This window comes from Lissotriton helveticus, chromosome 8 (assembly GCF_964261635.1).
Source record: "Lissotriton helveticus chromosome 8, aLisHel1.1, whole genome shotgun sequence".
Taxonomy (NCBI): Eukaryota; Metazoa; Chordata; class Amphibia; order Caudata; family Salamandridae; genus Lissotriton; species Lissotriton helveticus.
The window spans coordinates 4,369,938-4,946,653 of NC_136069.1; the positions used below are offsets into that span (position 1 = coordinate 4,369,938).

The window sequence follows — 576,716 nt, forward strand, 5'->3', positions numbered from 1 at the left end:
GGGCACCGGTGCCAGGGGGGTCCGTGCCAGGCACCCCCGGGCGAGGGGCACCGACCCCTGCACCCAGAGCCGCCCCGCACCCGCGGACGGGAGCATTGGCACCGCCTGGCACAGCAGCACTGAACCCTGCATCAACCCCTGCACCCCTGGCACAGGAGCATCGTCTGCAGCATCACCTGCTCCAGGCCGGGCATCAGTGCCAGGGGAGCCCATTGTTGGCACCCCCGGGTGAGGGGGCACCTGATCTCTGCATCCCTTGCATCCAAGCATCGTCACCCCCCCCCCCTCCCTGCATCCATTGCACAGGAGCTTCAGCAGGCCGACGGAAGAGCACAAGGACCCCCCCAGCATCCCCTGGCTCTGGGCCTTCATCCACTCCCAGGAGCATCCTTCCCCTCATCGGGAAGAAGGCCAAGAGCATCCTGCAGCATCCCTGATACATCAGACCCTTCTGCACCTGCTGCCCAGGAGCATTCTGCTCCATCCTCCTCCATCCCTAGCTCAGGTGTGTTCCTGCACCACTCCCTCCATCCTTGCAACACCTCTGATACATCAGACCCTTCTGCACCTGCTGCAGCCCCCTCCATCCCTAGCTCAGGTGTTCCTGCATCGTCCCTGGCAACATCAGCACCTTCTGCACTTGCTGCTCCCCCAGTCCCTGGCACAACAGCATCCCCTCCATCCCTAGCCCAGGTGTGTTCCTGCAGCATCCCTGATACATCAGACCCTTCTGCACCTGCTGCTCAGAAGCATCCCCTCCATCCTTGCAGCAGCCCCAGTGTGCCAGGAGCAGGCCACGGATCCATGCCCCGGGATGTACCACCATTCACTGCACAGCAGCCTCATGTGACATCCACAACCCTGCACAGAAGCACCCCCAACATCCAGTCCAAGCACCGGCTGCTCAGCTCCTATCCTAGACGTTCAGAGGTGTCCTTTGCCCTGGGCACCTCCCGATACCCCGTCCTTCTGCAGCTCCAGCTGCCTGGGCATGGGCTGCCAGGGCTAGTTTCATTCATTGTCCTATGAGGACGTCTGATGGCAGCATCCAAGGAACACCTCTGTCCCCCTGCATCCCCACCATCGTCTACAGATCTCCACCCTCATCCCCTGCTGACTGCCACCATCAGCACCACTCAGCAGCTGCAGCATCGTCTGTAGACCTCAGGCCTCATCCTTTACTGCCAGCATCAGCACCACCCAGCCAAGTTCAGTGCCAGGAGTGGACCTCTAGTGTCACTACCCAGCAGCATCTCATCACTCCAGCTTGAGAGGTGCCCCCCGGCCTCGGGATCTACTATCAGAAGCAACAGATCACCACGGGATCTGCTCCTTCCTCACCCCTGGACCCTGTGCGCACCACTACGAGACCCGCAAGAGAAACCCAAAGAGAGAAGGCCGCTCCTAGGAGGCCAACAGTAGCGCCCACACTCCTGGGTGTAAGGAGGCACTGGCATCAGGTGCCAGCTGCCTGCCTGGGTGAAAAGTTCAGGGGCAAGCGCCTGTGCCACAGTAGGCACTCCTGTGGTGTGAGGAGGCGCATCTTCAGGTGCCAGCTGCCTGCCTGGGTGAAGGGTTCAGGGGCCTGTGCCCCCTGTGCCACTCCCTGGGCTCAGCCCCTAGAGGGCACCTGTGCCTGGATCCATCGTGGTTCCAGCCCCTCTGCTGGGAGAAGCCTCATTTGACCAGGCCTCGTTCCTGGAGCCATCTATAGGGCCGTGGACCCCGCTTCTTGGCGCAGAGAAAGGGACAGTCCGACCTTTCCCGGAAGGATTCGCGATGCCGCGTTCGTGCACCTGTGGATCAGGGATCGAGTTTCTCTCCGCATTGTAATCTGCCCAGACTAGACCGGACCCCTGAGCCTCTTGCATGTTCTTCTTGTGACCAGGAAGGGGTTCTTAAGCCAGCATTGTTTGCATCCACCCTCGCGCCCCGGACGGATCAATAAGGAAGAAGCTTTTGAAGTGACCGTGGTCACTCCTCATCCCTGGGTTTCGAAACATCCTTCTGTCTTTCCTGGGGACTTGGACAAGTGCTGCTGCTCATCACATGGAGTAAGGAAGCAATATTCGCAAGTGATCTCTGAGCCCCCGCTGGCCCCGCGTGGTTTTCTACTGGTGAAGCAGCTCAGATTGAGGAGCTTTTGAAGATGCTGCACCATTTCTTGCTCTTTGAGACCACTTTTACATTTTTAATCTTGGCACAGCAGGTGTCCCTCTGCAGGGGGGTCCTCTCCTCGATTTAACTCATTTTTTTAATCACTCAATGGTGTTGGTGGAGCCCAGTGACACTTGCCACGTCTTCAGGCTCCGCTGCCGGGGGCATGGCCACCCCCGCCTTGTTGCCCCTGTCTGGGCGCAGAATCCCCACCCTGAGCCTCGGGGCCGCCTCCTTCCCGCACCACAGGGCCACCCTGCGGCTCTCGGAGAAGTTCATCCTGCTCCTCATCCTCAGTGCCTTCATCACCCTCTGCTTCGGGGCCTTCTTCTTTCTGCCCGACTCCTCCAAACACAAACGCTTCGACCTGGGGCTGGAGGACGTGTTAATCCCGCACATCGATGCCAACAAGGGGGACAAGAGCTCTGGGGGCTTCCTGATCCATGGGCAAGGCCACGATGAGCACCGGCACAGGTACGTGTCAGCCGCGCCACGCGTGTGCCACAGGTACAGGGCAGAGCCTGTTTCATGAGTGTATGATCCATCTGTCAGCTGGCGACACACGTGTGCCACAGGTACAGGGCAGAGCCTGTTTCATGAGTGTATGATCCATCTGTGTCAGCTGGTAACACTTGTGTGCCACAGGTACAGGGCAGAGCCTGTTTCACTTGTGTATGATCCATCTGTCAGCTGGCGACACACGTGTGCCACAGGTACAGGGCAGAGCCTGTTTCATGAGTGTATGATCCATCTGTGTCAGCTGGTAACACTTGTGTGCCACAGGTACAGGGCAGAGCCTGTTTCACTTATGCATGATCTATCTGTGTCAGCTGGCGCCATGCGTGTGCCACAGGTACAGGGTAGAGCCTGTTTCACTTGTGTATGATCCATCTGTCAGCTGGCGACATATGTGTGCCACAGGTACAGGGCAGAGCCTGTTTCACTTATGTATGATCCATCAGTGTCAGCTGGCGCCACTTGCGTGCCACAGGTGTAGGGCAGAGCCTGTTTTACTTATGCATGATCCATCTGTGTCAATTGGTGACAGGCATGTGCCACAGGTACAGGGCAGAGCCTGTTTCACTTGTGTATGATCCATCTGTGTAAGCAGCACCATGCGTGTGCCACATGTACAGGGCAGAGCCTGTGTCACAATTGTATGAGTGCATCTGTTACAGCCGGCACCATGTGTGTGCCACAGGGACAGGTACTGGTGTAGAGCCTGTGTCACTTGTGTATGATCCATCTGTGTCAGCTGGTGCTACACGTGTTCCACAGGTACAGGACAGGGCCTGTTTCACGAGTGTATGATCCATCTGTGTCCGCTGGTAAACATGTGTGCCACAGGTACAGGGCCGAGCCTGTTTCACGAGTGTAAGATCCATCTGTGTCAGCTGGTAACATATGTGTGCCGCAGGTACAGGGCAAAGCCCGTTTCACAAGTGTATGATCCATCTATGTCAGCAGCGCCACACGTGCGCTACAGGTATAGGGCCGAGCCTGTTTCACGAGTGTATGATCCATCTGTGTCAGCTGGTAGCACTTGTGTGCCACAGGTACAGGGCAGAACCTGTTTCACTTATGCATGATCTATCTGTGTCAGCTGGCGCCATGCGTGTGCCACAGGTACAGGGTAGAGCCTGTTTCACTTGTGTATGATCGATCTGTCAGCTGGCGACATATGTGTGCCACAGGTATAGGGCAGAGCCTGTTTTACTTATGCATGATCCATCTGTGTCAATTGGTGACAGGCATGTGCCACAGGTACAGGGCAGAGCCTGTTTCACTTGTGTAAGATCCATCTGTGTCAGCAGCGCCACATGTGCGCTACAGGTACAGGACAGAGCCTGTTTCACAAGTGTATGATCCATCTGTGTCAGCTGGTGCTACACGTGCGCTACAGGTACAGGGCAGAGCCTGTGTCACGAATGTATGATCCATCTGTGTCAGCTGGTAACACTGGTGTGCCACAGGTGCGGGGCAGAGCCTGTTTAACGTGTGTATGATCCATCTGTGTCAGCTGGTGCCACACGTGCGCTACAGGTACAGGGCAGAGCCTGTTTCGTGAGTGTATGATCCATCTATGTCTGCTGGTAACATATGTGTGGCACAGGGCAGAGCCTGTTTTACGAGTGTATGATCCATATTTATTGTATTTATTTACATATGTGTCAGCTGGTAACATATGTGTGCCACAGGTACAGGGCCGAGCCTGTTTCACGAGTGTATGATCCATCTGTGTCAGCTGGTAACACGGGTGTGCCACAGGTGCGGGGCAGAGCCTGTTTAACTTGTGTATGATCCATCTGTGTCAGCAGCGCCACACGTGCGCTACAGGTGCGGGGCAGAGCCTGTTTCACGAGTGTATGATCCATCTGTGTCAGCAGCGCCACACGTGCGCTATAGGTACAGGGCAGAGCCTGTTTCACGAGTGTATGATCCATCTGTGTCAGCAGCGCCACACGTGCGCTATAGGTACAGGGCAGAGCCTGTTTCACAAGTGTATGATCCATCTGTGTCAGTAGCGCCACACGTGCGCTACAGGTACAGGGCAGAGCCTGTTTCACGAGTGTATGAGTGCATCTGTGACAGCCGGCACCATGTGTGTGCCACAGGGACAGGGCAGAGCCTGTTTCACAAGTGTATGATCCATCTGTGTCAACTGGTAACACGGGTGTGCCACAGGTGCGGGGCAAGCCTGTTTCACAAGTGTATGATCCATCTGTGTCAGCTGGTGCCACACGTGCGCTACAGGTGCGGGGCAGAGCCTGTTTTACGAGTGTATGATCCATCTGTGTCAGCAGCGCCACACGTGCGCTACAGGTACAAGGCAGAGCCTGTTTCACAAGTGTATGATCCATCTCTTGTCAACTGTTAACACGGGTGTGCCACAGGTGCGGGGCAGAGCCTGTTTCACAAGTGTATGATCCATCTGTGTCAGCTGGTGCCACACGTGCGCTACAGGTGCGGGGCAGAGCCTGTTTCACGAGTGTATGATCCATCTGTGTCAGCAGCGCCACACGTGCGCTATAGGTACAGGGCAGAGCCTGTTTAACTTGTGTATGATCCATCTGTGTCAGCAGCGCCACACGTGCGCTACAGGTGCGGGGCAGAGCCTGTTTCACGAGTGTATGATCCATCTGTGTCAGCAGCGCCACACGTGCGCTATAGGTACAGGGCAGAGCCTGTTTCACGAGTGTATGATCCATCTGTGTCAGCAGCGCCACACGTGCGCTATAGGTACAGGGCAGAGCCTGTTTCACAAGTGTATGATCCATCTGTGTCAGTAGCGCCACACGTGCGCTACAGGTACAGGGCAGAGCCTGTTTCACGAGTGTATGAGTGCATCTGTGACAGCCGGCACCATGTGTGTGCCACAGGGACAGGGCAGAGCCTGTTTCACGAGTGTATGAGTGCATCTGTGACAGCCGGCACCATGTGTGTGCCACAGGGACAGGGCAGAGCCTGTTTCACAAGTGTATGATCCATCTGTGTCAACTGGTAACACGGGTGTGCCACAGGTGCGGGGCAAGCCTGTTTCACAAGTGTATGATCCATCTGTGTCAGCTGGTGCCACACGTGCGCTACAGGTGCGGGGCAGAGCCTGTTTTACGAGTGTATGATCCATCTGTGTCAGCAGCGCCACACGTGCGCTACAGGTACAAGGCAGAGCCTGTTTCACAAGTGTATGATCCATCTCTTGTCAACTGTTAACACGGGTGTGCCACAGGTGCGGGGCAGAGCCTGTTTCACAAGTGTATGATCCATCTGTGTCAGCTGGTGCCACACGTGCGCTACAGGTGCGGGCAGAGCCTGTTTTACGAGTGTATGATCCATCTGTGTCAGCAGCGCCACATGTGTGCTACAGGTGCGGGGCAGAGCCTGTTTCACGAGTGTATGATCCATCTGTGTCAGCAGCGCCACACGTGCGCTATAGGTACAGGGCAGAGCCTGTTTCACGAGTGTATGATCCATCTGTGTCAGCAGCGCCACACGTGCGCTATAGGTACAGGGCAGAGCCTGTTTCACAAGTGTATGATCCATCTGTGTCAGTAGCGCCACACGTGCGCTACAGGTACAGGGCAGAGCCTGTTTCACGAGTGTATGAGTGCATCTGTGACAGCCGGCACCATGTGTGTGCCACAGGGACAGGGCAGAGCCTGTTTCACGAGTGTATGAGTGCATCTGTGACAGCCGGCACCATGTGTGTGCCACAGGGACAGGGCAGAGCCTGTTTCACAAGTGTATGATCCATCTGTGTCAACTGGTAACACGGGTGTGCCACAGGTGCGGGGCAAGCCTGTTTCACAAGTGTATGATCCATCTGTGTCAGCTGGTGCCACACGTGCGCTACAGGTGCGGGGCAGAGCCTGTTTTACGAGTGTATGATCCATCTGTGTCAGCAGCGCCACACGTGCGCTACAGGTACAAGGCAGAGCCTGTTTCACAAGTGTATGATCCATCTCTTGTCAACTGTTAACACGGGTGTGCCACAGGTGCGGGGCAGAGCCTGTTTCACAAGTGTATGATCCATCTGTGTCAGCTGGTGCCACACGTGCGCTACAGGTGCGGGCAGAGCCTGTTTTACGAGTGTATGATCCATCTGTGTCAGCAGCGCCACATGTGTGCTACAGGTGCGGGGCAGAGCCTGTTTCACGAGTGTATGATCCATCTGTGTCAGCAGCGCCACACGTGCGCTATAGGTACAGGGCAGAGCCTGTTTCACGAGTGTATGATCCATCTGTGTCAGCAGCGCCACACGTGCGCTATAGGTACAGGGCAGAGCCTGTTTCACAAGTGTATGATCCATCTGTGTCAGTAGCGCCACACGTGCGCTACAGGTACAGGGCAGAGCCTGTTTCACGAGTGTATGAGTGCATCTGTGACAGCCGGCACCATGTGTGTGCCACAGGGACAGGGCAGAGCCTGTTTCACGAGTGTATGAGTGCATCTGTGACAGCCGGCACCATGTGTGTGCCACAGGGACAGGGCAGAGCCTGTTTCACAAGTGTATGATCCATCTGTGTCAACTGGTAACACGGGTGTGCCACAGGTGCGGGGCAAGCCTGTTTCACAAGTGTATGATCCATCTGTGTCAGCTGGTGCCACACGTGCGCTACAGGTGCGGGGCAGAGCCTGTTTTACGAGTGTATGATCCATCTGTGTCAGCAGCGCCACACGTGCGCTACAGGTACAAGGCAGAGCCTGTTTCACAAGTGTATGATCCATCTCTTGTCAACTGTTAACACGGGTGGGCCACAGGTGCGGGGCAGAGCCTGTTTCACAAGTGTATGATCCATCTGTGTCAGCTGGTGCCACACGTGCGCTACAGGTGCGGGCAGAGCCTGTTTTACGAGTGTATGATCCATCTGTGTCAGCAGCGCCACATGTGTGCTACAGGTTAAGGGCAGAGCCTGTTTCACAAGTGTATGATCCATCTGTGTCAGCAGCGCCACATGTGTGCTACAGGTTAAGGGCAGAGCCTGTTTCACAAGTGTATGATCCATCTCTTGTCAACTGTTAACACGGGTGTGCCACAGGTGCGGGGCAGAGCCTGTTTCACAAGTGTATGATCCATCTGTGTCAGCAGCGCCACACGTGCGCTATAGGTACAGGGCAGAGCCTGTTTCACGCTTGTATGAATGCATCTGTGACAGCCGACACCATGTCTCTACCACAGGCACAGGGCAGAGCCTGTTTCACAACTGTATGTTATATTATGTTAAAACCACATGTAGAGTTCAAAAATACTAGCAGGTGTCTCGGCGGTGACAGTTCCTAGGAGGAACAATAGCCTACTTGTTAGAAAGCCAGGTTTTTAATTGTTTCCTGAAAACCAGTAAGGTAGGAAGGTCTGTAACCTGAGGAAGAAGATAGTCCATATCTCAGCAGGGCAAACACAAAGCTTCTGTCCCCCCAGGTGCTTCTATGTGTTCTGGGGACGGTGGACAGGTTTGCACCAAAAGAGCGCCGGGGACTTCTGCGTTCATAGATCAGAAACTCCTGCGCTGCGCTGCGGATCGCCTTGTAGGCAACGCACAAGGCCTTGAACTGTATTCTGCTTCTTATCGGCTGCCAATGCAGTTGTGCAATAATCTTAGAAACAGAATCACATGTAGGTGTGCCAGGCAGCATCCTGGCAGCTGCGTTCTGTACCAACTGGAGCTTATTTAAAACCGATTCCTGGACATTGGTCAATAAACCGTTACAATAATCCACTATGAACCTATGCATCTGTGCCCGCTGGCACCATGCTTGTGCCACATATTCGGGGCAGTGTGATGCAACACAATTGTATGCATGTATCTGTGTCAGCTGGCACCATGCGTGTGCCACAAGGACAGGTACGGGTACAGAGTCTGTTTCACCTGTGCATGATCCATAGGTATCTCCCTGCACTACATGTGTGCTATGCCACAGGACACCGGTTGGTAACAGTGCGCTTTACAAATGATATAAATAAATAAATATAAAATAAATAAATAAACATGTGCAGAGTGTGTGTAGGTATGATCCGTCTGTGTCGGCCAGCACCACATGTCTGCTTCAGGTACACGTGCAGAATCCATTGCACCTCATTTTGAATCCTAATGTATGAGTGGGCCCCTCGTTTCTACCACATACACAACTGTGGCAGACGCTACCTCTTGGACCAATTCTTGAACCTGTGTGAACTGACACCCTGGTGCTTGCTATGGGTACCGAGGTCCATCATTCAGCCCCGAGACCCTCAACCGGTGTCCCAGACATGGGACCCTTTTCACCAGACTGTGCACCCGATGTATGTGTGCCACATCGAGTATGTATGCAGCGTGACAAAGCACCACGTGCCAGGGCCCGTGTGTACGAGGCGTGTGTTTGTTAAGCTTGTTATATTTCATTGTAAACCGTGGGATCCGGGCGGTGCCTCTGTCCCAGGAGCCCAGATAACTTCAACTTCTACTTGGATACATGTAGAGGTGCCCACAGGTGTGGGAGGGGGTGCTCTCCCCTCCACCTCGCGCCCACCTCTCCGCCTCGTGCCCACCCACCCCTCCACCTCATGCCCACCCCTCCACCTTGTGCCCACCCCTCCAGCTCGTGCACTGCCCTCTGCCTCGTGCCCACTCCTTCGCCTCGTGCCCATTTCTTCGACTTGTTCCCACTCCTCCGCATCGTGCCCACTCCTCTGCATCGTGCCCACTCCTCTGCATCGTGCCCACTCCTCTGCATCGTGCCCACTCCTCTGCATCGTGCACTGCCCTCTGCCTCGTGCACTGCCCTCTGCCTCGTGCACTGCCCTCTGCCTCGTGCACTGCCCTCTGCCTCGTGCACTGCCCTCTGCCTCGTGCACTGCCCTCTGCCTCGTGCACTGCCCTCTGCCTCATGCCCACCCCTCTGCATCCAGCACACCCCTCCGCCTCGTGCCCACCCCTCCGCCTCGTGCCCACCCGTCCACCTCGTGCACTGCCCTCCGCCTCGTGCCCACCCCTCCGCCTCGTGCTCTCCTCTCCACCTCGTGCACACCCCTCCAACCAACCTGGATCCTCCGCTCCGAAGTCGCCTGCTCTGGTTGTTAGGCCACATCCTCTCCATGTGTCTATGCAGGCTGAACTCAGCTGCCATAAAACGCTCTCTTGCACCAGGATGGAGAAACCACTGCAGTTCAGGCTTTAAACAAGTGATTTTGGCAAGAACTGGGGCTGTGGGCATGAGAGGGCCACCCTGGCACTGCCCACCCTTGAAGAATAGAGTGAGTAAGGGCCCCCTCGCCCCTTGTGACGGCACCTGGTGATGGAGGGCAGAGGTCAGGGCTGCAGAGCGCCTCCTGCTGGGACAAGTTACAAACTAATGCAGCCCAGACGTTAATCGCGCTTCACAGTATCAAAGTGGCTTATTGTCATGCTATTGTGTGTTGTCGCCCTACATGCCACGTGTGTCCTGCGCATGCGCACCGCTGCCCTCTCCTGCAGCCTCACACACGTCTAATGCACACATACAAGACAAGACACACATTTGTCGGTGCTCTGAACGGTACTGAACGGGGTTGTGCTGTTTTATATAATGTCATAAATGTCATGGTAGGTTATTTATTTATTTTGATTTCAAAATATTTGTATAACATTTTACAGGCCAGTACATTCGCTTTACTGTTACGGGGTACCAGCCAAGCTTGGTTGGTGTTGCCATGGTTACAGGTAGTTGTTGTACATGTTTGGCTGCATCCCTTTACAATGTCTTGCTAGAAGATCAGGACCGATGAAGGAAAGAGAGAGAGTAGAGGAGAAAGGGAGGAGATAGGTTACAAGAAGAGTAGTATAGCGCTGAGCCTATTCTGGGTTTATAGCGTTTTGTTTTGTGGGCAGCCGTCCCCCTCAAGTGAAATCATGGGGGTTCCTAGGTGTCCAGGTACACGTCAAGCGATTTCCATATCCCCCCTAGTAGCTTGTCTCCAGGGTGAGTTTTGCAGTGCCCGGCTGTCTGTGCCCCTGAGGTACGTTACCCAATTGATCCAACCTTTATATGACGTCTTAGCTGTATCCATCCAGTTGGACAGTACCCTTTTCACCGCCGCAGTCAGTGGGAGGTCCAGCAGACCCCTTTCATGTTGTGTTGCAAGTCCTGTGGTCATGAATGCGGTGGTGAGGGCAGAGAATCCTGGGTTTAGTGTGCATCCCTGCGCTTTTTTATGAAATCAAAGACTTTCCCCTAAAACGTTTTGATATTTGGGCAGTAGAAGATGAGGTGTGTGCTAGGTCACCCTTTTCGTTGCCGCAGGTCCAGCATAGGTCGTTCTCTCTGAGGCCTAGTGCGGCTAGGCGAGCCGGGGTCGAGTAAGTCTTGTGGGGAAGCCAAAATTTGGTTTGGGATAGAACCGGGTAGATATTGTTACGTGAGGGGGAGGTCCAAAGAAGAGCCAGCTCTTTATCACTTCGTGAGGTCTTGACTTGTTTTACCCAGTTTTTAGATGTCTTATCGTTAAGTTTGGTGGCGTTTAGTCTAAGAAGTTTGTAAAGGTGCAATACCTGTCGGCCTATTCTGTTGAGTTTCGCCATATACCTTATAATTGATGGATTGTGTTGTGATAGTTTGGCCTTTGTTAGTGCTGTTTTGATTTTTAGGAAATTGTAGAACTCGATGTCTGGTAGCCTGCGTCTCTCTTTTAGTGTGGTAAGAGTGATGGGATGTCCCTCCTCCTCCAGTCGGTCTGGGTAGGAGATGCCGTTCGCTTTCCAAGTGTCAATGGACAGGCAGTTCCCCTTGTATTTGATGTTGCTTTGGCCCAAAGAGACTCCATTTTCGAGTTCCTTACATTGTTCTCCATTTTCTTGTCTATTTTGAGTAGGGCAATTTTGGTGTTTTTGAATATAGCGCTGGGGGAGTGTGTGTGCTTATTAGCTGTTAGTAGTACCAGTGGACTGAGGTTATTTAGAATGGCTCACTCGATTAACAGCCATACCGGCGTGTACCCTTGAGGGGGTGACATCCAGTGGGCTCCCTGTTTTGCTAGGAAAGCAATTTGGAAGGTTCTATAGTCTGCTAGGTTTAGTCCTCCCAGTTTTTTGTCTAGGCGTATTTTTTAAATACTTATATGTCCTTTTTTGCCTCGCCATAGGAATTTGCTAATCAGGTTATCCACCTTGCGATGGAAGTCGCCAGTGAGGAGTAGTGGTGGCATGCTCAGCAGGTAATTAATCATCGGTGTGATCATCATCTTGATCTTTTCTATTCTGCCCCACCAGGTTATACATTTGGGAGACCAGGACTCCAAGAGCAATAGTGCCCCAAGGTTGGGAGGGGTGAGTGAGGGGAAGGTGAATATAAGGAAGGGATGTGAAGCATAGATCATTGATAAACAGAATAAGCAATTAATGCATCATAAAATATATACAACAAGTCGATCAGGCTTAAAGAATTAGCCAGTAGTACAGTCGAAAGCACTCAATGCTCAATGTAATGTCACAAACACCATGCCAGCGACATAGATATTACTCAATTTGCTGATGGGAGCACAAGCTGGTACGGGTGGGTATCGTCGACGTTTCGACCCCTAGTTTAGGGTTAGGTACACGTAAGACCTTAAAGGCGGGGTCTTCATCAGGACGTAGTGGGTGATACGGGGCAAGTGATTCTGTTAAAAAAGGGAATTAGGTCAGTAAATAAGAAATACCAAAAGTAAAAAATGCACACAGGGGTGCAAGGAACGACATGAATCTAAAGCCATGGACATGGGGAGAAAAATAGGTGAATCAAATGCACCACAACTGATTTATCAACTTATCAGTAGAGAGAGTAATTGAAAAGCATTCCATGCATCTTTGTGATGAATTTATTGCATTGAAAAGCACATTGTGATTAAAAAACAGTGTGACAACTCAGTTGTATATACACTTTTTATATTGGTAATAAGTTTCATTACGTACAGGGACCCCTTCTCTATGTACCTATGAGCACCCAGGTCCCTGTTACTTATCTGGGTAAACCCCCCTCTGTATAGATAGGACTCCAAGAGCGTCCTAATTTTCCCTAACAATATCTTCTCGTTTTGGTCTAGTGTGGTCCTAAGGTCGTTGCCGAAGTGTATCCCAAGGTATTTGATGAACCCTGTCTGCCAGGTCAGGCCCGACCCCCCTAGAGTGTCCCCAGTAGTGTGAATGTTGAGGGGTTACATTCTGACTTGTCCCTGTTGAGTTTATATCCTGAATGCTTTGAGTCTATTCCTGTAGTTTCTATCAGGGCCTCAATAGAGGTTCTAGGTTGTTCTGTCCCAATGAGGATGTCGTCCGCGTAGGCGGCGAGTTTGATTTCTACGTCATTGATATTGATCCCCTTTATCTCCTTGTTGTTCTTGATATCCCTGATAAGTGGTTCCAAGGCCAGTAGGAAGAGTGAGGGGGACACGGGGCATCCCTGTCCAGTTCCGTGTTGTAGTGTGAGAGGATCAGAGAGTGACCCATTAACGGCAATGCATGCTTTTGGGTCTCCGTCCAGTGCTAGCACCTTCCGTATCGATGCTTCCCCAAGGTTGAATGTGTGCACGCATTGCTCTAGGAAGCCCCATGAAAGCCTTCTCGGCATCTAGGGTGATAGCCACCGCTAGTTCTGCCATTTTGGTGGTGTGTTCTAGTATGTGGCATAGGAGTCTGGTGTTGTCGTTTGACATACGGGTCTTTAGAAAGCCTACCTGTGAGTTACTTATTGGTCTGGGCAGGACGGGGTTTAGTCTTGTAGCCAGGATTTTCGCGTATACTTTGCAGTCCACATTAATTAAGGATATTGGCCTGTAGTTCTTGGGTAACAGTGCGTCCTTGCCTTCCTTTGGGATTACGATTATGTTGGCCTCGGACATGGATTGTGTTACCAGCCCATTCTCCGCACAGTGATTGAACACCTTTCTCATGGTGGGTTTTTAGGTGACAGAGGAAGGTTTTGTAAAAAAATGGCTCTGTACCCGTCAGGACCTGGAGCTTTGTTGTCCTTCAAGGACTTGACCGCCATTTTAATCTTGGCCGTACTGATTTCTTGCACTAATCTCTGTGCTTCTTCATTCACTAGTTTGGGAAGGCCGAGTCTGTCAAGGTATTTTGCACACGCCTCCAGGTTTAAGGTCTGCTCTTTTTTTATACAGTTCCTGGTAAAACTCTAGGAAGGTTCGTAGGATTTCTTTGTGTCTTGTGTGGGTGTTGTTGTGTGAGTCAGTGATGGGTGAGATGGTACATTGGTTTTGTTTGTGCTTTAGGTAGGATGCTAGGAGTTTCCCCGCTCTGTTGGCCTCACGGAGATTGATGGCCTTGTATTTGTTGACCCACAGTCCGGCCCTCTTGCTCAGGATTTTGTTGCACTCATACTTTTTCTTGGTGAGGATTGCTAGGGTACTAGTGTTGTGTATGGCTGTGGCGTGGGCAGTTTCTAGTCTTTTGATATTTTGCTTGCGCTGGGCCAGTTGTTGGTTTGTGTTTTTGTTAATTTTAGACTTGATTCTAATTATTGTGCCCCTGACTGTCGATTTGAGTGCATCCTCTCGTGTGTCATTGTGTCTGAGATAGTCTTTTATGGCATCCTCTATCTTTGTTTTGTTTACTGGGTCAGTCAGGACTTCGGCATTAAAACGCCATCTACGAGGGATATCTTCGTTCTGGCACCCGCTCAGCTTTAGGCTGATGCATGAGTGGTCTGAGACTCGTCTGGGCGCTATGTCAGTATGTTCTATTAGATGTGTGTGTGGGCCTGTGATCAGTATGTAATCTGTCCTGCTGTACGAGTTGTGCGTGTGGAGTAGAGGAGGAGTGTGGAGTAGAGGAGGAGTGTGGAGTAGAGGTGGAGTGTGGAGTAGAAAGCGCTGGAATCCCAGAGTTTCTTGGCACTACAGAGGGCAGCAACATATTCAAACATTTTAAACAGCAGTGGACTTTAGTCCATAAAAAATGACTTTTATGAATGGAACCCCCGTTGCTAAACATTAGAAGGAGCTTTTTCAGCTCTGGGGAAAGGGTGCGGGAGAAGGTTCTCGTACAGCGCTTTGCTTTCCCCCCAGCATCTCCGGACCTCACCCTCTCTTCAGGAATTCAGAAAGGGGTTAAGGCCTGGCTCTTCAACTGATGCCACTGGGGCAGCCTGGCTCTCAGCGCCTGGGTGCCCTCGCGGGTGATTGGCTGCGCTTATTAATCCTATCTGATTGATCCAGTGCTGCCTTTGGGCTAGGTTGGCGCTATAGAAATCTCACATACATGCATGCGTACGTGCGAGCTCCAGGGGATACTGGTTCCATTCTTTGGCAGCTGCCACTGAAAAGTCCTGTTACAAAGTTCAAAACTTTTGTAGTGTTATTCCCGCTTTTTTAGCGATGTATTAGATAAGAAAAATCTTTTTTGCTTATAGAGTATTTCATGATATACTATGGGACTGGAAATCTGTGTATATTATTTTAACATATTGTGGATCTTGGATGCCGTCTATATCAATCAAGAAATTTCATTTAATTCCTGTCTCCATGCTGGGTGCGCCCTGTCGCCACCCACGGATGTGCGCAGTCGGTGTTCTGACACTGCGCGGACTCACCATCAATTTGAGTCGCAGAGAGAGCGTGTGTGGTCCCAACACCAACGAAAACCGAAAACTGGTCTTGCTGATGTCACTTCCTATGCTTTCCTCACAATAAAAAGTCAATATATATAATGTCTTGAGAGGTCAGAGGTCACCTGATGCCACTTTGTTGATGTCATTGACCAGGCACTATATTAACCACCTAACGAATGCCCAATGAGTCGGCCGGCCAATCGTCCCACGTTTGGCAGGTTTGCCCCACAGTCGCGTCTCATGTCCTGCTGCCCAGACAGACGCACAGCAGAATGCCAGTTCCACCACCCCCGGCACCATCACGGGACCAGCAGGGGTGGCCGGTTGGGCACCTGGCCCGGCCTGGCCGGGTGCCCAGCTCTTACAGCCCTTCATGAACTGTAAAAGGGGAGCCTGTCAGTGGCTGGGGGGCAGGCTGCAGCACAAGGGGGTGTTGCAGCATGGGGTGGTCCTGCACCAGCTTCGGGGGCAGAGATGCCATCACACCCGCCTGTTGTTTACAGGCTTGAACGAGTGACCATGCGCCAAGAAGTCCTGGGTTGTCACGTGCTCTATTAAAGAGGTCTAAGATCTGATGCCAGGGTGGGTCTGTGCCGGGGCTTGGGCCGGTTTGTAATCTCCCTCCATGTGTTCCTATATGTGGAGGATGGCGCGGGGAGAGTGGGCCCTTTCTTTGCGTACTGTGGCCGTCGATGGTCAGTGGGCAGCATCCATGAAGGAGCTCACCTAGTGTCTCCGGCCATCAGACTATTTAATTCCGTTTGGATTACAGAATTGTTCTTCTAAACTTGTCTTTCCGTGAACAGTCCCTCGCACCAGGAAGACTATATCGGGAGGCCGCTCCTTCTCTTTCCTCGCGGCCAGAGCCTGGAACTCCCTCCCACTCCACCTCAAAAAGACATCATCACTCCCCAACTTTACGAGGGACCTCAAAACATGTCTCTTCGATAGACCTCTTTGACGGACTGGACCTTGCGCCTCCCTCCCCCGTTCCTTGAGACACTTACGGGTGAGTAGTAGCTCTTAACAAACCCATGATTGAAGACTTACTCCTGGAGGTGGTAAAGGGGTTGAAGCTCAAATCCATCTTGACTAGCAATCAGACTCAAAGGGCTTGATATTAGCGAGTTATATCCTTTAAGATGGCCTGGATCAAAGGAGGGAATTATGGAATGAAACCCCTGAAAGGTACTCTGCATCTGTTCCGCAGCTCCCTTGCAAATGCTGTCCGATGTCTCTACATTCGCAGTGTTCCCTGTACAGTGATAATGGGCAGTTGACCACGGTGAATAGACGTCTGCTACTACAAACGCCATTTGTTCTCGAATACTGTTATTAGAAACATTCATAGTAATAAATGCTAGTAAATGTTTTACTTCACCTCCTCGCCTTCATACAGCCCAGAAAATATCACGAGTGTGAGCTGTCAACAAAGCCAAAGTACCAACAAGCATTTGCAATGCAATAGGTCTCGCATTTGAAAGAGTTTAAGCTGTTGGCATTGCAAATGACAATGCCTTTGATTTATCTGTTTGCTAATTAACACATAGATAAAAGGCATTGTCACGTACAATGCCAATAGTTCAAACTCTTGTAAATGCGAGACCTTATGTTTTAAGTGTTATGGTCAGAAACCCTTAACAAAAGGGCGTTCCCGAGTCCATTGCTCCACAGCTGGAATTTGTTGACCAGCACAAAAAGGAACGGTGATCTTGATCATGGTAGCCTACAGTGACCCTTGACCCCATTGGGCGGTACCACAAGGCCCGAACACCTGGAGTTAAAATATTCTGTGACCCATAAGGGATTTGATAATTGGGCGTATACTTAACTTTTATGTCAGTGTACCTAAATGTGTAGATATATATTTAGATATTTTAAATAACAACAAAAATAAGGTTAACGCCACGCACCACGTAATGGCTGGTGCATGTTTCCCAGACCTATGATGTCTGTGACGCAAATCTATGAAATTCCCCGGTCACCTAAATAGTCACGTAGTGAAACAACTATAGTGCCTTGGACAGCCCTGAAGTTATCCATGGAGCTGCTATCTCATAGTATAAGATAGCCCCAGTGTGCCATTTGTCATGCACCAATGAATGTTTATTTTGTTATTTGTTAAATCTCTTCCATTTGCTTAATGCAACTCATAATTGCTAATAAACAAAGGACGATAAAACATGCAAGCAATATTCCTGCTACATATTTATATTTAAGTAAAAGGAAGAATTGCTAGCCCTCCAGTGGGAGGGCTAGCAATTCTTCCTTTTACTGGTATATTTTGGTCCAGCTGCCCCCCGTCCCAGGGCCAGACTCCGTTTTTTCACTACATATTTATATTTAGACTTGTGAAATTTGCACTTGAAGGAATACAAATACAAACAAAATTAACATATGCAGACAGGCAGCTGAATATTCTCTGGAATGGCGTTTCTACACAGGGAGCCGATATCTATACACAAAATGTCATTCCTTTAGATCACACACAGCCCAGCAGGGACAGCTCCTCCGATCCACTGTGAGACACTTTGAGGCACCCTTGGGCAGATCTTGTCGCCTCTCAGCATCCGTAGGGAGGAGCAGATGCTTCTTCTCAAGCACAGTTTTCAGATTTCTGTCACAAGTCTGTCCTCTCCCTTCTGTGAATGTGCAGCATTGAGGGACAGGGAAGGAAGACAGCAGCACAAAGAACCAGGGCGCAGGCAGAAAGATCTAACAGATTGGGCTGTGGCTGTCAACTTTGGAGCCGGAGAACCAGGTTCGATTCTCGGCGTCGGCTCAACATCCTGTGATTTTGGGTACAATTTATTCTGTATGCACTTCTTGTCAAAGTTAAAAAATCCTGACAGTGTTCCTCAGGGGGGTAGGAATCCGCCAGTCACATATATGTTCCTTACTGTGAATAAGTGTCCACCAGCCACACTCACTGTCTCGGTGATACAACTACGGCCAAATAAGCTCTCCCTCATTCCTTCTTTTAACATCAGCTTTATACCAAATCTTTGTGTTCTATAACAGAAGTGGACAAACATCACCCAGCACCCGATTGCTGTGGAACTCTCGGGGAGAGCACGGCAAGTACCAAAATTGTGTTCTTTAATCGAGCAGTAATAATTGTACCATACTAGAATTTCCAAAGGAACTCCTTGCGGCTACCAGAAAGTATCTCAGGCGAAGTCTCTAACTGTGCCACACATTGTGTTCAGCTTTGACCAGCTTTGATCAGCCTTGACACATAATGAAGGGTGGAGAGAATGTATGGGGAGATAAACAGAGAGCGAACGAAGGGTGAACAGAAGTTTGTATGCTAACCATACGCGTGCACATCTCCTGTCCTCCGCACGCGTACGCGTGCACATACCCTGTCCTCCCGAAAAGAAATCGACGACAATAGATCTCGCCAAGGCGAGCAGCGTATGCACTGCGTCGCTAGGCGAGCCCTAAAAAAGGAATACCCTTATGTATTATGGATTTGTAAATGCTTGTTATCTTCCCTGATCTGGTTGTATTGTTACATCATAGGGGCTACTCCCATTTCTCTTACATTTGTAAAGGCTTGTTACCTTCCCTGACCTGGCTGGGAATGCTGGATGTGTGGCTGTGCTGTTGGTTCTTAGCAGGTGCTACCAGCTTCGCTTCGCTGAGCTTTGACAGAGTTGAGTATCTCGGCGAAATCCGTCAGAGGCATGGCTTTGAAAGGTGACCATGGTGGGAATCTACGAGGAGTGGCCATAAGAGGAGAATCGGGCGTGGTGTCGATGTCATGTCGGATCGTCCTGTATTTTTCAACCGAAGAAGAGTTTGATTGCACTGCACTTTTCTGTGGAGTGAGGAAGAGGAGGGTCCGGCAGGGGGTGGAAGCCGCGCTCAATTGTCATGAAGAGCGTTCTGCATCTATTGGGCGCGTCATTGATGGTGTTGGATACAACTTTGCTTTGGCTGATGTGATGAACTGCGTGTTACGTGGTGAGACTTCAGTTTCATGACTTCATCAGGAGTTCTGCTTTTCTTCCATTTTCTTCCCCGTCTGCGGATGGAGTGTTTATTGTCGATGATGTGTTTAGAGTATCGGGGGCTGAAAGTTTTGGCTTGTGCCTGCCTGTTTTCAGTGGAGCCAAAAAAAGCATTGAAGACACCTAAGAGGGTGTTGGCATTAGACGTGTAGCTGGCAGGGGGGGAGATGAGTTCATGCATAGGTTGCCAAAGGAAAAGTCTTTGATGCATCTGCAGGTTTAGTTTTTCTCTTCTGGGTTGACTTTGTTTTGTTGATAGATGCTGAGAAGGGGGATAGAGATGGGCTGTCTGGTCCTGATAATGTGTGGTTTGCATTAGATTGCTGGTGCTGTTGAGAAGACGATGTCATAGTTGTGGTGTTTGAAGCGTGTTGGTTGAGCGATGTGTTGTATCATGTTGACTGTGTCGGTGGTGTAGGTGAGGGTGTCTCTTGTGTTTTTGAGCTTTGGTTTTCTGGGAAGGTGAAGTTACCCAAGAGGGTGGTGTGGCTGTGTCTGACCACCTGAGAAATCATCAATTCTGTTCTTGTACGCCCAAGGAGCCTTTGGCGTGGAGTATTACTTGCATAAGGTGCAGGACCAGGGTGATCTACGGATGATAGTGAAGCCTCCTCCCTTCTTTTGTGCACAGTCCACAGGATGGCTGCTGTAGCCTTGTGTGGAGATGGTTCCTAGGATGTGTGACGGTGGTGGGTGTGGGCCATGTTTTTGTGATGAAGGGAGTATCAAGCTTGTCTTGGTGATGTGGTCTGCGACGTCTGGTGCATGGAGCGTGCTGAGTGAGCGTTATTGAGCATGAGCTGGAATGTGTGTTCTGTAGTTAAAGAGGTGTGTGCAGTAGTTAGTGGGGCGGGTACAAGGTTGTGTCTGTGTGTAGCGCCAATGCTATGCGAGTGTCTGGCTTGTCTGTATCTCGGTGTGGGGGTTGATGGTATGCGGAGCTGGGTGACACAGGGGTTTCTGGCACAAATAGTCAGTGCTTTTGTCTGAGTCCGCGCTTTGCTGGGGTGCCCTGGGAAGTTGACTGAAGTAAGGAGAAGGCAGGAAGTTATGTCACTTCCTGTCCAGATGGATGATGGGAAGTGCAGTGATCTCCTCTTGTTGGCTTCTCCTTTTCAAGTTGGTTTTTGTGGGATGCCAGTGATGTCCCATATTAGAACCTCTCCCTCCTATATGGAGTTCCGTAAAGCCCTTAAGACCCTCTTATTCCAATAGGCTTTTGGCCAATAAGGTCTCCTCCTTTCTTCCGCCCAGGTAGCTCCTCTAGCGCCATGAAACTGCATTGTATACGAGCGCTCTATAAATTCTTAAAAATTCAAATTCAATTCAAGTTGCTTGCTGAGGAGATTATTGATGGGTCATTTATTTTGTGGTGCCTCTGTGCAAAATAAACCTCTCTTTACAGTTTATAATCGGTACTGTCAATTGTAGGCAGGTGGAGAGCTACTCACCCCTATAAGCTTCGTAGCTGAGGCTTTTGGGCATCAAATACTGTTTTTAGGTCGAGCCTGGGCAGCACATTGCCTGCTCTGCGAGGCGTGCTATATTCAGGTATGGACTTGAAGCTCCGCCCACTCTCTGCCCATATTTTTCATTGGCTTGTGTCATTGTCCACTCTAAACTGTGTTTTTAAATGGTCAATAGGCTTTGTAGTCCCTCTCTTAGTACCGCTTTGTCTTATTTTGTAACCTCCCCCGAGGACCCCACCTGTTACGCGTGTTGTTACTCGGTAGGCTTTAATTACAGCCTCCTACTATTTCCTCAAATAGCTTTGTCCTGCTTGCTGTTGCAGGCAGGACACTCTCTCTCATAACTTTTTCAAATAAATCTTTATAGCACGGGCACCAAACGCATTTGCAATGCAATAGGTCTCACATTTGCGAGAGTTTAAAGTGATTGGCCTTGTAAATGACAATGTCTTTTATTTATCTGTTTTAAAAACAACACATAAATAAAAGGCATTGTCATTTACAATGCCAATAGCTCAAATGCCAGTAAATGCGAGACCTTTGCATTGCAGATGCTTGTTCTATATGTGTGGTGGAGAGAGGTCTTCACTCCTTCTCGCTTGCATGTGTGCATTGCTTTCTAGCTAGGTCTGCAGCCTATAAATAGCTCTCCAAACACGCATACATACATGTCATTGGTCTAAGGGGCATGTGGACTTCTGCGTCTTTGTGGTTTTGGTGACTGTGTCGCCTCCTCCGCCTCGCAGTGTATTTGGGAGTGAGATGCCCCTGGACGCCGCTCCTTGCCTCACCGGGTCCAGATGAAGAGGTCCTAGGGTGACGGGGAAGGCAGCTGCCGTCACCTTCGCTTCTCTCCAAGATCCTCAGACGAGGGCCCGCCCCCATCAGTGGTCACTCGCACTGCTGCCACTCACTTCAAAGCCCCGCCCCTGGTCCGTGATAGGCTCACCCCTCTCTCGGGCTCCACAGCTGGGGACCATCACTCGGCCTTCATTGACCAACCCAATTCCCACGGTTTCCCTGGTTCCATGAAGGTTCCTTCTTTGCTGAGGAGCCCTCCTGCCCCTTCGTTCATCTGCCCCTCTGCGGAGGAGGCTCCCACCTTGGGCCAGACCTGGCCAGAGGACGGTCTGAAGCTGCCCTGTGCTCTGAGCAGTGGTACCCACCTCTTGTCTTCACCACCGCGTGCCAAGATCCAACCCCTACCTAGAAGTGGACCTTTGCGTATTCTTTTCCTCTGTTCTTGGCCTTCCACCTTCAGTGCACCAGCCCTGCCATCCGTTTGTGTGTTTTGTGGATGCTGACTATATTTACTTTGGAGAGTTCATGGTGCTGTTGGGCGGTAGCAGAAGGTGTTACCTCTTGAGGACATGCCTGCCTCCACTACCCCTCACGCCCCTTTAATGTTTTCTAGATAGCGATGCTTCAAACCTGGCTTTTGGCAGCGAGATCTCCAAGTAAATACTAAAGAACCACAGAAACACCCACAAGTGTGCCCTTGGCATTCATTGTGACCGCCAGTAATACAACCCACATTCCTACAGCTGCTGTAGGTGTGGTTTTGGGAGTTCCCTCAACGGCACCAGATGTGCCCGGATAGGGACTGCTCCTGGGGTTGAGCTCTGACCCACGTGTGCCAGGGGCGCTTTACATACGTTTGGAAGTCTAGAACAGAGGGGTTCTCCTGAGCAGGTTCCGTGTCCTTCACCAGCCACAGCGCATGTGGTCTACCCGTCTAGCAGGGGCAATGGATGGGACCCTCCGAGGGGGCTTTGGGTATGACCCGCCTTGTCCTGCCCTGTAGGTAAACCTCGCTTCAAGTGGCTGTTGAGGTTCTGGTCTTCTTGCCAGCTGGAGGACTGATCTCGGGATTACTCCTTTCCTTTGATTCAAATGTGCAGAGCTTTGTTCTCCTTGTGGCTGAATCTGCCCAGCCCAAGCACCATCAGTGGACCACATGATGAACCATCAGAAGGGTCTCCCGAGTCACCTGCCTGCTGGATCCCGGTCACCAGAGCCCTGAGGCTTCGGGATCTGATGAAGCCTCAGAAGGGTCTCCCGAGTCACCTGCCTGCTGGATCCCGGTCACCTGCCTGCTGGATCCCGGTCACCAGAGCCCTGAGGCTTCGGGATCTGATGAGGCATCAGAAGGGTCTCCCGGCTGCTGGATCCTGGTCACCAGAGCCCTGAGGCTTCGGGATCTGATGAGGCATCAGAAGGGTCTCCCGGCTGCTGGATCCTGGTCATCAGAGCCCTGAGGCTTCGGGATCTGATGAGGCATCAGAAGGGTCTCCCGAGTCACCTGCCTGCTGGATCCCGGTCACCAGAGCCCTGAGGCTTCGGGATCTGATGAAGCCTCAGAAGGGTCCCCCGAGTCACCTGCCTGCTGGATCCCGGTCACCAGAGCCCTGAGGCTTCGGGATCTGATGAGGCATCAGAAGGGTCTCCCGGATGCTGGATCCTGGTCATCAGAGCCCTGTATCTTCGGGATCAGATGAGGCATCAGGTCTCCCGGGTCACCTCCCTGCTGGATCCTGGTCACCAGAACCCTGTAGCTGTAAATCCATCGTTTTTTTGCTCACCATGCCATTCCAGTTTTGACCCAGCCAAAGGCAAATCAGCCCTGACCCTGTGCCTCATGGGAACAGTCCAGCCCGAACTGCCAGGCCAGGTCCTCCCTGGACCGGAAACGAGCATCCTAGGACCGGTTTCGGACTTTCAGCTGTCTTCAGCCAGGATAGCTTGACTCCAGTGGCATGGAGAGCATGTGACCCACGTCTGGGCATACCCTTCCCACCTGGGGTGACAAATGCAAAAAGAACAAGCATTGGAAATGCAATAGGTCTCGCATTAGAAAAGTTGGAGTTATTGGTCTTGTAAATGACATTTTATTTATTTGTTGGTTTTTAAAATTGCTAAATTGATGGCTTTGTCATTTACAATGCCAATAGTTATAACTTTCGCGAATGTGACACCTATAGCATTTGGAATGCAACATGTTTTGTATTTACGTGACTTCGATGGCAGCTCTGGTCGTTAGGCCACATCTCTAGAGAGCAGGAGAGTGCAGCAGGGGAGAGAAGCACAGCAATGCAATAGGTCTCGCATTAGGAAAGTTTGAGCTATTGGTATTGTAAAGGACACATTTTTTATTCATGTGCTTGTTTTGAAAATAGCGAATTAATAGCTTTGTTATTTACAATGCCAATAGTTTTATCTTTCGCAAATGTGACACCTATTGTAACACAATATGTGTTGTGAGGGTGAGTGAGGGGTTGAGGGTGAGGGGTTGAGGGTGAGTGAGGGTGAGGGGTTGAGGGTGAGGGAGTGAGGGTGAGGGAGTGAGGGTGAGGGTGAGTGAGGGTGAGGGTGAGTGAGGGTGAGGGTGAGGGGTTGAGAGTGAGTGAGGGTGAGGGTGAGTGAGGGTGAGGGTGAGTGAGGGTGAGGGTGAGTGAGGGTGAGGGGTTGAGGGTGAGGGGTTGAGGGTGAGGGTGAGTGAGGGTGAGTGAGGGTGAGGGTGAGGGGTTGAGGGTGAGTGAGGGTGAGTGAGGGTGAGGGGTTGAGGGTGAGTGAGGGTGAGGGTGAGTGAGGGTGAGGGTGAGTGAGGGTGAGGGTGAGTGAGGGTGAGGGGTTGAGGGTGAGTGAGGGTGAGTGAGAGTGAGGGTGAGTGAGGGGTTGTGGGTGAGGGGTTGAGGGTGAGTGAGGGTGAGGGGTTGAGGGTGAGTGAGGGTGAGGGGTTGAGGGTGAGTGAGGGTGAGGGTGAGTGAGGGTGAGTGAGGGTGAGGGTGAGTGAGGATGAGTGAGGGTGAGGGGTTGAGGGTGAGTGAGGGTGAGGGGTTGAGGGTGAGTGAGGGTGAGGGGTTGAGGGTGAGTGAGGGTGAGGGGTTGAGGGTGAGTGAGGGTGAGGGGTTGAGGGTGAGTGAGGGTGAGGGTGAGTGAGGGTGAGGGTGAGTGAGGGTGAGGGGTTGAGGGTGAGTGAGGGTGAGGGGTTGAGGGTGAGTGAGGGTGAGGGGTTGAGGGTGAGTGAGGGTGAGTGAGAGTGAGGGTGAGTGAGGGGTTGAGGGTGAGGGGTAGCGGGTGAGTGAGGGTGAGGGGTAGAGGGTGAGTGAGGGTGAGGGGTTGAGGGTGAGGTGAGGGGTTGAGGGTGAGTGAGGGTGAGGGGTTGAGGGTGAGTGAGGGTGAGGGGTTGAGGGTGAGTGAGGGTGAGTGAGGGTGAGGGGTTGAGGGTGAGTGAGGGTGAGGGTGAGTGAGGGTGAGTGAGGGTGAGGGTGAGTGAGGGTGAGTGAGGGTGAGTGAGGGTGATGGTGAGGGTGAGTGAGGGTGAAGGTGTGTGAGGGTGAGGGGTTGAGGGTGAGTGAGGGTGAGGGGTTGAGGGTGAGTGAGGGTGAGTGAGGGTGTGTGAGGGTGAGGGGTTGAGGGTGAGTGAGAGTGATGAGGGTGAGGGGTTGAGGGTGAGTGAGGGTGAGGGGTGTGAGGGGTTGAGGGTGAGTGAGGGTGAGGGGTGTGAGGGGTTGAGGGTGAGTGAGGCTGAGGGGTTGAGGGTGAGTGAGTGAGGGTGAGGGGTTGAGGGTGAGTGAGTGAGGGTGAGGGTGAGTGAGGGTGAGGGGTTGAGGGTGAGTGAGGGTGAGGGTGAGTGAGGGTGAGGGGTTGAGGGTGAGTGAGGGTGAGTGAGGGGTTGAGGGTGAGGGGTTGAGGGTGAGTGAGGGTGAGGGGTTGAGGGTGAGTGAGGGTGAGGGGTTGAGGGTGAGTGAGGGTGAGGGTGAGTGAGGGTGAGGGTGAGTGAGGGTGAGGGTGAGTGAGGGTGAGTGAGGGTGAGTGAGGGTGAGGGTGAGCGAGGGTGAGTGAGGTTGAGGGTGAGTGAGGGTGAGGGTGAGTGAGGGTGAGGGGTTGAGGGTGAGTGAGGGTGAGGCGTTGAGGGTGAGTGAGGGTGAGTGAGGGTGAGGGTGAGTGAGGGTGAGGGGTTGAGGGTGAGTGAGGGGTTGAGGGTGAGTGAGGGTGAGGGTGAGTGAGGGTGAGGGGTTGAGGGTGAGTGAGGGTGAGGGGTTGAGGGTGAGTGAGGGTGAGGGGTTGAGGGTGAGGGGTTGAGGGTGGGTGAGGGTGAGGGGTTGAGGGTGAGTGAGGGTGAGGCGTTGAGGGTGAGGGTGAGGTGAGGGGTTGAGGGTGAGTGAGGGTGAGGGGTTGAGGGTGAGTGAGGGTGAGGGGTTGAGGGTGAGTGAGGGTGAGTGAGGGTGAGGGGTTGAGGGTGAGTGAGGGTGAGGGTGAGTGAGGGTGAGGGTGAGTGAGGGTGAGTGAGGGTGAGGGTGAGTGAGGGTGAGTGAGGGTGAGTGAGGGTGATGGTGAGGGTGAGTGAGGGTGAAGGTGTGTGAGGGTGAGGGGTTGAGGGTGAGTGAGGGTGAGGGGTTGAGGGTGAGTGAGGGTGAGTGAGGGTGTGTGAGGGTGAGGGGTTGAGGGTGAGTGAGAGTGAGGGTGAGGGTGAGGGGTTGAGGGTGAGTGAGGGTGAGGGGTTGAGGGTGAGTGAGGGTGAGTGAGGGGTTGAGGGTGAGGGGTTGAGGGTGAGTGAGGGTGAGGGGTTGAGGGTGAGTGAGGGTGAGGGGTTGAGGGTGAGTGAGGGTGAGGGGTGTGAGGGGTTGAGGGTGAGTGAGGGTGAGGGGTGTGAGGGGTTGAGGGTGAGTGAGGCTGAGGGGTTGAGGGTGAGTGAGTGAGGGTGAGGGGTTGAGGGTGAGTGAGTGAGGGTGAGTGAGGGTGAGGGTGAGTGAGGGTGAGGGGTTGAGGGTGAGTGAGGGTGAGGGTGAGTGAGGGTGAGGGGTTGAGGGTGAGTGAGGGTGAGTGAGGGGTTGAGGGTGAGGGGTTGAGGGTGAGTGAGGGTGAGGGGTTGAGGGTGAGTGAGGGTGAGGGGTTGAGGGTGAGTGAGGGTGAGGGTGAGGGTGAGTGAGGGTGAGGGTGAGTGAGGGTGAGTGAGGGTGAGTGAGGGTGAGGGTGAGCGAGGGTGAGTGAGGTTGAGGGTGAGTGAGGGTGAGGGTGAGTGAGGGTGAGGGGTTGAGGGTGAGTGAGGGTGAGGCGTTGAGGGTGAGTGAGGGTGAGTGAGGGTGAGGGTGAGTGAGGGTGAGGGGTTGAGGGTGAGTGAGGGTGAGGGGTTGAGGGTGAGTGAGGGTGAGGGTGAGTGAGGGTGAGGGGTTGAGGGTGAGTGAGGGTGAGGGGTTGAGGGTGAGTGAGGGTGAGGGGTTGAGGGTGAGGGGTTGAGGGTGGGTGAGGGTGAGGGGTTGAGGGTGAGTGAGGGTGAGGCGTTGAGGGTGAGGGTGAGTGAGGGTGAGGGTGAGTGAGGGTGAGGGGTTGAGGGTGAGTGAGGCTGAGGCGTTGAGGGTGAGTGAGGGTGAGGGTGAGTGAGGGTGAGGGTGAGGGGTTGAGGGTGAGTGAGGGTGAGGGGTTGAGGGTGAGTGAGGGTGAGGGGTTGGGGGTGAGTGAGGGTGAGTGAGGGTGAGGGTGAGTGAGGGTGAGGGTGAGTGAGGGTGAGGGTGAGTGAGGGTGAGGGTGAGTGAGGGTGAGTGAGGGTGAGGGGTTGAGGGTGAGTGAGGGTGAGTGAGGGTGAGGGGTTGAGGGTGAGGGGTTGAGGGTGAGTGAGGGTGAGGCGTTGAGGGTGAGTGAGGGTGAGGGTGAGGGTGAGTGATGGTGAGGGTGAGGGGTTGAGTGTGGGTGAGGCATTGAGGGTGAGTGAGGGTGAGGGAGGGTGAGGGGTTGAGGGTGAGTGAGGGTGGGTGAGTGAGAGTGAGGGGTTGAGGGTGAGTGAGGGTGAGGGTGAGTGAGGGTGAGGGGTTGAGGGTGAGTGAGGGTGAGGGGTTGAGGGTGAGTGAGGGTGAGGGGTTGAGGGTGAGTGAGGGTGAGGGGTTGAGGGTGAGTGAGGGTGAGTGAGGGTGAGTGAGGGTGAGGGTGAGGGGTTGAGGGTGAGGGGTTGAGTGAGGGTGAGTGAGGGTGAGTGAGGGTGAGGGTGAGGGGTTGAGGGTGAGGGGTTGAGGGTGAGTGAGGGTGAGGGTGAGTGAGGGTGAGGGGTTGAGGGTGAGTGAGGGTGAGTGAGGGTGAGGGGTTGAGGGTGAGTGAGGGTGAGGGTGAGTGAGGGTGAGGGGTTGAGGGTGAGTGAGGGTGAGGGGGTGAGTGAGGGTGAGGGGTTGAGGGTGAGTGAGGGTGAGGGGTTGAGGGTGAGGGGTTGAGGGTGAGTGAGGGTGAGGGTGAGTGAGGGTGAGGGGTTGAGGGTGAGTGAGGGTGAGGGGTTGAGGGTGAGTGAGGGTGAGTGAGGGTGAGGGTGAGGGGTTGAGGGTGAGGGGTTGAGGGTGAGTGAGGGTGAGGGTGAGTGAGGGTGAGGGTGAGGGGGTGAGGGTGAGGGTGAGTGAGGGTGAGGGGTTGAGGGTGAGTGAGGGTGAGTGAGGGTGAGGGGTTGAGGGTGAGTGAGGGTGAGTGAGGGTGAGGGGTTGAGGGTGAGTGAGGGTGAGGGGTTGAGGGTGAGTGAGGGTGAGGGGTTGAGGGTGAGTGAGGGGTTGAGGGTGAGGGGTTGAGGGTGAGTGAGGGTGAGGGTGAGTGAGGGTGAGGGGTTGAGGGTGAGTGAGGGTGAGGGGTTGAGGGTGAGTGAGGGTGAGTGAGGGTGAGGGGTTGAGGGTGAGGGGTTGAGGGTGAGTGAGGGTGAGGGGTTGAGGGTGAGTGAGGGTGAGTGAGGGTGAGGGTGAGGGTGAGGGGTTGAGGGTGAGGGGTTGAGGGTGAGTGAGGGTGAGTGAGGGTGAGTGAGGGTGAGTGAGGGTGAGTGAGGGTGAGTGAGGGTGAGTGAGGGTGAGGGGTTGAGGGTGAGGGGTTGAGGGTGAGTGAGGGTGAGGGTGAGGGGTTGAGGGTGAGTGAGGGTGAGTGAGGGTGAGTGAGGGTGAGGGTGAGGGTGAGGGGTTGAGGGTGAGGGGTTGAGGGTGAGTGAGGGTGAGTGAGGGTGAGTGAGGGTGAGGGTGAGGGGTTGAGGGTGAGGGGTTGAGGGTGAGTGAGGGTGAGGGTGAGGGGTTGAGGGTGAGTGAGGGTGAGGGTGAGTGAGGGTGAGTGAGGGTGAGGGTGAGGGGTTGAGGGTGAGGGGTTGAGGGTGAGGGGGTGAGGGTGAGTGAGGGTGAGGGTGAGGGGTTGAGGGTGAGGGTGAGGGGTTGAGGGTGAGTGAGGGTGAGGGGTTGAGGGTGAGTGAGGGTGAGGGGTTGAGGGTGAGGGGTTGAGGGTGAGTGAGGGTGAGGGTGAGTGAGGGTGAGGGGTTGAGGGTGAGTGAGGGTGAGGGGTTGAGGGTGAGTGAGGGTGAGGGGTTGAGGGTGAGTGAGGGTGAGTGAGGGTGAGGGTGAGTGAGGGTGAGGGTGAGGGTGAGGGGTTGAGGGTGAGGGGTTGAGGGTGAGTGAGGGTGAGGGTGAGTGAGGGTGAGTGAGGGTGAGGGTGAGGGTGAGGGGTTGAGGGTGAGGGGTTGAGGGTGAGGGGGTGAGGGTGAGTGAGGGTGAGGGGTTGAGGGTGAGTGAGGGTGAGGGGTTGAGGGTGAGTGAGGGTGAGGGGTTGAGGGTGAGTGAGGGTGAGGGTACATGCTTTTCACTTTCTTCAAAGGTTGTCCGTGCATCAAGGGTAGTTGACTGAACTTTAAGTATAATAATTGTGCGTACTCTTCGGTGGCATTGAGCTCACACCCTCGAATGGTCTTCGGTAGTATTGTTTCCTGTAGAATTCTATTTCCTGCTTATAAAGCGCATGTCTCGGTCAGTATCAGCAAAGTGGTATGTGCATGTGAAAGTCGGAGAGTTGGAGGCGGTTAAGGAAATGCAGAACATTCTGCAAAAGTAATGGGAAACCATTTTTATCTTGAAACTGTTTTTAACCGACAGTCTTTTATTCCTAATCATAGATGCGTGGGAGTAATACAGGGACTGGAGCAGCAGCGCCTCAGTTTGGATTGGTGTGGCAGGCAGGAGAAAGTCAGGAGAGGGAGGAGAGGGAGGAGAGGGAACTGCTTGCGAAATGAAATTAAAAGCGGCCGGCGGGGAATGCTCTCGGTAGCATTCGTTTGAAGTGTGAAGCAGGGGGCGGGAGCAGCCTTTGATGTGCGGATAATTAGGGGAGGAGCAGCCAGGAGATCCAAGCTGGGGAACAGATGGCTGGCGATTTGGTGCTGTGCACGCGCATTTTAGGTCAATGCGCTTGCGCATTGACCTAAAAGCCACGGGCACAGCACCAAATTGCCACAGTTAGGTAAACTTTGTTTAAAGCCCTATAGTCTCGCTTCTCTCAATGCGCATGGATAGGTCACGAGACCTAATAAATGATGGACAGAATGCAGAACAATGTCATACATTCACCCCAGTTCAGAGATCTGGTCCTAAATCCATTGTTGTTTTGTGTGTCTTTCGTCCCCACCACCACGACAGGTCCTACAAATACTGCTTCTACACCATCACAACAGGTGCTAAAAATACTGCTGTCATACACTTTAATGTCGGCTGTGCACCTTTCTTTAGACGTGGTTTGTGTAAAGAAAGGGGCGCGGCCTCTATGAATGTGAAAGCGCCACATGGGTGCTAGTAAACAAATAAATAAGCGTGGACGCTAAATGCGGTCCGCCCTGCTAAAACAAATAAATAAAAAAACGCGGCCACAATAGTTAGAGGGGACTGCAATTAGTGAAAATGTAAATAAAAGTGGGTGGCGTACTGCATGGTAGTGGGTGGAATAGGGTAAGAGCATTAAATAAAATAGTACTCACCGACTTATAAAGCAGACCATGTAACAACACAAGTAAAAGGCCCAGTTGTTATCGGAGGTAACAAATATAGACAAGGCGGTACCACGGAGGGACTAACAAGCCTAATAACTCGGAAGCCAGAGTTTACCAGCGACAATGACAAAAGCCAATTAATAATATGGGCAGCAAGTGGGCGGGGCTTCAAAGCCATACTCCACTACTGCACGCCTCGCAGCAGCGCCTGCACCGCCCAGGCTCGACCTAAAATCAACAGCTGTCTCCCGAAGCCTGCACCTGTTCCGTAAGGGGTATCTCAAGGCTCAATCCTCTCTGTAGCCCTATTTAATCTCTTCATCGAACCCCTCGTCACTAATCGGAACCAATCAGGGGGTCAGATATCACCTATATGCTGACGACACACAACTCGGCTACAAAATAACATCACCCAGAGACATCCAGCATCTGAATAACACACTATAAGATTCAAACCTGGCTAAACACCGATCACCTAAAGCTAAAACCCCACAAGACTGAACTACTAATCTACTTAATAAACCTTTACCAATCCAGGAATGGCTCAATATGTGGATGCACTGAACTCTTCCCTCTCCCTTTCTGACTCCGTTAAGTCTTTGGGATCACTCTGGACAAAAACGTGTCCATGAAGGAGCACATCAACAACTCAGCCAAAGGGCATCGCAAGAAAATCAAACCATTTATTCCCCATAATCAAACCTGGAGATCACCGCCCTGCAGGACAGTCCTCTGAGCAGACGGTGGGATTAGCCAGAGGATTTTCCTTGGTCACTTGAGGACTGCAAAGCAGGCAGAGGTGACTCCTGACACTTGGGCTACAAGAGAAAGCTTGCTGTCGATGGTAAAATCCAAGTTCTTAACCTTAGGGACTGGAGCCGGTAACCTGTAGTTCGAGTAAATGTATTCAGTTAACTTATAAATCGCTCTGATACCGTCAGAGTGCAAAATTAAATGATGGATCTTGCGAGAGCGGTGATGGAACCCCGTTGGAACTGCTATCTTGGCTGCTTCCAGAACGGTTTCTCGGTATCATATCCGAAGCATTTGTTATTTGGGGCTCTCTAGAAGTAGGATGAATCCTGTAGGAAGGGAGATAGAATCCATAAGGGGTACAGGTCCCCATAATGGGACCCCACGCAGGGGTGGATCGCTGGGTCCCCATGCCGAGGGAGGGAATGGCGGGTCACCACACGTGCGGCAAGGGTGAGGGAATTGGTGGGTCACTACGTGCATTGGGGAGGGATATGGTGGGTCTCCGTGCACGTGGGGGAGGGAAATGGGGGGTCACTATGCGTGTGGGGAGAGAAATGGGGGTCACTACACACATGGGAGAGGGAAATGGGGGGTCACTACGCTTGTGGGGGAGATCACTATGCTTGTGAGGGAGGGAAATGGGGTTCACTACGCTCGTAGGGTGGGGCCATTACATACGTGGGGAGTGAAATGAGGGGTCACTATGCGCGCGGCTCAGGAAATAGCGAGCCACCACATGCGCGTGTCAATAGTGGCCACCACGCGCATGTTGCAGGGGAATGGCGGGCCACCATGCGCAGGAGGGGCCAGGGGCATAGGAAAGTGGGGAGAATGGACGGTCCCCGCGAGAAGCATGTTGGTTTTTGCTAGAATGATGGTGGACCCTGCAGGAAGGATGGTTGATCCAGCTAAAGGGATGGTGCATCCTGCTAAAAGCATGGCGGATCCTGCTCGAAGGACAATGGATCTGGCCAGAAAGATGGCCTGTAGGATGTGAGGAGGGAAAGTTCTGCCCGGTGGCTGAGATCACATTCATTAGAGCACGCGGACACCTCGCTGATGAAACCAATGGGCATGTGATTTAGTTACCGCCTGACCTTTGCGTTCCAGCTCTTAATGATGATTGGGCCATTTACCCACCGAGCGAGCAAGGGCTGCGCGCTGCCACTTCAGCCCCCGTCAGAGGTAGGCCACCTTTGATGTCTGCTAATGAAGCTCCTGGCGCTGTGGCTGCTGACTCGATTTCATAAGATTTTCGAAGATACATGAGGCTGGGGTGGTGGTGGGGCGCGGGCTCAGTGCCAGAGGCCTGCTGGTGGCTGGGTGAGGGTACAGTGCCAGAGGCCTGTTAGTGGTTGGGAGAGAGCACGGTGGCAGAGGCTTGTTTGTGGTAGGAGTGAGGGTGCGGTGCCAGAGGCCTGTTGAGCTGCTTCGAGAGGTGGGTGTAAACACTGCACGCTCAGTGCATACTCAAGTATGCTTCAGGTGTGGCCTCCAGAACTGGGCACAGAGCTCCAGGTGAGGCCTCCAGAACTGGGCACAGAGCTCCAGGTGAGGCCTCCAGAACTGGGCACAGAGCTCCAGATGAGCCCTCCAGAACCGGGAACAGAGCTCCAGATGAGCCCTCCAGAACCGGGCAGAGAGCTCCAGATGAGCCCTCCAGAACCAGGCACAGAAGTCCAGGTGAGGCCTCCAGAACCGGGCAGAGAGCTCCAGATGAGGCCTCCAGAACCAGGCACAGAAGTCCAGATGAGGCCTCCAGAACCAGGCACAGAAGTCCAGGTGAGGCCTCCAGAACCGGGCAGAGAGCTCCAGATGAGGCCTCCAGAATCGGGCAGAGCGCTCCAGATGAGCCCTACAGAACCGGGCACAGAAGTCCAGGTGAGCCCTCCAGAACCAGGCACAGAAGTCCAGGTGAGGCCTCCAGAACCGGGCAGAGAGCTCCAGATGAGGCCTCCAGAATCGGGCAGAGCGCTCCAGATGAGCCCTACAGAACCGGGCAGAGAGCTCCAGATGAGCCCTACAGAACCGGGCACAGAGCTCCAGAAGAAGCCTCCATAACCGGGCACAGAAGTTCAGATGAGGCCTCCAGAACCGTCCACAGTGCTCCAGATGAGGGCTACAGAATCGGGCACAGAGCCCCAGATGAGCCCTCCAGAACCAGGCACAGAGCTCCAGATGAGGCCTCCAGAACATTGTGGATTCCTAGTTGACACTAGGAGGATCTTGCTTTACTGTTACCATTTGAACTCATCTCTCTGGCTTCATAGTGGCCAAACACTTCCTGAAACACTGATGCAAGAAGAAGGTTCTGCTGGTGAGCCATGGTCTGCATCGCTGCTGAGTCATGGTCTGCATCGCTGCTGAGTCATGGTCTGCATCGCTGCTGAGTCATGGTCTGCATCGCTGCCGAGTCATGGTCTGCATCGCTGCCGAGTCATGGTCTGCATCGCTGCTGAGTCATGGTCTGCATCGCTGCCGAGTCATGGTCTGCATCGCTGCCGAGTCATGGTGTGCATCGCAGCCGAGTCATGGTGTGCATCGCTGCCGAGTCATGGTCTGTATCGCTATTGGCTCCTTGGACGTCCCAAGTGTTGGAAGATGGCTGGGGAGAGTCGCAAGCCTGTAAGCGGCCTCTTTACTCCTACATTTATGGAACTAGGTCACTGGACTACTGTCTGGCCATCGACCTGGTGCAGGATGGCGTGTCGATTGGCTGTTGGAGGCTGAATGCATGTCTGTCTGGAGCCTGCCTTGATTTGATCCTGGGGCCACTTTGTATGCTGTGAGACAGGGGCCCCTATGTACTCCTGTGGACCCTGTATCATACAGTAAAGGTTTGTACGTTCTCTGGGTTCTTTGGGTCCAAGTCTAGATAATGCCTCCTCTTTCCTTCTTTTTGACAGTATGAAATGTACAACTCATGACACTCTGGGTTAGGAACACGGTACTGCTTGGAAGCGAGAGTCGAGGACTTGAAGCACCTTGGTTAGTGCAGCTGTTTCACTTACCTCACCCAGAAGAATACCTCAAAGGGAAACCACACCTACCACTCTGACCCTCCCAAACTTCTTCTAGACTTCAAATAGGGGAAGAAGACTTGTCTGTTTTCAAAAGCTTGGATAGCAGAGTAGCTTATTACTGTCAATTTTCGTTATTCAGGAGAGCTTCCTTTAATGCACTTGGAGTTACTGTCCCGTGATCGTACTTGATGATACCGAAGCCAGACAACCCGGCAAGTGGTTGTTCCTTTTCTTACTTCGTGTACCAGGCACGCGGCGAGAGTTCCCACTTCCCGCCAACCTTCCTTCCTGTGGGGGCCAGGCACGTGGCGAGAGTTCCTGGACTTCTGCTACGTGGCAGAATGTCGTGATACGCCAGCCAGACGTCATGACGCCTCAGCTGGGCGCTACGTTTTGTGGGTGCGCCTTCTGCTCAAAGGCCGCGTGCCGTGTTGCCCATGGCAGGACTTCCTGTTTAACGGCGGTACTTCCTGTTCTCCATCACTGCAGGACTATATCCGGGGTCCAGTCCACGACAGAAGGCCGCAGTACATTATCACCTGACTGATGCGTCGTCATTAAAAGTCTAGCATTGTAAAAGGAAGTCCCGCCTTCCTTACCAGGACCTTGTAAGATGTCATACTGTGGGCACTTCCGTACGGATTTCTGCAAGTATCCAAACTGGCGAGGGAGGCACCAGATATACCTGTGCCAACCTGGCGCCTGAGGGGAGATGGTACTGCAGGAATGGTGGCTGTGTGCCTTCACATGCCCTGTTGTGTTCATCTGAGGAGGAGGATGTAATGTGCCTGTACAGGTGTTGTACTAGTCTCTGGGAACATAATTGAGAATCTGCCCTCGGCCCATCTGTCCCGGCGGCAGGCCTGACTGGTGCCACCTGCTGTCGGTGGCATTTGGCCATCTGGACAAATGCCACCCTTGGCTCGAACACAAGGATGTTGTAATTGGAGGGCCCTTGACTGGAGCCCTCTCAGCACCTGCTACTGGCAGCACTGCTCTGCGCCTGGTACTTACGGTGTATTTAGTACTTAATGTGGTATCCCTGCTCTGTTCTGCGCGCCCTATTAATGATGCATTTGGTGTTCACAGGAGTTGGAGTAGTCGGAGTGTGTTGCTATGTCATGCGTACTCCTGTGACGCACTTTACCTTGGCGGAATCCGCTAGTGGTACCTACAGTCCCACAGTTCTATCACACATTGACTTTCTTCATTTCTACAGTGCTTTCCTTCCTTTTTAGGTCTCGCCCTGGGCAGCGCTTGCACTGTCTCTTCGAGACATGCTGTATTCAGCTATGGACTGCAAGCTCCGCCCACTCTCTGCCCATCTTTTTAATTGACTACTGTCACTATCCTTTGGAAAGGTTGGTTTTTGATTTGTTAATAAGCTTATTAGTCCCTCTTATTAACTCCTTGTATTCTGTTGTTACCTCCCATCAGGACACACCATGTTACATGTGTTGTTACTTGCCAGCTTTTGATTACAGCCTCCAAGCACTCTTTTGTTAATGTCCTTTATCCTTCCTGGTTTTGTTTTTTTCTTAATTTAGCAAGCATGGCCAGCACTAATAATTGTGGTTGCATGCCTTTTTAAAAATGATTTCTTAATTTTTTTTTTTACTGTGCTTCACCCGCATTTTAACGTTAAACAGCTTAAGCTATAACACGGGTGCCGCGATTACTTCAAAAGCAAAGAAATTGAATTCTATTTGTTTACGTTTCAAGCAATCTCAGTACTCGCGCTTTAGCGATAGATGTTCAAAGCCTAAGCGCGGGTGCCGTCATTGTAACAAAGGTAAACAAAAAGAAAACAAGCATTAGAAATGCAATAGGTCTCGCAGCATTAGAGTTAGTGCTTTTAGAATTGTTAATGGGTTTAGCATGAGGGTGAGGGTGAGTGAGGGTGAGGGTGAGTGAGTGTGAGTGTGGGTGAGTGGGGGTGAGTGTGAGTGGGGGTGAGTGTGGGTGAGTGTGGGTGAGGGTGAGGGATTGAGGGTGAGGGGTTGAGGGTGAGTGAGGGTGAGGGGTTGAGGGTGAGTGAGGGTGAGGGGTTGAGGGTGAATGAGGGTGAGGGAGGGTGAGGGGTTGAGGGTGAGTGGGGGTGAGTGAGGGTGAGGGGTTGAAGGTGAGTGAGGGTGAAGGTGAGTGTGGGTGAGTGTGGGTGAGTGTGGGTGAGTGTGGGTGAGTGTGGGTGAGGGATTGAGGGTGAGGGGTTGAGGGTGAGGGGTTGAGGGTGGGTGAGGGGTTGAGGGTGAGTGAGGGTGAGGGTGAGTGAGGGTGAGGGGTTGAGGGTGAGGGGTTGAGGGTGAGTGAGGGTGAGGGGTTGAGGGTGAGTGAGGGTGAAGGTGAGTGTGGGTGAGTGTGGGTGAGTGTGGGTGAGTGTGGGTGAGGGATTGAGGGTGAGGGGTTGAGGGTGAGGGGTTGAGGGTGGGTGAGGGGTTGAGGGTGAGTGAGGGTGAGGGTGAGTGAGGGTGAGGGGTTGAGGGTGAGGGGTTGAGGGTGAGTGGGGGTGAGTGAGGGTGAGGGGTTGAGGGTGAGTGAGGGTGAGGGGTTGAGGGTGAGTGAGGATGAGGGGTTGAGGGTGAGTGAGGATGAGGGGTTGAGGGTGGGTGAGGGTGAGTGTGAGTGAGGGTGAGTGAGGGTGAGTGAGGGTGAGTGAGGGTGAGTGAAGGTGGGTGAGGGTGAGGGGTTGAGGGTCTTGAATATTAATATAGATATACCTGTTTGTGTGTATATTTTGCACTACTGCTGTACTTGAAATGAATCGTTTTATGTATTGATCAATTGACAAATGTATTACAAAATCTGCAGAATGTAAGGGGTTGAGGCAACACACTGGGTTATAAGGGGTGACTATTATTTACACTTCGCTGTGTTGAAAGTATATAAATAAGATACTAGGACAAACATTTTATTTTTATGTGTTTATATTTGGTATAATTCAGATTTTTTAAATTCATTCTGGGTAAACTCAAGGCATATTCGAGTATTTGCGTGTTATAAACTTGGATATATTACTTTACTTAGAGCACTGCCATGATGAGTGAGTTTAGAGGTATTCGCGGCGCTAGTCCTTTTTTAGTTTCCGCTCTAAAGTTGGGATTGTGTGCCCCGGTTTAAGTCTAGTTGGTCCGCCCTCTATTTCTAAGCCCTGATATGGCGCGAGAGACAAACGCAAAGTTTAATATTAATGCAATCACCAGTCACCCATCAATAAGACCTGTGGGCCTTTGCCGCAAATAATGAACGTTTACTCATGATGGTGCTCTCTCGCCCTAACAATGCTCAGGGACCAAGGGGCAGATTTACAAGCCCCTTGCGCCACTTTTCCCCATGTTAAAAATGACGCAAGGGGCTTGTAAATAAGCCCCAAGTCTTTGGCTACACTTTGTTAGTGACCAATCGCTGCAGTTCGTCATGCCGATGCTTCCAGGTCAGATGGGCAGCTGCTCGTGCCACCAACACATCTTGCTTGCTATGGGACTGGACAGTAGTGTCGTTCAGTCCTAGTTGCGTAAAGGCAATGGCGAAACAAACCCTATCGCCCTCAGCAACGTAAGACCCTGTGCCAGTAACAGTACTAGATCAGGCTCACGGCCAGCCAGGCTCTAAAAAGACCGTTTATCTTCTTGGGGCAGGAACAAACAAATAGAGGCAGGTTATTCACATATATTTCAGTGTGCGCTGCAAACGACTTTAACAGAACCAAGGAATCCTAACTGTCCGACGCAGGTAGTGAGCGACCATACCAGGGTTTTCGGACACTCCAAAAAGACAAACACTCACCTGGTCGCAGATGAAGTGTTTGTCAATTCACACAATCGCGCAGACGATGAGAAAGCGACCCTGGATACGACCAACTGCCCGCTGCGAACCTCTTCGTGAAAGGTGGCACCAATGCCCGGTCTGAGATTTCACGGGACGGGAGAGGGCAGGAGTTCCATACTCGCAGCACTTCGCTTAGTACGTGCTTGTTAACATACAACTGCGCATGCGTCCCGGCGAGCTTCGATTCCCGCAAGTGAACTGTTGAACGTTCCGGGATGTGACGTCACTGGGCAGGCTGCTGTTGAGTGTCTCCAATGGAAAATCCCGAGCCTCACTGATCAATTGTTCCAAGAGTGTCAATCAGAGGGGCCGGAAGTAAGCACCAGCGGCGATTCTGGGAATCTCCTGTGTTTCTCATCACCTAGAACAATAAGAGGGCGGAGTATTGTGAAAGTTGCTAAAATCGTAGCTCTGACCCAAACACGTGGTGGATCTTACAGAAGATCGAGGAGGCGGAGAGTTGAGGCAGGCAGGCAGGCATGGGAGGAGAGGATGAGGGGGGAGGAGAGTAGGGGAGGCACGGCCTAGCGGCCGTGCAATCAAGTAGTGAGGGGGCGGAGTTGTGGGAAGGCTGAGAGAGAGAGTAGGCGGCTGGGGGCATGTGCACGCGCATTTAAGCTCAATGCGCATGCGCATTGAGCTTAAATTTATCGTGCACTGCAAGGAATCGCCACGATTCCTTGCAGTGTGGATAAAGAGCGGATAAGTGCCAATACTCTCGCCTTGCTCGATGCGCATGCGCATCGACAGGCGAGACCTAAAAAAGGGTACGGTCGCCATTTTTTTCTATTTGCTTACTTTAGTTACAATGGCTGCACCCTCACTTTAGCTGTAAACATCGTAATCAAAAGAGCGGGTGCCGCCATTGCTTAAAAAGTAAAGAAATAGAAAAAAATCATCTATTTCTTTACTTTTTAAGCACTTGCGGCACCCACACTTTGGCTTACGATGTTTACAGCTAAAGCGCAAGTGGCACAATGGTCTCGCACTTGCGGGAGTTTGCATGCAAATGTCTGTGATTTATGGTTCTGGAGGAGAACAGCTGTCTGACCAGTTGTGCATTCAATTAATTGTGTTGTCTAGATTTTAAACGCCATTTTGTCTACCTTCCATCTTGGAAGAGTGAGTCCCACACCAACTGTTAAACTATTATAACGAGCTGGGAACTCTTCCCCTTCAATTAATCATTCAATCAGGGAATTGTAAGCGCGCTACTCACCCAACAGGGTCTCAAGGCGCTGAGGGCGGGGGTCCGCTCATCTGTTAGCCGAAGAGCCAGGTCTTGAGAGTCTTCTTGAAGGTGTTCAGGGAGGGGGCGCGTCTGATGTCTGCTGGTAGCTCGTTCCAGGTTTTAGCTGCAATGTGAGAGAACGATCTACTGCCTGCTCTGGCTCTGTGGATGCGCGTGGTTTTGGCCAGTGCGAGGTTGGCAGATCGGAGGTTTCTTTTGGGTACTTGGCGTTAATGGGCCGGACGCAGTGGCGAGCGGGCCTGATATCCCTTATAAATGGGGTGACATCGTTTCTGTGCGGTCCTTGCCTGGAACATGCAGACTCATGAATTTCTTATCCTTAGAAATGTTCTGTCCCTCTCTGAGCTCCGCCCACACTGCACTAGCGGCCGATGCTCGGGTTGGTGAGGTCGGTCAGTGCGCCGGGGTGAACGGGTTCAAGGTGCGCGCCCCCATAGAGAGCTCTTGGTGAAACTAAACTTGGGGCGCACTCCTGAACCTAAGAAGAACCGCTCACTCAGGGGAGCGCTAGAAGCCCGGGGGAGTCTGTGGAAAGAGCTTTCTCCTGGTGACTAAAGTTGGAAGGAAGTTTCCTTTTCCCGGAATATTGAGTTGATGCTAAAACATTATTTACCTGGCCGGTTGAAGTTCTCCTCTTTCTACGGTTCTTTCCCCCCAGATTGGCGTTCATAGCTGCATGGGCCGGGGTCTGATTACTGATGACATAGCCCCCCATGTACCCCAGCGCCTCTGTGGAAGCCCCGTGGGGAGGCTCCCCCCCCACAACCCCGCCCCCGGCTTGGGGTTCAGGGTGTCCCTGAGGCAGATGTGTCTCCTCAGCACCTCGTCCCTAGTGCAGGAGAGGGCTTGACTCCGTCGGTCTGTGTAATGAAGATCCGCCCAGGATCACGGGGGCATCAGCGGCCCACCCTGAACCTGATGAGGGTCACTTAAGACTCTGACTGATTGAAACACCTTAAAGGCGCCGCCCTGAGGTAACACAAGCTGGCCTAGAAGTGGACAAAAAGCCAGTTTGAATTTGATCACTCTGGCTGGAGTCACTGCGGTCTGTCCCCTGGGGATCTGTCCGGTGCTTGGGGGGGTCACTGCCGTCTGTCCCCTACGGGTCTGTCCGGTGCTTGGGGGTCACTGCGGTCTGTCCCCTGGGGATCTGTCCGGTGCTTGGGGTGGCATCTTCTGGGTCCTCACTAATTCCCAGTTGCAGGTATTTGACGTCTTGGGGTGCAGCGCTTGGCTTCATGGAGGATGTTGGGATGCTTCATGGAGTTGTAATTGTGGGGGCGAAGTGTTTACCATCCCCCACCCCCTGCAAATATGTTAGTCACTTGAATGATCGAACGCTGTGGCTGCAGCGAGGGTTTTTTGATGCGCATTTATTGGGAGCTTTATTTGAAACGAATTTGTGATTTGCTGTTCAGCATCAGTGGGAATTACTCTTCAGGGCTGGAGACAGCGGACGGTGGCCTTACTGCTCTGACGTCACGTTAGAGCGGCTGCTGCTGCTGTGACGTGTTAAACATGAAACTCAACCTGCTGGGAAGCCCAGAGCCAGACTGGAATTGAATGCACTGGAGCAATGCAGGCCATGAAAGACCATTGTCATTTCAGCCACCAGAGCTCTTGCTAGGAAAGAGTCAGCTGCAGCATAATGCTAAAACATCAAAATCGGGATTAGTTTGCAAGTGTTTTCTCTCAATTCAATTCTATGGAACATATGCAAATCACCACAGCGCCCGCTTTATTGCCCGCCACGCATATAACTTGCATATAGACGCCACGCTTTGTTTCAGCACTGCGCCCGCTTTCATATTTAAAACATGAAATGGGAGGCACATATTGCCTAGAGCACATTAAAATTAGCCCAATCAACTGGTTGCATAATAAAGGTCTATAGCAAATCAAGTAAGAAAGCTGTTAGCCCAGCCGTAAAAATGTATAATGCCCAAGATCGCGGGGGAGTACTCTATGGTGCTGAATTATGGGGACATTGTAAACTAGATTGCTTTTTACAGGTAGAAAACCAACTTCTCAGACAGTTGTATAGACTTCTTGTGAGTACCCCGCTGATTTTGCTACGATTAGACTCAGGTCTAATGGCGATAACAGACACTTCAAGCCTTAGACCCATATTATATTGGCGGCGCCTCTGGTTCACCCCCGAATTAGCGTCATACAGGGAGGAGTTAGCAGAGGTTATGTCAGCTCGGGGTGCATCTAACCTCCCTTGGCTTTTACATATAAAATCTGTATTGACAAACTTGGGCTTGGGCGATTGTTGGACGGACCCTGAACGTGCCTGCACTCAAACTACAAGAAAACATATCAAATCCCGGTATGAAGAACACAGAAGGGCCCAATTATTTTCTTGCCCCAGGACTGGTAAACTATCCATGGCTTTTTTGGAAGTCAAGGATGTTGCCCGTTTCGAGCCAATACTAGACATGATTACACCGGTGGAGGCAAGAAAGATTTTTCTACAATTTAGGTTCGGGATCCTTCCACTCCGCTGTTATACGGCAAAGTGGAGCAAGGACCATGAGGTTCAGTGCCCTGCCTGTAGTTTCTCAGGCAAATCAGTGCAGCATGTGTTCTTCGCCTGTCCTGGCTATCGCAAGGCCTGGAAACGACGGCTGGTACAGATTTGCAGAAACATTGGATCCAGGAACCATCGGGGAGCTTTTCGGATATTGAAATCTGATCTCAGTATACCGATTGTGTTCTCAGTTTCTAGATTTTTGTTTTCCATGTGGTGCGCTAGAAGGGCCCTGTTGAAATTATCTAATGTGGTCTAGATTACTTGGCAATGATTTTACTTGGACCTGTTTTTAATTGTCCTTTCTAAATGATGTCCTAGTTTTATACTGTGCTATTATTCTTAACTTCCCCCTAGACTAGCTTGTTTTTTAAAATTATTTATTCATCTATTGTCATGCATCCCCTGATTTGTATAGTATAGCTTGTCTATCCGTAGCATAGCTTCTGTATTGTACATGGTACTCGAAACTAAGATACTGGTGCTGCTTCCCCCTCCCCAATCCCCTATTTTGATACCTGAGATTAATCATGTCGCTGTATGTGTTTTTAGTGCTGCACTTTTAAAGGTCGTAATGACCGAAATAAAGTTTTTCTGAACTGATATTTACAACCCGAGCACCCCGCTTTGTTTCAGTACGGCGCCTGGTTTTGTGTTTGCGAACCCGGGCACCCCCTTTGTTTCAGCACGGCGCACGTTTTTATATTTACAATCCCAGTAGCTCCAACTCTTGCACATGCAAGACGTATTGCATTGCAAATGCTTATTTGAGCTTGTAGAGCGCGTTGCAGACCCCTGGTCCTGAGGTGCACCTATGGGAGGAGAGTGTTGGTGTCATACGTGATGCCCAGCACATGCGCGCTTCAAGATTACAACCGCGCATGCGCTTCTTTTACCACGTGGTGAAAAGGGAACAAGTGTGAAGATAGATGGGTTGAATCATGTACAGACCCGACCTCACGGTGGGCTGCAGCGACCGGGGGGAGGGGCGGGGTCACCTGATGACCTTTTGAGCTGTCGGTTATTGACGGTTATTGTCGGTTCTTGGTGATGGCTCCGGTGTTTCCTTTGGGCCCTAGGCAAATTCAGTGGCATCAAATACAATGTTGGTTATGAGAATGCTTAGGAAAATATTGCGGTTCTTGCCCCCGGGGAGCAGGCAAACAGTGGTCACAGCTCTTGTAATGGTGAGACTGGACTACGGTAACAGTCTTTACCTAAACGTTCAACAAAGATTCTCGAACAAAGTACAGGTGTTGCAGAACGTTGCAGCTAGACTGCTCACTGGTACATCGAGATTCCCTTCGATTTCTAATGAAATCAAAAAAATGCATTTGCTCCCGGTAAGGAGCCGAGTACGTTTCAAAGCTGTGTGCATGGTTTTTAAAGCACTCGAAGGCACAGGACCAGACTATCTAAAACGGCGATTCCAATGGTGTATCCCGGAAAGAACACTGTGATCAATGGGGGCCAAGCTGGTCTTAGTACCACACACAAACAAGCATTGAAAATGCAATAGGTCTCGCAATAGAAAAGTTTAAGATTTTGGTGTGGTAAATGTAAATATTTTTTAATTTTTGTTTATGTTTTACAAATTATAAAAGTATTAATTTTGTTATTTGAAATGCCAATAGCTATACATTTAGCAAATGTTACATCTATGGCATTAGTAAAGGTACATGTTTAGTTTTCCCCTGTCTTACATGTATTGATCTGACAAATCACAATCTTTTAAAAATGTTATAAATAATACGTTTGCAATGCAATAGGGCTCGCATTAGTAAAGTTAGGGGTATTAGTATTGTAAATGACAAATTTTTTATTTATGTTTTTGTTTTGAAAATAACGAAATTAATAACTTTGTCATTTACAATGCCAATAGTGTTAACTTTTGCAAACGTGACACCTATAGCATTTGTAATGCAATATGTGTTGTATTTACATGACTTAGATGTATTAATATTAAAAATAACAATGGGTTGTATTTTTTCCAATATTTAATACTTAAATAAAAGTTATTGTCATTTCTAATTGCAATAGCTTAAACTTTTGCAAATAACTTTTTGGAAGATTATGTTTAGTGTATTTTATTGTGATGAAAATACAAGAACAGAAGTGAAATATTAAAATTTTTTTGTGACATTTGTAATAAAGTTTGAAACATTGAGAGAACATATTTGAATCAGTTGTTGTTGAATGGTTGCACAGATTGATGCTGTGGTGGCTCTGAATGATGTTGTGGCGGCGACGAGTGATGCTGTGGCGTTCAGTGATGCTGTGGTAGCGCATAGTGGGTGAGGGATGGAGTGTGGGCGAGGGATGCAGTGTGGGGCGGGGGAGGGAAGGAGTGTGGGGCAGGGGAGGGATGGAGTGTGGGGCGGGGGAGGGATGGAGTGTGGGGCGGGGGAGGGATGGAGTGTGGGGCGGGGGAGGGATGGAGTGTGGGGCGGAGGAGGGATGGAGTGTGGGGCGGAGGAGGGATGGGGTGTGGGGCGGGGGAGGGATGGAGTGTGGGGCGGGGGAGGGATGGAGTGTGGGGCGGGGAGGGATGGATGGAGTCGGGGGATGGATGGATGGAGTGGGGGGATGGATGGATGGAGTGGGGGTATGGATGGATGGAGTGGGGGGATGGATGGATGGATGGATGGAGTGGGGGGATGGATGGATGGATGGAGTGAGATGGATGGATGGAGTGGGGGGGATGGATGGATGGAGTGGGATGGATGGATGGATGGAGCGGGGGGATGGATGGATGGAGTGAGATGGATGGATGGAGTGGGGGGATGGATGGATGGAGTGGGGGGATGGATGGATGGATGGATGGAGTGGGGGGATGGATGGATGGATGGATTGGGGGGATGGATGGATGGAGTGAGATGGATGGATGGAGTGGGGGGATGGATGGATGGAGTGGGGGGATGGATGGATGGATGGATGGAGTGGGGGGATGGATGGATGGATGGATTGGGGGGATGGATGGATGGATGGAGTGGGGTGGATAGATGGATGGATAGAGTGGGATGGATGGATGGGTGGAGTGGGATGGATGGATGGAGTGGGATGGATGGATGGATGGATGGATGGAGTGGGATGGATGATGGATGGTTGGAGTGGGGGGATGGATGGAGTGGGGGGGTGGATGGATGGATGGAGTGGGGGGGGTGGATGGATGGATGGAGTGGGGGATGGATGGATGGAGTGGGATGGATAGATGGAGTGGGGGGATGGATGGATGGAGTGGGGGGATGGATGGATGGATGGATGGATAGAGTGGGGGGATGGATGGATAGAGTGGGGGGATGGATGGATGGAGTGGGGGGATGGATGGATGATGGATGGAGTGGGGGGATGGATGGATAGAGTGGGGGGATGGATGGATAGAGTGGGGGGATGGATGGATGATGGATGGAGTGGGGGGATGGATGGATAGAGTGGGGGGATGGATGGATAGAGTGGGGGGATGGATGGATGGAGTGGGGGGATGGATGGATGATGGATGGAGTGGGGGGATGGATGGATAGAGTGGGGGGATGGATGGATGGAGTGGGGGGATGGATGGATGATGGATGGAGTGGGGGGTGGATGGATGGAGTGGGATGGATGGGTGGAGTGGGATGGATGGAGTGGGGGGGATGGATGGATGGATGGATGGAGTGGGGGAGCCGAAGGCAAGAAAAAAACGAGTGCAATCAGGGGAGCAGAAGGCACAAAAAATAGAAGAAATGGAGAAGCATGGGGAGCGGGCAGGAAAGAGATGGGGGTGAGAGGATAAAGAGTTGGATAGAAGGACCAGGAGAAAAGGATAGAAGGTGGAGTGCAGAGGGTGGATGAGATAGGGGCGAGGATGTAGGTGGAAGAGAGAGACTCAAAAGGGATGGGAGTGGAAAGAGACTAGAGGAAAAGGAGGCTGGAGAGGAGAGGAGCAAGAAAGAGATCAGGGGGGAGGGGGCAGGGAGGCCAGAGGAGCTGTGAAGCATCCAGACTGTCCTGAAGAAAGTAAGGTGCGAGGTCGGGGTGAGGCCAGAAAGAGATGAGAAGGGCGGATGGAGAGGGGAGAGAGGAGGTGAACATATGGCGGTGGGAACGGAAACATGCTAGAAATGACGAGCAGGGAGAGAATAAAACAGATGTGGGGAAGAGAAGGGGTTTACGCAGGAAGAGGGGAAGTAGGACGCTGCAAGGCGAGGAAAGAACATCGGAAGATGAGAAAGAGGGGTGGGGAGAACAGAAGGAGATGAGGACGGATAAGCATAGGGAGAGAAAATAAAGAAAATGAGGCGAGAGTGGAGAAGATAACAAGATACAGAAGAGACGATGGCGGAGGGGACGAAAACAATGAGATAAGGATGAGAGGATGGGAAGGAGGCTGGAGAAGTGAAGGGCATGGAGGGCGGGAGAAGGGTGAGGGAGCGAGCATAGGAAGGAGGAGGGAAAAAGCTTCTGAGGGAATAGTGGAGGGGAGAAGAGAAAGGAGAAGCAGAGGGAAGAGAGACAAGAATGAAATGTGGATGCGTAAGAAGGGTAGGAAAGAAAGAGTGACGGGTGAGGACTCTAGGGTGGAATATTGTAAGAAATGGGAGGCAAAGAGAAGTGATGTGAAGAAAATGGATGAGAGAACATTATAAAAGAGAGTGCTGCTCTAGAGGGTACACGAGGAGAGTGAGGACAGGGCATGCAAAGAATGCACCTGAAGATGCTTACAGATGGTGAGAGGGAGCAAAGGGAGGGCTGGGGAAATAATGATGTGGAAGAAGTGAGGCGTAGCCAGAGATTGGGGGCGGGGGGGGGGGGTAGAGGAGTAGGTGCAATGGAATGGTGAGGGGAAGTGGCATAGCGGAAGGAGTGAAGGAGCACGAGAGACTGCGCAGAGAGGTCAAGAGAGTGACGTGTGTGGTGGTGTGCATCAGGAGGCACTGGGACAAAGGCAGTCAGAGAACAAGTGAAAAGAGACAGGCCACGTGGAGTAAGAGACAGCAAAGTGGAGAGGGTGGTCACAGGATTAGAAGCAGCCCAGGTAGAAATGTGGGGAAAGAAGTGAGCCGCGGAAGGACTGCATGGTGCACGCGGGAAGGAGGGGAGGAACAAGGGAGGGGAAGGACACCTTCGGGTAATGTTTGCGCTATATAAAAGCGCATTAAATAAATAAGTAAATGAAGTCCGCTTTAGGAATTGTAAAATTCCTGGAGTCCAGTTTGTTTTGCTCTCTGCCGTCAAGTATTTTCAGTAGAGCAAGGAGTACGATTACAAACATGAACATTACGAACCTCCTGGAAAGTAAAGATACTTGCTTTGGCTGCAATAAATGTGCTGGTTTGTAGAGAGGATTCCTGTAAACAACAAGCTCTTGGCATTGCTGTGATTAGGGGGGGGCGGAGAAATGCGGCTCGGGAGCAAATGGGGGGAGGGGGCAGGGAGGCCAGAGGAGCTGTGAAGCATCCAGACTGTCCTGAAGAAAATAAGGTGCGAGGTGAGGCCAGAAAGAGATGAGAAGGGCGGATGGAGAGGGGGGAGAGGAGGTGAACATATGGCGGTGGGGACGGAAACATGCTAGAAATGACGAGCAGGGAGAGAATACAAGCCTTTCACCGTAACACGGCTGGCAGGGGAGGGGGCGGAGAGGGGAGAGGTGCGACACGGCAGTAGGAGGAGGAGGGGGGAGGAGAGTAGGGGAGGCACGGCCTAGCGGCAGGCAGGCAGGGGAGGAGAGGAGGAGGGGGGAGGAGAGTAGGGGAGGCACGGCCTAGCGGCCGTGCAATCAAGTAGTGAGGGGGCGGAGCTGGGGGAGGCTGTGAGAGAGAGTAGGCAAGGCAGGCGGCTGGGGGCATGTGCACGCGCTTTTAAGCTCAATGCACATGCGCATTGAGCTTAAAAGTCACGGGCACTGCAAGGAATCGCCACGATTCCTTGCAAGTTAGATAAAGTCTGGATGAGCCCCTATAGTCTCGCTTGCTCGATGCGCATGCGCATCGACAGGCGAGACCTAAAAAACCAATGGGGTGGCAGAAGCTTTGTTCATTGCGCGGCAAAAGCTTGGAATGATTTGCCGTTCCATTTGAAAAATGCCACAGAACGTCTATCCTTCAGGAAGGGCTGAAAAACTTGACTCTTTTCCCAATAATTTGGTCTCAATAAATCTCTTTCCCGTTCTCGGCCGTTAGATCTGGCTAGCGCCAGGACACCTCCGGGTAATCAACACACTTTAAACATGTCATTGACATTAACATACGTTGCGTGTCTCGTCTCTCCTGAGACGCAGCACCTCCGTCCTAGTTTGGGGCAAGCAGGACCTGGCCTAGAGGGGCCACAGAGCCGCGGTGCCCTACAGTGGGGGGATACACCCGAAAACGTCATAGCTTGGTCTAGTCATCGACTTATCAGGCTGGGGAAGGTTCAAAGGTGAAGATAATCCCAGCAGGGGGCAAGCAAGAGAGGCCAGTGTAGGTGTCCGAAGAAGGAACCCATGGGTGGATGGGGAATGAAGAAACCTAAGAACCCAGGTAAGGACATGGGAGGAGGGCTGGAAGATAACATCTGACCATGAGCTCGGCTCCCGGCTCCTCAGGGCCAGGCGGAGATATAAGAAACTAATAATCAATAGGAAAAGGGTTTATAAGGAGAGATGCTGGGCTAACGAGCGGGTAGCAACAGAAGCGAACTATACCAGGCAGCTCAGGTGTGTGTAGATGAATAAGCATTGGTAAAACACCTAAAAGATGTGCTTGGTTTGTGGAGGAAAGTCTCAAAGTTGGGCAGAGCAGCATCAAGGGCCCATAGACCAGGGGGCGTTCCAGGAGGGCCTCGCACTGAAGTCCGACAGGGGACCCCTCTTTCTGCTGCTTCCTCGGTTTCCGCGCAGCTCCATTGGGTAGATCGTCACTTCCTGTGGGAAACACTCCTGAATCTAGGCATCGCTAGGAGCAGGCTAGCTCCTTTACAAGAGCCTCATCATCAGAACGGGGCGAGGGCAATAACAGACACTGAGGGGAGTGTCCCCGAAAAATACCAACCGAGCATGGCCCGCCCCGGGCTCACCCCTCTGCTCTACTCTCTGTTTATAGCAGATTTACCAGCAGTACAGGCTGCACGACGGGGGTTGAGCCCCCATATGAATGGCAGACGTTGGCATGTTTACTGTATGCGGATGATCTGGTCATTATCGACAGGACTGACAGAGGCCTGCAGAAGGAATCGGATATTTTATGGAATATTGTAGCGAGAAAAAACTACTGTTCAACTTGGATTAAACGACAGTGATGGGGTTTGCGTAACAAATGGTCAAATACGAATGGCTCTACGAGCCAGCTAGAGATGGTCGATTAATGCAAATGCCTAGGAGAGTGGTTTGAAAATAACCAGCTGTGGAAAGAGCACATCGAAGCTTTAAAGACGAGAGCAGTGGCCTCCGTCTGTGGCCTCCGTCTGTGGCCTCCGTCTGTGGCCTCCGTCTGTGGCCTCCGTCTGTGGCCTCCGTCAGTGGCCTCCGTCAGTGGCCTCTGTCTGTGGCCTCTGTCTGTGGCCTCCGTCAGTGGCCTCCGTCAGTGGCCTCCGTCTGTGGCCTCCGTCTGTGGCCTCCGTCTGTGGCCTCCGTCTGTGGCCTCCGTCTGTGGCCTCCGTCTGTGGCCTCCGTCTGTGGCCTCTGTCTGTGGCCTCTGTCTGTGGCCTCTGTCTGTGGCCTCTGTCTGTGGCCTCTGTCTGTGGCCTCCGTCAGTGGCCTCCGTCAGTGGCCTCCGTCAGTGGCCTCCGTCTGTGGCCTCCGTCTGTGGCCTCCGTCTGTGGCCTCCGTCTGTGGCCTCCGTCTGTGGCCTCCGTCTGTGGCCTCCGTCAGTGGCCTCCGTCTGTGGAACGAGCGAGGGGTGGCGGAGAGGACTGAATAGTTTTGAGCAGGCCCATTTGGCATTAGTAGTTCATTTTGCCTCCCCAAAACTTGCAATTCTAAAAGGGCAAACCGGTTTACAGAAGAACGCATCTAAAATGAGCAAGGCCTGCAAATTTAAAGGACGCAAAGTTGTCAACAGGTTCGAGTTCTGAGACCTCATATTGTGAGAAAAGAATCACCCCACGTGTGAAGTCGCCCACAGCTCCCCTGAAAGAAAGCCTCTCTCCAGCACCCTGCAACAAATGGAAGAGAGACCGACCACCTTCCACCAGGAGCCAGAGTTGTGACACATGACCAGTCCGCATCACGGATTCGCGAGCCGTTACCTGCTCCGTTCTTACTGCTCAACCCAGAAAGGGTTCAAACCTGTCAACCACCCACGACGTTGCCCCTCAGCCGCGCACCTGCTGTGGCCCCCCTCGCAATGCGCAACACGCACCTGGACAGGTAAAATGCTCAAAATTACCCCACAGCAGCACTTCCACCTCCCATACCCACAACATTTAAAAAGCAGTAATAACAAGCATTGGCATAGCTAATAGGTCAATAGGTCTCGCCTTTGGGACCTTATAATAAGTATTTAGCCATGAAGCAGGTTATCCTGGGTGCTACAACATCTACTGTTCTTAAATTGTTTGATACATTTCATTTTCAGACGGATACCTGAAACACTAACTGCCTGTGAGGAGGAAAAGAAAACACATTTTGTAAGAGGCTGTGAAGTGTACTTCTTGCTCGGTGCAGGACGGCGCAACAATGGGTGCGTTAGACAATGAAGTGAAAACGATACACATGGAATGGGGGAGAATGGGAGGAGACAGAAAATGGCAAAGGAAAGACAAATCAGGGACTGGGAGGATTGTGAGAAATGAGTGGGAGTAGAAGAGGTGAGCCAAAAGAGGAATGAATTGTAAGACAGATCAGGATAGATTCTACACTTCAAAAAGATCCTCATTCTTTTGTGAGACACAACTGCATTGGTATAGATGGCAGCTTTGTAAGGTTGTGACAAAGAGGCCTAAACACTACCGTGCGTTTGGAGTGGTTGCAACACCTGGGAATATCAAAGGCTGTGCTGGCACGCGAATGCCCCTACATTCTGCCAAAAAGAGTATTATTGTAATCTGGTGCTCTTGTAAAGCGATCTAGCACCCATGGGTGATACATAGAGCTGTGCAGCCCATTTGTTGTGCGCTCTATACTATTGGCAGCTTTCTCTCTCTGGGTATTTTAATACACACGGCGCCCCCTGAGCTGGTAAAGCGGGCCAATGCAGAGTTGTTGCTCTTAGTTCTCTCTGCGTGAATTCTGTGGATAAGGCGTCGTGCAAGGTGCTTCACAAAACACGTTGTTACTATTGCTACATGTCACGCCTCTGAAATGACAACTGTATGCAGCTCCTTGAAGCAACTGTATTCCTTTCTCTGCTACACTGCAAAGCGCCTTCAGACTTCAACAAGAGGTAGGAACGCACTATAGAAATGCTGCAGTGCCCTCCCACATGCCACAGCCTCAAGGCCAGAATCCCCGGCTTCGCCTGAGCCAACGCCCGCCCCCATGCGCTCTTTCCCACGCACACATCTTCCGCCCTCCCACCTATCTTTTACCCCAGCGTCAGCCATGAACCTAAATACAAACCTTACAGCTGCTTCCTGGTTCGACCCGGGGCGAGGGGCGGCAGCCAGTGGCTGTCATATGCCAGAGGCTGTCTCTCCATCGGGATGGAGACACTCACACATCAATGGTGGGACTGTCTCACTACGAGGAAGGACTGTCACCGTGCAAGGATCAGGGCTGTCACACTGCAGCATTGGATCTGTCACTCTACCTGAAGGGGATGTCACACTCTGCGGATGCCCTGTCACACTACAAGGATGCACAGTGTCACACTACCACAGGGGCTTTCACTCAAGAGTGAGGGTCTCTCACTTCTTCATTGGCATCATGCCGATATCGCGCAGTTCGTGCTGGTTTTTCCACCAGCCTAAATGGCAGTTGGTAAAGAGAAATACGGAAACTGAGCCACCTCGCTTTACGCTCTTTCCCATTAGGAGTGCAGTGTAAACATCGACGAGAAAACATAATAAAACAAGCCCACGAGTGGTGTGTGCGCGCGCCCTGGAAAGAATGTAAGGAATGCTGCAGGCCGCTGCTTGCTCCGCTCCCTCCAGGGACCCATAGGCCATGGGAGTGAACGTTCACAGAAAAGGCAGGACATACCCCCGCCTTTGGCCATTTGTGTGCTTTCATTTTTGAAAGCCACACCCAAAGGCCAGTGGAATGTGTGGGAGGAGTCTGACCCACACGGAGAAGTCTCTTGGAAGTCTGGAGTGATTCCAAGAGGCCCTCTCCTAGGGTAGCGCATGTGCGCTGCGCCTGGCGAGACCTAAAAAGCACTGATCGGAGGCAGCTTTCATTTAGACTGCTGATGACAGAAACGCAAACTCTGGCATGAACAGAAATTCTTACCCTTCGGGCAGGGCCAGGGCAGTTGTCGGGATTGTGGAAATGTGCTGACAGGGGACGTGTTCTCATTATATACAAGTCCTGGCCCTGCCCAAGTATTTCTAGTTGCGCCTCTCATTTTCCCGTAAACAGTGCTTCATTCTCAAAGTGAAAGCAACTTCAGCCACCGCCTTCTCATACCACTACAGAATGGGATAACATGTTGCAGGTTCATAAACTTCAGTACTGGATGGAGCATTTACAGTCTCTAAATTATCCCTACTTCACAGCATGGACATTGACCACAATTAATAATTTAACTTTATCATCCTGAAAACAGTTTATTTCATCACAGTCCGGTAACACGTTTATCAAACACGTTTATCAAACTTGAACTAAAAAATAAACGCTGCTGAGGGTGCCCGGGGCGTGTGCTGCCTCACTCGATGCACACGGAATGGTTAGGGGGAGGGAAACGCTGTTTGTGCGCGCAGAGGGTGGGGGGAATGCTCCTAATGCAAATAAACAAGGAGGCACCGCAGCTGCCGCCCTTAAGCCGCTGCTTGCTCCTGAGGCAAACCGCTATGGGAGTGAAAATTTCAAAAGAGGTGGGACATGCACCCACCTTTAGCCATTTGCATGCTTTCATTATAGAAAGACACACAGAAATGCCAATTAAATGTGTGGGAGGAGTCAGACCCACATGGAGTAGCTACAAGAAGCCTCACAGAGCATGCGCGGTGCTAGGCTCGACCTAAAAAACTGGAACACCTCACCTCTCTCGCCTGTGCTACCTCCCCCACTTGGGCTTCAGGGATTAGCTATCGGCTCGTATCACACGCCTCCTTTATGAGAGGTAGACACCCCCTGATGCTGACTCTCATGGGCTGGTGGTACTGGCAACCCGGCTCCCTTCACACGCCTCCTTCATGGGGGTTAGACACCCTTCTGATCCTGGTCCACCGGGGCAGATGGGAGATAGTTCCGCGTTCGTAAACCAGACTTTTTTTAGGTCGAGCCTAGCGCCGCAATGACCAGATTCGGGGTTTGACTTCTCTTTATTGAGGATAGCTTGACTCCAGTGTCATGGAGAGCACGGGACCCACGTCTGGGCATACCCATCCTGCTCGGGGTGACAAATGCAAAAAGAACAATTGATGGACAAAATGCAGAACAATGCCATACATTGTGTGTCTTTTGCTTCCTCGCCCTAAGTGCGCCGGGTATGCCCAGATGTGGGTCCCGGGCTCACTGTGCCACTGGTTTCAAGCTATCCTGGCTGATGAGGGGTGAAACCCCAAAACCGGTCGTAGGATGCTAGTTTCCGGTCCTTGGAGGACCTGGTTTGGCAGTTCGGGCTGGACTATTCCCATGAAGCACAGGGTCAGACTGATTTGCATATAGCCATGTCTAAACTGGGGTGGCAGAGTGAGCAAAAGAATGATGTATTTAACCCAGATCTCTTGACTGGGAGTTAATGTTTTGATTTGTTCCACATTCCGTCCATCAATTGTGCATCTTTTATATCACAGACACAGGCGCAAAGGCAAAGAAGCTCTCAGGAGGCACACTGACAGTAGGCCACCTAAAAGATGCTGCACTGCCAGTGCACCCCCGGAGAGCAGCCCTCTGGAGTGGGCATGGGGGTTCCATGCACCCCCGGACATCCCCTTGCAGACCGGTGCAGTCACTCGCTGATCTCTAATCCCCTCTCTGTGTTGCCGCCTACACTGTGAAATCGCTGAGCGTCTGTAAAGCAGCCGCTCTGTTTTTCACCTTAATGTGCCGCCTTCAGGGCGCGCGTGTGCGCAGCTGCCCCCAGGGCAGGGCATTTATCATAGTATGGCGCATTTCCCTTCATTGCGCCGGGCTTACGTTTTAAAATGTGCGCCCAGCGCAATGTAGGAGATTGCGGCCCCAGGAGTCCTACAGAGAGCGGCTTTGTCTCCACCCACTGGTTGGTAGCTAGGAGTACCTGTTCTGATTGGGCAGAAGTTGGGTGCTTCCCCTCCACACATCTGTGATTATTTTATGTTTCCAGCCTCCTGAGCCACCAGCAGTTTGGCTGCCAGAGCTTGAACTTTCAGGGACACGCCCATGACATTGTAATGCCGTTAGTGTCTTAGATACTTTAGGTTTTTTTTCTCTGGCAGCGGCCCTGATAGGAGGAGAAGAGTCCATGGGTCACAAACTCAGTTCATCGTTTGACATGAGCACATCTTAGCCACCAGCAGACAGGATCAAAGGTCAAACCAGGAACATGTGTAAAACCTAAGGTCGGGGACAATCGATATTTGCCCGGCGGTATTGCCTCTGTAACCCACGAATTATTAATCAATGAAGAGGCAGGCGCTGGAGACTGGAAAGCAGGAAACAAGGTTTATTCTCTCCGGAGGAGAACACAACAAAACAGACAGCAGGTATCGTCATGAGGTGCTCTAACTCATTTCTGAGGCCTGGCCCCTTATATACAGGTTTTTGTGGTTTTATTACAGTTTACATACTCATGGCAATGCTTTGATGTACGGAAAGACATTCCCGGAATCCCCCCTTCGGGCCCGTTCCCACACACATTTACAGTAGAAGTCCCCACCCTGGTCACAACAGGTGATGATTATCGCGCAGCTGGATATTCCGCCGATTCATGGAATGCGGGGTTCGATCGGATCTCATGGGGTGGGGGCTTCGATCAACTCGGGGGTCCTTTGATGAGGGAAGCTTTCTATTGTACGGGGAGGGGCAAGGAATAGTATCGGCAGAGCTGGGTGTCGGCCTGGGAACGAGGAAGACAAACGGGCACACGGGGAAAAAGGGGTTTGCATCAAAGGGCCGGGGACCATGAAAGGAAAGAAGGGAGGTGTTGCGCTGGGAACAGGATGAGGTTCTGAGGCAGAGCCGCGCTGAAGAGGGGTTTATGATTCAAGGCAGGTGCGAGCAGGGGGGGTTGGTCAGCGTGCAGGCTTGGTGAGGGCGAAGGGCTATGTCGGGGGCCAGTGGCATGCAAAAAGGGCTGTTCTGATCAAGGCATTTTAAAATGGCGGGCGCGCACGAAAAAGTGTGGCATCAGGGGGGAAGGCAAGATGGCGCAGATAATGTTCACCAAACCGTACTAATTTTCCACAGTCCTCCCTTTAACATATTCAAGACATCTTGCTGGTTCATTTTCTATTCAGGTCTATTATGGTGGGCATAAGGAAAAGCAGTAGGAACCCAGGTGAAGGAGTCGTAAACATTACATTTAAGATCTCAAGTTTTAGGAGGCGGGTCTATTGATAAACTTTGATAAACTTGTTAGCAGGAAAGTCATAGTAATGTAATACAAAAACGATTCTGTAGTGGGAGCAGTGAGTACATTGCATAATGTGAACTGACAGGTTATTATATACAGGCTCCGTATATATTTGGTTGGAGCATAGTCAATACATTGGTGGCTGGGAGAGAAATGAGACATAGTAGAAACGATAATTAAGGAATGTTCGAAGTTAGCGAGTTCTCAGCATTTTGGTTTTCGTCTTCCGTTGGCACTGTGGAGCACCGGCGGTGGAGCTTATGGGTCCAGCTCTATTCTAGATTCCGCGTTGCAGGGCATGACCTTTTTCTTGCTTTCCCGGTCAAAAAGGTCCTTTTCGCCCTGTGTCCTTTGGAGTCGATAGTCAAAAAGTTCAGATGGAAGAAGAGTGTGTAAGTAGTCCATAGGGTAGGTCGGAGAAAAAGGGGGATGGAGCAGGGCCAGATCGGGAACAGACCAGGGGGCGGAGAATTCCAGGTAGGCGGGCTCATGACTGAGTTCAGAGAGCGGGGACTTTTCGGCACACATTTGAACATTGAGCAGGGGCATCAGGTTAGCCCTTTCCTCTCACTTTGTCGGAAATAGTGCCTCGTCCTGCAGCTCCTTTCTGTCGCGGTCTCGCCTCGGCCAACGTCGCAGGTGTTCCAAGATCTGTAGTCAGGCCACGTGCTCCCACATCCGGTTCTTCTTTCCTCCGACAGTCGTACCCTTAAATGAGTTCGAAAAGACAGTCTTTAGAGAATTGGTAGAGGAAGGTAAACACATAAGTCTATTTCTCTCCCAGCTCCAGGCACGAAATGAAGACGTCCGTTATATTAAGGTTCACAAGTAACATATAAATGGCCGGTGATGGGCCTATTGGATTTACTATGACTTTCCTTTACAACTATTTATTACAGTTTCGACAGTTCATCTGATGGAGACCCACCTTCGTAATACAAGCCTGACAAAGCTATACCGTTCTCTAGGGGTTTATATTTAAAAAGGGTGTTGTGAGCTATCAACATGGTACTAATAGGTATCTCGCTGAGGGACGAACATAGGCTAAACATCTTTCATTTTATCAATGCATCCTGCCTTTCAACTAAACATTTTCGCTTTCCACAAGATTCATTGCAATGATTTTCTTCGTTTCGGTCTAATCTTTAACTTTGTAAAACATCATTCTGGTTCCTATGCAGCCTCTCACGGCCTGATTACTAAATTAGAAAAGACAGGGGTCTCATGGGAAGAACAACTAGGGACGTAGAAAACGGTGGTGGGGGGGGCATCGTCTTACTTTGGGTTATAATGGCATTATCGGCAAAAGGCCACAGTTCAGTTGGTGAGCGTTCAGTGACATTTCTCGAATTCCAAACTCTGAAATTTGCCTATCAAAAATCATTTCTAGGAACCACAGCTGGCCTGCGTTAGTCGCAAGTCGACCCATCTCTTACGATCGGGGGGTGAAGGATAGTTAAAAAACTCTTATCGGGGGCAACTGGACGCAATACTGGGTGCGTCCTGGGAAGATGGGGAGGTTTCGATTACCTTTACGGTTTGGGTGTTGCGACAATTCGGAACGGGGAAGGTCGCGTCATCTGAGGCATTTTATCTCATCATAGGGGCCGCTGACATGTAGTTCCCTTATTACGGGTCAGATTAGGGAACCTCAGTCGTCTTACCTGTCCTTTCCTTTATGGCCAAATCTCGGTTTCATCGAAATATTTTTCGGAAAGGAGAGGTGGTGACACAGCGTTAGGGTGATTGCATTAAAGACAAGTTTTGAGCAAATACTGGCGGTATTTGAAGCCAATTGGGTGGTGTGCTAGGGGTGGCGGTTTGCCAATTTAGGTGCTAGTCGTTCGGAAGAGTGAGAGTGTGGAGGAGAGAGAGAGAGAGAGAGAGAGAGAGAGAGAGAGAGAGAGAGAGAGAGAGAGATGTGTAACAATAGGCTAGATAGTACACGTGCAACATAGGGAGCGGCCGTGTATTTAAGATAGATTATTCAGCGCATTACTCGATACAAGACATCGCAGGTCTGTGTTAGTATTTTGTAAGCATGTGGTTCAGGACGGGCGAGCATTAGGTCGGGTACGGGGGACATGCGTTGAGAAAAAGGAAAAGGGGGCACCATCGTGTCGCCCTCCTTGCATTCTTGGTCCTTTGACCAGTTGAGTCAGCGCTTCAGTCACACACAAACGTTCTCTCATAGTTTCATTCACACGCGACATGTGTCCATTCACGCATCATGGATTAAGGGTGATCATTTTTCATCGAGTCATACTATTTGTTGGTTTGTCTGTTACATTAGTAGTTCGTGGGTGTGCTTAGGTGCCACCTTGCGGCGCTAGTCTGCTTCGTGTATCAGACGTGGCAAGGCTTCAGATCTTCGCCAGACCTCGGCTGTGATCTCTGATGTAACCTGCAGAGGGAGGGAAAAGAGGGGAAGGGAGGGGGACAACATTCGTGCATATCGAATACATGGATTCAAGGGTCCTTTACTTACCTCGTACTCGTCTTATCCCCTCGGGATAAAATCCCTGGGGTTTTTGGTTTCTGGGGCCAAGGGGAGATGGGGGCAGTGCGATCCATAGGCTGTGAGTAGGGAAACGTTAAAGAATCAGAAGTACTTAGTGCGAGGTTTCCAGTTGGTAGGTGTATTTAGCTATTGGGGTCCTTAAACCTCTTTTAACGTTGTGATGGCCTAAGGTTTATCAGCTCTTCGGTCAACTCTGTTCCCTAGTATCTTTGAGTGTTGTATCTTTATAATATTTTATCATTTTACATCGTTTCATTTTACCCATCCTTTACATTACGCCATTTCGCTTTTACCCATCCCTAGGAGTCGGGGTCCTTCTCCATGCGCGAATCCCTGAGTCAGTCGCATTTTTGACGGCGGAGTGTCGTGTCTCAGATTCGATCCTCCATCCGGGGCTGGGCAACCATCTTCTTTTAACCTTAAAGAGAGAGCAGAGTAGGGTGCACAGAAAAGAACTCTCCCGCCGATCCCACATTTTTAAATAAAGCATGCAGTACCCGTTCATAATTTCGAAAACCTTTATTTTGCAAAATCATTTCAGTACGTGGATTTATGAGGGTGCAATCGTATTTGGCCGTACACGGCAATGGCTAAAGTGCGTACAGTGGGGGTGTTGCTTTGCAGCGATAAAAACATTAGAAAGTTGTATCAATTCATTTGTAGCAAACTAAAACGTCTATCAATTGGCTGGGGGTTTCGGGGGCATTTATTTCATAATTTAGAAGCATAGTCAGGCTAGTTGCAATCGGATTTCCTATATGCATACCGTGTGCGTGCGTCATAAGCGAGGTTATACATCAGCTATATATATAAAAAAATATAATACATTGTACATTTGTAATCATCATTTTTAACGGGATCCTTTTACATGTTCGTCGAGTGAGCTCTCCTTTCTTCTTGTCAAGTGTACAAAGGATCATATATGTCTCAGAACATCAAGTTTTGTATTAGTAAAAAGGAACACCACGAGGCGTTCGTAAGTTCCTATCGATACCGGCGCCATTTTGGGCGGGGCCGGGTTAGTCCGGAAGTAGCATCAGGGAAAATGTTTCCTACAACCGGCGGTTGGACCAGAGTCCTTTTCGGCAGTTCAAGAATTCATGCTAACCGAAGGGGTGGCAATGTCATGTTTATTTCGCTGGCGATCAAGGCAGTTGTCCCTTACCGGAAGCCTGCAGGAGCCGAGGGCTCCGCCGGGGACCTTTGTAGACTCTTCAAGGCTGCGGAGATGTTGTCGGAGGTGGGGGGGGCTCGTGCCCCGGTGGGCAAGCGCCCGAGTTACATTGCTGGTCAAAGTTACTCTAGCGGCCGAGGCCCGCCTTCCAGCGGACCCAGACGCCATTTTGAGGCCCTGCAGCGGTCCCCTCTCGTCGAGTCTGCAAGAGTGGAAGAGACCTTTCTGAGGACAAATAGGGGATGGAACTCTGTGTTGTGGAAGCGGGACGTTCGGCTGGGGTGCGGCTGTGATGCCCCCACCTGGGGGGCGAGGGAGACTCGTTCGCGCCGTCTCCTTCTCCCGGTGCACTCCATGCTGCTCTTTTTCATCGGCCTGCACGAAGGTCTCTCCACATCCGGTGCTCCCCAAGTCTCGTGCTCAGTGACGTGGGAGTATGGCCACCTGCGGCGCACATTCGGTGCTGCACAAGTATCGGTGCAGCCATTGCATATTCGGTGCTCCGAAAATATGGGCGCCATTGCACGTTCGGTGCTGCGCAAGTACTGGGGCGCCACCATGGTGTGTTCGGTGCTACGCAGGTATTGGCACCGCCGTCTGGCTGGGGGAGTTCGGCGTTGGGCCGGGGGCTGGGAGACCTCCTATCTATGGAGGTGGGAGAGGCTCGTCCGCGTCGCCTCTCCCTCCCAGCCCAACTTGGACTAAATTCCATGGAGGTACGAACAGGACATCCCGCCGTCCAGAGCTGCTGCGGCTGTCACGGAGGGGAAAAGAAAGAGGTGTCTCGTTCTTCTCTGGACCGGGCTTCCTTAGGTTATCGGCTGCAGCCGGACTCAGTTGGCCCCGGTCTCTGGCCATTGGTGGCCGGACCGGGAGAACATGTGGCGGGACTGCCTGCAACTATCCAGGGCCGATGCGGCTGGGCCGGGGAGGCAGGTGGCGGGACTACCTGCAGCTACCCAGGGCCGCTGTGGCCGGACTCCGCTGGCCCCTGCCTCTCCTCCGGCTCCCCCATACGTTAAGATTTCCTGACCAAGTGTTGGCAGCAGGGCCCGCCTTATATGGGTTGCCGCCGGTTGGGCGTAGCCGTAACCCTGCCCTACTTTGGAAGGTTCCAGAATGGGGGGGGGGCGAATGTTCTGTTGACTTTCATTTTCTACAGTTTACCGTTCTTGTTTCTAGCGTTATTGTTTCTTGCTTGTTGTGTTAAAATAAAAGTTCGTGTTCATCAGTGGCTTACTGATTTCGTTTCCCATTCCTTTCTTTCCAGGTTGTTTCAAGCTAAATTTCTGTTAACAGAGTTTATGTAACACGAAAGCACGTGTAGAGGGATGACGCAGATTCATACATTACGTACACACAAACTCAGACGGGGAGACAGTAAAAGTATGACATACAAGATCCAAAGACAAGCATAAAAACAGTTATTGGCCATAATTATCCTTTTCCGTCTGTTAATTTAGGGCTAGGCTGGGTTCCCGTCTTTACATTGTCCGACCTAGGAAAACTCGTACATGTCGCTGAAATTGTTCTGGCGAAATCTGTGCCATCGGGCATAATCGAACGTGGTGGTTCTATCTGGTCTGTCCATGTGAGTCTGATTCTTCTTTGTCTTGCGCCTTTTCCCTTTCTGTCGGCCTGTTACTCCTGTCGGCCCTCTGCCCCTACTCACGCTCAGTAGAGTCGGGCATTGGGCTTTCCAGTGTCCGACATATCTACAAAAAGCACATTGGTCTGGCCCTAAGTCTGGTCGTCCTGTGCGTAGTGTCGGGGGATAACCTTCGGGTCGTGGTGTCCAGGGGTTGTCCTGTTGATATGTTCCTCTACCTGCTCTGTCCTCGTCTTTTTTCTGTCGTTGCATTGCCTCTTTTCGCCACATACCGAGACTGTCGAGCATAATAGGCGTTGTCTTATTATTACGAAGGGCTATTTCTAACGTTTCTATTTTATCAAGGTCGAAGGATCCTACCAGTGGCCACTGTTTGTCTTGACTTTCTTTGGTATACCTGTGCCACAATTTATTATAGGCTATGGTGACTAATCCATAGTTTATGAACATGTCCTTATTAGGGGTACCTTCCAGCGGAGCTAGATGATCCACCTCTAATAAACGGTCCGGGCTGAACCAATTATCAATCAGTGGGGAGAAGACAGACATGACGGCTCGCAACGAGGGACAAAAAGTCAGCACTGCCTATCTTATCACTGTGTGCAAAGACTAGACAGAATATTTCTATTCTACGTTGTTTGCAGGCAGTGAATACCTCATGAACCAATAACAAAGAATAACCAATAACAAAGAACAACCAATAATAAAGAACAACCAATAATAAAGAACAACCAATAATAAAGAACAACCAATAATAAAGAATAACCAATAATAAAGAATAACCAATAATAAATAACTAGAATAAAATCAATGGGGAGAGTAAGCAGGGGCGCAAAAGTCTGCGTCCTCTACCCTTTCACTATCCGTAAAGAGGAATCTGTTATTTCCTGTTTGCAGACAGAGAATCTCCAGAAGACAATCCGTGAACAGTAGTTCGGGGTCAAAGAACCCAGTTAATCAGTGTGGGAGAGGGAATCTCCTGAAAACCGTTAATAAATAATAGAATCAGTGGGGGAGAAAAATAGGCACGACGGCTGCGTTACCTATCCTTCACTGTTTGCAAAAGGGAAAGAGCCTACTGTTTCTCCGCGTGCAGACAGTGAATCTCCAAATAAGTTAACAAAGAGAAATATTAGTATTTTCCGAACGATCAATCAATTATTTTGCAGTTTGTCGTGCTTACACGACCTTACCCCGGACCGTATGGACAGTTTCTTGTCTTCCGAATCCAGCGCCCGTTCGTCCTCTTCTTCTCGTATTTCTCACGGCACTCCTAATGGTTCCCAGTCAGGACCGTAGATCACTCGAGAGAGGTCTGTTCGGAACTAGTGAAGTTCGGATGATCGGCTGCCAGACGAGGGTCTATTGGGCAAGAGCTCTCCCGATCGTTGCAGTCGCTCACTCTGTCGTCGGGACCTCTCCCACTGGATCCACGAGTCGCTGATGGGCCCCACGCTTGGGACGCCAATTGTAAAACCTAAGGTCGGGGACAATCGATATTTGCCCGGCGGTATTACCTCTGTAACCCACGAATTATTAATCAATGAAGAGGCAGGCGCTGGAGACTGGAAAGCAGGAAACAAGGTTTATTCTCTCCGGAGGAGAACACAACAAAACAGACAGCAGGTATCGTCATGAGGTGCTCTAACTCATTTCTGAGGCCTGGCCCCTTATATACAGGTTTTTGTGGTTTTATTACAGTTTACATACTCATGGCAATGCTTTGATGTACGGAAAGACATTCCCGGAATCCCCCCTTCGGGCCCGTTCCCACACACATTTACAGTAGAAGTCCCCACCCTGGTCACAACAGGTGATGATTATCGCGCAGCTGGATATTCCGCCGATTCATGGAATGCGGGGTTCGATCGGATCTCATGGGGTGGGGGCTTCGATCAACTCGGGGGTCCTTTGATGAGGGAAGCTTTCTATTGTACGGGGAGGGGCAAGGAATAGTATCGGCAGAGCTGGGTGTCGGCCTGGGAACGAGGAAGACAAACGGGCACACGGGGAAAAAGGGGTTTGCATCAAAGGGCCGGGGACCATGAAAGGAAAGAAGGGAGGTGTTGCGCTGGGAACAGGATGAGGTTCTGAGGCAGAGCCGCGCTGAAGAGGGGTTTATGATTCAAGGCAGGTGCGAGCAGGGGGGGTTGGTCAGCGTGCAGGCTTGGTGAGGGCGAAGGGCTATGTCGGGGGCCAGTGGCATGCAAAAAGGGCTGTTCTGATCAAGGCATTTTAAAATGGCGGGCGCGCACGAAAAAGTGTGGCATCAGGGGGGAAGGCAAGATGGCGCAGATAATGTTCACCAAACCGTACTAATTTTCCACACATGGTTTCCGCCATCTTTCATAGGCAGGGGTAAGAAGGAAGCCAGCTGTTTCTGCGACCTGAGGAGAACGTGTCCTGCGCAGCCTCTGTGGGACCTGCCCAAAGTCTTCTCAGGACCATGTTTGTGGCCATGCCTTGAGGACACGCTGCACGTGAAGAGTTAGGACTGGACCTGTCTCAGGTGGGCAGGCCTCCACTACCCAGAGTAGATTTGGATATCATGGGTGGTGAGATGAGTATTGTACCGCCTAGAGTCACTTCATGTGTCTTAAGTGAGGATTCTTCGGTGAGGCTTGTAGGTCCTAGAATCACTTCAGGGGTCATCGGTGAGGGTTGTAGCTCCTGGAGTCGCTTCAGCTGTCATTGGTGAGGGTTGTAGCTCCTGAAGTAGCTTCAGCTGTCATTGGTGAGGGTTGTAGCTCCTGGAGTCACTTCAGGTGTCACCTGTGGGGGTTGTAGCGCCTAGTGTCGCTTCAGCCTCCTTTCTTGCTCTGTAGGGCACCATCACCTGGAGCCATGAGTCCCACACCATGCTTCTTACAGGGTCCTGAGTGGGTCATTAGGGCTGGATGTATCTGGGGTCCCTCTTCTGGCCTATTAAGGAGAGGTGTCTGTGTTCTGTGATGATTAAAAGAGGGACTCGCTCATTGGAAGCACTGAGATGCAAGCAGCTCATGCTTGTGGGCTCGGCAGAGGAAGGATGAAACCTGAGAGGGTCCAACCCCAGGCTTCGAAGCAGCGTCTTGCTGCCTGTCACGAGGCACCTTCTTTGCCTTGCTCCTTAGTGGCTGCCTCCTCTCCTGCTCTCTTGTCCCTTCTATCAATTATTCACAGTGTTTGAACCTGCAACGCAACACAACACCACTGAACCCCTTTAAAAATGGATGCTGTGTGGTCAGGCTGGCGAGGTGGAATGCTTAAGTCGATGCTCCCAGAGGACCATGTGTGCTGTCGTCTGAGTGTGCCTCCGACGTGGGTGGTGCTGCACCCTCGGCTGCAGGGGGGAGCACCCTTCCTTCTTGCACCATCACCGTCCCCATTGGTGAAGTGGATTTGGAGTTTAAAGACCAAGCAGGCCCTGCAGTGCAGGAGCTGTCCTCGCACTGTAGAAGTGGCCAACCCATTCACACTGCTGTGTTTTATGTTATGTTATAGTGGCATTTGTAATGCGCACGGCTACTCTTGCGAGTGTACTGGCTGGGGTGCACCCAAATCTGAGCCAAGGTAACGGCATTAGCACTGTGCGCCTGTGTAACCACATTAGCACACTATAGCTCTGCACCCAAATATGCAGATCATGTATAGGTCATATAGGAACTACACGACATGGCGCCACCAACATTGGTTGGGTACCTATTTAACAGTAGAATCTGAGTAGTTCAGTCGTACTATTTGTCAGAGACCCCTACTCACAAACACCTGAGACGTCTGGAGTGGGTGGGCACAAACTCCGCCACAGCTGAGTAGGCGAAAAAAATCCTATTTATTGGCTGTTGGTTAATCAAGCTTAAAGGAGACAAAGTTCCTAAAATTGTGCAACCACTTATCTTAAACTTCCTGGAATAGCTCTTTATCTCTAAAACAATGACTGAAGGCGCGGCTAATGAGGGGGGAGTTGTGCAAAATTTGCACCTCTCAGATGAAGAAGAAAATGCAGATGCAATTCCGATTGCAGAAAATGTTACAAAGGCAGTCACCCTGAAACTGCTTGCACATGGTGTAACAGCCAGGGGTGGCATAGTAGCTTTCCTGATTGAGGCCCACAAATCATATAGAACAGATGTATTTTATTTGTGGGTTACATTCCCAGCAGCAAATGCAAGAAGAAAAACATTTCACTCCTACACAGAAGGAGATGCGCCAGCGGAATATTGCCTATTTCAGGACATAGAGGTTCAGCTCACGTACCAGGAACATTTAGACTGGATTAAAGGCGCCCTACCCGATATAAGAAGAAGAGTAAGACTCGTCCTGCTCGAAAGAGAAGGGGCAACATGGCCAATGTTAGCGGCCTACACACCACATTCGGACATTGAAACAATGCCACCAGGAGACTTACACACACAACACAAAGAATTAATAAAAATGTGCTGAAACTTGACGCAATTCGTCATGAGGACACTTACAGTCTAACCAGAAATGGTTGCAATAAATGGAACTCAAACTCAGGGTACAGCAACTAAAATCACACCACAAACATTGCACGCGGTGATGGGTAAAAGACCCACAAAATGTAAGCAAATGCCATTCTCTGTAGAAGCAGTATTTGTAGCCCCTGTCGTGATGGGGGGACAGCAGTATTTATAGCACCTGTCATGATGGTGGATACAGCAGTATTTGTAGCACCTGTCGTGATGGTGGGGACAGCAGTATTTATAGCACCTGTCGTGATGGTGGACAGAGCAGTATTTGTAGCACCTGTTCTAATGGTGGAGACAGCAGTATTTGTAGCGCTTGTTATGATGGTGGAGACAGCAGTATTTGTAGCACCTGTTGTGATGTTGGCGACGGCAGTATTTGTAGCACCTGTCATGATGGTGGAGACAGCAGTATTTGTAGCACGTGCGGTGATTGTGGAGACAAAAGACACACACCTTTGGTTTTGCTCTGTTCGCCCTAAGTTGGCAGGGTATGCCCAGACGGGGGTCCCTTGCTAACTTTGCCACAGGATTTAAGATAGCCTGGCTGATGAGGGGTGTTACCCAGAACCGGTCCCAGGATGTGTGTTCCTTGTCCAGGGAAGACATGGCTTGGCAGTTTTGGCTGGTCTGTTCCCATGAGGCACAGAGTCAAGACTGATTTGCATATGGCCATGTCCGAACTGGGGTGGCGGAGTGAGCTAAAGAATGATGATAGATTAAACCCAGATCAGGTGACTGGGGGTGAGTGCTTGCAATGTTCAACACCCAGTCCATCATCTCTTTTGGTTTTGTGTTGGTGGAGACAACAGTATTTGTAGCACCTGTCATGATGGTGGGCTCAGCAGTATTTATAGCACCTGTTGTGATGGTGTAGAGAGCAGTATTTGTAGCACCTGTTGTGATGGTGGGGACGGCAGTATTTATAGCACCTGTCGTGATGGTGGAGACAGCAGTATTTGTAGCACCTGTCGTGATGGTGGAGACAGCAGTATTTGTAGCACCTGTCATGATGGTGGGGACAGCAGTATTTATAGCACCTGTTGTGATGGTGGAGACATTATTTGTAGCACCTATTGTGATGCTGGAGACAGCAGTATTTGTAGCACTTGCTGTGATTGTGGAGATAGCAGTGTTTGTAGCACATGTCGTGATGGTGGAGACAGCAGTATTTGTAGCACCTGTTGTGATGGTGGAGACAGCAGTATTAGTAGCACCTTCCGTGATTGCGGATACAGTATTTATAGCACCTGTCGTGAAGGTGGTGACAGCAGTATTTGTAGCACCTGTCATGATGGTGGGGACAGCAGTATTTATAGCACCTGTTGTGATGGCGGAGACAGCCGTATTTGTAGCACCTTTCGTGATGGTGAGGACAGCAGTATTTATAGCACCTGTCGTGATGGTGGAAAGAGCAGTATTTGTAGCACCTGTTGTGGTGCTGGAGATAGCAGTATTTGTAGCACCTGTTGTGATGGTGGGGACAGTAGTATTTATAGTACCTGTCGTGATGGTGTAGAAAGTAGTATTTGTAGCAACTGTTGTGATGTTGGAGACAGCAGTATTTGTAGCACCTTTCGTAATGGTGGGGACAGCAGTATTTATAGCACCTGTCGTGATGGCGGAAAGAGCAGTATTTGTAGCACCTGTTGTGATGCTGGAGGTAGCAGTATTTGTAGCACCTGTTGTGATGGTGGGGACAGCAGTATTTATAGCACCTGTTGTGATGGTGTAGAAAGCAGTATTTGTAGCAACTGTCGTGATGGTGGAGACAGTAGTATTTGTAGCACCTTCCGTGATGATGGAGACAAAATACACACACCTTTGGTTTTGCTTTGTTCGCCCTAAGTTGGCAGGGTATGCCCAGACGGTTGTCCCTTGCTAACTTTGCCACTGGATTCAAGATAGCCTCGCTGATGAGGGGTGTTACCCCAAAACCGGTCCCAGGATGCTTGTTTCTGGTCCAGGGAGGACATGGCATGGTAGTTTGGGCAGGACTGTTCCCATGAGGCACAGGGTCAGACTGATTTGCATATGGCCATGTCTGAACTGGGGTGGCGAGTGAAATAAAGAATGATGATGGATTAAACCCAGATCAAGTGACTGGGGGTGACTGCTTGCAATGTTCAACACCCAGTCCATCATCACTTTTGGTTTTGTGATGGTGGAGACAGCAGTATTTGTAGCACCTGTCATGATGGTGGGCTCAACAGTATTTATAGCACCTGTTGTGATGGTGTAGAGAGCAGTATTTGTAGCTCCTGTCGTGATGGTGGAGACAGCAGTATTTATAGCACCTGTCGTGATGGTGGGGACAGCAGTATTTGTAGCACCTGTCATGATGGCGGGGACAGCAGTATTTATAGCACCTGTTGTGATGGTGGAGACAGTATTTGTAGCACCTGTCGTGAAGGTTGTGACAGCAGTATTTATAGCACCTGTTGTGATGGCGGAGACAGCCGTATTTGTAGCACCTTTCGTGATGGTGGGGACAGCAGTATTTATAGCACCTGTCGTGATGGTGGAAAGAGCAGTATTTGTAGCACCTGTTGTGGTGCTGGAGATAGCAGTATTTGTAGCACCTGTTGTGATGGTGGGGACAGTAGTATTTATAGTACCTGTCGTGATGGTGTAGAAAGTAGTATTTGTAGCAACTGTTGTGATGTTGGAGACAGCAGTATTTGTAGCACCTTTCGTGATGGTGGGGACAGCAGTATTTATAGCACCTGTCGTGATGGTGAAAAGAGCAGTATTTGTAGCACCTGTTGTGATGGTGGGGATAGCAGTATTTATAGCATCTGTTGTGATGGTGTAGAAAGCAGTATTTGTAGCAACTGTTGTGATGTTGGAAACAGCAGTATTTGTAGCACCTGTCATGATGGTGGAGACAGTAGTATTTGTAGCACCTGTCATGATGGTGGAGACAGTAGTATTTGTAGCACCTTCCGTGATGGTGGAGACAAAATATACACACACCTTTGGTTTTGCTTTGTTCGCCCTAAGTTGGCAGGGTATGCCCAGACGGGTGTCCCTTGCTAACTTTGCCACTGGATTCAAGATAGCCTCGCTGATGAGGGGTGTTACCCCAAAACTGGTCCCAGGATGCTTGTTTCTGGTCCAGGGAGGACATGGCATGGCAGTTTGGGCAGGACTGTTCCCATGAGGCACAGGGTCAGACTGATTTGCATATGGCCATGTCTGAACTGGGGTGGCGAGTGAAATAAAGAATGATGATGGATTAAACCCAGATCAGGTGACTGGGGGTGAGTGCTTGCAATGTTCAACACCCAGTCCATCATCACTTTTGGTTTTGTGATGGTGGAGACAGCAGTATTTGTAGCACCTGTCATGATGGTGGGCTCAGCAGTATTTATAGCACCTGTTGTGATGGTGTAGAGAGCAGTATTTATAGCACCTGTCATGATGGTGGGGACAGCACAGCAGTATTTGTAGCACCTGTCGTGATGGTGGAGACAGCAGTATTTGTAGCACCTGTCGTGATGGTGGGGACAGCAGTATTTGTAGCACCTGTCGTGATGGTGGAGACAGCAGTATTTGTAGCACCTGTCATGATGGCGGGGACAGCAGTATTTATAGCACCTGTTGTGATGGTGGAGACAGTATTTGTAGCACCTATTATGATGCTGGAGACAGCAGTATTTGTAGCACTTGCTGTGATTGTGGAGACAGCAGTGTTTGTAGCACCTGTTGTGATGGTGGAGACAGCAGTATTTGAGGCACCTGTTGTGATGGTGGAGACAGCAGTATTATTACACCATCCCTGATTGTGAATACAGTATTTATAGCACCTGTCGTGAAGGTGGTGACAGCAGTATTTGTAGCACCTGTCATGATGGTGGGGACAGCAGTATTTATAGCACCTGTTGTGATGGCGGAGACAGCAGTATTTGTAGCACCTTTCGTGATGGTGGGGACAGCAGTATTTATAGCACCTGTTGTGATGGTGGAAAGAGCAGTATTTGTAGCACCTGTTGTGATGGTGAGGACAGCAGTATTTATAGCACCTGTCATGATGGTGTAGAAAGTAGTATTTGTAGCAACTGTTGTGATGTTGGAGACAGCAGTATTTGTAGCACCTTTCATGATGGTGGGGACAGCAGTATTTATAGCACCTGTCGTGATGGTGGAAAGAGCAGTATTTGTAGCACCTGTTGTGATGCTGGAGGTAGCAGTATTTGTAGCACCTGTTGTGATGGTGGGGACAGCAGTATTTATAGCACCTGTCATGATGGTGTAGAAAGCAGTATTTGTAGCAACTGTCGTGATGTTGGAGACAGCAGTATTTGTAGCACCTGTCATGATGGTGGAGACAGCAGTATTTGTAGCACCTGTTGTGATGGTGTAGAGAGCAGTATTTGTAGCTCCTGTCGTGATGGTGGAGACAGCAGTATTTATAGCACCTGTCGTGATGGTGGGGACAGCAGTATTTATAGACCTGTCGTGATGGTGGAGACAGCACAGCAGTATTTGTAGCACCTGTCGTGATGGTGGAGACAGCAGTATTTGTAGCACCTGTCGTGATGGTGGGGACAGCAGTATTTGTAGCACCTGTCGTGATGGTGGAGACAGCAGTATTTGTAGCACCTGTCATGATGGCGGGGACAGCAGTATTTATAGCACCTGTTGTGATGGTGGAGACAGTATTTGTAGCACCTATTATGATGCTGGAGACAGCAGTATTTGTAGCACTTGCTGTGATTGTGGAGACAGCAGTGTTTGTAGCACCTGTCGTGATGGTGGAGACAGCAGTATTTGTAGCACCTGTTGTGATGGTGGAGACAGCAGTATTAGTAGCACCTTCCGTGATTGCGGATACAGTATTTATAGCACCTGTCGTGATGGTGGAAAGAGCAGTATTTGTAGCACCTGTTGTGATGCTGGAGGTAGCAGTATTTGTAGCACCTGTTGTGATGGTGGGGACAGTAGTATTTATAGTACCTGTCGTGATGGTGTAGAAAGTAGTATTTGTAGCAACTGTTGTGATGTTGGAGACAGCAGTATTTGTAGCACCTTTCGTGATGGTGGGGACAGCAGTATTTATAGCACCTGTCGTGATGGTGGAAAGAGCAGTATTTGTAGCACCTGTTGTGATGGTGGGGACAGCAGTATTTATAGCATCTGTTGTGATGGTGTAGAAAGCAGTATTTGTAGCAACTGTCGTGATGTTGGAGACAGCAGTATTTGTAGCACCTGTCATGATGGTGGAGACAGTAGTATTTGTAGCACCTGTCATGATGGTGGAGACAGTAGTATTTGTAGCACCTTCCGTGATGGTGGAGACAAAATACACACACCTTTGGTTTTGCTTTGTTCGCCCTAAGTTGGCAGGGTATGCCCAGACGGGTGTCCCTTGCTAACTTTGCCACTGGATTCAAGATGGCCTCGCTGATGAGGGGTGTTACCCCAAAACCGGTCCCAAGATGCTTGTTTCTGGTCCAGGGAGGACATGGCATGGCAGTTTGGGCAGGACTGTTCCCATGAGGCACAGGGTCAGACTGATTTGCATATGGCCATGTCTGAACTGGGGTGGCAAGTGAAATAAAGAATGATGATGGATTAAACCCAGATCAGGTGACTGGGGGTGAGTGCTTGCAATGTTCAACACCCAGTCCATCATCACTTTTGGTTTTGTGATGGTGGAGACAGCAGTATTTGTAGCACCTGTCATGATGGTGGGCTCAGCAGTATTTATAGCACCTGTTTTGATGGTGTAGAGAGCAGTATTTGTAGCTCCTGTCGTGATGGTGGAGACAGCAGTATTTATAGCACCTGTCGTGATGGTGGGGACAGCAGTATTTATAGCACCTGTCGTGATGGTGGAGACAGCACAGCAGTATTTGTAGCACCTGTCGTGATGGTGGAGACAGCAGTATTTGTAGCACCTGTCGTGATGGTGGGGACAGCAGTATTTGTAGCACCTGTCGTGATGGTGGAGACAGCAGTATTTGTAGCACCTGTCATGATGGCGGGGACAGCAGTATTTATAGCACCTGTTGTGATGGTGGAGACAGTATTTGTAGCACCTATTATGATGCTGGAGACAGCAGTATTTGTAGCACTTGCTGTGATTGTGGAGACAGCAGTGTTTGTAGCACCTGTCGTGATGGTGGAGACAGCAGTATTTGTAGCACCTGTTGTGATGGTGGAGACAGCAGTATTAGTAGCACCTTCCGTGATTGCGGATACAGTATTTATAGCACCTGTCGTGAAGGTGGTGACAGCAGTATTTGTAGCACCTGTCATGATGGTGGGGACAGCAGTATTTATAGCACCTGTTGTGATGGCGGAGACAGCAGTATTTGTAGCACCTTTCGTGATGGTGGGGACAGCAGTATTTATAGCACCTGTTGTGATGGTGGAAAGAGCAGTATTTGTAGCACCTGTTGTGGTGCTGGAGATAGCAGTATTTGTAGCACCTGTTGTGATGGTGGGGACAGCAGTATTTATAGCACCTGTCATGATGGTGTAGAAAGTAGTATTTGTAGCAACAGTTATGATGTTGGAGACAGCAGTATTTGTAGCACCTTTCATGATGGTGGGGACAGCAGTGTTTATAGCACCTGTCGTGATGGTGGAAAGAGCAGTATTTGTAGCACCTGTTGTGATGTTGGAGGTAGCAGTATTTGTAGCACCTGTTGTGATGGTGGGGACAGCAGTATTTATAGCACTTGTCGTGATGGTGTAGAAAGCAGTATTTGTAGCACCTGTCATGATGGTGGAGACAGCAGTATTTGTAGCACCTTCCGTGATGGTGGAGTCAAAATACACACACCTTTGGTTTTGCTTTGTTCGCCCTAAGTTGGCAAGGTATGCCCAGACGGGGGTCCCTTGCTAACTTTGCCACTGGATTCAAGATAGCCTCGCTGATGAGGGGTGTTACCCCAAAACCGGTCCCAGGATGCTTGTTTCTGGTCCAGGGAGGACATGGCATGGCAGTTTGGGCAGGACTGTTTCCATGAGGCACAGGGTCAGACTGATTTGCATATGGCCATGTCTGAACTGGGGTGGCGAGTGAAATAAAGAATGATGATGGATTAAACCCAGATCTGGTGACTGGGGGTGAGTGCTTGCAATGTTCAACACCCCCATCCATCATCTCTTTTGCTTTTGTGATGGTGGAGACAGCAGTATTTGTAGCACCTACCGTGATTGTGGAGACCGCAGTATTTGTAGCACCTGTCGTGATGGTGGAGACAGCAGTATTTGTAGCACCTGGTGTGATTGTGGGGACAGCAGTATTTATAGCACCTGTCGTGATGGTGGAGAGAGCAGTATTTGTAGCACCTGTTGTGATGCTGGAGACAGCAGTATTTGTAGCACCTTCCGTGATTGCAGAGACAGCAGTATTTATAGCACCTGTCGTGATGGTGGAGACAGCAGTATTTGTAGCATCTGTCGTGATGTTGGGGACAGCAGTATTTATAGCACCTGTTTTGATGCTGGAGACAGTATTCGTAGCACCTGTTGTGATGCTGGAGATAGCAGTATTTGTAGCACCTGCTGTGATTGTGGGTACAGCAGTATTTATAGCACCTGTCGTGATGATGCAGAGAGCAGTATTTGTAGCACCTTCCGTGATTGCGGAGACAGTATTTATAGCACCTGTCGTGATGGTGGAGACAGCAGTATTTGTAGCATCTGTCGTGATGGTGGGGACAGCAGTATTTATAGCACCTGTTGTGATGGTGGAGACAGTATTTGTAGCACCTGTTGTGATGCTGGAGACAGCAGTATTTGTAGCACCTGGTGTGATTGTGGAGGGAGCAGTATTTGTAGCACCTGTCGCGATGGTGGAGACAGCAGTATTTGTAGCACCTGTCGTGAAGGTGGAGACAGCAGTATTTGTAGCACCTGTCATGATGGGGACAGCAGTATTTATAGCACCTGTTGTGATGGTGGGGACAGCAGTACTTATAGCACCTGTTGTGATGGTGTAGAGAGCAGTATTTGTAGCACCTGTCGCGATGGTGGGGACAGCAGTATTTATAGCACCTGTCGTAATGGTGGAGAGAGCAGTATTTGTAGCACCTATTGTGATGCTGGAGATAGCAGTATTTGTAGCACCTGTTGTGATGGTGGGGACAGCAGTATTTATAGCACCTGTCGTGATGGTGTAGAGAGCAGTATTTGTAGCACCTGTTGCGATGGTGGCAACAACAGTATTTGTAGCACCTGTTGTGATGGTGTAGACAGCAGTATTTGTAGCACCTGCCGTGATTGCGTAGACAGCAGTATTTATAGCACCGGTTGTGATGGTGGAGACAGCAGTATTTGTAGCACATGTTGTGATGGTAGAGACAGCAGCAGTATTTATAGCACCTGTCATGGTCGTGGAGACAGCAGTATTTACAGCACCTGTCCTAATGGTGGAGACAGCAGTATTTGTAGCACCTGTCGTGATGGTGGAGACAGCAGTATTAGTAGCACCTTCCGTGATTGTGGATACAGTATTTATAGCACCTGTCATGATGGTGGAGACAGCAGTGTTTGTAGCACCTGTCGTGATGGTGGAGACAGCAGTATTTGGAGCATCTGTTGTGATGGTGGAGACAGCAGTGTTTGTAGTACCTGTTGTGATGGTGGAGACAGCAGTGTTTGTAGTACCTGGTGTGATGGTGGAGACAGCAGTATTTGTAGCTCCTGTCGTGAAGTGGAGACAGCAGTATTTGTAGCACCTGTTGTGATGGTGTAGACAGCAGTATTTGTAGCACCTGCCGTGATTGCGTAGACAGCAGTATTTATAGCACCGGTCGTGATGGTGGAGACAGCAGTATTTGTAGCACCTGTCGTGATGGTGGAGACAGCAGTATTAGTAGCACCTGTCGTGATGGTGGAGACAGCAGTATTAGTAGCACCTTCCGTGATTGTGGATACAGTATTTATACCACCTGTTGTGATGGTGGAGACAGCAGTGTTTGTAGCACCTGTCGTGATGGTGGAGACAGCAGTATTTCTAGCATCTGTTGTGATGGTGGAGACAGCAGTGTTTGTAGTACCTGTTGTGATGGTGGAGACAGCAGTGTTTGTAGTACCTGTTGTGATGGTGGAGACAGCAGTATTTGTAGCTCCTGTCGTGAAGTGGAGACAGCAGTATTTGTAGCACCTGTTGTGATGGTGTAGACAGCAGTATTTGTAGCACCTGCCGTGATTGCGTAGACAGCAGTATTTATAGCACCGGTCGGGATGGTGGAGACAGCAGTATTTGTAGCACATGTTGTGATGGTAGAGACAGCAGCAGTATTTACAGCACCTGTCATGGTGGTGGAGACAGCAGAATTTTCAGCACCTGTCCTAATGGTGGAGACAGCAGTATTTGTAGCACTTGTCGTGATGGTGGAGACAGCAGTGTTTGTAGCACCTGTCGTGATGGTGGAGACAGCAGTATTTGTAGCACCTGTTGTGATGGTGGAGACAGCAGTGTTTGTAGTACCTGTTGTGATGGTGGAGACAGCAGTGTTTGTAGTACCTGTTGTGATGGTGTAGACAGCAGTTTTTGTAGAAGCTGTTGTGATGGTGGAGACAGCAGTACTGTTGTGTAGTTCCTATAGTACCCATTCAGGACCTGCGCGTTTGGATAACATAAACTGTGGGATTGGTGGCAGACTGGTTCCGTAAACTCCCAGCGAGAAATGTTCGTCTGTTTGCATTTAACTAGCTCACAGTGCCACTAGTGTCTCCTCTTATCGGGGAGAGATTAGTTTCTGGCAACCTTTAGAACAGGACAACCCTGATCCCTCAGGATCGTGGAAAGAATGTACTACTTTTCGCTCAGTCACTCGTGCTCACTTAGTTTATCGCAGAGATAAACAGAATAAACAGTCTGGGCGTTTCAATAAGGGTTTTTTGAACAGTTGTTATTCTTGTGTAAAATGTATGAGCTGCAACAACCATTGGACTGTAGCAGAGATATATGATTAGCAGTACAGTATATATAAAAGGAAAGTACAGTTCCACGATCTTGCAATAAGCATAAATAAATTCATGAATATAAAATGCAGGATAAAAGTGTGTGTACTCCTACGATGCCTATCTAGATGTACCCGAATGTAACTAGCATGTGAGTAGGTGTGAAGCCAAGAATCCCTGTAGGATTTAGTGGAACCCCATTACCTGAAGTGTGAGAATGTAGAAGCCCTTCTTGGTCTCGAGTTGGACACCCCGTGAGGGATGTTCAGACCACTGTCAGCTGGAGCGTCTGCATGCAGGAGCCTCAGCGTCTCGGGTCAGTGTGTCGGCCTGGAAGTCTCGGTTCCCTCTAACTAACTCTAGCAAGAGGTGCTGTATTTATACAGAAAGTATATAGGGCTCTTTTGTCCCTTGTTGCTTTTATTAGCCATTGTTGGATTTGAGGATGATGTGTGGGATGAACCGTGTAATTAGATATGGGGAGGCAGGTGTTGTAGCCCCAGTCTGGTTTCTAAGAACCCTTATGAATATTCATTCATAGTGTGTGAGCCTATTGATGGAGTTATAGAACTCTATTGTTTGGGGGAAACCCTCCTTCTGCACCCAGGACTAGAACTAGGTAAAGGTTCATTCCTAAAAGGCGTGTTACAGTGTAGTGTAGGGGAGGTAATTTAGGTGAAGGGGTATGATGCTACCCGGGCCTATATTAGGGTACCTATATGGAACATAACACCCACTCCACTTCCAAACAGTCAACAATGATAAAAATGCTAGTGAACTATTCTCTTTAATAGATAGTAGTGCATAAAACATTAATCAATGAGCTTTGTAAAATCAATTTAAAAACAGTTTAAAAGGGGGAGAAAAAGAAGAAAAAAATATTTTAAATCGGTTGTTAGGAATTGTCTCTGAAGCCACAGTCCTAATTAAGTTTGTTTATATAAGTTGAATTCCTGCAAGCGTAAAAAACCCATGCTTTTCAGCGAGAAAGTGAACATTTTTAGGAAATGTTCCAAATTTGGTTAAGTTTAGACAAAAGGACAATCAAAATTCTTTCCCAGCACACAATGAGCCAATTATAGATTAAACGTCCTGGCTGGGAGATGCAACATCATCGTTGCATGCTGCTGCAGGGGATGGTCCTTATAACACGTTGCAGAGTACGTCAATGGAGCATAGATGATATTCAGTGCTGCCAATAGCTGGTGTAGAGGCAGCCGGTGCTGTAAATCGATACCTGGGTACTAGTGGTGCTAATGGTGGAGCTGAAGCTACGGGTTCTCGAGGAATGCATACATCAGTATAGGAGTACGCTGTGGACAATGCCGAGCATGAGACCTCAAGGGTTCCTGCCTGCTATTCAGGTCCGCAGGTGTGTTCGTTGCAAGTGTCAGAGAGAGGTCCAACACACATTTGTCATTGCAAAACAGGCATTGAAGAACAGGTAAGATGCAGTCCATCCAGACTGGTCTAAACAATAGGAACCGAGAGGCGCTCAGTTCCCGTAGGTGAGGTGTACCCAGATGTTGTACCATGCGTTCACGGGATCTCCGCCCTATTGCCCTCTCGTTGGCGATTGGGCCGTCTATTGCTTAGCAGATAAATGACAATCAGGATTCCCGCTATTGACAGCAGGATCAGAGGTAGATCTCCAAAAATGCTTCCAAATATAGAATGTATGAAGTTTGGAATAACTCAGAGGATTGTCTGAAAGGTGCTAAGAAATCCTGACCCTGTGGTCTTAAATAGGTGTACAATACCACTCGTATCAGACATATTAAAGATACGACCCACCATTTCTGTTAAATGAATGGGGCAGTTTGTACATATCAGTGCCTGTATCTCAGTCGAGGTCCTTGCGATTTGAAGATCAAGTGGAGGTTAAGGGAACGGTTTGCTGTAAAAGCATGGCTTCCTGTCTGCTCAAAGTATCAAATTGTATAATAGTAACATTCCATGAAGGCCAATACGGTGCCTCCCTGACTGTACTTGTTGGGGGAAACACTATTTGCATAAAGCAAGTAACCCTAGAGTTCACAGTGACCAGACAGGCAATGCCCGGAGGCATACCACAGCAACCTTGATCGCTCAGCATCAAGTAACTCCCATTCAAGAGCAGCTCGAATACCGGTGTAATCACGGCAGCTGGAGTCCCTTTCATGTGGCAAGACAAATTTGCTACAGAACCATTACATGCTCCGTGCAATGAAATGTCCTGGCACATGAGAGAACGGCTCAAAGCGTTCCTGCAATTTGTACCACTTAGAAACACTTCTCAATCCCTAATCTGGCATGGAAATCTATATAGTAAATCCCAAGATTCCTTAATGTATTCCTTACCCATCTTTATATATTTGCCCGCCTGCCTTTGCTCACGGCAATATTGAACTGAAAATGAGTGACCGGTAGAGATATGTGGCCATGGATTAGCCACTCAGTATACGGAGCTTCCGCTACTGGAAATGGTAGTCTGTCCAGTTTTTCAATACGCTGCATTGTATATTTAGCTCCCATTTGTGCCATTTCAACCTGTTTATCTGTTTAATTATATGCAGAAAACAGAGAGGTACTGTTTATAAAACGCCAAGGAACATAGCCTGCACGCAAAGCTTGCAGTGTCCAGCTTAATAACATGATAGAACGCAATTGAGATTGCCCTTGTTGTAATATGGCCAAATCTTGTTCTAATATGTCTATCGCAGAAGATACAATGTTGCCTAAGGACTATATCCTGGAGTACAAAGTTGTTAACCCATTGTCTTCCACTGTTAACAATCTTTCTAAGTTAATACGGTCTAATTCCTGTATTGTCTCTGCGGCCTCTTGTTGGGATATTTTCCAGAGTTCATTGTAGGCAGCGTAAATGACAGCATATATGAAACGTTTCTGACGTGTCTTTCTGGGACCTAGTAAACCAGTATTGGCATAGCCAAAAGTTCTCGCTTTTGAGACCTTATAAGTATTTAGTTATTCACCACAATATCCTTGGTGCAACAACATCAACCGTTGCCTGGCTAAACACTTATAAGGTCCCAAAGGAGAGACCTATTGGCTATGCCAATGCTTGTTTTTATGTTATTGATTGCAGCCCTGATGAAGTTCCAGGAGTGTATGGAACGAAACGAGTTGGCTGGATTTTAACTTTTATATTGATCTATGCTAATAAAGAAGATGATTTGATATTTTGTAACGGCAGCGGTAGGAATGGGCAGGAGACGAGTTTTGGTCAAAGGTTGTAGATTTATTTTAGACAGCAAAAAGTCAGTGCAAGTGGGACGGGAGAAGACTCTGCGTGGGGAACGGCTCCTATCCGTACGTCGTCTCCTCCTCCTCGAAGCGTCCTCTTTCTGGGTCGGTCTGGTGGGGCTTCGTCGGGACCTCGCCTCCGTGGGCTCCGTGGTTCCAGCACACTCTCGGAGGAAGAGAACGGAAACAAGTGTCAGTTCAGAGGTAATTTAGGGAGTCTTTGGGGAAGGGGAGTGAGGGATACACCAACTATGTTGCTGACGGCGTCTTGAGTGAAGGGGAAAAGTGCAGGGACGGGGACACCGGAGAAACACCAAGGGCAGCGGTCACGGCTCAGACCCTCCCTTCTGACCCACCCAACCCGCAACATGAGCACGTACCTCGTGAAGCCACACGCTTCCTCCTAGCATGCGGCTGGGCGGAGCGAGTTGTCGTTGGCCTCTTGGCTTTTTCTGTGGCTCTCCCTCTGTTCGGCTCTCGTCTCCTTCTTCGGTCGTTCTCCTTCTGGCTACGCCTCCCGTCTGTAGAATTCCGCTCTCCTCCTTGCCTCCGTACACGCCACTGGTGAACAAGCACACCCCTTCCTGCTGCGGCGCTCCATTTGATGGGACGTCCGTCTCCGCCCCCTCTCCGGCGCTAGACCAGTTAAAGGAGCCGCACTCCTCGTCCTCCTCGGTGTGAAAGTCAGGTCGCCACCATTCACGCATTGGGTCAGGAGCCTGTGAAGACAAGAGGGAGGAGGGGTCATAGGACACATCCCGACCTCGGGTACCGGGATGCCCAGAACGAGGGGACTGAGGGCGCTCCTCGTTACACACCATCCCCCCTGGACGCTTCCGTTCGGGAAGCGGATGCCTGGAAAGAAAGTCAGCCCCCGTGTTGTCAACGCCCTTCTGGTGAAACACAGTGAAAGCAAAGGGCTGCAGGGCCAGGAACCACCTCATGACACGTACATTATTGGACTTGTTACGGGACATCCAGAGTAAAGGGGCGTGATCGGTGTAAAGGGAAAAGGGACGGCCTTCCAGGTAGTATGTCAACTTTTCTACGGCCCACTTAATCGCCAGACATTCCTTCTCAATGGTGGGGTATTTGAGTTCCCTGGGGAAGAGCTTCCTGCTAATGTACAGGATGGGATGACTCAACCCGTCATCCTCGGTTTGGGACAACACAGCGCCAATCCCATAATCCGAGGCATCGGTGTGCAGTGTGAATTGTCTGGATTAGTCAGGGGACGAAAGAATAGGGGTAGAGGTGATGGATCGTTTGAGCCTATGGAAGGAGTCCAACATCTCCGTGGTGGGGTTTTCTAGCACAGATTGTTTCACGTGTAGTTTGAGTGTGTCCGTGAGGGGGGCTGCTACCTGTGCGAACTGGGGTATGAAACGGCGGTAGTAGCCGATAAGACCCAAGAAAGCCCTCATTTCCCGTTTGGAGGAAGGAAACGGTGTATCTGCAATGGCCCTTACTTTCTCGACCTGGGGCTCTGTGAGTCCATGGCCCAGGACGTATCCCAAGCACTTCACCTTCTGATAGGCTATCCTGGACTTCTTGGCATTGATTTTCAACCCTGCCTCCTCGAGTGTCATAAAGACTCTGTGTAGGTGTTGTAGGTGGGTTTCCCAGTCCGGGCTGTAGATGACGATATCGTCGAGATACGCTGATGTGAAACCGGTCATGTCTTTTAGGATGGTGTTCATTAGTCGCTGAAATGTGGCGGGTGCCCCATGGAGTCCAAAGGGGAGGACTGTGAACTCATAATGGCCCTCTTCGGTGGAAAAGGCAGTCTTATGGCGATCTTCCTCTCGTAAGGGCACCTGCCAATAACCCTTGGTCAGGTCCAGTGTAGTTATGTACTTTGCGTCACCCAGCTTTTCAATCAATTCATCTATCCTAGGGATTGGGTAAGCATCGAACCTTGAGATGTCATTAAGGGCTCGGAAGTCCATACAGAACCGGCGCAAACCGTCCGGTTTAGGTATCATAACTATGGGGCTGGACCAGTTACTTGGAGAGGGTCTGATGACCCCGATTTTTAGCATCTCCTGGACCTCCTTTCGGATATCCTGTCTTCTGGCTTCTGGTATCCGATATGGTTTGATTCGTATGGTCTTTCCGGGGGGGTCTCTATTCTATGTTCTGCAAGAGTTGTTCTTCCAGGCTGGTCTGAAAAGAGTCTATCGTGCTCTCGGAGAGTTTTTAGTAGCCCCTCTCTTTCCTTACCCCTCAGATCCTCATTGACTACCAGACTGTCTATAGTGGACAACTGACCGTCTAGTGGAGGGGAGGGGGAAACCAGGTGTACCCCGGTAGGCGGGGGTCCCAACCATTTTTTCAACATATTGATATGATATGTTTGTTTCTTCCTTGGCCCTACTTGGAGTCTATAACTGGTGTTCCCTATAGTGGCAGTAACTCTATAGGGGCCTACCCATTCGGCTTTGAATTTCTGGGTTGAAGAAGGCAACCGTATCAGGGCTAGATCTCCTACCGCCAACCGTCTCCACTTCTTTCCTTTATCGTATACAGCCTTTTGCTTCTTCTGGTTTCTTTCCAGATTGGTGAACGCTATCTCACGGAGTTTTTTTCTTTCCAGATTGGTGAACGCTATCTCACGGAGTTTTCCTAATTTGGACTTCAGACTCTGTGCATATTCGAGGGTCATCCTAGTTTCTTCTGGTTCCTCCCGTTCCCATGCCTCCCTAGTCATGTCAAGCAAGGAACGGGAATGCCTCCCATAAAGTAGTTCGAACGACGAGCATCCAAGACTACTCTGTTTCTGGCCTCGTATGACATAAAGCGCCAGAGGCCACAGCTGGTCCCATTCGGCTCCACTGACCTCCAACATTTTCCTCAGCGTGGCCTTCAAAGTCCTGTTATAACACTCTACCAACCCATCTGTCTGAGGGTGGTAGACCGAGGTACGGATCTGGTGAATGTCCAGGGATGCACACACTTCCTTCATTAACCGGGAAACGAAAGGGGTGCCTTGGTCTGTCAGGATCTCCTTCGGGAATCCCACCCTGGAAAAGAGTTCTAACATCTTCTCGGCTATCTGCTTGGTAGTGGTAGCTGTTAACAGGAAGGCCTCAGGGAACCTGGTTGCGTAGTCCACCACTACCAACACGTGCTGAAACCCCTTTCTTGTTTTGAGTAAGAGACCTATTAGGTCCATGCCGACTCTTTTGAACGGAGTTCCTATGATGGGAAGCGGCTGTAAGGGAACCGCTGGGGGTCTGGTCATGTTCTTTTTCTGACATAAGTCACATTCCTGGCAGTATGTCATCGTATCCTTATATATACCTGGCCAGTAAAAATGGCGTAGTATGGTTTGGGTCGTCTTTTCAGCGCCCGTGTGCCCTGCAACTAAATGAGCATGAGAAAAGAAAAGGACTTGAGGACGGAATGATACACGGACCAATAGCTGTTCAGGGTCACCTTGTTGTCCTTGTCTATACAACAGCTCATTTCGTATAAAGAACCTGGGATAACGGGGATTTTGAACACCGGTGTTTTGGTGGGCGCTTTCCCAGGCATTGAACAGCGTGGGATCGTTGCTCTGGGCAAAACGGAAACTGCGGTCTAACACCCATGGGTCTGGGGTCAACAAGGCCGACACGGGTTTTCTAGGGGGACCTTTCGACTGGAAGGGACCCAGGCTTTGTATGAACATGTGCAGGAAAGCCGGGTTGTCTGTTCCTATGATCAACTCTTCTGGGAGCGTGGCAAGCACGCCTACCCTAACATCCTGCGTTTTCTCTTTTAGGGGTTCTATCGGTAGCTGGGCCACGGGATATTGCCTCACATCCCCATGCACACAGCGGATGTACACCCTCTCGTTCGGTACGTATTGGCTCTGCAGGACATGTTTGGACTGTACCACTGACTGACGACATCCCGAATCCAACAAAGCTTTGATTAGGGATCCATTCACTTTAACACTCACTCTGAAGCAGTTTCCCATTTCTGCGGAGTAGAGCATCATTCTCGGGAGGTATCCCACCTCCATGGGTTCTTCCGTGGTCTTCCTGCGGGGACACATTCTAGCGATATGCCCCCAGGTTCCGCACTCAAAGCACTGGGGACCGGCAGGTCCTTGGGTTTCCGGTCTCCAGGGACGGGGTCGCGGAGGTTAAAGTGGTCGAGGCGCTGGTCTCTTCTCCGGTTTCTGGGACAACCTTGGTGGTTTTTCAGTTTCCCAGGACGGGTTGCGGGGTTGGGCCCGGGAGAAGGTGTTAGCCATTTCCACTGCCTGCTGAGTAGTAAGGTCGTGATGTTGACGCAGCCATTTCTGCGTAGGATAAGGCAAGGCCTCAAGGAATTGTTCTAGATAAACTCGGTCCATTATTTCCTCCTTAGTACTAGTGGAAGGGGCCAGCCATTTGTCGGCGGCCATTTTTAGTCTCACAAATAAAGTTTTCGGGTTTTCACCTGGGGCACCTCTTTCTTTTATACTGCATATGGACCTTTTCCTGGTACACCTTCCTATAGTCAAAAAGTTACAAAAGCAGGGCTGAGGGGCCATGTTGAAATAGTTGGGTATCTTCGTGGCTGCAGGAAGAAAATCAAAATAAATGATAGTAAAACTATGGATTTTTGCACAAATTCCTTAATACTTAAAACACAATAGGATTTACATGCTGTTACGGATACGATTGGATTCACATACAGGCCCTCCAATGGACAGAAACTACGAGTATGCTGAAGAGGTGAATATTAATCTAAAAAGCAGAAGAGTAATATGTTGGAATGAGGGCCGCATTCCTGAGCTTAGTTTCAATTTCCTCTGGATATATTCTATTTTGCAAAGGAGTTTTGGACTTCAAGGGAGATAAAAAGAAATGGGAGACAGAGTTAGAGTCTCCTAAACCTCTGGTATTTCTCAAACCTCCATAGTACCACTATGGCTCAATTTAGAGATTCATTCTGCCAGTAGTCTGTAGTCTCAGAAAATCCATAGAGGCAAAGGAAGTGCGTTAAAGAAGGGCTGTGTACACTGGCTGAGCAGTGTGATTGTCAGTAATGGGATAAGCTTAATACTGTAAGGCAGAAACGAGGAGTGCTATCAGAGTCGATCATTGACACAGAAAAAGAAGGGTCATCTACCAAGCAAGAGGGTATCCATTGCGCAGATTTTTGTAGATGAAGACACTTTAAAGTACAGGAAAAACGGTGTAGGTTGAATAGCAGTAGAGTAGGAGTCCTGCAGGCAGCGCTTTAAGTGAAATGAAAAAAAACGGGGAGGTGTCTCCAAACCGGCATCGCCAAGTAAAGTAATTAAGAATACTACGTATGGAGCACCCCAAATGTGACCTAGAATCCTGGACTTAAAGCATGCTCCTTGGCGACTATGTACCACCTCTCTCTGTGTTTTCCGTTAGTACTTCCAAATACATCACCCAGCAACAAACATCTAAAAAAACCAGACTTTTCAGATTTACCAATGCCTATTAGCACTTACTTATTTTCATTCAATATCAGATAAATGAATAGCAACTCACATTCTTCACATCACTCTCTCTTAGTCGCTTGGACCCTCTTTCTTGGCACAGCTCTTTCTGAAATGTCTACACCTGCATGTATCACACTTCATCTCTTTCCTTTACATTGCTGTCTTTTTACCCTCTACTTTGCATGTACCTCCTTTTATCTCCTGCACTGCAAAATCAACTTTCTTAAACATATACACTGCACTTACTTTTCCTTTCGTGCTATCCCTATTTCCATGACGGCATAGCTCCTCCATACACTTTCCCATAAAGATGCAATTACGATGACCATCTAGGCGACCACTGCTCTGTGTACTCAGTAGAGAAGCAAATGGTTGGATAAGCTTTTAGTCACAGCACCTTTATGACCGGCTTCTTGAAGCTGAACGGAGCTAAAACCGAGGTCATGATGCTGGGACATAATGCACCCACCTCTGTAGAGGAATGGTAGCCGGATATTCTGGGCCAGCCTTCGCTCCCAAAAGATCAAATTAAGAGTCTGGGAGTTTGGCTGGACCCAGCTCTCAATTTTCTGGTACAGGCTCGGAAGGTAGCAGGGACCTGCTATGCCCTGATCAGATCACTTAGGAAAATCATGGGGCTACTTCCGTTTGAGGCTAGGAGGATACTAGTACAGGCGTTGATTTTATCACGCCTGGACTATTCCAACGCAGTCTACCTAGGAGCCCCAAAGGGGACACTTAAGATCTTACAGACTGTCCAGAATTGTGCAGCCCGGATGTTATTGGACATCCCACGAAGAGCCTCAGCCAAACCAGCGCTTCGGCAACTCCACTGGCTGCCTGTACAACAAAGGATTGAATTCAAGGCCATGACTATTGTTCATAAAGCCCTGACTAATTCAGGACCAGACCTCTCTTACCTCTGTTCCGCCCCTATCAAACCTGCAGGACCCTAAGATCCAGTAATAAGAATCTACTGGTAATCCCAAGGATTAGGAGAATCCGTATGGGCGGTAGGCGCTTTGCTTTACAGGCTGCAAAACTCTGGAACAACCTCCTTGATGCTATTTGACTGGAGGAGAACCACCTCAGGTTTGGGAAAATGTTGAAAACATTTCTGTTCCTCTAATACATCAGAGATGAATGGACCACTTAAGCGCTGGGATGCCTCCGGGTAACCATGCGCGATACAAATGTGTAGTCAGTCATTCTATGTTAGGAACTGGAACTGCCCTTAGTATAAACTCCAGAGCTCTCAGTTGTGCCCCATCATGAACACTCACCACATTCTGACCTCACCTAGACACCTAGAGGTGACTCAGTCCCTAATATGCACTTTCCCAAAAAATCAAGATATGTTGCAAGAAAACCAAAACTACAGGAACACATCTGATGTTATCCTACTTAGCCCAACTAAGGTTGGACTACAACGCATGTTAAATAGGATAACTACCTATTCAAAAGAAAATAGAATGGTGATAAATGAATCAAAAGCAAAAATTATGGAGATAAACAAATACTCAAGGTCCAAGCATAAGTATATATGGTTTCTGAATAACTCACAACTAGAGCAAGTGAATACATATAGATATTTAGGAGTACTATTTGATGAACGAGGATCATATCAACCACATAAGATTGATATACAAAGGAGATCTAAAACATTGTTAGTGGCATTCAGAATTATACAGAAATCCTTCAGAGGGCAGAGTTATGGACCATTATTGAAAGTACTGTCAGCAAAGCTTCTACCAACTTTATCATATGGAAGTGAAGCATTGTGTGGAAATGACTCATTCCTAATTAACAATGCAGTCACGAAAATGTATAAAGCCGTCCCCTTAATCCCACATAATGCATCACCTGTGCAGATACGAATGGAATTTGGGATAACCAATCAGGTAATTGCGCGAAAAGGACACTTTATTAAAGTGTGGAAAAGGATAAAAATAGCATTGGAGGAATATTCAGTAAACTCACTCTGGGAAATGCCAATACCTTGAATTCTTTAAAAAAAGTCATTAATAGTACAACAACGCATTTATCACTACTCCTGGACAAAGATACCTTCTCAAAAAGAAAACATGCATGGCCTCTCTTGAATGGCTATACCAAAGTAAAAGTTCAACCGTATCTCGAAATTCCTTGGTCTGTGAAATTCAAACACATTTTTATAAAAGCTCGCTTTGGAACATTTCTGGGCACATGTCACCTAATGCCATGGCTGAGACCAGAGGGACCAATGACTTTTAACCTATGTAAACTTGGCGAAGAGAATATTATGCACCTCCTGTGTGTTTGTCCAGAACTGAAAGTTGAAAGAATATCTATACTAAAGAGACATTTTAATGTTCGTGGAATAAGGAGTTGCAGACAAGCACTTATAAGATGCCTCCATACGGACGATATACGTTTAAGCTCGGATTCTGTAAGGTTTCTAACGCAATTGAGAATTAAGTTAGAACATCAAAAATTGAAAGAATGTAATCTAGGAAGTGCATAACATGTAAATAGTGTAACAAACTTGAAGTTTATAATTTTTTATAGAACTGATTTTATAACTGATTTTATAATCAAGAATTATTGCATCTATATTGTAAGGTTTTAATTAATCAAACAATAAAGACTTTTTCAAGGAACACATCTGGGAAAAGGAAATCATTAGTCGACAGAGACACATGCAACATTATGTAAATCGTGGGAAACAAACCATTAATAACATCAGCATCATTTACTTGTACACAGGGCCGGACAGGCCGTAGCGGGCAGTGGGCATTTCCCCAGTGGGCCTTCAGGTTTGGGGGCTGGTTTTGAGCTCCTGGGGCCGATTTTGTTACAGGGCTATTTTTTGCAGCATAGATGCAATATCAGCCGCTGTAACGAAACTGGCCCTGGCAAACAGCTCGGCGGCAGCCCCAACCCCACGGGGGGCTGGCCGAGCACTTTGCCAGGGCTGGTTTGGTTCCCAGTCCGGCCCTGCTTGTACACACTGTCATGAAAATAACTATTATTTTTACTTGTAATGTCCAGGACATGAATGTAGGGGACGCTTCAATGTATGTCTTAATTACTGAAGCCCTGCCAACAGGGCATTAATGAGGTGCACTTGCAAGGCCATGGGTGCGAAACCTCCTTCTACAAGGAACGTTAGGGTAAGCAGGGGAAGTGTGGGCGGTCTGCAGACCTGTGCAGTAGTACACAATTCTGCAGATCGCCATAGAGGTGCTTCGATAGAGCTAAATGTGAGTTTCCAAATTAAAACGAGCATGGGGAGAGGATGTGGCGTTATGGCCTGAGGTGTCGATTTTGGATCTGGGGAGCGAAGTCCGATTCAAGGAGTCGGCTCCAGACATCCTGTGTTCCTGGGCAAATTACTTAATCCCCGAATTAGCGCTATATAAAACTGCCCCCACAAATTCATGCTTGGATCACAATACTGAAAGGCCTGCGTGAAATGACTCACAACTTTGTACTGAACCGTTCCCATTACTTGGAAAAATACTTATTGACTCTAAAAAGAACACATTTCCAACCGATTAAATATTATTTTATTTGTTCCACTGTCAGGCACTGAAGAATTATCAGTGCAGGGCGCCGTGTATCACTCAGCATCGGCTCTTTCACACGGGAACCTGGAGAGTAGGCATAGAATTAACTGGAAATCCCTGCAAACTACAGGTTGCCAGCTAATTGTTTTGAAGCTTGTGGCTGGAGGTCAGGTCCCAGTCAGCGAAGGCTCTGGCAGGATGTTTCATTTCAATTTCCTGCCTGCGAGCCAGGAGTTGCTGCTGCCGCCGACGCCTGAGAGAATAATTACAGAACAAGAGATTGTGTTTGACCTCCTAGCCTACAAGTGCAGCTGCCCACCCCGTGTCGTGATCGCCACGGGGGGTTAAGCCCCAAGTTGTGAGAGCAGGTGCTTTGTGCTAAGTGTCTTTAAAAGACACAGGCAGGAGCCAAGCACTGCATATGTTTTTTGGTCTCACCCCTATATGGTACTTTGAATCATGAGAATTTCTAGCACCTGTCTTCAGCCAAGGAGCGTGACAGACACTTTAACGACCCAGGTGTTATGTTTGGAGGGTTTGTACCACTATACTTAAGCATAAGAGGTGTGCCCCGTCGGCACCCTTTAACCACCTCTTGGGTACAACTCATGGGGGTAAGAGGGGCTACCGGAAGAGGAAAAAGAAATTAAGGGGATCAAGACTGGACATCTGGGGTCAGATCCATCCCAAGTAAGATCAGTGTCCCTGTGTTGCTATACACTAGCTACTTGTGGCCCACATGTCTGTCTACCAGTGCTGGTGCACTACACCACTATAAATTGGTTGAACGGGATAACTACCGATGAGGGTGGTTCTGTTTCGGTGACCCACATTCACTCTCACCTGCAACGGCTGTCGTCGACTGCTGCCCGCGCTCCTCTAGATACCGCCCGCCGAAGACATGAAGCGGTGTCGGGTGTGGAGCGCCTCCTGCTGTGTGCCTGCAACGGTGAGCTTGCTTGCTAGCCCGCTTGTTTGCTGCTCACTGTGTCTGCCGATCCTGCGGCCCCAGCCACTCAGCTGATCTCCATGTGTTGCACGCGCGCACTCTCCTGCAGCCGCAGCAGCCCTGTTTTTCTCTGCTTTAATTCGTGAGGCTGTAGGGCTTAATTACTCAGGTCCTCGTCTCCTGCTGCCCACGCGCTTAGGCCCAGTCAACCAGCAATCGTCACCAATGAACAGGAAACTATTTGGCAGAACAAGAGAAGGAGGCAGGCCATGGCGCTGAGCAGGCTTATCTGCTTCGGGGGGGTGCCAGCGAAGGTGTTTGTGTGACATACCTTCACACATGTGCGCAACCTTCAGCTCCGATGTTCACCCTTCCCCCAATAGTCAGGCAATGGAATCACTGGACAGTCACTATAAGCGAAACGAGCATTTGCAATGTAATTGGTCCAATTGCATTGCAAATGCTTAAGTTTAAAACTGAGTGCGGAGCAGCTTCACGGACACCGCGCTCGGTTTCTTTATATATTTCTTAACTTCAACACTGAGCGCGGTGTCCTTGAAGCGGGCGCAGCGCTCAGTGCTAAAGTTAAGAAATATATAAATAAACAAAGCGCGGTGTCATTGAAGCGGCGCCGCGCTCAGTTTCATAGTTTAACGAATGAGCGAGACTCGCAGAGCGTTTCCCTTGCGAGAGCGAGCCAAGGGCACCATCTGTTTGCAAGTTAATTACAAACAGATGGTTTCAAGCTCGCTCCCGCAAGGGTATTGCCAAACGTGCAGGCGTTGCCATTGAAAGCAATTCAACGCATGCACATTTTTGGCCAAAAAAGAGAGTCGATTACATGAGGTCCCTTCCTAAGCAGCGCATGCGCACTACGTAGGCGAGACCTAAAAAACGCTAATATCCATATCTTGTGTGAGTAAGGTTAAGTGTTGTTTCACTTCTGTGAGTGTTGAGGTTTCTAGCCAATCAAGGCACAACTTCACAACACTGTAGGATGTCACTACCCCTGGGTGTTCTCTACATAGCGTGGGTCTGGCTTGTGCATATTGTATCCTTCGGTGATACCCAAGAATTTATTATGACATATGTTTGTGTCTAAGGGCCAAACAATCCATTCTTTCCAATTTAGGTCTGTTCTACTGTACTGTAAAATGTCATCTACTGTAGGCCCTTCCTCTGCAGTTGAATTTTGCCACCCATGTGACGGTGTAAGAAACTGAGGTGTGTTAAGGTCCTTTATCTTGGCTAATCCATGACAGGATGTCTGTTGCACAGTTTTGTTTAGAAATATCATCTGCTGATGAATGAGGCATGCTCTAAATAGCGCTTCTGTTCCCTGGACTTGCCAGTCCCTAGATCCCCAGACTGATTTTAAGTCAATTGTGTCCTTCCATAGGTCAAAACCCTGTACAGACAATTGGGAAATAAAGGAAGCAGAGTAAATCTGTTTGGTGTTAGTCAGCATAATTTTCAGTACCAATGTCGGTTTAACCTTATAATAATATACGGTCGGGTCAGTGGTGTTAAACCCTGAAAAATGTGAATTTTTGGGCAAATATTTGCGAGCTACTTTTTGGTGGTGTACGGCAATGTTCCCATTGATGGTACTCAAAAACATTTCTAGGTGAAATAGATTTGTGCAAGAAGTGATGACAATAATGTTGGTAACAGTACAAAGTGTCAGTCTGAATTATCTTATAACATTTCAGTATTCGGAAATGCAGCAGTTTTTTTTGTAAATCAGACAACATTTAATTAACAGTTTCAGTGTCCCAATCATCAGAAAAGTCCTGGAGGTAATGATATCACTTAATAACATTTTAAATACATGAGATATTTGAATGAATGAATGAATGATTACACATTTCTATAGCGCATGGTTACCCTAAGGCATCCCAGCGCTTATGTGGTCAAGTCATCTCCATAAACTTTAGCAGAATAGGAAGGTTTTCAGCATTTTTCTAAACCTGAGGTGGTTCTCCTCCAATCGGATAGCATCTGGAAGATTGTTCCAGAGCTTTGCAACCTGTAGAGCGAAACGTCTGCCCCCGGTGCGCGATCTCCTGATCCTGGGGATTGCCAGTAGATTCTTATTGCTGGATCTCAGGGTTCTGCATGTTTGATAAGGCATAAACAAGGGTGCAAGAATGTCTGGTCCCGAGTTATGCAGGGCTTTGTGAGCAATAGTCATCGCTTTAAATTGAATTCGTTGTTGCACAGGCAACCAATGCAATTGCCTCAATGCTGGTTTGACAGAGGTTCTGCGTGGGATGTTTAGTAGCAATCGGGCAGCACAGTTTTGGATGGTCTGAAGGATCTTGATTGTCCCTTTAGGGGCCCCTAGATAGACTGCGTTGGCATAGTCTAATCGAGATAGTATAAGGGATTGGACTAGGATCCTTCTAGCCTCAAAGGGAAGTAGTCCTAAAATTTTTCTGAGTGCTCTCATGAGGGCGTAACCAGTCCCCGCTACCTTCCGGGCTTGGACCTGAAAATTAAGGGCTGGGTCGAGCCACACTCCCAAGCTCTTAATTTGCTCCTTAGGGGTTGGAGGCTGCCCCAAAGAGTCCGGCCACCACATATCCACAGAGGTAGGTGGTTTATGTCCTAACATCATGACCTCTGTTTTAGCTCCATTAAGCTTCAAAAAAGAGTCGTTCATCCAATCCTGAACTTTACTAAGACAGGAGGATAGGTTGTTATAAGTCGTCTCCTGCCCCGACAGGGAGATTTGTAAAAAGTTCGGTCGGGCCGAATATATCGAAATCAGCCTAGTCCCAAACTATACCGTCTGGTATAGGAACTGCTGTAATATTCACTGATGACAAGTCTCTTTGTTCACGATGTGATGACTGATGTTGCTTCAAAATCAGGTTAACCTTTGCTTTGCTTAAGGTATCTTCCATTAATAAGCATGCTAAAAGTTATAATAACTAAGCCTAGCCAGAAAAGAAAAAACAGTATCCCAGTAATTACCCAGAGTTTTACCAAAGGCGATACCAGGTATGTATTTTGAAGAAAGTGAAGAAAGTTGTTTATCCATTGCTTGTGTGATTGTTGGGCTGGCGTCTTTTCCGGTTCACTTGGATCCAAGGAAAGCGTATCAAAGTTCACAAACTAGCCAAAAGCAGTTTGATCAATTGTTGGAATTGCATAGGCATTTGTTGAAATTGCATTTTGCTCTCTTCGAGGCATGTTGATATAGACATCTGTATTAGGTCTAGTTGTAACCTGGTTATTATTTTAATTTTTATTTTGAAGTTCGGGTTCAAGAGGAACGAGTTCCATAGCATTGTTGCATAGTCCTTCATTCCATACAGGAGGCTCTTCCAACTTGATGAGTCTTTCTGTTTGAACTTCTTGGATTGTAGCTAGAGGAGGGCGTCTGCTACCGTGGAGTACACGAAGCCTACTGTTCAGTATTGGCCACATAGTGTGGTTTGATTAAGTCAATTGAGACAAATCTTTTCTTCTTTTTTTCCTGCAAGAGGCGGGAGCAGCACAGTTCTTGTTACTTGTACAGCTAGGACCGGTACAGGATTTTTATGGGATGGCCCGAATTCTTTCTTGGCCGCTATTTTTTCTCTGACCAGATCCCTGACTTTTAGGATCCAGACAGGTCTTGCCGTTACTGCCTTGACTTCCCCAGTGGTGGTCTGTTTTGTACGGACGTAACTTTGTCTTGTCCTAGAATCATTTAGCTCCTGTAAAACAGCCAAACAAGCATGGATATCAAATGGTTTCCCATCCTCTACTGCGCCTTCACAATCAAGATCAGGTACCCACATTCTCATCCCAAATAGGACCTCATATGGAGTGACACCCCCTAGAGAACTTCTTAGCTGGTTATTGAGGGCTCTCTGCACCCCATATAAGTGATTGACCCAACTACCGCCCTTGCCTAATACCCTCGCTGTTAAAGATTGCTTTAAGTCACGTTTTTTTCTTTCCACAACCAAATTTCCTCATGATGGTACACAGAGGAGTACCGCAGTGCTACGCCCATGCTTTCCATGGCCTCTTTGTAAGCCCGAGACCCAAACGCCGGGCCTCGGTCAGACTCGCAAATCTTTTATAAAAGTTCGAGCATCACCCGAGCGCTGAGGACAAACCCATAGGAATCTGGAGCATGAATCCACTGCCACAAAGATATACTTGGAAGCCCCATCAGACTGTAAGAGACCGCAGTGGACCAAATATACATAAGCAAGAGGTTTGTCTGATTTTAATAATGGTGTCTGTGCCGGGCGTGCTATGGTTGAGCCTTTCATCTGTTGGCAGATTTCACATTTCAAGATGTAGTCTTTAGTTTGTTTGGTCAGACCTGGCCACCAATAGCCATGTTTCAATAAAGAAATATTTGCTGCAACGCCTGTGTGCGTAGAGCCAAAACTCGTGTGCTGCTAGTATTAACCCTTGCCAGCAATCCGTATTTGAATTACTCTATTCCCCACTCCAGGAATTTGAGCATATGGAATGTTGTGTGCATCTAACTTGTAGGCGTACTTGAGTGGGAATTCTTTAGGTACTGCTGAGCTGCCTTTACGAGAAGCAATGACAGCCACCATTATATCACCGTCTATTCTCATTTTAGAGCGAGGGATTGCAGCTACGGGAGCCGTACGCACAGCCCCCTTTGCGGCTTCATCAGCCTATGAATTCCTTTCAACGTGAACGCCATCACGCTAATCACTCAGTGTGTGTATCACGTGAGTCCTTGGTAGTTCCTTTTTTAACTCTACTGCCTCTTCCCATTGCATTTTATGCTTAATTGTGCCACCTTTCGCATCTTTAAACCCGTTTAGTTTCCAATGATGTAAGTACTCATTGTACGACTGTACACAGTAAAAAGAATCACACACAATTAGTGTGGGGAATTCGTGATCCGAATTTACAAGTGCCAGTATTAGTGCTTTTAGTTCTGCCAACTGAGCTGTGCAGTCTCCTAGAGATTGTGTTTTAGTGCAACTTGGATGGAACTTCCTATCCTGCATGCGACCTTTTACAAAAGCACATGCCGCGTAGTATTGTTGATTACTCCCTATGGCCGGTTGAGCAGATCTGTAAGAGTAAATATTATATTCATATTGATCTAGAGGCAAGAGTTCATTTGGTAGGGGATATTCTTGTTCGTATTGCAGAAATGCTTGTGTTTTTAGACTTGAGTAAAACCTATATTCAACGTCTGTTGCAGTAAGAGAATTAGACCATTGTATCCATCTTTTATGTAAAGCTTTTGCATTTGAAATGCTAGCCTTTGTAACAGCCTCTAAGGCTGGTACCGGGGTGACGACGATTATGCACTTCCCCTGAGCCAGTGCTCTTTCTCTTGCTACAGCGGTCAGAACTGCTGTCAGAATTTTTTCTGTTGAAGGGAAACGTATTTCTGCGTTTGTGTACAGGTGTGATTTTTATGCGATTGGTACTGGTTTGCCTTCATTGAAGGTTAAGTAAGTGTACCCGCATTGACACACTATTACATGGATCACCAAGTTGCGTGTGTTTACGCGTGTCTGTAAGTGTTTAGAAGCAATCTTGTCTTCGTGTAGTGAACGTAGGATATTGGAATTTTCCTGTGTCCCATGTCTAACTGAAAAGTCAGGATTTATTAAGTCGTAGAAAGGTTCTACTCTTTCTGCATAATCCAAAATGTGAGTTCTGCCGAAGTTTAGGAATCCCAGTATTGATTGTAAGTTTATTCATGTTTTTGGAGGTTGGAGCAACGCACACTTTTCTAAAAAGTTAGCTGCCAGGCTTTTTCCTTCACTTGAAAGCTCATCTCTTAAGAACAGGACGCTGAGGTGGGCAATTTTTGATCTTTTAAAGTAAAATTTGTAGCCCTCAGATGAGAATCCCATATTAATGGTGCTCACCCTGGTCAAGTGCCTCTTTAAGTCATCATCCGTTATATAGATATCACCCACATAGGACATTGCTTCCTCCTAAAAATGTTGAAGTAACTCAGTTACTCTTGCTGAGAATACCCCCTGGCTGTTCTTATAACCCTGGGGGAGATGACAGAATTGTTTCTGTGACCCTAACACTGAGAATGCAGTCAAATACCTGCTTTCAGGCGCTATATTTTGGCAGAAAATCAATTTGAGATATCAAGTGTTGTTTTGTATTTTTTCCGCACAATATATTACATCAATGCAGCACTGTGTGCGTTTTGGACAGCAAATGTCTTTGTGCAAGCGTTTAAATGTCTGTAATCTAAAACTAGACGATATGAGTTGTCCGGTTTTGATACGGGAAACAAAGGATTGGTCATTGGTGAGGTGCAATTTTCAATCACCCCCTGATATTCAAGTTGATCTAAGATCTCCCTGACCTGTTTTTTAGCTTCTTGCTTTATTGGATATTGCCTCTAAGAATTCTTTTAACCGGATTATATGGTGGGTTGCCTCCTCATCCCACCCTGCTTGTTTTTTTTACAATGCTGGAGGTAGGGCTACTGCCCACTCCCGTGCATATGCATATTTAAGATGTATGGGAACAAGGTCAGAGAATGCTGGAAAAATTACGTTTTTCCCCCTAGTGCACTCCATAACGAATGCCAGTGGCCAGTCTTGTTCTGCTATTAGGATGTCATACCCAGATGACAGATTTTCCCAAAAGAGACCGTTAACTTTCCTGGGCTTGTCCCCCTCCATTTGGAGTGTTATTTCATGTAACCTGTGAGGGATGCTCTCCCTTGCGGCTGGTGTTTCCACCGTGATGTGATCATATAAGACCGCTGTCACCAGAAATTCTTTCAGGTTCTGGCGAGCTATTGTTACTTCTGCTGCACTGTCTAGCATCATCTGAGCCCATTCCCTGCTCAGAGGCTGCGTCCTCAGTATTCTGGGCACGTCTGATCTTCAGAACTGCAACTTTCTTTTTCTTAAATTGAGGTTTTGATTTTAGCTTGTCTTCTTTTTTGGAAGTATAGTCTTGAGCGTGCTGCTTGTCTCTGTACGCTCTTCTTTGTGTTTTGACTGTCCTTTTCTCTCTGAGGTTTTCGTCGAGCCCTGAAAGGAACAAAAGGAACGTGTATCAGTGTCCTGATACCTGTCAGGTTTCCTAAAATTATCCCTATTCCTGAGATTATACCTTTTTTCAGAGGGCTCTTGTGGAGGAGATCTACCTCAGGATTGAGATCTTTTTTCTGTATCGTTTTGTTGTTTTTTATAATCCCACTTCTTTTTAGAAGAAGCAGGTGTCTGCTTAGATGTGTCCTTTTCAGGACTGCCCATCAGTTGTGGTTTTAAAGCTTTCCCACCCAAACTGTCTCTGCCTAATTCTGCATATGCAGTTTCGGTTATTTTGGGTAGTTCATGTTGTTGATACAGCAGACCGAACTCCCTTATGTGTTGGCGGATTGCCACTGACACTGCTTCCCCTTTAATATTAGCTAGTATTATGGCTGATACCTGGTCGAAGTTATTTAATAACTTCATCCCTAAGTTCAGAGCAGGCTCTGCTCCGTACTCGTTTTGTATTTGTCTTAATACATTGGGTCCTCATGACAAATTGCGTCAGATTTCTGTAGATTCTAATTAAATCTTTGTGTTGTATGAGTAAGTCTGGTTGTGGCATTGTATCAATGTCAGGATGTGGTGTGTAGACCGCTAATATTGGCCATGTAGCCCCGTCTCCTCTGAGCGGGCATAATCTTACTCTGTGTCTTAAGTGGGGTAGGGCGCCTTTAAACCAGTAAAAATGTTCCTGCTACGTGAGTGGAACTTCTATGTCCTCGCAAGGACCATATTCCGCTGGTGTATCTCCCTCTGTGTAAGAGTGAAATATGTGTGTTCATTCATCTGCTTCTGGAAATGTAACCCAAGAATAGAATACCTCTGTTTTGTTTGATTTGTGTCCCTCAATTACAAAAGGTACTACGCCACCCCCTGCTGATAAACCATGTTCTAGTAGTTTCAGGGTGAGAGTACTTCTGAATTTAGGTGGAATGAGAATTCCATCCGCCTGGATGCACAGAGGAGGAGGCCATGGTCTCTGGATGCTGCCGTACAGAGGTGGAGGCCAAGGTCTCTGGACGCTTCCGTACAGAGGTGGAGGCCATGGTCTCTGGACACTGACGTACAGAGGTGGAGGCCACGGTCTCTGATGCTGCCGTTCAGAGGTGGAGGCCACTGTCTCTGGACACTGACGTACAGAGGAGGAGGCCACGGTCTCTGGACGCTTCCGTACAGAGGTGGAGGCCATGGTCTCTGGACACTGACGTACAGAGGTGGAGGCCAAGGTCTCTGGACGCTTCCGTACAGAGGTGGAGGCCAAGGTCTCTGGACGCTTCCGTACAGAGGTGGAGGCCATGGTCTCTGGACACTGACGTACAGAGGAGGAGGCCACGGTCTCTGGACGCACAGAGGAGGAGGCCACGGTCTCTGGACGCTGACGCACTGAGGTGGTAGCCACGGTCTCTGGACGCTGATGTACTGAGGTGGAGGCCTCGGTCTGTGGATGCTGACGTACAGAGAAGGAGGCCACCATCTCTGGACGCTGACCTACAGAGGTGGAGGCCACGGTCTCTGCATATCGATGTACAGAGAAGGAGGCCACGATCTCTGGACGCTGACTCACTCAGGTGGTAGCCACGGTCTCTGGACGCTGACGTACTGAGGTGGAGGCCTCGGACTGTGGATGCTGACGTACAGAGAAGGAGGCCACCATCTCTGGACGCTGACCTACAGAGGTGGAGACCACGGTCTCTGAATGCGGATATACAGAGGTGGAAGCCACGGTCTCTGGACGTACATAGGTGGAGGCCACGGTCTCTGGACGCTAACGTACAGAGGTGGGGGCCACTGTCTCTAGACGCTGACGTCCATAAGTGGAGGCCACGGTCTCTGGACGCTGAGGTGATCTGTGTTTCCTTCCAATGAGTCTTTAATCCTTCATACTGTGTAGAGTTTGCGTAGCATAAGGGTTCTTTGTTTGATGAAAGGTGACTGACCATGTTTCATTTTCCTTTTTTAGGGAGGAAGAGGAGCGCCTGCGGAACAAGATCCGGGCCGATCACGAGAAGGTTCTCGAGGAGGCCAAGGAGAAGCTGAAGAAGTCTCGGGAGGAGATCCGTGTGGAGATCCAGACGGAGAAGAACAAAGTCATACGGGATCTGAAGAACAAGGAGAGCAAAGTCCTGCTGCCTCCCGCCCCCAACCTGGTGGGGATCAAGACCGGGGACCCTGGAGACCCAGAGACCCGGGAGAAGCGGGACAAGATCAAAGAGGTATGAAGAGGGCGCCGCCAGCACCTGAAATGTGCTGTCTTTGGCGAACACTTTCTAATGGGTGAATGATTCATATAAGGTTGTGCGGTGACACGCTTAATTGTGAGGAATTTTGCTAACTTTCATTAAACGTAAAGTTTGATCTGGATCTAGCTAGTGCTAGGCCAGGTCTACAGGAACCTCTCGATGTAAACTTCATGGTCTCATCCCAGAAACAGAGGGTCACAATAACAAGGAACCTCCTCGGCTCCCCCCGGGGACCCAAAAAGAACAAAGATTTCTCATCACATCAAAGCGTGGAGCAGGCAAGGCTCTCGTGTTATCGGTTATTCAGCGGTGAGAATAGACAGGGTCCTATTTCATGGACTCGTTATATCATCGAACGACAACAAGAGTGGGTTGCCGAATGAAATAAAAGTGAGTAAACCTGGGATCAGGTGCGGATGCTACCTACTACCGGTCACGTGCGGCCCTTGAAACCGGGGAAACCATCCTTAGTGGAAGGCATCCTCACGCACACTATATTGTGTCATGCTTCATCATCGGCATCCCCTCGCCACCCTGTTAAGATGGTACTCCAGGGCAGACTCTATCCCCACGAAGACTTGGCGGTAGGGCGGAGTTCTTCCATGAAGCTTACGGGGCAAAACGCGTGATCCAGGTAAATTAAAAATACCTCCAGGTTCCTCGGTTATTAATGAGGACCCGAGGCGCACTAAAAAACGATCAAGAGATGGAGTCCGTAGAGTATAATGACTGTAATCCATCCCTAAATTGACAACATGTTTCTGCCCACAATCAATAATTAGCCCAGTAAGTTTGGGGCATTCATCAGGGCTGGTGGATTCCTATCAGAAGGAAGCAGGAGTCCAGACTATTCTAGATACAACTGTGAGAAAGAAACACCTTCCCATGCCCAATGCTAAGATGCCATCACACCACTTGTTGCAAGACTCAACGTGTTTGTGTGGTCGAGTTTAAACATTTAAAAGGAAGCACCAGATGCTATGTCATATTTATATTGCTACATTTCTAAACCTACTCCTTACCCTGTGTTTTAGGGGATCCCAGAGGACCGGTCAAGGGAGGGGGGCGTCCTTCGTAGTCGCACACTGTGGGGAAAGACACTCAAAAGAAAGGAGGAAAACAGGATTAATTAGGATAATCTAAATGGGAGATGGCCCCCCTGAGAGCTGAGCTAGGGCCTCTCCAAGCTCTAGGGTGGACGGGAGGTTTCTTGTTCAGGCTTTTCACAGTCACAGTACAGCAACGTCAAAGGCCCCCCAAGAACAGGACCAGCAAACAGAGAGCTTAAAGGACACCCCAGAACCCGGGCCCAGCAGACAGCGTCAAAGGCACCCCAAGACCCAGGGCTGCTGAGTCAGCAGAAACCATGGGACCCTTCCTTATTATTCACTGGCTGCCTCTTCCATCTTGAGTGTCTCTCTCTCCCTCCCTCTCTCTCTCCCTCCCTCCCTGTCTCTCTCTCTCTCTCTCCCTCCCTCCCTCCCTCTCTCTCCCTCCCTCCCTCTCTCTCTCTCTCCCTCCCTCCCTGTCTCTCTCTCTCTCTCTCCCTCCCTCCCTCTCTCTCTCTCTCTCTCTCCCTCCCTCCCTCCCTCTCTCTCCCTCCCTCCCTCCCTCTCTCTCCCTCCCTCCCTGTCTCTCTCTCTCTCTCTCTCTCTCCCTGTCTCTCTCTCTCTCTCTCTCTCTCCCTCCCTCCCTCCCTCTCTCTCCCTCCCTCCCTCTCTCTCTCCCTCCCTCCCTGTCTCTCTCTCTCTCTCTCTCTCTCCCTGTCTCTCTCCCCCCTCTTTCTCTCTCCCCCTCTCTCTCTCTCTCTCTCTCTCTCTCTCTCTCCCTGTCTCTCTCCCCCCTCTTTCTCTCTCTCGCTTCTCTCCTCCCTCTTTCTCTCTCCCCCTCTCTCTCTCTCTCTCTCTCTCTCTCTCTCTCTCTCTCTCTCCCTGTCTCTCTCCCCCCTCTTTCTCTCTCTCGCTTCTCTCCTCCCTCTTTCTCCCTCTCTCGCTTCTCTCCTCCCTCTTTCTCTCTCGCTTCTCTCTTCTCTCGTTCTCTCTCTTTCTCTCCCTCACTTCTCTCATCTCTTTGTCTCTCTCCCTTCTCTTCACCCTCTCTTTCTCTCTCTCGCTTCTCTCCTCCCTCTCGCTTCTCTCCTCTCTTTCTTTCTCTCACTTCTCTCCTCTTTCTCTCATGCTTCACTCATCCCTCCTTCTCTCTCTTGCTTCCCTCCTCCCTCTCTTTCTCTCTCTCACTTCTCTCCTCCCTCTTTCTCTCTCTCACTGCTCTCCTCTCTTGCTCTCTCTCGCTTCTCTCCACCCTCTCTTTCTTTCTCTCGCTTCTCTCTCTCTCGCTTCTCTCCTCTTTCTCTCGCTTTTCTCCTCTCTCTCTTTTCTCCTCTCTCTTGCTTCACTCCTCCCTCTTTCTCTCGCTTCTCTCCTCCCTCTTTCTCTCTCTCGCTTCTCTCCTCCATCTTTCTCTCTCTCGCTTCTCTGCTCGTTCTTTCTCTCTCTCGCTTCTCTCCACCCTCTCTTTCTTTCTCTCGCTTCTCTCTCACGCTTCTCTCCTCTTTCTCTCGCTTTTCTCCTCTCTTTTCTCCTCTCTCTCTTGCTTCTCTGCTCGCTCTTTCTCTCCCGCTTCTCTCCTCTCTCTCTTTCTCTCTCTCGCTTCTCTCCTGTTAGAAATGGGAATTCCGATTGACTGAGGCTTGCGCCAAAGCCAGTCAGAAACCACCACTCTAGTCAGGGCAAGGGAGTTACACGCCAAAGATAACCCCTGCTCACCCTCTAGGCAAAGTGGCGCGAGCAGTAAGGCTGATCCCGGAGGCGATGTAAGTTAAGTGTTTGCGCACGCACCCCAGCAACAACACCCAAAGGCCCACCACAAAGGAAACTCCACACAAGGTTATGTATAAAAATAGCCTTTGTATTACACCAAAACACATTAGATAAAAACACACACTTTACAATGTGCCAACAGGCACGGGCAGAATTTACAGGGGATGTATGTATAGGACAGGGCCACCTGGACCACTGTCAGGAATATGCACTTTTAGACTTAGAATACTTGTTTAGAAATAGCACTTTGTAGAACATAGAATGATAATCTCTGTAGCACAAAAATAGAAAATAGCGCACACAACCAGTAATCACTGGTAAGAGGTAAGTACCACCTACGCAACCCTAACCACCTTAGGAGGATGCCACGCAGGGAAACAGGACCTCACTAGCAACACCTGTACTAGAAAGAACAACCACCTAAGTATCACTATACATTTAGGGGTATAGGCATGAAAACATTATACATGATGCATCACAACATTCAGAGGTGTAGGGAAAAACACATGATACATAAACATACATTCAGCGGTGTAGGGAAAAGCACATGACGCATAAGAACACATTCAGAGGTGCAGCACAGAACTATTGCGCAGAAATCCCATAGGCATAAACTCATAAACTGTCCCCAGGCCAACTGACCTCTGGGGCTAGGACGCCATGTGTCCGCAATTTCAGGGGGCCTAAACGGAGCAGCTGCCCACTAAGTGCTGGGCAGCTGTAGAGATAATGGGATCAACACGGTGGAGCCTCGCAGGCTCTGGCCACCAAAACACTTGTGGCCCCGTGAGCCTCGCTGGGCTTGAGAACCAACTGTGGGGCAAGGTGGGAGCGGCCCGCTGCCTTCCAGGGCCGCTCTACCACTAAGGAAAATGCCCCCTTAGACGTTGGAGTCCCTCTCGGGGGACTCGAAGGAGAAATAGGCCACCACAAGCCTCTCAGGACTCTTCACAATGGGGCCTCGCAATCGGTGGAGTCCCGATCGGGGGACTCAAAAACACTCGCAATGCCCGTGAGCCTGGTGGGCTCTAAATAAACAAAATGCCGCCTTGAGCCTCTCGTGGGCTCTACACCATGGCCCTCACAATGAAGGGGGGGGCGGGCACCGGCAATGTGCCCCGAAGCCCTCCTCTTTGGGAACGAACCCCCGGCCCCACTCACCGGCTGCTTTGGGGCGACTTCTGGTCTCGGCGGCGGCGGTAGGAGAGCTCCCGCTCCTCGGGGCTCTCTCAGTCCAGATCCTTTCTCGCTCTCCCTCGCTCCTGGGAGCCCGGGGGGAAGAGGCCGGATTTCCTTCTTCCGGCGCAGGAGCACGGGGTAGGCTCCCGTCTGCTTCCTGCTGTCCCGCGGTCCCGCCCCTGGCATGCCTGACTTCCTGTTTGCGAGCCGGGCGGCGGCGGGGATTTTCTTGGGCACTATCCGGAGAAGGCTTCCGGTGAATTAAATAAATAAAACCAATACTCGGGCACCAAAGTCCCTGGCGGGGTGGGCACCTGCCAGGGGCAATAGAAGGCAGGAACACGGCAATATACGGCGTGGGCAACTGCCAAAGTGAAAATAAAGCGCTCTGAGCGCTAGGGGCGAATCCAGCGCTCCCAGGCGCTGTAGGGCTCAAGAAAGTAAAAGTAAAGCGCTTCTCATGCGCTAATGCCCCCAAAGTCTAGCACCAAGTCCTTCAGGGGGTGGGGGGCAAGGCTGGGCCCAGGGGCCAGCTCACAGGGTCCTCCTAGGCAGGGAGGCAATCCCCAGTGGCGGTCCTCCTGGTGCCCAGCAGCAGCAGCAGGCCCCCCCTCAGCTTGGATCAAGAAGAACATTTTGTAAGAGGTCACAGCCTCTTTTTATACACTAAATCCCTTTGTCTTTGTGTGCAGGGTGGGGGGAAACCCAGTCGCAGCTGGTTTTGGAGCACTCTGATGTTCTCAGCCCCTCTCACTATTCATTAGGCAGGCTAGGGTCATCAGTCGCACCACAGGGGGCGGAGCCAGCATTGTGTGGGGAAAGCCCAGCCCTATTCAGGTCCCAGGTGCACTCCTCCCTCCCATCAACATGCAGATCTCCCATTCACCACCGGGGCAGACCCATCCTGACTCCTGGAGCCTGGCACACCAGCCAGTCACAGCCAATCACAAGCCAGCACATTCACTGCACAGGTACACCAACTTCTAGAAGTGGCACTTCCACACTAGACACATTCACGCCGCACACATCATCGCGCAGCATTCAGTCGCACGAGTCCGCACATACCAAACACGCACCTGCACTCCCCACGCATCAGGAACTACCAGGGACACATACATTCTCCATGCATTCCTATGGGAGGGCAGGCCAACCTCACCACACGCACGCACTTTACCCTGGGACACAGTGGTAAAGTGCGCAGACACCAAAAATCTCTATCACCAGGTCACATACCAAAAGCAAAAAGTTCAGGGGTGAACCTGCCAGAAGGGCCAAGTCCAACATCTCCTCCCTCTCTTTCACTCTCTCGCTTCCCTCCTCTTTCTCTCTCGCTTCTCTTCACTCGTTCTCTCTCGCTTCTCTCCTACCTCTCTTTCTCTGTCTCGCTTCTCTCCTCCCTCTCTTTATCTCTCTCGCTTCTCTCCTCCCTCTCTTTCTCTCTCTCGCTTCTCTCCTCTCTCTCTTTCGCTTCTCTGCTCTTTCTCTTTCTCTCTCGTTTCCCTCCTCCCTCTCTTTCTCTCTCTCGCTTCCCTCCTCCCTCTCTTTCTCTCTCTCGCTTCTCTCCTCTCTCTTTCTCTCTCTCGCTTCTCTCCTCCCTCTCTTTCTCTCTCGCTTCATCCCCACTTTCTCTGTTTGTCTCAACACTCTGATGCTTTGTGGACATCCTGACCCACTTGTTTACAATTCCTGCTAAACCTGTTGTGGCTTCAGAGTTGTGGCAACCGTATAACAAAGGTGTGTGTGTCTCTGGTGACGTCACGAGCTGACAGGTGCTTCCAGGACCCCCCGCAGTCTGTGGCCCGTGTGCTGGTCCGTAAGACTGGTGAAGTCACAGATCCTGCGGGGGTGAAGCCTCCTATAACATTTCCGGGTCTCTTGTGTCTTGTGAGGAAGGAAACCGGTTACCTGTTTTCCACAATACAGTGGTGATAGATCAGGCCATGCTGTGATCTGTCTCAGGTCACAGTGGTGACAGATCAGGCCGTGCTGTGATCCGCCTCAGGTCACAGTGGTGGCAGATCAGGCTGCGCTGTGATCTGCCTCAGGTCACAGTGGTGACAGATTAGGCCGCGCTGTGATCCACCTCAAGTCACAGTGGTGACAGATTAGGCCGTGCTGTGATCCACCTCAGGTCACAGTGGTGACAGATCAGGCTGAGCTGTGATCCACCTCAGGTCACAGTGGTGACAGATTAGGCCGTGCTGTGATCCACCTCAGGTCACAGTGGTGACAGATCAGGCCATGCTGTGATCTGTCTCCGGTCACAGTGGTGACAGATCAGGCCGTGCCGTGATCCACCTCAGGTCACAGTGGTGACAGATCAGGTCGTGCTGTGATCTGCCTCAGGTCACAGTGGTGACAGATTAGGCCACGATGTGATCTGCCTTAGGTCACAGTGGTGGCAGATCAGGCCGCGCTGTGATCTGTCTCAGGTCACAGTGGTGGCAGATCAGGTCGTGCTGTGATCTGTCTCAGGTCACAGTGGTGACAGATCAGGCCGCGCTGTGATCTGTCTCAGGTCACAGTGGTGGCAGATCAGGTCGTGCTGTGATCTGCCTCAGGTCACAGTGGTGATCTATATCAGCCTGCCCCCCCGCACTGGGGGTTCTTCTTATAACCCCCTCTTCATGGGGTGCTGGACCCACCTTCACCCACAAGCGCTTGCATCTCAGTGCCTAGAAGCCGCTGGGATCACCTCGCCTGCGTCTGTGATGGGGGTTTAGAGGTGACCCTCGCGTCTCGAGCGAGTGACCCTCCAGTCTCGAGCGAGTGACCCTCCAGTCGCGAGCGAGTGACCCTCCCGTCTTGGGCGAGGGACCCTCCCGTCTCGAGCGAGGGACCCTCCCGTCTCGAGCGAGGGACCCTCCCGTCTCGAGCGAGTGACCCTCCCGTCTCGAGCGAGTGACTCTCCTGTCTCGAGCGAGGGACACCTCCCATCTGGAGTGAGCCACCCTCCTGTCTCAAACGAGTGACCTTTCACTCTCAAGCGTGTAACCCTTTCATCTTGGGTGAGGGTCCCTCCCATCTCAAATGAGTGACCCTTCCATCTTGAACGAGTGAACCTCCCATCTCAAACGAGTGTTCCTCCTGTCTAGCGCAAGTGACCCTCCCATCTCGAGCGAGTGACCCTCCCGTCCCGAGCAATTGACCCTCGCATCTCGAGCAAGCCACCCTCCCGTTCCGAGCGAGTTACCCTCCCGTCTTGAGCGAGTGACTCTCCCGTCTCAAGCAAGTGACCCTCACGTCTCGAGCGAGTGACCCTCGCGTCTCGAGCGAGTGACCCTCGCGTCTCGAGCGAGTGACCCTCGCGTCTCGAGCGAGTGACCCTCGCGTCTCGAGCGAGTGACCCTCGCGTCTCGAGCGAGTGACCCTCCCGTCCTGAGTGAGTGACCATCATGTCTCAAGAGAGCCACACTCCCGTTTCGAACAAGTGACCCTCCCATCCCGAGCAAGTGGCCCTCCCATCTTGAGCGAGTGACCCTCCCATCTTGAGCGAGTGACCATTCCATCTTGAGCGAGTGACTCTCCCATCTCGAGCGAGTGACCCTCCTGTCTCGAGCGAGTGACCCTCGCGTCCTGAGCGAGTGACCATCATGTCTCGAGTGAGTGACCCTCCCGTTTGAACGTTCCGTCCTGAGCGAGTGACCATCGTGTCTCGAGCGAGTGACCCTTCCGTTTGACTCTCCCATCTCGAGCGAGTGATGGACACTGGTGCTGATGGTGTCCGCACGTTGCTGTTATAAACTCTGGGGACTTACCATAAGTTTTTGCTCTGTGGAAGTACCATGAATGCACCAAGTCTCGCTCCTACTCTCCCTAAAGATGCTCCAGACCCAGACAAATTTACTGTGGATCGAGAGTCCGAAGGGGAAAGGGGGGTGGGATAAGAGAGAAAAGACATCTAATGCGAGGCTTTCTTCACTTCAGACATATTTAGGTAACAGCAACTTCCGCACTTTGGTCTTCAAAAGAAAATGTAACTTATCAGTTTTCTATCGACTACTATTACAAGCTAGATTCTAATATTATTTTTTTTTAAGTAAACTAATACCTGGTTTACAAACACTTCTTTCTTAGCTACTGTCCTTAGTTATCTTAAAACATGTAAGTGTGGCTGTAAATAAAAAATATGGTTACTTTTTGTTCTGACATCCTCTATAGAGAAAATAATAAACAAATGTGCATTCTCGAACTCACCCTTCTAAAACCCTCTGGAAAAACACACAAATGCCAGAGTATCACAGGAGGTGAGGTCCCAGCACCCACAACCTGTTAACCCTACCAAAGTTCGCAGGTAGTTCAGCAATGTTCACCCCTTAAGGCGAAGAGAGTCGCAAGCAAATCCTTGCAAGAGATTATTAAAGTTCAGGAAAAGACAGTCGTGGGTGAAATTACACACTCCTCCCGGGCTTCCAAGACCAGGAGTGGCATCAAGAGAAGGAGACATTCACGGTAACATGAAAAGCAACGTCTGGACCCAAAACTCCAGGGTTTCCAAGAAACCGGCATTAAGTTTGGGATTTGATTCACTTCGCTTTCTGCTTTGGATGGCCGCTACGACAAAATCTGACAAGACGACATTTCCAAGCCACTTGATCTTTAATTTGAGTTTCACTTTCACTTTGTAGCTTCCATATCCATGGCAGCGGACATCTTGGGTGAGGCATCAGTGCATGCCGACCCCTGCAATGGAAGTTGTAGGGAAATGCTTCTTTTCACATGATCACCCCCACATTTGTGGACTGATGCTGCTGGTTTTTCGACTCTGAGCGTGCACTGAGGCCTGCTAACCAGACCACAGTGCCAATGTTCTGACCCCTTACAATATATAGGATGAGTTGGCACCCCTTACTGGCATATGCCGACTTATACGCCCCTAGTTTATGGTACCAAGTGTACCCAGGGCATATAAGACAGGGTGTTCCCCCGCGGCTGGAGCCCTGGCTGTGCCACCTTGTGTGTGACAAAGTACAAAGTGTCTCCCAGCGGCCACTTCAGCCAGCATGAGCAGTTTTAAAACCTCTACTTCAACTCTGCCATTTAAAACCAATGGCAAGGCCCCCTCTTAATTTGACAATATATATGTAAGTTTTATTTATTTATTTTTATTTATTTAGAGAGTTTTATAGAGCGCGAACAAGATCCTCACGGATATCAGAGCGCTTTACACACATATGGGGTAAAAAGACACAAAGAGAAATTTTGTGCGAAGATGAGCAAAAGGATACTCATATAGTAAGGCAAGGCAACAAGGTGCAAAGGTGGTCTGGAAGGTCATTGACATAAAAGGGAAAAATATTGAGTCTCGAGATTTCCTTAGACTATAGTCATGTGAATTTAGCCAAGAGGATCGATTTTACTTCTTTTTTGAAGTATGCTGTGGATGATATAAGTCTGGTTTCTGGAGGGAGGGCATTCCAGATCCTGGGCGCCATCCCTGAGAAGGAGCGTTTATACGTTTTTTTCTTGTGGAGTCTTTGTGGCTTCAAAAGAAGATTTTCTGCGCTTCTTGTGGCTCTAGAGCCACCCGAGATTGTCAGTTTCTGGGCGATGTAACTGGGCGAGTTGTGGTGTATAGCCTTAAGCGTCATGCACTCGATTTTAAGGTGTATTCTAGCTTCGAAAGGCAGCCAGTTCAAGGATTTTAAGTCAGGAGATATGTGTGAGCGTTTTTTTGAGCCAGTGATGAGTCTCGCTGCAGCATTGATAGAGGCTCTTAGGGGTGCGGTAGACGATAAGGGGAGGCCACAGAGGGCGACACTTCCATAATCAACTCGAGGGATAACTAGGGATTGGACTGCAATCCTGAAGTCATTGGCTGGGAGGAAGGGTTTCAGCTTCCTCAGTGTGTTGATTTGGAAATTGGCTCCCTTCGTTGCATTGCTGATATGATACTGCATATTGAGATTGCAGTCCAGGGTAATGCCTAATGATTTAGCTGAGTCCACGATGGTGGGTTGAACGTTTCCCCCAGGGAGGGCCTTTGGAGTTCTGAGGCTGGGAGCAGTATATTGTTAAGTGGGGCCTGCACTTTAATACATCCTAACAGTAAAACTTCCAAATTGTTGTTTTCACTGTGGAAAGGATAGTAGCCCCTTTGGCTAAAACAGAGTTCCAGGCTCACTTCTCAGTCTGCTAACTACTGAACGGGACTACTAAAATGGGTACTTCAAGGTATCAAATTAATCGTGCAACTCTGTTTTATTTACATGTTTTATAAACCTTCTGTCCGCAGACATGTTTGCCTGTTCTGTGGTTTGCAAACTAAGCTCCCAGCAGGAGGCGACGCCTCTCGGAGAGCGATGCGCGCTGACAGACGGGCTGGGACCGGCCCCTTGCCAGGGATGCCCAGGTGTGCGGGCTGGGACCGGCCCCTTGCCAGGGACGCCCAGGTGTGCAGTGAATTCCATTAGGTCTCTGTCCATCCATCGCTGGTGCCTCTGTTTGCAGGAAAGGGGAGGTGTGAGCTTGGTGTGTTCTTGTGCACACTCATGCGGCACATACCAGCCCCTCAGGCTGTTTAGGGGACGGCGTATAGTTGGCAATTCCGAGAGTCAAATAAACATGGCCTGTAAATTGTATTTAATAAACCAGCGATTGCAAGTTAGATAAACAGACGTGGCCTTTCGAGCTGTTATTAATCATGTTGGAAAACACACAAGATGATGGACGGAATGTTGCACAATGGCAAAACACTCACCCCCAGTCACAGTTCCGGGTTTAATCCATCGTTATTTTGCTCACCAAGCCACCCCAGTTCAGACATGGCCATATGCAAATCAGTCTTGACCCTGTGCCTCATGAGAACAGTCCAGCCCGAACTGCCAAGCCATGTCTTCCCTAGACTGAAATTAAGCATCCTAGGACCGGTTTCTGGCTATCAGCCGTCTTCAGCCAGGATAGCTTGACTCCAGTGGCGTAGTGAGCAAGGGACCCACGTCTGGGCATACCCTTCCCTCATAGGGTGAACAGCAAAACACACAAGATGATGGACGGAATGTTGCACAATGGCAAAACATTCACACCCCAGTCACCGATCTGGTTTTAATCCATCGTTATTTTGCTCACCAAGCCACCCCAGTTCAGACATGGCCATATGCAAATCAGTCTGACCCTGTGCCTCATGGGAACAGTCCTGGCGTGCAGTAAACTCCCTTGGGTCTCTGTCCATTCATCGCTGGTGCCTCTGTTTGCAGGAAAGGGGAGGTGTGTGCCTGGTGTGTTCTTGTGCACACTCATGCGGCACATACCGGCCCCTCAGGCTGTTTAGGGGACGACGTTTAATTGGCAATTCCGAGAGTCACATAAACATGGCCTGTAAATTGTATTTAATAAACCAGCTATTGCAAGTTAGATAAACAGACGTGGCCTTTCGAGCTGTTATTAATCATGTTTGGAGCCGCGTGTCGCAGTTTGTGTTATTAATAAACAGCTGTTGATTAATTACAAGCTGGGAAGATGGTTCCTTGTGCACCCACTAGATTCCTGGGGCGCAGTACTCCTGCACCCCAAACTGGATAACCGAGTACTCCTCTCCAGCCCCGACTCTGGGGGTGGCGAGACAGAGAGTCCACGGCTTACTCAAGGAGGTGAGGTGAGTTAGACATTCAGAATACAGTTTACATGTCATACCAGCCAATACGATCAGCAGCTAGTCTGTGCTTTACTTTATAAGAGAAATGTACCTTAATACACCCAAGAAAAGTATACTGCACATAAAACTAAAACACCCAGTGAAAACCAGAAGTCTCTACCACCCTCTGGGCCAGAGTTCTGACCCCAAACGGTTCTATAGCGCCTAGACGCCAAGCACTATAAAAACACAGTTAACATGGCATTGTGCAGATCACGTTGCACAGGGTTACTCTTGAAAGCTACAGCAGTGATACCAATGCTTCAAATGTTCCTGGTCCACCCACTGTCCCACCATCCAAAGCACCAGAACTGCCCACCTTGACTCGGAGAGGACACTGCTCTGGCAGTGCCAGGGGTCTGGATAGCGGTGCCTGGTGTCTTGGCACGCCTACTGGAGTTCCACTAGTCAAGAAGCTACTGGGCTAGCTGTAGGAGGGTGATGCCTGCCCCTGATACCCTCAGAAGACACAAAAGAGGTGGGGGCCTTTACCACAGTCCCCTATGGTCTCGGTCTGGATATTCTAATAACAGGACACCCCTCGGGGTCAGTGCTACTTGCTACCAGAGCAGGGCAAGCAAGGACATAGCTGGAGGCTGCACAAGTCCCAGGGCAGGGACCAAGGATGCCAATGGCAAGTTCTTCAACAGGGCACTTGTGCACCAGCTACAGATGGTAACTGGAGCACCCTGAGGCCTGCACAGCACAGGGATGGCATGCTTCATTGGGGTGGACCTGCACCCAACACCCGTCCATCACTGTGTGTGATTGGAGACGGGGGTCTGTTCCTTTGGGGAGGGGCTGCAGCCGACACCTGTCCGTCACTGTGTGTGATTGGAGGCGGGGTCTGTTCCTTTGGGGAGAGGCTGCACCCGACACCTGTCCATCACCGTGTGTGATTGGAGGCGGGGTCCGTTCCTTTTGGGAGGGGCTGCATTGACACCTGTCCATCATCATGTGTGATTGAAGGCGGGGTCTGTTCCTTTGGGAAGGAACAGCACCTACACCTGTCCATCATGTGTGATTGGAGGCGGGGTCTGTTCCATTGGGGAATGGCTGCAGCCGGCACCTGTCAATCACCGTGTGTGATTGGAGGTGGGGGTCTGTTCCTTTGGGGAGAGGCTGCAGCCGGCACCTGTCAATCACCGTGTGTGATTGGAGACGGGGGTCTGTTCCTTTGGGAAGGGGCTGCACCCGAAACCTGTCCATCACCACGTGTGATTGGAGGCGGGGTCTGTTCCTTTGAGGAGGGGCTGCACTGACACCTGTCCATCATCGTGTGTGATTGGAGGCGGGGTCTGTTCCTTTGGGGAGGGGCTGCACCGACACCTGTCCATCATCGTGTGTGATTGGAGGCGAGGTCTGTTCCTTTGGGGAGAGGCTGCAGCCGGCACCTGTCAATCACAGTGTGTGATTGGAGGCGGTGTCTGTTCCTTTGGGGAGAGGCTGCAGCCGGCACCTGTCAATCACAGTGTGTGATTGGAGGCAGAGTCTGTTCCTTTGGGGAGAGGCTCTAGCCGACACCTGTCCGTCACCGCGTGTGATTGGAGGCGGGGTCTGTTTCTTTGGGGAGAGGCTGCAGCAGACACCTGTCTATCACCGTGTGTGATTGGAGGCAGGGTCTGTTCCTTTGAGGAGGGACTGCACCGACACCTGTCCATCACCGTGTGTGATTGGAGGCGGAGTCTGTTCCTTTGGGGAGAGGCTGCAGCAGACACCTGTCTATCATCATGTGTGATTGGAGGCGGGGACTGTTCCTTTGGGGAGAGGCTGCACCCGACACCTGTCCATCACCGCGTGTGATTGGAAACGGGCTCTGTTCCTTTGGGGAGAGGCTGCACCCGACACCTGTCAATCACCGTGTGTGATTGGAAACGGGCTCTGTTCCTTTGGGGAGAGGCTGCACCCGACACCTGTCCGTCACCACGTGTGATTGGAGGCGGGGTCTGTTCCTTTGGGGAGAGGCTGCACCCGACACCTGTCCATCACCGTGTGTGATTGGAGGCGGGGTCCGTTCCTTTTGGGAGGGGCTGCATTGACACCTGTCCATCATCATGTGTGATTGAAGGCGGGGTCTGTTCCATTGGGGAATGGCTGCAGCCGGCACCTGTCAATCACCGTGTGTGATTGGAGGTGGGGGTCTGTTCCTTTGGGGAGAGGCTGCAGCCGGCACCTGTCAATCACCGTGTGTGATTGGAGACGGGGGTCTGTTCCTTTGGGAAGGGGCTGCACCCGAAACCTGTCCGTCACCACGTTTGATTGGAGGCGGGATCTGTTCCTTTGGGTAGGGACTGCACCTGACACCTGTCCATCACCGTGTGTGATTGGAGGCGGAGTCTGTTTCTTTGGGGAGAGGCTGCAGCCGGCACCTGTCCATCACTGCGTGTGATTGGAGGCGGAGTCTGTTTCTTTGGGGAGGGGCTGCACCGACACCTGTCCATCACCGTGTGTGATTGGAGGCGGGGTCTGTTCCTTTGGGGAGAGGCTGCACCAGACACCTGTCCATCACCGTGTGTGATTGGTGGCGGGGTCGGTTCCTTTAGGGATAGGCTCTAGCCGACACCTGTCCGTCACCGCGTGTGATGGGAGGTGGGCCTGTTCCTTTGGGGAGTGGCAGCAGCCGGCACCTGTCCGTCACCGCGTGTGATTGGAGGCGGGGTCTGTTTCTTTGGGGAGAGGCTGCAGCAGACACCTGTCTATCACCGTGTGTTATTGGAGGCAGGGTCTGTTCCTTTGGGGAGGGACTGCACCGACACCTGTCCATCACCGTGTGTGATTGGAGGCGGAGTCTGTGCCTTTGGGGAGAGGCTGCAGCAGACACCTGTCCATCATCATGTGTGATTGGAGGCGGGGACTGTTCCTTTGGGGAGAGGCTGCACCCGACACCTGTCCATCACCGCGTGTGATTGGAAACGGGCTCTTTTCCTTTGGGGAGAGGCTGCACCCGACACCTGTCAATCACCGTGTGTGATTGGAAACGGGCTCTGTTCCTTTGGGGAGAGGCTGCACCCGACACCTGTCAATGACCGTGTGTGATTGGAGGCGGGATCTGTTCCTTTGGGGAGGGGCTGCATCGACACCTGTCCGTCACCACGTTTGATTGGAGGCGGGATCTGTTCCTTTGGGTAGGGACTGCACCTGACACCTGTCCGTCACCACGTGTGATTGGAGGCGGTGTCTGTTCCTTTGGGGAGGGGCTGCACCGACACCTGTCCATCACCGTGTGTGATTGGAGGCGGGGTCTGTTCCTTTGGGGAGAGGCTGCACCCGACACCTGTCCATCACCGTGTGTGATTGGTGGCGGGGTTGGTTCCTTTGGGGAGAGGCTCTAGCCGACACCTGTCCGTCACCGCGTGTGATGGGAGGTGGGTCTGTTCCTTTGGGGAGTGGCAGCAGCCGGCACCTGTCCATCACAGTGTGTGATTGGAGGCGGAGTCTGTTTCTTTGGGGAGAGGCTGCAGCAGACACCTGACTATCACCGCGTGTGATTGGAGGCGGAGTCTGTTTCTTTGGGGAGAGGCTGCAGCCGACACCTGTCCGTCACCGCGTGTGATGGGAGGTGGGTCTGTTCCTTTGGGGAGTGGCAGCAGCCGGCACCTGTCCATCACAGTGTGTGATTGGAGGCGGAGTCTGTTTCTTTGGGGAGAGGCTGCAGCAGACACCTGACTATCACCGCGTGTGATTGGAGGCGGGGTCTGTTTCTTTGGGGAGAGGCTGCAGTAGACACCTGACTATCACCGCGTGTGATTGGAGGCGGAGTCTGTTCCTTTGGGGAGGGACTGCACCGACACCTGTCCATCATCGTGTGTGATTGGTGGCGGGGTCGGTTCCTTTGGGGAGAGGCTCTAGCCGACACCTGTCCGTCACCGCGTGTGATGGGAGGTGGGTCTGTTCCTTTGGGGAATGGCTGCAGCCAACACCTGTCCAGCATCGTGTGTGATTGGAGGCGGGCTCTGTTCCTTTGGGGATGGGCGGCACCAACACCTGTCCATCACCGTGTGTGATTGGAGGCGGAGTCTGTTTCTTTGGGGAGAGGCTGCAGCCGGCACCTGTCCATCACTGCGTGTGATTGGAGGCGGAGTCTGTTTCTTTGGGGAGGGGCTGCACCGACACCTGTCCATCACCGTGTGTGATTGGAGGTGGGGTCTGTTCCTTTGGGGAGAGGCTGCAGCCGACACCTGTCCATCACCGTGTGTGATTGGAAGCGAGGTCTGTTCCTTTCGGGAGGGGCTGCACCGACACCTGTCCATCACTGCGTGTGATTGGAGGCGGGGTCTGTTCCTTTCGGGATGGGCAGCACCGACACCTGTCCATCACTGTGTGTGATTGGAGGCGGGGTCTGTTCCTTTGGGGAGGGGCTGCACCGACACCTGTCCATCACCGCGTGTGATTGGAGGCGGGGTCTGTTCCTTTCGGGAGGGGCTGCACCGACACCTGTCCATCACTGCGTATGATTGGAGGCGGGGTCTGTTCCTTTCGGGAGGGGCAGCACCGACACCTGTCCATCACTGTGTGTGATTGGAGGCGGGGTCTGTTCCTTTCGGGAGGGGCAACACCGACACCTGTCCATCACTGTGTGTGATTGGAGGCGGGGTCTGTTCCTTTGGGGAGGGGCTGCACCGACACCTGTCCATCACCGCGTGTGATTGGAGGCGGGGTCTGTTCCTTTCGGGAGGGGCTGCACCGACACCTGTCCATCACCGCGTGTGATTGGAGGCGGGGTCTGTTCCTTTCGGGAGGGGCAGCACCGACACCTGTCCATCACTGTGTGTGATTGGAGGCGGGGTCTGTTCCTTTGGGGAGGGGCTGCACCGACACCTGTCCATCACCGCGTGTGATTGGAGGCGGGGTCTGTTCCTTTCGGGAGGGGCTGCACCGACACCTGTCCATCACTGCGTATGATTGGAGGCGGGGTCTGTTCCTTTCGGGAGGGGCAGCACCGACACTTGTCCATCACTGTGTGTGATTGGAGGCGGGGTCTGTTCCTTTCGGGAGGGGCTGCACCGACACCTGTCCATCACTGCGTATGATTGGAGGCGGGGTCTGTTCCTTTCGGGAGGGGCAGCACCGACACCTGTCCATCACTGTGTGTGATTGGAGGCGGGGTCTGTTCCTTTCGGGAGGGGCAGCACCGACACCTGTCCATCACTGTGTGTGATTGGAGGCGGGGTCTGTTCCTTTGGGGAGGGGCTGCACCGACACCTGTCCATCACCGCGTGTGATTGGAGGCGGGGTCTGTTCCTTTCGGGAGGGGCTGCACCGACACCTGTCCATCACCGCGTGTGATTGGAGGCGGGGTCTGTTCCTTTCGGGAGGGGCAGCACCGACACCTGTCCATCACTGTGTGTGATTGGAGGCGGGGTCTGTTCCTTTGGGGAGGGGCTGCACCGACACCTGTCCATCACCGCGTGTGATTGGAGGCGGGGTCTGTTCCTTTCGGGAGGGGCTGCACCGACACCTGTCCATCACTGCGTATGATTGGAGGCGGGGTCTGTTCCTTTCAGGAGGGGCAGCACCGACACCTGTCCATCACTGTGTGTGATTGAAGGCGGGGTCTGTTCCTTTCGGGAGGGGTTGCACCGACACCTGTCCATCACTGCGTATGATTGGAGGCGGGGTCTGTTCCTTTCGGGAGGGGCAGCACCGACACTTGTCCATCACTGTGTGTGATTGGAGGCGGGGTCTGTTCCTTTCGGGAGGGGCAGCACCGACACCTGTCCATCACTGTGAATGATTTGATTGGAGGTGGGGCACTCTACTAGGTGACGCATAAATGGACTTCTTGGCCCCACCGTGGCTTGCGTGGGCCCCGCCAGGGAGCTGCGTGTCTGATGTCCAGCCTGGTCTTCAGGTGATGCTGTTCCTGAAGTTCCTGTTGATTGCCACATGTCGATGCTTCACGTCCCTGACATCTGTCGTTTTCAGGACCAGCAAGAACCTGCTGTAGCTGCCTGCCAGAGTTCAACCATCACCAACACAGCTTTAAGCACCAAAGCCTCCTCTTACAGCTGTTTGATACGTCATCAGTCGTGTTATTCTGCTTCTTAGATAGTTCATCGCAGTGCATGGACAGTGAAGCCTGCCATCTAATTACACTGGGCTTGTACTTCTGTTATATCTAGTTTTCTCAAATTTTCTTCAAACAAACCATCTGTATTTTTTGTTGTTATAAATCGTTTTATTGAAATCAAGGCATGATCAGTGATGCTCTCACGGTGCACATACAATGGCAATCCTGTTATATTACAAATGCTATTGAAGACATAGTGGGGACATACAACTCTGTCAGTCCCCATTTAGACATATTCAGGTCCCATTTATAACATCATCCTTCAATCTTGGAGGTTCACATATGTCCCCTCTATGGGTGTTCCATTGCCCCATATCTGCGTCCATTTATTCGGGCACCCCCTGGCTTCATATATGAACTTTTCCGTTACCATACACCAGTCTATATCTCTACCTTTGGGGATACCGGAGGAGGAAGCCGGGAGCCCGTGTAGCTAGAATTTTAAACCTAGTAACTTGTGTTTTTGAAAACTGTATTTTGCACTTAACTTACCTGCACTGAAATTCTCTGCACGGTTAATTTGCACTATTTGAGGCTCTCCTGCGCACGCCTCCTCACCCGATCCTCCCGATTATCCATACGGCCGAATTGGGGCTATTTGGACACAGGGAAGGACCGGGCAACGACGGAGCCGCCATCTTGGGTGGTTGCAGGGTCGGCGGGCTAGCTGTCGGGACACCACCTGACCTAACCACCCCCTATGAAATGAGCTTACCTGCTCGGACACGCAGCGGACGCGCGCAGCGGGCGTGCCAGCGGCACGCCAAAGGCAAGCCCGTCTGCGCCCGTCTGCGCCCGTCCGCGCCAGAACGCGACGGGAGGCGGGAGATGCAATGAGGGAACCAACTCCTAATCTCTATACTTATTCTGGAGCAGCTTTGCAGGAAATAGGACTCAACACATCCATCAGGTCTAATATAGGAGGTCAGTATAATCACTCTTTCCCGGCCATACTTGAGGGTCCCATATCATGCATTTCATGCCGCTTAAAAAGCCTCCAGGGGGAGCTCCCCATAAACGACTCATTAATGAAGCCCACTCGAGACCTTTTGAGACTTAGTCATATTCTATGTAATGTGCGCTCTCTGGTAAAACATTCCATTGAGATTTGGGCCATGATTTCCACCCTCTCCGCAGACATATGCTTTTTAACTGAAACTTGGCTTAACCTTACTAATATACCAGCCATCAACATCGCTATACCCACGGAGTATAAATTCATTCAACTTGACCGAAAGGGAAAGTCGGGAGGGGGGTATAGGAATTGCCTTTAAAACCCATCTTAACGTGCAATGGACTTCCTCCATTAGCAATGATATAATGGAACTAGGTATTTTTAAGGTGTCCGTATCCCCAACAACCTCCTGGGATGGAGCCCAGCTTTATCGACCACCCGGACCTAAATCCAAATCCAATTTTTCCACGGCCCTCACAGAATGTATTGCCATGCAGGCTGTGGCCTCCAGTAATTTTATTCTTCTGGGAGATTTCAACTTTCATGGAGAGGAAGTGGAAAACTCTGACGTAATGAGGCTTTTTTCAAATCTTAGCGACATTGGGCTCAAACAGATGGTGTATGGACCAACGCACACGGCTGGCCATACCCTTGATCTTATCTTTACCAACTCAGAACAACTGGAAGTAATGCAACCACTTCCCCTTATCTGGTCCGATCATTATATGATCCAATTTTCCCTCCAGGTACAATTAGGACCTGTGTATAGGCAAAATCCCACGTATAAAAACGGTAAAAACAAAAGACCATGGCATAACCTTACTTTAGACCGTTTTAATGAAACATTTGACCAGTTTTCCTTCAATATTGAGCTAAACGACCAAGATCCCACAGCCATGCTATCTAGCTTCAATTCAGCCCTAACAGAAACTTTTGACATTGTGATTCCACTAAAAAGTGGTATTCCTCCACGGAGGCGACCCTCAGCTCCCTGGTATTCGGGTGAATTAAAAACGCTAAAATCTACGTGCAAAGTACATGAAAGGAAATGGAGAAAGGAAAAATCTCCGGAAGATAGGAAAGCCTATAGGGCTTCCCTATTTCACCATCACCAATGTATAAAAACTGCCCGATGCTCATATCTCCACACAAAAAATCGAACATTCCAGGAACTCCACTAAAGCCTTATTTGACATTGTGAAAGACTTCTCCTCTCCCTTAGCTTGTAAACAATCTCCGCCTGAATCCCAATTTTTATTTGACTCCATAGCACATTTCTTTTACGATAAAATTACTAAAATCTATGCTAACTTTCCCATTAATAACACCAATATATCCTGTCCAAATTTGAATTTGGAAACCCCCCCCCCCCACTGCCACCGAAGTTACTCTCAATCAATTCAAGCCCATTTCACTTATGGAAATAAACAACCTACTGCTAACAGCAAAATCAGGCTCACCAAGGGACATATGTCCACCCAGTATAATGGCTCTTCTATCTCCAACTTGTGCCCCTAGCATCCAAAACATCTTTATTGCTTCTATCTCTACCGGCCTTATTCGAAGTGCCTGGAAAGAAGCCTCCGTTCGGCCCATTTTAAAAAAACATCTGCAGACCCCCAGGAGCTGAATAATTACAGGCCAATATCCCCGCTACTCCTATTGGGGAAATTGCTAGAATCCATAGTAAACATCCAGCTTAGTCGGTATTTAGAATCCAATGACATACTAGATCCCTCCCAGTCGGGTTTTCCGTGCTGGTTCTTAGCACAGAAACGGCCATTCTGGCCGTCACTGACTCATTAAGGCGCACCCTCGATGCCGGAGGATCCTCGATCCTGGTCCTCTTAGATCTCTCCACAGCTTTTAATACGATATCTCATCAACGGCTAGCGGAGAGACTGATTGAGTGCAGCATCGGGGGAAAAGCCTTACAATGGCTGAAGAATTTTCTAATGGACAGATGGCAAACCACCACACTTGGGCCATTTGTATCAAAAAATAAATTTCTGTTGGACAAAGGGGTGCTTCAGGGCTCTTGCCTGAGCCCCACCCTTTTTAATTTTCATGTGGCCCCCATGGCCAAGATAGTCCAATCCTTCGACTTCGAGGTAGTCTCGTACGCCGATGATACGCAGCTACTATTCCCTATAGGAAAAAACATCATGGACGAGAAATTACGCTTCTCGGGTGGTATGCTAGCGATTGCAAATTGGATGAATGAGCGGGTGCCTACAGCTTAACCCTGGAAAAACAGAGCTTATGATCTTAGGGAAGGATGCCCATCTTTGGGCGCCGGAATGGTGGCCCCCCCAATTGGGAGAAGCGCCTACGCCATCCCCCTCAGTGAAAAGCCTGGGAATCCAGCTGGATGTCATGATTAACATGAAAGACAACGTCAAAAACATCGCTGGGACTTGCTACTATAAGCTGCGTCTACTACGTAGAATTATTCCCTATCTTCCATTAGAACACTGTTAAACTGTGGTACAGGCCATGGTAGTGAGCAGGCTTGACTACGGCAATGCCTTGCTGGCTGAAATAGGTGTAACCACACTGGCAAAACTGCAGGTAATCCAGAATACCGCCGCCAGAATGGTTCTGAATGCGCCTTCCGGATCCCCTTCCCTCCCTCTACTTAGACAATTACACTGGCTTCCAGTTCAAAAAAGATCTATCTTCAAGGTCTGCTGCCTCTCCTTTAAAGCGCTCAGAGGCAAGGGGCCAGCATATCTTTATAATAAACTTTTCAAACAATCACATGAATGCAATTTAAGATCCAATGCCTTAGCTCTTCTGAAGATCCCGCTTATACGGCTAACCCGTACAGGTGGCAGAGCTTTTTCATACATAGCCCCCAGATACTGAAATTCACTACCGGTGGCCCTGCAAAAATCCAGCACCTACCTGCATTTCAGGAAACAACAAAAAACATTCTTATTTTAAGCTGGCCTTGTCATTACTCTCTTCCCTGTCTTGTGGTTCTGGATTCCGATAGGTAAAGCGCTGATATGCCCCTGGGTGAGTCATGCGCTATATAAGAATCCATAACATAACACATAACATAACATACCCCAGTCTTCAATACACGGTGGGCTCTGAGCCCTCCACTCTTGCAATATTCCATTTTGCCACCATCAGCCCCAAGGTGACCCAAGTCTGCTCCCTGGAGTTTAGGTCCGTAGGGATCCAAATGTTAAGAAGGGCCAGTTTAATGCTGCAGTCTATCTGCTGCCCCAACACTTCCTCCTTGAGGTTACCTACTGCCTCCCAATACTTCTAGATGGTTGTGCATTCCCAAAGTGTGTGAACAAAGGTTCCCTCCTGCCGACGCCACCTTATACAATAGCCATCTAACCCATATCCCATAAGGACCAACAGTGACCCAGACAGATAGATCCTATAAAGAATTTTCAGCTACACCAGGCGCAGCCTGGAAGATATAGCCCCCTCCCGGGGAGATGCCACCGCCGCCAACCATTCGCCATCATCTAATCCCACAACAATCAGCGCCAAGACGCCCTCGGGTATAAGCCGCGCTTTATAAATGCCAAACATAAACATAAACATAAACATTGTGCTCCCATCTAGCCCTCAGATGGGATCTGCCATGTGGTTGACCAGTTTTTTGTAAATGAGTGATATGGCCGTCTGTGAGCAGGGACTGGTCGTCAGGGTGTGTATGCCGGTGAGCAGGGACTGGTCGTCAGGGTGTGTATGTCGGTGAGCAGGGACTGGTCGTCAGGGTGTGTATGTCGGTGAGCAGGGACTGGTTGTCGGGGTGTGTATGTCGGTGAGCAGGGATTGGTCATCGGGGGGTGTATGTCGGTGAGCAGGGACTGGTTGTCGGGGTGTGTATGTCGGTGAGCAGGGATTGGTCATCGGGGTGTGTATGTCAGTGAGCAGGGACTGGTCGTCGGGGTGTGTATGTCAGTGAGCAGGGACTGGTCGTCAGGGTGTGTATGTCGGTGAGCAGGGACTGGTTGTCGGGGTGTGTATGTCGGTGAGCAGGGATTGGTCATCGGGGTGTGTATGTCAGTGAGCAGGGACTGGTTGTCGAGGTGTGTATGTCGTGAGCAGGGACTGGTCGTCGAGGTGTGTACGTTGTGAGCAGGGACTGGTCGTCGAGGTGTGTATGTCAGTGAGCAGGGACTGGTCGTCGAGGTGAGTATGTCGGTGAGCAGGGACTGGTCGTCGAGGTGTGTACGCCGGTGAGCAGGGACTGGTCGTCGGGGTGTGTATGTCAGTGAGTAGGGACTGGTCGTCGAGGTGTGTACGTCGTGAGCAGGGACTGGTCGTCGAGGTGTGTACGCCGGTGAGCAGGGACTGGTCGTCGGGGTGTGTATGTCAGTGAGCAGGGACTGGTCGTCGAGGTGTGTACGCCGGTGAGCAGGGACTGGTCGTCGAGGTGTGTATGTCAGTGAGCAGGGACTGGTCGTCGAGGTGTGTATGTCAGTGACTGGTCGTCAGGGTGTGTATGTCAGTGAGCAGGGACTGGTCGTCGAGGTGTGTATGTCGGTGAGCAGGGACTGGTCGTCGAGGTGTGTATGTCTGTGAGCAGGGACTGGTTGTCGAGGTGTGTGTGCCGGTGAGCAGGGACTGGTTGTCGAGGTGTGTATGTCAGTGAGCAGGGACTGGTTGTCGAGGTGTGTGTGCCGGTGAGCAGGGACTGGTCGTCGGGGTGTGTATGCCGGTGAGCAGGGACTGGTCGTCGGGGTGTGTACGTCGTGAGCAGGGACTGGTCGTTGGGGAGTGTACGCTGGTGAGCAGGGACTGGTCATCGAGGTGTGTACGTCGTGAGCAGAGACTGGTCGTCGAGGTGTGTATGTCGTGAGCAGTGACTGGTCGTCGGGTTGTGTATGTCAGTGAGGAGGGACTGGTCGTCGGGGTGTGTATGTCGGTGAGCAGGGACTGGTCGTCGAGGTGTGTATGTCTGTGAGCGGGGACTGGTTGTCGAGGTGTGTATGTCGGTGAGCAGGGACTGGTTGTCGAGGTGTGTATGCCGGTGAGCAGGGACTGGTCGTCGGGGTGTGTATGCCGGTGAGCAGGGACTGGTCGTCGGGGTGCGTATGTCGTGAGCAGGGACTGGTTGTCGAGGTGTGTATGCCGGTGAGCAGGGACTGGTCGTCCGGGTGTGTATGCCGGTGAGCAGGGACTGGTCGTCGGGGTGCGTATGTCGTGAGCAGGGACTGGTTGTCGAGGTGTGTATGCCGGTGAGCAGGGACTGGTCGTCGAGGTGTGTATGCCGGTGAGCAGGGACTGGTCGTCGAGGTGTGTATGTCTGTGAGCAGGGACTGGTTGTCGAGGTGCGTATGTCGTGAGCAGGGACTGGTCGTCGAGGTGTGTACGTCGTGAGCAGGGACTGGTCGTCGAGGTGTGTACGTCGTGAGCAGGGACTGGTCGTCGAGGTGTGTATGTCAGTGAGCAGGGACTGGTCGTCGGGGTGTGTATGTCAGTGAGCAGGGACTGGTTGTCGAGGTGTGTATGCCGGTGAGCAGGGACTGGTCGTCGGGGTGTGTATGCCGGTGAGCAGGGACTGGTCGTCGGGGTGTGTATGCCGGTGAGCAGGGATTGGTCGGCGGGGTGTGTATGTCAGTGAGCAGGGACTGGTCGTCGAGGTGCGTATGTCGTGAGCAGGGACTGGTTGTCGAGGTGTGTATGCCGGTGAGCAGGGACTGGTCGTCGAGGTGTGTATGCCGGTGAGCAGGGACTGGTCGTCGGGGTGTGTATGTTAGTGAGCAGGGACTGGTCGTCGAGGTGTGTATGCCGGTGAGCAGGGACTGGTCGTCGGGGTGTGTATGTCAATGAGCAGGGACTGGTTGTCGAGGTGCGTATGTCGTGAGCAGGGACTGGTCGTCGAGGTGTGTACGTCGTGAGCAGGGACTGGTCGTCGAGGTGTGTACGTCGTGAGCAGGGACTGGTCGTCAGGGTGTGTATGTCAGTGAGCAGGGACTGGTCGTCGAGGTGTGTATGTCAGTGAGCAGGGACTAGTCGTCGAGGTGTGTATGTCGTAAGCAGGGACTGGTCGTCGGGGTGTGTATGCCGGTGAGCAGGGACTGGTCGTCGAGGTGTATACGCCGGTGAGCAGGGATTGGTCGTTGGGGTGTGTATGTCAGTGAGCAGGGACTGGTCGTCGAGGTGCGTATGTCGTGAGCAGGGACTGGTCGTCGAGGTGTGTACGTTGTGAGCAGGGACTGGTCGTCGAGGTGTGTACGCCGGTGAGCAGGGACTGGTCGTCGAGGTGTGTATGTCAGTGAGCAGGGACTGGTCATCGAGGTGTGTATGTCGGTGAGCAGGGACTGGTCGTCGAGGTGTGTACGCCGGTGAGCAGGGACTGGTCGTCGAGGTGTGTACGTCGTGAGCAGGGACTGGTCGTCGAGGTGTGTACGTCGGTGAGCAGGGACTGGTCGTCAGGGTGTGTATGTCAGTGAGCAGGGACTGATCATCGAGGTGTGTACGTCGTGAGCAGGGACAGGTCGCCCAGGTGTGTACGTCGTGAGTAGGGACAGATCGTTGAGGTGTGTATGTCAGTGAGCAGGGACAGGTCGCCGAGGTGTGTACGTCGTGAGTAGGGACAGATCGTTGAGGTGTGTATGTCAGTGAGCAGGGACTGGTCGTCGAGGTGTGTACGCCGGTGAGCAGGGACTGGTCGTCGGGGTGTGTATGTCAGTGAGCAGGGACTGGTCGTCGAGGTGTGTACGTCGTGAGCAGGGACTGGTCGTCCGGGTGTGTATGCCGGTGAGCAGGGACTGGTCGTCGGGGTGCGTATGTCGTGAGCAGGGACTGGTTGTCGAGGTGTGTATGCCGGTGAGCAGGGACTGGTCGTCGAGGTGTGTATGCCGGTGAGCAGGGACTGGTCGTCGAGGTGTGTATGTCTGTGAGCAGGGACTGGTTGTCGAGGTGCGTATGTCGTGAGCAGGGACTGGTCGTCGAGGTGTGTACGTCGTGAGCAGGGACTGGTCGTCGAGGTGTGTACGTCGTGAGCAGGGACTGGTCGTCGAGGTGTGTATGTCAGTGAGCAGGGACTGGTCGTCGGGGTGTGTATGTCAGTGAGCAGGGACTGGTTGTCGAGGTGTGTATGCCGGTGAGCAGGGACTGGTCGTCGGGGTGTGTATGCCGGTGAGCAGGGACTGGTCGTCGGGGTGTGTATGCCGGTGAGCAGGGATTGGTCGGCGGGGTGTGTATGTCAGTGAGCAGGGACTGGTCGTCGAGGTGCGTATGTCGTGAGCAGGGACTGGTTGTCGAGGTGTGTATGCCGGTGAGCAGGGACTGGTCGTCGAGGTGTGTATGCCGGTGAGCAGGGACTGGTCGTCGGGGTGTGTATGTTAGTGAGCAGGGACTGGTCGTCGAGGTGTGTATGCCGGTGAGCAGGGACTGGTCGTCGGGGTGTGTATGTCAATGAGCAGGGACTGGTTGTCGAGGTGCGTATGTCGTGAGCAGGGACTGGTCGTCGAGGTGTGTACGTCGTGAGCAGGGACTGGTCGTCGAGGTGTGTACGTCGTGAGCAGGGACTGGTCGTCAGGGTGTGTATGTCAGTGAGCAGGGACTGGTCGTCGAGGTGTGTATGTCAGTGAGCAGGGACTGGTCGTCGAGGTGTGTATGTCGTAAGCAGGGACTGGTCGTCGGGGTGTGTATGCCGGTGAGCAGGGACTGGTCGTCGAGGTGTATACGCCGGTGAGCAGGGATTGGTCGTTGGGGTGTGTATGTCAGTGAGCAGGGACTGGTCGTCGAGGTGCGTATGTCGTGAGCAGGGACTGGTCGTCGAGGTGTGTACGTTGTGAGCAGGGACTGGTCGTCGAGGTGTGTACGCCGGTGAGCAGGGACTGGTCGTCGAGGTGTGTATGTCAGTGAGCAGGGACTGGTCATCGAGGTGTGTATGTCGGTGAGCAGGGACTGGTCGTCGAGGTGTGTACGCCGGTGAGCAGGGACTGGTCGTCGAGGTGTGTACGTCGTGAGCAGGGACTGGTCGTCGAGGTGTGTACGTCGGTGAGCAGGGACTGGTCGTCAGGGTGTGTATGTCAGTGAGCAGGGACTGATCATCGAGGTGTGTACGTCGTGAGCAGGGACAGGTCGCCCAGGTGTGTACGTCGTGAGTAGGGACAGATCGTTGAGGTGTGTATGTCAGTGAGCAGGGACAGGTCGCCGAGGTGTGTACGTCGTGAGTAGGGACAGATCGTTGAGGTGTGTATGTCAGTGAGCAGGGACTGGTCGTCGAGGTGTGTACGCCGGTGAGCAGGGACTGGTCGTCGGGGTGTGTATGTCAGTGAGCAGGGACTGGTCGTCGAGGTGTGTACGTCGTGAGCAGGGACTGGTTGTCGAGGTGTGTATGTCGGTGAGCAGGGACTGGTTGTCGAGGTGTGTATGTCGGTGAGCAGGGACTGGTCGTCGAGGTGTGTACGCCGGTAAGCAGGGACTGGTCGTCGAGGTGTGTACGTCGTGAGCACGGACTGGTCGTCGAGGTGTGTATGTCAATGAGCAGGGATTGGTGGTCAAGGTCAGTGAGCAGGAGTTGCTTGGCCAAGCACAAGGGAGGGCCAAGTGGAGGGAACTCATGGTCTTGTGAACCTCTGACCATCGGGGCAGCTGGTGTTTCAGAGCCCTCACCATAATGTTCTGAGGAGTCCTCTGAAACCTTCACCGTGAGGGCCGTATGGGTCTTGTTTATCTTCAACCTTGAGGGCACCTTTGTGAGGGCCCTGTGGGTCTTCTGAAGCCCTCACTGTAATGACCTAAGAGGTCTTTTCAAGCCCATCCCATGAGGTCCCTCTGCCCCCTCTGTTGGTCCCTCTGCCCCCTCTGTTGATCCCTCTGTTGGTCCCTCTGCCCCCTCTGTTGGTCTCTCTGCCCCCTCCGTTGGTCCCTCTGCCCCCTCCGTTGGTCCCTCTGCCCCCTCCGTTGGTCCCTCTGTCCCCTCCGTTGGTCCCTCTGTCCCCCCCGTTGGTCCCTCTGTCCCCCCCGTTGGTCCCTCTGTCCCCCCCGTTGGTCCCTCTGTCCCCCCCGTTGGTCCCTCTGTCCCCCCCGTTGGTCCCTCTGTCCCCCCCGTTGGTCCCTCTGTCCCCCCGTTGGTCCCTCTGCCCCCCCGTTGGTCCCTCTGCCCCCTCTGTTGCCCCCTCTGTTGGTCCCTCTGCCCCCTCAGTATCCCTTGTGTCCCCTCTGTTGGTCCCTCTACCCCCTTCATTGGTCCATCTGCCCCCTCATTGGTCCTTCTGTCCCCTCTGTTGGTTCATCTATCCCCTGAGTGGCCCTTCTGTCCCCTTCTTTGGTGCTCTCCGCTGTTCTGGCCCTTCTGTTCTCTCCTTTAGTCCTGTCGGAAGTCCTATGCCCCTCCGGCCCCTCCATAGCACCCCCCCACTCTATAGGTCTCCCTGCGCCCTCCATTGATGCTGTCCGCAAGCCCTTGTCTGTTGTAGCTCCTCGTTGGAGACTGGCGCCAGGCCACTAGGTCCTGTGGGGATGGTGGTCAGCCTGTTGCAACACTCCCCTCTGTGGGCCACTTCAACGAGCACTACCTTAGCTCCTCGTTGCAGGGTGCTGTTCAACCTCCTGCAGCACTTGGGGGCCTTAACTGATCACAACATAATCGTGCTTCCTAGGGCAGCACTAGTGTTTGTTGTGGATTGTGCTGGCCTGCTGCAGCCCTAGGCGCTGTGTGTCACTTCAGTGAGCACTACCGTAGCTCCTCGTTGCAGGGTGGTGCTCAGCATGTCGCAGCACTTGAATCATCTGGGTCCCTTAAGGGAACCGTATTGTAGGCTAGCGCCTCGTTACAGTTCGATGCTCGGCCTTCTGCAGCACTAGCCCCTGTGTGTCAGCCCCTCTGCCTCCCCACACTCATTGATGAGGAATGAAGGCCTTGGATGTAAAGTGAACCCCTCCCCGGTGTCTGTGGTGACTGATGAACACACTTCTCTTGTCTCCTTCCCTGCAGATGATGAAGCACGCCTGGGACAACTACAGGCAGTACGGCTGGGGCCACAACGAGCTGAAGCCCATCGCCAGGAAGGGCCATTCCACCAACATTTTCGGTAGGTGTTCACTCTCCCATGATGACCGTGTCCTCAGGGGTCAGCCGTGGACCTCACTCACTCACTCATTCACGCTACTGATTACTGCTGTACTCTCCTGACATGACTGTGTTAGGAATGACTCTTGTCTACTGACCCTGGTCATCGGATTAGTCTACCACAGAATGTATATGTTCGGGGCATGTGTGCGGCAGATACACATGCTTTGCATACTCCTGCCATCTAGTGTTTGGCCTGGATGTGTGTAAGTTGTTTTTCTTCGACAAAGTCTTTCCTAGTCATGAGGTAAGGTGACTCCTGTTTTTGGTGATAGTGGGCATGGTCATCGACTCCATTGTTAGATTGTTTATTCCGCCATTGGGTTCGGACGTGTATTGCTGCGCTCTGGTTTGAAACCGTTCTTCTGTTCCCCTCGACGTGCAATCCTTTATACCCTCGACGGTATTGATTTTTGTACCCTTTTCCCACCTCTCTGCGTATCGTTTCGGTCAACGAAATCTATTTTTCTATCGGAAAGCTTTGTAGACAGCCTTGGGGCCTAACCGCGATGTGTCAGCTCTCCGTCAATGGAATAGACAACGTTCAAATTCTGCCCTCAGTGCCACCCGAAATATCAGCGCACTGACTCACACAAAGTGTATAACTTGTGCTTCTCTACAGATCACAAAAAAGAAAACTGTAACGCGTTTCGATCGAATAAAGCTCTTCGCGATCGTCAGGAGATACAGCGTCACAGCATCGAAGACATGCCGGACATGTTAGGTGAAGAATCCGGTCAAGAAGATGTTGGTGCATCTGCGGCAGAGGAGGAAGAAGCCTTCTCAGTGCAGGACTCCGACTCGGAGCTCGAGATAGCCCTTGACACTGAAGAACTGCTGCAGGGACAAGGTGACGTGAGTACGGTAGGCCACTTGCCCCACCAACTCACCCACAAAAAACATAAGGATTCGGCACCACCTCTGCCTTCTGGCCAAGGTCAGCACCGAGATGCCGTTTCCGACACCTCGCCTCCAGGCTCAGCTCCGAAACACCCAGTCAAGCCTTCCTGCTCGGTACCGAATCGGCAAAAATCCACGTCGGAACCAAAGCCTTCCGGTTCCAAACACAAATCCGGCTCGGAGCCAAAGCTCTTACCGAAAATAAAATAGCCTTTGGAGACGAAATCTTCCGTACCGAAAGGCCAGCCCATGCCGGTGTCAAAACTAAAGGATGCCCCTTCGGATCTGGATCTAGACATTGTTCCACTGATAAAAGATTCTAAACAAAAAAGACTGTATATCAACCCTGAAACAGGCCGTAGTCATACTAAAATTCCTCAAACACAAGCTTCCTGATGAGGACATTTATTATAAGATTCCTTTAAAAAGGAAGTCTGTTGCAACCAGTCCTCTTCGTCCACCACAAGGGCATGATGAGACACGCTGAGGACATTTTTAAGGACCCTGTGCGTGCACGCATCTTGACTCCTAGAGTTGACAAAAAGTATAAAGCCTCCCCGACAGATCCAGTATTTATCATAGGCCAGCTGCCACTAGATTCTCTCGTAGTGTCTAATGCTCGTAAGCGAGCTAACTCCCAAACATCAGGGGACGCTCCTCCACCAGATAAAGAGTCCAAGTTAACAGACGTTTCTTGCAAGCCCGTAGCTGCTCAAGCTGCCAATCACTGGTGCATTGAAAATACCCAGGGACTTTTAATCGGGTACGACAGAGCACACTGGGATGAACATGGAGCAATTGCTTCAATATCTCCCAGATGAGCATGAAACAGAGCACAAGATTTGGTAAATGAGGGAAAACTAATTTCCATCTCTTCCATAAGGTGCGCCCTAGAAGCTGCTGACACTTCCGCTGGAGAGGTCAACACTAGCATTTTCCTTAGGAAACACATGTGGTTAAGGTTCTCTGGGTTTATGCCGGAGGTCCAACAATTCATTCTAAACACGCCATTTGATAAGAAACATCTTTTTTGCCCTGAGGTCGATCCGGCACTAGAAAAAATGACAAGCATTTACAATGCAATGGTCTCGGCATTATTAAAGGTAGAGCTATTGGCATTGCTCATGACATTTTTTTTTTTTAAACATAAATAAATGGTATTGTAGTAGAGGGTATTCGAGGACACAGAGCCACACACACACACACACCCAGACAGAGCCGTGCACACACACCCAGACAGAGCCGTGCACTCACACACAGACAGAGCCGCGCACACACACACAGACAGAGCCACGCACACACAGAGACAAAGCCACGCACACACACACACACACACAGAGACAAAGCCACGCACACACACACACAGAGACAAAGCCACGCACACACACACACAGAGACAAAGCCACGCACACACACACACAGAGACAAAGCCACGCACACACATAGACAGAGACAAAGCCACGCACACACATAGACAAAGCCACGCGCACACAGAGCCAAGCACACACACAGACAGAGCCACGCGCGCATACACACACACACAGAGCCACGCGCACACACACACAGAGCCACGCGCACACACACACAGAGCCACGCACACACACAGACAGAGCCACGCGCGCACACTCACAGACAGAGCCACGCGCGCACACTCAGACAGAGCCGCGCGCGCACACTCACAGACAGAGCCGCGCGCGCACACTCACAGACAGAGCCGCGCGCGCACACACACAGACAGAGCCGCGCGCGCACACACACAGACAGAGCCGCGCACACACACACAGACAGAGCCGCGCGCACACACACAGACAGAGCCGCGCGCACACACACACAGACAGAGCCACGCGCGCACACACACAGACAGAGCCGCGCGCGCACACACACAGACAGAGCCACGCACACACAGAGACAAAGCCACACACACACACACACAGAGACAAAGCCACGCACACACACACACAGAGACAAAGCCACGCACACACACACACAGAGACAAAGCCACGCACACACATAGACAGAGACAAAGCCACGCACACACATAGACAAAGCCACGCGCACACAGAGCCAAGCACACACACAGACAGAGCCACGCGCGCATACACACACACACAGAGCCACGCGCACACACACACAGAGCCACGCACACACACAGACAGAGCCACGCGCGCACACTCACAGACAGAGCCACGCGCGCACACTCACAGACAGAGCCGCGCGCGCACACTCACAGACAGAGCCGCGCGCGCACACTCACAGACAGAGCCGCGCGCGCACACTCACAGACAGAGCCGCGCGCACACACACACAGACAGAGCCGCGCGCACACACACACAGACAGAGCCGCGCGCACACACACAGACAGAGCCGCGCGCACACACACAGACAGAGCCGCGCGCGCACACACACAGACAGAGCCGCGCGCGCACACACACAGACAGAGCCGCGCGCGCACACACACAGACAGAGCCGCGCACACACACACAGACAGAGCCACGCGCGCACACACACAGACAGAGCCCCGCGCACACACAGACAGAGCCACGCGCGCACAGAGCCACGCGCACACACACACACAGACAGAGCCACGCGCGCGCACACACAGAGCCACGCGCGCGCACACACAGACAGAGCCACGCGCGCGCGCACACACAGACACGCGCGCGCGCGCACACAGACAGAGCCACGCGCGCGCACACAGACAGAGCCACGCGCGCGCACACAGACAGAGCCACGCGCGCGCACACAGACAGAGCCACGCGCGCGCACACAGACAGAGCCACGCGCGCGCACACAGACAGAGCCACGCGCGCACACTCACAGACAGAGCCACGCGCGCACACTCACAGACAGAGCCACGCGCGCACACTCACAGACAGAGCCGCGCGCGCACACTCACAGACAGAGCCGCGCGCGCACACTCACAGACAGAGCCGCGCGCACACACACAGACAGAGCCGCGCGCACACACACAGACAGAGCCGCGCGCGCGCACACACAGACAGAGCCGCGCGCGCGCGCACACACAGACAGAGCCACGCGCGCGCGCACAGACAGAGCCACGCGCGCGCGCACAGACAGAGCCACGCGCGCGCGCACAGACAGAGCCACGCGCGCGCGCACACAGACAGAGCCACGCGCGCGCGCACACAGACAGAGCCACGCGCGCGCGCGCACACAGACAGAGCCACGCGCGCGCGCACACAGACAGAGCCACGCGCGCGCGCACACAGACAGAGCCACGCGCGCGCGCACGCAGACAGAGCCGCGCGCGCGCGCGCAGACAGAGCCACGCGCGCGCGCGCGCAGACAGAGCCACGCGCGCGCGCGCGCAGACAGAGCCACGCGCGCGCGCGCGCAGACAGAGCCACGCGCGCGCGCGCGCAGACAGAGCCACGCGCGCGCGCGCGCAGACAGAGCCACGCGCGCACAGACAGAGCCACGCGCGCGCACAGACAGAGCCACGCGCGCGCACAGACAGAGCCACGCGCGCGCACAGACAGAGCCACGCGCGCGCACAGACACAGCCACGCGCGCACAGAGCCGCGCGCGCGCGCACACAGACAGAGCCGCGCGCGCAGACAGAGCCGCGCGCGCACACAGACAGAGCCGCGCGCGCGCACACAGACAGAGCCGCGCGCGCGCGCGCGCACACAGACAGAGCCGCGCGCACACAGAGCCGCGCGCACACAGAGCCGCGCGCACACAGAGCCGCGCGCACACAGACAGAGCCGCGCGCACACAGACAGAGCCACGCGCGCGCGCGCGCAGACAGAGCCACGCGCGCGCGCGCGCAGACAGAGCCACGCGCGCGCGCGCGCAGACAGAGCCACGCGCGCGCGCAGACAGAGCCACGCGCGCGCGCAGACAGAGCCACGCGCGCGCGCAGACAGAGCCACGCGCGCGCGCAGACAGAGCCACGCGCGCGCGCAGACAGAGCCACGCGCGCGCGCAGACAGAGCCACGCGCGCGCGCAGACAGAGCCACGCGCGCGCGCGCGCAGACAGAGCCACGCGCGCGCGCGCAGACAGAGCCACGCGCGCGCGCAGACAGAGCCACGCGCGCGCGCAGACAGAGCCACGCGCGCGCGCAGACAGAGCCACGCGCGCGCGCAGACAGAGCCACGCGCGCGCGCGCAGACAGAGCCACGCGCGCGCGCAGACAGAGCCACGCGCGCGCGCAGACAGAGCCACGCGCGCGCACAGACACAGCCACGCGCGCACAGAGCCGCGCGCGCGCGCACACAGACAGAGCCGCGCGCGCAGACAGAGCCGCGCGCGCGCACACAGACAGAGCCGCGCGCGCGCACACAGACAGAGCCGCGCGCGCGCGCACACAGACAGAGCCGCGCGCACACAGAGCCGCGCGCACACAGACAGAGCCGCGCGCACACAGACAGAGCCACGCGCGCGCGCACAGACAGAGCCACGCGCGCGCGCACAGACAGAGCCACGCGCGCGCGCACAGACAGAGCCACGCGCGCGCACAGACAGAGCCACGCGCGCGCGCACAGACAGAGCCACGCGCGCGCGCACAGACAGAGCCACGCGCGCGCGCACAGACAGAGCCGCGCGCACAGACAGAGCCACGCGCGCGCGCGCACAGACAGAGCCACGCGCGCGCGCACAGACAGAGCCACGCGCGCGCGCACACAGACAGAGCCGCGCGCGCGCGCACAGACAGAGCCACGCGCGCGCGCACAGACAGAGCCACGCGCGCGCGCACAGACAGAGCCACGCGCGCGCACAGACAGAGCCACGCGCGCGCACAGACACAGCCACGCGCGCACAGAGCCGCGCGCGCGCGCACACAGACAGAGCCGCGCGCGCAGACAGAGCCGCGCGCGCGCACACAGACAGAGCCGCGCGCGCGCACACAGACAGAGCCGCGCGCGCGCGCGCACACAGACAGAGCCGCGCGCACACAGAGCCGCGCGCACACAGACAGAGCCGCGCGCACACAGACAGAGCCACGCGCGCGCGCACAGACAGAGCCACGCGCGCGCGCACAGACAGAGCCACGCGCGCGCGCACAGACAGAGCCACGCGCGCGCACAGACAGAGCCACGCGCGCGCGCACAGACAGAGCCACGCGCGCGCGCACAGACAGAGCCACGCGCGCGCGCACAGACAGAGCCGCGCGCACAGACAGAGCCACGCGCGCGCGCACAGACAGAGCCACGCGCGCGCGCACAGACAGAGCCACGCGCGCGCGCACACAGACAGAGCCACGCGCGCGCGCACACAGACAGAGCCGCGCGCGCGCACACAGACAGAGCCGCGTGCGCGCGCACACAGACAGAGCCGCGTGCGCGCGCACACAGACAGAGCCGCGTGCGCGCGCACACAGACAGAGCCGCGCGCACACAGACAGAGCCGCGCGCACACAGACAGAGCCGCGCGCACACAGACAGAGCCGCGCGCGCACAGACAGAGCCGCGCGCGCACAGACAGAGCCGCGCGCGCACAGACAGAGCCGCGCGCGCACAGACAGAGCCGCGCGCGCACAGACAGAGCCACGCGCGCACAGACAGAGCCACGCGCGCGCGCACAGACAGAGCCACGCGCGCGCGCACAGACAGAGCCGCGCGCGCACAGACAGAGCCGCGCGCGCACAGACAGAGCCGCGCGCGCACAGACAGAGCCGCGCGCACAGACAGAGCCGCGCGCACAGACAGAGCCGCGCGCACAGACAGAGCCGCGCGCACAGACAGAGCCGCGCGCACAGACAGAGCCGCGCGCACACAGACAGAGCCGCGCGCGCACAGACAGAGCCGCGCGCGCACAGACAGAGCCGCGCGCGCACAGACAGAGCCGCGCGCGCACAGACAGAGCCGCGCGCGCACAGACAGAGCCGCGCGCGCACAGACAGAGCCGCGCGCGCACAGACAGAGCCGCGCGCGCACAGACAGAGCCGCGCGCGCACAGACAGAGCCGCGCGCGCACAGACAGAGCCGCGCGCGCACAGACAGAGCCGCGCGCGCACAGACAGAGCCGCGCGCGCACAGACAGAGCCGCGCGCGCACAGACAGAGCCGCGCGCGCACAGACAGAGCCGCGCGCGCACAGACAGAGCCGCGCGCGCACAGACAGAGCCGCGCGCGCACAGACAGAGCCGCGCGCGCACAGACAGAGCCGCGCGCGCACAGACAGAGCCGCGCGCGCACAGACAGAGCCGCGCGCGCACAGACAGAGCCGCGCGCACAGACAGAGCCGCGCGCGCACAGACAGAGCCGCGCGCACAGACAGAGCCGCGCGCACAGACAGAGCCGCGCGCACAGACAGAGCCGCGCGCACAGACAGAGCCGCGCGCACAGACAGAGCCGCGCGCACAGACAGAGCCGCGCGCACAGACAGAGCCGCGCGCACAGACAGAGCCGCGCGCACAGACAGAGCCGCGCGCACAGACAGAGCCGCGCGCACAGACAGAGCCGCGCGCGCGCACAGACAGAGCCGCGCGCACACGCACGCGCACACAGAGCCATAAATGAGCACCAAGAGCTGAGATCATATCAAATGTATCTGCAAGAAGAACTGAGGACCGGAACTCCCTGGAGCCTGTTTGTTTGTAATACAAATGTCGCCTGCTCTTCAAACCACAATCACAATAATTTACTAACCTCAACACACACGAACAGAGCAGCAAAGCAAAGGAGCTCCACCTGCAGCCCGGAGCCCGCCATCTTCAGTTAAACTGGGCAGAGTGGGACACTCACTCACGGCTGGCACACAGGGTGGGCTGTAGCACCCACAACCATGGGCGGCTTTAGAGCATGGATTCCACCCCCGTGGAAGGCGCAGAGCACACTGCAGAAGAGCCGCTCCCCCCTACCGGTTAAAAGTCCCTGGCCGGCACTGGGCCTAATGCGAAATACCACACATGTACAAGGTGCGTGCTCGGAGCACCGTGCCTGGCTGGCTTTCACGGGCCCCACACTGCCGAGTCCTGGAAGGGGGAGGTGGTTGCAGTCTACGGTGCGGCGAGCAGGGTCCAGCAATGCCATCTGCACTCAATGGTCACCGGCCCCAAAGTAAACTCTCGGCTGCAAGCAGTGTGCGTGCTCAGTTGCAGGAAGCACTTCCTCCATCCCCGCCCGTCCCGCCCGAAACTACTTGCACCCTGAGAGCTCAGCCAGCTTATCGCCGAGGCCATCATATGGCTAAGCCAGGAGCTGCAGCAGAACACCGTCACCGTTAACGAAGAAGAGCGGGGGTGCCCCCGAAGTGATGGAGCCTCGTGGGGCTCAAAATGCAACAATGCCCTCTGAGCCTCGCTGGGCTCGAAATGACCAAATGCCCCCAACACTGGAGAACCGCAGCAGCACTCGCCGGGACTCCTGGGGCGAATGCTTCTCCTCGCGCTGCTCCTCTGCTGTGTCTCCCGGTACACAGGAGAGCTCCCGCTCCTCGGGGCTCTCCCTCCACACTTCGCTTGGTGCCGCGGGCGGGGTTGGAGAGCTCCTGCTCCTCGGGTCTCTCCTGTCACTCTCCGGGGCTCTCCCACGCTCTTGGGAGCCCCGGGGGTGTGCGGTGGCAGTAATCTCTGGCAATGCAGGAGCGCGGAGTAGGCTCCCGCCGCTTCCTGCTTTGTCTCTTCCTTGGGCAACCAATCACGGCGCAGGTCGCCCGGCGAGCCACCCGCAGCCTCAACTAATGGTAGCGCGGCTCCCGGGTGACGTCAGCGGCTGCTCCCTCGGCTTCTCCTCGGTCCTGGTGCTGCGGCGGTGATCTCGGGGCTACCACGAGGGGTAGGCTCCCTCTATAAATTACTTAATAAATGCCGCCAGGGTCAAATTAAAAAGCACTAAACACGGCAACATGCGGCAAGTCATCAACAAGAAAAACACAAAATGGCGGCCGCAACTCTGCAAATTTTCGGATTCGGGGGCGTGTTTTGGCGTTCTGAGTGACGTCACAGGGCGAAAGAACCCCAAAAACACGCCCCCGAATCCGAAAGAGACGGGGCTTCATTGGAGTGACTCCCCTCTCCTCCAATGGCTGGCCTCCGTTTAGGAAGCCAGCCAATGGAAAAGAGGTGGAGGAGCGAGGCGGGTTCCAAGCCCCGTCTAAAAATCATTAAATCTCCGACCAAAGACTGCGCAAGCGCAGCCTTTAGGACCTCGACCTAAAAAAGGACACTGAAGTGGCCAAATCCATGGGAGCCATCCAGTCTCCTTGGAACAGAGGCTCCTTTTGTTGCTCCTAAACCACACCCTTGTGGGCCTCTGTCTGCTCTGTCCCCTCTAAGTTACTCGTGGGCCTCTGTCAGCTCTGTCCCCCCTCAGTTACTCGTGGGCCTCTGGCTGCTCTGTCCCCCCTCAGTTTCTCACGGGCCCTGCTCTGTCCCCCCCTCAGTTACATGTGGGCCTCTCTCAGCTCAGTCCCCCATCATTACTCGTGGGCCTCTGTCAGCTCTGTCCCCCTCCTTACTCGTGGGCCTCTGGCAGCTCTGTCACCCTCAGTTACTCTTGGGCCTTTGTTTGCTCTGTCCCCCCTCAGTTACTCTTGGGCCTTTGTCTGCTCTGTCCCCCCTCAGTTACTTTTGGGCCTTTGTCTGCTCTGTCCCCCTCATCTACTCGTGGGCCTCTCGCTGCTATGTCCCCCCTCAGTTACTCGTGGGCCTCTGTCTGCTCAGTCCCCCCTCAGTTACTCAGGGGCCTCTCTCTGCTCTGTCCCCCCTCAGTTACTCTTGGACCTCTTTCCCCCCTCAGTTTCTCGTGGGCTGTGCTCTGTCCCCCTTCATTTACATGTGGGCCTCTGGCTGCTTTGTCCCCCCCCAGTTACTCGTGGGCCCTGCTCTGTCCCCCCTCAGTTACTGGTGGACCTCTGTCAGCTCTGTCCCCTCTCAGTTACTTGTGGGCCTCTGGCAGCTCTGTCCCCCCTCAGACACTCGTCGGCCTCTGGCAGCTCAGTCCCCCCTCATATACTCGTGGGCCGCTGTCCCCCCTAAGTTACTCTTGGGCCTCTGTCTGCTCTGTCCCCCTCAGTTACTCGTGGGCCTCCGGCAACTCTGTCCCCCCTCAGGTACTCTTGGGCCTCTCTGCTCTGTCCCCCCTCAGTTACTCGTGGGCCTCTGGCTGCTCTGTCCCCCTCAGTCACTCTTGGGCCTCTGGCTGCTCTGTCCCCCATCAGGTACTCTTGGGCCTCTCTCTGCTCTGTCCCCCTCAGTTACTCGTGTGTCTCTGGCATCTCTGTCCCCCTCATTACTCGTGGGCCTCTGGCTGCTCTGACTCCCCTCAGGTACTCCTGGGCCTCTGCCTGCTCTGTCCCCCCTCAGTTACTCGTGGGCCGCTGGCTGCTCTGTCCCCCCTCAGACACTCGTCGGCCTCTGGCAGCTCTGCCCCCTCAGGTACTCATGGGCCTCTGGCTGCTCTGCCCCCCTCAGGTACTCGTGTGTCTCTGGCATCTCTGTCCCCCCTCAGTTACTCGTGGGCCTCTGGCTGCTCTGACTCCCCTCAGGTACTCCTGGGCCTCTGCCTGCTCTGTCCCCCCTCAGATACTCGTGGGCCTCTGTCCCCGCTCAGTTACTCTTGGGCCTCTCTCTGCTCTGTCCCCGCCTCAGTCACTCTTGGGCCTCTCGCTGCTCTGTTCCCCCTTAGGTACTCATGGGCCTCTGGCTGCTCTGCCCCCCTCAGGTACTCGTGTGTCTCTGGCATCTCTGTCCCCCCTCAGTTACTCGTGGGCCTCTGGCTGCTCTGACTCCCCTCAGGTACTCCTGGGCCTCTGCCTGCTCTGTCCCCCCTCAGATACTCGTGGGCCTCTGTCCCCGCTCAGTTACTCTTGGGCCTCTCTCTGCTCTGTCCCCGCCTCAGTCACTCTTGGGCCTCTCGCTGCTCTGTTCCCCCTTAGGTACTCATGGGCCTCTCGCTGCTCTGTTCCCCCTCAGTTACTCGTGTGTCTCTGGCTCTGTCCCCCCTCAGTTACTCCTGGGCCTCTGGCTGCTCTGTCTCCCCTCAGTTACTCCTGGGCCTCTGTCTGCTCTGTCCCCCCTCAGTTACTCTTGGGCCTTTGTCTGCTCTGTCCCCCCCAGCCCCCAGTTACTGGTGGGCCTCTGGCTCCCTCTGATTGGCTGGTCTTCACCTTTGCACCAGTAGTTTGTGTCTCTTCATCTGGACCTCCATTGCCTCTGGTCTAACACGTGAATTGAAGAGCACACTTTATTCTTTGTCTCTTTCAGTCTTTCAGCGGCTTCATAGATTGTGCAGCACCTTCACCAAGTGATCACATTCACATGATGCCACATGTCCCTGTTACATTAAACATGTGTATAGCGCCATTGGTGTGGCATCACAGCACTTTAGCTGGGCGGAGCGGTTGATTCAGGGGGTGGTGTGGTAGTACTCCATCTTATGTGGCCACCGTTGGGTGCGAAGCAGGAAGTGACATGTAGTCTGGTAACCTCACAGTTAACACATTGGGGCTCTTATGCTGCCCCTTAGTAGGGAAAAGACGCACAATTGATGGACGGAATGCAGAGCAAATCAAAACATTCACCCCCAGTCCAGAGATCTGGGTTAAATCCATTGTTCGTTTGCCCACTACGCCACCCCAGTTCGGACATGGCCATATGCAAATCAGTCTGACCCTGTGCCTCATGGGAACAGTCCAGCCCGAACTGCCAAGCCATGTCTTCCCTGGACCGGAAACAAGCATCCTGGGACCGGTTTCGGATTCATAATCCTCATCAGCCAGGCTATCTTGAATCCAGTGGCCAAGTGAGCAAGGGACTCACGTCTGAGCATAGCCTACCACACTTATGGCGGCCAAAAGCGGTACAAAAGGGGGTGGTGATGGACGGAGCATCTGAACCAATCAAACACTCACACCCAGTCAACAGATCTGGATTTAATCCATCACCGTTTTTTAGCCCACTCTGCCACCCCAGTTCAGACATGGCTATATGCAAATCAGTCTGACCCTGTGCCTCATGGGAACAGTCCAGTCCGAACTGCCAAGCCATGCCTTCCCTGGACCGGAAACAAGCTTCCGAGGACCGGTTTTGGGCCCCTCGTCAGGCAGGATAGCTTGAATCCAGTGTCACATTGAGCCTGGCCCAAATCTTGGATTTTTGGGGTATTTTGCACTGTGATGTTGAACAAGAAGGCAAGGGTGAGTACAGTAGGGAAGAGAGATTGGTTTGCTGGTATGACCAACCATGGTATGTCGCCGGAGTCCGTTGAGTCAATGATGAGCGGAGAGACTTACAGACCTCTGTTTTCTGAGGTTCAGTTTGTTGGGTCACTCATGAGCTGAGTGAGTTTCAGCCTCCAACTTGTGAGGTTCAGTTGGTTTGGGTCAGTGATGAGTGACTCGGTGTCCTGAGGTCAGGGCTCTTGTTGTGTCAGTGAGGAGTGAGTTGCAGCCTCCGTCACTCCCTGTTCCTGTACGGCCTTGCTGTGTCGTTGGTGAGTGACTCTTCTGAGTCTGCTGCACTCAGCCGGCTGATAGAGTAACGTTCTGCTCCTTGACTGAGCACCACAGAAAATGCAGGATGTCAGTTTACCGTCATGTTTCTTGGTGGTCCCGGGGTTGCAGCTAACGGCACCTCTTTTCTCTTCCCGCAGGGAGCACACAGATGGGCGCCACCATAGTGGACGCGCTGGACACCCTGTACATCATGGGGCTGCTGGAGGAGTTCCGAGAGGGCCAGGACTGGGTGCAGAATAACCTGGACTTCAGTGTGGTGAGTGGGCGTGGCGAGTGGGCGCGGCGCAAACCTCTCAGCTGGTGTAGGAAGCTGGCTCTGTATATCCAGTGTAACCCCAAAGGTGGCAGAGGTAAAGTTAGATAGCTCCTCACTCTCTATTTGTGGTAGTGTGGTCGAGCAGTAAGGCAGTATCAGAGGACAGTGTTAACCATTTGTGTGTACACACTTAGGGCCATATGTATCAAGCCGTTTTTGAATCGAAAAGGCCGAAATTCGCAGAATTTCGGCCTTTGCGACTCGCAAACGGCCGTTTTGCATGTTTTGTGATGTATGAAACATTCCCAAAATAAGGAATTGCAAACTTGTGCGATTCCTTATTTTTGTATAGCATTTAGGGAATCGCAAATTTGCGATTCCTTAAATGCTATGTATGTAGCAATTTTGGCTAGCGAATTTTGTTTAGGAATTCGCAAACTACCACCAACTTTTAGTTGATGGTAACTTGCGAATTCTTCCAGAAATGCACAATTTGGCATTTTTAAAGGTGGCATGTGACGCACACACATGCCCATAGGGCATGCATGTGCGCCATATGCACACACATGTTCTTTTCAGGGGTGCAGCAGGGTGTCTTTGAGACACCCCTGCACCCTTGCAATAATTTTCAAATTGCGATTAGCAAATTGCGAATTCGCAATTTGAGAATTATTTTGCATTCATTCCTATGGGCCTCCGGGCCCATAGGAATGCATTGGAAATTATTCCTTAATTGCGAATTCGCAAATTGCGAATTCGCAAATAAGGAAGCTTAAGGAATCGCAAATAAAAAGCGATTTTTTTCATACATACCATTTTGCAATTCCTAAATAGCGATTCCTTAAAATTCGCTATTTAGGAAATGCAAAATAGTTTGATGATACATATGGCCCTTAGTCAGCAAATGATTTCACACACTCAAAGACCCAACTTCAGACCAATTGTTTTTGTATAAATTATTCGTTTAATTATTTTATTTCCTAGAACCAAGCACGCCTGGCACAGGTAAGTGATCGGTACTTTGCAATCATAATACGGTTTGTAAACAGTTTGTATTGCAGTTGTATATATACTTTTGATTTGATTACAGTAGAACTCCAAGCAATGCAATGCTTTGAAAGATTGCACATATACTTTGTAATGGCTTTTTAGTAGAATGTCAACAGATTACTTTTCTTACACAGTGCAGTACACCTGGATACTGCACTGGGACATTTCCTGTAAACAGGTAAGTAAAAGCGTTTTTGTTATTTTGTGACAGTTTTAGAAGCTTTTATAGATTTTCCAGCTCCACACTTGGGAACTTTTCACAGAAAAACAATCAATGTTAGCCTATGGAGAAAATAGGGCTATCGGTTCACAGGTAAGTACTTTGTTGTAGGAGTTGGTGTTCTGGGGTTAGACTCAGGGGCCCCCCAGGGTCAAGGATGCACTCTTGTTACACCCTCAGCTGCACTAGGGCGGCCGAGTGTAGAGTGTTGAGGCCCAATGTTATCCAATGGGGAAATGGGGTCAGGTTGGGGGCTGCTGACGAGCTCATAGGGCGGGGCTTCACACACAAGATGCAGAGGAGGAGGGCGGGGCTTCACACACTTCGAGCCTGCCTCCTTGAGAGATGCCCTGAGCCTGACTCTGTGACATGCCCTGAGCCTTCCTCCCTGAGAGACGCCCCGAGCCTTCCTCCCTGAGAGACGCCCCGAGCCTGACTCTGTGAGACATGCCCTGAGCCTTCCTCCCTGGGAGACGCCCCGAGCCTTCCTCCCTGGGAGACGCCCCGAGCCTTCCTCCCTGGGAGACGCCCCGAGCCTGCCTCCCTGAGAGACGCCCCGAGCCTGCCTCCTTGAGAGATGCTCTTAGCCCCGCCCCCAATGAAGCGCACATGTTCTGATTCTCAAGCACCTGGTCTTGGCCTGGACTCGCTCATTGATTATGCATGAATGGAAATGTTTATGCATGAGCCCTGATTATGCATGAGAGCTGCTGAGTGATGCAGTGTCCAGGCGGTGTACAGCTTTCAGGATGGGATGTGGGGTTTCAGGGATCAGATTGTAGGGAGTGGGGGCAAGCGCCTAGAGAGGGCCTCTGGGAGCTCCTGCGAGCCCCTGTGGTGGCCCTGGGGTGTGGGTGCAAGCATTAGATCTGTGCGGGGAGCGAGCACCCCCGCGGTGACTGGATCCACAGAGCGAAACAGACTGCCCATGACTCGTGACGTCAGTAGTGCACGGAGCGAGCACCCCGCTGCGAAGGGACTTCACCAGTGTGTGCCTGGAGTCACTGAGGGACATGCCCTGTCCCTCAACTAGCGCTCTGCGGTAGAAAGAAGTGAAAGAAAGTGCTGCGGAGTTAGAGTTCACCAGTGCCTGCTCGGAGTCACTGGTGGCGGGCTCTCTGCCGGTAGAAAGACCTCCTGTGCCGTGTGTGTGTCTATGTGTGTGTCTATGTGTGTGTCTGTGTGTGTCTGTGTGTGTCTGTGTGTGTGTGTGTCTGTGTCTGTCTGTGTGTGTGTGTCTGTGTCTGTGTCTGTCTGTGTCTGTCTGTGTCTGTCTGTGTCTGTCTGTGTCTGTCTGTGTCTGTCTGTGTCTGTCTGTGTCTGTCTGTGTGTGTCTGTGTCTTCTCACCCAGCAGGAGGGGGGCTGCCGATGTTCAGCCTGTATTGGGTTCTGGGCCTGGGACCAGGCCCGGTTCTAGCGGGTGGGCCAGGCCCACCCAAACAGTAGCAGTGAGGGCATGAAGGCAGGCGTGCAACGCACAGGTCGTGTGTGTCAACCCGGGCCGAGACAACTTCCCGGGGGCACACAGACAGTTTTTGAGATGATCGCAGCCGCACCCAAGTACTTCACAGGTCTTTAAAAGACCATTTACATGTTAATGAGGCTTTGTTTATTTTTTCACCCCTTCATCTCCACTGACGTAAGGCGACAACTGTCACCTTTGCCTTCTGTTCTGCTGTGTAGTTATTCTTTTTCTATGCAGTGCAGGAGAAAAGAAGTTTGTTTATTCCTAGTCACCTTCTCTGACCCCTGCCGTGGCTTATCACATCAGGCTGTGACACATAGTTTGACTAATGGAGTAGGTAAGAGAATGTGTTACTATTTGTTTTTCTTTTTTAAATCTACACAGGCCCAGCAGGACACATACTTCGTGTGTGCTTCACTTAAACAGTTTTTAGGTCGAGCTGGCGTAAGCAGCGCAAAGCGCTGCTGTCTCCAGCGAGCTCTATTGTTAGGGACTTGCTTTGGAAGTGGGACAGGAGATGGGCACGCGCAGAGCCCTCGGCGATTTCAGCAAGTGTACGCGCATGTGCAGCCACGCGCCGTGCACAGCTCCTGTCCTGCTTCTGAGGCAAGTCAGCCTCCTGCAATCTCTCAGCCTCCTGCAAACTTTCTCTCACACACACGCACACACACACACACACACACACACACACACACACACCCTCCCCCCCTCACCTCACCGGGCTCCTGTTGCTGCGCTGGTGTCATCTCCTCTGCATCACCTGGCACACGCGGGGCTTCCTTCACTCGTGGGAGCTCTGCTCTTGCATCGGCGGCCCTCCTTACATCTGCAGCCACCGCGGGGCTCTCTTTCAGGCATGGGAGCCCTGCGTCACCACTGCTTCTCTGGGCCATGGGCGCGGGCTTCCCGCAGAAGGTGGAAGTCCCGCCCCACAACATGCGTGACGCTGCCGAACTTCCGCTTTTCGGGCCGGCTCTTGTTTCAACTGGTGCTTAGAGAGGCTGGGGTGAGGGGGCCATGGAGCAACTGGCATGTTTAGAGCGGTGGGAGGAATATTCCCACCCTCAATCTTCCCGCAGTTCCTCGGTGTTTAGCCGGTGCATGAGCACCAACCACGCTCTTTTTTCCCCCCATGCTGTCGTGTTAACTGGGTGCTAGAGTGCTCAGGTTAATGGCACACGGGTTGGCCGTTTGATGTCAAAGCGAGCCTCTCCCCCACCCCGCCCACACCTCCACTGTGAGCGGCCAACGGGGTTTCATCAAACCGGCGGCAGCAGGAACAATGGTTAGCAGAGGGGTACAGCACACTTTTACCCGGGCTGCAAATACTCTGTAATTGCATACTTTCCTTGCACCAGCGTTCCTGGGCCGGAAGTCGGAGCCCTGTGCTGGGCCATCTCCGGTGAGTGGTGCGTGGGCTCAGCTGCTGCGCCTGGGTGCGGAGTCCCTTCAAGGCGCACGTTTCACACCTATGGGGCCTGGGGCTGAGGACAGCTGGCTTAGTGCAGCGTGTTGTGATTGTTGGGAAGGGGCCGGCGCTCAGCTCAGCAGGCAGATGGTGGGCCCCTGCATCCCCCCCCCCCCTCGTGTGGTTTGTCGTGTTGTGCTTTGGCTTCGTTTGCTTGGGGGGCACTTTGGGCTCCAACGCCTGGCCTATGCGATGGGCAGTGTGCTGGAATCTTGCCTTAGCAGCGTGCGCATGGGGGGGGCAAATCCTGCTCAGCTTAGTTGTCTGGCAGGAGAGCACTGCTACCTCGCATGGCTCAGGCCCCCGCCCCCCATGCCCGGAGGCCCTTGCATAGGAGACGCTGCCCCTCCTCAACACCTCGCTGCAGGCAAGGCGGCCCCCACACTTTCGTTGCTCACCTCATGGGGTAACATTATCTACAGGAGTTGAGTCACTCCCTTGTATAAACCTCTGTCAGACACCCAAGGACATCTCGGTGCTGTAGAAAGAATCTGCAATGTGCATGAAACATCTGATGCTATTAACCGCTGCAAGGACAGCGCCATGGCACGTGCGCCATTTGTCCGCCCTCGTTATCACTTTCGAGGCCGCTTTGATGTTCTCAGTGAGCCGCGCGGCCACGAAAGTGATAACAAACAAGAAAAACAAGCATTGGTGTCTCAACACATCCTGTTTCCAGTCCTTTACTCACATTTCAGAGTTCCTGGGAACATTAGTCCGAGGAGGTTGCTTCCATTAGCACTGTTGGTGTTACGGACACACAACAAGAGCATTCCTACATCCATGTGCCACCGAGTACATTTCATTTATTTAAATTCGATATATTGTAACTTGTTTTGTCGTTCTAAAGCTGCACTTTCAAAAAGAGAACAAAACTGCTTAAAACAAACATGCAAATCACTCACAGGGTTTTACGCCACACCTACCAGGTTCCCACGTTCATGCTTTACACGACCAATGATCAAAATTCAACACTATTTACCCAGCTATTAATTGCACTATAAAAAAATTAAACCTGCAAGGAGTGCTCCAAAGGAAAATGATATTTTCATTTAACAGCTTTAATTCTATACAACACTATCTTTTTAGTCTAGTTACTTTAATCAATGTCTTTATAATAATGGCAGTTCCCTAAACATATTTCCTTCTCCATCACACCATTAAAAAATAATACCATTTTATGCAATATATCTATATTCCAATGACAAACCGTGCACAATAATTTACTGCGCAATAAACAATACAGAGTTGCGCTTTTTAAAATATCAACCATTTATGCCTTGCACGCTCGTTTCCTCGCTTCATCTACCAACCCCATAACCACTGAACACATGTACGGCACACAGTGTAAAAACCCATAAGTAAGGGCCTTCACAGGGACAATCCCGATGCTGCTGCTGTATTTAATACTCTATTCACACTGCTGTCCTGCTAACTATTATGCCACTAAAGACTCTATTGTCACTGCTCTGTTGATGTCACTGCTCTACATACTTCTGCTGCTATCACAATTCTCCTAATAATACTCTTTCACTCCTCACCCACTAGGTACACTGTCAGGAGGCAGGCTCGGGCATCTCTCAGGGACCGGGAACAAGCTTCCTAGGACTGGTTTCTGGCATTCTTTGTATATGGCCATGTCTGCACTGGGGTGGCAGAGTGGGCTAAAGAACGGTGATGGATCAAACCCAGATCATTTGACTGGGTGTGAGCGTTTGATTGGTTCAGATGCTCCGTCCATCACCACCCCCTTTTGTACCGCTTTGTTCTATGATATAGCCATACCATCTACTCTTAAGTGCATTATAATCCTCGCGGTTAATGCTAACTTTGGTTTGGCTTTATCAAAACATGTCGTGTAAGGTGTCAAACACTTTGGAATACTACCCCCCTCCCCCCTGCCAATTCTGGCGACGGGGGTAGCATTCAGCCCTTCTAGAGGGAGAAGACATGTAGTTACTGCTTTACCCGGTTAAAGTTAAACAGAGCCTCAGCATCACAAAATGGATGCTGCTGCCACAGACACGAGTCTGACCTCCTGTTGCTGGGGGAAACTCCAGCAAGGGAGGCCTGGACAATAGGTTTCCTGTCGAGGGTGGTGTGGCCTGTAGTGTATTGGGGCAGGGTGGGTTGAATGGAAAGATGATTTTCCAGACACTGCCTGGGGCACACAAGGTGCTCCATGCATAGCCCGGTTCAAACCAGTTGCTGGGGCACTCAGCCCCAGCTCTGGTGCGAAACTGGTGAAAGGGAAAGGGGTGTAACCACCCCCTTCCCAGGTCCACCCATAGGAGGGACCTAGCAGGTAATCCAGCCCCTAAAATCAGTATAAAGATAGGAGCTGTGTCTAGAGACATTAGATTATCCTGCACTGAAACTCTGAAACGAAACTCTTGGACCTTCGACGTTCTATACTGACTAGAAGACTGAAGACATCTCCCTTGTGGTCAAGGAGTGACCACCCTGTGCAAACACGCACCACCAGTAACTTGCCGGTCTGCTTTGCCGACGCTCCCGACGGATCCCGAAGACTCAGCGACACAGGAACTGGACTCTGAGACTTCTCTGACTCCGACCCACACCCACAGCAAAGCTGAGTTGCGTGGCTGACCCGAGAGACGTGGGACCGGACATCCTGGACATCCTGCATCTTGCTAACCGGGCAACGACCGAGGCACCCTCGACGTTGTGCATTGGGGTACGAGAAGTCCCAGACCCGAGCGCCATTTACACCAAAGCTGAGCCCTCCACACTCCCCGAGTGCCACGTGGGGCCCGCTCTTGCATTTCAGCGCAACGCGTCTTCCCGGTTGCTAGCCCGTTGCCTAGTGAGTCCCCTGAAGACTCACCTTTGAATTTACACCACTGGTCTAATAGCTCCGGGTGTCCGTCCAGCGCCTTGAAGCAGACTCACCCAGCCTGGGTGTGTTCAAGGGTGTCCCTCCAGCGCCCTGAAGCAGACTCACCCAGCCTGGGGGTGCTCAAGGGTGTCATATTTTTCTACAACTACTTAAAAACATATTTTCCAATAGTCTCACTGTTTATGCCGCTTAGTATTTTGATGAAAACAACTTTTTAAAACTGCACGCGCATTACAACTCTGCTGATAGTCATGAGGCCTTTGCCTCACTGCAGAAATGTAATCCTTTGCATTCTGGTTTTGGTTAAATACGTTATTTTCAAACACATGCCTATGACGCAGCTCCTTGTCATACTGCACATGCGCAGAAGCACAGAAAGGTGAGTCCCTCCGAGGCTCCGCCTCCTGTGAGCCGCAGCCCCTCCCCTCACTCAGCCATGGTAATTACCCCAAAGGTTCCTTTCTGGTCACTTTACAAAGGGAGATAACTGGGTGATACTCACAGGCACTAGGATTGCCTCTCACTCCACCGGGGTTAACGCCTTACACTCCGGTCATTTACATATCTTTGTTTCCATTTACATATCTTTGTTTCTAACTATGGCGTATGATAATGCTGCGCGGCCTAGATCTGCGGGGTGTAATATGTTACTTATCTATCGTCTCGGATTTGTAGATCACGACTCATCAGCTGTGGGGGTTTCCAGTCGCAGTTCTGCTGCTCTCGTGTCGTGACCCCTCCCAGTTTTCAATAGTGGTACTAAACAGTAGTAACGCTCTGCGTCTGCCTATGGAAATGTAGGATTTTATTAACATTGCTATTTTTGCATGATGGGCAGGCGATCAGAATTGTCTGAACTTCACTGCTGTTACGCACACTGGAGCTGGAATAGTAAATTATACTATTCCTAAGTTACTGGAGTAAGGCGACTGGTTGGTAATGTTCTGCAGGGTCGCCTGGCTTGTGTTATGTGGACCGTCGCCGGGCCCTGATGCCAAGTGTGCACAAGAGAGGCCGCCATCTTGTTCGATTGCTTAACTGACCCTCCTGCCTCTCTTTACTTTGCAGAACTCGGAGGTGTCTGTGTTTGAAGTGAACATCCGGTTCATTGGAGGCCTGCTGGCCGCATTCTATCTCTCCGGACAGGAGGTAAGCGCCCAGCACTGACCAACACCCCATGTAATATGTTCAAAACGTAACGTTCAAAAGTGTATCTCCGCGTTGTGTGACCTTCGACACTTCACATTCACACCTTTGACTCTGCCCCATCAGGTGATCACCGCTGCACGCTCTGACCTTCACCCCTCCACGCTCTGACCTTCACCCTTCCATGCTCTGACCTTCACCCCTCCATCCTCTGACCTTCACCCTCCATGCTCTGACCTTCACCCTCCATGCTCTGACCTTCACCCTCCATGCTCTGACCTTCACCCCTCCATACTCTGACCTTCACCCTCCATTCTCTGACCTTCAACCCTCCATGCTCTGACCCTCAACCCTCCATGCTCTGACCCTCATCATCCCCTGACCTTCACCCCTCCATCCTCTGACCTTCACCCCTCCATCCTCTGACCTTCACCCCTCCACGCTCTGACCGTCACCCCTCCATGCTCTGACCGTCACCCCTCCATGCTCTGACCGTCACCCCTCCATGCTCTGACCGTCACCCCTCCATGCTCTGACCTTCACCCCTCCATGCTCTGACCTTCACCCCACCGTGCTCTGACCTTCACCCCTCCGTGCTCTGACCTTCACCCCTCCATGCTCTGACCTTCACCCCTCCATGCTCTGACCTTCACCCCTCCATGCTCTGACCTTCACCCCTCCATCCTCTGACCGTCACCTCTCCATGCTCTGACCTTAACCCCTTCATGCTCTGACCTTCACCCTCCATTCTCTGACCTTCAACCCTCTGTTGGACACGGCCTCGTGGCGTGGTCCGACCCCTTCCGCATGGAGGGCCCAGGACGACATCGGCCCTCCATTTACCTACTATCTACCCCCCTGACACGCACATTCACGAACCATCGGCGACAGCAGCCTCCCCGGCCACCTACAACTCTCCCCCACCCTGGTACCCCGGCGGAACCTGCTCGCCAACGCTGCCAGCCTGGCAACCTGACCAGGCCACCCTTTTCGGCCCGACTCCATCTTGGGGCCATCACGACCCGAACACGTGGCCGCAGCCATCCCGGGCCCCGGCCCCAGCGAAGCCCAGACATTGCGGCACCAGGATCCTCCTAGGTGGTAAAGTGGCCACTCGACAAGATCCCGGAGGAGGAGAGTTTCGATGGGCCTCCAGCCGCCCCCGGACGCCTGGTATCGATCGCTCTCCAGACTCCCTGGGCGCTGGCTCCGCCCCCCTGCTGGGTGTCTGGACACCTTCATCCCAGCCCCTCTGACCCCCAGGCGCGAGGGTCCGGACATCAAAGCCCTCCAGTCCTATATCTGGGCCAGCCCTGGATTAGGACGGCAGTTGTATCTGGAGTCGAAGCCCTGCTGACCTCGTCGCGGCTGATCCTGATCCGAACTCTTGCACCTGGAACCTTCGAGGCCCTGCTGACGCTGTCGCGGCCTGACCAAGCTGAACTATCTTCGAGGCCCTGCTGACGCTGTCGCGGCCTGACCAATCTGAACCCCCTTCGAGGCCCTGCTGACGCTGTCGCGGCCTGACCAAGCTGAACCACCTTCGAGGCCCTGCTGACGCTGTCGCGTCCTGACCAAGCTGAACTATCTTCGAGGCCCTGCTGACGCTGTCGCGGCCTGACCAAGCTGAACTATCTTCGAGGCCCTGCTGACGCTGTCGCGGCCTGACCAAGCTGAACTATCTTCGAGGCCCTGCTGACGTTGTCGCGGCCTGACCAAGCTGAACCACCTTCGAGGCCCTGCTGACGCAGTCGCGGCCTGACCCCTTGAACTATCCACGCACCAGTGGGTGCCAAGACTGTCCTGCTACCCCCTTTCCCCGAGACCACGACTTTACGGATCCCTCGATCCTTGCCCGCTATCCTGCCAAAAACTTGCTTTTGATTACTTATATAAAGATTCTTGTGAATATCCTTCCTGTGTGGTGTCTATCTGTAAGTAGTGTGATTGCTCCGTTGTTACGATTGTAGGAGAGAAGCCTCGCCAAGGAGGCCTCCCTACGGCGCTCGGCCTATTCCAAAAAGAGAGGTGGGTCTCGGGGCGGACAGTCAGACACCTTCTGTCTCCCCTGGGGTCGCCTTTCCAACATTGGTGGCAAGCGACGGGATCCGAGCCCGCGCAAATCGTACAGCGAGTAACACGTCACTACTGACAGAGACCCACAGCCACGATGACTACTAAGGAAACCGGAACGACTGCAGAATTCCAGAAAGACCTGTTAGAGGAGTATACCCATAAAGAACTTGAACAATTTTGCAAAGACTTGGGTATCGCTACCACCGGACTAAGCACAAAGGACGATTTCAAAGAAGCGCTGCAAACCTGGGTGGAGACCAGAGAGACCCCACCCCAAACGAACGATGACATTGTACGAGAAGTACCCGTGAGTACCGTCATAGCCCCCATAGAGGAAAGAACCGCCAACAGGGACCCGGGCCTCTCCCACGAAGACGTCCGGGAGCGAGAGAGGAGTCGGCTCCATGAACTAGAGCTCGCCCGACTCCGGCTGGACGGAGAACTCCAATTAGCAGAAAAGAAAATGGCCCTTGAACAACTGCGATTAGAGGGAGATCTGGAAGAAAGGCGGAGGCAAAGAGAATTGGAAGAAAAAAAACTCGCATACGAACACGAGCGTGGCCTCAAAGAACTAGAGATCAAAGCCAAAATGGAAGAGGCTGGCGCCGCGGTAGCCCGGAACCCTCCACCTCCTGCCGACCCAAAGGTCCACATCCCGAAGGATATCGTCAAGGAGTACTACAAGAATGACGATATCCAGCAATGGTTCAAGGCGTACGAAGTTGCCATGACCGCGCACCGCATTCCGCGAAAAGACTGGGGTGCCGGCTTATGGGGGAGATTCGTCAGCGAAGGAAGAGACACCCTGCTGGAGCTGGCCGACGACGTAATGTCCTCCTATGACCACATGAAGGACGCCCTGCTCGTCCGGTATGGCCTCACCCCCGAGATGTACCGGCAGAGATTCAGAGACTGCAAGAAAATCCCCGGTACCACGTGGGTCGAGTACGTGAACTTTTATAGCAGGGCCCTGGAAGGATGGATAAAGGGCAGCAAAGTGTCCACCTACGAGCAGCTGTTCGACCTCATCGTTTGGGAGCACCTCTCCAACAACTGCTTTGTCGAGCTCAGACAGCATCTACTCGACAGCAAGCTAACCGAGCCCCGAAAACTCGCCGTCGAGGCGGATCGATGGGTGAGCACCCGGGTCCCCCGAACACCGATAGGAGAAACAGGACAGGGCGGCCGGGGGCACCCCCGCCAGCGTGGAGGCGGAGGAGGACAGAACCAGAGCCGAAGCTTCCCGCCGGCCCCGGACCGGGGCCCCCCTCAGGGGTCCCCCCCTGTGAGAAGTTGGCCTGATGTGCAGTGCTCACTATTCTAGTGATCACTATATATCAGTCCAAACAACCCTTATTGATGATTGGTTGTAAGTCAACCTTATAGACCAGCTATCCTAGTAGCATGGATACGAGCAGTCTAAGGCTAAGACTCTAGAGGGCGTGTTAAGCCAGCTGTTTTACCACCACATTACCCCTTGAACACCCAGTGAAAGGACACCACACAAGTGTTATGAAAATAAACAATGTATTTATTAGAATCACAACAACCCTGTACTCTTTATGAGGACAGGGTACTAAGCACACAACAAAACTCTTACGAAAATACTTTTAAGTTAGCACGTTACACAAATGCCCGAGGGGCACGAAAAACCATATACTTTCAAAGTGGAATGCGAATTACTAGCAGGTAAGTAACGATTCTCAGAGGCTTTGGGATCGCTAGGACTGGACTACTGAACCTTTAGATTACTAGCAGGAGGCCTAGGGAACTCGGGTGCAGAGTGTGCACTCTCACGCGGGATGCGGGACAAAGTCTATGGAAGCTAGAACTCACAAAGTTAGTGTTCACGGGCGAACCCGACCTGGTAGGGAGAAAACGACAGTGGATCCTGACCCTTGGATAGTGAGGCTATGCTGGGACACCGGAGTGCCGAAGTTACCTAGCCCAGGGGCTGCAGCTGCATAGGTCTGAAAAGACGTCGGGGATCTCGTTGCCGGACCAGGAGCCTGGAAGGAAGAAGTTGCTGGCAGGCGACCAGTGAAGGAAAGTTCGATGGATCCAAGCCTGGATCAAGGAAGAAGAAACCTGAAAGCAGAGGGGACCAAGTTCTTGAATCACTAGCCAGTGATTAAGTGGGCACCAGGATGGCACCGGGCGAAGTCACCACAGTCAGGTGAGTGGGCGCCGCTGGGCTCTGCAGTCTCTCGGACCAGGAGGCGTTGTCGGCGACCAGGATGGAGGTGCGAGCTGTCCCACGGAGGATGAAGTCGTTGGCGTCGAAGTTACCCAGGATTGGGCAACAAGCCTTGGCTAATTCAAGCCCACGCGGTGGACTCAAAATGGCGTCTTGAGTGGACCAGGAGGGTCCGGGGTGCTCCTCTTCTGGGAGGGAGCAAGGGCCAGTCTGGAGCAACCAGACCAGCAGCAGAACTGTCGTCGGGCGTCGTCAGGGAGGCCACAAGCCAACGGGCTAGTAGCCAAACAACGCGGTGAGCAGCGGAAAGCAGAAGGGCCCCACGCAGATCGTGGAGATGCTGGGGGGCTGCTCTTCGGTGCTGGAGCTGCTCAGGGTGGGGGCTTCTCGGACCCCAAAGCACTCACCAGGAATTCACTCGGCGGGCTTGCTGGAAAGAAGTCGTGCAGTCTTGCAGATGGCCGGTCCCTTGAGGTCTCGTCGCACCCACGGTTCTCAGCTGGGCTGTAGAGGTGGGTAGAGGTCAGAGGTGCCAGGGAAGCCGGTTCTCGTCGAGCTGGGCAGTCGGATTCCGGAGGAAGGACTTGCAGCAGACCGCAGTGTTCTTAGATGGTGCCTGCGGATGCAGGGTGACTACTCCTTAGTCACAAGGGAGAAATCTTAGGAAGAAGTCTTGAGTTCCTTTCGCAGAAAGTAGTTTCAGGATTCAAAGATGATCTGATTTGGAAGGGGGCCAGTCTCTACCTTTATCCTGTAAAAAGGGGCTGGCACGCGACTAAGTCCTGCCCTATGGGTGGGACTAGGAGGGGGGTGGTTACACCCACTTCCTTGGCGGGCTTTTCCCCAGCACAGGGTCTGGAGTGACCCTGGAACTGGTTCAAGCCGGCCTATGCACAGTGAGCACCGGGGTGCCACGTGCAGTCACCTTCCTCTAAAGCCCTGCCTACCTACAATACACAAAACCCTGTCTGGGACGGTGCTGGCACCGCCCCTGGCAGGAAACCCTTTGTCCTTATCTCCTGCTCTGGGAGGACTCCCAGCAGCAGGAGGGCAGACTTGTGTCTCGGTGGCAGCATCCATTTTGTGGATGCTAAGGCTCTGTCTGACTTTTAACCGGGTTATAGGTTACAGGCATGTCGTGTCCCTCTAGAAGGGTGGAATGCTAACCCCGTCGCCAGAATTGGCGAGGGGTTAGTATTCCAATTCGTATGACACCTTACTCGACATGTTTTGATAAAGCGATACCAGAGTTGGCACATAACCGCGAGGATTATAATGCACTTAAGAGTATATGGTATGCGATATCATGGAAACGGCTAAGGGATGGATCCCGAAAGCCGCAGACAGGCTCAGCTCATGCTAGAGCACCATCTCACACGATTCCAAGCACTCTGCCTTCAGGATTGTTAAGGCCTGCTATAGGAGTGACTGATAGGAGATCTGTGTGTCCATTTTTAGGGTTAGATATAGGTATACTATATCTAAAGCAAAGGGTGAGTACACCACCTTGCCCCAGCTGTCGTGCAGCCAGTTGTGTCAGTTTTAGTTAGTCAATCCAGGGGTGGCATAATACATGCTTCAGCCCCTGGGAGACTTCTGGGTGCACCTCAGCCCTGGGTACAGGGACTTGGAGAGGGCCCAGTGCCAATTCAGTACCTAAGTACAATTTGGGTAGAGAGAACAGCTAGGCTGTGGGTCTGATTAGCAGGCCCACAGCCAGGGAAAGTCGTAAACCAGTGCAGCAAAAAGCAAAAATCTGGGTGATCATAGGATTGCAGACCCTACTCTCCTACATGACCCCCCCCCCAAACTTTGGGACAATAAGCTAACCTTGACCAGGTGAGTCTTCTTGCTCTAAGTGGAAATACCTGGAGAGCCCATCAGCATTGCTGTGATCAGTCCCAGGTCTATGCTCCACTGTAAAATCCATCCCCTGTAGGGAAATGGACCACCTAAGCAGTTTGGGGTTTTCACCCTTCATCTGATTTAGCCACAAGAGGGGCTTATGGTCTGTCTGAATGGTGAAGTGAGTGCCAAACAAGTAGGCCCTCAGCTTCTTCAGGGCCCAGACCACAGCAAAGGCCTCCCTCTCAATAGCTGACCAATTTTTCTCTCTGGGTGTCAACCTCCTACTAATGAAAGCAATAGGCTGATCATTACCATCAAAATTCAGTTGAGACAGAACAGCTCCCACACCCAACTCAGAAGCATCTGTTTGGACAATGAATGGCTTGGAGTAATCTGGACTCTTGAGGATAGGTGCTGTGCACATGGCCTGCTTTAGGTCATTGAATGCTTTCTGACAGCTTGCTGTCCACTGAACTTTCTTTGGCATCTTCTTGCTTGTCAGGTCATTAAGGGGGTCACTATGGACCCATAATTTCTGACAAACTTCCTATAGTACCCAGTCAGGCCCAAGAAAGCTCGAACCTGAGTCTGGGTGATTGGAGGAGTCCAGTCCTTGATGGCCTGTATCTTACTCTCCAGTGGCTGAACCTGGCCTCCACCTACAAGGTGGCCCAGGTATACAACCTGTGACTGCCCTATCTGGCACTTTGTGGCCTTGATAGTGAGGCCTGCCTTTTGCAGGGCCTCTAACACTTTCCTCAGGTGGACCAGGTGATCCTCCCAGGTGGAGCTAAAGACAGCAATATCGTCAAGATAAGCTGCACAGAAGTCATCCAGCCCAGTGAGGACTTGATTCACCAACCTTTGGAAGGTGGCAGGTGCATTTTTCAGTCCAAAGGGCATTACCACAAATTGATAATGCCCTCCAGGGGTAGAAAATGCTGTCTTAGGTTTGGCTTCCTCAGCTAACCTGATTTGCCAATACCCAGCTGTCAAATCAAATGTGCTTAAGAAGTTGGCAGAAGCCAATCTATCTATAAGCTCATCTGCTCTTGGTATTGGGTGGGCATCAGTCTTAGTGACTGCATTGAGGCCTCTGTAGTCTACGCAAAACCTCATCTCTCTCTTACCACCCTGGGTGTGAGGCTTTGGCACTAGAACTACTGGGCTAGCCCAAGGGCTATCTGAGGGCTCAATGACTCCCAGTTCCAACATTTTCTGCACTTCAGTTTTGATGCAGTCTCTAACATGATCAGGCTGTCTGTAGATTTTACTCTTGACAGGCAGACTGTCTCCAGTGTCAACATCATGGGTACACCAATCAGTTTGGCTGGGTGTCAGAGAGAACATATGTCGAAAGGATTGCAGAACTTGCCTGCAATCCTGTTGCTGATGTTCAGTGAGGCTGCCACAAAAGACAACACCATCAACTGACCCATCATCAGGATTCTGAGTGAGCAGGTCTGGGAGAGGGTCACTCTCTTCCTCCTGTCCCTCATCTGTGGCCATGAGCAAGCTCATGTCCTTCCTGTCAACATATGCCTTGAGCCTGTTAACATGGAGCACTCTGAGAGGGCTCCTGGGAGTTCCAAGGTCCACCAAGTAGGTAACCTCTCCCTTTTGCTCAATGATGGTGTGGGGCCCAGACCATTTGTCTTTTAGAGCTGCTGGGGCCACTGGCTCCAGCACCCACACCTTCTGTCCTGGCTGGTACACAGTCAGTACAGCCTTTTGGTCATGCCAAGCTTTTTGAAGTTCCTGGCTGGCCTCAAGGTTTTTAGATGCCTTTTCCATATACTCAGCCATCCTGGAGCGGAGACCAAGTACATAGTCCACTATGTTGGTTGCAGGCTTTTTGAGAGGTCTCTCCCATCCTTCCTTCACCAAACACAGGGGTCCCCTTACAGGATGCCCATACAGAAGCTCAAAAGGGCTGTAGCCAACCCCCTTCTGTGGGACCTCTCTGTAAGCAAACAAGAGGCAGGGGATCAGGACATCCCATCTTCTCCTAAGAGGTTCAGGTAGTCCATGAATCATCCCTTTCAGGGTCCTGTTGAATCTCTCAACAAGCCCATTGCATTGTGGATGATAGGGTGTGGTGAACTTGTAGTTCACACCACACTCTTTCCACATGGCAGTCAGATATCCTGACATGAAGTTTGTACCTCTGTCAGAAACGACCTCCTTAGGGAAACCCACTCTGGAGAACACTCCAACTAGGGCTCTTGCCACTACAGGGGCTGTAGTGGTCCTAAGGGGAATAGCCTCAGGATACCTGGTGGCATGGTCCACCACCACCAGTATAAACTTGTGTCCTGATGCTGTCTGGGGTTCCATTGGACCAACAATGTCAATCCCCACTCTTTCAAAGGGGACCCCCACCACTGGTAGTGGTATGAGGGGGGCCTTTGTTGTGCCCCCTGACTTACCACTGGCTTGGCAAGTGACACATGAGCGACAAAACTCCTTGGTATTCTCATTCATATGGGGCCAGTGAAAGTGTGAGACAAGCCTGTCCCAAGTCTTTGTCTGACCTAAATGACCTGCAAGGGGAATCTCATGGGCCAAGGTGAGAAGGAAACCTCTCAGAGACAAGGGGATGACCAGCCTCCTGGTTGCACCAGGCTTGGGGTCTCTTGACTCAGAGTACAGGAGTCCATCTTCCCAGTATACCCTGTGGGCACCTGTGGCATTCCCTGCAGCCTCAGCAGCAGCCTGCTGTCTGAGGGGTTCAAGGGAAGGGCAGCTCAACTGTTCCTTCCCCAGGTCCGCTCTGGAGGGTCCCCCTGAGCCCAGAAACTCAACTTGATCAAGTTCAAGCTCTTTAGGCTCAGTTTCCCTCAGCTCTTCTAGATCAGCCTCCTCAGAGACTTGATCCTCAACCTGGGGCAAGGGGGAAGGCAAAGCCTTACCCTTACTGCTCTTCTTCTTGGAAGATGTCTGGTCCATTATTTCAGGATCCAGCACCTGTTCAGTGGGGCATTTTCTGGCCTGTGACCTAGTCACAGCAAGCACATGTGCTGGCAAGCCTAACATCTCCATGTGAGTCCTCTGCTCCACTTCTGACCATTGTGATGACTCCAAATCATTGCCCAACAAACAATCAACTGGGAGGTCTGAACTGACTACAACTTTCTTTTGTCCCTTCACTCCACCCCAGGAGAAAGCTACAACTGCCACACTATGACTAGTAGTGACATTGCTGGCATTGGTCACCAGGAAATCAGTACCTGGCATGATCTGTCCAGGGTCCACGAAGTTAGGTGTCACCATGGTGACACTGGCACAAGTGTCCCTATAGGCCTGAGCCGTTTTGCCATTAATCAAAGGTGTCTGCCTGTATTTGGCCAAAGTATTGGGACTTATTTCAGGGGACATATCCATATCCCCTGTACAGACAAGGACAGCCTGAGTGAGTGTGCCAACTAAGTTGTCAGACCCCTCAGTACCCAAGGTTAACCCAACTAATGCCTTGGGAGTGACACTACCACTACTGACTGTACTAGGGGGTGCAGTTGCTTTAGGAGCTGTAGTGGCAGGAGTTTGTCCTCCTCCTCTTTTGGTGCACTCACTAAACCAGTGAGATTTACTTTTGCAGTACTGGCACCATCTTTTTGACTGGCCTTCTTGAGTCTTCTTCTTCTGGGAAGCCTGACCCCCACCCTCTTTGGTTTGTTGGGGACCTGGTGAAGACTTCTGGTCATTTTGCTCATTCTTAACATTACCCTTCTGGTCTGCTTTCTTCTGACCACCCTGGTTCTGGTTCTGGTTCTGCTTGATCCTTGTCCTGACCCATTTGTCTGCCTTCTTTCCCAATTCTTGGGGAGAGGTCAGATCTGAATCGACAAGGTGCTGGTGCAGCAACTGGTTCTGACAATTGTTCAAAATTTGTTCTCTCATCATTAGATTATACAATCCTGTGTAATCTGCAACCTTGCTACCCAGCAACCAGCCCTCCAAAGCCTTAGTGGCACAATCCACAAAATCAGACCAGTCCTGAGACTGAGTTTTCTGGGTGTCTCTGAACAGCAACCTGTACTGCTCAGTGGTTAAACCAAACCCATCAACCAGTGTATTCTTCAGGACCTGGTAATTGTTAGCATCCTCCACCCTTGTAGTGAGGAGCTTATCTCTACCTTTACCATCAAAGGAGAGCCACAGTATAGCTGCCCACTGACTCTGGGGAATGTTCTGCACAGTGCAGGCCCTCTCCAGAGCAGCCATCCATTTCTGGATGTCATCCCCTTGCTTAAAGGGGGGCACTATTTTAGTCAGGTGTTTAGTATCTAAACCCTTCTCTCTATCTCTTGGGAGATTGCTGCCACCAGTGGGAGCTAGCCCACTCATCTGCTGCTCTCTTGCCAGGGCAAGCTTCTGTAGGAAGGTGGCTACCTGACTATGGTTACCCCAGATTTTTTGCCTGTGTTTAGCTGGTTTTTTGACTTAGTTGACCTGGTTCCCTGCTAATCAGGGCCCCAGGCCATCTGCTCTCTCTGTAAAATGGATTCCATGTACCCTAGGTACATACCAATTGGAAATGGACTCCTTGTCAGCCCCTGTAGAATGCACTATAGGTGCACAGGGCACAGGAGCCACTAAGGCCTACCAGGGGCTGCAGCATATCTTTTGCCACCCCTGGCTGGTTCTTAAATTGACACAACTGGCTGATCACTCAGCTGGGGTAAGGTGGTGTACACACCCCTTGCTTAGATATAGTATACCTATGTCTAAACCTATATCTGGACACATGTAAACCTGTGAGCCACTCCTATAGACAGGCCTCACCAATCCTGGAGGCTGGGTGCATGGTTTTTATGTGAGATGGAGCTCTAGCATGAGCTGAGCCTGTCTGCAGCCGTCGGGAACAAATCCCTAAGCTGTTTCAGGATAATGCCATACCATATACTATTAAGTGCCTTATAATCCTCGCGGTTATTTAGCAACTCTGGTTTGGCTTTATCAAAACATGTCGTGTAAGGTGTCATACGCTTTGGAATACCATCCCCTCGCCAGTTCTGGCGACGGGGATGGCATTCCACCCCTCTAGAGGGGTAAGACATGTTACTTCACTTTAATGCGGTTGATTTCTCCAAAGGCCTTAAGATCCACAAAATGGATGCCTCTGCCACAGACAAATGTCTGGACCCCTGGAGCTGACCGAAACCCAGTCAAGGGAGTCCTGGACAAAGGGTTTCCTGTCACAGGAGGGTGTCACCGCCCTCCAGACAGGAGATAGTGTATTGTAGCAGGGAGGTTTGAAAGAAACCAGACACTGCCTGGGGCGCACAAGGCTGCCCCTTGCATAATCCGGCCAAACCGGTTCTGGGGCACTCCAGCCCTCGTGCCAGGGCGGCCTGGATCAAAGGAAGGGGGTGTATCCACCCACTTCCTGGGTCCCACCCATAGGAGGGGACCTAGCAGGTAATCACGCCCACCAGATTCGAATAAGAGTGGGAGCAGTGCCAATGCACATCAGATTTCCTGGAAGAAACATTTGAAACGATATTCTGGACCCTTCGCCCTCCATCTCAACGTGGAAGCCCGAAGAATCTCCCTTGTGGTCAAGGAGTGACCACCCTGCAGCAGCAGGCACCATCCAGCCCTCGACGTCTACTTGGTTGCAGTTCCCGCCGGAACTCGAGCGACTGAGATCGACGAGATCAAGCCTGCCCAGCTTCTAACAGCCCGATCCACAGTCCCTGCAAAGCTGAGACCCGTGGAGGCGACCGGAAGCGTGGGGCACGCCATCTTGAAGTGACCACGAGACGCTGACCGTGCAGCCCACGAGTGACCCTCGAAGCTGTACACCGGGGTTTGAGAAGCCCCCACCCTGAGCTACTCCTGAGCCGAAGTTCAGCCCTCCACACTCGACGAGTGCTGCGTGGGGCCCTTTGGCACGATTTGGCTCAACGCGTTGGCCCGGTCACTTGCCAGCTGGCTTGTGGTCCCTGTGCCGACGAACTACAAAAGAAGACTCGTGATTCTGGTTGCTCCAGATCCACACCAGCTCCCCTGAAAGGGAGCCCCGACTCTGACCTTCCTGGTCCGAGTGAGACGCCATCTTCCAATCCCGCGTGGATTGCTCTTACCAAGGCTTGTTTGCTCCAAACCGGAAGCCGACTGCACCGACGGTGAGAGCCTGCGTGGGACAGATCGTGACCTGCTCCTGGACGTCGCAGATGCCCCAGAGCCCACGTGACAGCGAAGAGAAGCGCCTCGACGACCACCTGATTGCGCCCGACATTGCCTGGTTCCGTCCTGGTTCCACCCTGGTCACTGCTGAGTGACCCAGACTCTGTCCCCTCTGCTTTCAGGTACTCTACAACTTGAGTCCACCCTTGGACTCCACCGGACACTTCGTCTTCACCCTGCCTGCAGCCCTTCCAGCTTCAAGCACCAAGAGCCTGCGTGTCAAAACCCGACGCCACTTCGACCCTGTGCACCCACTTCCTGTGGGTGAGGTAACTTTGCTCCGCCGGTGTTCCCACACTGGTGCACACCTCTAGGGTCTGTGTGTTAAGTTTTGTTCCTCTAGGTTCAGCGGAAGTGTCCTTAAACTTTAACTATTTGACTTTTACGCACCATTGGTTAACATTGGTGCATGCGTGCGCTTTCCGCACATCTCCCGAATCCCGAGGGCCATTCCCGACTTCAGCATTGCTTGTCCTGACTGCTCCCAGCGATTCCCTAGGCCCTAGGCCTAACCACTGTTCGAGTGGCCTCTCTTATACCACTTGTTTAGTATATGGTTTGAGTGGCCCCCCGCCCTCATCCATAATTGTGCAACTTGTATGTTTAAACAGTGCTTTTGATTTAACGCTTGTGCCCCTTTATTCATAAAGAATACTGGGGATTGTTTTTAGTAATAAACACATATATTTTTATAATATATACTTGTGTGGTGTCCTTTCATTTGGTATTACAGGATTGTATGTGGTAAAACAGCTCGCTTAACACGACCTCTTAAGTTAAGCCTTTAGGCTGCTTAGTCCATGCTACCCCTAGGATAGCTTGTCTAATAAGGTTGACTTACAACCAGACACCATAAGGGGATTGTTTGGTCAGGTAGTAGGTGGTTCCAGAATTGGAAACATCCCCTACCAGGCCAACTTCTCACAGCTTCTCTTTGGCCAGGGCAATTTCTTCCCTTTCAATCCTCAGTTCAGCTTGTCTCATCCTAGCCTCATGCTCCCTTCTCTGAGGGGAAGTAAATCTCCTCTGTGGAGGATTCCTTCTCCCCTGAGAAGAGGCATTAGAGTGCAGAGATCTATTGGAGTCCCTAGAAAGAGATCTATCTCTCCTAACTCCAAGGTTAGGCCCACTTCGGGTTAGTACTGGGGGGCCCCCAGATCCTAGCCCAAGTAAGTCTAAGTTGGTCCTAGTTAGCCTTCTGACTACCTCAAGACCCTTGTCTACCTCATCCCCAGAGAGTACCTCCTGATCCTCCTCCTCAACTGCTGAATCAGTGTTGGGGAGGTCTGGATCCCCAGAGGTTCCCTCTAAGGCTGGCATGCTCTCATGTAACTGAGAGAGCTTTCTGGCATCATATGTCTCTAAGAGACCTATCAGAAAGGGAATGGTGGGGTTAGACCCCTGCTTCAGTTTCCTGGAGACACAGAGTTGCCTCATCTCCTGAAAATTGAGAGCTGCATATCTTGAAGTGACCTGTGGAGGGTCAACACTGACCAGGGGAGTCTCAGTAGAGTCCCCCTGAGTCGACATGCTTTTCTAGTGAGGTGTAAGTGGTGCACTTACCTACACTATATGTTTGCCTACTGATCCCTTGCTAGAGTTGTAGTTTAGGGTGTGCTAGGCCCTAGGAGCTACAACAGCTGGTTCAGTAGAACTCAGAGTATTCTAAGCTAAGTTATATGTACCTTTAGTACTTATGTGATCTTTCACAAGATATTCTTAGGGCATGTGTGGTAAAACAACAGCAAGCTCAAATCCCACCGCTGCCACCAATGTGAGAAGTTGGCCTGATGTGCAGTGCTCACTATTCTAGTGATCACTATATATCAGTCCAAACAACCCTTATTGATGATTGGTTGTAAGTCAACCTTATAGACCAGCTATCCTAGTAGCATGGATACGAGCAGTCTAAGGCTAAGACTCTAGAGGGCGTGTTAAGCCAGCTGTTTTACCACCACATTACCCCTTGAACACCCAGTGAAAGGACACCACACAAGTGTTATGAAAATAAACAATGTATTTATTAGAATCACAACAACCCTGTACTCTTTATGAGGACAGGGTACTAAGCACACAACAAAACTCTTACGAAAATACTTTTAAGTTAGCACGTTACACAAATGCCCGAGGGGCACGAAAAACCATATACTTTCAAAGTGGAATGCGAATTACTAGCAGGTAAGTAACGATTCTCAGAGGCTTTGGGATCGCTAGGACTGGACTACTGAACCTTTAGATTACTAGCAGGAGGCCTAGGGAACTCGGGTGCAGAGTGTGCACTCTCACGCGGGATGCGGGACAAAGTCTATGGAAGCTAGAACTCACAAAGTTAGTGTTCACGGGCGAACCCGACCTGGTAGGGAGAAAACGACAGTGGATCCTGACCCTTGGATAGTGAGGCTATGCTGGGACACCGGAGTGCCGAAGTTACCTAGCCCAGGGGCTGCAGCTGCATAGGTCTGAAAAGACGTCGGGGATCTCGTTGCCGGACCAGGAGCCTGGAAGGAAGAAGTTGCTGGCAGGCGACCAGTGAAGGAAAGTTCGATGGATCCAAGCCTGGATCAAGGAAGAAGAAACCTGAAAGCAGAGGGGACCAAGTTCTTGAATCACTAGCCAGTGATTAAGTGGGCACCAGGATGGCACCGGGCGAAGTCACCACAGTCAGGTGAGTGGGCGCTGCTGGGCTCTGCAGTCTCTCGGACCAGGAGGCGTTGTCGGCGACCAGGATGGAGGTGCGAGCTGTCCCACGGAGGATGAAGTCGTTGGCGTCGAAGTTACCCAGGATTGGGCAACAAGCCTTGGCTAATTCAAGCCCACGCGGTGGACTCAAAAAAACGTCTTGAGTGGACCAGGAGGGTCCGGGGTGCTCCTCTTCTGGAAGGGAGCAAGGGCCAGTCTGGAGCAACCAGACCAGCAGCAGAACTGTCGTCGGGCGTCGTCAGGGAGGCCACAAGCCAACGGGCTAGTAGCCAAACAACGCGGTGAGCAGCGGAAAGCAGAAGGGCCCCACGCAGATCGTGGAGATGCTGGGGGGCTGCTCTTCGGTGCTGGAGCTGCTCAGGGTGGGGGCTTCTCGGACCCCAAAGCACTCACCAGGAATTCACTCGGCGGGCTTGCTGGAAAGAAGTCGTGCAGTCTTGCAGATGGCCGGTCCCTTGAGGTCTCGTCGCACCCACGGTTCTCAGCTGGGCTGTAGAGGTGGGTAGAGGTCAGAGGTGCCAGGGAAGCCGGTTCTCGTCGAGCTGGGCAGTCGGATTCCGGAGGAAGGACTTGCAGCAGACCGCAGTGTTCTTAGATGGTGCCTGCGGATGCAGGGTGACTACTCCTTAGTCACAAGGGAGAAATCTTAGGAAGAAGTCTTGAGTTCCTTTCGCAGAAAGTAGTTTCAGGATTCAAAGATGATCTGATTTGGAAGGGGGCCAGTCTCTACCTTTATCCTGTAAAAAGGGGCTGGCACGCGACTAAGTCCTGCCCTATGGGTGGGACTAGGAGGGGGGTGGTTACACCCACTTCCTTGGCGGGCTTTTCCCCAGCACAGGGTCTGGAGTGACCCTGGAACTGGTTCAAGCCGGCCTATGCACAGTGAGCACCGGGGTGCCACGTGCAGTCACCTTCCTCTAAAGCCCTGCCTACCTACAATACACAAAACCCTGTCTGGGACGGTGCTGGCACCGCCCCTGGCAGGAAACCCTTTGTCCTTATCTCCTGCTCTGGGAGGACTCCCAGCAGCAGGAGGGCAGACTTGTGTCTCGGTGGCAGCATCCATTTTGTGGATGCTAAGGCTCTGTCTGACTTTTAACCGGGTTATAGGTTACAGGCATGTCGTGTCCCTCTAGAAGGGTGGAATGCTAACCCCGTCGCCAGAATTGGCGAGGGGTTAGTATTCCAATTCGTATGACACCTTACTCGACATGTTTTGATAAAGCGATACCAGAGTTGGCACATAACCGCGAGGATTATAATGCACTTAAGAGTATATGGTATGCGATATCATGGAAACGGCTAAGGGATGGATCCCGAAAGCCGCAGACAGGCTCAGCTCATGCTAGAGCACCATCTCACACGATTCCAAGCACTCTGCCTTCAGGATTGTTAAGGCCTGCTATAGGAGTGACTGATAGGAGATCTGTGTGTCCATTTTTAGGGTTAGATATAGGTATACTATATCTAAAGCAAAGGGTGAGTACACCACCTTGCCCCAGCTGTCGTGCAGCCAGTTGTGTCAGTTTTAGTTAGTCAATCCAGGGGTGGCATAATACATGCTTCAGCCCCTGGGAGACTTCTGGGTGCACCTCAGCCCTGGGTACAGGGACTTGGAGAGGGCCCAGTGCCAATTCAGTACCTAAGTACAATTTGGGTAGAGAGAACAGCTAGGCTGTGGGTCTGATTAGCAGGCCCACAGCCAGGGAAAGTCGTAAACCAGTGCAGCAAAAAGCAAAAATCTGGGTGATCATAGGATTGCAGACCCTACTCTCCTACACCCCCGAATAACACTTCGCCGTCCCTGATCAGAGGAGGGACCCCCCCAGCACGGCCGGGGCCCCACCCGAACATTACTTGCCACAGATGCCAGCGGACCGGTCACTATGCCAGTGACCCCCTCTGCCCCATGAACCAGCGTCCCGGCACCACTGGGCCTCCGACCCGCCAGTTCGCTGCTGCAGCCCTGGGAGAGGAGGGAGAAGAAGACGTAGAGGTCTACGAGGAAGATCAAACCGAGTATGAACCGGCCGCCATGGCCCTAGCCTGCCTGGGCAATAGAGACCTGGTCCCCCAGGCCCCGCTACCGAGCAACACTCGAAAATACCGTCAGTGGGTACACATCAATGGACGACGGACCGAAGCCCTCCGAGACACGGGAGCCAGTGTGACGGCCGTCCGCTGCCACTTGGTGACCCCCGAACAGATCATCCCGAACGTACGATGCCCCATGAGGGCCGCCGACAACTCCGAAACTCTATGCCAGATGGCCCGAATTCCCTTCGAATGGGGGGGGAGTGTCGGGCACCCTCAAGGTGACCGTCCGGGACGACGCCCCCGTGGACTGCCTCCTTGGGAACGACCTCGAGAGCTCTCCCTGGGCCCAAGTCGAGCGGAGAGAGCACCTAGGAATGATGGGACTACCAGAGTGGGTCTGTGCGACGACCCGATCTATGGCGGCCCGAGCCCCGGCAGCGACCGAGGCCGCCCCGACCGAAGAGCCGGAGTGGCCCGAGCCACCACCCCCTGCCATCCATGAAGAATGCGACTCCGAGACCAGGCCATCGGAGCCCGGAAACCACCACGAGCTCAGCGACATCCCCGAACTCGCCCAATGGCGCCAAGAGGGTGGTCCCACCCGAGAACAGTTTCGGCAGGAACAGAAGACCTACCCTTCCCTCGAGGGGACCCGCCAACAAGCCGCTGCCCAAGCTACCGGGGACACCTCAGGGTCCCACTGGGTCTACTGGGACCACGACCTCCTATACAGTGAACAGAAAATTGCCGAGCTGGGGGCCAGCCGAGTGCTAGTGGTTCCCCTGCGATTCAGAGACTTCCTTTTGAACCTGGCGCACGATGTGCCCCTCGCCGGGCACCTGGGGCAGGACAAAACTTACAGCCGCCTGGTGACCCATTTTTACTGGCCCAAAATGCGCAACGATGTACATAACCACTGCCGCACCTGCCCGACATGCCAAGCCAGCGGAAAGAGCGGGGGGAAGGTGAAGGCCCCGCTCCAACCTTTTCCAGTAGTGACCACCCCTTCGAGCGAGTGGGAATAGACATTGTGGGGCCCCTGGACCCTCAAACCTCGCAAGGTCATCGCTTCATACTTGTCCTGGTGGACCACGCCACCCGCTATCCTGAGGCCATCCCCCTCAGAACCATCACCGCTCCCGTGGTGGGGCGAGCTCTGATGGGGATCTTCTCCCGAGTAGGATTCCCCCGAGAGGTCGTGAGCGATCGGGGCACAAACTTTATATCGAAGTATATGCGGTCCCTGTGGCAACAGTGCGGGGTCACACATAAGTTCACCACCCCGTATCATCCCCAAGGGAATGGACTTGTGGAGCGGTTCAACCGGACACTCAAGGGGATGATCCAGGGCCTGGAAGAGCCACTACGACGCAAATGGGATGTCCTGCTGCCCTGCCTCCTGTTTGCCTATCGGGAGGTACCACAGAAATCCCTGGGGTCCAGCCCCTTTGAACTCTTGTACGGACACCCTGTCCGAGGTCCGCTCAGCCTGGTCAAAGAAGGCTGGGAAACTACAGTCCAAGACGCACCACCGGATGTCTACCGGTACCTCCTGACCCTCCGAAACCAGACTCGGAAGTTCCGGGCCCTTGCGGAGGCCAACCTGGAGGCCAGTCAGGAGGACATGAAACGCGGGTATGACCAGAATTCCTCCTCCATCGAGTTCGAGCCGGGCCGGGCCAGCGGGTCTGGGTCATGTCCCCGGTCGAACCATGTGCCCTCCAGGACAAATGGTCGGGGCCCTTCAAGGTGATCGCGCGCAAGAGCCCCGTCACTTACCTCGTGGACATGGAGTCTCCTCGGAACCCCCTCCGGGTTCTGCACGCCAACCGGCTCAAACCTCATTTTGCCCGCACAGAACTGAGCCTGCTGCTAGCTACCGACGATGGGACCGAAGACGACTCCGAGCCCTTGCCCGACCTCCTAAAGTGCACTGAGAAGGACGGCTCCGTCGAAGGGATCTCTCTCTCCCCCGACCTGACCCCCGCACAGCGCCGAGACTGCCAAGAACTGTTGGGACAATTCACAGATCTGTTCTCCCTCACCCCCGGGGTTACCCAATGGTGTGTCCACGATGTCGACACCGGGGACAGTCAGCCAGTACGACACCGGGCCTACCGGGTCCCCGACCGAGTTCGGGCCTGCATCCAGACGGAAGTTACCAAGATGCTGGCCCTGGGGGTGGTCGAACCCTCCGACAGTCCCTGGGCCAGCCCAGTTGTCCTGGTCCCCAAGGCCGCCGCACCTGGCACCCCGCCAGAACTCCGGTTTTGCGTCGACTACCGGGGACTGAATGTTGTTACAAGAACCGACGCACATCCCATCCCCCGGGCCGATGAACTGATCGAACGCCTGGGGGTCGCCAAGTACCTCAGTACCTTTGACCTCACCGCCGGGTATTGGCAGATCGGCCTCACCCCTGGCGCCCAGGAGCGATCAGCCTTCTCCACACCCGACGGCCACTTCCAGTTCAAAGTGATGCCCTTCGGCATGAAAAACGCCCCGGCCACCTTCCAGAGACTAGTAAACAAAGTACTGGCGGGGCTAGAAGAATTCAGTGCCGCCTACCTAGACGACATTGCGGTCTACAGCCTCCACTGGGCCGAGCACCTGAAACACCTCTGGGCAGTCCTGACAGCCCTCCGCCGGGCCGGGCTAACTGTGAAGGCCAGCAAATGCCAGATAGGCCAAGGATCCGTGACCTATCTGGGACACCAAGTGGGGAGCGGCCAAGTGGCTCCCCTCCAACCCAAGATCGCCGCCATCGTAGCCTGGGAGCCCCCGGTCAACCAGACCGCCGTCCGAGCCTTCCTGGGGCTCACTGGGTACTATCGGCGTTTTATCACGAACTATGGGAGCATTGTGGGGCCCCTCACGGAACTGACCTCGAAGAACCGGCCACAGAAAGTGCAGTGTACACCCGCGTGTCAGGTGGCCTTCGAGACCTTGAAAGCAGCCATGTGTACCGCCCGTGTGCTCCAGGCCCCCGACTACAGCCGAGAGTTTGTGGTCCAAACCGACGCCTCGGAACACGGCATCGGGGCGGTCCTGTCGCAAATTGACTCCGAGGGAACTGACCATCCTGTGGCCTTCATCAGCCGGCGGCTGCTGGTCCGAGAACAGCGATGGAGCACCATCGAGAGAGAGGCCTTCGCTGTCGTGTGGGCCCTCAAGAAACTCAGGCCCTACCTCTTCGGCACCCACTTCCGGGTGCAGACTGACCACCGGCCCCTAAGGTGGCTGATGCACATGCGTGGCGAAAATCCGAAACTGTTGCGATGGTCCATCTCCCTCCAAGGCATGGATTTCACTGTGGAGCATCGCCCTGGCAGCGACCACGCCAACGCTGATGGCCTGTCCCGGTTTTTCCGCCTCGACGAAGAGAGCCCCCAGGAAGATGGGTGACTCTCCCCGCCTTCAGCTGGAGGGGACGTGTGTTGGACACGGCCTCGTGGCGTGGTCCGACCCCTTCCGCATGGAGGGCCCAGGACGACATCGGCCCTCCATTTACCTACTATCGACCCCCCTGACACGCACATTCACGAACCATCGGCGAGAGCAGCCTCCCCGGCCACCTACAACTCTTCCCCCTCCCTGGTACCCCGGCGGAACCTGCTCGCCAACGCTGCCAGCCTGGCAACCTGACCAGGCCACCCTTTCCGGCCCGACTCCATCTTGGGGCCATCACGACCCGAACACGTGGCCGCAGCCATCCCCGGCCCCGGCCCCAGCGAAGCCCCGACATTGAGGCACCAAGATCCTCCTAGGTGGTAAAGTGGCCACTCGACAAGATCCCGGAGGAGGAGAGTTTCGATGGGCCTCCAGCCGCCCCCGGACGCCTGGTATCGATCGCTCTCCAGACTCCCTGGGCGCTGGCTCCGCCCCCCTGCTGGGTGTCTGGACACCTTCATCCCGGCCCCTCTGACCCCCAGGCGCGAGGGTCCGGACATCAAAGCCCTCCAGTCCTATATCTGGGCCAGCCCTGGATTAGGACGGCAGTTGTATCTGGAGTCGAAGCCCTGCTGACCTCGTCGCGGCTGATCCTGATCCGAACTCTTGCACCTGGAACCTTCGAGGCCCTGCTGACGCTGTCGCGGCCTGACCAAGCTGAACTATCTTCGAGGCCCTGCTGACGCTGTCGCGGCCTGACCAAGCTGAACCCCCTTCGAGGCCCTGCTGACGCTGTCGCGGCCTGACCAAGCTGAACCACCTTCGAGGCCCTGCTGACGCTGTCGCGGCCTGACCAAGCTGAACTATCTTCGAGGCCCTGCTGACGCTGTCGCGGCCTGACCAAGCTGAACTATCTTCGAGGCCCTGCTGACGCTGTCGCGGCCTGACCAAGCTGAACTATCTTCGAGGCCCTGCTGACGCTGTCGCGGCCTGACCAAGCTGAACCACCTTCGAGGCCCTGCTGACGCTGTCGCGGCCTGACCCCTTGAACTATCCACGCACCAGTGGGTGCCAAGACTGTCCCGCTACCCCCTTTCCCCGAGACCACGACTTTACGGATCCCTCGATCCTTGCCCGCTATCCTGCCAAGAACTTGCTTTTGATTACTTATATAAAGATTCTTGTGAATATCCTTCCTGTGTGGTGTCTATCTGTAAGTAGTGTGATTGCTCCGTTGTTACGATTGTAGGAGAGAAGCCTCGCCAAGGAGGCCTCCCTACGGCGCTCGGCCTATTCCAAAAAGAGAGGTGGGTCTCGGGGCGGACAGTCAGACACCTTCTGTCTCCCCTGGGGTCGCCTTTCCAACACCCTCCATGCTCTGACCCTCATCATCCCCTGACCTTCACCCCTCCATGCTCTGACCTTCACCCCTCCATGCTCTGACCTTCACCCCTCCATCCTCTGACCTTCACCCCTCCATGGTCTGACGTTCACCCCTCCATGCTCTGACCTTCACCTCTCCATGCTCTGACCTTCACCCCTCCATGCTCTGACCTTCACCCCTCCACTCTCTGACCTTCACCCCTCCATCCTCTGACCTTCACCCCTCCATGCTCTGACCTTCACCCCTCCACGCTCTGACCTTCACCCCTCCATGCTCTGACCTTCACCCCTCCACGCTCTGACCTTCACCCCTCCACGCTCTGACCTTCACCCCTCCACGCTCTGACCTTCACCCCTCCACGCTCTGACCTTCACCCCTCCACGCTCTGACCTTCACCCCTCCACGTTCTGACCTTCACGCCTCCATGTTCTGACCTTCACCCCTCCATGCTCTGACCTTCATCTCTCCATGCTCTGACCTTCACCTCTCCATGCTCTGACCTTCACCTCTCCATGCTCTGACCTTCACCCCTCCATGCTCTGACCTTCACCCCTCCATGCTCTGACCTTCATCTCTCCATGCTCTGACCTTCACCTCTCCATGCTCTGACCTTCACCCCTCCATGCTCTGACCTTCACCCCTCCATGCTCTGACCTTCACCCCTCCATGCTCTGACCTTCACCCCTCCATGCTCTGACCTTCACCTCTCCATGCTCTGACCTTCACCCCTCCATGCTCTGACCTTCACCCCTCCATGCTCTGACCTTCACCCCTCCATGCTCTGACCTTCACCTCTTCCCCTTCAGATGTTTACCACTTCATGTTCAAATTTGTAAATTCAGACATATACCTCTGTGTGATACAGCATTTACCACTTCACATCAAGGCACTGCTACTGCACTCTAAGATGTTTACCACTGTAAGGAAAGGCATCTATCTCTTCTTGTAAATGTGTGGACAGCTGTGCATAGGTAACGTAAAGCGTATAATGCAGCTATGCTGCACTCCCATCCTTCCAGTAATGTCCTGGTTTCTGTGACCCGCTCTGACACGTGTTTCGTCACAAGGTGACTTTTTCAAGGCTGCAAGTTAGAAACAACACGCGGTTACACACTGTCTATTCTTGTTTTATTTACATTCAGTCCTTCTTTTCTATTCGTTTCTCTATTGGTTGTTCCTAGATAATGTGGATACGAGCTCACACGCATCTGGGTTTCTCTTTCCTTTTCTAGTGACACACTGTAGTCGGATACGAACACAAAGTTTCTAAACTTCAGTTTCATCTTGTTTGTAACTATTGCAGTCTTGAAAACGGTGCTTTGTGATGAAACACGTGTTAGCCGCCAGTTGTTGTCTACAAGTTCACAATCAAGGACCGTGTGAATCTTTCAATTGTTATGGAATAAACACAACTGCAACTTTGGAACTAAAACTCCTACGACCTCCTATATTTTGGGCTGCATGAACTGTGTGCTTCGGTATCACTTGTTCTCTGTGTGGAAATGTTGTCCGAGAGTTGGCGTCACCGATGGGATATGGGCTGGGGGGGGGTGTGTCTCAGTCGGATGCGGTACATCCTGGGAGGGACATCATGAAAGAGTGGTTGTCTGCCCCGAATGAGTGCCCCTAAGATCAGTGACTTTAGTGTAATAGACTTTCAGATGGGGGGGGGGATAGATTCGAAGGGGTCCCTGCCACCATGTCTCTCTCTCCAGATTACTTCTTGTTCAGGTCACCGCAGGTGCACAGACCTGATCACTGCAAGCGTGGGCGGCCTCCACCCTGAGCACCCACCTGTGCCAGCCATCCCTCTCACGCTCCTGACGCCCCCGGCATCTCACGCTCCTGACGCCCCGGCATCTCACGCTCCTGTCGCCCCAGCATCTCACACTCCTGACGCCCCGGCATCTCACGGTCCTGACGCCCCGGCATCTCACGGTCCTGACACCCCCGGCATCTCACGCTCCTGACACCGCTGGCATCTCACGGTCCTGACACCCCGGCATCTCACGCTCCTCACCCCCGGCATCTCACGCTCCTGACACCCCAGGCATCTCACGCTCACCCCCGGCATCTCACGCTCCTCACCCCCGGCATCTCACCCTCCTGACACCCCGGCATCTCACGCTCCTGACACCGCTGGCATCTCACGGTCCTGACACCCCGGCATCTCACGCTCCTCACCCCCGGCATCTCACGCTCCTCACCCCGGCATCTCACGGTCCTGACACCCCCGGCATCTCACGCTCCTGACACCCCCGGTCATCTCACGCTCCTGACACCCCCGGCATCTCACGCTCCTGACACCCCCGGCATCTCACGCTCCTGAAACCCCCCGGCATCTCACGCTCCTGACACCCCCGGCATCTCACGCTCCTGACGCCCCGGCATCTCACGGTCCTGACACCCCCGGCATCTCACGCCCCTGACACCCCCGGCATCTCACGCCCCTGACACCCCCGGCATCTCACGCTCCTGACACCCCCGGCATCTCACGCTCCTGACACCCCCGGCATCTCACGCTCCTGACACCCCCGGCATCTCACGCTCCTGACACCCCCGGCATCTCACGCTCCTGACACCCCCGGCATCTCACGCTCCTGACACCCCAGGCATCTCACGCTCCTGACGCCCCGGCATCTCACGCTCCTGACACCCCCGGCATCTCACGCTCCTGACACCCCCGGCATCTCACGCTCCTGACACCCCCGGCATCTCACGCTCCTGACACCCCCGGCATCTCACGCTCCTGACACCCCCGGCATCTCACGCTCCTGACACCCCCGGCATCTCACGCTCCTGACACCCCCGGCATCTCACGCTCCTGACACCCCCGGCATCTCACGCTCCTGACACCCCAGGCATCTCACGCTCCTGACGCCCCGGCATCTCACGCTCCTGACACCCCCGGCATCTCACGCTCCTGACACCCCCGGCATCTCACGCTCCTGAAACCCCCCGGCATCTCACGCTCCTGAAACCCCCCGGCATCTCACGCTCCTGACACCCCCGGCATCTCACGCTCCTCACCCCCGGCATCTCACGCCCCTGACACCCCCGGCATCTCACGCTCCTGACACCCCCGGCATCTCACGCTCCTGACACCCCCGGCATCTCACGCTCCTGACACCCCCGGCATCTCACGCTTCTGACACCCCCGGCACCTCACGCTCCTGACGCCCCGGCATCTCACGCTCCTGACGCCCCGGCATCTCACGGTCCTGACACCCCGGCATCTCACGCTCCTCACCCCCGGCATCTCACGCTCCTCACCCCCGGCATCTCACGGTCCTGACACCCCCGGCATCTCACGCTCCTGACACCCCCTGTCATCTCACGCTCCTGACACCCCCTGTCATCTCACGCTCCTGACACCCCCTGTCATCTCACGCTCCTGACACCCCCGGCATCTCACGCTCCTGAAACCCCCCGGCATCTCACGCTCCTGAAACCCCCCGGCATCTCACGCTCCTGACACCCCCGGCATCTCACGCTCCTGACACCCCCGGCATCTCACGCTCCTGACCCCCCCGGCATCTCACGCTCCTGGCACCCCACGCTCCTGACACCCCAGCATCTCACGCTCCTGACACCCCTGGCATCTCACACTCCTGGCACCCCGGCACCTCACACTCCTCACACCCCCCGGCATCTCACGCTCCTGACACCCCCGGCATCTCACGCTCCTGACACCCCCGGCATCTCACGCTCCTGACACCACTGGCATCTCACGCTCCTGACACCCCCGACATCTCACGCTCCTGACACCCCCGGCATCTCACGCTCCTGACACCCCCGGCATCTCACGCTCCTGACACCCCCGGCATCTCACGCTCCTGACACCCCCGGCATCTCACGCTCCTAACACCCCCGGCATCTCACGCTTCTGACACCCCCGGCACCTCACACTCCTCACACCCCCCGGCATCTCACGCTCCTGACACCCCCGGCATCTCACGCTCCTGACACCCCCCGCATCTCACGCTCCTGACACCCCCAGCATCTCACGCTCCTGACACCCCGGCATCTCACGCTCCTGACACCCCCGGCATCTCACGCTCCTGACACCCCCGGCATCTCACGCTCCTGACACCCCCGGCATCTCACGCTCCTGACACCCCCGGCATCTCACGCTCCTGACACCCCGGCATCTCACGCTCCTGACACCCCCGGCATCTCACGCCCCTGACACCCCCGGCATCTCACGCCCCTGACACCCCCGGCATCTCACGCCCCTGACACCCCCGGCATCTCACGCCCCTGACACCCCCGGCATCTCACGCTACTGACACCCCCGGCATCTCACGCTACTGACACCCCCGGCATCTCACGCTACTGACACCCCCGGCATCACACGCTCCTGACACCCCCGGCATCTCACGCTCCTGACACCCCCGGCATCTCACGCTCACCCCCGGCATCTCACGCTACTGACACCCCCGGCATCTCACGCTACTGACACCCCCGGCATCTCATGCTCCTGACACCCCCGGCATCTCACGCTCACCCCCGGCATCTCACGCTCCTGACACCCCCGGCATCTCACGCTCCTGACGCCCCCGGCATCTCACGCTCCTGACACCCCCGGCATCTCACGCTCCTGACACCCCCCGGCATCTCACGCTCCTGACACCCCCGGCATCTCACGCTCCTGACACCCCCGGCATCTCACGCTCCTGACACCCCCGGCATCTCACGCTCCTGACACCCCCGGCATCTCACGCTCCGGACACCCCAGGCATCTCACGCTCCTGACGCCCCGGCATCTCACGCTCCTGACACCCCAGGCATCTCACGCTCCTGACGCCCCCGGCACCTCACGCTCCTGACACCCCAGGCATCTCACGCTCCTGACGCCCCCGGCATCTCACGCTCCTGACACCCCCGGCATCTCACGCTCCTGACACCCCCGGCATCTCACGCTCCTGACACCCCCGGCATCTCACGCTCCTGACACCCCCGGCATCTCACGCTCCTGACACCCCCGGCATCTCACGCTCCTGACACCCCCGGCATCTCACGCTCCTGACACCCCCGGCATCTCACGCTCCTGACACCCCCGGCATCTCACGCTCCTGACACCCCCGGCATCTCACGCTCCTGACACCCCCGGCATCTCACGCTCCTGACACCCCCGGCATCTCACGCTCCTGACGCCCCGGCATCTCACGCTCCTGACACCCCCGGCATCTCACGCTCCTGACACCCCCGGCATCTCACGCTCCTGAAACCCCCGGCATCTCACGCTCCTGGCACCCCCGGCATCTCACGCTCCTGGCACCCCCGGCATCTCACGCTCCTGACACCCCCGGCATCTCACGCTCCTGGCACCCCCGGCATCTGACGCTCCTGACACCCCCGGCATCTCACGCTCCTGGCACCCCCGGCATCTGACGCTCCTGACACCCCCGGCATCTCACGCTCCTCACCCCCGGCATCTCACGCCCCTGACACCCCCGGCATCTCACGCTCCTGACACCCCCGGCATCTCACGCTCCTGACACCCCCGGCATCTCACGCTCCTGACACGCCCGGCATCTCACGCTTCTGACACCCCCGGCACCTCACACTCCTCACACCCCCGGCATCTCACGCTCCTGACACCCCCGGCATCTCATGCTCCTGACACCCCCGGCATCTCACGCTCCTGGCACCCCGGCATCTCACGCTCCTGACACCCCCGGCATCTCACGCTCACCCCCGGCATCTCACGCTCCTGACACCCCCGGCATCTCACGCTCCTGACACCCCCGGCATCTCATGCTCCTGACACCCCCAGCATCTCACGCTCCTGACACCCCTGGCATCTCACGCTACTGACACCCCCGGCATCTCACGCTCCTGACACCCCCGGCATCTCACGCTCACCCCCGGCATCTCACGCTCCTGACACCCCCGGCATCTCGCGCTCCTGACACCCCCGGCATCTCACGCTCCTGACACCCCCGGCATCTCACGCTCCTGACACCCCCGGCATCTCACGCTCCTGACACCCCCGGCATCTCACGCTCCTGACACCCCCGGCATCTCACGCTCCTGACACCCCCGGCATCTCACGCTCCTGACACCCCCGGCATCTCACGCTCCTGACACCCCCGGCATCTCACGCTCCTGACACCCCCGGCATCTCACGCTCCTGACACCCCCGGCATCTCACGCTCCTAACACCCCCGGCATCTCACGCTCCTGACGCCCCGGCATCTCACGGTCCTGACACCCCGGCATCTCACGCTCCTCACCCCCGGCATCTCACGCTCCTGACACCCCCGGCATCTCACGCTCACCCCTGGCATCTCACGGTCCTGACACCCCCGGCATCTCACGCTCCTGACACCCCCTGTCATCTCACGCTCCTGACACCCCCTGTCATCTCACGCTCCTGACACCCCCTGTCATCTCACGCTCCTGACACCCCCTGTCATCTCACGCTCCTGACACCCCCCGGCATCTCACGCTCCTGGCACCCCCGGCATCTCACGCTCCTGGCACCCCCGGCATCTCACGCTCCTGACACCCCCGGCATCTCACGCTCCTGACACCCCAGGCATCTCACGCTCCTGACACCCCAGGCATCTCACGCTCCTGACACCCCAGGCATCTCACGCTCCTGACGCCCCGGCATCTCACGCTCCTGACGCCCCGGCATCTCACGCTCCTGACGCCCCGGCATCTCACGGTCCTGACACCCCGGCATCTCACGCTCCTCACCCCCGGCATCTCACGCTCCTGACACCCCCGGCATCTCACGCTCACCCCCGGCATCTCACGGTCCTGACACCCCCGGCATCTCACGCTCCTGACACCCCCTGTCATCTCACGCTCCTGACACCCCCTGTCATCTCACGCTCCTGACACCCCCTGTCATCTCACGCTCCTGACACCCCCGGCATCTCACGCTCCTGAAACCCCCCGGCATCTCACGCTCCTGGCACCCCCGGCATCTCACGCTCCTGGCACCCCCGGCATCTCACGCTCCTGACACCCCCGGCATCTCACGCTCCTGACACCCCAGGCATCTCACGCTCCTGACGCCCCGGCATCTCACGCTCCTGACACCCCAGGCATCTCACGCTCCTGACGCCCCGGCATCTCACGCTCCTGACACCCCCGGCATCTCACGCTCCTGACACCCCCGGCATCTCACGCTCCTGACACCCCCGGCATCTCACGCTCCTGACACCCCCGGCATCTCACGCTCCTGACACCCCCGGCATCTCACGCTCCTGACACCCCCGGCATCTCACGCTCCTGACACCCCCGGCATCTCACGCTCCTGACACCCCCGGCATCTCACGCTCCTGACACCCCAGGCATCTCACGCTCCTGACGCCCCGGCATCTCACGCTCCTGACACCCCCGGCATCTCACGCTCCTGACACCCCCCGGCATCTCACGCTCCTGGCACCCCCGGCATCTGACGCTCCTGACACCCCCGGCATCTCACGCTCCTCACCCCCGGCATCTCACGCCCCTGACACCCCCGGCATCTCACGCTCCTGACACCCCCGGCATCTCACGCTCCTGACACCCCCGGCATCTCACGCTCCTGACACCCCCGGCATCTCACGCTTCTGACACCCCCGGCACCTCACACTCCTCACACCCCCGGCATCTCACGCTCCTGACACCCCCGGCATCTCACGCTCCTGACACCCCCGGCATCTCACGCTCCTGGCACCCCGGCATCTCACGCTCCTGACACCTCCCAGCATCTCACGCTCCTGACACCCCCGGCATCTCACGCTCCTGACACCCCCGGCATCTCACGCTCCTGACACCCCCGGCATCTCACGCTCCTAACACCCCCGGCATCTCACGCTCCTGACGCCCCGGCATCTCACGCTCCTGACGCCCCGGCATCTCACGGTCCTGACACCCCGGCATCTCACGCTCCTCACCCCCGGCATCTCACGCTCCTCACCCCCGGCATCTCACGGTCCTGACACCCCCGGCATCTCACGCTCCTGACACCCCCTGTCATCTCACGCTCCTGACACCCCCGGCATCTCACGCTCCTGAAACCCCCCGGCATCTCACGCTCCTGGCACCCCCGGCATCTCACGCTCCTGACACCCCCGGCATCTCACGCTCCTGACACCCCCGGCATCTCACGCTCCTGACCCCCCCGGCATCTCACGCTCCTGGCACCCCACGCTCCTGACACCCCAGCATCTCACGCTCCTGACACCCCTGGCATCTCACACTCCTGGCACCCCGGCACCTCACACTCCTCACACCCCCCGGCATCTCACGCTCCTGACACCCCCGGCATCTCACGCTCCTGACACCCCCGGCATCTCACGCTCCTGACACCACTGGCATCTCACGCTCCTGACACCCCCGACATCTCACGCTCCTGACACCCCCGGCATCTCACGCTCCTGACACCCCCGGCATCTCACGCTCCTGACACCCCCGGCATCTCACGCTCCTGACACCCCCGGCATCTCACGCTCCTGACACCCCCAGCATCTCACGCTCCTGACACCCCCAGCATCTCACGCTCCTGACACCCCGGCATCTCACGCTCCTGACACCCCCGGCATCTCACGCTCCTGACACCCCCGGCATCTCACGCTCCTGACACCCCCGGCATCTCACGCTCCTGACACCCCGGCATCTCACGCTCCTGACACCCCCGGCATCTCACGCCCCTGACACCCCCGGCATCTCACGCCCCTGACACCCCCGGCATCTCACGCCCCTGACACCCCCGGCATCTCACGCCCCTGACATCCCCGGCATCTCACGCCCCTGACACCCCCGGCATCTCACGCCCCTGACACCCCCGGCATCTCACGCTACTGACACCCCCGGCACCTCACGCTCCTGACACCCCCGGCATCTCACGCTACTGACACCCCCGGCACCTCACGCTCCTGACACCCCCGGCATCTCACGCTCCTGACACCCCCGGCATCTCACACTCCTGACACCCCCGGCATCTCACGCTACTGACACCCCCGGCATCACACGCTCCTGACACCCCCGGCATCTCACGCTCACCCCCGGCATCTCACACTCCTGACACCCCCGGCATCTCACGCTCCTGACACCCCCGGCATCTCACGCTACTGACACCCCCGGCATCTCACGCTCCTGACACCCCCGGCATCTCACGCTCACCCCCGGCATCTCACGCTCCTGACACCCCCGGCATCTCACGCTCCTGACACCCCCGGCATCTCACGCTCCTGACACCCCCGGCATCTCACGCTCCTGACACCCCCGGCATCTCACGCTCCTGACACCCCCGGCATCTCACGCTCCTGACACCCCCGGCATCTCACGCTCACCCCCGGCATCTCACGCTCACCCCCGGCATCTCACGCTCACCCCCGGCATCTCACGCTCCTGACACCCCCGGCATCTCACGCTCCTGACACCCCAGGCATCTCACGCTCCTGACACCCCAGGCATCTCACGCTCCTGACACCCCGGCATCTCACGCTCCTGACACCCCCGGCATCTCACGCTCCTGGCACCCCCGGCATCTCACGCTCACCCCCGGCATCTCACGCTCCTGACACCCCCGGCATCTCACGCTCCTGACACCCCCGGCATCTCACGCTCACCCCCGGCATCTCACGCTCACCCCCGGCATCTCACGCTCACCCCCGGCATCTCACGCTCACCCCCGGCATCTCACGCTCACCCCCGGCATCTCACGCTCCTGACACCCCCGGCATCTCACGCTCCTGACACCCCAGGCATCTCACGCTCCTGACACCCCAGGCATCTCACGCTCCTGACACCCCCAGCATCTCACGCTCCTGACACCCCTGGCATCTCACGCTCCTGACACCCCCGGCATCTCACGCTCACCCCCGGCATCTCACGCTCCTGACACCCCGGCATCTCACGCTCCTGGCACCCCCGCATCTCACGCTCCTGACACCCCCGGCATCTCACGCTCCTGGCACCCCCTGCATCTCACGCTCCTGGCACCCCCTGCATCTCACACTCCTGACACCCCCGGCATCTCACGCTCCTGACACCCCCAGCATCTCACGCTCCTGACACCCCCGGCATCTCACGCTCCTGGCACCCCCTGCATCTCACACTCCTGACACCCCCGGCATCTCACGCTCCTGACACCCCCAGCATCTCACGCTCCTGACACCGCTGGCATCTCACGCTCCTGACACCGCTGGCATCTCACGCTCCTGACACCCCCGGCATCTCACGCTCCTGACACCCCCGGCATCTCACGCTCCTGACACCCCCGGCATCTCACGCTCCTGAAACCCCCCGGCATCTCACGCTCCTGGCACCCCCGGCATCTGACGCTCCTGACACCCCCGGCATCTCACGCTCCTCACCCCCGGCATCTCACGCCCCTGACACCCCCGGCATCTCACGCTCCTGACACCCCCGGCATCTCACGCTCCTGACACCCCCGGCATCTCACGCTCCTGGCACCCCGGCATCTCACGCTCCTGACACCTCCCAGCATCTCACGCTCCTGGCACCCCCGGCATCTGACGCTCCTGACACCCCCGGCATCTCACGCTCCTCACCCCCGGCATCTCACGCCCCTGACACCCCCGGCATCTCACGCCCCTGACACCCCCGGCATCTCACGCTCCTGACACCCCCGGCATCTCACGCTCCTGGCACCCCCGGCATCTCACGCTCCTGGCACCCCCGGCATCTGACGCTCCTGACACCCCCGGCATCTCACGCTCCTCACCCCCGGCATCTCACGCCCCTGACACCCCCGGCATCTCACGCTCCTGACACCCCCGGCATCTCACGCTCCTGACACCCCCGGCATCTCACGCTCCTGACACCCCCGGCATCTCACGCTCCTGGCACCCTGGCATCTCACGCTCCTGACACCCCCGGCATCTCTCGCTCCTGACACCCCCGGCATCTCACGCTCCTGACACCCCCGGCATCTCACGCTCCTGAAACCCCCCCGGAACTCACGCTCCTGGCACCCCCGGCATCTGACGCTCCTGACACCCCCGGCATCTCACGCTCCTCACCCCCGGCATCTCACGCCCCTGACACCCCCGGCATCTCACGCTCCTGACACCCCCGGCATCACACGCTCCTGACACACCCGGCATCTCACGCTCCTGACACCCCCGGCATCTCACGCTCCTGACACCCCCGGCATCTCACGCTCCTGACACCCCCGGCATCTCACGCTCCTGACACCCCCGGCATCTCACGCTCCTGACACCCCCGGCATCTCACGCTCCTGACACCCCCGGCATCTCACGCTCCTGACACCCCCGGCATCTCACGCTCCTGACACCCCCGGCATCTCACGCTCCTGACACCCCCGGCATCTCACGCTCCTGACACCACTGGCATCTCACGCTCCTGACACCACTGGCATCTCACGCTCCTGACACCCCCGGCATCTCACGCTCCTCACACCCCCCGGCATCTCACGCTCCTGACACCCCCGGCATCTCACGCTCCTGACACCCCCGGCATCTCACGCTCCTGACACCACTGGCATCTCACGCTCCTGACACCCCCGGCATCTCACGCTCCTGACACCCCCGGCATCTCACGCTCACCCCCGGCATCTCACGCTCACCCCCGGCATCTCACGCTCACCCCCGGCATCTCACGCTCACCCCCGGCATCTCACGCTCCTGACACCCCCGGCATCTCACGCTCCTGACACCGCTGGCATCTCACGCTCCTGACACCCCCAGCATCTCACGCTCCTGACACCCCGGCATCTCACGCTCACCCCCGGCATCTCACGCTCCTGGCACCCCCGGCATCTCACGCTCCTGACACCGCTGGCATCTCACGCTCCTGACACCCCGGCATCTCGAGCTCCTGACACCGCTGGCATCTCACGCTCCTGACACCCCGGCATCTCGAGCTCCTGACACCGCTGGCATCTCACGCCCCTGACACCCCCGGCATCTCGAGCTCCTGACACCGCTGGCATCTCACGCTCCTGGCACCCCCGGCATCTCACGCTCCTGGCACCCCCGGCATCTCACGCTCCTGACACCCCCGGCATCTCACGCTCCTGACACCCCCGGCATCTCACGCTCCTGACACCCCCGGCATCTCACGCTCCTGACACCCCCGGCATCTCACGCTCCTGAAACCCCCCGGCATCTCACGCTCCTGACACCCCCGGCATCTCACGCTCCTGACACCCCCGGCATCTCACGCTCCTGACACCCCCGGCATCTCACGCTCCTGAAACCCCCGGCATCTCACGCTCCTGACACCCCCGGCATCTCACGCTCCTGACACCCCCGGCATCTCACGCTCCTCACACCCCCGGCATCTCACGCTCCTGGCACCCCCGGCATCTGACGCTCCTGACACCCCCGGCATCTCACGCTCCTCACCCCCGGCATCTCACGCCCCTGACACCCCCGGCATCTCACGCTCCTGACACCCCCGGCATCTCACGCCCCTGACACCCCCGGCATCTCACGCTCCTGACACCCCTGGCATCTCACGCTCCTGACACCCCCGGCATCTCACGCTCCTGACACCCCCGGCATCTCACGCTTCTGACACCCCCGGCACCTCACACTCCTCACACCCCCGGCATCTCACGCTCCTGACACCCCCGGCATCTCACGCTCCTCACACCCCCGGCATCTCACGCTCCTGACACCCCCGGCATCTCACGCTCCTCACACCCCCGGCATCTCACGCTCCTCACACCCCCGGCATCTCACGCTCCTGACACCCCCGGCATCTCACGCTCCTGACACCCCCGGCATCTCACGCTCCTGGCACCCCGGCATCTCACGCTCCTGACACCTCCCAGCATCTCACGCTCCTGAAACCCCCGGCATCTCACGCTCCTGACACCCCCGGCATCTCACGCTCCTGACCCCCCCGGCATCTCACGGTCCTGACACCCCGGCATCTCACGCTCCTGACCCCCCCGGCATCTCACGCTCCTGACACCCCCCGGCATCTCACGCTCCTGACACCCCCCGGCATCTCAGGCTCCTGACACCCCCGGCATCTCAGGCTCCTGACACCCCCGGCATCTCATGCTCCTGACACCCCCGGCATCTCATGCTCCTGACACCCCCGGCATCTCACGCTCCTGACACCTCCCAGCATCTCACGCTCCTGACACCCCCGGCATCTCACGCTCCTAACACCCCCGGCATCTCACGCTCCTGACGCCCCGGCATCTCACGCTCCTGACGCCCCGGCATCTCACGGTCCTGACACCCCGGCATCTCACGCTCCTCACCCCCGGCATCTCACGCTCCTCACCCCTGGCATCTCACGGTCCTGACACCCCCGGCATCTCACGCTCCTGACACCCCCTGTCATCTCACGCTCCTGACACCCCCAGCATCTCACGCTCCTGACACCCCCGGCATCTCACGCTCCTGAAACCCCCCGGCATCTCACGCTCCTGGCACCCCCGGCATCTCACGCTCCTGACACCCCCGGCATCTCACGCTCCTGACACCCCCGGCATCTCACGCTCCTGACCCCCCCGGCATCTCACGCTCCTGGCACCCCACGCTCCTGACACCCCAGCATCTCACGCTCCTGACACCCCCGGCATCTCACACTCCTGGCACCCCGGCACCTCACACTCCTCACACCCCCCGGCATCTCACGCTCCTGACACCCCCGGCATCTCACGCTCCTGACACCCCCGGCATCTCACGCTCCTGACACCCCCGACATCTCACGCTCCTGACACCCCCGGCATCTCACGCTCCTGACACCCCCGGCATCTCACGCTCCTGACACCCCCGGCATCTCACGCTCCTGACACCCCCGGCATCTCACGCTCCTGACACCCCCGGCATCTCACGCTCCTGACACCCCCGGCATCTCACGCTCCTGACACCCCCGGCATCTCACGCTCCTGACACCCCCGGCATCTCACGCTCCTGACACCCCCGGCATCTCACGCTCCTGACACCCCCGGCATCTCACGCTCCTGACACCCCCGGCACCTCACACTCCTCACACCCCCGGCATCTCACGCTCCTGAAACCCCCCGGCATCTCACGCTCCTGACACCCCCGGCATCTCACGCTCCTGACACCCCCGGCATCTCACGCTCCTGACACCCCCGGCATCTCACGCTCCTGACACCCCCAGCATCTCACGCTCCTGACACCCCGGCATCTCACGCCCCTGACACCCCCGGCATCTCACGCCCCTGACACCCCCGGCATCTCACGCTACTGACACCCCCGGCATCTCACGCTACTGACACCCCCGGCATCTCACGCTCCTGACACCCCCGGCATCTCACGCTCCTGACACCCCCGGCATCTCACGCTCCTGACACCCCCGGCATCTCACGCTCCTGACACCCCCGGCATCTCACGCTCCTGACGCCCCCGGCATCTCACGCTCCTGACTCCCCCGGCATCTCACACTCCTGACACCCCCGGCATCTCACGCTCCTGACACCCCCGGCATCTCACGCTCACCCCCGGCATCTCACGCTCCTGACACCCCCGGCATCTCACGCTCCTGACACCCCCGGCATCTCACGCTCCTGACACCCCCGGCATCTCACGCTCACCCCCGGCATCTCACACTCCTCACCCCCGGCATCTCACGGTCCTGACACCCCCTGTCATCTCACGCTCCTGACACCCCCTGTCATCTCACGCTCCTGACACCCCCGGCATCTCACGCTCCTGACACCCCCGGCATCTCACGCCCCTGACACCCCCGGCATCTCACGCTCCTGAAACCCCCCGGCATCTCACGCTCCTGAAACCCCCCGGCATCTCACGCTCCTGGCACCCCCGGCATCTCACGCTCCTGACCCCCCCGGCATCTCACGCTCCTGACCCCCCCGGCATCTCACGCTCCTGGCACCCCACGCTCCTGACACCCCAGCATCTCACGCTCCTGACACCCCCGGCATCTCACACTCCTGGCACCCCGGCACCTCACACTCCTCACACCCCCGGCATCTCACGCTCCTGACACCCCCGGCATCTCACGCTCCTGACACCCCCGGCATCTCACGCTCCTGACACCCCCGGCATCTCACGCTCCTGACACCACTGGCATCTCACGCTCCTGACACCACTGGCATCTCACGCTCCTGACACCCCCGGCATCTCACGCTCCTGACACCCCCGGCATCTCACGCTCCTGACACCCCCGGCATCTCACGCTCCTGACACCCCCGGCATCTCACGCTCCTGACACCCCCGGCATCTCACGCTCACCCCCGGCATCTCACACTCCTCACCCCCGGCATCTCACGGTCCTGACACCCCCTGTCATCTCACGCTCCTGACACCCCCTGTCATCTCACGCTCCTGACACCCCCTGTCATCTCACGCTCCTGACACCCCCGGCATCTCACGCTCCTGACACCCCGGCATCTCACGCTCCTGAAACCCCCCGGCATCTCACGCTCCTGGCACCCCCGGCATCTCACGCTCCTGACACCCCCGGCATCTCACGCTCCTGACCCCCCCGGCATCTCACGCTCCTGGCACCCCACGCTCCTGACACCCCAGCATCTCACGCTCCTGACACCCCCGGCATCTCACACTCCTGGCACCCCGGCACCTCACACTCCTCACACCCCCCGGCATCTCACGCTCCTGACACCCCCTGTCATCTCACGCTCCTGACACCCCCTGTCATCTCACGCTCCTGACACCCCCGGCATCTCACGCTCCTGACACCCCGGCATCTCACGCTCCTGAAACCCCCCAGGATCTCACGCTCCTGAAACCCCCCGGCATCTCACGCTCCTGGCACCCCCGGCATCTCACGCTCCTGACACCCCCGGCATCTCACGCTCCTGACCCCCCCGGCATCTCACGCTCCTGGCACCCCACGCTCCTGACACCCCAGCATCTCACGCTCCTGACACCCCCGGCATCTCACACTCCTGGCACCCCGGCACCTCACACTCCTCACACCCCCCGGCATCTCACGCTCCTGACACCCCCGGCATCTCACGCTACTGACACCCCCGGCATCTCACGCTCCTGACACCTCCCAGCATCTCACGCTCCTGACACCCCCGGCATCTCACGCTCCTGACACCCCCGGCATCTCACGCTCCTGACACCCCCGGCATCTCACGCTCCTGACACCCCCGGCATCTCACGCTACTGACACCCCCGGCATCTCACGCTCACCCCCGGCATCTCACGCTCCTGACACCCCCGGCATCTCACGCTCCTCACACCCCCGGCATCTCACGCTCCTGACACCCCCGGCATCTCACGCTCACCCCCGGCATCTCACGCTCCTGACACCCCCGGCATCTCACGCTCCTGACACCCCCGGCATCTCACGCTCCTGACGCCCCCGGCATCTCACGCTCCTGACACCCCCCCGGCATCTCACGCTCCTGACACCCCCGGCATCTCACGCTCCTGACACCCCCGGCATCTCACGCTCCTGACACCCCCGGCATCTCACGCTCCTGGCACCCCGGCATCTCACGCTCCTGACACCTCCGGCATCTCACGCTCCTGACACCCCCGGCATCTCACGCTCCTGACACCCCCGGCATCTCACGCTCCTGACACCCCCAGCATCTCACGCTCCTGACACCCCCGGCATCTCACGCTCCTGACACCCCCGGCATCTCACGCTCCTGACACCCCCGGCATCTCACGCTCCTCACACCCCCGGCATCTCACGCTCCTCACACCCCCGGCATCTCACGCTCCTCACACCCCCGGCATCTCACGCTCCTGACACCCCCGGCATCTCACGCTCACCCCCAGCATCTCACGCTCACCCCCGGCATCTCACGCTCACCCCCGGCATCTCACGCTCACCCCCGGCATCTCACGCTCCTCACACCCCGGCATCACACGCTCCTGACACCCCCGGCACCTCACGCTCCTGACACCCCCGGCATCTCACGCTCCTGACACCCCCGGCATCTCACGCTCCTGACACCCCCGGCATCTCACGCTCCTGACACCCCCGGCATCTCACGCTCCTGACACCCCCGGCATCTCACGCTCCTGACACCCCCGGCACCTCACGCTCCTGACACCCCGGGCATCTCACGCTCCTCGCACCCCCCGGCATCTCACGCTCCTCGCACCCCCCGGCATCTCACGCTCCCGACACCCCCCCGGCATCTCACGCTCCCGACACCCCCGGCATCTCACGCTCCCGACACCCCCGGCATCTCACGCTCCTGACACCCCCGGCATCTCACGCTCCTGACACCCCCGGCATCTCACGCTCCTGACACCCCCGGCATCTCACGCTCCTGACACCCCCGGCATCTCACGCTCCTGACACCCCCGGCATCTCACGCTCCTGGCACCCCGGCATCTCACGCTCCTGACACCTCCCAGCATCTCACGCTCCTGGCACCCCGGCATCTCACGCTCCTGACACCTCCCAGCATCTCACGCTCCTGGCACCCCGGCATCTCACGCTCCTGACACCTCCCAGCATCTCACGCTCCTGGCACCCCGGCATCTCACGCTCCTGACACCTCCCAGCATCTCACGCTCCTGGCACCCCGGCATCTCACGCTCCTGACACCCCGGCATCTCACGCTCCTGACACCCCGGCATCTCACGCTCCTGACACCCCGGCATCTCACGCTCCTGACACCCCGGCATCTCACGCTCCTGACACCCCCGGCATCTCACGCTCCTCACACCCCCGGCATCTCACGCTCCTGACACCTCCCAGCATCTCACGCTCCTGGCACCCCCGGCATCTCACGCTCCTGGCACCCCCGGCATCTCACGCTCCTGGCACCCCCGGCATCTCACGTTCCTGACACCCCGGCATCTCACGCTCCTGGCACCCCCGGCATCTCACGCTCCTGGCACCCCCGGCATCTCACGCTCCTGACACCCCCGGCATCTCACGCTCCTGACACCCCCGGCATCTCACGCTCCTCACACCCCCGGCATCTCACGCTCCTGACACCTCCCAGCATCTCACGCTCCTGGCACCCCCGGCATCTCACGCTCCTGGCACCCCGGCATCTCACGCTCCTGACACCTCCCAGCATCTCACGCTCCTGGCACCCCGGCATCTCACGCTCCTGACACCTCCCAGCATCTCACGCTCCTGGCACCCCGGCATCTCACGCTCCTGACACCTCCCAGCATCTCACGCTCCTGGCACCCCGGCATCTCACGCTCCTGACACCTCCCAGCATCTCACGCTCCTGGCACCCCCGGCATCTCACGCTCACCCCCGGCATCTCACGCTCACCCCCGGCATCTCACGCTCCTGACACCCCGGCATCTCACGCTCCTGACACCCCCGGCATCTCACGCTCCTGACACCCCCGGCATCTCACGCTCCTGACACCCCCGGCATCTCACGCTCCTGGCACCCCAGGCATCTCACGCTCCTGACACCCCCGGCATCTCACGCTCACCCCCGGCATCTCACGCTCACCCCCGGCATCTCACGCTCCTGACACCCCGGCATCTCACGCTCCTGACACCTCCCAGCATCTCACGCTCCTGACACCCCCGGCATCTCACGCTCCTGACACCCCCAGCATCTCACGCTCCTGACACCCCCGGCATCTCACGCTCCTGACACCGCTGGCATCTCACGCTCCTGACACCCCCGGCATCTCACGCTCCTGACACCCCCGGCATCTCACGCTCCTGACACCCCCGGCATCTCACGCTCCTGACACCCCCCGGCATCTCACGCTCCTGGCACCCCCGGCATCTCACGCTCCTGACACCCCCGGCATCTCACGCTCCTGACACCCCCGGCATCTCACGCCCCTGACACCCCCGGCATCTCACGCTCCTGACACCGCTGGCATCTCACGCTCCTGGCACCCCCGGCATCTCGAGCTCCTGACACCGCTGGCATCTCACGCTCCTGACACCCCCAGCATCTCACGCTCCTGACACCCCGGCATCTCACACTCCTGACACCCCCGGCATCTCACGCTCCTGACACCCCGGCATCTCACGCCCCTGACACCCCCGGCATCTCACGCCCCTGACACCCCCGGCATCTCACGCCCCTGACACCCCCGGCATCTCACGCTACTGACACCCCGGCATCTCACGCTCCTGACACCCCCGGCATCTCACGCTCCTGACACCCCCGGCATCTCACGCTACTGACACCCCCGGCATCTCACGCTCACCCCCGGCATCTCACGCTACTGACACCCCCGGCATCTCGCGCTACTGACACCCCCGGCATCTCACGCCCCTGACACCCCCGGCATCTCACGCCCCTGACACCCCCGGCATCTCACGCTCCTCACACCCCCGGCATCTCACGCTCCTGGCACCCCCGGCATCACACGCCCCTGACACCCCCGGCATCTCACGCTCCTCACACCCCCGGCATCTCACGCTCCTGACACCTCCCAGCATCTCACGCTCCTGACACCCCCGGCATCTCACGCTCACCCCCGGCATCTCACACTCCTCACCCCCGGCATCTCACACTCCTCACACCCCCGGCATCTCACGCCCCTGACACCCCCGGCATCTCACGCTCCTCACACCCCCGGCATCTCACGCCCCTGACACCCCCGGCATCTCACGCTCCTCACACCCCCGGCATCTCACGCTCCTGGCACCCCCGGCATCACACGCCCCTGACACCCCCGGCATCTCACGCTCCTAACACCCCCGGCATCTCACGCTCCTGACACCTCCCAGCATCTCACGCTCCTGACACCTCCCAGCATCTCACGCTCCTGACACCCCCGGCATCTCACGCTCCTGACACCCCGGCATCTCACTCTCCTGACACCCCCGGCATCTCACGCTCCTGGCACCCCCCAGCATCTCACGCTCCTGACACCCCCGGCATCTCACGCTCCTGGCACCCCCGGCATCTCACGCCCCTGACACCCCCGGCATCTCACGCTCCTGACACCCCGGCATCTCACGCTACTGACACCCCCGGCATCTCACGCTCCTGACACCCCCCCGGCATCTCAGGCTCCTGACACCCCCGGCATCTCACACTCCTGACACCCCCGGCATCTCACGCTCCTGACACCCCCCGGCATCTCACGCTCCTGGCACCCCCGGCATCTCACGCTCCTGACACCCCGGCATCTCACGCTCCTGACACCCCCGGCATCTCACGCTCCTGACACCCCCGGCATCTCACGCTCCTGACACCCCCGGCATCTCACGCTCCTGACACCCCCGGCATCTCACGCTCCTGACACCCCCGGCATCTCACGCTCCTGACACCCCCGGCATCTCACGCTACTGACACCCCCGGCATCTCACGCTCCTGACACCCCCGGCATCTCACGCCCCTGACACCCCCGGCATCTCACGCCCCTGACACCCCCGGCATCTCACGCCCCTGACACCCCCGGCATCTCACGCCCCTGACACCCCCGGCATCTCACGCCCCTGACACCCCCGGCATCTCACGCCCCTGACACCCCCGGCATCTCACGCCCCTGACACCCCCGGCATCTCACGCTCCTGACACCCCCGGCATCTCACGCTCCTGACACCCCCGGCATCTCACGCTCCTGACACCCCCGGCATCTCAGGCTCCTGACACCCCCGGCATCTCACGCTCCTGGCACCCCCGGCATCTCACGCCCCTGACACCCCCGGCATCTCACGCTCCTGACACCCCGGCATCTCACGCTACTGACACCCCCGGCATCTCACGCTCCTGACACCCCCCCGGCATCTCAGGCTCCTGACACCCCCGGCATCTCACACTCCTGACACCCCCCGGCATCTCACGCTCCTGACACCCCGGCATCTCACGCTCCTGACACCCCCGGCATCTCACGCTCCTGACACCCCCGGCATCTCACGCTCCTGACACCCCCGGCATCTCACGCTCCTGACACCCCCGGCATCTCACGCTACTGACACCCCCGGCATCTCACGCTCCTGACACCCCCGGCATCTCACGCCCCTGACACCCCCGGCATCTCACGCCCCTGACACCCCCGGCATCTCACGCCCCTGACACCCCCGGCATCTCACGCTCCTGACACCCCCGGCATCTCACACTCCTGACACCCCCGGCATCTCACGCTCCTGACACCCCCGGCATCTCACGCTCCTGACACCCCCGGCATCTCAGGCTCCTGACACCCCCGGCATCTCACGCTCCTGACACCCCCGGCATCTCACGCTCCTGACACCCCCGGCATCTCACGCCCCTGACACCCCCGGCATCTCACGCTCACCCCCGGCATCTCACGCTCCTGACACCCCCGGCATCTCACGCTCCTGACACCCCTGGCATCTCACGCTCCTGACACCCCCGGCATCTCACGCTCCTGACACCCCTGGCATCTCACGCTCCTGACACCCCGGCATCTCACGCTCCTGACACCCCCGGCATCTCACGCTCCTGACAACCCGGCATCTCACGCTCCTGACACCCCCGGCATCTCACGCTCCTGACACCCCCGGCATCTCACGCTCCTGACACCCCCCGGCATCTCACGCTCCTGACACCCCCCGGCATCTCACGCTCCTGACACCCCGGCATCTCACGCTCCTGACACCCCCGGCATCTCACGCTCCTGGCACCCCCCAGCATCTCACGCTCCTGACACCCCCGGCATCTCACGCTCCTGGCACCCCCGGCATCTCACGCCCCTGACACCCCCCGGCATCTCACGCTCCTGACACCCCGGCATCTCACGCTACTGACACCCCCGGCATCTCACGCTCCTGACACCCCCGGCATCTCACGCTCCTGACACCCCCGGCATCTCACGCTCCTGACACCCCGGCATCTCACGCTACTGACACCCCCGGCATCTCACGCTCCTGACACCCCCGGCATCTCACGCTCCTGACACCCCCGGCATCTCACGCTCACCCCCGGCATCTCACGCTCCTGACACCCCCGGCATCTCACGCTCCTGACGCCCCCGGCATCTCACGCTCCTGACACCCCCGGCATCTCACGCTCCTGACACCCCCGGCATCTCACGCTCCTGACACCCCCGGCATCTCACGCTCCTGACACCCCCGGCATCTCACGCTCCTGACACCCCCGGCATCTCACGCTCCTGACACCCCCGGCATCTCACGCTCCTGACACCCCCGGCATCTCACGCTCGTGACACCCCCCAGCATCTCACGCTCGTGACACCCCCCAGCATCTCACGCTCCTGACACCCCCGGCATCTCACGCTCCTGACACCCCCGGCATCTCACGCTCCTGACACCCCCGGCATCTCAGGCTCCTGACACCCCCGGCATCTCACGCTCCTGACACCCCCGGCATCTCACGCTCCTGACACCCCCGGCATCTCACGCTCCTGACACCCCCGGCATCTCACGCTCCTGACACCCCCGGCATCTCAGGCTCCTGACACCCCCGGCATCTCACGCTCCTGACACCCCCGGCATCTCACGCTCCTGACACCCCCCAGCATCTCACGCTCCTGACACCCCCGGCATCTCACGCTCCTGACACCCCCGGCATCTCACGCTCCTGACACCCCCGGCATCTCACGCTCCTGACACCCCCGGCATCTCACGCTCACCCCCGGCATCTCACGCTCACCCCCGGCATCTCACGCTCCTGACACCCCCAGCATCTCACGCTCACCCCCGGCATCTCACGCTCCTGACACCCCCGGCATCTCACGCTCCTGACACCCCCGGCATCTCACGCTCCTCACACCCCCGGCATCTCACGCTCCTGACACCCCCGGCATCTCACGCTCCTGACACCCCCGGCAGCTCACGCTCCTGGCACACCCCCGGCATCTCACGCTCCTGACACCCCCAGCATCTCACGCTCCTGACACCCCCAGCAGCTCACGCTCCTGGCACACCCCCGGCATCTCACGCTCCTGACACCCCCCCGGCATCTCACGCTCCTGACACCCCCCCGGCATCTCACGCTCCTGACACCCCCCCGGCATCTCACGCTCCTGACACCCCCGGCATCTCACGCTCCTGACACCCCCGGCATCTCACGCTCCTGACACCCCCGGCATCTCACGTTCCTGACACCCCCGGCAATTCAGGCTCCTGACACCCCCGGCATCTCACGCCCCTGACACCCCCGGCATCTCACGCTCCTGACACCCCGGCATCTCACGCTCCTGACACCCCGGCATCTCACGCTCCTGACACCCCCGGCATCTCACGCTCCTGACACCCCCGGCATCTCACGCTCCTGACACCCCCGGCATCTCACGCTCCTGACACCCCCGGCATCTCACGCTCCTGACACCCCCGGCATCTCACGCCCCTGACACCCCCGGCATCTCACGCCCCTGACACCCCCGGCATCTCACGCCCCTGACACCCCCGGCATCTCACGCCCCTGACACCCCCGGCATCTCACGCTCCTGACACCCCCGGCATCTCACACTCCTGACACCCCTGGCATCTCACGCTCCTGACACCCCGGCATCTCACGCTCCTGACACCCCCGGCATCTCACGCTCCTGACAACCCGGCATCTCACGCTCCTGACACCCCCGGCATCTCACGCTCCTGACACCCCCGGCATCTCACGCTCCTGACACCCCCCGGCATCTCACGCTCCTGACACCCCCCGGCATCTCACGCTCCTGACACCCCGGCATCTCACGCTCCTGACACCCCCGGCATCTCACGCTCCTGGCACCCCCCAGCATCTCACGCTCCTGACACCCCCGGCATCTCACGCTCCTGGCACCCCCGGCATCTCACGCCCCTGACACCCCCCGGCATCTCACGCTCCTGACACCCCGGCATCTCACGCTACTGACACCCCCGGCATCTCACGCTCCTGACACCCCCGGCATCTCACGCTCCTGACACCCCCGGCATCTCACGCCCCTGACACCCCGGCATCTCACGCTACTGACACCCCCGGCATCTCACGCTCCTGACACCCCCGGCATCTCACGCTCCTGACACCCCCGGCATCTCACGCTCACCCCCGGCATCTCACGCTCCTGACACCCCCGGCATCTCACGCTCCTGACGCCCCCGGCATCTCACGCTCCTGACACCCCCGGCATCTCACGCTCCTGACACCCCCGGCATCTCACGCTCCTGACACCCCCGGCATCTCACGCTCCTGACACCCCCGGCATCTCACGCTCCTGACACCCCCGGCATCTCACGCTCCTGACACCCCCGGCATCTCACGCTCCTGACACCCCCGGCATCTCACGCTCCTGACACCCCCGGCATCTCACGCTCGTGACACCCCCCAGCATCTCACGCTCGTGACACCCCCCAGCATCTCACGCTCGTGACACCCCCCAGCATCTCACGCTCCTGACACCCCCGGCATCTCACGCTCCTGACACCCCCGGCATCTCACGCTCCTGACACCCCCGGCATCTCAGGCTCCTGACACCCCCGGCATCTCACGCTCCTGACACCCCCGGCATCTCACGCTCCTGACACCCCCGGCATCTCACGCTCCTGACACCCCCGGCATCTCACGCTCCTGACACCCCCGGCATCTCACGCTCCTGACACCCCCCAGCATCTCACGCTCCTGACACCCCCGGCATCTCACGCTCCTGACACCCCCGGCATCTCACGCTCCTGACACCCCCGGCATCTCACGCTCCTGACACCCCCGGCATCTCACGCTCACCCCCGGCATCTCACGCTCACCCCCGGCATCTCACGCTCCTGACACCCCCAGCATCTCACGCTCACCCCCGGCATCTCACGCTCCTGACACCCCCGGCATCTCACGCTCCTGACACCCCCGGCATCTCACGCTCCTCACACCCCCGGCATCTCACGCTCCTGACACCCCCGGCATCTCACGCTCCTGACACCCCCGGCAGCTCACGCTCCTGGCACACCCCCGGCATCTCACGCTCCTGACACCCCCAGCATCTCACGCTCCTGACACCCCCAGCAGCTCACGCTCCTGGCACACCCCCGGCATCTCACGCTCCTGACACCCCCCCGGCATCTCACGCTCCTGACACCCCCCCGGCATCTCACGCTCCTGACACCCCCGGCATCTCACGCTCCTGACACCCCCGGCATCTCACGCTCCTGACACCCCCGGCATCTCACGTTCCTGACACCCCCGGCAATTCAGGCTCCTGACACCCCCGGCATCTCACGCCCCTGACACCCCCGGCATCTCACGCTCCTGACACCCCGGCATCTCACGCTCCTGACACCCCGGCATCTCACGCTCCTGACACCCCCGGCATCTCACGCTCCTGACACCCCCGGCATCTCACGCTCCTGACACCCCCGGCATCTCACGCTCCTGACACCCCCGGCATCTCACGCTCCTGACACCCCCGGCATCTCACGCCCCTGACACCCCCGGCATCTCACGCCCCTGACACCCCCGGCATCTCACGCCCCTGACACCCCCGGCATCTCACGCCCCTGACACCCCCGGCATCTCACGCTCCTGACACCCCCGGCATCTCACACTCCTGACACCCCCGGCATCTCACGCTCCTGACACCCCCGGCATCTCACGCTCCTGACACCCCCGGCATCTCACGCTCCTGACACCCCGGCATCTCACGCTCCTGACACCCCCGCCATCTCACGCTCCTGACACCCCCGGCATCTCACGCTCCTGGCACCCCCGGCATCTCACGCTCCTGGCACCCCCGGCATCTCATGCTCCTGGCACCCCCGGCATCTCACGCTCCTGGCACCCCCGGCATCTCACGCTCCTGGCACCCCCGGCATCTCACGCTCCTGACACCCCAGGCATCTCACGCTCCTGACACCCCCGGCAATTCAGGCTCCTGACACCCCCGGCATCTCACGCCCCTGACACCCCCGGCATCTCAGGCTCCTGACACCCCCCGGCATCTCAGGCTCCTGACACCCCCCGGCATCTCAGGCTCCTGACACCCCCCGGCATCTCAGGCTCCTGACACCCCCCGGCATCTCAGGCTCCTGACACCCCCCGGCATCTCAGGCTCCTGACACCCCCCGGCATCTCAGGCTCCTGACACCCCCCGGCATCTCAGGCTCCTGACACCCCCCGGCATCTCAGGCTCCTGACACCCCCCGGCATCTCAGGCTCCTGACACCCCCGGCATCTCAGGCTCCTGACACCCCCCGGCATCTCACGCTCCTGACACCCCCGGCATCTCACGCTCCTGGCACCCCCGGCATCTCACGCTCCTGGCACCCCCGGCATCTCATGCTCCTCACACCCCCGGCATCTCACGCTCCCGACACCCCCGGCATCTCACGCTCCCGACACCCCCGGCATCTCACGCTCCCGACACCCCCTGCATCTCACGCTCCCGGCACCCCCTGCATCTCACGCTCCTGACACCCCCGGCATCTCACGCTCCTGACACCCCCGGCATCTCACGCTCCTGGCACCCCCGGCATCTCATGCTCCTCACACCCCCGGCATCTCATGCTCCTGGCACCCCCGGCATCTCACGCTCCTGACACCCCGGGCATCTCACGCTCCTGGCACCCCCGGCATCTCACGCTCCTGGCACCCCCGGCATCTCACGCTCCTGACACCCCCGGCATCTCAGGCTCCTGGCACCCCCGGCATCTCACGCTCCTGACACCCCGGGCATCTCACGCTCCTGGCACCCCCGGCATCTCACGCTCCTGGCACCCCCGGCATCTCACGCTCCTGGCACCCCCGGCATCTCACGCTCCTGGCACCCCCGGCATCTCACGCTCACCCCCGGCATCTCACGCTCCCGACACCCCCGGCATCTCACGCTCCCGACACCCCCGGCATCTCACGCTCCCGACACCCCCTGCATCTCACGCTCCTGGCACCCCCTGCATCTCACGCTCCTGACACCCCCGGCATCTCACGCTCCTGACACCCCCGGCATCTCACGCTCCTGACACCCCCGGCATCTCACGCTCCTGACACCCCCGGCATCTCACGCTCCCCACAGAGACGTGTCCTGAACGCAGCTGTTGGTTGAGTGTTTGCTGAGCTGAGTGCGCGAGCCCGGCTGCTCCCAGATATCCTTTTTATATTAAATATTCACAGCATTAGATCCCAAGTGATTGATGGTGTTTACCCAGGCTGGCCTCAGATATAAAACATTGTTTTCTCCAGATTGTCTCATCTCATCTTTATAACTCACATCAAAGTGCCAGCCCTTCCTGGGCAGCAGAATAACCGCATTATTCATGGGGATAAATTCTCTCTGAACGGTGTCAGATGAAGCCGAGCACTGAGATAGCGCTACAGGAGCCCGGTGTCTGGCTAGCGCTTGATAGCTCTACAGGAGCCCGAGGTCTGGCTAGCGCCTGATAGCTCCTCTGGAGCCCGATATCTGGCCAGCGCCTGGTAGCGCTTCGGGAGCCCAGTGTCTGGCTAGCGCCTGATAGCGCTTCAAGATCCCGATGTCCGGCTAGCGCTTGATAGCGCCTCAGGAGCCTGATGTCTGGCTAGCGCCTGATAGCGCTTCAGGAGCGCGATGTCCGGCTAGCGCCTGATAGCGCCTCAGGAGCCTGATGTCTGGCTAGCGCCTGGTAGCGCTACAGGAGCCCGTTCTCTGGCTAGCGCCTGATAGCTCTTCGGGAGCCCGATGTCCGGCTAGCGCTTGATAGCTCCTCTGGAGCCCGATATCTGGCTAGCGCCTGGTAGCGCTTCGGGAGCCCGTTCTCTGGCTAGCGCTTGATAGCGCTACAGGAGCCCGGTGTCTGGCTAGCGCCTGATAGCGCTTTCGGAGACTGATGTCTCGGTGGTGCTTGACAGCGCTTCAGGAGCCTTCCCTGAGGTCACCGTGGGTGCCATCACTTTCCCCGAGAGCACCATGGGTGGCATTGTCTTCCCTGAGGGCATTGCGGGTGGCATTGTCTTCCCTGAGGGCACCGCGGGTGGCATTGTCTTCCCTGTTTGCACCACAGCGGACATCGCCTTTCCTAAGGGCACTGCGGGTGGCAACGTCTTCCCTGAGGGCACCGTGGCTGGCATTGTCTTCCCTGAGGGCACCGCGGGTGGCACTGTCTTCTCTGTGAGCACTGTGGGTGGCATCTTCCCTGAGGGCACAGCGGGTGGCACCCCCTTCCTTGAGGGCACCGTGGGTGGCACTGCCTTCCCTGAGAGCACCGTGGCTGGGATTGTCTTCCCTGAGGGCACCGTGGGTGGCACCGCCTTCCCTGAGGGCACCGTGGGTGGCATGGTGGCATTGCCTTCCCTGAGGGCACCGCAGGTGGCACCACCTTCCCAGAGGGCACCACGGGTGGCATCGTCTTCCCTGAGGGCACCACGGGTGGCATTGTCTTCCCTGTTTGCACCACAGCGGACATCGCCTTTCCTGAGGGCACTGCGGGTGGCATCGCCTTCCCTGAGGGCACCGTGGCTGGGATTGTCTTCCTTGAGGGCACCGCGAGTGGCACTGCCTTCTCTGTGAGCACTGTGGGTGGCATCATCTTCCCTGAGGGCACACCGGGTGGCACCCCCTTCCTTGAGGGCACCGTGGGTGGCAGTGCCTTCCCTGAGAGCACAGTGGCTGGGATTGTCTTCCCTGTGGGCACAGCTGGTGGCATGCCTTCCTTGAGGGCACCGGGGGTGGCATTGCCTTCCCTGAGGGCACCGTGGGTTGCATGGTGGCATCGCCTTCCCTGAGGGCACCGCAGGTGGCACCACCTTCCCAGAGGGCGCCACGGGTGGCAGCAGTGGCTACATTTATCCTCCAACAACAAAAGGCAATAACTGACCGAAGCCGCTGCGGCATTGATGCTGCGTCATCCTCTGGGGAGCCTGTGATCTGTGATCTACATGTTATCTTCAATCATGAGGCAAACATGCAAGCTGTGTGCATGCCAGACCCACCTGGGCCAGGGCGAAGCTCCAGCAGCACACCCCCAACTGATGGCCGAGCCCAAAGGTGAGCGCCAAGAAGCCACTGTGGCCCAGATCACAGAAAATACCTGGACATCTTATTTAGAATTTGACTTCCACCAACAGGTATCGGGACTATCCGCTCTGAAGGATAAACCAGCCAGCCAGCCCTTTAACCCAAACCGTGATGACTGGCGAGGTCAAGGCAAACGAAATCAAAACCGCCAAGGTCAGGGAACAAATCTCCAAAGTGAGGAAAGAAGGAGCACCCGGGCCAAGCGGGATTCCACCAGCTCTCTTTAAACACGATCCAGAATACTGGTCAGACAGTCTGACTCCTCTCTTCAACTCTGTCAGACAGTCTGGGTGCCTGCCCGCATCATGAAGGGCTCCATCATTTCACCAATTTATAAAGCTGGAGATAAAACACAACCAAAAAACTACCGCCTGATTCCATTGTTTGACATCGAGGCAAAATATTTTGTGAGAATTCTGCTAACAGAGCTGCATGAATGGGCATCAGAGCGCAACATAATCCCCCCTTGTCAGACAGGGTTTTCCAGAGAGACCGGGACAACAACAAACCTATTAGCAATGTCATTACTTATTGACAAGACGAACTTAACCACACAAACTCTAGATTTCTGCTTTGTGGACTTTAAGGCGGCTTTCGACAACGTCAACCGAGCCAACCTGTGGAGGAAACTGGTTCTCCGGGGGATTCCTCCATCTCTTCCGAACTTTTTGATACAATCACATTCCAACACATGGATACAGGTTAGCTCCTTCGATTTCATGAGCCACGGTGCTCGTGTGCTCATGACCGTTAGAACGCTCGCATGCTGGGCTAATTCCCCTGCTGTGCGAGCGTTCTATGAAAATGGGTGTGGCTGTGACGAACTCAGCTCGTCATGAGCACACGAGCATTGTGCTGCATGACGAGCTGAGCTCGTCATGAGCACCGGGGCGCTGTGCGCACCCCCTCTCCCCACAGCACAGTGGGGGAATGTGCCCAGCAGCGAAGGTGTTAAGCTAGGCAATGGCTCCCACCTTTCGAGGCGCATATTAACAACTAAAGGCCTTAAATAGGGTTGTGCGCTCGCACCAACTCTTTTTAACTTTTACACAGCAGATATGACATCAGCCCTAAGTGCCTGCCACGCGCAAGCCCCTCGACTAGGGGGAGAAGCCATTTCCAGTATGTCATATGCGGACAACATTGTTTTAGCAAGCCACACTCAAGTTGTACTGCAACGGCTACTTAACGCATTGCTTGAATATGCAACCGCAAATTGCCTGGAAGTTAACATCAACAAAACTAAAACCCTGACAATCATTGGGAAAAAACAATCTCATACATGGTCCCTTGGAAAAACTCAAATTGTGAATACCACAGAGTAAAAATATTTAGGTGTCAAAATTGGCAAGGGTGGCCAATTTGTGAAACAGCTTGAGACATAAAAAGGAAAGGGATGATGATTGCGACAACGCTAATGCAAATTAAAACAAAACTGACACGGCTACGTGTTGCGCTAGCAAAAATTCCGCCGTAAATCACCTATGGCAGCGAAGTACTTAGAGGCAGAGACGCCTTACTGCTGGATACCACCCTGGCAAAGGCATACAGAGTTATGCTAAACCTCGCGTCGTATACCTCTCAGCCACAGATCCGACTCAAGTTTAGACTAACAAAGCAACTCCTCGCAAGACAAGGCTCGTACATCAAGTGCTGGCATAAAATCAAGAATTCGCACTGAAATACACTGAATCACCGGCTCTGGAACTGAGTAATACATCCATCTCACCGGCCAAAGCCTACTTGGAAGAATCACTGGCCACTACAGGGCTAGCCGACTTATGGGAAATTCCAACAACGCACTGGCACTTTAAGGCTATTGTAAATAAGGTTATCAAGAGGCTTTCCTTCATAGAATACAAAGCCACCTTATCACACTGGAGCCACGCACGGATGACTCTGAGCAGCTATGAAATATTCGGGCCACAGGCATACTTCGAATTGGGTTATTCCAGGAAGTCAAAAGAATCCCTTTTAAAATACAGGTTAGGAATCCTTCCAGCCATACCACATCTTCCACCGTGGCTGAGAGAGAATTGCAGGAAATAATGCAGGCAAATGCGAAGTTGGAAACGAAGATATTGAACATTTAATATGCTCCTCCATTAAGCTAAAAGAGGAAAGGGCAGACCTCCTAAAAAGACGCTTCAATGAACGAGGCATACATACCCGGATGTAGGAGAGTAGGATCTGCTCCCTATGGTTACCCCCACTTTTTGCTGATGTTTCACTGTTTTTCGACTTTAATCTGGCTGGGGCCCTGCAATCCAGGATCCCAGCCGAGCTGCGTCCTCTCTAAATTGATTCCCAGTACCTTAGGTACACTCCAGATTGGATTCTGGGGTACCCTTATAAGTCCTTAGTATATGGTATACTATGCAGCCAGGGCATAGGTACCCCAGAGGCCTCCAAGGGGCTGAAGCATGTATTATGCCACCACTGGGAAGCCTTCCAAAATGACACCACAGGACTGCCACTGCAGCCTGGGTAAGGTACTGCATGCACCTTAAATCGCTACACATATAAACCTATCAGTCACCCCTATGGCAGGCCTTATCAATCCTGAAGACAGGGTGCTGGGTTTTGTGTGAAAGGGTGGCCATGCACCCCCTTGGTAACGTAGCACGAGCAGCAAGGCTAAACTCGGAGGCGATGTAAGTTAAGTGTTTGCGCACGCACCCCCAGCAACAACACCCAAGGCCCACCACAAAGGAAACTCCACACAAGGTTATGTATAAAAATAGCCTTTGTATTACACCAAAACACATTAGATAAAACACACACTTTACTATGTGCCAACAGGCACGGGCAGAATTTACAGGGGATATGTACAAGACAGGGCCACCTGGACCACTGTCAGGAATATGCACTTTTAGAACTTAGCACTAGGTAGAATTAGCACTTAGAACATAGAACATAGAATGTAAAATACTTTAGCACACAACCAGTAACTACTGGTTCCAGGTAAGTACCACCTACGCAACCCTAACTACCTTAGGAGAATATTACGCAGGGAACCAGGACCTCACTAGCACCACCTGTACTAGCAAGAACAACCACCTTAGTATCACCATACATTTAGGGGTATAAGCATAGGAACATTACACATGATGCATAAACATTCAGAGGTGTAGGGAAGGAAAACACATGATGCATCAACAACACATTAAGAGGTGTAAGAACAAGGCACATGATGCATAAAAACACATTTAGAGGTGCAGGAAAACACAATTGTGCAAAACTCACATGAGCAACCACCTGTGACTGTCCCTAGGCCAACTGGCCTTGTTGGGGCTAGGATGCCCTTTGTCCCAAAGTCAGGGGCCTAAACGGAGCAGCTGCCCATGAAGTGCTGGGCAGCTGGGGAGACAATGGTGGGCCAACGCTGGAGCCTCATGGGCTCAAGAATAACCATGGGGCCAAACACAGCATGTCCCCCAAGAGCCTCGTGGCTCCAACAACAGAATGGCACCCTGGACCTCTTCTCAGGGCTCTAGAACAAATATGGGCTGGAGCCTCTCGGGGCTCGACAATCAAAATGCGGGCGTGGAGCCTCGTGGACTCTAAAGCAACATATGCCCCACTCGTTGGAGCCTCGACAGGCTCTGACTATCAAAATGCCCCCCTGAGCCCTTGTAGCTCGAAATATGACTGGCGCCGTCGTTGGAGTCTTTCGTGGACTCAAAACAGTAACCAAATGCCCCCGCGTTGGAGCCTCGACAGGCTCTGAATATCAAAATGCCCCCTGAGCCTCACTGGGGGGATAGTTGGAGCGGCCTGCTGACCATATGGGGTCGCTCGACACACCCGGCGCACTCTGCACCTCTTTCTAGCACGAGGGCTAGGCCCGGAGCTCTCCCCCAGCCCAACACTCACCGGGCTCCGCTGGCGGCTCTCTTTGTTCCCGGACACGGGGCTCTCCGGCTCAAACGGGAGCCCTGCAACCTCACTCCTTCTGGATGCGGGGCTTAGGGCAGCTTCTCCTCGGCCGGGGCTTCCGGGTGGTCACCTGGGGAATCCCTCCGGGGAGAGCCAATCACGGAGCTCCTGACCAATGGCGCGGGGGAGTCTCTGCCGGCTGGGCCAATCCCAGCGCGGCCTTTTAGTGACGTCGGCAGCTGCTTCCTCTCGGCCCGGTGCTGCGGCGGTGATCTCGGGGGCCAAGTCGAGGGGTGGGCTCCCTCGTTCAATTTAAATATAAAGCGAGGTGGGCACTCGTTGGGGGGCCACAAATAAATAGCGGCAAGGTCCCTGGCAGGGTGGGCACCTGCCAGGGGACTTTAAAATCTTCAATAAGCGGCAATTAAGCGGGGTGAGCTCCCGCGCCGCAAATTGGCAAAAGGGGGATCCCCACGCCGGGGAATCCCTCGAGGGTGGCAATTAAGCGGGCAAATGCCGGGTGGGCACCGGCAGAGAAGATACAGCGCTCCCAAGCGCTATAATAGCAAATAAAGCGCTTCCAGGTGCTTAGAGGCCCACAAGTACAGCAAAAGTCCTTTAAGAATTACAGCAGGCAGGGGGGGGGGCAAGGCTGGGCCCAGAGCTAGCTCACTGGTCCTCCAGGCAGGAAGGTAGTCACCAGTGGCGGTCCTCCTGGCGCCCAACAGCAGCCCCCCTCAGCAAAAGGATCCTGGAAGAGAACCACTTGTAAGGGGACCCAGCCCCTTCTTATACTGTAAATTCCTTTGTCTGAGGTGCAGGGTGGGAGAGAAACCAGTCGCAGCTGGTTTTGGAGCACCCTTGATGTGCTCAGCCCCTCACTCTATTCACTAGGGAGGCTAGGGTCATTAGACGCACCACAGGGGGCGGAGCCAGCATTGTGTGGGGAAAGCCGAGCCCTATTCAGGACCCAGGTGCAGCCCCTCCCTCACATCAGCATGCTAATCTCTCCATTCACCACCGGGGCAGACCCATCCAGACTCCTGGAGCCTGGCACCCCAGCCAGCTTCAGCCAATCACACGCCAGCACTTTTACAGCACATGCACAGTCATGTCTAGAAGTGGCACTTCCACACTAGACACATACACGCCGCATACATCATTTCGCAGCATTCAATCACACAAGTCCACACATACCAGACTCGAGCCTGTACACCCCACGCATCAGGAACTACCAGGGACACAGACATTCCCCATGCATTCCTATGGGAGGGCAGGCCTACCTTACTCCACGCACTCAGAGTGCGCACGCACTTTCCACTGGGACACAGTGAAAGTACGCAGAACCCAAAAATCACCATCACCAGGTCACCATTAAAAGCAAAAAGTTTAGGGGTGAACCTACCAGAAGGGCCAAGTCCAACATCCACCTAGAGAGAGAGAGACCTGTGCACACCGGTACACCCGGTACCAGTTTAAAAGAGCCCTGGCATCACAAAATGGATGCTACAGCCACAGACACGAGTCTGGCCTTCTGCTGCTGGACGAAACTCCGGCAGGGGAGGCCTGGAGTATAGGTTTCCTGTCACAGGGAGGTGTAACCACCTCCCAGACAGGCCTTAGTGGATTAGGGATGGGTGGGTGCACTCCAAGCGTGCTTTGAAGTCTGCACTGGGGGCACAATTTGTGTCCCTGTGCATAGCCCGGTTCAAACAGATTACAGGTGCTACCAGACCCTGCTTTGGCGCGAAACTGGACAAAGGAAATGGGTGTAGCCACCCCTCTTTCCAAACCCTCCCATAGGTTGGTCCTCAGAGTATGTCCAACCCCTTCCTTGGGTATAAGAAAGGAACCCCTGGCAACAGGACTTTAGATTACACCTGGACGAAACTCTGCTACAGATATCCTGGAACTTCAACGATCTACACGACTAGATGACAGAAGAATCTCACTTGGAGTAAAGGAGTTACTCCCCTGCTTGGCAGGCACCACAGACGCATCTGACCGGTTTGCATCTCCAAAGCTCCCATCAGACTCCAAAGTATTTGCAGCCCAGGAGGTGGATTTCCAGACTTCCCAGAGGCCGACCTGAGTCCCCAGCAAAGCTGAGACCCGTAGCCCTCGTGGGTACCGTGGAGCCGGAACCCCTGGACACCGTGCACATTTGCATTAGCTTCTCGACGCTCCTTGAGGCTGTGCATTGGGTGATTTGTAGCCCAGACCCCAACCACCTTTTCCACTGAAGGTTGCTGACCTATGCTCCACGAATGTTCCAGTGAGCCGGCCCTTTGTGTTTTCCCTCGAGGTACCTTCGTGATCCCTGGTCCATTGACTGGTAGGTACCTGAGAAAGCAACTTTGACTTTCTTTGGGTTTCTCTGGTTGCTCCAGACATGCCCTGACTCTCCACCACTTGGTGAGTCCCCCGGACCTTGCTGGTCCGCACCGAAGCATCTTTTCTCTTCCTGCGTGGGTTGCTGTTGCAAAGGCTTGTTGGGTCCAATCCACCGACACCGCAGCACTCAACATCCTTCGTGGGACATCTCGAATCCAGCCCCTGGTCGTCGTCGACGCCTCCTGGTCCTCGTGGCTGCAGAGTCCAGCTTCACCTCATCACACCTGAAACACCCGACATCGGTGGGCATTCGACTATCGTGCCCCTGGTCACTGGCAAGTGACCCAGACTATGTCCCCTCTGCTTTCAGGTTCCTCTCATCTTCGATCCAGGCTTGGATCACACCGGACACTTCTCTTCTCGATGGCAGCAGCACGTTGCTGCAGATCGCCATTGAAATCAACGACGATTCCCGACACCAAAGGACACCGATGCACCCGGCTTCCCTAGGCGAGGTTACATGAGTACTCCGGCGCTCCCGTGGGTGTTGGCCCTAGAACCCCTTAAGTCTTAATGGGTTTGTTCAAAGTCCTCTCCTAAGTGTCCTTAATCTTAAAATTTCCAACCGGGTCTTTCCCCATAGAAGCTAACGGCGATTCGCAGCTGTGTTCTCACACTGCACACGTCCCTCGTGGGTCCCCTGTGTCACTACCTTGGGTGGTTCCTGGCGGCCCCAGCGGTTCTACAGGCTCTAGGCCTTGTGTCTAGTCAAGTCGTGGTTCTTATACCACTTTCTTAATATATGGTTTGGTTCGCCCCTAGGGCCCAACATATATTGTGCTAATTTACAGTGATATATTAAGTGCAACATATGTGCTTTGACTTCTAGCCTCATAAAGAGACTAGTAGGGTGTGTTTAGAATAAATACATATATTTTATATATACCTTGTGTGGTTCTCCTTTCAATTAGGCATTCAAGAGGTTATAATCTGGTAAACCAAGCTGCTTTACATTCCTTCAAGACTTAGCCTGAATGCTGCTCTCCACAGCTAGCACTAGGATAGCTTTCAAATAAGGTTGTCTTCAATCTGTCACCTCTAAAGGGCTGTTTGGACTGGTGCAAGGTGACCACTATCACTAGTGGACATCATATGCCAGCAGGCCAACTTCTCACACCGGAGACAAGCAGTGCTTGCCTGCTTTAACCCAAGTGACCCTTATTTGAATGGGAAGCTAGTCAAGTTCTTGGAACTAGTAGCATCCAAGCAAAACCTGGTGGCATCCTGTGGGAGTGCAAAAACAACAAAAAACGTAAACGTTTCCGAATAGTAATCTGTGCTCAGACTCCGGAGGCTCAGAGAAAAAGTGTCACTCTGGGAACTCTGCTCTACTCGAACATTCCTGCAGTTTTATAATATATAAGAATTTCAAAAGAGCCCTGACTGACAAGGCTAACTAACCAAAAATGTTTTATTGGAGTGTATTTTTGTAATGGTTTTAATTAATCGAAAACAATAAATGGATTACTCACAAATTGATCACTGTGGCCCAGACGGAGCTTGAATCATTGACCCGCCCTCAGACTCCACGTCAAACCGGGTCTGGTGCCTTACTGGACTAAAGCATCCACTGTAGGGGTCTGTGTTCGACCTCATGACCACAGGTTCAAATCCTGGCGCGACCACTCAGCCTCTCATCCTTCCGAGGTCGATAAAATGAGGACCATTGAGTTAATATTCAGCACCAAGAGACCCTTATGTAATGTAGAGTCACTGTTCTTAAAGAGCCGATCAGTGGATCGATCGATCGATCCTTTTCTAAAGCACACAGCTACTCCAAGGGGTGCCCCAAGAGAAGGGAATCCCCTCCAGTCCCTTCCTTCATTGACGTTTGCCTCGAGGAACGTGCCAGGGGGCACCTCGTGTGAACCCTCGGGGTGCCACGGGTCTGGCTGGCACCCCAGCAGTAGGGGGTGCAGTTATGGTTACGAGAGGCAGGTGGAACCACCGGGCCTCGGGCCTACCTTGGCAGACTTTAAATCAGAGAAGGGGGCACTTCTAATGACATTAGGCTAAGAGGGTACACAAAGCACTTCACATGGCTCCTGACACATTTTATTACAATCTACCACTCAGGGGGCAAACGGCCTTAAAGGTTCGGGTTCTCTGGAAAAAAGTAGAGGCCTCTCCCTGGGGTTGTTACTGCTCGCCCCTTGGGAACCCCCCCAGACCCCTTCAGACCCCTTGGGACCCCTTTAGACCCCTTGGGACCCCTTCAGACCCCTTGGGACCCCATTCAGACCCCTGGGACCCCTTCAGACCCCTTGGGACCTTTTCAGACCCCTTGGGACCCCTTCAGACCTCTTCAGACCCCTTGGGACTCCTTCAGACCCCTTGGGACTCCTTCAGACCCCTTGGGACTCCTTCAGACCCCTTAGGACCCCTTCAGACTCCTTGGGACCCCTTCAGACCCCTTGGGACTCCTTCAGACCCCTTGGGACCCCAGTCAGACCCCTGGGACCCCTTCAGACCCCTTGGGACCCCTTCAGACCCCTTGGGACCCCTTCAGACCCCTTGGGACCCCTTCAGACCCCTTGGGACCCCTTGGGACCCCTTTAGACCCCTTGGGACCCCTTCAGACCCCTTGGGACCCCTTCAGACCCCTTGGGACCCCTTCAGACCCCTTGGGACCCCTTCAGACCCCTTGGGACCTTTTCAGACCCCTTGGGACCCCTTCAGACCTCTTCAGACCCCTTCGGGACTCCTTCAGACCCCTTGGGACTCCTTCAGACCCCTTGGGACTCCTTCAGACCCCTTAGGACCCCTTCAGACCCCTTGGGACCCGTTCAGACCCCTTGGGACTCCTTCAGACCCCTTGGGACCCCAGTCAGACCCCTGGGACCCCTTCAGACCCCTTGGGACCCCATTCAGACCCCTGGGACCCCTTCAGACCCCTGGGACCCCTTCAGACCCCTGGGACCCCTTCGGACCCCTTCGGACCCCATGGGACCCCTTGGGACCCCTTCAGACCCATTGGGACCCCTTCAGACCCATTGGGACCCCTTCAGACCCCTTGGGACCCCTTCAGACCACTTGGGACCCCTTCAGACCCCTTGGGACCCCTTCAGACCCCTTCAGACCCATTGGGACTTCTTCAGACCCATTGGGACTTCTTCAGACCCATTGGGACTCCTTCAGACCCCTCGGGACCCCTTCAGACCCCTTCAGACCCCTCCAGACCCTCCAGATCCCTTCAGACCCCTGGGGACCCCTTGAGACCCCTTGGGACCCCATCAGACCCCTTGGGACCCCATCAGACCACTTGGGACCCCTTCAGACCGCTTGGGACCCCTTCAGACCCTTTGGCACCCCTTCAGACCCCTTGGGACCCCTTCAGACCCCTTGGGACCCCTTCAGGCCCCCTTCAGGCCCCTTGGGACCCCTTCAGGCCCCTTAGGACTCCTTCAGACCCCTTGGGACCCCTTCAGACCCCTTGGGACCCCTTCAGACCCCTTGGGACCCCTTCAGACCCCTTGGGACCCCTTCAGACCCCTTGGGACCCCTTCAGACCCCTTGGGACCCCTTCAGACCCCTTGGGACCCCTTCAGACCCCTTGGGACTCCTTCAGACCCATCCAGACCCCTCCAGACCCCTTCAGACCCCTGGGACCCCTTGGGACCCCATCAGACCCCTTGGGACCCCATAAGACCACTTGGGACCCCTTCAGACCGCTTGGGACCCCTTCAGACCCCTTGGCACCCCTTCAGACCCCTTGGCACCCCTTCAGACCCCTTGGCACCCCTTCAGACCCCTTGGCACCCCTTCAGACCCCTTGGCACCCCTTCAGACACCTTGGGACCCCTTCAGGCCCCTTGGGACCCCTTCAGACCCCTTGGGACCCCTTCAGGCCCCTTGGGACCCCTTCAGACCCCTTGGGACTTCTTCAGACCCATTGGGACTTCTTCAGACCCATTGGGACTTCTTCAGACCCATTGGGACTTCTCCAGACCCCTTGGGACCCCTTCAGACCCCTTGGGACCCCTCCAGACCCCTCCAGACCCTTGGGACCCCATCAGACCACTTGGGACCCCTTCAGACCCCTTGGCACCCCTTCAGTCCCCTTCAGACCCCTTCAGACTCCTTGGGGCTCCTTCAGACCCCTTGGGGCTCCTTCAGACCCCTTGGGACCCCTTCAGACCCCTTGGGACCCCTTCAGACCCCTTGGGACCCCTTCAGACCCCTTGGGACCCCTTCAGACCCCTTGGGACCCCTTCAGACCCCTTGGGACTCCTTCAGACCCATCCAGACCCCTCCAGACCCCTTCAGACCCCTGGGACCCCTTGGCACCCCTTCAGACACCTTGGGACCCCTTCAGGCCCCTTGGGACCCCTTCAGACCCCTTGGGACCCCTTCAGGCCCCTTGGGACCCCTTCAGACCCCTTGGGACCCCTTCAGACCCCTTGGGACTTCTTCAGACCCATTGGGACTTCTTCAGACCCATTGGGACTTCTTCAGACCCATTGGGACTTCTCCAGACCCCTTGGGACCCCTTCAGACCCCTTGGGACCCCTCCAGACCCCTCCAGACCCTTGGGACCCCTTGGGACCCCATCAGACCACTTGGGACCCCTTCAGACCCCTTGGCACCCCTTCAGACCCCTTCAGACTCCTTGGGGCTCCTTCAGACCCCTTGGGACTCTTTCAGACCCATTGGGACTTCTTCAGACCCATTGGGACTTCTTCAGACCCATTGGGACTTCTCCAGACCCCTTGGGACCCCTTCAGACCCCTTGGGACCCCTCCAGACCCCTCCAGACCCTTGGGACCCCTTGGGACCCCATCAGACCACTTGGGACCCCTTCAGACCCCTTGGCACCCCTTCAGTCCCCTTCAGACCCCTTCAGACTCCTTGGGGCTCCTTCAGACCCCTTGGGACCCCTTCAGACCCATTGGGACCCCTTCAGACCCCTTGGGACCCCTTCAGACCCCTTGGGACCCCTTCAGACCCCTTGGGACCCCTTCAGACCCCTTGGGACTCCTTCAGACCCATCCAGACCCCTCCAGACCCCTTCAGACCCCTGGGACCCCTTGGGACCCCATCAGACCCCTTGGGACCCCATAAGACCACTTGGGACCCCTTCAGACCGCTTGGGACCCCTTCAGACCCCTTGGCACCCCTTCAGACCCCTTGGCACCCCTTCAGACACCTTGGGACCCCTTCAGGCCCCTTGGGACCCCTTCAGACCCCTTGGGACCCCTTCAGGCCCCTTGGGACCCCTTCAGACCCCTTGGGACCCCTTCAGACCCCTTGGGACTTCTTCAGACCCATTGGGACTTCTTCAGACCCATTGGGACTTCTTCAGACCCATTGGGACTTCTCCAGACCCCTTGGGACCCCTTCAGACCCCTTGGGACCCCTCCAGACCCCTCCAGACCCTTGGGACCCCTTGGGACCCCATCAGACCACTTGGGACCCCTTCAGACCCCTTGGCACCCCTTCAGACCCCTTCAGACTCCTTGGGACTTCTTCAGACCCATTGGGACTTCTTCAGACCCATTGGGACTTCTTCAGACCCATTGGGACTTCTCCAGACCCCTTGGGACCCCTTCAGACCCCTTGGGACCCCTCCAGACCCTTGGGACCCCTTGGGACCCCATCAGACCACTTGGGACCCCTTCAGACCCCTTGGCACCCCTTCAGACCCCTTCAGACTCCTTGGGGCTCCTTCAGACCCCTTGGGACTCTTTCAGACCCATTGGGAATCCTTCAGACCCCTTGGGACCCCTTGGGACCCCTTCAGACCCCTTGGGACCCCTTCAGACCCCTTGGGACCCCTTCAGACCCCTTGGGACCCCTTCAGACCCCTTGGGACCCCTTCAGACCCCTTGGGACCCCTTCAGACCCCTTGGGACCCCTTCAGACCCCTTGGGACCCCTTCAGACCCCTTGGGACCCCTTCAGACCCCTTGGGACCCCTTCAGACCCCTTGGGACCCCTTCAGACCCCTTGGGACCCCTTCAGACCCCTTAGGACCCCTTCAGACCCCTTAGGACCCCTTCAGACCCCTTCAGACCCCTTGGGACCCCTTCAGACCTCTTCAGACCTCTTCAGACCCCTTTGGACTCCTTGGGACCCCTTCAGACCCCTTGGGACCCCTTCAGACCTCTTCAGACCCCTTCAGACCCCTTAGGACCCCTTCAGACTCCTTGGGACCCCTTCAGACCTCTTCAGACCCATTGGGACTCCTTGAGACCCCTTCAGACCCCTGGGACCCCTTCAGACCCCTGGGACCCCTTCAGACCCCTTGGGACCCCTTCAGACCTCTTCAGACCCCTTCAGACTACTTGGGACCCCTTTAGACCCCTTAGGACCCCTTGGGACCCCTTCAGACCCCTTCAAACCCCTTCAGACCCCTTCAAACCCCTTCAGACCCCTTCAAACCCCTTCAGACCCCTTGGGACCCCTTCAGACCCCTTGGGACCCCTTCAGACCCCTTAGGACCCCTTCAGACCCCTTAGGACCCATTGGGACCCCTTCAAACCTCTTCAGACCCTTGGGACCCCTTCAGTTCCCTTGGGACCCCTTCAGACCTCTTCAGACCCCTTTAGACCCCTTTAGACCCCTTAGGACCCCTTGGGACCCCTTCAGACCCCTTCAGACCCCTTCAGACCCCTTCAGACCCCTTGGGACCCATTCAGACCCCTTAGGACCCCTTGGGACCCCTTCAGACCCCTTAGGACCCATTGGGACCCCTTCAAACCTCTTCAGACCCTTTGGGACCCCTTCAGACCCCTTCAGACCCCTTGGGACCCCTTCAGACCCCTTCAGACCCTTTGGGACCCCTTCAGACCCCTTCAGACCCCTTGGGACCCCTTCAGACCCCTTGGGACCCCTTCAGACCCCTTCAGACCCTTTCAGACCCCTGAGACGCCGGATTGAGTAGATGCCCCCCTCAGGGGTCCTTCCTCCCCAGTAGCCCCCAGGATTCCGTCAGCTCGTGACATCATCATCACGTCACGGGGTTTTCTTTCATGTTTTCAGGCCTTCTTCTGATGTTTGCTTCTCAGTCCCTCACATACAGCCATGCACTTCATTGTGGTTGTGTTTTTGGTTCACACATTGGTTGGGGCGCAGTCCCACCTTCGCATCAGCCGGCTCAGTTTGAGAAGCACCACGACTCTGCCGCCATGGCTCGTGACATCCCCTGTCAAGCTCTGTCTTTAATGCCAAAGTAGGATTATGAGATGGAAATGAATCTCCCTCACCGGGAACACTGCAAGGACGTTCGGTGTGCCAGAAAAAGAATATTTTTCTGCTGGAGCACTCCCTGTCTTCCTTCCTTCTGAACAACATTTTTCTGCTGTTCTACTAAGTTAGTGCCACTTTGTGCCACCAGAATTTACCAACCTTGGACATGTGCGGGTCCTGCACACAGGGCAGGAAGGAGCCCTTAAACCCCAACACTCTCCCTCAGAGAGGTTCAGTGACCCCCCTGGATGTTAGTCACCGCCAAAGCCTGTCCCCTTAGCATCTGCGGCCCTTGGCGGTCTGCCAGATCCACCCAGCTGCCTCTTCCACACCCCTGGCGCTTGGGCTCCCAGTCTAACACTTCCAGGAGCCTCTGGACATGTCTCAGTGGCAGTCTGAACCCCTTTGTCTGCCATCACACATACCAACCACAACCCCCCCCCCCCAGCCACCCCAGATGTTCAGGACCACCTAAAGCCCTCTAGGCTCAGACGCTTCCAAGCCCCCACATTAGCGGTGTTTTCCGCACTCTGTTTCCCCCGCGTTAGCAGAGTTTTCCGCACTCCGCGGAGCATGCAGAATTCCGGGTGGGGGGTTTTACTCACTTGCGCTCGTCAATGCCAAGTTGGCTAGCGAGGAAAATCCACCTCCTGGCGAGATTTTTTCTCGCCCGCGCTCACCAAGGTCAAGTTGGTGAGTGAGGAAAATCAAACTCCCGGGGAGATTTCAATAATGCGGGCAGATTTCTCACTGCGAGTGGTCATGGCAGGTCGCAACCGCTCGCATTGAGAAACCTTCCGTTCACGTTGAGAAACCTTCTGTCCGCGTTGAGAAACCTTCCGCTCGCGTTGAGAAACCTTCCGCTCGCGTATAGAAACCTTCTATTCGCGTTGAGAAACCTTCTGTCCGCGTTGAGAAACCTGTTTGCTTTGAGAAACCTTCCGTTTGCGTTGAGAAAGCTACTGTTCGAGTAGAAAATCTATTCGAGCAGCAGAAAGAAAGCTGCGCTCCCTTGCTCTGCACATGGTGCCGTTAGCGAAGAATTTACACTGCAGGACAAACACCCAGCGCTCAAAATCACTGCAAGCGCCATGACCCTAACGCACTCCACCGCTCCTGGAACTTCACGTAGCGCGGCTGAGTTTCTTTAACACTTCGCCGAGTTCCGCATAGCTGACCTCCGCCCATGCGTAGGTTTGAACATGATACAGCCGCCAGGCTTCAGGCTAGATTCAGACTCCCAGAGCTGGTGACCTGACCCTACGAGATTGTCATAGACTCTAAGCGTCCCTTCACACGCGGCTAGCGGGCCGCCAGGGGCCCTCAGCCTGCACTCTGACTCGCGCATCAGCTTAACACCGTCCATGCCCTACATTTATTGAGATGATCCTTCAATAGCAGCAGAGACCTCCGTTCCCCTCAGACAGCCCGACTGGTCCAGAGACTCCACAAATATTGTTGTTCTGTCTTTACATACTCCCGGCTGTCCCCTGGGGAGACTCCTCAAGACCCTCAGGTTAACCATCCGGAGTCAACCCTCCAAGACCCTCAACACAATGACTCACCCCCACCGTTCCCTCTGCCTTCACAGACTCACGGGTGCCCAGCAACCACCAGCACACACTGAGAATCTCAGCCCACTCTCAGTCACCCTAGCTGGCCCTTACACTCCCTTAGCTGGCCCTTACACTCCCTTAGCTGGCCCTTACACTCCCTTAGCTGTTCGTTACACCCCCTTAGCTGTTCCTTACACCCCCCTTAGCTGGCCCTTACACCCCCTTAGCTGCTCCTTACATTCCCTTAGCTGGCCCTTAAACCCCCTTAGCTGCTCCTTACATTCCCTTAGGTGGCACTTATACTCCCTTAACTGCTCCTTACACTCCCTTAACTGCTCCTTACACTCCCTTATCTGGCCCTTACACTCCCTTAGCTGGTCTTGCACTCCCTTAGCTGGTCCTTACACTCCCTTAGCTGGCCATTACACTCCCTTAACTGCTCCTTACACTCTCTTATCTGGCCCTTACACTCCCTTAGCTGGTCTTGCACTCCCTTAGCTGTTCCCTACACTCCCTTAGCTGTTCCCTACACTCCCTTAGCTGTTCCCTACACTCCCTTAGCTGTTCCCTACACTCCCTTAGCTGGCCCTTACACTCCCTTAGCTGTCCTTACACTCCCTTAGCTGGTCTTGCACTCCCTTAGCTGTTCCCTACACTCCCTTAGCTGTTCCCTACACTCCCTTAGCTGATCTTACACTCCCTTAGCTGTTCCCTACACTCCCTTAGCTGGCCCTTATGCTCCCTTAGCTGCTCCTTATGCTCCCTTAGCTGCTCCTTACGCTCCCTTAGCTGTTCCTTACGCTCCCTTAGCTGTTCCTTACACCCCCTTAGCTGTTCCTTACACCCCCTTAGCTGGCACTTGCACTCCCTTACCTGGTTCTTACACCCCCTTAGCTGGCACTTACACTCCCTTACCTGCTCCGTACACCCCCTTAGCTGGCACTTACACCCCCTTAGCTGGTCTTACACTCCCTTAGCTGTTTCCTTCACTCCCTTAGCTGTTCCCTACACTCCCTTAGCTGTTCCCTACACTCCCTTAGCTGTTCCCTACACTCCCTTAGCTGTTCCCTACACTCCCTTAGCTGTTCCCTACACTCCCTTAGCTGGCCCTTACACTCCCTTAGCTGTCCTTACACTCCCTTAGCTGGTCCTTACACCCTCTTAGCTGTTCCTTACACCCCCTTAGCTGGTCTTGCACTCCCTTAGTTGTTCCCTACACTCCCTTAGCTGATCTTACACTCCCTTAGCTGTTCCCTACACTCCCTTAGCTGTTCCCTACACTCCCTTAGCTGGCCCTTATGCTCCCTTAGCTGCTCCTTATGCTCCCTTAGCTGTTCCTTACACCCCCTTAGCTGTTCCTTACACCCCCTTAGCTGGCACTTACACTCCCTTACCTGGTTCTTACACCCCCTTAGCTGGTCTTACACTCCCTTAGCTGTTTCCTTCACTCCCTTAGCTGGCCCTTACAATCCCTTAGCTGATCCTTATACTTCCATTGCTGTTCCTTACACTTCCTTAGCTGTTCCTTACACCCCTTTAGCTGGCCCTTACACTCCCTTAGCTGGCCCTTACACTCCCTTAGCTGGCCCTTACACTCCCTTAGCTGGCCCTTACACTCCCTTAGCTGGCCCTTACACTCCCTTAGCTGGCTCTTACACTCCCTTACCTGGCCCTTACACTCCCTTAGCTGGTCCTTACACTCCCTTACCTGGTCCTTACACTCCCTTACCTGGTCCTTACACTCCCTTAGCTGTTCCTTACACCCCCTTAGCTGTTCCTTACACCCCCTTAGCTGTTCCTTACACCCCCTTAGCTGTTCCTTACACCCCCTTAGCTGTTCCTTACACCCCCTTAGCTGTTCCTTACACCCCTTTAGCTGGCCCTTACACTCCCTTAAATGGCCCTTACACTCCCTTAAATGGCCCTTACACTCCCTTAGCTGGTCCTTACACTCCCTTAGCTGGTCCTTACACTCCCTTAGCTGGTCCTTACACTCCCTTAGCTGGTCCTTACACTCCCTTAGCTGGTCCTTAGACTCCCTTAGCTGGCCCTTACCCTCCCTTAGCTGGCCCTTACCCTCCCTTAGCTGCTTCTTACACTCCTTTAGCTGCTTCTTACACCCCTTTAGCTGGCCCTTACGCTTCCTTAGCTGGTCCTTACACCCATTTAGCTGGCACTTACACTCCCTTAGCTGGCTCTTACACTCCCTTAGCTGGCTCTTACACTCCCTTAGCTGGCTCTTACACTCCCTTAGCTGGTCTTTACACCCCTTAGCTGTTCCTTACACCCCCTTAGCTGTTCCTTACACCCCCTTAGCTGTTCCTTACACCCCCTTAGCTGGCCCTTACGCCCCCTTAGCTGGCCCTTACACCCCTTAGCTGGCCCTTACGCTCCCTTAAATGGCCCTTACACCCCCTTAGCTGGTCCTTACACTCCCTTAAATGGCCCTTACACTCCCTTAGCTGGCTCTTACACTCCCTTACCTGGTCCTTACACCCCCGTAGCTGTTTCTTACACCCCCTTAGCTGTTTCTTACACCCCCCTTTGCTGTTTCTTACACCCCCTTAGCTGTTTCTTACACCCCCTTAGCTGTTTCTTACACCACCTTAGCTGTTCCTTACACCCCCTTAGCTGGCCCTTACACCCCCTTAGCTGGCCCTTACACCCCCTTAACTGGCCCTTACACTCCCTTAACTGGCCCTTACACTCCCTTAGCTGGTCTTACACTCCCTTAGCTGGTCTTGGACTCCCTTAGCTGGTCTTACACTCCCTTAGCTGTTCCCTTCACTCCCTTAGCTGGCCCTTGCACTTCCTTAGCTGGCCCTTGCACTCCCTTAGCTGCTCCTTACACTCCCTTAAATGGCCCTTACACTCCTCTAGCTGTTCCTTACACTCCACTAGCTGGCCTTTACAATCCCTTAGCTGGTCTTGCACTCCCTTAGCTGGCCCTTACACTCCCTTAGCTGGTCTTGGACTCCCTTAGCTGGTCTTACACTCCCTTAGCTGTTCCCTTCACTTCCTTAGCTGTTCCTTACACCCCCTTAGCTGTTCCCTTCACTTCCTTAGCTGGCCCTTGCACTCCCTTAGCTGGTCGTACACTCCCTTAGCTGTTCCCTTCACTCCCTTACGCCCCCTTAGCTGGCCCTTACACTCCCTTAGCTGGCCCTTACACTCCCTTAGCTGGCCCTTACACTCCCTTAGCTGGCCCTTACACTCCCTTAGCTGGCCCTTACACTCCCTTAGCTGGCCCTTACACTCCCTTAGCTGGCCCTTACACCCCCTTAGCTGGCACTTACACTCCCTTAGTTGCTCCTTACACTCCCTTAGCTAGTCCTTAGAAATCCTCTGGTGTCAGTAGGCCCTTGTAGTAGGCTCTCAAACCCCTGAGAATGTCTGAGACCCTCAGTGGAGCACACCTACTACCCTGATCCTCAGGTCACCTTCAGACCTCCAGGAATGGGCTAGAGACACTCTCAGCCAGCCCTGTCATTGCATCCCTCTGAGACTCAAGCAGTCATAGGGCATGCCGGCATAAAATGAAAGATATATCCACAATGTCAGCGTTCCTAATGCCGCAGAAGGTCCAGGGATCCTGATCCTGGATGGAATTGCCCAAATGTAAGTTTAGATGGGTGGAGGAGATTCACTCGGGGCACTGCACCTTTCCAGCCTCACTTGTTAGCTGTGCGTAAAACAATTGAGCATTTATTCCTCCTTGATTGGCACGTGCTATGGTAGTCAACAAAGAGTCCAGTTCAGTTTGTATTATGTCTGGAAGAGATTTTAATATTATTTTCGTATTTTCATCTCAAACAAACTTGTCGGTTACATCCTCATTTTTCCAGTGTGTTATTTGGATTACATTGTAGAGACTGCAGCAGCCGGCACGTGTTTCGCCCTGTGTGATCAGTAGGACCAGGGCTTTCTCAAGGCTGCAAGAGGTTGTTGATTGACAGGATAAGTCAATGTAATTTAGGGACCTGAATATAAGACACCACTGATGGGCTAGAGGCACTCGCAGCCCACCCTGTCATTGCATCCCTCTGAGACCCAAGCAGTCACTGGGCATTCAGGCATAACATTAAAAATATATTCACAATTTCAGTTGGCAAAACAATACGCAACCACACCCAAGATGCCGAAGAAGGGTTATTAGTGTACGCATCTTAAACTTCATGGTTTGTCAGAAGGGGGGCAGCCAGCACCAGAGCCCTCTCCTACTGCAGCAATCTTTGAGATTCCATGTAACAAAAGACCCCTCTACAGCTGTGGCATACTGTACCAACCCCCCCCCCTTAAATGCCTCTCGCCTTCTGTACACACTTTTCACAATAAATACCTGGGACCTACAGCCTTTGTCATAACTTTTAATAATAAACAGATGGGACCAATCGCACATGACATGGTCAGACCTGTAGCCCTGATCATTGGCCGATCGCGCCTGACATAATCAGACCTGTAGCCCTGATCATTGGCCGATCGCGCCTGACATAATCAGACCTGTAGCCCTGATCATTGGCCGATCGCGCCTGACATAATCAGACCTGTAGCCCTGATCATTGGCTTGTCATCAAACCCAGCTCCGCCCTGCTGCATTCAGCATAACCCATGGCACAAGGCAAAAAGTGCCGTGGAGGCGGAAGCACAGGACTTCTAACCAATCACAATCTGTACTCCAGGCGGCAGCATATGGGCCGAGCCAAAGCCCCTCTCTCAGTACTGCTTCTTAAAGCTTCAATGTCCAACATGTGGTGAGAGAGTGGGAAGAGGGCGGGGTCAAAGCCGGGCACCAGAGCGGCCCTTCCCCCACAAGGGAAAGCGTGGGTCATAGCACTGCCCCCGCAGTGTCAGAAATTATGTCTGTGTGTGGTCAGCCTTTCTCTACGGAAAAGGCACAGGGGATGTCTGTCTGTCTGTCCTCAATGATTTAGGTATACTGTCCTTTGCTTAATTTGCATAAACATATTTGGGGCCTGTAGCTCCGCCTCCCTAGTAATGTTGATCCTTCTTTGTTTGGTTTAGGTGTTCAAGGATAAGGCGGTGCAGCTTGCAGCAAAACTCCTCCCAGCGTTCAACACACCGACCGGCATCCCCTGGGCGATGGTGAACCTGAAGAGGTAAGTGTGTGCACAGACCTGCGCGGGTCACTGTTCGACCCCTCCACCCCCCTCCATCCCTTAAAAGGTAGAAACAGACTGGCACCGCCCAACGAGCAGTAATGCTGGAAGGCCACCGCCCAACGAGCAGTAATGCTGGAAGGCCACCGCCCAAGGCACAGTGAGTGCTGGAAGGCACCGCCCGATACACAGTGAGTGCTGGAAGGCCACCGCCCAAGGCACAGTGAGTGTTGGAAGGCACCGCCCAAGGCACAGTGAGTGCTGGAAGTGACTGTGCAGTACACAGTGAGTGCTGGAAGTGACTGCGCAGTACACAGTGAGTGCTGGAAGGCACAGCCCAGCTTGCAGTGAGTGCTGGAAGGCACTGCCCAGTGCACAGTGAGTGCTGGAAGGCACCGCCCAGTACACAGTGAGTGTAGGAATGCACCTCTCACTGCGCAGGAAGTGTTGGAAGGCACCGCTATTGTGCAGTAAGTGCTGGAAGGCGCAGCCAGTGCGCAGTAAGTGTTGGAAGGCGCAGCCAGTGCGCAGTAAGTGTTGGAAGGCACTGCTATTGCGCATTAAGTGTTGGATGGCACACCCAGTGCACAGGAAGTGTTGGAAGGCACCATCAAGTGCGTAGGAAGTGTCGGAAGGCAATGTCCAGTGCGCAGTAAGTGTCAGAAGGCAATGTCCAGTGCTTAGTAAGTGTTGGAAGGCACAGTCTAGCGTGTAGTAAGTGTCGGAAGGCAATGTCCAGAGCGTAGTAAGTGTCGGAAGGCAATGTCCAGAGCGTAGTAAGTGTCGGAAGGCAATGTCAAGTGCGCAGTAAGTGTCGGAAGGCAATGTCCAGTGCGCAGTAAGTGTCGGAAGGCAATGTCCAGCACGTAGTAAGTGTCAGAAAGGCAATGTCCAGCGCGTAGTAAGTGTCGGAAGGCAGTTTCCAGCGCGCAGTAAGTGTCGGGAGGCAATGTCCAGCGCGTAGTAAGTGTCGGAAGGCAATGTCCAGTGCGCTGTAAGTGTTGGAAGACACAGTCTAGCGTGTAGTAAGTGTCGGAAGGTAATTTCCAGCACGTAGTAAATATTCGGAAGGCAATGTCCAGTGCGCAGTAAGTGTCGGAAGGCAATGTCCAGTGCGCAGTAAGTGTTGGAAGGCAATGTCCAGCGCATAGTAAGTGTTGGAAGGCACAGTCTAGTGTGTAGTAAGTGTCGGAAGGCAATGTATAGTGCGCAGTAAGTGTTGGAAGGCACAGTCTAGCGTGTAGTAAGTGTCTGAAGGCAATGTTCAGTGCGCAACAAGTGTCGGAAGGCAATGTCCAGCGCATAGTAAGTGTCGGAAAGCAATGTCCAGCGCATAGTAAGTGTCGGAAGGCAATGTGAAGCGCATAGTAAGTGTCGGAAGGTAATGTCCAGCGCGTAGTAAGTGTCGGAAGGCAATGTCCAGTGCGCAGTAAGTGTTGAAAGGCACAGTCTAGCGTCTAGTAAGTGTCGGAAGGCCCCGTCCAGTGCTCAGTAAGTGTCGGAAGGCAATGTCCAGAGCGTAGTAAGGGTCAGAAGGCAATGTCCAGCGCTCAGTAAGTGTTGGAAGGCACAGTCTAGTGTGTAGTAAGTGTCGGAAGGCAATGTATAGTGCACAGTAAGTGTTGGAAGGCACAGTCTAGCGTGTAGTAAGTGTCGGAAGGCACAGTCTAGTGTGTAGTAAGTGTCGGAACGCAATGTCCAGCATGTAGTAAGTGTCAGAAGGCAGTGTCCAGTGCGCAGAAAGTGTCGGAAGGCAATATCCAGCGCATAGTAAGTATCCGAAGGCAATGTCCAGCGCGTAGTAAGTGTCGGAAGGCACAGTCTAGTGTGTAGTAAGTGTCGGAAGGCAATGTCCAGTGTGCAGTAAGTGTTGTAAGGCACAATCTAGCGTGTAGGAAGTGTCGGAAGGCACAGTCTCCTGTTTAGTAAGTGTCAGAAGGCAATGTCCGGTTTGCAGTAAGTGTTGGAAGGCACCGTCCAGTCCGCTGTAAGTGTTGGAAGGCACAGTCTAGCGTGTAGTAAGTGTCGGAAGGTCATTTCCAGCATGTTTTAAGTGTCGGAAGGCAATGTCCAGCACGTAGTAAGTATTCGGAAGGCAATGTCCAGTGCGCAGTAAGTGTCAGAAGGCAATGTCCAGTGCGCAGTAAGTGTTGGAAGGCAATGTCCAGTGCGCAGTAAGTGTCAGAAGGCAATGTCCAGTGCGCAGTAAGTGTTGGAAGGCAATGTTCAGTGCGCAACAAGTGTCGGAAGGCAATGTCTAGCGCATAGTAAGTGTCGGAAAGCAATGTGCAGCGCATAGTAAGTGTCGGAAGGTAATGTCCAGCGCGTAGTAAGTGTCGGAAGGCAATGTCCAGAGCGCAGTAAGTGTCGGAGGGCAATGTCCAGTGCGCAGTAAGTTTCGGAAAGCAATATCCAGCGTATAGTAAGTATCAGAAGGCAATGTCCAGCGCGTAGTAAATGTCGGAAGTGTTGTAAGGCACAATCTAGCGTGTAGGAAGTGTCAGAAGGCACAGTCTCCCGTTTAGTAAGTGTCAGAAGGCAATGTCCGGTTTGCAGTAAGTGTTGGAAGGCACCGTCCAGTGCGCTGTAAGTGTTGGAAGGCACAGTCTAGCGTGTAGTAAGTGTCGGAAGGTCATTTCCAGCATGTTTTAAGTGTCGGAAGGCAATGTCCAGTGCGCAGTAAGTGTTGGAAGGCAATGTCCAGTGCGCAGTAAGTGTCAGAAGGCAATGTTCAGTGCCAACAAGTATCGGAAGGCAATGTCCAGCGCATAGTAAGTGTCGGAAAGCAATGTGCAGCGCATAGTAAGTGTCGGAAGGCAATGTGCAGAGCATAGTAAGTGTCGGAAGGTAATGTCCAGCGCGTAATAAGTGTCGGAAGGCAATGTCCAGAGCGCAGTAAGTGTCGGGAGGCAATGTCCAGTGCGCAGTAAGTTTCGGAAGGCAATGTCCAGTGCGCAGTAAGTGTTGAAAGGCACAGGCTAGTGTCTAATAAGTGTCGGAAGGCACCGTCCAGTGCTCAGTAAGTGTCGGAAGGCAATGTCCAGAGCGTAGTAAGTGTCAGAAGGCAATGTCCAGCGCATATTAAGTGTTGGAAGGCAATGTCCAGTGCGCAGTAAGTGTTGGAAGGCAATGTCCAGTGCGCAGTAAGTGTTGAAAGGCACAGTCTAGCAAGTGTCGGAAGGCAATGTCCAGTGCGCAGTAAGTGTTGGAAGGCAATGTCCAGTGCGCAGTAAGTGTTGGAAGGCAATGTCCAGCGCATAGTAAGTGTTGGAAGGCACAGTCTAGTGTGTAGTAAGTGTCGGAAGGCAATGTATAGTGCGCAGTAAGTGTTGGAAGGCACAGTCCAGCGTGTAGTAAGTGTCGGAAGGCACAGTCTAGCGTGTAGTAAGTGTCGGAACGCAATGTCCAGCATGCAGTAAGTGTCAGAAGGCAGTGTCCAGTGCGCAGAAAGTGTCGGAAGGCAATATCCAGCGCATAGTAAGTATCGTAAGGCAATGTCCAGCGCTTAGTAAGTGTCGGAAGGCACAGTCTAGTGTGTAGTAAGTGTCGGAAGGCAATGTCCAGTGTGCAGTAAGTGTTGTAAGGCACAATCTAGCATGTAGGAAGTGTCGGAAGGCACAGTCTCCCGTTTAGTAAGTGTCAGAAGGCAATGTCCGGTTTGCAGTAAGTGTTGGAAGGCACCGTCCAGTGCGCTGTAAGTGTTGAAAGGCACAGTCTAGCGTGTAGTAAGTGTCGGAAGGTCATGTTCGAGGCATATGGGCTGCAGATGGTACATTTATGAATAGATCGCCATCTGGTGTTGGGCTCGGATGATTGCACTTTGTTTTTCTTCTGGAGAAGTCTTTGTCGTCATAGGTGACTCCTCCTCTCGGTGTTAGTGCGCATGGGCATCGGCTCCATCCTTAGATTGTTTTTTTCCGCCATCGGGTTCGGATGAGGATCGAAGCGCTCCGGACCGACTTCAACAAAGAAGGTTATAACCGGCGCGTATTCCTTTCCAAATCGACGGTATCGTTATCGAACGCGACTTCACTCCATACCGACGCGATTCGAAGGACGACGACTACGAGAAACTCGACGTAGTCCAGCCCGGGGTCCATGGAAAGGACTCCATTCAAAAAATGTCCAACGTGTGGTGCTAAGTTCCCACACAAGGACCTACACGAAGTGTGCAACCTCTGCTTGTCCCCTGAACACGAATCCAGGGACTGTGAGGCCTGTGCAGCGTTCTCGTCAAAGTCGACGATTAGAAACCGTCGAGCCCGAAGACACGAGGTATCGAGAATGCAGTCACAAGCAATCCCGGAGCTGTTCGAGGACCAGCAACCAGAAGAGGAGGAAGAAGAGGCGGACGAGGCGGGGTCAGAAGCGGACGAGTCCGACGTCGAGGAGATCGACGTCCAACAAACCGTGAGTGACGACGTCCCTTTACCGAGAAACAGACCCCGCACGGTGTCGACCCCGCCCTCGAGCCCGGTCAGACAACCGAAAAAAGTTTCCAACGCCCCGCCTTCGAGCCCGGCAACGAAACAGAAACCGAAACACTCGGTCCCCCATCATAGTGGTTCCGGTTCCGATAAACCAACCACATCGACACCGAAGCACCAGGTCAAGGAAAGCTCGAAGTCGAAGCAGTCCATGTCGACACCGAAGCACGCTTCGGCGCCGAAAACACCCTCGACACCGGGGACATCTTCGATACCGAAGAAATCGGATCCGAACAAAACTTCGGCACCGAAAACACAAATGGACATTTCAAAGAAAAGACACCTTTCGGAACCGAAAACTGCGGTACCGACACAGGAACACGGAACGGATCCTAAACAAAAGACTTTGTTTATTGACCCAAAGACTGGCAAGGTAGTCACAGAGCTACCTAAAAAGAGGAAACATGAACATTTGGACGACAAGGCTCATCCAAAGAAGAGAACAATGGGGACGAATACAACTCCTCCCCCTTCTCCCAAACCTCACACACCATCTTCGCCTATTCCTCACAATAGGCCAGATATTCCTCCCACACGTCCATCTACACCTACAACAGATGGAGAAAGTGACACAGGGGAGGGGGGACACCCTGGGGATGATGAGGACACAATCCCAGAGGAGGCAGACCCATGGGAGGAGTATAATGTGGGATCAGGTAATGATACCGACCTTGAGTCATATCCCTCAAAACCTTCACCTCCTGATGACAATACTGGGTTTGCACAACTCATTACTAGAGCAGCAACATTTCATAAGGTAGACCTACATACAGAACCTCTAGTACAGGACTTCTTATTAGAGACACTACCTACTGCACAAAGAACATCAGGAACACTACCAATGCTAAAAGGCCTTCTCAGTCATACATCAGAGATATTCAAAGACCCAGTGAGGGCTAGGGTATTGAACCCAAGAATTGATAAAAAATATAGGGCAGTAAGTGTTGGAAGGCACCGTCCAGTCCGCTGTAAGTGTTGGAAGGCACAGTCTAGCGTGTAGTAAGTGTCGGAAGGTCATTTCCAGCATGTTTTAAGTGTCGGAAGGCAATGTCCAGCACGTAGTAAGTATTCGGAAGGCAATGTCCAGTGCGCAGTAAGTGTCAGAAGGCAATGTCCAGTGCGCAGTAAGTGTTGGAAGGCAATGTCCAGTGCGCAGTAAGTGTCAGAAGGCAATGTCCAGTGCGCAGTAAGTGTTGGAAGGCAATGTTCAGTGCGCAACAAGTGTCGGAAGGCAATGTCTAGCGCATAGTAAGTGTCGGAAAGCAATGTGCAGCGCATAGTAAGTGTCGGAAGGTAATGTCCAGCGCGTAGTAAGTGTCGGAAGGCAATGTCCAGAGCGCAGTAAGTGTCGGAGGGCAATGTCCAGTGCGCAGTAAGTTTCGGAAAGCAATATCCAGCGTATAGTAAGTATCAGAAGGCAATGTCCAGCGCGTAGTAAATGTCGGAAGTGTTGTAAGGCACAATCTAGCGTGTAGGAAGTGTCAGAAGGCACAGTCTCCCGTTTAGTAAGTGTCAGAAGGCAATGTCCGGTTTGCAGTAAGTGTTGGAAGGCACCGTCCAGTGCGCTGTAAGTGTTGGAAGGCACAGTCTAGCGTGTAGTAAGTGTCGGAAGGTCATTTCCAGCATGTTTTAAGTGTCGGAAGGCAATGTCCAGTGCGCAGTAAGTGTTGGAAGGCAATGTCCAGTGCGCAGTAAGTGTCAGAAGGCAATGTTCAGTGCCAACAAGTATCGGAAGGCAATGTCCAGCGCATAGTAAGTGTCGGAAAGCAATGTGCAGCGCATAGTAAGTGTCGGAAGGCAATGTGCAGAGCATAGTAAGTGTCGGAAGGTAATGTCCAGCGCGTAATAAGTGTCGGAAGGCAATGTCCAGAGCGCAGTAAGTGTCGGGAGGCAATGTCCAGTGCGCAGTAAGTTTCGGAAGGCAATGTCCAGTGCGCAGTAAGTGTTGAAAGGCACAGGCTAGTGTCTAATAAGTGTCGGAAGGCACCGTCCAGTGCTCAGTAAGTGTCGGAAGGCAATGTCCAGAGCGTAGTAAGTGTCAGAAGGCAATGTCCAGCGCATATTAAGTGTTGGAAGGCAATGTCCAGTGCGCAGTAAGTGTTGGAAGGCAATGTCCAGTGCGCAGTAAGTGTTGAAAGGCACAGTCTAGCGTCTAGTAAGTGTCGGAAGGCAATGTCCAGTGCGCAGTAAGTGTTGGAAGGCAATGTCCAGTGCGCAGTAAGTGTTGGAAGGCAATGTCCAGCGCATAGTAAGTGTTGGAAGGCACAGTCTAGTGTGTAGTAAGTGTCGGAAGGCAATGTATAGTGCGCAGTAAGTGTTGGAAGGCACAGTCCAGCGTGTAGTAAGTGTCGGAAGGCACAGTCTAGCGTGTAGTAAGTGTCGGAACGCAATGTCCAGCATGCAGTAAGTGTCAGAAGGCAGTGTCCAGTGCGCAGAAAGTGTCGGAAGGCAATATCCAGCGCATAGTAAGTATCGTAAGGCAATGTCCAGCGCTTAGTAAGTGTCGGAAGGCACAGTCTAGTGTGTAGTAAGTGTCGGAAGGCAATGTCCAGTGTGCAGTAAGTGTTGTAAGGCACAATCTAGCATGTAGGAAGTGTCGGAAGGCACAGTCTCCCGTTTAGTAAGTGTCAGAAGGCAATGTCCGGTTTGCAGTAAGTGTTGGAAGGCACCGTCCAGTGCGCTGTAAGTGTTGAAAGGCACAGTCTAGCGTGTAGTAAGTGTCGGAAGGTCATGTTCGAGGCATATGGGCTGCAGATGGTACATTTATGAATAGATCGCCATCTGGTGTTGGGCTCGGATGATTGCACTTTGTTTTTCTTCTGGAGAAGTCTTTGTCGTCATAGGTGACTCCTCCTCTCGGTGTTAGTGCGCATGGGCATCGGCTCCATCCTTAGATTGTTTTTTTCCGCCATCGGGTTCGGATGAGGATCGAAGCGCTCCGGACCGACTTCAACAAAGAAGGTTATAACCGGCGCGTATTCCTTTCCAAATCGACGGTATCGTTATCGAACGCGACTTCACTCCATACCGACGCGATTCGAAGGACGACGACTACGAGAAACTCGACGTAGTCCAGCCCGGGGTCCATGGAAAGGACTCCATTCAAAAAATGTCCAACGTGTGGTGCTAAGTTCCCACACAAGGACCTACACGAAGTGTGCAACCTCTGCTTGTCCCCTGAACACGAATCCAGGGACTGTGAGGCCTGTGCAGCGTTCTCGTCAAAGTCGACGATTAGAAACCGTCGAGCCCGAAGACACGAGGTATCGAGAATGCAGTCACAAGCAATCCCGGAGCTGTTCGAGGACCAGCAACCAGAAGAGGAGGAAGAAGAGGCGGACGAGGCGGGGTCAGAAGCGGACGAGTCCGACGTCGAGGAGATCGACGTCCAACAAACCGTGAGTGACGACGTCCCTTTACCGAGAAACAGACCCCGCACGGTGTCGACCCCGCCCTCGAGCCCGGTCAGACAACCGAAAAAAGTTTCCAACGCCCCGCCTTCGAGCCCGGCAACGAAACAGAAACCGAAACACTCGGTCCCCCATCATAGTGGTTCCGGTTCCGATAAACCAACCACATCGACACCGAAGCACCAGGTCAAGGAAAGCTCGAAGTCGAAGCAGTCCATGTCGACACCGAAGCACGCTTCGGCGCCGAAAACACCCTCGACACCGGGGACATCTTCGATACCGAAGAAATCGGATCCGAACAAAACTTCGGCACCGAAAACACAAATGGACATTTCAAAGAAAAGACACCTTTCGGAACCGAAAACTGCGGTACCGACACAGGAACACGGAACGGATCCTAAACAAAAGACTTTGTTTATTGACCCAAAGACTGGCAAGGTAGTCACAGAGCTACCTAAAAAGAGGAAACATGAACATTTGGACGACAAGGCTCATCCAAAGAAGAGAACAATGGGGACGAATACAACTCCTCCCCCTTCTCCCAAACCTCACACACCATCTTCGCCTATTCCTCACAATAGGCCAGATATTCCTCCCACACGTCCATCTACACCTACAACAGATGGAGAAAGTGACACAGGGGAGGGGGGACACCCTGGGGATGATGAGGACACAATCCCAGAGGAGGCAGACCCATGGGAGGAGTATAATGTGGGATCAGGTAATGATACCGACCTTGAGTCATATCCCTCAAAACCTTCACCTCCTGATGACAATACTGGGTTTGCACAACTCATTACTAGAGCAGCAACATTTCATAAGGTAGACCTACATACAGAACCTCTAGTACAGGACTTCTTATTAGAGACACTACCTACTGCACAAAGAACATCAGGAACACTACCAATGCTAAAAGGCCTTCTCAGTCATACATCAGAGATATTCAAAGACCCAGTGAGGGCTAGGGTATTGAACCCAAGAATTGATAAAAAATATAGGGCAGCTCCAAAAGACCCAATATACATTAAGGGACAAATTCCTCTAGACTCACTAGTGGTCACAAACGCTCGCAAGAGAGCAAACTCTTTATCTACGGGAGAAGCGCCACCTCCTGACAAAGAGTCTAAACTAATAGATGCCTCTGGCAAGAGAGTAGCATCTCAAGCGGCAAACAGTTGGCGCATAGCTAATACGCAAGCACTGCTTGCAAGGTATGACAGAGCGCATTATGATGAATTAGAAACACTCATCAAACATCTCCCTAAAGAACATCAAAAGAGAGCTGATCAACTTATACAAGAAGGGAAGTTAATTACTAACACTTCAATAAAGTGCGCCCTAGACGCGGCAGAAACTGCGGCAAGGTCGACAAATACAAGCATCATGCTAAGGAGACATGCATGGCTCAGAGTGTCAGGATTCAAACAAGAGGTACAAACCTCGTTACTTAATCAACCTTTTGATGGGAAAACACTTTTTGGCACAGGGACAGATGAGGCCCTAGAAAAAATGAAAAAGGATACAGAAACGGCTAAATCAATGGGAGCATTGCAGCAGCCGACACAAAGAGGTTCCTTTCGTAGATCCACCTATAGAGGAGGATCCAAAAGTACAGGTACAAACCAACAGCAAACCTCTTTTACACCTACATCACCCAGAGGTAATTCTAGAGGTGGATACAGAGGTAACAACAACAAGGGTAGAGGTCGCGGAAACAACAACAACCGCAACTCTCCAACCCCAAAACAGTGACTTCATAGAGCTTCCCCCAGACCATATAACACCGGTAGGGGGACGCCTATCACAGTTCCTACCTGTCTGGGAAAACATCACATCAGACAAGTGGGTAAGACAAATTATCCAACATGGTTATTGCCTAGAACTCACAGCTACCCCACCAAACATCCCCCCCAAACAGCGTCCAATGAAACAAGATCACCTGACACTGTTAAAACAGGAAGTAATATCACTGCTAGAAAAGCATGCCATAGAGAAGGTTCCACAGCACCAACAGGGAACAGGAGTATACTCCCTATACTTCCTAATCCCCAAAAAGGACGGGTCTCTAAGGCCAATACTGGACCTAAGACCTCTCAACGCATACATAAATTCGGAACATTTCCACATGGTCACGCTCCAACAAGTACTTCCTTTACTGAAGAAAGGGGACTTTCTTTCTACACTGGATCTAAAAGACGCTTACTTTCATATCCCTATTCACAAAGCCCACAGGAAATACCTCAGGTTTGTGGTAGAAGGACAACATTATCAGTTCAAAGTCCTCCCATTTGGTGTCACGACGGCACCAAGGGTGTTCACAAAATGCCTGGCAGTGGTAGCAGCTCACCTAAGAAGACAACAAATTCATGTCTTCCCATACTTGGACGACTGGCTAATAAAAGCCAGGTCGCAAGAGGAGTGTCTGCAACACACACAAAAGACAATTCAGCTACTACACCAGCTAGGGTTCACGGTGAACTACACAAAGTCACACCTACAACCAAACAAAGTTCAACAATATCTGGGGGCTACCATAGACACAGAAAAAGCCAAAGTGTACCCCAACCCAATAAGAGTCCAAGCAATGCTTACAATCATTCAGAGATTTCAGCCACAACACTCACTAACAGCAAGAGTGTTCATGCAGCTACTAGGTATGATGTCATCCTGCATACTGCTAATACCATATGCAAAACTACAAATGCGTCCGCTACAAGAATGCTTAGCGACACAGTGGAATCAGGCTCAAGGACAGATTACGGATCTGGTGTTGGTAGACGACCGCACACACCGCTCTCTGAAGTGGTGGAACAGAACAAACATTACCAAGGGGCGGTCGTTCCTAGAGCCAATTCCACAGGTGACAATAACAGCAGACGCATCGCTCACCGGATGGGGAGCACATATGGACAAATACACAGTACAAGGAAGGTGGGGTGTGCAGGAAAAAACACTGCACATCAACTATCTAGAACTACTGGCAGTGTTTCTAGCATTGAAAGCCTTTCAGATACATGTTATCCACAAAGCAGTCCTGATCAGAACAGACAACATGACAGCAATGTATTATATTCAAAAACAGGGGGGGACGCACTCTCTCCAATTATCCAGACTAGCACAGGAGATTTGGAGATGGGCCATTCCTCAAAACATCTATCTGTTAGCCGAACACCTACCAGGAGTTCAAAACCAGATAGCAGACATCTTAAGCAGACAGTCGGAACAAATACACGAATGGGAACTGCACCAACAAATACTGCAGCCATTCTTCCAAAGATGGGGACAACCAGAGATAGACCTATTTGCCACTCATCAGAACGCAAAATGCCAAAGCTTCGCGTCCAGGTACCCACATCACCTGTCGCAGGGCAATGCGTTATGGATAAATTGGTCCAACAAATTTGCATACGCTTTTCCCCCTCTCCCACTAATCCCATTAGTGGTCAGGAAACTGCAACAACATTCAATGACCATGATACTAGTAGCACCCACGTGGGCAAGACAGCCGTGGTTCACCACGCTCCTGCAACTCTCACAAGTGCCACATCAAAAGCTAAGAATTCTACCCATGCACCTTACACAGAACCATGGAGAGATAATGCACCCAGATCCAACTCAATTGAACTTAGCGATCTGGCTCCTGAAATCCTAGAATTTGGGTACTTAGATCTCCCCCCAAATTGCATGGAAATAATCAAACAAGCGAGACGTCCAACCACCAGAGCATGCTATGCAGCTAAGTGGAAGAGGTTTGCTATACACTGCACTAATAACAATATCAACCCTCTAGACGTATCAACAAGGGAGATTATTTGCTACTTGTTACACTTACAGCAATGTAATCTAGCGTACACATCTATCAGAGTACATCTAGCAGCTATAGCAGCATACCTACAAAATAGGCAGCGCATATCACTGTTCAGAGTACCAGCGATAAAAGCATTCATGGAAGGTCTTAAAAGAGTCATTCCACCAAGATTACCACCTTCCCCAGTCTGGAACCTCAACGTAGTACTCACCAGACTAATGGGGCCACCCTTCGAACCTATGCATAGGTGCGAAATACAATTCCTTACATGGAAGGTGGCATTCCTTATAGCCATTACCTCACTCAGAAGAGTAAGCGAGTTACAGGCATTAACAATACAAGAACCATTCCTACAGATACACCAGAATAAAGTGGTTCTTAGAACAAACCCAAAGTTCTTGCCTAAAGTAATTTCAGCATTCCACATCAATCAGCCAGTGGAATTACCAGTCTTCTTTCCAAAGCCACAGACGGTGGCAGAAAGGGCTCTACATACACTAGATGTTAAAAGAGCCATTTCATACTACATAGAAAGAACACAAGACTTCAGGAAAACTAAACAACTATTTGTAGCATTTTCCCCAACACATAAGGGCAATCCTATCTCTAAAGCAGGCATCGCAAGATGGATTGTAAGATGTATACAAATATGTTACATTAAAGCAAAGAGAACATTAACTGTTCCTCCTAGAGCTCATTCCACAAGAAAACTAGGAGCATCTATGGCATTCTTAGGGAACATTCCCCTAGATGACATATGTAGAGCAGCAACTTGGTCTACACCACATACATTCACAAAGCACTACTGTGTTGATGTACAGGCTGCACAACAAGCCAGAGTGGGCCAAGCTGTATTAAAAACTCTATTTCAGACAGTTGCGACAGACACTGGTGACCACCGCTAGGGAGGTAACTGCTGTACAATCTATTCATAAATGTACCATCTGCAGCCCATATGCCTCGAACGGAATATGCTACTTACCAGTATGCATCTGTTCTTGGCATAGAGGGCTGCAGAGTGGTACATGCCCTCCCGGCCTCCCCGGAAACCTGTGTCTGTCCCAACATTATCTTATTTAGATACATTTACATGGGCATATCTTTATGTACTACACTACACTACTCCATCTAACCCTACTATGGCAAAACAATCTAAGGATGGAGCCGATGCCCATGCGCACTAACACCGAGAGGAGGAGTCACCTATGACGACAAAGACTTCTCCAGAAGAAAAACAAAGTGCAATCATCCGAGCCCAACACCAGATGGCGATCTATTCATAAATGTACCACTCTGCAGCCCTCTATGCCAAGAACAGATGCATACTGGTAAGTAGCATATTCCTTCCAGCATGTAGTAAGTGTCGGAAGGCAATGTCCAGCACGTAGTAAGTATTCGGAAGGCAATGTCCAGTGCGCAGTAAGTGTCAGAAGGCAATATCCAGTGCGCAGTAAGTGTCGGAAGGCAATGTCCAGTGCGCAGTAAGTGTTGGAAGGCAATGTCCAGTGCGCAGTAAGTGTCAGAAGGCAATGTTCAGTGCGCAACAAGTGTCGGAAGGCAATGTCCAGCGCATAGTAAGTGTCGGAAAGCAATGTACAGCGCATAGTAAGTGTCGGAAGGTAATGTCCAGCGCGTAGTAAGTGTCGGAAGGCAATGTCCAGAGCGCAGTAAGTGTCGGAAGGCAATGTCCAGTGCGCAGTAAGTGTCGGAAGGCAATGTCCAGTGCGCGGTAAGTTTTTAAAGGCACAGTCTAGCGTCTAGTAAGTGTCGGAAGGCACCGTCCAGTGCTCAGTAAGTGTCGGAAGGCAATGTCCAGAGCGTAGTAAGTGTCAGAAGGCAATGTCCAGCGCATAGTAAGTGTCAGAAGGCAATGTCCAGTGCGCAGTAAGTGTTGGAAGGCAATGTCCAATGGAACAATAACAGGGGTTATGCCCACATTACCCTCCCATACCTGGACAAGGAGCATCAAGAGATGAACAAATAGAACAAACTGGTATTGAGGGATAAATGCAATTTATAATTTTAGAACATGAAAAATAAATTATCCTGTTCTATATAACTAAATATATAACAATTTACTTACAAAAATTCAGAGGGCGTATAAACAAGTACAAGAAAAAGGATGGCGCAAAACTAACTAATAAGTTCAAAGAAACAACTTCACTATATACACACATTATAATGCATTATATACAAATCACAAATACAATCTATACATTACATATATATACAAAATTTACAAAAAATTACAAAAAATGTACCCAAAGATAGGAATATATAACCTATCACACGATATATACACTCCTAATTTCGAGTGATATAACTCTATACTGGAGATCCCTAATGCGCCTGAGATATAATTTCTCTCAAAGCTCTCTTATGCATAAGGCGCCTGAATATACAAACAAAGATAAACTAAACAGGGACTCCTAATCACAAGGGTGTCGAGGTTCCGACATATTAAGTACATGCAACCCAGTGCATATTAAGTGTCGGAAGGCATGTCCAGTGCGCAGTAAGTGTTGGAAGGCAATGTCCAGTGCGCAGTAAGTGTTGGAAGGCAATGTCCAGCACGTAGTAAGTGTGGGAAGGCAATGTCCAGTGCGCAGTAAGTGTTGGAAGGCAATGTCCAGCACGTAGGAAGTGTTGGATGGCAATGTCCAGTGCATAGTAAGTGTTGGAAGGCACAGTCTAGTGTGTAGTAAGTATCGGAAGGCAATGTATAGTGCGCAGTAAGTGTTGGAAGGCACAGTCTAGCGTGTAGTACGTGTCGGAAGGCACAGTCTAGCGTGTAGTAAGTGTCGGAACGCAATGTCCAGCATGTAGTAAGTGTCAGAAGGCAGTGTCCAGTGCGCAGAAAGTATCGGAAGGCAATATCCAGCGCATAGTAAGTGTCAGAAGGCAATGTCCAGCATGTAGTAAGTGTCGGAAGGCAATGTCCAGTGCGCAGTAAGTGTCGGAAGGCAATGTCCAGTGTGCAGTAATCAATCAATCAATCATAACATTTGTATAGCGCGCTACTCACCCGGAGGGTCTCAAGGCGCTTGGGGTAAGGGGGGGGGTCCGCTACTGCTCGAACAGCCAGGTCTTGAGTTGCTTCCTGAAGGAGAGGTGGTCTGGGGTCAGGCGGAGGTGGATGGGGAGGGAGTTCCAAGTCTTGGCTGCCAGGTAGGAGAAGGATCTTCCTCCCGTGGTCGCTCTTCGTATGCGTGGAACGGAGGCGAGGGCGAGGCTGGTCGATCGTAGCTGGCGAGTGGGAGTGTAGAAGGTCAGGCGGTTGTTGAGGTACCTGGGTCCCAGGTTGTGGAGGGCTTTGTGTGCGTGGGTGAGGAGTTGGAACGTGATTCTTTTGCTGACGGGGAGCAAGTGCAGGTCTCTCAGGTGTCCGGAGATGTGGCTGTGTCGGGGGATGTCCAGGATGAGTCGTGCTGAGGCTTTCTGGATGCGTTGGAGTCAGTTCTGCAATTTGGCTGTGGCTCCGACGTAGAGGGTGTTTCCGTAGTCCAGTCGGCTGGTGACGAGTGCCTTGGTGACCGTCTTCCTGGTTTCGGTAGGGATCCATCGGAAGATCTTTTGGCGCATGCGTAGGATGTTGCAGCATGACGAAGAGACGGCGTTGACTTGTCTGGTCATCGAGAGGGAGGAGTCCAGGATGAAGCCCAGGTTGCGCACGTGGTCCGTTGGTTTAGGTGCGCTGCCCAGGGCAGGGGGCCACCAGGAGCCGTCCCAGGCGGAGGGTGATGATCCCAGGATGATGACTTCCGTCTTGTCTGAAATCAGTTTCAGGCGGCTGTTCTTCATCCACTCGACTACGTCTTTCATTCCTTCGTCTAGGTTGGTTCTGGCGGGGTCGTTGGTGAGGGAGAGGATCAGCTGGGTGTCGTCGGCGTAGGAGATGATGTTGAGGTTGTGTTGGCGTGCGATGGCCGCGAGGGGGCTCATGTAGATGTTGAAGAGGGTGGGACTGAGAGATAATCCTTGTGGTACGCCGCAGATGATTTCGGTGGCCACGGATCTAAACGGGGGAGGCGGACTCTCTGGGTTCTTCCGGCGAGGAACGAGATGATCCACTCCAGTGCCTTCTCTTGGATTCCGATGTTGTTGAGGGTGTGGTGGCTGACAGTGTCGAACACTGCGGAGAGGTCCAGGAGGATGAGGGCCGCTGCTTCCCCGTTGTCGAGTAGGGCTTGGATGTCGTCAGTGGCTGCGATGAGTGCGGTCTCGGTGCTGTGGTTGGCTCGGAAACCGGATTGCGAGTGGTCGAGGGATCCATTTGTCTCGAGGAAGGCGGCCAGCTGTCTGTTGACGGTCTTCTCGATGACTTTGGCAGGAAAAGGGAGGAGCGAGATGGGGCGGTAGTTTTTTAGGTCGGTGGGGTCCGCTGATGGTTTCTTCAGTAGGGCGCTGAGTTCGGCATGCTTCCAGCTCTCCGGGAAGGTGGCGGTGTTGAAGGAGCAGTTGATGATGTCCCGGAGATGTGGTGAGATGACGAAGTCGGCCTTGTTGAAGACGTGGTGGGGGCAAGGGTCGGTTGGTGATCCGGAGTGGATGGTGTTCATCGTGCGGATGGTGTCTTTGGTGCTTACCGGGGTCCAGGCGCGGAGGGTAGTGGTGGTGGGCGTTGGTTCGGTGGTAGGGTGCGTGGGCTGTTTGCTGAAGCTGTTGTGTATATCTGCGATCTTGCTGTGGAAGAACGAGGCGCAGTAAGTGTCAGAAGGCAATGTCCAGTGCGCAGTAAGTGTCAGAAGGCAATGTTCAGTGCCAACAAGTATCGGAAGGCAATGTCCAGCGCATAGTAAGTGTCGGAAAGCAATGTGCAGCGCATAGTAAGTGTCGGAAGGTAATGTCCAGCGCGTAATAAGTGTCGGAAGGCAATGTCCAGAGCGCAGTAAGTGTCGGGAGGCAATGTCCAGTGCGCAGTAAGTTTCGGAAGGCAATGTCCAGTGCGCAGTAAGTGTTGAAAGGCACAGTCTAGTGTCTAATAAGTGTCGGAAGGCACCGTCCAGTGCTCAGTAAGTGTCGGAAGGCAATGTCCAGAGCGTAGTAAGTGTCAGAAGGCAATGTCCAGCGCATATTAAGTGTCGGAAGGCATGTCCAGTGCGCAGTAAGTGTTGGAAGGCAATGTCCAGTGCGCAGTAAGTGTTGGAAGGCAATGTCCAGTGCGCAGTAAGTGTTGAAAGGCACAGTCTAGCGTCTAGTAAGTGTCGGAAGGCAATGTCCAGTGCGCAGTAAGTGTTGGAAGGCAATGTCCAGCGCATAGTAAGTGTTGGAAGGCACAGTCTAGTGTGTAGTAAGTGTCGGAAGGCAATGTATAGTGCGCAGTAAGTGTTGGAAGGCACAGTCCAGCGTGTAGTAAGTGTCGGAAGGCACAGTCTAGCGTGTAGTAAGTGTCGGAACGCAATGTCCAGCATGCAGTAAGTGTCAGAAGGCAGTGTCCAGTGCGCAGAAAGTGTCGGAAGGCAATATCCAGCGCATAGTAAGTATCGGAAGGCAATGTCCAGCGCTTAGTAAGTGTCGGAAGGCACAGTCTAGTGTGTAGTAAGTGTCGGAAGGCAATGTCCAGTGTGCAGTAAGTGTTGTAAGGCACAATCTAGCATGTAGGAAGTGTCGGAAGGCACAGTCTCCCGTTTAGTAAGTGTCAGAAGGCAATGTCCGGTTTGCAGTAAGTGTTGGAAGGCACCGTCCAGTGCGCTGTAAGTGTTGAAAGGCACAGTCTAGCGTGTAGTAAGTGTCGGAAGGTCATTTCCAGCATGTAGTAAGTGTCGGAAGGCAATGTCCAGCACGTAGTAAGTATTCGGAAGGCAATGTGTCCAGTGCGCAGTAAGTGTCAGAAGGCAATATCCAGTGCGCAGTAAGTGTCGGAAGGCAATGTCCAGTGCGCAGTAAGTGTCGGAAGGCAATGTCCAGTGCGCAGTAAGTGTTGGAAGGCAATGTCCAGTGCGCAGTAAGTGTCAGAAGGCAATGTTCAGTGCGCAACAAGTGTCGGAAGGCAATGTCCAGCGCATAGTAAGTGTCGGAAAGCAATGTACAGCGCATAGTAAGTGTCGGAAGGTAATGTCCAGCGCGCAGTAAGTGTCGGAAGGCAATGTCCAGAGCGCAGTAAGTGTCGGAAGGCAATGTCCAGTGCGCAGTAAGTGTCGGAAGGCAATGTCCAGTGCGCGGTAAGTTTTTAAAGGCACAGTCTAGCGTCTAGTAAGTGTCGGAAGGCACCGTCCAGTGCTCAGTAAGTGTCGGAAGGCAATGTCCAGAGCGTAGTAAGTGTCAGAAGGCAATGTCCAGCGCATAGTAAGTGTCAGAAGGCAATGTCCAGTGCGCAGTAAGTGTTGGAAGGCAATGTCCAGTGCGCAGTAAGTGTTGGAAGGCAATGTCCAATGGAACAATAACAGGGGTTATGCCCACATTACCCTCCCATACCTGGACAAGGAGCATCAAGAGATGAACAAATAGAACAAACTGGTATTGAGGGATAAATGCAATTTATAATTTTAGAACATGAAAAATAAATTATCCTGTTCTATATAACTAAATATATAACAATTTACTTACAAAAATTCAGAGGGCGTATAAACAAGTACAAGAAAAAGGATGGCGCAAAACTAACTAATAAGTTCAAAGAAACAACTTCACTATATACACACATTATAATGCATTATATACAAATCACAAATACAATCTATACATTCCATATATATACAAAAATTACAAAAAATTACAAAAAATTTACCCAAAGATAGGAATATATAACCTATCACACGATATATACACTCCTAATTTCGAGTGATATAACTCTATACTGGAGATCCCTAATGCGCCTGAGATATAATTTCTCTCAAAGCTCTCTTATGCATAAGGCGCCTGAATATACAAACAAAGATAAACTAAACAGGGACTCCTAATCACAAGGGTGTCGAGGTTCCGACATATTAAGTACATGCAACCCAGTGCATATTAAGTGTCGGAAGGCATGTCCAGTGCACAGTAAGTGTTGGAAGGCAATGTCCAGTGCGCAGTAAGTGTTGGAAGGCAATGTCCAGCACGTAGTAAGTGTGGGAAGGCAATGTCCAGTGCGCAGTAAGTGTTGGAAGGCAATGTCCAGCACGTAGGAAGTGTTGGATGGCAATGTCCAGTGCATAGTAAGTGTTGGAAGGCACAGTCTAGTGTGTAGTAAGTATCGGAAGGCAATGTATAGTGCGCAGTAAGTGTTGGAAGGCACAGTCTAGCGTGTAGTAAGTGTCGGAAGGCACAGTCTAGCGTGTAGTAAGTGTCGGAACGCAATGTCCAGCATGTAGTAAGTGTCAGAAGGCAGTGTCCAGTGCGCAGAAAGTATCGGAAGGCAATATCCAGCGCATAGTAAGTGTCAGAAGGCAATGTCCAGCATGTAGTAAGTGTCGGAAGGCAATGTCCAGTGCGCAGTAAGTGTCGGAAGGCAATGTCCAGTGTGCAGTAATCAATCAATCAATCATAACATTTGTATAGCGCGCTACTCACCCGGAGGGTCTCAAGGCGCTTGGGGTAAGGGGGGGGTCCGCTACTGCTCGAACAGCCAGGTCTTGAGTTGCTTCCTGAAGGAGAGGTGGTCTGGGGTCAGGCGGAGGTGGATGGGGAGGGAGTTCCAAGTCTTGGCTGCCAGGTAGGAGAAGGATCTTCCTCCCTTGGTCGCTCTTCGTATGCGTGGAACGGAGGCGAGGGCGAGGCTGGTCGATCGTAGCTGGCGAGTGGGAGTGTAGAAGGTCAGGCGGTTGTTGATGTACCTGGGTCCCAGGTTGTGGAGGGCTTTGTGTGCGTGGGTGAGGAGTTGGAACGTGATTCTTTTGCTGACGGGGAGCAAGTGCAGGTCTCTCAGGTGTCCGGAGATGTGGCTGTGTCGGGGGATGTCCAGGATGAGTCGTGCTGAGGCTTTCTGGATGCGTTGGAGTCAGTTCTGCAATTTGGCTGTGGCTCCGACGTAGAGGGTGTTTCCGTAGTCCAGTCGGCTGGTGACGAGTGCCTTGGTGACCGTCTTCCTGGTTTCGGTAGGGATCCATCGGAAGATCTTTCGGCGCATGCGTAGGATGTTGCAGCATGACGAAGAGACGGCGTTGACTTGTCTGGTCATCGAGAGGGAGGAGTCCAGGATGAAGCCCAGGTTGCGCGCGTGGTCCGTTGGTTTAGGTGCGCTGCCCAGGGCAGGGGGCCACCAGGAGCCGTCCCAGGCGGAGGGTGATGATCCCAGGATGATGACTTCCGTCTTGTCTGAAATCAGTTTCAGGCGGCTGTTCTTCATCCACTCGGCTACGTCTTTCATCCCTTCGTCTAGGTTGGTTCTGGCGGGGTCGTTGGTGAGGGAGAGGATCAGCTGGGTGTCATCGGCGTAGGAGATGATGTTGAGGTTGTGTTGGCGTGCGATGGCCGCGAGGGGGCTCATGTAGATGTTGAAGAGGGTGGGACTGAGAGAGAATCCTTGTGGTACGCCGCAGATGATTTCGGTGGCCACGGATCTAAACGGGGGAGGCGGACTCTCTGGGTTCTTCCGGCGAGGAACGAGATGATCCACTCCAGTGCCTTCTCTTGGATTCCGATGTTGTTGAGGGTGTGGTGGCAGACAGTGTCGAACATTGCGGAGAGGTCCAGGAGGATGAGGGCCGCTGCTTCCCCGTTGTCGAGTAGGGCTTGGATGTCGTCAGTGGCTGCGATGAGTGCGGTCTCGGTGCTGTGGTTGGCTCGGAAACCGGATTGCGAGTGGTCGAGGGATCCATTTGTCTCGAGGAAGGCGGCCAGCTGTCTGTTGACGGTCTTCTCGATGACTTTGGCAGGAAAAGGGAGGAGCGAGATGGGGCGGTAGTTTTTGAGGTCGGTGGGGTCCGCTGATGGTTTCTTCAGTAGGGCGCTGAGTTCGGCATGCTTCCAGCTCTCCGGGAAGGTGGCGGTGTTGAAGGAGCAGTTGATAATGTCCCGAGATGTGGTGAGATGACGAAGTCGGCCTTGTTGAAGACGTGGTGGGGGCAAGGGTCGGTTGGTGATCCGGAGTGGATGGTGTTCATCGTGCGGATGGTGTCTTTGGTGCTTACCGGGGTCCAGGCGCGGAGGGTAGTGGTGGTGGGCGTTGGTTCGGTGGTAGGGTGCGTGGGCTGTTTGCTGAAGCTGTTGTGTATATCTGCGATCTTGCTGTGGAAGAACGAGGCGCAGTAAGTGTCAGAAGGCAATGTCCAGCGCGTAGTAAGTGTAGGAAGGCAATGTCCAGAGCGTAGTGTCAGAAGGCACAGTCTAGTGCGCAGTAAGTGTCGGAAGGCAATGTCCAGCGCGTAGTAAGTGTCAGAAGGCAATGTCCAGCACGTAGTAAGTGTCGGAAGGCAATGTCCAGTGCGCGGTAAGTGTCGGAAAGCAATGTCCAGTGCGCAGTAAGTGACGGAAGGCAATGTCCAGTGCGTAGTAAGTGTCGGAAGGCAATGTCCAGTGTGTAGTAAGTGCCGGATAGCAATGTCCAGTGCGTAGTAAGTGTCGGAAGGCAATGTCCAGCGCGTAGTGTCGGAAGGCAATGTTCAGTGCGCAGTAAGTGTCGGAAGGCAATGTCCAGTGTGCAGTAAGTGTCGGAAGGCAATGTCCAGCGCGCAGTAAGTGTCGGAAGGCAATGTCTAGCATGTAGTAAGTGTCGGAAGGCAATGTTCAGCGCGTAGTGTCGGAAGGCAATGTCCAGCGCGTAGTGTCGGAAGGCAATGTCCAGTGCGCGGTAAGTGTTGGAAAGCAATGTCCAGTGCGCAGTAAGTGACGGAAGGCAATGTCCAGTGCGTAGTAAGTGTCGGAAGGCAATGTCCAGTGTGTAGTAAGTGCCGGATAGCAATGTCAGCACGTAGTAAGTGTCGGAAGGCAATGTCCAGCGCGTAGTGTCGGAAGGCAATGTCCAGTGCGCAGTAAGTGTCGGAAGGCAATGTCCAGCGTGTAGTAAGTGTTGGAAGGCAATGTCCAGTGCGTAGTTTCGGAAGGCAATGTCCAGTGCGCAGTAAGTGTCGGAAGGCAATGTCCAGTGCGCAGTAAGTGTCGGAAGGCAATGTCCAGCGCGTAGTAAGTGTTGGAAGGCAATGTCCAGTGCGTAGTGTCGGAAGGCAATGTCCAGTGCGTAGTAAGTGTCGGAAGGCAATATCTAGCATGTAGTAAGTGCCGGATAGCAATGTCAGCACGTAGTAAGTGTCGGAAGGCAATGTTCAGCGCGTAGTGTCGGAAGGCAATGTACAGCGCGTAGTGTCGGAAGGCAATGTCCAGTGCGCAGTAAGTGTCGGAAGGCAATGTCTAGCATGTAGTAAGTGTCGGAAGGCAATGTCCAGCGCATGGCATCGGAAGGTAATGTCCAGTGCGGAGTAAGTGGCGGAAGGCAATGTCCAGTGCGCAGTAAGTGTCGGAAGGCAATGTCCAGTGCGCAGTAAGTGTCGGAAGGCTATGTCCAATGCGCAGTAAGTGTCGGAAGGCAATGTCCAGTGCGCAGTAAGTGTCGGAAGGCAATGTCCAGTGCGCAGTAAGTGTCGGAAGGCAATGTCCAGCGCGTAGTAAGTGTCGGAAGGCAATGTCCAGCGCGTAGTAAGTGTTGGAAGGCAATGTCCAGTGCGTAGTGTCGGAAGGCAATGTCCAGTGCGCAGTAAGTGTTGGAAGGCAATGTCTAGCATGTAGTAAGTGTCGGAAGTCAATGTCCAGCGCGTAGTGTCGGAAGGCAATGTCCAGCGCGTAGTGTCGGAAGGCAATGTCCAGTGCGCAGTAAGTGTCGGAAGGCAATGTCCAGTGCGCAGTAAGTGTCGGAAGGCAATGTCTAGCATGTAGTAAGTGTCGGAAGGCAATGTCCAGCGCGTAGTGTCGGAAGGCAATGTCCAGCGCGTAGTGTCGGAAGGCAATGTCCAGTGCGCAGTAAGTGTCGGAAGGCAATGTCTAGCATGTAGTAAGTGTCGGAAGGCAATGTCCAGCGCATGGCGTCGGAAGGTAATGTCCAGTGTCGGAAGGCAATGTCCAGCGCATAGCGTCGGAAGGTAATGTCCAGTGCGCAGTAAGTGTCGGAAGGCAATGTCCAGTGCGCAGTAAGTGTCAGAAGGCAATGTCCAGTGCGCAGTAAGTGTCGGAAGGCAATGTCCAGTGCGCAGTAAGTGTCGGAAGGCAATGTCCAGTGCGCAGTAAGTGTCGGAAGGCAATGTCCAGCGCGTAGTAAGTGTTGGAAGGCAATGTGCAGCGCGTAGTAAGTGTTGGAAGGCAATGTCCAGTGCGTAGTGTTGGAAGGCAATGTCCAGTGCGCAGTAAGTGTCGGAAGGCAATGTCTAGCATGTAGTAAGTGTCGGAAGGCAATGTCCAGCGCGTAGTGTCGGAAGGTAATGTCCAGTGCGCAGTAAGTGTCGGAAGGCAATGTCTAGCATGTAGTAAGTGTCGGAAGGCAATGTCCAGCGCGTAGTGTCGGAAGGCACTGTCCAGCGCGTAGTGTCGGAAGGCAATGTCCAGTGCGCAGTAAGTGTCGGAAGGCAATGTCCAGTGCTCAGTAAGTGTCAGAAGGCAATGTCTAGCATGTAGTAAGTGCCGGAAGGCAATGTCCAGCGCATAGCGTCGGAAGGTAATGTCCAGTGCGCAGTAAGTGTCGGAAGGCAATGTCCAGTGCGCAGTAAGTGTCGGAAGGCAATGTCTAGCATGTAGTAAGTGTCGGAAGGCAATGTCCAGCGCATAGCGTCGGAAGGTAATGTCCAGTGCGCAGTAAGTGTCGGAAGGCAATGTCCAGTGCGCAGTAAGTGTCAGAAGGCAATGTCCAGTGCGCAGTAAGTGTCGGAAGGCAATGTCCAGTGCGCAGTAAGTGTCGGAAGGCAATGTCCAGCGCGTAGTAAGTGTTGGAAGGCAATGTCCAGCGCGTAGTGTCGGAAGGCAATGTCCAGCGCGTAGTGTCGGAAGGCAATGTCCAGTGCGCAGTAAGTGTCGGAATGCAATGTCCAGCGCGTAGTAAGTGTTGGAAGGCAATGTGCAGCGTGTAGTAAGTGTTGGAAGGCACAGTCTAGCACTTAGTTAAGTAAGTCCACATGAGGTCGCACAATGCTCGTCCCATCAGCGTGTGACATCGGAGCATGATGGTCGATGTAGTAGGTATCAGCGCGTGCGCTTTTACCCGGGTCTTGAGTCTTCAAGGTATTCACTTGGTGTGCTGTCCATCCCTGGACACGTGTTTCGCGTTCATTAACGCTCATCAGCAGGGATTAGGCGTGTGCACGGGGTTGCTGCATGGGCTGCCGACTACATCGACCATCATGCTCCGGGGTCACACGCTGATGGGACGAGCGGTGTGCGACCTCATTCGGACATAGCACTTAGTTAAGTGTTGGGAGTCAAGGTCCAGTACACAGTGGGTGTTGGAAGTGCCTGTTGTGTGTTGTGTGTTGAGGGATACTGCTTGAGTTGCACCAAGTGTTGCTCTGATCTCACAGAGGCAGGTTGCAGTATCTAAAGATAAGCAGGAATTGTTGTTACTGAGGCTCAGTCAGGCTGGCTTTGCTGTCTGTAGAGATGAGTGATTTCTCCTTGCTCTGCTTGCATCTTGTGTTGGTTGCTGCTTGCAGTCGTCTCCTGGCAGGACAACAGCCGTGGAGTGATGTAAACACCACCCATGGGGCAGCACCAGCTGCCACTGGCCCTGTGGCTGGCAGCAGGCACCGCCCTTCCGTGCAGTGCCATGTGGGCACTGTGCCATGTGAACATGTTGTTCACATCCAGGTGGCTGTAATTACTGAGCAGGTGATATCTGCCTTTGGCTGTTGTTCTCCTGTTGCTCATTTTCTTGTGATTAGTGATGCTCTGAGCTTCTCACCGAGGCTGGACTGCACCCAGCTGGGTGTGGAGCAGACATGTCTGCCCCGTGTGGGCCCTTCAGAAGCCAGTGCTAAAGGTTCTTCCACATTTCTATTCATGGGCACTGCCCCCTGATGGCCTGTTGGTCTGCACCCCACCCAGTGGGTTCCTCTGATCTCCTTCAACGACTTTACTCAGCCGTGTCTTTGGGTGGCCTGTTTGGCTCAGCTCCTTCGGATCACCAGAGCGCTCTCAGCCACTAGAAGTGATGTGTATTTGTAAAGCGCCGTATCACCTGTGCGCGTCTCCTAGCGCTGCATCGAAGTGCTGCATCGAGTAGCTACAGTGATCTAGGTTTAGGTCTTGTCTGTCTCTCTCAAACCTCCGGCGTCTCATGGAACCGGCCAGTGTCGCAGGACCCACCATTCCTTGCCATGATATTTCTTTACAGAAAGTGCATTGGTTACTATGGGGGGTCTTGGTGAGGGGGGGAGTTCTGGAGATTCATCGGGGTGTGGATAAATGTTCATATTTACTAGATCTTGTACAAAAGATCTGAAGGGGGTGTAAGTGTGTGTTAGGGTCCTCTTTCTGTTTATGTATATTTTGGTATTCATTTTAATGGCAAAAGATGAATAAGATATGTTGTGAAACGAGGCAGCATCTGTGAGGCCGGCACAAATAACATGACACATTTGTCCTTCACTGGGAACCAAACACCCTAGGGCAGCGCCTGACTCTCAGAGGGTAGCGTTGCAGAGCAGTCTGAGGCTTACTCAAGGGAGGTGGTGTGGGCTAGTAATCGCCATTTGCAGGTGCGCAGAAATAACACTCAATAATTGATCGTCCAGTCTGTACTTTGCTTTATAAAAGTAAGAGTACATTTATTAAACACACACACCACTCAATACTAAGCACCAATATACAAATATACATAAGCTGTTGGAATTACTTTGTGACATTGCATAACATCTCCACCCCTCCCGCAGGGGGGTGGGGTCTAGTACCATCACTCCCATGTATGCACATCATCTTGCCCCCAATGTAATTAGTTGAACCTATCCTGTAGCGAGGGCCCTGCGCAGGGGCACCATCCCAGTGGCGTCCCCCTCCCATTACCTCAACAAGCATTAAACAGGGATACACCTGCCTTGGTGACACATGACCCTGACTGAGCATCTCCTACTGACCCTAAAGTATACACCTCTACGTCTTAAGGGCTAACAGTCTGGGGTCTTCACCTAAGCGCAGCAGCAAGACTACATGTTTACGCACACTTTAGAATGACAGTACTCAGCACATTTGGATATCATTAAAAATGCATTGCAATTACAGCCCCTAAAGGCATCACAGATGATCACAGGATTAAGTTGTAAATACCGTCAGACACCCTAGCAGGAGTGTCTAGCCACTTAAATCCACTTTGCTTGTGACATCACCTTACACCAGTACTTCACATTGAACATCAGTCCCTCTAAAAGAAATAACCATTAATAAATGCATTTCAGTGCAATTACGCCATTTCACCTCCAGGGGATGCCCTTCTCGAGACATCTCCAACTCAGCCCTTCAATCTTTGATGCACTTCTCAATGAACCCCCAGCTGTAGAACAAAAGTTCCAGCCTAGGAGGTGATGCAATCTTCGCTGAGAGTTGAGGGGTTATTCTTTTTAAATCCTTAAGAAACTTAGGGTGGGACTTAGCTTTGTGCTGGGGGCGAGACTACGCTGCTCCAGCAGCTCCCCCCGGCACCTTTTCACACTCAAGGGTGACCCCTCTCCTCTGGGGGCCACCAAAACGCCAAGAACAATCCATTCCTCATGCCTTGCAAGGCATCATGGGGCGCTTCAAGCTCCTGCCGCTTTCTGGGGCCTCGGTGAGGGGGCCTGGTCCCACCCGGACCCCTGGGTAAGGGTATGTGATGCGGGGAGCCCACACCCGGCCGCTCCGTGCTTTGGTCGGGGGCCCGGTCCCACCTGGGCCCCTGGCTCCTCTTTCCTTGTTCAGGGCCCCGGTCCCACCCGGGAACCCCGCAGGCTCTCCACGTGGGAGGGCAGTCCCCGGGACCTGACCCACCCCGGGGGCCTTTCCGGGACCAGCGGCGGAGCCTCACGTGCTTCGCCGTCAGGGGGCCACAGGTCCAAGGTCGCTCACCTTCTGGGGGCCATATCTCAGCCCCTGGAGGTCCGATCTGCACCATTTTTGCGTCTTCTTGCTCCTGGCGGTGCCCCCCAGCCACTGGGAGCACTCTCCTTCCCCCTCCGGGTCTCCTAGAGGGTGCATTCTGCAGAGAGTGGTCTGCACTGGCTCCCTGCGCCAGCCTTTCGCCTGGCTCTCCTCCTGCGCCTCTCTTCTCCCTGCGCAGAGGCCCCTGCTTCTGCGCACCGGTCCTGGGCTCTTCTTCTGGCACTGTTTGGGGCTTGGGGGACAGTCAGGAGTGTCCTCCTTCCAACTGCCCATTGCACCAGGCTCCAGCACCTTTCGCCTGCGCAGACCACACCCAGAGAGAGCTTCTCTTCCTGTGCAAGTACTTTTTAAAAGTTGAGTAGGGGGATGGCAGAAAGTCTCTGTGGGTCCTATCAACCAGCGACACATCACTTCCCTGCCCCTGCTCCCTCCTTCTTGTCCAGCCTCTTGGTTTGTTAAAAATGGAGTCATCCAGTGTCTCTGGCCACATAGCCTCTGAAACCCAACTCTTTCCTTCTTGGTGCAGCCTGGTGCCTGGCACCCAGTGACAGCTGTTAATGGATGAGCCTGTAGCCCCACCCATCTTATTCTTTGTGGAGAGGAGGCCTTAGCTTGTGGAAGAAAGGTTATCAATCCATCCAGCTGAGGTCAACCCTCAGCCTGGGTCTGGTCATGCCTGGCTCAGAGAAATAGGACAGTTCTGTATGACCCAAAAGCAGCACAAATATGACTTTGGACTCTGCAGAATACTTATTTTCACCTACTCTACAATGGACTTTAGTGCATGTCTGGAATCTGTAGGCCTTGTGGAAGTCATTTTAGCCATGGGCCCCACATCCCCATAGGGGAATAATGAAGTGAAAACACAGTAAAACACACTGACTTTCCCTGGCATGTTCCTACCCAGGGTATAAAGCCTATTCCATGTCACCACCCAAATCTGCAAAAGTCCTGCCACACCATTCACTCTGTAGCTGCTCCTGGACTGCGCCCGCTCGGAATCTCCACTGCGCAGCTCCTACACGTGTGCACACGCATGTACACCCGTGTCTGCATGTAACCAGCACGGTGTCCCATACTCCAGCATCTGCGCAGCGGCCTAGTCAAGCCAGGCGGACGCCAGTAAAATCTCCATGCAGTCTCCTTCATTATGAGTTCACTGTGGATGAGTCCCAGATTATGAGGCTCCCCCACAGTAAAAGCTCCATAATTAGGTGCTCAAAAAGCGAAAAATCCAGGCGGCCCATAGTGTCAGGACCACCTTCTAACAAGATATCACTACTTCACTCTGCTCTCTCCATACTGTCTTCTCCCCCAGTACCCTCAGCTCTCCCTGTCACACCAAGCCTTCTCTCATGGCCTCCTGTGTTTCTCTGCAGTGGTGTCGGGCGGAACTGGGGCTGGGCCTCGGCAGGCAGCAGCATCCTGGCAGAGTTTGGTACCCTGCACATGGAGTTTGTGCACCTCAGCTACCTGAGCGGAGACCCTGTGTACTACAATAAGGTAAGGGCAGCGTGGTCGCACCGGGGTGGAGGGTACGGGCGAGTGTGTGTCCCCATGTGTGCCCGTCCACATGCGTGTCTGTGCCTGGTGTTGAGTAACTGACATATGCTTCTTTTAGAGAGGAAGCAGGAGGGTCATGGCTCAGAGTGGAGGGTACGGGCGTGTGTCTGTGTACGTGTGCCCGTCCACATGTGTGTCCATTTGTGTCACCTCTCATGGTATCACAAGATGCTTCCCCAGTCCTGGTTCAGCCTCTGCTGCCTGGTATTTGGAGTGACTGAGGTATGCGTATCTTAGGGGAGGCTGGAGGGTCATGGCTCAGGGTGGAGGGTGCAAGGCGTGTGTGTGTCTGTGTGCCCCTCCATGGTCATGGCTTGGGGTGGAGAGGTGGGCGAGCAGCTTTGTCCATTAGTCAGCGAGACCTGGAGAAACGCCCACTGCCAGGAAAAATGTAAATGTAAATGTAAATTGATACTTGTATAGCGCACTACTCACCCGCAAGGGTCTCAAGGCGCTTGTACGAATACCGCTGTGGAACCCATCCTGGCTTTCCCTGTGAGGCGTCCACTCCTGGGCACCCCCAAGGTGAAGCCAGGCATCCTTAGCGTTGTGGGGGCCGTTGTGGAGATTAAGCAAGCTATTGCCCAGAGTTGCAGAGTGGGACTCCATGATTGGAATAGGCACCGAGGCGAGAATAATTAGGCCCGTGGCATTTTTGAGCCCAAGACCTGCCGAGGCGGGGAATCGAACCCTGGTCCCGGGCCAGACCTTTGCATCAGGGTCTGCCGCTCTAACCATTGAGCCACACTTCTCCAAAGGAAAGAGGACCTCCATGGAGAGGGAGACCTCCTTTCTGGATTACAAATGAAGGGGACACACCTGTGTGTGATCTCACCCTTCTAAACACCTCCAGCGAAGCTTTGGGAGGTGAATGTGCACCGGTCAGTTACAAAGCCCAGGTTCACGCCACAGCCTTCAGTACCCTGGTATTCTAAAGACCTTGATGACAATAAGCGATCCATTCACAGACGGGTCTGAAAATGGAAAACAGAGCTCCCGAGGGCCTCTTGATAGTGGCGTTCCTCTGGTCAGAGAGCTCCTCACATCGGCCAATGCAAAGCTCTTACCAGCACCGTCAGTGAAACCGCCAACAGAAGCGGACCGCTTCTCGAGATGGTCAAGCGCTGCATCAACCCCCTGCCAGACCCGGCTATTCCTTACCCTACAGAAAAGTGCAAAGCAATCACCCTCTTCCTCACTGAAAAAATACAGGAGATTCGACAGCTCATCGACGATACCAAATGTCTGTCACTTCTTCTGCCCTCCCCTCCCAGGCAAACTCCTGATGGTCAGCCTCCTGAGCCTCCTCGCTCCCTGGTCTGACTGACCCTGAAATCCCTCAGCGCCCCTTCTTATGAAGATGATGTCTTACCATCGCCTTCATCAAGGCTCTCTCTGGGGACGCTCTCTTACCCCGGCTTATCATTGTCAATGCCTCTCACTCAAGGCCTCTCCCCAAAAGCTCTCAAGAGGTGAGTTGATCCCACTTTTAAGGAGACCAGACCCTGATGACCTCGCCAACTACCGGCCATCACTCATCTATCATCCATCAACAACAGCACTGAAAAAGCCTTCTACGTTCAACTCCAAGATCACGTCCGTGCCGACCATCTCGTGCACGACCACCAATCTGGCTTCAGATCACGCTGCAGCACAGAGACCTTCACCTTGCCCATCGTAGACTGTGCATTCCTGACCACAGATGACGACGACCCCTGCCTTCTGGTATTGTTGGACCTTTTGGGTTCCTCCGACACAGTGACAATCGCACCTTCATACGCACCCTCGACCAGTGAACGGGATTCATAGATTATGTACTTTACCGGTCGGCCTTCCACCTTTCCAGCCGGCACCAGCCTGTTCACATCGGCACCTCCAGGTCACAAAAGATCCCGTCACATGTGGAGGCCCCCAGGGGTTCATACTGTCTCCTGTCACCTTCAACCTTTACATGGAGCTGTGTGGTGCTCTGTTCACAGACAACAGCATCAAGATTCACTAATACTCCGATGATACACACCTCTACTTCAGCTTTGTATTGCCCTATCGGTGGAAGTGAAGCTTACCCAGGGGAACACACTCTGGACTATGGCTGATCCAGAATGGGTAAAGTCTTCAAGAATCAAAGTCTGAGACACGTCTCACACGAGAGGCTCACAGGAAGCCTCTGGTGGAGCGGAACATACTAAAGGCAAAGACTTTGCAGAATGAATGAATGAATGAAACACGTTTATGGAGCGCACTGCTACTCTGCAAGAGTGTCCCGGTGCTAATGGTCTCAAACTAACAAACCTGACACACACACACCTAGCACTGAAAGAGCCTCGTTTTGAGAAGCTTCTTTAAAACCGTCAGGTCAGCCGTAGATCTGAGAGAAGCCGGTGGTTGGTTCCACCCTTGAGCTCCCATCAGCCCGAAAGATCTGCCCCCCACCTGGGCAAGGCGTCCTCCGGGGACACAGGCCCTTGGAGGATGACCTCGGGGATCTGGCAGGCAGGTAGTGGCTGACTCGTGCCCTAAGGTAGCCGGCGCCCCTACCATGAAGGGCTTTGGAGAACATTACCAGGGCCTTAAAGTTGATCCTTTTCCTCATCGGAAGCCAGTGCAATGCCTTGAGATGCGGGGTCATGGGGGTCATGGGCTTCAGCTTAAGGACCAGTCTGGCCGCTGCATTTTGAACCACTTGAAGGCGCTGGAGGAGATAGTCTGGAAGGCCCAGGTAGAGGATGTTAGCGTAGTCCAGTCTGGAAGTACCCAGAGCTTGGACCACGGTTTTCCTGGGGTGAAGAAAAGAGGAAGTAACTTCCTCAGCATATGCAGCATGCCATAGCAGATGCTCCCTACAGACTGGGCTTGGGGTCTCACAGAGAGAGCGCTCCCAATGTAGATGCTGAGATTCTTTAATGTGGATTGGGCTGAGAGGGGCGGCGACATCTCATCCGGCCACCATTGTCTACTGTCAATCACAGGCGGAGAGCCAAAAAAGACAATTTCCGATTTCTCGTAATTACATTTGAGTCGGTTCCTTTTGAGCCAGGTGAACACCTTCTTGAGGCGTGATCTGATGCTCTCACCACCAAAATACATTCCCTTCTCGCAGGTGAAAGTCAGCTGTGTATTATCAGCATATGAGATTATTTTGGCCCCACAAGCTTCCGCCAGAGATGCTCGGGACGAAAGATAAAGGTTGAAGAGAGTGGGGCTTAGAACAGTGCCCTGTGGGACCCTACTTTCAGGTTGGGCACGGGAGCAGCAAACAGGGGCGCCCACATTTCCTGACTTCTGTCCTCAAGAAAAGAGGTTAGACACGGGAGCGCAGACCCGCTTATGCGAAGATCACTCAACCTCTCCAGGAGCCTGTCATGTGGGACCGTATCGAAGGCCGCCAATAGGTCCAATAAAATAAGGATAGCTCGGCCGCCTTGGTCGCGCTTTTCCTTGACGTGCTCTGTAACCTCCCGCAGAGCCGTCTCCGTACTATAATTGGCCCTGAAGCCAGATCGAGTGATGTGGAGGAGATTATGACTCTCAGTGTAGCTCGATATCACTCTATGCACGTGCTTCTCCAGCGCCTTAGAAAGAGAAGGTAGAAGAGAGATGGGCCTGCGGTTACCAGGCGCCTCCGGATCTGCAGAAGGTTTTTTAAGGAGCGGAATGATTTTGGCCCATTGAAAGAGATAAGTTTATCACCTTAGCTTGGAAGAAGTATCCTCTGACACAAGACTATACCTGGAAGACATAACCCACCTCTCTGAACCTCCCACATGGAGTCAGCCGGCTAACAACAGTCTAATAGGACTGGAGGAGATCGAACAGATCGTTGTCCGTCAGGGATACCCCTAGCCAGGCTCAAGTCTGGAGAGACCCCAGGTGGACCACCATGCAGACATGAAAGTGAGCTCACTGAACCCACCCGGGGGCAGCAACCAAGCAACAACAGTCTGATAGGACTGGGGGAGATGTTATGGATACCACTGCCCAGGCACCAGGACTGATGCTCCAATGATTCTAAGTTGGAGTAGCTGAATATGCCTTTCTGTGAGTCTGTTTTAGCGCGGGGACACCGGTGGCGTAACCATGCACTCTATAAATGGATTACATTAGATTACATTAAATTGGAGATCTGCTGAACTGCCTGCACCCCACAGGCCAGCTCCGGAGACATACCCAGGCTCTGCAAGCCTGACCCTGGAAGCCTCGGAGACCCTTGCCCTTTACTTATGTACACCCCTCCAGGTGGGTGGGGCCTCTGTCACGCCTGGGTAGACTGCATGTGCTATACACATGTGAACCTGATTGATCCACATGCCATGTACCCATTTCTCTGCTATAGGATACTGGCCCTTCCCCTAAACATGGCAACATTGACTGTGTCTCTGCTCAGACTCTCCACACCTCCTGCTTATCTGCAGCGACACTTCCCACATCTTTGAACCTCTGCATGTGTCTGACTGTCAGCATGTATCAGTGTGTGAGAGGGCTGTGGTGTGAGATGTGTCTGTAGTCTAAGCTCTCACAGACCAGGCACACAGCAGTGCTGTATGAGAGAGGGCTGTGGTGTGAGATGTGTCTGTAGTCTAAGCTCTCACAGACCAGGCACACAGCAGTGCTGTATGAGAGAGGGCTGTGGTGTGAGATGTGTCTGTGGTCTAAGCTCTCACAGACCAGGCACACAGCAGTGCTGTATGAGAGAGGGCTGTGGTGTGAGATGTGTCTGTAGTCTAAGCTCTCACAGACCAGGCACACAGCAGTGCTGTATGAGAGAGGGCTGTGGTGTGAGATGTGTCTGTGGTCTAAGCTCTCACAGACCAGGCACACAGCAGTGCTGTATGAGAGAGGGCTGTGGTGTGAGATGTGTCTGTGGTCTAAGCTCTCACAGACCAGGCACACAGCAGTGCTGTATGAGAGAGGGCTGTGGTGTGAGATGTGTCTGTAGTCTAACCTCTCACAGACCAGGCACACAGCAGTGCTGTATGAGAGAGGGCTGTGGTGTGAGATGTGTCTGTGGTCTAAGCTCTCACAGACCAGGCACACAGCCCTGCTGTATGAGAGAGGGCTGTGGTGTGAGATGTGTCTGTAGTCTAACCTCTCACAGACCAGGCACACAGCCCTGCTGTATGAGAGAGGGCTGTGGTGTGAGATGTGTCTGTAGTCTAACCTCTCACAGACCAGGCACACAGCAGTGCTGTATGAGAGAGGGCTGTGGTGTGAGATGTGTCTGTAGTCTAAGCTCTCACAGACCAGGCACACAGCAGTGCTGTATGAGAGAGGGCTGTGGTGTGAGATGTGTCTGTAGTCTAACCTCTCACAGACCAGGCACACAGCAGTGCTGTATGAGAGAGGGCTGTGGTGTGAGATGTGTCTGTAGTCTAAGCTCTCACAGACCAGGCACACAGCAGTGCTGTATGAGAGAGGGCTGTGGTGTGAGATGTGTCTGTGGTCTAAGCTCTCACAGACCAGGCACACAGCAGTGCTGTATGAGAGAGGGCTGTGGTGTGAGATGTGTCTGTGGTCTAAGCTCTCACAGACCAGGCACACAGCAGTGCTGTATGAGAGAGGGCTGTGGTGTGAGATGTGTCTGTGGTCTAAGCTCTCACAGACCAGACACACAGCCCTGCTGTATGAGAGAGGGCTGTGGTGTGAGATGTGTCTGTAGTCTAACCTCTCACAGACCAGGCACACAGCAGTGCTGTATGAGAGAGGGCTGTGGTGTGAGATGTGTCTGTGGTCTAAGCTCTCACAGACCAGGCACACAGCCCTGCTGTATGAGAGAGGGCTGTGGTGTGAGATGTGTCTGTAGTCTAACCTCTCACAGACCAGGCACACAGCAGTGCTGTATGAGAGAGGGCTGTGGTGTGAGATGTGTCTGTAGTCTAACCTCTCACAGACCAGGCACACAGCAGTGCTGTATGAGAGAGGGCTGTGGTGTGAGATGTGTCTGTAGTCTAACCTCTCACAGACCAGGCACACAGCAGTGCTGTATGAGAGAGGGCTGTGGTGTGAGATGTGTCTGTAGTCTAAGCTCTCACAGACCAGGCACACAGCAGTGCTGTATGAGAGAGGGCTGTGGTGTGAGATGTGTCTGTAGTCTAACCTCTCACAGACCAGGCACACAGCAGTGCTGTATGAGAGAGGGCTGTGGTGTGAGATGTGTCTGTGGTCTAAGCTCTCACAGACCAGGCACACAGCAGTGCTGTATGAGAGAGGGCTGTGGTGTGAGATGTGTCTGTGGTCTAAGCTCTCACAGACCAGGCACACAGCCCTGCTGTATGAGAGAGGGCTGTGGTGTGAGATGTGTCTGTAGTCTAACCTCTCACAGACCAGGCACACAGCCCTGCTGTATGAGAGAGGGCTGTGGTGTGAGATGTGTCTGTAGTCTAACCTCTCACAGACCAGGCACACAGCAGTGCTGTATGAGAGAGGGCTGTGGTGTGAGATGTGTCTGTAGTCTAAGCTCTCACAGACCAGGCACACAGCAGTGCTGTATGAGAGAGGGCTGTGGTGTGAGATGTGTCTGTAGTCTAAGCTCTCACAGACCAGGCACACAGCAGTGCTGTATGAGAGAGGGCTGTGGTGTGAGAGGTGTCTGTGGTCTAACCTCTCACAGACCAGGCACACAGCAGTGCTGTATGAGAGAGGGCTGTGGTGTGAGATGTGTCTGTGGTCTAAGCTCTCACAGACCAGGCACACAGCAGTGCTGTATGAGAGAGGGCTGTGGTGTGAGATGTGTCTGTAGTCTAACCTCTCACAGACCAGGCACACAGCAGTGCTGTATGAGAGAGGGCTGTGGTGTGAGATGTGTCTGTGGTCTAAGCTCTCACAGACCAGGCACACAGCAGTGCTGTATGAGAGAGGGCTGTGGTGTGAGATGTGTCTGTAGTCTAACCTCTCACAGACCAGGCACACAGCAGTGCTGTATGAGAGAGGGCTGTGGTGTGAGATGTGTCTGTAGTCTAAGCTCTCACAGACCAGGCACACAGCAGTGCTGTATGAGAGAGGGCTGTGGTGTGAGATGTGTCTGTAGTCTAAGCTCTCACAGACCAGGCACACAGCAGTGCTGTATGAGAGAGGGCTGTGGTGTGAGATGTGTCTGTGGTCTAAGCTCTCACAGACCAGGCACACAGCAGTGCTGTATGAGAGAGGGCTGTGGTGTGAGATGTGTCTGTAGTCTAACCTCTCACAGACCAGGCACACAGCAGTGCTGTATGAGAGAGGGCTGTGGTGTGAGATGTGTCTGTGGTCTAAGCTCTCACAGACCAGGCACACAGCAGTGCTGTATGAGAGAGGGCTGTGGTGTGAGATGTGTCTGTAGTCTAACCTCTCACAGACCAGGCACACAGCAGTGCTGTATGAGAGAGGGCTGTGGTGTGAGATGTGTCTGTAGTCTAAGCTCTCACAGACCAGGCACACAGCAGTGCTGTATGAGAGAGGGCTGTGGTGTGAGATGTGTCTGTGGTCTAAGCTCTCACAGACCAGGCACACAGCAGTGCTGTATGAGAGAGGGCTGTGGTGTGAGATGTGTCTGTAGTCTAACCTCTCACAGACCAGGCACACAGCAGTGCTGTATGAGAGAGGGCTGTGGTGTGAGATGTGTCTGTAGTCTAAGCTCTCACAGACCAGGCACACAGCAGTGCTGTATGAGAGAGGGCTGTGGTGTGAGATGTGTCTGTGGTCTAAGCTCTCACAGACCAGGCACACAGCAGTGCTGTATGAGAGAGGGCTGTGGTGTGAGATGTGTCTGTGGTCTAAGCTCTCACAGACCAGGCACACAGCAGTGCTGTATGAGAGAGGGCTGTGGTGTGAGATGTGTCTGTGGTCTAAGCTCTCACAGACCAGGCACACAGCCCTGCTGTATGAGAGAGGGCTGTGGTGTGAGATGTGTCTGTAGTCTAACCTCTCACAGACCAGGCACACAGCAGTGCTGTATGAGAGAGGGCTGTGGTGTGAGATGTGTCTGTGGTCTAAGCTCTCACAGACCAGGCACACAGCAGTGCTGTATGAGAGAGGGCTGTGGTGTGAGATGTGTCTGTGGTCTAAGCTCTCACAGACCAGGCACACAGCCCTGCTGTATGAGAGAGGGCTGTGGTGTGAGATGTGTCTGTAGTCTAAGCTCTCACAGACCAGGCACACAGCAGTGCTGTATGAGAGAGGGCTGTGGTGTGAGATGTGTCTGTGGTCTAAGCTCTCACAGACCAGGCACACAGCAGTGCTGTATGAGAGAGGGCTGTGGTGTGAGATGTGTCTGTGGTCTAAGCTCTCACAGACCAGGCACACAGCAGTGCTGTATGAGAGAGGGCTGTGGTGTGAGATGTGTCTGTAGTCTAACCTCTCACAGACCAGGCACACAGCAGTGCTGTATGAGAGAGGGCTGTGGTGTGAGATGTGTCTGTGGTCTAAGCTCTCACAGACCAGGCACACAGCAGTGCTGTATGAGAGAGGGCTGTGGTGTGAGATGTGTCTGTGGTCTAAGCTCTCACAGACCAGGCACACAGCAGTGCTGTATGAGAGAGGGCTGTGGTGTGAGATGTGTCTGTGGTCTAAGCTCTCACAGACCAGGCACACAGCAGTGCTGTATGAGAGAGGGCTGTGGTGTGAGATGTGTCTGTGGTCTAAGCTCTCACAGACCAGGCACACAGCAGTGCTGTATGAGAGAGGGCTGTGGTGTGAGATGTGTCTGTGGTCTAAGCTCTCACAGACCAGGCACACAGCAGTGCTGTATGAGAGAGGGCTGTGGTGTGAGATGTGTCTGTGGTCTAAGCTCTCACAGACCAGGCACACAGCAGTGCTGTATGAGAGAGGGCTGTGGTGTGAGATGTGTCTGTGGTCTAAGCTCTCACAGACCAGGCACACAGCAGTGCTGTATGAGAGAGGGCTGTGGTGTGAGATGTGTCTGTGGTCTAACCTCTCACAGACCAGGCACACAGCAGTGCTGTATGAGAGAGGGCTGTGGTGTGAGATGTGTCTGTGGTCTAAGCTCTCACAGACCAGGCACACAGCAGTGCTGTATGAGAGAGGGCTGTGGTGTGAGATGTGTCTGTGGTCTAACCTCTCACAGACCAGGCACACAGCAGTGCTGTATGAGAGAGGGCTGTGGTGTGAGATGTGTCTGTGGTCTAAGCTCTCACAGACCAGGCACACAGCAGTGCTGTATGAGAGAGGGCTGTGGTGTGAGATGTGTCTGTGGTCTAAGCTCTCACAGACCAGGCACACAGCAGTGCTGTATGAGAGAGGGCTGTGGTGTGAGATGTGTCTGTGGTCTAACCTCTCACAGACCAGGCACACAGCAGTGCTGTATGAGAGAGGGCTGTGGTACAGACTCCATCCCTCACTGTCCTAAAGATGAGTGACTCTGCAGCCTGAGGTCTGCCATGTAGTAGGGTCATGTGTCTCTTGACAACTGCTTGTGATTGACACCCCTGTTTCTCTTCACTTCCAGGTTATGCACATCCGGAAGCTTCTCAAGAAGATGGACCGTCCCAATGGCTTGTACCCCAACTACCTGAACCCACGGACGGGGCGCTGGGGGCAGCGTAAGTGTGGCACTCCCCGCTCTGCTGGCACGGTCTTGTCAGGCCGGTTGTATGTGGTGTGTTTCTTGCTCTGGGGGAGTGGGATGGGAGAGGTGTGAGAGAGGGAGAGGTGTGAGGGTGGGAGAGGTGTGAGAGTGGTGATGGAGAGGTTTGAGGGTGGGAGAGGTGTGGGGAGGGGGGCTGTCTCACGTGGCTTTTCCTCCTCCTCTCCTAGGCATGTGGTTGGTGTTTTGCTGTGTCCTTATATTAAAATCAGAGACATTGTCATTGTTTGGAGTCGGACCTACTGAAGACCGGAGTCTGTTTCTGACGGTCACTGTGGCTTTGAAGAGCGGAGTCTGTTTCTGACGGTCACTGTGGCTTATGAAGACCGGAGTCTGTTTCTGACGGTCACTGTGGCTTTGAAGACCGGAGTCTGTTTCTGATGGTCACTGTGGCTTATGAAGACCGGAGTCTGTTTCTGACGGTCACTGTGGCTTTGAAGACCGGAGTCTGTTTCTGACGGTCACTGTGGTTTTGAAGAGCGGAGTCTGTTTCTGACGGTCACTGTGGCTTATGAAGACCGGAGTCTGTTTCTGACGGTCACTGTGGCTTTGAAGACCGGACTCTGTTTCTGACGGTCACTGTAGCTTTGAAGACCGGAGTCTGTTTCTGACGGTCACTGTGGCTTTGAGGAGTCTGTTTCTGACGGTCACTGTGGCTTTGAAGAGCGGAGTCTGTCTCTGACGGTCACTGTGGCTTTGAAGACCAGAGTCTGTTTCTGACGGTCACTGTGGCTTTGAAGACCGGAGTCTGTTTCTGACGGTCACTGTGGCTTTGAAGACCGGAGTCTGTTTCTGACGGTCACTGTGGCTTTCAAGAGCGGAGTCTGTCTCTGACGGTCACTGTGGCTTTGAAGAGCGGAGTCTGTTTCTGACAGTCACTGTGGTTTTGAAGACCGGAGTCTGTTTCTGACGGCCACTTTGGCCTCGAAGACCGGAGTCTGTTTCTGACGGTTACTGTGGCCTTGAAGACCGGAGTCTGTTTCTGATGGTCACTGTGGCTTTCAAGACCGGAGTCTGTTTCTGACGGTCACTGTGGCTTCGAAGACCGGAGTCTGTTTCTGACGGTCACTGTGGCTTCGAAGACCGGAGTCTGTTTCTGACGGTCACTGTGGCTTTGAAGACCGGAGTCTGTTTCTGACGGTCACTGTGGCTTTGAAGACCGGAGTCTGTTTCTGACGGTCACTGTGGCTTTGAAGACCGGACTCTGTTTCTGACGGTCACTGTGGCTTTGAAGACCGGAGTCTGTTTCTGACGGTCACTGTGGCCTTGAAGACTGGAGTCTGTTTATGACGGTCACTGTGGCTTTGAAGAGCGGAGTCTGTTTCTGACGGTCACTGTGGCCTTGAGGACCAGAGTCTGTTTCTGACGGTCACTGTGGCCTTGAAGACCGGCGTCTGTTTCTGACGGTCACTGTGGCTTTAAAGAGCGGAGTCTGTTTCTGGCGGTCACTGTGGCTTTGAAGACCGGAGTCTGTTTCTGACGGTCACTGTGGCTTTGAAGACCGGAGTCTGTTTCTGACGGTCACTGTGGCTTTCAAGACCGGAGTCTGTTTCTGATGGTCACTGTGGCTTTGAGGAGTCTGTTTCTGACGGTCACTGTGGCCTTGAAGACCGGAGTCTGTTTCTGGTGGTCACTGTGGCCTTGAAGACCGGAGTCTGTTTCTGACGGTCACTGTGGCTTTGAAGACCGGAGTCACGGTCACTGTCGCTTTGAAGACCGGAGTCTGTTTCTGACGGTCACTGTGGTTTTGAAGACCGGAGTCTGTTTCTGACGGTCACTGTGGCTTTGAAGACCGGAGTCACGGTCACTGTCGCTTTGAAGACCGGAGTCTGTTTCTGACGGTCACTGTGGTTTTGAAGACCGGAGTCTGTTTCTGACGGTCACTGTGGTTTTGAAGACCGGAGTCTGTTTCTGACGGTCACTGTGGCTTCGAAGACCAGAGTCACGGTCACTGTCGCTTTGAAGACCGGAGTCTGTTTCTGACGGTCACTGTGGCTTTGAAGACCGGAGTCTGTTTCTGACGGTCACTGTGGCTTTGAAGACCGGAGTCTGTTTCTGACAGTCACTGTGGCTTTGAAGAGCGGAGTCTGTTTCTGACGGTCACTGTGGCTTTGAAGACCGGAGTCTGTTTCTGACGGTCACTGTGGCTTTGAAGACCGGAGTCTGTTTCTGACGGTCACTGTGGCCTTGAAGACCGGCGTCTGTTTCTGACGGTCACTGTGGCCTTGAAGACCGGCGTCTGTTTCTGACGGTCACTGTGGCCTTGAAGACCGGCGTCTGTTTCTGACGGTCACTGTGGCTTTGAAGAGCGGAGTCTGTTTCTGACGGTCACTGTGGCTTTGAAGACCGGAGTCTGTTTCTGACGGTGACTGTGGCTTTGAAGACCGGAGTCTGTTTCTGACGGTCACTGTGGCTTTGAAGACCGGAGTCTGTTTCTGACGGTCACTGTGGCCTTGAAGACCGGCGTCTGTTTCTGACGGTCACTGTGGCTTTGAAGAGCGGAGTCTGTTTCTGACGGTCACTGTGGCTTTGAAGACCGGAGTCTGTTTCTGACGGTGACTGTGGCTTTGAAGACCGGACTCTGTTTCTGACGGTAATCTGTGGCTTTGAAGACCGGAGTCTGTTTCTGACGGTCACTGGGGCTTTGAAGAGCGGTGTCTGTTTCTGACGGTCACTGTGGCTTTGAAGACCGGACTCTGTTTCTGACGGTCACTGTGGCTTTGAAGACCGGACTCTGTTTCTGACGGTCACTGTGGCTTTAAAGACCGGAGTCTGTTTCTGACGGTCACTGTGGCTTTGAAGAGCGGAGTCTGTTTCTGACGGTCACTGTGGCTTTGAAGACCGGACTCTGTTTCTGGCGGTCACTGTGGCTTATGAAGACCGGAGTCTGTTTCTGACGGTCACTGTGGCTTTGAAGACCGGAGTCTGTTTCTGACGGTCACTGTGGCTTTGAAGACCGGAGTCTGTTTCTGACGGTCACTGTGGCTTTGAGGAGTCTGTTTCTGACGGTCACTGTGGCTTTGAAGACCAGAGTCTGTCTCTGACGGTCACTGTGGCTTTGAAGACCGGAGTCTGTTTCTGACGGTCACTGTGGCTTTGAAGACCGGAGTCTGTTTCTGACGGTCACTGTGGCTTATGAAGACCGGAGTCTGTTTCTGGCGGTCACTGTGGCTTTGAAGACCGGAGTCTGTTTCTGACGGTCACTGTGGCTTTGAAGAGCGGAGTCTGTCTCTGACGGTCACTGTGGCTTTGAAGAGCGGAGTCTGTCTCTGACGGTCACTGTGGCTTTGAAGAGCGGAGTCTGTTTCTGACGGCCACTGTGGCCTCGAATACCGGAGTCTGTTTCTGACGGTCACTGTGGCTTCGAAGAGCGGAGTCTGTTTCTGACGGTCACTGTGGCTTTGAAGACCGGAGTCTGTTTCTGACGGTCACTGTGGCTTTGAAGACCGGAGTCTGTTTCTGACGGTCACTGTGGCTTTGAAGACCGGACTCTGTTTCTGACGGTCACTGTGGCTTTGAAGACCGGAGTCTGTTTCTGACGGTCACTGTGGCCTTGAAGACTGGAGTCTGTTTATGACGGTCACTGTGGCTTTGAAGAGCGGAGTCTGTTTCTGACGGTCACTGTGGCCTTGAGGACCAGAGTCTGTTTCTGACGGTCACTGTGGCCTTGAAGACCGGCGTCTGTTTCTGACGGTCACTGTGGCTTTAAAGAGCGGAGTCTGTTTCTGACGGTCACTGTGGCTTTGAAGACCGGAGTCTGTTTCTGACGGTCACTGTGGCTTTGAAGACCGGAGTCTGTTTCTGACGGTCACTGTGGCTTTCAAGACCGGAGTCTGTTTCTGATGGTCACTGTGGCTTTGAGGAGTCTGTTTCTGACGGTCACTGTGGCCTTGAAGACCGGAGTCTGTTTCTGGTGGTCACTGTGGCCTTGAAGACCGGAGTCTGTTTCTGACGGTCACTGTGGCTTTGAAGACCGGAGTCACGGTCACTGTCGCTTTGAAGACCGGACTCTGTTTCTGGCGGTCACTGTGGCTTATGAAGACCGGAGTCTGTTTCTGACGGTCACTGTGGCTTTGAAGACCGGAGTCTGTTTCTGACGGTCACTGTGGCTTTGAAGAGCGGAGTCTGTTTCTGACGGTCACTGTGGCTTTGAACACCGGACTCTGTTTCTGACGGTCACTGTGGCTTTGAAGACCGGAGTCTGTTTCTGACGGTCACTGTGGCTTTGAGGAGTCTATTTCTGACGGTCACTGTGGTTTTGAAGACCGGAGTCTGTTTCTGACAGTCACTGTGGCTTTGAAGACCGGAGTCTGTTTCTGACGGTCACTGTGGCTTTGAAGACCAGAGTCACGGTCACTGTCGCTTTGAAGACCGGAGTCTGTTTCTGACGGTCACTGTGGTTTTGAAGACCGGAGTCTGTTTCTGACGGTCACTGTGGCTTTGAAGACCGGAGTCTGTTTCTGACGGTCACTGTGGCTTTGAAGACCGGACTCTGTTTCTGACGGTCACTGTGGCTTTGAAGACCGGAGTCTGTTTCTGACGGTCACTGTGGCTTTGAAGACCGGAGTCTGTTTCTGACGGTCACTGTGGCCTTGAAGACCGGAGTCTGTTTCTGACGGTCACTGTGGCTTTGAAGACCAGAGTCACGGTCACTGTGGCTTTGAAGACCGAAATCTGTTTCTGGCGGTCACTGTGGCTTCGAAGACCAGAGTCACGGTCACTGTGGCTTTGAGGAGTCTGTTTCTGATGGTCACTGTGGCTTTGAAGACCGGAGTCTGTTTCTGGCGGTCACTGTGGACTTGAAGACCGGAGTCCGTTTCTGACGGTCACTGTGGCTTTGAAGACCAGAGTCACGGTCACTGTTGCTTTGAAGACCGGAGTCTGTTTCTGACGGTCACTGTGGCTTTGAAGACCGGAGTCTGTTTCTGACGGTCACTGTGGCTTTGAAGACCGGACTCTGTTTCTGACGGTCACTGTGGCTTTGAAGACCGGAGTCTGTTTCTGACAGTCACTGTGGCTTTGAAGACCGGTGTGAGAAGTTGGCCTGATGTGCAGTGCTCACTATTCTAGTGATCACTATATATCAGTCCAAACAACCCTTATTGATGATTGGTTGTAAGTCAACCTTATAGACCAGCTATCCTAGTAGCATGGATACGAGCAGTCTAAGGCTAAGACTCTAGAGGGCGTGTTAAGCCAGCTGTTTTACCATCACATTACCCCTTGAACACCCAGTGAAAGGACACCACACAAGTTGTTATGAAAATAAACAGTGTATTTATTTATAACAAGACTACCCTGGCTCTTTATGAGGCAGGGAGCTAAGCACACAACAAAACTCTTACGAAAATACTTTAAGTTAGCACGTTATACACAAATGCCCGAGGGGCACGAAAAACCATATACGCTAAAAGTGGAATGCGAATTACTAGCAGGTAAGTAACAGTTCTAATAGGCTTTGGAATCGCTAGGACTGGACTAGGGAATCGTTAGATTACTACTAGGAGGCCCAGGGGACTCGGGTGCAGAGTGTGCACTCTCACGCGGGATGCGGGACAAAGTCTATGGAAGCTAGAATTCACAAGTTAGTGTTCACGGGCGAACCCGACCTGGTAGGGAGAAAACGACAGTGGATCCTGACCCTTGGATAGTGAGGCTATGCTGGGACACCGGAGTGCCGAAGTTACCTAGCCCAGGGGCTGCAGCTGCATAGGTCTGAAAAGACGTCGGGGATCTCGTTGCCGGACCAGGAGCCTGGAAGGAAGAAGTTGCTGGCAGGCGACCAGTGAAGGAAAGTTCGATGGATCCAAGCCTGGATCAAGGGAGAAGGAAACCTGAAAGCAGAGGGGACCAAGTTCTTGAATCACTAGCCAGTGATTAAGTGGGCACCAGGATGGCACCGGGCGAAGTCACCGCAGTCAGGTGAGTGGGCGCTGCTGGGCTCTGCAGTCTCTCGGACCAGGAGGCGTTGTCGGCGACCAGGATGGAGGTGCGAGCTGTCCCACGAAGGATGAAGTCGTTGGCGTCGAAGTTACCCAGGATTGGGCAACAAGCCTTGGCTAATTCAAGCCCACGCGGTGGACTCAAAATGGCGTCTTGAGTGGACCAGGAGGGTCCGGAGTGCTCCTCTTCTGGAAGGGAGCAAGGGCCAGTCTGGAGCAACCAGACCAGCAGCAGAAATGTCGTTGGGCGTCGTCAGGAAGGCCACAAGCCAGCGGGCTAGTAGCCAAACAACGCGGTGGGCAGCAAAAAGCAGAAGGGCCCCACGCAGATCGTGGAGATGCTGGGAGGCTGCTCTTCGGTGCTGGAGCTGCTCAGGGTGGGGGCTTCTCGGACCCCAAAGCACTCACCAGGAATTCACTCGGCGGGCTTGCTGGAAAGAAGTCGTGCAGTCTTGAAGATGGCCGGTCCCTCGAGGTCTCGTCACACCCACGAATCTCAGCGTGACTGATGATGCAGGTAGAGGTCAGAGGTGCCAGGGAAGCCGGTTCTCGTCGAGCTGGGCAGTCGGATTCCGGAGGAAGGACTTGCAGCAGACCGCAGTGTTCTTAGATGGTGCCTGCGGGTGCAGGGTGACTACTCCTTAGTCACAAGGGAGAAATCTTAGGAAGAAGTCTTGAGTTCCTTTCGTGGAAAGTAGTTTCAGGATTCAAAGATGATCTGATTTGGAAGGGGGCCAGTTCCTACCTTTATCCTGTAAAAAGGGGCTGGCACGCGACTAAGTCCTGCCCTATGGGTGGGACTAGGAGGGGGGTGGTTACACCCACTTCCTTGGCGGGCTTTTCCCCAGCACAGGGTCTGGAGTGACCCTGGAACTGGTTCCAGCCAGCCTATGCACAGTGAGCACCGGGGTGCCACGTGCAGTCACCTTCCTCTAAAGCCCTGCCTACCTACAATACACAAAACCCTGTCTGGGACGGTGCTGGCACCGCCCCTGGCAGGAAACCCTTTGTCCTTATCTCCTGCTCTGGGAGGACTCCCAGCAGCAGGAGGGCAGACTTGTGTCTCGGTGGCAGCATCCATTTTGTGGATGCTAAGGCTCTGTCTGACTTTTAACCGGGTTATAGGTTACAGGCATGTCGTGTCCCTCTAGAAGGGTGGAATGCTAACCCCGTCGCCAGAATTGGCGAGGGGTTAGTATTCCAAGTCGTATGACACCTTACTCGACATGTTTTGATAAAGCGATACCAGAGTTGGCACATAACCGCGAGGATTATAATGCACTTAAGAGTATATGGTATGCGATATCATGGAAACGGCTAAGGGATAGATCCCGAAAGCCGCAGACAGGCTCAGCTCATGCCAGAGCACCATCTCACACGATTCCAAGCACTCTGCCTTCAGGATTGTTAAGGCCTGCCATAGGAGTGACTGATAGGAGATCTGTGTGTCCATTTTAGGGTTAGATATAGGTATACTATATCTAAAGCAAAGGGTGAGTACACCACCTTGCCCCAGCTGTCGTGCAGCCAGTTGTGTCAGTTTTAGTTAGTCAATCCAGGGGTGGCACAATACATGCTTCAGCCCCTGGGAGACTTCTGGGTGCACCTCAGCCCTGGGTACAGGGACTTGGAGAGGGCCCAGTGCCAATTCAGTACCTAAGTACAATTTGGATAGAGAGAACAGCTAGGCTGTGGGTCTGATTAGCAGGCCCACAGCCAGGGAAAGTCGTAAACCAGTGCAGCAAAAAGCAAAAAATCTGGGTGATCATAGGATTGCAGACCCTACTCTCCTACATGACCCCCCCCCCAAACTTTGGGACAATAAACTAACCTTGACCAGGTGAGTCTTCTTGCTCTAAGTGGAAATACCTGGAGAGCCCATCAGCATTGCTGTGATCAGTCCCAGGTCTATGCTCCACTGTAAAATCCATCCCCTGTAGGGAAATGGACCACCTAAGCAGTTTGGGGTTTTCACCCTTCATCTGATTTAGCCACAAGAGGGGCTTATGGTCTGTCTGAATGGTGAAGTGAGTGCCAAACAAGTAGGCCCTCAGCTTCTTCAGGGCCCAGACCACAGCAAAGGCCTCCCTCTCAATAGCTGACCAATTTTTCTCTCTGGGTGTCAACCTTCTACTAATGAAAGCAATAGGCTGATCATTACCATCAAAATTCAGTTGAGACAGAACAGCTCCCACACCCAACTCAGAAGCATCTGTTTGGACAATGAATGGCTTGGAGTAATCTGGACTCTTGAGGATAGGTGCTGTGCACATGGCCTGCTTTAGGTCATTGAATGCTTTCTGACAGCTTGCTGTCCACTGAACTTTCTTTGGCATCTTCTTGCTTGTCAGGTCATTAAGGGGGGTCACTATGGACCCATAATTTCTGACAAACTTCCTATAGTACCCAGTCAGGCCCAAGAAAGCTCGAACCTGAGTCTGGGTGATTGGAGGAGTCCAGTCCTTGATGGCCTGTATCTTACTCTCCAGTGGCTGAACCTGGCCTCCACCTACAAGGTGGCCCAGGTATACAACCTGTGACTGCCCTATCTGGCACTTTGTGGCCTTGATAGTGAGGCCTGCCTTTTGCAGGGCCTCTAACACTTTCCTCAGGTGGACCAGGTGATCCTCCCAGGTGGAGCTAAAGACAGCAATATCGTCAAGATAAGCTGCACAGAAGTCATCCAGCCCAGTGAGGACTTGATTCACCAACCTTTGGAAGGTGGCAGGTGCATTTTTCAGTCCAAAGGGCATTACCACAAATTGATAATGCCCTCCAGGGGTAGAAAATGCTGTCTTAGGTTTGGCTTCCTCAGCTAACCTGATTTGCCAATACCCAGCTGTCAAATCAAATGTGCTTAAGAAGTTGGCAGAAGCCAATCTATCTATAAGCTCATCTGCTCTTGGTATTGGGTGGGCATCAGTCTTAGTGACTGCATTGAGGCCTCTGTAGTCTACGCAAAACCTCATCTCTCTCTTACCACCCTGGGTGTGAGGCTTTGGCACTAGAACTACTGGGCTAGCCCAAGGGCTATCTGAGGGCTCAATGACTCCCAGTTCCAACATTTTCTGCACTTCAGTTTTGATGCAGTCTCTAACATGATCAGGCTGTCTGTAGATTTTACTCTTGACAGGCAGACTGTCTCCAGTGTCAACATCATGGGTACACCAATCAGTTTGGCTGGGTGTCAGAGAGAACATATGTCGAAAGGATTGCAGAACTTGCCTGCAATCCTGTTGCTGATGTTCAGTGAGGCTGCCACAAAAGACAACACCATCAACTGACCCATCATCAGGATTCTGAGTGAGCAGGTCTGGGAGAGGGTCACTCTCTTCCTCCTGTCCCTCATCTGTGGCCATGAGCAAGCTCATGTCCTTCCTGTCAACATATGCCTTGAGCCTGTTAACATGGAGCACTCTGAGAGGGCTCCTGGGAGTTCCAAGGTCCACCAAGTAGGTAACCTCTCCCTTTTGCTCAATGATGGTGTGGGGCCCAGACCATTTCTCTTTCAGAGCTGCTGGGGCCACTGGCTCCAGCACCCACACCTTCTGTCCTGGCTGGTACACAGTCAGTACAGCCTTTTGGTCATGCCAAGCTTTTTGAAGTTCCTGGCTGGCCTCAAGGTTTTTAGATGCCTTTTCCATATACTCAGCCATCCTGGAGCGGAGACCAAGTACATAGTCCACTATGTTGGTTGCAGGCTTTTTGAGAGGTCTCTCCCATCCTTCCTTCACCAAACACAGGGGTCCCCTTACAGGATGCCCATACAGAAGCTCAAAAGGGCTGTAGCCAACCCCCTTCTGTGGGACCTCTCTGTAAGCAAACAAGAGGCAGGGGATCAGGACATCCCATCTTCTCCTAAGAGGTTCAGGTAGTCCATGAATCATCCCTTTCAGGGTCCTGTTGAATCTCTCAACAAGCCCATTGCATTGTGGATGATAGGGTGTGGTGAACTTGTAGTTCACACCACACTCTTTCCACATGGCAGTCAGATATCCTGACATGAAGTTTGTACCTCTGTCAGAAACGACCTCCTTAGGGAAACCCACTCTGGAGAACACTCCAACTAGGGCTCTTGCCACTACAGGGGCTGTAGTGGTCCTAAGGGGAATAGCCTCAGGATACCTGGTGGCATGGTCCACCACCACCAGTATAAACTTGTGTCCTGATGCTGTCTGGGGTTCCATTGGACCAACAATGTCAATCCCCACTCTTTCAAAGGGAACCCCCACCACAGGTAGTGGTATGAGGGGGGCCTTTGTTGTGCCACCTGACTTACCACTGGCTTGGCAAGTGACACATGAGCGACAAAACTCCTTGGTATTCTCATTCATATGGGGCCAGTGAAAGTGTGAGACAAGCCTGTCCCAAGTCTTTGTCTGACCTAAATGACCTGCAAGGGGAATCTCATGGGCCAAGGTGAGAAGGAAACCTCTCAGAGACAAGGGGATGACCAGCCTCCTGGTTGCACCAGGCTTGGGGTCTCTTGACTCAGAGTACAGGAGTCCATCTTCCCAGTATACCCTGTGGGCACCTGTGGCATTCCCTGCAGCCTCAGCAGCAGCCTGCTGTCTGAGGGGTTCAAGGGAAGGGCAGCTCAACTGTTCCTTCCCCAGGTCTGCTCTGGAGGGTCCCCCTGAGCCCAGAAACTCAACTTGATCAAGTTCAAGCTCTTTAGGCTCAGTTTCCCTCAGCTCTTCTAGATCAGCCTCCTCAGAGACTTGATCCTCAACCTGGGGCAAGGGGGAAGGCAAAGCCTTACCCTTACTGCTCTTCTTCTTGGAAGGTGTCTGGTCCATAATTTCAGGATCCAGCACCTGTTCAGTGGGGCATCTTCTGGCCTGTGATCTAGTCACAGCAAGCACATGTGCTGGCAAGCCTAACATCTCCATGTGAGTCCTCTGCTCCACTTCTGACCATTGTGATGACTCCAAATCATTGCCCAACAAACAATCAACTGGGAGGTCTGAACTGACTACAACTTTCTTTTGTCCCTTCACTCCACCCCAGGAGAAAGCCACAATTGCCACACTATGACTAGTAGTGACATTGCTGGCATTGGTCACCAGGAAATCAGTACCTGGCATGATCTGTCCAGGGTCCACAAAGTTAGGTGTCACCATGGTGACACTGGCACAAGTGTCCCTATAGGCCTGAGCCATCTTGCCATTAATCAAAGGTGTCTGCCTGTATTTGCCCAAAGTATTGGGACTTATTTCAGGGGACATATCCATATCCCCTGTACAGACAAGGACAGCCTGAGTGAGTGTGCCAACTAAGTTGTCAGACCCCTCAGTACCCAAGGTTAACCCAACTAATGCCTTGGGAGTGACACTACCACTACTGACTGTACTAGGGGGTGCAGTTGCTTTAGGAGCTGTAGTGGCAGGAGTTTGTCCTCCTCCTCTTTTGGTGCACTCACTAAACCAGTGAGATTTACTTTTGCAGTACTGGCACCACCTTTTTGACTGGCCTTCTTGAGTCTTCTTCTTCTGGGAAGCCTGACCCCCACCCTCTTTGGTTTGTTGGGGACCTGGTGAAGACTTCTGGTCATTTTGCTCATTCTTAACATTACCCTTCTGGTCTGCTTTCTTCTGACCACCCTGGTTCTGGTTCTGGTTCTGCTTGATCCTTGTCCTGACCCATTTGTCTGCCTTCTTTCCCAATTCTTGGGGAGAGGTCAGATCTGAATCAACAAGGTGCTGGTGCAGCAACTGGTTCTGACAATTGTTTAAAATTTGTTCTCTCATCATTAGATTATACAATCCTGTGTAATCTGTAACCTTGCTACCCAGCAACCAGCCCTCCAAAGCCTTAGTGGCACAATCCACAAAATCAGACCAGTCCTGAGACTGAGTTTTCTGGGTGTCTCTGAACAGCAACCTGTACTGCTCAGTGGTTAAACCAAACCCATCAACCAGTGTATTCTTCAGGACCTGGTAATTGTTAGCATCCTCCACTCTTGTAGTGAGGAGCTTATCTCTACCTTTACCATCAAAGGAGAGCCACAGTATAGCTGCCCACTGACTCTGGGGAATGCCCTGCACAGTGCAGGCCCTCTCCAGAGCAGCCATCCATTTCTGGATGTCATCCCCTTGCTTAAAGGGGGGCACTATTTTAGTCAGGTGTTTAGTATCTAAACCCTTCTCTCTATCTCTTGGGAGATTGCTGCCACCAGTGGGAGCTAGCCCACTCATCTGCTGCTCTCTTGCCAGGGCAAGCTTCTCTTTGGCCAGGGCAATTTCTTCCCTTTCAATCCTCAGTTCAGCTTGTCTCATCCTAGCCTCATGCTCCTTTCTCTGAGGGGAAGTAAATCTCCTCTGTGGAGGATTCCTTCTCCCCTGAGAAGAGGCATTAGAGTGCAGAGATCTATTGGAGTCCCTAGAAAGAGATCTATCTCTCCTAACTCCAAGGTTAGGCCCACTTCGGGTTAGTACTGGGGGGCCCCCAGATCCTAGCCCAAGTAAGTCTAAGTTGGTCCTAGTTAGCCTTCTGACTACCTCAAGACCCTTGTCTACCTCATCCCCAGAGAGTACCTCCTGATCCTCCTCCTCAACTGCTGAATCAGTGTTGTGGAGATCTGGATCCCCAGAGGTTCCCTCTAAGGCTGGCATGTTCTCATGTAACTGAGAAAGCTTTCTGGCATCATATGTCTCTAAGAGACCTATCAGAAAGGAAGTGGTGGGGTTAGACCCCTGCTTCAGTTTTCTGGAGACACAGATCTGTCTCATCTCATGAAAGCTGAGAGCTGCATATCTTGAAGTGACCTGTGGAGGGTCAACACTGACCAGGGGAGTCTCAGTAGAGTCCTCCTGAGTCGACATGCTTTTCTAGTGAGGTGTAAGTGGTGCACTTACCTACACTATATGTTTGCCTACTGATCCCTTGCTAGAGTTGTAGCTTAGGGTGTGCTAGGCCCTAGGAGCTACAACAGCTGGTTCAGTAGAACTCAGAGTATTCTAAGCTAAGTTATATGTACCTTTAGTACTTATGTGATCTTTCACAAGATATTCTTAGGGCATGTGTGGTAAAACAACAGCAAGCTCAAATCCCACCCGCTGCTCACCAATGTGAGAAGTTGGCCTGATGTGCAGTGCTCACTATTCTAGTGATCACTATATATCAGTCCAAACAACCCTTATTGATGATTGGTTGTAAGTCAACCTTATAGACCAGCTATCCTAGTAGCATGGATACGAGCAGTCTAAGGCTAAGACTCTAGAGGGCGTGTTAAGCCAGCTGTTTTACCATCACATTACCCCTTGAACACCCAGTGAAAGGACACCACACAAGTTGTTATGAAAATAAACAGTGTATTTATTTATAACAAGACTACCCTGGCTCTTTATGAGGCAGGGAGCTAAGCACACAACAAAACTCTTACGAAAATACTTTAAGTTAGCACGTTATACACAAATGCCCGAGGGGCACGAAAAACCATATACGCTAAAAGTGGAATGCGAATTACTAGCAGGTAAGTAACAGTTCTAATAGGCTTTGGAATCGCTAGGACTGGACTAGGGAATCATTAGATTACTACTAGGAGGCCCAGGGGACTCGGGTGCAGAGTGTGCACTCTCACGCGGGATGCGGGACAAAGTCTATGGAAGCTAGAATTCACAAGTTAGTGTTCACGGGCGAACCCGACCTGGTAGGGAGAAAACGACAGTGGATCCTGACCCTTGGATAGTGAGGCTATGCTGGGACACCGGAGTGCCGAAGTTACCTAGCCCAGGGGCTGCAGCTGCATAGGTCTGAAAAGACGTCGGGGATCTCGTTGCCGGACCAGGAGCCTGGAAGGAAGAAGTTGCTGGCAGGCGACCAGTGAAGGAAAGTTCGATGGATCCAAGCCTGGATCAAGGGAGAAGGAAACCTGAAAGCAGAGGGGACCAAGTTCTTGAATCACTAGCCAGTGATTAAGTGGGCACCAGGATGGCACCGGGCGAAGTCACCGCAGTCAGGTGAGTGGGCGCTGCTGGGCTCTGCAGTCTCTCGGACCAGGAGGCGTTGTCGGCGACCAGGATGGAGGTGCGAGCTGTCCCACGAAGGATGAAGTCGTTGGCGTCGAAGTTACCCAGGATTGGGCAACAAGCCTTGGCTAATTCAAGCCCACGCGGTGGACTCAAAATGGCGTCTTGAGTGGACCAGGAGGGTCCGGAGTGCTCCTCTTCTGGAAGGGAGCAAGGGCCAGTCTGGAGCAACCAGACCAGCAGCAGAAATGTCGTCGGGCGTCGTCAGGAAGGCCACAAGCCAGCGGGCTAGTAGCCAAACAACGCGGTGGGCAGCAAAAAGCAGAAGGGCCCCACGCAGATCGTGGAGATGCTGGGGGGCTGCTCTTCGGTGCTGGAGCTGCTCAGGGTGGGGGCTTCTCGGACCCCAAAGCACTCACCAGGAATTCACTCGGCGGGCTTGCTGGAAAGAAGTCGTGCAGTCTTGAAGATGGCCGGTCCCTCGAGGTCTCGTCACACCCACGAATCTCAGCGTGACTGATGATGCAGGTAGAGGTCAGAGGTGCCAGGGAAGCCGGTTCTCGTCGAGCTGGGCAGTCGGATTCCGGAGGAAGGACTTGCAGCAGACCGCAGTGTTCTTAGATGGTGCCTGCGGGTGCAGGGTGACTACTCCTTAGTCACAAGGGAGAAATCTTAGGAAGAAGTCTTGAGTTCCTTTCGTGGAAAGTAGTTTCAGGATTCAAAGCCACAGTGACCGCCAGAAACAGATTTCGGTCTTCAAAGCGACAGTGACCGTGACTCTGGTCTTCGAAGCCACAGTGACCGTCAGAAACAGACTCCCGTCTTCAAAGCCACAGTGACCGTCAGAAACAGACTCAAAGCCACAGTGACCGTCAGAAACAGACTCCGGTCTACATAAGCCACAGTGACCGTCAGAAACAGATTCCGGTCTTCAAAGCCACAGTGACCGTCATTAACAGACTCCGGTCTTCAAAGCCACAGTGACCGTCAGAAACAGACTCCGCTCTCTGTGGCTCTGAAGACCGGAGTCTGTTTCTGACGGTCACTGTGGCTTTGAAGACCGGAGTCTGTTTCTGACGGTCACTGTGGCCTTGAAGACCGGCGTCTGTTTCTGACGGTCACTGTGGCTTTGAAGACCGGACTCTGTTTCTGACGGTCACTGTGGCTTTGAAGACCGGAGTCTGTTTCTGACGGTCACTGTGGCTTTGAAGACCGGACTCTGTTTCTGACGGTCACTGTGGCTTTGAAGACCGGAGTCTGTTTCTGACGGTCACTGTGGCTTTGAAGACCGGAGTCTGTTTCTGACGGTCACTGTGGCCTTGAAGACCGGAGTCTGTTTCTGACGGTCACTGTGGCTTTGAAGACCAGAGTCACGGTCACTGTGACTTTGAAGACCGAAATCTGTTTCTGGCGGTCACTGTGGCTTCGAAGACCAGAGTCACGGTCACTGTGGCTTTGAGGAGTCTGTTTCTGATGGTCACTGTGGCTTTGAAGACCGGAGTCTGTTTCTGGCGGTCACTGTGGACTTGAAGACCGGAGTCCGTTTCTGACGGTCACTGTGGCTTTGAAGACCAGAGTCACGGTCACTGTTGCTTTGAAGACCGGAGTCTGTTTCTGACGGTCACTGTGGCTTTGAAGACCGGAGTCTGTTTCTGACGGTCACTGTGGCTTTGAAGACCGGACTCTGTTTCTGACGGTCACTGTGGCCTTGAAGACCGGCGTCTGTTTGTGACGGTCACTGTGGCTTTGAAGAGCGGAGTCTGTTTCTGACGGTCACTGTGGCTTTGAAGACCGGAGTCTGTTTCTGACGGTGACTGTGGCTTTGAAGACCGGACTCTGTTTCTGACGGTCACTGTGGCTTTGAAGACCGGAGTCTGTTTCTGACGGTCACTGGGGCTTTGAAGAGCGGTGTCTGTTTCTGACGGTCACTGTGGCTTTGAAGACCGGACTCAGTTTCTGACGGTCACTGTGGCTTTGAAGACCGGACTCTGTTTCTGACGGTCACTGTGGCTTTGAAGACCGGAGTCTGTTTCTGACGGTCACTGTGGCTTTGAAGACCGGAGTCTGTTTCTGACGGTCACTGTGGCTTTGGAGAGCGGAGTCTGTTTCTGACGGTCACTGTGGCTTTGGAGAGCGGAGTCTGTTTCTGACGGTCACTGTGGCTTTCAAGAGCGGAGTCTGTTTCTGACGGTCACTGTGGCTTTGAAGACCGGAGTCTGTTAATGACGGTCACTGTGGCTTTGAAGACCGGAATCTGTTTCTGACGGTCACTGTGGCTTATGTAGACCGGAGTCTGTTTCTGACGGTCACTGTGGCTTTGAAGAGCGGTGTCTGTTTCTGACGGTCACTGTGGCTTTGAAGACCGGAGTCTGTTTCTGACGGTCACTGTGGCTTTGGAGATCGGAGTCTGTTTCTGACGGTCACTGTGGCTTTGGAGAGCGGAGTCTGTTTCTGACGGTCACTGTGGCTTTGAAGACCGGAGTCTGTTTCTGACGGTCACTGGCTTTGAAGACCGGAGTCTGTTTCTGACGGTCACTGTGGCTTTAAAGAGCGGAGTCTGTTTCTGACGGTCACTGTGGCTTTGAAGACCAGAGTCTGTTTCTGACGGTCACTGTGGCTTTGAAGACCGGAGTCTGTTTCTGACGGTCACTGTGGCTTTCAAGACCGGAGTCTGTTTCTGATGGTCACTGTGGCTTTGAGGAGTCTGTTTCTGACGGTCACTGTGGCCTTGAAGACCGGAGTCTGTTTCTGGTGGTCACTGTGGCCTTGAAGACCGGAGTCTGTTTCTGACGGTCACTGTGGCTTTGAAGACCGGAGTCACGGTCACTGTCGCTTTGAAGACCGGAGTCTGTTTCTGACGGTCACTGTGGTTTTGAAGACCGGAGTCTGTTTCTGACGGTCACTGTGGCTTTGAAGACCGGAGTCTGTTTCTGACGGTCACTGTGGCTTTGAAGACCAGAGTCACGGTCACTGTCGCTTTGAAGACCGGAGTCTGTTTCTGACGGTCACTGTGGTTTTGAAGACCGGAGTCTGTTTCTGACGGTCACTGTGGCTTTGAAGACGGGAGTCTGTTTCTGACGGTCACTGTGGCTTCGAAGACCAGAGTCACGGTCACTGTCGCTTTGAAGACCGGAGTCTGTTTCTGACGGTCACTGTGGCTTTGAAGACCGGAGTCTGTTTCTGACGGTCACTGTGGCTTTGAAGACCGGAGTCTGTTTCTGACAGTCACTGTGGCTTTGAAGAGCGGAGTCTGTTTCTGACGGTCACTGTGGCTTTGAAGACCGGAGTCTGTTTCTGACGGTCACTGTGGCTTTGAAGACCGGAGTCTGTTTCTGACGGTCACTGTGGCCTTGAAGACCGGCGTCTGTTTCTGACGGTCACTGTGGCCTTGAAGACCGGCGTCTGTTTCTGACGGTCACTGTGGCTTTGAAGAGTGGAGTCTGTTTCTGACGGTCACTGTGGCTTTGAAGACCGGAGTCTGTTTCTGACGGTGACTGTGGCTCTGAAGACCGGAGTCTGTTTCTGACGGTCACTGTGGCTTTGAAGACCGGAGTCTGTTTCTGACGGTCACTGTGGCCTTGAAGACCGGCGTCTGTTTCTGACGGTCACTGTGGCTTTGAACACCGGACTCTGTTTCTGACGGTCACTGTGGCTTTGAAGACCGGAGTCTGTTTCTGACGGTCACTGTGGCTTTGAAGACCGGACTCTGTTTCTGACGGTCACTGTGGCTTTGAAGACCGGAGTCTGTTTCTGACGGTCACTGTGGCTTTGAAGACCGGAGTCTGTTTCTGACGGTCACTGTGGCCTTGAAGACCGGAGTCTGTTTCTGACGGTCACTGTGGCTTTGAAGACCAGAGTCACGGTCACTGTGGCTTTGAAGACCGAAATCTGTTTCTGGCGGTCACTGTGGCTTCGAAGACCAGAGTCACGGTCACTATGGCTTTGAGGAGTCTGTTTCTGATGGTCACTGTGGCTTTGAAGACCGGAGTCTGTTTCTGGCGGTCACTGTGGACTTGAAGACCGGAGTCCGTTTCTGACGGTCACTGTGGCTTTGAAGACCAGAGTCACGGTCACTGTTGCTTTGAAGACCGGAGTCTGTTTCTGACGGTCACTGTGGCTTTGAAGACCGGAGTCTGTTTCTGACGGTCACTGTGGCTTTGAAGACCGGACTCTGTTTCTGACGGTCACTGTGGCTTTGAAGACCGGAGTCTGTTTCTGACAGTCACTGTGGCTTTGAAGACCGGACTCTGTTTCTGACGGTCACTGTGGCTTTGAAGAGCGGAGTCTGTTTCTGACGGTCACTGTGGCTTTGAAGACCGGACTCTGTTTCTGACGGTCACTGTGGCCTTGAAGACCGGCGTCTGTTTCTGACGGTCACTGTGGCTTTGAAGAGCGGAGTCTGTTTCTGACGGTCACTGTGGCTTTGAAGACCAGACTCTGTTTCTGACGGTCACTGTGGCTTATGTAGACCGGAGTCTGTTTCTGACGGTCACTGTGGCTTTGAAGAGCGGTGTCTGTTTCTGACGGTCACTGTGGCTTTGAAGACCGGAGTCTGTTTCTGACGGTCACTGTGGCTTTGGAGATCGGAGTCTGTTTCTGACGGTCACTGTGGCTTTGGAGAGCGGAGTCTGTTTCTGACGGTCACTGTGGCTTTGAAGACCGGAGTCTGTTTCTGACTGTAGGAGAGTAGGGTCTGCTATCCTATGGTCACCCCAAATTTTTGCTTTTTGCTTCACTGGTTTTCGACTACTGAGGCTGTGGGCCTGCTGATCAGACCCCCAGCCTGCTGTTCTCTCACTAAATTAATGACACATGTGCTATAGGCACATACCAATTGGAAATGGACTCCTTGTCAGCCCCTGTAGAATGCACTATAGGTGCACAGGGCACAGGAGCCACTAAGGCCTACCAGGGGCTGCAGCATATCTTTTGCCACCCCTGGCTGGTTCTTAAATTGACACAACTGGCTGATCACTCAGCTGGGGTAAGGTGGTGTACACACCCCTTGCTTAGATATAGTATACCTATGTCTAAACCTATATCTGGACACATGTAAACCTGTGAGCCACTCCTATAGACAGGCCTCACCAATCCTGGAGGCTGGGTGCATGGTTTTTATGTGAGATGGAGCTCTAGCATGAGCTGAGCCTGTCTGCAGCCGTCGGGAACAAATCCCTAAGCTGTTTCAGGATAATGCCATACCATATACTATTAAGTGCCTTATAATCCTCGCGGTTATTTAGCAACTCTGGTTTGGCTTTATCAAAACATGTCGTGTAAGGTGTCATACGCTTTGGAATACCATCCCCTCGCCAGTTCTGGCGACGGGGATGGCATTCCACCCCTCTAGAGGGGTAAGACATGTTACTTTACTTTAATGCGGTTGATTTCTCCAAAGGCCTTAAGATCCACAAAATGGATGCCTCTGCCACAGACAAATGTCTGGACCCCTGGAGCTGACCGAAACCCAGTCAAGGGGGTCCTGGACAAAGGGTTTCCTGTCACAGGAGGGTGTCACCGCCCTCCAGACAGGAGATAGTGTATTGTAGCAGGGAGGTTTGAAAGAAACCAGACACTGCCTGGGGCGCACAAGGCTGCCCCTTGCATAATCCGGCCAAACCGGTTCTGGGGCACTCCAGCCCTCGTGCCAGGGCGGCCTGGATCAAAGGAAGGGGGTGTATCCACCCACTTCCTGGGTCCCACCCATAGGAGGGGACCTAGCAGGTAATCACGCCCACCAGATTCGAATAAGAGTGGGAGCAGTGCCAATGCACATCAGATTTCCTGGAAGAAACATTTGAAACGATATTCTGGACCCTTCGCCCTCCATCTCAACGTGGAAGCCCGAAGAATCTCCCTTGTGGTCAAGGAGTGACCACCCTGCAGCAGCAGGCACCATCCAGCCCTCGACGTCTACTTAGTTGCAGTTCCCGCCGGAACTCGAGCGACTGAGATCGACGAGATCAAGCCTGCCCAGCTTCTAACAGCCCGATCCACAGTCCCTGCAAAGCTGAGACCCGTGGAGGCGACCGGAAGCGTGGGGCACGCCATCTTGAAGTGACCACGAGACGCTGACCGTGCAGCCCACGAGTGACCCTCGAAGCTGTACACCGGGGTTTGAGAAGCCCCCACCCTGAGCTACTCCTGAGCCGAAGTTCAGCCCTCCACACTCGACGAGTGCTGCGTGGGGCCCTTTGGCACGATTTGGCTCAACGCGTTGGCCCGGTCACTTGCCAGCTGGCTTGTGGTCCCTGTGCCGACGAACTACAAAAGAAGACTCGTGATTCTGGTTGCTCCAGATCCACACCAGCTCCCCTGAAAGGGAGCCCCGACTCTGACCTTCCTGGTCCGAGTGAGACGCCATCTTCCAATCCCGCGTGGATTGCTCTTACCAAGGCTTGTTTGCTCCAAACCGGAAGCCGACTGCACCGACGGTGAGAGCCTGCGTGGGACAGATCGTGACCTGCTCCTGGACGTCGCAGATGCCCCAGAGCCCACGTGACAGCGAAGAGAAGCGCCTCGACGACCACCTGATTGCGCCCGACATTGCCTGGTTCCGTCCTGGTTCCACCCTGGTCACTGCTGAGTGACCCAGACTCTGTCCCCTCTGCTTTCAGGTACTCTACAACTTGAGTCCACCCTTGGACTCCACCGGACACTTCGTCTTCACCCTGCCTGCAGCCCTTTCAGCTTCAAGCACCAAGAGCCTGCGTGTCAAAACCCGACGCCACTTCGACCCTGTGCACCCACTTCCTGTGGGTGAGGTAACTTTGCTCCGCCGGTGTTCCCACACTGGTGCACACCTCTAGGGTCTGTGTGTTAAGTTTTGTTCCTCTAGGTTCAGCGGAAGTGTCCTTAAACTTTAACTATTTGACTTTTACGCACCATTGGTTAACATTGGTGCATGCGTGCGCTTTCCGCACATCTCCCGAATCCCGAGGGCCATTCCCGACTTCAGCATTGCTTGTCCTGACTGCTCCCAGCGATTCCCTAGGCCCTAGGCCTAACCACTGTTCGAGTGGCCTCTCTTATACCACTTGTTTAGTATATGGTTTGAGTGGCCCCCTGCCCTCATCCATAATTGTGCAACTTTGTATGTTTAAACAGTGCTTTTGATTTAACGCTTGTGCCCCTTTATTCATAAAGAATACTGGGGATTGTTTTTAGTAATAAACACATATATTTTTATAATATATACTTGTGTGGTGTCCTTTCATTTGGTATTACAGGATTGTATGTGGTAAAACAGCTCGCTTAACACGACCTCTTAAGTTAAGCCTTTAGGCTGCTTAGTCCATGCTACCCCTAGGATAGCTTGTCTAATAAGGTTGACTTACAACCAGACACCATAAGGGGATTGTTTGGTCAGGTAGTAGGTGGTTCCAGAATTGGAAACATCCCCTACCAGGCCAACTTCTCACATTGGTGAGCAGCGGTGCGGATTTGAGCTTGCTGTTGTTTTACCATTGCAATCTTTATATCAAATTGAAAGATCACATCAAGTACCTCTAGGTACATATAAAATCAAAAGCTTAGCATATTAAGTTCTACTGAACTTAGTAGTTGTAGGTTGAAGGGATTAGCACACCCTGACTACAACTAACTAGCAAGGTACAGTAGGAAAACACTTAGTGTAGGTAAGTGCACCACTTACACCTCACTAGTAACCATGTCTGACACAGGAAAGGCCTCAGGGTCTAGTCCTGTGACAGTTGACCCTACCCAGGCAACTTTTGGATATGACAAACTAACCCGCAGAGACTTGATTGCCTTGTGCAAAGCAAGAGGGTTAAAAAGGGGCAGAAGCCCCACCTGCCTAATCCTGGTAGAAATCCTAGAACAGGATGACTTAGAGAAGGCAAAAGCAGCTTCCCTAGATACAGGAACTGGAGGGAACCCCCCTGCAGTTGATCCCCCTGAAGAGGAGGATGATGATGACTTGGATGAGGACTCAGAGGTTGAGGACTTAGAGGTACAGGATCAGGGTAGCCAGGTTCCAGTTGGTAGGCTTAGCCAGGCCAACTTGGACCTACTGGGAAATGGAGAGGGCCAGCACCTCCCCAGAACCCAACATGTGATTCTCCCAGGCAACAGAAGAGTGAGATCTCCCTCAGGGGACTCTCATCTTTCTAGTGCCTCCAGAGAATCAGAGAGAGGCATGAGTGCTTCTCAGAAAGCTGAGCATAGGGCTAGAATGAGGGCTGTCAGACTCCAGATAGAGAGAGAGGAGGTAGCCCTGAGTCAAGCTAAGCTTACCTTAGCTCAAGCTAAACTTGCCTTGGCAAGAGAGCAGAAATTAAGTGGCTTAGATGTCACTGGTGGCAGCAATTTTCCAAGAGAAAAAGACAGGGCCTATGACAATAGAAACCTGACCAAGATTGTGCCCCCCTTTAAAGAAGGGGATGACATCCACAAATGGATGACTGCTCTTGAGAGAGCCTGCATGGTACAGCAGGTTCCTGAGAATCAGTGGGCTGCAATTTTGTGGTACTCCTTTTCTGAGAAAGGGAGGGACAGGCTCCTCACAGTTAGACCTGAGGATGCCAAAAACTACTCTGTTTTGAAGAGTGCTCTCATTGAAGGGTATGGCCTAACCACTGAGCAATACAGGTTGTTGTTCAGAGACACCCAGAAAGCACAGACTCAAGACTGGACTGATTTTGTGGAGTGTGCCACTAAGGCTTTGGAGGGTTGGTTACAGGGAAGTAAAGTTTCAGACTATACAGGATTGTACAATCTTATGATGAGAGAACAGATCCTTAATAACTGTACAAACCAGCTGTTGCATCAATACCTTATTGACTCTGATCTGACCTCTCCCCAAGAATTGGGAAAGAAGGCAGACAAATGGGTCAGAACAAGGATTAAGCAGAAACCCCAGAACCAAGGTGGTGACCAGAAGAAAACAGACCAGAAGGGTGGTAATCAGAATCAGAAAGATAAAGAAAAAGACCAGAAGTCTTCAGGCCCCCAAACTAATAGTAAGGAGGGTGGTTCCCAAACTGGTAACAAGAAGAAGAAGAACAAAGGTCCAAAGACACCTTGGTGCAATACCTGCAAATCAGTTTCACACTGGGGCAGTGAGTGCACCAAGGCAAATCCAGTTCCCACCACTACAGCTCCTAAAGCAACTGCAACCCCAAGTACAGTAAGCAGTGGTGGAACACAGTCCAAGGGTGTAGCTGGGTTGACCCTGGGTATTGAAGTAGGATCTGGCCTAGTCAGAGTCCCTACACAGGCAGTTCTCCTGTATGATGTGGACATTGAGTTGCCCACTGCAGTAAGCCCCACTAACCTGGGCAAATACAGGCAGACTCCCTTAATAAATGAGAAACTGGCTCAAGCTTACAGGGACACATGTGCTAGTGTCACCATGGTGACCCCTGGCTTTGTGGACCCTGGACAGATTGTACTAGGAGAGAGCTACCTAGTAACCAATGCAAGCAACTCCACTACCTCCCATAGTGTGGCAGTTGTGAACTTCTCCTGGGGAGGGGTTGATGGCCTAAAGAAAGTTGTGGTGAGTGCAGACCTACCAGTAGACTGTCTGTTAGGCAATGACCTTGAAAGCTCAGCATGGTCAGAAGTGGAGTACAGGACTCATGCAGAAATGCTAGGGATTTCAGAGCATGTCCTTGCCATGACAAGGGCTCAGGCTAAGAAGTGCCTTCCTGAACCAGTGGTGGATCTTGAGACAATAGACCAGCCACAACCCAAGAGAAGGAGCAAGAGAGGAAAGGCCTCGCCTTCCACCTTGCCCCAGGTTGAGGATCAGGTTTCAGAGGAAACTGATTCTGCAGTCCAAGAGGAGACTGTCTCTGAGGAGCTTGAACCTGACCAGGTTGAGTTTCTGGGGACAGGGGGACCCTCAAGGGCAGACCTGAGGCAGGCTCAATTAGATTGCCCTTCCCTTGAACCCCTCAGACAGCAGGCTGCTGCTGAGGCTGCTGGGGATGCCCAAGGTACCCATACTGTGTATTGGGATGAGGGACTCCTTTACTCAGAGGCTAGAGCCCCCAAGCCTGGCATGACCAGGAGGTTGGTGATACCTCTGCAGTTTAGGGGATTCCTCCTTACCTTGGCCCATGATATTCCCCTTGCAGGACACTTAGGCCAGAACAAGACGTGGGACAGGCTTGTTCCACACTTTCACTGGCCTCACATGTCAGAGGATGTCAAGGAGTTTTGTCGCTCCTGTGTCACTTGCCAAGCCAGTGGTAAGTCAGGTGGCACAACAAAGGCCCCCCTAATACCACTACCTGTGGTGGGGGTCCCCTTTGAGAGAGTTGGAATTGATATTGTGGGTCCAATGGACCCCCAAACAGCATCTGGGAACAGATTCATACTGGTGGTAGTGGATCATGCCACCAGGTACCCAGAGGCTATTCCCCTAAGGACCACCACAGCACCTGTGGTGGCAAAAGCCCTCATTGCAGTTTTCTCAAGAGTGGGCTTTCCTAAGGAGGTACTATCAGATAGAGGGACAAATTTTATGTCCAGCTATCTAAAAGCAATGTGGAAGGAATGTGGGGTAAACTATAAGTTTACCACCCCATATCATCCACAATGCAATGGGCTTGTGGAGAGATTTAACAAGACCCTTAAAGGCATGATAAAAGGATTACCAGAGAAGCTCAGGCGGAAATGGGACATTCTTTTACCCTGCCTGCTCTTTGCTTACAGAGAGGTCCCACAGAAGGGGGTTGGCTACAGCCCTTTTGAACTTTTGTTTGGCCACCCTGTGAGAGGTCCATTGTGTTTGGTGAAGGAAGGATGGGAGTTACCTCTCAAAAAGCCCAAACTAGACATAGTGGACTATGTACTTGGTCTCCGCTCCAGGATGGCTGAGTACATGGAAAGAGCATCCAAAAACCTGGAGGCCAGCCAAGAATTGCAGAAAGCTTGGCATGACCAAAAGGCTGTGCTGGTAGAGTTCCAACCAGGACAGAAGGTATGGGTACTGGAGCCAGTGGCTCCAGCAGCACTCCAAGACAAATGGAGTGGACCCTATCCTATTATTGAGAAGAAAGGGGAAGTCACCTACTTGGTAGACTTTGGAACACCCAGGAGCCCTCACAGGGTAATCCATGTGAATCGCTTGAAAGCATTTGTAGACAGGGAGGACATGAGCTTGCTCATGGCCACAGATGGGGAACAGGAGGAAGAGAGTGACCCTCTCCCAGACCTGCTTTCCCAGAACCCTGATGATGGTTCAGTTGATGGAGTAGCCTTGGCAGGCAGCCTCACTGACCAGCAACAGAGGGACTGCAGACAAGTTTTGCAGGCTCACAGGCAAATGTTTTCACTCACACCCAGCCAAACTGACTGGTGTACCCATGTTGTGGACACTGGTGACAGTCTGCCTGTCAAGAATAAGATCTACAGGCAACCTGATCATGTCAGGGATTGCATCAAGGCTGAGGTGCAAAAGATGTTGGAGCTTGGAGTGATTGAGCCATCAGAGAGCCCATGGGCCAGCCCAGTAGTCCTGGTGCCAAAACCTCATACCCAAGATGGTAAGAGAGAAATGAGGTTTTGCGTGGATTACAGGGGTCTCAATGCTGTCACTAGGACAGATGCTCACCCCATTCCAAGAGCAGATGAGCTCATTGACAGATTGGCTTCTGCCAAGTTTCTGAGCACATTTGATCTGACAGCTGGCTACTGGCAAATCAGACTAGCTGAGGAGTCAAAAGCCAAAACAGCATTCTCTACCCCTAGTGGACATTATCAGTTTGTGGTAATGCCCTTTGGTTTGAAGAATGCACCTGCCACTTTTCAAAGGTTGGTGAACCAAGTCCTTACTGGGTTGGATGACTTTTGTGCAGCTTATCTGGATGATATTGCTGTCTTTAGCTCCACCTGGGAGGATCACCTGATCCACCTGAAGAAAGTTTTGGAGGCCCTGCAAAAGGCAGGCCTAACTATCAAGGCCACAAAGTGCCAGATAGGGCAGAGTAAGGTTGTATACCTGGGCCACCTAGTAGGTGGAGGCCAGGTTCAGCCACTGGAAAGCAAAATCCAGGCCATACAGGACTGGGCTCCTCCAGTTACCCAGACACAAGTCAGAGCCTTCTTGGGCCTGACTGGGTATTACAGAAAGTTTGTGAAAAACTATGGGTCTATAGTGACACCATTAAATGACTTGACATCCAAGAAGATGCCAAAAAAGGTTCAGTGGACAGTTAGCTGTCAGAAGGCATTTGAAGACCTGAAGAAGGCCATGTGCTCTGCACCTATCCTAAAGAGTCCTGACTACTCCAAACAGTTCATTGTTCAGACAGATGCTTCTGAGTTGGGGGTGGGAGCTGTACTCTCACAACTTAATCAAGATGGTCAAGACCAGCCAATTGCTTTCATTAGCAGGAGGCTAACCCCAAGAGAAAAACATTGGTCAGCCATTGAGAGGGAGGCCTTTGCTGTGGTTTGGGCATTAAAGAAGTTGAGGTCCTACTTGTTTGGAACTCACTTCCTGGTGCAAACAGACCATAAGCCCCTCTTATGGCTTAATCAGATGAAGGGTGAAAATCCCAAACTGCTCAGGTGGTCCATTTCCCTACAGGGGATGGACTTTACAGTGGAGCACCGCCCAGGGACTGACCATGGTAATGCAGATGGTCTCTCCAGGTACTTCCACTTAGAACATGAAGACTTATCTGGTCAAGGTTAGTTTAATGTCCCTGCGTTTGGGGGGGGGTTGTGTAGGAGAGTAGGGTCTGCTATCCTATGGTCACCCCAAATTTTTGCTTTTTGCTTCACTGGTTTTCGACTACTGAGGCTGTGGGCCTGCTGATCAGACCCCCAGCCTGCTGTTCTCTCACTAAATTAATGACACATGTGCTATAGGCACATACCAATTGGAAATGGACTCCTTGTCAGCCCCTGTAGAATGCACTATAGGTGCACAGGGCACAGGAGCCACTAAGGCCTACCAGGGGCTGCAGCATATCTTTTGCCACCCCTGGCTGGTTCTTAAATTGACACAACTGGCTGATCACTCAGCTGGGGTAAGGTGGTGTACACACCCCTTGCTTAGATATAGTATACCTATGTCTAAACCTATATCTGGACACATGTAAACCTGTGAGCCACTCCTATAGACAGGCCTCACCAATCCTGGAGGCTGGGTGCATGGTTTTTATGTGAGATGGAGCTCTAGCATGAGCTGAGCCTGTCTGCAGCCGTCGGGAACAAATCCCTAAGCTGTTTCAGGATAATGCCATACCATATACTATTAAGTGCCTTATAATCCTCGCGGTTATTTAGCAACTCTGGTTTGGCTTTATCAAAACATGTCGTGTAAGGTGTCATACGCTTTGGAATACCATCCCCTCGCCAGTTCTGGCGACGGGGATGGCATTCCACCCCTCTAGAGGGGTAAGACATGTTACTTTACTTTAATGCGGTTGATTTCTCCAAAGGCCTTAAGATCCACAAAATGGATGCCTCTGCCACAGACAAATGTCTGGACCCCTGGAGCTGACCGAAACCCAGTCAAGGGGGTCCTGGACAAAGGGTTTCCTGTCACAGGAGGGTGTCACCGCCCTCCAGACAGGAGATAGTGTATTGTAGCAGGGAGGTTTGAAAGAAACCAGACACTGCCTGGGGCGCACAAGGCTGCCCCTTGCATAATCCGGCCAAACCGGTTCTGGGGCACTCCAGCCCTCGTGCCAGGGCGGCCTGGATCAAAGGAAGGGGGTGTATCCACCCACTTCCTGGGTCCCACCCATAGGAGGGGACCTAGCAGGTAATCACGCCCACCAGATTCGAATAAGAGTGGGAGCAGTGCCAATGCACATCAGATTTCCTGGAAGAAACATTTGAAACGATATTCTGGACCCTTCGCCCTCCATCTCAACGTGGAAGCCCGAAGAATCTCCCTTGTGGTCAAGGAGTGACCACCCTGCAGCAGCAGGCACCATCCAGCCCTCGACGTCTACTTAGTTGCAGTTCCCGCCGGAACTCGAGCGACTGAGATCGACGAGATCAAGCCTGCCCAGCTTCTAACAGCCCGATCCACAGTCCCTGCAAAGCTGAGACCCGTGGAGGCGACCGGAAGCGTGGGGCACGCCATCTTGAAGTGACCACGAGACGCTGACCGTGCAGCCCACGAGTGACCCTCGAAGCTGTACACCGGGGTTTGAGAAGCCCCCACCCTGAGCTACTCCTGAGCCGAAGTTCAGCCCTCCACACTCGACGAGTGCTGCGTGGGGCCCTTTGGCACGATTTGGCTCAACGCGTTGGCCCGGTCACTTGCCAGCTGGCTTGTGGTCCCTGTGCCGACGAACTACAAAAGAAGACTCGTGATTCTGGTTGCTCCAGATCCACACCAGCTCCCCTGAAAGGGAGCCCCGACTCTGACCTTCCTGGTCCGAGTGAGACGCCATCTTCCAATCCCGCGTGGATTGCTCTTACCAAGGCTTGTTTGCTCCAAACCGGAAGCCGACTGCACCGACGGTGAGAGCCTGCGTGGGACAGATCGTGACCTGCTCCTGGACGTCGCAGATGCCCCAGAGCCCACGTGACAGCGAAGAGAAGCGCCTCGACGACCACCTGATTGCGCCCGACATTGCCTGGTTCCGTCCTGGTTCCACCCTGGTCACTGCTGAGTGACCCAGACTCTGTCCCCTCTGCTTTCAGGTACTCTACAACTTGAGTCCACCCTTGGACTCCACCGGACACTTCGTCTTCACCCTGCCTGCAGCCCTTTCAGCTTCAAGCACCAAGAGCCTGCGTGTCAAAACCCGACGCCACTTCGACCCTGTGCACCCACTTCCTGTGGGTGAGGTAACTTTGCTCCGCCGGTGTTCCCACACTGGTGCACACCTCTAGGGTCTGTGTGTTAAGTTTTGTTCCTCTAGGTTCAGCGGAAGTGTCCTTAAACTTTAACTATTTGACTTTTACGCACCATTGGTTAACATTGGTGCATGCGTGCGCTTTCCGCACATCTCCCGAATCCCGAGGGCCATTCCCGACTTCAGCATTGCTTGTCCTGACTGCTCCCAGCGATTCCCTAGGCCCTAGGCCTAACCACTGTTCGAGTGGCCTCTCTTATACCACTTGTTTAGTATATGGTTTGAGTGGCCCCCTGCCCTCATCCATAATTGTGCAACTTTGTATGTTTAAACAGTGCTTTTGATTTAACGCTTGTGCCCCTTTATTCATAAAGAATACTGGGGATTGTTTTTAGTAATAAACACATATATTTTTATAATATATACTTGTGTGGTGTCCTTTCATTTGGTATTACAGGATTGTATGTGGTAAAACAGCTCGCTTAACACGACCTCTTAAGTTAAGCCTTTAGGCTGCTTAGTCCATGCTACCCCTAGGATAGCTTGTCTAATAAGGTTGACTTACAACCAGACACCATAAGGGGATTGTTTGGTCAGGTAGTAGGTGGTTCCAGAATTGGAAACATCCCCTACCAGGCCAACTTCTCACACTGACGGTCACTGGATTTGAAGACCGGAGTCTGTTTCTGACGGTCACTGTGGCTTTGAAGAGCGGAGTCTGTTTCTGACGGTCACTGTGGCTTTGAAGAGCGGAGTCTGTTTCTGACGGTCACTGTGGCTTTGAAGACCGGAATCTGTTTCTGACGGTCACTGTGGCTTTGAAGACCGGAGTCTGTTTCTGACGGTCACTGTGGCTTCGAAGACCGGAGTCTGTTTCTGACGGTCACTGTGGCTTTGAAGACCGGAGTCTGTTTCTGACGGTCACTGTGGCCTTGAAGACCGGCGTCTGTTTCTGACGGTCACTGTGGCTTTGAACACCGGACTCTGTTTCTGACGGTCACTGTGGCTTTGAAGACCGGAGTCTGTTTCTGACGGTCACTGTGGCTTTGAAGACCGGACTCTGTTTCTGACGGTCACTGTGGCTTTGAAGACCGGAGTCTGTTTCTGACGGTCACTGTGGCTTTGAAGACCGGAGTCTGTTTCTGACGGTCACTGTGGCCTTGAAGACCGGAGTCTGTTTCTGACGGTCACTGTGGCTTTGAAGACCAGAGTCACGGTCACTGTGGCTTTGAAGACCGAAATCTGTTTCTGGCGGTCACTGTGGCTTCGAAGACCAGAGTCACGGTCACTATGGCTTTGAGGAGTCTGTTTCTGATGGTCACTGTGGCTTTGAAGACCGGAGTCTGTTTCTGGCGGTCACTGTGGACTTGAAGACCGGAGTCCGTTTCTGACGGTCACTGTGGCTTTGAAGACCAGAGTCACGGTCACTGTTGCTTTGAAGACCGGAGTCTGTTTCTGACGGTCACTGTGGCTTTGAAGACCGGAGTCTGTTTCTGACGGTCACTGTGGCTTTGAAGACCGGACTCTGTTTCTGACGGTCACTGTGGCTTTGAAGACCGGAGTCTGTTTCTGACAGTCACTGTGGCTTTGAAGACCGGACTCTGTTTCTGACGGTCACTGTGGCTTTGAAGAGCGGAGTCTGTTTCTGACGGTCACTGTGGCTTTGAAGACCGGACTCTGTTTCTGACGGTCACTGTGGCCTTGAAGACCGGCGTCTGTTTCTGACGGTCACTGTGGCTTTGAAGAGCGGAGTCTGTTTCTGACGGTCACTGTGGCTTTGAAGACCAGACTCTGTTTCTGACGGTCACTGTGGCTTATGTAGACCGGAGTCTGTTTCTGACGGTCACTGTGGCTTTGAAGAGCGGTGTCTGTTTCTGACGGTCACTGTGGCTTTGAAGACCGGAGTCTGTTTCTGACGGTCACTGTGGCTTTGGAGATCGGAGTCTGTTTCTGACGGTCACTGTGGCTTTGGAGAGCGGAGTCTGTTTCTGACGGTCACTGTGGCTTTGAAGACCGGAGTCTGTTTCTGACGGTCACTGGATTTGAAGACCGGAGTCTGTTTCTGACGGTCACTGTGGCTTTGAAGAGCGGAGTCTGTTTCTGACGGTCACTGTGGCTTTGAAGAGCGGAGTCTGTTTCTGACGGTCACTGTGGCTTTGAAGACCGGAATCTGTTTCTGACGGTCACTGTGGCTTTGAAGACCGGAGTCTGTTTCTGACGGTCACTGTGGCTTCGAAGACCGGAGTCTGTTTCTGACGGTCACTGTGGCTTTGAAGACCGGAGTCTGTTTCTGACGGTCACTGTGGCTTTGAAGACCGTAGTCTGTTTCTGACGGTCACTGTGGCTTTGAAGACCGGAGTCTGTTTCTGACGGTCACTGTGGCTTTGAGGAGTCTGTTTCTGATGGTCACTGTGGCTTTGAAGACCGGAGTCTGTTTCTTTTTTTGTTTTTTTTGTGTTTTTTTTTTGTTCAAAAACCTTTATTTGAGCAAGCATAGAAAAATACAAGAATGGGCCTACAACCTCACGGGCTGGCCGCTAACAATAAGGCACCAGGTACGAATCAGAAGTGTACACCCGTGGTCAGGCACAAATCCAGCACCACGCATTACTCCCAACATGTCACAGAGCATATTGAATTTTTATTTTATACAAAAAGAAAAACAAACACTAAAAAGGCGAATGCACGGTAGTCAAGGTCAGCCCAGAGAACGGAGGGGATGGTCAACAATCAGGAGAACCCACCAAGAGCCCTGAGGCTCCGACAAAGTCGGGGGGGGGGGAACAGCGGTGAGAATCGGAAATTCAAAAAAACAGTATGAAAGGGTTCCGGGAACGCTCGCCTAGGGAGAGAGGACAGCATCAGTAGTGCCTACAAGAGGAGGTGTACAGATATCCCCACGGTATTCATTCCACTGGCCCCAAATCCTCGTCCACGCCCCGGGTCTGCCCCATGCCACATAAACAGTTTTCTCACGAAACATGGACCAGTCCATGTTGTCCTCCCATTTCGAGACCTCAGGGGGCCTGGATGCGCCCCAGAGTTGCGCAACATCCCGTTTCGCAATCATGTAACCCAAGGTAGCCCATCTGGTCTGGGCCACAGAGTAGTCAGTGGGCTCCCACACATTCAACAGACATCGTCGAGGCTCCGGCCGCAGGGCCACACCAGTCACATCAGTCATCACCTCAAGCACAGCCGTCCAATAGGCAGCCACAACTGGGCACTCCCAAAGAATGTGTAAAAAGGTCGCACTCGACCCACAACCACGCTTACATAACCCATCCAAGGAAAAGCCCATCGTCACCAGACGCGGACCCGTGACATACACTCGATGAAGGATCTTAAGTTGAACCAAACGGAGACGGGCAGGGATGGCTACCTCCTTGGGAGAAGAGAGCGCCGATTGCCAATCCTCGTCGTCCAGTTCCAACCCATCACCGACCCAAGCCTCCCGAAGTCGCACCAATAAGTCAGCCCTAGATTTGATCAGCTTTTTATAGATCAGGGAAATAGTGCTATCGGGCAGGTGCCCATCCAGGACACGATCTTCGAGGGGGGAAGACTCGGGCAGGGCCTCATCAGGAGGCAAAACTGAGGTGAGGGCGTGCCGGACCTGCAGATAACGAAAAAATTCCCTACCACTCAAACCATATTCCTCCTGGAGGGCCTGGAACGACTTCACACTACCTTTCGAACATACATCACCCACCTTACATATCCCAATCATATCCCAGCGGTCGAAGCCCTTAGTAGACCAGAGACACCCCAAACGTTCCGAGGCATAAAGCGGCGTCGCCAGTGTCATTCGATCCTCCCATCCCAAACTCACATTCGCGGCTCGCCACACAGTTACTGCAATCCTGGACGGGCCCACAAGATGGCGCCCGGCTGATCGAGAATAAAGCGCTCTATTAAAGTCCCCACCCGGCAGCTGGAGTCTATCCATCTCGAATGCAGGATTTCGACCCGGTGAAAACATCACGTGATTAATAGCAGACAGCTGGGAAGCCCAATAATATCGCTTGACATCGGGGAGCGCCATGCCCCCGTCGTACCAAGGGATGGTGAGTTTCGCGAGGGCAATACGAGGACGCCCGTCCCAAATCAATTGCCTTTGAAGACTCTCGATCTCTCGGAAATAGGTCTTGGGGATAGCGTCATAGGAGTTCTGGAGCGCGTAGAGGAACCGCGGCAAGGACATCATTTTAAACAGGGCCGCCCTGCCCAGAGGAGACAAAGGAAGCTTACGCCAACGGGCCACGTCCAGTCGCAATCTAAGCAACGGGGGGAGGAGATTACGCTCAAATCGGAGCGAGGAGTCCAACGTGATAAAAATCCCTAAATATTTGAAGCCAGACTGGACCACCTGGATAGGAAGTCTGCTCGGCAGTGGGGGTAAAACACCCGAAAGAACATACACGCAGGACTTGGCCCAGTTAATAACGAGGCGTGAGTTGGCACCAAACGAAGTGAGAACGTCAAATAAAACTGTCAGAGATTTAAGCGGGGAGGTAAGATATAAAAGAATGTCGTCCGCGTAAAGCGAAACGCGGTCCTCAAAATTCGGAGACCAGCGAATCCCCTTGAGCGAAGGCTCCCACCGAAGCCAAGCAGCCAATGGTTCCAAGGCGAGTGCAAAAAGCAACGGAGACAAGGGGCATCCCTGGCGGGTACCCCTCCCAAGGGTGAAAGGGGCCGAAACTCTACCATTTACCACTACTTGTGCCAGAGGTTCCGCATATAACAACTTGATCCAACCAATAAACTCAGGCCCGAAACCAAATTTCTCAAGGGCCGCCCAAACGGAGTCTGTTTCTGACGGTCACTGTGGCCTTGAAGACCGGAGTCTGTTTCTGACGGTCACTGTGGCTTTGAAGACCAGAGTCACGGTCACTGTGGCTTTGAAGACCGAAGTCTGTTTCTGGCGGTCACTGTGGCTTCGAAGACCAGAGTCACGGTCACTGTGGCTTTGAGGAGTCTGTTTCTGATGGTCACTGTGGCTTTGAAGACCGGAGTCTGTTTCTGGCGGTCACTGTGGACTTGAAGACCGGAGTCTGTTTCTGACGGTCACTGTGGCTTTGAAGACCAGAGTCACGGTCACTGTTGCTTTGAAGACCGGAGTCTGTTTCGGACGGTCACTGTGGCTTCGAAGACCAGAGTCACGGTCACTGTGGCTTTGAAGACCGGAGTCTGTTTCTGACGGTCACTGTGGTTTCGAAGAGCGGAGTCTGTTTCTGACGGTCACTGTGGCTTTCAAGAGCGGAGTCTGTTTCTGACGGTCACTGTGGCTTTGAAGACCGGAGTCTGTTAATGACGGTCACTGTGGCTTATGTAGACCGGAGTCTGTTTCTGACGGTCACTGTGGCTTTGAAGAGCGGTGTCTGTTTCTGACGGTCACTGTGGCTTTGAAGACCGGAGTCTGTTTCTGACGGTCACTGGCTTTGAAGACCGGAGTCTGTTTCTGACGGTCACTGTGGCTTTGAAGACCGGAGTCTGTTTCTGACGGTCACTGGCTTTGAAGACCGGAGTCTGTTTCTGACGGTCACTGTGGCTTTGAAGAGCGGAGTCTGTTTCTGACGGTCACTGTGGCTTTGAAGACCGGAGTCTGTTTCTGACGGTCACTGGCTTTGAAGAGCGGAGTCTGTTTCTGACGGTCACTGTGGCTTTGAAGACCGGACTCTGTTTCTGACGGTCACTGTGGCTTTGAAGACCGGAGTCTGTTTCTGACGGTCACTGTGGCTTTGAAGAGCGGAGTCTGTTTCTAAAGGTCACTGTGGCTTTGAAGACCGGAGTCTGTTTCTGACGGTCACTGTGGCTTTGAAGAGCGGAGTTTGTTTCTGACGGTCACTGTGGCTTTGAAGACCGGACTCTGTTTCTGACGGTCACTGTGGCTTTGAAGACCGAAGTCTGTTTCTGACGGTCACTGTGGCTTTGAAGAGCGGAGTCTGTTTCTGACGGTCACTGTGGCTTTGAAGAGCGGAGTCTGTTTCTGACGGTCACTGTGGCTTTGAAGACCGGAGTCTGTTTCTGACGGTCACTGTGGCTTTGAAGACCGGAGTCTGTTTCTGACGGTCACTGTGGCTTCGAAGACCGGAGTCTGTTTCTGACGGTCACTGTGGCTTCGAAGACCGGAGTCTGTTTCTGACTGTCACTGTGGCTTCGAAGACCGGAGTCTGTTTCTGACAGTCACTGTGGCTTTGAAGACCGGAGTCTGTTTCTGACGGTCACTGTGGCTTCGAAGACCGGAGTCTGTTTCTGACGGTCACTGTGGCTTCGAAGACCGGAGTCTGTTTCTGACAGTCACTGTGGCTTCGAAGACCGGAGTCTGTTTCTGACGGTCACTGTGGCTTTGAAGACCGGAGTCTGTTTCTGACGGTCACAGGCTTTGAAGACCAGAGTCTGTTTCTGACGGTCACTGTGGCTTTGAAGACCGGACTCTGTTTCTGACGGTCACTGTGGCTTTGAAGAGCGGAGTCTGTTTCTGACGGTCACTGTGGCTTTCAAGAGCGGAGTCTGTTTCTGACGGTCACTGTGGCTTTGAAGACCGGAGTCTGTTAATGACGGTCACTGTGGCTTATGTAGACCGGAGTCTGTTTCTGACGGTCACTGTGGCTTTGAAGAGCGGTGTCTGTTTCTGACGGTCACTGTGGCTTTGAAGACCGGAGTCTGTTTCTGACGGTCACTGTGGTTTTGAAGACCGGAGTCTGTTTCTGACGGTCACTGTGGCTTTGAAGACCGGAGTCTGTTTCTGACGGTCACTGTGGCTTTGAAGACCGGAGTCTGTTTCTGACGGTCACTGTGGCTTTGAAGACTGGAGTCTGTTTCTGACGGTCACTGTGGCTTTGAAGACCGGAGTCTGTTTCTGACGGTCACTGTGGCCTTGAAGACCGGCGTCTGTTTCTGACGGTCACTGTGGCTTTGAAGACCGGACTCTGTTTCTGACGGTCACTGTGGCTTTGAAGACCGGAGTCTGTTTCTGACGGTCACTGTGGCTTTGAAGACCGGACTCTGTTTCTGACGGTCACTGTGGCTTTGAAGACCGGACTCTGTTTCTGACGGTCACTGTGGCTTTGAAGACCGGACTCTGTTTCTGACGGTCACTGTGGCTTTGAAGACCGGAGTCTGTTTCTGACGGTAACTGTGGCTTTGAAGTGCGGAGTCTGTTTCTGACGGTCACTGTGGCTTTGGAGAGCGGAGTCTGTTTCTGACGGTCACTGTGGTTTTGAAGACCGGAGTCTGTTTCTGACTGTCACTGTGGCTTTGAAGACCTAAGTCTGTTTCTGGCGGTCACTGTGGCCTTGAAGACCGGAGTCTGTTTCTGACGGTCACTGTGGCCTTGAAGACCGGAGTCTGTTTCTGACGGTCACTGTGGCTTTGAAGACCGGAGTCTGTTTCTGACGGTCACTGTGGCTTTCAAGACCGGAGTCTGTTTCTGACGGTCACTGTGGCTTATGTAGACCGGAGTCTGTTTCTGACGGTCACTGTGGCTTCGAAGACCGGAGTCTGTTTCTGACGGTCACTGTGGCTTTGGAGAGCGGAGTCTGTTTCTGACGGTCACTGTGGCTTTGGAGAGCGGAGTCTGTTTCTGACGGTCACTGTGGCTTTGGAGAGCGGAGTCTGTTTCTGACGGTCACTGTGGCTTTCAAGAGCGGAGTCTGTTTCTGACGGTCACTGTGGCTTTGAAGACCGGAGTCTGTTAATGACGGTCACTGTGGCTTTGAAGAACGGAGTCTGTTTCTGACGGTCACTGTGGCTTATGTAGACCGGAGTCTGTTTCTGACGGTCACTGTGGCTTTGAAGAGCGGTATCTGTTTCTGACGGTCACTGTGGCTTTGAAGACCGGAGTCTGTTTCTGACGGTCACTGTGGCTTTGGAGAGCGGAGTCTGTTTCTGACGGTCACTGTGGCTTTGGAGAGCGGAGTCTGTTTCTGACGGTCACTGTGGCTTTGAAGACCGGAGTCTGTTTCTGACGGTCACTGGCTTTGAAGACCGGAGTCTGTTTCTGACGGTCACTGTGGCTTTGAAGAGCGGAGTCTGTTTCTGACGGTCACTGGCTTTGAAGACCGGAGTCTGTTTCTGACGGTCACTGTGGCTTTGAAGACCGGAGTGGTCACTGTGGCTTTGAAGACCGGAGTCTGTTTCTGACGGTCACTGGCTTTGAAGACCGGAGTCTGTTTCTGACGGTCACTGTGGCTTTGAAGACCGGTGTCTGTTTCTGACGGTCACTGTGGCTTTGAGGACCGGAGTCTGTTTCTGACGGTCACTGTGGCTTTGAAGACCGGAGTCTGTTTCTGACGGTCACTGGCTTTGAAGACCGGAGTCTGTTTCTGACGGTCACTGTGGCTTTGAAGAGCGGAGTCTGTTTCTGACGGTCACTGTGGCTTTGAAGAGCGGAGTCTGTTTCTGACGGTCACTGTGACTTTCAAGACCGGAGTCTGTTTCTGACGGTCACTGGCTTTGAAGAGCGGAGTCTGTTTCTGACGGTCACTGTGGCTTTGAAGACCGGACTCTGTTTCTGATGGTCACTGTGGCTTTGAAGAGCGGAGTCTGTTTCTGACGGTCACTGTGGCTTTGAAGACCGGAGTCTGTTTCTGACGGTCACTGTGGCTTTGAAGAGCGGAGTCTGTTTCTGACGGTCACTGTGGCTTTGAAGACCGGAGTCTGTTTCTGACGGTCACTGGCTTTGAAGAGCGGAGTCTGTTTCTGACGGTCACTGTGGCTTTGAAGACCGGAGTCTGTTTCTGACGGTCACTGTGGCTTTGAAGACCGGAGTCTGTTTCTGACGGTCACTGTGGCTTTGAAGACCGGAGTTTGTTTCTGACGGTCACTGTGGCTTTGAAGAGCGGAGTTTGTTTCTGACGGTCACTGTGGCTTTGAAGACCGGACTCTGTTTCTGACGGTCACTGTGGCTTTGAAGACCGGAGTCTGTTTCTGATGGTCACTGTGGCTTTGAAGAGCGGAGTCTGTTTCTGACGGTCACTGTGGCTTTGAAGACCGGACTCTGTTTCTGACGGTCACTGTGGCTTTGAAGACCGGAGTCTGTTTCTGACGGTCACTGTGGCTTTGAAGACCGTAGTCTGTTTCTGACGGTCACTGTGGCTTATGAAGACCGGAGTCTGTTTCTGACGGTCACTGTGGCTTTGAAGACCGGAGTCTGTTTCTGACGGTCAATGTGGCTTTGAAGACCGGAGTCTGTTTCTGACGGTCACTGTGGCTTTGAAGAGCGGACTCTGTTTCTGACGGTCACTGTGGCTTTTTAGACCGGAGTCTGTTTCTGATGGTCACTGTGGCTTTGAAGACCGGAGTCTGTTTCTGATGGTCACTGTGGCCTTGAGACCGGAGTCTGTTTCTGACGGTCACTGTGGCTTTGAAGACCGGAGTCTGTTTCTGATGGTCACTGTGGCTTTGAAGACCGGAGTCTGTTTCTGATGGTCACTGTGGCCTTGAGACCGGAGTCTGTTTCTGACGGTCACTGTGGCTTTGAAGACCGGAGTCTGTTTCTGACGGTCACTGTGGCTTTGAAGAGCGGAGTCTGTTTCTGACTGTCACTGTGGCTTTGAAGACCGGAGTCTGTTTCTGACGGTCACTGTGGCTTCGAAGACCGGAGTCTGTTTCTGACGGTCACTGTGGCTTCGAAGAGCGGAGTCTGTTTCTGACGGTCACTATGGCTTTGAAGACCAGAGTCTGTTTCTGACGGTCACTGTGGCTTCGAAGACCGGAGTCTGTTTCTGACGGTCACTGTGGCTTTGAAGACCGGAGTCTGTTTCTGACGGTCACTGTGGCTTTGAAGAGCGGAGTCTGTTTCTAAAGGTCACTGTGGCTTTGAAGACCGGAGTCTGTTTCTGACGGTCACTGTGGCTTTGAAGAGCGGAGTCTGTTTCTGACGGTCACTGTGGCTTTCAAGACCGGACTCTGTTTCTGACGGTCACTGTGGCTTCGAAGAGCGGAGTCTGTTTCTGACGGTCACTGTGGCTTCGAAGAGCGGAGTCTGTTTCTGACGGTCACTGTGGCTTTCAAGAGCGGAGTCTGTTTCTGACGGTCACTGTGGCTTTGAAGACCGGAGTCTGTTAATGACGGTCACTGTGGCTTATGTAGACCGGAGTCTGTTTCTGACGGTCACTGTGGCTTTGAAGAGCGGTGTCTGTTTCTGACGGTCACTGTGGCTTTGAAGACCGGAGTCTGTTTCTGACGGTCACTGGCTTTGAAGACCGGAGTCTGTTTCTGACGGTCACTGTGGCTTTGAAGACCGGAGTCTGTTTCTTACGGTCACTGGCTTTGAAGACCGGAGTCTGTTTCTGACGGTCACTGTGGCTTTGAAGAGCGGAGTCTGTTTCTGACGGTCACTGTGGCTTTGAAGACCGGAGTCTGTTTCTGACGGTCACTGGCTTTGAAGAGCGGAGTCTGTTTCTGACGGTCACTGTGGCTTTGAAGACCGGACTCTGTTTCTGACGGTCACTGTGGCTTTGAAGACCGGACTCTGTTTCTGACGGTCACTGTGGCTTTGAAGACCGGAGTCTGTTTCTGACGGTCACTGTGGCTTTGAAGAGCGGAGTCTGTTTCTAAAGGTCACTGTGGCTTTGAAGACCGGAGTCTGTTTCTGACGGTCACTGTGGCTTTGAAGAGCGGAGTTTGTTTCTGACGGTCACTGTGGCTTTGAAGACCGGACTCTGTTTCTGACGGTCACTGTGGCTTTGAAGACCGAAGTCTGTTTCTGACGGTCACTGTGGCTTTGAAGAGCGGAGTCTGTTTCTGACGGTCACTGTGGCTTTGAAGAGCGGAGTCTGTTTCTGACGGTCACTGTGGCTTTGAAGACCGGAGTCTGTTTCTGACGGTCACTGTGGCTTTGAAGACCGGAGTCTGTTTCTGACGGTCACTGTGGCTTCGAAGACCGGAGTCTGTTTCTGACGGTCACTGTGGCTTCGAAGACCGGAGTCTGTTTCTGACGGTCACTGTGGCTTCGAAGACCGGAGTCTGTTTCTGACAGTCACTGTGGCTTTGAAGACCGGAGTCTGTTTCTGACGGTCACTGTGGCTTCGAAGACCGGAGTCTGTTTCTGACGGTCACTGTGGCTTCGAAGACCGGAGTCTGTTTCTGACGGTCACTGTGGCTTCGAAGACCGGAGTCTGTTTCTGACAGTCACTGTGGCTTTGAAGACCGGAGTCTGTTTCTGACGGTCACTGTGGCTTTGAAGACCGGAGTCTGTTTCTGACGGTCACAGGCTTTGAAGACCGGAGTCTGTTTCTGACGGTCACTGTGGCTTTGAAGACCGGACTCTGTTTCTGACGGTCACTGTGGCTTTGAAGAGCGGAGTCTGTTTCTGACGGTCACTGTGGCTTTCAAGAGCGGAGTCTGTTTCTGACGGTCACTGTGGCTTTGAAGACCGGAGTCTGTTAATGACGGTCACTGTGGCTTATGTAGACCGGAGTCTGTTTCTGACGGTCACGGTGGCTTTGAAGAGCGGTGTCTGTTTCTGACGGTCACTGTGGCTTTGAAGACCGGAGTCTGTTTCTGACGGTCACTGGCTTTGAAGACCGGAGTCTGTTTCTGACGGTCACTGTGGCTTTGAAGACCCGAGTCTGTTTCTGACGGTCACTGTGGCTTTGAAGACCCGAGTCTGTTTCTGACGGTCACTGTGGCTTTGAAGAGCGGAGTCTGTTTCTGACGGTCACTGTGGCTTTGAAGACCGGACTCTGTTTCTGACGGTCACTGTGGCTTCGAAGACCGGAGTCTGTTTCTGACGGTCACTGTGGCTTCGAAGACCGGAGTCTGTTTCTGACGGTCACTGTGGCTTCGAAGACCGGAGTCTGTTTCTGACAGTCACTGTGGCTTTGAAGACCGGAGTCTGTTTCTGACGGTCACTGTGGCTTTGAAGACCGGAGTCTGTTTCTGACGGTCACTGGCTTTGAAGACCGGAGTCTGTTTCTGACGGTCACTGTGGCTTTGAAGACCGGACTCTGTTTCTGACGGTCACTGTGGCTTTGAAGAGCGGAGTCTGTTTCTGACGGTCACTGTGGCTTTGAAGAGCGGACTCTGTTTCTGACGATCACTGTGGCTTTGAAGAGCGGAGTCTGTTTCTGACGGTCACTGTGGCTTTGAAGAGCGGAGTCTGTTTCTGACGGTCACTGTGCCTTTGAAGTGCGGAGTCTGTTTCTGACGGTCACTGTGGCTTTGAAGAGCGGAGTCTGTTTTTGACGGTCACTGTGGCTTTGAAGAGCGGACTCTGTTTCTGGCGGTCACTGTGGCTTTGAAGACCGGAGTCTGTTTCTGACAGTCACTGTGGCTTTTAAGACCGGAGTCTGTTTCTGACGGTCACTGTGGCTTTGAAGACCGGAGTCTGTTTCTGACGGTCACTGGCTTTGAAGACCGGAGTCTGTTTCTGACGGTCACTGTGGCTTTGAAGACCGGACTCTGTTTCTGACGGTCACTGTGGCTTTGAAGAGCGGAGTCTGTTTCTGATGGTCACTGTGGCTTTGAAGAGCGGACTCTGTTTCTGACGATCACTGTGGCTTTGAAGAGCGGAGTCTGTTTCTGACGGTCACTGTGGCTTTGAAGAGCGGAGTCTGTTTCTGACGGTCACTGTGCCTTTGAAGTGCGGAGTCTGTTTCTGACGGTCACTGTGGCTTTGAAGAGCGGAGTCTGTTTTTGACGGTCACTGTGGCTTTGAAGAGCGGACTCTGTTTCTGGCGGTCACTGTGGCTTTGAAGACCGGAGACTGTTTCTGACGGTCACTGTGGCTTCGAAGACCGGAGTCTGTTTCTGACGGTAAGTGTGGCTTTGAAGACCGGAGTCTGTTTCTGACGGTCACTGTGGCTTTGAAGACCGGAGTCTGTTTCTGACGGTCACTGTGGCTTTGAAGACCGGAGTCTGTTTCTGACGGTCACTGTGACTTTCAAGACCGGAGTCTGTTTATGACGGTCACTGTGGCTTTGAAGAGCGGAGTCTGTTTCTGACGGTCACTGTGGCTTTGAAGACCGGAGTCTGTTTCTGACGGTCACTGTGGCTTTGAAGACCGGAGTCTGTTTCTGACGGTCACTGTGGCTTTGAAGACCGGAGTCTGTTTCTGACGGTCACTGTGGCTTTGAAGACCGGAGTCTGTTTCTGACGGTCACTGTGGCTTTGAAGACCGGAGTCTGTTTCTGACGGTCACTGTGGCTTTGAAGACCGGAGTCTGTTTCTGACGGTCACTGTGGCTTATGAAGACCGGAGTCTGTTTCTGACGGTCACTGTGGCCTTGAAGACCAGAGTCTGTTTCTGAGGGTCACTGTGGCCTTGAAGACCAGAGTCTGTTTCTGAGGGTCACTGTGGCTTTGAAGACCGGAGTCTGTTTCTGACGGTCACTGTGGCTTTGAAGACCGGAGTCTGCTTCTGACGGTCACTGTGGCTGTCGCGGCCCGACCACGCTGAACCATCCTCGGAGCCCTGCTGACGCTGTCGCGGCCCGACCACGCTGAACCATCCTCGGAGTCCTGCTGACGCTGACGCGGCTCCTTGTACCCCCCAGCTCAAGGATTGAGAGCTGTGCGCCGGGTATCTTAGTGTCCGTTGGACCAAGACTGTCCCGCTACCCATTCTTCCCTGATACCAAGACTTTAAGGGTCCCTCGACCCCCTTACCTGTATATTGCTGCGAGAACTTTCCTTTATTCCTTATATAAAGACTCTTGAGAATCTACTCTCGTGTGGTGTCCCTTTGTGGTGGTGGGGTTGCTCGTCTGTTAAGATTATAGGAGAAGGACCTCACGAAGGAGGCCTCTCGACAGCGCTCGGCCTATTCCATAGAGGATTGGTGGGTCTCGGGGTGGTCAGTCAGACATCTTCTGTCTCCCCTGGGATCACCTTTCTAACATTGGTGGCAGGCGACGGGATCCGAGCCGACGCAAATCGTACAGCGAGTAACTCACCACTACTAACGAAGACCCACAGCAACTATGGCCACGAAAGAAGCCGTAACATTCCTACAGTTCCAAAAGGAACTATTGGAGGAGTACACCCATAAAGAACTCAAACAATTTTGCAAAGACTTAGGTATCGCTACCACCGGACTAAGCACCAAAGAAGATTTTAAAGAAGCGCTACAAACCTGGGTGGAGGCTGAAGCAACGCCACCCCGAACTGAAGGTGACCCGGTCCCAGACGTGTCCCCGGGAACGGTAACCGCCCCAGCGGTAGAAAAAACCACCCACCGAGACCCGGGCCTCTCCCACGAAGACGCCCAAGAACGAGAGAGAAGCCGGCTCCATGAGTTGGAGCTCGCCCGACTCCGGCTCGACGGAGAACTCCAACTAGCGGAAAAGAAAATGGCCATCGAGCAACTCCGGCTGGAAGGAGACCTGGAGGAGGGACGGAGACAGAGAGAATTGGAGGAAAAAAAACTCACGTTCGAGCAAGAGCGTGGCCTCAAAGAACTGGAGATCAAGCCCAAGAGCGAAGAAGCTGGCGCCGCTGTGAACCAAAGCCCCCCACCTCCTACTGACACAAAGGTCCACATTCCCAAGGATGTCGTCAAAGAGTACTATAAAAATGACGACATCCAGCAGTGGTTTAAAGCCTACGAAGTCGCCATGACCGCGCACCGCATACCACCAAAAGATTGGGGTGCCGGCTTATAGGGGAAGTTCGTCAGCGAAGGAAGAGACACCCTGCTGGAACTGGCTGAGGACGTGATGTCCTCCTATGATCACATGAAGGACGCCCTGTTCACCCGATATGGTCTCACTCCTGAAATGTACCGGCAGAGATTCCGAGACTGTAAAAAGATCCCCGGTACCACCTGGGTGGAGTACGTAAACTTTTATAGCCGGGCCCTGGAAGGGTGGATCAAGGGCAGCAAGGTGTCCACCTACGAGCAGCTGTTCGACCTCATCGTATGGGAACACCTCTCCAACAACTGCTTTGTCGAGCTCCGACAGCATCTACTCGACAGCAAACTGACCGAACCACGGAAACTCGCCGTCGAGGCCGATCGATGGGTGAGCACCCGGGTCCCCCGGGCCCCGATAGGAGAATCAGGGCGGAACTCCCAGGGGCACCCCCGCCAGCGAGGCGGCGGAGGAGGCCAGAACTGGAGCCGAGATTTCCCGTCTGCACCACCCCGGAGTCCGCCCCGGGGGTCGCCCCCGAATAAACCTTCGCCAACACTGATCAGAAGGGGGGGCCCTCAGCACGGCCGGGGCCCCGCCCGAACATCACATGCCACAGATGCCAGCGACCAGGTCACTTTTCCAGTGACCCCCAATGCCCACTGAACCAGCGTACCGGCACCACCGGACCTCCTCCCCGCCATATCGCGGCCGCCGCCCTGGGGGAAGGAGAAGAAGAAGAGGAGACCTTCAACGAAGACCAGGCTGAGTGGGAGCCGGCCGCCATGGCCCTAGCCTGTCTGGGCGAAAGAGACATGATCCCCCGAGCTCCCCTCCCGAGCAACACCCAAAAGTACCATCAGTGGGTCAACATCAATGGGCGACGGACCGAAGCACTCCGTGACACTGGGGCTAGTGTGACGGCCGTCCGCTGCCACTTAGTGACTCCCGAACAGATCCTTCCGAATGTGCTATGCCCCGTGCTGGCCGCCGACAATTCCGAGACCCTGTGCCAGATGGCCCGAATCCCCTTCGAGTGGGGAGGGGTGTCGGGCACGCTAAAGGTGACCATCCGGGACGACGCCCCCGTGGACTGCCTCCTCGGAAACGACCTTGAGAGTTCCCCCTGGCCCAAGTTGAGCGGAGAGAGCACCTGGGGATGTTGGGACTACCCGAGTGGGTCTGCGCGACCACCCGATCCATGGCAGCCCGGGCCCCGGCGGCGACCGAGGTCGCCCCGACCGAAGAACAGGAATGGCCCGCGCCGCCACCTCCCGCTGTCAATGAAGAAAACGACCTTGAGTCCGGGCCACCGGAGCCACACCACGACGACCTCACCGAGATCGGCGACCTCCCTGAACTAGCCCAATGGCGCCAAGAAGGTGGTCCCACGCGAGAACAGTTCCGGCAGGAACAAAGAACCTGTCCCTCCCTCGAGGGAATCCGCCAGCAAGCCGCCACTCCAGCCGCCGGAGACCCGTCGGGGTCCCACTGGGTCTACTGGGACCACGATCTCCTCTACAGCGAGCAAAAAATTGCCGAACTAGGGGCCAGCCGAGTGTTGGTGGTCCCCCTACGATTCAGAGACTTCCTCTTAAACCTGGCACACGACGGGCCCCTCGCCGGGCACCTGGGGCAGGACAAAACCTACAGCCGCCTGGTGACCCATTTTTACTGGCCAAAAATGCGAAACGATGTGCACAATCACTGCAGAACCTGTCCGACCTGTCAAGCCAGCGGGAAGAGCGGGGGAAAAGTCAAGGCTCCGCTCCAACCCTTTCCCGTGGTAACCACCCCCTTCGAGCGAGTGGGGATCGACATAGTGGGGCCCCTGAACCCCCGCACCTCTCAGGGACACCGCTTCATCCTCGTCCTGGTGGACCATGCCACCCGCTACCCAGAAGCCATCCCCCTCCGGACCATAACGGCCCCCGTGGTGGGCCGGGCGCTGATGGGGATCTTCTCCAGAGTAGGATTCCCCCGAGAGGTCGTGAGTGATCGGGGCACAAACTTTATATCCAAATATATGCGGTCCCTTTGGCAACAGTGCGGGGTCACATATAAGTTCACCACCCCGTATCACCCCCAAGGAAATGGACTTGTGGGGCGGTTTAACAGAACACTCAAGGGGATGATAAAGGGCCTGGAAGAGCCCCTACGCCGCAAATGGGACGTCCTGCTGCCCTGCCTCCTGTTTGCCTATCGGGAGGTGCCCCAGAAGTCCCTGGGGTTCAGCCCCTTTGAACTATTGTACGGACACCCTGTCCGAGGTCCCCTCAGCCTGGTCAAAGAAGGCTGGGAGACTACAGTCCGAGATGCCCCCCCTGATGTCTACCGGTACCTCCTGACCCTCCGCAACCAGACTCGGAAGTTCCGGGAAGTTGCAGAGGCCAACTTTGAGGCCAGTCAGGAGGACATGAAACGCTCGTATGACCAGAACGCCTCGTCCATCGAGTTCGAGCCTGGCCAGCAAGTCTGGGTCATGTCCCCGGTCGAACCTTGTGCCCTCCAGGACAAATGGACGGGACCCTTCAAGGTGGTGGAGCGCAAGAACCCCGTCACCTACCTGGTGGACATGGAGTCCCCCAGGAACCCCCTCCGGGTTCTGCACGCCAACCGACTAAAACCTCACTTCGCCTGCACGGAACTAAGCCTGCTGTTGGCTACGGATGACGGCGCCGAAGATGACTCCGAGCCCCTGCCCGACCTCCTGAAGTGCTCTGAAAAAGACGGCTCTGTCGAGGGAATCCCCCTCTCCTCCACCCTGTCCCCTGAGCAGCGCCAGGACTGCTGAAAGCTGCTGGGGCAATTTGCGGACCTGTTTTCACTCACTCCCGGGGTCACCCAGTGGTGTGTCCACGATGTCGACACCGGGGACAGCCCGCCCGTGCGACATCGGGCTTTTTGAGTCCCCGACCGAGTTCGGGCCTGCATCCAGTCTGAAGTTGCCAAGATGCTAGCCCTGGGGGTGGTCGAGCCCTCCGACAGTCCAGTTGTCCTGGTCCCGAAAGCCTCCGTCCCCGGTGCCCCCCCGGAACTCCGGTTTTGTGTCGACTACCGGGGGTTGAATGCCGTCACCAGGACCGACGCCCATCCCATCCCCCGGGCCGATGAACTGATGGATCGCCTGGGGGCCGCCAGGTACCTCAGCACCTTCGACCTCACGGCCGGGTATTGGCAGATCGGCCTCACCCCTGGTGCCCAAGAGCGATCTGCCTTCTCAACCCCCGATGGCCACTTCCATTTCAAGGTCATGCCCTTCGGTATGAAGAACGCCCCGGCCACCTTCCAGAGACTGGTGAATAGAGTGCTGGCGGGGCTAGAAGAGTTCAGTGCCGCATATCTGGACGATTTTGCGGTGTACAGCCTCCACTGGGGCGAGCACCTGACGCACCTCTGGAAGGTCCTGACGGCCCTCCGACAGGCCGGACTAACAATAAAAGCCAGCAAGTGCCAGATAGGCCAAGGGTCTGTGACCTATCTGGGGCACCAAGTAGGGAGCGGCCAGGTGGCTCCCTGTGGTAAATAAATAAATAATACCCTATTTTTGACTAGACTTATAGCATAGCAGATAGCTCAATAAATAAGAGTCAAGATTCGAGGTAGTAGGAGTTTCTGCAGGTTTATTACAGCATAAGGACAGGATCAGGACAACCTGCATAGGAACAGAATGACAGGGCCCAGCAGGACAACTGGGGCCCAGCAGGGGAAAAGAGGCCCAGCAGGGGAAAAGAGGCCCAGCAGCTGCTGGGGCTAGGTCTGGGATGAGCGCGCTAACATTCAATAACAAAACATTGACTTATATACATAGCGCAAACACATAGCATTACATTGCAGTAGGCGTAACAGTGGGTGGAGCAGAAGGCGTGACGCGTAACAGTCGCGAGAGATAACAGTAAAAAGAGGTGTAACTGGGAGTATACATAGACATGTGATGTGAACGTAACAGAATATGTCATGAATGGGCGGAAACATTGGAGGGGGCTACCTAAGGAGCCGGGACCTCTAACCTAATGGTGCGCGGAAACTAGCAATGACGTGTTACTAGGAGAAGCTGGGGGCTACGAACTCTGGGCTAGGAGCAGAGACTAGAGTCTGGAGGGTCGGAGCGACATGTACCTAAACCCTATCTGGTATCTAATGTTTAGGGAACATGTTGATATAAACTAGAAGTCATGAGGGGAAAAGCTAACTTGATTCTAAGACTGGACCATGCATTATTCTACATGTAGTGCGTGAAGAATATTAAATGACCATTAAATACAGTATTTCTCTAACGTGGAGCCGAGTAGGCTAGACAATGACGGAAACTATTGATGCAGTTCAGTAGCTTAGGAATGCAGAGGAGGAGGACTGAACTGATAGCAGGAACTATAACATACTTTTGGCAGACTCAGAGGCAGAGCCGGGGTGCACCGGGCACTGCAAGGCAGGAAGTAAGTGAAGGGTCGAGGATACAGGTGGGGGCTGTATCGCTCCTCAGCGAGGCTTTCAGGAGACAAGAGCTGAATCTGTGGTCCGGGCCCTTTTGAGGCCTGGAAACGGGGACTTTATAATGGAATAACGTGCACACTGAGAAACGTGGCAACATTATTTACATAGGCCTGATATTCGTAGTATTCACGAGGACTGGAAACTAACATACTAGAGGTGGACACAACTGTAATTGCGTCTTTAATCAGAAATGGGGAATAACATATGCATATTGATCATGCACACATAACATATGATGGATGAGGCGTAGGGACACAGAACATGGCAAAATTTACTTTTCCACATTCCCTCCTTGTCACTACGTTTCCATCAGGAAACATCAATATTCATGATACCATCTATCATTTCATACAGTACCATTTGCTCGTCTCGAATTGTCTTGGAACGGGATTTAGAACGGGGCTTGGGACTGGGAATACAAGAGGTAGCACACATACTGCAAATCGCAGGGCCACATTGTATACAGAGGCAGCAGCTAAATATGATCGCTACTGCAATACCTAAGAAGGACAGGACTTTCCATCCCCATGCGGAAATTATATTCCAGAACCAACCGGACCATGTCCAGGTGCCTGGATCTTGATGTAACAGATGGGCAATTTTATGGAGTCTGGTTATAGCTGAATAAACAGACGGCGCGTTATTTGGAATGAAAATGCAACAACTGGATCCGAGAATTCTACAGGCCCCGCCCCTATCGGCCAGTATGACGTCAAGGACGAGACGATTCTGTAAAACGACAATTCTCATAAAGGATTGTTCTTCAGTTAAGTTACCTAGAGCAGAGGCAGTCTCATCTACTACTGCTTCGAGGGTTCTGGTTAACCTACGAATTAGCTTACTATTTACAACTGTACCTAAATAAGGGAAAACACCTTTATCTATATCAATGAATTGCTCTGCGGCGGTTTCAGTATAATCGACAATCGGGAGATTTCTCTTGTGTCTAGTGTGTACTAAGAAAGAATTCCTATGATAGTCAGGTGGGGCTAAAAAAACAGGTGGCAGTAGGAAAGCAATGTAACATGTTCCCTCCCAATCGAGGGGCAGACGGACATATGCAGTTTGACCACAAATAAAATAAGAATGACGTGAAGCTTTGAAAATAGATTTCCCACTGTCACTATACTGGATAACAGTAGTACATTCACTATGACCTATATGTACAGAACCATAACTACGGACACATAATTCGCCTTTGACTGGTAGTACTGAAATAGCGGGTGAATCTGGAGTAGTATCAGACTGAACATTCAGAACCATGAAATTCGACGAATAATTTCCTAAATTATATACTTCATTTTCTAAATCTAAACCTGTTCTGTGGGGGAAACCTTGCTTGTCTGGGAAACATGCACTGTTAAGAAAAGACATATCTGTTGAGGATGACGTTAACGTGGACCATGCCCCACACGAACCATTGTGTGAGAATGGATAAGGAAACAGTGGCAGAACTCCCTTCGGTGTCTGGAAAGGGGGGAGTCGACCACACACCCAACAATTAGTGGTATTGCTGGTCTGGTGTGAATAATGTAACATACGGATGAATGTGTTATTACGCATTGCGAGGCGGTATGAATATTCGTGAGGAGGCAGATCACTAAACGTGTGCTCTACTGTAGCATGAGCAGACATATTTACATGAGGAACTGAAAAACACAGATAGAAAGCATAGCTGGTGCAGGAAATCATTATGCTGAGAAATAAGACGAAACTCAGAAAAACGATACATTGGAGTGAACTTCGACTGATTCTCTCACTATGGGGGTCTATTTTATACATGTCAGAAACAATTTAACCGTTTCACCTAGGGGAGGACTTATACAATCAAACTGGCTGACTTATTAGACCTGAGCTTTAACTTATACTCCTGTTGCGGAGTTTTCTCTAACAAGGGAGGGGTTGTAATAATGTTCGGTGCGGGACAGTCCTTTAAAACAATGTTCTGGCAATCCTTTGAATCCTGGGAAATGTTCTTGGAAATGTTTTTGAAGACGGGCTTCGGTCCTTTGAAAAGTTTTACATGAGAAAGGTGTACCCACCCCTTCCTGCCTTCCAACTTGACGGCAGTTCGGGTGGTCAAGAGGACCTGACGTGGCTCCTTCCAACGTGGTTCCAGCGGACTTGATCTGTCAAAATTTCTGATCATCACCAAGGAACCTGGAACGATCTCGTGCGGTGCCACCTCGGTATTGTCTGGAAATGCGGCGGCAACCTGTGAACGACATGAGTTGAGGGCAGACATCAAGGAAGCTAGGTAATCTGTCAGCATATTACATGAAACATCGGTAATACTTCGGGGTCTAGGAGTACCCCACATGTTAGGGGGGCGGCCGAAAACGACCTCATACGGGGACAGACCTGATCTGGAATGTGCGACCATACGCATGTAAAACAGAGCGACTGGCAAAGCTACTAACCAGTCCACACCCTTGTCTTTACAGACTTTTGCTATACGGATTTTCAGAGTCTGATTATGTCTCTCGACTAGTCCAGCTGCTTCTGGATGGCGTACACAATGGAACTTCCACTGGTACCCTAACAACAGGGAAACGTGTTTCATGAGTTCGGATGAGAATGGCTGACCGTTATCAGAATATACGACTCTAGGGAGTCCATATCTAGGGAAAAATTCACGAACCAACTGCTTGGCAGTGGTCGCGGCTGTGTAATCTGGGACTGGATATGCTTCTGTCCACCTGGACAAGGCACATACTACTACAAGGACATACTTGAAACCTCGACATCGCTCCATTTGAATATAATCCATCTGGAGGACCTCAAAAGGGTGGTCAGGGGGCTGGAAACCACCTTGTTCCACCGGGACACTTTTACCTGGATTAAACTGACAACATATCATACAGGTACGGACTTTCTGCTTGGCTGCAGCTCGTAAATGCTTGTTGAACCAAATGTTCTGGATACTGTCTAACATAGCTTTCTCTCCTAAATGTGCTGGACTATGTGCGGTATTGATAATGACTTGAACCATAGAATCGGGGAGAAACCATGTGGCTCTACCCTTCGTTAACCATCCTTGATCTGTCTGGACCCCTCCTTGTACAGACCATTTCTTGATTTCCTCGGGAGTAGCATGTGACTGTATATCTATGACATCTTGAGTAGGGTCCTTAACTGTCATGCATGTAGTCAGATCTGGAATATGTGTCTTGTTTACTGGAATGTCTGGAGTCTGTGCTGTAAGCTTGGCTGTGCGGTCTGCTAAATCATTACCTTGGGAAATAATGTCAGTAACTTTCGTATGTGCTTTGCACTTCATGATAGCAATAGATGTCGGTAAATGTATGGCATCTAACAGGGCTTGAATAAGGAGACCATGCTGAATCTTGGTTCCATGAGAAGTCATGAAACCTCTCTCCTGCCAGAGCACTCCGAAGTCGTGTACAACTCCGAATGCGTAACGTGAATCTGTGTAAACATTAACCTTCAGGTTCTTGGCATGTATACAGGCTTGTGTCAGAGCGACTAGCTCTGCTGCTTGAGTGGACAGAGTATCAATACGGTGTGTTTCAATAACTTCAGTGTCAGTAGTCACTGCATACGCGGCGACTAGTTCTCCTGTACTAGTTCTCATACATGAACCATCCACATAAAGTGTCAGGTCAGGATCTGATAACGGAATATCTGTCAGGTCTTGTCTTGGCTTAGTCGTAATGTTAACTACTTCCACACAATCATGTGGGTCTGGATTTGAATTAACTGATGGTAACAGTGTAGCAGGATTCAGAACGTTGCAGCGTCTAATTTCTATGTGTGGCTGGAACAGTGTCAATTCATAACCTGTTAAACGTGCAATTGTCAAGTGCTGAGTTTGTGTTCGGTTTAAAAGAACTTCTACTGAATGTGGAACTTGTACTGTCAGGGAGTGTCCTAAAACTATGGAATCACTTTGTCTGATAGCTAGTGCTGTGGCTGCAACTGACTTGAGGCACGCAGGCAACGCCTGGGCGACTGGATCTAATGTGCTCGAAAAATAAGCACAGGGCTTGTATTGACCTGCTTGATCTTGCGTGAGAACAGATAATGCTGTACCTTCGCGTTCAGTAACGAAAAGTGTAAAAGGCTTACTGTAGTTCGGTGTAGCTAGAACTGGAGCTTGACATAGGGCTTTCTTTAACTCGTTGAAACTAAGTGTATGGTCAGATGTCCAAGGGAGGACAGTCGATACGGCTGCCTCCTGTGTCGTTAACTGTATCAATGGCTTGGCTAGAAATGCATACTGGGGAATCCATTGTCTACAATAAGAAGTAAGGCCGATAAAAGCACGTACCTCCTTCTGGGTTCTGGGCTGGGGAAGATTCGCTATTAACTGGATACGGTCGGGTGTCAACTGCCTACCCCTCTTGGACAGCAAGTGTCCTAAGTATACCACTTGCTGGACACAGAATTGAAGCTTTGAAGGTGACACTTTGTGCCCCATCTCGGCTAGAAAATACAGAACTGTAAGTGATGCTCGCTCGCAAGCACGTTCAGAACGGGCTGTGATCAGTAGATCATCGACATACTGGAGCAGGGCAGTGTCAGTTGGCATGTGAATATTGTCTAGTTGTCTCTTGAGTGCTTGACTGTAAATACTAGGGCTTTCTGTGAAACCTTGAGGAGCGCGTGTAAACATATAGCTCCTTCCATTTAAACAGAATCCGAAAAGAAACTGGCTATCTGGATGAATTGGAACACTAAAAAATGCATTCTTGAGGTCAATAACAGTGAAAAACATGGCTTCGGAATCAATGGCTGTTAACAGGGAAGAAATGTCTGGAACAACTGGGTACTGAGGAATAATACATTTGTTAAGCTCTCGCAAATCAATCACTAATCGATATACTGGGGGTGCATTTGGATCAGTACGTTTCATGACTGGAATGATCGGAGAATTACATACATTGGAGTCAGTTTCTACAACCACTCCTTGAGCCATGAGCTCGTCAATAATTTTTGATAAGGCTGCTACAGCCTCAGGTGGCAATCTGTACTGCCTGATTCGTGGTAACACTACACCTGGTTTGAGAGTCACACGATAGGGTGTGATTTGCATGTAACCTACATCAGTTGGACCTTGCGCCCATAAATGCTGCGGAACATTAGACAATCTTGAATCAAAATCTCGTAATACATAGTGACCCTTAAAGTCACGTAGGAACAGACGTATTCCCTCTGGGGAACAGCAAATAACTGCACCTAATTCTTTCAATGTCTTAATGCCTAATAGATTTTCTGGACATGACTTAGTAAGTAACAGATCAGTAGTACGGGACAATGGACCTACTTCTAGAGTAACTGGCTTTGATATCTCATTAACTATGGGTTTTCCTGAAAATCCAAGGGAAACATTTCTTGAGCCTGAGAGCGGAGCCCCTGGAACTTCGGCGTGACTAATTGTGGTCCTACTTGCCCCTGTATCGATCAAGAACTTTCTGTCTTTCCCTAATACTTGACTATGAACATAGGGACCTTCTTGGTCTACAGGTATCTCGATGAGAGGCAAGCCTACCTCCCTCTCTAGGCTGTTTCATGAATATGACTGGTACTCTGGATACTCAGACTGTGCATACTGGTACATCTGCGATGTAACGTGCTGTGTTGCAGCAATAGGCTGCGGGACTGTAACTGTCTGTGGTGCATTCTGTGACTGAGAAGTCTGTGAAACTTGTTCTTGTCTCGGCGGACGTGGTCTTTCTTTAGTCTTACCAGTAGCTATGTTATGTTTCAGAACTGCACACTCGTTTATAAAATGACCTGGCTGTTTACAATAGTTGCAGTTCCCTTTAACGGGAGCTGCAGGATGACTGGCTTGATTCGGACCTCTCTTCTGACTGTCTTGAGGAATAGATTGTGCAACTAGCACTTTCATTTTCGTGTCTTTCATACGTTTTCTCTCGTGTTCTTGCTCTTCTCTGATTCTATTCTGGTGATACTGGAGCATCTGGAGCATCTGGGACGGAGTATTTGCTTGCCAGGTGCTTTCGACTTTCAAAACTCGGTTTTTAATTTGTGGACTTGAATTCTCGACTAATTTGGTAACGAAAAGATGAGGGTATGACTCACTACTTGTCTTGAGACCACTGTTAATACTGAAACATTTCTCGAATCTAGAATAAAAATCACTAATGTCTTCATCTTGTTTCTGCTTACAGGCTGAGATTGCATCCCAGTCTTCTTTCCTAGTTGTCAATAATCTGGGTAAAACTTGAATCAATAATTCTGGTAATTCTTTACATTTATCTCCAAGACCGGTACCTGGTACTCGTGCCTTGTCTTCAGCTTCTAGAGCTGTCCAATCGATCTTTTTCTCTCCCACCTCCCATTCTTTTTCCTTTAACTTTTCATACACCCCTGCGGGTAGCAGGACCTTTAACATTTTAATGATATCTGGGTAAGTGTATTCTCCCATACGGAGCATGTCTTTTAATTCTCTATGGAACCCTGCTGGATCTTTGTCATGACAGGGAATTAATTTTTTCATTTCTAAGAGTTCCATCTTTGAAATTGGAGTGTATACAAACACTCGTTGCATTACGCCACCCGCCCCTTGGACTGGGTGGACTTCTCGTAACGGATTCTGTCTGTCTATGTAAAACGATTTACTTTCTGGGGGTGAGACATGAACAAAATGCGGGTTCAGGAACGTTCTATACTTGTGGCGCTGTTCTAGAATGACACTAATTAAATCGGTACCTAGACCTCTCCATCTGTACTGGAGTAACTCGTTCAGGATATCATGTAACGGGCCTGGATCAGAATGTTGACCCTCATACAGGGTAATGAGGTGCTGGATCATATACATACCCACCAGTCGTTGCTCGGCTGGGGGCAGTTTCAGAAACATTTGTGCCACTATTTCGTCTGGAAAAGTGGTAGAATCAGTAATCCATCGGACTGCTGATCGGGCTAGTTCTTGTTCGTGCATGGTACTTAATTCGCTATAACCGACTCGTGATTTCAGAATGTGATCGGTAGCTTGAAATACTTGTTCTAAAGAGCTTTGTTCTGGTGCTAGATGTTGAAAAATAGACTTGGGTTCTAGACGTAAATGGCGATCTGGAAATCTGGATTTTCCTACATACGCTATTCTGGCGGGATTCTCGTCTTCCTCTTCAGGATCAGAGATACTTTCTTTCTCGCTTACTTGTGCTGCTTTACGCTGTTCGTGTAACCTTATTATTTCTTTACGAATTTTCTTGTACATACTTTCCATGGCACTAATGGTCTTGTGCTTACCCTCGGCTATATTATCACTCCACCTTGTTAAGATTCTCATTTCGGCGGGATCTTTAGACGGATAATCTTGTTCTCTTATTAGACAATTGATCAGGAACTTTAATATCATGAGCTGAATCTCGGCTTTCCTTTGAGACATAATCTCGCCAATACTTTCTGGATCATCCCCTGTACGGATGAAACGATATATTCTGTCTAGATCTTCTTTCATATTCGGTAAGGTGACTAGATACTCGGTCACCCTTCTTACGCGTACGGAATATAAAACCATATTATACTCGCCTGGGACTGCGTCATAGACACATTCGGCAAGGGCTTGTCTGATTTCTGTAACAGACTTATTACTTTTAGGAGTACGCTGTGATGCTTGAGCATGTAATTCGAGTGCTGATAAACGTTTGTGTGGCGGCGGGGTTTGAGGAGGACCTCCTCCTGCGGCCCCTAGACTGGAATCGTCGACTGACATTCTTCGTGCTTGCAGGGTCGGTAATTGTAACGTGGGCTGAACTTGTATGACAGGCTGACCCGGGGGTACCGTAACAGGTACTCCGGTGTCTGGAGAAACGGGAAGTGCCTGATTTACAGGGACAGGTGGAGCGCGAACTGGATTGGCATATTCTGGAACTGTGTCGTCCAAATAGGACGAAATAAAAATATCAGCTGCGGTCGGTTTGTGACGTAGCTTGGTCGGAACTAATGGTGGCGGGAAATTACTGGGTGCCTCTGGGGTCGCTTTTGGCAAGCCTTCGGCAAGGAGAGGATACATACCCTTAATAAGGGCATGCCTCTGTCTGTCTGACTGTTCGACTTTGACTTGTTCACCTATCTCGATTAATTCTCTTTCTTGGGCTCGTTCTTGGGATTCTCTACTTAACTCTGACTTTCTGACTTCCTTTTCCGTTCTTCTATGCGCTTCCTTACGCCATAACTCGATGGCATCTTTCTGTGACTGTCTGGCTTTCTTTTTCCATAATGCTTCTTCTACTCGCATGATACATTCGGCATCCCATGTACCCGATACGGGCCATCTATACTTTTCTTCTAACTGTTTGGTATACTCTACCCATAAATCTAGATACAATATGGCGCTTATGCCATGTTTCTGATACATAAAGTGACCTGGACTGTCCCTAGGCGGAACAGGAACTGCTGCTTCCAGCAGACCCTTTCTAGTTTTTAACTGACGTAACTTGGAAAAGAGCGGCATTCTAAACTTGAATCGGAACACAATACAATACACGAAAAACAATAACAATTGGGAAAACAATTCAGGCATACCACGACATTGGAAATACATTAAACAATATTATAAATAACAGTTCGAACAGAATACTACCTGAAAATACTAAAAACAGAACAGAATTCTCGAGAACGGAACAGACTAGAGTTACTGGATGCACTGCTATAACAGTACGGAACATACCGGTCCCATAAAGGAACGCATCAAGACCCGTATCCACCTAGGTGAACACTTCGTTTGTGGGCTTGGGTACCACCAACCCACGGACCAGGAGTCAATTTAGACTGACCCTGTCTAGACACTACCCCAGCAATGGTACTCACCGGGCAGCACGGAACGGAAGGCCTCGGACGGGACTGGACTACGACGACGAACTTCGGACTTCGGACTTCAGTTACGGGTGGGCCTCCGGATACCTCGGACCTTGGACTCTCGGCTTGGGCTCTGGTCGGGACTCGCCGCGTTCCTCCACCGTCTCGTTCGGATGCTGGACCGCCTCCTCCGTCTCCTCCGTGGGCCTGAGGGATACTTGAAGCAGAAATATCTGCACTTGGCCAGTATGGTTCCGTCACGACTGCAGAGGGTCAGGGGGTCGGCGTGGCTTCACCGACGCGTGGGGAAAGGGCAAGTCCCTATTCGGGCGCCATTATGTGGTAAATAAATAAATAATACCCTATTTTTGACTAGACTTATAGCATAGCAGATAGCTCAATAAATAAGAGTCAAGATTCGAGGTAGTAGGAGTTTCTGCAGGTTTATTACAGCATAAGGACAGGATCAGGACAACCTGCATAGGAACAGAATGACAGGGCCCAGCAGGACAACTGGGGCCCAGCAGGGGAAAAGAGGCCCAGCAGGGGAAAAGAGGCCCAGCAGCTGCTGGGGCTAGGTCTGGGATGAGCGCGCTAACATTCAATAACAAAACATTGACTTATATACATAGCGCAAACACATAGCATTACATTGCAGTAGGCGTAACAGTGGGTGGAGCAGAAGGCGTGACGCGTAACAGTCGCGAGAGATAACAGTAAAAAGAGGTGTAACTGGGAGTATACATAGACATGTGATGTGAACGTAACAGAATATGTCATGAATGGGCGGAAACATTGGAGGGGGCTACCTAAGGAGCCGGGACCTCTAACCTAATGGTGCGCGGAAACTAGCAATGACGTGTTACTAGGAGAAGCTGGGGGCTACGAACTCTGGGCTAGGAGCAGAGACTAGAGTCTGGAGGGTCGGAGCGACATGTACCTAAACCCTATCTGGTATCTAATGTTTAGGGAACATGTTGATATAAACTAGAAGTCATGAGGGGAAAAGCTAACTTGATTCTAAGACTGGACCATGCATTATTCTACATGTAGTGCGTGAAGAATATTAAATGACCATTAAATACAGTATTTCTCTAACGTGGAGCCGAGTAGGCTAGACAATGACGGAAACTATTGATGCAGTTCAGTAGCTTAGGAATGCAGAGGAGGAGGACTGAACTGATAGCAGGAACTATAACATACTTTTGGCAGACTCAGAGGCAGAGCCGGGGTGCACCGGGCACTGCAAGGCAGGAAGTAAGTGAAGGGTCGAGGATACAGGTGGGGGCTGTATCGCTCCTCAGCGAGGCTTTCAGGAGACAGGAGCTGAATCTGTGGTCCGGGCCCTTTTGAGGCCTGGAAACGGGGACTTTATAATGGAATAACGTGCACACTGAGAAACGTGGCAACATTATTTACATAGGCCTGATATTCGTAGTATTCACGAGGACTGGAAACTAACATACTAGAGGTGGACACAACTGTAATTGCGTCTTTAATCAGAAATGGGGAATAACATATGCATATTGATCATGCACACATAACATATGATGGATGAGGCGTAGGGACACAGAACATGGCAAAATTTACTTTTCCACATCCCCTCCAACCAAAAATTTACGCCATCATGGCCTGGGAACCCCCGGTCACCCAGACAGCAGTGCGAGCCTTCCTGGGGCTCACAGGATAATACCGGCGCTTCTACAAAGACTATGGGAGCATTGTGGGGCCCCTCACTGAACTGACCTCCAAAAGGCAACCACAGAAGGTACACTGGACCCCCGAGTGTCAAACAGCCTTTGAGACTCTGAAAACGGCCATGTGCACCGCCCCTGTGCTCCAAGCCCCCGACTACTGCCGAGAGTTTGTGGTCCAAACTGACTCCTCGGAGCACGGCATCGGGGCGGTCCTATTGCAAGTTGACCCCGAAGGAGTTGATCATCCTGTGGCCTTCATCAGCCGGCGCCTGCTGGCTAGAGAACAACGATGGAGCACCATCGAGAGAGAAGCCTTTGCCGTCGTGTGGGCCCTAAAGAAACTCCGGCCCTACCTCTTCGGCACCCACTTCCGGGTGCAGACGGACCACCGGCCCCTGCGGTGGCTGATGCAGATGCGGGGTGAGAACCCGAAGCTGCTGCGATGGTCCATCTCCCTCCAAGGGATGGACTTCACTGTGGAGCATCGCCCTGGCAACGACCACGCCGACGGCCTGTCCCGCTTCTTCCGCCTCGGCGAAGAGAACCCCCAAGAAGAAGGGTGACTCTCCCCGCCTTCAGCTGGAGGGGACATGTGTTGGACCCGGCCTCGTGGCGTGGTCCCACTCCTCCTGCATGACGGGCCCGGGACGACATCGGCCCTCCAGAGACCCACTGTCGCCCCTGGCACTACCCTCCACGAACTCTCGACGAGAACAACCACCCGGGCAAAAGCTACGCACCCAACCCTGCAGGTCCGGCTACCACCCCGGACCACCATTTCAGGCCCGACTTCATCTTGGGCCCATCACGTCCCGAGCACGTGGCCTCGGCCCGACCCCGGCCACGACCCCAGCGAAGCCCGACATCGAGGCACCAAGATCCCCCAGGTGGTAGAGTGGTCACTCGACGGATCTAAGAGGAGGGGAGTTTCGATGGCCCTCCAGCCGTCCCCGGACGCCTGGTATCGATCGCCCTCCGGCCTCCCTGGGCGCTGGCTCCACCCCCCTGCTGGGTGTCTGGACACCCTCATCCCGGCCCCTCTGACCCCCAGGCGCGAGGGTCCGGACATCAAAGGACTCCAGTCCTATATCTGGGCGAGCCCTGGGTTGAGACGCCAGTTGTATCCTGGAGTCGAAGCCCTGCTGACCTCGTCGCGGCTGATCCTGATAAGAACTCTTGTACCTGGAACTATCTTCGGAGCCCTGCTGACGCTTTCGCGGCCCGACCACGCTGAACTATCTTCGGAGCCCTGCTGACGCTGTCGCGGCCCGACCACGCTGAACCATCCTCGGAGCCCTGCTGACGCTGTCGCGGCCCGACCACGCTGAACCATCCTCGGAGCCCTGCTGATGCTGTCACGGCCCGACCACGCTGAACCATCCTCAGAGCCCTGCTGACGCTGTCGCGGCCCGACCACGCTGAACCATCCTCGGAGTCCTGCTGACGCTGTCGCGGCTCCTTGTACCCCCTAGCTCAAGGATTGAGAGCTGTGCGCCGGGTATCTTAGTGTCCGTTGGACCAAGACTGTCCCGCTACCCCTTCTTCCCTGATACCAAGACTTTAAGGGTCCCTCGACCCCCTTGCCTGTATATTGCTGCGAGAACTTGCCTTTATTCCTTATATAAAGACTCTTGAGAATCTACTCTCGTGTGGTGTCCCTTTGTGGTGGTGGGGTTGCTCGTCTGTTACGATTATAGGAGAGGGACCTCACGAAGGAGGCCTCTCGACAGCGCTCAGCCTATTCCATAGAGGATTGGTGGGTCTCGGGGTGGTCAGTCAGACATCTTCTGTCTCCCCTGGGATCACCTTTCTAACAAAAACTAATATTCAAATGTCTTTCTGGCTTATGTTATATTGGTCGAACGTCGAAACAAATCCGACAACATATTGTGGATCTCAAGTCTACAATCAAAACTAAGAACAAGAAGTTCAGTGTGCCTCGACACTTTATCAAAAAAATCATATCCTATGGCAACCGCGGTGCCAGGACTGTGAATGTGCCGGGTCACCCGACAGAGGAGGCGGCAGCAGAACGTTTATACTACCACGGATTGTTGGGGAATTGGTTTCTGCCATATGTTACAACTCCATGGTGTCAGCGAATCACTGCAAATATTCTTGTGTTTTGTAACATTATGGTGTTTGGTAATATCTATTTGAAGGCGCTAGAGGTTACATGACCCTGATCCTGAAAACAGTAGAAAGACTGGCATCTCACTGATGTGAACCTGATCATGGAAACAGTAGAAAGACTGGCATCTCACTGATGTGAACCTGATCATGAAAATAGTAGAAAGACTGACATCTCACTGATGTGAACCTGATCATGAAAACAGAAGGGCCTGGGTGGTAAATTCTGTTCCGCTTGCGGAATTTGGGTAATTTCACGTTCTGCTGCGATCCGCGGCTTCGCAGAATTTTTTGCTTGTTCGCGCTTTCAAAATGCGTGTTCGTGAGATATTTTCCCCCGGCACGCAAACACAGTTCGCGAACAGCAAAAACGCAATGCGAATGGACTGAACAAGCAAATCCACGTGTTTGCAGAACTCTGTGTGCTTGACGAGTTTTTTTACAGTTCGCTGAGCTTTGCGTAGCGCAACAGCGCCAATTCTGCCCACCCCTAGAAAACAGTAGAAAGACTGGCATCTCAACAATGTGGACCTGATCATGAAAACAGTATAAAGACTGGCACCTCACTGATGTGAACCTGATCATGAAAACAGTAGAAAGACTGGCATCTCACTAATGTGAACCTGATCATGCATGAAAACAGTAGAAAGACTGGCATCTCACTGATGGGAACCTGATCATAAAAACAGTAGAAAGACTGGCATCCCACTGATGTGAACCTAATCATGAAAACATAAGGCCTGGGTGGTAAATTCTGTTCCGCTTGCGGAATTTGGGTAATTTCACGTTTTGCTGCGATCCGCGGCTTCGCAGAATTTTTTGCTTGTTCGCGCTTTCAAAATGCGTGTTCGTGAGATATTTTCCCCCGGCATGCAAACACCATTCGCGAACAGGAAAAACGCAATGCGAATGGACTGAACAAGCAAATCCACGTGTTTGCAGAACTCTGTGTGCTTGCGGAGATTTTTTACAGTTCGCTGAGCTTTGCGTATCGCAACAACGCCAATTTTGCCCACCCCTAGAAAACAGTAGAAAGACTGGCATCTCAACAATGTGGACCTGATCATGAAAACAGTATGAAGACTGGCACCTCACTGATGTGAACCTGATCATGAAAACAGTTGAAAGACTGGCATCTCACTGATGTGAACCTGATCATGAAAACAGTAGAAAGACTGGCATCCCACTGATGTGAACCTGATCATGAAAACAGTTGAAAGACTGGCATCTCACTGATGTGAACCTGATCATGCATGAAAACAGTAGAAAGACTGGCATCTCACTGATGGGAACCTGATCATAAATACAGTAGAAAGACTGGCATCCCACTGATGTGAACCTGATCATGAAAACAGTAGAAAGACTGGCATCTCACTGATGTGGACCTGATCATGAAAACAGTAGAAAGACTGGCATCCCACTGATGCAAACCTGATCATGAAAACAGTAGAAAGACTGGCATCCCACTGATGTGAACCTGATTATGAAAACAGTAGAAAGACTGGCATCTCACTGATGTGGACCTGGTCATGAAAACAGTAGAAAGACTGGCATCCCACTGATGTGAACCTGATCATGAAAACAGTTGAAAGACTGGCATCTCACTGATGTGAACCTGATCATGAAAACAGTAGAAAGACTGGCATCCCACTGATGCAAACCTGATCATGAAAATAGTTGAAAGACTGGCAACCCACTGATGCGAACCTGATCATGAAAACAGTAGAAAGACTGGCAACCCACTGATGCGAACCTGATCATGAAAACAGTAGAAAGACTGGCATTTCACTGATGGATTCTGTGCTAGCCATCATCTTCACCGGGTTTAAATGACATCTTTAAGCCTTTCTTTGGATACAATATTATTCTATCCAGTGGTTGTTTTAGAGTTTTGAAGCAGGATGAATGTGATTGTGGAACTAGTGGAAAGACTTTCATGACTATGTTTAGAGACCTCATCCCCTTACAAGCGGAAAAGAAACATTTGCCATTTTATAGAACTGGTTGATGTGACCTATGGAAGTGTCATTGTAAGCAACAGAGCATTGAAAATCGGTTGTGTTTCTGGTTTACAAATTAATATTCTTCTAATCAAGGAACGTTCCTGGTCCCGAAACGTGTCTAGTTGAAAGATTTACGATAGCCTTTGCTTGGTTTCCATTTATTACATTATGAATTAACTTTGACAATGAACGAGCTTTGAATCAAAGACGAGCTTCTCAAGCCTGTCCTAGGTGATATTTATTATATATCACAGAGGCTGCCAGCAAGACAGGATGGGAGGCTGGATGGAGAAGAGACCGTGCAGGCAGAGGGGTCTTTCCAAGAGAAGAAGGATTCATCCAGGGGGACTGGGCTGGGAGCAGTCTCTCTGGTCCTTCATTCTGCTCCCTGTCTAGGAAACATGTCACTTCTCATAGGAGCCGACAGTGTCTCTGCAGATGCACCTCTGACCAGGCAATGGGCCCAGGCTCGGCTTCACTTCTACATTGTGCTGCCCAGATCTTCCCATAGGCAGAGCGTCGCATCAAGAGCCTGGCGGCAGCGCCCCTTCATTGGGTTGCAGTCTGGAATCCGATCAGTCGAGCAGCATCACTACAGGCTTTAAGCAGGTGGCTGCAGTCATTGAGTGGCCTGCCTTCCAGGTACAGGGCGGTCCCTCTCCTCTGGGAGGTCCACAACGAGCCCTTCGTCTTCATGGCCTGAGAACCAAGGCGCTTCTTTGTGTGAACTCTGCAGAGCGGCCACATGTACGAGCCCCTCTACTTTCTTCATTATTGCAGACTCGATGTCAGCCAACAAGAAAATATGTTTGGCATCAATGTTTTTCTGCTATGAAGTAAATGCTAGATTAATGCAGGTCTATTTTTTGGGAGGACAGAATAAATTGGGGTCAAATTTTCATATTTGTTCCACTAGAAGTGTGTGAATGATGGTTTTGGCATTTGAGAGGAAGGGGATGAAGACGTAACGCTTACATTACTTACCAGTACTTCCATTTCTCTGAAGCCATGCTTCCTTGTTCTGATCATTCATCCCCCCCTACATCTCTCTTGGATTTTTAAAAATAATTCAAGCTGCCTGCATGCCGACAGTGATTCCGACTGCGGTCCCCCGAGGAGAATTGAATTGCGTCGATTGGTAACCGTTATTGCCCTGAACTTTCATTTTTGTCTAATTGGACTTGATTCAAATTCTTGGTTACTGAACGTGCCTAGGGAGGAATGAAAGTGACTCTGGTCCCTTGGACCTATTCGTCTTCCAGTCTTAGAGGATGCATGCGCTACAAGGGATTCAGTCGTAATTTGCAAGGAGGAATCCCTTGTGACGCTTAATCTGATGCGTAGGTGTTTTTTTTAGTGGTTATCAACATGTAAGTTCTTTCTGCTGAAAGCAATTCCTGTCCTGATGATGACCCCATCAATTGTAAGGATCGAAACGTCGTAGACCCATCATTTGCTAATTGGGGAAGAAGCGTTGGTTGCAATAGGTTCCATCTTGTTTGGACCATTTAATCAATGTATAAATCCCCCATCCATTGTTTTTGTTTATGTTTACACTATATATTGTCTGTATGTTATTGTTTAGTCTAATGTGTTGAGCACAAATTGTTTATATATTGTATTGGGATAACATTTTGGGGAATTTTCATTTTCTAAACATCAATTTCTTTGAATTCTTCATGTGGGCATTGTTAATCTGTTGTATGATTTTAGTACAGATGAACTTAGTCTGCAGGACTGTCTGTGGCTTCTATATGGTTTGACTGCCCCTGGCTCTAGGTCAGTAGGGCTGCCCCTGTTGTTGCAAAATCATCCAGGAAAAGGCAAGTAGTTGGGGGTTATATCCACCTGGCAGAGGGAGAAGTTTATGCTTAAGTTATCCGTGGAGTGCTGGGGTTGAAGCCTGTCTGGGAGGAGGCAGCGCCTCTTATGCAACGATCAGGACAGGGAAGTTTGGACTCAATGTAATGGAATTACCCGGAAGTCCTTCCTTTGGGAGATTGCAGTCCTCCGCCTTTAAAAGAAAAGCACACTTAAAAACACAGAAGTGTGGTATGACATTGCAAAGCATCGCTCCTGCCAACTGCTAAAGGGCTCTGGAGGCTGAGCAGATGGGGATATTAGAAACTGGCTCATTAATATTTAAAAACACCATCCGCAGAGAGGCTCCTCTGCCAGACCTTGTGCGTCGACTGCTGCCTCGGTGGCACCGGGCCGAGGGTGGGGGGGTGCTGTCTGCTCCAGTCCGGGTGCGCCTGCTGGGGCTATGGAGGCTGTGTGTGTGTCTGTGTGTGTCTGTGTGTGAGGGGCTGAAATCTCTGTCCCCCCAGAGCCCTCCTACAACCCCTCACACTCCCCCTCAACACACAGGGTGGGGATGCACCCTCACTTCCGTATCGATCATGCACCTCACCTGCCATGTGGATCCGTGTGCACCTCATGGGTACCAGTGACTTGACCCTTCTTCCCGCCCTCTCCAGAGTCCCCAAAGTCCCTGTTGGGTAATACTTCACGCACATACTGCAGAGCCCCCCTATAGTGACCCTTTGTCCCACCCTCTCCAGACTGCCCCTGGAGTGACCCTTCATCACACATTCTCCGGAGTCCACTGGCAGTGACCCATCACTGCACCTTGTGACAACACACTATGCCTCGATGTGCCACTTTATGCACAGCAAAATGTTGCCTTGTTGGCCACATAATGCAGAACAAACTGTCTCGCTTTGCTACTTTGCCCAAAACAAACTATGCCTTGCTGTGTCACTTTATGTATAGCAAACTATTCCACGCTGTGTCACTTTATGCGCAACAAACTATGCCTTGCTGTGCCATTTGATGCACAAAAAACTATGCCTTGCTGTGCCTCTTTATTCACAATAAATCTTGCCTTTTTGCCACTTCATGCAGAACAAACTATCAATCAATCAATCAAGCCATTTGTAGATTGCGCTACTCATCCGTGAGGGTCTCAAGGCGCTTGTGCTGTTACTGCTCGAATATCCCGGTCTTGAGTAGCCTCTTGAAGGTTAGTAGGTCTTCGGTCTCCCGTAGGAGGATGGGGAGGGTGTTCCAGGACTTGGCGGCGAGGTAGAGAAGGATCTGCCGCCGGTGGTCGCTCTTCTGAGGCGGGGGATGGTGGCGAGGGCGGCGTAGCAGCGCTGGCAGTTCAGGGTGTAGAAGGTGAGTAGTCTGTTGAGGTGTTGTGGAGTGCTTTGTGTGCGTGGGTGAGGATCTTGAAGGTGATCCTCTTGATGACGGGAAGCCTGTGTAGGTCTCTCAAGTGAGGTGTGATGTGGCTGTGGCGAGGGATGTCAAGGATCAGGCGTGCAGAGGCGTTCTGTATGCGTTGTAGTCGTTTCAGCAGTTTGGCCGGGGCTCCCACGTAGAGGCCTATTCCGTAGTCCAGCCTGCTGCTGACGAGGGCCTGGGTGACCGTTCTTCTAGTGATCCACCTGTAGATCTTGCGGAGCATGCGGAGGGTGTTGAAGCAGGAGGATGAGATGGCGTTGACTTGCTTGGTCATGGAGAGTGTTGAGTCGAGGATGACCCCCAGGTTGAGTGCGTGGTCCGTGGTGGTCAGTGCTGCTCCCAGGGCAGTCGGCCACCAGGAGTCGTCCCAGGCTGAGGGGGTGGAGCAGAGGATGAGGACCTGCGTCTTGTCCGAGTTCAGCTTCAGACGCGGGTGAGCGGGCCATGTAGAAGTTGAACAATGTCGGGCTGAGGGATGATCCTTCGGGTATGCCGCAGATGATCTTGGAGACTTCAGATCGGAGGGGGGTGGGGGGGAGGCGGACGATCTGCGTTCTGTCGGAGAGGAAGGTGGTGGTCCAGTCCAGTGCTTTGCCACGGACTCCTGCGTCGTGGAGGTGAGTGCGTAGGGTGTGGTGTCAAAGGCGGCTGACAGGTCCAGGATGATGAGGGCTGTTTCTCCGTTGTCTAGCAGGGCCCTGATGTCATCGGTGGCGGCGATGAGGGCCGTTTCAGTGCTGCAGTTGCTGCGGAACCCGGACTGGGACGGGTCCAGGATGTTGTTCTCCTCGAGGTAGCGGGTCAGCTTTTTGTTGACGGTTTTCTCGATGACCTTTGCCGGGAACAGGAGCAGGGAGATGGACCGGAAGTTCTTGAGGTCCCTCGGGTCTGCCTTGGGTTTCTTGAGCAAGGCGTTGATCTCGGCGTGCTTCCAGCTCTCCGGGAAGGTCGTGGTCTCGAAAGGAGATGTTAATGGCCTTGCAAAGGTGGGCTGCGATGGTGGCGCTAGCTTTGTTGAAGTTGTGGTGAGGGCACGGGTTTGACAGGGATCCGGAGTGGATGGTGCTCATTTTGATGGTATTGTCGTCGTTGATGTTAGTCCAGGTGATCAGGGGGTCGCTGTGGGTGGTGGCCGTGGGGTCTGAGGTGTCTGTAGCTGCCGTGGTGGTCTGGTTGTCCAAACTGTGGTGGATGTCTGCGATCTTGCGGTGGAAGGAGGAGGCAAGTAAGTTGCACAGGTCTTGCGATGGTGTGATGTCGTTGGTGTTGGTGCTGGGGTTGGAGAGTTCCTTCACAGTGTTGAAGAGCTCTTTGCTGTTATGCGCATTGTTGTCGAGGCGGTCCTTGAGGTCTTTTTGGCGGATCTGATGAGGTGATGGAGTTGGTGCATGGCGTTCTTGTGGGCCGTTTCGTTCTCCCGTGTCTGTTCGGGGCGCCATTTCTTCTCCACTTTTCGGCAGTTTTGTTTGGTGGTCTGAAGGTCCGTGGTGAACCAGCTGGCATTCTTATTGGTGCGCCTGTTGGAGGGATTTTTGATCGGGGCGAGGGTGTTGGTGCAGTCATTGATCCAGTGTCTGAGGTTGCTGGCGGCAGCGGTGGGGTTGGTGGGGTCTGTGGGTGGGCTTCGGGCGAGGGCGGTGTTTAGCTGGTCTTTGGTGATTTTGCTCCCGCTGTGGCGGGGGATCTGTTGGGTGCGATGGTGCCTTGTGGATTTCCGTAACGTGAAGTGGATGCAGCAATGGCGAAGGAGATGTGGGAGCTTGCGGAGAAGATGGGATCAAGCGTGTGGCCGGCAGAGTGGGTGGGCGTTGTCACGAGCTGTGAGTCCGAGGTTGTCGATCAGGGTGGTAGAGTTTGTGTCGTCGTTGTTCTCGAGGTGGAAGTTCAGGTCCCCGAGGAGGATGTAGTCCGTGGAGTCGAGGGCGTGTGAGCTGACGAAGTCGGCGATGGAGTCGCTAAACTGTGGCCGGGTTCCGGGGGGGGTCTGTAGATCAGAGTTCCTCTGAGGGTGGGGTTGGGATCAAAGTGAATCTGGAAGTGCAGGTGTTCGGCTGTGTTGAGGGTGTCCTTGGAGTTTGTCGAGACCTTAAGGGTGGACTTGTGAATGATGGCGATTCCACCTCCTACTCCGTTGGTGCGGTCTCTGGTTTCTGGATGTCCAGTGAACTCTGCCCTCCTTCTCCTCGTTTTCAGGGCGAGCCGATCAGACAGCTGTTTCTGAACTGAGGTGACGGAGTCAGCTAAAGAACGATGATGGATTCAACCCAGATCTGTGACTGGGGGGGAGTGTCTGAAAAGTTTCAGCCTCCGTCCATCATCTCCTTCTGTTTGCTTTGTTCTCCCTAAGTTGGCAGGGTATGCCCAGACGTGGGTCCCTTGCTCAATTTGCCACTGGATTCAAGCTAGCCGGGCTGGTGACGGCTGATTAGCCAGAAACAGGTCTAAGGATGTTTGTATCCGGTCTAGGGAAGACATGGCTTGGCAGTTCGGCTGGACTGTTCCCATGAGGCACAGAGTCAGACTGATTTGCATATGGCCATGTCTGACCTGGGGTGGTTGAGTGGGCTAAGGAATGATGATGGATTCAACCCAGATCTGTGACTGGGGTAGTATGAAAAGTTTCAGCCTCCGTCCTTCGTCTCCTTCTGTTTGCTTTATAAGACAGTGCAAGCTCTCTGCCTGCAAAAGACCTCTTGTCAACCTACCAAGAACTGAGTGTTGGCGTAAAGCCCGCCCAGCGGTTGCCATTGGCTGGCTTCATTATCACTCTGGTTTCCTTGCCTCTTATCAGATCACGTGCTCTATCCATCTTGTGTTTGTCCCTCCCCTGGAGCTTCGCCTCTTTACTCCAGTCCTTCTCACTTATAGGGAAGTATGTTTTCTTTTTGGTGAAGCTTTCAATGGGAGTGCATGTGTTTTCAAGCTGTCTCCCTCGTGTGCTTCTCACTCCCACGGCCACGCTCCATGTGGTTCACTCTCTTCCATGTGCTTCTCTCACTCCTGGAGGCGTCTCCCTTCGCCCTCTGTGCATCTTCCCACCCCCTTGTCTACTTCTCCCCCCCCACTCTACCCTGTCCCGCTGCTCCCTTGCCCCCGACAACATGAACAAAAGGCAGCGGCACAGCCAGCCAGTGGGTGTCCAAGGAGAGATATGTTGGCTTTGCCAGTGCTTGTTGTGCCAGCAGGGACGGCGGTGACTGTTGCCCTTGCGGCCTGGGGCAGCGGCTGCCACGAGTGAGGCTCGGGGGGGTCTTAACACAGCTCCTTAGTTACAGATCTCTCGGGCAGGGCTCATGGGTGCCCCCTGTGCCAGGGTAGCGCCCTGAAGCCTTCAGCTCCGCTCCAGGCGCTGCATGGATGCCCGTGTTATCACAAGGTTCGGGCACGGACCGTCAGGAGCCTACCCCCCTCCGCTTGGCACAGCCGAAGCCCCGCCACCCCCGCGCTCCGCCTGGCACAGCGCCACGAGCGGCCCATCACTGTTTCTTGGCACTAATAGATCGCCACTGACAGAGACACGGCGGGTGGCAGAGCCCCAAGATGTAATTACATCCGGGACATGCACCTGGGAGGGGCTGTGGTGAGATGAGGCCGGAGCTCTCTCTGATGGGGGGGGGGGAGGCTGCAAACCACAGGGGGGGGGATGGAGCTGGGAGGGGGCGTCATCAACAGGCGTCATCAACAGGCATTGGTGCAAATTCAGGAGAGTGAGTGTAAAAATTCAGGACCGAGGGTCAACATTTAGGATGAAACTTCTGGACAAAAGGTCAGTTTTACAGACACCTCAGAGGAAATTGCGCGATAACTTAAAAGTAAATAAATAGAAACCACTCAAGTACAAGTAAAAATAAATGTATATTAGGTTGAGACAATCGGACACTTCGTGGTTTTTCAGTATTTTCAGTTTGCTGCAGCTGTGGGCAGCTGTGCAGGTCTGTCTGTGGGATTCATATAACGATGGATGTCTATGGTCGCTGCACCGGGTTGTCCAGTCTGATATTTTGCTTACACCGCCTGGTCCTGAGCAGCAGGTCTGGGGAGGGCAGTGCTCAGGGAGGTCCGCTCGGACGGACTTAGTTCCTCGCATCTCATCTCCGAGCGCCTTGAGGGCTGTGACGCGGCCGCAGAGGGGGCCGAAAGGCAGGGTTATAATGCGTCCTATAGAGGGTTCGTCCCCGCAATCCCCCCTTCAGTTCACCTCTGACGGAGTCACAAAGGGGCTTTTCCCTGCAGCTTTCTTAAGGAAGGCGCTGTCGATACATTATCACATAGTGTATTTTTAACTCCTTGCCGTCTGCTTCAAACACAATATACATCTCAAGCGCAGCTCATAGCGCTCCGAGGCTCTCCCTAAAACCTCACACCTGAAGCAAACATTTACAATGACGAGTGTAACCTTCGAGTAGCGGTCGGTGTCACTCCAGATGTCATATGAATGATGTATGGATCCCACGCGTAAGCACAGAGCACATAGAGAAAAGTACACACAGGCGAGGGAGGAGCAGAACCTGTCAATACCGCCCGCTAAAGCTCCTATGGCTCCAAGAAAGCAAAGTCAGTCACCGCACCCCTCCCCCGAGGAGCTCTCTTGTCCGAGGATCTATCCTTTGATCCGTCCATCAGAAACAATATCCACCATTTCAAATGGACATTCTGTCATCTATTAATTCTTTCATCCATCATTCAGTCTTTCACCGTTCCTTCTGTCCTTCCGTCTGTGTCCATCCTTATCCGAACCTATTCAACCATTTGCAAACGTATCCATCATTTATCCTTCCATCCATCATTTCACTCATCCATCCCTCCATCCACCCTTTCACCCAGCCCATCGTCTCACTCATCTATCCATTTACTTACCCTTTCACCCAAGGCGTCCTTTTACTCATCCATACACTCTTCTACCCATCCATTCACTCATCCATCCCTCCATCCACCCTTTAACTCATCCATACACTCTTCTACCCATTCACTCATCCATCCAACCATTTGCCCTCTCACTCATTCAGCCATTCTTTCACTTACTCATCCATCCACCCACTCACTCATCCGTCCACCCATTCAACTTTTCACTCACTCATCCATCCATCCTTCTTCCAGCTCTTCACCCTCCCTTTCACTCGTGTGTGCATTCTTTCACTCATCCATCTTTTTATTCTTCTTTTCACTCATCCATGCACCCATTCGCCCATCCATTCTGCCAATCATTCATCCATGCTTTCACTCATCCATCCTCCCCTTCTCTCCATTCCCCTTTCACTTAGCTCCATCCTTCCATCCATCCACCCATCCATCCACCCACCCATCCATCCATCCACCCATCCATCCACCCTTCCAGTTGCAGACAGAAGAGGCCCATGAAGACCTCCACCCTCGCTGTAGTTCCTAAAGCAAGCGGTGAGGTGGAGGGGTTCACTGCGCACCTGCACACGGGCAATCTGAAAACTTGGAAGTCACGAGTCATGCATGATGCACAGTGCCCGGACGTGAGGCGACTGTGACATGGGGTTGTTTCCAGGGCTTTAAATAGGATGAAAATACTGGGGGGGCTCTCTCCAAGGGGCGTGTCTGGTGTAATTAAACGCGTGGCTTAAAACACCCAAGCTAAAACATATGCTGAGCAGAATGAGCCGCGCGACTGGTATTTTGCTGTTTCTACCACTGCATCCAGTAACATTAGACCTACAACAAGCCCCGACTATTGGCTTTGTCAATGGATGTTAGTTGCATAAAATAAATAAAAAAAGCAGCAACTATGGCTTCGTTGTATATAATATTAAAAATGCTTCAGCTCTGAAATGATGAGACTGTGTGAGAACTATAACCCTTCTTTTTAACGTATTTTGTACATTTCTTCCTTATAACCCTAACAGAGTGCCCTACCCTGGACAGGGGCAGGAGGGGGGCACTACGGGCTGTAACAGCCCAGACTGGCCCATTGTCAGTCTGTCTGTGACAATCATCAGCCGCAGACAGACTGACAATGGGCGGGTGGGGCTGCTCTTGTCCTCAGAGGAGGAGGCGTACGAGGCGGTCCCATCAGGGAGCTTAGACTTCTCGCAGCTCCCTGTAATGGCCATAATTACAGACAAAAGGCGTCCGTAAAAGTCATCCTCACGTACAACAGATGTGATGTCCAAATTACAGACTGTCCGTGAAATTTATGGACAGTTGGTCACTCTACTGTGAGGCCTTGGAAGGGATGGGACTGTGAGCTTAAGGGACAGCTTGACCCTCGGAGAGAGATCTCAGCTGAGAGAGGGGAGGGTACTGGAGCGGAGAGGCCTAGGAAGGGATGGGACTGTGAGCCTCAGGGACAGGCATAGAGAGGAGCTCCAGGACAGCTGGGCCCTCAGGGAGAGGTTTCAGGTGAGAGTGTGGGAGGGGGAGGGGGTTACTTGAGCTGATAGGGCAAGGGTGAGGTTCAGCTCAGGTGGAAATTAGTGTTCTCAAAAGAAATACAAATTATTCACAAATTCTACTGACCACCAACGAGAGAGACGGCTTCCATGGGAGAGACCCCTCACCAACTAGGTCAGAGTAAATCTTGAGGAGTGGCTCTCAGGTACCAGTACAGCTGGAGTTGCGGCTCTCAGGTCAGACTAAAGCAGAAGGAGTAGCTCTCAGGTCAGAGTAAAGCTGGAGGAGCGGCTCTCAGGTCAGAGTAAAGCAGGGGAGTGGCTGCAGTGTTAACTCCTGCATTTGATCAGGGTGTATTGAGGCGGACAGCCTGACCTCTCAGGCTGGGCATCTTGAACTGCCTTCTTGCTCTGCCAGCACAAAAAAACTTCTGAAGAGGGCGGGCTGACGTGAGATATTCTCTTCTCATTCATTAATTGATTAAATTCCTCCTTTCTCACAAGTCTGCCATCTTTAGTTTTCACTTCCACAGATTCAGTTTGGACTTTGCCAAGGGCTATAATGAACTGCGTTGTGAATACTCAACATCACTTCCTGCTTCCTTTTGCAGATCACACATCGGTGGGTGGCCTGGGGGACAGCTTCTATGAGTATTTACTTAAGGCCTGGCTGATGTCGGAGAAGACGGACACGGAAGCTAGGAAGATGTACGATGATGCCATTGAGGTAAGGGCCTCCGAGCACGACACACCCAGTCCAAAGATCATTATTAAATAGTGTTGGTACAGCTCATTATTAAACATCGATAACCATCTGTTACATGACATCAACATATCATTAATAAATAGCATTGGTTAGCGTCGCTACATGTCATTTAATAGCATTGCTACTTGTCACTGCTAAATAGCATTGATACGTCATTAAAAAACATTGATATGTGTCAATGTTAACCCCTTCCGTGCTCCCGTTGGCCGTCGCGAGCACTACCTGGCTGGTGCTGCGATTGGCCGACGCGGCCCGCTCACTCCGTAGAACGCCCGCACTGCGCCGAAATAACGGCTGCGGTAAACAGGTTAAATATCATCAGTACATGTCATTGTTAAATAGCATCGATACGTCATTAAAAAACATTGATATGTGTCACTGTTAAATAGCATCGATACGTCATTAAAAAACATTGATATATGTCACTGTTAAATAGCATTGATATGTCATTAAAAACATTGATATGTGTTACTGTTAAATAGCATCGATGCATGTAATTAAAAAAACATTGATATGTGTCGCTGTTAACTGGCATTGATACATGTCAATAAAAAACATTGATAGGAGTCACTGTTAAATAGCATCGATACGTCATTAAAAACATTGATAGGTTTCACTTTTAAATAGCATCGATACATCATTAAAAAACATTGATATGTGTCATTGTTAAATAGCATCGATACATGTCATTAAAACCATTGATATGTGTCACTGTTAAATAGCATCAATACATGTCATTAAAAAACATTGATACGTGTCACTAATAAATAGCATTGATAGATGTCATTAAAAAACATTGATTTGTGTCACTGTTAAATACCATCTATACGTCATTGTTAAAGAGCATTAATACGTCATTGTAAAATAGTATTGATACATGTTGTTTAAAAACATTGATTAATGTCATTAAATAGCATCAATACTTGTCATTATTAAATAGCATCGATATGTCATTAAAAAGCATTGATACATGTTATTAAATAACATTGATATGTGTCACTGTTAAACAGCATCGATACATGTCATTAAAAACATTGATACGTGTCATTGTTAAATAACATCAATACGTCGTTATTAAACCACATCGCTACATGTCATTTTTTATAGCATTGGTGAATGTCATTAAATAACATTGATATATGTCATTGTTGAATAGAATTGATACATGTAACTGTTAAATAGCATCGATATGTCATGAAATAACATTGACATGTGTCATTGTTAAATAACTGCGATATTTCATTAAATAACATTGATAGGTCATTAAACAGCATCAATACATGTCCTTATTAAATAGCATTTATACATGTCATTGTTAAATAGCACTGATTCATGTCCTTATTAAATAACATTGATACGTGTCATTGTTAAATGGCATCAATACATATCCTTAAATAGCATTGATACATGTCATTAAAAAACATTGATATGTGTCACTGTTAAATAGCATCGATACGTCATTAAAAAACATTCATATATGTCACTGTTAAATAGCATTGATATGTCATTAAAAACATTGATATGTGTTACTGTTAAATAGCATCGATGCATGTAATTAAAAAAACATTGATATGTGTCGCTGTTAACTGGCATTGATACATGTCAATAAAAAACATTGATAGGTGTCACTGTTAATTAGCATCGATACATCATTAAAAACATTGATATGTGTCACTGTTAAATAGCATCGATACATGTCATTAAAAAACATTGATATGTGTCACTGTTAAATAGCATCGATACGTCATTAAAACATTGATAGGTGTCACTGTTAATTAGCATCGATACATCATTAAAAACATTGATATGTGTCAATGTTAAATAGCATCGATACGTCATTAAAAAACATTGATATGTGTCATTGTTAAATAGCATTGATACATGTAATTAAAAAACACTGCTATGTGTCACTGTTAAATAGCATCGATACGTCATTAAAAACATTGATAGGTGTCACTGTTAAATAGCATCGATACGTCATTAAAAACATTGATAGGTGTCACTGTTAAATAGCATCGATACGTCATTAAAAAACATAGATATGTGTCACTGTTAAATAGCATCGATACGTCATTAAAAACATTGATAGGTGTCACTGTTAAATAGCATCGATACCTGTCATTAAAAAACATTGATATGTGTCAATGTTAAATAACATTGATACGTCATTAAAAACATTGATATGTGTCATTGTTAAATAGCATTGATACATGTAATTAAAAAACACTGCTATGTGTCACTGTTAAATAGCATCGATTCGTCATTAAAAACATTGATAGGTGTCACTGTTAAATAGCATCGATACGTCATTAAAAACATTGATAGGTGTCACTGTTAAATAGCATCGATACGTCATTAAAAAACATTGATGTGAGTCACTGTTAAATAGCATTGATACGTCATTAAAAACATTGATAGGTGTCACTGTTAAATAGCATCGATACGTCATTAAAAACATTGATAGGTGTCACTGTTAAATAGCATCGATACGTCATTAAAAAACATTGCTATGTGTCACTGTTAAATAGCATCGATACGTCATTAAAAACATTTATAGGTGTCACTGTTAAATAGCATTGATACGTCATTAAAAAACATAGATATGTGTCACTGTTAAATAGCATCGATACATCATTAAAAAACATTGATAGGTGTCACTGTTAAATAGCATCGATACCTGCCATTAAAAAACATTGATATGTGTCAATGTTAAATAGCATTGATACGTCATTAAAAAACATTGATGTGAGTCACTGTTAAATAGCATTGATACGTCATTAAAAACATTGATAGGTGTCACTGTTAAATAGCATCGATACGTCATTAAAAACATTGATAGGTGTCACTGTTAAATAGCATCGATACGTCATTAAAAAACATTGATATGTGTCACTGTTAAATAGCATCGATACGTCATTAAAAACATTGATAGGTGTCACTGTTAATTAGCATCGATACATCATTAAAAACATTGATATGTGTCACTGTTAAATAGCATCGATACATGTCATTAAAAAACATTGATATGTGTCACTGTTAAATAGCATCGATACGTCATTAAACATTGATAGGTGTCACTGTTAATTAGCATCGATACATCATTAAAAACATTGATATGTGTCAATGTTAAATAGCATTGATACGTCATTAAAAAACATTGATATGTGTCATTGTTAAATAGCATTGATACATGTAATTAAAAAACACTGCTATGTGTCATTGTTAAATAGCATCGATACGTCATTAAAAACATTGATAGGTGTCACTGTTAAATAGCATCGATACGTCATTAAAAACATTGATAGGTGTCACTGTTAAATAGCATCGATACGTCATTAAAAAACATTGATAGGTGTCACTGTTAAATAGCATCGATACCTGTCATTAAAAAACATTGATATGTGTCAATGTTAAATAACATTGATACGTCATTAAAAAACATTGATATGTGTCAATAGCATTGATACATGTAATTAAAAAACACTGCTATGTGTCACTGTTAAATAGCATCGATTCGTCATTAAAAACATTGATAGGTGTCACTGTTAAATAGCATCGATACGTCATTAAAAACATTGATAGGTGTCACTGTTAAATAGCATCGATACGTCATTAAAAAACATAGATATGTGTCACTGTTAAATAGCATCGATACGTCATTAAAAAACATTGATAGGTGTCACTGTTAAATAGCATCGATACCTGTCATTAAAAAACATTGATATGTGTCAATGTTAAATAGCATTGATACGTCATTAAAAAACATTGATGTGAGTCACTGTTAAATAGCATTGATACGTCATTAAAAACATTGATAGGTGTCACTGTTAAATAGCATCGATACGTCATTAAAAACATTGATAGGTGTCACTGTTAAATAGCATCGATACGTCATTAAAAAACATTGCTATGTGTCACTGTTAAATAGCATCGATACGTTATTAAAAACATTGATAGGTGTCACTGTTAAATAGCATCGATACGTCATTAAAAAACATTGATATGTGTCACTGTTAAATAGCATCGATACCTGTCATTAAAAAACATTGATATGTGTCAATGTTAAATAGCATTGATACGTCATTAAAAAACATTGATGTGAGTCACTGTTAAATAGCATTGATACATGTTATTAAAAAACATTGATATGTGTCCCTGTTAAATAGCATTGATACATGTCATTTAAAAACATTTATATGTGTCCCTGTTAAATAGCATTGATACATGTCATTTAAAAACATTGATATGTGTCACTGTTAAATAGCATTTATACGTCATTAAAAACATTGATGTGTGTCACTGTTAAATAGCATCGATCCATGTAATTAAAAACATTGATATGTGTGTAAGAGATTGTCAGTAGCTGTTTAATTCTTGTTTTAGCTAATTTATTAACGGACTTTATATCCTTTTATCACTCTTAAACATTCTAATATCTCTTACTGACTTCTTATGGCATAAACTTTTTTGTATACTGTATTGATTGTATTATGTATGTGCTTATAAGATATCTCTGCGTATCGAATAAAAGCTTATGACATTGATATGTGTCACTGTTAAACAGCATCGATACATGTCATTATTAAACAGCATCGCTATGTCATTAAAAAGCATTGATACATGTCATTAAAAAACATTGATATGTGTCACTGTTAAATAACATCAATACGTCGTTATTAAACCACATCGCTACATGTCATTTTTTATAGCATTGGTGAATGTCATTAAATAACATTGATATATGTCATTGTTGAATAGCATTTATACATGTAATTGTTAAATAGCATTGATATGTCATTAAATAACATTGACATGTGTCATTGTTAAATAACTCTAATATTTCATTAAATAACATTGATATGTCATTATTAAACAGCATCAATACATGTCCTTATTAAATAGCATTTATACATGTCATTGTAAAATAGCATCGATACATGTCATTAAATAACATTGATATGTGTAATTGTAAAGTAAAAATGATACGTGTCATTAAATAGCATCAATACATGTCATTATTAAACAGCATTGATTCACGTCATTAAACAGTATCGATGCATGTTATTAAATATCATTGATACGTGTCATTGTTATACAGTATTGATGCATGTCATCATTAAATCGCATTGATGCATGGCATCATTAAATCGCATTGATGCATGTCATCATTAAATCGCATTGATGCATGTCATCTTCATATCGCATCGATGCATGTAATTTAGATAGCATTTATATATGTTATTGTTAAAAAGCATCGATACATGTCATTAAGTACCATTGTAATGTAATTCAGTAACATTAATGTGTTATTGTTAACTAGCATTGATACATGTCACTAAAAAACATTGATATGTCATTGTTAAATAGCATTGATATGTCATTGTTAAATATTATCAATACATGTCATTATTAAACAGCATTGATTCACGTCATTAAACAGTATCGCTGCATGTTATTAAATATCATTGATACGTGTCATTGTTATACAGCATTGATGCATGTCATTGTTAAATAGCACTGATTCATGTCCTTATTAAATAACATTGATACATGTCATTGTTAAATGGCATCAATACATGTCCCTAAATAGCATTGATTCATGTCAATTAATTTCGATGCATGTCATTACATAACATTGATACGTGTCATTGTAAAATAGCATCAATACATGTCATTAAATAACATTGATATGTGTAATTGTAAAGTAAAAATGATACGTGTCATTAAATAGCATCAATACATGTCATTATTAAACAGCATTGATTCACGTCATTAAACAGTATCGATGCATGTTATTAAATATCATTGATACGTGTCATTGTTATACAGTATTGATACATGTCATTAAATCGCATTGATGCATCAGTAAATCGCATTGATGCATGTCATCTTCATATCGCATCGATGCATGTAATTTAGATAGCATTTATATATGTTATTGTTAAAAAGCATCAATACATGTCATTAAGTACCATTGTAATGTAATTCAATAACATTAATGTGTCATTGTTAACTAGCATTGATACATGTCACTAAAAAACATTGATATGTGTCATTGTTAAATAGCATTGATATGTCATTGTTAAATATTATCAATACATGTCATTAATAAACAGCATTGATTCACGTCATTAAACAGTATCGCTGCATGTTATTAAATATCATTGATACGTGTCATTGTTATACAGCATTGATGCATGTCATTAAATAACATTGATATGTGTCATTGTTAAATAACATTGATATGTGTCATTGTTAAATAACAGCGATATGTAATTAACATTGATATGTCATTATTAAACAGCAGCGATACATGTCATTGTTAAATGGCATCGATACCTGTTATAAAATAGCATTGCTACCTGTCATTGTTATATTGCATTGATACATGTCATTAATAAATAGAATTGATACATGTCATTATTAAATAGCATTGATACATAGCATTAAATAACATTATTGTGTCATTCTTAAATAGCATTGATACATTGCCAGCATGTTCTCTTATGTCTGCTATTATGGGGTTGGTATGTCTCCCCAAGACAAGTAGAGTCAGATGGGGAGGAAAGGGCTTTTCTTTCCAAGCGCTAAGCTCCGGAACTCCCTCCCTCTACAGATGCGACAACAACCCAACAGTACTCTATTTAGAAAACCGCTGAAAACCTGGCTGTTTGCAAAAGACCTAGATTTGCTAACTCTGCACTACCTGCTCACACCCCAGCGCCAAGACGCCTCGGCAATAGTGCGCTTAATAAATAATTCAGTCAGTCAGTCATTAAACAACGATACATGTCCTTATTCAATAGCATCAATACCTGTGATTGTTGGCATTGATACGTGTCATTGTGATATAGCAAAGATTCACGTCCTTATTAAATAGCATTAATACATTTGATTATTTAATATCATTGTTGTATGCCATTTTTAAATAGCTTTGATATGTGTCATTAATAAACAGCATTGATAAGTATCATTATTAAGTAACGTCATTAAATAGCATCAATACAGTAATTATTAAATAGCGTTGCTATATGTAATTAAATAACATTGATATGTGTCACTGTTAAATGGCATAGATACATGTCATTAACCCTATCCATGCTGCCGTCGGCCATTGGCCGACAGCAGCACTACCTCGCTGGTGCTGCCGTCGGCCAATGGCTGACGCGGCTCCACCCGTTTTGCGGAAGTGCCGCACTTCCGCAAAACGGGCGGCGCAGCCAACGGGTTAAACAACATGGATTAATGTCGTTATTAAATAGCGTTGATACATGTCATTATTAAACGTCATTGATTCATGTTATTTAATAGCGTCTATATGTGTCATTAGTAAATAGCATTGATACATGTCAATATTAACTATCACTGATACATGTAGCATGAGTGCATGTCATTATTAAATAACATTTATACCTATCTATTACAAGGCATAAATATTTCATTAATAGCATTGATTATATAGCATTGCTACATGTCATTATTAAATAGCATTGATACATGTAACTATTTATTAGCATCGATACATGTCGTTAAATAGCATCAATGGATGTCGTTGTTAAACAGCATCACTATATGTCATTAAATAACCTTGATCTGTTATTGTTAAATAGCATGGATACATGTCATTACTAAACAACATCGATACGTTTCATTATTAGATACCATCAATATATGTCAGTGTTAAACAGCATTTATACGTGTCATTATTAAATAACATTGATACGTGTCATTACTGAACTTGATTTCGGCCAACAGAGAATATCAAGGACTGACAGGGCAAACTTGCACAATAAATTGAGCTTTTTGAAGTGTTCAAAAATGACCAATTAATAGCAATTTCTGTCACTGATTTTGGTTGGGTTTGAGGAGAGTTGTTGCTGGGGTTGCAATAAATGAACCAGGGTTCTGGTAACCCTCCCTGTTTTAGCCCATCTGGTCATGGAGGGCGTTGAGTGCCCCGAGGCCCTCTTTGCTGTGGGTAATAGAGGCAGCGTGTTTTTATCTTCATGGGTGTGTGCAGTGCCGGACTTATGGCTTGGTTGGTTTATGAGATTGGACGTAGAAGCTCACTTGTAGGACATTGACAGGTAATACAAGGGGCTCTCACAGGACATTGACTAGGGTTTTTTTTTTTAGAAAAGGGCGCTCTCAGGACATGGGCTGTCTTTTTTGCAGGAGAACTTGTTCCATTTGACCAGCAGGAATCAAGGGGTGCTCTCAGGAAGGCTGAGGGTTTTGTTGGGTTTGATGGGCAGTAAGACAAGGGCGCTCTCAGGAGGGCTCAGGGTTTTGTTAGATTTGACAGGCAGTAAGATAAGGGTGCTCTCAGTACATGGGCTGAGGGTTTTGTTGCTTTGGTGGGCAGTAAGAGAAGGGCACTCTCAGGAGGCTTTTGTTGGGTTTGACAGGCAGTAAGACATTGGCACTCTCAGGAGGGCAGAGGGTTTTGTTGGGTTTGACAGGCAATAAGACAAGGGCGCTCTCGGGACATGGACTGAGGGTTTTGTTGGGTTTGACAGGCAGTAAGACAAGGGCGCTCTCGGGACATGGACTGAGGGTTTTGTTGGGTTTGACAGGCAGTAAGACAAGGGCGCTCTCGGGACATGGACTGAGGGTTTTGTTGGGTTTGACAGGCAGTAAGACAAGGGCGCTCTCAGGAGGGCTGAGGGTTGTATTGGGTTTGACAGGCAGTAAGACAAGGGTGCTCTCAGGACATGGACTGAGGGTTTGGTTGGGTTTGACAGGCAGTAAGACAAGGGCGCTCTCAGGAGGGCTGAGGGTTTTGTTGGGTTTGACAGGCAGTAAGACAAGGGCGCTCTCAGGATGGCTGAGAGTTTTGTTGGGTTTGACAGGCAGTAAGACAAGGGTGCTCTCAGGACATGGACTGAGGGTTTGGTTGGGTTTGACAGGCAGTAAGACAAGGGTGCTCTCAGGAGGGCTGAGGGTTTTGTTGGGTTTGACAGGCAGTAAGACAAGGGCGCTCTCAGGATGGCTGAGAGTTTTGTTGGGTTTGACAGGCAGTAAGACAAGGGTACTCTCAGGAGGGCTGAGGGTTGTGTTGGGTTTGACAGGCAGTAAGACAAGGGTGCTCTCAGGAGGGCTCAGGGTTTTGTTGGGTTTGACAGACAGTAAGACAAGGGCGCTCTCAGGAGGGCTGAGGGTTTTGTTGGGTTTGAAGGGCAGTAAGACAAGGGTGCTCTCAGGAGGGCTGAGGGTTTTGTTGGGTTTGAAGGGCAGTAAGACAAGGGTGCTCTCAGGAGGGCTGAGGGTTTTGTTGGCTTTGATGGGCAGTAAGACAAGGGCGCTCTCAGGATGGCTGAGGGTTTTGTTGGCTTTGACAGGCAGTAAGACAAGGGCGCTCTCAGGATGGCTGAGGGTTTTGTTGGCTTTGACGGGCAGTAAGACAAGGGCGCTCTCAGGATGGCTGAGGGTTTTGTTGGGTTTGACGGGCAGTAAGACAAGGGTGCTCTCAGGAGGGCTGAGGGTTGTGTTCGGTTTGACAGGCAGTAAGACAAGGGCACTCTCTGGAGGGCTGAGGGTTGTGTTGGCTTTGATGGGCAGTAAGACAAGGGCGCTCCCAGGAGGGCTGAGGGTTTTGTTGGCTTTGATGGGCAGTAAGACAAGGGCGCTCTCAGGAGGGCTGAGGGTTGTGTTGGGTTTGAAAGGCAGTAAGACAAGGGCGCTCTCAGGAGGACTGAGGGTTTTGTTGGGTTTGACAGGCAATAAGACAAGGGTGCTCTCAGGAGGGCTGAGGGTTTTGTTTGGTTTGAAGGGCAGTAAGACAAGGGCGCTCTCAGGAGGGCTGAGGGTTGTGTTGGGTTTGAAGGGCAGTAAGACAAGGGCGCTCTCAGGAGGGCTGAGGGTTTTGTTGGGTTTGACAGGCAGTAAGACAAGGGCGCTCTCAGGAGGACTGAGGGTTTTGTTCGGTTTGACAGGCAGTAGGACAAGGGTGATCTCAGGAGGGCTGAGGGTTGTGTTGGGTTTGACAGGCAGTAAGACAAGGGCGCTCTCAGGAGGGCTGAGGGTTTTGTTGGGTTTGACAGGCAGTAAGACAAGGGCGCTCTCAGGATGGCTGAGAGTTTTGTTGGGTTTGACAGACAGTAAGACAAGGGCGCTCTCAGGAGGGCTGAGGGTTTTGTTGGGTTTGACAGGCAGTAAGACAAGGGTGCACTCAGGAGGGCTGAGGGTTTTGTTGGCTTTGATGGACAGGGAGACAAGGGCGCTCTCTGGAGGGCTGAGGGTTTTGTTGGCTTTGATGGGCAGTAAGACAAGGGCGCTCTCAGGATGGCTGGGGGTTTTGTTGGCTTTGACAGGCAGTAAGACAAGGGCGCTCTCAGGAGGGCTGAGGGTTTTGTTGGGTTTGACAGGCAGTAAGACAACGGCGCTCTCAGGATGGCTGAGGGTTTTGTTGGGTTTGACAGGCAGTAAGACAAGGGTGCTCTCAGGAGGGCTGAGGGTTGTGTTTGGTTTGACAGGCAGTAAGACAAGGGCGCTCTCAGGAGGGCTGAGGGTTGTGTTGGCTTTGATGGGCAGTAAGACAAGGGCGCTCTCAGGAGGGCTGAGGGTTTTGTTGGCTTTGATGGGCAGTAAGACAAGGGTGGTCCCAGGAGGGCTGAGGGTTATGTTGGGTTTGACGGGCAGTAAGACAAGGGCGCTCTCAGGAGGGCTGAGGGTTGTGTTGGGTTTGACAGGCAGTAAGACAAGGGCGCTCTCAGGAGGGCTGAGGGTTTTGTTGGCTTTGATGGACAGGGAGACAAGGGCGCTCTCAGGAGGGCTGAGGGTTTTGTTGGATTTGACAGGCAGTAAGACAAGGGCGCTCTCAGGAGGGCTGAGGGTTTTGTTGGCTTTGGTGGGCAGTAAGACAAGGGCGCTCTCAGGATGGCTGAGGGTTTTGTTGGGTTTGACAGGCAGTAAGACAAGGGCGCTCTCAGGATGGCTGAGGGTTTTGTTGGGTTTGACAGGCAGTAAGACAAGGGCGCTCTCAGGATGGCTGAGGGTTTTGTTGGCTTTGATGGGCAGTAAGACCAGGGCGCTCTCTGGAGGGCTGAGGGTTTTGTTGGGTTTGACAGGCAGTAAGACAAGGGCGCTCTCAGGATGGCTGAGGGTTTTGTTGGCTTTGATGGGCAGTAAGACCAGGGCGCTCTCAGGAGGGCTGAGGGTTTTGTTGGGTTTGACAGGCAGTAAGACAAGGGCGCTCTCTGGAGGGCTGAGGGTTTTGTTGGGTTTGACGGGCAGTAAGACAAGGGTGCTCTCAGGAGGGCTGAGGGTTGTGTTGGGTTTGACAGGCAGTAAGACAAGGGCGCTCTCAGGATGGCTGAGGGTTTTGTTGGCTTTGATGGGCAGTAAGACCAGGGCGCTCTCAGGAGGGCTGAGGGTTTTGTTGGGTTTGACAGACAGTAAGACAAGGGCGCTCTCAGGAGGGCTGAGGGTTTTGTTGGCTTTGATGGGCAGTAAGACAAGGGCGCTCTCAGGAGGGCTGAGGGTTTTTTTGGGTTTGACTGGCAGTAAGACAAGGGTGCACTCAGGAGGGCTGAGGGTTTTGTTGGGTTTGACTGGCAGTAAGACAAGGGCGCTCTCAGGAGGGCTGAGAGTTTTGTTGGGTTTGACTGGCAGTAAGACAAGGGCGCTCTCAGGATGGCTGAGGGTTTTGTTGGCTTTGATGGGCAGTAAGACAAGGGCGCTCTCTGGAGGGCTGAGGGTTTTGTTGGGTTTGACAGGCAGTAAGACAAGGGCGCTCTCAGGATGGCTGAGGGTTTTGTTGGGTTTGACAGGCAGTAAGACAAGGGCGCTCTCAGGAGGGCTGAGGGTTTTGTTGGCTTTGACGGGCAGTAAGACAAGGGCGCTCTCAGGACATGGACTGAGGGTTTTGTTGGCTTTGATGGGCAGTAAGACAAGGGTGCTCTCAGGACATGGACTGAGGGTTTTGTTGGCTTTGTTGGACAGGGAGACAAAGGGCAGGACACTTAGCGATGGGTTTGTGGTTCTCACAAGTACAGCCTGCATAAAAGGAACAAGGTCTAAAGGTTTGCACCTCTTGGAAAGAGCTGCCTGAAGTGTTGCAATGCATCTGTGTTTATCCCTTTGCATTCTGCAGGCCATAGAGCGCCACCTGATCCGGAAGTCCAACGGCGGGTTGACGTTCATCGGCGAGTGGAAGAATGGGCAACTTGAGCGCAAGATGGGGCATCTGACCTGCTTCGCCGGAGGCATGCTGGCCCTGGGCGCCGACGGTTCTAGAGATGATAAGGCTGGGCACTACCTGCAGCTTGGAGCAGAGATCGCACACACCTGTCATGAATCCTATGACCGGACAGGTAAGAGTCTCCAAATGTCATGTCATGTAAATGTCAAAGGTTCTTATATAGCGCCTTATCACCGCAAGGTCTCAAGGCGTTTGCTTTGGGAACCCGTCCTGGCTTTTTCCCTGTGAGATAACCCCTACTGGGCATCCCCAAGGTGGAGGCCAGGCATCCTTAGCGTTGTGGGGGCCGTTGTGGAGATTAAGCAAGCTATTGCCCAGAGTTGCAGCGTGGGACCCATGATTGGAATAGGCACCGAGGCGAGAATTATCGAGTCCGTGGACATTTTGGGCTCAAGACCCGCCGCGTCGGGAATTGAACCCTGGTCCCGGGCTGACCTCTGCTTCAGAGTCTGCCTCCTCTAACCAGTGATCCACACCTCTCCAAGGGTGTGCATGACTGGACGCGTCGTAAGACGCTGCGCGCATTGTCTAGGTATGAGGTGACCTGCTCCAGCTTCTTGTTGTTCAAGCTCTGGTTTCGTTTAGTGCCAGTCTCAGGCATCCAAAGGCTTCACATGAGAGGGTCAGTAAAGATTAGAGATGGCCGCATCTGATCCTTCTGGGTGGCATGTTTGCATCTGGTCATTGCGCCTGGTTCCGAGTTTGCAAGGAGGCCCAGAGTGGTACGGGATCTGACTTCTGGCGGAGAGTCTTTTACCTCCTCTACTGGACGTCTCCTTGTGGCACTGCCCCGTCAAGGATGACCTCAGTCCTGTGGGCCTGATACACAGTTCCTAGACATTGTTTTGGTGTTTTAGTTGTTTTAGGTCATCACATACACGACCTTGTTACAGCTCACGACATCAAGAACCGATCACGACATCCCCTGGTATTCAAAGGACACTTTCCAGACACACGAGATGGCCAAGGCCATAGACAAGTAATGGGCCTGAAAAGAATGCCTGGACCAAGAAACCTCCTAAAAAAGCTGTACATTCAGCGCCGTCTGCTTTGCTTGATGCTGCTTGGAGCCGAAAAGTCTGAAGGATGCTGAGGATGATGATCCATAGCATAGCTTTTGTATTTGTAGAAATGTTTGTTTGCAATGTAGTGCTGACTGTAGTGCAAATATATATTTGTTGTTTTGAAATCCAACACTTTTTCTACTGTTGCACTGAGTGGAGTGGGAATATTGCTATTTTGTTTTGTTTTTTATAAATTATAATTTTTATTGTGTTAATTGTAGTGAGATACTAAATTGTAGTATTTTGCAATGTTATATTTTATGTAAGTGTATATTTATTGTAGTTAGAGTAGTACATTTTATTTTTGTGGGATATAAAGCATTTTGTTACTGTTGTGATGTGTTAGGTGACAGTACTTATTTCATAAGTCGTAATTAACGTGACGTGTTGCAGCGTGCAGCTTTTATAAAGTTGCCTCTTTGTTGCCCATAATCCCCTGTGTCCGTCCATGGTTGCACATGGAGTTTGTCCTTGAGAGAGCTTTCGGCACTCCTGGGGAGACGTGCAAATGAGTCAGTAAAGAACACTATAGAAGACCGCTCTGGATGGAGGTGACACCTCCCTCTTACAGGAAGCGACACGTGTGTTAGCCCAAAAGGCTAGCGACAGGGGTGTTAGCTCAAAAGGCTAGCATCAAAGGAGAAGCCACCTTTGAAGGGCAAATGGTAAACACTTGGGATCGGGGCTGCTCTGTTTAGATGAACAGGTTGGCGCTCGGGAAGAAGGGAAAGCAGTTGCCACACCAGTTTCTCAGGGGCGTGTAGCCCCCTTGGTAGCCACACCTCTCGTTTGGGCTAGAGCGCTCTGCACCCCAAGAGAGGAGTGCTGCCATCTTGAGAGTGGGCAGTATGGAGAAGTCGACTCCGGAGCCCAGCCGAAGCAAGAAGACTCCAAGGGTCAGTTGACTGACCTCCTGTTTGCAGCACCGGGCCCGAACAGCTGAAGAAGCCTGCTCGGGTAAGTTGGTATTCCAAATCTTCTAGCTACCGCACCTTGCTGTCGTGCAGCATTAGGGACCAGGGCCCGATGCTCAAAGTTACCCCGAGTCTGCTCAACCCGGGAGACTCCTAGGATTCAGCTGTGACTCTAATACAGAGCGACTGGATGTCTGACAGGACCAAGAGGACTTTGAGAGACGTTCACCCCTGTGGCCAGGATTGCTTTCCCATACCCATGGACAGAGGAGTAGCTGCAGGAAGACCCCTGTTGACTGCATCGCATTCACAGCATCCTTGAACATCTATGGCATCCTGTGTCCCTTGCATCAGGACCACTCCATTGAAGTCTACGGATCAACATCCTCAGCATCCTTCGGTATCGTCAGCATCCTGTATCCCTTGCATCAGGACCTCTCCATTGAAGTCTACGGATCAACATCCTCAGCATCCTTCGGTATCGTCAGCATCCTGTATCCCTTGCATCAGGACCACTCCATTGAAGTCTATGGATCAACATCCTCAGCATCCTTCGGTATCGTCAGCATCCTGTATCCCTTGCATCAGGACCACCCCATTGAAGTCTATGGATCATCATCCTCAGCATCCTTCGGTATCCTCAGCATCCTGCATCACTTGCATCAGGACCACTTCCAAAGGAGTCTATGGCATGGACATAAAAGTGACAGGAACGGATTGGGGCGGCTTCGTTCCGGAAGGAAACTGTTTCTGAGGGTGTTTCTGCCCCCCGATGACTGGCTCCTTGCCGGAGTTTGTCGCCTACAGTAACTCAAATTAACTGCATTGATACTTGACTAAGTTTAAACAAAAACATTTACAAATGTCAAATGCATTGAATTTGCTAATGCTTATTTGCGGTTAGGTAAAAGTGCATATTGACTTCACTTTATCTCCCTGGAACCCCCTCGTGGGTCTTTTTCATTGTGGTGTCAAAAATTATATAAATATTCGAATCTGTTTTTATAGATTAGTATTGGATTTCTTTGGCGTCTCATGTATTTCTTCTTCAATTGTTTGGTGCTGTTTAAATGCTTAGCATGTGTTCCTTTCTGAAAGCCTGGCTGCTCAGAGCCGCAGCTACCCAGGGTTGAACCAAGGGTTTCACAAATGAAACCTACTGGTCCTAAAGGGGTTGGTAAGTGTATTGCACGGTGAAGTGGTGCAGCCAATCCAAAGAATACCCCTCGGTTCCTCACACCATTACTCTCTGGTGCCCATGAAGGGCAGAGGGCTTCTTCATGCTACTCTAGATCTGCGCCCTCCCAACACCTGTCTCCAGAAGGAGAAATTCTAACTGCTCAGCTTGGCCCAGGTCTTTTCTGCCCTCGCCACTGGAGCCTGGATGGTGGCTTTGACCGGTACGACGCCTGTTGTCACATACCTGCCCTGCTGGCCCAGGGGTGCTACCTGTGGTTCATACAGGGAGAGGAGTATTTTCAGTTTGCTGTGCTCCCCTTTGGCCTCACCAGCACCCCTCAGATGTTCACAAAACTGATTCTGATGGTGGCAGCGCACCTTCGGAGGTCAGGGGTGTCAGTCTTCCCCTCCCTGTCATCGTTGGGTTTCACTACCAACATGCCGAAGTGACACCTGACTCCTCGGTTGTGCCCTTTCATTGGAGCTGCTCTGGACATGGTTTGGTCGCATGCCTTTCCCCCAGGGAAGCGAGTCGAGGACTTTCAGGCTATGATTCCGATCTTTCAGCCAAGGTCCAGGATTTGAGTGAGGCCTCTTAGGACTATACTGGGACATATGGCCTCCTGCATCCTGCTAGACCCGCACGCTAGGTGGTATATGTGGGCTCTACAGTAGTGTCTGTTCTCCCAGTTGGCCCAACATCCAGGGGACCCCTCCAACCACGCCCATATTTCAGAAGAGACTGTAAAAGATCTCCATTGATAGTTACTGGACTGTGATTGGTTTAGTTGCAGACCCTCTCTCCCTTCCCCACCCAGACCTGACAGTGGTGACCGATGCATCGCTCCTGGGTTGGGGCGGCTATCTGGTAGAGGTGGAGATCAGAGGCCTCTGGTCTTCAGGGGAATCCTGTGTCCATATCAGCGGTCTGGAGGTACGGGTCATCCGTTCGTCATCGAAAGCCTTTTTGTCTTCCATCCATCAGGCGGAGGCTGGCACAGGAGCTCACCACAGCACTACTGCCATGTGGTTCTGCAACAAACAGGGTGAGGTGGGGTTGCGGACTCTGTGCCAGGAGGCCTTGCGTCTCTGGAAAGGGCTGGGCTGCCAAGCAATGTTCCTGGGGGTGAACCACCTCGGAGGATCATTGAATGCCAGAGCCGACAAGTCCAGTCGTCGGTGCCTAGCAAATCACAAATAGCAGTTACACCTGGCGGTAGTGCAAGGTCTCTTCTGCTAAAGGACAGCTGTGCAGCGTCTCGACCTATCTGCCACCCCCAAAAAGGCACAATGCCAGCACTTCTGCATGTTGGAGTTTCCAAGGTGTCACTTGGAGATGCGTTCCGCCTCGAGTGGAACTCAAGACTCCTGTACGCATTTCTGCTGATACTATTCCTGCCCTAAGTTCTCAAGAAGATCCTAACCAACCGGGTCCAAGTCATCCTAGTGGCTCTGGATTGGGCACGGAGAGTATGGTATCCAGAACTCCTGGGCTTGAGCATGTTTGCCAATGAAGCCATCCGTCGGGGAGGACCTGCTGTTCCAGTAACAGTGCAGAGTTCTGCGCCCGGAACTTCACTATCTCCACCGATATGCTTGGAGATTGAGCAGGCTGTTGATGTCTTCTTGGCAGTCGGGCATCCCTCAACAAAATCTGTATGTGCCCGTCTCTGGGACAGTGTTGTGGTTTGGTGCAGCACATGCCAGATTGACCACCTCCCGGCCAATCTATCTGATGTTCTCTTGTTTGCTCTGTCTCTTCCCGGCAAGGCTTTGCTTTGGGCAAACTTAAGGGTTATCTTTGGGCATTCTTATGGTTGCCAGACCAGCTCTTGTTTAACTCACAGGTTGTGATGCAAATTGTGAAAGGTCTTTAACATGTTTCCTCCTTTTCTCTGTGTAATGTCCCAGTGGGACCTTAATCTGGTCCTAACTTTTCTGATCTGCATTCCGTTCGAGGTGCTTCACAGCTGTCCTTTACAACGCTTACTATTGAGACTGTTCCTCATCCATCAGCACCTCGCCGCAGCATGTGAGTGAGCTTTAGGTTCTCTCAGTCACTCCACCATATACTACCTTCTTCCCAAACAAATGGGTTCTCCGGACTCGGACATCCTTCCTGCCAAAAGTTGTGACGCCATTCCACGTCTGTCAAATCATCACCCTGCAGGCGTTCTGTGCTCCGCCTCACCCCTCTAATGAGTAGGAGAGACTCCATTCCTTACATCACAAAAGAACTCTGAGCTTCAACATAGCTCGTACCAGAGATCACCAGGTGGATGATCAGCTCTTTGAGGGGTTCTCTGGAGTGAAAAGGATACGGCGGTGCTGAAGAGAACCGTCTCCTGCTGGATCGTGCTCTGTACCACATTCTGCTACACACTAAAAGCATCCTCCAGACAGACTGCATGCGCACTCACCAGGGCCAAAGCTGCTCCCACTGCGCTGGCAGGAGCCCCTGTCCTAGATATCTGCCAGGCAGCTACGTGGGCGTCCCACCATACGTGCACAAAGCATCATTGCCTTTCACAGCCTGGTTCACTGGAAGGGGCATTCAACTCGGTCCTACAGGACTTCCTGGTTTGAGTCCATTCACAGACCCGCCTTCGAATAGGTATTCCTTTGATATTTATTCTAGAGGTGAGGAACCTGCGGCTAGAAGTCTCTATCAGAAGAACAAGTTTCTTACCTTCAGTAACGCTCTTTGTGGTAGATACTTTATCTAGCCGCTGATTGCTCATCGACCCTCCCATCCTCTCTGTTCTATGATTGGACTTTATTAGTAAGACACCAAAGGCCAGATGTAGGAAGGGTATTACCGGTTGGTAATGGCGGAAATTAACGAATTTAGGCCGTTACCGACCGGAAATAGGCTTTTCTGATGTAGGGGCCGAAATTAACGATTCGGTAAATTACCGATTTCTTGAATACCGATTCGGTAAATTACCGAATTCCTATTGTAGGGAGCCCTTAAATGAGTGCTTATCCCATGTTAGGATTCGTTATTTACTACCAACTACAAGTTGGTGGTACATAACGAGAACACACCAAAAAGCAATTTTATGCAAATTGCTTCAGTGCCATGTTGCAGACATACATGCCCTTAGGGCATGTATGTCTGCAACATGTGCACCCATACACAATTGAGGGGTGCAACAGGATGTCAAAGTGACACCCTGCCACCCTTCAATGTTTTCCCCCTTTTACCGAATCGGTATTTACCAATTCGGTAATTGACATTCATTCCTATGGGCCTCAAGGCCCATAGGAATGAATGGCAATTACCGAATCGGTAAATACCGAATCTTAACGATTCGGTAATTTTTACCGAATTATTTGCTACGTAGCATTTACCGATTTGAAAGTACGGTACGAATCGGTAAAATCCTGTATTTTCGAATCTGTAAATGCTATTTACCTACATCTAGCCCCAAGTCTGGGAATCGGCTGTCTACTAGTTTGCTTTTGGGGTTCTGCGTCTGGAGATACGGACAGTCTCAGAAGCAACTGACATCAGCGCGCTAGAGTGCCACCTATATAGATCCTGTACGTCATTTTTGGTGTGGGACGGAGTCAGTGCAAAACTGCAAGGCACCACATTCCGGCACGCAGAGGTACTGCTTAAAGGTTTTTGGAACCAGTCTGCATTCTATGCTCTTGGAGTCACTCTGGTTCTGCCTGGAGAGTATTCAAAAGTAGAGGAATCTGTGGCAAGAAACGTGTACTTTACTGTCGCTCCAGATCAGTTCTCAGGTCCTGTCATGTGGGCTTCATCCGTGCCTCCTCTTGGGTTCTCGTGTCGGCATGTCCTGGCATCAAGCTATTAAGCCAAAGGCCTAGCGCCGAGACCCCTTATTACGAGGTGCTGGGTAATCTTGATTCTGCCTTTGATGGTAGTGTCTGACTAAATCGGGATGACAAGCAGTGTGGGAACGCAGCACTTCAGAGGTCTGTTCCCCTCACAAATTTCAGCAGAACCAATCTGGCAAAATGTGTGGGGGGAAAATCCTGGAATGAAGGAAGAACATGCAGGAATTGGTTCCCAAACACTGCTTCCCCCAGTTATTCCTCATTTTTCAAGTGATGGAATGCTGCAGTAATACACGTGCAGGAATTACCACTGAGTGTGGTATTGCCAGTGCGATTTCCCTCCAGATGTGTATTGAGGGCCGTATGGGTCATCAGCTGGCGTCATTCACGCATAGTGCCTGAATGGCAGGCCTCGTGGCACTAAGGGCGTGACTGGTCTCAGCAGCATCGCACGGGATGGTAGCAGGATGCAGGTGGAGCCTTTTGAGATGCTTCAGCGGGGCTTTGATCCTCTGTTCGCTTGGCTTCGATTGTTTCTACCGTGCCTGTCCCCTGATCTTCACCCCTTTCTCTTGAGCAATGTTTCCACCTTGACCCATTGGATCTTCCTGGCACTTCTGCCTGGGATTTCCACTGAACTGCCCCTGCGGGATCCGGTTGACGGGTTGCACTGCAGTTCTTGAACCTGTTTGGTTGCTTTGTGTTCATCTGAGGAATGAGACAGGAAAGGAGGCAGAGAGGGCAGGCGATGCTCGACACGACAGAAGTAATCGTAATCATACGCTCTTGTATAGCGCCTTATCACCGTAAGGTCTCAAGGCGCTTGCTTTGGGAACCCGTCCTGGCCTTTCCCTGCGAGATTACCCCTACTGGGCATCCCCAAGGTGAAGACCAGGCATCGCATCGCGGTGGGGCCGTAGTGGAGATTAAGCAAGCTATTGACCAGAGTTGCAGAGTGTGAACCCACGCTTTGAGTAGGCACCGAAGCGAGAATTATCGAGTCCGCGGACATTATGAGCTCAAGACCCTGCCGCGTCAGGAATTGAACCCTGGTCCCGGGTCTGAGCTCTGCATCAGGGTCTGCCTTCAGAGGTGGTGAATGGATCAATAGTGTAGGCAAGCCATTCATCCTGCTGCGCCACTCGTGCCCCCTTCGGAAGCGCTTTCCTGACACGTCTTTTTCCCACCCCGGCAACTCACTACAACTGTACCCGACCCCATAAGCCAAGCTCCATCGCTCTCGCACCCTGGGCCGCGGTGGTTTCCACCTCTGGAACATCAGCACAAGAGCTGCGTGAACCTCTGTTTAACAAGGCGCCTCAGAGGAGGGGATCGAACAGATCCCCAGCTCTAGGCCCGAAGCTCAGAGTTAATAATGCAGAATCATCGAGATAGAAATCCTACTGTTTACCAAGAACAAGCAAAGCTATTCCAAGCCTGGCTGAACCTCATAAACCTGAGCAGATTCAACCCCCAGCTCTCATCTAGTTTCAAATCATTTGGACTCACCCTCAAAGAACACATCCCCAAGAAAACCAAGAGAACTTGGCGCCAACTCTTGTTACTAAGGAAAGGGAAACCTTTCCTTCCAGAGCAACTTCAGAGCTCAGGAGCCAGCCCTCTCACCCTGCCTCACAGCCTCACAAACGCCAGCCTCCGCATGTGACCCTCCTTAAGGGCGTTCTACATTGAAACTCCTTATCCGGGGCCTGAAGAAAGATGGCTGAATCATTCCCTAATGAGACTCTGCTGGCTCCCCTTGCCGGCCTGTACCATCGTCAGCACCAGCAGCATCACCTGCATCATCACAGCCAGCATCCCCGATATCTGGCTGACAGGCAAACCATCCTCAGTATCCGGCTTAGAGACTCCGTATCCCTGTAGCTCTGGCTAGCAGGCTCAGCATCCCTGGTATCTGGCTTAGAAGCTCAGTATCCCCTTGGATCTGTCTGACAGGCTCAGCATACCTGGTAGCATGTGGGACACCCCCGCGCCGCACGGCCACCAGCTGCTGCGTGTGCCCCTTTCCTTGTTCTCTCCCTCGCTGCCTGCCTCGCTGCCGGCTGACCCTGCTGTCGTTTGTTTTGCTTTGTTTTGCTCTCCATTTGTGCTTGTTTTGTCATAGTTTTTGCCCGTGTTAGCTTTGTTTTGTTCTCCATTTGTGCTTGTTTTGTTAATAGTTTTTGCCCGTGTTAGCGTCCTCCTTCTGTTTCCCGCCCTCCTCGCCGCCCCCCGTCTTCCCTCCCCGCTCCCCGCTTCCCGCCACCACCGCAGACCCCGCCCCTTTTTTCCTTCTGTTCCCTCCCCGCTCCCGCCTCCCAGCTGCTCCGCCCACCCGCGCACTTGGCCTTATATGGCGACCGTGCGACACAGGTAAGTGTGACCCACTTGTGGGACACCCCCGCGCCGCACGGCCACCAGCTGCTGCGTGTGCCCCCTTTCCTTGCTCTCTGCCTCGCTGCCTGCCTCGCTGCCGGCTGACCCTGCTGTCGTTTGTTTTGCTTTGTTTTGCTCTCCATTTGTGCTTGTTTTGTCATAGTTTTTGCCCGTGTTAGCTTTGTTTTGTTCTCCATTTGTGCTTGTTTTGTTAATAGGTTCTGCCAGTGTTAGCTTTGTTTTGTTCTCCATTTGTGCTTGTTTTGTCATAGTTTTTGCCCGTGTTAGCTTTGTTTTGTTCTCCATTTGTGCTTGTTTTGTTAATAGTTTTTGCCCGTGTTAGCGTCCTCCTTCTGTTTCCCGCCCTCCTCACCGCCCCCCGTCTTCCCTCCCCGCTCCCCGCTTCCCGCCACCACCGCAGACCCCGCCCCTTTTTTCCTTCTGTTCCCTCCCCGCTCCCGCCTCCCAGCTGCTCCGCCCACCCGCGCACTTGGCCTTATATGGCGACCGTGCGAACGCGCAGCGTTCACGCGCAGCGTTCACGCGCACCGGGCGCGCCGATTGTGCGCCAAAGGTAAGCCCGTCTGCGCCCGTCCGCGACCGGATCGCGACCAGCGCCAGGACCCCTGGCCCACGTAGACCCCGACCGACCCGCCTGACGTACACCGCCGCCACCCTCATCGCACTCAACACCGGCCGACTCCCAGAATGCCACCAAGCCTCACCACGACGCACCCACGGACCTTTCAGCTGCCACACCTGCAAGTTCACCTGCATCCGGACCTGCCGCACACCAGCACCCGCCAAGCCGAACACCAGCAGCAACCACCTCAAGTGCATCCTGCTCAACACCCGCTCCGTCCACAGACACGCCATCGAACTCTGGAACCTCCTAGACGCCACAGCCCCTGACGTCGCCTTCCTCACGGAGACCTGGATGAACGCCTCATCAGCTCCCGACATCGCCATCGCTATCCCAGAAGGCTACAAGATCGTCCGGAGGGACCGCAACACCAACCAGATGGGAGGAGGCATCGCCATCATCCACAGGAACACCATCCGGCTCACAACCAGCACCGACAACACCCTGACCACCGCCGAACACCTGCATTTCCAGATCCACACCGACCCGAAGACCACCCTCAGAGGCACCCTGATCTACCGACCCCCGGGACCACGCACACAATTCAGCGAGGACATCGCCGACTTCGTCAGCCCGCACGCCCTCCCCTCCTCCGACTACATCCTCCTGGGGGACCTCAACTTCCACCTGGAGAACAACAACGACCGCAACACCAGCTCCCTGCTCGACAACCTCGCCAACCTCGGACTCAAGCAGCTGGTGTCCACCCCCACCCACCTCGCCGGACACACACTCGACGCAGTCTTCTCCTCCAGCCCAGACATCGACTTCAGCCACGCCACAGAGCTTCAATGGACGGACCACAGCTGCGTCCACTTCACCTTCAAGAGAACGACGACCCACCACCACCAGCAACAGACCGCCCGCAGAAGCTGGAACAAGATCACAGCAGACCAGCTCGCCACCTCCCTGAGCCAGCACCCTCCTGCCAGCTCAGCGAACCCCAGCCAGGCTGCCGACAACCTCACGAAGTGGATCAGCATCTGCGCGGACGAGCTCGCCCCGCTAAGGACCCCGCCCAGCAGACCCGGCAGCAAGAAAGCCCCGTGGTTCACCGACGAACTCAAGAGCTCCAAGAAGAACTGCCGAGCCCTCGAGAAAGTCTGGAGAAGGGAACCTACACCGGACAACAGGACCACCCTCAAGCTGGCCACCCGGAAGCACCACCAGCTGATCCGCGCCGCCAAGAAAACCGCATTTAAGGACCGGTTGGACAACAACGCACACAACTGCAAGGAACTCTTCAACATCGTGAAAGAGCTATCCAACCCCAGCGCAGGAAACAACGACATCACCCCATCGCAAGACCTCTGCAACTCCCTCGCTACATACTTCCACAACAAGATCACAGACATACACAACAGCTTCAACAACCAACCAACGCACACCAGGACCGAACAACCACCCCCCACCACCACCCTCCACGCCTGGACCCCGATCAGCACCGAAGACACCATCCAAACGATGAACTCCATCCACTCCGGATCTCCGACAGACCCCTGCCCTCACTACGTCTTCAATAAGGCCGACGCTGTCATCGCACCCCACCTGCGAGACATCATCAACACATCCTTCGACACCGCCACCTTCCCTGAGGGCTGGAAGCACGCCGAACTCAGCGCTCTACTCAAGAAACCCACAGCGGACCCCACCGAACTCAAGAATTACCGCCCCATCTCGCTCCTCCCATTTCCAGCCAAAGTCATCGAGAAGACCGTCAACAAGCAGATGGCCGCCTTCCTCGAGACGAATGGATCCCTCGACCCCTCACAGACCGGCTTCCGAGCCAATCACAGCACCGAGACCGCCCTCATCGCCGCCACCGATGACATCCGAACCCTGATGGACAACGGAGAAACAGCGGCCCTCATCCTCCTAGACCTCTCCGCGGCATTCGACACTGTCTGCCACCGCACCCTAGTACAGCGCCTCAGCAACGTCGGAATCCAGGACAAGGCGCTGGAATGGATCATCTCCTTCCTCGACGGAAGAACACAGAGAGTCCGCCTCCCACCGTACAAGTCAGAGGCATCCGAAGTCATCTGCGGCGTCCCTCAAGGATCCTCTCTGAGCCCCACCCTCTTCAACGTCTACATGAGCCCACTCGCGGCCATCGCACGCCAACACAACCTCAGCATAATCTCCTACGCCGACGACACCCAGCTGATCCTCTCCCTGACCAACGACCCAGCCGCCGCCAGAGCCGACCTGCACGAAGGGATGAAAGAGGTAGCCGAGTGGATGACGACCAGCCGCCTGAAACTGAACTCCGACAAGACGGAGGTCCTCATCCTGGGCTCTTCACCCTCCGCCTGGGACGACTCCTGGTGGCCTCCCGCCCTGGGCACCGCACCCAAACCGACAGACCATGCACGCAACCTGGGCTTCATCCTGGACTCCTCCCTCTCCATGACCAGGCAAGTCAACAACGTCTCCTCGGCGTGCTTCAACATCCTACGCATGCTACGGAAGATCTTCTGGTGGATCCCCACCGAGACCAGGAAGACCGTCACCCAGGCCCTCGTCACTAGCCGACTGGACTACGGCAACGCCCTCTACGCCGGTACCACCGCCAAACTCCAGAAAAGACTCCAGCGGATCCAGAACGCCTCTGCCAGACTCATCCTCGACATCCCACGAACCAGCCACATCTCCGGACACCTGAGAGACCTTCACTGGCTCCCCCTCAACAAAAGAATCACCTTCCGCCTCCTCACCCACGCACACAAAGCCCTACGCGACCAAGGCCCGAGCTACCTCAACAGCCGAATCAACTTCTACGCTCCCAAACGCCACCTCCGATCAGCCAACCACGCCCTCGCCGCCGTCCCCCGCATCCGAAGAGCGACTACAGGAGGAAGGTCCTTCTCCTACCTGGCCGCCAAGACCTGGAACTCCCTCCCAACCGACCTGCGCCTGACCCAAGACCAACTCTCCTTCAGGAAGAAGCTGAAGACCTGGCTGTTCGAGCAGTAGCGGCACCCCCCCTCCCCCAGCGCCTTGAGACCCTACGGGTATGTAGTGCGCTCTATAAATGTCATTGATTGATTGATTGATTGATTATCTGGCAGACAGGCAAACCATCCTCGGTATCCGGCTTAGAGGCTCAGTATCCCCTTGGATCTGTCTGACAGGCTCAGCATCCCTGATATCTGGCTGACAGGCAAACCATCCTCAGTATCTGGCTTAGAGGCTCAGTATCCCCGTGGATCTGTCTGACAGGCTCAGCATACCTGGTATCTGGCAGACAGGCACAGCATCCTCGGTATCTGGCTTAGAGGCTCAGTATCCCCTTGGATCTGGCTGACAGGCCAGCATACCTGGTATCTGGCTGACAGGCACAGCAGCCCTTCTATCTGGCAGACAGGCACAGCATCCTCGGTATCTGGCTTAGAGGCTCAGTATCCCCGTGGATCAGGCTGACAGGCTCAGCATCCCTTGTATCTGGCTGACCGGCTCAGAATACCCAATATCTGGCTAGCAGGCTCATCATTCCCGGTAGTATACAATATCAAAATAATTGTACAAAGAGCTGCAGTTCACCTAGTCGTTACTAGGTGTCCCTCATGAGTCAAATGCAAAAGCATTTGACTTGAGGGACACCTAGCAACGAGTAGTTGAACCGCAGCTCTTTGTGGAATTTATAGTATTAGCTCTAGGCTCAGCCCGAGAGCTGCTGCCCCTTGAGGAAGGTTTTGATATTGGATGCTATAATATTCACTGCACTCTAGAATCTCGCCCCGTAATGCTTTGCAGGGCCTTTGGTTGGGATTGTATGTTTGCCCATAACTGTGCTTGTGGTGGATCTAAGAGGATGGGACCACCACTGAATCGTTCAGCATTATATTCTCTTTGTGTTCAAGGCATCTGCTTGGGCCTCCCCTAGGTTAGGGGGAACCCCAAAATCATCACCTCTCTCATTGCCTGATACTTTTCATTTTCAAAGTTCACTTTTGTGAATTAGTTATACGCTTTTTAGCCTGTAAAATTGCTTTATCAAGGCATTTGTGGGTGCAGTTTAGTAGCTGACTCCGCTACGTGGAGGAACAGAGTTTTTGCCTGAATTTCGTGTTTTTAATGGAATGCGTAGTTAACAAATCTCCGCAAACTGCGCTAGCGGAGCGGAGTTCATTGCCCAGAGTTACTGAATAGTTATCCTTTGCAATCGAATGATGTGACCCTTCTGGTGTAGACATGTATGTTACAGGTACCTGCATGTGTAAATAAATGTAGTTATCCAGGATGTATTTGTTTGTCAGTGTTATGCATAACAACATAAATCGATTCATTCTTAGCTGCAGCTCTGTGCATTTTATGCTAGGCACCTCGGTCCCATAATTCCATGCGCTGTCAACGTTACTTGTGGAAGACTTTTTGTGTCCGGTGTTATCTCTGCTTAACAAATAAATGCATAACCAATGGCTGGAAAGCAGCAGAGCTCGTCCCGGCTGGAAGGGCCCAGATTATAGGAGCAAGCTGTGTTTCCTGCACCCTCTCCCTTCCCTGCTTATCTGACCTGGTTATGTTCTCTCTTTCCCTTCGTCCCTTGTTTCTGCCCTTTCTCAAAATCACCCCCTTTTCTGCCTTACTTCCTGCTTCTTTTCGTTTTCTACCCTTCCATCCTAGCTTTCCTGTCCCTCTTCCATCTTCATGGGTTATCACTCGTCACCTTTCATTATTAGATACATACTGTCCCCATTTTTCCTCTCATTTCCTGCTGCCTCTTCCTAGTATCACCCTCTCCTCTGTTCTCCTTCCTTTCTTACCTCTGTAGCGCCTAGACTCTTATTCCTACTTCCAGTCTCCCCATCGCTCTCTTCCTGCCTCGTGGCCCACCTCGCCACCTCTTGGTTTCTCGTCTCTTGCTAGCCTTGCTATCTCTCGCTCCCACAGAAGGAAACTTGAGGGGTCTAGCGTATATTTTCTTGGCTAAAAGTGGAAATGCCCTGAGGTGGTGGGAAGAGGAAAGACTTGAACTCGAACTAGCCATGTTGATAGCTCATGAGAACACAAGAGGTGCATACAATGCTTGCGTTTTGTTTGTGTCTCTTGCAGCTTTCTGATGCTTTTCTTGTCTCCCTCTCTTTCCAGTCTTAAAACTGGGCCCCGAAGCCTTCAAATTTGATGGTGGAGCCGAGGCCGTGGCTGTGCGACAGAACGAAAAGTACTACATTCTACGCCCCGAGGTGATCGAGACCTACTGGTATATGTGGAGGTTCACACACGACCCCAAGTATCGGCAGTGGGGCTGGGAAGCGGCACAGGTGAGTCATGTACCTGGGGGAGGCAGGCACTGTGTGCTGGCAGTCCTGATTCGGATGGCACTTGGCCTACTGCTGGGGCTGGCGGGGCTGCCTGCCAGGGCAGATTACGACCCATCCCTCGTTTTGGGCTCCATCTTCTCCATGCTGTATCGGTGGATGACACTGACTTTAAATGGGTTTACGGTGCTTATATCTCTAAACCCTTATACTGACGGGCAGCCCTATAAAGGCCTCTTTGCAAAGAAAAGGTGTCCGCTACCCCTCAGTCTTTGGGAGCCCAGGAGGAGAGATTGCGGTAGATTTATGGGTTCAGGTAGCAAACAACCTCCGGTGTTTTTAAGAAATACTATATATGGAAAAAAGTACCCCAGCCATAAATTTTAAGGATGTTGCAACTTACGGAGGAGATTTGTGACTATATAGAGGTACAAGGCTGTAGGCTGAACGCCCTTATAAGGTCTTGAATCTGTGATTTGTGATCAGTAGTTCTCTAGACATCCGATAAGGTCTTGAATCCTTGATCAATGGGTCTCTCGACATTGAAAAGGTCTTGAATCTGTGATTTGTGATCAATTATTCTCTAGATGTCCGATACGGTCTTGAATCCTTGATCAATTCTTCTCTCAACATCCGATAAGGTCTTGAATCTGTGGTTTGTGATCAGCGGTTCTCTAGATATCCGAAAAAGGTCTTGAATCAGTGATTTGTAATCTATGGTTCTCTAGACATCCAATAAGATCTCAAATCCGTGATTTATGATCAATGCCTCTCCAGATATCCGATAAGATCTCGAATCCATGATTTGTGATTAGTGGTTCTGTGGACATCCGCTATCGGCCTCATTCGGAAGCGAGCAGGTAGTGTCAAGCGGATACATTAAACACAGCTCTGTCTATCACTTCTGAACCCACCAGCCAAAAAATTATTCTGAAATGGTGGTCCCAAGAGGGGACTTGTCAGTGAACCGTCAACGTCTCACTGGCTCTGCTTGAGGTTGATGCACAAAAGTACAAGTTTGGTTTTTGAAGAATATTTCTGGATCCAACCATTTGATGGTGTGAAATTGCACAGCATATCAATCTAGAACAGATCCAGGCTGCAAAACACACACAAGCCCTGATCCACAGAGGTCCTGCTCACACGTCGCTTGCTGCTGGGGTAACAATTACATCTCATGCGATGTTACTGTTCCCGGGCAGTAAATCCGCAGCCGAACCAGGCCACTGCGAATACAGCCCTATGCAATGGGCTGATGTCTCCAGTCGTAAAATCACACAGAGTTCCCAAATCCATGGAGTTTTGTCAGACGGTCAAAGAGATGGAAGAAATTTCTTGCGTGATCAAGGCGAGTAGGGAGGCAGGTGCTGATGGGATTCTAAGCGTGATGAACCAGAAAGCCCTGAGCATGCCCAAATTTCCCTATTTTAATAATATAAACTTGGAAGCTTCTATTTACTTTGCATGTTTTTTTTGTTTAACACAGATCTGTGAAAGGGGAAACACTGACGACCCAGCTGCATAACCCCTAATTTCCTTACTCCAGAGATCTTCTAGAATATTTGCTTGCAGTTTGTTGAGATTAATGAAGTCTTGGGCAGAACTACCTCTTTAATACCCTAGTCTTGAGAGGGCGTAGGCTTTAGTAGTCAACTCGTCAACGTATTTCTGATGGATACTTCTAACCGCAGATTCCTCCACTTGTGAATCCTCCACGCGCCGCCTGACTCTGGAGCTTTTCCTCAGCATCGCTTCTGCGCACATGGAGGCCGCATCATGCGACTTCACTTTGACTTCGCCCCAAAGTGATGCACGAGCCACAGACACGTGCCTCCTCTGCATGCTGATGTCATTTCCTTTCTTTACGGACCTTCAGACGCAGACCCGGACTTCGCTCCCTCATCTTTTGCTTGTCTTGCTGACAAGCTTTTTATCAAATTGTTCTCTCAGTAGGTGAGGAAACATGTCCCTTCCAAACACGACTGATGTAGGTATTCCAGGGGGTCACAAACAGATGTCTGTGACAGATCCCACCAGGTAGAACTCTGGTGCAAAGGGTTGTCGCACAACTCACAAGATGACGTGTATTGGTAAAGCGCAAGTTCATCCATAAGGGCCTCTTTGTGCTGAATAACACATATTTATTTTTGCCTAACTCAATGGTACTCATTTTATCGACCTCAGAAGAATGAAAGGCTGAGTGATCCTGCAGGATTTGAACTTGTAACCATGAGGTCGAGCAGAGGCCCTTCAATGGACGCATTTGTCCACTGAGCCTCCGGACCTGGAATGCATCCAAATGAATCCCAAGGCGATCTGGGACTGAGATTCCAAGCTCTACAGTGCTGCACACCGTCAGAGGTCCCGATCAAAGGTGAGGACGTAGACCCGGTCCCGAGGCCATTCCCACGACCGGTCCTCTTCTCACTCCAAGTCGTTAGGTAAGTCTGAATCGAAAAAGAAACCTAAGAAGTCGAATCAGGACTCCCCTCTTCCCACCACTCTTGTCAGAAGAAGTCACATGGACGTCAGATGTCTACGAGACCAGTCTTGGTCCCCAACCAAGGCACCAGTTCTCAGGTTATCCGTAACCAACCCAAATCCCCATGTCCATCAGCGGCGACACGGCCACAGCAAGTGGAGCCCTTCAAGAAGGCAACGTTGCTCACCTTTGACCCTCTTCCTGCTCCCTCTGACACACCTTGAGCCTCATGGATCCATGGAGGGACACCGTCAGCGGATCTGTACTCTACGCCGTCTCCACCACTTCTCTCCGCTGGGTGGGTGGCGTCAACGTCCAACTCGATTTAGAACCGAACACCGCAGTCTTCATTGGACCCTCACACTGCAATCCCAGCACTGGCGCTGGGGGAAGAACTTATTTTCATATCTGATTCTGAAGCGAAATCGACACGACCTTGGCTGAAGTCACATCCTCCTCAACCTCTGGCGCAACGTGTCCACCTCATGCTGACTCAGATGGAACTCTGCCTTTACCTGGACACAAGCCTTTTGCCTAAGATTCAAAACACAGTCAAGGTGGTGATGGAGAGGACGGGGTGATGCACCCCATTCTTATGATGAGGACAATCTTTCATGGACTTTCAAGAATCCAGTGGGTTAAACCCTTCCCAGATCCTGGGGTGAACTCTTCCCCTTGGCCCTTTGAAAGAGGAATCAGCCTGTCTTTACTATGGTGATCAGGCCGGCTAAGGAAGTTTTAGACCTGCAACTTCTGTCTGTAGAATTGCTGATGCCCTGACAGACATCCTGCAACCTGGACAGACGTCCACAGGACTGCTTCTCCCTCTTAACACCAACCTGGAGTCTGGTAAGAGTATAGGAAATGCCCGGTACATGTGCTTAGGGGGATCTGCCTCACCCCTCAGAAGAGGAAGAAAGATGTCACGGCTTGGACCCCAATAACAGCTCAGAGATTGTATATTGTTCATCCCGAAGAGCATCGAGCTGACGATCGACACCTTGTGGGGTTTGTTGGGGCAAAGAAGGGTAAGGCCGTGCAGCCCCCAGAGGTCTTGAGGGCTCGTTCGACCAGAGTCAAGGCTGCTACACCTGTGCAGAGTGTCCATTCTTGATAGTGATGGTGGTGCGGGGAGCGCAAGGTAAGGGGTTTTCTTTTTTTTTAATGTTACTTTCATTTGTCGTCGTTTGTGACTACGCCCCGCCCCACCCACCGTGCTTACCTGCTCAGACCGCGCCTGTATGAAGGTAAAATTTCACCGGGGCCTCGGGCTTAGTGTATCCGACCAGAGCTCCATCACGTCGGCCTCAAACGTCCAGAAGTGGCACGGTTTGTTTCTAAACACTAGAAAGTGTTTAATCTTTAACAATTAATATCTCTGGTTCCCAACAGTGGATGTTGTTCGTTTTGGTGTCCTTTTTAAGACAAAAATAAGTCAAATTTTCTATAAATTGGTGTTGGATTTGTATTATTTGCTGTGTATTAATTATTTACTGAATTGGCCTTTTTAAATGCTTTACATTCCTGCCTCTGAAGTTAAGCCTGCCTGCTCGCAGCCAAGCTACCAAGAGTTGACTATGGGAATACTTTTCTGGGTCCTATTCTGAGCCCTAGACTGGTACTGGCCTTAGTGTCAGTGACTGATTCATATTTACCACCACTAATAATCCACTTTCCACCAGTATCCCCACAGCGGACCTCTGTGAGGCGGCTGCATCGTCCACTCCACACAATCGCCAAGCATTTCTGTCTGGAGGTCTCAGCTCACCGACAAGCTAGAGTTGGCCACTCTGTTCTAAGACCTTGTTTCAATCTTTTGCAATAACCACGGCTAGCCACCGCCAAGGAAAGAACTTCTTTACAGTCCATCCAAACGTGTACCTACCGCCACACGTGCTGTGAATGGAAAATGTTACATGCCCTGTCACCATCCGTTCGTAGTGTGTGGTGCTGTCGATTCACATGTGCTCTCCCCCCTCCCCGGGAGCTTTTGGTTGTAGCTGGTCTACAGATCTCCAATTACATATTAAACTATTTATATTTAACTTCCTGCATGGGCACCAAACTCTCCTTTCTACTAATCCACCTCTGTGCTCACCCACTGTCCAATCAATCAGGAGTTTGTTGAAGCGCGACTACTCACCCTTAAGGGTCTCAAGGCACTGGGGGTAGGGTGGATGCAGGTTCCAGTCCATCAAGGAGGGGGTCTGTCGAAGAGCCAGGTTTTGAGGTTTCTTGTGAAGATGGGAAGCGATGTTGTCTGTCTATGATGGAGCAGCAGGTTGTTCCAGACTCGGCCCGCGAGGAAGGAGAAGGAGCGGCCGCCTGATCTGGTCTTCCTTGTGCGGGGGACCACGGCGTAGGAGAGCCGAGCTGATCGTAGGGTCCTTTGGGGTGTGTGGAATTTGAGCCGGCTGTTCAGGTATGCTGGTCCGGTGCCGTGGAGGGCCTTGTGTGCGTGGGTGAGTATCTTAAAGGTGATTCTCGCCTCGACGGGGAGCCAGTGGAGTGTGCGCAGGTGCTGGGAGATGTGGCAGTGTCTTGGCAGGTTGAGGACCAGTCTTGCGGCGGTGTTCTGGATGTTCTGTAATGTGAGAGGTTGGCCTGGTATATGATGTCCACTATTCTAGTGAGCACCTTGCACCAGTCCAAACAACCCTTATGGTGATGGTTGTAAAGTCAACCTTAGAGACCAGCTATCCTAGTGTTCGCATGGACAAAGCAGTCTTAGGCTAAACCTCAGAGAGCATGTGAAGCCAGCTGTTTTACCATATATAATCCCTTGAATACCAAATGAAAGGACACCACACAAGGTATATATCAAATATATATGTATTTATATCTAACACAACCCCTCTGTACTCTTTATGAGGTCAAAGTTCGAGATACGTTACAAGTTACTCATTAAGCATACTATAAGTTGCAGAAATGCAATTCTGCCCTAGGGGCCTCACGAACCATATACTAAGTAAATGGTATAAGAACCGCTTCAGGAATAGTGAATAGGCCTAGGGCCTAGGCAATCGCTGGGGCTACACTACAGAACCAAAGGTTAGGAAGCAGGAGACCCACGGGAGACCCGTGCAGGGTGGGAACACAGTCGCGAGTTACCATAGAGTTATAATGGGAATGTAAGAGTTAGAAAGTAGTAGATTAAGGACACTTCCGGATGGACTACGGTAAAACCCTGTTAAACTAGGACACTTCGAGAGTCAACACCCACGGGAGCACCGGAGTACTCGAGTTACATCACCCAGAGAAGCCGGGTGCATAGGTGTCTTTTCGTGTCGGGTTTCGTAGCCGTTTCCTATGGAGAGCTGCAAAGAAGTGCTGCAGGCGACCAGGAGAAAAGTGTCCGGGTGGATCCAAGGGTGGATTGAAGATGAGAAGAACCTGAAAGCAGAGGGGACAGAGTCTGGGTCACTAGCCAGTAACCAGGAAGGAACCAGGCGATGTCGAGATGCAATCAGGTGAAGAGGTGAAGCTTGTCGCTGCAGCCACAAGGACCAGGAGGTGTCGACGACAACCAGGAGCTGGATTCGAGCTGTCCCACGAAGGATCTAGTTGACTGCGGTGTCGGTATCCGGATTGGACCCAACAAGCCTTGGCAAATGCAATCCACGCAGGAAGGGAAGATTGGCTTCAGGTCAGACCAGCAAGGTCTGGGAAGCTTCTCCTTCGCATGGAAGCTAGAGCAAGCCCGGAGCAACCAGGCAAGCGGTGTAGTTTCACAAGAAAGTCTTCGGAGGGCTAACTAGCCAACGGGCTATCAACCGGGAAGACGTGTCGAGCTGAAATGCAAAAGCAGGCCCCACTCGGCACTCGTGGAGTGTGGAGGGCTGTGCTTCAGTGCAAATGGCGCTCAGGTCTGGGGCTTCTCGATCCCCAATGCACAACTTCGAGGGTGCCTCAGAAGCTGCACGCTTTAGCAAAGAGCAGGGAGTCCAGGGTGTCCGGTCCCACGTCTCTCGTGTCCGCCACGGGTCTCAGCTTTGCTGTGGATGTGGATCGGAGTCGGAGAAGTCTGGAAGTCCAGTTCCTGAGTCACTGAGTCTTCGGGTTCCGGCAGGAGCGACGACAAAGCAAACCGGCAAGTTACTGGTGGTGCCTGTTTGCACAGGGTGGTCACTCCTTGACCACAAGGGAGATGTCTTCAGTCTTCTAGTCGATATAGAATGTCGAAGATCCAAAAGTTCTGTCTCGTAGTTTCTTTCCAGGGTAATCTGATGTCTCTAGACTCAGCTCCTACCTTTATACTAAACTAAGGAGCTGGATTACTTTCTAGGTCCCTCCTATGGGTGGAACTGGGAAGGGGGTGGTTACACCCCTTTCCCTTTGTCCAGTTTCGCGCCAGAGCTGGGGCTGGAGTGATCCAGCAACTGGTTTGAACCGGGCTATGCATGGGGCACCTTGTGTGCCCCAGGCAGTGTCTCATTTTTCTGCCCTCCCTGCCCCAATACACAAGACCCTGTCTGAGCTCGCACCTCCCAAGGCAGGGAACCTATTGTCCAGGCCTCCCCTGCCGGAGTTTCGTCCAGCAGCAGGAGGTCAGACTCGTGTCTGTGGCAGCAGCATCCATCTTGTGATGTTGAGGCTCTGTTTAACTTTAACTTTAACCGGGTAAAGCAGTAACTACATGTCTTCTCCCTCTAGAAGGGTGGAATGCTGGGGGGGGGGGGTAGTATTCCAAAGTGTTTGACATCTTACACAATATGTTTTGATAAAGCCAAACCAAAGTTAGCATTAACTGCGAGGATTATAATGCCCTTAAGAGTATATGGTATGGCTATATCATTGAACAACTATAAGGAGATGGTTCCGAAAGCTGCAGAGGGGCTCAGCTCATGCTAGGGCACCCGCTCACATAAAACCAAGCACTCTGCCGCCAGGATTGTCGAGGCCTGCCATAGGAGTGGCTTATAGGTATATTTGTGTCTATATATAAGATATGGTAGTTATAGGTATACTATATCTAAGTAAGGGGTGATTACACCACCTTACCCAAGCTGAGTGATCAGCCTGTGGTGTAAGTTTGGATGGCCAGCCAGGGGTGGCAAAATAATACATGCTGCAGCCCCTGGTAGGCCCTGGATGCACCTATGCCCGGGGTACCTATGGTACACAATACAGGGACTCACAAGGGTGACCCAATACCCAATCAGGTATGTACCTATAGTACATGGTATCAATTTAGAGAGAGAACAGCTGGGCTGTGGGTCTGATTAGCAGGCTCACAGCCACACTGAAGTCGAAAAAAACTGAAAATCACAGCAAAAAGTGGGGTGATCGTTGGAAGCAGACCTTACTCTCCTACATGTAGCTTGCATGTGAGGTTTTCGTTTATTACGGCATTGTCCCAAAAATAACCTAGCAATGGAGCTTGTGCCTGTGTGCCGTGGCAGCTAAGGGGAGAGTCACTGTACCTTGTGGCTCAAAAGACTTCTTAGCAGAAAAAAGTTGCAAAAGTCCGAGCCCAACACTAGAATCGACAGCACTACACGCAACAAACAGATGGTTACAGGGTAAGTAACAGATTCCTTTTTTTGTTAAAGTCCACAGATTAAGCAGCAGATGATGGATTATGTGACAAATCCGTAAACCGCATCTGACCTCCTGCCTGTCACTCTCCAGAGACGTAACACGTCACTGGAAGGACCCCCGTGACACTGGAGGCAGCGAAAGAGTGGATGCTTTTGTTTACCTTTGGAGTCCGAGTGCCTCAGACACTATTTCACTCTAGCTGAACAACCAAGTTATCTCTGATTACTTTTTAATGTACATTTTCAAGTGTTTTTTGCTAATGCCCTTGGTAATATGTGCTATACAAACTGTTGAGTAAATACCTTGCTGTCTGATTGTGTCTAATACTCTTTGTCCAGTAAGACACAATGGGCCGCATGTATCAAAAATCCATTTTGCATTCCCTAAAAAACGAATTTTAGGTAATCACTATTTAACCCCTTCGCTGCGGCGGCTATTCCGCCGCAGCGCTAAGGGGAAGGCGGGGCCGCGGGGCGGTCCCGTGCTCGTGACGGAACCGCTCCGTCACGGCCCTCGGGTGAGCTGTGCTTGTGACGGAACGGTTCCGTCACGGACCCGCCCGCCCATTAGAACGTTAGCGCAGGCGCGGAATTTCGTGCCGCGCAGGCGCGGCGACCGGGCCGCGACAGAACCGTTCCGTCACCAGCACAGCCCACCCGAGGCTTGTGACGGAACGGTTCCGTCACGAGCATGGGAGGGGTTAAGGAATGCAAAACGGTTTGTAAGAAAATCGTGATCATCTAACAGCAAATCCTAAAGATTCGTAATCACAATTAGGTAATGCTACTCCATTCCTTCCTTTGGGCCTACATGCCATGGGAGCGAATGATTTTGCATTACCTAATTTGCGATTACCTAATTGATAATCACAAATTAGATAAATTAGGTAATTCAAACCAAAGGGTCAGAAGCACCCCCCAAAAAATGTGTGCATGTAAAGCACAATCATGCCCTAGGGGTATGTGTGTGCTACATGGCACTTTGAAAAAGTATTTTGTAAGCATTAAAAAAAATTGCACATGGTTAACATCGACCTGGAGTCTATGGTAACTGTATAGGAAATGCCCGGTACGTGTGCTTAGGGAATCGCAAATTGCAGTTTCCTATTTGTAGTCTCAGTTTTAGGTAATCACAATTTTTGCGATTTCCTAAAATTTGCGACTTCAAAGCCTTTCATACACCTTGAAAGGCTATTTTGCATTCACACTTGGTTGAATTTAGCGATTCACACCATTTGCAAATGTAAAAGGGCTTCATACATGTGGCCCTATGTATAAATTTGTTAACGCCAGCTTTATTTTCAATGTTTTAGGCCACGCCCTAAGTTACATTGGCCACAACTCTTGAGGGGGGTTCCTAGACTCCTCTCAGGCCACAATCCTTTAAGAGCCGCACACACCTAAAGGGCTACTTCCGGGTAACTACATCATCTAATGCCGCTGCACACAGGCTCTTTGCTGGGGTTTCATTATCACAAATGATGTTTAGGTTGTGCTGTGAGTTTGCACTCAATGAGGCAAAGACAATATGATGCTGGAAAGGGCGAGGCTTGATCCTCTGAGCTCCTGTGTTCGGTGTGTCGTGAGTCAGTGTGTGAGTGTGCACTCATTTAGAAACCATAGGATGCTGGAAAGGGCGAGGCTTGATTCTCCGAGCTCCTGTGTTCAGTGAGTCGTGAGTCAGTGTGCACTCATTTAGAAACCATAGATTGCTGGACAAGGCGAGGCTTGATTCTCCGAGCTCCTGTGTTCGGTGTGTCGTGAGTCAGTGTGTGAGTGTGCACTCATTTAGAAACCATAGGATGCTGGAAAGGGCGAGGCTTGATTCTCCGAGCTCCTGTGTTCAGTGAGTCGTGAGTCAGTGTGCACTCATTTAGAAACCATAGATTGCTGGACAGGGCGAGGCTTGATTCTCCGAGCTCCTGTGTTCGGTGTGTCGTGAGTCAGTGTGTGAGTGTGCACTCATTTAGAAACCATAGGATGCTGGACAGGGCGAGGCTTGATTCTCTCAGCTCCTGTGTTCAGTGAGTCGTGACTCAGGTTGTGAGTGTGCACTCATTCAGACACCATAGGATGCTGGATAGGGCGACGCTTGATTCTCCGAGCTCCTGTGTTCGGTGTGTCGTGAGTCAGTGTGTGAGTGTGCACTCATTTAGAAACCATAGGATGCTGGAAAGGGCGAGGCTTGATTCTCCGAGCTCCTGTGTTCGGTGTGTTGTGAGTCAGTGTGTGAGTGTGCACTCATTTAGACACCATAGGATGCTGGAAAGGGCGAGGCTTGATTCTCCGAGCTCCTGTGTTCGGTGTGTTGTGAGTCAGTGTGAGTGTGCACTCATTTAGAAACCATAGGATGCTGGAAAGGGCGAGGCTTGATTCTCCGAGCTCCGGTGTGTTGTGAGTCAGTGTGAGTGTGCACTCATTTAGAAACCATAGGATGCTGGAAAGGGTGAGGCTTGATTCTCTCAGCTCCTGGGTTCAGTGAGTCAGTGTGTGAGTGTGCACTCATTCACAGACCATGGGATGCTGGACAGGGCGAGGCTTGATTCCCTGAGCTCAGTGTGGAGTCGGTGTGTGTGCACTCACTTAGATGCCTTAGTAGGCTGGAATAGGGTGAGGCTCTTATACCCAACAAGCCCCCCAGGGCAGCATGAACCCCCACAAGAACATCCTGAGTCCCTTGAGTTTTGCTTCTTCTGACCTCCATGTATTCTCTCCTTTCTCACAGGCCATTGAGAAGTACTGCCGGGTCAGCGGTGGTTTTTCGGGGGTCAAGGATGTCTACTCCTCCTCTCCCGCCTACGATGATGTGCAGCAGAGCTTCTTCCTCGCAGAAACACTAAAGTAAGTGGTAGCGCCCCCTGTCCTCCAAAACCAGCCATGAAGGTACATGAGAGGTGTCAGCAGTGCAAGCTTCCCTCACGCACAGAAACGGTATGTGAGAGGTAGCAGCAGTGCAAGCTTCCCTCACACACAGTAAAGGTATGTGAGAGGTAGCAGCAGTGCAAGCTTCCCTCACGCACAGTAAAGGTATGTGAGAAGTAGTAGCAGTGCAAGCTTCCCTCACGCACAGAAACGGTATGTGAGAGGTAGTAGCAGTGCAAGCTTCCCTCACACACAGATACAGATCAGGTTCAGCGGGAAGCTACAGTGCAAGTTTCACTCACAACCGTAGCAGACACAACACAGACAGGAGCAATGTAATCTTTTTTCACACCTACATGTACGTTACACAGCAGTTGTACAAGCTTCTCTCGCACACTGAAAAAAGTACAGCACAAAGCAGCAGTGCAAGCTTCCCCCACGCAGAAAAGGTATGCAAGAGGTAGCAGTAGTGCAAGCTTCTTTGCACACACACATTGAATGCAAGAGGTAGCATTTGTGCACGCTGCTTACACACAGAAAAGTTTTGCTGTAGGTAGCAGGGCAATCTTCCCTCACACACAGAAAAAATATGAGGGAGGTAAGAGCAGTGCAAGGTTCACTCAGAGCCACAGACAATGAACGGACGCTGCATTCAGCAGCAGTGCAAGCTTTCCCATGCAGGTGCACACAGACATTCTTGCTGCACAAATGTCAAGCTTTCCTCACACAAAGTATGTTCCTACTGATGGTCATGTTGTGACCTGACGTGGTTCTTGGTTCCATCCATCACAATGGTCTGTCCCAAACACCTGAATCTCGCCTCATCACAGTGAGCTGTGCCCACTTTGAGCTCTCACACAACGCTTTGGTTCTCACCAAAAGGGAAAGAAACAGATTCAAGGATGAGCGACTTTGAAACCCGATCAGGACTCCATCATCTGCACTGCCCTTTCCACTGCCATTCTCACAGAATGCCAAATGGGTATCTCCAATAGGTGGCACCCCCTTCCACAGCATTCACTGTAAACAACAAGCTGGTGATTCCAGCTAACCAAGCCAGCCGGGCAGCCTTTGGTGCGATGTTTCCATTCATTCAAGCTTCCATCCCCTACTTCTGAGTCTTACCCCAGGTGCCACCACATGGGTGCTACCGCACCGCAGCCTTCTATCCCTCCTTCCCACATGTTCTTGTCGAGTCTTCTCTCGCTCGACCAACCGCATCCACCCCAGCCGGAGGTCAGAGGTGCCCTCAAGCCATGTTGGCTGCTCCCATTAGAAGCAGCATGGCCAGGTGAATGAAAGCTGCTCTGGCAGAGGCGGCACCTCTTAGGATGGTTGCATTCCTGGTGTGCCCTTTGTGGATGGTTGAATCACCCACCCCCTGCTACTGTAGTTGAATCGATATAGATATCCAATGGGGGGGCCGCTATATCTCTCCACTACGGGATGGCCTTCTCAATGGAAGCTCGTCCATCAAATGTGAATGCCTGTTATTGATCGACCATGATCTTTACCTTTGCAACTCCACAAGACCTGATTATGGCTGGGCATCACTAACAGCCTCAGACGTCCTTCCAGCTAGATACAACCCGTCCAAGAACCGTGAGTGTGCGACGTGGAAGGTGCATCACATCGTATGCAAAGACAACATTATGAGTGTTGCCGACCTCACTTCTTTATTGGTCTGTGTGAATAGCATTCACTCGCTAAAGAAGTACATCAAATGTTACGTCCTCTACTATCCGGGATGTAGCTGAATGCACATTCTCTTCCTCACACCGCTCTTTCCTCCTCTGGGCAGAGGCGCCTGACACTGCTTATGCACAAGAGATCTACAACGGAGGGTTGCCTACTTGATGACCTGCCATCATCATGGTGCACGACGTAACCTTCTTCTTCTCTTGTCCTGATGGTTTTATCAGATCAGAGTCTAAACCGCCGTTCTCTGCAGTCCGTGTTCTTGTCACTTTTATAGACCATTTGAGTACGTTTCACCAGGTGTATCTGGAACTCGGCAATCACATTTAACGGGTAAGACATTTCAACAGCAGCCAAAGCAAGACCACTCTCAAGAGCAGCCAAGACAAGACGACTCTCAAGAGCAGCCAAGACCAGACCACTCTCAAGAGCAGCCAAGACAAGGCCACTCTCAAGAGCAGCCAAGACAAGGCCACTCTCAAGAGCAGCCAAGGCAAGACCACTCTCAAGAGCAGCCCAGACAAGACCACTCTCAAGAGCAGCCAAGACAAGGCCACTCTCAAGAGCAGCCAAGACAAGGCGAATCTCAAGAGCAGCCAAGACAAGGCCACTCTCAAGAGCAGCCAGGACAAGACCACTCTCAAGAGCAGCCAAGACAAGGCCACTCTCAAGAGCAGCCAAGGCAAGACCACTCTCAAGAGCAGCCAAGACAAGACCACTCTCAAGAGCAGCCAAGGCAAGGCCACTCTCAAGAGCAGCCAAGGCAAGACCACTCTCAAGAGTGCCCAAGACAAGACCACTCTCAAGAGCAGCCAAGACAAGGCCACTCTCAAGAGCAGCCAAGACAAGGCCACTCTCAAGAGCAGCCAAGACAAGGCCACTCTCAACAACAGCCAAGGCAAGGGCACTCCCAAGAGCAGCCAAGGCAAGGGCACTCCCAAGAGCAGCCAAGGCAAGGGCACTCTCAAGAGCAGCCAAGACAAGGGCACTCCCAAGAGCAGCCAAGGCAAGGGCACTCTCAAGAGCAGCCAAGGCAAGACCTCTCTCAAGAGCAGCCAAGGCAAGACCACTCTCAAGAGCAGCCAAGGCAAGGGCACTCTCAAGAGCAGCCAAGACAAGACCACTCTCAAGAGCAGCCAAGACAAGACCACTCTCAACAGCTGCCAAAGCAAAACCACTCTCAAGAGCAGCCAAGGCAAGGACACTCTCAAGAGCAAGCCAAGGCAAGGCCTCTCTCGAGAGCAGCCAAGGCAAGGCCACTCTCCAGAGCAGCCAAGGCAAGACCACTCTCAAGAGCAGCCAAGACAAGCCCACTCACAAGAGCAGCCAAGAGAAGGCCACTCAAGAGCAGCCAAGACAAGGCCACTCTCAAGAGCAGCCAAGACAAGCCCACTCTCAAGAGCAGCCAAGGCAAGGCCACTCTCGAGAGCAGCCAAGGCAAGGCCACTCTCAAGAGCAGCCAAGGCAAGGCCACTCAAGAGCAGCCAAGACAAGACCACTCTCAAGAGCAGCCAAGGCAAGGCCACTCTCAAGAGCAGCCAAGGCAAGGCCACTCTCAAGAGCAGCCAAGACAAGACCACTCTCAAGAGCAGCCAAGGCAAGGCCACTCTCGAGAGCAGCCAAGGCAAGGCCACTCTCGAGAGCAGCCAAGGCAAGGCCACTCAAGAGCAGCCAAGACAAGACCACTCTCAAGAGCAGCCAAAGCAAGGCCACTCTCAAGATCAGCCAAGACAAGGCCACTCTCAAGATCAGCCAAGACAAGGCCACTCTCAAGAGCAGCCATGACAAGGCCACTCTCAAGAGCAGCCAAGACAAGGCCACTCTCAAGAGCAGCCAAGACAAGGCCACTCACAAGAGCAGCCAAGGCAAGGCCTCTCTCGAGAGCAGCCAAGGCAAGACCACTCTCAAGAGCAGCCAAGACAAGACGACTTTCAAGAGCAGCCAAGACAAGATGACTCTCAAGAGCAGCCAAGGCAAGGCCACTCACAAGAGCAGCCAAGAGAAGGCCACTCAAGAGCAGCCAAGGCAAGACCACTCTCAACAACAGTCAAGACAAGGCCACTCTCAACAACAGTCAAGACAAGGCCACTCTCAACAACAGTCAAGACAAGGCCACTCTCAACAACAGTCAAGACAAGGCCACTCTCAAGAGCAGCCAAGGCAAGACCACTCTCAACAACAGTCAAGACTAGGCCACTCTCAACAACAGTCAAGACAAGGCCACTCTCAACAACAGTCAAGACAAGGCCACTCTCAACAACAGTCAAGACAAGGCCACTCTCAACAACAGTCAAGACAAGGCCACTCTCAACAACAGTCAAGACAAGGCCACTCTCAACAACAGTCAAGACAAGGCCACTCTCAACAACAGTATAGACAAGGCCACTCTCAACAACAGTCAAGACAAGGCCACTCTCAAGAGCAGCCAAGGCAAGACCACTCTCAAGAGCAGCCAAGACAAGGCCACTCTCAAGAGCAGCCAAGACAAGGCCACTCTCAAGAGCAGCCAAGACAAGGCCACTCTCAAGAGCAGCCAAGACAAGGCCACTCTCAAGAGCAGCCAAGGCAAGACCACTCTCGAGAGCAGCCAAGACAAGACCACTCTCGAGAGCAGCCAAGACAAGACCACTCTCGAGAGCAGCCAAGACAAGGCCACTCTCAACAACAGTCAAGACAAGGCCACTCTCAAGAGCAGCCAAGGCAAGGCCACTCTCAAGAGCAGCCAAGGCAAGGCCACTCTCAAGAGCAGCCAAGACAAGGCCACTCTCAAGAGCAGCCAAGTCAAGACCACTCTCAAGAGCAGCCAAGTCAAGGCCACTCTCAAGAGCAGCCAAGACAAGGCCACTCTCAAGAGCAGCCAAGACAAGACCACTCTCAAGAGCAACCACAACAAGACCACTCTCAAGAGCAGCCAAGGCAAGACCACTCTCAAGAGCAGCCAAGACAAGGCCACTCTCAAGAGCAGCCAAGACAAGGCCACTCTCAAGAGCAGCCAAGACAAGACCACTCTCAAGAGCAGCCAAGACAAGGCCACTCTCAAGAGCAGCCAAGACAAGGCCACTCTCAAGAGCAGCCAAGACAAGACGACTCTCAAGAGCAGCCAAGACAAGGCCACTCTCAAGAGCAGCCAAGACAAGGCCACTCTCAAGAGCAGCCAAGACAAGGCCACTCTCAAGAGCAGCCAAGGCAAGACCACTCTCGAGAGCAGCCAAGACAAGACCACTCTCGAGAGCAGCCAAGACAAGACCACTCTCGAGAGCAGCCAAGACAAGGCCACTCTCAACAACAGTCAAGACAAGGCCACTCTCAAGAGCAGCCAAGGCAAGGCCACTCTCAAGAGCAGCCAAGGCAAGGCCACTCTCAAGAGCAGCCAAGACAAGGCCACTCTCAAGAGCAGCCAAGTCAAGACCACTCTCAAGAGCAGCCAAGTCAAGGCCACTCTCAAGAGCAGCCAAGACAAGGCCACTCTCAAGAGCAGCCAAGACAAGACCACTCTCAAGAGCAACCACAACAAGACCACTCTCAAGAGCAGCCAAGGCAAGACCACTCGCAAGAGCAGCCAAGGCAAGGCCACTCTCAAGAGCAGCCACGACAAGGCCACTCTCAACAACAGTCAAAACAAGGCCACTCTCAAGAGCAGCCAAGGCAAGGGCACTACCAAGAACAGCCAAGACAAGGCCACTCTCAACAACAGCCAAGGCAAGGGCACTATCAAGAGCAGCCAAGACAAGGCCACTCTCAACAACAGTCAAGTCAAGGCCACTCTGAAGAGCAGCCAAGAAAAGGCAACTCTCAAGAGCAGCCAAGGCAAGGCCACTCTCAAGAGCAGCCAAGGCAAGACCACTCTCAAGAGCAGCCAAGACAAGGCCACTCTCCAGAGCAGCCAAGGCAAGGGCACTCTCAAGAGCAGCCAAGACAAGACCACTCTCAAGAGCAGCCAAGACCACTCTCAAGAGCAGCCAAGACAAGACCACTCTCAAGAGCAGCCAAGACAAGACCACTCTCAAGAGCAGCCAAGGCAAGACGACTCTCAAGAGCAGCCAAGACAAGACCACTCTCAAGAGCAGCCATGGTAAGGCCACTCTCAAGAGCAGCCAAGACAAGACCACTCTCAAGAGCAGCCAAGGCAAGACCACTCTCAAGAGCAGCCAAGACAAGGCCACTCGCAAGAGAAGCCAAGGCAAGGGCACTCTCAAGAGCAGCCAAGACAAGACCACTCTCAAGAGCAGCCAAGACAAGACCACTCTCAAGAGCAGCCAAGACAAGACCACTCTCAAGAGCAGCCATGGTAAGGCCACTCTCAAGAGCAGCCAAGACAAGACCACTCTCAAGAGCAGCCAAGACAAGACCACTCTCAAGAGCAGCCAAGACAAGGCCACTCTCGAGCAGACATGACAAGGCCACTCTCAACAACAGGTATGGGAAGACCACTGCCCAGCCAGGTCCTCCCTGGACCGGAAACAAGCATCCTAGGGCCGGTTTTGGGGTTTCACCCCTCTTTAGCCAGGTTAGCTAGACTGCAGTGGCACAATGGAATGGCATGGTGAGCAAAACAACGATGGATTTAGGCCCAGATCTCTGTACTGGGGTGAATGCATGACATTGTTCTGCATTCTGTCCATAAATTGTTCTTTCTGCCTATGTTGGGGACAGGCACTTATTTTTCTGCATCAGATATTTAGCAGAGCAGGAGGGAAAAATCACAACAACTGAGAAAGAGAAAGAATAAAAAGTCACAAAGTAAGAAAGCAGCCAACTGCACGAGTGAGATGAAGGGCAGGGACAGGCTGATAGTAACCTTGTTATTCTGTGCACCGATGTTTAATTGCGCCAACAGAGTGCTTCTGATTAGAACCTTGGGCACCGGCACGCTTTCTTTACAAATTAAGCACTCGCCTGCCTGCAACTGAGTTGGTTGGTGAGGCTCCTCGGCACTGCCGTGCCCTTACTGCTGTGTTTCCAGGCTGGCCGTTTGATTCTGTTGCTGTCTCTTGTTATCCTGCCTCTCTGTGTCCGTGATCGCCCCTGCTCTTGTCTGAACTCTTCCTGTTCTGATCTGTTCCATGTAAACTCTGTCCTGTGTTCTGTGCATTCCAGTCCTGGACCCAACCTTGGTTCCAGTCCTGCTTTGCCCTGAGCCCAGTTCCTGTTTCTGTGTTCCCTCCACTGCTCCCCTCTTTCTTCTTGTATATTTATATTTTAATCTTGATTTTCATGGCTACCAAGAGGTACCAGTTGGATTCTGATGCTTGTGCCTCTGGCAGAGAGAGCCATCCAATGCTCATTTATCCCCAGGGGCTGCTGGGTGTCTCACATACTCTGAGACATTAATCTGTGCCTTGCCTTCTTGTAAGACAGTTTTCATCTCACAGAGAGACCACAATCCAAGGAACGTAGAAACCATCATTTATGATCGCCTTTCTATGATGTCCCTTCTTCCCCTTCATGTAGTATTCCAGGCTCCTGATCACAACCTGCTCCATTACTCAGCTTCTGTCCTTCCTTCTCACTCTGGTATTTAATATAACAAGTTGTCCTCTTCTCTGCAGATCCCTTTCCACTTAGAATAGACACCCCCCTTCCATCCCCCACTTCCCCATGATATCCAGTCTTATCGTGATCTCACCCAGCTCCTTCCCAGGCAGACTAGGATCCCCTCCAAGAACTGCAGGACATCACTCCTGGGTGCTTCTGACATCACTCCTGGGTGCTTCTGACATTCTGACATCACTCCTGGGTGCTTCTGACATCACGCATGACATCACTACTAAGTGCTTCTGACATCACGCATGACAAAACTCCTGGGTGCTTCTGACATCACGCATGACATAACTCCTGGGTGCTTCTGACATCACGCATGACATCATGCATTACATCACTCCTGAGTGCTTCTGACACCACGCATGACATCACATCTAGGTGCTTCTGACATCACACATGACATCACTCCTAGGTGCTTCTGACATCACACATGATATCACTCCTAGGTGCTTCTGACATCACGCATGACATCACTCCTAGGTGCTTCTGACATCACACATGGTATTACTCCTGGGTGCTTCTGACACCACGCATGACATCACTCCTAGGTGCTTCTGACATCACGCATGACATCACTCCTAGGGTGCTTCTGACATCACACATGGTATTACTCCTGGGTGCTTCTGACATCACGCATGACATCACTCCTAGGGTGCTTCTGACATAACACATGATATTACTCCTGGGTGCTTCTGACATCACGCATGCCATCACTCCTAGGTGCTTCTGACATCACACATGACATCACTCCTGGTTGCTTCTGACATCATGCATGACATCACTCCTTGGGTCAAACTGAGAGGAACTAGATTAGGTCACCACAAGGGCATTGCTAATCAAATATCTCTCATAGTTAAGCATTGATTGTGATTATTGGAAGCTAAAGAGCCCCTTTGTGAAGGAACTTATGGGGACAACAGCTCCTTTTCAGGTGAACAGTGATAAACACAGAGGTTTGTATACTCGAGACAGCGTGGGGCTGGTCAGAGATGTATTTTTACCAGTTCCACAGTGAAGATCAGGGCATTGTGTACACTTGTGGTGTGCCACCACACTGGTGGTGGACATGTCTCTGCAGAGTGTTATTGATAGCCAGGTGCTCTCCAGGATGGTGGCCTGACCCTTCTCTCCTCTTCTTCTCTCTAGGTACTTGTACCTTCTGTTCTCCAGTGACGATCTCCTGCCGTTGGACAGCTGGGTCTTCAACACGGAAGCCCACCCTCTGCCCGTCCTGCATCTGGCCAACACCACTCTTTCAGGAAACCCCGCGTCTCGGTAGGGGTCTTTGGTGGCAGACTTGGGACTGACGCTTTCCAGGCCTGTTAGTTGACATGGACCGCAGCGGGCCAGTGGAGCAGAGGCTCGGAGAGAGTCCGCCAGGGCATTCACCAACCTGCCAGGCCTCAGGTACCAGGGCAGAGTCACAGGCGGCTTGGCCAGGTTCTCATGTGTTGGCAGAAGCCATCAAAGATAATTCCATGGATTATAAGTTGACCAACCTGGTACAAGGTGTTTGGCTCGCGAGACCTGGGAGGAGGAACGCACGGTGGCCAGGTGAACTCTCTGCCTCTCACAGACGGCACAGAGCGGACAAAGGTAGACTTTCCAAAGGACCTCTTGTCGGCGCAGCGGACTTCGGTTTCATTCCTCTACTGCCGGCTGAATTGTGGGTGGCTTTGGGTCCAGTGCCGTTTGAGGCAAGATGGAGTCCACGTACATGTCTTTCTCTTTCACTTTGATAATCTTAGCGGCATGAGCAAATCCACAATGGCAGAAACAACTCATCATTTCGAGAATGAAAGACGACAATGGTCAGCCCTGTCCCACCCGGCACCGGCTGCGATCGAGGGGCTCGGAAGTGCGCAGAAATGACCGTTCTCCTGTCCAAGGCGCTTGATTCTTTTTCTTTTCTACAGCGGCGTTTCAATAAAGTCTTCATTCCAGTAAACAGGCGTGGATGTCTTGGAGCCTTATGTTGTGTGTCTTTAAGATATTCATTAATATACTGTAGTCCTGTTCATAATGCAAACCCCGCCAGGTGAACATAAAAGAGTTGACCTGTTGTTCCAGGTAAGCAAGTTGTTTCCTGTTTTTGCTTGAACGTACTCTAGATTCACAGAATGCACAAAATTCTAGATTCACAGACTGCACTATATTCTAGATTCACAGACTGCACTATATTCTAGATTCACAGACTACACAATATTCTATCTTCACATACTGCACAATGTTCTAGATTCACATACTGCACATTATTCTAAATTCACATACTGCGCATTATTCTAGATTCACATACTGCACATTATTCTAGATTCACATACTGCACGATATTCCAGATTCACAGACTACGCAATATTCTATCTTCACATACTGCACAATATTCTAGATTCACAGACTACACAATATTCTATCTTCACATACTGCGCATTATTCTAGAATCACAGACTGCACATTATTCTAGATTCACAGACTGCACATTATTCTAGATTCACATACTGCGCATTATTCTAGATTCACATACTGCGCATTATTCTAGATTCACATACTGCACAATATTCTAGATTCACAGACTACACAATATTCTATCTTCACATACTGCACAATGTTCTAGATTCACATACTGCACATTATTCTAAATTCACATACTGCGCATTATTCTAGATTCACATACTGCACATTATTCTAGATTCACATACTGCACGATATTCCAGATTCACAGACTACGCAATATTCTATCTTCACATACTGCACAATATTCTAGATTCACAGACTACACAATATTCTATCTTCACATACTGCGCATTATTCTAGATTCACATACTGCGCATTATTCCTATTCTAGATTCACAAACTACGCAATATTCTAGATTCACATACTGCACAATGTTCTAAATTCACATACTGCACATTATTCTAGATTCACATACTGCACATTATTCTAGATTCACATACTGCACATTATTCTAGATTCACATACTGCGCATTATTCTAGATTCACATACTGCGCATTATTCTAGATTCACATACTGCGCATTATTCTAGATTCACATACTGCACATTATTCTAGATTCACATACTGCGCATTATTCTAGATTCACATACTGCGCATTATTCTAGATTCACATACTGCACAATATTCTAGATTCACAGACTACACAATATTCTATCTTCACATACTGCACAATGTTCTAGATTCACATACTGCACATTATTCTAAATTCACATACTGCGCATTATTCTAGATTCACATACTGCACGATATTCCAGATTTACAGACTATGCAATATTCTATCTTCACATACTGCACATTATTCTAGATTCACATACTGCACATTATTCTAGATTCACAGACTATGCAATATTCTAGATTCATATACTGCACATTATTCTAGATTCACGTACTGCACATTATTCCTATTCTAGATTCACAGACTACATAATATTCTATCTTCTCATACTGCACAATGTTCTAGATTCACATACTGCACGATATTCTAGATTCACAGACTACACAATATTCTAGATTCACATACTGCGCATTATTCTAGATTCACATACTGTACATTATTCTAGATTCCAGACTACACAATATTCTATCTTCACATACTGCACGATATTCCAGATTCACAGACTACGCAATATTCTATCTTCACATACTGCACAATATTCTAGATTCACAGACTACACAATATTATATCTTCACATACTGCACAATGTTCTAGGTTCACATACTGCACATTATTCTAAATTCACATACTGCACATTATTCTAGATTCACATACTGCGCATTATTCCTATTCTAGATTCACAAACTACGCAATATTCTAGATTCACATACTGCACAATGTTCTAGATTCACATACTGCACATTATTCTAAATTCACATACTGCGCATTATTCTAGATTCACATACTGCACATTATTCTAGATTCACATACTGCACGATATTCCAGATTTACAGACTACGCAATATTCTATCTTCACATACTGCACAATATTCTAGATTCACAGACTACACAATATTCTATCTTCACATACTGCGCATTATTCTAGATTCACATACTGCGCATTATTCCTATTCTAGATTCACAAACTACGCAATATTCTAGATTCACATACTGCACAATGTTCTAAATTCACATACTGCACATTATTCTAGATTCACATACTGCACATTATTCTCGATTCACAGACTGCACATTATTCTAGATTCACATACTGCGCATTATTCTAGATTCACAGACTATGCAATATTCTAGATTCATATACTGCACATTATTCTAGATTCACGTACTGCACATTATTCCTATTCTAGATTCACAGACTACATAATATTCTATCTTCTCATACTGCACAATGTTCTAGATTCACATACTGCACGATATTCTAGATTCACAGACTACACAATATTCTAGATTCACATACTGCGCATTATTCTAGATTCACATACTGTACATTATTCTAGATTCCAGACTACACAATATTCTATCTTCACATACTGCACATTATTCTAGATTCACATACTGCACGATATTCCAGATTCACAGACTACGCAATATTCTATCTTCACATACTGCACAATATTCTAGATTCACAGACTACACAATATTATATCTTCACATACTGCACAATGTTCTAGGTTCACATACTGCACATTATTCTAAATTCACATACTGCGCATTATTCTAGATTCACATACTGCGCATTATTCCTATTCTAGATTCACAAACTACGCAATATTCTAGATTCACATACTGCACAATGTTCTAAATTCACATACTGCACATTATTCTAGATTCACATACTGCACATTATTCTCGATTCACAGACTGCACATTATTCTAGATTCACATACTGCGCATTATTCTAGATTCACAGACTATGCAATATTCTAGATTCATATACTGCACATTATTCTAGATTCACGTACTGCACATTATTCCTATTCTAGATTCACAGACTACATAATATTCTATCTTCTCATACTGCACAATGTTCTAGATTCACATACTGCACGATATTCTAGATTCACAGACTACACAATATTCTATATTCACATACTGAGCATTATTCTAGATTCACATACTGTACATTATTCTAGATTCCAGACTACGCAATATTCTATCTTCACATACTGCACAATATTCTAGATTCACAGACTACACAATATTATATCTTCACATACTGCACAATATTCTAGGTTCACATACTGCACATTATTCTAAATTCACATACTGCGCATTATTCTAGATTCACATACTGCGCATTATTCCTATTCTAGATTCACAAACTACGCAATATTCTAGATTCACATACTGCACATTATTCTAGATTCACATACTGCACATTATTCTCGATTCACAGACTGCACATTATTCTAGATTCACAGACTGCAATATTCTAGATTCACATACTGCACATTATTCTAGATTCACATACTGCACATTATTCCTATTCTAGATTCACAGACTACATAATATTCTATCTTCTCATACTGCACAATGTTCTAGATTCACATACTGCACGATATTCTAGATTCACAGACTACACAATATTCTAGATTCACATACTGCACATTATTCTAGATTCACATACTGTACATTATTCTAGATTCCAGACTACACAATATTCTATCTTCACATACTGCACATTATTCTAGATTCACATACTGCACGATATTCCAGATTCACAGACTACGCAATATTCTATCTTCACATACTGCACAATATTCTAGATTCACAGACTACACAATATTATATCTTCACATACTGCACAATGTTCTAGGTTCACATACTGCACATTATTCTAAATTCACATACTGCGCATTATTCTAGATTCACATACTGCGCATTATTCCTATTCTAGATTCACAAACTACGCAATATTCTAGATTCACATACTGCACAATGTTCTAAATTCACATACTGCACATTATTCTAGATTCACATACTGCACATTATTCTCGATTCACAGACTGCACATTATTCTAGATTCACATACTGCGCATTATTCTAGATTCACAGACTATGCAATATTCTAGATTCATATACTGCACATTATTCTAGATTCACGTACTGCACATTATTCCTATTCTAGATTCACAGACTACATAATATTCTATCTTCTCATACTGCACAATGTTCTAGATTCACATACTGCACGATATTCTAGATTCACAGACTACACAATATTCTAGATTCACATACTGCGCATTATTCTAGATTCACATACTGTACATTATTCTAGATTCCAGACTACACAATATTCTATCTTCACATACTGCACAATATTCTAGATTCACAGACTACACAATATTATATCTTCACATACTGCACAATGTTCTAGGTTCACATACTGCACATTATTCTAAATTCACATACTGCGCATTATTCTAGATTCACAGACTACATAATATTCTATCTTCTCATACTGCACAATGTTCTAGATTCACATACTGCACGATATTCTAGATTCACAGACTACACAATATTCTAGATTCACATACTGCACATTATTCTAGATTCACATACTGCACGATATTCCAGATTCACAAACTACGCAATATTCTAGATTCACATACTGCACAATGTTCTAAATTCACATACTGCACATTATTCTAGATTCACATACTGCACATTATTCTCGATTCACAGACTGCACATTATTCTAGATTCACATACTGCGCATTATTCTAGATTCACAGACTATGCAATATTCTAGATTCATATACTGCACATTATTCTAGATTCACGTACTGCACATTATTCCTATTCTAGATTCACAGACTACATAATATTCTATCTTCTCATACTGCACAATGTTCTAGATTCACATACTGCACGATATTCTAGATTCACAGACTACACAATATTCTATATTCACATACTGAGCATTATTCTAGATTCACATACTGTACATTATTCTAGATTCCAGACTACGCAATATTCTATCTTCACATACTGCACAATATTCTAGATTCACAGACTACACAATATTATATCTTCACATACTGCACAATATTCTAGGTTCACATACTGCACATTATTCTAAATTCACATACTGCGCATTATTCTAGATTCACATACTGCGCATTATTCCTATTCTAGATTCACAAACTACGCAATATTCTAGATTCACATACTGCACATTATTCTAGATTCACATACTGCACATTATTCTCGATTCACAGACTGCACATTATTCTAGATTCACATACTGCGCATTATTCTAGATTCACAGACTGCAATATTCTAGATTCACATACTGCACATTATTCTAGATTCACATACTGCACATTATTCCTATTCTAGATTCACAGACTACATAATATTCTATCTTCTCATACTGCACAATGTTCTAGATTCACATACTGCACGATATTCTAGATTCACAGACTACACAATATTCTAGATTCACATACTGCACATTATTCTAGATTCACATACTGTACATTATTCTAGATTCCAGACTACACAATATTCTATCTTCACATACTGCACATTATTCTAGATTCACATACTGCACGATATTCCAGATTCACAGACTACGCAATATTCTATCTTCACATACTGCACAATATTCTAGATTCACAGACTACACAATATTATATCTTCACATACTGCACAATGTTCTAGGTTCACATACTGCAAATTATTCTAAATTCACATACTGCGCATTATTCTAGATTCACATACTGCGCATTATTCCTATTCTAGATTCACAAACTACGCAATATTCTAGATTCACATACTGCACAATGTTCTAAATTCACATACTGCACATTATTCTAGATTCACATACTGCACATTATTCTCGATTCACAGACTGCACATTATTCTAGATTCACATACTGCGCATTATTCTAGATTCACAGACTATGCAATATTCTAGATTCATATACTGCACATTATTCTAGATTCACGTACTGCACATTATTCCTATTCTAGATTCACAGACTACATAATATTCTATCTTCTCATACTGCACAATGTTCTAGATTCACATACTGCACGATATTCTAGATTCACAGACTACACAATATTCTAAATTCACATACTGCGCATTATTCTAGATTCACATACTGTACATTATTCTAGATTCCAGACTACACAATATTCTATCTTCACATACTGCACAATATTCTAGATTCACAGACTACACAATATTATATCTTCACATACTGCACAATGTTCTAGGTTCACATACTGCACATTATTCTAAATTCACATACTGCGCATTATTCTAGATTCACAGACTACATAATATTCTATCTTCTCATACTGCACAATGTTCTAGATTCACATACTGCACGATATTCTAGATTCACAGACTACACAATATTCTAGATTCACATACTGCACATTATTCTAGATTCACATACTGCACGATATTCCAGATTCACAGACTACGCAATATTCTATCTTCACATACTGCACAATATTCTAGATTCACAGACTACACAATATTATATCTTCACATACTGCACAATGTTCTAGGTTCACATACTGCACATTATTCTAAATTCACATACTGCGCATTATTCTAGATTCACATACTGCACAATGTTCTAAATTCACATACTGCACATTATTCTAGATTCACATACTGCACATTATTCTCGATTCACAGACTGCACATTATTCTAGATTCACATACTGCGCATTATTCTAGATTCACAGACTATGCAATATTCTAGATTCATATACTGCACATTATTCTAGATTCACGTACTGCACATTATTCCTATTCTAGATTCACAGACTACATAATATTCTATCTTCTCATACTGCACAATGTTCTAGATTCACATACTGCACGATATTCTAGATTCACAGACTACACAATATTCTAGATTCACATACTGCGCATTATTCTAGATTCACATACTGTACATTATTCTAGATTGCAGACTACACAATATTCTATCTTCACATACTGCACGATATTCCAGATTCACAGACTACGCAATATTCTATCTTCACATACTGCACAATATTCTAGATTCACAGACTACACAATATTATATCTTCACATACTGCACAATGTTCTAGGTTCACATACTGCACATTATTCTAAATTCACATACTGCGCATTATTCTAGATTCACATACTGCGCATTATTCCTATTCTAGATTCACAAACTACGCAATATTCTAGATTCACATACTGCACAATGTTCTAGATTCACATACTGCACATTATTCTAGATTCACATACTGCACATTATTCTCGATTCACAGACTGCACATTATTCTAGATTCACATACTGCGCATTATTCTAGATTCACAGACTGCAATATTCTAGATTCACATACTGCACATTATTCTAGATTCATGTACTGCACATTATTCCTATTCTAGATTCACAGACTACACAATATTCTATCTTCTCATACTGCACAATGTTCTAGATTCACATACTGCACAATATTCTAGATTCACAGACTACACAATATTCTAGATTCACATACTGCGCATTATTCTAGATTCACATACTGTACATTATTCTAGATTCCAGACTACACAATATTCTATCTTCACATACTGCACATTATTCTAAATTCACATACTGCACGATATTCCAGATTCACAGACTACGCAATATTCTATCTTCACATACTGCACAATATTCTAGATTCACAGACTACACAATATTATATCTTCCCATACTGCACAATGTTCTAGGTTCACATACTGCACATTATTCTAAATTCACATACTGCGCATTATTCTAGATTCACATACTGCGCATTATTCCTATTCTAGATTCACAAACTACGCAATATTCTAGATTCACATACTGCACAATGTTCTAAATTCACATACTGCACATTATTCTAGATTCACATACTGCACATTATTCTCGATTCACAGACTGCACATTATTCTCGATTCACAGACTGCACATTATTCTAGATTCACATACTGCGCATTATTCTAGATTCACAGACTATGCAATATTCTAGATTCATATACTGCACATTATTCTAGATTCACGTACTGCACATTATTCCTATTCTAGATTCACAGACTACATAATATTCTATCTTCTCATACTGCACAATGTTCTAGATTCACATACTGCACGATATTCTAGATTCACAGACTACACAATATTCTAGATTCACATACTGCGCATTATTCTAGATTCACATACTGTACATTATTCTAGATTCCAGACTACGCAATATTCTATCTTCACATACTGCACAATATTCTAGATTCACAGACTACACAATATTATATCTTCACATACTGCACAATGTTCTAGGTTCACATACTGCACAATGTTCTAGGTTCACATACTGCACATTATTCTAAATTCACATACTGCGCATTATTCTAGATTCACATACTGCGCATTATTCCTATTCTAGATTCACAAACTACGCAATATTCTAGATTCACATACTGCACATTATTCTAGATTCACATACTGCACATTATTCTCGATTCACAGACTGCACATTATTCTAGATTCACATACTGCGCATTATTCTAGATTCACAGACTGCAATATTCTAGATTCACATACTGCACATTATTCTAGATTCACGTACTGCACATTATTCCTATTCTAGATTCACAGACTACATAATATTCTATCTTCTCATACTGCACAATGTTCTAGATTCACATACTGCGCATTATTCTAGATTCACATACTGTACATTATTCTAGATTCCAGACTACACAATATTCTATCTTCACATACTGCACAATATTCTAGATTCACAGACTACACAATATTATATCTTCACATACTGCACAATGTTCTAGGTTCACATACTGCACATTATTCTAAATTCACATACTGCTCATTATTCTAGATTCACAGACTTCATAATATTCTATCTTCTCATACTGCACAATGTTCTAGATTCACATACTGCACGATATTCTAGATTCACAGACTACACAATATTCTAGATTCACATACTGCACATTATTCTAGATTCACATACTGCACGATATTCCAGATTCACAGACTACGCAATATTCTATCTTCACATACTGCACAATATTCTAGATTCACAGACTACACACTATTATATCTTCACATACTGCACAATGTTCTAGGTTCACATACTGCACATTATTCTAAATTCACATACTGCGCATTATTCTAGATTCACATACTGCGCATTATTCCTATTCTAGATTCACAAACTACGCAATATTCTAGATTCACATACTGCACAATGTTCTAGATTCACATACTGCACATTATTCTAGATTCACATACTGCACATTATTCTCGATTCACAGACTGCACATTATTCTAGATTCACATACTGCGCATTATTCTAGATTCACAGACTGCAATATTCTAGATTCACATACTGCACATTATTCTAGATTCACGTACTGCACATTATTCCTATTCTAGATTCACAGACTACATAATATTCTATCTTCTCATACTGCACAATGTTCTAGATTCACATACTGCACGATATTGTAGATTCACAGACTACACAATATTCTAGATTCACATACTGCGCATTATTCTAGATTCACATACTGTACATTATTCTAGATTCACATACTGCACATTATTCTAGATTCTCATACTGCGCATTATTCTAGCTTCACATACTGCACATTATTCTAGATTCACATACTGCACGATATTCCAGATTCACAGACTACGCAATATTCTAGATTCACAGACTACACAATATTCTATCTTCACATACTGCGCATTATTCTAGATTCACATACTGTACATTATTCTAGATTCACATACTGCACAATGTTCTAGATTCACATACTGCACGATATTCTAGATTCACAGACTACACAATATTCTAGATTCACATACTGCACATTATTCTAGATTCACATACTGCACGATATTCCAGATTCACAGACTACGCAATATTCTATCTTCACATACTGCACAATATTCTAGATTCACAGACTACACAATATTATATCTTCACATACTGCACAATGTTCTAGGTTCACATACTGCACATTATTCTAAATTCACATACTGCGCATTATTCTAGATTCACATACTGCACAATGTTCTAAATTCACATACTGCACATTATTCTAGATTCACATACTGCACATTATTCTCGATTCACAGACTGCACATTATTCTAGATTCACATACTGCGCATTATTCTAGATTCACAGACTATGCAATATTCTAGATTCATATACTGCACATTATTCTAGATTCACGTACTGCACATTATTCCTATTCTAGATTCACAGACTACATAATATTCTATCTTCTCATACTGCACAATGTTCTAGATTCACATACTGCACGATATTCTAGATTCACAGACTACACAATATTCTAGATTCACATACTGCGCATTATTCTAGATTCACATACTGTACATTATTCTAGATTGCAGACTACACAATATTCTATCTTCACATACTGCACGATATTCCAGATTCACAGACTACGCAATATTCTATCTTCACATACTGCACAATATTCTAGATTCACAGACTACACAATATTATATCTTCACATACTGCACAATGTTCTAGGTTCACATACTGCACATTATTCTAAATTCACATACTGCGCATTATTCTAGATTCACATACTGCGCATTATTCCTATTCTAGATTCACAAACTACGCAATATTCTAGATTCACATACTGCACAATGTTCTAGATTCACATACTGCACATTATTCTAGATTCACATACTGCACATTATTCTCGATTCACAGACTGCACATTATTCTAGATTCACATACTGCACATTATTCTAGATTCATGTACTGCACATTATTCCTATTCTAGATTCACAGACTACATAATATTCTATCTTCTTATACTGCACAATGTTCTAGATTCACATACTGCACGATATTCTAGATTCACAGACTACACAATATTCTAGATTCACATACTGCGCATTATTCTAGATTCACATACTGTACATTATTCTAGATTCCAGACTACACAATATTCTATCTTCACATACTGCACATTATTCTAGATTCACATACTGCACGATATTTCAGATTCACAGACTACGCAATATTCTATCTTCACATACTGCACAATATTCTAGATTCACAGACTACACAATATTATATCTTCACATACTGCACAATGTTCTAGGTTCACATACTGCACATTATTCTAAATTCACATACTGCGCATTATTCTAGATTCACATACTGCGCATTATTCCTATTCTAGATTCACAAACTACGCAATATTCTAGATTCACATACTGCACAATGTTCTAAATTCACATACTGCACATTATTCTAGATTCACATACTGCACATTATTCTCGATTCACAGACTGCACATTATTCTCGATTCACAGACTGCACATTATTCTAGATTCACATACTGCGCATTATTCTAGATTCACAGACTATGCAATATTCTAGATTCATATACTGCACATTATTCTAGATTCACGTACTGCACATTATTCCTATTCTAGATTCACAGACTACATAATATTCTATCTTCTCATACTGCACAATGTTCTAGATTCACATACTGCACGATATTCTAGATTCACAGACTACACAATATTCTAGATTCACATACTGCGCATTATTCTAGATTCACATACTGTACATTATTCTAGATTCCAGACTACGCAATATTCTATCTTCACATACTGCACAATATTCTAGATTCACAGACTACACAATATTATATCTTCACATACTGCACAATGTTCTAGGTTCACATACTGCACATTATTCTAAATTCACATACTGCGCATTATTCTAGATTCACATACTGCGCATTATTCCTATTCTAGATTCACAAACTACGCAATATTCTAGATTCACATACTGCACATTATTCTAGATTCACATACTGCACATTATTCTCGATTCACAGACTGCACATTATTCTAGATTCACATACTGCGCATTATTCTAGATTCACAGACTGCAATATTCTAGATTCACATACTGCACATTATTCTAGATTCATGTACTGCACATTATTCCTATTCTAGATTCACAGACTACATAATATTCTATCTTCTCATACTGCACAATGTTCTAGATTCACATACTGCGCATTATTCTAGATTCACATACTGTACATTATTCTAGATTCCAGACTACACAATATTCTATCTTCACATACTGCACAATATTCTAGATTCACAGACTACACAATATTCTATCTTCTCATACTGCACAATGTTCTAGATTCACATACTGCACGATATTCTAGATTCACAGACTACACAATATTCTAGATTCACATACTGCACATTATTCTAGATTCACATACTGCACGATATTCCTGATTCACAGACTACGCAATATTCTATCTTCACATACTGCACAATATTCTAGATTCACAGACTACACACTATTATATCTTCACATACTGCACAATGTTCTAGATTCACGTACTGCACATTATTCCTATTCTAGATTCACAGACTACATAATATTCTATCTTCTCATACTGCACAATGTTCTAGATTCACATACTGCACGATATTCTAGATTCACAGACTACACAATATTCTAGATTCACATACTGCGCATTATTCTAGATTCACATACTGTACATTATTCTAGATTCACATACTGCACATTATTCTAGATTCTCATACTGCACATTATTCTAGCTTCACATACTGCACATTATTCTAGATTCACATACTGCACGATATTCCAGATTCACAGACTACGCAATATTCTAGATTCACAGACTACACAATATTCTATCTACACATACTGCGCATTATTCTAGATTCACATACTGTACATTATTCTAGATTCACATACTGCACATTATTCTAGATTCTCATACTGCGCATTATTCTAGCTTCACATACTGCACATTATTCTAGATTCACATACTGCACGATATTCCAGATTCACAGACTACGCAATATTCTAGATTCACAGACTACACAATATTCTATCTTCACATACTGCACAATGTTCTAGATTCACATACTGCACATTATTCTAAATTCACATACTGCGCATTATTCTAGATTCACAAACTACGCAATATTCTAGATTCACATACTGCACATTATTCTAGATTCACATACTGCACAATGTTCTAGATTCACATACTGCACATTATTCTAGATTCACATACTGCACGATATTCCAGATTCACAGACTACGCATATTCTAGATTCACAGACTACACAATATTCTATCTTCACATACTGCACAATGTTCTAGATTCACATACTGCACATTATTCTAAATTCACATACTGCGCATTATTCTAGATTCACATACTGCTCATTATTCCTATTCTAGATTCACAAACTACGCAATATTCTAGATTCACATACTGCACAATGTTCTAGATTCACATACTGCACATTATTCTAGATTCACATACTGCACATTATTCTCGATACACAGACTGCACATTATTCTAGATTCACATACTGCGCATTATTCTAGATTCACAGACTGCACAATGTTCTAGATTCACATACTGCACATTATTCTAGATTCACATACTGCACATTATTCTCGATACACAGACTGCACATTATTCTAGATTCACGTACTGCACATTATTCCTATTCTAGATTCACAGACTACATAATATTCTATCTTCTCATACTGCACAATGTTCTAGATTCACATACTGCACAATGTTCTAGATTCACAGACTACACAATATTCTAGATTCACATACTGCGCATTATTCTAGATTCAAATACTGTACATTATTCTAGATTCACAGACTACACAATATTCTATCTTCACATACTGCACATTATTCTAGATTCACATACTGCACGATATTCCAGATTCACAGACTACGCAATATTCTATCTTCACATACTGCACAATATTCTAGATTCACAGACTACGCAATATTCTATCTTCACATACTGCACAATGTTCTAGATTCACATACTGCACATTATTCTAAATGCACACACTGCGCATTATTCTAGATTCTCATACTGCGCATTATTCTAGATTCTCATACTGCGCATTATTCTAGATTCACATACTGCACATTATTCTAGATTCTCATACTGCACATTGTTCTAGATTCACATACTGCACATTATTCTAGATTCACATACTGCACAATATTCTAGATTCACATGCTGCACAGTATTCTGCCATGCAACCACTGAATCCCGAAAAGAAATATTGAAAAAAATTAATTTGGGGGGGAATTAACCACAGGGAGACTATATATGACTAGTAATGACGGCAACTGTAAGCCACAGTGTCCAATTTTCCTCCATCAGATTTGGAAGGATGGTCTAATATTGAAGATTTCCTTTTTCGAGCATATTTAACCAGAAACAAAAAATTGAAAGATGAAAGAAAGGGAACATGTCATTGCAGGAAGACTCCTCAAGTCTGGAGAAAACAAGAAACACTTCTACTCTGAAGATCTTTCAAGGGCAAAACATTTCACGGAAGAGTTCAAAGCAGCTGGTTTATCCTTGCCCTCTGCAGGTGCCACAAGACTAGTACTCACATACCACAAAATGCTGTTCACAAACCTATGTGCGGAGGTCTACGCGTGCGCGTCTCCTATCTTATTTGCGAGGTCTCCGCACATGCACTCCTAAGTTGTCGTAGTAAATGTGGGAGGGACGGGAGGCTGGAAAATGAAAATACTTACTACTAAAGGGGAGGAGATTGGGTCGGGGTATGCAACATGCAGCCCACCCTCCTCTTAAATACACAATGTTGGGCTGCTGTTTGTTATGTGGCTTTAGAGAAACAAAAAATGCCTCACATCAGCACACAATCTCTGAAGCCCTTCACCCTGAAAAGAAATCACACCTGTTGCAAGGTGGAAGTGTTATGTGGTATGGCTGCTGGGCCTTATCACGGAATACTAACGCAATTCACACAAGTGGGTTCACTCTTGGCAGCCTTCGCTCGGTCCTGGTACCGTGGCGCAAAGCAGTCAGGTGTACTCAGAGGAACACGTGTTAAACCTTCCGCAGTGCCAGCATTGACAATAAGCACGTGGCACGACTTGACACCAATGGGGGAAAACACACTTAGCGATACGATACTTGCAGGGTGAGCTGGGCGGAGTTCTCTCATAGTTAAGGGTCTGCAGACCCCTGGACCGAGACTCGACAGGGAGTCCGGAAGCAGAGGTTATTTGCTTGCCCTTGGTGCTGATAGGATCCGCAGGAATCAAAATGCAGCACTTAGCAAAACCACGTTTCTCGGTGGAGATACACTCTACCCTCGGATAGTAGAGGCCTCCGGGGAACCGGGACCTGGATTCAACAGCTGGATTTCTTCTACCTTTCTCCAGGACTCTGGGTGCAGAGGTAGCTGTCAGCTGTCAGTCACCGGGGCAGGTCGTGCCAAAGATGCTTTACCACAAGCTCAAGATGCAAAAACACAGGAGCGGGGTCATTACCGACGTCGGTCGCTGTGAGGTACTCTGGAACGGAACATGTCGATGGAGGGGTCACTCACCCGACTGGCGATCACCAAGCCTTGGCTGCGGCAAAGGTAGTCTTCGGACTCTTCGACGGCTAAAGGTCGACCGGAGGGGACTAGCAGCTCAAAACTTGGCTTGAGCTTGGCTACCACTCCGGGCTTACAGGACACCACTTCTCTTCAGGCTCACTCTCGACCGGCCCAGTGGGTTGCAACTCTTGCGACGCAGCATGTCGGTTCTTCTGCAGGTCGCAATTGACAGGTTCCTTGAGTCAGGGGAGCCTGCTTCGGATTTCTGGTGTCCACTGAAGTCCCTCCTGCAGGGAGCAGTGAGGTTTCACCATGGACACACGTCGAATCTCGGGTTCAGTATATGGTCTCCTCAGGGCACTTGGGTGTTCTCTCTTTGCGTAGTCCTGATTTCGGTGACAGCGTCTTCTTCGTTCCTCTTCTCCGATTCCAAGGTAGAGCTGAGGTTCTGGTGCCAGGGGAGCCCCTTGAATCCTATTTTAGGGGGCCTAGAGGGCGTGAGGAAGAGTGGCCAAAGGGCTTCTAGCCCCTGCGGCTAACCCGACCCTGTAGTGACAACATCCTGAGTGTGTACATCACTATGCTACCCACAATACTCCATTTCAGGAACTGTCAGAACGGCAGAACTCTTCCTCGGCTGTACAGACCTCCTAGCCCACTCTACAGGTGTGGCTGGGTCTTGGGGAGTGTACGCCTCCTGCATAACTAATATTCCCGCCTGCCAGAGATGCAGGACGGGAAGAGGTTTGTCCTCGAGTGGGGGGGGGGGGCAAGGTATCTACACATCAAGGCCAGTGAAGGCCTTTGAGGATCACCGACTTAACCCCTTCCATGCTGATGACGGCCGGGAGCCGTCATGGCACACAGTGCTCGTGTGCTGATGACGGCTCCTGGCCGTCATAACCGCACCCGCGATCGGAATGTGCCGCACAGTCGCAGAATAGCGGACGCGCCCAAGGGGTTAATGGCTATAATTACCTGCCTTCCTGGGAGGGTGGTGGTGTGACCTCCTTCCTGCCCAGGCCTTTGTCTCTGTCCTGGGGAACTGCCAGCACATCCCACCAGGAGGGCAGACTCTTGTCTTGGTGGCAAACCGGCCTGGGGAAGCCTTAAAAGGCACTGGAGCTTTGTATCTCCGGGGGGCCCCCATGCAGGGGGGCACACCTGTACGTGTCAACTCACCCTCGACTCGAGAATCATGTTGAGGGTGGGAAAGCACGGTGTTTGATATCGAACACGACACAAGGGTCCCGCAATGTATCCTGGGAGATGATAGATGCCACGTTCGGCTTCTAACCGCTATCCCCAGATCCGGATATTCTTCTTTGATGAAACATATCATGTCCAAAGTGGACAGGGATAAAAACACGACTGGCCCACACTCCAGCGAGTTCCAGCCTGGACTCAGAGTTGTTGGCTGTGAACTTTCAGCCTCTGGCGCTGAATTACAGATGTTCTGCTGTTAGTAAGAGGAGTGAAGGTGGGCGGCATGAACTTTAATTAGTAAATTACAGCTGTTTGGTTGAATCTTCATCGAATACTTTGCCAAGCCTTGTTTTACAAAGGGGTTATTTATGTGACCCTGCGTCACTTTTGCACCACGTAAAGTGGTACATGTGTGACGCAAGGCTCTGAGTCAGAGTTATGAGGCCACGTAGTGCCACCCTGCGCTGGGTAGGTGTATTGCGTCGGTGTTCCCACGCGACATCCATGAATTTTGACACTGCTCCAGATTGAAAAAGTCACATAAACCTAAAAAATTTTTTATTCCTTCTTGTTTTTCCTCTTGCACCACACCTTGAAAGAGGAAAAGGCCTCTTAGGATTGTTTTTGTGCAGGAAGGTGTCCCCTCCAGCACAAAAACAGTCCTGCATGCATCGTGGGCACCATGGTGCCAGGGTGCCTACCTTGCAGCTAGGCTGCCGTACTGGATAAATACGGCACATTCCTGCCTTTTCCTTATGACGCAGCGCAGCTGCGCTGCCCTGCACCACTAATCTCGTAAAAATGCCCCTAGGTGTGTCAAGCCCTGTCTGCATTTCCATAACATGTGGTTAGTAATGCTAGGGGTCTCATTTATGATCTTTTTTTTACGCAGGGCAACGCAGCAAGTTAGTTTTATTTATTTATTTATTTATTTATTTATTTATTTGCAGGTTTGTATAGCGCTTGATTCGACTCCAGAAGGAGTATCTCTGCGCTTTTTTGCGGCCACAAATAACAGAAGCAGAACGAAAAGCTAAGTGGAAATCTAAAATGGGAACAGAAAGGTTTTAAGAAGCTTTCTAAAACGCAACGGTTCTGAGCATTGTCTGAGAGCTTTTGGAAGACTGTTCCATAAGTATGGTCCAACCACAGACAGTGCCTTGCCACCATGTCTGACCTTCTTAATCTGGGGGACACACAGTAGACCTTGATCGCTGGACCTTAGGGAACGTGTAGGAATATAAGGGATACATTTATTTTTTAAATATTCAGGTCCGTGGTCATTAAGGCATTTATAAATCAGGCAGCAGGTCTTAAATTTGACTCTCTGTTTGATAGGCAACCAGTGGAGGCTTGCCAACAAAGGTTTGGAGGGGGTTCTTGGTGGGACATTTAGGACTAACCGAGCTGCCGTGTTCTGGACTACTTGGAGTTTTGCTACCACTCCTTCGTTGGAGTTTAACAACAAGCCATTACAGTAATCCATGCGGCTTAAAACCAGAGCCTGTACCAATGTTTTTCTGACAGCGTCAGGAAGCAGAGGAAAGACTTTCCGCAGAAGCCCAATTACGTGGAAGCATGAGCCCACCACGTAATTGCTATGCTGTTTTAGAGAAAGCTCCTGGTCTAATCGGACTCCGAGATTTTGTAAAACTTGTTTTGGTTCTGGGACTGGGCCCAGGTCTTGTGGCCACCAGTCCGGAGTCCAGAGGAGCTTTACTTCTCCAAACCAAACAGCATGATCTCAGTCTTCCCAACGTTACATTGGAGGTAGTTGGAAGACATCCAGTTTGCTACCGCCTTCATGCCTTGGGAGAACGAGTTTTTAGTCTCGGTGGTAAGGTGTTTAAAAGGGAAGAGGAGCTGGGTGTCGTCGGCGTAAGACACCGGGATGAACCCATGAGTTCTCATGATGTTAGCCAGGGGTGCCACGTAGATGTTGAAGAGGGTAGGGCTCAAACAAGAGCCCTGTGGCACCCCTTTTGAGATCTCAACCTCCTCTGAACAGTATGCCCCCATGGACACACGTTGGGTCCGATTGGACCGGAAGCTCTTAAACCAATCTAAAGCCTTGCCTTCCACACCAATACCGGACAACCGAGTTGTCAAGATGTTATGTGACACGGTGTCGAACGCCGCAGACAGATCCAACAGTACCAGGACCACGGAAAACCCCTGTCCTGATACATGTGTAGATCGTCTGCGACTGACATCAAGGTGGTCTCGGTACTGTGCTTAGGCCTAAATCCTGACTGAGAATAGTCTAGTCCTCCAGCTGCTTCAATGTAGCTGGATAGGTGGCGGTTGACATATTTCTCAATAAGTTTGCCCCAGAAGGGAAGAAGTGATATAGGCCTGAGATTGTTGAGTTCCGTCCAAGGGAGCGCAGTGTTTTTCCTAATAGGTCGGACTAAGGCTCTTTTCCATTCCTTAGGGACCACTCCGTGTTTAAGGAGATATTAACCAGCTTTTGAAACCCGGGGCCAAGCTCCTTGGCGAGCATAGGTATAAGTCTTGCCGGGATGATGTCAGCTGGGCAGCCACTCTTAATTTGAGGAATTAAGGAGGTTACCTCCTCTAAAGAGATAGGGGGGAACAGGTCTAGGAAAGGAACAAGTGGGTTTTCTGCAACCAACCCTACAGCCGGATTGGGAGGTGTATTACTTCCGCCCGAGGGGAACCTACGACTGATAATTTGGTCATAGATTCCCTCAATTTTTTGGGTGAAAAATTGTGAGATGTCGTCGCAAAGTTGTTGTGAAACTATCTCAGAACTTTCGCAGGCAGTGGGTTTCACGAAGGTTTGTAAGATTTGAAACAGCACTCTGGGAGAATTACCCTCAATCATAAGCTGGGATGCAATGTAGTTCTTCCGTGCAACACGAATAGCTTTATGATATGTGGTAAGAGACTGCCAGTAGCATTGTTTATCCTCAACCAGCTTAGATATCCTCCATTTCTTTTCCAATTTCCTAGCTACACGTTTTAGTGATCTTAGATGCTGTGAGTACCAAACTTCTTGTTTGTGCGCGGGGCGAGTTTTAAAATGCTTTAATGGAGCAATGTCGTTGACTGCTGTAGTAATTGCTTCTTCAAAGAAGGCGAGAGCAGCCTCAATGCTTTCACTAGGAATTAGGGTAGGTTCGACATAGCTATTGGTAAAGGAGTCTGGTGTCATTTTGTGCCATTGTCTTCTTTCACTAGGTAAGGAGACATGACTGGATGGCAGGAGTTGTACTTTCGGAGTGTAGAATTCAACAACAAAGTGGTCAGTCCACTCTACCTGGGTCGCGGGTACACATTTGACCCGAGGAAAGTTGGTCAGGACCAGATCAAGTGTGTGACCTGCCTTGTGAGTTGGGCCGGCATTGACTTGTTTCAGTCCCAATAACGACAAGTCTGTTAATAAGGATTGTGCCTCTTTGTTATCTACTAATTCACTATGAACATTGAAGTCCCCTACAAGCAGGAAATCTCCATGTTCTTGTACGTAAGGAGCTAAGGCTTCTAATAGTAACGTGGAGAAGTTGGTACATGCACCAGGGGGGCGGTATACCAGTGCTCCTTTCCTGCTCCCTTTAGGCGTAGTTTTTATTTTAAAAATCATACGTTCTAAATCAGAGGTACAAATTTCTTCAATCATCAGGATGCCTATTTCTTTTTTATGGACAATAGCAATCCCCCCACCTGTCTTAATGGGCCGGTCTAGTCTAACTATTTTGTACCCCGCTGGAATTCCGAGGGTTATGGCTGGGACAGAGTGGGGCTTTAACCAAGTTTCTGTCAGGAAGCATATGTCCGGATTTTCAGAGTTGATGAGATCCCAAACCTCAAAAGAGTGTTTGGGCAGGGACCTAACATTGCAGAGTAAATTTTTACTCCCTAGAGAAATATGCGTATCTGCCCTGCCACTGAGAACGGTGTCATGTTGTGCCAGCTCCTTCTCTATTGCCTGAGACTGGCTACCCCTGTAGGGATGATCTTTCTGTTGGGTGTTAAACTGAGTTTTACAGTAGAGACAGGAAAACGGACCATCGACAATGGTTTCTGCTGTCCTGTTACAACCTCTTAGAAGGTTGTTGCGTATACCCAGCAACGCCTGGGCTGTGTATGACCTCGGTACAATAGGGGCAGGAGATTGTGCGGCGTCGGAAGGAGACATGGACCCTGGCCCCTTGCCCCGTCCTGTCGCGGACGGGCGCAGACGGGCTGGTCTTTGGCTTGTCTTCGGCGCGTAAGAAGGTGCCCCCCTGCGCGCAACCGCTGCGCGCTAGTGCCGACGAGTGGCTAAATAGCCCTTAGTGCAGAAAGGCTAGAGCACTAACCGCTCGACTCGCCAAACAGGAAGTGTGTGGGCGTGTCTCTCTGGCTCGTACCTGTCCCGCCCTCCGCTCAACGGTATTGGATACCGAGTCGGACCAGGGCGGGCAGGCTGCAACACAGAGCACAGAGTTACAAAGTGAGTCCTAAAGCCCCTGGCAGCTCCGTGAATGAGCGCGAGCACAGAGGGTAAGTGTATTAAAATTAGCAATCAATTTATAACACAGTAAAAGATTTTAAAATTCGCAATCAATTTAAAATCAGTTTAACACTGGGACATAGGTTTTACAGTTCGAATCCACAAAGCCAGCAGAGTATTACTGCTCTGCGTGTAATTACCTGGCGCCACAAAGCGGGGTCGGAAAACACTGCCACTGTCAACCTTACCGCCACTGCCCCTCATTTTAAGGAAAGGGAGGAATGTGCCGTATTTATGATATATACTAAAACCACAGTTGATGGACAGAATGCAGAACAATGTCTTACATTCACCCCAGTACAGAGATCTGGGCCTAAATCCATAGTTTTTTTGCACTCCACACCACCCCAGGTCAGACATGGCCATATGCAAATCAGCCTTGACCCTGTGCCTCATGGGAACAGTCCAGCTCGAACTGCCAAGCCATGCCTTCCCTGGACCGGAAACAAGCTTCCGAGGACCGGTTTCTGGCATTACAGCCGTCTTCAGCCAGGATAGCTTGACTCCAGTGGTGTGGAGAGCCTGGGTATGATATACGACACATTCCTGTCCTTTCCCACCGTTCAGGCGCTGCTGTTTTGGTTGCCTTGTGCCATGCTGGAAGGCTGTCTGCATTGTTGACAGATTTGTTTATGTGCAGGGAGTGACACCTTCCTGCACAAAAACAATCCATGGAGGTGTTTCCTCTTTCTCTGTGTGCTGCAGAGTGCAGCACACAGAGAAAGGCGAAAAATGGAGGAGAAATAAACATTTTTCTCCTCGTTACGCCTGCCCTGGATAGGAGTACAGTTCGAAGGTTTACAGATCCTTGTAAATCTGGGAATATTTCAAGACCCATGGGTGTTGCCTAGGAACACCCATCGCAAAGTTCCTACAAAGGGTGCTTGAGCACGGCTCTTGACACGTAACGCAGACATTCATGTACAAAGGAGCTGGCGGGAGAACGTGGGGGTCTCAGTGACCGCATGGCATCAACATCTGATATCTGGGCCGGGTGAACATAATATCTGATCAATTCTTGGAGTACCCTCCGAGGAGGAGGGCAGGGAGGCGAGTGGGGCTGTGAGGGTCAGAGGTGTTGAAACCAACTCAGCCATCCCCACCAAGCGACCTCTCGTGTAAGCGAAGCATGTAGGGTAGCCCCTAGCAAGCAAAGGACGCCTTGGACAAAGTGACCCTAGACCGGGATAGGACACCCCAACGCGTCAAGGACTCGCCAACGAGTCAAGGATACCCCAATGTGTCAAGGACACGCCAACGCGTCAAGGTTACCCCAATGTGTCAAGGACACGCCAATGCGTCAAGGCTACGCCAATGTGTCAAGGACACGCCAACGCGTCAAGGATACCCCAATGTGTCAAGGACACGCCAATGCGTCAAGGATACCCCAACACGTCAATAACACCCAAACATGTCAGTAACACCTTATCGCGTCATGAACCATCGCTGAGCCATGTCTGACTCACCCCTCAGTAGAGGAGAGCGTTGCAGAACTCCCTGGGAGGCTCAGGGAACGTGAGATGCAGACATCAGTTTCCATTCACATTTGGAAATGTAATTATCTAATTGATGCTGTTTGTGACACTTGATTAAAGAGCCACATGGAATACACTCTCTTCAACATAAGAGGGGAGAGCTTTAATCAGATATGTGCTGTTGTTTGTAAGCAAATCAGCAGCAATTGAATCCAGGAGGTGGTCTGATCCTGAGAGGTGATCCTGGCACGGGGAGCGTGGCGGCTTCAGCGCCTCCGGCTGCGGTCTGCAGGTGCCTGGCGGCGCCCGGGAGCTGCGCCTTCCCAGGGGGCACCGGGGCTCTACAGATGGCTGCTGGGAGGGCGGGATCCGGATGGCGCCTCAGCTGCTGGGAGATCCATGTCAACACCCACCAAGGCCTGAGCTCAGGAGGGAGCGGTGCTCTTGAGATGGTGGATAGCATGCTGCTGATTGGGCCTCAGCTGCTGGGAGTCCCACCTTCACCTCAACACCAAGGTCTGAGCTCAGGAGGCTCAGGTACTCCGGAGATGACTGATTGGGCTTACTGTGCTTTGCACCTGTGACTGGGGATCAAGCACAGCCCCCCGCAGTGGCCTGTCGTTGTATGGTAAGGCCTGGCGATGTATAATATGGCATATCATTGTATGGTATGGTATGCAAAGGTGTGAGAAAGTGGCTCTATATATACTGGACCAAAGTAAGGTCCACAATCCCCAGAGGTATAGCAAAGGTTAAAGTCAGGGCTGACCTTACTCTCTAAAGTGGTAGCTTCGTCGAGCAGTAAGGCAGCACCAGAGGACAGTGTAAAGCATTTGATGTACATACTCGGTCAGCAAAAGGTTTCACACACTCAAGGACTGATCTCCAGGCCAATTGTTTTTATATCAAAAGATATAGTTGCTTTATTTTTAGAAACAACCGGTATCAAAATATACTTTTCTCAATATCAGTACTCTCAGGTAGTTACTTTGCAAAGAGGCAATAAACTTTGTAAACACAATAAGTACAGTGGTTGCAGTAGGCAACACAATTCTAAACACAATTTAACATTAAGCTCAATGAGTTATTCTACATAAATGCAGCTGATTACTTTATAGATTACTTTTGTAACTTCAGGTCTGGATCCTAGATTCAGTCCTGGGGTCTAAGCTGAAAACAGTTTAGTAAAAACGTTTTAGTTATTGCAATGATTTTTAAAGAATATAAAGGTATTTTAAAAAATTGACAGAAACTTTTCAGTGAAAAATTAGCAATGTTATCCAATGGAAGGAAATTCAGGTTAGAGGTACAGTATGGTCTTGTTACTTTTGTAATGCAGTACTGGGCTCCTAGGTCCAGCACTGGGATCTCCACTTAAGACAGGTAAGTAATTACGTTTCAGTAGTTGGTATAATTTTTCAGGAATATTTCAAGTTTTCAAAAGTAGACACAGAAGAAATTTCATAGAAAAGCAGACAATGGCTTCCTATGGAGAAAATTCACGTTACTAGTAAACCCGGATGGGATTACTTTTGCGGTTCAGTACTGGGCTACAAGGTACAGTACTGGCTTCTCTCCTGATCACAGGTGAGTACTTCGGAATTCCGTATTCAGCTGATTTTATAGGAATTTTTTAGAGTTTCAAAACTTCACATTTGGAAGATTTTTCGAGTCAAACCAGTCAATGTTATCCAATGGCAGGTAAGTGAGTTGTCCGTTTCCAGGTGGATTCTCGACTGGTGAAGTTAAGTTCGGGGCATAGACTCAGGGGGTCCCCCAGGGTCAGGTAGGTACAGTTGGTACACCCTCAGCTGCACAGGGGCAGCATTGTGCAGAGGTAGTTAGGCCCAATGTTATCCAAGTAGAGGCAGGGGGCCTTTGGTTGGTGGCTGCTGGCTAGCAGGCCACGCGGCTGTGGGAGCTGAGCTCATGGTCACTTGCTCAGGGCAAATGGGGAAGAAGAATAGGTCAAAGGTTGCACTGCCAGGGGCACTCGGGCGGCTGGGTGCAGGGTGCGTTTGAGCCGTCGGGCGCTCAATGTTATTCAATGTAGATCTTGAAAAGGGAACAAAGGCTGCAGCATCGGGGAAGGAGGATCTTCTGGTGCGACCAACACTTCGAGGGGTAAGTTGGGATCTTGGAGGATAGGTAGGCACCCAGGAGTTGGGCACAGGGGGCCGTGGGGCGCCCGGTGCAGGGGTGTCTTTTGAGGTTGGGAAATCTTACCCCCTGCTGAGGGGTGGAACTGGTACAGGCTGGCAACCCCCCTTTTTGACGTAGGTTTTCCCGCCAGTCTTCCCGCCAGAATGGGTGGGGGGCCAGTTGCTGAGTTCAGCAAGTGGTCTGGAGAAGCTCACAAAGGCAGAATGCCTTTGAAGCTTCGCCTGCCCATCCTGGGGGAGGAGACATAGCATCTCGCCCAGGATGTGCATTGTTGCAGGCTCAGGAGAGCGGGGGCTCTCCACCCAGGGGTCCAGCAACATGTCTGCTGTGTGGCAGCCTTTGCAGCCACTCAGCCCAGACGTGGATTGTAGGTTAGGTTTCCGGGGCCATCTCTAAGATGCCCTCTGTAGTGCATTTTGCATCAAATCCCACACTGGCATCAGTGTAGGTTTAATGTGCTGAGAAGTTTGATATCAAACTTGTCAGCCTTCAGTGTAGCCATTATGGTGCTGTGGAGTTCGTAATGACAAACCTCCCAGCACCATATACTCTTAATGGCATCACTGCACTTACAGTGCCCAAGAATGGCCCTGGGTACTGTAGCGGCACAGGGCTGATGCACCTGTGCCCACACCGCTGGCATAGGGCACCCAGCTAGAGGGGTGGCTGATGTATGCCAGGGCAGTGGGTTCTGTGGGCATGGCACACAGGGATGTGAGCCATGTCGACTCTTTGTTTAGTTCTGTACTTAGACACTCAGCCTGCAAAGGCAGTGTGTGTGTGTCAGGGTACAGGGCCCCTAAGGGTGGCACAAAAAGTGCTGCAGCCCTTAGGGGTCTTTTCTGGTCACAATGCCGTGGGTACCTAAGGTACCATTTACTAGGGGCTGACATGTGGCAAAAGATGCCAATTGGGTCTAGGCTTTAGTACAAATTTTAGGGAAGGAACACAGGTCCTGGGTACCTGATTGGCAGGGACCCAGGGCACAGCAAGGAAAAGTGCATCAGGTATCAGGCAAAACGTGGGGGGAGGTACTGCAACAGAAACTCACTTTCTCACAAAAGGTGTGTTTTTATGGTACGGCCTGTCAGTGTATGATACGATTTGAGAAAATGCAAATAGCTGCATAGTTCCCACTGGTAACGGGAATGTCATTGTACAGGTTGTATTCACTTGCTCTGCGCACCAAGGGCCTCATTCACAAGTCCCTAGCGCCGCCGGTGACTCATCAGCGCCACGGTGTTCTGGCCCATATATTACATGGCCACGTAAAGTCACACTGCGTGACTTTTCATGGACTTGTAAATAGGTTTCCCTTTCACGCATAACTCTGCATGAAAGGGGCGTTCCCTGGATGTCGTGTGGGTGTTCCTACGCAACATCCATGGAACTTGACGCATTCCAAGGTTTACGACACTTTGTAAATCTGGGAACGCATCATGATCCTGCGCCTCGCCAGGGTAGACGTAAGGGAGGCGCAACGAGGAGAAATACTTTTATTTTTCCTCAGTTTTTTTTCTCTTTCTATGCGTGTAAGGAGGAAAATGCCCCTAATGATTTGTTTTGGGCAGGAAGGTGTCCCTTTCTGCAGAAAAGCAATCATGCTGTCAGCACAGTCACCTTTGCAGGATGACACAAGGGCTTCTGTGCTGGCGCACGGCTGCTGTTTGTGCACCGGCGCAGGGGAGAAGGACAGGAATATTTACCATATTTTGACTCACGGCAGCGCAGCCGTGCGTCACAATACAGTACACGAGGCCCCAACTCTGGTGCATCCGACCAGAGCTGAAATGTCTGATTCTGCACCGGGGTCAGGTGCACATCTGCTTTTCCACTTGGCGGTCAGTGCAAAAGCAGATGCAAAAGTGCACATGTTGCACTGAGCCCCCTGCGCACATTGGAATACGTGACATACATCTTGTTCTCGGTTTCTGCAACTTTTGATTGTAAATAATTTGAGTCTATAAACGCATGTCATTATGCTATGTATATACGCAGAATGTGACCGTCATTATGCTATGTATGTATGCAGAAAATGACAGTCATTATGCTATGTATGTATGCAGAAAATGACAGTCATTATGCATGACCCTCTATCTATCTAGGAACTACAAAGCCATTTCCAATTGCTCCCTCTCCAAGTGGGCATCTAAATGGTGCCCCTCTCAGGAGGAAAGTGCCCCCTCAGCCGCAACGCAGTTTGATAGTACCCTGACAGAAGCCCTAGATGAACTAGCCCCCCTACAACTCTGTCGACGTACCAGAAAAAGGCCTTCAGCTCCCTGGTTCTCTGAACATCTGAGACTCCTCAGACAGGAGGTCAGGAGACAGGAGCGCCTCTGGCATACAGGATGGAACCTAAAAGATAAGGAAGCTCATAAGATCTTGCTTAGAAAATACAAGGCCGAAATCATCAAAGCCAAACAAGAACACTTCACGACTCTGACTGCCTCACTGTCATCCCCCAAGGAGCTCTTTAGGGTGGTAGATTCCCTCATAACCCTTCAATCCCCTGATCCTGTAATGGCGTCCCAAGAGCTCTGCAATAACATCGCCTCCTTCTTTCAGACCAAAATATCTGATATATACTCAGCTCTGGAACTACAAAAATCTCTCATGAGTGGGCCCCCCACCCTAGGGCCTATAGACCCCGCCCCAACAGTATCATCTCTCCCGAGTACCTTAGACTCCTTTCCCCCCCTCTCCGTGGACACGCTTGATTGTCTACTCAATAAGACCAAGTCTGGCTCTCCTCTGGATGTATGTCCCCTAAGGATCCTTAAACAGTGCAGGGAAACCCTCCTGCCTCCTCTGGTGGACATCATGAACAGAGCCATGAGAGACGGGATCTTTCCCACTCAGTGTAAAAGAGCGGTCGTAAAACCCCTCCTAAAAAAGGCCTCCCTGGATCCATCGGTCTCAAAAAATTTCCGGCCAATCTCCTTACTCCCAGCCCCAGCAAAGATGCTAGAGGCGTACCTCAACTCGCACCTTGCCGCTTTCATTGAAAGCTCGGAATGCCTTGATTTCTCCCAACACGGCTTCAGGAGGGATCACAGCACTGAGTCAGCCCTCACCATTGTGTTGAATAACATACGCACACGGGTGGATGAGGGCCAGACCACCCTCCTGATCCTCCTAGATCTGACAGCGGCGTTCGATACCCTCTCTCCCTCAGTACTAACAACTCGGCTGAGGGAGATTGGGGTGCGTGGAGCAGCCCTGGATCTTCTCACGTCTTTTCTCATCCACCGAGTACAAAGAGTGAAGCTGGGGGAGTATCTATCTCCATCCCTCCCTGTGCAATGTGGGGTCCCTCAGGGGTCGGCTTTAAGCCCGGCCCTATTTAACATTTATGTAACCCCACTTGCCAGACTTATTAGATCTTATGGGATGGAGATAGTTTCATATGCAGACGACACCCAGATCCTTGTCTCTCTCTCCCATGCTAGCGCCCCGACTGCCTCAAATTTTAGATCTTGCATGGAGGCGGTCGGTAAATGGATGATCACAAACTCGCTTAAACTAAATGGAGAGAAGACAGAGGTGATGGTGTTCGGAGGGAAAGAGGAAATATGGTCTTCCAGCTGGTGGCCAGACTCACTAGGAGCCTGTCCCACCCCCACCACCTCCGCCAAAAACCTGGGGGTCATGATAGACCCTGCCCTCGACATGAGCAAACAGGTCAGCCGTACCCTCTCTACCTGTTGGGGAATTATCCATATCCTAAGAAGGATTAGGAATTACCTCTCCCTCCAGGCCAGGAAACAACTAGCAGTTGCCCTTATAGGCTCAAGAATAGACTACTGCAATGCGTTGTATGCGGGCCTGAAAAAGAGCCTACTGCAGCGCCTGCAGGTAGTACAAAATGCCGCTGCCAGGTTTGTCCTGGATCTTCCTAAGCGGTCCTCAGCCACAGCGGCTAGAAAGCTGCTACATTGGCTTCCTGTTGAGGCACGGATCCATTTCAAGATTGTATGCTTGACATACAAGGCTCTGGCCAGAAATAGTCGCTCTGGTCTAGGTTCTATCCTGTCCCGCTATTCCCCTACAAGGAATCTACGGTCCTCCGGCAGACTCCTGTTAGCGACCCCCCGTTTCAGGAGAGCAAAATGGGGTGGCAGGGCCTTTTCCACCTTGGCCCCTATGTGGTGGAATGCCCTCCCCCTGGAAATAAGATCACTGCCCACCCTTCGGGCTTTTAAAAGAGCCCTGAAAACTCACCTTTTTACGCAAGCGTACCTGTAGCGTTGTAGTGAATCTCTTTCTGTGTTATTCTGTTAGGCGCCTTGATACCTTCGGGTTATTGTCTGCGCATTATAAATTTTACAAAAAATATATATATATCTATCGCTCTCCCTCTATCTATCACCCTCCCTCTATCTATCGCCCTCACTCTATCGCTCTCCCTCTATCTATCTATCGCTCTCACTCTATCACCCTCCCTCTATCTATCGCCCTCACTCTATCTATCTGTCGCCCTCACTCTATCTATCTGTCGCCCTCACTCTATCTATCGCACTCACTCTATCTTTCTATCGCCCTCACTCTATCTATCGCCCTCACTCTATCTATCACCCTCCCTCTATCTATCGCCCTCACTCTATCTATCTGTCGCCCTCACTCTATCTATCTGTCGCCCTCACTCTATCTATCGCACTCACTCTATCTATCTATCGCCCTCACTCTATCTATCGCCCTCACTCTATCTATCTGTCGCCCTCACTCTATCTATCTGTCGCCCTCACTCTATCTATCGCCCTCACTCTATCTATCTATCGCTCTCACTCTATCTATCACCCTCCCTCTATCTATCGCCCTCACTCTATCTATCTGTCGCCCTCACTCTATCTATCTGTCGCCCTCACTCTATCTATCTGTCGCCCTCACTCTATCTATCTATCGCCCTCACTCTATCTATCTATCGCCCTCACTCTATCTATCGCCCTCACTCTATCTATCTGTCTATCTATCTATCTATCTCTATCTATCACCCTCACTCTATCTATCGCCCTCCCTTTATCTATCTATCGCACCACCACAGCATCACTCAGGGGTACCACAGCATCACTTGTCGCTACCACAGCATCACTCGTCGCTACCACAGCATCACTCGTCGCTACCACAGCATCACTCGTCGCTACCACAGCATCAATCTGGGCAACCATTCAACAACAACTGGTTCAAATATGTTCTCTCAATGTTTCAAGCTTTATTACAAATGTCACAAAAAGATGTTAATATTTCACTTCTGTTCTTGGATTTTCTTCACAATAAAATAAACTGAACATAATCTTCACAAAAGCTATTTACAAAAGTTTAAGCTATTGCCATTATAAATGACAATACCTTTTATTTAAATATTAATTATTTTAAAAAATAAAAGCCAATGTTATTTGTAATATCAATACATCTAAGTCATGTAAATACAACACATATTGCATTACAAATGCTATAGGTGTCACATTTGCGAAAGTTAAAACTATTGGCATTGTAAATGGCAAAGCGATTAATTTCGCTATTTTAAAAAACAACACATAAATAAAAAATGTGTCATTTACAAGACCAATAGCTCAAACTTTTCTAATGCGAGACCTATTGCATTGCAAATGCTTGTTAGGACTTCCTAGGTGCGAGTGCTGCACTGTGTTGGCCTGCGTGCCGCAGCAATTAATGTATGCAGGGTGGGTGTTCCCGCGCAAATCCCAACGCAATAGTAACACAGTGGGAATTACTAACACATCGCTGTGTGACGCACCATCACGCAGTGTAACACAGCAATGGAAATGCACCAGAATGCTACGCCTGGCCGACGCAAGCACACGCTGCGACGCAAGGCCATCAGTAATCAAACCTTCCACCTCAAGCACTCTTGCAAGCACATCTATGCCATTGCGGTCATTTTGCTGCAGCTGGGAGTTGGTGCGAGAGTACAGCAGCGAAGGTGTGAGGAGCAGATATCCCGACAAAGGGTCACCCTCATTGGTCCCCGGGAGCTGGAGGTGATCCCGCGGTCCAGACTCGGGCAGGAGAGCGTTGTGGACTTGTGGGAGGAGGTCTCATCGAGTGTTCAACCAGCAACAGGGCGGTCCAACGCCCTCCCATCGCATGTCAATCTGATGGCGGTCTTACGCATGCTGGCCGCGCTTAATTTGTAAAAACATAAGTGCCAGGGCCCTCATCAGGAGGCAGCTGCAGCTGGCACCTCCACGTGCCCCCGACAGAGCTGCCAGTGGCAGAACAAACACAACCACTGACCACCACACTCCTCCAAGTGTGACATTTCAGACTATTCCAGCCCCCAAAGCTATAGAAATGCCTTGGGTGGTGGGTATTAGTTATCTTCAGCAAGTATAGAATGAATGTACAACTGCTGTTCTGCTCATCTTTAAATTAAACAAACAGCGCCACCATGTGGCAGGCTGTTACAAGTGCTGGTGTTAGCAATCAAGTGACAGGGCACATGTTCTGCATTTGTGCCACCTGTTCTGGATGCTATCGCCAAGTTCACTCCACAGAACCTGCATTTTACAACACCAGTTCAGCACCACCAGGGATTTTACAACACTGTGGGATTTCCTCATGATTGATTGCACCCATGTGAGACTGATGCCACCTGCAGCCCTGCACATATTTTGTACTGTTGGATACACAACTAACTATTCTATCAATCGAACGGCTAGGGCGGTCGACCTCGAATCTAGGGAACTGGGTTCGAGTCTCGGCAGGGACACACAACATCCTGTGATTCTGGGCAAATCACTTAATCTCCCCGTGCCTACCAAAAATGAATGTGTCCTCAGGTAACGCAACTGGTGCTCCTGCAAAGTGCTCTGATACCCCATACGGGTCAAGTTTGCACAATATAAAACTCTGTAAAATAAAAATTGTGGATCGTCGTGTAGTTCCCACTAACCCGTAGGACCTACAAGTATGTTGACAACATCAGCTTTAGGTGATGTGTCCCCTGCAGGATATGTCGGCCTAGAGACCAGCCAGCTCACAGTGCCACCTAAGCTCCCCTAACCCTACCAGGGAGCGAACGGTTTCTGGCAACCACTGAACAGGACAACCCTGACCCCTCGGGGATCGTGGAAACAGATCTAGAACCCTTTCGCTCAGTCACTCGTGCTCTTTTGTTCTCAGAGAAATATATAAAGAATCCACAGCGGTCCGTTTTCAATATATTTATTGAACCAAGGCTATTCTTCTATAGAATACACGTGCTGCGATAAACAGTAGACGCAAGCAGATGAAAGTGATTACAAGCACCAAGAGAGTAAACAGTAGATACAGTTCCACCGAGGGGCTGAGACAGTGTACTTATGCAGGCATATGATACAAGGTAATAATCCTGAGAACGCCTACAGCAACACCCACTGCGCGCCGCTTTGTCACAAAAAACTGTGGTGAGGATGTCCTTATTAACAAGGCTCTCTTAACCCCTCCCACGCTCATGACGAGCTGAGCTCGTCATGGCCGTTAGAACGTTCACACGTGGGGATAATTCCCCTGCTGTGCGAGCGTTCTATTGAAACGGGCATGGCCGTGACGAGCTCACGAGAACCGTGGCTGATGACAAGCTGAGCTTGTCATGAGCAACGGGGCGCTGTGCGCGCCCCCCTCCCCCCAGCACAACAGGGGAATCGGGCCAGCAGCGAAGGGGTTAAGACGCGCAAAGTGGCTTAGCCCCAACTTTCAAATATGGAGCAGGGCATTGCGACACCAGAGAGTCACAAAAAATGACGCACCGTGGCGTATCCCCTTGTAAATATGCCCCCCGTTATCAACAACCGCGACTAAGGGGCAGAAAAAATTGAAGTCCACTTTAAGAGGTACCTGCCATGTTGTGCAGTGAACTTTTGGCGTCTGGAAATCACGTTTCGATGTTTAGACCAGTCTGGTGGGAGGCGCCTGCGCACTCCCCAGAGGTGTGTACAATATTTGCGTGTTCAGTTCTGCACAATACGTGTGTAAAACACAGCTTCACTAGAACTCAGAGTGTCGAACACAATCTGAGGAGGAAGACGACACATTTGCTGAATCAGAAACTGCACTCACTGGAAGGGCGCACGAGAAAAAAGAATAGGATCCCTAATGTTTCAACTAAATTGATTAAAAAAAAAAGGTACAATTGCTTCGTCCTAACTCTGCACAGGTGTACACTCAATTAACAGGTATGTTTTCCCAAAGAAATTCTATATCAATTTGTTGTGTTTGCGTCAATTAAAAGCATGAACCGTGCAAACGTTGTAGCAGATTCCTGACAGGTCTCCACACACCACTGACGTCAGTCAACACTGCAGCCACAGTCTGCGTTGCAGCTCATTGGCCCCGTCACACATCTGAGGATTGAGCAGAACATGGATGCATGTATGTGTAACGTGTGGATACATGACGGGTGCAGAGTGACGTCGCATCAGATGCAACAATACAGCTATACACAACCCTCCTCACACCGTCGAAGGCCACCAGAGTGGTATTGTGGGTGTTGTGTCCGTGTCATGATGGAGGGGGGGGGACACCGCCCACCCCCCCCCCCCCCCCCACACTCCAGAACCCATGCAGAATGTGAAGAGGTGACGTGTGTTGGCAGATATGTGGAGAATCAACACACCTTGTGCTCTTCACAGAATGTGATGGGTTTAAAGAGTCTCCTCACCTCCATCAATTTAATGACATATGCTCAGTGTGTAGTATGAGCCGTGGACTCAGGGGCGTGTAATCATATTATTAGCACAGTTGTTCAGTCACTGATGTGTTTGAATTCCAACGCTACATGCATGTTTATATGCACTGGGACATGCGAACACACTTTGTGTGGCTGTGTGTGTTTTGTTCAGTTTAAACCATGTGGCCAGGTGCACGCTGCTTCTGGCGCCACCTTGTGTTGTGAAGGAGTATTGCAGCACCTCTGGATACGCCCTTCTACATGTGACGCATCACAGAGCGACACACCATCGAGTGTGCAGGATTGCACCAGGAAAGAGCAGGTCTGCTGTGGAGAGGAGCTGGAAATATGTTTAACAAGAGTTTCAAGCGAGGCCCTTTCACAGCTCAATGTATCATGAATGTAGACCATGACTCCTAGACCTAACAAACATGTCCGTGACATGGGACCTATGTGTATTCAACCTGCACACAATCTGCAGCCAATCAAACACATCCGACACCATATGTGACACATTGTATGTGTCATGTACTGTTATACTCACACTGGAGAGATCTCAGGTGACGTAGACTCTGCTGAGGTGCATAGGGCCAGGTTTTCAAAATAATGACGCAACAGAAGGAGCAAGAGCCCCCGCGTCACCGCACTGCGTCACAGGTGCAGGAGTGCGCCATGTCTACTAATATACGGTGACATCCTGCTCTGTCCCTGCGCTGGCCGCCTGAGAGCAGCCTAGCGCCAACGCAGGCCCCCTTGCACAATGGTGCATGGGCGCTACAGCTAGGATTCTTGGGACACCTTCCTGCACAAAAACAACCCTCTGAGGCACATTCCTCTTTCTATATGTGTTCCAGCATGCAGGCCACACAGAGTGAGGAAGTAATAAGGAAGGATTAGCAGTGTGATCCTCGTTCAATGCGTGCTGCAGAACGCAGCACACGCGGAAAGAGGAAAAAACGAGGAAAAAATGTAAACATTTCTCCTCATTGGAAGGCGTTTGTTTTGGTGTCGCCCAGGATTTACGCTATATTGTAAATCTGGGGCAGCAAACAAAAAAACTTGAATCTTGCGTGGGAACACGCACAGCAACATCCATGGAACGCCCCTTCCTCGAAGAGTAAAGCATGCTTTAAAGGTCATGACTAGCCATGCAGGTGGCTTTGGAAATACAGGCCAAAAGTGGCGCTCCGGAGGTGTAAAAGTGCTGCAGGGGCATTTAAACATGCCCCTAAAGGTCCTTTTACCATCGTGTTACTCGACAGCACAGCTGTTACCAGACAATTATGTGAGAACCCCCAGAAGAGGGTCTTAGGCTCCGCCCACATGCCGGAAGCCAGGAGTACCTTTTGATTGGGCAGACGTTGTGTGCTTCCACAAGAAGTGCTTGCCCTCCATGCAGCTGTGTTCATTCTGTTTATTTATCCGGCTGCCCAAACTTCAACCTTCAGGGGCACACACATTAAAATGCTATTAAATTGTCTTTCAAAATTACAACATGTGTGGTGTTTTTCTCTGGCAGCAGAACAGATGGGAGGAGACAGTCATTATCCTACATGGATTTTTAGGTCTGGCTTAAAAGTGCAACTGTCAGCTGACCTTTTAAGCTACACCAATGTTATGTTGCAGTTCTTTGCTTCCATATACATACTTGCAAACTAAGACAGAAATTTCACAGTGTGAGGAGGGGGGTTGTCCTTGGAGGGGCGTGGCCTTGTGCGGTGGAATAACCTGAGAGACACTTTTGCCCCTGCCCTGTCCCTAATAACCATCCTCAAAAACCTGAGATAAAGCTTCTGAGGCTGGTGCCGATGTCCTGGGGTGATTTCAAATTTTTTAATGGATGTCGGCAGTTCAAAGCCTCTGGAAAAAAGCTGGAAAACCACTATTTCCAGTGGATTTCCAGCTCTTGTTCCCTGCCACCGTGTGATATCGGCTCCTCATCGTGTGAAGGGAGCTGATAATGTGTCACACTGTGGTGCCGTGTGAGTTGGCATCAATGCAAATACATATCCATTCCCATGATCTCTACATTGTTCTTTTAAAGCCAGACCTATTGGCATTGCCAATGCTTGTGTTAAATTGTCATGTAAATCTATACTTGTAAAGCGCACTGTTAATCCATCTCGGAGTGTCCTGGCACTGTATACCGCTGGGGAACCCGCCTGGCTTTCCCTGTGAGATGGTCCCTCCTGGGCACCCCCAGGGTGAAGCCAGGCATCCCCGGCGCTGATAGGGCCGTTGTGGAGATTAAGCAAGCTAATGCCCAGAGTTGCAGAGTGGGACCCATGGTTAGAGTAGGCACCGAGGCGAGAATTATCGAGTCCGCGGACATTGACCCAAGACCCTGCCGCGTCGGGAATTGAACCCTGGTCCCGGGACGATCTCCGCTTCATGGTCTGCCGCTTCTAACCAGTGAGCCACACTTCTCCAAAATAAAGCCAACTGTGAACTATGTCTACATAATGAAGAGATTGCACACAGGATCCACTAGAGGGCAGCAAAACACAGAGGAAAAGCTCCCCACAGACCAGAGGAATATTAAAGAAGTGTGAATCCTGCCCCCTGCAGGGAAGTAAAGTGCACCCCGGGGAGACCCCTGTGGACACAGACTTGGGTGCAGAACACCATGCACCGTCTCACACGTCACTGCCCAGGGGTCAGCGACCCTGAGAACATTTAATCGCGCTGGGATCACGTGTCCAGTGGATTCTACCAGTGGACACACACTGCTGCCACCTCACCCAAAGTGCTCTCAGATCACTGAAAGTGCTTCAATCAATCAATCAATCAATCAATCAATCAATCAATCAATCAGGACTAATCACCTGTGCGAGGGTATCCAAGCACAGTGAGCCCTGCGGCAGAGGCGGTTTGTAGCATTTCACAAACCCCCTGAAGTACAACAAATAAAATAAATTATGTCGGGGTGACTCAGTAGTCAGCCTGCCCACTCTGGGAGCAGGTACCAAGTATTTGACCCCCCATAGTATAGATTAGCCCCCCCCAACTGTTTCTCACACCTTGTCGGTCATGGAAATAGTAGCCGGCCATAATGAAATGTGCTCCGGTTTCAGTGGACCCCAAGTACCCAACAGAGAGTGGACCGAGGGGCAACAAGCAAACCACGTAGAGCAGGGGCTCTTACCTTGTGATACGGTAAATGTAAATGTGCTGTACTTGTAAAGCGCACGGCTGCCTCGGTAACGGGGCGTCTCGGCGCTGCACTCATACCACTGTGGAACCCTTCCTGGCTTATCCCTGTGAAATGTCCACTCCTGGGCAGCCCCAAGGTGGAGGCCAGGCATCCTTAGCGTTGTGGGGGCCGTTGTGGAGATTAAGCAAGGTATTGCCCAGAGTTGCAGAGTGGGACTCCATGATTGGAATAGGCACCGAGGCAAGAATGATCAGGTTCATGGAATTTGAGCCAAAGACCCGCCGAGGCGGGAATTGAACCCTGGTCCCGGGCCAGACCTCTGCCGCTCTAACCATTAAGCCACACTTCTCCACTAACATCTGGGAGTCCACAACACCTGCCCAGGGGGTCCGCAACTGCTTAGAAGATTAAATATTATTAACAGATTAATAAAGTGTATATTTAAAGAGTTCTGTAACTGTGAAAAATTTGAAATTTTGGACTAAAAATTGAGAGGCTCATTTACAAGCCCCGTGCGGCACACGTGCCCCGCAGGAGCGTCAGTCACTTTGGGATGCTCCGGTGCCGCAAATTAAAAGATCATAATTACGAGGTCACGCAAAGCCCCTTTCCATGGCTTTGACTGGCCTCATAAATATAGAATAAGTCAAAGCAGTGCAGGTCGCTGCGTTGCCGTACTCTGCGTCAAGGAGGCGTTCCATGGGTGTTGCGGTGGGCGTTCCATGGGTGTTGCGGTGGGCGTTCCATGGGTGTTGCGGTGGGCGTTCCATGGGTGTTGCGGTGGGTGTTCCATGGGTGTTGCGGTGGGCGTTCCATGGGTGTTGCGGTGGGCGTTCCATGGGTGTTGCGGTGGGCGTTCCATGGGTGTTGCCGTGGGCGTTCCTAGATTTACATGGACTTTGAAACCTGGGGATCCATCAACGCCTTATGTTTCCCCACAACAGGCGTAACAAGGAGAAATGCTTTCATTTCTCCTTGTTGTTTCCTCTTTCCATGTGTGATGCGTTCTGCAGCACGCATAGAACGAGGAAAACGCCTCTCTGGATTGTTTTGTGCAGGAAGGTGCCCCTCCCTTCACAAAAACAATCTTGCTTGCAACACAGGCAGCCTTGCACCTTGGTGCCTGCTTTGGCACTAATCTTTCAAAACGGCGCCAGCATAGCGGGAAAGGATAGGAATGCGCTGTATATCGTAAATACAGCGCACTCCTGCCCTTTTCTTTGGACGTAGGGCAGCACACCTAGGGGCAGATTTATGTTAACTGGCGCATCCCCAGGGATGCGCCAGTTAATGTGCGCCACAGTGCGCCACAGCTCCGCCACCCATGGTGCAAGGCAGGGAAGATGCGTGACGCATCTTTCGGCGTACGGGCGGCGCATTGCTGGAGTCATGTCGCAAGTGCAATGCACAGGGGCCACCCCTACAATGCATGGTGCGTCACCCTTACGCCTGCTTCAAGCAGGCGTAAGGAATTGACATAGAAAGTGACTGAGTGAAATCTCATAGATTTCACTCAGCCACTTTCAGGAGGCGTTCCTGCGCAGGAACGCCTCCTTATGGCGCAGGGCTTTACAACGTGACGCATCTCCTAGATGCGTCACGTTGTAAATAGGGCGCAGTGTTTGCGCCACCGTTGCGTCAAATTAAGTGACGCTATTGCGGCGCAAAGAGGCGCAAGGGCCTCATAAATCTGCCCCAAAGTGACTTTTATGAGTTTTTGATGCAGGACTGCCGAACCTATCTGTAGAATCCTCCCGTATTGTTTCAACCTGAAGACAATGTGCTCTCTATGAGGTTATCTCAGGACTCACACACTACCTCAATGCTGCTCAGCACACTTGGACTGCCGAACCTATATGTAGAACCCTGTTTATTGTATGAATCTTGCTCAAAAACTGTTGTGAAGCGCTCCGATACCCTCGGGTCAGGCCAGCGCTATACAAAACTCCTTAATACATCAATAAATAAATAAAAACCATGAATATAGAAAAGGCCCAATCTTCCCATCAAAATGGTATATTTGCTCATGAACTAAATAAAATGTTTCCTCATTTGTGTATTTGTTTGACAAATGTTTGTTTCTATATCGTTGCTTATTGTTTTGCGATTCAAATCATTGAAATTGGTTGGGCCAGGGTCTCCGGATTCCAGTAATGGCTCAGTGGGGGGGGTCCCCATATCCCAATAATGACTCGGTGAGGGTCCCCGGATCCCAGTAATGACTCAGTGGGGGACCCAGATTACAGTAATGATTATGTGGAGGTCCCCGCGAATTCCAGTAATGACTCAGTGGGGGTCCTCAGATCCCAATATTGATTCAGTGGGGGTCCCCGGATTCTAGTAATGACTTAACTCTGAAGAGTGCTATGAAATAACCGCAAAGCAGATCAATGCAGACTTTTTTGGGGAAGGATCCAGTATGTAGGCCTTGGAGTCTGAGAGACCCCTCTGAGAGAGTCCACTGCGTATAGGGAACCTCTAGCAACAGAGACGGGGAAATGGTACCACTCCCCCTGGGATCACAGCTTACTGGACTTTGGACGTTGCTTTGACTCGTCTACCGGTTTGTGTCCCCGTCGCCCTTCCCCTCCTCTTTCCATGCTGTGTCCGTCACCCTCCTCTTCTCTTTCCCCCCTCATTACCCCTCCCCTGAATCTCTCACCCTGCCTGCTTTTCCCCTTACGTATTTGTGCTTATTGTTTTATCTCGACCTTACAAGTAACTATATGGCCATGCTCGAAGAACTGTGTAACCTTTGTAACGATGTAACATGTAACTATGATCTGATGCTCATGTAAAGCGCTCTGATACCTCTGGGTCTAGCCAGCGCTATATAAAACCTTTAAATAAAATAAATAAATAAATAATAGTCAAATAGCTTGGCGAAGACTCGCAGGAGCGCCAGGCCCAAACAGAATTACTGCAATGCTGTATAAGCACAATGTGGAATACTGGCGTAAAGTTTTAGTACCCGCTTTTAAGGATATATATATAGGATATAAAAGGCGCGCTCACAATCCCGGAGTCCTGGAAAGGATCGATGGACTGCATTGTAATTCCATCTATGTAGCACTTACTACCCCTGACGCGGAGTCGAAGAGCGTATGTCTTGATTTTCACTGAAAGTCCTTCCGCAGACACAGTGGGGTCGCTTTTGGTGCCCAAAGCCTGGTGACCCTCTTGGCGGCCGGCTCATCATTTTTTTGTTCTGGCTTTTGGGACACAAGGTCTCATAGCAGGATTTCCATCTGAAAAATAAACAAATAAAAATGATTGGAGTTTTTGTCCCCGCTCGCTGGGGACATTGGGCCTCCAGCACAAAAGCTACTTTTTCTGATTCCTAAATGTCAAATAATAGCGATTTGCTATTTAGAAATCGCAAAATGTTATGAGCAGTGCTTAATTTGTGCCGGTGGGAGCCACTGGCACACATTTTGTGGGACCGGCACTTATTTTTCCGCATCAGATATCTACAGGGAGCAAGAGAGAGAAAACACACAAATCAGAAAGACGAGGAACAGAAGGAGGGAAAAAACAGACAAAGCAGGAACCTGCGAGAGTGAGATAAAGGGGCAGGGAGCATCTGTGGTGGATGAGAGGGAGAGACGGTGAATTTAAGGCTACCAGCCTTGATAATATGTGTGCCCACTCTTGATTAAACTGCTGGTCCACACCTCCCTCCAATAAAAGGTTTTCCAAACATTAGCAAAAGAGAAGTGGTTCCTTCCCGTTTGTACGGGGTTGCCATCTCCTTTGAGTTTTTACGGGGCTCGAGTCGGGGTACCACGCGGGTGGATGACGTCCCCCCACTTATTTTACCGGGTGGACACCGCCCCCCCCCCCTACCAGACAGCTGAACTTCACTCTTTGGCCTCTCTGGGGCGAGACCGGAGCTCATTCAGAACGCTGCTCACGCGCTGGCTTCTCTGATGCAATCGCATCTAAGGGGTGAGCGAGGGGAGGCAATGAGTCTGATGGTGCAAGCAACTTTTCGTGACATCACTTCCTGTCGTGACTTCAGCGTCCCTCCACTTCTCTTTTAGGATGTGTGCCCTAAGTTTGTAGTAAAATATGAATGTTTTGCGAATGTATTTCGGTCTTTAAACATTGATAGCTTCCTTAAGGAACTGGTCCTTGAAAGAGACGCCCTTAACGCTCCCCTTCCAAAGAGTGACTCCCAATGGTTTGAAAAACCCATTGACGAAGACTCTTTTCAAATCGTTAAATGGGGTTAGTGCATTTCAAAAAGTTTTTTAGCGTTTGCAACCCGCTGATTTACTGATTTTGAGGATTTACGATGCTCGAACCCTTTGTACGAGAGGCCAGTGGTTCCTTTTCCTTGCATCGGGCGGTGGTGCTGGGCAGGAAGAAACAGCAGTGAAAGCACAGCCTGGATACGCCAATGCATATGAGGCCGCGGGGAGGGTGGGTGGACAGTGGGGGCAGGCAGTTCTCAGTGAGGGGCCGAGGCTTGTCAGTGGGGAGAAGGCAATTGTCAGTGAGGGCAGGCAGTTGTCAGTGAGGGCAGGTGGTTGTCAGTGGGGGCAGGCTGTTGTCAGTGAGGGCAGGTGCTTGTCAGTGGGGAGCAGGTGGTTGTCAGTGGGGAGCAGGTGGTTGTCAGTGGGGAGCAGGTGGTTGTCAGTGGGGAGCAGGTGGTTGTCAGTGGGGGCAGGCTGTTGTCAGTGGGGGCAGGCAGTTGTCAGTGAGGGCAGGTGGTTGGCAGTGGGGGCAGGCTGTTGTCAGTGGGGGAGCAGGTGGTTGTCAGTGGGGGAGCGTGTGGTTGTCAGTGGGGGGGCAGGCGGTTGTCAGTGGGGCAGGCGGTTGTCAGTAGGGGCAGGCGGTTGTCAGTATGGGCAGGCGGTTGTCAGTAGGGGCAGGCGGCTGTCGGTGGGGGGAGCAGGCGGTTGTCAGTATGGGCAGGCGGTTGTCAGTGGGGGCAGGCGGTTGTCAGTATGGGCAGGCGGTTGTCAGTGGGGGCAGGCGGTTGTCAGTATGGGCAGGCGGTTGTCAGTGGGGGCAGGCGGTTGTCAGTATGGGCAGGCGGTTGTCAGTGGGGGGCAGGCAGTTGTCAGTGGGGGGCAGGTGGTTGTCAGTGGGGGCAGGTGGTTGTCAGTGGGGGCAGGCAATTGTCAGTGGGGGGCAGGCGGTTGTCAGTGGGGGAGCAGGTGGTTGTCAGTGGGGGGCAGGCAAGACCACGAGGGAGGTGTTTCAGACAGGGGAACCAGCTGACGCTTTAGCATCAGGAACTCAAGGGTTCCCCTGACTCTAAATAAGGTGGCGTGATCGCACGGAGGGCTGACCGGACGGGGTCTGGCAGATTCCCCATTACTATGAGTGTAAAAGATCTTTCCCTGTCCTAGGAATTGAACGATCTACTGTTCAGGGGGTCCTTGTTCTTTACACTTTTTTTTAGATTACCCATTACTGCCATCCTCAAGTATGGGCACAATCACCCCTAAAAAGGCAATAGAGCAGGCTTGTGTACCCCAGTGTTGAATCTGTCCGGCGTCCTGCTGGATCCACACAGCGAGAGCTATCCTCCCTGGATCAGATCACCTGTGTTTGAACTCCCACACTCAGAACAGCAAATATTGATCTAAGAGGTGGCATCTCCACCCTCACAGATGGCACTTACCTGAGACACAAATACATTTCTTCACCTGCTGGCAAGGGGTTCGCAGGGAAAATCGCAACCGCGGGTTCTGAAAATGTCACCCCTTTTTAGCTGCCTTTTCTTATATTCTTTCTGTCTATATGCCTTCACCGTTCCCTTTCTCTCCTTTTCTAACAGTACATCCTTTCACTTTTCTTTTATTTCCTTCTTCCGCTCTCGTTTACCTTTCTTTACTTCTTTTTTCTATTCCATTTTTGATTGAAGTCTATCGCACAATGCAACTGTCTGATTTGCTAAGGACATCTTGGGGATATTTGGAAAGCTTCCCTGGGAAAGCATTCCGCCCGTTGCTTACCACTGGCTTGTGATTTGTAACTCACACTTCTTTGCTTTTTGTTTTTTGGCTTTATTAGTTTAAGGCTGTCCAGCCTGAGTTTGTCCCTTTCCTTTCCAAATCCTTGTTTACTGTATTCTTCCACCAGTGCTCGGACTCGGTATCTTGTCACATTTGCTGTGCTTTCAAAAACAGGGGTCAAATGTCAAATGACAGGCTCTGTCTTCCAGGGAGCTTGGTGTTTACTTTTCTTTCTCTGACTTCAAAGTGAGAGGATTTATGTAACAATCCTGCTCGGCACCCATGTGAGACAGAAAGGCTGCAAGATGTTAGTTTTTTCAAACACACAAAAAATATTAATGTCTGTAAATTAATTGTGCAGATATTTCAGAATTAGAAAAGCCCAAATGAAGCACCTTATATGGTAATTCTGACGTGGGGTGGAAACAAATATTTTAAAATGATCAAAATAAATACACTAGGTGATTACATTTCCACATATTATCGTTTGTGCGCTGTTTACTTTTATCCATAAAACTGCGTGCCTGTGCAAATATAATGATGATTTCAATTGAAGATGTGTTGTTTGCGATGGACATGCATATTCCACTCTACTCTGCACTACTCCACACAGTGCCACTCCACTTCACACTGTGTCACTGCACTCTACTCTGCACCACCAAACTCTACGCCACTCCGCTAAACGACTCTCTACTCTACGCCACTCCGCTAAACGACTCTCTACTCTACACCACTCAACTCCATGCCAATGCACTCTACCTCACACTAATCTACTGTACACCACTGCACCCTACACTCTGCACCACTCCACTCTATGTCCCTTCACTCTGCAACACTGCACCCTACGCCACTCCACTCTATGTCCCTTCACTCTGCAACACTGCACCCTACGCCACTCCACTCTATGTCCCTTCACTCTGCAACACTGCACCCTACGCCACTCCACTCTATGTCCCTTCACTCTGCAACACTGCACCCTACGCCACTCCACTCTATGTCCCTTCACTCTGCAACACTGCACCCTATGCCACGGCACTCTATGCCAATGCACTCTACCTCACACTAATCTACTGTACACAACTGCACCCTACACTCTGCGCCACTCCGCGCTACTCCACTCTATGTCCCTTCACTCTGCAACACTGCACCCTACGCCACTCCACTCTATGTCCCTTCACTCTGCAACACTGCACCCTACGCCACTCCACTCTATGTCCCTTCACTCTGCAACACTGCACCCTATGCCACGGCACTCTATGCCAATGCACTCTACCTCACACTAATCTACTGTACACAACTGCACCCTACACTCTGCGCCACTCCGCGCTACTCCACTCTATGTCCCTTCACTCTGCAACACTGCACCCTACGCCACTCCACTCTATGTCCCTTCACTCTGCAACACTGCACCCTACGCCACTCCACTCTATGTCCCTTCACTCTGCAACACTGCACCCTACGCCACTCCACTCTATGTCCCTTCACTCTGCAACACTGCACCCTACGCCACTCCACTCTATGTGCCTTCACTCTGCAACACTGCACCCTACGCCACTCCACTCTATGTCCCTTCACTCTGCAACACTGCACCCTACGCCACTCCACTCTATGTCCCTTCACTCTGCAACACTGCACCCTACACCACTCCACTCTATGTCCCTTCACTCTGCAACACTGCACCCTACGCCACTCCACTCTATGTCCCTTCACTCTGCAACACTGCACCCTACGCCACTCCACTCTATGTCCCTCCCCTCTGCAACACTGCACCCTATGCCACTGCACTCTATGCCAATGCACTCTACTCTGCACCACTGCTTTCCACACCAATGTACTCTACACCACTTTACCTAAAACCAATGCACTCTACGTCATTCCACTCTGTCAACAAGTCTGCCCCACTGCACTTTTTGCCACTATGCTCTACTCTGCAACACTCTACACCAATATACTGTCCTCTGCAACACTTAGCTCCACTGCAGAATACACCACTGCACTCTACACCATTGTACTCTAAACCATTCTATTCTAATCTGCACAACTGTACTGAATGCCACTGTTCTCTACTCCATTCTGCTCGGACCCCTCTATACCACTGTATACACTGTATGTCACTCTACTCTGAACCACTCTCTGCCACTGCATTTCGTGCTAATGTACTCTATGCCACTCTACTATACACCACTGCACTCTACAACAGTCTACTCTGCAGCACTGCATTCTCTGCCATTGCACTCTCTGCCCCTACACTCTCTGCTACTGCACTCTACCCCGCACCACTCAACTTTACTTTACACAATTCCACTCTGCCACTGCACTCTATAGCACTCTACTCTGAAACACTGCACTCTCTGCCATTGAACTCTACGCCACTACATCACTCTATGCCAGTGCACTCTACACCAATGCACTCTATACCACTACACTCTGCACCACTACACTGTATGCTACTCTATTTTACCGTGCACCACTGCACTCTAGAACACTGCACTCTATGCCACTCTTCTCTGTACCAGTCTACTCTTTGCCAGCACACTCTACCCCATTTTACTATGAACAACTGCACTCTTTGCCACTGCATTCTACTTGACATCACTTTGAATTACTTTAAAGCACTTTAAAACACTTTAAAACACTTTGCATCACTTTGAAGCACCTTGCATCACTTTGCAGCGGTGCAAAGGCTTGATAAACTTACCTCCCAGAGCCCTCCAGAAGGTGAAACGTGTCTGAGAGATGAGATGGGAATCGTGGCTTCAAGTGAGAGCTGTGGGGAGTAAAGTGGCAAACCATCTAAACATTCCATTGTATCGTGCACGCTCACTCTGGCACTTTACATGGCAGCCCAGGAGGCTCAATAAATAATGCAGACACGTGTAAGGACTCCTGAAGTTTGGGTGAACAAACCATCAGCTCCTCATGGGCAGCATGAAACCAGCAGCACGCTCTGGTGGGCCAAAGATACCCAAGAGTTTGATCATTCCGACACTGAACGTTTGCTATCCCCAGACCTTAGAACACTCAATTGGCTAACGATTGCACGTATTTGAATTTTTGAATTTTTAGGGATTTATAGAGCGCACGTTCACTATACAGTTTCTTGGCGCTGGCGGGAATGCAGGGTAGGAAAGGCACAGGACTAGGAACAAAAAGCTTGCTGGAATAAGAAAGTTTTGAGGGCCTTACGGAATTCCATATAGGAAGAGGAGTGTCTGACTGAGGACGGGAGGGTATTCCAAAAGGTGGGTGCCAAGACCGAGAATTTCTGGCCTCCCGACCTTAATTTCTTAAAACGGGGGATAGCTAATAAAGATTTGGAGGATGAACGAAGGTCTCTGGATGGGCAATAGATGGTAATTGCCGAATTGATAAAGGCAGGAGCAGTGCCCGCCCTAGCCTGAAAAGTGAGGCATCCAAGTTTGAAGAGGGCTCGTTGTTTGATGGGGAGCCAGTGAAGGGAAAGAAGGAGCGGAGAGGAGTGATGGAATTTGGGTAGGCCATATACCAATCGGGCTGCCTGGTTCTGCACCAGCTGAAGGCGTTGGAGTGCATAGGCAGGAGCACCGTTGTAGATGATATTACCATAATCGATCTTGGATATGACCATAGCCATTAGAATCAATTTAAGTGCAGGAAGGGAAAAAAAGCGAGAATTTTTCCTAATAATACGCAAAGCAAAAAAACAGGAAGAGACAACAGAACTAATGTGGGAGTGAAGGGTGAGATGGTGGTTAAGTGTGATTCCGAGAGTCTTGACAGAGTCCGAAGGGGTAGGGGGGAGACCAAGGGAAGGGGGCCAGAAAGAAGGAGACCAAGGGTTGCCGCTGCCCCCAGTCAGAACAAGCTCTGTTTTATCCGGGTTGAGTTTAAGATGGTTCGCGTTCATCCAATCCCGGATAAACAGCATAACAGACTGGAAGCTAGCGACATCAGATGTTGGGGAGGAAAATTTAACAAGCATTGGCATTGCCAATAGGTCTCGCTTGTGGGACCTTATAAGCACATCTTCCACCTCATTATTTTGCAGCCTAGGCACATGTTCCAATGCCGCCCAGCGAGTGGCGCTGTTTCCTCACATGAGGTAAAGAAGGAAGAGAAATGCACGGCCGTGAAAGTGGCTCTCGGGGGAGGGGGGGGCGCATTCCTTTGAAGTGTCGGGTCTGATGCAATTATGCGAGGCAGGCTGGTTAGGAAGCAAATGGCAAGGGAGGGAGGCTGAGGCTTTGATGTGGGGAGTCACAAGTGAAGTGAATAATTAGGGGAGGAGAACTGGCAGGCTGATAGGCAGAAGGCTCAGGCAAGCTCGTGCACGAAGGAGCTTGCTTTCACGTGAACTTAAAGAAAACTCCAGCGCAAGAAGCCCTTGGTTTCACGAGGATTTTGGCTACTTGAATTCTCGCTCCGCTCGATGCGCTTGCGCGCATCGATAGGTCGCGAGACCTAAAAATGAGTTGGAGGTCATCAGCATAGTTGTAAACTGTGACCTCCATTTGTTGTAGTGCAGAAATAAGGGGGAAAATATAACGATTAAACAGACGAAGAGAAAGAGAGGATCCCTGAGGGACACCACATTGCACACTGCGGGGCGGGGCAGAAAATTCAGCCAGATGGATGGCCTGGGTCCGGTCAGACAGGAAAGAGCCCAACCAGGCCAGTATCGGTCTCCTTATGCCCGCCGCCCTGACACGGGAGAGAAGTATGACGCACAAGGCCATACACCACAATTCCCCGAACTATGTAGCTCAGAAACTGGTACTATCTGCTGATAATAGAGCTTCCAGAAGCTCAAAGAATCTTTTACTGAAACCCCAACGATTTGCCAGGAAAAAAAACGTACAACCGGTCCTTCTCTGGAATGGCTCCCAGGATCTGGAATGCGTTGCCCACAGCAACGAGAACGAACCCATCAACGTTTGCCTTCAAAAAAGAAGTGAAAGCGATTCTCATGGCCAAATTCACATGAACTATTTACTTTTTACTAATTGTTAATTACTAGGATGTAATATTGAGCACTGTATTTTAAATGCTAGTTTTGTACTACTGAGCACCTCATATGACTCTTATCTTATTCATCAATAATTGTATTCTTCTATACTGATTTCCATGTCCTACTCTTGTTTCCAATTTATCACATGTAAAGCGCTCTGATACCCGCAAGGGTCTTGTTTGCGCTATATAAAACCTTCAAAATAAAATAAAATAAATCCTTCTTTTGTTCACCATGCCACCCCAGTTTAGACCGAGCCATATGCAAATCGGTCTTGACCCCGTTCCTCATGGGAACAGTCCAGCCCAAACTGGCAAGCCATGCCTTCCATGGACCAGAAACAAGCTGTCTAGGACCGGTTTCAGAGCATCACCCCTCACCAGCCAGTCTAGCTTGAATCTATTGGCACAGTGTGCAAGGGACCCACGTCTGGGCATTTCTAGCGCACCTAGAGCAATAAACCAAAATATACACAAATGATGGATGAGATGTGGAACAAATCAAACATTCACCCCCAGCCAAGAGATCTGGGTTAAATCCATCATTCTTTAGCTCACTCCGCCACCCCAGTTTAGATGCAGCCATATGCAAATCAGTCTGACCCTGCTCCTCATGGGAACAGTCCAGCCCGAACTGCCAAGACAGGTCTTCCATGGACAAGAACCAACCATCCTGTGACCGGTTTTGGGTATCACCCCTCACCAGCCAGGCTAGCTTGAATCCAGTGGCACAGTGAGCAAGGGTGCATGCGTTGGCGCTAGGCAGCTAAATTAGTGCCAGTGCAGAGGGAAACACAACGCTGTACAGAATTCTTGTAAATACGGTGCAGTCCTGCATTTCAGAAGTGGCAGAGTGCAGCGTTAAGCCAAGGAGGGGAACGCTGCGGTCCGCCACTTTCTTGTAAGTATGCCCCACAGTTTGAGGTATTACCTCTGCCTTCGTTACATGGTGTGTCAGCCCCCCCCCCCCCCCTCCAACGTCCCCATCTAGTTGTGCCCCTGATCCTCAGCCCCCCCTGGCCCCTTGATCCAGTGAAAGGGCTGTTGATGACCCCAGAGAGGTCCCTGTCCCCTTCAGAACCCTGGGCGAATAAGCAGTCCCACCCATGTGAACCCCAAACACCAGTAAGCAGGGATCCCCAAAAACCAGGACACATCTTCAGAGCAAACAAAACCCCAAGGGTGAAAGAACTAACACTACAGAGAGACGTTCAACCAATGCAGTTGTGCGGTCATTCATCTGCTCTGCGGTGTCTACTTAAGTTTACACGGAAGCACCGGTGCAGCTCTTATCAATCTGTTATCGGCCTTACACCTGCTTGTGACCCATAAGCCCCTCCTCCTACTCTGCCTCCCCTGTACACAGCTGTGACCACTCTCTTCATTCACCCAATGCTCATCTTTCTTCTCATGCACTTTCATTCTCCTCTGTCTCGGGTGGTATGCGCCAACGCCCTCAATCCCGGTCTTCTCAAGCTCAACTTCACTACCCCACCTTGGGTGGCACCGTCTTCTTCAAGCACAACAAGTATACTCCACCACCTTGGGTGGCACCGCCTTCAAGCACCACAACTCTATTCAGCCATCTTGGATGACACCACCTTTTCAAGCGTCAGAACTCTCCTCTGCCATATTGGTTGGCACCACCTTCAAGCACCACAACTCTTCTCAGCCATCTTGGATGGCACCACTTTCTTCGAGCACCACAGTTCTACTCCACCATCTTGGTTGGCACCACCTTCAAGCACCACAACTCTACTCATCCACCTTGGATGGCTCCACTTTCTTCGAGCACCACAACTCTACTCCACCTTCTTGGAGAGCATCAGCTGCGCCCCAGAACCCCTGGACAAGGAAAGAGTGCCCTCCCGGACAGGAGAGCCCGTCTGCTCCGCGGTACCCTCTCCTCGCTCGCTCTAACCTTTCTCTCTGTCACTACATGGAACAAAGATGCGTTTGCTTGATTTTCAGGGATCTTATAGGTTTTATGGGACAGCAGTTCGCGGCGAGGGAGGAGCCAGGGGACTAAAGTACCCGCCACTTTGAACCATATCCCAAATGGCATTGAGAAAGCGACTGAGGCAAGCAAACCCGGCTCTTTCTCTTCAATAATTTGGGCAACAAGTTAGAGGTTTTTCAGAAAGTTCTGAATGGCACCTCTTGAAATGATCAAATTCATCGCAGGCTGACTACTCCGGGTGACTTTCTTCATAGAGTTTGAAGATATCCCTCCTTTCAAACAAAATGCTGAACAAACAGCAAGCACTGGCGGTCACAGATGTTTATCTAAATTACCTAAACAGTTATAAGTGTTACAGGGAGCTCTGAGGGGGCTTCCATGCACCACACACTATTTATCCATCTTCAGCTAGTTCTATCTTTCTCTTGTTTTTAAAAAAATAGATATTTATTTCTTCTCTTTCATTCGCATTATCTTTCCTTTCTTTCTGTTGATCATTTCTTTTTTTTTTTTAAATCTTTAAATATAGAAAGGGTACGGTTTTAAACTGGTTCACTTCCTTCCTCCAAAACAGAACACAAAGATTCAAGATCAATCAATCTTTATCCAAGCCCACTCCAGTCACTTTAGGAGTACCCCATGGACCTTTCCTCTCCCCGACACTCTTCAATCTGTTTATGGAACTTCTCACCAAGCTTCTCAACTCCTCAAATGTCAATCAATCAATCAATCAATTTGTAAAGCGCGCTTCTCACCCGTGAGGGTCTCAAGGCGCTGAGGGAGGAGGGAAGGGGGTGCCGCTACTGCTCGAATAGCCAGGTCTTGAGGTGTTTCCTGAAGGTGAGATGGTCCTGGGTCAGTGGTAGGTGTGCGGGGAGTGAGTTCCAAGCCTTGGCAGCCAGGTAGGAGAACGATCTTCCTTCGGTGGTGGTTCTGCGAATCCGAGGGACGGTGGCGAGGGCGAGGCTGGTGGAGCGGAGCTTGCGGGTGGGACTGTAGAACAAGAGGCGGTTGTTGAGGTATTGGGGGGGGCCGTGTTGTGGAGCGCTTTGTGTGCGTGGGTGAGCAGCCTGAACGTGATCCTCTTGCTGACAAGGAGCCAGTGCAGGTTTCTCAGGTGGGTAGATATGTGGCTGTGGCGAGGGATGTCGAGGATGAGTCTTGCGGAGGCGTTCTGTATACATTGCAGGCGTTTCTGAAGTTTGGCTGTGGTTCCAGCGTACAGGGCGTTTCCGTAGTCCAGTCGGCTGGTGATGAGGGCCTGGGTGACCGTCTTCCTGGTTTCGGTGGGGTTTCACCTGAAGATCTTCCGGAGCATGCGCAGGGTGGTAAAGCATGAGGACGAGACTGCGTTGACTTGCTTGGTCATCATGAGGGAGAAGTACAGGATGAATCCCAGGTTGCGTGCGTGGTCCGTGGGTATTGGTGTGGAGCCCAGCGTCGCGGGCCACCAGGAGTCGTCCCAGGCGGTTGGGGATTGTCCGAGGATGAGGACCTCCGTCTTGTCCGAGTTGAGTTTTAGACGGCTGAGCTTCATCCATTCTGCGACCTCTTTCATTCCGTCCTGGAGGTTGGCTTTGGCGGTGAGGGGGTCTTTGGTGAGGGAGAGTATCAGTTGGGTGTCGTCGGCGTAGGAGATGATGTTGATGTTGTGCCTGCGTGCGATGGTGGCGAGGGGGCTCATGTAGATATTGAAGAGGGTAGGGCTGAGTGAGGAGCCCTGAGGTACGCCGCAGATGATCTTGGTGGCCTCGGAGCGGAAGGGTGGGAGGCGTACTCTCTGTGTTCTGTCGGAGAGGAACGATGTTATCCAGTCCAGAGCCTTTCCTTGGATCCCAGTGTTGTAGAGACGGGTTATTAGGGTGCGGTGGCAGACGGTGTCAAAGGCTGCCGATAGGTCAAGGAGGATGAGTGCGGCTGTCTCTCCGTTGTCCATCAGGGTCCTGATGTCATCGGTGGCTGCGATGAGGGCGGTCTCGGTGCTGTGGTTGGCTCGGAATCCGGACTGGGTTGGGTCGAGCGAGTTGTTTTCTTCTTGCAGTCAGTTGTTTGTTGACGGTCTTCTTGATGACTTTGGCCGGGAAGGGGAGGAGAGAGATGGGGCGGAAGTTCTTGAGGTCTTTGGGGTCCGCTGTTGGTTTCTTCAGTAGGGCGTTGATTTCTGCGTGTTTCCCGCTTTCAGGGAATGTGGCTGACGTGAAGGAGCTGTTAATGACGTTCCGGAAGTGGGGAGCGATGATGGTGTGGGCTTTGTTGGAGATATGATGAGGGCATGGGTCGGTGCGGGAGCCGGAGTGGATGCTGTTCATGACGCGGGCTGTGTCTTTGGTGCTGATGGGGCTCCATGCGTTGAGGCTGGGGGTCGTTGGTTTGGTGGTCGATGGCGGGGTCTGGGGTCCGAAGCTGTAGTGTATGTCTGAGATCTTGCGTTGGAAAAATGTGGCGAGGGAGTTGCAGAGGTCTTGTGACGGTGAGATGTCGTTGTTGCTGGCGCTGGGATTGGAGAGCTCTTTGACGACGTTGAAGAGTTCCTTGATGTTGTGGGCATTGTGTCCACTACCACATGTACGCAGACGACACACAACTCTACATTAAGGTCCACTCACTAGAGGACATCAAATCCCTCAAAACAATGCTCCAAAAACGCAGACCTGGCTGGCAAAAAAACCCACTTAAAACTAAACACCCTCAAAACAGAATTCCTCCTAATCGCTCCCCCCAGCCAAACAACCGCGAGTGGATGAAGCACCTAACAGAACTCGACGGTCAACCTCTCATTATCGACTCTGCTAAATCACTAGGAATAACTCTGGATAATAAGCTAAATATGCAGAATCACACCAGCGCTGCAACTAAAGGAGCAAATGTTCAGATGAACACCTTGAGAAGATTGAAACCCTTCATACCCGCAAATGACTTTAAACAGGCAGTTCTGACTCTAGTAATCTCCAAAGTGGAGTATGGGAGTGGCGCTCTCTGCGGCCTTCCCAGATCGACAACGGACCCTCTAGGAGCTTCAATAAACGCAGCTGCCAGACTCATCACAGGCTCCAAAATAACCTGTCATATCTCCCCAGACCTTCATGCCCTCAACTGGGTACCTTTTGAGGCCATAATGCATCTGAAAATCACCTGTATGACACACAAGGCGCTACATACTAAACCCCAGGATACCAAGCGGAGAAATTGGTACTGTCGGATGGTAACAGAACCACTAGGAGTTCCTATAATCTTCTACTGAAACCACAACGATTTACTAAGAAGAAAACATATAACGGTACCTTCTCAGGAATGGCCCCCAGGATTTGGAATGCCTTGCCCCAAGAAACAAGACAGAACCCAGCCGCGGCATCTTTCAAAAAAGAAGTGAAATCGATTCTCTTGGCCAAATTCACTTGAACTATTTTATACATTCTTTTAGAAATCTGCTACTCTGTAAGAGTTACCACTGCTGTATTAACATAACCTATAGTATTTTTGTGTACATGTCTATCACCTATATATGCCCTGTAAAGCGCTCTGATACCCGCAAGGGTCTTGTTCTGTCTATATTTCCACTTTTCACTCTTCCGTTTCATCTTAACTCCTGTTCATCTCTTCCTTCTTTGCTGCTTACTTGCTTTCCATCTTTCCTTCTTTCCATTGTTATTTCTTCTGTTTTTGTTTCCACCTCGTCTTCCCGCTGTACTTTATCCCTCCTTTATTTCATTGTCTAAATTTTCCTTATTTCTCTTCTTCCTGTTTTCACCCTTCCTTCATAATTCTCTGATATTTTCTTTCCTTTTTTCCTTCTAGTTTTTTCTGTTTCTCTTCCCTAATTTCTGTCCTTTTCCTCCATTTTTTCTTATTGTCTCGAATCCTTATTGGTCTTATCTAGCCATCATCCAACTCTACTTCCAACCAGCCATACTTTTCAAACCCATCTTGCTTTCTTATATCCACTCAACTTCATATTTGTCTTCTGTCTACCCGTCCGTTCTTCTGTCTGTTTCCTCTTCTCCATTTATCCACTGTGTCTCTGTTTTTCTCTTTATCCAGCCGCCTCTTCGCTACCCTCTCCAACCTTCCTTTCTTCTATTTTTCTCTCCATCATTCGGTTCATCTGTTCCACCCTACCATCCACCCTTCCATGTCTATGTGGGGTATTCGTAGAGCGCGGATGCTACTCCAAGGAGTGGCCTGACGCTGGATGCTGAAAAGTAGCGATGGGAGTAGGAAGGAGATTATGGGCTGGAGAAAAGCCATGTTTTCCGCTGCTTCCGGAACACAGTGTTGACGTAATGCTTCTAAGGGTCCGAGGCAGTTTGTTCCAAAAGGACGGGTCCAGGAAGGAAAGGGACTTTCCTCCTGGCCTGGTCTTTGTGATACGTGGGGTACTGGCTAGGAAAAGCATAGAGGAGCGGAGAATCCTAAGTGGGCCATGGAACGCGATCATGTATTTTAGGTAGCCAGGGCCCATTCCGTATAAGGTTTTCTAAGTTACAAGTAGTATCCTAAAGGTAAGTCTTTTCAATACTGGAAGCCAATGAAGACTCCTCAAAAGGCTTGACACGTGAGCCTCACGGGGGAGCTTGAAGGTAGCACCGGCTGGTACATTCTGGACAAGCTGAAGCCTGTCCGTCACATTCCTAGGCATGCCTAAGTAAAGGCCGTTCCCATAATCAAGGTGAGATATGATCCGGGCTTGGATCACTTGTCTGGCCGCCAAAGACAAAAGGAACAGAAACTTCCGAAGAAGACACAGAAGCGCAAAGCAAGTGCCCACTACCGAAATTACTTGAGTATGGAATAGTAGCTGATTATCAAATTTAAAGCCAAAGTTTTTCACCACTTAATTTTTGATAAGGGGGGTGGGATCATCTGGTGGCCAGAAGGACTGCAACGGTGTTTCTGCTCCGAGCCAAAGAAAAGCAGCTCTGTCTTTCCTACATTACATTAAAGTTGGTTCACGGACAGCCATCCAAATACTGCTGAGAGGCAAGTACTAATGAACTTGCCTGGGCAGGACTCGTTGTTCTCCCACGTGAACAGAAGCTGGGTGTCATCTGCATAAGACACAAGTTTCGCCCCTAAGGATTCAACCAAAGTAACCAAAGGTTTGAGGTAGACATTATTCTCACCACCAATCCTTCGCTTCATGCACCCAGCCATCCACCCATCCATCTATCCATCTATCCAACCATCTATCCATCAGTCCACCCATATGTCCATCTGTTGGTCCGTCGGTCTGTCTGTCCATTCATCCATCCATCCATCCATCCATCCAATCACCCATTCACAAATCCATTGTTCCATTCATCCATCTATCCTCCCACCTACCCAACCACCCAAACAACAAGCCATCCATCCACGAACCATCCACCCACCCATCCATCCCCCATTCATCCACCCACCCACCCATCCATCCCCCATTCATCCACCCACCCCTCCATCCACCCACCCATCCACCCGTTCATCCATCCACCCACCCATCCACCCGTTCATCCATCCACCCACCCATCCATCCCCCCTCCATCCACCCACCCCTCCATCCACCCACCCATCCATCCATTCATCCATCCACCCAGCCATCCATGTTATCCTCTTCCACTGCTGTAATCCTCTATTGGAGACCAGGGTTTCCAATAAAAGCTCAGAGGCGAGATGAACAACAACGTAAATATTGTAAGTTACACAGGCTTGCAGGTGGCGCGGGCGCTGCCGGGACTGGCTCTGATGCTCGGGTGCAGGTGCTGAACTGAGGTGCGAAGCCAGACACAGGTGAGATACCCCCACAGGCACACACCTGGCTGAGATCCCGAGAAGAGCTTCCGGTGCCAGTTTACTTTCTTACTCTTGGCAAGGCCGGCACATCCGGCCTGTGCCACCAACACTGTCCTCACTTCCACCGAGGAATCCAGTGTGGGGAGGCCGGCGGTGCGAGGTGGAAATGTGCCAGCCAGCTCTCACCTCTACAGGGACAGGAGAGGGCACAGAGCCACCACCTATGTGTGCCCACAGGATGCCACCGCCCGAGGGCGCTGCTTGCCTTCAGCTGCATCCAAAGGACTGAAGAATCAGAAGAAATGGCATTTAAAGATTATCAGAGGCAAGAAAATGAAAACCCACAGAGTTCAGCGAAAACCCCAGTAAGAGACCCCAGGGTGCAAACACCATAGAATCTAGTAAAGACTCTGATAAGAAAACCCTGGGAAGAAATGCCCGCGTCCAGTGAAAATACTGGGAAAAGATCCCAGGGGTGCAAACACCTTTATTGAAAGCTATCCTAGTGGTAGCTGTGGAGAGCAGCCTTCAGGCTAAGTCTTAAAGGAATGTAAAGCAGTTTGTTTTACCAATCTATAATCTCATGAATGACCAAATGAAAGGAGAACCAGACCAGGTATATAAATAAAATATATGTATTTATTACTAAACACTCTTTACTAACCTCTTTATGAGATTAGAGAACAAAATACACAATATCAACAGACTAGAACGTAAGTAAATAGCACAATATACGATAGGCCCCGGGGGGAGACCAAACCATATATTAAGAAAGTGGTATAACAACCACGACTTGACTAGACACAGTGCCTAGAGCACGTAGAATCACTGGGACGCCAAGGAACCACCCAAGGTAGTGACACAGGGGACCCACGGGGGACGCGTGCAGTATGAGAACACAATCGTGAGCTCCATACAATCCTATGGGAAAGTCGCAGTTGGAATTTTTAAGAATAAGGACACTTAGGAGAGGACTTTGAGCAAACCCTCTCAGACTTAGAAGGTTCTAAGGCCAGCACCCATGTAAGCACCGGAGTTCTTGTGTTATCTAACCCCGGGGAGCCCGGTGCATAGGTGTCAAATGGTGTTCGGAATCTTCGTCGTTTTCAGTGGCGTGATGCTGCAAACTGCTGCTGCCGTGAAGAGGAAAAGTGTCCGGTGTGATCCAAGCCTGGATAGGTGCTGAGAAGAACCTGAAAGCGGAGGGGACAGAGTCTGGGTCACTTGCCAGTGACCAGGGGCGCGATAGGTGGATGCCCACCGATGTCAGGTACTTCGGGTGAGATGAGGTGAAGCTTGACTCTGCAGCCACAGGGACCAGGAGATGTCAATGATGACCAAAGTCCACAGGCAAGCTATACCACAAAGGATGTTGAGTGCTGGGGGGTCAGTGTCCGGATGTAACACCAACAAGCCTTGGCAACTGCAACCCACACAATAAGAGAAAAGATGTTTTGGTGAGGACCAGCACGGTCCTGGGGACTCTCCAAGTGATAGACAGTCAGAACACATTTAGAGCAATCAGGAAAGCCCTTTAAAAGTTACAGTTTCAATCTCAGGGACCCACAGGTTGACGGAAAAGGGATCCCAAAGGGACCTTGAGAGGAATCACAAAATACCAGCCCACGGAACACTTGTGGAGTGTAGGCCGGTAATCTTTGGTGGAATCAGTGCTTGGGGTCTGAACTATAAGTAGCTCAAAGCACAGCTTCAGGGGTTGCCGTAAAGCAAATGCTTCTGCAAATGGACAGGGTGCCCAGGGGTTCAGGTTGCACAGTCCCCACGAGGGATACAGGTCTGAGGGTTGCTGAGCACACTAGTCAACCTCTGTGACACTTGGAAACCCACCTTCTATGTTGCAAAAGTCTTCGGAGCCCTCAGGAGCTTTGGTGTTGCAAACCGGTCAGATGCGTCTTTGGTGCCTGCTTAGCAGGGGAGTAACTCCTTTACTCCAAGGGAGATTCTTCAGTCATCCAACGTAGTGTAGATAGTCGAAGTACTTGGTTTCTGTAGCAGAGTTTCGTCCGGGTAAATCTAAAGTCATGTAGCCAGCGGTTCCTACTTTATACCCAAGGAAGGGGTGGGACAAACTCCGGGGACCCACCAATGGGAGGGTCAGGACAGAGGGGTGGCTACACCCATATCCTTTGTCTCGTTTCGCGCCAGAGCAGGGGCTGATAGCCCCTGCAACCGGGTTGAGCTGGACTATGCGCAGAGACACCAAATGTGCCCCCATTGCAGACATCAAAGCACTCTCAGAGTGCACCGACCCAGCCCCAATACACTAAAGCCTGTCTGGGAGGTGCTTACACCTCCCTGTGACAGGAAACCTATTGTCCAGGCTCCCGTGCCGGAGTTTGGTTCAGCAGCAGGAGGGCAGATGTGTGTCTGTGGCTGGCAGCATCCATCTTGTGGTGCCAGGGTTCTGTAAAGCTGGTAACTGGTGTACCGGTGTTGTCATATTTCTCCCTCTAGGAGGATGGAATCATACCTCCCCCGCCAGTTACTGGTGTAGCGGTATGATTCCAAGGTGTTTGACACCAAACATGACAGTTTTCTGTGCACCCGTTTTAAAGTTAGCATTTACAACAAGGTTATAATGCACTTAAGAGTATATGGTATGTATACATCACAGAACAACCCCGGAGAATAGATTCTGAAGGCTCCAGAGGGGCTCTGCTCATGCATGAGCAACTTCTCACATAAAATTCAGCACCCTGCCTTCAGGATTGATAAGGCCTGCCATAGGGTTGACTGTTAGGTTTCAGTGACATTTCCTTGCTGTGTACCTGGCCGGGGCTAAATAGAGGGCCTTTGACCTACGTGGGTGGGGCAAATTACCCAACAGCTGTCTAAATAATGGAGATGGTGAACTGTTTGCCAAGAGCTGCACAGACAGGAAAGAAAATTCCCTATTTATCCATTCACTGACTAAATAGTAGAGGTTAAGTAGGATGTGGCCACAGAAATGCAAATAGCAAAGAAACTTCACTATTTACCCGGCCGCTGTCGAAACAGCAGAAACTATGCACGATGTGGCTGGTGGTGATACAGACAGCAAAGAAACGTCACTATTACCTGCTCACTGCATAAGTAGAACAAATTGTTCATAATACGACTGACGACCCTGCAGATAGTATCGCTACCTATCCAGGAGCCAACATAAAAGCAGATATGTTGGTTGGCAGATGGGTAAAGAGCTGAGAAATGCCTCGGTTACACAACGAATGACTCATAAACAGAGATTGTGTCCTCTTTGGCTGGCAGCCAGGCAAACAGACAATATTTACCAGGGGTTGCATTGAGCCAAACATTTGAATAATAGAGCAGGTTCCGTGCTGTTTATCTGGACACTGGAGCAGTCGAAGAGCAAAGATACCAAGGAATATTTTAAAAAAGTGCTTGCCCCTGGCTAGCTGACATTGATTCTATCGCACGTAACCATCCACCATGCGCCCACTGTGGGGCTCATTTACGAGCCCTTTGCGCTGCCGCTGCATCACTTTCTTTGACGCACCGGCGGCGCAATGGGCTTGCCCGTATTTACAAGGCTGCTTAAAGTCACCAGCGTGACTTTTCATGGCCTTGTAAATATGGGCCTGTTCACGCATAACTCTGTGTGAAAGGGACGTTCCGTGTGTGTTGCTGTGGGTGTTCCCGCATATCACCCATGGAACTTGACGCATTCCCAGACTTACAACATTTTTGGGACTGCATCAGAATCCTGTCGTGTTGGAATCAATCAATCAGGGTACTTGTAATGCGCGCTACTTACCCGTGAGGGTCTCAAGGCGCTGAGGGGAGGGGGTGCCGTTACTGCTCGAAGAGCCAGGTCTTGAGGAGTCTTCAGAAGGCGAGCGGGTCTTGGGTCTGCCGTAGGTGGGTAGGGAGGGTGTTCCAGGTCTTGGCGGCGAGGTAAGAGAAGGATCTGCTGCCGGAGGTCGTTCGTTGGATGCGGGGGACGGTTGCAAGGGCGAGGCTGGCAGAGCGGAGCTGGCGGGTGGGGGTGTAGAAGCTGAGTCTGCTGTTCATGTAGGCTGGTCCGGCGTTGTGGAGTGCTTTGTGTGCGTGGATGAGGAGTTTGAAGGTGATCCACTTGTCGACGGGGAGCCAGTGTAGGTCTCTCAGGTGGGGGGTGATGTGGCTGCGGCGGGGAACATTGACGATCAGTCGGGCGGAGGCGTTTTGGATGCGTTGTAGACGTCGTAGGTGTTTGGCTGGGATTCCTGCGTAGAGTGCGTTGCCGTAGTCCAGTCTGCTGCTGACGAGGGCCTGTGTCACCGTTCTTCTTGTTTCGGTCGGGATCCACTTGTAGATCCTGCGGAGCATGCGGAGGGTGTTGTAGCAGTTGGAGGAGACGGCGATGACCTGTTTAGACATGGAGAGGGAGAAGTCGAGGATGAATCCTAGGTTGCGTGCATGGTCGGTGGGTGTCGGTGCTGTTCCCAGTGTGGTCGGCCACCAGGAGTCATCCCAGGCTGAGGGGGTGGGTCCGAGGATGAGTACCTCCGTCTTGTCCGAGTTCAGCTTAAGGCGGCTGCTCCTCATCCAGTCGGCGACGGCCTTCATTCCCTCGTGGAGGTTGATTTTGGTGGTGTGCGGGTCCTTGGTGAGGGAGAGGAGGAGTTGGGTGTCGTCGGCATAGGAGATGATGTTGACGTCGTGTTGGCGGGCCACTTGTGCGAGGGGGGCCATGTAGACATTGAACAGTGTCAGGCTGAGGGATGAGGCCTGGGGGACGCCGCAGATGATGTCGGTGGCTGCGGATCGTAGGGGCGAGAGGCGGACGCTCTGGGTTCTGCTGGAGAGGAAGTACGTGGTCCAGTCAAGGGCCTTCTCTTGGATTGCGGCTTCTAGGAGGTGTGTCTTTTGAGTGTGATGGCAGACCATGTCGAAGGCGGCTGACAGGTCCAGGAGTATGAGGGCTGATGTTTCGCCGTTGTCCATTTGGTGCCAGATGTCGTCTGTGGCGGCGATGATGGCTGTCTCTGTGCTGTGGTTTCGCCTGAACCCGGACTGGGACGGGTCCAGGATGTTGTTGTCTTCCAGGTGGCGGGCCATTTGCATGTTGACGATTTTCTCGATGACCTTCGCCGGGAACAGGAGTAGGGAGATGGGCCGGAAGTTCTTGAGGTCCTTGGGGTCCGCCTTGGGCTTACTTGAGGAGGGCGTTGATTTCGGCGTGCTTCCAGCTTTCCGGGAATGTTGCTGTTTCAATGAAGATGTTGATGACCTTCCGTAGTTGGGGTGCGATGGCAGCGTCTGCTTTGTTGAATACGTGGTGTGGGCACGGGTCTGACGGAGAGCCTGAGTGGATGGAGTTCATGACCTTGCGTGTCTCGTCGTCGTTGACGTTGGACCAGGAGGTCAGGCGGTTAGCGCTGGTGGTGTTCACAGGGAAGGTGGGGTCTGGCATAGTCGGGCGGTCATGGTGTTGAAGCTGTCATGGATGTCAGCGATCTTGCTGTGGAAGAAGGTGGCCAGTGAGTCGCACAGTTCTTGTGAGGGCGGTATGTTGTTGGTGTTGGCGCTGGGGTTGGAGAGCTCTTTGCTGTCGTGAAAGTTGTTATCCAGGCGGTCTTTGAAGGAGCATCTCTTGGCTAATCTGATGAGGTGGTGATGTCTGTGGGTGGCGTCCTTGTGGGCTGCGTGGTTGTCCGGAGTGCGTTTGTGGAGACATATATTCTCCAGTTTCCAGCATGCGCGTTTGGAAGTCTGGAGCTCATCGGTGAACCAGGTGGCTCTCTTGCTGGCCAACACCCAGCTGATCCTCTCCCTCACCAAAGAACCCACTGTCACCAGCAGGTGCGTAACACAGGCCCCCGCAGCCCCCGCAGTGCGGCCCCTCAGGGGCCCCTCAGTCTGAGCAGAGCCAGCAAGGCCCGCCACGGCATCTTCTTTATGACTTAAGGTGCGCAGGCCGCCCCCCCGCCGCCTCTTAATGATTGGTCTCCAGTCCAGGCCCGGGCCTCGCACCACCCGGGCCTCTGAAAGTGTACCAGGCACACGAAGCAGGGGTAGGACAAACAGCGAAGGAGTGGAGATAGATGGGGGGGATGAGGCAAGAGGATGAGGCAAGAGGAGCAAGAAAAGAATGAGGAAAGGAGCTTGAAGAGAAGACAGGCCTGTGATGGAAGACAGAGTATACACACGGTGGGGGGGCAGGCTTCAGTAAGTGAAGGGGCCCCCTCTGTCTCCCTAAATCAGCCTGTAAAGCAGCCTGCCCTGCACGTGCTGTGGACTGAAGAGAAACAAAGTATGGACATTGTCCGGGACAAGGATGGAGGTGGGGGCCCCAGAGAGGGCCCTGCTCCTCTGAGGCAGCACAGAGCTGACTTAACCTGGAGAATTTCAAGTTTGCAGCTCCAGGCTTTCCTACACTTGAAGGGGCCCCCTCCCCCACAGTGAAGAGAGTGCTGAGCACAGGCCTGAGCACTGCACACCCGTTCTGACCAGCTTTACCCTTTCTTTGGGCAGGAAGCAGTTTTCTGAAGAACTTGCACACAAAAAAAAAAACTGTTACAATTTATAGCTTTTGTTTCTTGCTTGTGTATGGAGGCCTGGTAGGGAAGGCACCCCAGGATTTATAAGGAAACCAGAGTGCTGGGGTGCAGAAAGAAACAGTGGACAGAGCAGTGATCAGGAGAAGGTCAAAAGGAAGTTCAAAGGAAGAAGCAATGCTGAGAGGAAGAGACAGGTGATAGAACTGTGTGTGTGCACGCAAAGGGGCTTCCCCCCTCATCCCCCCCCCGCCCCGGGTGCAGGAGGCCCGGGACCCCTCAGCCATGCACCTTGCTTGTCCTGATATTTAGCAGACACCAGCATGCTCTGTTCTTTGTGCAGAGACAGTGCAATAAGGTGACAGTGCTCTGAAGACATGTAAGTAACCCTTTATTGTTACATTTAAGGAAGCCACTGATTCTACAGGAAGCCAGGCAGGGTTTTTTAATTGCAGGAGTGGGTGATGGACTTGCAGAAGGCCTGGAAGGATCACTACAGTAAGATTCAGTGTTTGACTGTGGACAAGGGGCATAACCCAGCCCCCACAGTCCCTGCATTGCGGGGCAGGGGGGGTGCGTGCTCCAGGAGTCCCCTCACCCAGCGTCCAGCGAGAGCAATCACTGTTGAGCAGAGCTGCTCTGCCAGTGGCTCGCCATGTGCTCTTCATGGCAGAGTGTTGCCTGCGTGGGTGAGGGGTGGCCGCCGATGGCAATTCACTTGAGGGAGGTAGGCAGAACCAGCTCACGGTTTTGGGGTGATGGTTCTGCCGATGGCACTGTGGGGTGTTCACGGACCTTGGGGGTGGGGGTGGGGGCATACAAGAGCGGGTGGTTACGGGCAAGCGTCGTGGCTTGTAGTGGGCACGGGGGGGCTGCTGGATTCAGGATCTGGAAGGCCAAGAGAAAGCATGGGTGGGCCGTGAAGATGAATGGAGGTGCATAGCATTTCCCAGGTATCTGTGAGTTGGGATCAGGCATGCTGGAGGGGCTTTGAAGGGGGTCTGAGCTGCATACTGTACCTACTGCTGAGAGCATGTACACTAGTTTTCGTTCTGCCTTTCTTGAGGTTTCACCTACGTGCTTAATCCCTTCTGTTCTCTCTGCATCAGGCTTCTTTCTCTCTACCACATGATCCTTTCTCCCTACCTCACCCATCTCTCTTTACACCTCAACCTCCTTCCTTTCCACCTCACCCTGCTGACCTACCCACCTCCCCCCCTTTTCTTTTCTTTTTTCCCCTTTTCTTTTCATCTCTCCTTCCACTTCCTCTGCCTCACCCTCCTATTTCTCCACCGCTCCCTGCTCTCTCCCTGGCTCGGCTTCCTCTCTGTTTGACCCACCCCCATCTTTTTCTCATCTCACTCGCCGCTCTTTCTGCTTCACTCTCCCCTCTCTCTCCACCTCTCGTTGGTCTGACTGCACCTCCACCTCCACTCCCTTCTTCTCTCTAGCTCACCCAACTCTCTCTTCTTCACCCTCCTCTGTCTCTGGCTCACCAGTCACCCCCTCTCTCTTTCTCACTATCCTCCCTCTGCCTCATCCTCCTCCCTCTCGTCATCACTTTTCTACCTATAACCCTCCCTTCTCTCTGCTTCACCTATTCTTCTTTCTATCTATCTCAACCTTGACTCTCTCCACCTCACCCTCTTTTGTCAGTCTTGCCTTTCCTACTGCTGCAGGAGGAATAGTGGCTGTACTTATGTGGGTGCATGGACGTGTGCAATCCTGCTGCCCTGCACCTGTTCCTGTTCTTCCCTGGTGGCCTTTACCATTTGGAATGACAGCAGCAACAAGGCCTGAATAATTTAAATAGTGTGCTCATGAGCACGCAGAACATCTACAAACACTTGAGAGCCATACATGTTTTAAAGAAGAAGTAACAGCCTATGCAACCTTTTAAAACAGTTTGTATAGTGCCTACTGCGGTACATGTACTCCAAAGAAGAGAAGTAACAATTGGATGATCAATCAAAGTTGCCAACCTAAGCTGAACCAACCAAACTTCAAACAGAGAGAGGTCTGTTTCAACCCCTAGCTTCCCACTGTGCAACGATTACAACTTCTGAGAATGACAAGTGGTCCTTCAATTTGGTGGCTAGTTTCTCAAACAATATGTGACTGTCAGCTCTTTGAGCAGAATGCATTCTAGGTGAAACCCAAGAAAACATACACCTTATGTGAATGCTTCAAAACTGAGCTTGTCCCCTCCTCTTTCCTGTTTTTCTACTTTCTCCTACTAGTATATCCTATTCCCATCACCGTCCTCTTCCTTGTGTTCTACCACTCTCCTCTTAACACTCCATTTCCCCCAAATTATCATTTGCTCACCACCCTTCTCTCTGCTCACCTTCCTTTCTCATCATGTTTATCCTTCACCAGACTCATCTTCCACCTTCACCATTTCATACTCCTCTCCTACTCCTCCCATCTTATCACCCTCTCCCAGTACACGCCGACCAATCATCAGTCTCCTTGCATCACCCAATTTGCTCGTCCTTCTCCTGCTCCTGTATCCTGCTTTCCCAGAGTCCTCTTTCATCTGCCTTCATCCAACTCAAACAACATCTTCATCACCTTCTCTAGTTTAACACTCATCCTCCTCATACGCTTCTCAAATCAACATCTGTTAAATGTGTTCTCTTGCCTTCTACTCACTCGGTTACTCTTATTTCACCTACCTCTTTCTTTACCATTCTTTTGTTTTATCCTTTTTTCTTCCCTTCATCTTTTTTATCCTCACATTCTCCTCTAATCACCCTCCTCCATTTCTCATCTCTGCACCTCATCCCCATTTCCTCATCAAAATTCTATCATTGTTGATAATCTATCTTCCCTGCCCTAAAGTGCCACAGGTATGAAAACGGTTGACCTGGGTTTTCAGGACTTCTGTCGAAAAGACACCATCCCAGCTGCTAGTTAATCGACAACATTAGTGCGCTGTGTACTAACTTTTGATATGCCCCAAAAGACCAGATTTATTTGAAGCTTAAATATCTGTGTTTACGCAGATCAGAGACACTGAGAAGCTCAGAATATTTATACTGATGTAAGGACATACAAGTTGTCCCACTCTTGTGTAAGTAATGTAAGGCTGACAAGATTTTAACTTACTAAGTCACAGATTATAGGAACCTCTTTGAAGCAAGTGCATTAGCCCACAGGAGTATCTTATCTCTTTATGATCTGAGGGGCTACAGCAGTGCTATATTCCATTTGTATCTATTCATATGACAAAAAAAGAGAATAAAACGAATACTCAGTCACTGTTGCTCGCCGCAATGTGTGGTGTTGGTGCCATAATTGAGGTGTAATTATATTAGACTCAGCCATCAGCGAGTACCGCTGGAAATCAAAAGTAGGCAGTGCTGCCACAGGACAGCCGCCAGTGTTTTTTTCGTTTAATTAGAACTTGCCCTGCCCCAGTCAATGCTGTATCTGTGTTGTATTAGTGAAACTTGTCAAAAGCCTTCACTTCAGAAAAGTCAACGGATGTGTGTGGTATTTGCAGTATATAGTGCTGCACTTTAAGAATAGCACAAACGCCCACTAAGATATGAATACTAATTCCACATTTTCAATTACTTACCATGGGATGGCCCAGATACTATCAGATTATTGTGGCCCTGTAGTATCTCTTAAATACTGGGTGATGAGAGCTTTTGTGTCTCTTTTGATCTGGTAGGAGTGTCACAGGCTTTCCTCCTTTTCACATGCGCTCATTGATAACCGCAATCCTCACTGACTTCACGCCTGTCTCCAGGCACTTCAAGCAGCCCATGGCACTGGTGCCTATCATGTTTATTAAACAATTAGGATGAGAAAGCGAGGCCGCTGGCCCAAGTAAATCGTAAAGAAAAAGAACAAACAATGTTTTTCTGCTTGCAAATCGGCCTTGGGTGGGCCTGGCCCACCTGGCCCTCCCGCTAGAACCGGGCCTTGGTACATTCGAGGTGAGGGGCGCGCTCAACGATAAACAGCCGGTTTGAGGGTTCCTAAAGGGCTCTCTAGGGAGGGCTAACAAGGAGCACTAGAGTGCTGGCACGGCAAGCAAGTGTGTTTACGAGGTAGGGCCAGGTGCCCGGGGACTGGGCGAGGCTGATTGTAAACATTGGGGCATTGACTGCGGGCACTGGGGGCTGTTCACCTGGACAATGGTGGCTCACAGGAGCACTGGAGAGAGGCTGTGGAGAGGCCTTTAGCGGCAGAGAATCACACGCCGAGTCTGGGTGGCATGGGGCCCCCACTCACTGATGAGTCGGGGACAGTCTGGCAAAGGCCCCTGGTCCCTTTAGGGTGTCGTGTTATGACTCTAGATGTAAATGTAAATGTAAATGTAGTTGAGCTTATATAGCGCACAGCTACCCGCAAAGCAGGTGTCCCGGCGCTTGCTTAGGGAACCCTTCCTGATATTCCCCTGTGAGATAGCAGGGTATCCACAAGGTGAAAGTCAGGCATCCCGCCGCGAGGGGCCGTTGTGGAGATTAAGCAAGCTGTTGCCCAGAGTCGCAGAGTGTGAACCCGTGAGTCGAGGAGGCACCGGGGTGAGAATTATCGAGTCCGTGGAATTTTTAGCCCAAGACCCGCCGGGGCGGGGAATTGAACCCTGGTCCAGGACCGATCTCAGATTCCAGGTCTGCCGCCTCTAACCCCTGAGCCACACTTCTCTAGAGAGAAGCTTAAGGAAGGGTCTGCTTACTGTGGCACCCCTTACAGGCCTGGGGAGAGGAGGGTCTATGACTGGCGCCACTTTGCCTCCCAGCCACCAGTGCCGCATGCCTACTTCTGAAATCAGACCCCAGCTGGCCCTAGTGTCCTGTCACCCCCCACTGCCTACTAGGTCATGTGCATTCTAACCTTCAAATCCAGTCCACCCATTCCACTTACCCAAACATCCATCCATCCAACCAACCATCCACCCAACCAATCATCTACCATCCTCAGCCACACACCCATCATTCCATCCACCCGTGCATCCATCCATCCATTCAACTATCCATTCATCCATCCAGCAGCGACCGGTGCAGTTAAGCGATGAAGGGGGAAAATATAGACGATAGAATAGAGTAAATTAAATAAATCCTATTCCAACGTGAGTCAACATCACCTATCCTTTCATCCATACATTTTTCCATCCATCCATCCCCAGCCACACACCCATCCTTTCATCCATCCATCCGTACTTCAGTCCACCCGTCCAGCCACCCCCAGCCACATATCCATCCGTCCATCCCTAGCCACACACGCATTCATTCATTAATCCATCTATCCGTCCGCCCAGCCACCACACACCCATGTGTCATCCACCTATCCACCCATCCCTCCACCTATCCACCCATCCCTCCACCTATCCATCTACATCCATCCATCAATCCATACGTTCGTCTGCTCATCCATCCATCCGTCCATCCATCTATCCCCAGCCACACATCCATCCATCCATTTATCCATCCAACTACATCCATCCATCAATCCGTACTTTCGTCTGCTCATCCATTCATCAGTCCATCCATCTATCCCCAGCCACACATCCATCCATCCATCCACCCACCCGCCCATATCCATCCATTCATCCGTACCACCGTCCACCCACCCATCTGTCAATCCATCCAAAGGGGGGCAAAGTGGTAGGTGGTGGGCCTTGCCTCGGGGGGGGCCCTCCATGTATTTTGCAGGGGGGCCCCCTCAAGTTTCGTTACGCCACTGGTCACCAGGAATAACTCCCGTGAAGGAATAAAAGCCCTAGCCGCCTGGAGGAAGGACAGCTGACGGAACTCAACTTGGACAAGACAGAAGCCCTCACCCTGGGAGCCTCCCCCTCCGCTTGGAATGACTCCTGGTGGCCCTCTGCTCTCAGAAGTCCCACTACCCCCACAAACTATGCACAAAACCTCAGAATCATACTGGGCTCCTCTCTCACAATGGACCACCAGATAAGCACAGTCTTCTCGGCCTGCTTCAGCACACTCCACCTGCTTCGAAATACCTTCTGATGGATCCCCACCATCTCCAGGAAGACAGTCGCCCATGCCCTCATCACAGCAGACTCGACTACAGCAACACACTCTCTGCTGGTGTCACCCAGAAACTCCTCTGAAGACTCCAGAATGTCCAGAAAACTCCTCAGCCACACATACAAGACGCTTCACAACGCCGGACCCTCATACCTGAATTACCGCCTCACATTCCACGCACCCAACAGACACCTCCGCTCCACCCAGCTTTCCCTGGCTATCGTCCCATGAATCCCCAAGACCAGAACCAGCGGAATGTTCGTCTCCTACCTCACCTCCAAGACATGGAACATCCTGCCCATTCACCTCAGAAAATCACCGTCGCTGATGCAATTCAGGAAGGATTTCAAGACCTGCCCCTTCGGATGAACTCAGCACTGCCCCCCACAGTGCCTGGAGACCCTCACAGGTGAGTAGCCACACTTTACAAACCTTGATTGATTGATTGATTGATTGATTGATTGATTGATTGATTGATTGATTGATCTCACATCAGGGTACTGGCCGATAGGTCTGACTCCTGGAGCCAAAGAAAAGTCGGCATTCTCAACCACAAACGGGCACTACCAGTTTACTGTGGTGCTCGTTAGACTAATGAATGCTCCCGCTACCTTCCAAAGGCTGGTGAACAAAGTCCGTGCTGGGCTGAAGTACTTCATTGCAGCATATCTGGATAGCATTGCTGTCTTTAGCTCCACCTGGCAGGATCACCTGATCCACCTTTGAGAGGTCTTGAAGGCTTTTCAGAGCGTAAGCCTCACTGACAAGGAAATCAAGTACCAGATAGGGCATGGAACAGATGTGTACTTGGACCACCTAGTAGTGAATGTTGCAAAGTCATCTTGCGCCCAGGGCACCCCTATCTTTTTGCTGACTGGTACTGGTGGCAACTGACGCTGACTGACCCTGGTCTCTGAATAATAAGGCCCAGGGCCAGTGCTCTGCTGAAAAAACTTAAGGCCTCTTTTATGAGGCCGTGCGTCACTTTTACGCCGCCAGAGCGTCACTTTTAGTGACACACCAGTGATGTAAAAAATGCGCCTTGTGGTGCCATATTTACAAAGTGACGCATCTAGGTAGATACGTCACTTTGTAAACCCCTGCGCCACATTATACCTGCGCCAGGTATAATGTATGCAAGGGGGGGCGTTCTGACGCAAGACACGGTCATAGAAGTGACGCAGTGAACTCTATAAGATTTCACTGCGCCACTTCTAGGACACAAATGGGTCAATTTCTTACGCCTGCCTCACAGCAGGCGTAAGACTGACGCAGGCCCTTTCACATCGGGCTTGCCCCAAGTGAAAGGACACATTGCTGGAGTTGCGTCACTTTTGTGACACACTCCAGCAATGCGTCACTTTTGCGCTTACAGATACGTCAGAAAAACCGATTTTTTTTATAACTCCTTGCAACATGATGTGTCATATTATAAATATGATGCATCAATCATGTCGCAAGGAGGGCACACTTAGAAGTGATGCGTCACTTCTCATAAATGCGGCCCTCAGGCGTTTAGCAGAGAAATACATTATCGGCCATAAGGTGCGACTCGGTGATAGTGTTCTGCAAGGAAGCCAGCCTCATGACGCTAGTTTCTTTCGCAGCGCTGCCTGCATTATCCAGACACCAACTGCTGCCACTAGATGGCAGTACGCGCATACTAGCGTGTAGCCTCTCGCCTACAGTGTTGTAATTTTAGGAACGATTTACGCTGCACACGAGCAATCGTTAGGGTCGTTTTGCTACTGTTTAGATTTTTTCCCATTGTAACGCTTGACCGGTCTCGGTACATTGTTCATATTTCTGTTTTTAATTTTTGGAGTAGTGGGATTCATGCCTCATTGAACGTTTAGTGCACGTCCCTCATTTTATGGCCAAATGGGTTTTCCTTCATGTTCCCAAAATGGCACCACTGTGCCGGGTCCGGGAGGTTGGTCATAAGCTTGGTAATGTGACCCAAAGGGGCGATCGTCTCCTGGGAGGTTCAGGCCGGAAGTGTTATGAATTGTGCATTCAACCTTTGCAGCCATCCCTACTGCAGACTCGGTCGACAACGTGTGACATGGGACCAGCAGGGGTTAATGTGTCCACCTGTGTGACCCCAGGGAACGCTGAATAAGTATCTGAGAGGGGCAGAGCCTCTCAGCTCTGCTGCTTGGAACTGAGAGAAGAAGAATTGCCAAGCTGGAAAAGCGACTTGCACCATCAGGCCCTGAAGTCTGATTGACCTCACCTGCTGAACCATCTGGAACTACAGCCTGTTGGAGGTACCTTGTTTCAGGAGGAATAAAGAGTGAAGTCCCTGTAAGCAACAGGTTAACAGAGCTCACCTGGACCCTCGCCACCAAGAGTGTGTCCAGTGGATTTGTGAGAATTGTGTCCAGGTACATTGTGGGAATTGTGGTCATAAACTTTCCAGGACCACCTTGGAGCTTCCAGACCCTTGTATTGTGCTTTGGACCCTTAAGAGGAACTTCAGGAAGAAGTTGCAGAAGTCTGAAAAAGTTTGGAGCAACTTTGGAAAAAGACTCCATAAGGTGACCAAGTGCTAGGGGAAACATCCTTTACCATGCATCAATTACAATGCGGTATGTTACATCGCAGTTTTGACTACGTAAGTCGTTATATCGACTTGCATTGGAGGGCGCTCTAGGCTACGGAATAGTGTAAATTACTATTCCAACACCTTCCCTACTGTACGTAGACTGGAGTTGGAATAGTAATTCACACTGTCCCTAAGTCCAGCGCAAGTCGATGTAACGACTTGCGTTGTCAGGACCGCGATGTAACATACTGCGTTGTAATAGAACGCGTTGTATCGTCATACATCCAAATGCTAGAAAGTGTTTATTCTTTAAAAATTCATATCTTCGGTTCCATTATTGGATTTTTGATGATCTAGTGTAATTCTAAGTATAAAAATATTTACTATTTTTATACATTGGTGTGTTTTTTTGTGTTGTGTCTTAATTATGTACTGAATTGGTGTTTTTAAATGTTTTACATACCCGTCCCTGAAGTTAAGCCTGCATGCTTGCAGTCAAGCTTCCCAGGGTTGAGCAGGGGAATAATTTATTGAGACCTGTACTGAGCCTTTGACTGTGTTCGTGGCATTATTGCCAGGGATAGATGTATATATGCCACTAATAACAACCCACTTTCCAACACTGGAGCCCAAGTTCAACCCAAGATCTAGACTATTCTGGACGGGGAGGCTCCAACCACCCAGACTCAAGTCAGGTCCTTCCTTGGCTTCACTGAGCTCTACAGGAGGTTTGTGACGGGGCATTGGCCCATTGCATCCCCCTCTCTACAGACCTGACCTCCACAAAGATGCCACAAAAGGTCAACTGGACAGTGGGCTGTCAAAAGGCTTTTGACACCCTGAAGGAAACAATGTGCTCAGCATCCATTCCAAACGCACAGGCTACACCAAGCAGTTCAAAGTACAGACAGATGCCTCTGAACATGGGATAGGAGCGGTCCTATTCCAGACCAATGATGAAGGCCAAGACCAGCCTGCTGCTTTTATAAGCAGGTGTTTACTCCCTAGGGAGCAGCGTTGGAGTGCCACTGAGAGGGAGGCCTTTGCTGTGGTTTGATGCCTGAAGAAGCTGAGACCATAATTGTTTGGTTCTCACTTCCTAGTTCAAATGGACCACAGGCCTTTCAGATGGCTAATGCACATGAAAGGTGAAAATCCCAAACTGTTAAGGTGGTCCATCTCTCTACATGGAATCGACTTTACAGTGGAACCCAGACCTGGGACCGATAATGCCAATGCAGATAGCCATTCCACGTTTTTCTACTTAGATGAGGAAGACTTTATGGGGAAAGGTTGGTCTCATCCTCTTTTATTTGGGGGGCCATGTAGGAAAGTGCCACTTGTTGCCTGTTGTATGATGTGATTTTGAATTGAAAGTGTGCTGGGTTCCTGCCAACCAGTTTCCCAGTGCCAGATCTCTTTCCTAAAACTGTACCACAACTGGCGCAACTTCACCCACTCCTGTAAATCCATAGTAGATGGTACCCCTGGCACCTTGGGCATTGGTACTGAAAAGGGTCCACTGAGGCTCCAGCATTAACTGTGCCACCCCAGAGACCCTTCACCAAAACTATGCAAGCTGCCATTGCAGGCTGCGTGTCTTGGTGCGAGAAAACCAAAGAGTCGACATGGGACACTGCATGAGGTATACGTAAGTCACCTCTACTGCAGGCCTTATAGCCCTAAGGCAGGGTGCACTATATCCCATGTATGGACATATCTGCATGGGCAGATATGCCCCTACAATGTACAGGCCATTCTGAGATGTACATGCACGCGGAAGGCATAGAGAGCGCATGGGCTGAATACTTACCATTATGAGTTTCCGAGCTCCGTGTTGGCTTCACTGTGCCCGCAGATGTTTGGCACTAACCATCTTGTCCGTAGTAACCCTATTATCTTTAGCTAATATTGCAACTCCTCTAATCATGGATGATTGTTGTGAAGCCACTACTAGTCCCAAGGTTTCTAAGAGGGCTCTTTGGGCCCAAGGTATGTGCGTCTCTTGGAGACAGACCACTTCAGGCTGAGTATTACGTAATTCAGCTGTAACACGATTTCTTTTACTCCAACTGTTTAGACCAGAGACATTCCAGGTACATATTTTTACCCCCATAGCGGCCATAATAATTGGTCAGTTGGTATTTCTGTCAATGCTATCTCAAATTGCAGATTAAAGCCTACACAGTATTTTTGGTTTTGCCGAAGATTATCTTTATTTACTTCTCGAATAACTGCAGATTTTTCACCCTTTTTCCCCACCCTTGTGACCCACCCCCTATACCCCTCTCTCACCCTCAAAAAACCCTCCCTTCCACCCTCCCCTGAAACAAGGCTTTAGGACTTATTGTCCTACAGATGCATACAAGCGTGTACCCCCTTGCCTGCCCCCACGACTCTAATCATATTCATGTGTATATTGCCATATTACAAAATAGACCAAAAACCAAAAAATAATATGATAGCTCATATATACCAATATACACATACCCCTATATTAAACAGCAGCGCGAAACTCTGGTGCAACCACAGACTCACCCTGAGCCTTCAACTAGATAGATTTCAGAAAGTCTTTTGCAGAGCCCTCATTATTAAAAACATACGTGCAATCTTTATAGATTACTTTCAGCTTTGCTGGATTCAGCAGGTAAGACTGCACGCCTTTACCCTGAAATTGAGCAAATAATTCACGTAACTGCCAACGTAATTCAACTGTAAATCTACAAAAATCAGGTTGTACAAAAAATTCAAAATCATCGCCAGATCTTTTTTTATATATGGACGAGCAAGCTGAAAGACCTCCTCTCGTGCCAAAAAACTATTAAATGAAATAAGAAAGGCTCTATGTTTTTAATTTGAAAGCTCAGCATTAGAAGAAGTACGTCTAGTAAAAGGAAAACGATGCACTCTTTCAATTTTGCGGTCCCAATCCCATTTGGAAAGTTTAGGAAAGGCCTTTTTGAATAATACTACAATATAACGCCAAAAGTCCTGTCCTTCCTTCCCCTCTGGAATCTGAAGGATACGCAGATCATTCCCCCTTGCCCTGTTTTAAATATCCACCATTTTCCAAGCTGTATCATCTCTAACTGCTTGAAGGGATGCAGTCACAGTTTTTTTGCTGAATTAAATCATCCTCCAAATTAGAAATTCGAGTTTCGGCCTCATTAAATCGAGAAATAAAGTCCGCATGAGACTTCAACATTCTCCGCACTGAATTCTGTAGCTTCCTACAAATATTTTGCATTCTTTGACTCTCTTCCCTCGTTTCAGTGCGGAGAGACATTATAGACTGATAGATTAGTGAGAGAGAAATATCTTCTTCGGCAATTTGGTGGGTTTGTACTTGGCCTAAGCCGTCTGCACTCGCCACCCCATCCACCAGTGTCAATTCTAGCCTCTTACGGACAGTGTCCAATCTTTCTTCATTTTGTTCACCCGATTCCGCCAACAATAAACTACTATGATCATTGCCTTCATTCGAACTCATTTGTGCCGCATATTGGCGCACAAGATCTTCACACGACGACATTGACTGTTCAGATAAAGAATAATAATCCCCTGATTCAGCGTTGTGTAATTGTTGTTGGTCCCCAGTTACGTCAGTTATATCTGTCTCACTGGCTCCTGCTCCCTCTACATTAGTCGTGAAAATTATATCCCCATTCCGTTGACTCATCACCTGGTCACGATATCCAGAAGTAGTTATTTCATTGACATGGGTATTTACCCCATTTCCTATCAAAGTCACTGGGGCTTCCTGAATAACTGCCTCATTCTGTGTTACAGTCTGTGCGGGTACTTCTGCTCCCTTGCTCTTACTCACACTAGAATGAGCAAACTTATTCCCTTGACTATGCGCAGCAAGGCCAGCAGGGCCAGCATTTATGGATAGAGAGGGTGAAGGAGGGGGGGTTGTTGTTTCCCACGCCGCTTATCCCTAATAGTTGAAAACATTACAGGTATTTTCTTAACTTCTGGAGCCGCCTTTCCCCTGACAACGCCATCTGGAGCCTTACAGTTTTCTGCATTTGCTGATACATTCTGAACGCCGCCATCGCTCACCTCTAAACTGGCGGCACCAGCTCCAGTGTTCTCTCCCAAGGCCGACGGAACTCCTGCGGCTTCCGGGTCTTGGGTGGCAGCCTGCATGTTATCCTTGGCTTGAGGCCTCCCGCGCCCTCCCTTAGGGGGCATAACTCTCCTTTCTTCGTTCCAACGTTCCAACGTTCCAACATTGACTTTCTTAGCCCCACACACAGGAAAAAAGCGAAGGGCTCTCCAATCCAACCGTGTCCTCCTCACCTGCTCTTCGACCCCTGGTTGATTGCGAATCCGCCCACCAACGGCCAGTCCGTCACACCGAAGCGCCGTGTAGAATCTGAAGCTTCCACCTCTGCAAGACCAGCACGCCGATGAGAAACCGCTGAGCCGGTTTTCAGAGAGACTTCCCGCTTCAAGGTTAGAGCGCTACTTTGTGTCACTCGTCCCAGATCTTTTACCCTTGCAACATTGTATCGCACTGAATACAAAGAGTCGGGAATTGGGAGCGGCATCAATAGGGATGTGGATGAATTTGACAAGTGTTTCCAAGATGATATATTAATATTTTCAAGAAATGAGTCAGAATATAGTGTACACCTAAACGAAGTTTGTAAGAGTTTAGAGAGCCATGGACTCACCCTCAAGGCACACAAATGTAAATTGTTTAAACGTTCCGTTGAATATCTGGGACACACATTCCCTGGAGATGGGGCAGTCCCTAAAGAGTCTAATATTGATGCTATACTTAAAGCTCCCTCACCAGTTAACAAAGAGCAACTTTTACCATTTGCAGGTATGTGCGAATATTATAGTAAGTTTGTGGAAGGGTTTGCGACTAAAATAGAACCTTGGAGGAGATTATTGAGACAAAATCTAAGATATGAATGGACAGAAGAACAACAAAAAGCTTTTGAGTGCATAAAAAAGATGTTGTAAATGCTCCCACATTGAAACCTTTCTGTATGAAAAAAGAATGTATTATTGCGGTAGACGTAAGTTTATATGGGCTTGGAGGAGTTCTTTCATAATGAGAAGGAAAAGAAGAATGGAACGTTGCTTTTGCGTCTCACACCTTAAATATTTGTGAGCGCAAGCATGCGGTTATAGAAAAAAAACTTCTTGCATGTGTTTGGGCAGTTGAGATTACAGACTATGGGCCAGATGTAGGTGTCAAAATACCGGTCGGAATCGGCCGAAAATACTGATTTTCGGCCGTTTCCGACCAGTATTTTGACATTGGTATGTAGGGGCTCTGAAAACATACAGATTCGGTAATTTTACTGAATCGGTAATTTTAACAAATCGGTAAAATTACCGATTCTGTAGAATTACAATTTTAAATACAATCTGTAAATATACCGATCGGTAAAATTACCGAATCTGTATTTTCCTATGTAGGTAGCACTTTTAACACTGCTACAGGGCTTTCAGGATTCGGTATTTGCCATGCAATACAATTGCATGGTAAATAACGAATTCTTGTGTACATGCACATCTGTGCATGTACACCTGTGCCATGTGGCACACAGACATGCCCTAAGGGCATGTCTGTGTGCCACATGGCGCAAGAGCCAGCTACAGGGGTGCAATTCGGTATTTTTACCGATTCGGTAAATACCGAATCGGTATTTGCTATTGAATCCTATGGGCTTCAAGGCCCATAGGATTCAATAGCAAATATTGATTCTGTAATTACAGAATCGGTAAATACCGAATCCTACCGATTCGGTATTTTTTACCGAAAAATTACCTACTTTACATTTACCGATTCATGAATACCGAATCAGTAAAATTCGGTATTTATGAATCGTTAAATGTAATTTACCTACATCGGGCCCTATATGTGTGGCGCAATAAATTTACTCTTAGAACGGATCACAAGCCACTAGTAAACATTTTATCCACTGGAGGGGGCTGGAACTCCACGGCCAGAATTGCAAGGCTGACATTGAAATTGCAGGAATATAATTTTAAAACAGAATATGTTCCAGAAAAAAAATGTTATCGCTGATTTTCTTCTTGGTTACCTTGTGACCACGATAAGGTAAGCGCTACAAAAGAATACAATTTCATTGTTACTATTAATGATGTTGTTCCTTCACAATTCCAAGAAATAACAGAAGATTGTTGACATAATTGTGAGCAACTTGATGACAGGTGGCATGATTTAAAGAAGTTTGTTTTAGGAGGTTGGACAAGGAACAATTTGGTAAGACCGGACTTATTACCTTTCTTTAACATCTCGGGAGGACTAGAATTAGAAGAAAGTTTATTATTTAAATCAGGAAAGTGTATTCCTCCTAAAGGTATGCAAGATATCATTCTTATTATAGCTCATAAAACTCATCCTGGCATCTCGTCTATGAAACGGGTGGTCAGAAGTTCCTTTTGGTGCCCAGGCAAGGATACGTTCATAGATCGCATTTTTAGGGAATGCAATGAATGCGTATCTAGTGAGAAAATGTTAAAAGTGCGTGTGCCTCCATTGAAAGTTGTCAAGTGGCCTGAGGAACCATGGCAAAAAGTTGTTCTTGATATTTCAGGTCCATTTAAATGTTTGCCTGAGAGTTCACGCTTTGCTTTGTTCATAATACATTATCATTCTAAATGGCCAGAGGTAAAATTTGTTTCTAAGTCTACAACGAATGCTGTTATTTGTTTTTTTAAGGAAGTGTTTGCACGTGAAGGCTGTCTCTTCATTTTAGTTACAGATAATGGGGTACAGTTGACATCTGTGGACATGAAGAATTTCCTTAATAATTGTGAATCAAGCATAAATTTATATCTCTTTACGAACCACATTAAAATGGACAGGTGGAACGTATTAATAGGGTGCTCAAGAGTTTTGTTACAGATTCCTTTAAGTTGGGAGCTGGTTGGATGTGTGCTTTAAGAGAACGTTTGTGGGTTTATCGTATCACACCTCATTCCACGACGGAAGTCAGTCCTTTTAAACTCCCCAAAGGGAGAGACCCTGCGTCCAGCGTGTGTCCATGGTGGTTCAGGAACAAATGTCAAGCTAAGTTTACTGATAAAAAATGTGTCACAGAGGGGGTGGTGTAGCCATCGTTCACAAGAGCGACCTCTCCATTTCAGATCATCCCTCATGCCTCTATAATTCCTTCGAATGCCTATCGGTCATCATCAAATCGAGTACTAATAGCCCACTTCACTGCCATCTCCTGTATCATCCTCCCGGTAACCACAACGAATTTGGAACACAGCTCAAGGACTTGATCACCCAATGCGCTCTTAGCAACGATAGTAGCCTAATTCCAGGGGACCTTAACCTGAGATGGAATGAATCAAAAAACCCACTCATCCAATCTCTGAATGACCTCCTGCTAGATAACGGTCTGTTCCAACATTGCCTAGAAGAAACACACCACCGAGGAGCAATCCTAGATGCAATCATCGCGGACAAGAAATCAATCACTATTGACTACATCATTCCTGTCGACTGGTCCGACCACCACATTATTCTTTTTCGTATCAACCATCCGGCCCTTCCCAAACCCCCCACTCTGGCTCCTCCTAAATGGGTCAGGAACAAATCCAGAGTCCCTCGAGACAAACTAGAAGCAGGGCTTAGCTCGCTCCTTCCAATCGAAGTGGAGCACCTCTCAACCTCCGATCTAACCTCTCTCTACCACTCTAACCTGACACTCTCCTTGGACAAGCTGGCTCCCTTGAAACAAAAAAAACCTAGAAAAACACCCTCAAGGACTTGGTTCACCACTGACATCAACGAGGAAAGAAGGCACCTCAGAACTGTTGAGAGAACCTGGAGGAATAATCCCTCCTCCCTCCATCGCGATCAACTTAAGGCAGCACGCAAAAACTATAATAAGCACATCATGAACAAAAAGTCATCATTCTTCTGCCTGGCCCTAAACAACGCTAAAAACCGCCCCAACAAACTCTTTAACATCATTAGGAGCCAAACTTCCAAACCGGCAACATCCAACATGACGGCGTCAAAATCGCTGTGTAACAACTTTGCTAGCTTTTTCAATGATAAAATCGCCAAAATTGATCTGGCTCTCAGCACGGACCCTGCCTCTCTCACGGGGACCTCGACACTAGCAACATTAAGTAATCCTCTAGTGAGTCCTCCTACGCTCTGGTCCTCATTCCGCCCCATCCAGGAAGTTGAGATAATCAAGCTGATAGCCGCCGCTAAACCCTCATCCCACTCCCTAGACCAGCTCTCCTCGAACCTGATGAAAGACATGAAGCTCACCCTAGCCCCAATCTGGTGCAAGATAATCAATAGTTCACTGAGTACGGGACTCATTCCTGACTGCCTCAAAGTAGGCCAAGTCACGACGCTACTAAAAAAACTTGGTCTGGACATTGAGGACATGAACAACTTCAGACCGGTTTCAAACCTTCCGCATCTATCCAAAATTCTCGAAAGATGTGTTGTCCCTCAGCTAACCCAACACCTAGAGAATATCAATCTACTTGACCCTCACCAATCTGGATTCAGAAAGGGATGCAGCACCGAAACCGCAATCTTAAACGTCCTAGACGATCTTCACATGTCCCTCGACTCGGACCAATGCAGCCTTCTCATCCTACTTGACCTATCAGCCGCGTTCGATACAGTTGACCACTCCCTGCTCCTCAAAGCCCTCCAAGAGCGAGCGGGCATCGAAAGGACGGTACTTAAATGGTTCTCCTCCTTCTTTCACAACCGCTCACAAAAAATAAAAATCAATGACTTCGAGTCCGACCCCCGGCCAGTCAGTAGAGGAGTCCCTCAAGGATCAGTTCTCTCTCCTCAACTTTTCAATGTATATATGGAACCCCTTACCACACTTCTAAGGAAATCTAACATTCCCTTCCACCTCTACGCAGACGATACACAACTCTACCTGGAAACCACATCGATTGAAGACATCCACAGACTAAACGCCACACTCAAAGAGGTCCAGCAATGGCTCTCAATGAACCACCTCAAACTCAACCAAGAGAAAACAGAAGTTCTTCTCATCTCTAACAGAGACAAAAACCCGCAAATCGAAGAATGGCTCAAAGCCTTAGACGCCCTCAACGGGGCTCTCACGCCAACAAACTCTGTGAAATCCCTAGGGATCACCCTCGACTCCAAACTGGACATGAAACAACACATCTCAAAAGCCGCAAAATCCGCATTCCTAAACCTGAAGCTACTGTACAGAATCAAACCCTTCCTACCTCCTAAAGATCTCAAACAGGCCACACAGGCGTTGGTGCTTTCCAGAATCGATTATGGAATCGCAACCTTGACCGGCTCAGCAAGTTCTCACTTAGGTCCCCTGTCCACGACCCTCAATGCAGCAGCAAGAATGGTCACAGGAACGAAAAAGTTTGAGCACATCTCTCCGGCACTTAGGGAACTGAAGTGGCTTCCTATTGACCAACGAGCCAGCTTTCGCACAGCCTGTCTCACCCACAAAGCCCTGCACACAGGCAAACCGGAATATCTGGCCACCAAACTCAAAAGGGCCGGTCAGTCCAGGAACCTCAGAAGCTCCAACACGCTTCTACTCATCCCACTAAGAGCTCGGAAACAAAAAACCAGAACAAATTCCTTCGCGGGTAATGCGCCCAAAATTTGGAACTCCATCCCTCCCCACATCAGACTGACCCCCTCCTTCCCGAAATTCAAGATACTTCTAAAAGCCCTCTTCCTAGAGCGATCTCGACCGTAAAGATGAACCTAGAATGGACTGAAGAAGGCTTATATTGATTCCCCACCTCCGGGAATCAAGCTCCGGTACTGTTGTCATTCTGACGCTGGTTTACTTAACCAAAGATGCTTTGTTTGTATTTTCTTCTGCTCCTATTTTCAGTTCAGATATTGTTTGCATACAATTTGTACATGCTGTGAAGCGCTCTGATACCTCCGGGTCCAGCTAGCGCTATACAAAACTTCAATAAATAAATAAATAAATACAGAAAAAAGAGTTGAAATGAAACAAAAATGTTAAAAATGAATCCAGTTTCCAAAAAATAAATTAAATGTAGATTTATTGTCAGCACAGCAAAGTAGGACCATTCAAGTACAGCTCCAGATGCAACTGGGCAACGGACAAGAATCATGTGGGGAAACAGTCATACAGAATATGCAATGTAATATGAAAACAAACAGGACGCCCGCCAATGTTGGCGAGCATCAGAGCGATGTAATAAAGATGGAGAGGAAAACAGGAAAGAAGAAATGTAAAAGCATTTGGAGGAATGTAACACCTACTAAGCACTAGTGTGCTCTCTGACTAGTCTTAGCCAGTCTGCCACCCCCAGATGTGTTTCTGTCCTCATGGGGGGAGAGTCTGTGCTCTCAGAGGCCAGGAACAAAGCCTGCTCTGGGCAGAGGTGCTTCACACCTTCCCCAGGACAGGATGGCTTTCCAAGGTGGGAAGCTTCAAAGCCGATGACGCCTTTGAAATGCGAAGCAGGCAGCTCCAGCTGGTGAAGGATGCCAACCCCCCTTTCCTGCTCCAAAGTTGGTGGGAGGAGCGGTGGGAAAATTAAGTAAATTAGGAGGTGGGGGGGGGGGGGGGCTCCCATTCTTCCAGCACCAACTCTAAGGCGAGATTGGAGATGTAGACCCCACTTTCCATTTCCCTCCATCTTTGTTCGAGGGTGAATTTCTCAGCTAGGGTCAGGGCAGTGCCCCGTCCCACAGGAGGTGGTCACTTAGAGGGTGTAGGCACCTTAGAGGTAGGTGGTCCATTGACTTCTACCTCTTTCGCTTTACAACGCTTCTAAAGTGTGTACCTAGGTGCCATCCCTGGACCCTGAACCCAGATCCAGTGGGCACAGAGAAGAAAGGGACAAAGAAGAAGAGCTGCTCACCCGAGGACTGAAGCCCGGCTGCAGAAAACCGATGCCACGTCCTGCCTGCTGCCTTAAGAACTCGACCATCATGGTGTGCTGTCTCGTCCTGCCACTGTGAGGCCTCCAAGAACCCCAGAGCTCCTCCAGCCTTTGAGAAATCGCCCCAAAACTTCCTTGGAGTGGAGGTACCGCTCCCCTGCAGCCCGCAGGCACCGAACTGCAGGATCCTGATTGACCGACTTGCTGCTCCCCGGTGACTACAATGCAGCACTCAAACCAATAATAATACAGCAGCTCCAGAGGGTCAGATCTGTCTCTCCACCAAGTTTGGAGACACCAGGATCTACCGGAGCCGTTTTGCACCAATACCCGTGGTACCGGACCCTCTGTAGCATTCCCCGAAACGAAGAATCCAATCCGGACTGCACCAGCCCAGGAAGCAAGCACCCATCGAGGGGCACTGAGACCCCTGAAACCCACTTTCTAAGGGGCCCACCTGTCCCGAAATTGCCTCTCCAAGCTACCTGCTCCTCCTGACTGCGAGGATATCCTGACGTATGCTTCCCGGGTGACCTATCTACTCTGCACCCAGCCTGCCCGGCCTGGGTATGGATAAACCAGTGGTGCTCCCACAGTCCTGAGGCCCTTGCAACCTGCTCCCTCGAGTGAGACCCCTCAAACTTACCATTAAGTGGCCTTGTGCAGTTTGTTTTTAGGTGGCCCCCTTTTTTGTAGCGCAACAGCTACCAACAACCTCAGCACCCTGCTCCCGGCTAAATCCGGGACGCTCCTGAGAATCCGCTGATGGAACACTGGGCCTGGCCTTAGTACTTACTAACATCCTGAAGGTAAACCTCGAAATACAACTGTAGGGTTTGTTTGTTCCTATTGACTTCAATGGTTCGTAATTGCGCATAAAAGTAATTCATTTTGCAAACTTGAAAAATTCATAACTTAAAAAGAACTTACTGTATAACAACATTCTTAGTATAAAAAATGACATCAAAATCTGTGTTATTAGGAATGTGTGATAAATGATAGAGGAGGTCATGAAAAATAGTGTGGGAAGGGAAAAGGGTACGGCCAGACACTACATCATAACCCAGAAATGTTTGCTCCTTTGCATTATGATACATGCAGTGCACAGTTTGCACTCCTCTCAGTGTTGGCTGCAGTATTAACAATACAGTCAACACTAAGGGGAGAGCCAATTATAACGTTATACAAAGGAGCAAACTTTTCGGGATTATGATGTAGTGTCTGGCTAGGGCAAAAATATGGCCCACGTCCTACGGGAGCTCTCGGCAGCCTTCGACACCATCTCCCACCGCACCCTAGCCTCAAGACTCCACAACGCTGGTATCGAGATGAGGCCATCATCTGGACCTGCTCCTTCCTCACTGGCAGAACACAACGGGTTACACTCCCACTATACCTCTCGAAACTGACGGAGATCAGCTGAGGAGTACCCCAGGGCTCCTCCCTCAACCCTACCATCTTCAACATCTCCATGGCCCCCTCACAGCCATCATCAGGACCGCATTGTATTGGAACGCGTTATAGCGCATTCATTGTAAACAATGTCTCCAGATAGATCGCACAATTAGAGAAGAACAAGACTCCATCGCAAGGGCAGCTCCCACTGGACCCCAGAAGGAAGAGAGGCAGAGGACAGGACCCACTATCGGAAGAGAACAAGACTCCATCACAAGGGCAGCTCCCACTGGGCCCAGAAGGAAGAGAGGCATAGGACAGGACGCACCATCAGAGAAGAACAAGACTCCATCAAAAGAACAGCTCCCACTGGACCCAGAAGGAAGAGAGGCAGAGGACAGGACCCACCATCAGAGAAGAACAAGACTCCATCACAAGAACAGCTCCCACTGGACCCCAGAAGGAAGAGAGGGAGAGGGCAGGACGCACCATCAGAGGAGAACAAGACTCCATCACAAGAACAGCTCTTCACCGGATCCCTGATGGAAGAGAGGCAGAGGATAGGACAAGACTCCATCACAAGAGCAGCTCCCACTGGACCCAAGAAGGAAGAGAGGCAGAGGACAGGACACACCATCGGAGGAGAACAAGACTCCATCACAAGAGCAGCTCCCACTGGACCCCAGAAGGAAGAGAGGCAGAGGACAGGACGCACCATCAGAGGAGAACAAGACTCCATCACAAGAACAGCTCCCACTGGACCCAGAAGGAATAGAGGCAGAGGAGACGACGCTCCATCAGAGAAGAACAAGACTCCATCACAAGACCAGCTCTCACTGGACCCCAGAAGGAAGAGAGGCAGAGGATAGGACGCACCATCGGAAGAGAACAAGACTCCATCACAAGAGCAGCTCCCACTGGACCCCCGAAGGAAGAGAGACAGAGGACAGGACACACCATCGGAAGAGTAAAAGACTCCATCACAAGAACAGCTCCCACCGGACCCCAGAAGGAAGCGAGGCAGAGGTAAGGACGCACCATCAGAAGAGAAAAAGACTCCATCACTAGAACAGCTCCCACTGGACCCCAGAAGGAAGAGAGGCAGAGGACGGGACGCACCATCAGAGAAGAACAAGACTCCATCACAAGAGCAGCTCTCACTGGATCTCAGAAGGAAGAGATGCAGAGGAAAGGATGCACCATAAGAAGAGAACAAGACTCCATCACAAGAGCAGCTCCCACTGGACCCCCGAAGGAAGAGAGGCAGAGGACAGGACCCACCATCAGAAGAGAACAAGACTCCGTCACAAGAGCAGCTCCCACTGGACCCCAGAAGGAAGAGAGGCAGAGGACAGGACGCACCATCAGAGGAGAACAAGACTCCATCACAAGAACAGCTCCCCCTGGACCACAAAAGGAAGAGAGGCAGAGGATAGGACACACCATCAGAAGAGAACAAGACTCCATCACAAGAGCAGCTCCCACTGGAACCAGAAGGAAGAGAGGCAGAAGATAGGACCCACTATCGGAAGAGAACAAGACTCCGTCACAAGAGCAGCTCCCACTGGACCCCATAAGGAAGAGAGGGAGAGGGCAGGATGCATCATCAGAGGAGAACAAGACTCCATCACAAGAACAGCTCCCACTGGACCCCAGAAGGAAGAGAGGCAGAGGACAGGACGCACCATCAGAGGAGAACAAGACTCCATCACAAGAACAGCTCTTCACCGGATCCCTGATGGAAGAGAGGCAGAGGACAGGACACACCATCGGAAGAGAACAAGACTCCATCACAAGAACAGCTCCCACTGGACCCAGAAGGAAGAGAGGGAGAGGGCAGGATGCATCATCAGAGGAGAACAAGACTCCATCGCAAGAACAGCTCCCACTGGACCCAAGAAGGAAGAGAGGCAGAGGACAGGACCCACCATCGGAAGAGAACAAGACTCCATCACAAGAGCAGCTCCCACTGGGCCCCAGAAGGAAGAGAGGCAGAGGACAGGACGCACCATCAGAGGAGAACAAGACTCCATCACAAGAACAACTCCCACTGGACCCCAGAAGGAAGATAGGCAGAGGACAGGACCCACCATCAGAAGAGAACAAGACTCCATCACAAGAACAGCTCCCACTGGACTCAGAAGGAAGAGAGGCAGAGGACAGGACGCACCATCAGAGGAGAACAAGACTCCATCACAAGAGCAGCTCCCACTGGACCCAGAAGGAAGAGAGGCAGTGGATAGGACGCACCATCAGAGGAGAACAAGACTCCATCACAAGAACAGCTCCCACTGGACCCAGAAGGAAGAGAGGCAGAGGGTAGGACGCTCCATCAGAGGAGAACAAGACTCCATCACAAGAGCAGCTCCCCCTGGACCCCAGAAGGAAGAGAGGCAGAGGATAGGACGCACCATAAGTAGAGAACAAGACTCCATCGTACGAGCAGCTCCCACTGGACCCCAGAAGGAAGAGAAGCAGAGGACAGGACCCACCATCAGAGGAGAACAAGACTCCATCACAAGAGCAGCTCCCACCGGACCCCAGAAGGAAGAGAGGCAGAGGACAGGCTGCACCATCAGAAGAGAACAAGACTCCAACGCAAGAACAGCTCCCACTGGATCCCAGAAGGAAGAGGCCATGGGATAGGACGCACCATCAGAGAAGAACAAGACTCCATCACAAGAACAGCTCCCACTGGACCCCCGAAGGAAGAGGGCAGAGGATAGGACGCACCATCAGAGGAGAACAAGACTTCATCACAAGAGCAGCTTCCATTGGACCCCAGAAGGAAGAGAGGCAGAGGATAGGACCCACCATCAGAAGAGAACAAGACTCCATCGCAAGAGCTGCTCCCATTGGACTCCAGAAGGAAGAGAGGCAGAGGATAGGACCCACCATCAGAAGAGAACAGGACTCCATCACAAGAACAGCTCCCACTGGACCCCAGAAGGAAGAGAGGCAAAGGACAGGACGCACCATCAGAGAAGAACAAGACTCCATCACAAGAGCAGCTCCCACCAGATCCCAGAAGGAAGAGAGTCAGAGGACAGGACGCACCATCAGAGGAGAACAAGACTCCATCACAAGAGCAGCTCCCACTGGATCCCAGTGGGAAGAGATGTAGAGGACAGGACGCACCATCAGAGAAGAACAAGACTCCATCACAAGAACAACTCCCACTGGACACCAGAAGGAAGAGAGGCAGAGGACTGGACCCACCATCAGAGAAGAACAAGACTCCATCACAAGAACAGCTCCCACTGGACACCAGAAGGAAGAGAGGCAGAGGACAGGACCCACCATCAGAGGAGAACAAGACTCCATCACAAGAGCAGCTCCCACTGGTCACCAGAAGGAAGAGAAGCAGAGGAGAGGACGCACCATCAGAGGAGAACAAGACTCCATCACAAGAACAGCTCCCCTGGGACCCCCAGAAAGAAGAGAGGCAGAGGATAGGAGGCACCATCGAAAGAGAACAAGACTCCATCACAAGAACAGCTCGCACGGGACCCCCGAAGGAAGAGGGCAGAGGATAGGATGCACCATCAGAGAAGAACAAGACTACAACACAAGAACAGCTCCCACCTAACCCACAAGGAAGAGAGGCAGAGGACAGGATGCACCATCAGAGAAGAACAAAACTCCATCACAAGAGCAGCTCCCACTGCACCCAGAAGGAAGAGAGGAAGAGGATAGGACACACCATCGGAAGAGAGCAAGACTCCATCACAAGAGCAGCTCCCACTGGACCCCAGAAGGAAGAGAGGCAGAGGACAGGATGCACCATCAGAGGAGAACAAGACTCCTTCACAGGAGCATCTCCCACTGGACCCCAGAAGGAAGAGAGGGAGAGGGCAGGATGCACCATCAGAGGAGAACAAGACTCCAACACAAGAACAGCTCCCACTGGACCCCAGAAGGAAGAGAGGCAGAGGATAGGACGCACCATCAGAGGAGAACAAGACTCCATCACAAGAGCAGCTCCCACTGCACCCAGAAGGAAGAGAGGCAGAGGACTGGACGCACCATCAGAGGAGAACAAGACTCCATTACAAGAGCAGCTCCCCACCGGACCCCTGAAGGAAGAGAGGCAGAGGACAGGACGCACCATCGGAGGAGAACAAGACTCCATCACAAGAACAGCTCCCACTGGACCCCAGAAGCAAGAAAGGCAGAGGATAGGACCCACCATCAGAAGAGAACAAGACTCCATCGCAAGAGCAGCTCCCCACGGGACCCCAGAAGGAAGAGAGGTAGAGGATAGGATGCACCATCAGAGAAGAACAAGACTCCTTCGCAAGAGCAGCTCCCACTGGACCCAGAAGGAAGAGAGGCAGAGGATAAGACGCACCATCAGAGGAGAACAAGACTCCATCACAAGAACAGCTCCCACTGGACCCAGAAGGAAGAGAGGCAGAGGATAGGACGCACCATCAGAGGAGGACAAGACTCCATCACAAGAACAGCTCCCACTGGACCCCAGAAGGAAGAGAGGCAGAGGATAGGACCCACCATAAGAAGAGAACAAGACTCCATCGCAAGAGCAGCTCCCACTGGACCCCAGAAGGAAGAAAGGCAGAGGACGGGATCCACCATCAGAGGAGAACAAGACTCCATCACAAGAGCAGCTCCCACTGGATCCCAGAAGGAAGAGAGGCAGAGGATAGGACGCGCCATCAAAGACGAACAAGACTCCATCGCAAGAACAGCTCCCACTGGACCCCCGAAGGAAGAGGGCAGAGGATAGGACGCACCATCAGAGAAGAACAAGACTCCATCACAAGAAAAGCTCGCACGGGACCCCCGAAGGAAGAGGGCAGAGGATAGGACGAACCATCAGAGAAGAACAAGACTCCAACACAAGAACAGCTCCCACTTAACCCAGAAGGAAGAGAGGCAGAGGACAGGACCCACCATCAGAGGAGAACAAGACTCCATCACAAGAGCAGCTCCCACTGGACCCAGAAGGAAGAGATGGAGAGGACAGGACGCACCATCAGAAGAGAACAAGACTCCATCGCAAGAGCAGCTCCCATTGGACCCCAGAAGGAAGAGAGGCAGAGGATAGGAGGCACCATCGGAAGAGAGCAAGACTCCTTCACAAGAGCAGCTCCCACTGGACCCCCGAAGGAAGAGAGGCAGAGGATTGGACGCACCATCAGAGGAGACCAAGACTCCATCACAAGAGCAGCTCCCACTGGACCCCAGAAGGAAGAGAGGCAGAGGATAGGACCCACCATAAGTAGAGAACAACACTCCATCGTAAGAGCAGCTCCCACTGGACCCCAGAAGGAAGAGAGGCAGAGGACAGGACCCGCCATCAGAAGAGAACAAGACTCCATCGCAAGAGCAGCTCCCATTGGACCCCAGAAGGAAGAGAGGCAGAGGATAGGACCCACCATCAGAAGAGAACAAGACTCCATCACAAGAACAGCTCCCACCAGACCCCAGAAGGAAGAGAGGCAGAGGACAGGACGCACCATCAGAGGAGAACAAGACTCCATCACAAGAGCAGCTCCCACTGGACCCCAGAAGCAAGAGAGGCAGAGAATAGGACCCACCATCAGAAGAGAACAAGACTCCATCGCAAGAGCAGCTCCCACTGGACCCCAGAAGGAAGAGAGGCAGAGGATAGGACGCACCATCAGAGAAGAACAAGACTCCATCGAAAGAGCAGCTCCCACTGGAACCCAGAAGGAAGAGAGGCAGAGTACAGGACGCACCATCAGAGGAGAACAAGACTCCATCACAAGAGCAGCTCCCACTGGATCCCAGAAGGAAGAGAGGCAGAGGATAGGACGCACCATCAGAGAAGAACAAGACTCCATCGCACGAACAGCTCCCACTGGATCCCAGAAGGAAGAGGGCATGGGATAGGACGCACCATCAGAGGAGAACAAGACTCCATCACAAGAGCAGCTCCCACTGGACCCCAGAAGGAAGAGAGGCAGAGGATAGGACCCACCATAAGTAGAGAACAACACTCCATCGTAAGAGCAGCTCCCACTGGACCCCAGAAGGAAGAGAGGCAGAGGACAGGACCCGCCATCAGAAGAGAACAAGACTCCATCGCAAGAGCAGCTCCCATTGGACCCCAGAAGGAAGAGAGGCAGAGGATAGGACCCACCATCAGAAGAGAACAAGACTCCATCACAAGAACAGCTCCCACCAGACCCCAGAAGGAAGAGAGGCAGAGGACAGGACGCACCATCAGAGGAGAACAAGACTCCATCACAAGAGCAGCTCCCACTGCACCCAGAAGGAAGAGAGGCAGAGGATAGGACACACCATCAGAAGAGAACAAGACTCCATCACAAGAGCAGCTCCCCACTGGACCCCAGAAGGAAGATAGGCAGAGGACAGGACCCACCATCAGAAGAGAACAAGACTCCATCACAAGAACAGCTCCCACTGGACTCAGAAGGAAGAGAGGCAGAGGACAGGACGCGCCATCAGAGGAGAACAAGACTCCATCACAAGAGCAGCTCCCACTGGACCCAGAAGGAAGAGAGGCAGTGGATAGGACGCACCATCAGAGGAGAACAAGACTCCATCACAAGAACAGCTCCCACTGGACCCAGAAGGAAGAGAGGCAGAGGGTAGGACGCTCCATCAGAGGAGAACAAGACTCCATCACAAGAGCAGCTCCCCCTGGACCCCAGAAGGAAGAGAGGCAGAGGATAGGACGCACCATAAGTAGAGAACAAGACTCCATCGTACGAGCAGCTCCCACTGGACCCCAGAAGGAAGAGAAGCAGAGGACAGGACCCACCATCAGAGGAGAACAAGACTCCATCACAAGAGCTGCTCCCACCGGACCCCAGAAGGAAGAGAGGCAGAGGACAGGCTGCACCATCAGAAGAGAACAAGACTCCAACGCAAGAACAGCTCCCACTGGATCCCAGAAGGAAGAGGCCATGGGATAGGACGCACCATCAGAGAAGAACAAGACTCCATCACAAGAACAGCTCCCACTGGACCCCCGAAGGAAGAGGGCAGAGGATAGGACGCACCATCAGAGGAGAACAAGACTTCATCACAAGAGCAGCTTCCATTGGACCCCAGAAGGAAGAGAGGCAGAGGATAGGACCCACCATCAGAAGAGAACAAGACTCCATCGCAAGAGCTGCTCCCATTGGACTCCAGAAGGAAGAGAGGCAGAGGATAGGACCCACCATCAGAAGAGAACAGGACTCCATCACAAGAACAGCTCCCACTGGACCCCAGAAGGAAGAGAGGCAAAGGACAGGACGCACCATCAGAGAAGAACAAGACTCCATCACAAGAGCAGCTCCCACCAGATCCCAGAAGGAAGAGAGGCAGAGGACAGGACGCACCATCAGAGGAGAACAAGACTCCATCACAAGAGCAGCTCCCACTGGATCCCAGTGGGAAGAGATGTAGAGGACAGGACGCACCATCAGAGAAGAACAAGACTCCATCACAAGAACAACTCCCACTGGACACCAGAAGGAAGAGAGGCAGAGGACAGGACCCACCATCAGAGAAGAACAAGACTCCATCACAAGAACAGCTCCCACTGGACACCAGAAGGAAGAGAGGCAGAGGACAGGACCCACCATCAGAGGAGAACAAGACTCCATCACAAGAGCAGCTCCCACTGATCACCAGAAGGAAGAGAAGCAGAGGAGAGGACGCACCATCAGAGGAGAACAAGACTCCATCACAAGAACAGCTCCCCTGGGACCCCCAGAAGGAAGAGAGGCAGAGGATAGGAGGCACCATCGGAAGAGAACAAGACTCCATCACAAGAACAGCTCGCACGGGACCCCCGAAGGAAGAGGGCAGAGGATAGGATGCACCATCAGAGAAGAACAAGACTACAACACAAGAACAGCTCCCACCTAACCCACAAGGAAGAGAGGCAGAGGACAGGATGCACCATCAGAGGAGAACAAAACTCCATCACAAGAGCAGCTCCCACTGCACCCAGAAGGAAGAGAGGCAGAGGATAGGACACACCATCGGAAGAGAGCAAGACTCCATCACAAGAGCAGCTCCCACTGGACCCCAGAAGGAAGAGAGGCAGAGGACAGGATGCACCATCAGAGGAGAACAAGACTCCTTCACAGGAGCATCTCCCACTGGACCCCAGAAGGAAGAGAGGGAGAGGGCAGGATGCACCATCAGAGGAGAACAAGACTCCAACACAAGAACAGCTCCCACTGGACCGCAGAAGGAAGAGAGGCAGAGGATAGGACGCACCATCAGAGGAGAACAAGACTCCATCACAAGAGCAGCTCCCACTGCACCCAGAAGAAAGAGAGGCAGAGGACTGGACGCACCATCAGAGGAGAACAAGACTCCATTACAAGAGCAGCTCCCCACTGGACCCCTGAAGGAAGAGAGGCAGAGGACAGGACGCACCATCGGAGGAGAACAAGACTCCATCACAAGAACAGCTCCCACTGGACCCCAGAAGCAAGAAAGGCAGAGGATAGGACCCACCATCAGAAGAGAACAAGACTCCATCGCAAGAGCAGCTCCCCACGGGACCCCAGAAGGAAGAGAGGTAGAGGATAGGATGCACCATCAGAGAAGAACAAGACTCCTTCGCAAGAGCAGCTCCCACTGGACCCAGAAGGAAGAGAGGCAGAGGATAAGACGCACCATCAGAGGAGAACAAGACTCCATCACAAGAACAGCTCCCACTGGACCCAGAAGGAAGAGAGGCAGAGGATAGGACGCACCATCAGAGGAGGACAAGACTCCATCACAAGAACAGCTCCCACTGGACCCCAGAAGGAAGAGAGGCAGAGGATAGGACCCACCATAAGAAGAGAACAAGACTCCATCGCAAGAGCAGCTCCCACTGGACCCCAGAAGGAAAAAAGGCAGAGGATAGGACACACCATCGGAAGAGAGCAAGACTCCATCACAAGAGCAGCTCCCACTGGACCCCAGAAGGAAGAGAGGCAGAGGACAGGATGCACCATCAGAGGAGAACAAGACTCCTTCACAGGAGCATCTCCCACTGGACCCCAGAAGGAAGAGAGGGAGAGGGCAGGATGCACCATCAGAGGAGAACAAGACTCCAACACAAGAACAGCTCCCACTGGACCCCAGAAGGAAGAGAGGCAGAGGATAGGACGCACCATCAGAGGAGAACAAGACTCCATCACAAGAGCAGCTCCCACTGCACCCAGAAGGAAGAGAGGCAGAGGACTGGACGCACCATCAGAGGAGAACAAGACTCCATTACAAGAGCAGCTCCCCACCGGACCCCTGAAGGAAGAGAGGCAGAGGACAGGACGCACCATCGGAGGAGAACAAGACTCCATCACAAGAACAGCTCCCACGGGACCCCAGAAGCAAGAAAGGCAGAGGATAGGACCCACCATCAGAAGAGAACAAGACTCCATCGCAAGAGCAGCTCCCCACGGGACCCCAGAAGGAAGAGAGGTAGAGGATAGGATGCACCATCAGAGAAGAACAAGACTCCTTCGCAAGAGCAGCTCCCACTGGACCCAGAAGGAAGAGAGGCAGAGGATAAGACGCACCATCAGAGGAGAACAAGACTCCATCACAAGAACAGCTCCCACTGGACCCAGAAGGAAGAGAGGCAGAGGATAGGACGCACCATCAGAGGAGGACAAGACTCCATCACAAGAACAGCTCCCACTGGACCCCAGAAGGAAGAGAGGCAGAGGATAGGACCCACCATAAGAAGAGAACAAGACTCCATCGCAAGAGCAGCTCCCACTGGACCCCAGAAGGAAGAAAGGCAGAGGACGGGATCCACCATCAGAGGAGAACAAGACTCCATCACAAGAGCAGCTCCCACTGGATCCCAGAAGGAAGAGAGGCAGAGGATAGGACGCACCATCAAAGACGAACAAGACTCCATCGCAAGAACAGCTCCCACTGGACCCCCGAAGGAAGAGGGCAGAGGATAGGACGCACCATCAGAGAAGAACAAGACTCCATCACAAGAAAAGCTCGCACGGGACCCCCGAAGGAAGAGGGCAGAGGATAGGACGAACCATCAGAGAAGAACAAGACTCCAACACAAGAACAGCTCCCACTTAACCCAGAAGGAAGAGAGGCAGAGGACAGGACCCACCATCAGAGGAGAACAAGACTCCATCACAAGAGCAGCTCCCACTGGACCCAGAAGGAAGAGATGGAGAGGACAGGACGCACCATCAGAAGAGAACAAGACTCCATCGCAAGAGCAGCTCCCATTGGACCCCAGAAGGAAGAGAGGCAGAGGATAGGAGGCACCATCGGAAGAGAGCAAGACTCCTTCACAAGAGCAGCTCCCACTGGACCCCCGAAGGAAGAGAGGCAGAGGATTGGACGCACCATCAGAGGAGACCAAGACTCCATCACAAGAGCAGCTCCCACTGGACCCCAGAAGGAAGAGAGGCAGAGGATAGGACCCACCATAAGTAGAGAACAACACTCCATCGTAAGAGCAGCTCCCACTGGACCCCAGAAGGAAGAGAGGCAGAGGACAGGACCCGCCATCAGAAGAGAACAAGACTCCATCGCAAGAGCAGCTCCCATTGGACCCCAGAAGGAAGAGAGGCAGAGGATAGGACCCACCATCAGAAGAGAACAAGACTCCATCACAAGAACAGCTCCCACCAGACCCCAGAAGGAAGAGAGGCAGAGGACAGGACGCACCATCGGAGGAGAACAAGACTCCATCACAAGAGCAGCTCCCACTGGACCCCAGAAGCAAGAGAGGCAGAGAATAGGACCCACCATCAGAAGAGAACAAGACTCCATCGCAAGAGCAGCTCCCACTGGACCCCAGAAGGAAGAGAGGCAGAGGATAGGACGCACCATCAGAGAAGAACAAGACTCCATCGAAAGAGCAGCTCCCACTGGATCCCAGAAGGAAGAGAGGCAGAGGATAGGACGCACCATCAGAGAAGAACAAGACTCCATCGCAAGAGCAGCTCCCACTGGATCCCAGAAGGAAGAGAGGCAGAGGATAGGACGCACCATCAGAGAAGAACAAGACTCCATCGCACGAACAGCTCCCACTGGATCCCAGAAGGAAGAGGGCATGGGATAGGACGGACCATCAGAGGAGAACAAGACTCCATCACAAGAGCAGCTCCCACTGGACCCCAGAAGGAAGAGAGGCAGAGGATAGGACCGACCATAAGTAGAGAACAACACTCCATCGTAAGAGCAGCTCCCACTGGACCCCAGAAGGAAGAGAGGCAGAGGACAGGACCCGCCATCAGAAGAGAACAAGACTCCATCGCAAGAGCAGCTCCCATTGGACCCCAGAAGGAAGAGAGGCAGAGGATAGGACCCACCATCAGAAGAGAACAAGACTCCATCACAAGAACAGCTCCCACCAGACCCCAGAAGGAAGAGAGGCAGAGGACAGGACGCACCATCAGAGGAGAACAAGACTCCATCACAAGAGCAGCTCCCACTGCACCCAGAAGGAAGAGAGGCAGAGGATAGGACACACCATCAGAAGAGAACAAGACTCCATCACAAGAGCAGCTCCCCACTGGACCCCAGAAGGAAGATAGGCAGAGGACAGGAACCACCATCAGAAGAGAACAAGACTCCATCACAAGAACAGCTCCCACTGGACCCAGAAGGAAGAGAGGCAGTGGATAGGACGCACCATCAGAGGAGAACAAGACTCCATCACAAGAACAGCTCCCACTGGACCCAGAAGGAAGAGAGGCAGAGGGTAGGACGCTCCATCAGAGGAGAACAAGACTCCATCACAAGAGCAGCTCCCCCTGGACCCCAGAAGGAAGAGAGGCAGAGGATAGGACGCACCATAAGTAGAGAACAAGACTCCATCGTACGAGCAGCTCCCACTGGACCCCAGAAGGAAGAGAAGCAGAGGACAGGACCCACCATCAGAGGAGAACAAGACTCCATCACAAGAGCAGCTCCCACCGGACCCCAGAAGGAAGAGAGGCAGAGGACAGGCTGCACCATCAGAAGAGAACAAGACTCCAACGCAAGAACAGCTCCCACTGGATCCCAGAAGGAAGAGGCCATGGGATAGGACGCACCATCAGAGAAGAACAAGACTCCATCACAAGAACAGCTCCCACTGGACCCCCGAAGGAAGAGAGGCAGAGGATAGGACGCACCATCAGAGGAGAACAAGACTTCATCACAAGAGCAGCTTCCATTGGACCCCAGAAGGAAGAGAGGCAGAGGATAGGACCCACCATCAGAAGAGAACAAGACTCCATCGCAAGAGCTGCTCCCATTGGACTCCAGAAGGAAGAGAGGCAGAGGATAGGACCCACCATCAGAAGAGAACAGGACTCCATCACAAGAACAGCTCCCACTGGACCCCAGAAGGAAGAGAGGCAAAGGACAGGACGCACCATCAGAGAAGAACAAGACTCCATCACAAGAGCAGCTCCCACCAGATCCCAGAAGGAAGAGAGGCAGAGGACAGGACGCACCATCAGAGGAGAACAAGACTCCATCACAAGAGAAGCTCCCACTGGATCCCAGTGGGAAGAGATGTAGAGGACAGGACGCACCATCAGAGAAGAACAAGACTCCATCACAAGAACAACTCCCACTGGACACCAGAAGGAAGAGAGGCAGAGGACAGGACCCACCATCAGAGAAGAACAAGACTCCATCACAAGAACAGCTCCCACTGGACACCAGAAGGAAGAGAGGCAGAGGACAGGACCCACCATCAGAGGAGAACAAGACTCCATCACAAGAGCAGCTCCCACTGATCATCAGAAGGAAGAGAAGCAGAGGAGAGGACGCACCATCAGAGGAGAACAAGACTCCATCACAAGAACAGCTCCCCTGGGACCCCCAGAAGGAAGAGAGGCAGAGGATAGGAGGCACCATCGGAAGAGAACAAGACTCCATCACAAGAACAGCTCGCACGGGACCCCCGAAGGAAGAGGGCAGAGGATAGGATGCACCATCAGAGAAGAACAAGACTACAACACAAGAACAGCTCCCACCTAACCCACAAGGAAGAGAGGCAGAGGACAGGATGCACCATCAGAGGAGAACAAAACTCCATCACAAGAGCAGCTCCCACTGCACCCAGAAGGAAGAGAGGCAGAGGATAGGACACACCATCGGAAGAGAGCAAGACTCCATCACAAGAGCAGCTCCCACTGGACCCCAGAAGGAAGAGAGGCAGAGGACAGGATGCACCATCAGAGGAGAACAAGACTCCTTCACAGGAGCATCTCCCACTGGACCCCAGAAGGAAGAGAGGGAGAGGGCAGGATGCACCATCAGAGGAGAACAAGACTCCAACACAAGAACAGCTCCCACTGGACCCCAGAAGGAAGAGAGGCAGAGGATAGGACGCACCATCAGAGGAGAACAAGACTCCATCACAAGAGCAGCTCCCACTGCACCCAGAAGGAAGAGAGGCAGAGGACTGGACGCACCATCAGAGGAGAACAAGACTCCATTACAAGAGCAGCTCCCCACCGGACCCCTGAAGGAAGAGAGGCAGAGGACAGGACGCACCATCGGAGGAGAACAAGACTCCATCACAAGAACAGCTCCCACTGGACCCCAGAAGCAAGAAAGGCAGAGGATAGGACCCACCATCAGAAGAGAACAAGACTCCATCGCAAGAGCAGCTCCCCACGGGACCCCAGAAGGAAGAGAGGTAGAGGATAGGATGCACCATCAGAGAAGAACAAGACTCCTTCGCAAGAGCAGCTCCCACTGGACCCCAGAAGGAAGAGAGGCAGAGGGTAGGACGCACCATCAGAGGAGAACAAGACTCCATCACAAGAACAGCTCCCACTGGACCCAGAAGGAAGAGAGGCAGAGGATAGGACGCACCATCAGAGGAGGACAAGACTCCATCACAAGAACAGCTCCCACTGGACCCCAGAAGGAAGAGAGGCAGAGGATAGGACCCACCATAAGAAGAGAACAAGACTCCATCGCAAGAGCAGCTCCCACTGGACCCCAGAAGGAAGAAAGGCAGAGGACGGGATCCACCATCAGAGGAGAACAAGACTCCATCACAAGAGCAGCTCCCACCGGATCCCAGAAGGAAGAGAGGCAGAGGATAGGACGCACCATCAGAGACGAACAAGACTCCATCGCAAGAACAGCTCCCACTGGACCCCCGAAGGAAGAGGGCAGAGGATAGGACGCACCATCAGAGAAGAACAAGACTCCATCACAAGAAAAGCTCGCACGGGACCCCCGAAGGAAGAGGGCAGAGGATAGGACGAACCATCAGAGAAGAACAAGACTCCAACACAAGAACAGCTCCCACTTAACCCAGAAGGAAGAGAGGCAGAGGACAGGACCCACCATCAGAGGAGAACAAGACTCCATCACAAGAGCAGCTCCCACTGGACCCAGAAGGAAGAGATGGAGAGGACAGGACGCACCATCAGAAGAGAACAAGACTCCATTGCAAGAGCAGCTCCCATTGGACCCCAGAAGGAAGAGAGGCAGAGGATAGGAGGCACCATCGGAAGAGAGCAAGACTCCTTCACAAGAGCAGCTCCCACTGGACCCCCGAAGGAAGAGAGGCAGAGGATTGGACGCACCATCAGAGGAGACCAAGACTCCATCACAAGAGCAGCTCCCACTGGACCCCAGAAGGAAGAGAGGCAGAGGATAGGACCCACCATAAGTAGAGAACAACACTCCATCGTAAGAGCAGCTCCCACTGGACCCCAGAAGGAAGAGAGGCAGAGGACAGGACACGCCATCAGAAGAGAACAAGACTCCATCGCAAGAGCAGCTCCCATTGGACCCCAGAAGGAAGAGAGGCAGAGGATAGGACCCACCATCAGAAGAGAACAAGACTCCATCACAAGAACAGCTCCCACCAGACCCCAGAAGGAAGAGAGGCAGAGGACAGGACGCACCATCAGAGGAGAACAAGATTCCATCACAAGAGCAGCTCCCACTGCACCCAGAAGGAAGAGAGGCAGAGGATAGGACACACCATCAGAAGAGAACAAGACTCCATCACAAGAGCAGCTCCCCACTGGACCCCAGAAGGAAGAGAGGTAGAGGATAGGACGCACCATCAGAGAAGAACAAGACTCCATCGAAAGAGCAGCTCCCACTGGAACCCAGAAGGAAGAGAGGCAGAGTACAGGACGCACCATCAGAGGAGAACAAGACTCCATCACAAGAGCAGCTCCCACTGGATCCCAGAAGGAAGAGAGGCAGAGGATAGGACGCACCATCAGAGAAGAACAAGACTCCATCGCACGAACAGCTCCCACTGGATCCCAGAAGGAAGAGGGCATGGGATAGGACGCACCATCAGAGGAGAACAAGACTCCATCACAAGAGCAGCTCCCACTGGACCCCAGAAGGAAGAGAGGCAGAGGATAGGACCCACCATAAGTAGAGAACAACACTCCATCGTAAGAGCAGCTCCCACTGGATCCCAGAAGGAAGAGAGGCAGAGGACAGGACCCGCCATCAGAAGAGAACAAGACTCCATCGCAAGAGCAGCTCCCATTGGACCCCAGAAGGAAGAGAGGCAGAGGATAGGACCCACCATCAGAAGAGAACAAGACTCCATCACAAGAACAGCTCCCACCAGACCCCAGAAGGAAGAGAGGCAGAGGACAGGACGCACCATCAGAGGAGAACAAGACTCCATCACAAGAGCAGCTCCCACTGCACCCAGAAGGAAGAGAGGCAGAGGATAGGACACACCATCAGAAGAGAACAAGACTCCATCACAAGAGCAGCTCCCCACTGGACCCCAGAAGGAAGAGAGGTAGAGGACAGGACGCACCATCAGAGGAGAACAAGACTCCATCACAAGAACAACTCCCACTGGACCCCAGAAGGAAGATAGGCAGAGGACAGGACCCACCATCAGAGGAGAACACGACTCCATCACAAGAGCAGCTCCCACTGGACCCCAGAAGCAAGAGAGGCAGAGGATAGGACCCACCATCAGAAGAGAACAAGACTCCATCGCAAGAGCAGCTCCCACTGGACCCCAGAAGGAAGAGAGGCAGAGGATAGGACGCACCATCAGAGAAGAACAAGACTCCATCGAAAGAGCAGCTCCCACTGGAACCCAGAAGGAAGAGAGGCAGAGTACAGGACGCACCATCAGAGGAGAACAAGACTCCATCACAAGAGCAGCTCCCACTGGATCCCAGAAGGAAGAGAGGCAGAGGATAGGACGCACCATCAGAGAAGAACAAGACTCCATCTCACGAACAGCTCCCACTGGATCCCAGAAGGAAGAGGGCATGGGATAGGACGCACCATCAGAGGAGAACAAGACTCCATCACAAGAGCAGCTCCCACTGGACCCCAGAAGGAAGAGAGGCAGAGGATAGGACCCACCATCAGAAGAGAACAAGACTCCATCGCAAGAGCAGCTCCCACTGGACCCAGAAGGAAGAGAGGGAGAGGACAGGACGCACCATCAGAAGAGAACAAGACTCCATCGCAAGAGCAGCTCCCACTGGACCCCAGAAGGAAGAGAGGCAGAGGACAGGACGCACCATCAGAGGAGAACAAGACTCCATCACAAGAGGAGCTCCCACTGGATCCCAGAAGGAAGAGAGGCAGAGGACAGGATGCACCATAGGAAGAGAACAAGACTCCATCACAAGAGCAACTCCCACGGGATCCCAGAAGGAAGAGAGGCAGAGGATTGGACGCACCATCAGAGGAGACCAAGGCTCCATCACAAGAACAGCTCCCACCGGACCCCAGAAGGAAGAGAGGTAGAGGACAGGATGCACCATCAGAGGAGAACAAGACTCCATCACAAGAACAGCTCCCACCGGACCCCAGAAAGAAGAGAGGCAGAGGATAGGAGGCACCATCGGAAGAGAGCAAGACTCCTTCACAAGAGCAGCTCCCACTGGACCCCCAAAGGAAGAGAGGCAGAGAACAGGACTTACCATCAGAGGAGAACAAGACTCCATCACAAGAACAGCTCCCACTGGATCCCAGAAGGAAGAGAGGCAGAGGATAGGAGGCACCATCGGAAGAGAGCAAGACTCCTTCACAAGAGCAGCTCCCACTGGACCCCCGAAGGAAGAGAGGCAGAGGATTGGATGCACCAACAGAGGAGACCAAGACTCCATCACAAGAACAGCTCCCACCGGACCCCAGAAGGAAGAGAGGCAGAGGACAGGATGCACCATCAGAGGAGAACAAGACTCCATCACAAGAACAGCTCCCACCGGACCCCAGAAGGAAGAGAGGCAGAGGACAGGATGCACCATCAGAGGAGAACAAGACTCCTTCACAAGAGCAGCTCCCACTGGACCCCCGAAGGAAGAGAGGCAGAGGACAGGACTTACCATCAGAGGAGAACAAGACTCCATCACAAGCGCAGCTCCCACTACACCCAGAAGGAAGAGAGGCAGAGGATAGGACACACCATCAGAAGAGAACAAGACTCCATCACAAGAGCAGCTCCCCACTGGACCCCAGAAGGAAGAGAGGCAGAGGACAGGACCCACCATCAGAGGAGAACAAGACTCCATCACAAGAACAGCTCCCACTGGACCCCAGAAGGAAGAGAGGCAGAGGATAGGACCCACCATCAGAAGAGAACAAGACTCCATCGCAAGAGCAGCTCCCATTGGACCCCAGAAGGAAAAGAGGCAGAGGATAGGACGCACCATCAGAGAAGAACAAGACTCCATCGCAAGAGCAGCTCCCACTGGACCCAGAAGGAAGAGAGGCAGTGGATAGGACGCACCATCAGAGGAGAACAAGACTCCATTACAAGAACAGCTCCCACTGGACCCAGAAGGAAGAGAGGCAGAGGGTAGGACGCACCATCAGAGGAGAACAAGACTCCAACACAAGACCAGCTCCCACTGGACCCCAGAAGGAAGAGAGGCAGAGGATAGGACCCGCCATCAGAAGAGAACAAGACTCCATCGCAAGAGCAGCTCCCATTGGACCCCAGAAGGAAGAGAGGCAGAGGATAGGACCCACCATCAGAAGAGAACAAGACTCCATCGTAAGAGCAGCTCCCACTGGACCCCAGATGGAAAAGAGGCAGAGGACAGGACCCACCATCAGAAAAGAACAAGACTCCATCGCAAGAGCAGCTCCCATTGGACCCCAGAAGGAAGAGAGGCAGAGGATAGGACCCACCATCAGAAGAGAACAAGACTCCATCACAAGAACAGCTCCCATCAGACCCCAGAAGGAAGAGAGGCAGAGGACAGGACGCACCATCAGAGGAGAACAAGACTCCATCACAAGAGCAGCTCCCACTGCACCCAGAAGGAAGAGAGGCAGAGGACAGGACACACCATCAGAAGAGAACAAGACTCTATCACAAGAGCAGCTCCCCACTGGACCCCAGAAGGAAGAGAGGGAGAGGACAGGACGCACCATCAGAAGAGAACAAGACTCCATCGCAAGAGAAGCTCCCACTGGACCCCAGAAGCAAGAGAGGCAGAGGATAGGACCCACCATCAGAAGAGAACAAGACTCCATCGCAAGAGCAGCTCCCACTGGACCCCAGAAGGAAGAGAGGCAGAGGATAGGACGCACCATCAGAGAAGAACAAGACTCCATCGGAAGAGCAGCTCCCACTGGACCCAGAAGGAAGAGAGGCAGAGGATAGGACCCACCATAAGAAGAGAACAAGACTCCATCGCAAGAGCAGCTCCCACTGGACCCCAGAAGGAAGATAGGCAGAGGACGGGACCCACCATCAGAGGAGAACAAGACTCCATCACAAGAGCATCTCCCACCGGACCCCAGAAGGAAGAGAGGCAGAGGACAGGCTGCACCATCAGAAGAGAACATGACTCCATCGAAAGAGCAGCTCCCACTGGACCCCAGAAGGAAGAGAGGCAGAGTACAGGACGCACCATCAGAGGAGAACAAGACTCTATCACAAGACCAGCTCCCACTGGATCCCAGAAGGAAGAGAGGCAGAGGATAGGACGCACCATCAGAGAAGAACAAGACTCCATCACAAGAACAGCTCCCACTGGACCCAGAAGGAAGAGAGGCAGAGGATAGGACACACCATCAGAAGAGAACAAGACTCCATCACAAGAGCAGCTCCCACTGGATCCCAGAAGGAAGAGAGGCAGAGGATAGGACGCACCATCAGAGACGAACAAGACTCCATCGCAAGAACAGCTCCCACTGGACCCCCGAAGGAAGAGGGCAGAGGATAGGACGCACCATCAGAGAAGAACAAGACTCCATCACAAGAAAAGCTCGCACGGGACCCCCGAAGGAAGAGGGCAGAGGATAGGACGAACCATCAGAGAAGAACAAGACTCCAACACAAGAACAGCTCCCACTTAACCCAGAAGGAAGAGAGGCAGAGGACAGGACCCACCATCAGAGGAGAACAAGACTCCATCACAAGAGCAGCTCCCACTGGACCCAGAAGGAAGAGATGGAGAGGACAGGACGCACCATCAGAAGAGAACAAGACTCCATTGCAAGAGCAGCTCCCATTGGACCCCAGAAGGAAGAGAGGCAGAGGATAGGAGGCACCATCGGAAGAGAGCAAGACTCCTTCACAAGAGCAGCTCCCACTGGACCCCCGAAGGAAGAGAGGCAGAGGATTGGACGCACCATCAGAGGAGACCAAGACTCCATCACAAGAGCAGCTCCCACTGGACCCCAGAAGGAAGAGAGGCAGAGGATAGGACCCACCATAAGTAGAGAACAACACTCCATCGTAAGAGCAGCTCCCACTGGACCCCAGAAGGAAGAGAGGCAGAGGACAGGACACGCCATCAGAAGAGAACAAGACTCCATCGCAAGAGCAGCTCCCATTGGACCCCAGAAGGAAGAGAGGCAGAGGATAGGACCCACCATCAGAGGAGAACAAGATTCCATCACAAGAGCAGCTCCCACTGCACCCAGAAGGAAGAGAGGCAGAGGATAGGACACACCATCAGAAGAGAACAAGACTCCATCACAAGAGCAGCTCCCCACTGGACCCCAGAAGGAAGAGAGGTAGAGGATAGGACGCACCATCAGAGAAGAACAAGACTCCATCGAAAGAGCAGCTCCCACTGGAACCCAGAAGGAAGAGAGGCAGAGTACAGGACGCACCATCAGAGGAGAACAAGACTCCATCACAAGAGCAGCTCCCACTGGATCCCAGAAGGAAGAGAGGCAGAGGATAGGACGCACCATCAGAGAAGAACAAGACTCCATCGCACGAACAGCTCCCACTGGATCCCAGAAGGAAGAGGGCATGGGATAGGACGCACCATCAGAGGAGAACAAGACTCCATCACAAGAGCAGCTCCCACTGGACCCCAGAAGGAAGAGAGGCAGAGGATAGGACCCACCATAAGTAGAGAACAACACTCCATCGTAAGAGCAGCTCCCACTGGATCCCAGAAGGAAGAGAGGCAGAGGACAGGACCCGCCATCAGAAGAGAACAAGACTCCATCGCAAGAGCAGCTCCCATTGGACCCCAGAAGGAAGAGAGGCAGAGGATAGGACCCACCATCAGAAGAGAACAAGACTCCATCACAAGAACAGCTCCCACCAGACCCCAGAAGGAAGAGAGGCAGAGGACAGGACGCACCATCAGAGGAGAACAAGACTCCATCACAAGAGCAGCTCCCACTGCACCCAGAAGGAAGAGAGGCAGAGGATAGGACACACCATCAGAAGAGAACAAGACTCCATCACAAGAGCAGCTCCCCACTGGACCCCAGAAGGAAGAGAGGTAGAGGACAGGACGCACCATCAGAGGAGAACAAGACTCCATCACAAGAACAACTCCCACTGGACCCCAGAAGGAAGATAGGCAGAGGACAGGACCCACCATCAGAGGAGAACACGACTCCATCACAAGAGCAGCTCCCACTGGACCCCAGAAGCAAGAGAGGCAGAGGATAGGACCCACCATCAGAAGAGAACAAGACTCCATCGCAAGAGCAGCTCCCACTGGACCCCAGAAGGAAGAGAGGCAGAGGATAGGACGCACCATCAGAGAAGAACAAGACTCCATCGAAAGAGCAGCTCCCACTGGAACCCAGAAGGAAGAGAGGCAGAGTACAGGACGCACCATCAGAGGAGAACAAGACTCCATCACAAGAGCAGCTCCCACTGGATCCCAGAAGGAAGAGAGGCAGAGGATAGGACGCACCATCAGAGAAGAACAAGACTCCATCTCACGAACAGCTCCCACTGGATCCCAGAAGGAAGAGGGCATGGGATAGGACGCACCATCAGAGGAGAACAAGACTCCATCACAAGAGCAGCTCCCACTGGACCCCAGAAGGAAGAGAGGCAGAGGATAGGACCCACCATCAGAAGAGAACAAGACTCCATCGCAAGAGCAGCTCCCACTGGACCCAGAAGGAAGAGAGGGAGAGGACAGGACGCACCATCAGAAGAGAACAAGACTCCATCGCAAGAGCAGCTCCCACTGGACCCCAGAAGGAAGAGAGGCAGAGGACAGGACGCACCATCAGAGGAGAACAAGACTCCATCACAAGAGGAGCTCCCACTGGATCCCAGAAGGAAGAGAGGCAGAGGACAGGATGCACCATAGGAAGAGAACAAGACTCCATCACAAGAGCAACTCCCACGGGATCCCAGAAGGAAGAGAGGCAGAGGATTGGACGCACCATCAGAGGAGACCAAGGCTCCATCACAAGAACAGCTCCCACCGGACCCCAGAAGGAAGAGAGGTAGAGGACAGGATGCACCATCAGAGGAGAACAAGACTCCATCACAAGAACAGCTCCCACCGGACCCCAGAAAGAAGAGAGGCAGAGGATAGGAGGCACCATCGGAAGAGAGCAAGACTCCTTCACAAGAGCAGCTCCCACTGGACCCCCAAAGGAAGAGAGGCAGAGAACAGGACTTACCATCAGAGGAGAACAAGACTCCATCACAAGAACAGCTCCCACTGGATCCCAGAAGGAAGAGAGGCAGAGGATAGGAGGCACCATCGGAAGAGAGCAAGACTCCTTCACAAGAGCAGCTCCCACTGGACCCCCGAAGGAAGAGAGGCAGAGGATTGGATGCACCAACAGAGGAGACCAAGACTCCATCACAAGAACAGCTCCCACCGGACCCCAGAAGGAAGAGAGGCAGAGGACAGGATGCACCATCAGAGGAGAACAAGACTCCATCACAAGAACAGCTCCCACCGGACCCCAGAAGGAAGAGAGGCAGAGGACAGGATGCACCATCAGAGGAGAACAAGACTCCTTCACAAGAGCAGCTCCCACTGGACCCCCGAAGGAAGAGAGGCAGAGGACAGGACTTACCATCAGAGGAGAACAAGACTCCATCACAAGCGCAGCTCCCACTACACCCAGAAGGAAGAGAGGCAGAGGATAGGACACACCATCAGAAGAGAACAAGACTCCATCACAAGAGCAGCTCCCCACTGGACCCCAGAAGGAAGAGAGGCAGAGGACAGGACCCACCATCAGAGGAGAACAAGACTCCATCACAAGAACAGCTCCCACTGGACCCCAGAAGGAAGAGAGGCAGAGGATAGGACCCACCATCAGAAGAGAACAAGACTCCATCGCAAGAGCAGCTCCCATTGGACCCCAGAAGGAAAAGAGGCAGAGGATAGGACGCACCATCAGAGAAGAACAAGACTCCATCGCAAGAGCAGCTCCCACTGGACCCAGAAGGAAGAGAGGCAGTGGATAGGACGCACCATCAGAGGAGAACAAGACTCCATTACAAGAACAGCTCCCACTGGACCCAGAAGGAAGAGAGGCAGAGGGTAGGACGCACCATCAGAGGAGAACAAGACTCCAACACAAGACCAGCTCCCACTGGACCCCAGAAGGAAGAGAGGCAGAGGATAGGACCCGCCATCAGAAGAGAACAAGACTCCATCGCAAGAGCAGCTCCCATTGGACCCCAGAAGGAAGAGAGGCAGAGGATAGGACCCACCATCAGAAGAGAACAAGACTCCATCGTAAGAGCAGCTCCCACTGGACCCCAGATGGAAAAGAGGCAGAGGACAGGACCCACCATCAGAAAAGAACAAGACTCCATCGCAAGAGCAGCTCCCATTGGACCCCAGAAGGAAGAGAGGCAGAGGATAGGACCCACCATCAGAAGAGAACAAGACTCCATCACAAGAACAGCTCCCATCAGACCCCAGAAGGAAGAGAGGCAGAGGACAGGACGCACCATCAGAGGAGAACAAGACTCCATCACAAGAGCAGCTCCCACTGCACCCAGAAGGAAGAGAGGCAGAGGACAGGACACACCATCAGAAGAGAACAAGACTCTATCACAAGAGCAGCTCCCCACTGGACCCCAGAAGGAAGAGAGGGAGAGGACAGGACGCACCATCAGAAGAGAACAAGACTCCATCGCAAGAGAAGCTCCCACTGGACCCCAGAAGGAAGAGAGGCAGAGGACAAGACGCACCATCAGAGGAGAACACGACTCCATCACAAGAGCAGCTCCCACTGGACCCCAGAAGCAAGAGAGGCAGAGGATAGGACCCACCATCAGAAGAGAACAAGACTCCATCGCAAGAGCAGCTCCCACTGGACCCCAGAAGGAAGAGAGGCAGAGGATAGGACGCACCATCAGAGAAGAACAAGACTCCATCGGAAGAGCAGCTCCCACTGGACCCAGAAGGAAGAGAGGCAGAGGATAGGACCCACCATAAGAAGAGAACAAGACTCCATCGCAAGAGCAGCTCCCACTGGACCCCAGAAGGAAGATAGGCAGACGACGGGACCCACCATCAGAGGAGAACAAGACTCCATCACAAGAGCATCTCCCACCGGACCCCAGAAGGAAGAGAGGCAGAGGACAGGCTGCACCATCAGAAGAGAACATGACTCCATCGAAAGAGCAGCTCCCACTGGACCCCAGAAGGAAGAGAGGCAGAGTACAGGACGCACCATCAGAGGAGAACAAGACTCTATCACAAGACCAGCTCCCACTGGATCCCAGAAGGAAGAGAGGCAGAGGATAGGACGCACCATCAGAGAAGAACAAGACTCCATCACAAGAACAGCTCCCACTGGACCCAGAAGGAAGAGAGGCAGAGGATAGGACACACCATCAGAAGAGAACAAGACTCCATCACAAGAGCAGCTCCCACTGGATCCCAGAAGGAAGAGAGGCAGAGGACAGGACCCACCATCAGAGGAGAACAAGACTCCATCACAAGAGCAGCTCCCACTGGACCCCAGAAGGAAGAGAGGCAGAGGATAGGACCCACCATCAGAAGAGAACAAGACTCCATCGCAAGAGCAGCTCCCACTGGACCCAGAAGGAAGAGAGGGAGAGGACAGGACGCACCATCAGAAGAGAACAAGACTCCATCACAAGAGCAGCTCCCACTGGACCCCAGAAGGAAGAGAGGCAGAGGACAGGACGCACCATCAGAGGAGAACAAGACTCCATCACAAGAGCAGCTCCCACTAGATCCCAGAAGGAAGAGAGGCAGAGGACAGGATGCACCATAGGAAGAGAACAAGACTCCATAACAAGAGCAACTCCCACTGGATCCCAGAAGGAAGAGAGGCAGAGGATTGGACGCACCATCAGAGGAGACCAAGGCTCCATCAGAAGAACAGCTCCCACCGGACCCCAGAAGGAAGACAGGCAGAGGACAGGATGCACCATCAGAGGAGAACAAGACTCCATCACAAGAACAGCTCCCACCGGACCCCAGAAGGAAGAGAGGCAGAGGATAGGAGGCACCATCGGAAGAGAGCAAGACTCCTTCACAAGAGCAGCTCCCACTGGACCCCAGAAGGAAGAGAGGTAGAGGACAGGACGCACCATCAGAAGAGAACAAGACTCCATCACAAGAGCAGCTCCCCACTGGACCCCAGAAGGAAGAGAGGTAGAGGACAGGACGCACCATCAGAGGAGAACAAGACTCCATCACAAGAACAACTCCCACTGGACCCCAGAAGGAAGATAGGCAGAGGACAGGACCCACCATCAGAGGAGAACACGACTCCATCACAAGAGCAGCTCCCACTGGACCCCAGAAGCAAGAGAGGCAGAGGATAGGACCCACCATCAGAAGAGAACAAGACTCCATCGCAAGAGCAGCTCCCACTGGACCCCAGAAGGAAGAGAGGCAGAGGATAGGACGCACCATCAGAGAAGAACAAGACTCCATCGAAAGAGCAGCTCCCACTGGAACCCAGAAGGAAGAGAGGCAGAGTACAGGACGCACCATCAGAGGAGAACAAGACTCCATCACAAGAGCAGCTCCCACTGGATCCCAGAAGGAAGAGAGGCAGAGGATAGGACGCACCATCAGAGAAGAACAAGACTCCATCTCACGAACAGCTCCCACTGGATCCCAGAAGGAAGAGGGCATGGGATAGGACGCACCATCAGAGGAGAACAAGACTCCATCACAAGAGCAGCTCCCACTGGACCCCAGAAGGAAGAGAGGCAGAGGATAGGACCCACCATCAGAAGAGAACAAGACTCCATCGCAAGAGCAGCTCCCACTGGACCCAGAAGGAAGAGAGGGAGAGGACAGGACGCACCATCAGAAGAGAACAAGACTCCATCGCAGGAGCAGCTCCCACTGGACCCCAGAAGGAAGAGAGGCAGAGGACAGGACGCACCATCAGAGGAGAACAAGACTCCATCACAAGAGGAGCTCCCACTGGATCCCAGAAGGAAGAGAGGCAGAGGACAGGATGCACCATAGGAAGAGAACAAGACTCCATCACAAGAGCAACTCCCACGGGATCCCAGAAGGAAGAGAGGCAGAGGATTGGACGCACCATCAGAGGAGACCAAGGCTCCATCACAAGAACAGCTCCCACCGGACCCCAGAAGGAAGAGAGGTAGAGGACAGGATGCACCATCAGAGGAGAACAAGACTCCATCACAAGAACAACTCCCACCGGACCCCAGAAAGAAGAGAGGCAGAGGATAGGAGGCACCATCGGAAGAGAGCAAGACTCCTTCACAAGAGCAGCTCCCACTGGACCCCCAAAGGAAGAGAGGCAGAGGACAGGACTTACCATCAGAGGAGAACAAGACTTCATCACAAGAACAGCTCCCACTGGATCCCAGAAGGAAGAGAGGCAGAGGATAGGAGGCACCATCGGAAGAGAGCAAGACTCCTTCACAAGAGCAGCTCCCACTGGACCCCCGAAGGAAGAGAGGCAGAGGATTGGACGCACCATCAGAGGAGACCAAGACTCCATCACAAGAACAGCTCCCACCGGACCCCAGAAGGAAGAGAGGCAGAGGACAGGATGCACCATCAGAGGAGAACAAGACTCCATCACAAGAACAGCTCCCACCGGACCCCAGAAGGAAGAGAGGCAGAGGATAGGAGGCAACATCGGAAGAGAGCAAGACTCCTTCACAAGAGCAGCTCCCACTGGACCCCCGAAGGAAGAGAGGCAGAGGACAGGACTTACCATCAGAGGAGAACAAGACTCCATCACAAGCGCAGCTCCCACTACACCCAGAAGGAAGAGAGGCAGAGGATAGGACACACCATCAGAAGAGAACAAGACTCCATCACAAGAGCAGCTCCCCACTGGACCCCAGAAGGAAGAGAGGCAGAGGACAGGACCCACCATCAGAGGAGAACAAGACTCCATCACAAGAACAGCTCCCACTGGACCCCAGAAGGAAGAGAGGCAGAGGATAGGACACACCATCAGAAGAGAACAAGACTCCATCACAAGAGCAGCTCCCACTGGATCCCAGAAGGAAGAGAGGCAGAGGACAGGACCCACCATCAGAGGAGAACAAGACTCCATCACAAGAGCAGCTCCCACTGGACCCCAGAAGGAAGAGAGGCAGAGGATAGGACCCACCATCAGAAGAGAACAAGACTCCATCGCAAGAGCAGCTCCCACTGGACCCAGAAGGAAGAGAGGGAGAGGACAGGACGCACCATCAGAAGAGAACAAGACTCCATCGCAAGAGCAGCTCCCACTGGACCCCAGAAGGAAGAGAGGCAGAGGACAGGACGCACCATCAGAGGAGAACAAGACTCCATCACAAGAGCAGCTCCCACTAGATCCCAGAAGGAAGAGAGGCAGAGGACAGGATGCACCATAGGAAGAGAACAAGACTCCATAACAAGAGCAACTCCCACTGGATCCCAGAAGGAAGAGAGGCAGAGGATTGGACGCACCATCAGAGGAGACCAAGGCTCCATCAGAAGAACAGCTCCCACCGGACCCCAGAAGGAAGACAGGCAGAGGACAGGATGCACCATCAGAGGAGAACAAGACTCCATCACAAGAACAGCTCCCACCGGACCCCAGAAGGAAGAGAGGCAGAGGATAGGAGGCACCATCGGAAGAGAGCAAGACTCCTTCACAAGAGCAGCTCCCACTGGACCCCCAAAGGAAAAGAGGCAGAGAACAGGACTTACCATCAAAGGAGAACAAGACTCCATCACAAGCGCAGCTCCCACTATACCCAGAAGGAAGAGAGGCAGAGGATAGGACACACCATCAGAAGAGAACAAGACTCCATCACAAGACAAGACTCCATCACAAGAGCAGCTCCCCACTGGACCCCAGCAGGAAGAGAGGCAGAGGTCAGGACCCACCATCAGAGGAGAACAAGACTCCATCACAAGAACAGATCCCACTGGACCCCAGAAGGAAGAGAGGCAGAGGATAGGACCCACCATCAAAAGAGAACAAGACTCCATCGCAAGAGCAGCTCCCATTGGACCCCAGAAGGAAGAGAGGCAGAGGATAGGACCCACCATCAGAAGAGAACAAGACTCCATCACAAGAACAGCTCCCACCAGACCCCAGAAGGAAGAGAGGCAGAGGACAGGACGCACCATCAGAGGAGAACAAGATTCCATCACAAGAGCAGCTCCCACTGCACCCAGAAGGAAGAGAGGCAGAGGATAGGACACACCATCAGAAGAGAACAAGACTCCATCACAAGAGCAGCTCCCCACTGGACCCCAGAAGGAAGAGAGGTAGAGGATAGGAGGCACCATCAGAGAAGAACAAGACTCCATCGCACGAACAGCTCCCACTGGATCCCAGAAGGAAGAGGGCATGGGATAGGACGCACCATCAGAGGAGAACAAGACTCCATCACAAGAGCAGCTCCCACTGGACCCCAGAAGGAAGAGAGGCAGAGGATAGGACCCACCATAAGTAGAGAACAACACTCCATCGCAAGAGCAGCTCCCACTGGACCCCAGAAGGAAGAGAGGCAGAGGACAGGACCCGCCATCAGAAGAGAACAAGACTCCATCGCAAGAGCAGCTCCCATTGGACCCCAGAAGGAAGAGAGGCAGAGGATAGGACCCACCATCAGAAGAGAACAAGACTCCATCACAAGAGCAGCTCCCCACTGGACCCCAGAAGGAAGAGAGGTAGAGGACAGGACGCACCATCAGAAGAGAACAAGACTCCATCACAAGAGCAGCTCCCCACTGGACCCCAGAAGGAAGAGAGGTAGAGGACAGGACGCACCATCAGAGGAGAACAAGACTCCATCACAAGAACAACTCCCACTGGACCCCAGAAGGAAGATAGGCAGAGGACAGGACCCACCATCAGAGGAGAACACGACTCCATCACAAGAGCAGCTCCCACTGGACCCCAGAAGCAAGAGAGGCAGAAGATAGGACCCACCATCAGAAGAGAACAAGACTCCATCGCAAGAGCAGCTCCCACTGGACCCCAGAAGGAAGAGAGGCAGAGGATAGGACGCACCATCAGAGAAGAACAAGACTCCATCGAAAGAGCAGCTCCCACTGGAACCCAGAAGGAAGAGAGGCAGAGTACAGGACGCACCATCAGAGGAGAACAAGACTCCATCACAAGAGCAGCTCCCACTGGATCCCAGAAGGAAGAGAGGCAGAGGATAGGACGCACCATCAGAGAAGAACAAGACTCCATCTCACGAACAGCTCCCACTGGATCCCAGAAGGAAGAGGGCATGGGATAGGACGCACCATCAGAGGAGAACAAGACTCCATCACAAGAGCAGCTCCCACTGGACCCCAGAAGGAAGAGAGGCAGAGGATAGGACCCACCATCAGAAGAGAACAAGACTCCATCGCAAGAGCAGCTCCCACTGGACCCAGAAGGAAGAGAGGGAGAGGACAGGACGCACCATCAGAAGAGAACAAGACTCCATCGCAAGAGCAGCTCCCACTGGACCCCAGAAGGAAGAGAGGCAGAGGACAGGACGCACCATCAGAGGAGAACAAGACTCCATCACAAGAGGAGCTCCCACTGGATCCCAGAAGGAAGAGAGGCAGAGGACAGGATGCACCATAGGAAGAGAACAAGACTCCATCACAAGAGCAACTCCCACGGGATCCCAGAAGGAAGAGAGGCAGAGGATTGGACGCACCATCAGAGGAGACCAAGGCTCCATCACAAGAACAGCTCCCACCGGACCCCAGAAGGAAGAGAGGTAGAGGACAGGATGCACCATCAGAGGAGAACAAGACTCCATCACAAGAACAGCTCCCACCGGACCCCAGAAAGAAGAGAGGCAGAGGATAGGACGCACCATCAGAGAAGAACAAGACTCCATCACAAGAACAGCTCCCACTGGACCCAGAAGGAAGAGAGGCAGAGGATAGGACACACCATCAGAAGAGAACAAGACTCCATCACAAGAGCAGCTCCCACTGGATCCCAGAAGGAAGAGAGGCAGAGGACAGGACCCACCATCAGAGGAGAACAAGACTCCATCACAAGAGCAGCTCCCACTGGACCCCAGAAGGAAGAGAGGCAGAGGATAGGACCCACCATCAGAAGAGAACAAGACTCCATCGCAAGAGCAGCTCCCACTGGACCCAGAAGGAAGAGAGGGAGAGGACAGGACGCACCATCAGAAAAGAACAAGACTCCATCACAAGAGCAGCTCCCACTGGACCCCAGAAGGAAGAGAGGCAGAGGACAGGACGCACCATCAGAGGAGAACAAGACTCCATCACAAGAGCAGCTCCCACTAGATCCCAGAAGGAAGAGAGGCAGAGGACAGGATGCACCATAGGAAGAGAACAAGACTCCATAACAAGAGCAACTCCCACTGGATCCCAGAAGGAAGAGAGGCAGAGGATTGGACGCACCATCAGAGGAGACCAAGGCTCCATCAGAAGAACAGCTCCCACCGGACCCCAGAAGGAAGACAGGCAGAGGACAGGATGCACCATCAGAGGAGAACAAGACTCCATCACAAGAACAGCTCCCACCGGACCCCAGAAGGAAGAGAGGCAGAGGATAGGAGGCACCATCGGAAGAGAGCAAGACTCCTTCACAAGAGCAGCTCCCACTGGACCCCCAAAGGAAGAGAGGCAGAGAACAGGACTTACCATCAAAGGAGAACAAGACTCCATCACAAGCGCAGCTCCCACTACACCCAGAAGGAAGAGAGGCAGAGGATAGGACACACCATCAGAAGAGAACAAGACTCCATCACAAGACAAGACTCCATCACAAGAGCAGCTCCCCACTGGACCCCAGCAGGAAGAGAGGCAGAGGTCAGGACCCACCATCAGAGGAGAACAAGACTCCATCACAAGAACAGATCCCACTGGACCCCAGAAGGAAGAGAGGCAGAGGATAGGACCCACCATCAGAAGAGAACAAGACTCCATCGCAAGAGCAGCTCCCATTGGACCCCAGAAGGAAGAGAGGCAGAGGATAGGACCCACCATCAGAAGAGAACAAGACTCCATCACAAGAACAGCTCCCACCAGACCCCAGAAGGAAGAGAGGCAGAGGACAGGACGCACCATCAGAGGAGAACAAGATTCCATCACAAGAGCAGCTCCCACTGCACCCAGAAGGAAGAGAGGCAGAGGATAGGACACACCATCAGAAGAGAACAAGACTCCATCACAAGAGCAGCTCCCCACTGGACCCCAGAAGGAAGAGAGGTAGAGGATAGGACGCACCATCAGAGAAGAACAAGACTCCATCGCACGAACAGCTCCCACTGGATCCCAGAAGGAAGAGGGCATGGGATAGGACGCACCATCAGAGGAGAACAAGACTCCATCACAAGAGCAGCTCCCACTGGACCCCAGAAGGAAGAGAGGCAGAGGATAGGACCCACCATAAGTAGAGAACAACACTCCATCGTAAGAGCAGCTCCCACTGGACCCCAGAAGGAAGAGAGGCAGAGGACAGGACCCGCCATCAGAAGAGAACAAGACTCCATCGCAAGAGCAGCTCCCATTGGACCCCAGAAGGAAGAGAGGCAGAGGATAGGACCCACCATCAGAAGAGAACAAGACTCTATCACAAGAGCAGCTCCCCACTGGACCCCAGAAGGAAGAGAGGTAGAGGACAGGACGCACCATCAGAAGAGAACAAGACTCCATCACAAGAGCAGCTCCCCACTGGACCCCAGAAGGAAGAGAGGTAGAGGACAGGACGCACCATCAGAGGAGAACAAGACTCCATCACAAGAACAACTCCCACTGGACCCCAGAAGGAAGATAGGCAGAGGACAGGACCCACCATCAGAGGAGAACACGACTCCATCACAAGAGCAGCTCCCACTGGACCCCAGAAGCAAGAGAGGCAGAGGATAGGACCCACCATCAGAAGAGAACAAGACTCCATCGCAAGAGCAGCTCCCACTGGACCCCAGAAGGAAGAGAGGCAGAGGATAGGACGCACCATCAGAGAAGAACAAGACTCCATCGAAAGAGCAGCTCCCACTGGAACCCAGAAGGAAGAGAGGCAGAGTACAGGACGCACCATCAGAGGAGAACAAGACTCCATCACAAGAGCAGCTCCCACTGGATCCCAGAAGGAAGAGAGGCAGAGGATAGGACGCACCATCAGAGAAGAACAAGACTCCATCTCACGAACAGCTCCCACTGGATCCCAGAAGGAAGAGGGCATGGGATAGGACGCACCATCAGAGGAGAACAAGACTCCATCACAAGAGCAGCTCCCACTGGACCCCAGAAGGAAGAGAGGCAGAGGATAGGACCCACCATCAGAAGAGAACAAGACTCCATCGCAAGAGCAGCTCCCACTGGACCCAGAAGGAAGAGAGGGAGAGGACAGGACGCACCATCAGAAGAGAACAAGACTCCATCGCAGGAGCAGCTCCCACTGGACCCCAGAAGGAAGAGAGGCAGAGGACAGGACGCACCATCAGAGGAGAACAAGACTCCATCACAAGAGGAGCTCCCACTGGATCCCAGAAGGAAGAGAGGCAGAGGACAGGATGCACCATAGGAAGAGAACAAGACTCCATCACAAGAGCAACTCCCACGGGATCCCAGAAGGAAGAGAGGCAGAGGATTGGACGCACCATCAGAGGAGACCAAGGCTCCATCACAAGAACAGCTCCCACCGGACCCCAGAAGGAAGAGAGGTAGAGGACAGGATGCACCATCAGAGGAGAACAAGACTCCATCACAAGAACAGCTCCCACCGAACCCCAGAAAGAAGAGAGGCAGAGGATAGGAGGCACCATCGGAAGAGAGCAAGACTCCTTCACAAGAGCAGCTCCCACTGGACCCCCAAAGGAAGAGAGGCAGAGAACAGGACTTACCATCAGAGGAGAACAAGACTTCATCACAAGAACAGCTCCCACTGGATCCCAGAAGGAAGAGAGGCAGAGGATAGGAGGCACCATCGGAAGAGAGCAAGACTCCTTCACAAGAGCAGCTCCCACTGGACCCCCGAAGGAAGAGAGGCAGAGGATTGGATGCACCATCAGAGGAGACCAAGACTCCATCACAAGAACAGCTCCCACCGGACCCCAGAAGGAAGAGAGGCAGAGGACAGGATGCACCATCAGAGGAGAACAAGACTCCATCACAAGAACAGCTCCCACCGGACCCCAGAAGGAAGAGAGGCAGAGGATAGGAGGCAACATCGGAAGAGAGCAAGACTCCTTCACAAGAGCAGCTCCCACTGGACCCCCGAAGGAAGAGAGGCAGAGGACAGGACTTACCATCAGAGGAGAACAAGACTCCATCACAAGCGCAGCTCCCACTACACCCAGAAGGAAGAGAGGCAGAGGATAGGACACACCATCAGAAGAGAACAAGACTCCATCACAAGAGCAGCTCCCCACTGGACCCCAGAAGGAAGAGAGGCAGAGGACAGGACCCACCATCAGAGGAGAACAAGACTCCATCACAAGAACAGCTCCCACTGGACCCCAGAAGGAAGAGAGGCAGAGGATAGGACACACCATCAGAAGAGAACAAGACTCCATCACAAGAGCAGCTCCCACTGGATCCCAGAAGGAAGAGAGGCAGAGGACAGGACCCACCATCAGAGGAGAACAAGACTCCATCACAAGAGCAGCTCCCACTGGACCCCAGAAGGAAGAGAGGCAGAGGATAGGACCCACCATCAGAAGAGAACAAGACTCCATCGCAAGAGCAGCTCCCACTGGACCCAGAAGGAAGAGAGGGAGAGGACAGGACGCACCATCAGAAGAGAACAAGACTCCATCGCAAGAGCAGCTCCCACTGGACCCCAGAAGGAAGAGAGGCAGAGGACAGGACGCACCATCAGAGGAGAACAAGACTCCATCACAAGAGCAGCTCCCACTAGATCCCAGAAGGAAGAGAGGCAGAGGACAGGATGCACCATAGGAAGAGAACAAGACTCCATAACAAGAGCAACTCCCACTGGATCCCAGAAGGAAGAGAGGCAGAGGATTGGACGCACCATCAGAGGAGACCAAGGCTCCATCAGAAGAACAGCTCCCACCGGACCCCAGAAGGAAGACAGGCAGAGGACAGGATGCACCATCAGAGGAGAACAAGACTCCATCACAAGAACAGCTCCCACCGGACCCCAGAAGGAAGAGAGGCAGAGGATAGGAGGCACCATCGGAAGAGAGCAAGACTCCTTCACAAGAGCAGCTCCCACTGGACCCCCAAAGGAAAAGAGGCAGAGAACAGGACTTACCATCAAAGGAGAACAAGACTCCATCACAAGAGCAGCTCCCACTACACCCAGAAGGAAGAGAGGCAGAGGATAGGACACACCATCAGAAGAGAACAAGACTCCATCACAAGACAAGACTCCATCACAAGAGCAGCTCCCCACTGGACCCCAGCAGGAAGAGAGGCAGAGGTCAGGACCCACCATCAGAGGAGAACAAGACTCCATCACAAGAGCAGATCCCACTGGACCCCAGAAGGAAGAGAGGCAGAGGATAGGACCCACCATCAGAAGAGAACAAGACTCCATCGCAAGAGCAGCTCCCATTGGAACCCAGAAGGAAGAGAGGCAGAGGATAGGACCCACCATCAGAAGAGAACAAGACTCCATCACAAGAACAGCTCCCACCAGACCCCAGAAGGAAGAGAGGCAGAGGACAGGACGCACCATCAGAGGAGAACAAGATTCCATCACAAGAGCAGCTCCCACTGCACCCAGAAGGAAGAGAGGCAGAGGATAGGACACACCATCAGAAGAGAACAAGACTCCATCACAAGAGCAGCTCCCCACTGGACCCCAGAAGGAAGAGAGGTAGAGGATAGGACGCACCATCAGAGAAGAACAAGACTCCATCGCACGAACAGCTCCCACTGGATCCCAGAAGGAAGAGGGCATGGGATAGGACGCACCATCAGAGGAGAACAAGACTCCATCACAAGAGCAGCTCCCACTGGACCCCAGAAGGAAGAGAGGCAGAGGATAGGACCCACCATAAGTAGAGAACAACACTCCATCGCAAGAGCAGCTCCCACTGGACCCCAGAAGGAAGAGAGGCAGAGGACAGGACCCGCCATCAGAAGAGAACAAGACTCCATCGCAAGAGCAGCTCCCATTGGACCCCAGAAGGAAGAGAGGCAGAGGATAGGACCCACCATCAGAAGAGAACAAGACTCCATCACAAGAGCAGCTCCCCACTGGACCCCAGAAGGAAGAGAGGTAGAGGACAGGACGCACCATCAGAAGAGAACAAGACTCCATCACAAGAGCAGCTCCCCACTGGACCCCAGAAGGAAGAGAGGTAGAGGACAGGACGCACCATCAGAGGAGAACAAGACTCCATCACAAGAACAACTCCCACTGGACCCCAGAAGGAAGATAGGCAGAGGACAGGACCCACCATCAGAGGAGAACACGACTCCATCACAAGAGCAGCTCCCACTGGACCCCAGAAGCAAGAGAGGCAGAGGATAGGACCCACCATCAGAAGAGAACAAGACTCCATCGCAAGAGCAGCTCCCACTGGACCCCAGAAGGAAGAGAGGCAGAGGATAGGACGCACCATCAGAGAAGAACAAGACTCCATCACAAGAACAGCTCCCACCGGACCCCAGAAGGAAGAGAGGTAGAGGACAGGATGCACCATCAGAGGAGAACAAGACTCCATCACAAGAACAGCTCCCACCGGACCCCAGAAAGAAGAGAGGCAGAGGATAGGAGGCACCATCGGAAGAGAGCAAGACTCCATCACAAGAGCAGCTCCCACTGGACCCCAGAAGGAAGAGAGGCAGAGGATAGGACCCACCATCAGAAGAGAACAAGACTCCATCGCAAGAGCAGCTCCCACTGGACCCAGAAGGAAGAGAGGGAGAGGACAGGACGCACCATCAGAAGAGAACAAGACTCCATCGCAGGAGCAGCTCCCACTGGACCCCAGAAGGAAGAGAGGCAGAGGACAGGACGCACCATCAGAGGAGAACAAGACTCCATCACAAGAGGAGCTCCCACTGGATCCCAGAAGGAAGAGAGGCAGAGGACAGGATGCACCATAGGAAGAGAACAAGACTCCATCACAAGAGCAACTCCCACGGGATCCCAGAAGGAAGAGAGGCAGAGGATTGGACGCACCATCAGAGGAGATCAAGGCTCCATCACAAGAACAGCTCCCACCGGACCCCAGAAGGAAGAGAGGTAGAGGACAGGATGCACCATCAGAGGAGAACAAGACTCCATCACAAGAACAGCTCCCACCGAACCCCAGAAAGAAGAGAGGCAGAGGATAGGAGGCACCATCGGAAGAGAGCAAGACTCCTTCACAAGAGCAGCTCCCACTGGACCCCCAAAGGAAGAGAGGCAGAGAACAGGACTTACCATCAGAGGAGAACAAGACTTCATCACAAGAACAGCTCCCACTGGATCCCAGAAGGAAGAGAGGCAGAGGATAGGAGGCACCATCGGAAGAGAGCAAGACTCCTTCACAAGAGCAGCTCCCACTGGACCCCCGAAGGAAGAGAGGCAGAGGATTGGACGCACCATCAGAGGAGACCAAGACTCCATCACAAGAACAGCTCCCACCGGACCCCAGAAGGAAGAGAGGCAGAGGACAGGATGCACCATCAGAGGAGAACAAGACTCCATCACAAGAACAGCTCCCACCGGACCCCAGAAGGAAGAGAGGCAGAGGATAGGAGGCAACATCGGAAGAGAGCAAGACTCCTTCACAAGAGCAGCTCCCACTGGACCCCCGAAGGAAGAGAGGCAGAGGACAGGACTTACCATCAGAGGAGAACAAGACTCCATCACAAGCGCAGCTCCCACTACACCCAGAAGGAAGAGAGGCAGAGGATAGGACACACCATCAGAAGAGAACAAGACTCCATCACAAGAGCAGCTCCCCACTGGACCCCAGAAGGAAGAGAGGCAGAGGACAGGACCCACCATCAGAGGAGAACAAGACTCCATCACAAGAACAGCTCCCACTGGACCCCAGAAGGAAGAGAGGCAGAGGATAGGACACACCATCAGAAGAGAACAAGACTCCATCACAAGAGCAGCTCCCACTGGATCCCAGAAGGAAGAGAGGCAGAGGACAGGACCCACCATCAGAGGAGAACAAGACTCCATCACAAGAGCAGCTCCCACTGGACCCCAGAAGGAAGAGAGGCAGAGGATAGGACCCACCATCAGAAGAGAACAAGACTCCATCGCAAGAGCAGCTCCCACTGGACCCAGAAGGAAGAGAGGGAGAGGACAGGACGCACCATCAGAAGAGAACAAGACTCCATCGCAAGAGCAGCTCCCACTGGACCCCAGAAGGAAGAGAGGCAGAGGACAGGACGCACCATCAGAGGAGAACAAGACTCCATCACAAGAGCAGCTCCCACTAGATCCCAGAAGGAAGAGAGGCAGAGGACAGGATGCACCATAGGAAGAGAACAAGACTCCATAACAAGAGCAACTCCCACTGGATCCCAGAAGGAAGAGAGGCAGAGGATTGGACGCACCATCAGAGGAGACCAAGGCTCCATCAGAAGAACAGCTCCCACCGGACCCCAGAAGGAAGAGAGGCAGAGGATAGGAGGCAACATCGGAAGAGAGCAAGACTCCTTCACAAGAGCAGCTCCCACTGGACCCCCGAAGGAAGAGAGGCAGAGGACAGGACTTACCATCAGAGGAGAACAAGACTCCATCACAAGCGCAGCTCCCACTACACCCAGAAGGAAGAGAGGCAGAGGATAGGACACACCATCAGAAGAGAACAAGACTCCATCACAAGAGCAGCTCCCCACTGGACCCCAGAAGGAAGAGAGGCAGAGGACAGGACCCACCATCAGAGGAGAACAAGACTCCATCACAAGAACAGCTCCCACTGGACCCCAGAAGGAAGAGAGGCAGAGGATAGGACACACCATCAGAAGAGAACAAGACTCCATCACAAGAGCAGCTCCCACTGGATCCCAGAAGGAAGAGAGGCAGAGGACAGGACCCACCATCAGAGGAGAACAAGACTCCATCACAAGAGCAGCTCCCACTGGACCCCAGAAGGAAGAGAGGCAGAGGATAGGACCCACCATCAGAAGAGAACAAGACTCCATCGCAAGAGCAGCTCCCACTGGACCCAGAAGGAAGAGAGGGAGAGGACAGGACGCACCATCAGAAGAGAACAAGACTCCATCGCAAGAGCAGCTCCCACTGGACCCCAGAAGGAAGAGAGGCAGAGGACAGGACGCACCATCAGAGGAGAACAAGACTCCATCACAAGAGCAGCTCCCACTAGATCCCAGAAGGAAGAGAGGCAGAGGACAGGATGCACCATAGGAAGAGAACAAGACTCCATAACAAGAGCAACTCCCACTGGATCCCAGAAGGAAGAGAGGCAGAGGATTGGACGCACCATCAGAGGAGACCAAGGCTCCATCAGAAGAACAGCTCCCACCGGACCCCAGAAGGAAGACAGGCAGAGGACAGGATGCACCATCAGAGGAGAACAAGACTCCATCACAAGAACAGCTCCCACCGGACCCCAGAAGGAAGAGAGGCAGAGGATAGGACGCACCATCAGAGAAGAACAAGACTCCATCGAAAGAGCAGCTCCCACTGGAACCCAGAAGGAAGAGAGGCAGAGTACAGGACGCACCATCAGAGGAGAACAAGACTCCATCACAAGAGCAGCTCCCACTGGATCCCAGAAGGAAGAGAGGCAGAGGATAGGACGCACCATCAGAGAAGAACAAGACTCCATCTCACGAACAGCTCCCACTGGATCCCAGAAGGAAGAGGGCATGGGATAGGACGCACCATCAGAGGAGAACAAGACTCCATCACAAGAGCAGCTCCCACTGGACCCCAGAAGGAAGAGAGGCAGAGGATAGGACCCACCATCAGAAGAGAACAAGACTCCATCGCAAGAGCAGCTCCCACTGGACCCAGAAGGAAGAGAGGGAGAGGACAGGACGCACCATCAGAAGAGAACAAGACTCCATCGCAGGAGCAGCTCCCACTGGACCCCAGAAGGAAGAGAGGCAGAGGACAGGACGCACCATCAGAGGAGAACAAGACTCCATCACAAGAGGAGCTCCCACTGGATCCCAGAAGGAAGAGAGGCAGAGGACAGGATGCACCATAGGAAGAGAACAAGACTCCATCACAAGAGCAACTCCCACGGGATCCCAGAAGGAAGAGAGGCAGAGGATTGGACGCACCATCAGAGGAGACCAAGGCTCCATCACAAGAACAGCTCCCACCGGACCCCAGAAGGAAGAGAGGTAGAGGACAGGATGCACCATCAGAGGAGAACAAGACTCCATCACAAGAACAGCTCCCACCGAACCCCAGAAAGAAGAGAGGCAGAGGATAGGAGGCACCATCGGAAGAGAGCAAGACTCCTTCACAAGAGCAGCTCCCACTGGACCCCCAAAGGAAGAGAGGCAGAGAACAGGACTTACCATCAGAGGAGAACAAGACTTCATCACAAGAACAGCTCCCACTGGATCCCAGAAGGAAGAGAGGCAGAGGATAGGAGGCACCATCGGAAGAGAGCAAGACTCCTTCACAAGAGCAGCTCCCACTGGACCCCCGAAGGAAGAGAGGCAGAGGATTGGACGCACCATCAGAGGAGACCAAGACTCCATCACAAGAACAGCTCCCACCGGACCCCAGAAGGAAGAGAGGCAGAGGACAGGATGCACCATCAGAGGAGAACAAGACTCCATCACAAGAACAGCTCCCACCGGACCCCAGAAGGAAGAGAGGCAGAGGATAGGAGGCAACATCGGAAGAGAGCAAGACTCCTTCACAAGAGCAGCTCCCACTGGACCCCCGAAGGAAGAGAGGCAGAGGACAGGACTTACCATCAGAGGAGAACAAGACTCCATCACAAGCGCAGCTCCCACTACACCCAGAAGGAAGAGAGGCAGAGGATAGGACACACCATCAGAAGAGAACAAGACTCCATCACAAGAGCAGCTCCCCACTGGACCCCAGAAGGAAGAGAGGCAGAGGACAGGACCCACCATCAGAGGAGAACAAGACTCCATCACAAGAACAGCTCCCACTGGACCCCAGAAGGAAGAGAGGCAGAGGATAGGACACACCATCAGAAGAGAACAAGACTCCATCACAAGAGCAGCTCCCACTGGATCCCAGAAGGAAGAGAGGCAGAGGACAGGACCCACCATCAGAGGAGAACAAGACTCCATCACAAGAGCAGCTCCCACTGGACCCCAGAAGGAAGAGAGGCAGAGGATAGGACCCACCATCAGAAGAGAACAAGACTCCATCGCAAGAGCAGCTCCCACTGGACCCAGAAGGAAGAGAGGGAGAGGACAGGACGCACCATCAGAAGAGAACAAGACTCCATCGCAAGAGCAGCTCCCACTGGACCCCAGAAGGAAGAGAGGCAGAGGACAGGACGCACCATCAGAGGAGAACAAGACTCCATCACAAGAGCAGCTCCCACTAGATCCCAGAAGGAAGAGAGGCAGAGGACAGGATGCACCATAGGAAGAGAACAAGACTCCATAACAAGAGCAACTCCCACTGGATCCCAGAAGGAAGAGAGGCAGAGGATTGGACGCACCATCAGAGGAGACCAAGGCTCCATCAGAAGAACAGCTCCCACCGGACCCCAGAAGGAAGACAGGCAGAGGACAGGATGCACCATCAGAGGAGAACAAGACTCCATCACAAGAACAGCTCCCACCGGACCCCAGAAGGAAGAGAGGCAGAGGATAGGAGGCACCATCGGAAGAGAGCAAGACTCCTTCACAAGAGCAGCTCCCACTGGACCCCCAAAGGAAAAGAGGCAGAGAACAGGACTTACCATCAAAGGAGAACAAGACTCCATCACAAGAGCAGCTCCCACTACACCCAGAAGGAAGAGAGGCAGAGGATAGGACACACCATCAGAAGAGAACAAGACTCCATCACAAGACAAGACTCCATCACAAGAGCAGCTCCCCACTGGACCCCAGCAGGAAGAGAGGCAGAGGTCAGGACCCACCATCAGAGGAGAACAAGACTCCATCACAAGAGCAGATCCCACTGGACCCCAGAAGGAAGAGAGGCAGAGGATAGGACCCACCATCAGAAGAGAACAAGACTCCATCGCAAGAGCAGCTCCCATTGGAACCCAGAAGGAAGAGAGGCAGAGGATAGGACCCACCATCAGAAGAGAACAAGACTCCATCACAAGAACAGCTCCCACCAGACCCCAGAAGGAAGAGAGGCAGAGGACAGGACGCACCATCAGAGGAGAACAAGATTCCATCACAAGAGCAGCTCCCACTGCACCCAGAAGGAAGAGAGGCAGAGGATAGGACACACCATCAGAAGAGAACAAGACTCCATCACAAGAGCAGCTCCCCACTGGACCCCAGAAGGAAGAGAGGTAGAGGATAGGACGCACCATCAGAGAAGAACAAGACTCCATCGCACGAACAGCTCCCACTGGATCCCAGAAGGAAGAGGGCATGGGATAGGACGCACCATCAGAGGAGAACAAGACTCCATCACAAGAGCAGCTCCCACTGGACCCCAGAAGGAAGAGAGGCAGAGGATAGGACCCACCATAAGTAGAGAACAACACTCCATCGCAAGAGCAGCTCCCACTGGACCCCAGAAGGAAGAGAGGCAGAGGACAGGACCCGCCATCAGAAGAGAACAAGACTCCATCGCAAGAGCAGCTCCCATTGGACCCCAGAAGGAAGAGAGGCAGAGGATAGGACCCACCATCAGAAGAGAACAAGACTCCATCACAAGAGCAGCTCCCCACTGGACCCCAGAAGGAAGAGAGGTAGAGGACAGGACGCACCATCAGAAGAGAACAAGACTCCATCACAAGAGCAGCTCCCCACTGGACCCCAGAAGGAAGAGAGGTAGAGGACAGGACGCACCATCAGAGGAGAACAAGACTCCATCACAAGAACAACTCCCACTGGACCCCAGAAGGAAGATAGGCAGAGGACAGGACCCACCATCAGAGGAGAACACGACTCCATCACAAGAGCAGCTCCCACTGGACCCCAGAAGCAAGAGAGGCAGAGGATAGGACCCACCATCAGAAGAGAACAAGACTCCATCGCAAGAGCAGCTCCCACTGGACCCCAGAAGGAAGAGAGGCAGAGGATAGGACGCACCATCAGAGAAGAACAAGACTCCATCGAAAGAGCAGCTCCCACTGGAACCCAGAAGGAAGAGAGGCAGAGTACAGGACGCACCATCAGAGGAGAACAAGACTCCATCACAAGAGCAGCTCCCACTGGATCCCAGAAGGAAGAGAGGCAGAGGATAGGACGCACCATCAGAGAAGAACAAGACTCCATCTCACGAACAGCTCCCACTGGATCCCAGAAGGAAGAGGGCATGGGATAGGACGCACCATCAGAGGAGAACAAGACTCCATCACAAGAGCAGCTCCCACTGGACCCCAGAAGGAAGAGAGGCAGAGGATAGGACCCACCATCAGAAGAGAACAAGACTCCATCGCAAGAGCAGCTCCCACTGGACCCAGAAGGAAGAGAGGGAGAGGACAGGACGCACCATCAGAAGAGAACAAGACTCCATCGCAAGAGCAGCTCCCACTGGACCCCAGAAGGAAGAGAGGCAGAGGACAGGACGCACCATCAGAGGAGAACAAGACTCCATCACAAGAGGAGCTCCCACTGGATCCCAGAAGGAAGAGAGGCAGAGGACAGGATGCACCATAGGAAGAGAACAAGACTCCATCACAAGAGCAACTCCCACGGGATCCCAGAAGGAAGAGAGGCAGAGGATTGGACGCACCATCAGAGGAGACCAAGGCTCCATCACAAGAACAGCTCCCACCGGACCCCAGAAGGAAGAGAGGTAGAGGACAGGATGCACCATCAGAGGAGAACAAGACTCCATCACAAGAACAGCTCCCACCGGACCCCAGAAAGAAGAGAGGCAGAGGATAGGAGGCACCATCGGAAGAGAGCAAGACTCCATCACAAGAGCAGCTCCCACTGGACCCCAGAAGGAAGAGAGGCAGAGGATAGGACCCACCATCAGAAGAGAACAAGACTCCATCGCAAGAGCAGCTCCCACTGGACCCAGAAGGAAGAGAGGGAGAGGACAGGACGCACCATCAGAAGAGAACAAGACTCCATCGCAGGAGCAGCTCCCACTGGACCCCAGAAGGAAGAGAGGCAGAGGACAGGACGCACCATCAGAGGAGAACAAGACTCCATCACAAGAGGAGCTCCCACTGGATCCCAGAAGGAAGAGAGGCAGAGGACAGGATGCACCATAGGAAGAGAACAAGACTCCATCACAAGAGCAACTCCCACGGGATCCCAGAAGGAAGAGAGGCAGAGGATTGGACGCACCATCAGAGGAGATCAAGGCTCCATCACAAGAACAGCTCCCACCGGACCCCAGAAGGAAGAGAGGTAGAGGACAGGATGCACCATCAGAGGAGAACAAGACTCCATCACAAGAACAGCTCCCACCGAACCCCAGAAAGAAGAGAGGCAGAGGATAGGAGGCACCATCGGAAGAGAGCAAGACTCCTTCACAAGAGCAGCTCCCACTGGACCCCCAAAGGAAGAGAGGCAGAGAACAGGACTTACCATCAGAGGAGAACAAGACTTCATCACAAGAACAGCTCCCACTGGATCCCAGAAGGAAGAGAGGCAGAGGATAGGAGGCACCATCGGAAGAGAGCAAGACTCCTTCACAAGAGCAGCTCCCACTGGACCCCCGAAGGAAGAGAGGCAGAGGATTGGACGCACCATCAGAGGAGACCAAGACTCCATCACAAGAACAGCTCCCACCGGACCCCAGAAGGAAGAGAGGCAGAGGACAGGATGCACCATCAGAGGAGAACAAGACTCCATCACAAGAACAGCTCCCACCGGACCCCAGAAGGAAGAGAGGCAGAGGATAGGAGGCAACATCGGAAGAGAGCAAGACTCCTTCACAAGAGCAGCTCCCACTGGACCCCCGAAGGAAGAGAGGCAGAGGACAGGACTTACCATCAGAGGAGAACAAGACTCCATCACAAGCGCAGCTCCCACTACACCCAGAAGGAAGAGAGGCAGAGGATAGGACACACCATCAGAAGAGAACAAGACTCCATCACAAGAGCAGCTCCCCACTGGACCCCAGAAGGAAGAGAGGCAGAGGACAGGACCCACCATCAGAGGAGAACAAGACTCCATCACAAGAACAGCTCCCACTGGACCCCAGAAGGAAGAGAGGCAGAGGATAGGACACACCATCAGAAGAGAACAAGACTCCATCACAAGAGCAGCTCCCACTGGATCCCAGAAGGAAGAGAGGCAGAGGACAGGACCCACCATCAGAGGAGAACAAGACTCCATCACAAGAGCAGCTCCCACTGGACCCCAGAAGGAAGAGAGGCAGAGGATAGGACCCACCATCAGAAGAGAACAAGACTCCATCGCAAGAGCAGCTCCCACTGGACCCAGAAGGAAGAGAGGGAGAGGACAGGACGCACCATCAGAAGAGAACAAGACTCCATCGCAAGAGCAGCTCCCACTGGACCCCAGAAGGAAGAGAGGCAGAGGACAGGACGCACCATCAGAGGAGAACAAGACTCCATCACAAGAGCAGCTCCCACTAGATCCCAGAAGGAAGAGAGGCAGAGGACAGGATGCACCATAGGAAGAGAACAAGACTCCATAACAAGAGCAACTCCCACTGGATCCCAGAAGGAAGAGAGGCAGAGGATTGGACGCACCATCAGAGGAGACCAAGGCTCCATCAGAAGAACAGCTCCCACCGGACCCCAGAAGGAAGACAGGCAGAGGACAGGATGCACCATCAGAGGAGAACAAGACTCCATCACAAGAACAGCTCCCACCGGACCCCAGAAGGAAGAGAGGCAGAGGATAGGAGGCACCATCGGAAGAGAGCAAGACTCCTTCACAAGAGCAGCTCCCACTGGACCCCCAAAGGAAAAGAGGCAGAGAACAGGACTTACCATCAAAGGAGAACAAGACTCCATCACAAGCGCAGCTCCCACTACACCCAGAAGGAAGAGAGGCAGAGGATAGGACACACCATCAGAAGAGAACAAGACTCCATCACAAGACAAGACTCCATCACAAGAGCAGCTCCCCACTGGACCCCAGCAGGAAGAGAGGCAGAGGTCAGGACCCACCATCAGAGGAGAACAAGACTCCATCACAAGAACAGATCCCACTGGACCCCAGAAGGAAGAGAGGCAGAGGATAGGACCCACCATCAGAAGAGAACAAGACTCCATCGCAAGAGCAGCTCCCATTGGACCCCAGAAGGAAGAGAGGCAGAGGATAGGACCCACCATCAGAAGAGAACAAGACTCCATCACAAGAACAGCTCCCACCAGACCCCAGAAGGAAGAGAGGCAGAGGACAGGACGCACCATCAGAGGAGAACAAGATTCCATCACAAGAGCAGCTCCCACTGCACCCAGAAGGAAGAGAGGCAGAGGATAGGACACACCATCAGAAGAGAACAAGACTCCATCACAAGAGCAGCTCCCCACTGGACCCCAGAAGGAAGAGAGGTAGAGGATAGGACGCACCATCAGAGAAGAACAAGACTCCATCGCACGAACAGCTCCCACTGGATCCCAGAAGGAAGAGGGCATGGGATAGGACGCACCATCAGAGGAGAACAAGACTCCATCACAAGAGCAGCTCCCACTGGACCCCAGAAGGAAGAGAGGCAGAGGATAGGACCCACCATAAGTAGAGAACAACACTCCATCGCAAGAGCAGCTCCCACTGGACCACAGAAGGAAGAGAGGCAGAGGACAGGACCCGCCATCAGAAGAGAACAAGACTCCATCGCAAGAGCAGCTCCCATTGGACCCCAGAAGGAAGAGAGGCAGAGGATAGGACCCACCATCAGAAGAGAACAAGACTCCATCACAAGAGCAGCTCCCCACTGGACCCCAGAAGGAAGAGAGGTAGAGGACAGGACGCACCATCAGAAGAGAACAAGACTCCATCACAAGAGCAGCTCCCCACTGGACCCCAGAAGGAAGAGAGGTAGAGGACAGGACGCACCATCAGAGGAGAACAAGACTCCATCACAAGAACAACTCCCACTGGACCCCAGAAGGAAGATAGGCAGAGGACAGGACCCACCATCAGAGGAGAACACGACTCCATCACAAGAGCAGCTCCCACTGGACCCCAGAAGCAAGAGAGGCAGAGGATAGGACCCACCATCAGAAGAGAACAAGACTCCATCGCAAGAGCAGCTCCCACTGGACCCCAGAAGGAAGAGAGGCAGAGGATAGGACGCACCATCAGAGAAGAACAAGACTCCATCGAAAGAGCAGCTCCCACTGGAACCCAGAAGGAAGAGAGGCAGAGTACAGGACGCACCATCAGAGGAGAACAAGACTCCATCACAAGAGCAGCTCCCACTGGATCCCAGAAGGAAGAGAGGCAGAGGATAGGACGCACCATCAGAGAAGAACAAGACTCCATCTCACGAACAGCTCCCACTGGATCCCAGAAGGAAGAGGGCATGGGATAGGACGCACCATCAGAGGAGAACAAGACTCCATCACAAGAGCAGCTCCCACTGGACCCCAGAAGGAAGAGAGGCAGAGGATAGGACCCACCATCAGAAGAGAACAAGACTCCATCGCAAGAGCAGCTCCCACTGGACCCAGAAGGAAGAGAGGGAGAGGACAGGACGCACCATCAGAAGAGAACAAGACTCCATCGCAAGAGCAGCTCCCACTGGACCCCAGAAGGAAGAGAGGCAGAGGACAGGACGCACCATCAGAGGAGAACAAGACTCCATCACAAGAGGAGCTCCCACTGGATCCCAGAAGGAAGAGAGGCAGAGGACAGGATGCACCATAGGAAGAGAACAAGACTCCATCACAAGAGCAACTCCCACGGGATCCCAGAAGGAAGAGAGGCAGAGGATTGGACGCACCATCAGAGGAGACCAAGGCTCCATCACAAGAACAGCTCCCACCGGACCCCAGAAGGAAGAGAGGTAGAGGACAGGATGCACCATCAGAGGAGAACAAGACTCCATCACAAGAACAGCTCCCACCGGACCCCAGAAAGAAGAGAGGCAGAGGATAGGAGGCACCATCGGAAGAGAGCAAGACTCCTTCACAAGAGCAGCTCCCAATGGACCCCCAAAGGAAGAGAGGCAGAGAACAGGACTTACCATCAGAGGAGAACAAGACTTCATCACAAGAACAGCTCCCACTGGATCCCAGAAGGAAGAGAGGCAGAGGATAGGAGGCACCATCGGAAGAGAGCAAGACTCCTTCACAAGAGCAGCTCCCACTGGACCCCCGAAGGAAGAGAGGCAGAGGATTGGACGCACTATCAGAGGAGACCAAGACTCCATCACAAGAACAGCTCCCACCGGACCCCAGAAGGAAGAGAGGCAGAGGACAGGATGCACCATCAGAGGAGAACAAGACTCCATCACAAGAACAGCTCCCACCGGACCCCACAAGGAAGACAGGCAGAGGACAGGACCCACCATCAGAGGAGAACAAGACTCCATCACAAGAACAGCTCCCACTGGACCCCAGAAGGAAGAGAGGCAGAGGATAGGACACACCATCAGAAGAGAACAAGACTCCATCACAAGAGCAGCTCCCACTGGATCCCAGAAGGAAGAGAGGCAGAGGACAGGACCCACCATCAGAGGAGAACAAGACTCCATCACAAGAGCAGCTCCCACTGGACCCCAGAAGGAAGAGAGGCAGAGGATAGGACCCACCATCAGAAGAGAACAAGACTCCATCGCAAGAGCAGCTCCCACTGGACCCAGAAGGAAGAGAGGGAGAGGACAGGACGCACCATCAGAAGAGAACAAGACTCCATCGCAAGAGCAGCTCCCACTGGACCCCAGAAGGAAGAGAGGCAGAGGACAGGACGCACCATCAGAGGAGAACAAGACTCCATCACAAGAGCAGCTCCCACTAGATCCCAGAAGGAAGAGAGGCAGAGGACAGGATGCACCATAGGAAGAGAACAAGACTCCATAACAAGAGCAACTCCCACTGGATCCCAGAAGGAAGAGAGGCAGAGGATTGGACGCACCATCAGAGGAGACCAAGGCTCCATCAGAAGAACAGCTCCCACCGGACCCCAGAAGGAAGACAGGCAGAGGACAGGATGCACCATCAGAGGAGAACAAGACTCCATCACAAGAACAGCTCCCACCGGACCCCAGAAGGAAGAGAGGCAGAGGATAGGAGGCACCATCGGAAGAGAGCAAGACTCCTTCACAAGAGCAGCTCCCACTGGACCCCCAAAGGAAAAGAGGCAGAGAACAGGACTTACCATCAAAGGAGAACAAGACTCCATCACAAGCGCAGCTCCCACTACACCCAGAAGGAAGAGAGGCAGAGGATAGGACACACCATCAGAAGAGAACAAGACTCCATCACAAGACAAGACTCCATCACAAGAGCAGCTCCCCACTGGACCCCAGCAGGAAGAGAGGCAGAGGTCAGGACCCACCATCAGAGGAGAACAAGACTCCATCACAAGAACAGATCCCACTGGACCCCAGAAGGAAGAGAGGCAGAGGATAGGACCCACCATCAGAAGAGAACAAGACTCCATCGCAAGAGCAGCTCCCATTGGACCCCAGAAGGAAGAGAGGCAGAGGATAGGACCCACCATCAGAAGAGAACAAGACTCCATCACAAAAACAGCTCCCACCAGACCCCAGAAGGAAGAGAGGCAGAGGACAGGACGCACCATCAGAGGAGAACAAGATTCCATCACAAGAGCAGCTCCCACTGCACCCAGAAGGAAGAGAGGCAGAGGATAGGACACACCATCAGAAGAGAACAAGACTCCATCACAAGAGCAGCTCCCCACTGGACCCCAGAAGGAAGAGAGGTAGAGGATAGGACGCACCATTAGAGAAGAACAAGACTCCATCGCACGAACAGCTCCCACTGGATCCCAGAAGGAAGAGGGCATGGGATAGGACGCACCATCAGAGGAGAACAAGACTCCATCACAAGAGCAGCTCCCACTGGACCCCAGAAGGAAGAGAGGCAGAGGATAGGACCCACCATAAGTAGAGAACAACACTCCATCGCAAGAGCAGCTCCCACTGGACCCCAGAAGGAAGAGAGGCAGAGGACAGGACCCGCCATCAGAAGAGAACAAGACTCCATCGCAAGAGCAGCTCCCATTGGACCCCAGAAGGAAGAGAGGCAGAGGATAGGACCCACCATCAGAAGAGAACAAGACTCCATCACAAGAGCAGCTCCCCACTGGACCCCAGAAGGAAGAGAGGTAGAGGACAGGACGCACCATCAGAAGAGAACAAGACTCCATCACAAGAGCAGCTCCCCACTGGACCCCAGAAGGAAGAGAGGTAGAGGACAGGACGCACCATCAGAGGAGAACAAGACTCCATCACAAGAACAACTCCCACTGGACCCCAGAAGGAAGATAGGCAGAGGACAGGACCCACCATCAGAGGAGAACACGACTCCATCACAAGAGCAGCTCCCACTGGACCCCAGAAGCAAGAGAGGCAGAGGATAGGACCCACCATCAGAAGAGAACAAGACTCCATCGCAAGAGCAGCTCCCACTGGACCCCAGAAGGAAGAGAGGCAGAGGATAGGACGCACCATCAGAGAAGAACAAGACTCCATCGAAAGAGCAGCTCCCACTGGAACCCAGAAGGAAGAGAGGCAGAGTACAGGACGCACCATCAGAGGAGAACAAGACTCCATCACAAGAGCAGCTCCCACTGGATCCCAGAAGGAAGAGAGGCAGAGGATAGGACGCACCATCAGAGAAGAACAAGACTCCATCTCACGAACAGCTCCCACTGGATCCCAGAAGGAAGAGGGCATGGGATGGGACGCACCATCAGAGGAGAACAAGACTCCATCACAAGAGCAGCTCCCACTGGACCCCAGAAGGAAGAGAGGCAGAGGATAGGACCCACCATCAGAAGAGAACAAGACTCCATCGCAAGAGCAGCTCCCACTGGACCCAGAAGGAAGAGAGGGAGAGGACAGGACGCACCATCAGAAGAGAACAAGACTCCATCGCAAGAGCAGCTCCCACTGGACCCCAGAAGGAAGAGAGGCAGAGGACAGGATGCACCATCAGAGGAGAACAAGACTCCATCACAAGAGGAGCTCCCACTGGATCCCAGAAGGAAGAGAGGCAGAGGACAGGATGCACCATAGGAAGAGAACAAGACTCCATCACAAGAGCAACTCCCACGGGATCCTAGAAGGAAGAGAGGCAGAGGATTGGACGCACCATCAGAGGAGACCAAGGCTCCATCACAAGAACAGCTCCCACCGGACCCCAGAAGGAAGAGAGGTAGAGGACAGGATGCACCATCAGAGGAGAACAAGACTCCATCACAAGAACAGCTCCCACCGGACCCCAGAAAGAAGAGAGGCAGAGGATAGGAGGCACCATCGGAAGAGAGCAAGACTCCTTCACAAGAGCAGCTCCCAATGGACCCCCAAAGGAAGAGAGGCAGAGAACAGGACTTACCATCAGAGGAGAACAAGACTTCATCACAAGAACAGCTCCCACTGGATCCCAGAAGGAAGAGAGGCAGAGGATAGGAGGCACCATCGGAAGAGAGCAAGACTCCTTCACAAGAGCAGCTCCCACTGGACCCCCGAAGGAAGAGAGGCAGAGGATTGGACGCACCATCAGAGGAGACCAAGACTCCATCACAAGAACAGCTCCCACCGGACCCCAGAAGGAAGAGAGGCAGAGGACAGGATGCACCATCAGAGGAGAACAAGACTCCATCACAAGAACAGCTCCCACCGGACCCCAGAAGGAAGAGAGGCAGAGGATAGGAGGCACCATCGGAAGAGAGCAAGACTCCTTCACAAGAGCAGCTCCCACTGGACCCCCGAAGGAAGAGAGGCAGAGGACAGGACTTACCATCAGAGGAGAACAAGACTCCATCACAAGCGCAGCTCCCACTACACCCAGAAGGAAGAGAGGCAGAGGATAGGACACACCATCAGAAGAGAACAAGACTCCATCACAAGAGCAGCTCCCCACTGGACCCCAGAAGGAAGAGAGGCAGAGGACAGGACCCACCATCAGAGGAGAACAAGACTCCATCACAAGAACAGCTCCCACTGGACCCCAGAAGGAAGAGAGGCAGAGGATAGGACCCACCATCAGAAGAGAACAAGACTCCATCGCAAGAGCAGCTCCCATTGGACCCCAGAAGGAAAAGAGGCAGAGGATAGGACGCACCATCAGAGAAGAACAAGACTCCATCGCAAGAGCAGCTCCCACTGGACCCAGAAGGAAGAGAGGCAGTGGATAGGACGCACCATCAGAGGAGAACAAGACTCCATTACAAGAACAGCTCCCACTGGACCCAGAAGGAAGAGAGGCAGAGGGTAGGACGCACCATCAGAGGAGAACAAGACTCCAACACAAGACCAGCTCCCACTGGACCCCAGAAGGAAGAGAGGCAGAGGATAGGACCCGCCATCAGAAGAGAACAAGACTCCATCGCAAGAGCAGCTCCCATTGGACCCCAGAAGGAAGAGAGGCAGAGGATAGGACCCACCATCAGAAGAGAACAAGACTCCATCACAAGAGCAGCTCCCACTGGACCCCAGAAGGAAGAGAGGCAGAGGATAGGACCCACCATAAGTAGAGAACAACACTCCATCGTAAGAGCAGCTCCCACTGGACCCTAGAAGGAAAAGAGGCAGAGGACAGGACCCACCATCAGAAAAGAACAAGACTCCATCGCAAGAGCAGCTCCCATTGGACCCCAGAAGGAAGAGAGGCAGAGGATAGGACCCACCATCAGAAGAGAAGAAGACTCCATCACAAGAACAGCTCCCATCAGACCCCAGAAGGAAGAGAGGCAGAGGACAGGACGCACCATCAGAGGAGAACAAGACTCCATCACAAGACCAGCTCCCACTGGACCCCAGAAGCAAGAGAGGCAGAGGATAGGACCCACCATCAGAAGAGAACAAGACTCCATCGCAAGAGCAGCTCCCACTGGACCCCAGAAGGAAGAGAGGCAGAGGATAGGACGCACCATCAGAGAAGAACAAGACTCCATCGGAAGAGCAGCTCCCACTGGACCCAGAAGGAAGAGAGGCAGAGGATAGGACCCACCATAAGAAGAGAACAAGACTCCATCGCAAGAGCAGCTCCCACTGGACCCCAGAAGGAAGATAGGCAGAGGACGGGACCCACCATCAGAGGAGAACAAGACTCCATCACAAGAGCATCTCCCACCGGACCCCAGAAGGAAGAGAGGCAGAGGACAGGCTGCACCATCAGAAGAGAAGATGACTCCATCGAAAGAGCAGCTCCCACTGGACCCCAGAAGGAAGAGAGGCAGAGTACAGGACGCACCATCAGAGGAGAACAAGACTCCATCACAAGACCAGCTCCCACTGGATCCCAGAAGGAAGAGAGGCAGAGGATAGGACGCACCATCAGAGAAGAACAAGACTCCATCACAAGAACAGCTCCCACTGGATCCCAGAAGGAAGAGAGGCAGAGGACAGGACCCACCATCAGAGGAGAACAAGACTCCATCACAAGAGCAGCTCCCACTGGACCCCAGAAGGAAGAGAGGCAGAGGATAGGACCCACCATCAGAAGAGAACAAGACTCCATCGCAAGAGCAGCTCCCACTGGACCCAGAAGGAAGAGAGGGAGAGGACAGGACGCACCATCAGAAGAGAACAAGACTCCATCGCAAGAGCAGCTCCCACTGGACCCCAGAAGGAAGAGAGGCAGAGGACAGGACGCACCATCAGAGGAGAACAAGACTCCATCACAAGAGCAGCTCCCACTAGATCCCAGAAGGAAGAGAGGCAGAGGACAGGATGCACCATAGGAAGAGAACAAGACTCCATCACAAGAGCAACTCCCACTGGATCCCAGAAGGAAGAGAGGCAGAGGATTGGACGCACCATCAGAGGAGACCAAGGCTCCATCAGAAGAACAGCTCCCACCGGACCCCAGAAGGAAGACAGGCAGAGGACAGGATGCACCATCAGAGGAGAACAAGACTCCATCACAAGAACAGCTCCCACCGGACCCCAGAAGGAAGAGAGGCAGAGGATAGGAGGCACCATCGGAAGAGAGCAAGACTCCTTCACAAGAGCAGCTCCCACTGGACCCCCAAAGGAAGAGAGGCAGAGAACAGGACTTACCATCAGAGGAGAACAAGACTCCATCACAAGCGCAGCTCCCACTACACCCAGAAGGAAGAGAGGCAGAGGATAGGACACACCATCAGAAGAGAACAAGACTCCATCACAAGACAAGACTCCATCGCAAGAGCAGCTCCCCACTGGACCCCAGCAGGAAGAGAGGCAGAGGTCAGGACCCACCATCAGAGGAGAACAAGACTCCATCACAAGAACAGATCCCACTGGACCCCAGAAGGAAGAGAGGCAGAGGATAGGACCCACCATCAGAAGAGAACAAGACTCCATCGCAAGAGCAGCTCCCACTGGACCCCAGAAGGAAGATAGGCAGAGGACGGGACCCACCATCAGAGGAGAACAAGACTCCATCACAAGAACAGATCCCACTGGACCCCAGAAGGAAGAGAGGCAGAGGATAGGACCCACCATCAGAAGAGAACAAGACTCCATCGCAAGAGCAGCTCCCACTGGACCCCAGAAGGAAGATAGGCAGAGGACGGGACCCACCATCAGAGGAGAAAAGGACTCCATCACAAGAGCATCTCCCACCGGACCCCAGAAGGAAGAGAGGCAGAGGACAGGCTGCACCATCAGAAGAGAACATGACTCCATCGAAAGAGCAGCTCCCACTGGACCCCAGATGGAAGAGAGGCAGAGTACAGGACGCACCATCAGAGGAGAACAAGACTCCATCACAAGAGCAGCTCCCACTGGATCCCAGAAGGAAGAGAGGCAGAGGATAGGACGCACCATCAGAGAAGAACAAGACTCTATCGCAAGAACAGCTCCCACTGGATCCCAGAAGGAAGAGGGCATGGGATAGGACGCACCATCAGAGGAGAACAAGACTCCATCGCAAGAACAGCTCCCACTGGACCCCAGAAGGAAGAGAGGCAGAGGACAGGACCGACCATCAGAGGAGAACAAGACTCCATCACAAGAACAGCTCCCACTGGACCCCAGAAGGAAGAGAGGCAGAGGATAGGACACACCATCAGAAGAGAACAAGACTCCATCACAAGAGCAGCTCCCACTGGATCCCAGAAGGAAGAGAGGCAGAGGACAGGACCCACCATCAGAGGAGAACAAGACTCCATCACAAGAGCAGCTCCCACTGGACCCCAGAAGGAAGAGAGGCAGAGGATAGGACGCACCATCAGAAGAGAACAAGACTCCATCACAAGAGCAGCTCCCACTGGATCCCAGAAGGAAGAGAGGCAGAGGACAGGACCCACCATCAGAGGAGAACAAGGCTCCATCAGAAGAGCAGCTCCCACTGGACCCCAGAAGGAAGAGAGGCAGAGGATAGGACCCACCATCAGAAGAGAACAAGACTCCATCACAAGAGCAACTCCCACTGGATCCCAGAAGGAAGAGAGGCCGAGGATTGGACGCACCATCAGAGGAGACCAAGGCTCCATCAGAAGAACAGCTCCCACCGGACCCCAGAAGGAAGAGACGCAGAGGACAGGATGCACCATCAGAGGAGAACAAGACTCCATCACAAGAACAGCTCCCACCGGACCCCAGAAGGAAGAGAGGCAGAGGACAGGACCCACCATCAGAAGAGAACAAGACTCCATCACAAGAGCAGCTCCCACTGGACCCCCGAAGGAAGAGGGCAGAGGATAGGATGCACCATCGTAAGAGAACAAGACTCCATCACAAGGGCAGCTCCCACTGGACTCCCGAAGGAAGAGAGGCAAAGCATAGGACGCACCATCAGAGGAGAACAAGACTCCATCACAAGGGCAGCTTCCCCTGGACCCAGAAGGAAGAGAGGCAGAGGATAGGACGCACCATCAGAGGAGAACAAGACTCCATCACAAGAACAGCTCCCACTGGACCCCAGAAGAAAGAGAGGCAGAAGACAGGACCCACTATCGGAAGAGAACAAGACTCCATCACAAGAACAGCTCCCACTGGATCCCAGAAGGAAGAGGGCATGGGATAGGACGCACCATCAGAGGAGAACAAGACTCCATTGCAAGAACAGCTCCCACTGGACCCCAGAAGGAAGAGAGGCAGAGGACAGGACCGACCATCAGAGGAGAACAAGACTCCATCACAAGAACAGCTCCCACTGGACCCCAGAAGGAAGAGAGGCAGAGGACAGGACCGACCATCAGAGGAGAACAAGACTCCATCACAAGAGCAGCTCCCAATGGATCCCAGAAGGAAGAGAGGCAGAGGACAGGACCCACCCTCAGAGGAGAACAAGACTCCATCACAAGAGCAGCTCCCACTGGACCCCAGAAGGAAGAGAGGCAGAGGATAGGACCCACCATCAGAAGAGAACAAGACTCCATCAGAAGAGCAACTCCCACTGGATCCCAGAAGGAAGAGAGGCAGAGGATAGGACGCACCATCAGAAGAGAACAAGACTCCATCACAAGAGCAGCTCCCACTGGATCCCAGAAGGAAGAGAGGCAGAGGACAGGACCCAACATCAGAGGAGAACAAGACTCCATCACAAGAGCAGCTCCCACTGGACCCCAGAAGGAAGAGAGGCAGAGGATAGGACCCACCATCAGAAGAGAACAAGACTCCATCACAAGAGCAACTCCCACTGGATCCCAGAAGGAAGAGAGGCCGAGGATTGGACGCACCATCAGAGGAGACCAAGGCTCCATCAGAAGAACAGCTCCCACCGGACCCCAGAAGGAAGAGACGCAGAGGACAGGATGCACCATCAGAGGAGAACAAGACTCCATCACAAGAACAGCTCCCACCGGACCCCAGAAGGAAGAGAGGCAGAGGACAGGACCCACCATCAGAAGAGAACAAGACTCCATCACAAGAGCAGCTCCCACTGGACCCCCGAAGGAAGAGGGCAGAGGATAGGATGCACCATCGTAAGAGAACAAGACTCCATCACAAGAACAGCTCCCACTGGACTCCCGAAGGAAGAGAGGCAAAGCATAGGACGCACCATCAGAGGAGAACAAGACTCCATCACAAGGGCAGCTCCCACTGGACTCCCGAAGGAAGAGAGGCAAAGCATAGGACGCACCATCAGAGGAGAACAAGACTCCATCACAAGGGCAGCTTCCCTTGGACCCAGAAGGAAGAGAGGCAGAGGACAGGACGCGCCATCAGAGGAGAACAAGACTCCATCGCAAGAACAGCTCCCACTGACCCCAGAAGGAAGAGAGGCAGAGGACAGGACCCACCATCAGAGGAGAACAAGACTCCATCCCAAGAGCAGCTCCCACTGGACCCCAGAAGACAAGCAGATGACAGTCCTAAGAACATCTGGAGGCGACCTACGGAAACAGAAATGAAGACCCTGATTGGCTGCCCCGGGACACCAAAGGTGGCCACCTACGAGGGCGGCCATCCTTAGTGCCATAGGATGGCACAGACCCTGAGTGGTCTAGTGGTTGGGGGGATTAGAGCTCCCCCCGTGATGTCACTTTCTCGTCTGGGGGGAGGAGCAGGTTAGGCTATATGACTCAGGGGGCGAGGGTCAGGCGCCCTCTTTGTTCCTGGACGCGGTGGCGAGCTGACCCTCGCCCCCTCCTCCCCCGTGGACTTCGGACGGGTGGCTGCCCGTGCAATTTTTTGCTCTTTGTCGCTCCTACTGCCCTCGATGTTGTCCCAGGAATCGTGGGACTCAAGGTGAGTGTCTTCCCACTTAGTGACCGCTCCCCCCATTAGGGGGGGTGGAGCTGGGCCGGGTGGCCTGCTTAGCGTCAGGCCGCTGTTGCTGGAGTGTAATATTATTCTATTTTTTGCATTTCATTGTGTTCCTCTTTGTGGGACCCTTTTGTCCCTGCCACACTTGTTGTGCATGTAGTATGTTTTCCGGGTTAGGGCCGCTAGTTGTTAACTAGTCCGCTTTTCCCTGCACTCCGCCCATGTCTGCGACGGGGGTGGGGGGGGTGGCCCAATTGTCCTTCCCCATTGGAGTCCACGGTGTCCTTTGTGGCCTGGTTGCCTGGGTACCGTTAACTCGTAATGGCCATCTTTGCAAGATCACGCAGACACTGGGGCCACGTATAGGCCGTTTGGGCGACCCGTGCAGCATTAGGTCACTGCATTCGCGGGCAGGGGCGCTTTCTTCGCGGCCATTTTAGGGACCAAGGCTGCCGTTGGTTACTACCCACGCGCCATGGGCGGCAGGTAGCGTAGCAGCCATCTTGGCGACTTGTACTGTCCCCCACCTCGGGACATGGACGTCAGGGTCCGGCCATTTTGACCCCTTTGCGGCCGCACCTGCCCGGGGGCATGTATATCTATGAGGGTGTTTGCTCTTTTTAAGTTGTTTTTCTATAGTGCGCGCCGCCTCCCGAGTTGTAGGACTACTTGTGTGTCCTAATTTAGGGTAACGGGTGTCCTATCCACCGGGAGCGGAGGGGGATGATATGGTGCCAGTTACTGCCATGGTTCCTTGCTTTTATGCCGCATATTGCACTTATGTTCGGGTAGTCAGTAAGCTTCCTCTGCCCCATAAGATGCCCATTCCACTCCGTCTGCCCTCGCATGCCCCAGTCCGCCCTTTTTCCTTCATGTCGTGGGGCCCGGGGTTGCGGAGATGAGTGAACGGTCGCTAGGACATGGCTCTCCCGGCGCTTGAGGCAGCTCTCCGTCCGGTTTCCTCGAGTCAGTGGGCACGTTTTGGGCACATCGGCGCGCTCGCCGTGTGCTCACGCTCTAGTTTTCATGTGGCCACAGCTCCTCTTTGGCGGACGGGAGGGGATTCTCTCCCTGTGCAATGAGGAGGCGTCTTCACGCCCAGTGCCGCCGATGCCCGAGCAGGCGGGAGGTTTCGCACCTCGGCGCTGCCCGAGCATTTTAGGGTACCTCTCTCGTCGAGCCTGGGTTTTCCTGCCCCGCCATGGGTGGAGGCTATTTACTTACAGGGGCGGCCTTGCGGTGGCTTCCTCTTCTGTGTGCAAGTACGCATCGCCCTACGGGCAGGCGCAGGAAGGAAGACAGTGCTTCTGTAGCAGTTTACCGTGAAGCGCACTAAACAAATCAAGCATTGGCAATGCAACATGTCTCGCTTTAAGAAAGTGTGAGACATTTAAATGACACTATTTTCGCTTGGCAGCTTGTTTAGGGAGTATCTAGAAGGGCAATAAGGGATGACATACGTTACATATAAGGTGACACTAACATGCGTGTACTTGCAGGATTATACGTGTACGGCTGGCGAGGACTGGCTGAGAAGAAGCTGAAATACGGTGGCAGGACGCCGGAAGCGGAAGGCGCGCTACAGATTAAAGAGCTCATTTCATAGAATGGAAGGAACGTTGTGACAATGTCTTTTATTTCTCAGGATACAAAGTAAAGTAAGCAGCGCAATAGGACGAGGAAGCGGCACAGGTGGCAAGTGGTGGGCCAGAGACAGCTCCTTCTCGTTCTACCTCGCTGATTTCATCCGAATCAATCGCAATTTTTTCGTTCCGCCTTTTCGCACCATTATAATGTAAGTATGGAGGGGTCTGGGACACGCACCAGTCGAGCAGATTTTTCCATCAGCCTTCACCCATGCACAATGCATAGAGAAACCACGTTTGTTGACGGACAATGTACAATTTTGAAAACCATTCCTTAATGGGGACATGGAAAGAGGAAAAAAGATTCAGTTTCTACATACGTCTGCCACAACACTTGTAGGACGTCAGGAGCCTCTAATTGTAGTATTATTACATTTACATAGTGCTTCTGCCACTAAGTAGAGCTCTTTGCGCCGGGAGGGGAGGGATCGGGCTTGGTTGACGTTTTGCTTTATGTCCATGCAGGCAATCGGTCAGTGAGGACGTCGTGGCAAGTCACCGAAGCGACCCGTGTTGTGGTATGGGATGCGTCCCAAGTGGTAAATCGATGGTGGTGCATGACTTTGTTATTGCAATTAATTTAGCGTGCAGGTTCTTCATGGCATTTAAGGTCCACACGAATGCTGTGTAGGTGGTTTGTATATGGCATATCTTATGAATTAGTCCGTTAATAACTGATGGTTATTATCATCGGTGATCAGATTAAAAGCGTATCATTAGTGTGTCGGAAATAGTGGCCTTCATCCTCTTTTCTGCCAGGAAGTGCTGGGGTATGGTAACCACGCTAGGTATGAATAAAAGTTTAACCGGAAAAGTGCGGGCCTACTAGGATGTATTTTGCTTTGCATGAGGATATTAATGCAAGGACTCATAACCACTTGAGGCCGAAACTCTTTAGGGGGCAAGCTTAGATTAAAACCAATCAGTAAAGCGATGAATGACTGAACTAACCTTTCAAGTTTAGAGGCCCACAGTCGATTATACTGTTTAGTTTTATATGCAGAGGTGAAAGGAGCCTTGTTTGCAGGTCTCTGCAGCTCTATGCTCCAGGCTTTAGATAGCACGGACTTTACCCGATGGTGTCGGTGCGCTTCCAGGGGGGACAGAACTGATACACGATAGTACGTTAGGTGTTCTCATTACAAAAGCAACGCTAAGTTACGTGATGCTAAGTGACAAACATGAGCAGACAGTACAAGAGGTTGTATCGGGGCATTACAGGAAGAGAATGGGTCATGTGTGCAAGTTACGCAGGCTTATATAGTACAAGTGAGGTAAATTAGTACAATCGTGGCAGACAGTCATACATAAGAACAATCGTTATGTATGCACTGGTGCAAATCGTGCAAGTACCGGAACCAAACAGAATGGAAGAGGTAGCAAACGGTGCGTTGCCAGTGATTGGTGAAGGGTGCATGCTACAAAAGGACCAAACTCAGAGGGCTCATACTGCAATAATGGGCAGACTTTCAATCCTAGAACACATGGGGAAGACTCTGCCTGAGTCAAGGCGAATAGTATTTCTTTAATGAAAGGTCTTCCTTCAATACAATAGGGAGGACTATTAGTTTTCGAACTGTGCAGGTAATGCGGGCTAATTACTTCGTGTAACTCATATCAGGCCTGGCATGAGTAGCGTGTGGGGCATTGATGGCCCTGTCATATTGCAGGGAATGCAGATTGGTAGATGGGGGGGGAGCTTTTAATGAATGTTTTCTGTATCATATGCAGGAACCGCGCTGGAGAACCGCCCGGGCCACATGGGGGGGCCACCCAAATTATCGACAGATATAAGGATCATAGCACACTGGGGTCAGTGTGCTAGGGTCGGGGATTCCCATGTTCTCCCCAGTTGTCATTACTATCCGCGGTGTGGGCATCGCACTGGTTTCACTCATGAAAGTAATACATTGGTAGTTAACTGGGAGCCGGGACATATTAGGTAGCCCTGTGCAGTATTGGGAGGTTCTCTCTTACTGTTGAGTCTGGACAGTTTGTTGATTTACGGTGCAATAATTGGGGTGTTCTCTCTGGATGCAGTGGCAGAGCAAGGGCAAATCATGCCTTTCCAGCGATAATTAATTGGAAATGTGTTGTCACTTATACAACTGGTTGATTTGGGCATAGCATGCATCCCTAGTGCAATAAGGAATTGTGTTCATCAGTCCAGCAACGGGTGCGCAACTAAGGGGCGCTGATCCTGGCGATCGAGGAGCAATGACTTACTGGTCATCGCTGGTTGGTGGTTTTTCATGGATCTGTGCTTTCTTCCAGAAACGCACAGGTTTCACGCTAGAATGGGCAGACCACGCCTAGCGGGCTGGCATGCCAGGGCTTGGAGATGATACAGGGGAAGAATACACTGGGGCCAGTGTGTGGGGGCCTGGGTCAGAACGTCCAGGATTGGGCTGTAACAATTTGCTAATTCAGGACTATCGGATCAAATACGCAGGCACCACCTTGAAGGACAACAATGTCCTGACTTCTGGTGAGGGAGAATAGAAGCAGTGTTAAGTGCAGGGGTTTGGGCAAATTACCAAGACATCCATACAAGTCAGCCCCAGTTGTGCTCAATTAACATATGCAACTACTGGCCTCAGCGCATGGGGATCCTCAAGGGTAAACGGACAGAAGACTGGTTTGGTAATCATTAGGGGAAGGGGGCCACGGGTCCGCCCAACGTCTAGATGAGGGCGGACAACAGCCTTCTGCCCAGGGCATCATTTCAGCCTTATGGGGGCCGGGTTAGCTTCTTCTGACACACTGCGAGTTATATTCGGATGGGTCATTTCTGTTGGTAATGATCCGGATTTAGTGAGCTCTTTAGGGTAAGGCGGGCGCAGCAGGGACCTGGGATAACCAGTTCAGGCTTGCTCCCCGAGTTTGGCAAGTTCTGTATGGGTCAATGGGTGCTGCGCCATGAGTAAAGGCATAGTACAACATCTACTTCACTGGTTCAGTAGGGAACCATCATTAGCTGTAGCGGCTGCCCACAGGTGTAACAGTGTGGTTCTGTTAGTTCGCGAGGGATAGGGCGGGCAAGGTCAGCAACTTGGTGGCCGGAAACTGGAAGAAATTCATGGCCCCGTGGGTGCAATGCAACCTCAGCAGTCAAGCAGGCAAATCTTTTGCAGAACCCTGGTTTATGGAATATATGCCGGTTATGGGCTGAACCTAATATCTGCCTTCCTGGAAAAGGGGTGTGACTTAGTTATTTTCAGGATTGGGCGATTTTGCCTTTAAGGGCAGAAATGGTGGGGACAGGGTTCCATTTCAGACAACTCCAGGATGCAGTTTGCAGGCATAGTTGAGAGGTTCAGGGACTTTACTCATAGGTTTACTCCTTGTCCCTGATCGAAATGGATTGAAAGTTCCTGTCGCTTCAGTTAGGCAAAGCATTACGATGAGAGGTCAGCTAACAGTAGGGTCGGCGTTGTAGGAGTGAGCCGGCCGGCGGGCCCTTTATAGGTGGGATATTAACCCCGGTATGTCTAAGTTAAGGTTTGAGAGACCAGAAGCCAGACAGGGGACACAATTTCACAGGCAGTAGAACGGCTGACCGGATAGGGGCTTTTGGTTGCTGATGAGCACAGCTGTCCAGAGTGGAAAGGACTGGGGGGATGGAGCACGAAGAAGGCCATCTCCAGAGCACATTTTGCAGTTGGTTGAGAAGTTCAGGGACATTACTGTTACAGTTCTAAGCCCGGAGGAGCGGCAGAACTGATAGGGCGTTTGGTTGCTGGATAGCCTTGCTGTCCAGAGGATGAGAGGACATGTCCTTGCTTGAGCCGAGGGAGGCCGGTGATTGCAATTGTAGTGCAATAGGTCTGTGGCGTCAAGGAGAGGTGGATGTGTCGCCCGACAACTTGGGAGTAGCCTGAATTATAGGAGAACTTGTTTCATCAGGCTCGGGTCGCTACTTGCCAAATGAACTGTTTGCTTTGATGTAGACGGGGTTCATTTACCCGAAGTTGATATGACGATCTTGGGTTGATATAGCGGAAAGCACTAGGAGCAGCAGGTTGTACTAATTGGAAGCTAGTAGGTGGGGGGACTCTGGGGCGGCGGCGGTCACACCCAGAGCCATGGCGGAGTTACAGGGCGATCCAATGCAGAAAGGTACTGAGGGGTACCCTCTACAGGAGCACTGGTGGGTGCGAGAGCAGAATTATCCCCAGGGAGGTCCACGCTGGGTTGGACCCTGGAGGAGTGACGGCGCCCCGTTAGTCCTTCGGGCGGTTGTGGACATGAGCAACCGGGGGTTGCCAACGCTCCGCCCCCGAGAGGGAGGGGCGGAGTAATGGGCGAACAAGAGGTTCGCCGGGGGAGGGGATAGACCTTCCCCCCCAAAACTGACAACGCCCCTACGGTTAACACCGCGGGGGGTTATGGCTCATCAGGTGGGCGGGTCGCGAGAGGTGACCTACTCTGGATCAACCCGTAAGATAACCCAACTTGGTGGCATAATGTATATGCTAATAAAATGGCAACAACTTTCTCCATCTACTTGTGTTGTGTCGGTTATTGGTGGAGTGGTGTGTGTATGAAGAAAGGTCTGGGGTTGAGCCGATATTGGCACTATGAACCACAGCTGGGCCCGCACAGAAACTTGACCAAGACAGACAGATGTGGCGTCCTTCATTGCTGCCCTGCCTGCCAGTCAGCATTACGGGCAGTGAGTAAATAAATAAGGCAGAAAGGGAAAGTGAGGGTGGGTGATGGAGGGGGGGGGATGAAGAGTGGGACACGTGGATGGAGGAACTGCAAAGCACTGGGCAGAAAGTGGGAGTAATGGCTGTTGCAGAAGAAAGTGATGTGAACCGGAAACCAGGAGCTGGTGTTTATCTTACATTGAATAGAAATCCTTACTAACAAGCACAGGTAAAGACAATAGGTCTGGTGTGTGGCAAGTGTACGTGTTTGCTGTTGCGCGATGGATTTCGATTGACTACAAGAAATTGTGAATAGAGGATGGAAAGGTAGTCTGTTTTAGGCCACGCCCTTAATTACACAGGTCAGAGAGCTCAGGAAGGATTGGTAGATATGCTTCTTTGGCCACGCCCCCTTAGGAGACCCCGCCGCCAGCACGTGCAGGAGGGTAGAGTCCTGCAGGATCTCACCCTCCAGCACGTGAAGGAAGGAGGGTAGAGTCCTGCAGAATCTCACCCTCCAGCACGTGCAGGAGGGCAGAGTCCTGCAGAATCTCACCCTCCAGCACGTGCAGGAGGGTAGAGTCCTGCAGAATCTCACTCTCCAGCACGTGCAGGAGGGTAGAGTCCTGCAGAATCTCACGCTCCAGCACGTGCAGGAGGGCAGAGTCCTGCAGAATCTCACCCTCCAGCACGTGCAGGAGGGCAGAGTCCTGCAGAATCTCACCCTCATCACGTGCAGGAGGGTAGAGGCCTGCAGAATCTCACTCTCCAGCAGATGTAGGAGGGCAGAGTCCTGCAGAATCTCACCTTCCAGCACGTGCAGGAGGGTAGAGTCCTGCAGAATCTCACCCTCATCACGTGCAGGAGGGTAGAGGCCTGCAGAATCTCACCTTCCAGCACGTGCAGGAGGGTAGAGTCCTGCAGAATCTCACCCTCCAGCACATGCAGGAGGGTAGAGTCCTGCAGAATCTCACCTTACAGCACGTGCAGGAGGGTAGAGTCCTGCAGAATCTCACCCTCCAGCACGTGCAGGAGGGTCCAGTCCTGCACAATCTCACCCTCCAGCACGTGCAGGAGGGTAGAGTCTTGTAGAATCTCACCCTCATCACGTGCAGGAGGGTAGAGTCCTGCAGAATCTCACCCTCATCACGTGCAGGAGGGCAGAGTCCTGCAGAATCTCACTCTCCAGCACGTGCAGGAGGGTAGAGTCCTGCAGACTCTCACCCTCCTGCCAAGGAGATAATCACTCTTTCACCCCCTGAAGCCGCCCTTCTATCTCCAGCCCTGCACCTGACTCTCTCACACAAGGTGAAGGCTGCTTCAAGCGTCGTCTGACGCAATCTTTCCGTTTCTGCTTTTTATCTCCTTTTTATCTCCTTTTCACGCATATTTACAGTCTCGTTTGTTGCGTAATCAGAGGCAGGTGTTTCCACGAGCCCTCTGCTCACCTGCCCAGGAGCACACGGTGACAGCCGGTTGATTAGAAAGATTAATTACTGAGCCAATGATTCCGCACATGCCGGGGCAGCCCCTTGGGACACTTTTGCGCTGCTGTTGAGTTACTTTTGTGACGCAGCGGCGGCGTAAAAGTTGCGGCTCATTTACAATGTGACACAACTAGGGAGATTTGTCATGTTGTAAAGTCCTGCGTCACATTACGTGACACAGTCCGCGTTATAAATTCCTGTACATTATACCTGCGACAGGTATAATGTATGCAGGGTGGGTGTTCCCACGCAGGAAAGCCTCTAGGACGCCACTGTGTCAAAACCTTAGTCCTGCTTGAAGCAGGCATAAGGAGTGACGCAGTGTAGTGGGAATAGGCCTCAATATGCATTGCTGGAGTTGCGTCGTGCTTGCAACACGACTCCAGCAATGTGTGACTTTTGCCCAACATATGCGTCAGAATTTCTGACACATCTGTCAATCCTTGAGCCATGGTGCGCCGTATTGTAAATACACCACCTCCATGGTGGCGCAAGAGATTCTCAGGGAGGCGCAGGGAAAGTGACGCATCTCTATAGATGCCTCACTTTCCTGTAAGTCTGCCCCGTAGTGTTTGGATAATCCGTGAGTGTCGCCTCCGTGCACCTGCCAAGCTGCGGGAGCGCCCTCTGTCCGCTCTCAGAGAAGACACACCCACCTGGGCACTCAGAGAGAGAGCAGTGAGAGGGCAGAGAGGGGGCAGTGACTTCAGAGAGAGGGCAGGGATGATCAAAGAGAGGGCAGTGATAGGGCAGTGATGTGTGCAGAGAGAGGGCAGTGACTTCAGCGATAGGGCAGTGACTTCAGAGAGAGGGCAGTGATGTGTGCAGAGAGAGGGCAGTGACTTCAGAGAGAGGGCAGTGATGTGTGCAGAGAGAGGGCAGTGACTTCAGAGAGAGGGCAGTGACTTCAGAGAGAGGGCAGTGACTTCAGCGATAGGGCAGTGATGTGCCCCGTGCAGATAGCGGAAGGGGCGCCATCCATTGCGCCCCGGGCAGGACCAGGGGGAGGAGTCTAAGAAGATGGTGGGGTCGCAATGACCTCCTCACCCGGTGGCTGAAATTTAGCAGCAAAAAAGGTAAGTACTCAAGACATTGTCAGTGCAGCGCTTGTGAGGGATTACGCTTGTGAGGGATTACGCTTGTGAGGGCACCGCTTGTGAGTGCAGCGCTTGTGAGGGTGGCGCTTGTGAGTGCAGCGCTTGTGAGGGCAGCGCTTGTGAGTACAGCGCTTGTGAGGACAGCGCTTGTGAGTGCAGCGCTTGTGAGTGTAGTGCCTGTGAGGGCAGCGCTGGGGAGGGCAGCGCTTGTGAGGGCAGCGCTTGTGAGTGCAGTACTTGTGAGGGCAGCGCTTGTGAAGGCAGCGCTTGTGAGTGCAGTACTTGTGAGGGCAGCGCTTGTGAAGGCAGCGCTTGTGAGGGCAGCGCTTGTGAGGGCAGTGCTTGTGAGGGCGGCGCTTGTGAGGGTAGGGCTTGTGAGGGCACCGCCTGTGAGGGCAGCGCTTGTGAGGGCAGCTCTTGTGAGGGTAGCGCTTGTGAGGGCAGCGCTTGTGAGTGTAGCGCTTGTGAGGGCATCACTTGTGAGGGCAGCGCTTGTGAGGACATCGCTTGTGAGGGCAGCGCTTGTGAGGGCAGCGCTTGTGAGGGTAGCGCTTGTGAGGGCACCGCTTGTGAGGGCAGTGCTTGTGAGTGCAGCGCTTGTGAGGAGGAGGCTTGTGAGGGCGGCGCTTGTGAGTGTAGCGCTTGTGAGGGCATCACTTGTGAGTGCAGCGCTTGTGAGGATACCGCTTGTTAGGGTGGCGCTTGTGAGTGCAGCGCTTGTGAGGGCGGCGCTTGTGAGTGCAGTGCTTGTGAGGGCAGTGCTTGCGAGGGCAGTGCTTGTGAGGGCAGTGCTTGTGAGGGCAGCGTTAGTGAGGGCAGTGCTTGTGAGGGCAGCGCTTGTGTGGGCAGCGCTTGTATGTGCAGCGCTTGTGAAGGCAGGGCTTGTGAGGGCAGCGCTTGTGAGTGCAGCGCTTGTGAGGGCAGCTCTTGTGAGGATACGGCTTGTGAGGGCAGCCCTTGTGAGGGGAGTGCTTGTGAGGGCAGCGCTGGGGAGGGCAGCGCTCGTGAGGGCAGCGCTTGTGAGGGCAGCGTTAGTGAGGCCGGAACTTGTGAGGGCAGCGCTTGTGAGGACAGCGCTTGTGAGGGCAGCACTTGTGAGGGCAGCGCTGGGGAGGGCGGCGCTTGTGAGGACAGCGCTTGTGAGGACAGCGCTTGTGAGGGCAGCGCTTGTGAGGCCGGAACTTGTGAGGGCAGCGCTTGTGAGGACAGCGCTTGTGAGGGCAGCACTTGTGAGGGCAGCGCTTGTGAGGACAGCGCTTGTGAGTGCAGCGCTTGTGAGGGCAGCGCTTGTGAGGACAGCGATTGTGAGTGTAGCGCTTGTGAGTGTAGCGCCTGTGAGGGCAGCGCTGGGGAGGGCAGCGCTTGTGAGGGCAGCGCCTGTGAGGGGAGTGCTTGTGAGGGCAGCGCTTGTGAAGGCAGTGCTTGTGAGTGCAGCGCTTGTGAGGGCAGCGCTTGTGAAGGCAGACTGATCTGGGTTTTATCCATCATCATTTTGTAGCTCAGTCCACCACCCCAGTTTAGACATGGCCATATGCAAATCAGTCTGACCCTGTGCCTCATGGGAACAGTCCAGCCCGAACTGCCAAGCCATGCCTTCCCTGGACCGGAAACAAGCTTCCGAGGATCGTTTTCAGGCGTTTAAGCCATCTTCAGCCCGGCTTGCTTGAATCCAGTGGCAAAGTGAGCAAGGGACTCACGTCTGAGCATACCCTGCCACACTTATGGCGAAAAAAGCGATACAAAAGAGGGTGGTGCTGGACGGAGCATCTGAACCAATCAAACACTCACACCCAGTGAAAAGATCTGGGTTTGATCCATCACCGTTCTTTAGCTCACTCCGCCACCCCAGTTCAGACATGGCCATATGCAAATCAGTCTGACCCTGCGCCTCATGGGAACAGTCCAGCCCGATCTGCCAAGCCATGCCTTCCCTGGACCGGAAACAAGCATCCTGGGACCGGTTTCGGGATAATCAGCCAGGCTATCTTGAATCCAGTGGCAAAGTGAGCAAGGGACCCACGGCTGGGCAAACCCTGCCACACTTAGGGCAAACAAAGCAAAACCAAAGGGGCTGATGAACTGTTCAGACACTCACGCAACCTGGTTTAAGCTATCCTGGCTGATGCGGGAGGGAGACACAGAGACAAGGAGGCAGGAAGGGACGGACAGTAGGGAGGCAACGAGGCAGGGAGGCTTTGGGGCAAGGAGGCAGGGAGGCAGGCTGGCATTGAGGCACAGAGGCAGGCTGGCATTGAGGCACGGAGGTAGGCTGGCATTGAGGCACAGAGGTAGGCTGGCATTGAGGCACAGAGGCAGGCTGGCATTGAGGCACGGAGGCAGGCTGGCATTGAGGCATGGAGGCAGGCTGGCATTGAGGCACAGAGGCAGGCTGGCATTGAGGCACGGAGGCAGGCTGGCATTGAGGCATGGAGGCAGGCTGGCATTGAGGCATGGAGGCAGGCTGGCATTGAGGCACAGAGGTAGGCTGGCATTGAGGCACAGAGGTAGGCTGGCATTGAGGCACGGAGGCAGGCTGGCATTGCAGCACGGAGGCAGGCTGGCATTGAGGCACGGAGGCAGGCTGGCATTGAGGCATGGAGGCAGGCTGGCATTGAGGCACAGAGGTAGGCTGGCATTGAGGCACGGAGGCAGGCTGGCATTGAGGCACGGAGGCAGGCAGGCATTGAGGCACGGAGGCAGGCTGGCATTGAGGCACAGAGGTAGGCTGGCATTGAGGCACGGAGGTAGGCTGGCATTGAGGCACGGAGGCAGGCTGGCATTGAGGCATGGAGGCAGGCTGGCATTGAGGCACAGAGGTAGGCTGGCATTGAGGCACAGAGGCAGGCTGGCATTGAGGCATGGAGGCAGGCTGGCATTGAGGCACAGAGGTAGGCTGGCATTGAGGCATGGAGGCAGGCTGGCATTGAGGCACAGAGGCAGGCTGGCAGGGAGGCATGCCATGCGACACTCGGCTGTACACCAGAGGCCGCAGGCTTGCCCTCGGTGCGCTGTATGAATGAATAGATGACGTAGTGATGTCAACATTTCCTTCAACTCTTCATTTCCGATGCTTAAAAAACTTTGGAATTGTTTTTATCGTTTTGATGCTCTTTCTCTTACTATTTCCGACGCACCTTCACACCCAGAAGGCAACACACAGCTGACAGTTCTCCTTACACATGTCTTGTCTCTGTTATTGATTTGATGTGGTTTGTGTTACTTACAAGAAGACATAACAATTCTAGGGGCATATCAGCAACAACCAGTGATAATTATCGCTAAGCGCACTTAGCGCTAGGGTAATTATCACCGGCTATGGCTTGTTTTTATCACGGAGATAGCGCGCTACCAGCGACGCTTATCTCCAAAGCGATAAAAACAACTGAGTTAGCTACCAAATGTGCAATTATCGCTGGGATTCCAGCGATAATCGCACATCGTTTGGCGCTACGGTGCTGATAGGGAAGGGCATACTTAACCATGAAATCCACCTTCTATTGGATATCATGGCTAAGTCAAAGTAAAAGCAGGCGTAAGGAAAGTAGCGATAACCGTGGTTAGCGCTACTTTTCTTTTCGCTGTGCTTCTTAGCGTGCCCATTGATAATTGGAGAAATGTCGCTTAGCGACATTTCTCCAGTTATTTCGGGGAAGGGACGCCCCCTTTGCATCTCAATAGGGATCCAAGGGTGCTGACTTTTAAAGCCAAAAAAGCGGGGTAAGGCCCTTGGTGATATGCCCCCTAATTCTTTGTCGCGAGTCGAATGATACCTCTCTGGAATGATTTGTTTTGCACAGATGGCCCTGCGGAAACAGAGCTGTTGGGGACGATGACGTGTGAAAAGGTACATTTCTGCGAGATATGAGTCCTTCCCTGGGGGGGGTGAAACCACATGTTCCCCCAGATGTAGAAGTGATACCAGGACTGGGGGGGGGGGGGGCTGAAACTAGAAAGCACAGAGCGCGTCGGCTCAACCAGGAGTTTCCCAACCACCTCACAGACCACGTGTCAGAGACCAGAAGGGGCCCCAGAGGGTCCCGCGGAGTCGGAACAAACCAGAGACCCCCAAAGTCTCAGCCATGATGTGGGCGCCCCCCCCCCCGGGACACACCGCACCCAGCAGAGCATGGATGAATGGATGAATGCACTCACGCCATGAGCCAAAGTCAATGTTCTGGAGAAGGTACAGCGCGCAGCAGCCATGGACCGGACAGTACAGAGCCCGGGTAGAGTCACTCTACTGCGGGGCCCCCAGACGTCAATCTCATGACGAGGACAGTACAGAGCCGAGGGCAGAGCCCTGGTAGAGTCACTCTACTGCGGGGGCCCCAGCCGTGGCCCCCATGACGAGGACAGTAGAGAGCCGAGGGCAGAGCCCGGGTAGAGTCACCCTACTGCGGGGCCCCAGCCGTGTACCCCATGATAAGGACAGTACAGAGCCGAGGGCAGAGCCCGGGTAGAGTCACTCTACTGCGGGGCCCCAGCCGTGGCCCCAATGACGAGGACAGTACAGAGCCAAGGGCAGAGCCCGGGTAGAGTCACCCTACTGCGGGGGCCCCAGCCGTGGACCCCATGATAAGGACAGTACAGAGCCGAGGGCAGAGCCTGGTAGAGTCACTCTACTGCGGGGCCCCAGCCGTGGCCCCAATGACAAGGACAGTACAGAGCCGAGGGCAGAGCCCGGGTAGAGTCACCCTACTGCGGGGGCCCCAGCCGTGGACCCCATGATAAGGACAGTACAGAGCCGAGGGCAGAGCCTGGTAGAGTCACTCTACTGCGGGGCCCCAGCCGTGGCCCCAATGACAAGGACAGTACAGAGCCGAGGGCAGAGCCTGGTAGAGTCACTCTACTGCGGGGCCCCCAGACGTCAATCTCATGACGAGGACAGTACAGAGCCGAGGGCAGAGCCCTGGTAGAGTCACTCCACTGCGGGGCCCCCAGCCGTGGCCCCAATGACAAGGACAGTACAGAGCCGAGGGCAGAGCCCTGGTAGAGTCACTCTACTGCGGGGGCCCCAGCCGTGGCCCCCATGACGAGGACAGTAGAGAGCCGAGGGCAGAGCCCCGGTAGAGTCACCCTACGGCGGGGCCCCAGCCGTGGACCCTATGACGAGGACAGTACAGAGCCGAGGGCCGAGCCCAGGTAGAGTCACTCTACTGCGGGGCCCCAGCCGTGGCCCCAATGACGAGGACAGTACAGAGCCAAGGGCAGAGCCCGGGTAGAGTCACCCTACTGCGGGGGCCCCAGCCGTGGACCCCATGATAAGGACAGTACAGAGCCGAGGGCAGAGCCTGGTAGAGTCACTCTACTGCGGGGCCCCAGCCGTGGCCCCAATGACAAGGACAGTACAGAGCCGAGGGCAGAGCCTGGTAGAGTCACTCTACTGCGGGCCCCCAGCCGTGGCCCCAATGACAAGGACAGTACAGAGCCGAGGGCAGAGCCTGGTAGAGTCACTCTACTGCGGGGCCCCCAGACGTCAATCTCATGACGAGGACAGTACAGAGCCGAGGGCAGAGCCCTGGTAGAGTCACTCTACTGCGGGGCCCCCAGCCGTGGCCCCAATGACAAGGACAGTACAGAGCCGAGGGCAGAGCCCTGGTAGAGTCACTCTACTGCGGGGGCCCCAGCCGTGGCCCCCATGATGAGGACAGTAGAGAGCCGAGGGCAGAGCCCGGGTAGAGTCACCCTACTGCGGGGCCCCAGCCGTGGACCCCATGACGAGGACAGTACAGAGCCGAGGGCCGAGCCCAGGTAGAGTCACTCTACTGCGGGGCCCCAGCCGTGGCCCCAATGACGAGGACAGTACAGAGCCAAGGGCAGAGCCCGGGTAGAGTCACCCTACTGCGGGGGCCCCAGCCGTGGACCCCATGATAAGGACAGTACAGAGCCGAGGGCAGAGCCCGGGTAGAGTCACTCTACTGAGGGGCCCCAGCCGTGGCCCCAAGGACAGTACAGAGCCGAGGGCAGAGCCCGGGTAGAGTCACTCTACTGTGGGGCCCCAAGCATGGGCCCCATGAAGAGGACAGTACAGAGCCGAGGGCAGAGGACTGGTAGAGTCACTCTACTGCGGGGGCCCAAGCATGGGCCCCATGAAGAGGACAGTACAGAGCCGAGGGCAGAGCCCGGGTAGAGTCACTCTACTGCGGGGCCCCCAGCCGTGGGCCCCATGACAAGGACAGTACAGAGCCGAGGGCAGAGCCCGGGTAGAGTCACTCTACTGCGGGGGCCCAAGCATGGGCCCCATGAAGAGGACAGTACAGAGCCGAGGGCAGAGGACTGGTAGAGTCACTCTACTGCGGGGCCCCAGCCGTGGACCCCATGAAGAGGACAGTACAGAGCCGAGGGCAGAGCCCTGATAGAGTCACTCTACTGCGGGGCCCCCAGCCGTGGACCCCATGAAGAGGACAGTACAGAGCCGAGGGCAGAGCCCTGGTACAGTCACTCTACTGCGGGGCCCCAGCCGTGGCCCCAATGACGAGGACAGTACAGAGCCGAGGGCAGAGCCCGGGTAGAGTCACTCTACTGCGGGGCCCCAAGCATGGGCCCCATGAAGAGGACAGTACAGAGCGGAGGGCAGAGCCCCGGTAGAGTCACTCTACTGCGGGGCCTCAGCCGTGGACCCCATGACGAGGACAGTACAGAGCCGAGGGCAGAGCCCTTGTAGAGTCACTCTACTGCGGGGCCTCAGCCGTGGACCCCATGACGAGGACAGTACAGAGCCGAGGGAAGAGCCCTGGTAGAGTCACTCTACTGCGGGGCCCCAGCCGTGGCCCCAAGGACAGTACAGAGCCGAGGGCAGAGCCCCGGTAGAGTCACTCTACTGCGGGGCCCCAAGCATGGGCCCCATGAAGAGGACAGTACAGAGCCGAGGGCAGAGCCTGGGTAGAGTCACTCTACTGCGGGGCCCCAGCCGTGGCCCCATGAAGAGGACAGTACAGAGCCGAGGGGAGAGCCCGGGTAGAGTCACTCTACTGCGGGGCCCCAAGCATGGGCCCCATGAAGAGGACAGTACAGAGCTGAGGGCAGAGCCCTGGTAGAGTCACTCTACTGCGGGCCCCAGCCGTGGCCCCAAGGACAGTACAGAGCCGAGAGCAGAGCCCGGGTAGAGTCACTCTACTGCGGGGCCCCAAGCATGGGCCCCATGAAGAGGACAGTACAGAGCCGAGGGCAGAGCCCTGGTAGAGTCACTCTACTGCGGGGGCCCCAGCCGTGGCCCCCATGACAAGGACAGTAGAGAGCCGAGGGCAGAGCCCGGGTAGAGTCACCCTACTGCGGGGCCCCAGCCGTGGACCCCATGAAGAGGACAGTACAGAGCCGAGGGCAGAGCCCTGGTACAGTCACTCTACTGCGGGGCCCCAAGCATGGGCCCCATGAAGAGGACAGTACAGAGCCGAGGGCAGAGCCCTGGTAGAGTCACTCTACTGCGGGCCCCCAGCCGTGGCCCCAATGACGAGGACAGTACAGAGCCGAGGGCAGAGCCCTGGTAGAGTCACTCTACTGCGGGGCCCCAAGCATGGGCCCCATGACGAGGACAGTACAGAGCCGAGGGCAGAGCCCTGGTAGAGTCACTCTACTGCGGGCCCCCAAGCATGGGCCCCATGAAGAGGACAGTACAGAGCCGAGGGCAGAGCCCTGGTAGAGTCACTCTACTGCGGGGCCCCAGCCGTGGCCCCAAGGACAGTACAGAGCCGAGGGCAGAGCCTGTGGAGTTGCATCACAGCGGTCACATTTCTTCGTGCAGTAGTGAGGGGTGCTGCAGCATGTTGAATGCCCTTAAGGGGGCAGTGTGGATTAAATTGAAAGATGGTTTCCTAGATACCCAGTGCGAGATAGGCTATGTGCAAAAAAGATTTGAAAGCAAATAAAACAGTTGGAAATTGCTTGGAAGGTATCACCCTTCTCACTGGAAAACACCAGAAAGTACCAGAATGCAATGATATGTAGGCTAGAAGGGTTTAATGCCATGTGCACACTGTGTCACTGGCACCAAGCTATACCTGGCTGATGGACCCCAACTTGGGCGACACCGGTCCTGGGTTGCTGGGGTTTAGGGAGAGGGATGACCTGGCCTCGTAGTTCGGTCCAGACAGTTCCCACTGGAGCAGGGTCAAGACTGTCAGTCAGTCAGTCAAATATCTTTATTCGGTTAATTAAAACCATAAAAGCAATACACAATTCATTTTTTAAAAATAAGAACTATCCAAATAGATTAAAATTAGCAATTAAACAAACTATACACATGTTGCAGTTCCTAAAATGATTCATTAAAAGAGGTTTTTTTTTTTTAAAGAAGTTTTTTTGTTATTAAAAAATATGAATACAAAACAGGTTCACTATAAGAAAAGGACCAGAAAAAGACAAGCGCCTCCATGTCCCAATGATCCTTATCCGGTGTCCCAGAATAAAGTTGATAAAATGTCAACCAGGATGTATATTTGTCTGGGTAAGTCTTGCCTTATTCAATCGGGCAGCCGCCACCAAGAAACTGGCTACACCATATGTGACCTGCACAGTGTTCAACATTTGCAGGTGTAAAAGTGCAGGCCTTACTTGGACAAAATTAAGTTCCTTCAAAATGGGATATAAAAACTTTTTCCGGGGCTCCAGATAGTGTTCGCAAAACATCACAAAGTGGACTGTGTCCTGATTTGAGAAGCTATCACAAGTGCAAGGTGGGGTAATTTCAAGGGTCCCCCACTTTATGTTGGAACCCAGCACTAGATGGATAAGATTGAACCTAAATCTCAATAAAAGAAAACGATGGTATGGTTTTGTCACAAATGTTAGATAAGGTTCCATGGCAGAGGAGGTAGAAATTCGATATATGGTTCTCACCATGGATTTGTTGAGTTCAACCTGTTCCCTATCTAACTCCAGCAAATTCCGGAGATGCAACTTAACCCACCCTACATCTTCTTTCTTGAGACCCTGTGGAGAAGAGTACATATCCGGGCGCCCTAGCTTCACGCATGCCGCTCTAACATACGCTAGCCAGGGAATACTGCCCGCCTTGTCCAGGGCCAAGCAGTCTTTGAGTATGAGATGGTTCAACGTGATCTCCTCGTTTGTCCAGGTTTTCACCCAGCATAGCAGGGGGGCCATTTTTAGAAGGTCAGTAATGTGGCCCAGGCCGACTTCACTATGGATGGAATATGTAGGCGATGACTTTGGGAGTGACAACAAAGTTCGAATAAAATTATTTTCTACAATTTGAATGCCTTGAGAGGGAGCATAGCCCCAGATGTCAGCCCCATAGGATGCAATAGCCAGGCACTTTGATTTGTAGATACGGATCATGGCCTCCATGGGCCTAGAACCTAATTTTTTCGAAAAGCTCATGAGACCTGTAGTAGATCTTGCAACTACGTTGGCCTTCAATTTTAGTTGAGGTCCCCAGGATCCTTTTTCGTCAAAAGTGACGCCTAGATAACAAAAAAAAGGTACCCTAGAGATTTGTAATCCGTTGCAACTAAAAGTTTTAATCTTCAGGCTTTTCCTACGTGTGCCCGTGACCATGACATGGGATTTTAGTGTATTGATCTTTAAATCTAAAGATTCCATGAATGATCCGAAATGGTCTAACAATTTTTGCAGACCAATGCCTGTACGGGCTATTAGGACGGCGTCATCCGCGTACAGGAGGACCGGGATAGAGGATCCTCCCATACGCGGGACGTCCATGGTGGCTAGATTGAGTGATTTACCCAGGGAGTTAATGTAGAGTGTGAATAGGAGAGGGGCCAGGATGCAACCCTGTCTGACCCCTCTCCCTGATCTAAATTTTTCAGTACATCTACCTTCCCTTGTAACCCTAACGGAGGCAAACAAATTCTGGTGGAGGTCATGTAAAAAATTCACCAAAGTAGTGTCCAAACCCAAATCCCGCAAAATAAGCCAAAGTTTAGAGCGATTAACCAAATCAAAAGCGGAGGATAAGTCCATAAACCCTAGATATAAATGCCCCTCCTTCACCACGGTGTATTTACTAATTATGAGGTGGAGGTTTAAGCATTGGTTCATGGTCCCCCTGTGAGCCCTAAAACCATACTGAAGGTCAGAGAGGACCCCACTCCCTTCAAGCCAATCCCCGAGTCTTTGTAGAATGACTCTGCCTAAGATTTTAACAGCAGAGTCAAGCAAGGAGATTGGCCTGTAGCAAGCCGGGTCCCCCCTGTTCCCCTTCTTAAAAATCGGAACAATTATAGAGGTGGACCAAGAAGAGGGAAAGCCTGCCGAAGGTATCGCATTAAAAACATTGGTCAATATTTTGGACCAGAATTGGGGATACTGCATGTAGAGATCAGCAGGTACCCCATCAGGTCCCGGTGCCTTATGTTTACTTGTGTCTTTAATGGCCTTTTCAACCTCACAGATGTTAAAATCCATGGTCATAATATTCCACGAAGGGACACTATCTGACGGGAATGAAACTTCACTTTCATAGATTTGTTTGAAATGATTAAGCCATCTTTCATCTTCGATCACGCAATCCATGTCTGATTTCCCATCCTCAGTAAAGAAGGGCTGGTTAATAATGGCCCAGAATTTCCTACTGTCTCTCAGTATATTTACGGACAGTAAACTCTCCCAGGCCTCCTCCTTAATCTGAGTCTTACGATTGGCGAGTGCAGTTTTATAACCCTGCCGAAGACTTGCCACTAGAGTCCTGTCTCTGGGTCTCTGTTGGAGTGCTTTCAATAGGGCGTTATGTTTTTTTGAACATTCCCTATCGAACCATCTATGTATATGCTTGTTACCTTGCGGGCCATTCCTGGACTCCAAATTCTTAGAGATGCTTGAACATATCTCAGTGTAAGCGGCCACTACCTCAGACCCCAAGGAAGTAGGATCAAGGCAAACTGCCATCTTTGCCTCTGTTTCCTGGGCTAGTATTTGGAAGAAATTCTCAGGGACAATCTTCTCCCACTTAATCCTCCTCCCCTGCTCTTTAGAGGTGAGATCCCTTGGGGCTACCACCCCTGTTTCCCTCTCGGTCATGGAACAATCCAGGTCCAAGGTCAGCAAAACAGGGTTGTGGTCGCTAAAGACCGCAGGCACTACACAGTATTCGCAAGCCCTAGCTAACACCCCTGGTGATACAAAAATATAATCAATGATGGTATTAGCATCTCTCCCAATGAATGTAGGTGGTCTGGTTTCATTTGTACCAAAACCCAATTCAAATAGATTTAAAGTGGCCAGAAAGCTCTCAAGCCCCTCCCCCTCCTTAGTGTGTTCAAAATGGGGGATCCCTTCAACCAATGATCCTCCGTACCTGTCATTATAACAGTCCCCATCACAGGGGTGAATATTAAAATCACCCAGGATAACAATCTCTGGGACGGAAGTGCAATCGTGTCTATAGACTGACAAAAAATCTAACAGAGCAGACAAATGCTCGTTTACAAAAGAACCATCCCTGGAATTATAAAAATTAATAATTAAAAAGGGTTGATGGTCCGAAATAGCCCACTCAATTATCAACGTATTCCTGGGAGCAGGTTCTATTTTTTTAAAAGACCCAGCCAGATTCAGTGAGAATAATGTTAGAAGCCCACCCTTGGGTCTCCCTCTCACGCCTGGTACGGCTGGGATTGAAAAACTGTGAAAACCATCCAATGAAAAACAGGTTGACGTGTCCCACGTTTCTTGAAGTGCCACTATCTCATATTGTTTAACAAACCCTTGCCAACTAGAATCTAAGGCCTTAGCAGTAATACCCGCTATGTTCCATGTGAGGAATTTACAAAGTGGCTTATTGGATTTATGCTTGTTATGCACTCCTCTAGCCTCAGTAGCTTCCAAGCCATCATCAGGAGAGAGAGTTGAATTAATCTTCTGCAGATCCACAAGGCTATCTTCTCTCAACATAGGAGTCTGGGAGTTATGGCGCCGCTGACCACTTAGTGATCCCTGTGTATGTCAGTCAACCCAGTCCGTGGTTGACAAGCACTCATAACGGTTAACAGTTGGGAAATCAAAGTAGCTATCTTGCCCATTTGCAGCCTGAAAATACTGTTGTGAGTAACTATTTTGGGGCCCTACCGCATAACCCCCTTGGAGTGGTCTGCCTCTCCTTCTCCTCACTAGATTCCAGCCCACATCGCCCTCCTCCTCCCATCCGTATGATTGTTCCTCCCATGGGTTGGTAAACCTCTGTCTAGGTTTTGGATCGTGTGGACCTCTTAGCCAGCTCCATCTTTTGTCTGTGTGATTCCCTGGTAGATAGAAATACGAAAGTGGCCTAGCCATAACAGTGCTAGCTAGGTGTCTGGGTGCTCTACTACATATGTGTTCTACAACCTGAGTGTTCTCGAAAGTCACCACAACACAATCCCCTTGCAGATTTTTTCTATTCCCGCCCACCCATGGAGTTCTTTCTACCATTAAAATTTTACTAGGAATGTTAGGCGGGAGGGGATGGTTTTTAGTGAGCCAATGACACACCTTATTTTTAAGTGCCTGATGAGATTCTACTTCCGATGGGGGAATTTCAGTGACTCCAGTAAGAATCACTACAAAGGGACAAGCGTCTGGTGGAAGATGAATGTTTCTGCGAATCGCAGCCTTAGTTCGCGGGGCCTGATCGGGATTTGGGGTTACTGAAGTGGAAACACTTGATGTAACTTGGGTAGTTTGTTTAGTAGCTTGAGGGATTTCTTTAGTGGCTTTGGAGGTTTGATTAGCATTGGATGTATTCACCTGTAAATTGGGAACAGGGGTCTTTGCTTTCGTACCTCCCTGTTTAGGAGTACTACTAGAGTCTTTAGGGGGATTAGTTTTAGACGCGGTGACATTATTGCCCAAGGATGACTTGTTAGCTATACTCGCAGCATGGGATGTCTTGGCATTCATAGAGAAGCATGGAGCACTTATCTCCTTATGGATATTCATTCGGATAGTCTCCAAGCCGCGAAGTCTAACTTCTATGGGTTCCAGAAGGCTTTTAATCGTGTTAAAGATTATATTATTGACCATGTCCTGCCCATGGCCATCTTGATTCTGTATAGCTAGGTTGGTGGCCTCCCCAGTGAGTTCCAAAATTTCCTCCAGGCTGCTGTCTAAGACGGTATCGTCTGGAAGACTAATCGGTAAGCCAAAATTTGTGGGATTCACCCCGCCTATATCATTGGAGGAAGCTAGCAAATTATTGCAAACAATACCCTGATCTGCAGTAGAGGGTTGTTGAAATCGAACAGTTTGCGCTATTTTAGCTACTTTCCCTTTGGGGGTGGTAGAATTATTTGCCTTTCGTTTCGGGATTGCCCCTTCTATCAAACCCCTTTGATCTATATTAGACTGATTTGCACACGGCTGGGTCGAAACTGAGGTGACATGGTGTGCAGAATAACGATGACGTGGGATGCAGTCTGAGTAATCCCATTTGCTGTGATTAGTTCAAGCGTTCCATCCATCACTGTTTGTATGCTTTTTTGTGGACAGTAAAATACAGCTGCGCTTCGGGCGCATTGGACCCATAAACCCACGAGGCCATGGTTCCACTGCACTTGCTGCACTATTGATAGCTATGCCCTTCAGAGGGGCCTCTTGCCCTGGGCCTTGCAGCCATGGACCAGTGCCCAGGGCATCAGGCTTCCTCCCCTGGGCCTCTCAGGACTGGACCATGGCTGGTAGGCCGAGGGGAGGATGGACATGTCCTCACCTTCACTGCGCTGGATCGAGGCTGTGGGGGCGTCAGAGACGGGACATGGGGCACAGGAATGGAGCCATGGGCCCTGATGCAAGACAATGATGCCAGGCAGAACAACGCAGCCATAGTCTGGGTGCACTGGGCCCGGAACATCCCGGAGCCACTGCACCTGCTGCATTTAGAACTGTGCAGAAGTCTCTTTCCAGCCTGACCTATGGTCCTCTCCTGAGCATTGTTGGTGCAAAACTCTTGCCCACTATTACATATGGCAGTGAAGCTTTAATGGGTAAAGATAGTGATACTTTGAACAAAATCATAAACAGAGTATACCGAGCGCTTTTCCATCTCCCAGTGAACGCTTCTTCGGCGCAAGTAAGGCTGGAGTTTGGCCTAACCAACCAACAGTTCGCAAGGCAAGGCCACTTTATTAAAGTCTGGAACCACATAAAAAGTGACCACCAAAATGAGATATCGTTGCTCCTATGGAGAGAAATAAAGAAGGACACTAACTGGGGTCATGTCTATATGGGAAACGAATATAACCAAGTCATCATTTAAGAAAATCATTAATAAAACTGCAGACCACCTATCCATTCTAAAGGATAAGGCTACCCTTATCAAGAGAAAACACGCCTGGACGGTGCTAAATGGCTATAAAAAGAAGGAGATACAACAATATCTGAAAACCCCGTGGATGGAAAAAAACAAGCAGGTGCTCCTTAAAGCGAGATTTGGATCCCTGCCAGGCCGATGTCATCTCCCCCCATGGGAATTTCAAGAAACCCAAACGAAATGCAGACTGTAATAGGGGCGAGGAAGACATTCACCATCTTCTGTGTACCTGCCCTGAACTCCTTCGAGAGAGAAAAACATTGCTTAAGGTTCCTCTGAAGTCACGCGGCATACGGACATGCAGGCAGGCCGTGATTAAGTGTATGGTCTCAAACGATATTGTTTTAAACGCTTCCTTTGTAAAGTTCCTACTGTTAGTTAAAAGGAAACTCGGAGACGTAATTACTGCAAATACTTAATTGTTTGTAAAGGTCACGCAATGACATTTTTATGTGATTTTATGCTGGAATATATATTTTAACATTTTTCTTTTAGATGTGTAATGTTGTAAGATTTTAAATAATCATCACAATAAACTACTTTGTACCTTTGTACCTTTGTACCACTGCACCTGCTGCACCCGAGAGCTGCCCCCATTGAGCTGCACTGCCATGCACCTGCTCTGCTAAGCTCCTGGGCTGGCACCTCCTCCAGAGGGTCCAACCACAGCTGGCTGCAATGCCCTGGGAGGGAGGGGCTCTCCCAGGCCTCACGGCTCTGGAACATGGCTGCAATGCCCAGAGGAGGAGACAAGTTGCACAGCAATGATGCCATGGCCTCCCCTGAGTGTCCAACCACTGCAAGCTGTGAAGCCCATAGGAGGGGGGCCTCTCCTAGGCCCCTCAGCAATGGAGCATGGCTGCAATGCCCAGAGGAGGAGGCAAGTTGCACAGCAATGATGCCATGGCCTCCCCTGAGTGTCCAACCACTGCAAGCTGTGAAGCCCATAGGAGGGGGGCCTCTCCTAGGCCCCTCAGCAATGGAACATGGCTGCAATGCCCAGAGGAGGAGGCAAGTTGCACAGCAATGATGCCATGGCCTCCCCTGAGTGTCCAACCATTGCAAGCTGTGAAGCCCATAGGAGGGGGGCCTCTCCTAGGCCCCTCAGCAATGGAGCATGGCTGCAATGCCCAGAGGAGGAGGCAAGTTGCACAGCAATGGTGCCATGGGTGCTTGTGCAAAGTAAAAGCTTCCCGCACTCTTGTCCACTGGCTGCACAGTAAAAGAAAGCCATCATTTGGGAACATGTGGCACTTAATACCCCTGGGCCCGGTGCACTGCACCTGCTGCACTACTGACGGCCCCTGACCCATGGTTTTGCCGGGCAGAAAGGGAGTGTGTTAGGCGCCTCTTACTGGCATGAGCCGTGAAATTACATCATAGGACAAGGACCTTGATATCGACCTATGCACAGAGCCATGGTACAGCGCGCCATGGTACAGCGCGCCATGGTACAGCGCGCCAGGGTACAGCGCGCCAGGGTACAGCGCGCCAGGGTACAGCGCGCCAGGGTACAGCGCGCCATGGTACAGCGCACCATCGTACAGCGCGCCAGGGTACAGCGCGCCAGGGTACAGCGCGCCATGGTACAGCGCGCCATGGTACAGCGCGCCAGGGTACAGCGCGCCATGGTACAGCGCGCCATGGTACACAGCGCCATGGTACAGCGCGCCATGGTACAGCGCGCCATGGTACAGCGCGCCATGGTACAGCGCGCCATGGCACAGAGCTGTGAAACTGAGACGATAGGGTCCAGGGAATGGGCCAAACGAGACCCCCCCTCCCTCCCCCCACCTCTGGGCCTCTCAAGCATGGTAATTGTGGGTGGGGTCGCACACACTACTCACACACCAGCGGGATCGCCCCTAAGGACTGTGGTAAGTGTAGTTTGTGTTCCGGGGATGGCGAAGACAGCGAAGATAGCAGAAGATCGAAAGATGATGCATCGCGAACACTTTACTACATTGACCAGAGTCCTATGGGGCGACACCGCCGGTGTGTGAGTAGTGTGCGACCCCACCCCCATTTGTAACTCTCAAGCATGGTGTAACACTCAGAGGATTAAGGAAGGGGTCACATGGGCCTCGCAGCACACAAGCATAGCTGCAAGGCCAAGGGGAGAGGGGCCCTCCCTACGGCCTGGCAATGCTGCACCTTGGCGAGGGGGCATAGGGGAGCGGCCGCCACTCCCCCAGGCCTCGTAACCTTGGTTTAGTCCTACGAGGCCTAGGATAGGAGACCCAGGATAGGGGAGTCCTCTACCACTGGCCTCACAACAATAGTGTAGCACTTCAAGCCCAGGGGAAGGGTGTTCCCTCCCATGGACCACCCTCCATGATCCCCAGCTGTGAGTCCCATGGACCACCCACCATGATCCGCAGCTGTGAGTCCCATGGACACCCCACCATGATCCGCAGCTGTGAGTCCCATGGACCACCCCACCATGATCCGCAGCTGTGAGTCCCATGGACACCCCACCATGATCCGCAGCTGTGAGTCCCATGGACCACCCCACCATGATCCGCAGCTGTGAGTCCCATGGACACCCCACCATGATCCGCAGCTGTGAGTCCCATGGACACCCCACCATGATCCGCAGCTGTGAGTCCCATGGACCACCCCACCATGATCCGCAGCTGTGAGTCCCATGGACACCCCACCATGATCCGCAGCTGTGAGTCCCATGGACCACCCCACCATGATCCCCAGCTGTGAGTCCCATGGACCACCCACCATGATCCGCAGCTGTGAGTCCCATGGACCACCCCACCATGATCCGCAGCTGTGAGTCCCATGGACACCCCACCATGATCCGCAGCTGTGAGTCCCATGGACCACCCCACCATGATCCCCAGCTGTGAGTCCCATGGACCACCCACCATGATCCGCAGCTGTGAGTCCCATGGACCACCCACCATGATCCGCAGCTGAGTCCCATGGACACCCCACCGTGATCCGCAGCTGTGAGTCCCATGGACCACCCCACCATGATCCGCAGCTGTGAGTCCCATGGACACCCCACCATGACCCGCAGCTGTGAGTCCCATGGACCACCCCACCATGACCCACAGCTGTGAGTCCCATGGACCACCCCACCATGATCCGCACCTGTGAGTCCCATGGACACCCCACCATGATCCGCAGCTGTGAGTCCCATGGACCACCCCACCATGATCCCCAGCTGTGAGTCCCATGGACCACCCCACCATGATCCGCAGCTGTGAGTCCCATGGACCACCCACCATGATCCGCAGCTGAGTCCCATGGACACCCCACCGTGATCCGCAGCTGTGAGTCCCATGGACCACCCCACCATGACCCACAGCTGTGAGTCCCATGGACCACCCCACCATGATCCGCAGCTGTGAGTCCCATGGACACCCCACCATGATCCGCAGCTGTGAGTCCCATGGACCACCCCACCATGACCCGCAGCTGTGAGTCCCATGGAGTGCTGTCCCGTCCTCTGGCCTCACTCTGTGATGTAGCGCTTCAAGGCCCATGGGATGCGCCCGCTGCCCAGAGCTTCACATCCATGGTCTGGTGCTCTAAGACCAAGGAAAGGAGAGTCCCCGTCCCTTGACCTCAGAGCCATGAACCCCAGACCTCGCCGCATGAGCCAGGCAGGGTGGACAATGTTCCATCATCACTTCACAGGAAGATGTATGCCTCTGTAGCAACACTGCACGTGTGGAGACACATTTTGTGTGCAGAGACTTCGGAAGATGTTTATTGGGGAGCAGAGGAGCTAAGAGTAACATATCAGATTTTTGGGGTTTCTTTCTAAATTCCACCTCTAAAACAAGTTATTTTAAAAGATAACTCAGCCGGAGATTGAGTTTACGGAGCGTGATTACTCTTCAGCCTATATTTGAGTTCCCACCGCTTTGCCTCCTCCTGGAGTAAGCCCGGATGCTCGCCATTGCAAATTTTGAGCAACAGGTTTCGAAAATGAACTCTGGTTCCAAACAGAGTCAAATAGTCATAAGCGTTGACACGCCTGCGATGAATATCAGTATCCACCACGCATACTGCCCCGTAGGTACCCACTGCCACAGGGCCCGGTCAACGCGTACATTTCAACCATGGAACTAGGATATTAGACATCTAGGGCCAGATGTAGGTAATCTCAGTTTACCGATTCTTAAATACGAATCATACCGATTCGGTATTTAAGAATAGGTAAATGGGATGTAGGTAATTTTTCGTTAAAAATTACCGAATCGGTAAGTTTCGGTAATTACCGAATCGGTATTTAAGAATAGGTAAATGGGATGTAGGTAATTTTTCGTTAAAAATTACCGAATCGGTAAGTTTCGGTAATTACCGAATCGGTATTTACCGATTCAGTAATTGCCATTCATTCCTATGGGCCATAGGAATGAATGTCAATTACCGAATCTGTAAATACCGATTCGGTAAAAGAGGGAAAACATTGAAGGGTGGCAGGGTGGCACTTTGGCACCCTGTTGCACCCCTCAATTGTGTATGGGTGCACATGTTGCAGACATCTATGTCTGCAACATGGCTCTGTTGAAAAAGCAAAAAAAAATGCTTTTTCAAAGGTTTTCATTATATAAATAACGAATCCTTAACTGAGGAATGCACCAACTTGAGTGCTCCCTACATCCTGGATTCGGTAATTTACCGAATCCTTAAATTACCGATTCGGTAAAATACCGAATCCTAAAAAAATGCCACCTACATCTAAAAAACCCAATACCAGTCGGTAACGGACAAAATTCTGTAATTTCGGCCGTTACCGACCGGTATTGGGCGACCTACATCTGGCCCTAAATCTCAGTTTTATGATGGAAATATAACACTGTGTTCTGAAGCTGAGCAGGGTCAATAACAGAGAGGTGATTCCCCTGGGAGGGGCAGTCCTTTCACCTTGCTGTCAGAATCACCGACACCCCAGTTGTGGTCCAGTGGACTGTTAGAAGGGGCGATCTCAGAGGGCCAGGTTGTGCTCACCCAACCACCCCGGGACCCACCTCTCCCACAGATCTTGCCGAGTCTTATCGTGAGGTCCTCACCGAGGAGGACTTCGAGTCTAGGATCGTACACACTGAGCTCACACCACACTTACGAACAGACACCACAACGTTGAATTTCAATGACAAGTTCTTTATATGCAGTAAAAAGAAGGAAGCACTCTTATGTATAGCATGATCGAGGGATCACAGAGTCTTTGAGGATTCGGGAAGAGGGAAGCGGGACAGTCTTTTAGCCTTTGGGCCAGTACGATGCGTACCCTACGCACAGCTCTCAATCCTCGAGCCGGGGGATACGGGATGACGGTTGTACTGGCTGCTTCACTCACGTCGAGTCGGCTCGGGTCGTGATGGTGGTCTCGATGGTCCAGGCGGACCAGAGTACTCCTCGAGCCGCGACGAGGTCAGCAGGGTTCGATCCGGAGAAAGTCTTGAGGAGCCGCGACAGCGTCAGCAGGGCTCAGGTGGTCACTAGTTCAGGCTCAAGCCGCGACAGCGTCAGCAGGGCTCCGATGGTTACGAGTTCAGCTCGAGCCGCGACTGCGTCAGCAGGGCTCCGAGATCTTAGAGAGGACGAGCCGCGACAGCGTCAGCAGGGCTCCGATAGTTACGAGTTCAGCTCGAGCCGCGACAGCGTCAGCAGGGCTCCGAGATCTTAGAGAGGACAAGCCGCGACAGCGTCAGCAGGGCTCCGATGGTTACGAGTTCAGCTCGAGCCGCGACAGCGTCAGCAGGGCTCAGGTGGTTCAGTTCTTTGTTGCGAAGAGGGAGCCGCGACAGCGTCAGCAGGGCTCAGGGATGGGAGGTTGAGTTCGTCTCAGGGTCAGCCGCGATCAGATCAGCAGGGCTTCAGGTCCAAGATACAACTGCCCGCTAGTTGTCGAGCGGGCCCAGATATAGTCCATTGGCCCTTTGATGTCCGGACCCTCGCAGGCGGAGGTCTCATGCCCTGGGGGCTGGTAGGTGGCTAGGTCTGGCGGTTGGCTCTTTGATCCTTTGACGATGGGTCCCAGACGCCAGCGGGTCTGGAGCCAGCACTGGGGAAGGCCAGAGGTGTGACAGAAACTGGTCTCTCAGGGGAGGCCGGAGGTGCCATCGAAACTCCCTGGCTTATCTCCCTCGGGGAGGTCTTTACCCCCCAGCTGGGGCCGGGGTCACGCTAGGCCCAGGGAGACAGGGATCTCGGGAAGGGAAAATGGCTGCCGGGCCTTGTGGGGCATGCAAGGTTAGGCGCTCGGAGCCGGGAGTGGGACGGGATAGTCAGGCCTGGTCGTTTGTTACGAGGGTCGGACTTATCAGGAGTAAGACGACCAGGCTCGGGGTGCAGGTTACGCTAACGGGGAGGCTGCGCAGGGGACTCAGGGTGCAGGCCTGCGCTCGCAGGTTGTGGAGAGACAGCAGCGGACCGCGCCACGAGGCCGGGTCCAACATGGACTATTTGGATATGGAACCATGAGATACGTTTTTTAATCCTGGCCTCCCATTTGGTCAAATTGTGTTCTCATGGGCAATCGCTTCTGAATTTATTGCCAGGGCCACTGAAATTAGGCAATTTTACGGCTGATGCATTTTTTGCATAATTATAGATTTGTTACATCATCTGCTGCGTAATCTGCAGGTTTAACAAAAACATTTTTTGCTTCTAGCTCAAATTGTTCAAAAGCTCCTACTAATACAACAACCTGTGTTGCTACACAGCTGAAGATCCTTTGCAAAGCTAGACTTGTTACCTTTCTGTTGCTTATTGCTACATTTGGATGTTAAACTGGTACTAATTAAGTGCAACCAATGCCCAGGCAGGGTTAATAAGTAGAACAGGCATTGGCATAGCCAATAGGTCTCGCCTTTGGGACCTTATAAGTGTTTAACCATGCAAAAGTTAATGTTGTTGCACCCAGGGTATTGTGCTGCATAACTAAATACTTATAAGGTCCCAAAAGCGAGACCTATTGGCTATGCCAATGCGTGTTCTTCTTGTAGGGTGCTTAATTCTCTAAAGCAATCTCTTCTTTTATTTATTTGTGTTTCATCTTCACCTGAGAGGTATACTTATGGGAGTTGGGATGGCTGCAGTAGTATGTTTACTTGCAGAGCACCATGAAGTGAGCACGTACCTAATGTAACCTTAGATGGTTAGGGCACTGCCAGTTTCTGGCGATCAACAAATGGATTTTAGAGCAATGCACCAGAAATTGAAGTCTTTCAGGTGACAGCTTGCATAATGAGGATACTGTCTTCACATGTTTGGTGTGACTAAGAGAGAGCACAAGTCATCGAGACAACTCTCAAGGAAGATTCACGGAGAGAAAGGGGAAAGACAACACTGGTTCTTGTGGACCACACAACTCCACCATCTTTCCCCGGCGGTTCTTCTGCTATTAATGTACTCACTGCATTAGGACTGGGGGTTCTGGGGGCACTGTTCACAGTGTTTAATTTGAGCCGGCGCTTTCCGGTGCTCTGCACCAACACCTAATTGTCAACACCATACATAGAACAGTCTACCACATGGTGGCGCTGCTCATCTCATTTGGAGATGGGCAGAACAACGGTTGTTTAGGAATACGATATACATTAAAATTGCTAATACCTTGGGCATTATGCAGCGTGGAGGCAGGTTATAATGAGAAGTGGCGGGGGAAGTGCGGGACAACTATGGAACGATATGGGTGTTGCAAATGTACCTATGGATGATGACTCTTTTCACTGTTTAAAGTTGATATATTGTAGACTGTTATGTTATACACTGAAAGCAGAAGGTCCTTGTGCTTATACGTACAACAGCAGTGGGGGTAGACGCTCAACGGTCTGAACACACTCATGCAACCAACGCATACTATTCTTGTTGGCATATGGGAAATGTTATGATTTGCAGAGGGAAGACGATACACAGATGGACTAATGCACTAAAGAAGATCTTGTGATTGTAATAAATGCCGACAACATCAATAAAAAGTTTATAAAAAAAAAAAATTGCTAATACCTGCCTCCCCAGCCATTCCTTTAGCTTTGGGGACCTTGAATAATCTGAACTGTCGCACTTGCAGGCGAGAGAGATGGTTACTAGTTGTTTTGGTAACAATGATGGACGATGGGTGGTGCAAGCTGCAGTGGCCTCCTGGTCAGAGCCCTGCACTCGATATTTTACAAATTAAGCACTGTGTTTAAGGGGCTTCACCATTTTTGCGCGGTTATCTAATCATACATTAGGCAGAAGCTCGAGCTGTTTTTCACGGATTAAGAGTAGCTTCTCACTTTTGTAAAGGTTGGAGCCTCCTGCTGTAGATTAATCATACCGGCCAACACTCCTACTCATGCTGAGACAATATGGCGGACAAGCTCTCCGAGCCTGTCGTCCGCAATCCGGAAATCCGAGTTGGATTCTTTTCCGACCGAGCCCATCAGAATGGCTCGGTCAGAAAGGAATCCGTGCGGCACGTTCCGGTTCAGTCGGAAGGGCTCCGAACATCGTTCGGAGCCCTTGCGACCGAAATCGGAATCGGCTCCTTAGAGTCCCCTATAGTCTGGGCCCGATTCACAGAACTAACTTAAGAAAAAAATCATAAATTTACTACCATTTTGTTATTCACAGAAGGCACTTACTCATTTTAGGACTCCTAAATGCCCTCTGTGAATACCGAAAGTCTTCAAATTAGGAATTTTCTCAGTTTAGGAGTAGTAAAGTAAGGACTCCTAACTTTAGGACTCCTAAATGCCTTCTGTGAATACCGAAAGTCTTAAAATTAGGATTTCTCTCAATTTAGTAGTAGTAAAGTTAGGACTCCTAACCTTACTACTCCTAAACTGAGAAAAACTCTAATTTTAAGACTTTCGGTATTCACAGAAGGCATTTAGGAGTCCTAAAGTTAGGACTCCTAACTTCTGTGAATACCAACATGAGTAAGTACCTTCTGTAAATACCAAAATGGTAGTAAGTTTAGGATTTTGTCTTAAGTTAGTTCTGTGAATTGGGCCCTCAGTCTTCAAACTGTCCTCTTGGGTGTTGACAGGCGTTGTCATATGTGTATAACAGGGGTTCGAGCAGTGGCTTCGTTTACTGTTCTTATAAAGGCCAGGACAACAATTTAAAAGAGGCCAGGAAGCCACAGGCAGACAGACGTGGAACTCTTTGTTTTCTCATTTAATTAATTTCTTTTAAGTTCACTAGAGATAGAAGGCCCTACGATACGGAGTCTCCTGCCTAAAACAGGTGTCTTGGCATGTGCGTTCTGCCCAGGTAACACAGCAGACAGGGAATACATATTAGAAAGTTACTTTAGTAAAGTACACAACGGAAAATGAACAAAAACGGAAGTAAAAAAAAGTCAAGAAGAAGGAAGGTCTTTAGTCCTGAAAGCTGAAAAGGTTACATCTATGCATCATGTATGTCGTCAGCAGTTGCTTCTCAATAAAGGTCTAGCTGATGTCACTGGAGTATGCGTGACTGAAGAGCCAAATCACACAGTGGACGTCACTCGATAAAGACAGGGCGGGATCAGGGGCGGCTCTAGGCTCATGGCGGCCCTGGGCAGGGAGCGTAGGTAGGGGGCCCCGGAAGAGGGGGTCCGGGCGGGGCGGAGCGCGGAGGCCAATGATATGGTGGGGTCAGGGTGTTTGGAAGTGGAACAGAGCCGGAGGCCGCCAAATCCCTGCCAGGGGCCGCCACGCAAATATGTCTCCATCCTCAGAGGATTATTATATTAAGGATATATATTGGCGTGGTGGCCCCTGGGGTTTGGTGGCCCTGTGCAGGTGCACAGCTCGCACATGCCTAAGGCCGCCCCTGGTGGGATTTACCATTAAGCAAAGTAAGCAGGTTCTTAGGGCATCAAAGGAAGGGGGCACCATAGAAATGTTCCATTGCCGGATATACCATGGGCCATATGGTGTAAAACTGCAAATGGTACAGCTGAACCTGTAAATGGAGTGGAGGTATACAAAAATAAACATGTTTTCCATCTCACTGTAAGTGTTGTTTCATTCCGAAACATAACATTTTATTTTACGGTTCATTATTGTTTATATTATGGATTAGATATGCATGAAGGCACAAACATCTTTTGGGTTCTTAAGGACTTTAAAATTCTTAATCCGGCGCTGGATAAAAGAAGCAAAGATTATGCGGTAAAACTGGAAATATGCACGTCTTTGAGGCGCTGTAATGAAGGAAATCATCCTCTCTTTTCTGTGCTTAATTCGGCCTAAGAGGAGAGGGTGGGGGTGGGGGGGAGGGTACGATCTGTTTTATTTTCAGCCCAACTCTAGCTGAGTGGAACAAGCATTTGCAATGCAATAGGTCTCGCATTTACGAAAGTTTAAGCTATTGGCATTGTTAATGACAATGCCTTTTTTATCTGTTTTGAAAACCAACATATAAATAAATGGCATTATCATTTACAATGCCAATAGCTCAAACTCTCGCACATTTTAGACCTATTGCAATGCAAATGCTTGTTACCTATCCTGTTGCAGATCGCCAAAGAGCACTGGCGAAGTCACTATGGGGCATATGGAGGTAATTCACAATTTGCGATTCTCAAATAGCGATTTTTAAGGAATCGCTATTTGAGAATTGCAAAATGGAATGTAGGTAAAAAATCGCAATTTTTTTGCGAATCTCTAAAATTCCTTAATTGCGATTAGCAAATTGCGAATGAATGGGGATTCATTCTCAAATTTCGATTTTCTATGAGAAAATCGCAATTTGAGAATGGCAATTCCAAGGGTGCCAGGGTGTCCAAAGGACACCTGTTGCACCCCTGGAATGTGCCTGTAAGTACATGTGGCGCACATACATGCCCTAAGGGCATGTCTGTGCGCCACATGGCATTTTGAATTAAAAAAAATAATTCATTTTGAAAGGAAATCGCAAAATACCATCTACTTGGAGTAGGTGGTATTTTGCGAATCCTTAAGACATATTCGCAATGTCAAAGGCACTCCTACATAGCATTTAAGGAATCGAAAAATTGCGATTCCTTAAATGCTTGAGCAAAATAAGGAATCTCTATTTTTGCGATTCCTTATTTTGATATGTGGCACCTACATAACAAAAGGCCGTTTGCGATTCGCAAACGCCTTCCTGCATATGCCCCTAGGTCCCAAAGGCGATGCCTATGTCAATGCTTTTTTGTAGCAGATGGTTTAATGTGTGACAAATACAGCAGCTCTATCAATTATACATAAAGTGCTGTGGCCGCAATTTCAGTGGCCCCCAGTTACAAGAATGTGTGCAAGTGTGAGGCGGAGCCTGAATTCTGTTGAATACAATTTTATCTTTAGATACAGAATTCACAGACACAATGAATGCACTTAAGTCTAAGAAGATAGTGACTAAGATTGGTTACACATATGTAACTTACTGTCCCAGAACAATCTTCGCCACAGACTCGCAGGCACGTGTGTTGTGGGAATATATGGTTTAATAACCTGTCAGGAACTCAAATTATGAGGTTCGTAACACAGACATCCCACCCGTCCTTAATACACCTCTCTGATACAGCTCTTCAGATGACCCCCACGGCACCCACCCTTGACATCCCCTACAGTCTCTCTGCACCCGTTACAAAGCACGTTAGTTCTCTCCTCTATGCGCTGAGACACCCCAGGGTAGTTGTGCGCAATAAAAATTCCAAAAACATAAACATATGCCTGAGCGCGTCCCTCCATCCACCAGAAGGCTCTCGCCCTGCCCTTTCCACCGCTCTCGCCCTCCCCTTTCCACCCTGTCTCGCCGGTGGTACGACAGAGGCCGTACACACCCGAGCTGTCGCGCTGAATAAATATTAGAGCATAACGTAACAGGAGGCTGGCTCCTGTCACTGCGGGCCTCGTGCTCAGTACAACAGGCGCACTATGGCGCATGGAGGCCGGGGCTCTCCCAGGACGGCGGTCCTGTGTGCATGGAGGGGGTGGAGGCAGGGAGTGCCCTCTGCTCCGACGATATGTGACCTGCTTTCGGGGAGGCACCGAATGCACCCTGAAAACTTATTACATTTCTACTCTCAATAGTCTCAACACACCGTAATGGCGTATGGACATAGTTGAAAAACACAATAGTTAATTCATAGAACTGGATGAGCGAAATACCACAGCTGTCTTGTCCTCATTCCAACGCATGGCACTTTCTTTGACCACCCTAGACTTTCGGACTCTTCCTCTCGCGATAGCAGGTTTCTTTTCTCTTTGCTTCCCCGGTTCAAAGTCTAAAGATAAAGGCTAAGTCCCAGTTCCCAAAAATGTGTCCAGTGCCCTTCACCGCGCCCTGCTCCTCTTTTAAAAGTAGCTCCACATCCGGGCCGGGGAGGAGACCTGGGAGGGCGAGGGCTGCCTGCGCGGTACCTGGAACTTTTCACCCACATTCTAACGTATAGAGTCAGCCTGGCGCGAAGGCTTCCTACGCACGCGCGGTACCTGGAACTTTTCGCCTGCATTCTAAACGTATCGAGTCAGCCTGGTGGCGCGTGGCCTGTGGCTCGTGCCCAGTGGTGGCACGTGCAGACTTGAAAAGCCGCCATACTTCAATGAGTGCTGTGCGGCCCAGGGAGGGAGCCGCCAAAGCGCCCAAGGCAAAAAAAAAAAAGCAGTAGAGCAAGTCCGGCAGGAGCCCACCCCGCTTTCGTGAATGCCGCATGGGGCGGCCATAGCAGGATTTCAGGCGGGGCTCCTGTAAGCAAGACGGAGCACCGCGTGTTGCTGCCGTGACCGGCTGAAGACGCAAGACAAGCCGAGGAGCAGCGCAGAGTCCCCACAAGAGCAGGTAGGTGGGGCATGCTGTACGTGTAAAGCGCACGTGCACATTAAAAACAAAAAATTTAATTGCATTTGGCTTGCGAGGATGGAAGGGGGACAGGATATGTGCACATTGCGTGTCTGTACATGCGTGTTTCCGAGTGCGTTCATAATTGCAGTCCTTCCTGCGCGTGCACATGTCTTGTCTCCCTTCCAAAGCAAGTTGGTGACAATAGATCTCGCTAGCAACAGCGCTTTCACGCTGCGTTGCTAGGCGAGACCTAAAAATGGGGAAAAGTACAATTGCTGAAATGCTCTCCCAACTGAGCTATTTCGATTCAATCTGTGTCACAATAACACGTCTGAAAGAAAGCTCAAATTGTGTCCAGTATATTCTTTCCACAATTTCCTTAAACCAGACATAAATCTACATTTCAAGGAGCAATGAGTCTAGAACTTCACACTGATGCGATTCCCACAAGAAGTTTGTCATTAAAACAGACTCTTTCTGTTTACATTGAAAAAGAAAAAAACACACAGAGTCCTAATGATAAAGGAACCTGCTCGTCAGCGGAAGCGCCTAGTCAGAGTTTCAGGGCGCATGTTACACTGGCTTGTGGAAGCTAGGCCAAGAAAGGAATGACCCTGCTCCAAGGGCTGCGCAGAAACAGTTTCTGTGAAAATGAGAACGAATCACTGCATATAGATCAAGTAGTGCACTGTCATTCGCGAGTATTTCATACTTTTGATTGAATGCTGCATTCTGGGGCTTGAAGTCCTGCAGTCACAGCTATTTATTTTATTTATTTATTTAAATTCTTATATCGCGCCTGAATCAGCCCCGAAGGGGTATCTCCGCGCGTGGCTACTGTATGAGTTGGACAAAATTATAGTGAGGGGTGACTGAAAGAGAGGCCAGATTAATCTGATGTAAACAGGAGAGTTTTTAGTTTCTTCCTAAAGGAAAAAAGATTGGAGATTTGTCTCAGCTGCGGAGGGAGGGAGTTCCACAGCAGGGGGCCTTTAAGGGAAGGTGCTCGGCCACCCTGTCTAGCTCTGGTAACTTTCGGTACATGCAGCAACATGGTATTGCTATCTGAAGGAATTTCCGTCCTTGGCTGTGCTATTCCTTCTCTTGGCGCAAACCATGCTCTGTTTTGTCACACTCACTCTGCGTGAAGCAGGAAGCTGCAGAAGGTTGTTGAATTAATTTATGGATAAAATAAAAGGCTTTTATACTTGATGAGATAGCTGAATGAGTTAAAGGCTCGTAGTCCTGAACATTGATTCACCAAAAACGCCAGGGGTAGCGGAAGTAACAATACTCAAGCAATCAAGGCATGTATTGAGAACACTACTCACCCGTAAGGGTCTCAAGGTACTGGGGGGGGGGGTGGAGGGGGGGGGGGTTGCTGCTACTGCTCGAACAGCCAGGTCTTGAGTAGCCTCCTGAAGGTCAGAAGGTCTTCGGTCTGCCGTAGGAGGATGGGGAGGCCGTTCCAGGACTTGGCGGCGAGGTAGGAGAATGATCTGCCGGCGGTGGTCATTCTTCGGATGCAGGGGACGGTGGCGAAGGCGAGGTCGGTGGAGCGGAGCTGACGGTTCGGGTGTAGAAGGTGAGTCGTCTGTTGAGGTATGTTGGTCCGGTGTTGTGGTGTGCCTTGTGTGCGTGGGTGAGGAGCTTGAAAGTGATCCTCTTGTTGACGGGGAGCCAGTGCAGGTCTCTCAGGTGGGGTGTGATGTAGCTGTGGCGAGGGATGTCAAGGATCAGAAGTGCGGAGGCGTTCTGTATGCATTGCAGTCATTTCAGCAGTTTGGCCGGGGCTCCCCCATAGAGGGCGTTTCCGTAATCCAGCCTGCTGCTGACGAGGGCCTGGGTGACCGTTCTTCTTGTGTTGGTGGGGATCCACCTGTAGATCTTTCGGAGCATGCGGAGGGTGTTGAAACAGGAGGATGAGATGGCGTTGACTTGCTTGGTCATGGAGAGTGTTGAGTCGAGGATGAGTGTCGGTGGGTGTCGGTGCTGTACCCAGGGCAGTCGGCCACCAGGAGTCGTCCCAGGCTGAGGGGATGGAGCCGAGGATGAGGAACTCCCTCTTGTCCGAGTTCAGTTTCAGACGGCTGTTCTTCATCCATTCGACGACGGCTTTCATTCCTTTGTGGGGGTTGGTTTTGGTGGTGCGAGGGTCTTTGGTGAGGGAGAGGATCAGCTGTGTGTCGTCAGCATGGGAGATGATGTTGAGGTCGTGCAGTCTGGCGACGTGGGCGAGCGGGGCCATGTAGATGTTGAACAGGGTCAGGCTGAGGGATGATCCTTGCGGTATGCCCCAGATGATCTTGGAGGCTTCGGATCGGAAGGGGGGGAGGCGGTTGCTCTGTGTTCTGTCGGAGAGGAAGGAGGAGGTCCAGTCCAGTGCTTTGCCATGGATTCCTGCGTCGTGGAGGCCAGTGCGTAGGTGTCATGCTCTGTCGTCCTTAAGCCTTGTTGTCTCAGGAGTGTCGGGAATCCAGAAGCCAAGTCCCCAACTTCACCCTATCACCACCACATGCCAGATTTAGACACTGATACATATAATGGTGACAAGGGGAAAGAGGGAAACAAAACAAGGGTAGAAGGGGAAAACAATGATTCTTCAGTCTTCACTAAAGTCAGGATTCATGCAATTATTCAGTACATAGATGCTTCATAAAGAGAAAACAAAGAATGAATAACAGTTCCTCCCTATAGCTGTCTTGTACTATCTTTGTCTCTATTAGATATACCTTTGTATACTGAGTGTCTGTTCTTTTCTGTTTCCCTTTATAAATGAGGTGTATACCAGGTGTATTCAGACTATGTAGAATCTTGGATCCTGAAATAGAGGACAAGGAATTAGTGATGGTAAGTATTTCTGCAGGAAAAAGGTATATTTATTCTTTCACTCGGGCTCACCTTGTGTCTTGGACAAATGATGCACAAAAACGAGGCTCAATAAAGGTAGCGTACAGATGAATACTTGTAGTCAGTATTCACAGATAATGCACTCAATATTCGTATAAACAAGGTCTGTTCAATATCACAGATGCTATATAGATATCTTTAGCGTATGTTAGAATGCCTATCAGCTTCAACTAAAACGCCCTGTAAAAACAAACTTCGGGGTATAAACGTAATGAAGCTTCAGAAAAAATAAAGCTAACTCAATCGCTTCCCGATAACGAAGAATACCAATGCAGACTTACTCTACTAAGAGCGAGAAATGATCCCGAAATGAAGCGGACCAAAATAATGCAAAGCTAGAAATGGTGCTAGTTCTGAAACGCTGTGGAACCACAATGAAAATTACGAGCGGCTTTGTACTCACAGAACGCACCGCTCACCGACTATCGAACGCCACGCCAATGGCCTAACTCCTCGGACAAAAAAAGAATTTGGAATTTTAAGATCTATAGCAACAAACCAGAACATCGTTTGTCAAAAGGCAGATAAGGGAGGAGCCTTAGTGATACTTAATAAAACTTACTATCAGGAAACTATGAGAGAACACCTCGGAGACACCAACCTATATATGGAAATCGGCACCAATCCATTATCGGAAATCAAAAAGATATTGTCTACCATAGTGCACAGAGCACACGAACAGGGAACTATCACAGAGAAAACTCTCAAATACCTCATCCAAGAAAATTACAGAACACCAAGCATTTACCTAGTACCCAAAGTACATAAGGACCTCCAAAGACCTCCGTGTAGACCGATAGTGTCCACCAAACAAAGCATCCACGAGCCAGTAGGGAAGTATCTGGACAGATACCTTCAACCGTTAGTATTACGAACCAGATCATATTTGAAAGATACCACAGACTTCTTGCTTAAACTGTCAACCATTGAACCAGAAGACAACATGATCATGACAACGATCGACGTAAAAACACTTTATACTTCAATACCGCACCAACAAGGATTAGAAGCTATCGAAAGGGCTCTTTTAGATAGCGATTACACACAAGAACAACAAGTATTCATACTAGAATTGATGCAATTTACATTGGTAAACAGCTATTTTGAACAGGATAAAAAGTGGTATATACAACAAAGCGGAACGTCAATGGGAAATTGTGCCGCGCTGGCATATGCTAATTTATTTATGGCATCATTTGAGGAGGAACACATATATCAAGATCCCATTTGGATGAACAACACCGTCATGTATGTACGGTTCATCGATGATATTTTTACAATATGGAAAGGCCCCAAAGCTTTGTTGGAACAACAGTTAGGAATATTGGACACAAAACTAGACCAAATAGGTTTCACGTGGAACATCAATGAACGGCAAATCCAGTACTTAGATGTAGAGATCACAAAACAAACTACAGTCTTCTCCACGAACCTATATCGAAAAGACACAGATAGGAATAACCTATTACAATTCAAAAGTCATCACCCTCCGTCTCTTAAAAAACACCTGCCATATTCCCAGATGCTACGGGTGAAGAGAGTGGTTTCAGAGGCCGCACAATGTAGAGAACAAATGAGTAACATGATTCAAAGATTTCAAGACCGGGGATATCCCCCAGATATCACGCAACAAGCCTTAACTAGAGCCCAACAAAAAACCAGACAAGAACTTTTGAAACGGAAAGTAACCCAACCAAGCAACCGCATTACATGCGTCAGCAAATTTTCTACGGTCAGCACACCATTCAAACGGATAATTATAAAACACTGGCCAATGCTAAAAATGGAATCAGATTTTAATGGTATCTTCTCTCAGGAACCAATGTTTGCACATACCCGTGCAAAGAACATAGCAGAGCTCTTAAAAACAACAGATGAAGTAACCACCAAAACGCATTTCCGAGGAACAACACCCTGCCATAACTGCAACACGTGTAATAATATCATGAGAGGCACCACTATAACACATCCGCAGAAGGGGTACCCCATACAGTTGAAAGTTAATGCTACATGTGACACAAGTAACCTAATCTACATGATCAAATGCCCATGTGGCGATGTCTATGTGGGACACACTGAACGGAAATTAAAAGTGCGAATAAACGAACATAAAAGCACGATAAGATTAAAATCTGAGAAAACTTCAATAGCTGAACATTTCACCAAAATGCAACACAATGTGAGTCAACTGAGAGTGTGCGTTTTAGAAACATTATCTAAAACAGAAGGAACCACAAACAAAACGAGGTTATTGAAGCAAGAAAACTATTGGATTTATAACCTGGGAAGCCTGAAGCCAGGCGGATTAAACGAACGGACAGAATTTCTGTGTTATCTGTAAATAAGTCATGTCTATAATTCACCATTCATGTAAACAGTGTATCCTTAATTGTACCAAAATATACACAGTGATATTTAACTCATGTAGCAGCGAGCGTCACGTATAACGATAGCAATAAAGCTAGAAAAAAGAAAAAAAAGCGGCAGCTTATAAGCCAAGCAGTGCGCATGCGCGTATCTCGAAATACCGGAAGCAAGCAGAATCAGAATGTGAAATTGAGGAGCGGCACTAAAACGCCGAGGTGAGCGACCGAACGAATAGCGGTTGATTTATAAGCGCGTAAAAAGATTTAGTTTTCAGTTAAAAGGACACCATACGAAAAGCAGTTAGCGCGAATAAGCGAAAGGTTAAAGCTTGAGTAAAACGTTAGTTTAACGGCAAGCGCGGCAAATAACCACCGCCTTGAGATTAAGTTGAGCCCCACCCGATAACAGAAAGCGACCTGAAGTTAGGTTTAAAGAGACATCGAACAGTAAAGTTATGATGTGTTATAGAACAAAGTTAAACAACAACAATAGTATTCGATAAATGAATTGTTAAACTGATTGAAAGTTTAAACGAACCGATTGTTTTGAATGCATTCTTAGATTGTGTTTTCTTTGATTGTTCATAGATTAATTATTTCCCTGACGAAGGCAGCAAGCTCTGCCGAAATGCATTGGAATCTAAGGAAAATAAATGAAATGCAAACAAATAATGGAACAATTGATTTATTTTGAAACAAAGTATCTTGGTTTAACCAGCTAAAATTGGAAAGTTTATGAAACACATAGCTGGAACACAGCACAAATCGGTGCCCAGGGGGACAACTACACCCAACCAGGTATAGAGGCTACAGAAAAGCTAACTCCTCGGACGCCAACCACCGTGACCCGGAACGAAACTCAGGAACCTGGCTAAAACGCGAAGCGTTTCCGGAAGCGTGGGGCGGGCTTAAATTTCTTTCATCACTACGCATGTGTTAACCTTAGCGTATGCGTTTTGAGGGAAGCGTCTTGATCTTGCCAACTATCCCCCGTGTCTGGCCGCCAACCATGTCTACAATCATGACAGTAGGGGGCGGTGGCAGACCATGACGAAAGCAGCTGAGAGGCCCAGAAGGATGAGGGCCGTGGTCTCACCGTTGTCCAGCAGGGCCCTGATGTCATCGGTGGCGGCGATGAGGGCCGGTTCAGTGCTGTAGTTGCTGCGAAACCGGGACTGGAATGAGTCCAGGATGTTGTTCTTCTCAAGGTAGTGGGTCAGATGTCTGTTGACGGTCTTCTCGATGACCTTCGCCGGGAACGGGAGCAGGGAGATAGACCAGAAGTTCTTGAGGTCCCTCGGGTCTGCCTTGGGTTTCTGGAGCAAGGCATTGATTTCGGTGTGCTTCCACTTGTCTCCTCTTAGATCTGTTCTCCATTCAGCAGCTCGTTTCATTTATGGGGCCAAAAGAAGCGACCACATCACACCGATGTTATCCACCCTCCGCTGGCTGCCCATCGAGGCTAGAGCTATCTACAAGACTGCCTGCATCACCCCCAAAGCCTTGCACTCCTCCTCTCCTCGCTACCTGGCGAATAAACTGAAAATCTCTGGAGGCTCTAGACCATAACGTAATGAGGAAAATCTACTGCTTGGTTCTCCCACTTTCAAGAAGGAAAGATCGATGGCCCAATCCTTTTCAGGCAACGCGGTGAGAATCTGGAACTCACTTCCTCCTCAGCTCCGGACCACCACCTCCTCCCAGGTCTTCAAAACGGACCTCAAAGTTCTCCTCCTCCAAAGACATCTCCAAAAGTAACTTCACGCCCTCATTATTATCTGAAGGAAGACCTCCCATTACTGAAAACTCTATTCTCCATCACTATGGAAGTGCCTTCCCAGTGTGTTCTTGTGGTTGGAGTGTATGCCATTTATTGCAGTATTATCCCTGTACCAGTGTGTGGTACTCTTTTGTAACATGCACACGCCACTTTTCTCTTGTAACACACTGTTTGCTACCTCTCACATTTTGTTTGCTTTTGATACTTGCACAAGTGCCACCATTGCCTAAGTAACGTTTGTTCTTGTGCCTGAGTGTCTAGCATATATTGCAGTATATTACCTCTAATTGTACTCTGTTTTCTCTTGTAACCTGCACACTTGTTACTCTTTCCTCCTGTAATGCACTGTTTGCTACCTCATGTATTTTGTTTGCTCACAATTGTCACTTTTACCTCATGTAACTTATCGTCTGCTTTTGTAATTTGTTCACTTGTAATTTTCTGTTCCTATTGTGAAGCTCTCTGACGCCTTCGGGTAAAGTCCGCGATATATAAAAACGCATAAATAAATAAATAAGGTCGCAGTCTTGTAGGAGATGTTGATGGCCTTGCAGAGGTGGGGTGCGATAGTGATGCTGGCTTTGTTGAAGATGTGGTGAGGGCATTGGGCTGATGGGGAGCTGGAGTGGATGGTGCTCATGATTTTGATGGTGTCGTCATCGTTGATTTTAGTCCATTTTTATTTATTTATTTTATTTATTTAATGCGATTTTATATAGCGCGAACTTTACCCGAAGGTGTCAGAGTGCTTTACATAAGAACCAGTTTCAATACATAAGGATTTAGGATTACGTGCATTACATAAAAGATACAAGCAGAAACAATTGCAAATGTACAAGTTGTAAAGTCACACAAGGAAGAGAGTCACTCAAGGAAGCGATACAAATGGATAAACTCTAAGCGTCACATGGGAATGGTAGAGAGTACAATGGTCTACAGCATATACTAGTGATTGGAGTTATCTCTATATACATATATATACAAATAGTAGATTTGGGTGGGAGTAGGGAGGGTGGGAGGGATACAGGGGTATGGTGAAAAGGCAAATCAGAAACATTTGAGGATCATCAAGGGGGAAACGAGGGAGATGGGTAAAGGCCGAGGGAATGGACAAGATGGCGGGCCAGGGTCAGGAGAAAAAAGCGTCCGAGAGCAGCAGCAAAATGGCGACCAGGACAAAAGAAAAAAGTAAAGAAGTCCATGAGAGTAACCCAGTGAGTATGACCCAAAGAGCCAGGAGAAGTACGGGGGCGGGTGGGGGGTACATAGTTAAAGCAAATCAAAAGTCAGGAAGGGAGAGGAGGCATGTAGGCTCGGGTCCACTTGAGCAACGCCGAAGACCATTAGCCGGTCGTGGCTCTTCAGCTCTTCAGTTCCTGGGTTAAGTCCCTTTCAGTCTCTCTCACCTTCTGTCTGCGACCCATGATCTAGATCTCCATAGAAGGCAACAGACACCCAATCTTTCAGGTGGCAGTTGATCTCTGGTTCCGATGTTCCCTCAAAGCTGCCACTGCGCAGTGAGGCAAGTGCTGTCACCCTCTCAGCGCGCAATGTCGTGGGACTCACTGCAATGCGGTCGCTATAGTGGCCAGTAGACCTCTCAGTAAACCACCACCTCTTCAGCCCCTCACCTGATGTCGTGGGACGCAATGCGGTATAGTGGCCAGTGGGGGGTGGCCGTTGGCTGCCGTGGTGGTCTGGTTGTCGAAGCTGTCGTGGATGTCTGCGATCTTGCGGTGGAAGAACGAGGCAAGGGAGTTGCACAGGTCTTGGCGTGGTGGGATGTCCTTGGTGTTGGAGATGGGGTTGGAGAGTTCCTTCACAATCTTGAAAAGCTCTTTGCTGTTGTGTGTGTTATTGTCGAGGCGGTCCTTGAAGGAGGTCTTTTTGGCGGATCTGATGAGGTGATGATGTTGGCGCATGACGTTCTTGTGGGCTGCTTGGTTCTCTGGTGTCTGTTCATGGCGCCATTTCTTCTCCAATTTCCAGCAGTTTTGTTTGGAGGTCTGGAGGTCCGCGGTGACCCAGCTGGCATTCCTGTTGGTGCGTCTGTTGGGGGGGTTTTTGACCAGGCGAGGGTGTTGGTGCAGTCATCGATGCCGCGTCTGAGGTTGCTGGTGGCGGTGTCAGGGTCGGTGGGGTCGGCGGGTGGGCTCCCGCCGAGGGTGGTGGTTAGCTGGTCTTTGGTGACTGTGGCAGGGATCTGTTGGGTGCGGTGGTGTGTGGTGGGTTTCCAGAAGGTGAAGTGGAAGCAGCGATGGTCGGTCCAGTGGAGTTCGGAGGTGTGGCTGAAGGAGACGTGGGAGCTTGCGGAGTAGATGAGATCCAGCGTGTGGCCGGGGGAGTGGGTGGGTGTGGTCACAAGCTGTCTGAGTCCGAGGTTGTCAATTGGGGTGGTGGAGTTGTTGTCATTGTTGTTTTCGAGGTGGATGTTCAGGTCAACTAGGAGAATGTAGTCCGTGGAGGCAAGGGCGTGCGTGCTGACAAAGTTGGCGATGGAGTCGCTGAACTGTGGTTGGGGTCAGGGGGTCTTTAGATCAGAGTTCCTCTGAGGGTGGTGTTGGGACAACACAATCCAATGTTTGTATTAAATGCCACCTACATTAGGGTGCGGGCATGGATTTTTTAAAGCAGTTTTGAGCAATTCTTTCCCTGAACTCTAGTGAACAAGTGAAGGGACTATGAGGGTTTGAGAATATTTTTAAAGAATGGAGCAGATTGGTGCATTTTAAAGCACAATTTCACACACATTTGTTAACAAGTGTGCGCGCCTCGCGCTACAAGTAAAAAAAAACGTATTGGCAAAAGTGAAAGCGTTTTTGTTAGACCTGTCAGCCCTAGGGTGGTCTTTCCCTTTTTTTTTTCTTCGCCCTTGCCTCATTTTTCCCACCTTCTTTTTTGTTGGCCTTAGGTCTCCGAGCACCTTCCCATTGCTAATCAATGCTAAGGTGCAGGTGCTCTCTACTTCAAACATGGCTGCCACTGGCCCCTGCTACTGCAGCGTGGTCTTTTTGTGTAGCACCCTAGTTGCCAGGAGCTGGCTGGGACCCCAAACATTGTTGCAATACCAGCCTTCCATTGCCTGCCCATAGTTAGAGTGGGGAAGCTCCTGGAACCTTGCAGAATAGAGGCAGAGCCTATTTTTGCCGCCTCAGAGAGTGGTCACCTGACCTGGGCATATATAAATAAGGGAGGGAAACGTTTTAGTCAGTTGGGGCTTCACTGACCTGGGGTACCCTACGCAGGAGATTTAGGCGGTAGGGCCTAGTCAGAAACCTATAGAAACCTATACCACTGGGGGTGACAGGGTTTAGGCGCTGCCCACCAAGCTGTGTATGGAACACTGAACTAGCCCACTGATCTGGCCCGGCGGGAGGGGAACCCAGGGACCACCTGCAGTGACCTGCTGAGGAATCCTGTCAGCAGCCTCCAGCTCAACCCCCCCTCAACACTTCAAGAAACTGCTCCCACAGAAGGGCGCCAGAAACACCAAGCGCCAAGAAGAAACTTTACCACTCACAGGACTGCTGGAGGATCAACCAGGTACTGGGCTGTGCCACCCCTGCACCCCTTGACTCCATCGGGGTCCCCTGTGCTGGCCTGCCCCTGCTGTGGGGCCTGTCCTGTTGAGCCCGCCTAACCTGGGCTGTCCTCCTCCTCGCCAAATGAACTGTCCTGTTGAGCGTGCCCTGCCTAGCGCTTGAACCCTTGACTGCTGTGCCCCAAAGCGCTATAGCCCTCAAATGCCCTGCTGCCTGTCATCGCGCTGTATCCTGAGAGCGCTAATTGGGACCCTCACTGCCGCTGCTCCGGGTCCCTCGTGTGCCACAGAACCTGTCTGCCTGTCCCGCAGTCCCGGTCCTCGGGGAGCTCCTTCGCCGAGCCATCGGGTGGCTGACTGAGGAAGGCCCCTGCTGGGAGAAGAGCTGCGGTGGGCCCCGGTGTCAGGAGAGGGCCGCCGGAATCCGGAGTGGGCCGCGCTAGGCCTGGAAGCCTCTGCCACTGTATCGAGTCCACGCGGCGGCCCCCGGACCTTGGGGAGGCCGCCGCGATCTTCAAGTAGGCCGCGCTAGGCCTCGTTAGGGCCGCCGACACCTTGCTCACCCGCACCACGTGACGGGGGCGCCCGGCCGCGTCACAGGCCGCGCCCCCACCCTCGTGCGCATCCATTGGTCGGCCAGCAGCGCCTCTCCCGGCGAGGCCCTTGATTGGCCCAGCACCCGCGCAAGGGGGCCTGGAGGAGTGTGAGCCCCCTCCGCCCAGTTAGACCAGCAGCGCGGGGCCCTGTGTAGCCCTGCTGTGCCGCGACCGGCCCCGACAGAGTGGTGCACATCAGAGGGCTCAGGGAAGAGCACGAGCCTTCCCCAGCTTGCCATCACCGCCGCAAGGACCCCGAGGGGGCCGAAGAACAAGGTAAACCTCCGGGGAATTCTAATAAAGTTAACCCCCGGCTGGGGAGTAGTTGATCACTGGCTACTGCTAGGCCCTGATTGAGGGAATGGTTATTCCTGCCTGATTCCTAGTGCACTGTTTATTACTGCCTTAATGAAATGCTCATGTTACTGTAGGCACTGTTTATTACTGCTTTAATGAAATGCTCATGTTGCCGTAGGCACTGTTTATTTCTGCCTTGAGGGAATGCTCTGCATAGGTCCAATGAAATGTTCTACCTTCGCCTAATGAAATAGTTGATGCTGAAATACTGAAACTTGGTTTCCTTTAAGGCAATGGTTAGGGAGTCAGGCCATAGTGATTACTGAATTGCTCCCCGGATGAAATGCTTAATGAGATATTAATGTACTAAATCTTGACTTCCCTGAACCTTGAAGTAGATAAAACCTATTGACTTGAATCGAACTCACTGGTGTGGCCTCAGTCATTGCATGTGCGTTTATTGTAACTGGGGAACCAGGTTCCAGTCTTGGTGTCAGCTCAAGGTCCTGTGATTCTGGGCAAATCACTTAATCTCCCTGTGCCTAAAAAAAGACGCTGTCCTTTTGTAATATAACAATTTCTCATGTGAAGTACTCCAATACCCTTGGGTGCGTTTGCGGTATAGAAAACAGCAAAAAACATGGGGGAAGATTTACAAGAAAGTGACACATCTGTGAAGATGCATCACTTTCCCTGCGCCACCCTGAGAAACCCTTGCACCACCAAGGATGCACCATATAGACAATACGGCACACCATGGCGCAAGATTGACAGATGCGTCAGAAATTCTGATGCATCTGTTGATGCAAAAGTCACACATTACTGGAGTCATGTCGTAAGCATGACAGAACTCCAGCAAGGCATGGGGAGGCCTATCCTCATTGTGCTGCATCACTCCTTATGCCAGCTCCAAGCAGGCATAAGAATTTGGCGCAGTGGCGTCCTAGTAGTGGCGCAGTGGAATCTTTCACTATATCACTTCTACAAGGCCTTCCTGCGTGGAAACGCCCACTCTGCATACATTATACCTGCCGAAGGTATAATGTGACGCAGGGGTTTACAACATGATGCATCTCCCTGGATGCGTCACGTTGTAAATGGGCCTCATTTTTACACCACCGCTGCATCACAAAAAGTGACGCAATAGTGGCTCAAAAATGATGCAAGGGGCTTGTAAATCTGCCCCATGGTTTTCTGTCCTGTTTTGTTAGGTTTCATGTCCTCGTCTGTACAAAAATAAGCAAATCACGTAAAGCTGTTCATTTTAGCCCTTATATGTACATAATCAAAACAGCAAATATAAACAGAGGACACATTTAAACGTATTCCAGAGCTGCGTTCTATCCCCAAGTAATAATTAAGGTAGAAAAAGAAAAAAATGTCTTGTTACAGATGAATACATTCGACTTGAGTGCCCCTCCCCTGAGCCTTGCAGTGCTAGAGCATAGGTACGAGTCCAGGTCCGGGGGACGCTGGAGCGAGGCCCGTGTTGGTGGGTTGAGCGCGAGGCCCCATGTTTGTGGGTTGAGCGCGAGGCCCCGTGTTGGTGGGCTGAGCGCGAGGCCCCGTGTTGGTGGGTTGAGCGCGAGGCCCCATGTTTGTGGGTTGAGCGCGAGGCCCCGTGTTGGTGGGCTGAGCGTGAGGCCCCATGTTTGTGGGTTGAGCGCGAGGCCCCGTGTTGGTGGGCTGAGCGTGAGGCCCCATGTTTGTGGGTTGAGCGCGAGGCCCCGTGTTGGTGGGCTGAGCGTGAGGCCCCATGTTTGTGGGTGGAGCGCGAGGCCCCGTGTTGGTTGGCTGAGCACGAGGCCCCGTGTTGGTGGGCTGAGCGTGAGGCCCCATGTTTGTGGGTGGAGCGCGAGGCCCCGTGTTGGTTGGCTGAGCACGAGGCCCCATGTTGGTGGGCTGAGCACGAGGCTCTGGGCATCTGTCCATGCCTAGCGCCGGCCTTGAGTGTGCAATGGCAGTGAGGCACACTGAACCCGAGACAGTCAAGAAATAGTGACACTCTCAACATCAGAGAGGTCACCCTTCAAAACACAAGAGAAAGTGTGTTCGGTTGAGATTGCACTCTGGGAGTGTGAGGGCATGCATGAGAGTGAAGTGCGCAAAGGCGACCCTCAGGGTTACAGGGTGGCATTATGACTAGTTGAGGATTTTGTTTGATTTTGCATTTTAATACACTTCAGATGCTGGTCAGACCTTCTATAAGTAAAAATAGTGGAAAGTAAGGGGATCACCCAAGGTTTGGTGGTGGCATGCTCACATACCCCTTGTTCTGGCAACACAGGCTTGGTTTACCATGGGTAAACACTAGAGAAATGGTCATGTTGTGGTGTGTTAGAAATGTGGTCATAATGTCCGCTGCCTCAGAAGTCGATGTTGGGCTCATTCTTACCGTGGAAAACCCGCATTAATCCAGGATCTCCATTCCTGGCTATGAGCCCGCCCTGCAGCAGCAGGGGCCCCCAGCAAAGTGGAGGTGTGCTTTTTAAAAGTTTATTGAGGGGGCCTGGACCGCTCTCCGTTGATTGCCAGTTAAAAGGAACTACCGCAGCAATTTGGCAATGACGGATGAGAAAGGGAGATGAGAGAGGGAGATTCCTCTCTTTGGCAACATCGCAGACTCAGCACAAATACCAGCATTGTGGGACAAAAGTTTGCACTAGGCGGCTTTTTAAGGATGGATGCATTGTTTATGAACTTTATTGCTACATGGAAAGAAAATCATGCTATTAAGCACAAATTGAATTTCCAATGCATGTTCCAAATGATTTTATGATGCATTCTGGGGCCTGTGATATACTTCTACAGGCACGTGACCACTAGGCTTTGAAATAACGCTCACCTGTGATCAAGGCGTATAAGACGCCGAAACGCCTACGGTGGAGTTCGAGAGTGTGTATTGTGCATGATGGCGACGAATAAAGTCCGCTGCCTCAGAAGTCGATGTTGGGCTCATTCTTACCGTGGCAAATCCGCATTAATCCAGGATCTCCCTTCCTGGCTATGAGCCCGCCCTGCAGGACCGGGGGCACCCAGGAAAGTGGAGGAGTGTTTTTGAAATATATATATATATATCAAAAACAGCTCCTCCAAACAAAGAAACAGAGACCACTAGCGGGGATACACGGAGGCATTTTATTCTCGAGGCTCACAGGTAGGCAAATGCATTTTGGCGGTCATCTCCGCCTTTTTCAGTGCCAGAGGTGTTGTTAACGAACAGTGCAGTTAAAATTGTAGATTTAAATAGTCCACTGCATGCGGTTCCGTGATTGGTGACTCCGCCCCTGTAAAGAGTCTAACAGTGGCGAGATGAATACCGCCTACCAGTCCCAGAATGCCACAGTCGTGTGGGGTGTGGTATGCAAGGGGAATCGAAGTCACGAAATTTCACCAAACTTCACCAAGTCCGTGTGCCCTCCGAGACTGCATGTCTCCTCTGGTCCCCTGTTCCGCATAAACCCCCAAAACCTGAACGGGATCTTTGAAGTAGGGGGTTTGGGGATGAATCCTCCAGACCCAACGTGTCGCCCGATGGCGACAACACTGCTCCAGCTTCTCCCTGGAATGGGGGTGGGGTGCGGCCAACATCCAGTACCCTGGAAAAGAAACAGTCCGCCAAAGCAGAAGCCAGCAGCACCGCCCCCAACTTGACAATGCGGGGTCTCTCTGCGCGATGCTGGCCATCACGCTGACAATATCAAAAACAGCTCCTCCAAACAAAGAAACAGAGACCACTAGCGGGGATACACGGAGGCATTTTATTCTCGAGGCTCACAGGTAGGCAAATGCATTTTGGCGGTCATCTCCGCCTTCTTCAGTGCCAGAGGTGTTGTTAACGAACAGTGCAGGTAAAATTGTAGATTTAAATAGTCCACTGCATTCAGTTCCGTGATTGGTGACTCCGCCCCTGTAAAGAGTCTAACAGTGGCGAGTTGAATACCGCCTACCAGTCCCAGAATGCCACAGTCGTGTGGGGTGTGGTATGCAAGGGGAATCGAAGTCACGAAATTTGACCAAACTTCACCAAGTCCGTGTGCCCTCCGAGACTGCATGTCTCCTCTGGTCCCCTGTTCCGCATAAACCCCCAATATATATATAAGTATATATATATATATATATATTCACTGAAAAAACCATAGGTTATAGACCATATATAGTTAGGAATTAGCATTTAAAAAACCTTATTTTACTCACACAGAACCATTGAAATTCCATATATAGTTAGTTGCACTAACTATATATCGCGCACCCGCAATCCACTGCTGATCATGTCACATATTACATCATTCATGACATGGTCAGTGACATCACTGATGACATCACTGATGACATCTCAAATGACATCACTGATGACATCACTGATGACATCTCAAATGACATCACTGATGACATCACTGATGACAACATCCAGTGACTGTATGTTTTTGTAAAGTTAAAATATGTCTTACATATTGAAGAATGAGTGGATGTATAAGTGTCTGGACGAAGGATTTAGTAGGTGCGTGACTGACTGTATGAGTGAGTGATTAAATGTGTCTCACTAAGTGCATGGGTTAGCGACTAAACTGTCTTAATTTGTGCATCATTATGTCTGTTGTTCTGTAAACTGCTGCATGTGTTGATCAGAAGCTATATGAGTAACTATATGGGTTATTGATTGGTTGCTCAAGTATTTGTATGGGAGACTGAGTGTGTGTGTGGGTGGCTGGGAGGTGTATGACTCTGTGCATAGATGTGTGAGCAGTTGATTCACTAGATGTATGGGTTCAAAAGTGCATGTGGAAACAGCTGTATGGGCGGTTGACTGTGTGCATGAGTGTATTGGTGAGTGAATGGATATCTCAGTGCTACATGTCAAAGTAAGTACATATGTAAAACACAGTACATGTGAGAGTTGACATATATAAATAACTATGCATAAGAGCCAGTGAATGTGTGAGTGGCTGTATGGATCATTGTGAACTTGTATCCGGGATTGTATAAGAGAGTAAATATGTGTTAGTATATGTTTGAATAAGTAAGGTGTGTATAACTGTATAGTTGAGAAAATGGAGGTGTGATTGATTCTTTGCATGACTGAGTAGGTGTGTGTGTGTAACTTCATGGATGAGTGACAGTCTGTGAGTGTCTGTTTACACTGAGTGTATCTAAGGTTATATTAGAGTCTGAAGAGGTTCATCGTATTATCACATGAATGATGTCATCAGTAATGTGATCAGTAATGTCAACTGAGATGTCATCAGTGATGTCATCAGTGATGTCATTTGAGATGTCATCAGTGATGTCATCAGTGATGTCATTTGAGATGTCATCAGTGATGTCATCAGTGATGTCACTGACCATGTCATGAATGATGTAATATGTGACTTGATCAGCAGTGGATTGCGGGTGCGCGATATATAGTTAGTGCAACTAACTATATATGGAATTTCAATGGTTTTGTGTGAGTAAAATAAGGTTTTTTAAATGCTAATTCCTAACTATATATGGTCTATAACCTATGGTTTTTTCAGTGAATTTTCAAGGTTTTGTAAATGCCAATTCCTAACTATATATGGTCTATAACCTATGGTTTTTTCAGTGAATTTCAATGGTTTTTTTAATAGCAAATATCAAAAGCTTTAAAATGTATTCTTCTTTAAATCGAAAAATATATTTTATATGTTTTTAATATAATTTTTTTATGTATATATATATACATTTTTTTATTTTTCGTTTGTTTCGCTACCGGTCCGCGCACCGGGTAGCTTCCCGTTAGCTCAGTTTGGTGCCGCAACCCGGTCCGCGAACCGGTAAACGTTCCGTTAGGGCAACTGCCGCGTTAGAAAACAACATCGTGACGCGTCGCGTAAGCGCGACGTATCGCGTTGCCGCGTAATGCATCTTATGACGCGCCGCGTTAGCGCACCCGGAAGTGTTCCGGAGCGCGAACCGAGGCGCGAAGCGCAGCTCCCCGGAAGCGATCCGGGGCGCGTCGCGTAAGCGCGACGTATCGCGTTGCCGCGTAATGCGTCTTATGACGCGCCGCGTTAGCGCACCTGGAAGTGCCTTGGAGCGCGAACCGAGGCGCGAAGCGCAGCTCCCCGGAAGCGATCCGGGGCGCGTCGCGTAAGCGCGACGTATCGCGTTGCCGCGTAATGCGTCTTATGACGCGCCGCGTTAGCGCACCCGGAAGTGCTCCGGAGCGCGAACCGAGGCGCGAAGCGCAGCTCCCCGGAAGCGATCCGGGGAGCGGCGCGCAGCGCGTAACGTAAGCGTAACAGGTCATGTGACTTGTTAATAAAACTTTTCATTGGTTCATTTCACTTTTGGTTTCGTAATGATGTAAGGCTAGGTCATGTGACCTAAAAATAACACTTTTCATTGGTTTAGAACTATTTTTTTTCCAAAATGATGAAAGCCCCCACCTTTTTTCTCACTCTGACTTTCAACTTTGTGAGAGGAAGACCTATTTTGCTTACTGAAAAATGGCTTCAGTAGTAGCTGCAGCTGGTGGACCCCCACCACCACCACAACCACCTAGGAAGGAAGGACCACCTCCACAGTTCCTTCCCAACCCAGAGGAGGAAGAGGACGAAGAAGAGGAAGAGGAAGTACAGCCAAGACAGTTTTTACGTGAGGAGCCCCGGATATCTCACCACAAAGATAGTTTTATTTGGCAGTTTTTTTCTTTTCCTCAAGGCCAAAAAAAAGTGAATGCTCGCCACGTGACATGCCTCATATGTAAAGATGTTTTATCTAGAGGCACAGATAAAAAGTATAGTTACGGCAACTATACTATGCACCGTCATATGCAGAGGTGGCATCCACTGAATTACAGCGTTGCAGAGATGCGTCACCTCCAAGACAACCCACCAACTCCTGTGGCCAGTACATCGGCACAGGTAACTCTGTCGGGGCCAGAGGCGCGGGAAACAGTGCCAAACATTCAACAGAATTTTGTGCACATGAAGATAGTGTGGCTTTATTGTGGTAACCTACTCTCATGTGCAAATATGAGTATCAATTTGATAAACAGAGCATTTGAAAACCACAAGTGCTCAAAACGCCCCAAAAAATAAAAAAAAATTTGCTCCTGTTGAGCCCTTTCTAATGCCTGTTTTTCGTTGTTCCCCCTCAAAAAAACAAAAAAATATAAAACCGTTCAAAAAATACAAAAAAAGAAAAAAAATTGTTCAGAAAAAAAATAAAAAAAATATAAAACAACAAAAATAATAAAAAAAAAGTTCTTTTCAGAACTACCTCCCCTTTATAAAAAAAATTGCTAGAATGTTTAGCACTCTGGCAACCTCTATTTCTTTTGGTTCGCTTCCCGGTTCGCTCGCCGGTACGCGAACCGGGAGCGAACCGAAAAAAAAAAAAAAAAAAAGAAGAGTAAGTATAAGGGAAGGAAACAGAGAGTAATGTTAAAAGAAAGACAGCTATAGGGAGTAACACAGAGATACTGTTTAATAGATCTATTTACCGAAGAAAAGATGGAAGAGGGTATAATTGTGAAAAACAAAATAGATAAGGAAGTGGAAGAAAAAAAGGAGAGTAGAAGAATAATAAACAAGAGTTTCTTAGAGAATGTGAGTGAATGTTCAAAATAAGATTAAAACATGTGGAATAACAGAGAGAAAAAACAGAAAGCAGAAAAGAAGAAGTAACAGAAAAGGAATGATTGAAACAGCAAAGAAATGTAAATAACATAGGGGCATATTGTCAACATAGGTGATAAAATTATCGCTGCTTTTATCGGCAGAAATCTGCCGCTAAAGCCGCTTTTGCGGCAGAAAACTGCCGCTAAAGCCGCTTTTGCAGCAGTTTTCTGCCAATAAAAGCAGCGATAATTTTATTGCCTGTGTTGATAATATGCCCCTTAGTGTGCTTGAACTACGGGGAGAAAGCATAATGAACTATTAGTGAAAGAGTGATCAGTCAGAGACAGTGAGAGTAATAGAGACGGAGTGAGTGAACAGGAGTGAGGAACTATGAGAAGAGAGGGACTGAGAAAAGGAGTGCAAGGAGTAGAGTAAGTAAGTAATAGAGAAAGGAATGAGAGAAGTAGCAAAGGCAGGAAACTGAGGGTTAAAGAAATGAAGCAGTGGAACTAATAGAAGTTAAATGTGATAGAAATGTAACGAAAAGAGTACAAAACATTTACCTTATAATTGTCGTTAACTTAGTCACTTGTTATTTTTATACTTTCAATCTGTGAAAGAAAGAACAAAAATTTGAAAAATATTAAAACATGTATTTAAAAATTAGAAAAGACAAGGGAAAAGATTGAAGGACAAACAGTTTTTCAACAACTTTGACACTTACAGAAGCCTCTGCTTCTCCATGCCCCCTACACAGTCCTAAATATATACATTTTAAACTAACAGTATCTTGTTGCAGATGAAGTGAGGCCTATCTTGTAACATGGTGCATCTTTTGCATCACTGCTGCATCACATAAGTGATGCAACAGCGGCACAAAAGAGGCGCATGGCCATCATAAATCTGCCCCTAACATTTTAAATGATTGATTCAGGATGCCGATAAGGTGTGGCCTATCCAGGGGTTTGTTTGAGGTGAGGCCTACACAGGGTTACAGATGAAATTTAGACTTGTTGAAGAGTACAGAGGAGATAATACATGTCCATGCATACCAATGAAGTGAGTCATGTCCACTGCACTCTTTAACAAAGGCCAGACTTCCTCTGTCTCCCTGGACAGGCCTAAACCTGATCTGCACAATGTGATTCGTAATGTTAGGAAACACAGGTGATGTAATTGAAAAAAGTGCAATTTCTTTTGCTCATTTCACAATCACATCACTTGTGTTTCCTTTGCTTAGGTATCTCATTGTGCAGATGTAGTCCAGCATATGAAAGAGTACGCAGAAGTGCAGCACTGCATGCAACAACTTTGACACTTACTGAAGCCTCAGCTTCTGCATGCCCCCTACACAGTCCTAATTATATACATTTTAAACTGACAGTATCTTGTTGGAGATGAAGTGAGGCCTATCTTGCAACATGGTGCATCTTTTACACTGCTGCTGCGTCACAAAAGTGACGGAACAGCGGCGCAAAAGAGGCGCACGGCCATCATAAATCTGCCCTTAACATTTTAAATGATTGTTTCTAGATGCTGATAAGGTGTGGCCTATCCACAGATTTGTTTCAGGTGAGTCCTACTCAGGGTTGCAGATGAAATTTAGGCTTGTTGAAGAGTACAGAGAAGATAATACATGTGCAGGCCTACCAACGAAGTGAGTCATGTCCACTGCACTCTTGAACAAATGTCAGACCTCCTCTGTCTCCTGGAACAGGCCTAAACCTCATCTACACAATGTGATGCGTAATGTTAGGAAACACAGGTAATGTAATTGAAAAACGTGCAATTTTTTTTGCTCATTCCACAATCACATCACCTATGTTTCCTTTGCTTAGGTATCTCATTGTGCAGATGTAGTCTATCATATGAAAGACTACGCAGAATGTGAGCACTGTATGCAACAACTTTGACACTTACAGAAGCCTCAGCTTCTCCATGGCTCCTACACAGTTCTAAATGTATATCATAAATACAAAAAGTACAGAATTAATTATACATGTTAAATGGTTTATTTTTGCTGTTCTCAGAATTTATCAAATTTCACTAAAAACAGTGACTTGAAGGTATTCATCATATAACAGCGGGGAAAAAAAAACACAATCAAAATGATTGTGTTTAAAAAACCCATATAACATAACCAATCAGAAATCAGAACTCCTGAAAAGTAACTTACTTTCCATGACGTCGAAGGATATCCTATGAACAGCTTACACTCTGTTGTGCTGTTATTATTTTCAGCCCGCCACTTTCTGAAAGAAAAGCTCCATCGTTTTGACAAATATGTTACATACAATAAATGACTTCTCGCTCTCTACCGCACTTTTCCACAAGGCCAAATCGTGTAAGAGCCATTTATAACTCTTGGAATTCTTCTAAGCAAATCCCGTCATTTTGTATTTCCGCAACTTTCAGAAAGAAAACGTTCAAGATCACTTTCACAATCCTGTACTAGTAATATCTCACCCTTCTTGCTCACTCATGTTCCACATTTCCTGTGACACTGATACTGCTTACTATGAGGCACATTACACTACCTCTATGACTACTACAATTATTTAATTCTCTTGATCACAGTGGATGTTGTCAAAGGACCATCATGTCATATAATAGCTGCAGTTAGAAATGTTCTTCCTAAAATCAACAACTGTGTAGCCACAACATTTGTAATTAAAGTTGAAATTTATTTTCATCAGGTTTATATAGTTGGAATTTTTAAATGACATTATAACCAAAAGTTTGTTGAAAATATGTCGACAGCATTGCAGACTTACATTACCTCTACTCCATGTTTTGATTGGCTGCTTGAATTAGCTTATTAAAAGAAACAGTTTTTCTGAACTCTTTCAAAGTGCAGTTATTTTTCCATGACATCAAGTGTTATGGTAAGAACACCGTTTGCTTTGGGAAATACTCTGTTGTCCTTTAACTAATCCGTGCCCACCACTTTCTGTAAGAAAACCTTTTTTTTTTCAGTAACTACTTAAAACTCAAAAATAAATTTTGACTCTGTACTACACTTATCCTCAAGGCCAAATAGTGTAGGAGCCATTAGAACCTCTTGAAATTCCTCAGAGCAAATCCCGAGATTCTTTCCCTAAAATTTTGGTTGTAAAAACACCAGCTAAGAATTTTTAAGGTCAAAGGCAATTTTTTTTTTTAAAGTTAAAACAGAATCATTGCAGAATGACCAGCCGTTTCTAGACTTCAAATAAGCTGTGTAATGTCCTGATGTTGTTGAAGGACCGTCATGATATATAATTGCTGCAGTTACAAAAGTCCTTCCTGATATTGACAACTGCGAAGCCACAAAATTTTTAATTAAAGTTGTCAATTTTGTTCCATCAGGCCTACATCGTTGGAACATTAAAATGACATACTGGCCATATGTTCGTATAAATAATGTGGACAACATTTCAGACTTACATTGGCTACACTCCATGTTGTGATCAGCTGCTTTTACTAGCTTATTAAAGGACACTGATTTACTGTCTGGCAAAGTTAAATATATAAATCTTTCTGAGTCTACACTAGTAGTACTTGATACCCTACAGTTCTCGCAGTCATGCTGCCATTGATAAGAAAGCCCAAACAGGTGATCTACATCTACACCTTCATCTTGCAATACATCAAACATATACATTTAAAACTCCTGACAATCTTGCTGAATATTTTGAGAGAATTGCGTTTGACCTGAACACTTGTCTAACAGATTTCGAATTTCAGACACACTTTCTATTTTTGTTCTATCAGTGCTACATTTCTCTAACACAGAATTCAGCAAGCAGCAAAAACTTTGATCCGAATTGATCACAATCTGTTCTTTTAAAGTTTCTAGAGAAAAGACAACATTAACCACTACAATAGCATAGCAGTTGACACCAGAACTGTTTTCAAATTGAAAACCAACAACATCTTCAACAGAATCCATTTTTTTTCTGCTTATAATTTCAGGTTCATCGACTTTTTGTCTTTTTGCTACAACCTCCCTACTATTGGTCACATTTCTTCGTTTACGGCCTACCACATGTTTCTCAAACAAAGGATATTGAGGCAAATGTGGCGCATACTCTCTTCTTAACCTATTGTATTCCTTAACACAATCTAGATCCGCACAAATATTTGTGACATCACACTCAATCAAGTACAATCCCGATAAAGTTCTGACTCGTGACAATGCCACATATGCCGTACCCTCCTTGAACACAGAACTGTCAATATTCACCAATGCACTGTCTACACTTAAACCTTGCGATTTATGGATTGTCACCGCATATGCCAAGCAAACAGGAAACTGCTTACGGCGAACATATAAGTCTTTTACAAGCAAAAACCTAGCAGAGCCACGACCAATTAGCTGTACTTCCTCAATGCCATCAAATTTAATTTTTAAAAATTCAATTCCATCTCTATTTCTGTATTTCACAAAATCAACAACATTACCCATTGATCCATTTACCAGACCTCTTTCAACATGTAAATTCCTTCTTAAAATTATACGGCAATTTAAGCACACATTCAGAGTCTTTTCAAAACCTGCAGTTTTAGATATAGTCTTCTCTAATGAATCCAATTTTGATTTCAAATTCTCAGACAAAATAATTGTTGATCCCATATGCTCTACTCTGTCATTAGCTTCCAGTTTCACAATCTCTTGGTTTTCTAAATGCAACATTTTGTTGTTGAAGATGGCACATTCTGCAAGAGTTGGCATCACACATATTCCAGATTTCTTCTCAGTAATTTTCTGAAAAATATTCTCAGGCACAACGTCTTGTTCTGGATACAAATTTGACAGTAATCGAGCATGTAAAGCTTCTTTCCCATGCTCGGTCACTTTTCCGATTCTAACATCTTGTAGAATATTCTTGTAATCTTCATCCTTCGCCTGACGCATATTTTCACGCAGTTCAGCATAATTGAAGTTTAACCATATATTGACGTTGCCAATGCTCCCTAGGCACTTCCTGGTATCTTCATGCGTGAGCATTTTGAACACAGGTTGTCCTTTCACTGGTGTCAGCTGCAGAAGATCACCGAAAACAATGATGTGTTTGCCACCAAATAACACATCATACTCTGTTTTGAGAACTTCTTGCATTCTCAAATGCACAAAGGCAAGCATGACATTGGAAACCATGCTTACTTCGTCAATGATAAGAAGTTTCATTTTCCTCAAGACTCTTGAAACTTCACAACAAGCATCTCCAGATAACTTGTGGTATTGTAATTTGTTATCATGCTCCACTGGCACTATCAGTAGACGATGCAAAGTAATACCTTTAATGTTATGTGCTGCCAGTCCAGTTGGAGCGGTGACAACACAAGACAGCGATGACTCAGTCCTTTTCTGCAAATAACATGAAATTGCTTTAATGAGGAAACTTTTTCCAGTTCCCGCTTCTCCACTCACGTACAGTCGGACAGGCTTCAACGACGTACATGAGCACTCTTTCTTCTCATGACTTAATCCATGATCAATTTGGTTGGTAAATTCGTCATATATTTTCCTCTGCTCAACGTTGAGTTGTCTTTCCAAGTCTTCTAAGTTAACCGCATCCTCCTGAGCATGTGCCATGGCTCTTTCCACTTCAATCATGGCAGTGGCAGCTTCATTTTCGATAACTGGTCCTCCTAGTGGATCCTGACTCAATGAAACAGAACTCTGACTGTCCTGAGAACTGTCTCTAGCAATCTCGGCTGCAATCGTTGCTTCCTGCTCGATTTCCGCATTCAACATTTCTAGATATTTGGGAAAAACAGGACATTCTATGGTCTCCTTGGCGGCATTGAAAGAGTCTTCGTAACAGAGAAAATCTCCAAGCAGTTCCTCTTCTGCACGCCAAGGCTTGAAAAGTTGCAAAAGTGCTAAATAGAAAAACTCTTTTTTTTCAGGAGATTCGCCACTCAATTTTCGATGGTTTACCAAGTGGCATTTTCTTTGCTTGACCAGACATCCCTCACTTCCAATTACAGCATACACTCCTTTATCAATATCTTCTTTGATGTTCCTCTTGAATATGTAATTTTGTAGAACCTCATACAGACAAACATTCTCGAGGTGACTGCTTCTATTTGGATAATATGTATCCAACATGTTGGTCTTCACAATATCGGTACTATTTGGCTCCTTTTCCGCCAAATACTCAATTTCCTGCACAGGTTTCAGAACTCGATTACGCGTTGCAGCAAGACCAAGACTCGCCCAAACGATACTCCTGGATTTGGCATAAAGAATTGCTGAAGACAACCGGTCAGAACATTCGTAAGCTCCGATTTCTCGATGTGACAACATCTTCAGACTGAAACTGTACAACTTCTTACTGAGGCTCTTTTCGTGGGAAATGTCCTCCCACATATCCTTCAATTCTGTATTTTCTTTTTTGGTGATGTAAGATGTCACATACCGAGCCACAGCCATACAGTTATCAGCCACAAACTGTATATCCATGTTTGCATTCCACATGGACAAAATCGCTGGGTTGTAGTCGTTGATGTACTTGGACTCTTCGTTCCTTTTCAAATTGTATGTGTTTTTAGGTGATTTCTTCATCACATTATGTCGCAGCGAAGACATCAAACTGTTCACTCTTCCTTTAGAAATCACCGGTCGTGGAAAGGCGAAATGACATTTGGTGTAGAACTTGTCCTTGTTTCTGAATTTACGACGACAGTACTTTCCACAACGATGGCTTTGGAAGCGTAAAACTTGTTCTCTTAGGCTTT

The 576,716-nt window shown here is 51.4% G+C and overlaps 1 protein-coding gene across 1 annotated transcript; it reads left to right on the top strand.

The window, feature by feature from the left end:
• The first annotated feature begins 547 nt into the window (after positions 1–547).
• MAN1A2 (mannosidase alpha class 1A member 2) lies at positions 548–375,928 on the top strand. Its single transcript, XM_078656339.1, has 14 exons — positions 548–1,460; positions 1,550–2,631; positions 97,329–97,581; positions 126,193–126,289; positions 138,787–138,905; positions 147,038–147,118; positions 217,734–217,828; positions 245,874–245,997; positions 255,494–255,587; positions 328,250–328,365; positions 340,499–340,718; positions 355,684–355,856; positions 366,601–366,716; positions 375,123–375,928. The coding sequence occupies exons 2-14, from the start codon at positions 2,324–2,326 to the stop codon at positions 375,253–375,255; spliced, it is 1,929 nt and encodes a 642-aa protein (XP_078512465.1). The 5' UTR covers positions 548–1,460; positions 1,550–2,323; the 3' UTR covers positions 375,256–375,928.
• The last annotated feature ends 200,788 nt before the right edge of the window (positions 375,929–576,716 follow it).

Excerpts from the sequence above, each read along its gene's own strand:
- MAN1A2 (XM_078656339.1), top strand. The coding sequence starts at position 2,324 with ATGGCCACCCCCGCCTTGTTGCCCCTGTCTGGGCGCAGAATCCCCACC. Across the intron at positions 255,588-328,249 it reads GACGGGGCGCTGGGGGCAGC|ATCACACATCGGTGGGTGGC; the intron begins GTAAGTGTGGCA and ends TTCCTTTTGCAG. Across the intron at positions 328,366-340,498 it reads TGTACGATGATGCCATTGAG|GCCATAGAGCGCCACCTGAT; the intron begins GTAAGGGCCTCC and ends TGCATTCTGCAG.